At 38.0% G+C, this 576716-nt stretch overlaps 1 protein-coding gene and 3 non-coding genes across 5 annotated transcripts; all 4 read left to right on the top strand.

The window, feature by feature from the left end:
• Positions 1–104796: 104796 nt before the first annotated feature.
• On the top strand, positions 104797–104869 carry TRNAW-CCA (transfer RNA tryptophan (anticodon CCA)). Its single transcript has one exon. It is a non-coding gene; the product is annotated as a tRNA-Trp (tRNA).
• A 74660-nt stretch (positions 104870–179529) lies between these two features.
• Positions 179530–501637, top strand: BANK1 (B cell scaffold protein with ankyrin repeats 1). Of its 2 annotated transcripts, none has more exons than XM_070372094.1 (17): positions 179530–179822; positions 220531–220929; positions 269605–269759; positions 280522–280660; positions 289604–289743; positions 305336–305441; positions 327165–327361; positions 448763–448841; positions 452227–452529; positions 457078–457377; positions 472849–472914; positions 487743–487921; positions 494422–494485; positions 497971–498000; positions 499012–499067; positions 500281–500345; positions 500608–501637. In XM_070372094.1, the coding sequence occupies exons 1-16, from the start codon at positions 179753–179755 to the stop codon at positions 500338–500340; spliced, it is 2343 nt and encodes a 780-aa protein (XP_070228195.1). In that variant the 5' UTR covers positions 179530–179752; the 3' UTR covers positions 500341–500345; positions 500608–501637. The 2 variants fall into 2 exon arrangements, with proteins under 2 accessions (XP_070228195.1, XP_070228194.1); XM_070372093.1 differs by having other exon boundaries at positions 457075–457377.
• Positions 493692–493794, top strand: LOC138988361 (U6 spliceosomal RNA). The gene has a single exon (XR_011464663.1). It is a non-coding gene; the product is annotated as a U6 spliceosomal RNA (small nuclear RNA).
• Positions 501638–530143: 28506 nt separating the features above from the next.
• On the top strand, positions 530144–530215 carry TRNAC-ACA (transfer RNA cysteine (anticodon ACA)). The gene has a single exon. It is a non-coding gene; the product is annotated as a tRNA-Cys (tRNA).
• The last annotated feature ends 46501 nt before the right edge of the window (positions 530216–576716 follow it).

The raw sequence follows: 576716 nt of genomic DNA, 5'->3' as shown, positions 1-576716 counted from the left end.
CTTCAGTCATGTCCGACTCTGGGAGACCCCATAGACGGCAGCCCACCAGGCTCCCCCGTCCCTGGGAATCTCCAGGCAAGAACACTGGAGTGGGTTGCCATTTCCTTCTCCAATGCATGAAAGTGAAAAGTGAAAGTGAAGTCGCTCAGTCATGTCCGACCCTCAGCGACCCCATGGACTGCAGCCTTCCAGGCTCTTCCATCCATGTGATTTTCCAGGCAAGAGTACTGGAGTGGGGTGCCATTGCCTTCTCCCTTAATGACCTGCTGTTGCTACTGCTAAGTCGTGTCAGTTGTGTCCAACTCTGTGCGACCCCATAGATGGCAGCCCACCAGGCTCCTCCATACATGGGATTTTCCAGGCAAGAGTACTGGAGTGGGGTGCCATTGCCTTGTTAACCACAATAATGTGGTCACTCACCTACAGCCAGACATCCTGAAATGTGAAGTCAAATGGGCCTTAGCAAGCATTACCACGAACACAGCTGGTGGAGGTGATGGAATTCCAGTTGAGCTATTTCAAGTCTTAAAAGATGATGCTGTTAAAATGCTGCACTCGATATGCCAGCAAATTTGGAAAACTCATGACTGGAAAAGATAAGTTTTCATTCCAACCCCAAAGAAAACCAAGGACAAAGAATGTTTAAATTAACATACAATTGTACTCATTTACCATGCCAGCAGGATTTTGCTCGAAATCCTTCAAAGTAGGCTTCAGCAGTATGTGAACCAAGAACTTCCAGATGTACAATCTGGAAAAGGCAGGGAACCAGAGATCAGATTGTCAACATACACTAGATCATACAAAAAGCAAGGGAGTTACAACAACAACAAAAAAACACCCCAAACCCATCTATTTCTGGTTCATTGACTATGCTAAAGTCCTAGACTATGTGGATCACAACAAACTGTGTAATATTCTTAAAGAGATGGGCATACCAGACCACCTTGCCTGCCTCCTGAGAAACCAGTATGCAGGGCAAGAAGCAACAGTTAGAACTGGACATAAAACAATGGACTGATTCAAAATTGGGAAGGAGTACATCAAGGCTGTATATTGTCACTCTGCTTATTTAACTTACATGTGAGTAAGAGTACATGTGAAATGCCAGGCAAGAGGAATCACAAGCTGGAGTCAAGATTGCCAGGAGAAATATCAACAACCTCAGATATGCAGATGATACCACTTTAATGGCAGAAAATGAGGAGGAACTAAAGAGCCTCTTGATGAAAGAGAAAGAGGAGAGTGAAAAAGTTGGTTTAAAATTCAACATTCAAAATTAAAATCATGGCATCTGGTCCTATCACTTCATGGCAAATAGATAAGGAAAATGTGCAACAGTGTCAGATTTCATTTTCTTGGGCTCTAAAATCACTGCAGACAGTGACTACCACCACAAAATTAAAAGACACTTGCTTCTCGGAAGAATAGCTATGTAAAACCTAGGCAGTGTTTTAAAAAGCAGAGACGTCACTTTGCTGACAAAGTTCCATTATAGTCAAAGCTATGATTTTTCCAGTAGTCATGTGAGAGTTGGACCATAAAGAAGACTGAACACCAAAGAATAATGCTTTTCAACTGTGGTGCTGGAGAAGACTCTTGAGAGTCCCTTGGACAGCAAGGAGATCAACCCAGATAATCCTAAAGAAAATCACTCCTGAATATTCATTGGAAGGGCTGATGCTGAAGCTGAAGCTCTAGTACTTTGGCCACCTGATGCAAAGAACTGACTCATTGGAAAAGACCCTGATGCTTAGAAAAATTGAGGGCAAGAGGAGCTCGGGACAACAGAAGGATGAAGTGGTTGGATGGCATTACTGACTCAATGGACATGAGTTTGAGGAAACAGAGATAATAATGAACAGAGAAGCCTGATGTGCTGCAGTTCATGGAGTCACAAGGAGTCAGATACGACTTAACAACTGAACAACAAGTATTCCATTGTATATATACAGCATCATCTTTATCTGTTCATCTGTTAATGGTAACTTGGGCTTTTCCCCCTATTTTGGCTGTTGTAAATAATGCCTTGATGAACGTAGGGGTCCATATATCTTTTTGAATTAATGTTTTTGTATTCTTCATATAAATACCTCAAAGTGGAATAGATAGGTCATATGGTCATTCTTTCCTACTGATAATTTTTTTGAGGACCCTCCATACTGTCTTCCGTAGTGGCTCCCCCAATTTATAACCCCACCAACAGTGTATGAGGGCTCCCTTTAACCACATCCTCTCCAGTATTTATTATTTGTTGTCTTTTCAATAAAAACCATTCTAACAAGTGTGAGTTTATATTCCTAATGGCTTTGATTTACATTTCCCTAGTACATCATGAGAAACGCTGGGCTGGAAGAAGCACAAGCTGGAATCAAGATTGTCGGGAGAAATATAAATAATCTCAGATATGCAGATGACACCACCCTTATGGCAGAAAGTGAAGAGGAACTAAAAAGCCTCTTGATGAAGGTGAAAGAGGAGACTGAAAAAGTTGGCTTAAAGCTCAACATTTAGAAAACTAAGATCATGACATCCGGTCCCATCACCTCATGGGAAATAGATGGGTAAACAGTGGAAACAGTGTCAGACTTTATTTTGGGGGGCTCCAAAATCACTGCAGATGGTGATTGCAGCCATGAAATTAAAAGACGCTTACTCCTTGGAAGGAAAGTTATGACCAGCCTAGATAGCATATTCAAAAGCAGAGACATTACTTTGCCAACAAAGGTCCTGCTAGTCAAGGCTATGGTTTTTCCAGTGGTCATGTATGGATGTGAGAGTTGGACTGTGAAGAAGGCTGAGCACCGAAGAATTGATGCTTTTGAACTGTGGTGTTGGAGAAGACTCCTGAGAGTCCCTTGTACTGCAAGGAGATCCAACCAGTCCATTCTAAAGGAGATCAGCCTGGGATTTCTTTGGAAGGAATGATGCTGACGCTGAAACTCCAGTACTTTGACTACCTCATGTGAAGAGTTGACTCATTGGAAAAGAGTCTGATGCTGAGAGGGATTGGGGGCAGGAGGAGAAGGGGACGACAGAGGATGAGATGGCTGGATGGCATCACCAACTCGATGGATGTGAGTTTGAGTGAACTCCGAGAGTTGGTGATGGACAGGGAGGCCTGGCGTGCTGCAGTTCATGGGGTTGCAAAGAGTCGGACACGACTGAGCGACTGATCTGAACTAAACTGAATGTTAGTGATACTGAATACCTTTTCATGTGCCTGTTGGCCATCTGTATATCTTCTTTAGAAAAATATCTACTCAGATTCTCTGCCATTTTTTTTAATCAAGTTGACTTTTTTGTTTAATTTTGTGAGTTTAAAGAAAGCATTTTGGATATTAGCCAAAAATTATTGAATATATAGTTTGCAAACATCTTCACAAATTCAGTAGGTGGCTTTTTTGTTTTGATGACAGTTTCCTTCACTGTGCAAAACTTTTAAGTTTGGTGTAGTCCTACTTTATTTTTGCTTTTGTTTCCCTTGCCTTTGGAGTCAGAGCTACAAAACATTGCTAAAATTGAAATAATAGGTTACTTCCTATGGTTTCTTCTATAAGTTTAATTGTTTTGGATCTTTCATTTAAATCTTTAATCTATTTTTATTTCATTTTTGTGCATGTTGTAAGATAGTGGTCTAGTTTCATCATTCTGCATTTGGCTGTCCAGTTTCCCCAATACCTATTTGTTGGAGAGACTGTCCATTTCGCTTCATATGTTCTTTGCTCCTTTGTTGTTGAATAATTGGCCATATACGTGTGGGTTTATTTCTGGGCTCTCAGTTCTGTTCCATTGGTCTATGTGTCCCATTTTGTACCAGGACCATAAGGTTTTAATTATTGTAACTGTTAGTATACTTTGGAATTGGGGAATGTGATACCTGCAGCTTTGTCCTTCTTTCTCAAGATTGTTTTGGCTATTTAGGGGTTTTGGTGATTCCATAGAAATTTTGGAATCATTTATTTTAGTTCTGTGAAATATGCCTTCAGCATCAGTAGGGATAGATACTGCATCAGGTCTGTACATTGCTTTGGGTAGTATGGACTTTTTTTTTTAAAGTAAGATTCATTTAAAAAATAGTTTATTTATTTATAGCTGTGCTAGGTATTCATTGTTGCATGGGCTTTTCTCTAGTTTCAGCAAATGGGAGTTCCTCTCTAGTTGCAGTATGTGGACTTACCGCAGTGGCTTCTCTTGTTGTGGAGCATGGGCTCTAAGATGTGCAGGCTTCATAGTTAGAGCATGTGGCCTCAGCAGTTGCAAAGCAGAGGCTCTGGAGCACAGACTCAATAGTTGTGGTGCATGGGCTTAGTTGCCATGCAGCATGTGGCATCTTCCTGACCCAGGGATTGAACCTGTGTCTCCGGCATCGGCAGGTGGAGTATTTACTGCTGAGCCACTAGGGAAGCCCCAGTATGGATATTTTAAACAATATCAATTCTTTCAATCCATAAGCATGGAATATCTTTCCATTTTTGTGTATCTTCTTCAATTTCTCAGGTGGGTACCCCAATGGTACTAGGGATTGTTTATTCCTTAGGGAATTTGTCTCCTTTGGGTCTTACTTCAGACTCAAAACATTAAAGTAATGTTAATCTTTCAAACAAAAAGGTAAGTGATTTAATTAGAAAAGTTGAGTTTATTCAGAAAGAACAGAGAAATTACAAATTGGGACATGCAAACTATGGCAAAGCATAAGCAAGTCCACAGAACAAAGGGAGGACACATTATTTTATAGAGAAAAGGAGGAAGTCAAGAGGGACTGTTCTGAATGAAAGTTCTTTGGAGGAGAGCAAGAGTTTGGGGTTGTGGTTACTTATTGACTGAGTTCTGTCAACTTATTATTGACTGGGCTTTTGTTGGGCAAGGAAAAAAAATCTTCTTCTTGCTGGAATATGTAAAGTGAGCTGCAATGGATGGTACATATGTGAGAGATCTCTCTTCAAGGCTTTCTGGCTTTATTTTAAATGAAATTTTATTTTATTTTATTTTTTATATGATATTATACATGTTTTAATGCCATTCTCCCAAATCATTCCCCCCTCCCTCTCCCACAGAAATTTTAAATGAAATTTTAAATATTAGTCTGGTAAGGTATTTTAATACAGAAGATATTTTTGAGTGATGCATTTAAGAAAGGAAGAATTCTCTTCTGTAGGTTTGTGAATGTGTTCAGTTGAATTATTTGAATGAGACTTATCCAACTTTAAGTTGTTCCTCACCTTTATTTTGTGTAAATGTAGCACATTAAGAGCTATTTCTAGCCTAAGACACAAAAGACCTTGAATAGCCAAAAGCAATCTTGAGAAAGAAAAGTGGACCTGGAGGAATCAGGGTTCCTGGCTTTAAACTATACTACAAAGCTACAGTCATCAAAATAGTATGTTACTGGCACAAAAATAGAAATACAGATCTTTGAAACAGGATAGAAAACTCAGAAATAAACCCATGCACTGATGGCCAATTAATTTGTGGCAGAGGAGGCACGACTATACAACATTGGAAAGACAGTCTCTTTAATACATGGTGCTGGGAAAACTGAACAGCTACATGTAAAAAAATGAAATTAGATCATTCCTCAAGACCATACACAAAAATAAACTCAAAATGACCTGAATGTGAGTCCAGACACTATAAAAACTCCTAGAGGACAACACAGGCAGAACACCCTCTGACATAAATTGCAGCAATAGTTTTTTGAACTGTCTCCCAGAATAATGGAAACAAAAACAAATGGAACCTACTTAAATTCAAAAGCTTTCTCACAGCAAAAGAAATAGTAAACAAAATGAAAAGACAACTCATAGATTGGGAGAAAATACTTGTAATTGATGTGACTGACAAGGGTTTAGTCTCCAAAATTTACAAACAGTTCATGATGCTTAACAGCATCAAAACAACCCACTCAAAAAATGGTCAGAAGAGCTAAATAAACATTTCTCCAAAGAAGACATACAGATGGCCAAGAAGCACATGGAAAGATGTTCAACATTGCTAATTATTAGAGAAATACAAATCAAAACTACAGTGATATACCACCTCACATCTACCAGAATGGCTATTATCAAAAAATTAACAAACAATAAATGCTGGAGAAGGTGTGGAGAGAAGGGAACCCACCAATACTGTTGATGGGAGTGTAAATTGGTATGGTCCCTATGGAGAACAGTATGGAGGTTCCTTTAAGAACTAAACATAGAGCTATCATATGACCCTGAAATCCCACTCCTGGGCAGGTATCTGGAGAAAAGTATGGTTCTAACAGATACATCCACCCCAATCTTTATTGTAGCACTGTTTACAATAGCCAAGACATGGAAGCAACCTAAATGTCCATTAACAGAAGAATGGATAAAGAAGATGTGTTACACCTATATAATGGAATATTATGCAGTCAATAAAAAGTGAAATAATGCCATTTGTAGCAACATGAATGGACCTAGATAGTGTCACAATGAGTGAAGTAAGTCAGACAGAGGAGAAATATGACATCCCTTATATGTGAAATCTAAAAAGAAATGATAGAAATCAACTTACAAAGCAGAAAGAGATTCTCAGACTTAGAGAATGAACTTGTTGCTATAGGGGAGGATGGGAGGAAGAGATAGTTGGAGAGTTTAGGATGAACATGTACACACTGCTATGTTTAAAATGGATAGCCAACAAGGACCTACTGTGTAGCACAGGAAACTCTGCTCAATGTTGTGTGATGACCTGGACTGGAGGGGGAGTTTGGGGGAGAAATGATACATGTGTATACGTGACTGTCTCTTAGCTGTTCACCTGAAACTGTCACAGCATTGTTTGTAATTTTCTATACCCAAACACAAAATAGAAAGTTTTAAAAAAAAAAGACAATTTTAAACTGAAAAAGGAGAAAGATTTCCAGCCTATATGAATAAAAGGTCTCACTTGAGCTGTGTTAAATGAGAATTTGCAAACTTGCAACCTACTTTAGCTTTAAGCAAAACTGAGATGTGTTTTGTGCATTTCATTGAAGAATATTAATTTGTACTTTTATTTCCCCAAGGCCAGAACAAATGCATACTGTGTATCTTCTCATCCAAATAGGAAAATTTTCCTCAAGAAAGTTTTGGTTTGCTTTGTTATTAAGGCATCATTTTAAAGTGATCATGGATATTTGTCATCTAAATCTTGAGAGTAGCTTTGGATCAGGAGAATGTAGTCATACATGTGCTGGAACCTGCTTGTACCAGTTCCTGAGGGCTAGATATGCTCCGGTCTTCCCAACTTTGTATCTAGTGACATTGCATAGACAGCTTGAACTTTGGCAAAGGTGGGAATAGTTACACCATGGAAATCAGTGAATGCTGTAAATCAGAACTTTCCTCATCCCTTTACCACTCAATTTATCAGACCATTACTGATAAAATCAGCTAAAAGGCATACAATACACTGTGATAGTCACCTTCAGCTTATTTCCTCCAACCTACATCTTATAGAGCTTCCTACACATAATAACCATAATTTTGACAGAAAAGGGAATTAAGACCTTCTTTAAAACTTTCTTGCTTTACAGGTGAGAGAATGGATGTTTAGAAAGGTTAGTCAATTTACTCAGCATCACACAGTTGGTTTCAAGGTTGGAGCTAGAATCATCCTTATGACTCTCTTTGGTGCGTGTGTGCTCAGTAATGTCTGACACTGGGTGACCCCATGAACTGTGGACCCCAGGCCCCTTTTCCAGGCAAGAATACTGGAGTGGGTTGCCGTTTCTTATTCCAGGGCGTCTTCCTGATTTAGGGATCAAACCCACATCTCTTGCATCTCCTGATTGGTAGGTGTGCCAATCCACTGTTCCACCTGGAAAGCCCTAACTACTTGGCGAAAACAATGTTCTAATCATTCAGATTTGCAAGGTACCCCTACAGTTGTGTGGACTCGACTGTAGGATCCGAACCAAAGCTTTAAATATATTTGGGTCCAAAATCTATATTCAAGCTATTAGTTATGGAAAATTGTAAACAAGCTGTTGAGTTTTTTGTTTGTTTGTTTCATTGGCAATTTTAAGTCTTTTGAGAGCTGAAGAGCTCCAAGTGAATTTTTTATCAGTACTTGTGTACACATACAGACTCAGATGTTCCTAAATGTTCCCTAAATGTCTCTTCGATCTCCTTGTTTTTTAAACTCACATGATTTATTGAATCTAATGATAAAAGAGAGCGATGAAGTTGATCTGATCATTGACCATCTTAATGTTTAAATGAATTATTTAAAAGATATAAAATATCTAAGACCAGAAAGACACATTTGTAAGTATATATAAAAATAAAGACAAAATATAAACAAAGTACTCTCAGAATCTTGGACTCAGTACTAAAAATAATTTTGATAATAACATCAGTACAACTTAATTAGTGATTTGCAACTTGGTAATTATTGGATTTAATTGAGTGTCAGGACAGTCTATAACTTAATGTACCAACATTGTTAGCACACTTCAGTGTTTCTGAGTGTTTTACAGATTATGGAGACTCCTTTCAGCTTGATATGAGAATGTTAATTTTCATAACAGGGATATGGAAAGCATAGTATTAGTTGGGGGAAGGCTTCCTGAAGAGAGTTTGTTCTTATCTCTGGATGAATTTGGGAAGCTGGTGTCTCCTACCCTTCCACAGTGAAGTTCTGAGATGCAAATGGTTCTAAGTATCTATCAGGAAAAACATTCACATTGTTCGCTGGCTTTACAAAGAATTCTATGAATTCCCTGAAGGTAAAGGTAAAGGAAAAGTCAATTAATTTTCATATGGTACCTTTTATGTCCATCATTGTACCAGACATTTAAATATCTGGTTGCATTTATTTAGTCTTCACAGTTGGAAAGAATACTTTTAATATTACCTGCCTCTGATCTGTCTGACTTACCTTTGTGATCTGCTCCAGCAAGTTCTTAACCTCTTAAGCCTCAGAGTTATTGCTAGTGGATTCTGTAGTTAATTGAGTAAATCAATGTATGAAACAGTAGATTGTTAATTTTATTTATTTTGCAAATCCTTATTATTCACTTTGCTTCCTTCGATTTATCATTATTTACCCACAGTGTTCTAAAGAATATTGACATCTTCTATTGGAAGCTTCCTTGGACAAAAACTTACAATCAAAGAAAGAAGAGAAGCATTCATATGAAGATAACATATTATGTAAGCTTTTTGCAACTGGCCTGTGAAATGAACATGTAGAATTCTATACATAAAAGGCCAGTTTTCCCATTGAGTGTTCAGATTTTGAGTTTCTTTTTTTTTGTGGGTGAAACATGTGGCTGTAGTTTTCCAACATTCATTTGAAGGCTTTTGTCTGGACACAAAAGTCAGTAAAAAACATATATTGTAGTTTGACTTGAAGTTTTCACCAAGTGAGCTGATGAGAAGGCAGGTGGTTACAATGAAGCAAGACAAGCCTTTGATTGCTGCAGGCATGACTCACTATGAAATACAAGTGAGCAATATATGAAAGCAGCAGAGGATGGAAAGGAGGGAATAATTTCATATTTCAACACAAAAGATTGCCTGGGATTTTTCCTGTTCAAAAGGTGAAATATGACCTTCTGTCCTGGCTCATAAACAAATCTATTCAACATTTTTCAGCACCCCTGCTCTTTCCTACATTGTTGAAAATATATCCCACAGACTCCAGAGAACACAGCAAGCTTAAGCCTGACAAATACCCTAATCCCTCCCCATCCATTTGAGAAGAACCTGAGATCCCAAAGTTCTACTCTTGTTACTGAAGTAGTTTTCAAAACCCATCTGAAAACAACTGGATTTTTTTTTTTACAAGAAAAATAGAAGTTGAACTTAGTGAGCTATGGGCACAGAAGTGGGTTTTCATGCTCTAAATATGCCTGAGAAACTGTGAGGCAGAGAGTAGGAATATAAGTACCTGTGGTGAATTGAGTTATATTTTAGAATGTCAAGCCATCGTATTCTTTGTGTGCTTAAAACCTTTTATAATGAATAAGTTAGGTGATTAGGGGAATACGCTCTCTTAATGATCTTTATAATCTTATTGACTTTTGGAGATTTATGGGTGCCTCACCTTTGTTCTTCTCAAGTGCTCAGTGGTAAAGAAATTGCCTGTTAATGCAGGAGAATCAGGAGACACAGGTTCTATCCCTGGGTTGGAAAGATCTTCTGGAGTAAGAAATGGCAACCCATTCCAGTACTCTTGCCTGGAAAATTCTGTGAACAGAGGAGCCCAGCAGGCTAGTCCATGGAATTGCAAAGAGTCAGACAAGACTGAGTGACTCAGAATGCACATTTGTTCTGTTGAAATTCTCGTGTGATATGGCATAGGTTAGTGTTTCAAGGCAAGGGCTTTGGAGCTAGAAAACCTGGACTCACATGTGGATTTATCACTCAGTTGTGACACCTCGGGAAAATTTGGTAATTTGTACTTTGTTTGTGTCCTGGTTTCTTCATGGATAAAATTAGAATCATAACAGCAACTACCTTTGTGAGGTTATTTGCCAGGATTGCATGAAGTAATGGTTTTAAAGTTCCCGGCACAGGCCATTGCTTCTAGGAAACGCTTTGCATGTTAGTTCTTGTTGCAAAGCTGTTCTGTTAGTTACGGGAAGAAACCAGTACTGAGACATGTCCCGGCATCCTGGTTCTGCCAGATGCTGTCCAAATTGTCAAGGCAATTAACCTCTTTGGGTTTAGAATTCTCATCTGGCATATGAAAGGATTTACTGGATATAGCTTATATCACCAATATGATTGTAGGGTGATAATCATTAATATTTATTGGTTACTATTATAAGCAATTCACACACACTAATTTATTTAATTTTCATAACAACCCTATGAGATAAGGATTATTTTTAATGCCTATTTTATAGATGAAGAAATTAAAATGTAGAGAAATTAGGTAATTTAGCACATAGCTAGTAAGTGGCAGAGCTGGGATTAAGTGGTTTAAAAAGTAGAATATATAATATGATCCCATTTTGGGGAAAAGAAACATACATATATATAGTTGCATTTTACATATCTAAACTGTTGTATGTATACACACAAATACACACACACATGCACACAGTGTCCAGAAGAAAATGTAGAGAGCTTCACTTGATATAAATATTTTATTGAGTGAGAAACATATTCCTGGTGAACAAGGGGACTTTAAACCTGAAAGTGGTATGAAGCTTAGAGGTCATGATATTATAGGATGGCTTATAAAGAGAATAGCGAACAGAGATCATTGGAACAGGCCTTGGAAACAGAGATCCTTCTGTGTTCCTTGAGGTTGCACCCAAGTACTGCATTTCAGACTCTTTTGTTGACTATGAGGGCTACTTCTTCTAAGGGATTCTTGCCCACGGTAGTAGATATAATGGTCATCTGAATTAAATTCACCCATTCTTGTCCATTTTAGTTCACTGATTCCTAAAATGTTGATGTTCACTCTTGCCATCTCCTGTTTGACCCACTTCCTATTTACCTTGATTCATGGACCTAACATTCCAAGTTCCCATGCAATATTGTTCTTTACAGCATCAGACTCTACTTCCATCACCAGTCACATCCACAACTGGGTGTTGTTTTTGCTTTGACTCAGCCTCTTCATTCTTTCTGGAGCTATTTCTCCACTCTTCTCCAGTAGCATATTGGCCATCTACTGACCTGGGGAGTTCATCTTTCAGTGTCCTATCTTTTTGCTTTTTCATACTGTTAATGGGGTTCTCAAAACAAGAATACTGAAGTGGTTTTCCATTCCCTTCTTCAGTGGACCATGTTTTGCCAGAACTCACCACCTTGACCCATCCATCTTGGGTGGCTCTGTCTACACGGCATGATTCATAGTTTCACTGAATTAGACAAGTCTGTGATCCTTGCGATCAGTTTGGTTAGTTTTTCATGATTGTGGTTTTCATTCTGTCTGTCCTCTGATGGATGAGGATAAGAGGCTTGTGAAAGCTTCCTGATGGGAGGAATTGGCTGTGGGGGAATCTAGATGTTGCTCTAATGGGCAGGGCCATGCTCAGTAAATCTTTAATTCAATTTTCTGCCAATGGGTAGGGCTGCGTTCTCTCCCTGTAGTTTTGTCTGAGGCCAAACTATGGTAGGGGTAAAGGCAGTAATGGCGACCTCCGTCAAAAGGACTTATGCTAGCATGCCATGGCTCCCGGGACCGTGGCATTCAGTGCCTATGACTCCTCGGCAGGCCACTGTCGACCCGTGACTCTGCTGGAGACCCCTGGACACTCACAGGCAAGTCTGGCTCAGTCTTTTGTGGGGTCACTGCTCCTTTCTCCTGGGTCCTGGTGCACACAAGGCTTTGTTTGTGCCCTTCAGCAGTCTGCTTCCCCAGTCCTGTGGGAAGTTCTGTAATCAAATCTCACTGACCTTCAAGTTCCCTGGGGCTTCTCAGTTCCTTTGCTGGATCCTCAGGTTGGGAAATCTGTTGTGGGCCCTAGAACTTTTGCAACAGTGCAAAAATTTCTTTGGTATAATTGTTCTCCAGTTTGTGGGTCGTCTGCTCAGTGGCTCTGTGGTGGGGCTAATGGTGACCTCCTCCAAGAGGATTTATGCCACACGCAGCTCCTCCCAGGTCTGCTACAGCCAGAGCTCCTATCCCCTGCGGCAGGCCACTGCTGACCCATGCCTCCTCAGGAGACACTGAAACACTCAAAGGCATGTCTGGCTCAGTCTTTTGTGGGGTCCCTGGGTCCTGGTGCACACAAGGTTTTGTTTGAGCCCTCCAAGGGTCTCTGATGAGTATGGGGTTTGACTCTAAATGTGATTTTGTCCCTCCTACCATCTTCTTGGTGCTTCTTCTTTTCTTTGCCCTTGGACGTGGGGTATCTGTTTTTAGTGGGATCCAACATTCTCCTGTCTGTGGCTGTTCAGCAACTAGTTGTGGTTTAGGAGTTCTCACAAGAGACCTGATGCAAACAGCCAACTCATTAGAAAAGACCCTGATGCTGGGAAAGATTGAAGGCAGGAGGAGAAGGGGAGGACAGAGGACAAGATGATTGGATGGCATCACTGACTCAATGGATGTGAGTTTGAGTAAGCTCTGGGAGTTGGTGAGGGACAGGGAAGCCTGGCATGTTGCAGTCCATGTGGTCATGAAGAGTCAGACATGACTAAATGACTGAACAGATAAAGAGAATGATGAAGTTGTTTCCCTTTTACAATGATTTATTATTTCAATGGAGGTTTCAAGATAGCAGGGAATTGGTTAAAAGAGATTATTTTACATCATGTTAGGAAGACAACTTAGGTTTTATTTATGACTATTAGGGGCATTGATAAGGAATAACCTAAGTTAAATTTTACTTACACTCACGGACTAAGCAAGATTAAATTTTGTTTCTGTGGCTTAGCTAGTTTTGCCTTCTCAGGGGTTTTCAAGCTTGTTCTCCATTTGAACAATTCGCTCCTTTGGTCATTCTCTCAGTGAGCTGTTACTGTTGAATACGGCTGTTCAGGTAGTTGCTAGGACAGAGGGTCATATAGTCACTATTACCAAGGGGTGTTCTCCAGATTGTCAAAATGTTAAAAGGAAATATATCCAGCAGGTGAAATCCAGGGCAACCTTACGTTTCCTCGTTTTGCTTGATGATGTTTCTAACCCTAGTAATATTATAAATATGTTATTTGAATAATGAATACATTTTATGCATTAATAAATGTATGGGTTGGACCAGATGAAATTTCAGATCCTACCTTTCAAAAATGTTCTGTGATTCTTCATACTAAATAAATACAGCAGGAAGGAGATTTTGTGTAGTGAGGTGGACAGTGCCTTCCCCACCATTTGTCTCTGAGAAACTTCAGGGTCACACACATGTGGGGAGTATCACCATTGCCTGTGCTGCCAGCAGCAGGGGAACTGCTGATATATGTGGAAGCTCTGCTATTCTATTGTGACTAGCGCAACCCAAGGCTCACTCTGTCTCCATTGTACTGGTTTCCAGAGCAGCAGTGGAGTGACAGAAAGGCCTAAGGGATACAGTTTGCATGGTGTGTTTGGGACCATCATTATTCAGTGGCACACAATTCCTTTCCATGTGAATAGCAAGATATGATTATATTTAGATAATTTGAATGTTTCTATTAAAATGATTGCTAATTAAAGTACTCAAGAAGATGGGGAGAGAGGAAACAGAGATTAACTGCTGGAGTCTGGTGCTATTAGAGTTAATGTTTGAGATGTTGTCTCTCTGAAACCCCCAACAGATGAGTCAGGATTGTATGTAGGGCTCAGCAAACAAAAATACCAAATCTGTTCTCAAAATAATTGTATATGTGATATTTAAAAAAAAATCAAAGTAACTTTGGGAAAAATCAGAAACTTCTTGTAATCTCTAAGATTTATTTTATAGTTTAGTACTAGTCTTGGTTTAAATGCATATGGGGTAATGTTCTCTTTATAGTATTTAGGGTTTCTAGAGGTCTTAAAAGAGCCCTTAGCATCATTACACCAAGTGATTAAAATGACTGTTGGAAACAGAGAATACAGAATAGTGGCTGGATGAGCAGAAAATGGGGTGTTGCATATAAGTTGATGGCTGAAATGTTTACTTAAGTAAAAATCACTGATTATTGATCACTGTATATAGCTCTTTACCAAAAGGCCCTTTACCTTTTCTTATAGGCCCCACTCCTTGTTTCTGGGATGGGAAAAATAAATGTAGCTGAAAGTAAGAGTTTTGTATCTATAACTAAAGAAACCTTGACGTTTTTCTCCTTCAGAACTGAGTGAAGAGGGAAGACATTTCTCATCTGGATTAAAGTTATTTTACTATCAATTATCATTTTAAGTGTTCCTATGACTCTTCTTTTCCATCAGAGGATAATCTAACCTAGAAGAGGCAAAGGGGGTTGTCTCAGATCGTTTTAGAGAAAAAAGTATGCATCTTAATTATATACTTGAAATGCAAAGCATTCCTCTTTATTAGCTAAATGCATTAATTTTAAATTTGTGTATGCAAAAATTAAATTTTTTCCTATCTGAATGATGGTTGGTCTTTGCATATTATGTATCATCTGATCTAGTCCTGTAACAAAAGAAGCATGAGATATCTATTTCTTTTTTAGAAGAAAAAGAAGACTTAAGAGTCAAGAGACCTTTTGAAGCAGGATTCTAAGGAAGAAAAGAATGCGTAGGTTAGAAGGAAAGGAGTTGGATTCAGTTTTCCTCTTTCCTTCCTCTTGCCTAATATGTAGGAAGCCAAAAATCAAGGAGCAAGTCACAGCAGTAAATTGCCATTTTAAAAGATGAAAGGAGTATGTGCTAGGAGAAACAGGCTTGATCTAGGAGATCTAGATTAAGAAAAAAGCTGGTGAAACATTCAACAAATATTTAAGGGTTAGTAAGTAATGACCAAAATGCGATCAGTTACCTTTTTGTAATCTGTACCTTGATGAATGACTCGCATACATTTTGGAAGAAGAGACCCTGCTCAGCATTCCCCTGTGTGCTCCCAGCCCCCTGAGCTCCACTTATTTTCACTCCTTGGAACAGCAGCTGAGTCAACGTCAGGAAGCATGAGAGTCTTGCTTTCTGGAGAGTGTCCTCTGGTCGCTGCATCCTAACCCCACCAGGATTTAGAAAGAATAAATTAAAAACTGCTTTAGAGGGAGATTGAAAGAATTGACAGAGCAAAGCCAGTTAAGGTAAATGGACTTGCTCTGTCAATGATGCCGGTGATTGTTTGTTTATTTCATAAGGGAACTAAGCCCTAGCACGGCAGTATCAAGGCCCCGGATCTTGGCGTTGTAGCTAAGAGTGTTGAGGTCTCAGTCCTTGATTGTTAGCAAATCTCTGACACTCCCCCGGTGAAAACACAGCTTCTGAAAATTTTCAAAAAATATCAGCAAATAACTCATTCACTCAATAAGTATTTGTGAGTACTTTCTACATGCCAGGTAAACCAGTTTTCTCTAATAAAAGATAAGGAAAAATAAGTGAGATTAATCTGTCTCCAATTATCGGGGTTGTGCATTGTTCCTTCTCTCTAATTTTGAGAAGCATCTCTGACTGGACTTTTTAAAATGTGTCCAATTGATGCCTTCCTGATTAAAGTATAAAGATAGGACAATCTTTCTCAACTCTTGACTTTGATATAACACAGAAATCTCTAAGCCTCAAGTTTTTTCAAGTATATGTTGTTTATTGTGAATATATTTGTGATTTTCTTCTAAGGAACTGAAAAATTCAGTGAATAAGTAAATGTACCAGAAATGGGATGCTCTGCAGTTGGTTCACAAAGTAAGATTAATGACACCGTGTCGTTGGTGATGACAAGGCCATGTGGAGCAGTCACGGGAGATTAGGTTGTAACCATCTGTTTTCCATGAGATGTCTTAATAAACACCGCCACCTACACTGAGGTGTTATTACAGTCAGCCTCCTGGGTATTTGTAGATCAGGGCACTTGGGCACAAGGAAGGAATTGTTGCTTACCACATGGAACGTTTGTGGCCTGTATTAAAACAGTAATCCCATTTTAAGGTTTTTATTTTTGCTTTTAATTGCAAAGAACATTTGGTGAAGGAACACTAGGAATGGAAAGTTCAGATGAAAAGATAGCTTAGAAAGAAGTAGAAGAGAATTCAGAAAAAATAAGGCAGAAAAAATATCTCCAATCTTTGACAAAGAATTGAATAGAGAAAATGCTGGTTATGTATTATACTTAACATGAATGCTATAATAAAAATAATAAGGAGCTTCTATGATTATTTTCTAGTTAAAACTGTCTACTTATGACAAGCAATATATATATATTATCATATCATGTATTTATTCAATAAATATTCATGATATTTATGGGAACTTACCATATGCCAGGTAAACCAGTTTTTTCTAGTAAGAGATATCTATTTCCTCTAAAAAACAAGTCAAATACACACACCCACATATATATATATATATATATATATATATATATACACTTCTCAGCTCTTCATTCATATCATATGATTTTATTTGTTTTCATTGCTATTAATTTTATTATTTTTAAATTGAAGTATAATTGATTTATGTTTCAGGGGTACAGCAAAATGACTCAGTTTTGTAGATACACACACACACACAAATATATATGTCCTCTTCAGATTCTTTTCCATTATAGGTTATTATAAGATATTGGATATAATTTCCTGTGCTATACAGTAGATCCTTATTTTCTTTCATCTATTTTACTTGTAATAGTGTATATCTGTTCATCTAATTCCTAATTTATGCCTCCCCTCGTTTCCCCTTTGGTAACCACAAATTTGTTTTCTGTATCTATGAGTCTATTTCTGTTTTGCAAGTAAGTTAATATGTATCACGTTTTTAGATTCCATGTATAAGTGATATCATATGATGTTCGTCTTTCTCTGACTGGACTTAGCACTACAACGTCTAGGTCCGTTCCTGTTACTGCAAATGATGTTTCCTTAAATACAGAGAACATTATGACAGCTTTGTTTTAGCTGCAGATTAGCAGGGAAAAGCTCAGGGGGAAGAAAAGGAAAGGAGCTTACTAGAGGGAGAGTAGTAAGTGAGAGCAATAGACTGACAAAAGCAAGAGAAAAACAATTAAAATCATCACAATAAAGAAAAAGAAGTCAAAAAAAAAGAAAAAGAAGTCAATCTTGACCCATTTAGTTGAGGGGTAATGATCTTGCATACTTCAAGGGTAGTAGTATTTTTTTCAGTGGTCATATTATAACTGCAGCTTTTAACAATGACTTTTAAGTACCAGAGATATTATTATCTTTGTTTAGTAAGACAGGAAATGCTTAATAATTTTAGCAATATTTCCCTCTAAAATTGTGAAGAAAAATAAAAAGCTTGACTCAAGACTATTTGTGAAATTTTATTTTTGAGAAAAATGTTATCTTTGTGCACGATAAGTGACTTTTTTATTATATAATAATTAATTATTGAAACAAACTCAAAAACTGTTCTTTCGTAGCCTATCATTCTTCCAGATTAAATGACTTTTAGATACCATAAATTCAGATTTGATTTTGCTAGCACACAAAGGGCAGGTCTCTTTTTAGAGCTTATTTTAGGAAAATTCTGTGCTTGTTAGATCCTTGTGAGGACAAAAAATATTATCTGTCATCCAGTAAATAAAGATTGTTGTCTGCCATCAAGCCATCAGCCACAGCAGCTGCCCCTAGGGGGAATTCAGGATTGAGAAAAGCAAGATTCTGGCCCTGGTTTTAAAGTTAAGACACATATCAAAGGAATACATTCGGTGAGCCCAGACTCTTGCATCTTCCCATACAGAGAAAAGCACTCAAATTATTAACGTGAGATGTAAGGTTTTGTGTGTGTGTGTGTGCTAAGCAGTAATCTGTTGATATCGGATTACTTTTTTTTCTTTCAAAAACTTCTATATATTCTGGCTCCTTCCTTACCTCTTTGAAACAGTTTCTTAGAGCTATCTGAGAGAATGTCTCTCAGGCTATAGTCCTCAGTAAAGTGAAAGTGAAGTCTCTCAGTCGTGTCCGACTCTTAGCGACCCCATGGACTGTAGCCCACCAGGCTCCTCCGTCCATGGGATTCTCCAGGCAAGAGTACTGGAGTGGGGTGCCACTGCCTTCCCCAGGGGATCTTCCCGACCTGGGTCGGGAAGTCCTCAGAAAGGTCCCCAATGAAAACATAACTAGCACTTTTAGATTGTCATTTTTTTTTTCCCCCCAGTCAACACTGGATTTGGAGATGCTGCAGTTTCATTCGAGTGGCCAATGGCATTTATCTCTTTCTGTTCTAAAAGTCCATTTCAAATGGAGAGTGCAGGGTAAGGCCAGTGAGAAGCAGAAATTTTGCTATATCATTTCCGGTGTTTATGTGTGTGTGTGCTTAGTCACTCAGTCGTGTCCGACTCTTTGAGACCTCATAGACTGCAGCCCTCCAGGTTCCTCTGTCCATGAGGATTCTCCAAGCAAGAATACTGGATTGGGCTGCCATTTCCTCTTCCAGGGGACCTTCCCAACCCAGGGACTGAACCCAGGTTTTCTGCATTGCAGGCAGATTCTTTAGTCTGAGCCACCAGGGAAGCCCACTGATGTTTATAGACATCCTGTATTCCTTGTAAGCCACCTTGCTTTTAGCAACTTCATATTTTTGCATCTCCCTGTCATTTTTCTACTCAATTTAATACTTTTGGTCTCTGCTCTAATTTGATACGGTGCTCTTACAATGCTTCAAATGCATTGTTTTAAAGGACACACGAAAGTAACTCACGTCCCAATAAGAAAATGCTAAATTCTTTGCTGCCTCTCTGGGCCTTGTGTTCTACATTTCTTTACAGGCAAGAAAATAGAGCCTAAAGCACAAAGCTCATTTAGGAGACTGAGAATGAAGCATCTTTCTTGATTAACAGTTGACTAATTATGAGTTACTGTTATGCCTGGAGGGAAATAGCCACTGCTTTAGCTTTTATAAACTCTAAAGTATATAAGTGCCTTTTTGAAAAACCTCATCCAAATTTCAATGAAATCTCCTCCTTTATTAGTCACTGCCCAGATTTTTCAAGTGGGAAAAGGCAAAAGCAAACCATCTAGAAAAAAATTTAGGGAGTGCCCTGAGGCTTTGAGATAAACTGGAAATAGATCCACACCCCGCTATCCTTGTGCAACACAAAGACCCTGATGCTGGGAAAGATTGAAAGCAGGAAAAGAAGGGGACAACAGAGGATGAGATGGTTGAATGGCATCACCGATTCCATGGACATGAGTTTGGGTAAACTCCGGGAGTTGGTGATGGACAGGCAGGCCTGGCCTGCTGCAGTCCATGGGGTTGCAAAGAGTCGGACACAACTGAGCGACTGAGCTGAACTGAACTGATCCTTGTGCATGATACACAGAGGAAAACTAGAACAATTAAAATATTTTGAGCCTTTTTTTGTTGAAAATTCAACTTGTATTCTAAGTTCATATGGCACAATTAATGTTAGGAAATTCTGTGTGTGTGTTTTCTTTTCCCATGTAGTTTCTTGAAGGACTCTGGAAGTAAACTAGCTTCCTTTGCTGTTTGTGTTGTCACAAATACTTTCTTAGAAAGTACAGATCCTTTTGAGAAATGGGTAGCCACCTGATTAGCATTTACACAGAGGCTTCTGCAAGGATACTGGCAACCTCAGCTGAAAATCTGACTTTGGTGCCAAAAGCAGTGCTATCAAGACTTATGGAATTGCTGCAGCTTTTGCTAAGATTTTAGATCCTTCTGTTTATTATTTTCACCTTTTTCTTTTAGAATACAATTCACAGTACATATAGTGAAAGTGAACATCACTCAATCCTGTCCCTCTCTTTCCGACCCCATGCGCTATACAGTCCCTGGAATTCCCCAGGCCAGAATACTGGAGTGGGTAGCCTTTTCCTTCTCGAGGGGATCTTCCCAACCCAAGGATCAAATCCAGGTCTCCTGCATCGCAGAAAGATTCTTTACCAGCTGAGCCACAAGGGAAGCCCAAGAATACTGGAGTAGGTAGCCTATTCCTTCTCCAGTGAATCTTGCCAAACCAGAAATTGAACTGGGGTCTCCTGCATTGCAGATGGATTCTTTACCAACTGAGCTATCAGGGAAGCCTATAGTACTTATAGAGCGTTATAATATTAACCTTCTCTAAAAATACAGACCTGATCCTATTAAAAATAGTTCTCAAATTTAAAATGTCAGGAAAGACTGCTTGTCATTCTCTGTAAAAAACTTACTTCAATAAATAAAATTCATTGTGCTTTCCTATATATAATTCAAAGTACTTCATTTTTGGTATTTTTAAAAACCATGTTTGGGCATATTGTGAAGCAAAGATGCTAATGCTTTAGCATCCCTAAAATCTGAAATAATTTCCAAAAAAAGGTTGAAATATTCTTATTGGTTTGGTGTTCTAAGGAATAGCCAATTAGAGCTACAATTCCAATTTTATTTTAAAATTATTGGAAATACTTGTGTGATGTTGAGTACCAAAAACTATGAAAACATCTTGATTACTTTCATTACAACAGTTTCTAATAAAAGGCCGTGAGTTTTATTTTTCAATGCATGCTTTTCAATTCTGAAGTGTTAAAAGATATAATTCAATAGCAAGTAATACAAACAGGCCACTTTAATAACTGTTTCAAACAAATTATTTACTTTCAAAAAATGATTGGGCCTAAAATGTTCTTCCTTGAATCTTACAAATATAAAATGCAGATAGAACTTCATATTTTTAAAAAGTGATCAAAAGTAAATCAATATTGATGAAAATCATGAAAAATAAGATATTTGGCTTTATTGCATTATTCCATATTTTAGAGAATATCCTTAGCTCTGAGTCAACTGTTTATTAAAACAATTATAATTGTTGTGAAGTGTTTAAGCAGGTATTACCTGTATGTGTGTGTGATGTATGTGTATGACCCGTAATAGAAACTTTGTATCTGTGCCTCTGAGCTCTCATTGTAACAGAAATAAGAACAAATTCAAGGTGATCATTTATTTTCCCCCCAATATTATATTTAACCCAGTCCTATAAAATGTTAAAGCTTATAAAAATAAAGAGTTCTGTGGTGAAACACATTTTGGAAACGCTGCGTAAAATTTTAACTTGTCCTTTAAAGGTTCTCGGTTCTATTGATGGGTTAATGTGAACTCTGGATCTACAACAGAATGATCATTTATCAAATTCACTTGACAATTTTATTAGTCAGGGGTCTCCAGAGGAACAGAACCGAAAGGAGATTCTATCAGATTATTTTGAAAGATTGGTTCACACAAGTATGAAGACTGAGAAGTCCCTCCAGCTACTGCCTGCAAGTTGAAGGTGCAGGAAAACTGATGATGTAGTTCTGGTCCAAATCCAAAGACCTGAGAACCAGGGGAGCCAAGAGTGGAAATCATTAAAAATAATTGTGGAATGCAGGTATACCCGTGGTGGATTCATTTCGATATTTGGCAAAACTAATACAATATTGTAAAGTTTAAAAATAAAATAAAATTTAAAAAAATAATAATAATTGTGGAGTATCCCAGGGCCCATGAACCAGGGGGTATAAATATTGGTCTAAATCGGAAGGCCTGAGAACCAGAAGTGCCAGTGTCTGAGGGCAAGAGAAATTGGGTGTTCAGCTCAAGTAGAGAGTGAATTTGCCCTTCCTGTTTCATTTTGTTCTATTCGGCCTCTCCTTGGGTTGGATGATGCTCACCTGCATTGGTGATTGGAGGTCTTCTTTACTCAGATTGTGGATTCAATTGCTGATCTCTTCTCCAAACACCCTTATAGACATACCCAGAAAAAAATATATTTTACCAGCTATCTGATGTTTCTCAGCCCAGTCAAGCTGACACATAAACATCACAACCTTAGAACTCTCTTCTCATGATGTATTCATGGGATTCCCTGGATGTTCTTTATAGGTTGCTGGCATATACAATATATGTATACACTTGATCCTTGAACAATGGAAAGATTAGCGACAACAACCCTCACACAGTTGAAAGTCTGAGTATAAATTTATAGTCAGCTTTCCATATCTTCAGTTCCACAGTGGTGAATTCACAGTGGTGAATTCAATTGTGGAATGTATAGTAGTATAGTATGCAAAAAAAAATTTATGTGTAACTAGACTTGCACAGTTGAAGCCTGGGTTGTTTGGGGATCAACTGTATGAAGGAGCTAAACTTTGCCATTAAAATGGTAGAAGTATTTCAATGATGACATTTTTAGGTAATGAACTTTAAAAATATATAGCTCCCTCATTTTTAATATGGTATTTTTGTTTTATTTTATGTCATAAGATGCCTTTTAACAATTGTTGGTCACTTATTTAAATTTTGATCACTTAAACTTGACTTAGGTGTCAAAGTACGTTTCCCTATAAATTAATAGTGTAACTCATGATGATTATTAATTACTCCAAGACCAAAAGAATAATGTATTAAGCTAGCAAAAGACCTGTTGCTGTTAGGGAGAATACCAATTTGAGTCTTAGTGAAAAATGGGACCTTCTACAGCAATGAAACATAGCTATTAGCTCTAAGAACTGAGATGATGTGTGCCAACCTGACTTCATTCCAATAAATATTTGCTCTGAAAAGATAAGATTGCAAATCAGTAAATATTTTTTTACTGTTTGCTTTAGGAAATTTTATTTATTTATTTTTTTCTGAGATAACAATCTGCTTATCTGGGTAAATAACTCATTTATTAAATGGCAATTTACTTATAAAGGCTTACTTAAAGAACTTCATTCATTGCACCCACCAACCCCAAACTATTACAAACTTTGCCCATTCCCATTTTATTCCTCTCCCTGGAAAACCTTGAAAGACCCACCTTAAAATCACTTGAGCTCAGAAAACAAAACTCTATGAGTCTTTCCTTCTAGCTCCTCTCTTCTGAGACACAGCTAACATGGTATTCTGCTTTTCTATAGTGAGTTCTACTAACTTTGTTGTTGTTGTTTTCTAGTCACTGAGTTGTATCCGATTCTTTTGTGACCCCAAGGACTATAGCCCACCAGGCTTCTCTGTCCATGGGATTTCCCAGGCAAGAGTATTGGAGTCAGTTGCCATTTCTTCTCCACAGGACCTTCCGGACCCAGGTATTGAACCCACACCTCGTGCATTACCAGACAGATTCTCTACCTCTGAGCCCCCAGGGAAGCCCTCTAATATCTTTAGCTTTATTAATTCTTTGCTTGGTGATATTTTGAAGAATTCAACAGTAGGACCTCAAAATATGGGAAATTAAGACTATTTTGAGAATTTTTAGATCCTGAGTAGGGTGATTTTAGGGGTTGGGCAGTTTACATAGTAATAATCTTATATTAGGCTTCCTAGGTGGTGTAGTGTTAAATAATCTGCCTGCCAATACAGGAGCTGCAGGTTTGATCCCTGGGTCAGGAAGATCCTGGGAAGAAGGAAATGGCCACTCACTCTAGTATTCTTGCCTGGGAAATCCCAGGAACAAAGGAGCCTGGCAGGCTACAGTCCAGGGGGTCACAAAATAATTGGATATGACTCAGCAACTGAGCACACACACATACATACACAGCTTTATTTTGGTGAGAATAGCACAGCAAGGTTTTGAAGTAAATCTTGAGACACAAACTACTAGTCTTAATGCATATGCTTTTTTCATTAGCATATAGTCATATCTTTTAAGAGCAAATACATTTCATTGAGCAGGCAGGTAATTATTTTTAACTTGGCCCCAGTGTTCATATAGTGACAGAAAAGTATTCATATAGGGACAGAAAAGTATTCTTATCCTTGTGTTTAAGAAAGGACTGAAAATTATGTTAGTTTTAGGTCTCATTGATACAGATAGAGAATGCACATGTATTTGTTCATTGAAACAACTCATCACAAGAGCATTTTAAAAAGGTTGAATTAAAATAAAATAGCTAGCTTAGCTATATCCTATGTGACAATAATACTGTAACTTTGAGACTGCCTTCTACTGAACAGAAATCATGTAAATTCTGTCAACTGAAAGAAAAGTACACAATATAAGAGCTGTAAATTGTCTTACTGAGGACTGTAGTTGTGAGACAGCCTTTCAGTTAGCTTTGAGAAACTGCTCTGAAAAGGTGAGGGGTGGCCAGTATATTCGTGATTTTGGCTAAAGGGGATGTGCCATCTGGCATACTCTGTAGCAGAAGGTTACTGATAGTTAACGCAGCAGATATCTCAGTTAATGAGTTCACTCAATGATTTTTTTTCTAATAGGAAGATGCAATAATCTGGATTCAAAGAGAAATTTTTTTCTGAGATATAACAAGCTCCAGGAGTTGGTGATGGACAAGAAAGCCTAGTGTGCTGCAGTCCACGGGGTCTCAAAGAGTCAGACCCAACTGAGCAACTGAATTGAACTGAACTGAACTGAACTGAACTATCTGAGGCCCTGTTTTACCTGTTTACCAAAGCACAGAGTGTGTCATTTTGATCTCCACCCTGAATTCCTTTCACATGTACTGTAGGTCAGCGACTGCAGTGGCTAATGACTTAATCTTTGTAGAACTGGATATCAGCAGCATTCTTTGTTTTACACGTCACAATAACTGATTTTTTAATCCATATATAAATAGCAATTTAAACAAAGACACCTTAGCCCAGATAACCTAATAGTCCTTGTTGGGCCTTTTTAACAAGTGTTCCAGTAGAATATTAAAAGGGTATGCCATCTACTTGATTTATTTCAAGTTTTAGACAATTTCTAAAATACTGATGATATGTCATTGGAAAAGAAATAAATCCTCTCATTTAACTATCCATGCTACAAAGCCTGGTGCTCTGTCTCATTAAAAGCTTTAGACTACTGTGCATCAGTTCAGTTCAGTTGCACAGTACACGCTTAAAAAATTCCTGCTGGATTGCCTTCCATTCAGCCTCTAAAAGTCTGTGTTCCTATGTATTTAAATGTGGCCCTGTTAAGTCTGAGGTTTGACTCAAGGTATTTACTATGCTGCTGCTGCTGCCAAGTCACTTCAGTCAGGTCCAACTCTGTGTGACCCCAGAGACGGCAGCCACCAGGCTCCTCTGTCCCTGGTGTTCTCCAGGCAAGAATACTGGAAATGGTGGCCATTTCCTTCTCCAATGCATGCATGCATGCTAAGTCGCTTCAGCCGTGTCTGACTCTGTGCATCCCTATGGACAGCAGCCCACCAGGCTCCTCTGTCCACGGGATTCTCAAGGCAAAAATACTGGAGGGGGTTGCCATTTCCTTCTCCAAGTATTTACTATATACTACCTCATTTCATGCTTTGCTTTTCCTCTTCCTAGTGACTGCCATTCTAGTTAATCAGAAAGCTTTAGTTCAGCAAGTTAAAGAGAGATGAATGAGTGCTATTGGTGCCTAAATGAGGTAATCTTCATAATTTTATCTGAATAACTAAAATATAATTTTAAATAAGGATGACTATAATTTAAGGGATCGGATCAGATCAGATCAGTCGCTCAGTCGTGTCCGACTCTTTGCGACCCCATGAATCGCAGCACACCAGGCCTCCTGGTCCGTCTGAAGAAAACGAATATAAAAACTTGAGAATGACATTGAGCATGGGATGTCTGCATATGATGGTGGTAGGAGGGGAATATTGGGCAAAAATTGGAGAAAGTGGTGAGAAAACATACCTGGAGAGAATTTTATGTTTCTTCTTTTTTTTTTTTAATTTTATTTTATTTTTAAACTTTACATAATTGTATTAGTTTTGCCAAATATCAAAATGAATCCACCACAGGTATACATGCGTTCCCCATCCTGAACCCTCCTCCCTCCTCCCTCCCCATACCATCCCTCTGGGTCATCCCAGTGCACTAGCCCCAAGCATCCAGTATCATGCATCGAACCTGGACTGGCAACTTGTTTCTTACATGATATTTTACATGTTTCAATGTCATTCTCCCAAATCTTCCCACCCTCTCCCTCTCCCACAGAGTCCATAAGACTGTTCTATACATCAGTGTCTCTTTTGCTGTCTCGTATACAGGGTTATTGTTACCATCTTTCTAAATTCCATATATATGCGTTAGTATACTGTACTGCTGTTTTTCTTTCTGGCTTACTTCACTCTGTATAATAGGCTCCAGTTTCATCCACCTCATTAGAACTGATTCAAATGTATTCTTTTTAATGGCTGAGTAATACTCCATTGTGTATATGTACCACTGCTTTCTTATCCATTCATCTGCTGATGGACATCTACGTTGCTTCCATGTCCTGGCTATTATAAACAGTGCTGCGATGAACATTGGGGTACACGTGTCTCTTTCCCTTCTGGTTTCCTCAGTGTATACGCCCAGCAGTGGGATTGCTGGATCATAAGGCAGTTCTATTTCCAGTTTTCTAAGGAATCTCCACACTGTTCTCCATAGTGGCTGTACTACTTTGCATTCCCACCAACAGTGTAAGAGGGTTGCCTTTTCTCCACACCCTCTCCAGCATTTATTATTTGTAGACTTTTGGATCGCAGCCATTCTGACTGGTGTGAAGTGGTACCTCATAGTGGTTTTGATTTGCATTTCTCTGATAATGAGTGATGTTGAGCATCTTTTCATGTGTTTGTTAGCCATCTGTATGTCTTTTTTGGAGAAATGTCTATTTAGGTCCTTTGGCCCATTTTTTGATTGGGTCATTTATTTTTCTGGAGTTGAGCTGTAGGAGTTGCCTGTATATTTTTGAGATTAGTTGTTTGTCAGTTGCTTCATTTGCTATTATTTTCTCCCATTCTGAAGGCTGTCTTTTCGCCTTGCTAATAGTTTCCTTTGATGTGCAGAAGCTTTTAAGTTTAATTAGGTCCCATTTGTTTATTTTTGCTTTTATTTCCAATATTCTGGGAGGTGGGTCATAGAGGATCCTGCTGTGATGTATGTCAGAGAGTGTTTTGCCTATGTTCTCCTCTAGGAGTTTTATAGTTTCTGGTCTTATGTTGGGATCTTTAATCCATTTTGAGTTTATTTTTGTGTATGGTGTTAGAAAGTGTTCTAGTTTCATTCTTTTACAAGTGGTTGACCAGATTTCCCAGCACCACTTGTTAAAGAGATTGTCTTTAATCCATTGTATATTCTGCCTCCTTTGTCAAAGATAAGGTGTCCATATGTGCGTGGATTTATCTCTGGGCTTTCTATTTTGTTCCACTGATCAATATTTCTGTCTTTGTGCCAGTACCATACTGTCTTGATAACTGTGGCTTTGTAGTAGAGCCTGAAGTCAGGTAGGTTGATTCCTCCAGTTTCATTCTTCTTTCTCAAGATCGCTTTGGCTATTATTCGAGGTTTTTTGTATTTCCATACAAATTGTGAAATTATTTGTTCTAGTTCTGTGAAGAATACTGTTGGTAGCTTGATAGGGATTGCATTGAATCTATAAATTGCTTTGGGTAGTATATTCATTTTCACTATATTGATTCTTCTAATCCATGAACATGGTATATTTCTCCATCTATTAGTGTCCTCTTTGATTTCTTTCACCAGTGTTTTATAGTTTTCTATATATAGGTCTTTAGTTTCTTTAGGTAGATATATTCCTAAGTATTTTATTCTTTCTGTTGCAATGGTGAATGGAATTGTTTCCTTAATTTCTCTTTCAGTTTTCTCATTATTAGTGTATAGGAATGCAAGGTATTTCTGTGTGTTGATTTTATATCCTGCAACTTTACTATAATCCTTGATTAGTTCTAGTAATTTTCTGGTGGAGTCTTTAGGGTTTTCTATGTAGAGGATCATGTCATCTGCAAACAGTGAGAGTTTTACTTCTTCTTTTCCAATTTGGATTCCTTTTATTTCTTTTTCTGCTCTGATTGCTGTGACCAAATCTTCCAAAACTATGTTGAATAGTAATGGTGAAAGTGGGCACCCTTGTCTTGTTCCTGACTTTAGAGGAAATGCTTTCAGTTTTTCACCATTGAGGATAATGTTTGCTGTGGGTTTGTCATATATAGCTTCAAACCAATGAAAGTTTGGAGAAATAAGTGAAACCTCTTTTTCATGAATGAAAAAGCCAGAATGAGAAATTTGAATTGATTTTATGAGTACTGAAAATAGGACTGTCATATATTAGAAAACTCAACTGAACACAGTGTTCAGGACACAGAAGAAAAAGAGCCTGAATTTAAACTGACCAGTTGAAAAGTCACTGTAATAACTCAGACAAGAAGCTATGAGAGTTTGGATTAAAATGAAAGGATGCATCTTAGACAGTTTGATGGATATGTTTATAGAATTTGATGACTGGATATAAAAAATGAAAAGTATATAAGAATCAAAGATAAATCTAGGACTTTTAATGTTCATCTCTGAAATGAGCAGTTTGGACTGTGGAATGAAGACAGAACTGTAGATCTAGTTCAGACATAGTGGTTTCGTGCTTTGGAGCATTCAAATTGTGAGACGGATGCTGAGGTGGAGAGAGAGAAGGCTCAAATTTGACAAAGAAATCAGAGCTTAAGAGATTTGAGAATCAGGCATCATTCACCTGTGGATGTGCATGATGTTTCTCATGGATAGCACAGAAAAATAAGAGCAAATGGTAAAGTTTGAGGCCACAAGAGATGGAGGAACAAGAATGGATATTAGTTTATTATAAGGAAGAACAGGAGAAAAAGCACTGAGGAAAGAATATTAGATTTTGCAAGAACAAAGCCTTTCTTGGCCTTAGAAGTTTCACTTAGGGAAAGTAGATTGCAAATGAGTTAATAAGAAATGGAAAGGTGAGAGAAAACAGCACTATGTATAGATAGAAACAATGCATTCAAGAAATCTGACAGAAATCATGCTAGAGCATGGATATGCATGTGGGAGATGATGCTAAATGCAAGCCTAGGAAAAGATGCAAACAAGAAAAGAAACTGCAAACAAGGAAAAGATGGTTGAAGGAGTGCATTAAATTAGAGAAAGAGTGAGTTCCCTCAGCAATAAGGAAAGAGTTTGGAAAACTCAGCAATGGCCACAGGACTGGAAAAGGTCAGTTTTCATTCCAATCCCAAGAAAGGCAATGCCAAAGAACGCTCAAACTACTGCACAATTGCACTCATCTCACACGCTAGTAAAGTAATGCTCAAAATTCTCCAAGCCAGGCTTCAGCAATATGTGAACCGTGAACCTCCTGATGTTCAAGCTGGTTTTAGAAAAGGCAGAGGAACCAGAGATCAAATTGCCTACATCTGCTGGATCATCAAAAAAGCAAGAGAGTTCCAGAAAAACATCTATTTCTGCTTTATTGACTATGCCACAGCCTTTGACTGTGTGGACCACAATAAATTGTGGAAAATTCTGAAAGAGATGGGAATCCCAGACCACCTGATCTGTCTCTTGAGAAATTTGTATGCAGGTCAGGAAGCAACAGTTAGAACTGGACATGGAACAACAGACTGGTTCCAAATAGGAAAAGGAGTACGTCAAGGCTGTATATTGTCACCCTGTTTATTTAACTTATATGCAGAGTACATCATGAGAAACGCTGGACTGGAAGAAACTCAAGCTGGAATCAAGATTGCTGGGAGAAATGTCAATCACCTCAGATATGCAGATGACACCACCCTTATGGCAGAAAGTGAAGAGGAACTCAAAAGCCTCTTGATGAAGGTGAAAGAGGAGAGTGAAAAAGTTGGCTTAAAGCTCAACATTCAGAAAACGAAGATCATGGCATCCGGTCCCATCACTTCATTGGAAATAGATGGGGAAACAGTGTCAGACTTTATTTTTTGGGGCTCCAAAATCACTGCAGATGGTGACTGCAGCCATGAAATTAGGAGACGCTTACTCCTTGGAAGGAAAGTTATGACCAACCTAGATAGCATATTCAAAAGCAGAGACATTACTTTGCTAATAAAGTTCGTCTAGTCAAGGCTATGGTTTTTCCTGTGGTCATGTATGGATGTGAGAGTTGGACTGTGAAGAAGCCTGAGCACTGAAGAATTGATGCTTTTGAACTGTGGTGTTGGAGAAGACTCTTGAGAGTCCCTTGGACTGCAAGGAGATCCAACCAGTCCATTCTGAAGGAGATCAGCCCTGGGATTTCTTTGGAAGGAATGATGCTAAAGCTGAAACTCCAATACTTTGGCCACCTCATGCGAAGAGTTGACTCATTGGAAAAGACTCTGATGCTGGGAAGGATTGGGGGCAGGAGGAGAAGGGGACGACAGAGGATGAGATGGCTGGATAGCATCACTGACTCGATGGACGTGAGTCTGAGTGAACTCCGGGAGTTGGTGATGGACAAGGAGGCCTGGCGTGCTGCAATTCATGGGGTCGCAAAGAGTCAGACACGATTGAGCGACTGATCTGATCTGATCTGATCTGAGGGCCTGGATAGTAGAGTTAATTTGATATACAAAGTATTATTTCTCAAACTATTGGAAAGGTAAGAGTTCAGTTCAGTTCAGTTGCTCAGTCATGTCTGACTCTTTGCAACCCCATGAACTGCAGCATGCCAGGCCTCCCTGTCCATCACCAATTCCCAGGGTTTACCCAAACTCATGTCCATTGAGTTGGTGATGCCATCCAACCATCTCATCCTCTGTCATCCTCTTCTCCTCCTGCCCTCAATCTTTCCCAGCATCAGGGTCTTTTCAAATGAGTCAGCTCTTCGCATGAGGTGGCCAAAGTATTGGAGTTTCAGCTTCAACATCAGTCCTTCCAATGAACACTCAGGTCTGGTCTCCTTTAGAATGGACTGGTTGGATCTCCTTGTAGTCCAAGGGACTCTCAAGAGTCTTCTCCAATACCACAGCTCAAAACCATCAATTCTTCTGCACTCAGCTTTCTTTATAGTCCAACTCTCATTCCATACATGACCATTGGAAAAACCATAGCCTTTACTGGATGGACCTTTGTTGACAAAGTAGTCTCTGCTCTTTAACATGCTGTCTAGGTTGGTCATAACTTTCCTTCTAAGGAGTAAGCGTCTTTTAATTTCATGGCTGCAATCACCATCTGCAGTGATTTTGGAGTCCAGAAAAATAAAGTCAACCACTGTTTCCACTGTTTCCCTATCTATTTGCCATGAAGTGAGGGGCCTGGATGCCATGATCTTAGTTTTCTGAATGTTGAGTTTTAAGCCAACTTTTTCACTCTCCACTTTCACTTTCATCAAGAGGCTTTTTAGTTCCTCTTCACTTTCTGCCATAAGGGTGGTCATCTGCATATCAGAGGTGATTGACATTTCTCCTGGCAATCTTGATTCCAGCTTGTGCTTAGTCCAGCTCAGCATTTCTCATGATGTACTCTGCATATAAGTTAAATAAGCAGGGTCACAATATACTACAGCCTTGATGTACTTCTTTCCTATTTGGAACCAGTCTGTTGTTCCATGTCCAGTTCTAACTGTTGTTTCCTGACCTGCATACAGGTTTCTCAGGAGGCAGGTCAGGTGGTCTGGTATTCCCATCTCCTTCAGAATTTTCCACAGTTTATTGTGATCCACACAGTCAAAGGCTTTGGCATAGTCAATAAAGCAGAAATAGATGTTTTTCTGGAACTCTTTTGCTTTTTCGATGATCCAGCAGATGTTGGCAATTTGATCTCTGGTTCCTTTGCATTTTCTAACACCAACTTGAACATCTGGAAGTTCATGGTTCACGTATTGCTGAAGCCTGGCTTGGAGAATTTTGAGCATTACTTTACTAGCGTGTGAGATGAGTGCAATTGTGTGGTAGTTTGAGCATTCTTGGCATTGCCTTTCTTTGGCATTGGAATGAAAAGTGACCTTTTCCAGTCCTGTGGCCACTGCTGAGTTTTTCAAATTTGCTGGCATATTGAGTGCAGCACTTTCACAGCATCATCTTTCAGGATTTGAAATAGGTCAACTGGAATTCCATCACCTTCACTAGCTTTGTTCGTAGTGATGCTTCCTAAGGCCCACTTGACTTCACATTCCAGGATGTCTGGCTCTAGGTGAGTGATCACACCATCGTGATTATCTTGGTTGTGAAGATCTTTTTTGTACAGTTGTTCTGTGTATTCTTGCCACCTCTTCTTAATATCTCCTGCTTCTGTTACGTCCATACCATTTCTGTCCTTTATTGAAGGTAAGAGGATGAATACATATTTATATGTTGATGATATACTATTTGTATGATATCTGAGAAAAAATTATGTAGATTGCACTTAGGTAAGACAGGATATGTACTTCACAGTGATGCAATATTTGGGGGATAAAAGGAGGTATGGAAGAAAAGAGGGTTTTTTTTTTTTAACATATATTTGAATATATTTAGTAAATATATTTAGCAAATCAGTGTAGAGAGTTGACCTGATGCCCTTTCTTCCTGCACATTGCTATAGGGAGCTGGCAGTTCTTGGTGAAAAGCTACAAAGCTTTGTTTTTTGAGCATAAACGTCTTTGGGACAGCAAGGGGTCAAGACCTGGAGTACTGATCAGATCAGATCAGATCAGTCGCTCAGTCGTGTCCGACTCTTTGCGACCCCATGAATCGCAGCACACCAGGCCTCCTGGTCCATCACCAACTCCCGGAGTTCACTCAGACTCACGTCCATCGAGTCAGTGATGCCATCCAGCCATCTCATCCTCTGTCGTCCCCTTCTCCTCCTGCCCCCAATCCCTCCCAACATCAGAGTCTTTTCCAATGAGTCAACTCTTTGCATGAGGTGGCCAAAGTACTGGAGTTTCAGCTTTAGCATCATTCCTTCCAAAGAAATCCCAGGGCTGATCTCCTTTAGAATGGACTGGTTGGATCTCCTTGCAGTCCAAGGGACTCTCATGAGTCTTCTCCAACACCACAGTTCAAAAGCATCAATTCTTCGGTTCTCAGCCTTCTTCACAATCCAACTCTCACATCCATACATGACCACAGGAAAAACCATAGCCTTGACTACATGCACCTTTGTTGGCAAAGTAATGTCTCTGCTTTTGAATATGCTATCTAGGTTGGTCATAACTTTCCTTCCAAGAGGTAAGCGTCTCCCACCATCTGCAGTGATTTTGGAGCCCAAAAAAATAAAGTCTGACACTGTTTCCACTGTTTCCCCATCTATTTCCAATGAAGTGATGGGACCAGATGCCATGATCTTCGTTTTCTGAATGTTGAGCTTTAAGCCAACTTTTTCACTCTCCACTTTCACTTTCATCAAGAGGCTTTTGAGTTCCTCTTCACTTTCTGCCATAAGGGTGGTGTCATCTGCATATCTGAGGTGATTGACATTTCTCCCAGCAATCTTGATTCCAGCTTGAGTTTCTTCCAGTCCAGCGTTTCTCATGATGTACTCTGCATATAAGTTAAATAAACAGGGTGACAATATACAGCCTTGATGTACTCCTTTTCCTATTTGGAACCAGTCTGTTGTTCCATGTCTAGTTCTAACTGTTACTTCCTAACCTGCATACAAATTTCTCAAGAGACAGATCAGGTGGTCTGGGACTCCCATCTCTTTCAGAATTTTCCACAATTTATTGTGATCCACACAGTCAGAGGCTTTGGCATAGTCAAGAAAGCAGAAATAGATGTTTTTCTGGAACTCTCTTGCTTTTTCGATGATCCAGCAGATGTTGGCAATTTGATCTCTGGTTCCTCTGCCTTTTCTAAAACCAGCTTGAACATCAGAAAGTTCACGGTTCACATATTGCTGAAGCCTGGCTTGGAGAATACTTTGGTGTAAAGTGAAAAGTTATCAAAAAGGTTTGAATAGTTCAGGAATCTTTTAACAAGGTTGTATGGTGACAAAAGTACAAGACAGAAAGAGGAACAGTGGGCTGGTGTCTAAACTGAAAGTTGGAAGACTGACGGTCTCTTAGGTGGTTACACTGGAACCTGCTTTTATCCAGCTGTCCTGCTGGCCACCTTGTGTCCTAAGAAGGAACCATGCAAATGAGGAAGTAAAAATCCAAGTTACAAAGACCTATGACACTGGGCTAGATCTATGGGACACTTGCTATTGAGCATAAGATTGAAGACAAGTGTATCCTTCTTAGCACCTGAGAGAACACTGCAAGACCAGCGATTGCACTGAAAGGGCTTTGCACCAAACTGCTGGACTGTCCTAAACTTAGCAGCGATACCAGCCCTACTCTTCGCAGGGATTAGAGCTCCATTGTGAGTAACTGAGGTAGGCCAGCAGGGGGCACTGCTCAAATGTCAGGTCTGACAGGGATGGGTCGCAATGTGTACATCTGATTTAGTAAAATGGGTAATAAGCCCTAGAAGAATATGTTCATATGGTTAATTTGGGGGGATGTTTTTATGAATCCTTGGATAGGAACTCAGCAAAAGATTGTTCCTCTTGCCAGTTTGGACATATGAAGCTGAGTTTCTATAAATGGAACATCAGAACACTTGTGACTTGCTTTCTTATCTCATCTTGGAGAAATGGAATAGCTATACAAGAGTTTGTGCTGCTACAACAAAAAGTCTGTTATGTATGCCTAATGTTTAGAACACAAGCTTTATTTTGACAGATTATACTTAGGTTCTGGCTCTAGTATAAACTGAAAGGCTGTGTGATGTTTTTTGAATTATTTAAATTCCATGAGAGACTACATAAGAAGAATAACACCTGCTCTGAGATATTTTAGTAATACAGATAAAGGATATAGGTCAGTGTCTGACTCAATGTATGGAAGTGTGATTGTCATGATGGCGATTATTGTTATGGTTAATTCTAACCATGTCGGTCATCTACCATACTGGGTAAATTTCTGTTTCAGACAGCTTGCAAATTTGGGGGTTGAATAGGTAATTTTTGTCTATGTTCATTAACTAAAAAACATGTCCCAATCAGGGGTTAGTGCATTGGTCAGTGTTGGATGAGAGAGTCCCTCTTTCCCACCCTTGATGGTCTCCTTTCATGTGGAGAGATCTTCAACAGTGGAATTCTGGCTTCTCTCCACTCTCTTTCTTTATAGAGGATGATTTGGTGAGTTAATTTGATGGGTGAGTTTGGTATGCATATCTCTCCCATTTGTGTTCACTGGGATGTAAGCTGGCAGCGAGGATCATGCATTTCCATCTCCTCATCCATGCTGTATGTACGCTCTGCAGGGAGCCCTGCAAGTGAGGACGTCAGTCAGGATCAGAGCTGGAGGCCTGAGTGAACAGGTCTATCCTGTTCTGTATGTAACTCACTTGTTAATATATTTAAACCACATTTTTCACTTTTTCTTGCTCATAGATATTTTAATTTCCTCTTGGAAATAAGGTGGTTAGTTATCAAAGATTCATATATTTTGGAAATTAGGAAATTTTGTAAAAGCTACCAGGGAGAGAGAAGCCTAGGATTATGAAAGTATCCCAGCCATCCATGTTTCTCTTGAGGGAAAGCACTTTATACCTAATCGTATGTCTCATGTAATAGCAGCTCCAGCTCCAGCCAAGGGCAATATTAACACTGATGATTGACAGCATTTTAGAATCTGCAAAGTAGGTCCATAACAGGTTATGTCTTTGGACAGTTAACCATATTTGTTTTGAAGAGGCACAAGTAAGGAAAATCATGTTAAGTGAGTTAATTAGCTATTGTTATACATGCAGCATCTCCAATTTCTGTAAAAATCCTGCAGATTAAATACTATGGATCCCATTTTTCATATGTGAAAGTTAAGACTTTGAAAGGTTAAATAACTTTAACAGATTAGTAGGTTTTAAAATTAGGATTTTTTTCAACTCAGACCAAACTTGTATTCAAAGTTCATGTTCTTTCTATTGTATCATACCTTCTCTTTAAGACTAATATATTGTGAATTCAAGTCCTATTCTACTTTTATTATTTTCCTTAAAATATTGAATTGGTTTGCATGTTAGTGACATCTGTTTACTTTAATCTGATAGCACCTACAGAGTTATTGCAGTTCCATTTCTAATTTTAACCTCAAAGAATGGAAACACAGGATGCTTAAATATCTTCCTTTCCTCAACTATTAACTCTGCACTGCATAGACCACTCTGCTGAGCACACCAAGTCTGAGGACTGAAAGAACTTTCAATCCTATATCTTGGAAAAGCTTATTTTATTTTAACCTGCTAGTGTCATTCATGTAGTTAGCAGCATGACTAAGTGCAGAGGACTGTTTTAACAGATACAGTTGGTCCTTAATAAGGTGTGACATGTGTGCAAGAGAGAGGAATTATTTTCTAAGAGAATTATCAAGAGAAGTTTATGAACTAATGTCCCACAAATAAAATTTGGAGTGAATATGGGTCTGCATGGGGTTAGTTTCTTGAAAGGAGTGTACAGTGCACACAACATTGTTCTGAGAGCTAAATGTAAACTGCACCTGAGAAATAAAAAAATAAAAATGACATTTAACCATTTTCTTTAGCCTTTCAGAACACTATCATTTTTACTCTATTTCTGCCATCTTATAGAAAATGAATGAAACGTAACTCTCTAGCTTTGGTGAAATATTTTGAAAAATTTGCCAAGAAGAAATCTGATAGGTTGATCATCCTTGCTCTTATAAAATTAGTTATTCCCTTGCAAATAGCATTAACTTTTACTGTTTAATTTGGATAGCTTTGTCTGGAGGAGGTAGTCTTAAATAACTTATGAAACAGGCTTATAGCATAGGAATGATTTTTCATTGCAAGGGCATGATTGTTTCCTTTTCTTGAAAAATAGAACTGCATCTTCAGCGAGATGAATTGAACACCTGATAACTAAGGTGTACCTGAGGTGCAGGTAAAGAATCCGCCTGCAATGCAGGAGACCCCAGTTTGATTCCTGGGTCAGGAAGATCCCCTGGAGAAGGGATAGGTTATCCGCTCCAGTATTCTTGGACTTCCCTGGTGGTTCAGATGGTAAAGAATCCACCTGCAATGTGGGAGATCTGAGTTCGATCCCTGGGTTGGAAAGATCCCTGGGTTGGGAAGATCCCCTGGAGGAGGGCATGGCAACCCACTCCAGTATTCTTGCCTGGAGAATCCCCGTGGACAGAGGAGCCTGGAACGCTACAGTCCACAGAGTTGCAAAGAATCTGACATGACTAAGCACACAGAAAGGCAGTGGAGCATCGTTTCTGAGTGGACAGGCCATGGCTTAGTTCAGGTGCTAGCCCCTCATTAATGACTGTCCAACCTCAAATTCCTCACCAGTAAAATGAAAACAATGACATTACCTATTTGAAATATCTACATACGTAATTATTATCAATGATAATTCAAACAGTTTTTAAGACCTCAGACCACATGGTAATGATTCAGAGCATGTTGGATATGATAGTGGGTGTTGTCTACATTGTTCAACATTACAGTTGAAACTATGTTATAATTTATCAAGCTTTTAAAGAAAACCAGAAAAAACTGAGTATCACTCAAAGTAATTATAAACATTTACCAATTTATCATGATTGCCATTCTTATGCAAAATCCTTGGTTAGAATCTACTTTCTTAAATTCTATTTTTTATTGATATGTAGTTAATTTACAATATTGTGTTAGTTTCAGATGTCCAGCACAGCGATTCAATTATACATATGTGTGTGTATATATTTATAGATAGATATACATATGTGTGTATATATATATAGATAGATGTACATGTGTGTGTGTATATATATAGATAGATATACATACGTGTGTATATATATAGATAGATATACATACATGTGTGTATATATATAGATAGATATACATACGTGTGTGTATATATAGATAGATATACATACGTGTGTGTGTATATATAGATAGATATACATACGTGTGTGTGTATATATAGATAGATATACATACGTGTGTGTGTATATATACAGATAGATATACATACGTGTGTGTATATATATACAGATAGATATACATACGTGTGTGTGTATATATAGATAGATATACATACGTGTGTGTGTATATACAGATAGATATACATACGTGTGTGTGTATATATACAGATAGATATACATACGTGTGTGTATATATATTCTTTTTTGGATTCTTTTCCCTTACAGGACATTACAAAATATTGCATATAGTTCCCTGTGCTACACAGTAGGTCCTTGTTATATATCTCATATATAGTAGTGTATATATGTTACTCCCAACCTCCTAATTTATTCCTTCTCACACCCCACTTTGGTAGCCACTAGTTTGTTTCCTAAATCTGTGAGTCTATTTCAGTTTAGTAAATAAGTTTGTTTGTACCTTTTCTTTTTAGATTCCACACATAAGTGACCTCAGATGGTGTCTGTCTTTCTCTAACTTACTTCACTTAGTAGGATAATCTCTAGGTCCATCCATACTACTGGAAACACATTGTTTCATGCTTTTTATGAGTAATATTCCCTTGTATACATGTACTACATCTTTTTTATCCATTCATCCATGGATGGACATTTAGGTTGCTTCCATGTCTTGGCTATTTTAAACAGTGCTGCAGTGAACATCAGGGTACATGTATCTTTTCCAATTATAGTTTTCTGTGGATTTAAGCCCAGAAGTAGGATTGATAGATCATATGGTAGCTCTATTTTTAGCTTTTTAAGAAACTTCCATACTGTTCTCTGGGCTTCCCTGGTAGCTCAGCTGGTAAAGAATCCACCTGCAATGCAGGAGACCCTGGTTTGATTCCTGGGTTGGGAAGATCCCCTGGAGGAGGGCATGGCTTCAGTATTCTTGCCTGGAGAATCCCCACGGACAGAGGAGCCTGGAGGGCTACAGTACATAGGGTCACAAAGAGTCGGACATGACAGAGCAACTAAGCACAGCATGAAGTGAAGTGAAAGTCACTCCGTCGTGCCTGACTCTGTGATCCCCATCAACTATATAATCCATGGAATTCTCCAGGCCAGAATACTGGAGTGGGTAGCCTTTCCCTTCTCCAGGGGATCTTCTCAACCCAGGGATCAAACCCAGGTGTCCCACATTGCAGGCAGATTCTTTACCAGCTGAGCCATAGGGAAGCCTTACTGCTCTCCATAGTGAGAGAACACTGTGTGCTAATTTACATTCTCACTAATAGCGTAGGATGCTTCCCTTTTCTCCACTCCCTCTCTAGCTTTATTGTTTATAGACTTTTTGATGATGGCCATTCTGGCCAGTGTGAGGTGATACCTGATTGTAGTTTTGATTTATATTTCTCTAATAATTAGCAATATTTAACATCTTTTCATGTGCTTTTTGGTGATCTGTATGTCTTTGGCTGCTAAGTCACTTCAGTCGTATCCAACTCTTCATGACCCCATAGACGGCAGCCCACCAGGCTCCCCCATCCCTGGGATTCTCCAGGCAAGAACACTGGAGGGGGTTGCCATTTCCTTCTCCAATGCATGAAAGTGAAAAGTGAAAGTGAAGTCTCTCAGTCATATCCGACTCTTAGCAACCCCATGGACTGCAGCCTACCAGGCTCCTCCGCCCATGGGATTTTCCAGGCAAGAGTACTGGAGTAGGGTGCCATTGCCTTCTCCAGTATGTCTTTGGAGAGATGTCTATTTAGATCTTCTGCCCATTTTTTGATTGAGTTTTTTTTATTGAGTTTATGAGCTATTTGTATATTTTGGAGATTAATCCCTTGTCAGCTGCATCATTTGCAAATATTTTCTCCCAATTTGAGGGTTGTGTTTTCATTTTGTTTATGGTTTCCTTTGCTATGCAAATGCTTTTAAGTTTAATTAGGGTCCACTTGTTTATTTTTGTCTTTATTTCCATTACTCTAGGAGATGGATCCAAAAATATATTGCTGTGATTTATGTCAAAGAGTATATGGTGCCCGAGTTTTCCTCTGAGTTTTATAGTATCCAGCCTTACATTTAGATCTTTAATTCATTTTGAGTTAATTTTTGTGTATGGTGTTAGAGAATGTTCTAATTTCATTCTATTACAATAGAATTTACTTTTATTAACCACAAATATACCTGGTATTTGGGTGTTTCTACCTAACAGAAGGAAGTAATTTCATTTGAATCAAAATCACAGCTTTCTGCTTTTTTCTTTCCCAAATGTATAATAGACCTTATGGTGGAATATGGTGATGCTACTAAAAAGACACAATTCTAAGACCATTTTCTCTAGCACAGGGTTCTTGGCTCCTTTGCTTGTTGACAGATGAGTGAGAGACAGTGCTGTTTTCCCACCTTAGCTTTGTCATCTTTAGCTTGAAATTTGCAATGGAGAAACTCACTGGAACCCACTCATTTGTACTGCCCTCAATGTCTGGATCTGAGTTTAACACTGGGGCTCTGAAAGGCTTTGCCAGGTTCACACAGTCAACTGGGGCAGAGCTGAGGTTGGGGCATAGCCCTCCTGAGTCTCCATCTAGTGTTCGTGCATGCACGCTTGCTCATTTTCCCAGTTGTGTCCGACTCTTTGCAATCCTGCAGATCATAGCCCTCTGGGCTCTTCTGTCTGTGGAATTTTCCAGGTAAGAATACTGGAGTGGGTTGCCATTTCCTCCTCTAGGGGATCTTCCCTGACCCAAGAACTGAACCCACATCTCTTGCCAGTGCAGGCGGGCTCTTTACCCCTGAGCCACCTGGGAAGCCCACTAATTACCTGGAAGACAGCTGTCATTCTGCTTCCAGATTTGCCCTAGGTACTAATTTTTATGTTAAAATGAAACAAGCCAAAACCAAAACTTTATCTTTTTCACAAAGGGTATTTTTCCTCCCATCCCCTCTTTCTTTAGACCATTGTTTCCTGGATGAGAATGTGAGTGGAGATGTAGGTCTTGAAAGTAGAGCAACTAGCTCCTTTTCCAAAAATCTATAAGTTAGGAATTTTAGGGATGCTAGTATAAGTGTGTGCTATGGCTCTGAGAAAGTTGTTGCATAGATTTAGGTTCTTCTCTGTTTTTGATAAGATCCTTTAGAATATTGGTTTTCATCCATTCTTTTCCTTTGTTATAGCAATCTTTTAAATCCTTAATCATTAGAAATTCTCTCAGCCCAGTTTAATTAATTAAGAGAAGTTTGTGTGCATATGTTTGAAAAGAAAGGAAAGTTTAATGTTCAAATAATACAACTAGGGTCTTTGGATCCAAATGTGTTTTTAAAGGAAAAGTATTTTATGAAAAGGACCTCTGGTCATCCTAGCCTTAATCATTTTTATTTTGGAAATGTTAGTTCTTTACAGTCTATGAAGAAATGAATTGGCAAAAGCACATTACTCCAAGTTAATGAAAATATGGAACTCAACTTTGAAATACTGGGACAGTTAGTTGAATTTCCTCAGCAACACTCTGAGTCAAAGCTGAAGGGCATCATTTGCTAGTTCTGGTTTATAAAGTCTCTTCCTCATAATGTCTTCCTTTAAGAAGGGAAGCTACTCAAAATGAAAAGGAGTGGGGAGTATTGAGTGGAAATGATGATTCATTGCCACAACTCCCAGCAATAGAATAATCCATTCACAGGGTTCACAGTCATCTGTTTTTCTATGCCATTATGCTAATGAATCACTGCTGTTTACTGCCTGGGGAGTAGGGCCTTTCAACACCTGTAAGAAAGAAACGCTGTTTGAAAGCTGGCTTCTTGGTTAGAATGCCAAAATGTTTTGTGACATGCTCTAGTTCCCCAAACCTAGTAGTAGAAAGGACTGCATTCATATTCTAAACTTTAAGAAAGTGTGCTTCTCTTAGGGAGGGCCCGTGTCCTTCCTGGGAGTGTGTCACTGGGATGAGATCTGAGGGCGCTTGCATCACTGTCACTGTCAGACTTGATCAGTAATTTGTCCCTGTTGACTCTGGCTCATGTAAAATAGACAAGTACAAATAAGCAGATATAATGCTCTTTTTGCATCTTTAAGAGAATTTATTATGTTTTGAATTCACTCTCTTGGCTTCAAACTTTCCAAGAAGCTTTGGGTCAAGATAGTAACTACCTCTTCTCTCGGTTATTTTTGGTCTGCAAATTGAGACTTTTGAAATTAATTCTAAAAGCAGTTGATTTAAAAAACATGTTGGAAAATAAAATAATCTCTGGGGATATCACATTTAACTGTATAACGTAGGGTTGTCTTGCTTAGATGTTTTGTTCAATCATTTTGTTTCTAATGCTGGTTTGATAGGGAGTAACACAGTCTATGTTCTGGTCCTTTGGAGTTGATAGATGAGGTACTTGGCCTCACTACTTGGAATGTTTATGACTATGGTAATTCATTTTTTGTTTCTCTAATAATGTATATTATTATTGCCCCAGCTGAGCTTCCTAGTAAGAAATCAATCTGTTGTCATTGAGATATTTGAAATTTTCATCTACATGAGTGATGGGATTCACTTTCAGAGTACGATGCAATCTTTCCAAAAGAAATAAAGAGGATTAGCATACAAAATAAGAGACCAGAGCAAACATTGTGTTCCTCAGACAATGCTGGGGGTAGCTGAGCAAAGAATTCTGGCTTCCTGAGTTCCAAACCAGCAGAAACAATTCCCCAGAGAACTGAAAAAGAGTAACTAATACAATTAAATCTTTAGGGATTAAATGAAAGCTCAACTAATCTCTTTCCTTTTAGGCTGAATAGGTTCGTTTTCTAGCGAACGGAAAATGGGTCCCAAAAATAGTATTTTAGTGTGGTGTTTTTCACTTAAAATCATTTAAGCCTAGTCTTAGTTCCAGATGGTCAAAATGAAAATCACTCAACTCATGATAGAGGTTATACTTAAATTGATAGCTGGGAGTTTACCAGGATTTTGTTGTATTCTGGGAATTCAGAATGTTTAAGGACCTCTAATATGCCTGAATATGATTCAGAGATTTAGTAAATAGACCTGATATAACTACACTATGACAAAAGTAATTTTATACATGGCATTCATTGTCAAGTGGCACAGTATGGAAGATGTCAGCCATATCAACACTTGGTCACCCGTAATTCAAGTGGATTATATGGCAGCATAATAATTTTTTTCATTCATGCCTGCTGGGGTAGATTCATTCTTTCAGAAACTATTTGTAACAAAGTAACAAAAGATAGAAATATTGACCATTTCCATGGGGATATTTCTTCTTAGTCTATTTCTATGGACCGTTGCTCCAGGGCTGATTAAAATATATGGAATTTTGTGGTTCTTGCTATTTGCTGAAAATCAGTATGACATAGTGGTGCATCTCAAATTGCAATAGGTTTTCTTGTTGTATGTTTTTAAACTTTTTATTTAGTATTGGGATATAGTCAAATAACAATGTTGTGATAGTTTCAGGTGAAAAGTGAAAGACTCAGCATACACATGTATCCATTCTCCCCGAGACCCCCCTTCCTCTCCAGGCTGCCATATAACATTGAACAAAGTTCCCTGCATTACACAGTAGGTCCTTGTTGGTTATCCATTTTAAATACATCAGAGTGTACAAATTGCAGTAGTTTACTTAATCTTTTTTTAGGACTTTCTTGGGTACTGAAGTGTCTAAATTTCCCATAATTACTTATCATTCCAAGACATATAAAGGCATCCAGTGAATTACTTTGTGGATTGCTTTCAGTCAAAATATAATTTTCCTGCATAGGAAGAAGTTTGATTTCATTGAACTAAGTAAATATTTATACAGAGGTAAATACATGCAGGTATTTTCCAGATGCTTAAGATACCACCTAGGTGTCGGTAGTCCTTGAGAACTTACTAGAGTATAGAAAAGTAGGGGGACAAAAGGCTTTTATGTCTCAGATGTCTTTGTGGGGTTTGCAGGGGCTCACAAAGTCTCTGAGATATCTTTGAACTATGGGATTTCTAGCTTTGTAAACTATGGGATATTATGTTCCCTTTCTGAGCCTCGTGTCTATATGGAAAGTGGAGATAACACTTAACATTAAATGGTGGTTCTGAGGATTAAACTGTACATATATAAAGTTCTCAGTGTAGTAAATGGCAGAAAAGATGCCCTATGAAAACTGTTTATTCCTGTTATTACTCTAATGTTCTTAGGACGACCATGTTCATCTAAAAACACTTGGAATTTAGAAAAAAAAAAAGCATGATGATTTTGATTCACTTGGAAGTCTTCAGGCTTACTGAGATCATGAAAGATCTGAGGGGCAGAAAGGACCCTGGCAGCAGCCCAAATCCCTTACAAGAAGAAATGAGGATGAAGGTTTCCTAAACTCTTTTGGAGAATGAATCACTGAATAGGGAGACCTGTATTGAGTCAGAGAAGACACAAAGCACTGTGTTTCCCTTGGGAAGATTCAGTGAAGAGGCTCTGCTGATGCCAAATGGAAAAGCTCATCCTTTGCTGCTCAGCCACATTCTAGGGAATTATGTGTCAAGCATTCATTTTGCAAATACATATTTACTGTATGAGTACTACGTACTGGGTTTCCTAGGTGGTGCAATGGTATAGAATCTGACTGCCAACCCAGGAGATGAAAGAGATGCAGGTTTGACTCTCTTGGGCCTGGAAGATTCCCTGGAGTAGGAAATGGTAACCCACTCCAGTATTCTTACCTGAGAAATCCCATGGACAGAGAAAACTGGTGAGTTCAGCCCTTGGAGTCGTAAAGAGTTGACTCAGTACACAACTGAGGTACTGAGCATGCATGTGCGCTAGTGCACACACACACACACACACACACACACACAGTGGGTACTGGGCTTGGTTTTGAATGCTAAAAATAAAGCAGTGAAAAGTAATTGATAAAAATCGCTATTCTCATGGAACTTACATTGTTGTAGAGGGAAAAAGACAATAAATGTGGTCTCTAAATAAAGTTTGAGGCATGTAGTTAGTGCTTACTGAAAGTTGCTGAGTCGTATCTGACTCTTTGTGACCCCATGGACTAAACAGTCTATGGAATTCTCCAGGCCAGAATACTGGAGTAGGTAGCTTTTCCCTACTCTAGGGAATCTTCCCAACCCAGGGATCGAACCTAGGTCTCCCACATTGCAGGCGGATTCTTTACCAGCTGAGCCACCAGGGAAGCCCAAGAATACAGGAGTGGGTAGCCTTTCCCTTCTCCAGAGGATCTTCCCAACCCAGGAATCGAATCGGGGTCTCCCGCATTGCAGACGGATTCCTTACCAACTGAGCTATCAGGGAAGCCATGAGGCATGTAAGAATATGAGAAGTGCCAGTGAGGAGAATAAATCTAAGAAGGGGATAAGAAGTGCTATTGATTGCAGCTTTCAACGGAATGGCCAGGGTAAGCTTCAGTGAGAATGTCTCCTGCAAGCAAATATTTGGAGGAAATACAGGAATGAGCAAGGCAGAAAATCAAAGTGAAGAGGTTTGGAGGGAAGGGAGGCAGGCCTGGTGTGAAGACTCTAAGTGGGAGCATGTTAGTGGTGTTTGAGGAGCGGGGTTGAAGATGAACAGGCTAGAGCAGAATCAGCAAACAGAAGAGAATTGGGACGGATAGGAAACCTGGTCACACGGGAGTGTGAAGGCCTTCGTAAGAAATTGGTGTTTACTCCCGCTAGTGTGAGAAGCCTATGGCGGGTTGATCAGATGAGCATCATGGTTTGATTTCATTTCTTGTTAATCCTTGAGCTAACTACTGGGTAACAATAGACTTTAGGGGGAGGAGGAGGGTACACAAGGAGGTTAAGAGCAATAGTAAGGAGCTCTCTTAGGAAGTTCTGTTGAGGAAATCATCCACTACAGTGGCCAGGCTATCTTGTCCATCAGTATTCTATAGATCAGGCCCTTCAAGGTCAACAGGAAGCCTGTTCTGCTGGAGCTAGGGAGTGGTGACCGGCAGGAAGCCCGGCAGTCGTCCTGTTTGGAGTCTAGTGGGCCACCCTGAACAGCAATGTAGCAGTGTGTCCAGCACTAAACAGCCACTGTTCGGTTGGCACTGGGGAGCAAAGCAGCGGTAGCTGCGGCGCACAGAAGCACTGGCTGGTACACACCCCCACCAACAGGAAGGTGGGGGTGACCGCTGCAGGAAAGCATGACTAGGAGGGCGCCCTGGGTGGCCTCAGTACCAGGGTAGCCTCACATTTGCATGCATCAGCATGGAGCATTTTAGAGTTATGGGAACAGACTCTGTGGCAGGATGAGCTTTTGTAATATTAACCAGTGATTTAGGCATCTAGGCTTTGCAGCATCAATTGCCTCAGGGAAGGAATGTTGCAGCAGAAGCTCAGTAAAATTTCAAATGTTCTCTCCCCCAAGAGAACTCAGGGTATGGAGAGTGTCTGATGAATCAAAACAAGTCTTCCAGCTCCCTGGGCCTTCGGGTTTGGGGGAGGATGAGGCGAAGAGGCAAAGACACAGCAAGAAGGGCAGTCACTGTGAGTGTCTGGGAGAGGGGAGACCTCTGCCCTGCTTGAGCAAGCTAAGATGCAGCAGTGAGGAGCAAACCCTGGAGAAGTCTGGGGGTGCCAGGGTCCAGCCCCGGCTGATCCAGGGTATTCGAAGCGGGGACGGCGTCGGCGAGGATCAGGATACAATAACTTCAATTAGATATTAATTAAAGATATAAAGAGTAATAGAATAAGGATAGCTCAGTAGGAAAATTCAGTGGAGAAAAGAGGCTGAGTAGCTTGGTTTACGTGGGAGACCAATAAAACTTCAAGACAAGAAGTTTGCACCACTTACGTAGGCCACAGGGGTCCTTCTGTTCTCCCGAAGGAGAGGAGACACTGAGGCCTCCCCGGTCGGATCTTAGAAGCCCAGGCGTAATTAGTAAGCATGGCGGGTTCCTCGCTCCAGATGGAGACTCAGCCAGAGTGAACGAGAGCAACATGGGGAGACCAGTCTTTCGAGGAACTGATCCCAATTCTTTATTTTCCAGAGTCTGTTTTTATACACTGAGATGTTATACTAAAGTCACGTGGGGTCAGCAGTCCTGACTTTTATTAAAGTCAGGTGCTTCATACAAATGTATACAGAGGTCTTAGGGGTGTTACATCATCTTCTGGCCAGGGGGGCCTGCTGACAATTTATGACCCTCTCCTTGTGACAGTGGTCAGTCAACCAGAACACTTTTTTCTCCAAGGGTGATTATTCTTAAAACAGATGCCACACAAATAAAGTTACATTCCTATAGGGTGAGGGTGTAGTGGGTTTTAGTTAAGGAAAGAATTTACTTAGCCTAAGGTCTAATGTGATTAATATCAAAGGTTAATACTTATTTCTTCTATATATTCATTAATGTGTGTAAGGGCAGGGGATGTGGAGACTTAGCAACAAACATTGGCTCAACAAATGAAAAACCCTTCACCAATACAATTTCTAATCAGCCCATTATACTTACACTAATAGTTTTCCAACTTTTCTAAGGAACCTGTTTTTAGAAGGTTTAAAGCATCTCGTGCCTCTCACGGTTGGGAGGCTGTGAGCAATCACATGTGGCCGGACAAGCCTGTCAGGCAGGCTAGAGAACCTTCAGAGGAGTTTGTAGGTTGAAACACTCCTGTCACGCCCAGGAATTATTATTAACTGGAGCTCTAAGTTAACTCCTTCTCCGAAAGAGGTGGTGGGAGACAGCCCCCCGTAAAGTCAGAGGTGTAGGTGACAGCACAAAGTAGTAAAGTAGGCAGGCTCTGGTTATGGGGGTAGATGCTCGAGGATTTCCAGGGGGACTCCTGAGGCTTGATCCCGCCTTTGCGTATGTCAAGCCTCCTTCCACATGACCTTTGCCATGGGCGGAGTACCTCACACTGGCCCCCAACATGGGGGGATACGATAGTGGGAGGTACTTGTGTCTTTTTCCCAGGTAGACTCAAGGAGAGGACAAGAACCCTGAGAGGAAAGGCCTGCATGGTTTGTGGAGATATGTGCAGCATACTTACCAGGGCATTTGCACTTGGATGGACCTGAGATTAACACCTATTTGGTTCTCAATAAATAATTATTATTAGCAGTTTTTAACAGATTTTTGGGCCCTCTCACTGAGGCTAGTTCTTATGTAGAAGGTGTAGAGATGAAGGGGAGGAATAGGAATTGGGTGTCGTATACTTAGTGGTCTGGGTACCACTCTGTGACCACTAGGACATACCACATGCTGGCCACCCTTCCTGTAGACAGGAAGGTAAATGCTTTAGACAGAGCTGTGGGGTGAGAAAGGTGGGTGGATGCTCAGATCAATGCTAGGTAAATAATGAGAAAAACAGTTTATTATTGACATATTTTTTTCACAGCAAAACCTCTCTGTCGAAAAAACAGAAATATTTTTATCCTCAACCACTCTTCTGTTGATGCCTTCACTCCATACATGCATACACATAGGATCCATACACTCTTGCCTTTCTCTTCTTTCATTTCTAGCCAAGCTAATTTAACAGCAACTAAGATTCTGTCATAGTAGCATATTAACAGGTAACAACAGCCTGTAGTTTGGACTGCTTTCCTTCCTCTCCTTGCCCAGTGCATAGCTTTTGTTTCCAGGGCTTGATTTAGGAGAATTTGGCTTATATTTACTCATAGTTTTAAAGATGAAGGCAGAGAGATTTAATACCATTTTGTGACCTTCCTCTTTGAATCATATTTACTGTAGTCAGGTAGGAAGTTGGCCTCAAAGGTTGATTTCTTTTTAAACTTTTCATTTTGTATTGGGATATGCTGGAATTAAGATTGCTGGGAGAAATATCAATAATCACAGATATGCAGATGACACCACCCTTATGGCAGAAAGTGAAGAGGAACTAAAAAGCCTCTTGATGAAGGTTAAAGAGGAGAGTGAAAAACTTGGCTTAAAACTCAACATTCAGAAAATGAAGATCATGGCATCTGGTCCCATCACTTCATGGGAAGTAGATGGGGAAACAGTGGAAACAGTGGTTGACTTTATTTTTGGGGGGCTCCAAAATCACTGCAGATGGTGACTGTAGCCATGAAATTAAAAGACGCTTACTCCTTGGAAGGAAAGTTATGACCAACCTAGACAGCATATTCAAGAGCAGAGACATTACTTTGCCAACAAAGGTTCATCTAGTCAAGGCTATGGTTTTTCCAGTGGTCATGTATGGATGTGAGAGTTGGACTGTGAAGAAAGCTGAGTGCCGAAGAACTGATGCTTTGAACTGTGGTGCTGGGGAAGACTCTTGAGAGTCCCTTGGACTGCAAGGAGATCCAACCAGTCCATTCTGAAGGAGATCAGCCCTGGGATTTCTTCAGACGGAATGATGCTAAAGCTGAAACTCCAGTACTTTGGCCATCTCGTGCAAAGAATTGACTCATTGGAAAAGACTCTGATGCTGGGAGGGATTGGGGGCAAGAGGAGAAGGGGACAACAGAGGATGAGACGGCTGGATGGCATCACTGACTCGATGGACGTGAATCTGAGTGAACTCCGGGAGTTGGTGATGGACAGGGAAGCCCGGTGTGCTCCGATTCATAGGGTCGCAAAGAGCTGGACACGACTGAGCGACTGAACTGAACTGACTGATTGACTATTAACAATGTTGTGATAGTTTCAGGTGAACAGCGAAGGGACTCAGCCATACATATACATGTATCCATTCTCCCCCAAGGACTTCCCTGGTGGCTCAGTGGTAAAGAGTCTGCCTGCCAGTGCAGGAGACAGAGATATTCCTGGGTGAGGAATATCCCCTGGAGGAGGAAATGGAAACCCTGTCCAGTATTCTTGCCCAGAGAATCCCACAGACAAAGGAGCCATGAGGTTGCAAAAGAGTCGGCCATGACTTAGCAACTAAAACTACATTCTTCCCCAAACTCCCCTCCCATCCAGGCTGCCACATAACATTAAGCAGAGTTCCCTGTGCTGTCCAGAAGGATGGTTATTCACTTTAAATATAGCAGTGTGTACATGTCCATTCAAAAGTCCCTAACTGCCTCTTCCTTCCAACCTTCCTCCTGACAACCATAAGTTCGTTCACTAAGTCTGTGAGTCCATTTTTGTTTTGTTAGCAAGTTCATTCGTATAATTTATTTTTAGATTCCACACATAAGGAAAGTCATGTGATATTTCTCCTTCTCTGTCTGACTTATTTCACTCGTATGACATTCTCTAGGTCCATCCATGACATTGCTATGGGATTATTTCATTCTTTTTAATCTCTGAGTAATATTCCTTTGTTTATATGTACCACATCTTATTTATATTTAAAAAAGGAACAATGATTGAAATGTTAAGATTGTTGATATTATTGTTCAATTTTTCTTTGATTATTATATTTATAAATAAATTTAAAATCAATTGGTTGGATGACATGATTATCAAAACCGTCTATATGTTTTATAACATCACCCTTTTCTCCACCAAAGCTGTTTTTTATCCTTTTTATCCTGTTTTTATCCTTTTTAGCAGCATAAAAGCAGATCCAAGCACTGGAAATGTGAAAGTTGTTCAGCCGATGGACAAAATACTACATATATGTTACTGCATTCTCAAACTCAATATTGGCCAGTAGAATGGCCTAGTTAAGGGATTAATGTGATGTGTTTCAAAAGGATTTTGGTCCCCCAAATACCTGTAATTTAATATTAAGGCTTAAGTTGTATAGATGTGTTCCATTATTTAAGGAGTAGACCCACATGAATGTAAATATCTGAAAAAATAATGCTTAAAGAATTTTTGGTCATTTGAATGTTAGTATAAGTGATTTGGGTACAGTAGAAAGAGCGCTTGAGGATTCCTGGGGTGGAAGTGGGTTTAGGAGAGGACGTGTTTAGGAGAAAGTGACAAGGAGGGGAGAGGAGAGAAGAATAAGTGTTATTAATACTTCCCACGTTCTCCCTGGAGTTCACTCTGCTTCCAAGAGTGAGTTTTCTGTCAGGGTTGCAGTTGGGACCTGGAAAGGTGCTCCCACCGTGCTCATTTGGTGAGAATGTGGTCGGGGATTTAAGGTATGGATACAGGTGTGATCAGGAGTGAAGACTGCCATGTCCAAGCTGCCTCATAGTCTCTGGGATTCCTGAGCCAGTCATGAGTCTATTGAGGGATTAGGACTTCACATTTCAGATGGCATTTGCAGTTGTAATATGAAGCCAGGATCACAGCACAGTGGTTAAGAGAATACTTCAGTTCAGTTTCAGTTCAGTTGCTCAGTTGTGTCTGACTCTTTGCGACCCCATGGACTGCAACATGCCATGCCTCCCTGTCCATCACAAACTCCCGAAGTCTACTCAAACTCGTGTCCATTGAGTTGGTGATGCCATCCAACCATCTCATCCTCAGCGACAGAGGTTAAGAGAATACTGCTGCTGTTGCAGCTAAGTCACTTCAGTTGTGTCTGGCTCTGTGCGACCCAATAGACGGCAGCCCACCAGGCTCCCCCATCCCTAGGATTCTCCAGGCAAGAACACTGGAGTGGGGTTGCCATTTCCTTTTCCAATGCACAAAAGTGAAAAGTGAAAGTGAAGTCGCTCAGTCGTGTCCGACTCTTAGCGACCCCATGGACTGAAGCCTGCCAGGTTCCTCCGTCCATGGGATTTTCCAGGCAAAAGAATACTATAGTAGGAGAATATTAAGATCAAATGTTGATCTTAATATTTTGTTGATCTTAAGATCAAGTGTTTGATCAAATATTAAGATCAAAAGATTAGGTCTTTTAATACTGTTTTCTGCTATAGATTATGAATCTACAAATCTCAGCCCTTCATTCTCAAAAACAGAAGAAATAGCTTAGGTATTAATTACAAGGCTTTGACAATGCATTACTACCCAGTCTCAAACAGTCCAAATGGTTTTCTTCTGGTGATAGTCAATCTGTACTTTCTTCTAAATGATGAACATTTTACTATTAAACAGAAGCAATATGTTTTATTTACTTGGAAGAAGTTTGTGCTTACCTGGTTAGTTAATTTTGTAACTGACTCTTTCTTGAAGTAATAAAAAATGAGACTCAGGCAGAGCTCACATACCGATGAGCCTTAATAGTTGCGTTCCTTGTTAAGAGAAAGTGAGTGAGTGTGTTTGTGTAAGAGAGAGAGCATGCACACACACATGCATGCCTAAGTGTGGCTACCAGGGAGAGAAAACAACATAGATATAATATGTAGTAACATTTTTAAGTGTTTACCATGTGCCAGACATTGTTAGGTAAGTACCATTATTTTTCCTGTTTCATAGCTTATGAAACTGAATAGTTAAATTACGAGTGTTTCTTTTTAACTATAGAAAAGCAGAGACTTATTAAAATAGGGGAAATTAGAAGGGAAAGGAAGCAGCAATTATGTCATTTTTTTTATCCTTTCCAGAGTGATGTTTAAGCATGACAAAATGAAAGCAGATTTTCTGGGAGCAGTAACCCTTCCCATGGCCAATATTGCAAAATTAGGTGAGCAATAGGCTTTTCAGGTGACACTTAGTGGTGAAGAATCCACCTGCCAATGCAGGAGAAGCAAGAGGTGTGGATTTAATCCCTGGGTCAGGAGGATCCCTGGAGTAGAAAATGGCAGCCCATTACAGTATTCCTGCCTGGAAAATTCCACGGACAGTGGAACCTGGCAGACTACAGCCCATGGGGTGGCAAAGAGTTGGAGATGACTGGACACCTACAGGTGAGCTATACAAGAACTTTGAATTGCAAGTTGACTTCTTTATTTTATTTGAATGTCACTGAAAATAGTTTGATATTTATTTCCTCTGTAGTAGATGGTATTATTGTGAGATGACATTGAAATCTGTACCAACTGAGAATGTTGTTTATATTCATGATTTTTTAATAGAAATAGACCAGAAAGGGTCTGAAATTAGTGACATTGCTTTCATAGGCAAAAGAGCACCTTGTGTTAATGTAGAGCTACACTAAAAAACTATATCCCCAGACTTTGTTCAAGGTCCAAAATGGGATGTTTGGTGAATAAATTTTGCTATTTGTTATCAAAGAAGCAAGTACCTAATCAGTTTGATTCCATTTCACATATACAACACATAGCATACAAACCTATACACATCTGAGAAAAAGACTATACCACAAAAACATTATACTAAGCGGTTACTGCTGAGTGGTGTATTGATTTTTTCTTCTTTTTGACTGACTTTTTAAAACAGTTCACAAAAAAACAGGCCCCCATTTGCAGTAAGAAAATGAAGTCAATCTAACCAATGTTTATCACACTGCCATTGAGTAAGTGCTTTTGTATGCGGATTGTTGTAAAAGATACAGTCATATATTAGAGAGGCTCCTGCCCTTTAGAAATTATTTACTGAGGAAATAGACACAAAATGTGAACTACTCTAGTGTCTCAGATACTGATTTCTTAATAAGAACGCAATCTCTGAGAACAGTATTGTTCAGGGGAGACTACAAAGAGAAAAGAGAGATCAGACTGGCATGAAAAGATAGGTCCAATCCAAGGGGACGTGTGAGGAGACAAGAAATTTTTGTTGGATGTAATGGCTTCCATAAAAACATAGAGGTCACAAAGTATTATATTTATTTGAAGCTCAGGTATGGGATTCGTGGTGAAGAGAAACAGTAAGATTATTCCCCACTGTGGTGATCTTTGACTATCAGGTTCATATCTTCTCAGAGCAGCTTTTAACTAGCCCATTTAAAGATGCACAGAAACCAGATAAAGCAATCCTAAAGTTTCAGAAGAGAGATTCCAGGCCTCATCTTCCGATTTGTTTTGAAATTTGTCCTTCATCCTGTCATTTTGTTATGCCTGTTTGGTTTTAGTGTCTTGATTTCAAATTTTCTGCTTTGTTCTCATCTATAATTTCTTCAAGATACTGTTCCTTGAAACCACTTCTAGGCACCGCAGGTTAACAATGCCATGCCTTCAGGACTATAACTTATGCACACTAACCGAAGCTTCATTTTGTCCTAGCATGTGTTTGCCAAATAAAGCAGATAAGAAAATATATTTGTTAGTTGTGTTGTTGTTGTTATGTAACAAAATACCCCAGGGCTTTGTTGTTCAGTCACTAAGTTGTGTCTGACTCTCTGTGACCCCATGGACTGCAGCACACCAGGCTTCCCTGTCCTTCACTATCTCCCAGAGTTTGCTCAAACTCATGTCCATTGAGTCAGTGATGCTATCTAACTATCTCATCCTTTGTCATCCCCTTCTCTTCCTGCCTTCAATTTTTCCCAGTATCAGGGTCTTTTTCAATTCAGCTCTTCCTATCAGGTGGCCAGAGTATTGGAGATTCAGCTTCAGCATCTGTCCTTCCAGTGAACATTCGGGGTTGATTTCATTTAGGATAGACTAGTTTGATCTCCTTGCTGCTTGAAACAACAAATATTTATTATGACACCAGTTTCTGGGCGTTAGGAATCTGGAGTACCTTAGCTACCTAGGTAGGTATGGTTCAGGTCTCTTAGGCTACAGGTGTTGGCTTATGTCTCCAAGAACTTTGATGAGAGCTAGAGGATCTGCTTTTAAACTCATTCAAGTGGTCATTGCCAGGGGCTTTATTTCCTTGCTGTTTTCATAAGGCTGCTCACAAGTTGCTGTCAAGCTGCTAAGTCACTTCAGTCATGTCCGACTCTGTGTGACCCCATAGACGGCAGCCCACCAGGCTCCTCCGTCCCTGGGATTCTCCAGGCAAGAATACTGTAGTGGGTTGCCATTTCCTTCTCCAATGCATGAAAGTGAAAAGTGAAGGTGAAGTCGCTCAGTTGTGTCCGACCCTTAGAGACCCCATGGACTGGAGCCTACCAGGCTCCTCCGTCCATGGGATTCCCCAGGCAAGAGTACTGGAGTGGGGTGCCATTGCCTTCTCCGGCTCACAAGTTGACTTCACCTCAAACAAATGTCTGTTCAATTATAAGTAACCAATAAGTTATTTCCAGTGAATTTTTGAAAGATTAGGATCCACTTGTGTAATAATATATATTTTTGAATATAGTTCCCGTAAGAAATAATGGTGTCATAATTATTTCTACCACATATTTGTAGCCTAGAACTCTTTGATCAAAATGAGTCACCATATGAAGTCAAATTTTCCTTGAATATTTGTAAAAATACTGTTCAGGGTCCTATTCCATATCTCATTGGAAGGCAGATATCCTTTCTATGGTTTTTGGAAATTTTCAAGGTCTCCTGCATTGCAGATAAAGAATCCGCCTGCAATGCGGGAGACTTGGGTTTAATCTTTGGGTTGGGAAGATCCCCTGGAGAAGGGAAAGGCTACCCACTCCAGTATTCTAGCCTGGAGAATTCCATGGACTGTATAGTCCACGGGGTCATAAAGAGTTGGACATGACTGAGCGATTTTCACTTTCACTTTTCCTGCATCCCAATGAAATTCCTAGTTCCCACCTCAATCTGATTAGCATGTCCTTCTGCGATATGATCTCTGCATCCAAGATTAGCACAGACATGAACTACAAGTTGTTTTCTGTGACTCCCCCGCAGCATATAGGATAAGCAATATGCAACAAGTGGTTTTGGGGATGTTATTTAGTGGGGGCAGGTAAAGAGCTGCTCCTGGAGAGGTTTGATACCATCCATCGCACAGCTGAGAAAACAATTTAAGATGTAACATTTCTCATAAAAGATTCCACAGGGATTTGTACTACTAGGAATCCTCTGACCACAGCACCCTATCATGTTGCTGGGCCTATTTTCTTACCAACAGTGGCACGATTCCCACTTCTGCCTTACCTATTGTTATTTTTTTATGTTCTTCTTGACATTCACCCCTCTCCCCCGAACACGCCACATTTTTCTTCTGTTCTATATTCTCCTTCAAGACAATGCAAGGAAGACTTCTTTTATACCCAAAGCAGCCACCAAGTTGTTTTTCTAAACAAAAGGCCGTTTTTTTCTCATATGAACAGCATTCCCTAGTAGGCTGAAATCCAATACAATCTACATTTGTATTACAGATCAAATTTTCTTCATTCTCAAATGGAATATAAAAACATAAAATATTAAAATAAATAAAATTGCTCCATTATGTCTGACACCAGTACTTAAATGCTATTATTTTATTTTATTGATAATAATGTATTTAAAGTACTCAAGTTCATTCAGGCATAACACTTTACACATTGTACCTGGTCTATTTGATAAGAATAAGCCTTTCTAACAGTTGTCAACTCATGTAATTGCAAGTACCTAACTACTTATTCCTATTTTGAATAATCATGTATTGTTACTTTAAATATAGTGTAAGTCTTACAAAAGAAGGTGACTTGCAGGAAAATGTCATAGAACAGGTTTTTATTATTTGTTTAAGTAATTCTTTTAAATATGCAGTCACCTGCTAATATATAGCATTTATTCATATATTTCCTTTTCAAAATACTTCACCCATATGAATTAATTTATTTCCATAAGCACCTCAGTTGAAACAAATGAGAACTATCCTCTTTTCCAGAAGGGAATATGAAACAGAAACTGCCTAATACCATACAGAGGGAGAAGTAAGACTAAGATAAAAGCAAGACTTGCTGCTATATTCTACCCTTGCTTTTACAATATCTGTATAGTTTTTCTCTTGAAGTAAAAGAGAAGTTGCATCCAGAGAATACAGTTTTTCTCCAAGACAGCAATGTCGGCTTCACTCTGTGGTCCTTACTTGAATCTTTTTGGTGGTATTGCTTATTCCTAATCTTCACTTTGCCTGTATTGTATTAATGTGAAAGAGAGAAAGATACCTTCTCATGCAAGGTATCTGTGCAGATAAGCATAAAATAGCAAAAGACAAATTTATTTATATCTTAAAGCTTTCAAAAGCATCATGGGGGACTCCCCATGTATCAAGAGTTCACCAAACCAGAGAAACCCCAAACGAGGGGGCCCTAGGGCCAGGCTTTCATGGCCATGTTGCTACAGAGTAAGTTTTGTGTCACTGAAGATTCTCTCTTATTCAAGTTTAGATAATTTTCTAACCATCAAAATTTGATTTTTATTGTGTAAGTGACTCAAGTGAAAGGAAAGCTTATAATCCTTTTACTCCAGTAGCTAATAATTGCTGATTGTTTTGAGTGTTTGGTATACTTTTTATATTGTAGGTCGGATTGCCTCACTTTTCTCTTCAGAATCCTCTGATGACTCTTCGTTCCACTCAGAATAAAGTGTATGCTGTCATCAGGGAGCCCCGCTACAGCTCCCCTCTGCCTGTTTTGTTCCAGCTGCACAGGCCTTCTTGACTTTCCTTAGGAATGGGGCTCACCTGTCCTCTCCATCTCGCTTTGGGCCTGAGCAGCTGTTTTCCCCTCCGCTGTAATTTTCCAAAGACTGGCTGGCTTTTCTTTACTCCGAACTCTCCAAAGTAAGCCTGCTTTCAATACATCCTGCCATGTTTCTTGACAGAAAACTTCTGATAAGTAGTCCTTACTTTAACATTTACTCTCATGTCTGAATGTCTAATTGTAAGGCTATAGGTTCTTAGTGTGAACATTCATGTTGAAAAGATAGCATTCCCGTCTAGGATGGAAAATTATATCATTCTTAAAATGCAAAGAGGCATCCAAATTATATGAACTATTTTCTCTATAAGACATCTTTTGACATTTTTATCATAAAAGTACTGTAAGGGATTTTCTAGTTTGTCTCCAAATTTCATGAAACATTTGCTACTGAATCAGTCTTCACTTACAGATCAGAGTGTTTATTGAGCTACTATTTGTGTTCGAGTGAAGAAATAAAAGCCCCAAGTCTGCCTTCAATGTCTGTTCTTTCAAGTTACTGTGTCTTTGGAGACATAACATAATAAAATTAAACAGTCAAGCAACCTGCTGCCTTTCCCTGTGGATCCCAGCATCAGTGATAAACAATGTCCCAGTATTCTTAAAGGTTGACTTTCTCTCTGAACATCTATTAGGAATAAAATTTACCTGTGCTTAGGCATTCAAGTGTTTGGGGCTAAAACTTTTTGGTACAGATTTAATGATCTTTGGTAAAAATTTATTAATCTGAATGTTTACTTCCAGATATTGTGGTTCAATTCTATCTGTATATGATATTTTGAGAATGGGAATTCAACATGGTAAAAATAGGAGTATCAATTACCACATGCTCTAACGATACTACACATGGTATAGTTACACATGTGGGCAAATGACTAGCATAGATACTTACACAGTTTGAGTTTGCAGTAATGATACCTTCTTATTTATTCTTACACATCCCTAGTGAAACTGTAGCTGAAAACCATTTCAAGTAATGTGATGCTGCTCCGCTCTTTTCCTGAAATGACTGCTGCAATAGACCCTTTAGCACCACAGGTATTTATATTCTGCTTTTCAAAGGACAGGCTCAGGAAATGTGTGCCAAGAGTGCACTGAATGAAATTCTACTGAGCAGCGTCTTCAGCATGTTTGAGAATGTCAGTTACAATGTGACAGATTTAATTGTTCAGCAAAGTGGAAATGCTTGCTTGGTTAATAATGTCTCTTTAAAGCAGGGTCAGATTATTGTGGAATATTTCCAGGAAATGCACCCTTAGAAACAGAAGGAAAATTCTGATGCTATTAATTAATTAAAGAAGGAGTTATCACCTTCAATATCTTGAGGAATTAATCCACTGCTGTTATTATAGATTCTCAACTTGTGTTTTTCCCATTGGAACCTTTAATCAGATCCTAGATATATCAGTAAACTGAGATTAAGAAGATGGGCCCAGACAGCCAGACTCAGTGATAACTCTGTTATGGTTTTCTCTGAAGAGCTGAAAAGTGGAAATATTGGTATTTATTGGGTCATGCAGATAATGATGCCAGGAATCTATTCTATAATTCATAGGTTACAAATTAAATAAAACTATATCTGAAACAGTAGAGCAGAGCATTAGAAAAGATGGCAGTGGTAACCAAATTCCTCTTCTTTGGGAACCTAGGAATCTCACTGTCTTAGACTTTTCTTTTGGACAGACTTTTCCTCTAAAACCAAAGGAATGATTCTTTCTCTAGCAAACAGTTGTAGTTGATTTTAATAGTACTGCCTGTATTTACTTTATATAAAACCATTTGCTTAATAAATTAAAATGTAATTGACTTAAAAATTTGTTTTTAATTGAAGACTTGCATCCAATAGGATTTCTGTTACTTCATAATATAGTAAGACATCTGTCTGTGATTTGATATGACCCTGGAGTGAGAATACTGCAGAGATTTTTGAGGTCTTACGATTGTGCTGAATGGCCAAGCAGAAGGTATGATCATTAGGTAACTGAATGGCAAATCCAACTGGACAAACATCTCTATCATAGTTTCACCATCATCCCTAGGCATGAGTTGATGCACAGCATGAGTGAAGTTTAGCAATGTGATGACAGAGATGGGAGGGTGAAACAAAAGACTCAAGGAAAATCCTGGAGCTATTTCCGTGAAATTTTATCATTTGCTCAAGGGTTTCATTTATGTGGTCCTCATGTCATTCATTGAATTAAGGCTCTTAAAGAGATTGGCCAACTCCATATCTTGTGAAGGCATCTCATTCAGTCTAAGAAAGTACAAAGTTTCCTAGATTTGCCTAGTGGAACGCACTGTGGTGACTCAGGATCCCAGTTGACCTTCAACCCATAGCTGTCTCTCAACCGGATATTCCATTTGAATTCACAATACTAAGAAAATGAATAATATTTGGTATTCCAACTTTGTTTCCTCAAAAGACAGGATGGGCTATAGATATGTTTTAGGATGTTTTCAACAGCAAGTAATAGAAAATATATGTAATGATAAGGAAACTATAAGGAAAATCTACTATAATATGGAAGGTTTAGGATATGGCCTTTTTAATGTTGTTTGGCTGGAGAAGGCAATGACAACCCACTCCAGTACTCTTGCCTGGAGAATCCCATGGATGCAGGAGCCTGGTAGGGTGCAGTCCGAGGGGTCGCTAAGAGTCAGACACAACTGAGCGACTTCACTTTCACTTTTCACTTTAATGCATTGGAGAAGGCAATGGCAACCCACTCCAGTACTCTTGCCTGGAGAATCCCATGGACGCAGGAGCCTGGTGGGCTGCCGTCTACGGGGTCGCACAGAGTCAGACACGACTGAAGCAACTTTTCTTTTTTTCTTCTAAGCTAGCATGTAATGACAGTATCAAGATCCAGGGTTTCCCCCCTAATTTTTCTTTTCTCTGTCATTTTTAGCATGTTACCGTCTTCCTTCATGGTTGCAAAGCAGCTGCATCAGCTCAAGGATGACATCCTGCACAATATTTAAAGGCCAGAAGAAAAGATAGTGTATCCTGTTTTGTTTTTCAAAGTGCAAGGGAGGTTTCCCCAGAAGCCTCCCAGCATCTATATTGACATACACCATTTGACAGAATTGCCCTTTTCTTCTAGACTTAAACTAGAGCTAGAGAAAAAAAAATAGGTATAACTGGCTTAGATTAACCAAGGGGCCCAGAGTCCGATATTGACTTCATCCTTTAGAAAGTGAAGATTGTTTTGGCAGAAATATACTCAGCTTAACAAGAATACAGTGAAGGCACTGGCACATATTGAGAATTAGGTCAGGTCATTATTCTGAGAGCTGTCCTGTGCATTGTAAGATATTTAGCAGTCAGTACCCCTGGATTCTATTCAATTAATGCTGATAGCAACCCCCAGCTTATGAAACCAAGTTGTATCCTCATATAGGTGAGGGGAATGGGTTCAAAAATCACCTCCCACTGAGAATGTAAATTGTGCAGCCACTATGGAGAACAGCATGGAGAGTCTTCTAAAAACTAAAAATAGAGCTACTATGTGAAAGACGCTTACTCCTTGGAAGAAAAGTGATGACCAACCTAGACAGCATATTCAAAAGCAGAGACATTACTTTGCCAACAAAGGTCTGTCTAGTCAAGGCTATGGTTTTTCCTGTGGTCATGTATGGATGTGAGAGTTGGACTGTGAAGAAGCCTGAGCGCTGAAGAATTGATGCTTTTGAACTGTGGTGTTGGAGAAGACTCCTGAGAGTCCCTTGGACTGCAAGGAGATCCAACCAGTCCATTCTGATGGAGATCAGCCCTGGGATTTCTTTGGAAGGAATGATGATGCTGAAAGCTGAAACTCCAGTGGAAAAAGACTTGGCCACCTCATGTGAAGAGTTGGATCATTGGAAAAGACTCTGATGCTGGGATGGATTGAGGGCAGGAGGAGAAGGGGACGACAGAGGATGAGATGTCTGGATGACATCACTGACTCGATGGACATGAGTCTGAGTGAACTCCGGGATTTGGTGATGGACAGGGAGGCTGGCATGCTGAGCGACTGATCTGATCTGATCTGATCTGATGTGATTGGCAATCCTACTCCTGGGCATATATCTGGAAGAGATTAAAACTCTAGTGTGAAAACCTATGTGTACCTCAGTGATCATAGCAGCATTACTTACAATAGCCAAGACATGGAAGCAACCTAAATGTCTCTTGGAGAAGATGTACTGTATATATACAATGGAATATTACTAAGCCATAAAAAGAATGAAATAATGCCATTTTCAGTGACATGGATGCAACCAGAGATTGTCATGCTAAGTGCAGTAAGTCAGACAGAGAAAGACAAATATCATTTGATATCACTTATTTGTGGAATCTAAAAAAATGATACAAATGAACTTCCTTATGAAATAGAAGTAGACTCACAAACATAGAAAACAAACTGTTATTAAAGGGGAAAGGGGGGAGGAGTAAATTAAGCTGGGATTAACAGCTACAAACTAACATATATAAAATAAACAACAAGGACCTACTGTATAGCACCAGGAACTATATTCAATATCTTGTAATAACCTATCATGAAAAAGAATATGAAAAAGATATACACACACATAACAGAATCACTTTGCTGTATACCCAAAACACTGTTAATGAACTATGTTTCAATTTTTAAAAGTGACAAAAAATTACCTCCCACTGAGATGCACTGATGTAGTGGGTAGGCATGAGAGAGGGAAATTTCTAATCAGTAAACTATAGAGGATTATTTTAGGCTTGACCATGGGTCTGTGAACTTAATTATATGCTGGGCTAGTTTTGCTTGAGTGATTTGAGGCCAAGTATGCCTTATGTCTCCTCTCGAAGGCTTCTACAAAATGTAAGGGCCTTGCTGGTCACAGATTTGCAGCTTTCTTTGACTCCATCAGATGACCTACAAGCCCTCCTGTGTGTGGAAATCCTCCTGGTAGTGATCAAAGTCAGGGAAGGTGCTGATTCAGGGTTTAGTGGGGAAAAAGCAGAGGCTGAAATCACTATTTTGGTGAGAAAACCATACTTTGCGTGGGAATGTGAAGTGAGCTGTTTTGATGGAATTTCATTTGGCCTGCTTATCTTACAGATGTCCTAGTACTTGATGAATTCTCCTAGTAAATGGTTTCAATGCTGTGGAAGGGCTAAGGACCTTGAAGAATGGTCCTCAGAAATCAGGGCACAACCTAGAGCCCTTGGTTTGAGAGCCACTAACTGGAATTGGTAGAGTTTAAAAGTTCACATTTCTTGATCTGAAGGTGAAAATAGTCTCTGTATTAGATAAATTGAATAGCTAAAATTTCCAGTTATTTAAAGAATGTTACTTCAAACTAAAGTAATTCTGACTTTACTAAAGTAAGGATCTTAGGATCCTCTCTCTCTTCATTATATTTTCTCTCTCATTTCAGGAGAAGAAAGCAATTTAAACTTTACAAGATGATGGCAAATTTGAAAGAGAGACAGCTGGGGGATAGAAATAAGCAAAGATATCCCTGGAGGGGAAATAAAATGGAGAAAAGGAAGTGAGGCACCAAAAAAAATGAATAGTCAGGAGGAAGCAGGGAAGACATATGGATAGAGAGATACATAGCAAAATATCAGTGGTACCATCCTGTGCATAATTTATTCAGTTAATTCACAGATTTTTTTAAATGTTGGTATTTATATTTTATAAATGATAACCCACTACATGTTTTGTGCATTGACAGTTGAGTTGATTGCTCTGGATCTTAACATTCAATTCCGTATGGCATAGTGGATAGGAGTAGGAGTGTGAAGCAGTCTCATCATCACTTGACAGCTGTGTGACATTGAGAAATGATTAAATTACATAACAACCCTGTGCCTCAAATCCTGCTAAGTGAGGCTGCTAATAGAACCTAGTCCACTGGGCAGCTGTGGGCATTTTCTGAGTTATATCAGAGTAAATTATTCATCATGTTGGCTGGCATAGAGAGACAATTTAACAACTGTTGTTGCTATTACAAATTTTTTTTTCTTGATTTCCCTCTATCCAGTTTTCTAAATGTAACCACTAAATTGAACCCTGTAAAGTTGTCAGCATTTTCCGCACTAACTGGACACATCCTTAGTGCTTCTCAGTCTAATTCAAAGCAGTGGAGAGCAATATTGTAGTGAAAATGTCTAGATGGTGAACACTGAAAAGTTGCAGGATCCACAAAGATTACACTTTGGGATAATCAGATGACTAAATACCAGTTTGTGAAGAGATCACAGAAGCTCAAGAAGAGAAAACAAAATACTGCTAATTATTTTGATAATTGGAACTTTGACTTTGCTCAATTATGGAAGAGTTCATATATACAAACTTATATAATGATGGAATATATATGACTGTATATATATTCATAAAACCTAGTAAAACAGGCATCCGTGCACTCACAATACCTTTTTTGAAAAATAAAACATGCACTACTGTTCAAGATCCCTCTGTGCATCTTATTACCTTTCTTATTACCTCTATCATTCTGTTGCTTTTCTTTGGGATTCCCAGGTGGCTTAATGGTAAAGAATCCACCTGCCAATGCACAAGACACAGGAGACATGTGTTCAATCCCTGGGTTAGGAAAATCCCCTGGAGGAGGAAATGGTAACCTGCTCCAGTATTCTTGCTGGGAAAATCCCATGGAAATATACAATACATTAATAATCCCTAAGCAACACAATTGTTTGGTTGTACTTTTATTTGAACTTCATATAATAGTATCTAGATGCCCTCTATATTTTTCTGAAACTTCTTGCTTTTTATTAAAAATCAGCATTATAAGCATTATGTTTTTGATATTCATCCAGGTGGGCATATAGAGATGTAGTTCACTTATTATCTTTGCCATAAATATTTGTTTAACTTACCATTTCCTATTTATTTACCATTCAATGGACATTTCAGTTGTTTCTAGCTGTTTTCTTTCCTAAGGATGCTGCAATGCATATGTCTTTTGGAGCATATGGGCAAAAATCTTTGGAGGAGAATTACTGGGTCAAAGTAGTCTTGTGGTTACAAGATAATGTCAGTTGTTTTCCAAAGTGAATATGCTAATTTATACTCCCACCAGTAGTATATAAAAGTTTCACTTACTCTATATTTTTGCCAACGCTTGATATTGTGAGACTTTTTAAATTTTATAAATATGAGGTATGACATGCAATCTTATTTGGGGTTTCTCTGCAGTAAATTTGAGCATTTCTTTTAAATTGCACTTTCTTCCTTTTCTTCCCCTGTAAAATGCCTCTTTCTATATTTCCTCCATCTTAAATCACATTGTTAGTCTTATTGGTTTACATGATATGTTTTTACATTTGGGAGGCTAATGCATTGCCAGTTATATGTGTGGTGGATATCTTCACCCAAATTTTTACTTGCTTTTGTTATGGCTTAAGATATCTATGGTTGATAGGTATATTGGTGCCAATTTTTCACTCTGCTATAATACAGTGATAGGTTCACAGCCTTTGTCCCTGTCAAAGGACATGGGTTCCTCATTCTAGTGGGAGTATGACACCCAATGAGATATGAGCAGATTAGATGCAAGTAGAGGCATTAACTCTGCAAGTACAGGTCCAGTTTCTGGCCATCTTGTGTTCCTGCCATACTCAATAAGAATAGTGTGCCCTGGTTTAGCTTCTGGTCCAAAGAAGATAGCTGGAGCAACTGCAACCCAATCCCGAGTCTGGAACCAAGCCCAACTGACATGAAGCTTATATCTGCAGACCCAGGCACAAGAAAAAGAGTGCTTATAGTTACAAGACATTTGATTTGACGTGATTTATTACACCTCATTATTACAACAGCTGAGTCAGAACTAATGGGCAAGGTCCTTAATTTAACATGATTGATCATTCTTTTCCTCTAGAGTTTGCATATTTTGTCTTGTTTAAATTTCATTTCTTCCAAAATCATAAACATGTTCTTTGCATGTTGTTCAGAAACGTATTTCCTGTCCCAAAGTTATCAAGATAATCTACTACATGTGCATTTGTAACTAGGAATTGATTTTGTGTTGTGTGTGAAATAGGGTTCAATTTCGCTTGTTTTCTCACCTGAGTACTGCAGTCACTTCAGCACCATGTATCTGTTCTCTGCTGATATACAATGCTGGCTTGTTTCCACACGGAGTTTTTATACCTATACCAATGTCACACTGTCTTAATTCCTGGAGCTCTTCAGTATGTCTTGGCATTGGGTAAGGCAAGTCTTACCTTCTTCCTATTACAGGAAGTTTTTAGTTATATTTCGTCCTTTGTTTATCATATGCATATTATAATTAGCTTGCAAAATTCTTGAAAACCCAGATTACTACTGGATCTATAGATAAATTTGGAAATGTTGGAGGGCTTTCCAACATTGCTTCATTATCCAAAATAATCATTTTTTGTCTATGTTTTATTTAATGCCTCGTATAAAGTTAATTCATCATGGTCTTGCATCTTTTTAAAAAGAATTGTTCTTGGTTACTTTTAATGTTGTCACTATTTTGCAGGTATTTTTTTTTTAATGACATTTTCTGAGTGTTTGTAGATATTGTATAGAAATGCAAATGAGTTGTGTATTATATAAAGGATATTTTTTCTCACCAACCAGATTAAAATCCACGATTGAATCTAACAATTTATCTGAATAATATTTTGAGTTTTCTAGTTAGAAAATTACGCACTTGCCAGGTGGTGCTAGTGGTAAAGAACCCGTCTGCCAATATTGTATGGGATAATGATTGGACTTTTTAAAATTCGTTTACAATACACACATTTCTTTCTTTTTATTTTTCTCTGTTGTTGCCCTCAAAGGGTCCTCTAGTACAATGTTGAACAACAGTGAGAGTGGGTTTATTCTTTATTCATTAATTTAAATGAAATGGTTTTAATCTTTTGCCACTTAACTATGATGTATGCTTAGGGTTTTGTTTTTCTATTTCTATCAGATTAAAGAAGTCTCCCTACATGGTTAATGAATTTTGTTAAATGCTTTTTCTGCATCTATTGAGATGACGATATAGTTTTTCTCTTTCTATTCATTAATGTGGTGAAGTACATTAATAGATTTTTTCCTAATGTTAATCCAAACTTTCATTCCTGGGATAAACGCAGGTTGGTCATGACATAGTGCATGATGTGTGTGTGTGTGTGTGTATGTGTGTGTGTACATGCACATGCTTCCAGATACATGGCCAAGTTTATTTTATCTTGTTTGCACTACTGGTTTATACATTTTTTTCCTTATACTGTCCTCTAGCATTTTTAATCACAAATTTTTAATGTTAGCCTAACCAAATAAGTAGGGTGTTTTTCCTCTTTCATATTCCAAGAAGAATTTGTAAAAAATCAGGATTATTTGTTCCTTGAGTGAGTGGCAAAATACATTTTTAAGAGTCATTTGGACATGTTGTTTTTATGAAAATATTTTAAAATACTGACTGTCTTCAAATGTTACTGTATTACTCATACTTTCTATTTTGTTCTTTTAATAAATTGTAATTTTCTGAGCATCTGTCCGTATCATGCTAGTTTTAAAATCAGCTACCTTAAAGCATTTTTAAAAAACTCAATTATATCCTCAATTTGTTGTACAGATTTTTTTGGTTTTCATACCTGTAATGTTTCCTCTAGAATGGCTTTTGACTTATTTGATTTTGTAATTTTTATATTTTTTATGTATTTTATATTTGTTTGCTCTCTCATTAATTTCCCTAGAATTGTTTTTACATATGTCTGCTATAACATCATTTAACTGATGTTTATAGTTCATGTGAAAGTCTGAAAATCTTAATTCCTCACCTGAAATATTCAGGCCATTCACATTTAATTGTGATCCTTTATGTGTTTGGACGTATTTCTATTATTTAATCTTAGACTTAAACTTAGACTTTTTGTTGCATGTTTTATTTTTTTCTTACAAAACTCATTTTACATTAATGATATTTTCCCATTATTAATATTTTCTTTCTATTTGCTTAAAAGTTACACAGTATCTCAAATATTTTTATGGATTATAGAAATTATGATGCTCAAACTTAATTTATAAAGGAATAACAGACCATCTTATCTGCCTCCTGAGAAACCTGTATGCAGGTCAAGAAGTAACAGAATTGGAAATAGAACAATGGACTGGTTCAAAATTGGGAAAGGAGTACATCAAGGCTGTATATTGTCACACTGTTTATTTAACATCTTTGCAGAGTAGATCAAGAGAAATGCCAGGCTGGATGAAGCACAAGCTGGAATCAAGATTGCTGGGAGAAATATCAATAACCTCAGATATTCAGATGACACCACCCTTATGGCAGAAAGCGAAGAGGAACTAAAGAGCCTCTTGATGAGTGTGAAAGAGAACAGTCGAAAAGCTGGCTTAAAATTCAACATTCAAAAAGCAAATATCATGGCATCCAATCCCATCATTTCATGGCAAATAGATAGGGGAAAAGTAGAAACAGTGGCAAATTTTATTTTCTTGGTCTCCAAAATCACTGTGGAGAGTGACTGCAGCTATGAAATTAAAAGACACTTGCTCCTTGGAAGAAAACCTATGACAAACCTAGACAGTATATTAAAAAGCAGAGAAATCACTTTGCCGACAAAAGTCCATGTAGTCAAAGTTATGATTTTTATAGTAGTTATGGATATGGAGTTGGACCATAAAGAAGGCTGAACCTCAGAAAACTGATACTTCCAAATTGTGATGCCGGAGAACTCTTGAGAGTCCCTTCATAAGCAAGAATATAAAACCAGTCAGTCCTAAAGGAAATAAACTCTGAATATATATTGGAAGGATTCATACTGAAGTTCCCATACTTTGGCCACCTGATTGGAAAAGAACCTGATACTGGGAAAGATTGAGGGCAAGAGAAGAAGGGGACGACAGAGGATGAGATAGCTGGATGGCATCACTGACTTAATGGACCTGAGTTTGAGCAAACTCAGGAAGACAGTGAAGGACAGGGAAGCCTGGCATGCTGAGTCCATGGAGTTGCAAGGAGTCTGACACAACTTAGCAACTGAACAGCAGCAACAATTTTCAGTTCATTTGGGTAAATACCAAGGAGTGTCATTGCTGGATCATATGCTTAGTTTTATCAGAAACTACCAAACTGTCTTCCAGAGTGCCTCACTATTTTCCGTGTGCAGCTGTGACCGGCGCACTAGGCGCGGGAGGCTGCGACTGGCGCACTAAGCGTGGCCGAGAGGAGCTACCCCATGACCGAGGTCAGGGGCAGAAGCTGGGAGGACCCCATGCCCTAAGGGCGGTGGCCAAGAGGAGTTACCCCACATCTGAGGTCAGGGGTGGCAGCCGAGAGGAGTTACCCTGCGTCCGAGGTCAGGGGCAGCGGCCGAGAGGAGCTACCCCACGCCCCCATGCCCGAGGCCAGGGGCGGCGGCCGGGAGGACCAACCCGACGTCCAAGGAGCGGTGGCTGCTAGGGCACAGGAGGGCCTAGAGGAGCTATCCCACATTGAAGGTCAGGAAGGGCGGCAGTGAGGAGATACCCCTTGTCCAAGGCAAGGAGCAGTGGCTGCGCTTTGCTGGAGCAGACGTGAAGAGATACCCCACACCCAAGGTAAGAGAAAACCAAGTAAGATTGTAGGTTTTGCAAGAGGGCGTCAGAGGGCAGACACACTGAAACCATACTCACAGAAAACTAGTCAATCTAATCACACTAGGACCACAACCTTGTCTAACTCAATGAAACTAAGCCATGCCCCTGGGGCAACCCAAGATGGGTGGGTCATGGTGGAGAGATCTGAAAGAATGTGGTCCACTGGAGAAGGGAATGGCAAACCACTTCAGCATTCTTGCCTTGAGAACCCCATGAACAGTATGAAAAGGCAAAATGATAGGATACTGAAAGAGGAACTCCCCAGGTCAGTAGGTGCGCAATATGCTACTGGAGATCAGTGGAGAAATAACTCCAAAAAGAATGAAGGGATGGAGCCAAAGCAAAAACAATACCCAGCTGTGGATGTGACTGGTGATAGAAGCAAGGCCCGATGCTGTAAAGAGCAATATTGCATAGGAACCTGGAATGTCAGGTCCATGAATCAAGGCAAATTGGAAGTGGTCAAACGAGATGGCAAGAGTGAACGTCGACATTCTAGGAATCAGCAAACTGAAATGGACTGGAATGGGTGAATTTAACTCAGATGACCATTATATCTACTACTGCGGGCAGGAATCCCTCAGAAGAAATGGAGTAGCCATCATGGTCAACAAAAGAGTCCGAAATGCAGTACTTGGATGCAATCTCAAAAACGACAGAATGATCTCTGTTCGTTTCCAAGGCAAATCATTCAATATCACAGTAATCCAAGTCTACACCCCAACCAGTAACACTGAAGAAGCTGAAGTTGAACGGTTCTATGAAGACCTACAAGACCTTTTAGAACTAACACCCAAAAAAGATGTCCTATTTGTTATAGGGGAATGGAATGCAAAAGTAGGAAGTCAGGAAACACCTGGAGTAACAGGAAAATTTGGCCTTGGAATACAGAATGAAGCAGAGCAAAGACTAATAGAGTTTTGCCAAGAAAATGCACTGGTCATAGCAAACACCCTCTTCCAACAACACAAGAGAAGACTCTACACATGGACATCACCAGATGGTCAACACAGAAATCAGATTGATTATATTCTTTGCAGCCAAAGATGGAGAAGCTCTATACAGTCAACAAAAACAAGACCAAGAGCTGACTGTGGCTCATTCATGAACTACTGATTACCAAATTCAGACTTAAATTGAAGAAAGTAGGGAAAACCACTAGACCATTCAGGTATGACCTAAATCAAATCCCTTATGATTATACAGTGGAAGTGAGAAATAGATTTAAGGGACTAGATTTGATACATAGAGTGCCTGATGAACTATGGACTGAGGTTCGTGACGTTATACGGGAGACAGGGATCAAGACCATCCCCATGGAAAAGAAATGCAAAAAAGCAAAATGGCTGTCTGGGGAGGCCTTACAAATATCTGTGAAAAGAAGAGAAGCAAAAAACAAAGGAGAAAAGGAAAGATATAAGCATCTGAATGCAGAGTTCCAAAGAATAGCAGGAAGAGATAAGAAGCCTTCCTTGGCGATCAATGCAAAGAAATAGAGGAAAATAACAGAATGGGAAAGACTAGAGATCTCTTCAAGAAAATTAAAGATACCAAGGGAACATTTCATGCAAAGATGGGCCCCATAAAGGGCAGAAATGGTATGGACCTAACAGAAGCAGAAGATATTAAGAAGAGATGGCAAGAATACACAGAAGAACTGTACAAAAAAGATCTTCACGACCCAGATAATCATGATGGTGTGATCACTCACCTAGAACCAGACATCCTGGAATGTGAAGTCAAGTGGGCCTTAGAAAAAGCATCACTATGAACAAAACTAGTGAAGGTGATGGAATTCCAGTTGAGCTATTTCAAATCCTGAAAGATGATGCTGTGAAAGTGCTGCACTCAATATGCCAGCAAATTTGGAAAACTCAGCAGTGGCTACAGGACTGGAAAAGGTCAGTTTGCATTCCAATTCCAATGAAAGGCAATGCCAAAGAATGCTCCAACTACTACTGCACAATTGCACTCATCGCACATGCTAGTAAAGTAATGCTCAAAATTCTCCAAGCCAGGCTTCAGCAATACGTGAACCGTGAACCTCCAGATGTTCAAGCTGGTTTTAGAAAAGGCAGAGGAACCAGAGATCAAATTGCCAACATCCTCTGGATCATGGAAAAAGCAAGAGAGTTCCAGAAAAACATCTATTTCTGCTTTCTTGACTATGCCAAAGCCTTTGACTGTGTGGATCACAATCAACTGGAAAATTCTGAAAGAGATGGGTATACCAGACCACTTTACCTGCCTCCTGAGAAATCTGTATGCAGGTCAGGAAGCAACAGTTAGAACTGGACATGGAACAACAGACTGGTTCCAAATAGGAAAAGGAGTACGTCAAGGCTGTATATTGTCACCCTGTTTATTTAACTTCTATGCAGAGTACATCATGAGAAACGCTGGACTGGAAGAAACACAAGCTGGAATCAAGATTGCCGGGAGAAATATCAATAACCTCAGATATGCAGATGACACCACCCTTATGGCAGAAAGTGAAGAGGAACTCAAAAGCCTCTTGATGAAGGTGAAAGTGGAGAGTGAAAAAGTTGGCTTAAAGCTCAACATTCAGAAAACGAAGATCATGGCATCCGGTCCCATCACTTCATGGGAAATAGATGGGGAAACAGTGGAAACAGTGTCAAAATTTATTTTTCTGGGCTCCAAAATCACTGCAGATGGTGACTGCAGCCATGAAATTAAAAGACGCTTACTCCTTGGAAGAAAAGTGATGACCAACCTAGATAGCATATTCAAAAACAGAGACATTACTTTGCCAACAAAGGTGCATGTAGTCAAGGCTATGGTTTTTCCTGTGGTCGTGTATGGATGTGAGAGTTGGACTGTGAAGAAAGCTGAGCGCTGAAGAATTGATGCTTTTGAACTGTGGTGTTGGAGAAGACTCTTGAGGGTCCCTTGGACTGCAAGGAGATCCAACCAGTCCATTCTGAAGGAGATCAGCCCTGGGATTTCTTTGGAAGGAATGATGCTAAAGCTGAAACTCCAGTACTTTGGCCACCTCATGTGAAGAGTTGACTCATTGGAAAAGACCCTGATCCTGGGAGGGATTGGGGGCAGGAGGAGAAGGGGACAACAGAGGATGAGATGGCTGGATGGCATCACTGACTCAATGGACGTGAGTCTGAGTGAACTCCGGAAGTTGGTGGTGGACAGGGAGGCCTGGCGTGCTGCGATTCATGGGGTCGAAAAGAGTTGGACACGACTGAGTGACTGAACTGACTGAACTGACCAAACTATCTTCCAAAGTGCCTCACTATTTTGCATTCCTACCAGCAATGAATGGAAGGTCTTGTTGCTCTACACACTCACCAGCATTTGATATTCTCAGTGTTTTGAATTTTGACCATTCTTATAATGTGTGCTGTTATCTTATTGTATTTTTTTCTAATTAATTTACTTTTTATTGAAGGATAATTGCTTTACAGAATTTTGTTGTTTTCTGTCAAACCTCAACATGAATCATCATAGGTATACCATATCCCCTCCCTTTTGAACCTGCCCCCCATCTCTCTCCCCATCCCACCCTTCTAGATTGATACAACGCCCCTGTTTGAGTTTCCTGAGCCATACAGCAATTCTCATTGGCTATCTATTTAACATATGGTAATTTAAGTTTCCATATTACTCTTTCCATATATGTCACCCTCTCCTTCCCTCTCCCCATGTCCATAAGTCTATTCTCTGTTTGCTTCTCCATTGCTGCCCTCGAAATAAATTCGTCGGCATCATTTTTCTAGATTTCGTATATATGCATTAGAATATGATATTTGTCTTTCTCTTTCTGACTTACTTCACTCTGTATAATAGGTTCTAGGATGATCCACCTCATTAGAACTGACTCAAATGTGTTCATTTTTATGGCTGAATAATATTCCATTGTGTATACGTACCACAACTGCTTTATCCATTCATCCGTCAATGGACATCTAGGTTGCTTCCATATTCTAGCTATTGTAAATAGTGCTGCAATGAACAATGGGATACATGTGTCATTTTCAAATTTGGCTTCCTCAGGGTATATGCCTAGGAGTGGGATTGCTAGGTCATGTGGTGGTTTTATTCCTAGTTTTTTAAGGAATCTCCATACTGTCTTCCATAGTGGCTGTTATCAATTTACATTCCCACCAACAGTGCAAGAGCATTCCCTTTTCTCCACACCCTTCCAGCATTTATTGTTTATAGACTTTTTGATGATAGCTATTCTGACCAGTGTGAGGTGATATCTCATGGTAGTTTTGATTTGCATTTCTCTAATAATGAATGATGTTGAGCATCTTTTCATGTGTTTCTTGGCCATCTGCATGTCTTCTTTGGAGAAATGTCTATCTAGGTCTTTTTACCCATTTTTTGACTGGGTTGTTTGTTTTTCTGGTATTAGTCATATGAGCTGCTTATATATTTTGGAAATTAATCTTTTGTCAGCTGTCTCATTTGCCATTATTTTCTCCCATTCTGATGGTTATCTTTTCACCTTGCTTATAGTTTCTTTTGCTGTGTGAAAGCTTTTAAGTTTAATCAGGTCCCACTTGTTTATTTTGTTTTTATTTCGGTTACTCTAAGAGGTGGGTCATAGAGGATCTTGCTTTGATTGTCATCCAGAGTTCTGCCTATGTTTTCCTCCAAGAGTTTTATAGTTTCTAGTCTTACATTTAGGTCTTTAATCCATTTTGAGTTTGTCTTTGTGTATGGTATGGTGTATGGTGTTAGGAAGTGTTCTAATTTCATTCTTTTACATGTAGCTGTCCAGTTTTCCCAGCACCATTTATTGAAGAGGCCGTCTTTGTTGCATTATATATTCTTGTCTCCTCTGTCAAAAATAAGGTACTCATAGGTGCATGGATTTATTTATGGGCTTTCTATCTTGTACAATTGGTCTATATTTCTGTTTTTGTGCCAGTAACGTACTGTCTTGATGACTGTAGCTTTGTAGTATAATCTGAAGTCAGGAAAGTTGATTCCTCCAGCTCCATTCTTCTTTCTCAAGACTGCTTTGGCTGTGGGGTCTTTTGTATTTCCATATGAATTGTGAATTTTTTTGTTCTAGTTCTGTGAAAAATGTCATTGGTAATTTGATAGGGATCACATTGAATCTGTAGATTATGTTTGGTAGTATAATCATTTTCACAATATTGATTCTTCCTATCCAGGAACATGGAATATCTCTCCATCTTTTTATGTCATTTTTTATTTCTTTCATTAGTGCCTTATAATTTTCTGTGTACAGTTCTTTTGCTCTGTAGGTAAGTTTATTCCTAGATACTTATTTCTTTTTGTTGCAGTGGTGAATGGGATTGATTCCTTAATTTCTCTTTCCCATTTTTCATTGTTAGTATATAGAAATGAAGATGATTTCTGTGTATTGATTTTTGTATCCTGCAGCTTTGCTAAATTCACGGGTTAGCTCTAGTAATTTTCTAATACTATCTTTAGGGTTTTCTATGCACAGTATCATGTCATCTGCAAACAGTGAGAGCTTTACTTATTCTTTTCCAATCTGGATTCCTTTTATTTCTTTTCCTTCTCTGATTGCTGTAGCTAGGACTTCCAGAACTATGTTGAATAATAGTGGGGAAAGTGGACACCCTTGTCTTGTTCCTGGTCTTAGGGGGAATGCTGTCATTTTTTAACAATTGAGCATAATGTTTGCTATAGGCTTATCATATTTGGCCATTACTATGTTGAGGTAAGTTCTTTCTATGCCCATTTTTTGAAGACTTTTAATCATAAATGAGTGCGGAATTTTGTCAAAGGCATTTTCTGCATCTGTTGAGATTATCTTTTGGTTTTTGTTTTTCAATTTGTTAATACACTGTGTCACATTGATTGATACATGTATATTGAAAAATCCTTGTCTACCTGGAATAAGCCCAATTTGATCTTGGTGTATGAGCTTTTTGATGTGTTGCTGAATTCTGTTTGCTAAAATTCTGTTGAGGATTTTTGCTTCTATGTTCATCAGTGATATTGCCCTGTAGTTTTCTTTTTTGTGTGTTGTCTTTGTCTGGTTTCAGTATCAGGGTGATGGTGACCTCGTAGAATGAGTTTGGAAGTGTTCCTTCCTCTGCAATTTTTTGAAAGAATTTTAGAAGGATAGGCATTAGCTCTTTTCTAAATGTTTGATAGAATTCACCTGTGAAGCCATCTGGTCCTAGGCTTTTATTTTTGGGGAGATTTTTGATCACAGCTTCAATTTCAGTGCTTGTAACTGGGTTGTTCATAATTTCTATTTCTTCATGGTTCAGTCTTGGAAGATTGAACTTTTCTGGGAATCTGTCCATTTCTTCCAGGTTATCCATTTTATTGCCATATAGTCATTCATAATAGTCTCTTATAATCCTTAGTAGTTCTGCATTGTCTGTTGTAAACTCTCCTTTTTCATTTATAATTTTGTTGATTTGATTATTCTGTCTTTTTTTCTTGATGAGTCTGGCTAAAGGTTTGTCAATTTTGTATATCTTCTCAATGAACCAGCTTTTAGTTTTATTAATCTTTACTACTGGTTCTTTAATTTCTTTTACATTTATTTCTGCTCAGATCTTTATGGTTTCTTTCCTTCTTTTACTAATCTTGGGGTTTCCATTTTTTCTTCTTTTTCCAGTTGTTTTAGGTGTAAACTTAGGTTGTCTATTAGATGTTTTTCTTATTTCTTGAAGTAGGATTGTATTCCTAAAAACTTCCCTCTTTAGAACTGCTTTTGCTGCATCCCATAGGTTTTGAGTTATGTTTTCATTGTCATTTCTTTCTAGAAATTTTTTTTAAATTTTACCTTTGATTTCTTCAGTAACCTGTTGGTTATTTAGAAATGTGTTGTTTAATCTCCATGTATTTGTGTTTCTTACAGTTCTTTTTGCTTGTAATTGATATCTAGTCTCATAGTGTTGTGCTAAGAGAAGATGCTTGATACGATTTCAATTTTCTTAAATTTACTGAGGTATGATTTGTGACCCAAAATGTGGCCTATCCTGGAGAATGTTCCACATGCACCTGAGAAGAAGGTGTATTCTTCTGCATTTGGATGCAATGTCCTGAAGATATCAGTGAGATATATCTCATCTAATGTATCATTTAAGACTTGTGCTTCCTTATTAATTTTCTGTTTTTATGATCTGTCCATTGGTGTGAGTGGGGTGTTGAAGTCTCCTACTATTATTGTGTTACTGTCAATTTCTCCTTTTATGTCTGTTAGTGTTTGTCTTATGTATTGAGGTGCTCCTATGTTGAGTGCATAGATATTTACAGTTGTTATGTCTTCCTTTTGGATTGAGCCCTTGATCATTATGTAGTGTTCTTCCTTATCTCTTGTAATCTTTTTTATTTTAAGGTCTATTTTGTCTGATATGAAGATTGATACTCCAGCTTTCTTTTGCTTCCCATTTGCATAGAATATATTTTTCCATCCTCTCACTTTAAGTCTGCATGTGTCTTTAGGTCTGAAGTGGGTTTCTTGTAGACATATATATATGGGTCTTGTTTTTGTATCCATTCAGCCAGTCTGTGTCTTTTTGCTGGAGCATTTAATCCATTTACATTTAAAGTAATTACTGATATATGTGTTCTTGTTGCCATTTTCTTAATTATTTGGGGTTGATTTTGTAAATTTTTTTTTCTTCTCTTGTATTTCTTGACTATATAAGTCCCTTTAACATTTGTTGTAAAGCTGGTTTGGTGGCACTGAATTCTCTTAACTTTTGCTTGTCTGAAAAGCTTGTTATTTCTTCATCAATTTTGAATGAGATCCTTGTCAGGTACAGTAATCTTGGTTGCAGATTTTTCCCTTTCAGTACTTTAAATATATCCTGCCATTTCATTCCCTTCTGGCATGCAGAGTTTCTGCTGAAAGATCAGCTGTTAAGCATATGGGGTTTCCCTTGTATATTACTTCTTGCTTTTCCCTTGCTGGTTTTAATATTCTTTCTTTGTGTTTAGTCTTAGTTAGTTTGATTAGTATGTGTCTTGAGGTGTTTCTCCTTGGGTTTATCCTGTATGGGACTCCTTGTGCCTCTGGACTTGATTGACTATTTCTTTTTCCATATTGGGGAAATTTTCAACTACAATCTCTTCAAAAAATTCCTCATACCGTTTCTTTTTCTCTTCTTCTTCTGGGACCCCTATAATGTGGATGTTGGCATATTTGATATACTCTCAGTGGTCTCTGAGACTGTCCTCAGTTCCTTTCATTCCTTTTATCTTATTCTGCTCTTCAGAAGTTATTTTATCTTCCAGCTCACTGATTCATTCTTCTGCTTCAGATATTCTGCTACTGATTCCTTCTAGGGTATTTTTGGAGAAGACAATGGCACCCCACTCCAGTACTCTTGCCTGGCAAATCCCATGGATGGAGGAGCCTGGTAGGCTGCAGTCCATGGGGTCGCTAGGAGTCAGACACGACTGAGCGACTTCACTTTCACTTTTCACTTTCATGCATTGGAGAAGGAAATGGCAACCCACTCCAGTGTTCTTGCCTGGAGAATCCCAGGGACGGGGGAGCCTGGTGGGCTGCTGTCTATGGGGTTGCACAGAGTCAGACACGACTGAAGTGACTTAGCAGTAGCAGTAGCAGAGTATTTTTAATCTCAGTAATTGTGTTGTTTGTCTCTGTTTATTCTTTAATTCTTCTAGATCTTTGTTAATTGATTCTTACATTTTCTCCATTTTGTTCTCAGGGCTTTTGATCATCTTTACTATCATTATTCTATCTACTATCTACTATCATTATTATTGAGTTCTTTTTCAGGTAGTTGCCTATTTCCTTTTCATTTATTTGGACTTTGGTGTTTCTAGTTTGTTCCTTCACTTGTGTAGTATTTCTCTGCCTTTTCATTAGTAGTTTTTTAAACATTGTTTTTGAGGTCTCCTTTTACCAGCCTTCAAGGTTAAATTCTCTCTTCCTTTTGGTTTTTGCCCTCCTAAGGTTGGTCCAGTGGTTTGTGTAAGCTTTGTATAGGGTGAGATTTGTGCTGAGTATTTTGTTTGTCTGTTTGTTTTTCCTCTGATGGGCAAGGCTGAGTGAGGTGGCAATCCTGTCTGCTAATAATTGGGTTTGTATTTTTGTTTCGTTTTTTGTTTAGTCCTGCACAGGGTGCTACTGGTGGTTGGGTGATGCTGGATCTTGTATCTTATGGCTTCCTTTTATTGAGTTCTCACTATTTGATACTCCCTGGAGCTAGGTCTCTGGTAGTCTATGATCTTGGAGTCAGTGCTCCCACTCCAAAGGCTCAGGGCTTGATCTCTGGTCAGGAACAAAGATTCACAAGTCGTTTGTTATGGCATTAAGTGAGATTAAAACAAATACCCCAAAATGAGAAACCAGAGATGAACCCCAGACAAATGTCAGTTACAAAATTAGGCAAATAATCAAAATAATGGAATATACACATATACATATACACCCATAAACAAAATCAAAATAGTCCAACAAAAATAGAGTAGATTGACCCAGAGAACAAAGGAAATCAAAAATTATATTTACCAGTTAAGAACAAAACTTAAGCACAAAGTGAAAAACAAAATTAAAGCAAGGTGTCAAGTAGGGAATAAAGCAATGAAAACAAAACTGACAAATATGTTGGTAAGAAAGGGAAGAAAAAAAAAGAAAGTATAGATATGCAAAATTAAATAGAGGTAGATAAAAAGATTCATATCCACTAAAGATTAACTGCCAGGGAAAAATAACAGTAAGAAAGGCAAAAAAGGAATAAATTTAGAAAAAATATAGTAGGCTTAAAAATTTTTAATTATAAAAAAGAAAAAAAAGGAAAACTTTATAGAGCTGCAAAAGCCCAATGTAGAGTCACAGGTTTATAACAACAATAAAAAGTGTGACTGAATATACAAATATACATATACACCCATAAGTAAAATCAAAAGAGTCCAAACAAAAATAAAGTTCAATAGATTGACCTGGTGAACAGAGGAAACCAAAAGTTATATGTACCAGTTAAGAACAAAACTAATGAAAGGACAAACTGGAAAACAAAACTAGAGCAAGGTGACAAGTGGGGAATAAAGCAATGAAAACAAAATTAACAAATATATTGAGAGGAAAGGAAAGAAAGAAAAGAAAGAAAGGATATGCAAAGTTAAGTAGAGGTAGATAAAGAAGATTTATATACATTAAAGATTAACTGCAAGGGGGAAAGAACAGTAGGAAAAGCAAACAAAGGAATAAATGTAGAAAAAATAATAATAGGTTTAAAAATTAAACATTAATATTAAAAAAAGAGAAAAAAAGAAAGGAAAACTCCATAGAACTGCAAAAGCCCAATGTAGAGGCAGAGGTTTATAACAACAATAAAAAAATGTGACTGAGAAAAAAAACAAAGCTCAAAAGCTTTATTAGATTTCATTGTGCCCATAAAATCGACAACTACAACAGAGGGGGAAAAGCAAAGGAAAAAAGAATCCAAAAGAATCTACAGAACAAGTCAAAACATAAGAATAATAAATGTTTTTCTTGAGTCACTGCTGTCTGATTCCTTTCCCTCGCTGGGAGTCACAGTCCAGCTCACCTCCCTAGGATGCCCTCAAACACTGTGCTGATCTCTGGACCTGCTGTGGAAGCAGCTCAGATTCTAACCTGGTCATACTCTGTGTGTTCTTGCCTCCACTGTCTACAGCTATCAGAACTAGTGTGTTTTCTATTGTGGGTGCTCTCAATGTCCTTTTATATATTCCATAGATACAGAGTCTGCCTAGTTGATCATGTGGATTTAATCTGCAGCTTGTAGAGCTGGTGGGAAGGTTTGGGGTCTTCTTCCTTAGCCACACTGCCCCTGGGTTTCAGTTGTGGTTTTATTTCCACCTCTGCAGGTGGTTTGTCCACTGGGGTTTGCTCCTGAGCTTCCCTGGAGGACTTGGGTTTACCCCTGTGAGGACCAGGTGTGGAGGTGGTGCAGCTGCTTGGGTCACAGGGGTTCTGGCAGAACCAGGTACTCAGGGGAGTTGGCGGCTAGGACAGCAGGAAATATAGAGCTCTAGAAGGGTATGGCAACCAGTATTGGCCAATACGCTTCAGTATTCTTGCCTGGAGACCCCCTCCTGACAGAGAAGCCTGGTAGGGCACAATCTACAGGGTTGCAAAGAGTTGGACATGACAGAAGTGACCCTGCACGCACAGACGCAAGACTTTTTTTTGCCTGTGGCAGCTCTGCCCCAGTGAGAATTGAGCGTGAAGGTGGCACAGCTGCTTGGCTTGCAGGGACTCTGGCAGTGCCAAGTGTGCAGGGACATGGACTGCTTCCACCATAGGAGTTATGGCCCCATCAGAGTCTTTTTACAAGCCTCTTGTAGCTGGTGATCAGAAGGCCTCTTTGGCCAGCCTTTCTCTGTAGCTCCACCCATTCAGGTACTTAGAGGGCTCCCTTGCGTGGGGTCCTTTTCTACTGTTTGGCACATCAGGCACATAGAGAAGCCTGGCATATGTGGATTGGATCCTTGCTTCAGTTCCCCCACCTGCTGAGGGCAAGTCCAGTCCTACTAACACTCCTGTTTCCCCCCCTAGTTCCTTTGTCCTATGGAATTTTGCATGGTTCTGTATATTCTTTTCCACTGGTCAGGTACTCCTGTCCACTCTCAGCTGGTGTTTTGCATGCACCTTCTGTGTCTGAAGGTGTATTCCTGATGTATTCATGGAGAGAGATGTACTCCACATCCACCTACTCCTCTGCCATCTTGTTCTCTCCCCTTATTGTGTTTTAATTTCTATTTTCCTGATGACATAGGATGTGAAGCATCTTTTCATATGCTTATTTACCATCTGTATGTTTTCTTTTATGAGGTGTCCATTCAGCTCTTTAGCCCATTTTTCAAATTAATCCTACAATACAGAAATGGTATTTTATTTTTATGTCTCTAGAAACCAGTGCAGCATCGAGCATAAAATAAGTTTTAAGAAATATGTGTCAAAAGAATAAGAATGAGCAATAAAAACTCATTTAACACTTAAATATATTTTCTAATAATTGTACCCCCATAATGGAAGCACATCCTAATTAAAGTATATAGTTAACATGACACTGTTTCTCAGTTGCCCAATATTTAAAACAAGGAGGTTAGATGAGTATCTATCTACTCTTTGCAGTTCTTACACTGTGCCATTTTCTAACGACTCTTCAATGAGAAACTACCAATAATACCATCAAAGGAACAGGTTAAACAACAATCCAGAAGGATGGTTGCCTCTTGGCTGAGTCAACAAATGCTATCTTCCTACATGCTAAATGTACAACAACAGTCTAATTCCAGTTTTTCAAGGCTACCTTCAAGTCAAAGATCAATAAGGAACATTCAGAAGTCTAGACCATTCTAAAAAACCAGGACCATGTACATTTTTGAATCCTGATTTCATACTGCTGCTGCTGCTAAGTCACTTCAGTCGTGTCTGACTCTGTGCAACCCCACAGATGGCAGCCCACCAGGCTCCTCTGTCCCTGGGATTCTCCAGGCAAGAACACTGGAGTGGGCTGCCACTTCCTTCTCCAATGCATGAAAGTGAAAAGTGAAAGTGAAGTTGCTCAGTCGTGTCCGACTCTTAGCGACCCCACGGACTCCAGCCTACCAGGCTCCTCCATCCATGGGAGTTTCCAGGCAAGAGTACTGGAGTGGGTTGCCAGTGCCTTCTATTAGTGTTTTAATGCTGAGCCAATATTATAAGTTTTGTGTCATTGCCTAAAAGTTACAACAAATGTAACCCACAACATAAAGCTAGAGTGATATTTACTTGGAGTCAATATTGACTCCAAGTCCATGACTTGGACTCCATGGACTTGGAGTCATATTGCCCGGACACAAATCACTTCTCCTCCAGTTACCCACCATGCTGTACTGTGCTGTGCTTAGTCACTCAGTTGTGTCTGACTCTGCAACCCCATGGACTGCAGCCCACCAGGTTCCTCTGTCACTGGGGATTCTCCAGGCAAGAACACTGGAGTGAGTTGCCATGCCCTCCTCCAGGGGATCTTCCCAACCAAGGGATCAAACCCAGGTCTCCCGCATTGCAGGTGGATTCTTTACTGTCTGAGCCACCAGGGAAGCCATATTATTGACTTACCATTATCTAAATTATTTTCTTGTTTACTTAACTTTCAGTTAAGGGGATTTTCAAGATGAGAGGGTCTTCTACCATCTGTGATCTCCTTCCATCTGCCTTCACAGAGCAACCCCCTCACTGGACCACCAGATGTCACTGTTTCTGACAGTTTCCAACTTCTTGACCATCTTAAGATGACATGCTGTTTCAAAGGAAAGGTGTGTGAAGTTTCAAGGAGAGGAAATGTTTTAATACTATGGGATTTTCAATAAAATTTCCCAAAAGCCATATACAATCATTTTTAAAAATATTTTTTCATGTATTACTCAAGGAGTTCATGTTACACTTACCACTTCTGAGATGAAGCTGATGATAATGATCTGAGAATGACTTCTAAATGGAACATTTTGGATTTTATTCAGTAGTTGCTGCTGCTGCTGAGTCACTTCAGTCGTGTCCGACTCTGCATGACCCCATAGACGGCAGCCAACCAGGCTTCCCCATCCCTGGGGTTCTCCAGGCAAGAACACTGGAGTGGGTTGCCATTTCCTTCTCCAGTGCATGAAAGTGAAAAGTGAAAGTGAAGTCGCTCAGTCATGTCTGACTCAGCGACCCCATGGACTGCAGCCCACCAGGCTCCTCCGTCCATGGGATTTTCCAGGCAAGAGTACTGGAGTGTGTTGCCCTTGCCTTCTCCGATTCATTAAACCATTCAACAAAAGCCACTTTCATCAGTGGCCATGTTTAAAATACTTAATAGAAAACTAAATTAAGTTGAAGGTGGATATCACCACTAGCTGGGCTTCCCTGGTGGCACAGATGGTAAAGAATCCACCTGCAATGGGGGAGACCTGGGTTCTATCCCTTGGTTGGGAAGATCCCCTGGAGGAGGACATGGGAACTCACTCCAGTATTCCTGCCTGGGAGAATCCTGATGGACAGAGGTGCCTAGAAGGCTACAGTCCATGGGTCACAAAGACTAATGACTGAGTAACGAACCACAGCACAGCACAGTATCACCACTAGATAGAGGCTAATGACAGACAAGAGTTACAAATGGCTCAAACCTATTTAAGAGTGGCAAATGTTATTTAAACAAGGAGAAATATTATGCTATGAAAGGGCAGCAAAGGAAAAGATATCTGTTGATAGGGGATTAGGAAGAATAATATGGAGGAGAAATATTTGCATGAAATCTTAAAGAACAATTAGTATTTGACATAAGAAAACAGGCTGGCGATGATTTTTATGTGCAAAGGTATTTTTACTTAAAATAGTAAGAGGTTCATTTAGTCTCATGTAGGACATATAATAGAAAGTGATAAGAAAAAAAACAGTGAAACTGTATGTTGGGATTTGACTGAGTACCAGGGAATAAGCTTTAGAAGAGTAGCAAAAATAAAGTGAACACTAGAGATTTGTATAGAGTGTTTGAATCCTGGTTTAGGCTTTGAACTATTTAAACTTAGACCAAACACCTCCTACCCCTTTCTGAAAAAGAGAGAGACAGAGAAGTAGAGAAAGGCAGTGGTGGTGAGTTTCTTGAGCTGCAGTCAGTTTTTTGATTGAGAAACCTGGACAAATAGCACTGTTGGGAAGTTGAAAAGGTTGAGGATAATTCACTGTATGGCACTCAGAACCTGTAAGCTGTTCCTCTACTTTAATCTGTAGATGATAGTTCTTCTGTTATCAGAAATCATATTTTTTTTGAGTGGAAAGTGAGAGACAAATCAAAGGTGTGTAAGAACAGATTCTCTCTTTTTCCCTGAAAGCATGTGGAGACCTGCCTTGGGACAGACACCTTGTGTCTGTGGTTGAGCCAGGCATTTGTGTAAGTGGAGCAAGTGGCCTGTAGACTCCCGATACATTCTCAGAGGTGCTTAAGTATTTGCTGAGATGCTTAACCTGCAATGGTCAGCCTTAAGCCATAGGTATCCCTTTCATGTTTCCACAGAAGGTTCTCCAGTTCTCCCATTATAGTAATTAGGCTCTTTACCACTTTCACAAACTCAGAAAATGTTCTCTGTTTTGAGAATTTTCAGAAGCCTGCTCTTTTTGTTTTTAAGAATCAAAAGCAATTCATTATTGCTTTCTCTTTAAGGAGATCTTATGGTTACATATTTTGTCTTTTCAATTAAAAAGTAATTATAGATCATGTGAACCAAATAGTCCAAACAGAGGCTGGAAAAGAGAAAATCTTCACACTCCTTTTGGAATGGTATGGCTGCTCTCATATTGCCTTTAGTATCTTGCAATGATTCACTTTTCCTTTGTCCTGAAAGACAGAGTTTTGCCTTCTTTTCAGCGACTATTCTGGAATATTGTAACTGAACTACTAACTCATTTTTTCTCTCTCTGGGATATTTCTCGTCACAGACTAGATTTTCTTTTCTGAATTTCATATCTACCTCTATTTCCTTGAACCAAGCTAAACACTTCATTTCATCCCCATTTCAGCTTTTTATAACACATAACCTGTTATTCTACTCCCAATTTGCTCTGCTTTAACCAAACTGCCCACCTTTAGGAGTTTGAATCTTCCTTTATTTTCCTCATCATTTTACTCTTAATTTTGTTACTTGTGCCACTGTAATATCTATAGTGAAAAAGGCACAAAGAGTCTCCAAGTTTGAAAATTACTTTTATGGCTATTGTTGCTAAGGCAACCACTTCACTGTATCCTTGTTTTATTTAGCACATAGAGTCCTTTATGAGCTAGATTTTGAAGAATCACTGTTAGATTTCTTGTCTCCTTATCTTTTTCTTTTAGAAAGCTGGACATCCATCTCAAGAAGAAGTTAAGGAAAACAGTAACTTCCCTGAGCATCAACTCTGAATATGCAGAGCTTATGAAACACCCAGAGGTAAGTGGAGACACTTGCTAGAGAAATATTTGGAATAAGAGCTGGGGAACTCATATATTTCTCACTGAATTTTTACATGAGCCTAAAGGAGCTAACCTTTATGAATATTATTTAAGCTTTATTTTTCAACTTAAAAAATGGTGGTGGCCTGTCTCACCAAATTATTCTTTATAACCGTATCCATTCTTTGCCATGATAGCAGAATATTCTTCCCCATAAATATGTTTATGTTACTATACTTTAGGAAATGTTACACAATTATGAAAATGCTATACAATTATATATTTGTATATTTATATTAACATGCTACACACATTCATTTAAAATTTACCTTGCATGGTTTCCATTTACTTCAGTTAACTGCCCAGATGCTGGTTTGGTTCCTTTTCCTGTCAAATTCTTTCAGAGAAAACCACAGAAATCTAAGAACATGTATCTAACATTGAAAAAAAAAATAGGTGTTTGTTTATTACAGTGACTTCTTATGAAACAAATCACTACTTTCAGCCTTTAGCTGCCCAGATTTTTATATATCTGCTTCAAAGAGCCAGAGGCAGACAAGATTAAAGACAAATGAAATAAGCCTTCTTCAGTTATCCCTAAGCGTGTGTGAGTGTTCCCCACGGACAGGTGGCTACTTGCGGTGTGGAAGTTCCTTCTGGCATCTTCATTGCACATCCCACCATCTTCATTGCACATCCCACCCTCTATTATTCCCCTTCATCGGTTTGTATGCTCAGCAGGCAGGGGTAGTGGGTATTTCTGCTCACTGCATCTATCTATTTTTGCACAGATGAATATTTAGATAAACTGGCAGGTCCTTGTTAAAACTGCATGCTCAGCCGCTCAGTAATGTCTGACTTTTTGTGACCCCATGGACTGTAGCCTGCCAGATTCCTCTGTCAACGGGATTTTCCCAGAAAGAATACTAGAGTGGATTGCCATTTCCTTCTCCAGGGGATCTTCCTGACCCAGGGATCAAACCAAGTCTCCTGTGTCTCCTACATTGCAGGCAGATTCTTGGCTGCTGAGCCACCTGGAAAGCCCATTAAAACTGCGAAGGAGTTGATATTGGTCCATTCTAACCCTTCTTTAATTCATCTGTGACACACCTGCCCACCGTCTTTACACTGCCTACTGCCAACCTCTCTCCCACCACCCACAAAACAGGGACCCACACACTTTACTTGTCATACAGTCAACTATCCTGCAATACAATTACAATAGCGCATTTGCCTTCATTTAAATTTTTATTTTTCAATTCCAGAAAAATTTCATGTCACTTGCTACTTTGAACTTGGTCCTATATGAGCCTTTCATATACACTAACATATCAGTGAGATTGTGGAAAATGGTTTATCTACATTTTTTAAAAAATCACTGTTCTGAAATCTTTTTTAGAGGCTAGCATATGTACACACCCACACAAACAGTTTTCCCCTTCTCTTCCCACCCCTACTCTAAAATTTGAGAATCTATTATGTTTGGGTGGTTTGTGGGAAAAGCCAGCTTCTAATTACTTTTGCTTTAGTTTTCTTTGAAGTTGCACAGGGGTGTGTAATGTTCTCTGAGTGCCTTCCCACTCCTGATCCCCAACCATTCCCAGGGAGTGATAAACCCCAGATATGGTTGTGCATTTCCCAGAGCTGATAGATACATAGGGATGTGTCTCAGCATCTAGTCTTTAAGGGCTTTACCTGACTCTGCCTTTCTGTTACCTCTTAACCTCCTTGTTCCTTAATGTACACCAGCTCCCCTTCTTTCCATCCTCTGTGGAGACATCTAGCAGCATTTACTACGGTTGTGCCTCAGGCACTGTTGAGCATTGGCATGATGACAGAAAAGAAAATTTGGTCCCAGGCTTAATGAAACTAACAGTATAATTGGAGAGAGGGACATAAATAGGTATTTGCAATGGGTTGTACAACAATAGGGCTAAGTTCAGAGGATTATAAAAGCTGCCTAATTCATGGAAAGTGAATTAGAACTAGCCAGAAAACCTGGGGACTTGGTCAGAAATGACCTGTGCAGAGGGAACAGTAGATGCAAAGGCCCAGGGGTGAGCTGATGGGAGCCAGTGGGCAATTGGTGGGAGCAAGAGGTATTTCTCTATGCCAGGCTTTTCTTTTCACCATGAGAAATGCTTGTTAGTAGTTAGTTTCAGTATAATTTTAATACAGTTATAAATTCTACACAAAAAATTATTTTCAAGGTGGAGTATTCATGGGGCATAGGTACTTCTTCACCCTCAATAACTCGTTTTCTCCAACTGAAGTTGTTATAAAATAATCATCAAGTAGAGAGGCTCTTTTGTTTTGGGTTGTGCTTATTCCAGTGCTGTGGGTGTAAATTTGGATAGCTGAAATAAGGTAGTGAGATGTGGGCTATGGGTTATCAAATTGAATCTGTACAAGTAAAGTGTAGAGAGAGAATCCATAAAATGCAGTTCTGAAATTAATCAGTCCATTGTAGGGCTTTATAATGATAAGAGCCAGCATTTGCATTATTTAAGCATTATTATTGGCAGATGGACCACACTGTGCTTCAAACAGGACTCACCCTAATAGAGAATAAGATTAATCACTTATTGAAATAGTAAGGGTTGCACTAGAGCAGAGCAAATGAAAATCAATCTCAAGAGAAGCCAAATGGGTATTAAATGGGCCAATACCATAAGTGAATCCTCCCCCTTTTCAATCCCCAAATGCAAATGGCAAGTTGTTTTAAGGCAGAGTCTAATCTCTTTTGCATCTGTTCTCTAAAGCCTTGTGTTAGACAGATATTTTGCTGCAGAACTGGCAGGAAAATGAAAATCTAGCAGTGAAATTGAATCAAAGAATTATGAAATTTGATAATCATTTTTCCCCATTTTTGTATTTTTTATGTCAATTTCCTGACTTTGAGGAAGAACAACAGCAGTAAAGCCACACAGTTGTCATTAATGGAAAATGTTACCTTCTTTCAAGGCCGTTTTCTCAATAAAAGTGTACTGGAAACCTGTGAAAAGGGAACACAGATCCTGAAAAACAGAGTACCTGAGTACCAGATCCCTATCCTTGACTAAGCACAGACCACTGTGTGCATTCCCAAAGGCAAAAGCTATGTACACAAGTAAGATGGGATTAACATTTAACACTCCATTGCTAGAGGGAACATTACTCCAAACCCCAATTTAGTTTCCCAGAAAGCTAGGCTGAACCATGTGGAAACATCTTGTTGCTTTGACATAGATGCCTTTTACTTAAAACCAAATTTCTTCAAAGGAACTTTGTGTCTCACTTAAGCTTCTTCTGAATCTTGACTCTTCACATTGTAACTGTGATGAAGCTGGCCTAGAAAGATGAAATCAGCAGCAAGAGGAAGCCTGAAGAAATGCAAAGGAGCTGGGACAGAGATGCTAGGACTTATCTTAAATATTACTTTCTTGTAACATACCGGCACTCTACCCTTCTGGAAGGAAGAGCATTCAAAGACCAGAAAGACACATTTATCCTCTTCCAGGTTTGCTTATATCCAGGTTTGCTTATACCTTTGTCAACAAAGTACCCTCAGTTCCTAACTGTGACCACCCTCAGGGCAAGAAGCAAAGCAAATCCTTGTCTCTGTCCCTTCAAGACTATTGGAGTATAAGATGAGGATTTAGGAATTAGTGGTTATCAAAATTTCTGTGACCTGGTTAGGTTTGCATAAGAACTAGCATTGACTCAGCATCTCATGTTGGGGCCTACGCACCAGACTTCCCCACCTCCATACTTCTGGTTCATAGCATGTCAGAACTGGAAGAGACGTGAAAAGGTAGAAAGGTAGTCTAGCTAACAAAATACTTAGATCCCTTTTACTGCATTCTTGCAAGGTGTTTACAGTTTCTCCTTAAATACTTCTTGAAGAGTGAATGAAGATGGGAAAGATGAAAGAGAAAGGACATTTCCGGGTATTATATAGCAGGCCTTGTGTGAATGATGTATGTATTCTAGCATTTAAAACTTGAATAAGTTCTGTGAGTCCCTGTTGCAGTCAGTAAAAATTAACATATAAGAAAAGTTCAGTCTGCTGAGAGGTACAAGTATAAACAGTCATGCTTGGATTAGATATCCAGTCTTTCCAGACCCCAAAGCTCATTCTTTTTACACAGCAACTTTTACATTTTAATCTAGGGAATACTCATACTTGACATATTTAAAGGTATTATTGAAAAGGGGTGATGAAGCAATTTAGGGAAACACTGGGTTGAATGGTTGTGAATACATTCTTTTTACTGCACATGAAGTTCACAGTCTTTGATGCGTTGATGTTCTCTGTTTCTTTCACATGTGATAACAACTTTCCAGATTTATTAACATTTTATGCAACCTTCACAATGGCCCTATGATCATGTACTGTTACCCCATTTTACATAGCAGGAGCAGGGTGGGTTGTTTTGCTTTTAGTCACCCAGTTGGTGATAGTAAAGCTGTGATTTTGAATCTGGAGCGTGAGACTCAGAAGTCTGAACTCTTACCCAGTACACAGCACTGGTCCTCTCTGTGGCATTTGATGCGTCCTTAGCTTACCTGTCACAAGCAACCTGAGGAACTACTGTTCCTTGAGCCAGCTCCAGTGGCCAGTGCAATTCCAGAGAAATCTTCAAGGACAGGAAATGTACCAGCGTATCCAATAAAATCCATGTAGGCTAACACCGACTGTGAGGTAGACACTCATTAATATTTCATGAAGTAACTGACCATTCTGGCCATAAATTACGTTAATAGCTATATTTTCAGAAGTTAAAACTACTATGGTAAACATTAAAGAGAGAAAATTTAATGTAATTATTATTTAAGGAAGCAAAATTTTAACTAGTAGCTTATTCTTTGTGATTAAGAACTTATTAATAAAAGTGGAGGCAAGTCCTGATTTGTTTGAAACTTTCAAAACTTTATTTTTGGTTAAAAAAGTGATAGTTCATTTGATAAAGTTAAAGCAAGCCATTCCTATTTCTACAATCTAAAGGCACCCATTTCAAATCTACTTTTATTTAAAATATAGTTAATTACATTATTAGAGCAGTAATTATATATAAGTATATATAATTACATGGCAATTATTATTGAGCTCATGCTAGGTACAAAGTACAATGGAAGCAATTTTCAGAAAATCTCTATGAAGTTGATATTTTATGTTTGTTTTGCAATTGAGGTGCCAGGCTGAAGATTTCTTTGTTTTGTTTTTAAAAACGAGAAAGAGGAAGAGCTGGAATCAAATCTACATATCTTTGAAAGAATGCTTAAATTTGTCTACCTAAAGAAAATTCATGACCTAAATGAAGTCATAATAGTGAATGAAGTGTGTATGTGTGTGTGTATATAATATGTATGTATATATACACACATATATATACATGTTTGTGTACACACATATATAAAAGAATAGACATATACATGTACATAAAATATGTGTATATACATATAAATATATAAACATGTATATGTACACATACATATATATATAAATGAATACATATATATATGTATACATAAAATAACGGCTTACAGGATCATTACAAGGACCTATTAAAAGATCTGCTGCTGGTGATGTAAAGAGAAAGGAGTTGAACTTAATTGAGGATAAGGGAGTAGGTTTACGAATGAAGAGTACTAAATTTAGTTCTAAATACAGTACATTTGTGTTTGTGGCTTCTATGAAATTTACTGATGGAGATATTTGGTGGCCAATTAAAATGTAAATCTGGATTTAGAGGTTTCTTGGGAAGTTCTCAGAATATAGACAGTGGGTAAGACCATAAATTTAATTGCATCATGAGAAATTAGGGAAGAGGAATGAATGTTGGAGTCTAGCAAGAAAGACATCATTAGATATTATACTTTCTTAAAGATTTGTTGACATATAGTTCTATAGACAGTGCACAAAGAGATGTTTGTTACAAGTATGCAGTTCATGCTACATAATTATGCTAATACTTCTTTATTCACAAAAATATGCTAAGGAAAGAAATCATATGTTGTTTTTCTCCTCATATCAAATAAAACTTCAATGAATGCATAAAAGACCAAACCTCAATATCTTTAATTTATTTACAACAAAATATATATAATCAAAGTAAAAACTTAGGTCTAGTTACAGCAACCATGAAAAGGAAATATGACTTTTAAAAAATTTTCCACCAACACTGGAGTGAGATGAACCAAAAGAAAGAGGAACCTAACATACAATATTTTTAGTGTGAAATGCAAATGATAAAACAGTTACACAACCTCTGCCTGAGTGTAGCCTAATCTCAACACGGTAGCCAGGAGTGATGCATTTAAAGCTTAAGTAAGATCTTCTCACTCATCTTAAATCCTTTAGTGGCTCTTCTGGCTTTATCCAGAGTAAAAGCCCAAGTCTTTGCATCCACCTGTAAAGCCTCACCTGAACAGACACCAATCAATCCGCTACCTTCCTTTCTATCTCTCCTTGCTAAGCGTGCTCTAGCTACAGGCTGGTGGGCTACTGTGGAAAATGCCAGGCACGTTTCTTCCTCTGGACCTCTCCCCAGCTGTTCCTTCTGGCTGCAATGCTCTTCTTTTTAGTATCTGCTTAGCTACCTCCCTCACACCTCCAAGGCATTGCTCAAATATCACTTTTTTTTTTTTTTAATAAGTTAGGACAAGGTTTACCCAGACCATCCTATTTAATATTGCCATCTGCTCCCTCCCACCTATGCCAACCTGAATCCCCCTTACCTGACTCAACTTTTTAATCCCTAAACTGTATCTTCTAATATACTAGGTAATTCATGTAATCAGCAAATCAAAGAACCAGCAACTTTAAAATATACCAGTATTTTAAGTAGGAAAAAAAGCTGCCAATCAAATCATGATATGCCATCAACTGTTATATGTACCCAGATATTACAGTCATTAAAAAATGTGAAAAAATTTCTATCTCAGACTTAACAAAATGCGTATTATTATTATGACTCACATTTTTTTCCATCTCCCTATGCTGGGATACAAGATTATAGGAGCAAAGATTTTTATATGTTCTCTTTACTGAAAGACTCCAGGTGCTTAGAACAGTGCTTGGCAAGTTATAGGTTCTCAATAAGTGTTTGTAAAATCAATTGTTAAATTTGTCATTTAGAGAGAGATCACCCTGGACTAAGTAAAGATTAATCAGAGGTATACTGGAAGTCATCCAGGGATTATAAACTGAGAACAAAGTGGCTCAAATACATGTATTACCTCTGGATGAAGAATCAGTTCATGACTTCGGATGGCCACCTTATAAGACTGGGGAGGAGCATATTTGCCGTTGTAGACAGGATAAGTAGAGCATGTTATACGCATTAGTTATTACTGTGTACCAAGTTGCTTCCAAACTTAACAACTTAAAATAACACACATTTATTGTTTCATAACTTCTGTGAGTTAGGAATGTGAGCACAGCTTAGCTGGGCCTTTGTTTTGGGATCTCTCACACGCTGCAGTCAAGGTATTGCCTGTCCAATTAAAATAAATAAATTTATACTAAAAAAAAAGATATTGTCTGACCATGTTGCTGTTGCTGCTAAGTCAGACAATGTCTCTTCAGTTGGGTCTGACTCTTTGTGACCCTATGGACTGCAGTCCCCCACCAGACTCCTTTATCCATGGGATTCTCCAGGCAAGAATACAGGAGTGTGTTGCCGTGCCCTCCTCCAGGGCATCTTCCCAATCCAGGGACTGAACCTGTGTCTCATGTCTCCTGCATTGGCAGGCAGGGTCTTTACTACTAGCACCACATAGGAAGCCCTTGCCTGACCATAGTCATCTCAAAGCTTGACTGGGGAGGAATGTGCTCTCAAGATTATATGACTGTTGGCAGGATTCACTTTCTCATGGGTCACTGGGCTGATAACCTTAATTAATACTTTGCTGGTTATTGGCCAGAGGTCCTCCCTCAAGTGGGCCTGTAAGGTATAGCACCTTGCTTTATTGAAGTGTGCAAATCAAGAAGACAATAGAAAGAATCTACTGACAATCCTGAAGTTTCAATCTTCAGTAATAGAATCATAGAAATGACATACAGTCACCTTTGCCATATTCTCTTGGTTAGAAGAGAGTCCTTACATTCAAGGGGGAGGATTATACAAGGACATGACTATTAAGAGGTGAAAATCACTGGGGACCATCTTAGAAGTCTGCCGACATTATGTGAAAGCATCTGGAATTGTATGTTGAAGAAGGGCATGTTTGTCTGTGGAGGACCTGAGGAGTACGCTTTAGTAGACACATCCCAGAGTGGATATTAAGTGATGTTCTTAAGTGGGAACTCCCATCTTTCACTTTCCTTCACAATGGTGGGTTTCTGATCATAATACCTCTCTGACCACAGCTGATGGGATAGAAGGTAGACGTCTGACTCAAGACAGTTAAATTCTACTCCATAATTTTTGACTTTGGACTAACAGACTCTAGTTCAGTATTGCTTGGAGAGATGCTATAATCTTGGGAACTGTGACTTGATCTCATCTGTCACACAAAATGAGAAGCCAGAAAAAAAAGATTTGCAGAGAAGAAAGGACAAAGATGTTTAGAGAACCACCGAAACAAAAATAGAATGTCTGATGGATACTCTGTTCACATTTCCAGGCATTCTATAATAAGCTTTCACAACCCCCTTCTATTTTGTTGTAAATTTCCACTTCCTTTTTAACTAAAACAAGCTCAAGTTGGTTTTGCAACTTGCAGCCAGAGTTCTTACTAATTATCTCTTTTTGAAGACCTTCAAAGTACCCTTGTTACTGTGACTATGAATATAACACATTATGGTGATGTTTTGTAATAAAGATGTAAGGAAACTTGAAGAGAAGCAAAGAAGGCCTTAAGCCTTCAGTCCAAATTACAGAATGATTTAAATTTTTGGCAAAGTGGCTTTTATTTCACTCCTTCAATCTTTATAAGATTTTTAAAGAAAGCATGTCATGTAGGGATACGTTTATAACACCCTCTGTGGAACCAAAGAGGCAGGAGTTTGAATGGTGAGAGTTGTCTTAAAGCACATCTAAAGCACAATGGCATCTGTCTAGTCATCTCTTATTCATGGCAATGCAATTGTTTACTCAAAAACCTGAAACAAAAGGAAAATAGCAAGCTATAACCCTAGACTCTTAAAATATGGGCTGAAACTAATAAAATAATATTATTATGGTTGAGTGCTATTTGTAACAATGCTTTTGTAGAGCTTTTTTCTGTTTTGCTGCAGTGCAAAAGAAAAAAATCACAGCATATTCTAGGAATCTGGAAATACCTAGACTATAAAAGAATGAGTAATAAATGAAGTGTTGTCTGCATTGCACTTCCTCCATATAAGTTGTTTAATCAGCCTCTAATCTTATTCCGGGATACCATTAAACACCCAGTCACCTCTTAATGCAGCACTGAGCCAAGGGCTCAGTTTGGACCCTTTTTAGTGAAATGTCAGTTCTCTTTCCCTTCTTTCTTGTCTTGGCTTGAACAGGACTTATATATGTGGCTCCCGTTTCATGCTCAGTTTCTGTAATGCACAGTGATACCTCACCCCACATGCAGTAATCCTAGTGACTTCATGCCAAGCTAAAGTTTTGGGTGGACTCCGGGAGTTGGTGATGGACAGGGAAGCCTGGCGTGCTGCAGTTCATGGGGTTGCAAAGAGTCAGACACGACTGAGAGATTGAACTGAACTGAACTGAACTGAAAGTAAAATATTAAAATAGAGGATAAACCCCATGTAGAATACCTGCAGAACTCAGGGAGTTAGTTATGTTAGAGAACTTTCCCCTTTGTTCACATTCTCAGCTAGGACAAAAGCATTGTCCTTGTTTGCTGGAGGAACTCTGCCAAGCCAAAAGTGATAATTTCAGGTAACAGATCTTTCACTAACTGTATGTTCCTGAGCAAGGACAAAGGTTTCATAAGAAAAATCTCTGGGCTTGATTCACTGATGATTGATGTAATCACACTTGTGGAAAAACTGGCCATCTGTGAGTGGCATCCGCTGGGGTGTGTAGGTGTGAGTGGGTTGTACACAGGCCTCCTGGGCAAATCCTGCCGAGCTGTCTTCAGCTCAGAGACTAAATAAAGATGAGAAACTTCCATGCGACATTGAGATAGAGCCATTGTAAGACCAGAAAATATTGTCAGCTTCATCACAAATCAGAATTGTTATGAAACATAGCAATACCTCTATAATACAGTAATGCCTTGAAGCATATGATGAAAGTCTGTAAATTCACAATTTTCTCCCAACTTCCAATGCTGCCACCTTAGTTTCAGATAATTTCATGTACCCACCACTGTAGACGTTCATGTGTCCACCACTGTAGGTGTTCATGTGTCCATTGCTGTAGACGTTCTCACAGTTGTGCCTAACTGCAGTTTCCAGTATTTCTCACTCAGATTGCAAGGTTCTGCCAGATTAGTCACCGTTTATGAGAACTGTTTCACAATTCAGGGCCACAGTTTACTTGTGAAGAATGTTGATGGCATCAGACACAAGGCTCTTCTTGTGTCAACCCCCACCATTCCTCCTCCTTTTACTTCACTGTCTTTTTCTTCACTTGTTCATTTCTCCCTTCTCCTCCCCAGTATAGATAAACACACTCTATTAACTTTATAAAATCTGGAAAAACATCTGAGTTCTAAAAGCCATCTGGCCTAGAGGGTTTTAGATGATAGATTTAGGACCTGTACACGTTTTACTATAAATTACTAGTATTTCTAAAGCTGTGACTGCTTTCTCTTCTCCATTAACATGTTACATTTTTGTCCAAATGTCCTTTTCAAAAACTCTTTGTACTTTTTTTTCAGAAAAATTTATTTGAAAATTAATAGCCTTCCCTCCCCCCACAAACTTAAACTGTAATTCTACACTGTTCTCACAAAGTAAGAAATAAAAATGAAAACCGCTGGCCCCTCTATCCAGTGCTATTCACCAGAATAATGACTATAAAGATTTGGGGTTTGGCATTTGCTTTGTATTTGCACAAATAATATGTGCCCATGCATTACGTATGCTCTAAAATATCCATATATTTATGAAAGTGAAATCATAACTTTGAAAATACCTTTTTTTGATTTTGACATTCTATTATAATCATCTTGGGGCTTCCCAGGTGGCTCAGATGGTAAAGAATCCACATGCCAATGCAGGAGACGCAGGTTTCATCCCTGGGTCGGGAAGATCCCCTGGAGGAGGAAATGGCAAAGTATTCTTGCCTGGAAAATTCCATTGACAGAGGAGCCTGGCAGGCTACAGTCCACGGGGCCACAAAGAGTCAGCCATGACTGAACAATTAAACAGCAGCAGCAGCAGCAGCAGTGTGATCATCTTTTTAGCTTACTACCAACAGATCCACTCAGTTCTTTTTCAAGACAGCTCAGTATTCCAATACTGCATTTGTGGCATAATTTACTTCATTGTTTCCCCATGGATAAACAAAATAAACTGCCTAAACAACCTTAAACATATATTTTTTACTGATGAGGATAGATTTATAAATGTAAACCTGCTTAGTCAGAGATACTTAAATTTTAAATGTTAATTAAATGCTAATTTTAAAATGAATTTCAAAAGATTATATCTATTTATATGCTCACAAACAGTAAATTAAAGAGCCTGCCACTTTGCCAGAGCTTGATGTTATAAAACTTTTTATCTCTTGCCAATCTGATAAGTGGAATATGCCTCATCCTTATTTATATTTGCATTTTCATGATTAGTGCTCTGGTAGACCATATATAAATATAAATATATATTTTTTTTTTCTGCTCCTATCTTCTTCCTCTTCCTCATTTTTCTTGAATTTCTGGTTTCTTTTTCAGGGACTTCCTTTTTCACTTCTTTTTCTTATTAATTTTTAAGAACATATTGTAAAGTACAAATGTCAACTCTTATCTATCATTTATGAAATGAAATTCCTGTAGATTTTCTATGACCTCTTAACATTTTTATGTTCATCATGGATACTTTCTTGTGACTAACACAGTCAAACCTCTCTATTTTCCGCTGTTTATGGTATATAGGTATCCTGTTTTATTTAGAAATTCCATTTCTGTTCAAACATATATGTAGTTTTTCTCCAATATTTTTCAAGTACTTTTAATTTTTTTTAATTTATATTTTTAATTTCTCTTGACTTTGAATTTTTCAAATAGTATGATGATTTAGTTTTTAAAGCAGCAAATGTGCCTGCTCAGTCATTTCAGTTGTATCTGACTCTTTGTGACCCTATGGACTGTAGCCCACCTGGCTCCTCTGTCCGTAGGATTCTCCAGGGAGGAATATTGGAGTGGGTTGCCATGCCCTCCTCCAGGAGATCTTCCTAACTCAGAGACTGAACCTACATCTGCGTCTCCTGCATTGCAGGAAGATTCTTTACCACTGAGCCACTGTTAAACAATTGAACTTCCACAGGTGAACTAATCTAGACACAGACCTTACACCCTTCACAAAAATTAACTCAAAATGAGTCATAGACATAAATGTAAAACACAAAACTATAAAACTCCTAGAATATACCACTGGAGAAAATCTAGATGACTTTGAGTGTGGTAATGACTTCTTACTAACCTAGACAGCATATTAAAAAGCAGAGACATTACTTTGCCTACAAGGGTCCATATAGTCAAAGCTATGGTTTTCCAATAGTCATATATGGATGTGAGAGCTGGACCATAAAGAAAGCTGAGTGCCATAGAATTGATGCTTTTGAACTGTGGTGTTGGAGAAGACTTGAGAGTTCTGTGGACTGCAAGGAGATCCAACCAGTCCATCCTAAAGGAAATCAGTCCTGAATATTCATTGGAAGGACTGATGCTGAAGCTGAAACTCCAATACTTTGGCCACCTGAAGTGAAGAACTGACTCATTTCAAAAGACCCCAATGCTGGGAAAGATTGAAGGCGGGAGGAGAAGGAGACAACAGAGGATGAGCTGGTTGGATGGCATCACCAACTCAATAGACAGGAATTTGAGTAAACTCCGGGAGTTGGTTATGGACAGGGAGGCCTGGCGTGCTGCAGTCCATGGGATCGCAAAGAATTGGACATGACTGAGTGACTGAACTGACTGAACTGAATGACTTCTTAGATATGCCATCAGATAGAACCCATGAAATAAATATGGATAAGCTGAACTTTATTACAATTAAAAACTTTTGATCTGTGAAAGACAATGTCAAGAGCATGGGAAGATAAGTCACACACTAGGAGACCATATCTGCAAAAGGTATATCTAATAAAGAACTGCTATCAAAAATATACTAAGAGCTGTTAAAACTCAACATAAAACAGCCCAATCAAAATACAGGAAAAAATGATACGAACAGTCAGTCACTTTACCAAAGAAGATACAGGGATGGCCAATAAGCATATGAAAAAGATACTTTACATTCTATGTCATCAGGAAAGTGAAAATTAAAGCAACAATGAGATACCACTACACACATATTAGAATGGTCAAAATTGAAAACACTTAAAATACCAAATTCTGGCAAGGATGTGGAACAATAGAAACCCTCATTCCTGGTGGGAATGCAAAATGATACAGCCATTTTGGGAGACAGTTTAGCAGATTCTTTTTTTTATTTTATTTTATTTTATTTTTAAACTTTACAATATTGTATTAGTTTAGCCAAGTATCGAAATGAATCCGCCACAGGTATACCTGTGTTACCCATCCTGAACCCTCCTCCCTCCTCCCTCCCCATACCTTCCCTCTGGGTCGTCTCAGTGCACCAGCCCCAAGCATCCAGTATCGTGCATCGAACCTGGACTGGCAACTCATTTCATACATGATATTTTATGTTTATCTCATACATGATGTTTCAATGCCATTCTCCCAAATCTTCCCACCCTCTCCCTCTCCCACAGAGTCCATAAGACTGTTCTATACATCAGTGTCTCTTTTGCTGTCTTGTACACAGGGTTATTGTTACCATCTTTCTAAATTCCATATATATGCGTCACTATACTGTATTGGTGTTTTTCTTTCTGGCTTACTTCACTCTGTATAATAGGCTCCAGTTTCATCCACCTCATTAGAACTGATTCAAATGTACTTTTTAATGGCTGAGTAATACTCCATTGTGTATATGTACCACAGCTTTCTTATCCATTCATCTGCTGATGGGCATCTAGGTTGCTTCCATGTCCTGGCTATTATAAACAGTGCTGCGATGAACATTGGGGTACATGTGTCTCTTTCCCTTCTGGTTTCCTCAGTGTGTATGCCCAGTAGTGGGATTGCTGGATCATAAGGCAGTTCTATTTCCAGTTTTTTAAGTACAGTTTAGCAGATTCTTAGCTTCTGAGATCAGACGAGATCTGGCACCTTCAGGCTGATATGACCGGAGACCAGTTTAGCAGATTCTTAACAAAACTAAACATTAACCAAATGATCCAGCAATCTCATGCCTTGGTATGTGTCCGAAGGAGTCAAAAACTCTATGCCCACACAAAACCTACCATGAATGTTTATAGCAGCTTTAGTCATAATTACCAAAACTTGGAAGCAACAAAGATGTCCTTCAGTAGGTAAATGGACAAATTCCAGACAAGGGAATATTGTTCAGTGGTAACAAGAAATGAGCTATTAGGTAATGAAAAAACATGGATGAATCTTAAATGCATATTGCTAAGTGAAAGAAGCCAGTCTGAAAAGACCACATACTGTGTGATATCAACTATGTGACATTCTGGAAAATGCAAAACTATAGAGACAGGAAAAATGTCCGTGGCTGTCAGAGGTTAAAGGAGGAATAAACAGATGTATCACAAAGGATTTTTAAGGCAGTGAAAATACTCTGTATGATACCATAATGAAGACTCATGTTATTTTAGACTGTTCAAATTCATGGAATGTATTGCACCAAAAATGAACTTTCATGTAAACTGTGGCCTTTGGGTGATTATGATGTGTGAATGTAGGTTCATCAATAGTAACAAATGTATCAGCCTTGAGGGGAATGTTGATAATGCAAGAGGCTATGCTTATATGGAAACAGGAGGTATATGGGAAATTTCTGTACTTTCCTCTTAATTTTGCTGTGAATCTAATGCAACTTTTTGTGTTTTTTTTTAAAAAGTCTTAATAAAAACAAGTATGCTATGAAAGGAGAACCTGGGACATTCATTCATTTACTCAGCATGCAGGCATTAGATGAATGAGTACTATGTGTCAGACACAGAGAATAAAGTGCACAATAACAATCTTTGCTATAAAACATCTTACTGTCTAGCAAGGTTCAGAAAATTAGTGCACAAAAATAAAGTAGTATGACTCAACACATATACAGAACTGGTATAGTCCAATGACTGCTATTCCATCAAAGGTGAAGTCTGGGAAAATTACCAGTTTATTTGTGGGATGCTATTTCCTCAAACCATTTTGAGAAATTTTCTTCTGAAACTTCCTTTAGAGGTTTTGACACATTGTAAACATTTTTAGTGGGATAGATTTAGAGTTTTAGAATGAATAAATGAAATGACTTTTCAAAATAGTCAACTACTTCTCTATTATTAATTTTTTTGGACAAGATTAAATTATTATGCTATGACTATAGATTTGTTTATGTTTTCGGTTTATTTTCCCTTTATATATTCCCAGACTGTGTTATTGGTATCATGCAACTTCATATTTTCTACAAATTCTTGAAGAGTTAAGTCATTTTATGAAACTTACACAGTGTTATATGTCAATTATATCTCAATAAGGCTTTAAAAAATATGGATGGATTATCTCCTTTTTTGGTGTGAAATATCCCTCTCTCTCCCTTTAAAGGCTTAACTTGCTTTGTGCATATTAATTATCATTGTATGCCAACAACCATGGATTCAAACAAATGCCAACCAAAAATATTTGGAAAAAAATTCTCCAGAAAGTTCCAAAAAGCAAAACTTGAATTTACTGAGTGCCAGCAACTATTTATGTACCATTTATATTGTATTAGGTGTTATCAGTGGTCTAGATATAACTTAAAATATATGGAATGAACAAGGTAGAGATTGTTGTCTTAAAAATACTGCCTAGATAATAGGGGCAACTTGGGAAAGGAATATATGGGAGCTTTCTGTATTATCTTTACAAGTTTTTTGTCAATGTAAAACTATCCTAAAATTAGTGTTTGTTTAATAACATAGAAAAAATAAAGTATATGGAAGGATGTATATAAGTTATATGCAAATACTATACCATTTTATATAAAGGACTTGACCATCCACAGATTTTGATATATGTGAGGGATCCTGCAACCAGTTCCCCAAGGATATTGAGGGATGACTCAATATAGTATAATTTATTGTTTTATATTTGTTTTAAAAATAGCCATAGCTGACCTTTACACTTTTTAGTTAGCTATAGAGTTGCCATCTTTTAATTGGAGGTTTTGGCCCATGGGGATTTTTTAATCTATATATCTATTAGATTGTTATCTGCAGTTTTATATTGTGCTTTATATTTGATGTATTTTTCTTTTGTATCTTTTCTTTATTCCCTTTGTTTCTCCTTTGTTCCCTTTGTTTCTTGCAAGCATGCTAAGTCACTTCAGTCATGTCTGACTCTTTGTGACACTATGGACTATATAGCCCTCCAGGCTTCACTGTCTATGGATTCTCCAGGCAAGAATACTGGAGTAGGTTGCCATGCCCTCCTCCAGGGGATCTTCCCAACCCAGGGATCGAACCTGCGTCTCTTATGTCTCCTGCATAGGCAGGCAGATTCTTTACTACAAGTACCACCTGGGAAACTCTTTCTCCTCTTACAGTTGGGTTAATTTTACAAAATATTTTCATTCTTTTACTGGTTACCTCTAACTTTTACAGTATAAATATTTAATTTGATATTTTCCTACCCAAATCCAAAGTTTATATCCTCTTTCTGAATGAGATACCTTAGCAATAAAGTTTGGGGACTTTAAATTGAGACATCTCTGAAGAAACATCTCAGCTTCCAGGGTTTTTTTGACATTGACTGAAATTGGATGGCTGTTGCAACTGCACCTCAGTCCAGCTTCTCCCTCTGCCCAAATTCCACTTTCCTTGCTTCCTCGTAGCAGTCTGCAGAAAGTTTCCTGAACACAAATCATAGCAACTCAGAATGTGCTCCTGGAGAAGCTAACCCACAACACTCAGATTGTCCTCTGAGCAGTTTTATATAGTTTATAACGGTTTTAAAACAGTGGACAGAGGATGACATGGTTAGATCATATCACTGACTCAATGGACATGAATCTGAGCAAACTCTAGGAGAGAGTGAGGGACGGGGAAGCCTGGTGTGCTGCAGTCCATGGGATCACAAAGAATTGGACACAACTTATCAACTGAACAACAAATAATGGTTTTCACCTATTTGAGCATAAGTGTAGTCTTTACATAATTGACCGTCCCTCGATTATGCCCAAAATAGTCAGCTACTTCTCTATTATTAATTTTCTTTTAGACAAGATTAAATTATTATGCTCTGACTATAGATTTGTTCATGTTTTCTGTTTATTTTCCCTTTATATATTCCCAGACTGTGTTATTGGTATCATGCAACTTCATATTTTCTACAGATTCTTGAAGAGTTAAATCATCTTATGAAACTTATGAAACTCCAAATTATGATTTGGGCTTCCCTGGTGGCTCAGATGGTAGAGTGTCTGCCTACAACATGGGAGACCCGGGTTCAGTCCCTGGGTCTGGAAGATCCCCTGGAGAAGGAAATGGCATTTTGTTTTGACATAAATTCTCCCTTCAGATTTGATGGTCTTACAGCATGAACAAAAAACAGTAAAAGTCCAATTTAAATGGCCAGATTTCTAAGAGATTGTTTAAAGATAAAGTTAATTTTTGTGTTTAACATTATTTACAGAGATTTCATGTTCTGCACAAAGTACACATAACAAGGGCAAATCAGCAATGATACAAAGTGAAATAATTTGATTTCCAACAATAACAGACGGTGGCCACCTGCTGTTTGTGTTAAATAAGGATCGTGTTCAGTAATGCCATCATTTACGAAACGAGAGATAGTTCCCCATTTTCCACAATATGCAGAATAAGCATAAATGAATAAAGACATGACAGGTTTGGTGATTAAAGGAATGGCAAAGTTCCAAATTCACTGCCTTAGGGAATTCATTATAAGTTGTCGCTTTGCATCCTAGTGGTACAGGGACAGTCAGTATAGATTAAACACAGCTATTTATAGTTACTGTCCTTTTGACATAAGGACTACCTAGTGGGACAATACCTGCTTGACTTTACAGAAGAAAATGTAAAAGAATAGGCATAAAAACATACTGGAAATTAAAAAGTAGATTAAATATTATTTTACTATATTACATAGTCCAGCACCAGTTGTAACTAAGATGTCAGAATAATGAATGCTTAACAAAGGTCCATCTAGTCAAGGCTATGGTTTTTCCAGTGGTCATGTATGGATGTGAGAGTTGGATTGTGAAGAAAGCTGAGTGCCTAAGAATTGGTGCTTTTGAACTGTGGTGTTGGAGAAGACTCTTGAGAGTCCCTTGGACTGCAAGGAGATCCAACCAGTCCATTCTGAAGGAGATCAGCCCTGGGATTGCTTTGGAGGGAATGATGCTGAAGCTGAAACTCCAGTACTTTGGCCCCCTCATGCGAAGAGTTGACTCATTGGAAAAGACTCTGGTGCTGGGAGGGATTGGGGGCAGGAGGAGAAGGGGACGACAGAGGATGAGATGGCTGGATGGCATCACTGACTTGATGGACGTGAGTCTGAGTGAACTCCGGGAGTTGGTGATAGACAGGGAGGCCTGGTGTGCTGCGATTCATGGGGTCACAAAGAGTCGGACACAACTGAGCAACTGAACTGAACTCAATTCTCCATAACCTAAAAAATGTCTTCTAAATCTAAGTAAATTATTTCTGAAATAAACCTGAATTATTATGCAAATATAATGTGAATCTGAATTAATTCCAAAGGAAGCTATGAATTGAGTGACAAGAATACTGGACTTTGAGATTCTGTTTACCAAGGATACAGTACTGTTCCCCATAGGCAAGTTACTTAACATCCCTGACACTGAATTTCTTCCCTGTAAAATATATGATACCTAAATTATGGTGTTATTTTAGTGGATCTAGTAAAATTTAGTAAAAGTCTTTCTTCCTAGAACAAACTGGGTGCCTAGCAAATACTTGGTTTAAATCGCAACATTATTTAAAATAAGGAAATATTTATTTATTACCAATTTTCTTCCAAAACAAGAGTGTACTTTACAGTGATGCATAAAATATGACAAAAGAGAATACAGTGGGTCAGAGATGATAGAAACTTTAAACAACGAGGTAGAAAAAAGAGGAGTCAAGATAAGATGACAGTGATAACTACAAGGGCCTACTGGAGACCTCAAATTTAGCTCTTTCTGGAACTCACATACAAAAGTAGATATCATTCGGTACACAGATCTTTGCTCAGTAACAGTAATGATCACCCGCTCTTGATATTAAGAGCTGGCAAAGATTACTCTTGAGGTTGTTCATAAAGAGGACAATGTTGGAAGTAATAAACAGCCTCCTCAATGGTATCCTTAAAATAGATGCAGTGACAACAACTTTATAGAACAATTTCTAGGTGGGTCCCTTTCATTACTCCAAGGAGTAACTCAGTAAACATACTTCTGTGGAGGACAAGCCGAGGGCAAGGCTATTAAGTCTTGCTTATTTTCTGAAGGGTGCTGAGAAATATAGGGGCAAACGAAGCAATTGCATTCTAGGTAACTGGCTTAACACGGGGATATGTTTTAGGATATCTGAAAGCAGGAAGGGCCTGTGCCCTTCACGTCAGTTATCTTGAACACTGTTTTTCTCACAAAGAAATTTTAAACAGGTGAAAAGAGAAGTCAGCTTAAATTGTAATCCTTGGAAAATGCAACAGAAGCTATTTTTTGTTACTCGTTCTTCTCATTTCACAAATGTTTGAGCACTGATTAAGAGCCATATTAAGGGGCTTCCCTGGTGGCTCAGAGGTTAAAGCGTCTGCCTCCAATGCGGGAGACCCAGGTTCGATCCCTGGGTCAGGAAGATCCCCTGAAGAAGGAAATGGTAACCCACTCCAGTACTCTTGCCTGGAGAATCCCATGGATGGAGAAGCCTGGTAGACTACAGTCCATGGGGTCACAAAGAGTCGGACACGACTGAGCGACTTCACTTAAGAGCCACATATTGTACTGGGGATACACACTTTAGTATTGTAGTTCTGAAAACTATGTTAATGTGTATGTATATGTATATGTCTACATCTGACTCTACATCTGCATTTATGCCTGTGCCTATTTCTAGATCTACATATCTCCCCCAACACATAGATTTCTGGGTAGAAATATCAAGTGCTGGTATCTGTCATCATCAAATTTAATACAGATAAAGAGGCAATGGCAATTGAGTTCCATAAATGTATGAAATTATCAGTCTGTACTGTATTAACATTCTTATAAGAACCTGTAAATAGTATGACTGGCTTCCCAGGTGGCTCAGTGGTAAAGAACTGCTTGCCAGTGCAGGGGTCGCAGGAGACACAGGTTTGATCCCTGGGTAGGAAAGATCCCTTGTAGAAGGAAATGGCAACCCACTTGAGTATTCTTGAGTGGGAAATCCCATGGACAGAGGAGCCTGGAGGGCTACAGTCCATAGGATCGCAAAGAGTCGAACACAACTGAGTGATTGAGCACAAAACAGTTTAACAGAATATGTGCATCAGTGGAAAGTTGTTGTGTTTGGTACAAAGAAGAGAGATGGCTACTGTTTCTTTCTTTTGCAGTATTATCAAAATTCACCCCACCATTCTACACAGATAGTTTCTTTCAGGTCAATTAAACATGAAATATTTTAAGAAGTGGCTTTCTAGGAAGTGAAGCTTATCCCTTTAATTTATAATGAAAATGAATTCCCTTAGATGTAAACATTTATAAAATGGAATAGATGTGCTATGTGGACAACATTAAACATGTGAAAATGTCTAATGACTTGTTTCAGCAATATCTGCCAAGACCACTGAGGTGAGTTGATGTTTTATCCTCATCTATGTTGTGCAAAAATGATGAAATTTTGTATACTTGGTCTACCTTAAGTCTGTTGTCTTATTTTTTACTCCTACTGTATGAGTCTAACTATAGCCCCTATTAGTTGGGAAGTCAGTCCAGCCTTTTAAAAACCATACAAAATGTGTTAAGAAGATCTGAGAGAGTATGGAAGAGGCTCCCTTATGAGGGCTGCATGTGTTTAGTGCATAGATTCAATTGCATCAATTTTAACTATTCAAAATAAAATTCTGTGTTTTTTCGTTAGATGGGCTTCACACAGATAGATAGTTGGATGTATTGGTTAAAGGATATTTGGATAAATTAAGCTCTATCGTAGTCATACTTCCAATTTTTTCTTATTGAACTTAGAGTCTTGCTACATATTTTGAGAAGGAATAAAACAAGTAAACTAATAGAACTTTTTAAGGAATAGAAGTTACTAAGGGAGATAAAGATTCTTAAGATAGTAATAATAATGTTAATAATAATAGTTACCATAATTACATTGAAGTCAATAATGGTAGCTTGGTGGCTAGCATGTACCAGACACAATATTGAGCACTTTATCATTAAAAGTTCATTTTCAGTTCAGTTCATTTGCTCAGTCATGTCTGACTCTTTTCAACCCCATGGAGTGCAGCACTCCAGGCTTCCCTGTCCATCATCAACTCCCAGAGCTTGCTCAAGCTCATGTCCATCGAGTCGGTGATGCCATCCAAATATCTTATCCTCTGTCATCCCCTTCTACTCCTGCTTTCAATCTTTCCCAGCATCAGGGTCTTTCAGTAAAGTTCAGTTGCTCAGTCATGTCCGACTCTTTGCGACCCCGTAAATCACAGCACGCCAGGCCTCCCTGTCCATCACCAACTCCCGGAGTTCACTGAGACTCACGTCCATTGAGTCAGTGATGCCATCTGCCATCTCATCCTCTGTCGTCCCCTTCTCCTCTTGCCCCCAATCCCTCCCAGCATCAGAATCTTTTCCAATGAGTCAATTCTTCACATGAAGTGGCCAAAGTACTGGAGTTTCAGCTTTAGCATCATTCCTTCCAAAGAAATCCCAGGGCTGATCTCCTTCAGAATGGACTGGTTGGATCTCCTTGCAGTCCAAGGGACTCTCAAGAGTCTTCTCCAACACCACAGTTCAAAAGCATCAATTCTTCAGCGCTCAGCTTTCTTCACAGTCCAACTCTCACATCCATACATGACCACTGGAAAAACCATAGCCTTGACTAGACTTTAATCCTCCACAAATACATAGGGTTGAAACCATTTGTCTAAAAATGTCTTTAGAGTTTTAAAGAATTTTAAAGAATGAGACCATTTTGTTCAGTACAAAATTCTAGGGGCAAGTTGTACAGCTTTACTGTCAGTAAATATGTAAATATCACTTTAAAGATGGTTGATGTGTCTTATTTTCCATTTAAAAGAATGTATACACCTGGCTTTTTTCATTTGGTACAATGTGAGATTCATATATCTTTCATATATCTATATATCTTGTAGCATAAGAATATGCTAAAAATTGTTTGCTTTATAATTCATTCTCTTGCTTGATAGGCATTCGAGTAGGTTTTAGCATCTAAAACTCTTGAGAAATTTGTATGCAGGTCAGGAAGCAACAGTTAGAACTGGACATGGAACAACAGACTGTCTCCAAATAGGAAAAGGAGTTTGTCAAGGCTGAATATTGTCACCCTGTTTATTTAACTTATATGCAGAGTACATCATGAGAAACGCTGGGCTGGGAGAAACGCTGGGCTGGAAGAAACACAAGCTGGAATCTAGATTGCCGGGAGAAATATCAATAACCTCAGATATGCAGATGACACCACCCTTATGGCAGAAAGTGAAGAGGAACTAAAAAGCCTCTTGATGAAAGTGAAAGAGGAGAGTGAAAAAGTTAGCTTAAAGCTCAACATTCAGAAAACGAAGATCATGGCATCTGGTCCCATCACTTCATGGGAAATAGATGGGGAAACAGTGGAAACAGTGTCAGACTTTATTTTTCTGGGCTCCAAAATCACTACAGATGGTGACTGCAGCCATGAAATTAAAAGACGCTTACTCTTTGGAAGGAAAGTTATGACCAACCTAGATAGCATATTGAAAAACAGAGACATTACTTTGCCAACAAAGGTCCGTCTAGTCAAGGCTATGGTTTTTCCAGTGGTCATGTATGGATGTGAGAGTTGGACTGTGAAGAAGGCTGAGCGCCGAAGAATTGATGCTTTTGAACTGTGGTGTTGGAGAAGACTCTTGAGAGTCCCTTGGACTGCAAGGAGATCCAACCAGTCCATTCTGAAGGAGATCAGCCCTGGGATTTCTTTGGAAGGACTGATGCTGAAGCTGAAACTCCAGTACTTTGGCCACCTCATGCGAAGAGTTGACTCATTGGAAAAGACTCTGATGCTGGGAGGGATTGGGGGCAAGAGGAGAAGGGGACGACAGAGGATGAGATGGCTGGATGGCATCACTGACTCGATGGACGTGAGTCTCAGTGAACTCCGGGAGTTGGTGATGGACTGCGATTCATGGGGTCACAAAGAGTCGGACATGACTGAGCGACTGATCTGAATCTGAATATGAGTAAAATTTCTATGAACATTCTCATGCAATTCTGTTAATGGATATAGGTTTTCATTTCTCTATGCCAAACCTAGTAATACAGTTGATGAGTTCTAGAGGAGGTGTGGGCTTCCCTCCTGCCAATGCAGGAGACATGGGTTCAATCCTTGGATCAGAAGATCCCCTGAAGAAGGAAATGGCAACCCACTCCAATATTCTTGCCTGGGAAATCACATGGACAGAGGAGCCTGACGGGCTATAGTCCATGGGCTCACAGAAGAGTCAGACATGACTTAGTGAGTAAATAACAATAAGGGTGGGTTTATGTTTTACATTAAAAAACAAATTGTTGATACTTTTCCCAAAGAGATCATTCCATTTTACACTCCTATCAATGTATAAGTTTCAACTGCCATATATCCTCACCAATATTTAGAACCATCAACTTTAATTTTAGCCACTCTACTGGATATGTATTGGTGTTTCTTTGTTTTTAATTTGCATTTATCTGATGACTTACAACGTAGATATACTTTCATGTGCTTCTGCTGTGCTGTGCTCAGTCACTTCAGTTGTATCTGACTCTTTGCAACCTGTGGACTGTAGCCTGCCAGGCTCCTCTGTCCATTGGATTCCATGGTATTTTTAGATAAAAGTTGAGGGAATTTATTGCCAGCATATAGTCTTTATTCTTAGAATGTCAAGGAAGTTTACTGATTTTTTAATATCTCTTTTGGGATGTTTGTTTGAATGTCTTGCCCTCTTTTAGTTTTGTTGATTGTTTCTTTTTTATTATTGAATGGTGAGAATTTTTTTAATGGTTTCTACTGACTGGCTGAATTTTTAATTTGGATGAAATTATTTATCATTTTATTCCTTTAGGATTGGTGCTTTCTATGTTCCCTTTAAGAATTTGCCTATGCTCAGGTCATGAAGATATTCTCTGATTCCTGTCTTCTAGTAGGTTTACAGTTTGGCCTTTATGTTTAGTTATTTTTAGGTCTAGGTCCATAATCCATTTCAAATAATTTTTCGTATAATGTAAGGTAGACGTTGAAGTTCACTTTTTTTTCCAAACAGATACCCAGTTGTATCAGCAACATTTATTGAGACCTCTGTTTCCATTGCTTTGGTTTCTGTCAAACATCAACTGAACATATACGTGAGGGTCTATTTCTGGAGTCTCTTTTCTGTTTCATTGGTCAAATTTTCTGTTCTCATGCCAATATCATTATGCAGTTTTGATTATTATAAATATATACTAAGCAGCATTTTACCTAGAGTCAGAAGCCATTTCACATAACATGTAAGGCTCTTTCAACAATAAAATTCCATTTACCTCTTTCTTTTGTCCTGTTATCATTTCTTCTAAGGGATTCTTGCCCACAGTAGTAGATATAATGCTTATCTGAGTTAGATTCACCCATTCCAGTCCATTTTAGTTCACTGATTCCTAAAATGTTGTTCACTCTTGCCATCTTCTATTTAACCACTTCCAATTTACCTTGATTCATGGACCTAAATTCCAGGTACCTATGCAATACTGTAATTTACAGCCTCAGACTTGACTTCCATCACCAGTCACATCTTGGGTGCAATCTCAAAAATGACAGAATGATCTCCATTTATTTCCAAGGCAATCCATTCAATACCACAGTAATCCAACCAGTAATGCTGAGGATGCTGAAGTTGAATGGTTCTAAGAAGATCTACAAGAATTTCTAGAACTAACACTCCAAAAAAGGCATCCTTTTCATTATAGGGAACTGGAATGCAAAAGCAGGAAGTTAAGAGATACCTGGAGTAACAGGCAAATTTGGCCTTGGAGTACAAAATGAAGCAGGGCAAAGGCTAACAGAGTTTTGCCAAGAGAACACACTGGTCATAGCAAACACCCTCTTCCAACAACACAAGACAACACTACACACATGGACATCACCAGGCAGTCAATACCAAAACAAGATTGATTATTTTCTTTGCAGCCAAAGATGGAGAAGCTCTATACAGCCAGCAAAAACAAGACCGGGAGCAGACTGTAGCTCAGATCATGAACTCCTTATTGCCAAATTCAAGAAAGTAGGGAAACCACTAGACCATTCAGGTATACGACCTAAATCAAATCCCTTATGATTATACAGTGGAGGTGAGAGATAGATTCAAGGGATTAGATCTGATAGAGTGCCTGAAGAACTATGGAAAGAATCATGACATTGTACAGGAGGCGTTGATCAAAACCACCCCCAAGAAAAAGAAACGCAAAAAAGGCAAAATGGTAGTTTGAGGAGGCCTTACAAATAGCTGAGAAAAGAAGAGAAGCTAAAGGCAAGGAGAAAAGAAAATATATACCCACTTGAATGCAGAGTTCCAAAGAAGAGCAAAGAGAGATAAGAAAGCCTTCCTCAGTGATCAAAGCAAACAAATAGAGGAAAACAATAGAATGGGAAAGACTAGAGAACTCCTCAAGAAAATTAGAGATACCAAGAGAAAATTTCATGCAAAGATGGGCACAATAAAGGACAGAAATGGTGTGGACCTAACAGAAGCAGAAGAGACTAAGAAGAGGTGGCAACAATATATAGAAGAACTATACAAAAAAAATCTTCATGACCCAGATAACCATGATGGTGTGATCACTCACCATCATGGTGTGATCACTCACTTAGAGCCAGACATCCTGGAGTCAGAAGTCAGGTGGGCCTTAGGAAGCATCACTACAAACAAAGCTAGTGGAGATGGAATTCCAGTTGAGCTATTTCAAATCCTAAAAGATGATGCTGTGAAAGTGCTGCACTCAACATGCCAGCAAATTTGGAAAACTCAGCAGTGGCCACAGGACAGGAAAAAGTCAGTTTTCATTCCAATCCCAAAGAAAGGCAATGTCAAAGAATGTTCAAACTACCACACAGTTGCACTCATCTCACATACTAATAAAGTAATGACAAATTCTTGTCACTTATTTGTAAAGACAAATTCTTGTCTTTATTTGTAATGACAAATTACAAATAAAGTAATGTCAAACTTCAACAGTATGTGAACCGTGAACTTCCACATGTTCAAGTTGGATTTAGAAAAGGCAGAGGAACCAGAGATCAAACTGCCAACATCTGTTGGATCATAGAAAAAGCAAGAGAGTTCCAGAAAAAAACATCTATTTCTGCTTTATTGACTACACCAAAGGCTTTGACTGTGTGGATCACAAAAAATTGTGGAAAATTCTTCAGGATATGAGAATACCAGACCACCTTACCTGCCTCCTGAGAAATCTGTACAGGTCAAGAAGCAACAGTTAGAACTGGACATGGACAACAGACTGGTTCCAAATAGGGAAAGGATTACATCAAGGCTGTATATTGTCACCTTGCTTATTTAATTATATGCAGAGTACATCATGCAAAATGCCAGGCTGTATTAAGCACAAGCTGGAATCCGGATTTCTGGGAGAAATATCAATAACCTCAGATATGCAGATGACACCACCCTTATGGCTGAAAGTGAAGAAGAACTAAAGAGCCTCTTGATGAAAGTGAAAGAGAGAGTGAAAAAGTTGGCTTAAAGCTCAACATTCAGAAGACTAAGATCATGGTATTCGGTCCCATCACTTTGTGGCAAATAGATGGGGAAACAATGGAAATAGTGGCAGATTTTATTTTTAGGGGCTCCAAAATCACTGCAGATGGTGACTGCAGTGATGAAATTTAAAGACACTTGCCCCTTGGAAGAAAAGCACAGACATTAATTACTTTGCCAGCAAAAGTCTGTCTAGTCAAAGCTATGGTTTTTCCAGGAGTCGTGTGGATGTGAGAGTTGGACCAAAAGAAAGCTGAGCACCGAAGAATTGATGCTTTTGAACTGTGGTGTTGGAGAAGACTCTCAACAGTCCCTTGAACTGCAAGGAGATACAACCAGTCAATCCTAAAGGAATCAGTCCTGAGTATTACTTGGAAGGACTGATACAGAAGCTGAAACTCCAATAATTTTGGCCACCTGATGCAAAGAACTGACTCCTTGGAAAAGACCCCGATGCTGAGAAAGACTGAAGGCAGGAGAAGGGGATGACAGAGGATGAGATGGTTGTATGGCATCACCGACTCGATGGAAAAGAGTTTTAGCAAGCTCTGGGAGTTGGTGATGGACAGGGAAGCCTGGCATTTTGCTGTCCATGGGGTCACAAAGAGTCAGACACGACTGAATGACTGAACTGAACTGAACTGTTGTCATATATATTACATCATTATGTTTAAGCCCCACAATTCAGTGATAATTTTATTTTTAAAAAGCATGTATCCTGTAATGAATAAGGAAATTAAAAAATAGTTCAGTTCTCTATATTTCCTCAGGTACCATCTCATGTGCTCTTTATTCCTTCCTATAAATGTGACTTGTGGTCTTGCTTCATTTTCTTTCAGCCTGAAGAATTTTCCTTGTAATTTTAGAGAATATATGCTGGCAATAATTCCCTCAATTTTTATCTAAAATTACCTTTATTTTGCCAATATTTTTTTTATTTTATTTTTAAACTTTACATAATTGTATTAGTTTTGCCAAATATCAAAATGAATCCACCACAGGTATACATGTGTTCCCCATCCTGAACCCTCCTCCCTCCTCCCTCCGCATACCATCCCTCTAGGTCGTCCCAGTGCACTAGCCCCAAGCATCCAGTATCGTGCATTGAACCTGGACTATTTTTGAAATATATTTTGCTAGATATATAATCCTGGCATAACAGGTTTTTTTCTTTTAACATATAAAATTATTCCATTATTAGCCCTGTTCTCACTCATGTAATGTGTCATTATTTGCTGCTATTATCATAATTATCTTTTTGTCTGGTTTTTAGTAGTTCTGTTGTGTTCTACTCATGTATGATTAGTTTTTTTACTTATTCTTGGAGTTTACTTTGTTTCTTGGGTATTTAAGATTATATTTCTTGGACTAAATATGAATAATTTAGATCATTTTTTATTTGATATTATTTCTATCCTATTTTCTCTCTCTTCTTTTTCTCTGAGATTCTAATTATACATAAATTCGTGTGCTTGATATTACTAATATTAGGATCTGTTATTTTTGGTTTGAATATTTTTCTCTGAGTTCTTTAGGTTGAATATTTTCTTGATCAGTCCTCTGATGATTTACTATGTCATCTTTAATCTGCCAGTAAGTCATCCATTATATTTTTTTATTTCAATGTTGTACATTTTAGTTCTTTAATTTTCACTTAGTTCTTTGTAGTTTTCATTTTCTGCTAATATTTCTCACTCTTTTTTTTTTTTTATTTTTTCTTGAACATATAATGCCTGCTAATTCCAACACCTGCATAATCTCTAGGTTGTTTTATAGTGACTGTTTTTAATTACATGCCTTGTTTTCCTCTTTTATTCACATTTCTCTGAAAAAAATTTAATTTACATTCTAGAAATTGAGGATCTTCTATACAGACACTGGATTTTGTTATCTTCCTCTAAGAGGTGTTTATTTTTGTTCTATCAGGTATCTTTACTGGACTCGAATTCCAAACTGAATCTCTTCTGTAGAGGGCAACAGAAGAAATTTCTACTATTCTTTCAGCCTTCTAGATGACACTTTTCCCTGTGATCTCTGGATTCTCTCTGTCTCCCTCAAGTGCATTCCAGGTGTCAGCCAAGGATTTTGCAAAAGTGTATTTAAAGAGTTTGGGTCTTCCCCTTCTGTGGTTTATTCATTTTGAACCTTTTTATCTAACAACTCTGAATTCCATCCTCTGACTCTTTGAGACAGTAAAGCTGTGGTTCTCTGCTCTTGTATTCTAGCTACCCCATGCCACACTCTCATGAGAAAAGGATTTTTTTTAAATGTACATATAGTATATAGTCCAGAGTGGATAATTGTTACTGTGAGAGGTTCCGTCTAATACAACATCTCTATCTTATTTGAAGCAGAAATTCTCACTTTGTTTGTGGCCTCTGAAAATATTTATTTATTTATTTATTCTTTGCCTATTCAGAAATACATTTTTAACTACTCATTTTTATATTGGCAGAAGTTTTATAATGACCAGAATATTCTGAAAATAAAAGTTTCTAAACTACTTTTAGCTTGATAATATGATATGGCAGTACTATAATGTACTTACCTCAGGAAAAAATAAAATTTCTATAAAGCATTCCTATAATTTGATTTGAACATTACTATGTTCTAGAGTGAGCACCAAGGTAAACTATTTGTGAAGCAGACATCCAACTAAATGTTGAAGGTGTTTCAGAGTAAGTTCTCCCTAACATTGCAGTTCCTACCTTATAGCCCCTTCATGATCTAGAGACAAAAACCTTTCCATAAATACTGACTAACAGTAATGATGGAAACCTTAAACTTGTAAAATGTAGACATCTGAGGAAATGTGTGCCTTCTACTTACTTTTAGATATAAAAACAAAATATACTGTGATTATTCACAACAAATGAGTTTAACACTGAATTTTTGAAACTTGAAACCCAGTTTTATTTTAAAGCAGATTGTAGGAACAAATCTAAGAGATATCAGTAGTCAAAAATTGAAAAGACCAAATCCTTTGAGTGCCACTTTAATCCCAGATCAAACGAGGATGGCTGGTCCAAGAACTATAATCGATTTCATTTAAACACATCAGAGCAGTGTCGTGATTATTTCCATACTTCGCTGAAGGATGAGGGAATGTGTAGAACATAAATGTTCTTCTTAGAGCTAATTGTACCATGCCCAGATTGAATCAGCATTTCCAACAATTTCTGTATTTCTTTTCCACGTTTTTAATACTCTTTATCCCCCAGGGCTAGAGTTACCCAGCATAACTCGTCTTACTTTACTGCAAGAATGCGTCTACTGTTGCACAGGAAAAGATTTCTCCTCACAACAGCACTGCTCATTTACATGCTCCCTTGTTCTGGAAAGAGTTGTGCGGTAGCTTGGTGTAAGGGGACATAGCAGCCATGTAACAGGAGCCTAGGTGTACTGACACAATCTGGGTTGCAGACCTCAGAGCACATGGGGTGGGAGGTTGTGAGCAATGGCAGATCAACACTGGAACGGGCAGGACACCTCCTCCCATTCCCCTTTTTCTGACACCCTTCGAGAGCCACAGTGGGGCTGCCAAAGTCAAGGCACTGTTCACCAGTCTGAAGAAGGAGCACCAGGGCCGTGTTGTCAGGAAAACCAAGCTGTCTCCTCTGGAGCTGACTCAGATACTGTAAGCTCCTTTACAAAATGAGAGCTCAACTCGCACCTGTCATTCAGTAAGAATGGTTTCTTCAAATTCTGTCAGTCAGGAGTGATGTCAGGAATGCAAACTCAGCCCTTTCTCTGCCTGTGTGGTTACGAGACAGACGTGCAGGGAGGTCTGTGAACAAGGCAGCTCTGTGCAGAGCTGTGAATTAGAAGCTCATCTTCAGAACAGTTTCCTCAAGCTCCTAACACTGTGTTCCAGTGTTCTCCCTGGCAAAGCCCAACTCAGGCTTATTTCCCACCCTGTCAAAACTGACCTTGATAATTTCCCAATTCCTGGAGCCCTTCTCCCTTCCCCGTTCTCTACATAAGGCTAATTAACCTGTTTGGAAAAAAAATTTTTTTCCCATGGCAGCACTATTTATAATAACAAAGACATAGAAATAATCCAAGTGCCCATCAACAGACGACTAGCTTAAGAAGAAGTGATATATATAATATACATATGTATATTATAGAATATCACTCAGCCATAGCAAAGAATGAAATATTGCCATTTGCAGCAACATGGATGAACCTAGAGAATATCATACTAAGTTTAAGTAAGTCAGACAGAGAAAGACAAATATTATATGATATCACTTACATGTAAAATCTAAAAAATAATACGAATGAATCTGTATACAAAACAGAAACAGACTTATAGAAACCTAACAGGGTTACTAAAGGGGACAAGCAATAGGGGAGGGATAAATTAGAAGTATGAGATTAACAAACTGCTACACATAAAACAAGTAAATAACATTTACTGTAGAGTTCAGTGAACTATACTCAATATCTTACAATAACCCATAATGAAAAATAATCTGAAAAAGTATATATATAACTGGATCACCCTGCTCTATATCCAAAAATGACACAGCATTGTAAATCAATCACATCTCATTTAAAAATTATGTTAGTTTAGCACCATCATTATCATTTTAATTCTCATGAGTTAAATATCACGTATATTTGCAAAAAAGTATTTTGAGCCTGTCATTTTTGGTATCTTAACCGTAAGACTTGTGTGTGTTTGGGGTCCAATGTGAATTGTTCATGGCTCTAAAGGGACTAAAACAAACATTCATGGTCCTCCCTCCCTTTCTCCTAACCCCTCTTTTTTTTTTTTATTGAATTATAGCTGATTTGCAATGTTGTATTAACTTCTGCTATCAGCAAAGTGATTCAGTTATACATACATTTTGTTTTTCGTATTCTTTCCCACTATGGTTTTTCACAGACTCTTCAGTACAGTCGTTTAGAAAATTATTAATAAAGATTTATATTCATGGTTATGTAAGCATTGGAAGGGAACTTAGAGCCTCTTTATCTTCACAGTCTCATTTTACAGATTACAGACCTTGTCTGCATGTGATCATGTAATTACATGAGAGGGGAGGGCAATAGGTTATGTTTATTATGAAATCATATGTAATTAAACAATTAGTTGAAATTGAAAAATGGCAGGTAGTAAGAGTTATTACTAGGGAACATTGATAGAATAGCTATCCAGAGACCTCTCTCATACCTGATATATTTTTTAAATTATTATGGCAATACAGACTGTCCTTAGCTTGCAGAATCTCATTGCTGCAAGTATCAAACAGTTAACTAAACTCAGGGCTTACAGAAGACTCAAGGGGAAAGCTGAGTGTCAGTGTATTAATTAATAAAGAGAAACATAACTGTCAAGTAGACTGAGAAGAATCATCGATGTTGTAAAGAGTATGATATAGCTGAAATTAATAACATTAATAATAAAATTTAAAAATTAATAGAACATTATGTGCCAGGCACTGATTGATATACTTTAAAAAACATGTCATCTAAGCTTCTCAACAATGTTATAAAGTAGATACTATCATTGTTCCCATTCCAGAAATAAGGGAGTCAAGAAACTTGATCATGACCATATAGCTAGTAAATGGTATAGTTGGGTTGTGAACCCAGGTAATCTGGTTTTACCCACTCTTCAATAGTGCCTTAGTAATGGTTCAGTAAGCACAAAAGCAGAACATATAGTTAGATACCTGATTTACATTTTTTCGTGGTTGGGATAAGGAGCAAACCAACCCTAGTCTATCCCAGGAAGGGGGGCATTTGCCAACATCTGCAGGCATTTTCTTGAGAAACCTATATGCAGGTCAGGAAGCAATAGTTAGAGCTGGACGTGGAACAACAGACTGGTTCCAAATAGGAAAAGGAGTACGTCAAGGCTGTATATTGTCACCCTGCTTATTTAACTTATATGCAGAGTACATCATAAGAAATGCTGGGCTGTAAGAAGCACAAGCTGGAATCAAGATTGCTGGGAGAAATATCAATAACCTCAGATATGCAGATGACACCACCCTTATGGCAGAAAGTGAAGAGGAACTAAAAAGCCTCTTGATGAAAGTGAAAGAGGAGAGTGAAAAAGTTAGCTTAAAGCTCAACATTCAGAAAACGAAGACCATGGCATCTGGTCCCATCACTTCATGGGAAATAGATGGGGAAACAGTGGAAACAGTGTCAGACTTTATTTTTCTGGGCTCCAAAATCATTGCTGATGGTGATTGCAGCCATGAAATTAAAAGATGCTTACTCCTTGGAAGGAAAGTTATGACCAACCTAGATAGCATATTCAAAAGCAGAGACATTACTTTGTCAACAAAGGTTCGTCTAGTCAAGGCTATGGTTTTTCCAGTGGTCATGTATGGATGTGAGAGTTGGACTGTGAAGAAAGCTGAGCGCTGAAGAATTGATGCTTTTGAACTGTGGTGTTGGAGAAGACTCTTGAGGGTCCCTTGGACTGCAAGGAGATCCAACCAGTCCATTCTGAAGGAGATCAGCCCTGGGATTTCTTTGGAAGGAATGATGCTAAAGCTGAAACTCCAGTGCTTTGGCCACCTCATGCAAAGAGTTGACTCATTGGAAAAGACTCTGATGCTGGGAGGGATTGGGGGCAGGAGGAGAAGGGGACAACAGAGGATGAGATGGCTGGATGGCATCACTGACTCAATGAACATGAGTCTGAGTGAACTCTGGGAGTTGGTGATGGACAGGGAGGCCTGGCGTGCTGCGATTCATGGGGTCGCAAAGAGTCGCACACGACTGAGCAACTGAACTGAACTGAACTGCAGGCATTTTGTGTTGTCATGACTGGAAGATGAGCTACTACTGGAATCTAGTAGGAAGAGTCCTGGAACGGTGTTAAACACCCTGCAAAGCACAGGATATCTGCCAACAAAAAAGAATTACCCAGTCTAAAATGTCAGTAGTTCTGGAGCGGAGAAACCCTAGTATAAAGCAGTGGGAGCTGTATCCAACTCCACAATGGAAATTGCGCCCCATTGGGTCATTCTTGAGGGGTTCCTGGGTCCACGTGCTCTGTTATTTATAGCACTGTGCTTGGATGTGCATTTCAAATTTGCCTTTCTGACTTGCATTTTTCCATATTCTAAAATGGTTAATTCCCAATATATTCAATAATTTGTCTCATTAGATATAATTTAAAAAATTGTGTGCCCTTTCCATTTGCTCCCAAAGTTATTTGCAACTCTAATACTGAAACTATCAAATTAGTTACAAATACTGAACCCATCTACATGTTTCATGTGATTTAAGCCAGAATTCTGTTTTTTCATAGGCAAAGGTCACATTTTTTTCACTGGGATTGAAAATTAAAAACAAAACTCAGAATGATCATGAGCACCTTACTAACATTTAACCTAGAATATTTCACTCATGTAATCTATTTCATGCTACTTTTTCTTATCCAGACTGCAGATAAACCTTTCTGATTAACTCAGAGCCAAATCCCAGAGTGTTTCTGAATATCATTTCTTGAAATTAGAAGAGTCTCTAGTGTGGAGCAGAGCTATCATGGTCTGGGGATTTCTGCCTCTGACCCAGAACTATGATATGAAAAAGAAATATACAGATTTGGGGTTTTTTTAAAAATCCTTTTAGGTACCAAATTATGAATTCTTCTGATGAAAGCTGCTAACTTTCACTTCTCTTGTGTGTTGAAAGAGGGTGTTTATAACCAGTGCATTTTCTTGGCAAAACTCTGCTAGCCTTTGCCCTGCTTCATTTTGTACTCAAAGGCCAAATTTGCCTGTTACTCCCGATATCTCTTGACATCCTACTTTTGCATTCCAGTCCCCTATAATGAAAAGGACATATTTTTTTGGAGTGTTAGTTCTAGAAGGTCTTGTAGGTCTTCATAGAAACATTCAACTTCAGCATCTTCAGTATTGCTGGTTGGGGCGTAGACTTGGATTACTGTGATATTGAATGGATTGCCTTGGAAATGAACAGAGATTATTCTGTCATTTTTGAGATTACATCCAAGTACTTCATTTCTGACTCTTTTGTTGACTATGATGGCTACTCATTTCTTCTAAGGGATTCTTACCCACAGTAGTAGATATAATGTTCATCTGAGTTAAATTCACCCATTCCAATACATTTTCTCTTCTCTTCTCTTCAACACACAAGAGAAGACTCTACACATGGACATCACCAGATGTCAATACCAAATCAGATTGATTTTATTCTTTGCAGCCAAAGATGGAGATACTCTATACAGTCAGCAAAAACAAGACTGGGAGCTGACTTTGGGTCAGATCACGAACTCCTTATTTCCAAATTCAGATTTAATTTCAAGAAAGTAGTGGAAACCACTAGACCATTCAAGTATGACCTAAATCAAATCCTTATGATTATACAGTGGAAGTGACAAATAGATTCAAAGGATTAGGTCTGAGAGTGCCTGAAGAACTATGGATGGAGGTTCACGACATTGTACAAGAGGCAGTGATCAAGACCATTCCGAAGAAAAAGAAATGCAAAAAGGCAAAATGGTTGTCTGAGAAGGCCTTACAAATAGCTGAGAAAAGAAGAGAAGCCAAAGGCAAAGGAGAAAAGGAAAGATATGCCAATTTGAATGCAGAATACCAAAGAACAGCAAGGAGAGATAAGAAAGCCTTCCTCAGTGATCAATGCAAAGAAATAGAGGAAAATAATAGAATGGGAAAGACTAGAGAGCTCTTTGAGAAAATTGATACCAAGGGATCATTTCATGCAAGTTCAGTTCAGTCACTTAGTCATATCTGACTCTTCAATCCCATGGACTTCAGCACACCAGGCTTCCCTATCCATCACCAACTCCTGGAGCTTACTCAAACTCATGTCCATCTAGTCAGTGATGCATCCAACCATCTCTTCCTCTGTCGTGCCCTTCTCCTCCTGCCTTCAGTCTTTCCCAGCATCATGCAATGATGGGCACAATAAAGGACAGAAATGCTATGGACCTAAGAGAAGCAGAAGAGATTAAGAAGAGGTGGCAAGAATACACAGAAGAACTGTACAAAAAAGATCTTCATGACCCAGATAACCATCATGGTGTGATCACTCACCTAGAGCCAGACACCCTAGAGTCCAAAGACAAGTAGGCCTTAGGAAGCATCACTGTGAACAAAGCTAGTGGAGGTGGTGGGATTCCAGTTGAGCTAAATCCTAAAAGATGATGCTGTGAAAGTGCTGCACTCAACATGCCAGCAAATTTGGAAAACTCAGCAGTGGCCACAGGACTGGACTGGAAAAAGGTCAGTTTTCATTCCAATCCCAAAGAAAGGCAATGCCAAAGAATGCTCAAACTACTGCACAGTTGCACTCATCTTGCCTGCTAGTAAAGTAATGCTCAAAATTCTCCAAGCCAGGCTTCAACAGTATGTGAAGCATGAACTTCCAGATGTTCAAGTTGGATTTAGAAAAGGCAGAGGAGCCAGAGATCAAATTTCCAACATCCTTTGGATCATAAAGAAAGCAAGAGAGTTCCCAAAAAAACATCTATTTCTGCTTTATTGACTATGCCAAAGCCTTTGACTGTGTGGATCACAAGAAATGTGAAAAATTCTTAAAGAGATGGGAATACCAAACCACCTTACCTGCCTCCTGAGAAATCCGTATGCAGGTCAAGAAGCAACAATTAGAACTGGACATGGACAAAAAACTGGTTCCAAATAGGAAAAGGAGTACATCGAGGCTGTGTATTGTTGCCCTGCTTATTTAATTGTATGCAAAGTACATCATGTGAAATGTCAGGCTGGATGAAGCACAAGCTGGATTCAGGATTGCTGGGAGAAATATCAATAACCTCAGATATGCAGATGACACCACCCTTATAACAGAAAGTGAAGAAGAACTAAAGAGCCTCTTGATTAAAGTGAAAGAGGAGAGTAAAAAAGTTGGCTTACAACTCAACATTCAGACAACTAAGATCATGGCATTCAGTCCTATCACTTCATGGCAAATAGATGGGGAAACAATGCAAACAGTTACAGACTTTATATTTTGGGCGCTGTAAAATCACTGCAGATGGAGACTGCAGCCATGAAAGTAAAAGACACTTGCTCCTTGGAAGAAAAGCTATGACCAACCTAGACAGCATATTAAAAAGCAGGGACATTACCTTGCCAACAAAGGTCCATCTAGTCAAAGCTATGGTTTTTCCAGTAGTGTTGTATGGATATGAGAGTTGGACCATAAAGAAAGCTGAGTGCCAAAGATTTGATGCTTTTGAACTGTTGTGTCAGAGAAGACTCTTGAGAGTCCCCTGAACTACAAGGAGATCCAACCAGTCATCCTAAGGAAAATCAGTCCTGAATGTTCATTGGAAGGACTGATGCTGAAACTCCAATACTTTGGCCACCTGATGCAAAGAACTGACCGCTTGGAAAAGATCCTGATGCTGGGAAAGATTGAAGGCAGGAACAGAAGGGGATGGCAGAGGATGAGATGGTTGGATAGCATCACTGAATCAATGGACATGAGTTTTAGCAAGCCCTGGGAGTTGGTGATGGACAGGGAAGCCTGGCATGCTGCAGTGCACGGGGTCACAAAGAGTCAGACACAACTGAGAGACTGAACTGAACTTTCCTAGCAAACACAAGCTTGTTACCAAGTTTTCTATGGGTTTTATTTAGTGGAACTCGGGTATCAAGGCTGTTTGACTTATATACTGGTTTACAATATCATAGCCTTACATTTGTATAATGTGTTTATATTTCTTAAGTTCTATTTTATTTAATTTCTATCATAATCCTTGGAAATAGGTGTGAATTACCATCTGTATTTTCATATGTTTTCCTTATAAGCATATTTAAAGAACTCAGAAATACAAGAGTAAAACATAACACCAGTCAGAGATATCACATTAGCTACTGGTTACATCTGCAATGTGTGTGACAGTGTGTTAGTTGCTTAGTCGTGTCTGACTCTTTGAGACACAGTGAATTGTAACTCACCAGGCTTCCCTGGGCTTTCCTGGTGGCTCAGACAGTAAAGAATCTGCCTGCAATGCGGAAGACCCAGGTTCAATCCCTGGCTCGGGATGGTCCCTTGGAGAAGGGAATGGCAACACGCTGCAGCATTCTTGCCTGGAGAATCCCATGGACAGGGGAGCCTGGTGGGCTACAGTCCATGTGGTCGCAAAGAGTCGGACATGACTGAGCAACTACCACACACATACACACAGGCTCCTTTGTCCATGGACTTCTCTAGGCAGTAATACTGGAGTGTGTTTCCATTCCCCTCTCCAGAGGCTTCCTTCCATTCCCTTCTCCAGTGGCTTCCAGCAACTAAATTTTTCACTTTTTCACATATGCAATACTTTGTATTTTTAGCAAAAGTGAAGTCAAATGAATACAATTAATTGTAGCATATCTTTACTTAATAATATACAGTCTCTTTCCTATGTCAATATTAATTTTCTATTCAATTTATTGAATAGATGTTTAATATCCTATTGTAGGGACTTACTTACATTGATTTAGCCAATCCCTTAATGAAAAACAGTTGATTTTTAGTACAGCTTGTCTTTCATTTAAAGAAAGGTAATTATGAACCAATACTTTATGCATACATTTTTATATATTTGTCTTGTTTCTTCAGTTTCTTATGTTTAAAATTAAGACCATGTTACCAAATTGCACTGAGAAAAGCCTTAATCAAGAGTCTTAGCTGTTTTTGATTCATTTCTTTATTCCCTTTATAATACTAGAAATTATTAATCATGTAAATATTGGCCAATTGATATTTCCTATTACTTTTCTTTTCCTTAATAATGTTGAACAACACTTCTTTTTTATAGGCAGTCTACACTTACACTTTTTGAAATTAACTTCCTAATCATTCCCAAATTTCTTCAGATTTTTCTTTCCCATTAATTTGATTTGTTTTCTTGACTGGTTTACAGGAGTTCTTTGTATCTTGCTGTGCTATTCTTAGTTGCTCAGTCATGTCCAACTCTTTGTGACCCCATGGACTGCAGCCCTCCAGGTTCTTCTGTCCATGGGGATTCTCCAAGCAAGAATACTAGGGTGGGTTTCCATTCCCTCCTCCAGAGGATCTTCGCAACCCAGGGATCGAACCCATGTCTCCTGCATTGCAGGCAGATTTTTATTGTCTGAGCCACCTGAGAAACCCAAGAATACTGGAGTGGATAGCCTATGCCTTCTCTAGGGGAATCTTCCTGACCCAGGAATTGAACTGAGGTCTCCGGCATTGCAGGTGGATTCTTTACCAGCTGAGCTACCAGGGAAGCCCCTTTATATCTTAGGGATAGTAAAATCTTTCTTATTATATGTTGTTAATAGCATCTTTGTCTTATAGAAAACAAGTAAGGTTCGAGAGGGTTAACTTAGGTATCCAAGGTACAAGTGTCAAAATCTTGACTAAATGCTAGATCTGATGCTGTTTTTTTTTTTTTTAATTCACCTTTGTCATTGCCTTTCTTTTTTTTTTTTAATTTTATTTTATTTTTAAACTTTACATAATTGTATTAGTTTTGCCAAATATCAAAATGAATCCGCCACAGGTATACATGTGTTCCCCATCCTGAACCCTCCTCCCTCCTCCCTCCCCATACCATCCCTCTGGGTCGTCCCAGTGCACTAGCCCCAAGCATCCAGTATCGTGTATCGAACCTGGACTGGCAACTCATTTCTTACATGATATTTTACATGTTTCAATGTCATTCTCCCAAATCTTCCCACCCTCTCCCTCTCCCACAGAGTCCATAAGACTGTTCTATACATCAGTGTCTCTTTTGCTGTCTCGTACACCGGGTTATTGTTACCATCTTTCTAAATTCCATATATATGCGTTAGTATACTGTATTTATGTTTTTCCTTCTGGCTTACTTCACTCTGTATAATAGGCTCCAGTTTCATTGCCTTTCTTAAATGAAGCAATTAGAAATACAATAGTTGCAAGAATAATTGCATTTTGAGGATGAATTCCTCCTGAGATATTTTTAGAGTGATTACTAGAATAATTATATGCTGCCCTATGGGAAACTAATATTTCTTGCATTCTCCTGAAGACCATGTGCCTGATATAATTCCTGACACATGGTAGACATCCTATAAATATTTGTGAATGGATGAATTAGTATGCTGTATCCTGTGGTTTGAGTGATAAAAGACACAGTCTCCGCACTCAAAGAACTCCCAGTCTTGCGGAGGTGACAGATGAAAGATAGACAAAATGATCCAATATGGGATGAATGTTATCATGGAAATGAGCACAGAGTCAATATGGTACCTAAGTGAAAGTTAGAAATAATTGACAATGACTCTCAAATCCCCTTCTGCAAATATATTAGCTAAGAGCACACTGTCTTACAATGTGACGTTTTTCTTTAGAGAAAAGTAATGAAGTAATAAAAAGCACAGAGTCTTTAGAGTCAGATACAGCTGAACTTAAGATCTAGCTGTACTACTTTCTATCTGAATAAGATCCCTTCTGTGAACCTGAACATTTTTACCTATTGACATCAATTTGTTGTTTAGTCGCTAAGTCGTGTCTGACTCTTTTGCCACCCATGGACTGTAGCACACTAGGCTCCTCTGTCCATGGGATTTCCCAGGCAAGAATACTGGAGAGGGTTGCCATTTCCTTCTCCAGAGAATCTTCCTGACCCAGGGATTGAATCAGTGTCTCCTGCATTGGCAGGCAGCTTCTTTACCACTGAACCACCAGGGAAGCCCTTGATATCAATAACAACGTCTATATCCTAGGTTATTAGGAGGACTAAACAACAATATATTCAAATGGCTTAGCTCTTAAAAAATGCTCTAGAGACACTGATTCTTTCACCTGTTCCTCAAATAAATTGTGTTAAAAATCACCCATTTGAAAGGTAACCTGCTGCTTTATGTCAAGGTTTATATCTTTTAAAAAACTATTAATAGTTCATTATCTTATATTGGTCTCTTCTTAGCAGAACTTTGAACAGTCTGCAACAGACTTTTACCATGAGACTTCTGTCTTGCACAGAACAATTTAGAGACATAAAGTATATACTAAGAGTTTAAATTCTTCAAAAATATAAATAGTCTGTGACTTTGATGTCCCCAAAAACGTTCAGTTCAGTTCAGTCACTCAGTTGTGTCTGACTTTTTGCGACCCCATGAATCGTAGCACGCCAGGCCTCCCTGTCCATCACCAACTCCCGGAGTTCACCCAGACTCACGTCCATCGAGTCAGTGATGCCATCCAGCCATCTCATCCTCTGTTGTCCCCTTCTCCTCCTGCCCCCAATCCCTCCCAGCATCAGAGTCTTTTCCAATGAGTCAACTCTTCGCATGAGGTGGCCAAAGTACTGGAGTTTCAGCTTTAGCATCATTCCTTCCAAAGAACACCCAGGACTGATCTCCTTCAGAATGGACTGGTTGGATCTCCTTGCAGTCCAAGGGATTCTCAAGACTCTTCTCCAACACCACAGTTCAAAAGCATCAATTCTTCGGTGCCCAGCTTTCTTCACAGTCCAACTCTCACATTCATACATGACCACTGGAAAAACCATAGCCTTGACTAGACGGACCTTTGTTGGCAAAGTAATGTCTCTGCTTTTCAATATGCTATCTAGGTTGGTCATAACTTTCCTTCCAAGGAGTAAGCGTCTTTTAATTTCATGGCTGTAGTCACCATTTGCAGTGATTTCGGAGCCCCAAAACATAAAGTCTGACACTGTTTCCACTGTTTCCCCATCTATTTCCCATGAAGTGATGGGACCAGATGCCATGATCTTTGTTTTCTGAATGTTGAGCTTTAAGCCAACTTTTTCACTCTCCACTTTCACTTTCATCAAGAGGCTTTTTAGTTCCTCTTCACTTTCTGCCATAAGGGTAGTGTCATCTGCATATCTGAGGTTATTGATATTTCTCCTGGCAATCTTGCCTTGGAATACAGAATGAAGCAGCCAAAGAGTAATAGAGTTTTCCCAAGAAAATGCACTGGTCATAGCAAACAGCCTCTTCCAACAACACAAGAAAAGACTCTACACATGGACATCACCAGATGGTCAACACTGAAATCAGATTGATTATATTCTTTGCAGCCAAAGATGGAGAAGCTCTATACAGTCAACAAAACCAAGACCAGGAGCTTACTGTGGCTCAGATCATGAACTCCTTATTGCCAAATTCAGACTGAAACTGAAGAAAGTATGGAAAACCACTAGACCATTCAGGTATGACCTAAGTCAAATCCCTTATGATTATACAGTGGAAGTGAGAAATAGATTTAAGGGACTAGATAGAGTGCCTGATGAACTATTGTTGGAGGTTCATGATATTGTACAGGAGACAGGGATCAAGACCATCCCCATGGAAAAGAAATGCAAAAAAGCAAAATGGCTGTCTGAAGAGGACTTACAAATAGCTGTGAAAAGAAGAGAAGCGAAAAGCAAAGGAGAAAAGGAAAGATATAAGCATCTGAATGCAGAGTTCCAAAGAATAGCAAGAAGAGATAAAAAAGCCTTCCCAAGAACGTAGAAAGCATTAAATAATAACATAAAATACTGAAATGTTGTTTAATGAAAGCTATGCTAATGCTGAAGAGATGGATTTCAATAAAGATTACATGATATTGCATTGCCTGTTCTTAAAAATCATAACCTGACTTTCTAAGTGGGTGATTGAGATATATTCTTTTTTTTGAAAAATGCAACTTTAAAACTGGTACATTTATTTCTAAAACATCAGTGCATTTCTGTGGTCACCAAAACAAACATTATTAATGTATTAATTCATTTTTCTCCTTCATCTCTAGGAAAAGGAGAATTACAAAGCCTTCTGACTCTGACCCACTGCTTGCTGAACACAGCATGCAATTAAGGTACAAATGGATACAACAAATTATGCTATTTATTTGTTTATATTTCTCATTCCTGACAAGATTTTAGACAGCTTACTGTTCATTATGATAGAGAATGCCTAGGAACAATTCGATCTTAGTTTGTTCAACCTGTTTAGAATGTGAGCTCTGGGAGGAGGGCGCCATCCTCCTGAGGTGCCATGTATAAGCTAGTGGATGCTCAAGAGGAAGATTTTCATCAGCAAAGATTGGGAATGTTTGAGTGTTAGTCACTCAGTCATGTCCGACTCTTTGCAACCCCCTGGGCTGTCCATGAAATTCTCCAGACAAGAATACTGGAGTGGATTGCCATCCCAGAAATATTGAGTGAGAGAAGCAAAAAGTTAGACTAAAAACAAATATCTTTGATATTCAAGAGCTGTGTGAACTTTTAAATTTTATTCTTGTAAGAGCCATGGCACACTCCACCCTCTGCTAATTGACATTATATGTTCCTGTTTCCTTCTCTAGTAGGTATTAGGCATGTTGTATTGGGTTCAGATGTGGTTGTCCCTTTGACTCAGTGGCATAATGAGCTACCTTCTGGTGGAGGGTGAGGACCTCTGAAGAAAATTGAGGGTTTTATTATCAACCACTAAAGAAAGAGGCCAGTTTCAGAACTTGGATGACTAACCTGGACAGGAGGGAGCAGAGACACCAGACAGGTGACACCAGAACACCCTCTGTTCTGGATCACTCCCTCGGGGTCTAGACGACAGGAGAGTGGAGGGCCAGGCTGGACATAGATCGTGATGGGCTCTTAGAACCTCAGGTCCTAAACTTACAGACAGATCCTATTTACTCGTATACTAGTCTCTCAGTTTATTTCTTCCCTCTATTTTTTTCTAAGATGAATGTTCTTGATTTGCGTACACTATGCAGAATATTTAACCACTGGCAATTCACAGAAGCTTGTTTGCATTGAAATGTCATGTATATCCTGCCATGAGAGTGTGACAAGATGGCCCTTGGAGGCCTATGTTCACATTTCCCAATTATTCTAACTTCACAAGGAGCTGGTAGCCTTCCTCCTTTGGCACCTGATAGCAACTGATATCTAACTAATAAGATCTCTTCTTATTTTTATCACTTTTCCAGGAAAATTTGGACAACTCTTATCTATTTTATCAATTACGTATGCTTCATGCTGTCAATCAAAAGAGAAATTTCAATAATGCTACTTTTAGCAAGTTTACTGAGTTTCTAAAGTCACTGGTTGACTAATTTAATGGTAGAATAAAGATGATTTTAAGGGAAAAGCTATCCCTGGAAGAAAAGCTATGACCAACCTAGACAGCATATTAAAAAGCAGAGACATTACTTTGCTAGTAAAGGTCCATCTAGTCAAAGCTATGGTTTTTCCAGTAGTCATGTATGGATGTGAGAGTTGGACCATAAAGAAAGCTGAACACTGAAGAATTTATGCATTTGAACTGTGGTGCTAGAGAAGACTCTTGAGAGTCCCTTGGACTGCAAGGAGATTAAACCAGTCAATCCTAAAGGAAATCAGTCCTGAATATTCATTGGAAGGACTGATGCAGAAGCTGAAACTCCAATACTTTGGCCACCTGATGTGAAGAGCTGACTCGTTAGAAAAGACCCTGGGATGCTAGGAAAGATTGAAGGCAGGAGGAGAAGGGGATGACAGAGGATGAGATGGTTGGATGGTATCACTGACTCGATGGACATGAATTTTAGCAAGCCCTGAGAGTTGTTGATGGACAGGGAAGCCTGGCATGCTGTAGTGCATGGGGTCACAAAGAGTCAGACATGATTGAGTGGCTGAACTAAACTGATAATCTTTCATTTAAACTGAACTAGTATAATCAAATATTCCATATTCAATGTTTTGTTAAGCTTCAGAAGCCTGATTCTTCAGATTATCTTCTTCTTTACTAGAGGAGAATTATTTTGGATTTCTTTCCCTAATACGGTGTGATTAAAGAGCGACAACAGGATCTAGAGCTAAAGATATATTTCTACAATTGTATTTTCAAATATAAAAATATGGCAGGCTATCTTTTCTTGCCTCTGAAATATTTTTCCTCAGGAAATTCCATTTTATGGTTCAGACTAATTTAATTGACAATCGCCTCAACGCCTCAAATTTGTGAAGACTGTGCTGATATTTATGAAACAAGATAATATTATGAAGCTTTCCTTCAAAAAGAAGTTAGAAATTTCTTATGATTCTTTTATTTGAAGACAACAAAATGCATTCCTCTCATGATATAAAATGAAAAAACTCAATTACTGAAGCAAATGACAAGGTTTTCTCTATAATTCTGATAAAGAGTTTCAGAAGTAGAAATAGAATATAACATGTCTTTTTCTTGAACTATTACCAACAAACAGTACAAAGAAATATAAAAAAGTAATAAATCATAATGCAATCATTCAAAACAGTGCAGAGACTGTTTATCCGTAGGTAAATTTTCCTTTCTCATTCAGAATCAAAAGCTGCAGTATTAAAATTATCTTTTCCTCATATTTTATTTGTCTTTCTTGCATCTCACCTTGAATCCCTTTTCATGAATTAAAAAGGTAGATAAGAATGGAAAGGGGTCTTCCTTTGTGTCTCAGCGGTAAAGAATCCTCCTGCAATGCAGGAGACCCAGGTTTCATCCCTGGGTGGGGAATATCCCCTGGAGAAAATATGGCAACCCACTCCAGTATTCTTGCCTGGGAAATCCCATGAACAGAGGAGCCTGGCAGGCTACAGTCCACCAGGTCACAAAAGAGTCAGACATGACTTAGAGACTAAACAAAATAAAGAATGGAAAAGAGCCAAATTTCAAAACATAGCATTTGTCTTATCCTGGGTACTAACAAGAGTTTGTTAGTAGTTAGTGTTAGTGTTAGTAGTAGTTAGTTAGTAGTGTTGCAAAAACTTCTGAAAACTTTGCAAGAGAAACTCTGGAAAGTCAAGTACAAAGAGAAATACAGCCAAAAATTAAGAGCTCAGTGACCTGGAAGACAGTATCAAGTTGTCTGCATATATGCAGTTTGAGTCCCAGGAGAAGAAGTGGGAGAAAGAAAGTCAGAAAAATGTATCTGTATAAATAATGAAAAGCTAGAACTAAATTTCTAAATTTTATGAAATCCATAAACCCACAGATCCAAGAAACTCACCAAACATCAAGAAGAGTATCTTTTAGTGATAAAAAGAAAAAATTTAAAACATCCAGAAAAAAATGGTATATTACATGTAGAAGCATAAAGGAAATAATGACCACAGACTTCACATCAGAAACCATGCAAGCCAGAAACATAATATCATTCAAGCCCTGAAGGAAACTGTCAAATCATAATTCTATTCCTACAGTTTCTTACAAAGTTTAATAGTTTTACCATATGATCCATCAATCATGATGCTAGATATAAATGTTTGACTCAACCCAATTGAGTCAAACATTTGTATCAACATAAAAACCTGCTCACCAGTACTTACAGCAGCTTTATTCATAAGCACCTAAGCCTGGAAGAAACCAAGATGCTCTTTAATAGATGAATGGATAACCAAACTGTGATACATCCAGTGGAATGCTATTTATAGCTATTTATTTAGACAAAAAGAAATAATTTATCAAGCCACGGAAGAAACTTAAATGCATATTGTTAAGTGAAAAAAGCCAATCTTAAAGGCTACGTACTGAATTATTGCAACTACATGATATTCTGAAAAAGGCAGAACTATAAAGACAGTGAAATGATCAGTGTTTGCTAGGTGTTTTATGAGTAGGGTGAGCTTCCCTTGTGGCTCAGATGGTAATGCGTCTATCTACAATGCGGGAGACCCAGGTTTGATCCCTGGGTCAGGAAGATCCTCTGGAGAAGGAAATAGCAACCCACTCCAGTATTCTTGCCTGGAAAAGCCCATGGATGGAGGAGCCTGGTAGGCTACAGTCTATGGGGGCACAAAGAGTCGGACATGACTGAGCGACTTCACTTCACTTATGAGTAGGGGAGGGTAGACTAAGGATGAATAGGTAACTAAGCATAGGATGGGGAAACTCTTCTGTGTGACACTATAATGGCAGATACAAAACATTATGCACTTGTTAAAACTCATAAAACTGTATAACACAGAAGTGGCCCTTTACTTTGGCTCTTTATGTAAATTATGGACTTTGGGAGTGATAGCATATTAATATTGCTTTATTAGTTGTAATTAATGTACCACTAATGCAAACTGTTAATATTAAGGAAAGCTGTATATTTGGGGGGGCATATATGAGAATTCTCCATACAATATGCTTTTATTTTAAATACATTTCAAAACTACATGGAAATGAAATTTATAGGTTCACTGCACTAGAATGGAAAAGATAAGGATAATGACTCCATTTAAATTTTAATAGTACTTTTCCATAAACTCACTAGAATTTGATTTCTATGTTCAATTTGATTATAGACCCAAACTCTTTGAAAATCATTTACCTGTTAGATTTTTCTATGATAAAAATTTTTGGTGATCTATACTTTTCAAAATATAATAAAAAAAAACACAAAATAAGAAACTTCTATTGACGCTTACTCCTTGGAAGGAAAGTTATGACCAACCTAGATAGCATATTCAAAAGCAGAGACATTACTTTGCCAACAAAGGTGCATGTGGTCAAGGCTATGGTTTTTCCAGTGGTCATGTATGGATGTGAGAGTTGGACTGTGAAGAAAGCTGAGCACCGAAAAATTGATGCTTTTGAACTGTGGTGTTGGAGAAGACTCTTAAGAGTCCCTTGGACTGCAAGGAGATCCAATCAGTCCATTCTGAAGGAGATCAGCCCTGGGATTTCTTTGGAAGGAATGATGCAAAAGCTGAAACTCCAGTACTTTGGCCACCTCATGTGAAGAGTTGACTCATTGGAAAAGACTCTGATGCTGGGAGGGATTGGGGGCAAGAGGAGAAGGGGATGACAGAGGATGAGATGACTGGATGGCACCACTGACTCAATGGACATGAGTCTGAGTAAACTCCGGGAGTTGGTGATGGACAGGGAGGCCTGGTGTGCTGCGATTCATGGGATTGCAAAGAGTTGGACACGACTGAGCGACTGAACTGAACTGAACTGATTCTTTGAAAGATTCTATAAAGAAAATGAAAAGCAATCTGTAAAGATTTTTTAATCTGATAGGAATATAAGAAAAACTGAGGAGTAGTCTCAGACTTAAAAGTAATGGCTGGATGAAAAAACAAACCCCAGCACATGGAGCTTTAACCTTCAAGTCTGGAAAGCAAAGGCACTCTAGCTACTAGAAAGTGTGATGATTTATATAGATATAGTCAAACTTAGGAAAAAACTCTCCAGTACTCCATCACCCTTTTGATTAAACTGAGTTCTGGCTTTTTATAAATAATAGTAGCAAATGCAACAATATAAATCATAAACAGTAAATCATAAATAGGAAAAGGAGTATGTCAAGGCTGTATATTGTCACCCTGCTTATTTAACTCATATGCAGAGTACATCATGAAAAACGCTGGGCTGGAAGAAGCACAAGCTGGAATCAAGATTGCCAGGAGAAATATCAATAACCTCAGATATGCAGATGACACCACCCTTATGGCGGAAAGTGAAAAGGAACTAAAAAGTCTCTTGATGAACATGAAAGAGGAGAGTGAAAAAGTTGGCTTAAAGCTCAACATTCAGAAAAGTAAGATCATGGCATCTGGTCCCATCACTTCATGGGAAATAGATGGGGAAACAGTGGAAACAGTGTCAGACTTTATTTTTGGGGGCTCCAAAATCACTGCAGATGGTGACTACAGCCATGAAATTAAAAGGCGCTTGCTCCTTGGAAGAAAAGTTATGACCAACCTAGATAGCATATTCAAAAGCAGAGACATTACTTTGCCAACAAAGGTCCGTCTAGTCAAGGCTATGGTTTTTCCTGTGGTCATGTATGGATGTGAGAGTTGGACTGTGAAGAAAGCTGAGTGCCAAAGAATTGATGCTTTTGAAGTTTGGTGTTGGGGAAGACTCTTAAGAGTCCCTTGGACTGCAAGGAGATCCAACCAGTCTATTCTGAAGGAGATCAGTCCTGGGTGTTCTTTGGAAGGAATGATGCTAAAGCTGAAACTCCAGTACTTTGGCCACCTCATGGCAAGAGTTGACTCATTGGAAAAGACTCTGATGCTGGGAGGGATTGGGGGCAGGAGGAGAAGGGGATGACAGAGGATGAGTTGACTGGATGGCATCACCGACTCAATGGATATGAGTTTGAGTGAACTCCAGGAGTTGGTGAGGACAGGGAGGCCTGGCATGCTGCAATTCATGGGGTCACAGAGTCGGACACGACTGAGTGACTGAACTGAACTGAACTGAACCTGTATAATTACTTGAAACAGGTACTATTCTAATGATTTAAATGCATGCTTGCTTTAACCAATTTTATTCCTACAATTTTATAAAATACCCACTATATTATTGCACCTATTTTGTGGATGAGAAATGGAACTTTATTTTGAATTAGAATAGAAGGTTTGAATTAACATATACACACTAGTGTATATAAAATAGGTAACCAACAAGACCTACTGTACAGTATGGGGAACTATACTCAGTATTTTATAATAAACTATAATGGAAAAGAATCTGAATGACTGTGTTGTACACCTAAAACTACCTTGATACTGTAAATCATCTATGCTTCAATTTAAAAAAAGAAGTGGCGCTTTAAAGATGTTCTATAATGTGTCTAAGAAACACATTGATAAAAGTAGTAGAACTGTCTTTCAAGACTAGGATGGCTGAGCCTGAACCCACTGTCTCTAAATGACAGTGCATTGCTACCATTTCTTATCTTAAATGATCAGGCTTGCTCACTTGAGACACTAATTGGTTGAAATAGAGAGTTTATTTTTTAATTTCTATTTTATACTAGAATACAGTTGATGTACAATGTTGTGTTAATTTCAGGTGTACAACAAAACAATTCAGTTACACATTTCAGTTCAGTTCAGTTACTCAGTCCTGTCTGACTCTTTGCGACCCATGGACTGCAGCACGCCAGACCTCCCTGACCATCACCAACTCCTGGAGCTTGCTAAAACTCATGTCCACTGAGTCAGTGATGCCATCCAACCATCTCATCCTCTGTCGTCCCCTTCTCCTCCTGCATTCAATCTTTCCCAGCATCAGGGTCTTTTCCAAGGAGTCAGTTCTTCACATCAGGTGGCCAAAGTATTGGAGTTTCAGCTTCAGCATCAGTCCTTCCAATGAATATTCAGAACTGATTTCCATTAGGATTGACTGGTTTCATCTCCTTGCAGTCCAAGGGACTCTCAAGAGTCTTCTCTGACATCACAGTTCAAAAGCATCAGTGCTTCCGCGGTCAGCTTTCTTTACAGTCCAACTCTCACATCCATACATGACCACAGGAAAATCGTAGCTTTTACTATACGGTCCTTTGTTGGCAAAGTACTGTCTCTGCTTTTTAATATACTGTCTAGGTTGGTCATAGCTTTTCTTCCAAGGAGAAGTGTCTTTTAATTTCATGGCTGCAGTCACCATCTGCAGTGATTTTGGAGCCCCCAAAAATAAAGTCTGACACTGTTTCCACTGTTTCCCCATCTATTTGCCATGAAGTGATGGGACCAGATGTCATGATATTCATTTTTTGAATGTTGAGTTTTACACCAGCTTTTTCACTCTCTTCTCTCATTTGCATCAAGAGGCTCTTCAGTTCCTCTTCACTTTCTGCCATATGAGTGGTGTCATCTGCATATCTGAGGTTATTGATATTTCTCCCAGCAATCTTGATTCCAGCTTGTGCTTCATCCAGCCCGGCGTTTGGCATGATGTACACTGCATAGAAGTTAAATAAGCATGGTAACAATATACAGCCTTGACGTACTCCTTTGACAATTTGGAACCAGTCTGTTGTTTCACGTGCAGTTCTAACTGTTGCTTCTTGACCTGCATACAGATTTCTCAGGAGGCAGGTCAGGTGGTCTGGTATTCTCATTTCCTGAAGAATTTTCCTCAGTTTGTTGGGATCCACACAGTCAAAGGCTTTGGTGTAGTCAGTAAAGCAGAAGTACATGTTTTTCTGGATCTCTTGCTTTTTCTATGATCCAAAGGATGTTGGCAATTTGATCTGTGGTTCCTCTGCCTTTTCTAAATCCAGCTTGAACACCTGGCAGTTATACATTTGCATGAATTCAAGTGGGCCTTAGAAAGCATCACTACAAAAAAAGCTAGTGGAGGTGATAGAATTCCAGTTGAGCTATTCCAAATCCTGAAAGATGATGCTGTGAAAGTGCTGCACTCAACATGCCAGCAAATTTGGAAAACTCAGCAGTGGCCACAGGACTGGAAAAAGTCAGTTTTCATTCCAATCCCAAAGAAAGGCAATGCCAAAGAATGCTCAAACTACTGCACAATTGCACTCATCTCACAGGCTAGTAAAGTAATGCTCAAAATTCTCCAAGCCAGGCTTCAGCAATATGTGAACCGTGAACTTCCTGATGTTAAAGCTGGTTTTAGAAAAGGCAGAGGAACCAGAGATCAAATTGCCAACATCCACTGGATCATGGAAAAAGCATGAGAGTTCCAGAAAAACATCTGTTTCTGCTTTATTGACTATGCCAAAGCCTTTGACTGTGTGGATCACAATCAATTGTGGAAAATTCTGAAAGAGATGGGAATACCAGACCACCTGATCTGCCTCTTGAGAAATTTGTATGCAGGTCAGAAAGCAACAGTTAGAACTGGACATGGAACAATAGACTGGTTCCAAATAGGAAAAGGAGAATGTCAAGGCTGTATATTGTCACCCTGTTTATTTAACTTATATGCAGAGTACATCATGAGAAACGCTGGACTGGAAGAAACACAAGCTGGAATCAAGATTGCCGGGAGAAATATTAATAACCTCAGATATGCAGATGACACTACCCTTATGGCAGAAAGTGAAGAGGAACTCAAAAGCCTCTTGATGAAAGTGAAAGTGGAGAGTGAAAAAGTTGGCTTAAAGCTCAACATTCAGAAAATGAAGATCATGGCATCTGGTCCCATCATTTCATGGGAAATAAATGGGGAAACAGTGGAAACAGTGTCAGACTTTATTTTTCTGGGCTCCAAAATCACTGCAGATGCTGACTGCAGCCATGAAATTAAACAACGCTTACTCCTTGGAAGGAAAGTTATGACCAACCTAGATAGCATATTCAAAAGCAGAGACATTACTTTGCCAACAAAGATCCATCTAGTCAAAGCTATGGTTCTTCCTGTGGTCATGTATGGATGTGAGAGTTGGACTGTGAAGAAGGCTGAGCACCGAAGAATTGATGCTTTTGTATTATGGTGTTGTAGAAGACTCTTGAGAGTCCCTTGGACTGCAAGGAGATCCAACCAGTCCATTCTGAAGGAGATCAGCCCTGGGATTTCTTTGGAAGGAATGATGCTAAAAGCTGAAACTCCAGTACTTTGGCCACCTCATGCGAAGAGTTGACTCATTGGAAAAGACTCTGATGCTGGGAGGGATTGAGGGCAGGAGGAGAAGGGGATGACAGAGGATGAGATGGCTGGATGGCATCACTGACTGGATGGACGTGAGTCTGAGTGAACTCCCGGAGTTGGTGATGGACAGGGAGGCTTGGTGTGCTGTGATTCATGGGGTCACAAAGAGTCAGACATGACTGAGCGACTGATCTGATCTGATCTGATTCTTTCACTTTTCACTTTCATGTATTGGAGAAGGAAATGGCAACCTATTCCAGTGTTCTTGCCTGGAGAATCCCAGGGACGGAGGAGCCTGGTGGGCTGCTGTCTATGGGATGGCACAGAGTCGGACACGACTGAATCAACTTAGCAACAACAGCAATTCTTTTTCAAGTTCTTTTCCCGTTTAGGTTATTACAGAGTATTGAATAGAGTTCTCTGTGCTATACAGTAGTCCTTGTTGGTTATCTATTTTAAGTGTATCAGTCTGTACACGTCTAAATCCCAATGTATCCCTTCCCCTGCTCTTCCCCACTGGTAACCATAAATTTGTCCGCTAAGTTTGAGAGTCTGTTTCTGTTTGTAAATAAGTTTATCTGTATCATTTTTTAAGATTCTGCAGATAAGCAGTATCATGTGATATTTGTCGTCTCTGACCTTACTTCACTTATTAAGATAATCTCCAGGTCCATCCATGTTGCTGGAAATGGTATTACTTCATTCTTTTAATGGCTCAGTAATATTCTATTGTGTATATGTACTACATCTTCTTTACCAATTCATCTTTCATGTACATGTACATCTTTCATTCATGTACATTTAGTTTGCTTCCATGTCTTGGCTATTGTAAACAGCACTGCAATGAACATTTGGGAGCATGTATCTTTTAGAAAAGTGTTTTTCTCCAAATATATGCCCAGGAGTATTATTGTGGGATCATATGGTAGCTCTATTTTCAGTTTCTTAAGGAACCTGCATACTATTCATCATAGTGGCTATACCAGTTTACATTTCCACCAACAGTGTAGGAGGGTAACCTTTCCTGCACACCACCAGTATTTAGGTAGGTTTTTTGAGGATGGCCATTCTGACTGGTGTGAGGTTATAGCTCATTGTAATTTTGATTTGCATTTCTTTAATAATTTGTGATGTTGAGTATATTTCATGTGCCGCTTGGCCATCTGTATGTCTTCTTTGGAGAAATGCCTATTTAAATCTTCTGTCAATTTTTGATTAGGTTTTTTGTTTTTTTAAATATTGAGCCACATGAGCTGTGTGTATTTTTTGGAGACTATCCCTCATCAGTTGCTTCACTTGCAAATATTCCTACCATTGTGTGGTTTGCCTTCCCATTTTGTTTATGGTTTCCTTTGCTATGCAAAAATTTTCTAGTTTAATTAGGCCCAATTTATTTTTGTTTTTATTTACAATACACTCTAGGAGATGGATTGAAAAATATGTTACTTCAGTTTATGTCGAAGAGTATTTCTGCCTATATTTTCCTCTCAGAGTTTATAGGATCTGGTCTCGCATTTAGTGAGGTCTCTCTTTAATTCATTTTGAGTTTATTCTTGTGTTGTAAAAAAAAATGTTCTCAAGTCATTTTTTTACATGTTGCTGTCCAGTGTTTCCAGGATCATTTATTGAAGAGACTGTCTTTTCTCCATTGTATAGTCTGGCCTCTTTTGTAGTAGATTAATTGACCGTCGGTACACAGGTTTATTTCTGGGTTTTCTGTCATATTCCCTTGATCTATATTTCTGTTTTTGTGTCAGTACCATACTGTCTTGATGACAGCAGCTTCGTAGTGTGGTTGTGGCTTTTAAGTCTGGGAGCCTGATTCCTCCAGCTCTGTTTTTCTTTCTCAAGATTGCATTGACTATTCAGGGTCTTTTGTTTTGCCACGCAAATTTTAAACTTTGTTTGTTCTAGTTCTGTGAAAAATGAGATTGGTAATTTAATAGGAACACAACAAACACACATTAATTGTTTTGGGAAATTGTGTTCAGGATTACTTTTGGTTTTCCTTTTTAATCCTAGTTTTTAAGCCAGGATTTCCTCTAAAGCGTCATTGGTTAAAAAGTGTTAACTGATTGATTGGGCAGCTTTCTCACATGCACACAGTGAACAATATGTAGTGAAGACCTGGGGACTTGTTACAGAATCCTGGAACTGTTTTTCTGTGCCACTCTCTCCGCTTCAGTATTCCACTCTACAAATGTGTCACACTGGCCACCATGGGCTGAAGGTCAATGTCTGAATATCAGTCTCTCCTATATTTTGTCTAGTTTTAGTTGTTCTGGGGGAAATATAAATTCATTTCCTGTCCAGAACCACTAATATTTTTATTTTGTTTTGTCTGAATGCCTTGGTATATTCCATTGACTACAAATTGGGAAGGGCATTGTTTTATTATAAATGCTACAGTGAAGTAAGCAAAGAACATTGTGGAATCTGGATCAAAAAGAGTATGTGTGGGGCTAGGTGGAGAGAGGATAAGAGATAGACTAGATAGAAAGATAGATAGATAGGTGAAATACTTTCTCAATGGAGAATATTTCTTAAACGATTAAATTTTCTTTCCCATCTAGATTAGGTCTGATAGTGTTAGAAAACAAATAAACAAGAAAGCTTGGTAAACATAAAGCACACTAGGAGAGAAGTCAGGGAAATGAAATCAACGATGCAGAGGGCAGGTGGAGTGGTAGACATGTTATAATTTAAACAGAATGACCAAAGATATCAATGAAATAACATTTGAGTGATGTCCTCAAAAAGGTGCATGTGGTGCATTTTGCCATGCAGTAGCATTTTAATTTTTATGCAGTCAAAATTATCAATCCGGTTTCATCTTTAAAAAGGTCTTCTCTACTCTGAAATTTTTTTTAAAAGTCTTCCGTAACACTTTCTAAGAATTTGATGACATTTTCTATCCCAGTCTTTGAATGTGCAAACATTTAACTTCTCTGAAATTAATATTGAAGAAAGTTATGGAGACACAGATGCAACAGTTTTATTTCCCCAAATATTCAATTAGTTTATTCAGCACCAAAATTTCATGTATGAAACAACCCTAATTTCCTGATTGGGAAGTTATCTTTTTCATAAAATCCATGATGACTTAGATCTACTTCTGGTTTTCCTTTACTAGCTCATTTATCTGCCCATGATATAAGTGTGCATGTTTAGGCATCTCCTCAGCTTACTACCCTAATCACTTAACATTTTTCCACAGATATCTTGCTGATTTTTCCAAATATAACACAATAAATGGCATATAAATACCAAAAAAAAAGTGTTAACTGGTACTTCTAGATGACACTCTAGATCCAAAGGTATAAAACTAGTTAGCTGTATCAGATTACTAAAATAAAATTTAGTATTGACACATATACAATCAAACACATTGTGTTTAAGGTCTATTTCAATTATCTTTGATTGTTCTGGCTTTGTAAATTTCCATCACCTATAATTTTATGGTTGCTGCTGCTAAGTCGCTTCAGTCGTGTCCAACTCTGTGCGACCCCAGAGATGGAAGCCCACCAGGCTCCCCCGTTCCTGGGATTCTCCAGGCAAGAACACTGGAGTGGGTTGCCATTTCCTTCTCCAATGAATGAAAGTGAAAAGTGAAAGGGAAGTCGCTCCATCGTGTCCGACTCCTAGCGACCCCATGGACTACAGCCTACCAGGCTCCTCCATCCATGGGATTTTTCCAGGCAAGAGTAATGGAGTGGGGTGCCATTGCCTTCTCCGAATTTTATGGTATATCATGATAATTTATAACACAAAGTGTCCCAAAGTTGGTAGTAACTGGTTTGCCACTAATCAAGATTGAATGTATTTACTTGGTTTTCTCCAGACTGATAATAAAAAGTAGAATAATAACTACTGTGAATAAAGTCCTAATAAATAAGAGACTTGGCAACTTTCTGTGCAAGTAGTTGAATTTTAAAATTATTTTTTTGCAGTGCTTAGCAAATAATTAGGTTTTATTAGATCCATCAAAATCTTGATTGCCAAGAAGGATTATTGGACAAACTTGCATATTATTTACTTTGTAAAGAATATTTTATCTGTTTTCTAATTAGAAAAAGTAATAATTTCAACAAAATTTTCAGTTCAGAGGTAATGAAATAACTCATTTTAAAAATCCTTTAATTTAAAAAAAATGCTATATATCTTCCAAAAAAATTACTTTTCCCTTAACTTTCATTGTTTCTAATTATGCTGAAAATGAAATTTTCCACTTCTCCTGCCTTCATTTGCTTGCTCAATCGGTCTGTTGTGTCCAGCTCTTTGAGAGCCCATGAACTGTAGCCTGCCAGGCTCCTCTGTCCATGGAATTTTCCAGCAAGGATACTGGAGCAGGTTGCCATTTCCTCCACCAGGGGATCTTCCCAACCCAGAGACTGCACCTGCATCTCTTGTGCCTCTTGCATTAGCAGGCAGATTCTTTACCACTCTGCCACCTGGAAAGCTTCACACCTTCACTAAGAGTCATCTTTTAAGGTTCAGTCAGATAACACCTTCAGGTAGCTTAGATATCAAATAATAAGCATGAAATACTGATATAATCAAGGTGTCAGAAAACCTAAGCAAATGTAACCTGTATAATTTTAAGTATTTGGAAACTGTTGTATTTCTGGATTCTTAAGAGCCCTGGCCTTAACTTCCTCTCCCTTATTTGCTGCCCTCTGTCCAGGAGCAGATATATGAGGTGAAACCCAAATCCATCCATTTTTTTCAGGATTCTCTTTTTCTTACCAGTTCATTGTCTTTTCCAGCCATGTTACCTGCTTTTATCTGTAAACCCTGGGTAGCTAATTTCTGAAAGAAAGTACATTATCTTCACTGAGTTTTCATCACCATGGATTTTTTGTCTGCCCTGATTTCATGCCTTCATTCTTATATCTGGTGGCCTCAGCCTGGATTTACTCTTCTTTTCGACTCCTGCATCCTGTACTTCTGTCTACAGCTTGACTTTCCCCCTTCTTCCCCTCTTCTGTTGGATGCTTATAGTAATTGACTGCATGCTTATGACTTTTTCTGTTCCTCTGCACATAGTCTCTGTGTTTGCCCAAATTCTGAACCTTTGCTTCTGTTTCAACCACTGAGCTTCTGACTCTTTCTTGCTGGTTTCCTTTCTTGGATGCTCCCTTTGCCATTACTCGCTGTCTCTTTACTCTTAGAAATTACATTTTTTGAGAGATCCTAGCAAAATATTTAATGGGATAAAAGGAAGGTTGAAAGTAAGAATTATCACAGATAAAAGAACTGTCTGATTTTGAAAAGTGAAACTTTGTGGCTTTGGAAGACAATGATGCCAGTTGAAATTATACTCATTTTCACCCCACCTGGAAGCCCCAGACTCCTGATCATGTCCCATGGTAGCAAAACACACAGCTGGGAAATACAAGAACTTATGAGGAAAATCAACAGTAAGGGATCAGACATCATATATGAAAACTTTCAGAATATTAAAATATTTATATTCATTAAAAGATAACTTGCTAAACTAAATAATGTTGGTGACATTTTATGCATATAAGATGACAAAAACTGCAAAATTACTTTCCACTCATCTTCTCTTACCTTCTAGAAAATCCAAGAATTTATTCTCCTGAAGTCTACATAGGCTCCTCATAAAATTCTATTTTTATGTTGTTTTCATCTTACATTGAAAGATTCTATTATTTTTTCCTATATCTTTTATCTAGATATTCAGTGCTTGTGCCAGCCCTGATCATCATAAATTGCCATTATCAATAGTCCAATGATTCAGTCTTTAAGCCAGTTTTACTGTTTCTTACAATTAATTTATCTTCCAATTCAACAATACAATCCTTACCTTCATTTTGTGATCATACCCTCAAATAAAATTCTCAGTAGATGGATTAACTTCCTACCTTATTACCCTTCTGCATGATTCTGGACTGTAATAACCTACTTGTAGACTGTTATTTTCAAAATGTGATTTATCTTGCTTTCTCTAGACTCTCCCTGGGGCTTCTCTCTGCTGTCATGTGTCCCGTTTCCCACTGCCTCCATGACGGCTGAGACATTCACACATCTTCTCTACCAAGACTCCACGACCTTCCTTCCTCATTGTTATCTCTTACCCTGATGCAAGTTTTTTCCCAGCGAATGCTTAAGCACCGCCCAGTGTCTTCAGGTCACCCTAAATATAGCCTGTGTCTGTGAAGGAACACAGGCTCCACCCAGAGGGAAGACAGGATGAAAAATGAGTCACCCTCTCAGATTTCCAACATGTGCTGGATCCTCAGATAGGAGCTGAGGCTGGCTTTCATCATATTTCAGTGATGTGGTAATGGCGATGAGAGAAGAGGACAAATTCAACTTTTATTTAAGAGGGTCATCTGACAGAACTTAGTGACGGTTTCAGTGGGGCAGAGGGAGAAGTTGAGGATGACTCGGTTTCTGGTTTGGGGAAGTGGGTGGCTCACCATTTTTCATATGGACTGTTGCAATGACTTCCTAATTAGTTTTGGCCTCTTGTAGCTTTCTATTATCTTCCTGTATTGTTACATCTCCTCTCTGGTTTGAACCTTTCCATGACTTCATATTAACTGCAGGATAAGGTCTATCAATTTTTCAGTGACTGAGTTTCCCCACAGTCCTATCCTCAACTCAATGTCCTATCACACATGCAGTATCATGCTCTGACCAGCCCTGTGCTAACTATACACTCACATCTCTTCTGTCTTTGAAGGTGCCATTCTGTCTGTCTGGAATGTCCTTACCACTATCACTGCCTAGAAAAGTCCTGATCATCTTTCCAGATCTAGCTGATGTACCACCTTTCATACAGAAGTGGGGTCTTCACTGTGCCCTAAAATCACTATGTGTAAGCAACATGTATTTCCACCATTAAGAGGCAATGTAATTCATGCAATAAACTTCTAATCTTATTCTACAAAGGAAATTGTGGACAATTTTTAGGTCTGCTAGTGAGGTGCCATCTTTTACTAATGATTTCAAGTATATACTTTTATGACTGGTCCAAAATCCTCAAAAATTAAGCCATGTATAATTTAATGTATGAATAAAATTTAGAGACTTATTTATTGTCCTAAAATAATCGTGTTTTGGATGTTTTCTAAAGAGCACAGGAATAGAGACACTGATGTGGGGGAGGGGATATTCTCTGGATATTTTAAAGAGAAGCCTCCAGAGGAGACTGGTAGAACACTGACTTTGTTTTGTGTGGCTGGATTGAGAAGTAATTGGGTTAATTTACACTTGCACAATGTGAAGTAAAGCAAAAAATTCATGTCCAAGAAAGACATAAAGCAAAAATTTATGTCTAAGAAAAACAAGCAAAGGATTAAGAACAATGAAGGGCAGAGTTTGCAACTGAGCTGAAAATTGGAGCAAGTGGCTTTAAAAGTGAAAGTGAAAGTCGCTCAGTAGCCCCTGACTCTTTGCGACTTCCAGGCCAGAATACTGGAGTGGATAGCCTTTCCCTTCTCCAGGGGATCTTCCCAATCCAGGGATGGAACCCAGTTCTCCTGCATTGCAGGAGGATTCTTAAGCAGCTGAGCAACAAGGGAAGCCCAAGAATACTGGAGTGGCTAGCCTATTCCTTCTCCAGCGGATCTTCCCGACCCAGAAAGCAAACCAGGGGTCTCCTGCATTGCAGGTGGTTTCTTTACCAACTGAGCTATCAGGGAAGCCCTATAAAAATATAAAAGCCTGAGTTTGTGCTATGAGAGACTCCCTGGAACTTTTGGCAAAGGAGACCCATTTATGGCCAGTCTGTGGCCCTGTTCATGGGTGCAACCGATTAGGCTATTATGTGACCCTGTAGTTAGTATCAGGTCAAGGTGACACTTCTCTGGATCTTGTTGCAGGTACTAGGCTTCATTTCTAATGACAAAGTGTGCTCTGACCACTATGATTTTCAGTCAGTTTCACATATGTGTACATATAAGTACAGAGGGAGCGAGAGAGACAGACACAGGGAGAGATTGACTGATTGAAAGGAATCAGCTCACACAGTTAACAAAAGCTGGCAAGTCTGGAATCTGTAGGGCAGGCCCACAAGGTAGAAGCTCTCCAGCTTCAGTTCTGCTAGAGTCTTGAGACAGAATTTCTTCTTCTCTGGGAAACCTCAGTGTTTGCCTGTAAAGTTTGCCAACTAATTGGGTGAGATCCACCCACATCATTGAGGATAATTTCCTTTTCTTAAATTCAGTTAATGTAGATGTCAACAGCATATATGGAATACCTTCACCAGCACCTATATGAGTGTTCAATTAGATAATTGGTAGCCTACCTAAGTTAACACATTAAACCATCACAGTTCACCTTTCATCAAATTTGCACCCATACACATATCCTTAAACCAATACAATCTCCAATTAGCGTAACACAGTCATACACCTGCCTAACATGAAAAAGTTCAGTTCAGTCACTCAGTTGTGTCCAACTCTTTGTGACCCCATGGACTGCAGGATGCCACGCCTCCCTGTCCATCCCCAACTCCTGGAGTTTACTCAAACTCATGCCCATTGAGTCGGTGATGCCATTCAACCATCTCATCCTCTGTCGTCCCCTTCTCTTCCCGCCTTCAATCTTTCCCAGCATCAGGGTCTTTTCAAATGAGTCAGCTCTTCACATCAGGTGGCAAACATGAAAAAACTATCCTAAATATAGCCCAGAAAAAACCACTTTTTCTCTACAAAATGATATAAAGTCCTTGGGTGGGGTTTCTTCTTCTCAGTATCTTGTAACTTAATGCTATGATTAATACATCTTGCATTATATGATAAGGGACAAGAGAAGAAAGAAAACAACCTAATATATATGTATCAATACTGGGTAAGATCTCAGATTTATTACGTCTGATTTAGCAATCCAATGCTTTGTGTGAGCTCAAATATTAATCTTAATCTGTGGTCAGACATGGTATTTCTTTTCCTCATTAGTTAGGTAAGTAAATGGAGAAGGCAAAGGCACCCCACTCCAGTACTCTTGCCTGGAGAATCCCACGGACAGAGGAGCCTGATGGGCTGCAGTCCATGGGGTCTCTAAGAGTCAGAGACGACTGAGCGACTTCACTTTCACTTTTCACTTTCATGCACTGGAGAAGGAAATGGCAACCCACACCAGTGTTCTTGGCTGTAAAATCCCATGGACGGAGGAGTCTGGTAGGCTGCAGTCCATGGGGTCGCTAAGAATTGGACATGACTGAGCGACTTCACTTTCACTTTTCACTTTCATGCATTGGAGAAGGAAATGGCAACCCACTCCAGTGTTCTTACCTGGAGAATCCCAGGGACGGGGGAGCCTGGTGGGCTGCCGTCTATGGGGTCACACAGAGTCAGACACGACTGAAGTGACTTAGCAGTAGGTAAGTAAATAAGACATAAGACTCTATTGTCAGGTTTCTTTCAAGAATAGTTTTCGTATTACATATCAAACAGGAAACTGCAGTCAATTAAAATGTGTAGCAGTAAATAGTAAGTCTGTTTCCAGAAATTAAACAGAACTCAGCCTCATGAGATGTGAAAAAGAAACAGACAATAACAAGCAAGGATACAACAGTGGGCAAGACAGATTTGGTCTTGTGAAGTTTTGCCAATAGGATGGGAGTAGAGAGCTTTTTGGAGTTCATACAGATAAAGAAAAGGCTTGTGAGTCTTGGAGGCAAATTAAATTTTGTTAGTATCACAACCATTGTTTGTAAGTCTGACTCTTACTGACTGTATTTTCCCTTTGGTAATCCCTTGGAGTTTATAGAGCTACTCAGAATACTCCAGAATTTTTCAGAGGTGAGGAATGTAAGAGTTTATTCACACTTAGACTGGAGATGTTTAGAGAACATCACTTACCTTGAGACTCAGGGTGACAGGGGGCAGTGACTGTCACAGTAAGAAACTACCCGTGTTCAGAAATAGAATTAAATTAGGTTATGCTCTTAGCATGCAGTGGACACATTCGAGTGAGACTTACTGGAGGAATGTTACCCGAAAGAATGAATTCTGAGGCCAGTTTTTAAAGAGGTATATGTATTCCTGAAAGGAAGGGAATATTCAAAGGCCCAAAGCCATCATGAATGTGATAAAAGGTCACTTCATTGCCTATAAAATGTAATCCCCACTGTTAAGACACATTATAGCCTAGATACCATGATGTATTTTTCAATGTAGATCTGATCTTTATTTTTTAATTAATAATACATGGTAGCAATGCTGGAGAGCTGATCTATTATTTATGTGTCTCTTTCAAAAAGTGATTCATGCATTATATATTCAGACAGAAAATTCCTTTTATTTTATCTGAAGTTAGTTTTCAATAGAAAATATACTAAGATCTTATTGTATAACCTGCAATGGAAAATAGGTATGCTAAAATTCGCAACTATCCCAGATATATGCATGCTCTGCATACTAATTTTTTAACCATGCATACTGATAGTTAATGGCAGTTAAGTGGCCTAGATTGAGTTTTTCTTAGTGTTAAAGATTGTATTTAAAGATAAGAGGCTGTTTCATGTGTTAATTTAGAGCTAGAAACAAAAATTAAGGAAGAAATAAAGATAGGTTTTTCAAAAAGCTTATTTCCATAAGTTACTTGTGTACTTTTCCAGCCAAAGCTAATATGATTACCCAAACTCTGTGCACTTGTAAAAAATGTTGTAACAAGATATTCTATAAAAGTTCAATTCAAATTATGTTTTCTAGCACTTAAAATGTGAACTACTTCACCCAATTTTGTCAATACACAAAGAAAGCATCTGCCAGGCTCTTCAATAACTTATAACCTTCTTTTAAACAATCATGTAGCATTATTATTAACTTCTCTTCTTATCAAGTCTCCTCAGTAACAATATAAATTAAATTAAATTGGGAACAAACGTAAAACTGAAAACTGGAGTAAAACAGTGGGGAAAGTATGCTGAGAGAGAGAGAGGAACTTAGCAAGTACTAATCTTCATGCTCCTGAAACTACATCATTCAGTCAACACTTATGTAGCCCTGCTGCTGCCGCTACTGCCAAGTCACTTCAGTCATGTCCGACTCTGTGCGACCCCATAGACAGCAGCCCACCAGGCTCCCCTGTCCCTGGGATTCTCCAGGCAAGGACACTGGAGTGGGTTGCCATTTCCTTCTCCAATGCATGAAAGTGAAGAGTGAAAGTGAAGTCGTTCAGTCGTGACCGACTCTTAGCGACCCCATGGACTGCAGCCTACCAGGCTCCTCGTCCATGGGATTTTCCAGGCAAGAGTACTGGAGTGGGGTGCCATCGCCTTCTCCTATGTAGCCCTAACCATGGGCAAATTATTATTCTAGGCACTCAGAATACATCCTTTAACAAAACAACATCTACCTGTCTCAGAGCTTTCATTCTATTTCCATATAACTGAAACTTTTAATAACAATAAAAACCAAAAGAAAATTGGGAAATCTTTAGTTCTAATATAAGTAGTAGGACAATGTTGAGTGTCTTTTGTATTAATTGTAATCACTTTTCAAAAGGTTATTGAATGGAGGCTTTTCAGAAAGTGCTATATATTAAATATCTTGAATTTCCCCTACAAAATGAGGAAGGCTTATTTTGGTTGACATTTCCAGTAAGTAAGCTCTTCTTTTAACACTGTGTCTACAATACCAAATATCAAATCAAAAATTGAAGTATTCAATCAGTTGAGACATTTCTTAGACTCAAACTAGATACAAGAGAAATAGTTTCCTTCATTATTTTAAGCTAGAATGGAGCAGTTGGGCAATTACTATTTGGGTTGTTGAAGAAGCCCTGCTGCTGCTGCTGCTCTAAGTCTCTTCAGTCGTGTCTGACTCTGTGTGGCCCCATAGATGGCAGCCTACCAGGCTTCCCGTCCCTGGGATTCTCCAGGCAAGAACAATGGAGTGGGTTGCCATTTCCTTCTCCAATGCATGAAAGTGAAAAGTGAAAGTGAAGTTGCTCAGTCGTGTCCGACTCTAGCGACCCCATGGACTGCAGCCTACCAGGCTCCTCTGTCCATGGGATTTTCTAGGCAAAAGTACTGGAGTGGGGTGCCATTGCCTTCTCTGTGAAGAAGCCCTATATGACATTAAAAAAAATAAAGATTTTTTTCACAAATATATTTCTGCTTTCATTTATTTATTTTTCCGTATGATCAGAGAGTGAGTCAGCCTTCTGATGTTTCATAGGGAAAAAAAAAGTCTCTTTAAAAAAAAAACTTTATATTTAAGATTTGTGCTGTTTCATTCTTTGAGCAGGTCTTAATCTGTATCTAAATTATTCAATCAAAATAACATTTACCCTTAATTACTGAAGTAATATATGTTCAAATCAGAAAATTTAGAAAATGCTGAAAAGCAGAGAAAAGAAAACTCTGAAGGCTCAGAGTTTTGGTGTTTCTTTCCTATCGTTTTTTGTCATATAACATATATAATTTCTTATTATATCATATAGCACATATAGCTTCAAACTCTAATTTACTTTCTTTCTTTTTCCTTAGCAATAACAAATCTTCCTATGTCAATAAATATTCATCTGTTTGTGGCATTTAGATTTTTCCAGAAGTATAAAAATGCATTGAAATGTGTAAAAATGTTGTAGATACTTCTGTTTATTTTCTAAGGGTAAATGGCTAAAATTGAGAGGTTGCAGATGAGTGGTTTGCTCAGTGGTAAAGGTTTCGTGTGTGTGTGTGTCCATGTGTATGTTCCCATTTTATTCTCCAGAAAATCACCCATTGCTTCACCCGCCTCTCCATCCCCCCAGGACTACGACTCTCCAATATCTTTCTATTCCTTCAAAACTTAGGTCAAGTTTTTTTCTACTCACTTCATTTAACATTATTGTGCTTTCCCTCTCTCAGAGGAAAAAGAAGCCATTAGGAAAACTCCCTCAACTTCACTTCCTCATCTGCAAAGTTATTTATTTATTTGTCTATCAATTTTCCTGCTTGCTGAGAAGAGTTTTCACTGTGAGTGATTTTTCCATATGTTCTAAATCCCATCACCATGATATCATATCTGAGTCCATGTGTCAGCATTTATCAAGGAATTTGTTTCTTTATCTACCTGGTTGCATTTCTTGGCAAAATGTTTTTCTCATAATGTTTTTACTGTTATTAAATATTGATTCAATTTCTTATTTTCCATTTAAATTTCTGAAATTGGTAATTTATGTTCTCTAATTTTTTTATCACTTATGCTAATTATTTATCAAATAGATAAATAATCTATTATACTAGTTTTTTGAGTAAACTAATGTTTGGTTTGGAAAGCTTTCCTTTCATAATTTTGTATTTTGCTTTGATTGATTTCTGTTCTTATCATTGTTATTTTCTGTTTTAAATATTCTTTGAATTTAATTTACTGTTTTGTTTCTTGAAATAGATGTTTGAATTACTAAATTTCAGTTTTTGTTTATTTCCAATATTTAGTAATTAAAGTTTTAGCTGCATCCTATAAGTTTTGATATATCATATTATCATTTTCTTTCCATTTAAAATATTTTCTAATTACTTTTGTGGTTCTTTGCTGACCTATGTGTTACTTACATGTGTGTTGCTAAATTTCTCCCAAATTTGGGGAGTTTATTCTACTTACTGTCTCTCATTCATTTTATAGCTCAACTCCACTGTTGTCAGAGAAAAGCCTCTGAATTATGTAAATCCAGGGATAATTTTTAAAATTTGTTTTATGGCCAGCACATGCTCCATTTTGGAAAATGATCACGTGGGTTTGAAAAGACAGCGTGTTCTGAAGCTCCTTGATTTATATTGGATTTATGTAAATTAGGTCAAAATTGTGTTTCTGTTAATTGCATTTTTCAAAAATTTTATATTCTTAGTAATTTTTGATTTGCTTGTGCCATCAGTAACAAGAGATTGTGCTCAAATTTCTTGTGTTTGTGGATTTGACAATGTCTCCTGCCTATTTTGCTTTATATTTTTTTCTCTGAAGCTAGAAAACTCCACACAAACAAATTAAAGATTGTTATATCTTCCTGTTCAACTGATCCTATTATCATTATGAAATACCTTTCTTGATCTTGTATAGTGCTTCTTCCTTTAAAGGCAACTTTGCTAGATAGTGCATCCAGGCTCAGTCACTCAGTCGTGTCCAACGCTTTGTGACCCCATGATGATAGCCTGCCAGGCTCCCCTGTCTATGGGATTCTCTAGGCAAGAATACTGGACTGGGTTGCCATGCCCTCCTCCAGGGAATCTACCCAACCCAGAGATCGAACCAGCATCTCCTGCATCTCCTTCATTGCAGGAGGATTATTTACCAGTGAGCCACCAGGGAAGCCTAGTAGAAATTGGTACTATAGATTAAATACTTTCCTTTTGTTAGTGCTTGCATGGTATTTATATTTCCATCTTTTTATTGTCAATCTGCCTGTGTCCTCAAACATAAGGTGAATTTGTTGTAATTAGCAAAATGTTGTTATTTTGAGATCCTTCTGTGTTAGTCATTCAGTCGTGTCCAACTCTTTGCCACCCCATGGCTGTCGCCGGCCAGGCTCCTCTCTCCATGGGATTTCCCAGGCATGAATACTGGAATGGGTCGTCAGTCCCTTCTCCAGGGGATCTTGACAACCCAGGGATCAAACCAGGTCTTCCACAATGCAGGCAGATTCTTTAGCATCTGAGTCACCCAGGAAGCAGTCTAACAGTTCATTTATTTCATTGGGCTATTATACAATTTACATTTAGCTACAATTTAAAGCACATTCATTTGTGTTTAAATCTAAATTTTTATTACTTATTTTTTGCATCTGTTTTTAAAATTAATTTTAAAAATATTCTATTTCCTCCCCTTATTTGGTTTACAGCTAAGTATGCTACACAGTTTTTGCTATTTTATTAGTGCAATCTGGGGTAATCAAACTATGGCACGTGGCTGAAGTCTACGTGAAGTCCATATTCGTCATCAGTTCAGTTCAGTTCAGTTGCTCAGTTGTGTCCGATTATTTGCAACCCCATGAATCGCAGCACACCAGGCCTCCCTGTCCATCACCAACTCCCAGAGTTCACTGAGACGTCCATCGAGTCAGTGATGCCATCCAGCCATCTCATCCTCTGTCGTCCCCTTCTCCTCCTGCCCCCAATCCCTCCCAGCATCAGAGTCTTTTCCAATGAGTCAACTCTTCACATGAGGTGGCCAAAGTACTGGAGTTTCAGCTTTTGCATCATTCCTTCCAAAGAACACCCAAGACTGATCTCCTTTAGAATGGACTGGTTGGATCTCCTTGTAGTCCAAGGGACTCTCAAGAGTCTTCTCCAATACCACAGTTCAAAAGCATCGATTCTACGATGCTCAGCTTTCTTCACAATCCAACTCTCACATCCATACATGACCACTGGAAAAACCCTAGCCTTGACTAGATGGACCTTTGTTGGCAAAGCAATGTCTCTGCTTTTGAATATGCTATCTAGGTTGGTCATAACTTTCCTTCCAAGGAGTAAGCGTCTTTTAATTTCATGGCTGCAGTCACCATCTGCAGTGATTTTGGAGCCCAAAAAAATAAAGTCTGACACTGTTTCCACTGTTTCCCCATCTATTTCCCATGATGTGATGGGACTGGATGCCATGATCTTCGTTTTCTGAATGTTGAGCTTTAAGCCAACTTTTTCACTCTCCACTTTCACTTTCATCAAGAAGCTTTTTAGCTGCTCTTCACTTTCTGCCATAAGGGTGGTGTCATCTGCATATCTGAGGTTATTGATATTTCTCCTGGCAATCTTGATTCCAGCTTGTGTTTCTTTCAGTCCAGTGTTTCTTCCAGTCCAGTGTTTCTCATGATGTACTCTGCCTATAGTCCATCATAAATTAGTATTATCACTCCATGGACAAGGCAAGGTTATCAGAACATTTTAATCCTACTTATCTTCTCTTGTTTCTTGTATTTATATGTTTTATTTCCATACATATTTGAAACTTCAAAAGATATTACAATTGCTATTTTACATATTCATTTAGATTTACATAAATTATTATACTCTCTGATCATCTTTATTTACCTTCTTTCATTGCTGTAGTTTTATCTAGGATAATTATATTTCTCCCTAAAGAACTCTCTTTGTACATATATTTATTGTGGATTTACTGGTGAGAAAACTAGGGTTTTTTTTTTCTTTTTTACCTGAAAATGTATTTATTTGCCTTTATTTTGAATGATATTTTTGTTGATTATATTGTTCTGGACTGACAAAAATGTTCTATTAGCATTAAAAAAATAATATTTCATTAGCATGAAGCTTCCATATTTTCTGTTATATAATCAGCTGTTGAAATACAGTTGTTGTTTTGAAAGTGTTGTGTCTTTTTTCCCCCTCAGGTGCTTTTGTATTTTGTTTCAAGCAGTTTTTCCCATGATGTGGCTCTGAGTAATTTTTTCTTTGTTTTTCATGATTGATTTATAGAAGTTCTTGAATTTGTGGTTTGATATTTTTCATTTGTTTTCGGAAATTCTCAACCATCATTATCTCCTCAAATATTGTTTCTTCTTTCCTCTCTTTTGTCATTTCCTGGGACTCCAATGACTTTTAGGAAGTATTATTGTCTCTATGTCGCTTCTGTTCCTTTATTCTGCTTATATTTCAATTTCCTAATAACCTTTCTTCTTCCTTTTTGCTGAAACCTTAATCTTAATAGTTAAATCTATTTATTAATTTTAGATAATTTTGAATTTTAGGATTTAATATTTTTCAGCTTTAACATTTTTTTTAACATTTTTAGAGATTTATTTTATAGACATTTGGCTATTCTGAGGAAAAATTTTATTTATTAATTTTTAAAACATATTAATTACAGGTATTTAAGATCCAACTCTATAATTCAAAAACGAGATTAATCATGCATGCATGCATGCAATCATATTGCCTCATGTGTATTGTCTATGTATGTTTTCTCTTGGTTTTGGACATTCATTCCTATTTCTTGATGAGATTGTCAAACTTTATTAAATACATGGCATTGTTTATGAAAAATTGTAGAAATTCTGCTTGACACTATCTTCCAATGGATGGAATTTAGTATTTTTTTTAATGGTCAAACTGAGTAAAGTCAGCTTACCTTGAGATTCTTTTCTTCTTCAGAGCCTGAACTCTAATTTTTGACTCCTCAGCACTTGGAGACCATAAGAACTACTGCTTAAAGTTTTGCCACTTAGTAGCCAAACAGCCACGTTCAGACAACTAAGATCATGGCATCCAGTCCCATCACTTAATGGCAAATAGATGGGGAAACAGTGGAAACAGTGGCTGACTTATTTTGGGGGGCTCCAAAATCACTTCAAATGGTGACTGCAGCCATGAAATCAAAAGACACTCCCTGGAAGGAGAGTTATGACCAACCTAGACAGCATATTAAAAAACAGAGACATTACTTTGTCAACAAAGGTAAAGGCTATGGTTTTTCCAGTAGTCACGTATGGATGTGAGAGTTGGACTATACAGAGAGTTGAGTGCCAAAGAATTGATGCTTTTGAACTGTGGTGCTGGAGAAGACTCTTGAGAGTCCCTTGGACTGCAAGGAGATCCAACCAGCCCATCCGAAAGATCAGTCCTGGGTGTTCATTGGAAGGACTGACGTTTAAGCTGAAACTCCAATACTTTGGCCACCTGATGTGAAGCACTGACCCATTTGCAAAGACCCTGATACTGGGAAAGATTGAAGGCAGGAGAAGGGGACAACAGAGGATGAGATAGTTGGATGGCATCACCAACTCAATGGACATGAGTTTGGGTAGGCTCTGGAAGTTGGTGATGGACAGGGAGGCCTAGCATGCTGCAGTCCATGGGGTCGCAAAGAGTCAGACACGACTAAGTAACTGAACTGAGCCACTTTCTGCTTGATTTCCAAACATAAAGTTCTATGAATTCACAGTTTAGGAATTTGCAAATGTATCTAGGAAAAATTGTGATCTGTCTGTTGGATTTGTTTTTCTGTGACTTGATTTTTCTGAACTTTTAGCCAGCAATCTTAGTGACCTTGATAACCTTGAATTTTGAATTCTCTTTCCCCAAGCCCAGTGAGACTGAGCTGTAAGCCCTAACCTACTTCCTGCTGTTCTCCACCTATAGTGTAGGGTGAAAATAAGCCACTCCCCAAGAGAGTGTGCATCTTGGCACCTAATATAGAGCTTATTGCTCTCATGCTTTTCCACTCTCCTAAGGATTTGGTTTCCCCTGTCCATGTAGTGTTATTCTTTGATGTCTTGAGGAACGGGAAAAGAAAGAAAAAAAAAAAATCTCAGCTTTTAAAATACTTAATTAAATTTGCAGTTGTAATTAGTCGGGGGGTGGGGAGGGGGGAGTTAGTTTTATTTAGGTACTGTGACATGGCCAGAGGTGGTATTCCTATTTCAGTAACTTTTACTTTAAAACTTCATCACTTCTGCTTTTTGGAGGTCCGTTTTCTTGCTCTTTTTCTTACTCATTACCTTGAAAGTTCTCTTCATCAATTTGCATTCTTTCTTGTATATTTTTTTCAAGGCTGTGCATTTCTTCTGAGCTTCACTTTAGCTATATTCCACAGGTTGTGGTTTCCAGTTTGTATCACCCACTTCTACCTGCCCCTAAACCACCTTCCTGAGTGTTTTGGAATTTCCCTTTAGGTTTCTTATTTAAAGTAAGATTTTGTAGGAAAAGTTGTATTGTTTCAAAATTTCTAGATGCTAGAGAATTTTTATTTCTGGCTTTGTTAATAATTTTCAATCCCAGGTAATAAATATATTATTTACATTTTGGAATTTGTTGAGGTTCTTTTTTAGCCTAAGATATGAATTTTAATGAATTTTTTCATGACACTTGAAAAGAAAGTACATTCTGTTTTCAGATTACTCTTCCCCACCTCCTGGCCCATCTCTCTGTCTCTCTGTATTTCTCTGTCTGTCTCATTGACTGGTTTCTGGCCTGAGTTCAACACTGTTATGATCCTTAGTTTCATTTTGTTTGTCCTTGTACTTTGCCCAATATTTTATTTTTAATCTTTCCAAATCAGATTTTTTTCATTGCCTCTCATAAGTAGCTCACAATTTTGTTTTTCGTTGTATTATTTTACTTTAAATAAGTTAGGCCACTTACTATCATTGATATTTTAGAGAAATTTGAGTTTAATTTGGCATATTATTTTATGCTATGCCTTCTGCTTATATAACTTTGGTTTTTAAAACTCTTTCACTCTGCAGTGATTTGCATTGTTTCCTCTGAAAAGGACTTTGTATTTTATCTATAAGTTTGTATATTACTAATATACACTACATATTAAGACTGCATTACTGCTGTATTATTAACAATGGTAACATTTCCATGTCCTCTCTTCTTGATTCTCTCACAATCTAACAAATTGACTTTACTATATTATTTTTGGTTTTATCTACCTTTGTGCTACATATTTATGCTTTTAAAATCAACAGTAAATGATAGTATTGACTTCCAGGTACTGTAAATTAGGATATAGTTTCATGTACATACATGCTAAGAACAAACACATGTTACTCCTTGCCTCTGGACTTTTTCTGATTTCTTGGCAAACTCTGGCTGCCAGAAGTGAGTGCTTTTATTTTGAAAATTATTTGTTTATTGCATTTATATTCAAGGACAGTTTTTCTGTGTATAGCATTCTTGGGTCAAAATTAAATATATAACACCTTTGTATTCTTGTGTTTAATATTGCTAAGGAAAAATGTAAAGGCAGCGTAATATTTCCACCTCTTTTTTTACATGTATTAAACTTTAAAGGAGTACTTCTATCTTCAAAGTTTAGAAACTTTATTGCAATGTATCTAATGGTTTTTTTAATTGAAGTATAGTTGATTTACAGTGTTGTATACATTTCTACTGTACAGCAAAATGATTCTGTTTTATATATATATATGTATAAGGCAATGGCACCCCACTCCAGTACTCTTGCCTGGAAAATCCCATGGATGGAGGAGCCTGGTAGGCTGCAGTCCATGGGGTCGCGAAGAGTTGGACACGACTGAGTGACTTCACTTTCACTTTTCACTTTCATGCATTGGAGGAGGAAATGGCAACCCACTCCATTGTTCTTGCCTGGAGAATCCCAGGGACAGCAGGGCCTGGTGGGCTGCCGTCTATGGGGTCGCACAGAGTCGGACACGACTGAAGCGAGTTAGCAGCAGCAGCAGCACATACACATTATTTTTATACTTTTCCATCATGGTTTATCATAGGATACTGAATATAGTTATCTGCGCTATACAGTGGACCCTGGTGTTTATCCATCCCATATATAATAGCTTAGCCTCCCACTTCATCCCTCCTCCAACACTCCTCCCCCTGCTTGGCAACCACAAATCTCTTCTCTATGTCTGTGAGTCTGTTTCTGTTCTGTAGATAGGTTCATCTGTGTCATATTTTAGATTCCACATATAAGTGATATCATATGATATTTGTCCTTCTCTTTCTGACTTACTTCACACACTGTGATGATAAACAAATGGGGTGTAATGAAACTTACAAGCTTTTGCACAGCAAAAGAAAGCACAAAAAAAGAGAAAAGACAGCCTGCAGAATGGGAGAAAATACTTGCAAATGATGTGACCAACAAGGGCATAATTTACAAAATATGTGAATGGCTCACGAAACTTAACAACAAAACAAACAACCCAACTGAAAACTGGGCAGAAGAAATAGACATTTCTCCAAAGAAGAAATGTAAATGACCAACAGGGACATAAAAAGATGCTTGACATCACTAATTATTAGAGAAATGCAAATCAAAGCTATAATGAAATATCACCTCATACCAGTCAGAAAGGCTACCATTAAGAAGTTACAAACAATAAATGCTAGAGAGGGTGTGGTGAAAAGGGAACCCTCCTACACTGTTGATGGGGATGTAAATTGGTACAACCACTATGGAAACCAGCATGGAGGTTCCTTAAGAAACTAAAAGTAGAGCTACCATATGATCCAGGAGTCCTATTCCCAGGCATATATATGGAGAAAAAACATGAAAAGGATACATGTACCCCAATGCATGTATGTGTGTTGTTCATTGCAACATGATTCACATTAGTGAATCATTCACATTCACTAATGTGAATCATGTTGCAACAATATTCACATAGCAACATGATTCACATTCACTATTCATATATACCACATTTTCTTTAGCCATTCATCTGTTGATGGACATTTAGGTTGTTTCCATGTCTTGCCTCTGTGTGTGTGTGTGTGTGTGTGTGTGTGTGTGTGATGGAATATAACTTAACCATTAAATTAACAAATTAATGCCAGTTACAGCAACATGGATGAATACAACTACAATATATCTAGCTTTAATTATTCTTACATATGGTATGTCATTTCAACATTAGCTTCAATACTTCTTTGATATTGGAAATTTTTCTTCAGTGGAATCTATTTCTTTGTTTATTTGGAACTTTGGAACTCTGAATATTTTTCTTCTGGCTTTCCTAGCTAAATGTTTCCTTCTGTATTTTAACCTTTCATTTCCATTCTTTTCAGCTTCTTTTTTACTTATTTCTATTCTCTGTGTCTCTTACATATATTCAGCAGTTTTAATTTTTATAGTGCTTCTAATTTTACTTTTATTTCAATTATGATTTAGTTTTTTCCTTTTACTTCTTTCCTTAGCTTTGATAATCTATGTTTTATTTTTTACTTATTTGTTAGTATCTTTTCTGAGGTCTTGTGTCCATATTTTAGATTCCTAATTAATAAGAGAATCACTACATTGAGATTCTGGAATAGTAATTCCAAGATATTTTGTTTCAATTTTCATTGTTTCTTGGCAATATTTTTCTGATGCGTTTTCATTATCTGTCTTGTTTTCTGTTCCTTTCCTCCTGTTTCACTAATTATTTTTGTATGTATGCATCCTTATATGAGGTGATTTTTCTCATTCATATATCTGAGGAATTTCACCTGGGAAAGGACCTGAGGTTGATGCAGGTTAATGGTCACTTTACATAAGATATAAAATAATCTTTATTTCTCCCAATCCAATACATAGGAGATATTTTGGCAGAACTTTTTATAGTACAAAAGTCCTATTTGCTCCTTCTCATATTTACCATGTGGACAGACTGTTCCTTCTCAATGGGACTTTCTAGCTAATTCTCTGTTTGACCCTATGTTCTCTGCTTTTCAAATATATGACATATTCATGTCAGGGAAATTTTTGTTGCCAAATTTTGCTTCTATGTCCTACAGTTGCAAACAAGAGTAGTCTGCATTCACTGTACTCTTTTTACCTTAAAAATAATATCTTATGGTTTTCTGGCAACCAACTGCAGTAAATACCCCATTTCTACCTTTTTGTCCATAGCTTATTTGTGGTTTTGGGTTTTACTGACACTTAATTTATTTAAAACTGGGCTTTGCCTGTTTCTTACTTTCCTTGATGCATTGGTTTTTATGTAATTGGAGAAGGGGAAATTTAACTTTTCATCATCAATTTCAAATTGGATGGCTGAGCTGCATTTCAATCTTTGATATTAAGAACATAAAGGAAGTATAGAAAACTCCTATTTCAAGCAGAAGGTGAAATTCAGGCTACAGTAAAATGACTCCGAAGGCAATACCAAACCTATTATAAACAGTGAAATAAAAACCCATCCCATATCTCTTAATTGTCAATCTAATGCCATTTAAGCTGCACAAACTATTCAATTTCAAAACTTCTAGTGAAACATATCTCAAAGTAAGTAACTTCTTAGCAGGTTAGGAAAATATTTGCAAAAATTGGAACTATGGATGAATTTTCTCAGTAAGCAAGGAACAACTTTCTTCTAACATTTCCACTAGAATAGGAAAAAAAAAGATATTTTGATGTAGGTCCAGTATTTAAAATACTAAGGTAGTTTTAGGGATTAATGGTGTGATGCTGTAAGTTTTGTAGATGATGGTGGAGTTATATTACTATTGAATGCTGTGGTGGTCAGTGCACCTAGAATGCTTGATTCTGTACCGTCTGTGCTCTCATTCTTTTTCAGGAGTTACGTGAGGAAAGCAAAATCAAGGGCACTTAATTATTTTCTGACACTTAGCTTGATATACACATAGATTTATTCTGGACTTGTGGGCTACTGTGTGCTTTGAAATAAAACCTCATTTTTGTTTCTAAACCCAAATTTTAATTTAGTATTTCATCAGTCTACATTTGTGCTACATGCAGTTCTGTACATGGGTTAGAGAGTGACTGGGAAAAAACAAAAAAGACAAAGTCTCAGCCTTCATAGTGCTAATACTTTGATACGGGAGATAGACAATAATCATATTTATAGGTAAATAGATTGAGAGCCAGATAACTGATTTTTGCCATGAAAGATGAAGTGCTGAGTGAATGTGGCTTCTTCATGTCCCTTCTGTTACTTAGTTCTTGTTTAGTCGCTAAGTCCTTTCTGACTCTTTTGTGACCCCATGGACTGTAGCCTGCCAGCTTCTCTGTCCACAGGATTTTCCAAGCAAGAATACTGGAGTGGGTTGCCATTTCCTTCTCCAGGGGATCTTCCCGACCCAGGGATCAATGTCTCCTGCATTGGCAGGTGGATTCTTCACCACTAAGCCACCAGGGAAGCCTCATGTTACTTAGAGCTATGCCCATGTTTGAAGAACTCTAGGGGTTTTAAGGGAATAGGTCTAAGGATTATAGAACTGCAGGCTCACCTGTATACCATTGCAGGTTGGAAGTAGCTGGTATTTTAACACTTAAATGTCTACCTTATTAGCATAACATGAACTTCATCTTGTCCCATGGCTATATAATTTAAATTTTATTTCATAATGTATTTCTGTGCCATCAGATCTGATTAAGCTACCAGTTCAATTAGACTTCCATGAAGTACCACAGAGAGTGACAGGGGTGGGAACAACAGTATTATAGAAAAAAAGAACCTTCTGTAGTGACATTTGAGTTGAAATGTAATTGATGAGAAAATGAAGGCTTGCAAAGACTTCAGTGTAGAGCGTGGGAATAACAGGCTTGACATGTTTGAGGCATAGAAAGGAGGATAGTGTGCTGAAAGATTAAATTTTGGTGACGGGCAGGAATCAAATCATAGAGACCTTGAAGGCCTGGAAGGACTAGGGATTTTACTCTCACTGTTATAGGACGCAATTGGTGGTTTTTTGTTTGCTTGTTTAGTGAAAGAGTAACAGGTTGGTTTATGTTTAGCTGCTGCATCGAGGATTAATTATAAAGGACAGGATGGAAGCAGGAAGATCAGTTACGAGGCTTTTGTAGTAATCCAGGCTGGTCTTCATGGTATAGCAGTGGATGTGAACAGTGCAGATACAAACTGGAAATTTGTATTCACCAGTTTCAAAATATCTGAAATATTCACCAGTTTATTTCAAATAAAACTGAAATATTCACCAGTTTCAAAATATCTGAAAACATAGGGGAAGCATTGAATTATTTTTATTATACATTTTTCAGGTTAGTGGTTGTATTTATGACTTTAAAGTAAGTTTTTCACCTGAAAATTTCTCTAGAGGCTGAAGGAAATGGTTCTCCGATGAGGGAAATTTGGCTCTGGCTTGAACTCTTCCACAAACCCCCACCCTTAGCTCCTGCTGCAGGTGGTCCCCCATAGCCTTTTATTCTGGGGTCTACTGTTTCATGGGAATCTCTCCTGAGAATGATTGGAAAGATGGTTCAGTGTTACTCAGATTCATGTTGACTACCCAACTTCTGCGAAATTTTAGATATGCTTGTATGAAAAACAGTGTTCAGGAGGCTTCCTTGCCGCCCCTACTCCACTCTGTAATTCTGATCCCTTTTTTTCTCTACTTCAGAGCTGAGCAGTATGCATCGCTCTGTAGGTTGAATTGTTGTTGTTCAGTCGCTCAGTCGTGTCCAACTCTTTGCAATCCATGGACTGCAGCCTGCCAGAATTCCGTCCTTCACTATCTCCCGGAGTAGGTGGGATGGTGAGCCAAACTTCAGAGATGAGATAGACATTTACTTTGACCTACTAGAGGGTGAAAAGAATCAGGGTTTTCACTTAATTTCTGGTGGGAGATGCAGCCCATGGGAAAAAGTAAGGGGAGGAGACGCAGCGATGTTCCCTCTCAGCTCTCTTTTACTGACTGACGTGATAGTGAGGTGGTAGTGGGATCGCTTTTGGGTATGAGGCTAGTTCCTTGCCCAAGCACACCTTAAAAAGCTGAACAGGGCTTCTTTCTCAGTGTGCACTCATTAATTCAACAAATATTTACTGAGTATCTACTTTATTTCGGGTACTACAGCAGGCGCTAAAGTCAGAGAAATGAAAAGACAACCAGAGTCAACTGCCCTCAGTGTCTTAAAACATCAACTGCTTTATAGTATAAACCTTAATGTCTTATAATATTTCTACCTGAAATCAGATGTTTTAACTTTTTAATGATTGTATACGCTTATGTGGGTTAATTGGAATATGAAAATGAATTATTTCTTGTTCAGTGATTCCATTTTCTAGTTATCTATAATCATATTTACCCTATTTATTCAGCTTAACTTCTCCTCTTTTTTCCCGTTTCTTCGGCCAGTACAAACTTTATCATCTTTTGAATGGAATTTTAACTCGGAACATCGAATAAATGATGACTGTGATCTTCTTATACATGGAAACTTTCTCATTTTCTAGATCAGTCTCCTGGAAGCCTATGCCATATTTTAGATTAGACTGTGAATTAAGTACCAGGCTTAAATGACTCCACTTTGTCAATAACCAGTTATGTTGTTTTTTTGTGCCTGCACTATGTGAAGATCTTTCTGAAGGTGTTTGATTTATTTATTGCTATATAAACAAACCTACCCAGATCTTAGTGTCTTAAAATTTGTTATTTCTCACTATTCTGCAATCTGAGCTGGACTTTGGTGGGTGGTTCTTCTGTTCCAAGAGGTGACTGCTCTTGCTTGACTATCCAGAATGATTTCTTTACTCATGTGTCTCACATCCACTGTGATGGATGGAATAATGAGGGATTGGCTGGATATTTCTCTTTATCCACATGTTCTGTCAATCAGGGTAGTTGGATCTCTTTAAGTAATAGTTCTGAGTTCCAAGGGAGAGCATTACAATACAAACCCCAATGCCCAATGAGCAAGTCCCTATTACGCCTCTGTTTGTATTTTGCTTGTCAGTGTTCTACTGGTCAAGGATAGTCAAGTGGTCTGTCTCTGAGTCATTGTGGAAGGAACTAGGTGAACACATGTATACCAAGCTGGCTGGTGCATTAGTGGGTCATAACGATATAATAGCTGTGGGCTTCTCTGGGGCTCAGTCAGTAAAGAATCTGCCTGCAATGCAGGAGACCCAGGTTTGATCCCTGGGTCAGAAAGATCCCCTGGAGAAGGAAATGGCAACCCACTCCAGTATTCTTGCCTGGGAAATCCCATGGACAGAGAAGCCTGGCAGGCTACAGTCCATGGGGTTGCAAGAGTCGGATGTGACTTAGTGACTAAACCACCAGTATAACAGCTACCACATGTTTCTCTCTGGCCTCTGATGATTCATTTCCCCTAACATCAAAAATATATTCAGCCCTTTCTAAGAATCACAATGTCATTCTATTATAACCTCAGACATAGGCTTGAAACTTAGGCTTAATATTCATAATTTCATCATCTAAACTGAGTCCAAGTGTGGCTGAGGCCCCTGGTGTGAAATTCCTCAGGTGCAACTTTTTAAGCAACTTGTCCTTTTTTTTAAATTTATTTTTTAATTAGAAGAAAATCGCTTTACAATGTTGTGTTGGTTTCTGCCATACAACAGTGCAAATCAGCCATACTGAATACAGAATATTATAAACTAAAAATTAAGTTATCTGCTCCTTCTACCCATCCCCAACTCCAACCCCAACATACAATGATGAGATAGGAGCAGGATAATTTAAATTAATAATTCTCTTCAAGAGCCGTGGTGGTATGTGTATAACATAGTAGTCACTGCTGCTGCTGCTGTTAAGTCGCTTCAGTCGTGTCCAACTCTGTGCGACCCCATAGACAGCAGCCCACCAGGCTCCCCTGTCCCTGGGATTCTCCAGGCAAGAACACTGGAGTGGGTTGCCATTTCCTTCTCCAATGCATGAAAGTGAAAAGTGAAAGTGAAGTCGCTCAGTCGTGTCTGACTCTTAGCGACCCCATGGACTGCAGCCCACCAGGCTCCTCCATCCATGGGATTTTCCAGGCAAGAGTACTGGAGTGGGGTGTCATTGCCTTCTCCGGTAGTAGTCACTGCTTCATAGCAATTCTGGAACCCACCTGGGTAAATATTTTCAGTTCCCTCTCCTCTGAGATTGGTATCTCAGACAGTAAAAAGTCCACCTGCAATGTAGGACAAGCAAGTTTGATCCCTTGGTTAGGAGAATCCCCTGGAAAAAGAAATGCTACCCACTCCAGTTTTCTTGCCTGGCGAATTCCATGACAGAGTAGCCTGGTGGGTTGCAGTCCATGGGGTTACAGAGTCAGACACAACTGAGCAACTAACAGAACACATTTCTTTCATATCCAAGGAACAAATACCAAGCTTCTGATGAAAACATGTAATGTTTAAATCAGTGTGTCAAGACTCTTGAGAGTCCCTTGTACTGCAAAGGGATCAAACCAGTCAATCCTAAAAGAAATCAGTCCTGAATATTCTTTGAAAGGACTGAGGCTGAAGCTGAAGCTCTAATACTTTGGCCACTTGATGCAAAGAACTGACCCATTAGAAAAGACCCCAATGCTGGGAAAGATTGAAGGCAAGAGTAGAAGGGGATGACAGAGGATGAGATGATTGGATGGCATCACTGACTCCATGGACATGAATCTGAGTAAGCTCCAGGAGTTGGTGATGGACAGGGAAGCCTGGTGTGCTGCAGTCCACAGGCTTGCAAAGAGTTGGACAAGACTGAGCAACTGAACTGAGCGGAATCATTGAGTGGGCTTCCCTGAGACTCAGACAATAAAGAATCTGCCCAAAATGCAGGAGACCTGTGTTCAATCCTTGGGTTGGGAAGATCCCCTGGAGGAGGGCATGGTAACCCACTCCTGTGTTCTTTCCTGGAGAATTCCCATGGACAAAAGAGCCTGGTGGACTACAGTCCACGGGGTCAAAAAGTGTCAGATATGACTGAATGACTAAGCACAGCCCAGGAGAATCATTACCATGAAAACTTGATATGATGCTGCAGAGATCTGGGGATCTCTTTCATTCAGTGGGTTTCAAATGTAGGAAATGGCTCAAGCCTGAAAGCTATTTTTCTTCAATATAGTTTAAACAATGTATAGATTGAACAATATCTTTGTTGTCTGCTTAGTTATTTTGTTCCATGTGCTTTGTGTTCTATTAGTCATCTCCATAGGTCCGTGAGGATCAGGCTCCCCTGTTTGTCATGACAATCTTGCTGCTAATTCCATTTATTGTGTCCATTATATTTCTGGTGATTATAATACTGAATTGACTATTTGGGGATTTTATCATCCCATTTCCTACCTGGGATCCTCCTTATGTAAAAGCCCTGGCCTTCAGAGGACAACTGCTACTGAGCTTGTCCATTTAGAATTTCAGAGTCCATTCCTTCACAATTACAGTCCTGATCTTGGCATAGCAGACTCACTGGGATTGAGAATTTAAACTTCTCTGGAGTTCTGCTACTCATAAAATTAAGTCTTGGCCCTGATCCTTAGCCTTCCCTGACCTTCAGGTACAGCAGATGAGACTCTGTTCTTTATATGCTGCCTAGGAGACTTTGTCTTTCACAGTTTGATTTATATTCGTCATTCATCACCCTCAGCCTTTGCTTTCTTCTTTCAATGCACCAAATGGCTCTTTCTATAGTTATTCAATTCCGTAGTCCTCATCATTACTAGTTTCCCCAAACCTTTCATGTGCCTGAGCACCCATCCTTCCCATTGGCCTACCTTTCCAGTTCACAACTGAAATAAACTTAGGAACTATATTGAAACCACACACTAGAAGCTCTCAGTGCCTGTGATGATGTTCTCAGACCTAGATTGAGATCAAGCTCCAAGTATCACTTTTCAGTTAGCTTCTTAGGGTCATTCGTGGTACCAACTGTCACAAGTTCTCTGGGGAATACATTCTGATATTTGCATGCAGAATCTTTGTTGAGAAATTGTTTCAGGAACAACACATGCACGAGATAAAGGAAGTAGGACTTGACAAAGGAAGATGCTGAGCAGCGAAGCAGTTGCAACAGAGACCTCAGGGCATATTATACTTCGGTGAGTTCTTATGCTGAATCTACGTAGTGTAGTGTGTTCGTTGCTCAGTTATGTCTGACTCTTTGCATCCCAGTGGAGTGTAGCCCACGAAGTTCTTCTGTCCATGGGATTCTCTAGACAAGCATACTGGAGTGGGCTGCCATTCCCTTCAGGGGATCTTCCCGACCCGGGGATCTTCCCGACCTAGGGGTCGAACCCAGGCCTCCTGCATTACAGGCAGACTCCTTACTGTCTGAGCCACCAGGGAAGCCCTTGTGCCGAACAACCCTTCAAAATGATTCAACTTGGGTAAGCAGTCCAGCCCTTGCCCTTCCACACTGAACTTCCACTGGAGCTGCTATACTCCTGGATACAGGTTGTCTTGTAGGGAAGGTGAGTAACCTTGATCAAGGCAGCTTCTTTTTGTGAAGGACAGACAAAACGAGAGAACACAGTTGTGAGCTGCCCTTAGCTAATGCCTCCAGGAATTGAGAGATGACTGTCATAGAACTAAGAAGTACATGCCACCGCACACAGTAACTAAGCCAACTGCTAGAGTCACTAGGCTCTTCAAGCTGACCTTTTATGCTTGTGTGCCTCAGTCATGTCTGACTCTTTGTGACCCCATGGACTGTAGTGGAGTGGGTTGCCATTTCCTTCCCCAGGGCTCATCCCAAACCCAGGCATGGAAACCGCACCTATGGCATCTTCTGCACTGGCAGGCGGATTCTTTACTATTGAACTACCTGGAACACCCACATCCCTTCTTAACTCTTTCTGAGAATAATATCTAACTTTTCCAGGGGAAGTGGTTTTCTCAAGTCCAACCATGTGCACCATCTTCTGAAATATCTAACTCCTCCTATAGCTGTTGTTTGTAGTCTCAAAGATGAACATCTGATGAGCGAGATGAATCAACATACTCCATGCATCCTTCCTTAACTGCAAACATTATCTCTTGAATTAATTTAGATCAAGTAAAGCACTTTATTAATTTTTAATAATAGTTTTATTGAGATGTAATTTATATACCATAAAATTCACCCTTTTGAAACACATAATTCAGTCATTGCTAGTATATTCAGCGGAGAAGGCAATGGCACCCCACTCCAGTACTCTTGCCTGGAAAATCACATGGATGGAGGAGCCTGGAGGGCTGCAGTCCATGGGGTTGCAAAGAGTTGGACACGACTGAGCAATTTCACTTTCACTTTTCACTTTCATGCATTGGAGAAGGAAATGGCAACCCACTCCAGTGTTCTTGCCTGGAGAATCCCAGGGATGGGGGAGCCTGTTGGGCTGCCGCCTATGGGGTCGCACAGAGTTGGACATGACTGAAGTGACTTAGCATAGCATAGTATATTCAGAGTCCTACAATTACCTCCACTGTCTAGTTTTAGGTTCCCTTGTGGCTGAGCTGGTAAAGAGTCTGCCTGCAATGTGGGAGATCTGGGTTTGATCCCTAGGTTGGGAAGATCCCCTGGAAAAGGGAAAAGGTACCCACTCCAGTACTCTGGCCTGGAGAATTCCATGGACTGTATAGTCCATGTACTTGCAAAGAGTTGGACACAACTGAGTGACTTTCACTTTCATTTTCTAATTTTACGTTCTAATTTTTACTTTCTGATTTTGCTAATTTTACTCTCTAATTTTACTTTCTAATTTTAGAATATTTTAATTACCCTAAAAGAAATCCTGGACTGAGCATTCACTCTTCATCTGCTGCTAACCTCAACCTCTTCACAAGTCTACTTTTTGTCCCTGATTGCCTACTCTGGACGTTTCATATAAATAGAATGATACAGTATGTGGTCTTTGGTGAGTGGCTTCTTTAACTTGACCTATGTTTCCATGTTGTAGTATATAGCAGAACTTCATTCTTTATATTGCATGATAATATCCCATTGTATGTTATACTGCATGTTTTTTAACCCATTCAACAGTTAATGGTCATCTGGGTTGTTTCCATGTTTTAACTCTTATAGATTACGCTGCTGTGAAGATTCATACCTCATGATTTTCTAAACTTGATACCGCAGAGAGTAACTCACTACCCTACTCATTTTGCCTCAGCTTGGCCTATTTTCAACATTTCCAGGCAGCTGTTCTAGAATAGGGGCTTCCCAGGTGGTGCCACAGGACTAGAAAAGGTCAGTTTTCATTCCAATACCAAAGAAAGGCAATGCCAAAGAATGTTCAAACTGCAGCAAAATTGCACTCATTTCACACACTAGCAAGCTAATGCTCAAAATTCTCCAAGTGAGGCTTCAACAGTACATGAGCCGAGAACTTCCAAATGTTCAAGTTGAATTTAGAAAAAGCAGAGGAACCAGAGGTCAAATTGCTAACATACATTGGATCATAGAAAAAAAACAAAAGAATTCCAGAAAAATATCTAATTCTGTTTCAATGACTAAACTAAAGCCTATGACTGAGTGGAATACAACTGTGGAAAATTCTTAAAGAAATGGGAATACTAGACCCCCTTACCTGCCTCTGAGAAACCTGTATGCAGGTCAAGAAGCAACAGTTAGAACTGGACATGGAACGATGGACTGGTTCAAAATTGGGAAAAGAGTATGTCAGGGCTGTATGTTTTCACCCTGCTTATTTAACTTATATACAGAGTACATCATGTGAAATGCTGGGCTAGATGAAGTACAAGCTGGAATCAAGATTGCCAGGAGAAATATCAATAATCTCAGACATGCAGATAACACCACCCTTATGGCAGAAAGCAAAGAAGAACTAAAGAGCCCCTGATGAAGGTGAAAGAGGACAGTGAAAAAGTTGACTTAAAACTCAACATTCAAAAAACAAAAATCATGGTATTTGGTCCCATCCCTTCATGGCAAATAGATGGGGAAACAATGGAAACAGTGAGAGACTTTATTTTCTTGGGCTCCAAAAATCACTGCAGATGGTGACTGCAGCCATGAAATTAAAAGAGACTTGCTCCATGGAACAAAAGCTATGACAAACCTAGATAGCGTACTGAAAAGCAGAAACATTACTTTGCCAACAAAGGTCCGTCTAGTCAAGGCTATGGTTTTTCCAGTAGTCATGTACAGATGTGAGAGCTGGACCATAAAGAAGGTTGAATGCCAAATAATTGATGCTTTTGAACTGTGGAGAAGACTCCTGAGAGTCCCTTGGACTGCAAAAGGATCAAACCAGTCAATCCTAAAGGAAATCAATCTTGAATATCCATTAGAAGGACTGATGCTGAAGCTGAAGCTCCAATACTTTGGGCCACCTGATGTGAAGAGCCAATTCATTAGAAAAGGCCCTGATGCTGGGAAAGATTGAAGGCAGAAAAGGGGAAGACAGAGGATGAAATGGTTGGATGGCATCACTGACTCAATGGACATGAGTTTGAGCAAGCTCCAGGAGATGGGAAGGACAAGGGAGCACAGTGTGCTGCAGTCCATGGGGTCACAGATGGTTGTACACGACTGAGGGACTGAACAACAACAGGTGGTACTACTGGTAAAGAACCCACCTGCCAAAGCAGAGACGTAAGAGATATGGGCTGGATCCCCGGGTTGGGAAGATCCCCTGGAGGAGGGCACAGCAACCCACTTCAGTATTCTTGCCCGGAGAATTCCATGGACAGAGGAGATTGGCAGGCTACAGTCCATAGGGTCACAAAGAGTTGGACATGACTGAAGTGAGTTAGCATGCACAGCACTGCATTCTAGAATAACAGAAAGGAAGTGGAGCGGGAGAGAACAGTCCTTTATTTCAGTTTTCCACAAAGCCTAGATACATGACTCTTCTTCCCACACTTTGATCACAGGATCTGTTAAAATGTCCCACTTTACATAACTTGGTTTGGGCTGGGAATCTATCATGTACATACAAAAGAGTTCAGCCTAATGCACGACCTCTGATAACACTCTGAAGAATGCTACCAGCAGTGAAGCTGTTTAAATAATAAAAGTCCAAAGTTTAGGCATAACTCACAGCTGCTTCTTCATTGTACCTCCTTCATCTCTTTGTGGAAATAACCTCTGTGGAAATAATGCCCAATTTTAAAGATCCAAACTCCAAAACTTACTTTGCTCAGAAGGCTCCCCAGTATTTAATCACCTCTTCCATTTCCGGCTTAAACAGTTTGTTCTGCACCTTTATTTAGGGTTTGTGGCTTCTGTGCTCAGTCATGTCTGACTCTTTGCAATCCCATGGACTGAAGCCCACCAGGCTCCTCTGTCCATGGGGTTCTCTAGGCAAGAATTCTGGAGTGGGTTGCCATGCCCTCCTCCAGGGGATCTTCCCTAGCCAGGGATTGAACCTGTGTCTCTTGCATCTCCTGCACTGGAGACAGATTCTTTACCACTGAGACACCTGGGAAGCCTATCTGGGGTTATATTTATGTGAATTAAATTACAATTGGTTTACATATCTGCCTTCTTCATTAGGCATTAAGATTTTTGAGACCTGGGACTCTTTTTGTTCAACTTTGTGTTTCTAATAGTTCTCACAGTGATTAATTCAACAAACACTAATTTTTATGTATGAGTCACCTATTCTATTCTTAAAACTATGATAGTCCCGGGGATAGAAAAATGAATAAGATCCTTTGAGGGGCTTACATTTTATTACAGGAAGGCTATATTAAAATCAGTAAGAATAAACTGTATGAGTGTTGTTATGATAAAAATAAGAAAAAGCACAGGGCACAGGAAGTCACAAGAATGTGTAGTCAATTCTGCTCAGATCATAGAATCAGATTTATAGGTGAATCCCCTCTTAAGCCCAAGGAGGGAATTCCCTTTAGCTTCTGACAAACAGATGTAATGGGTAAATGAGGATTAATCTGCACTGCAGTTGAGTTCACTAATGAGCCTACGTCAGAGTCACGGTGTGGCCACAAGTGGTCAACTGATTTATATTGTGATTTCTAGTTCACTGGGACACATATCAGACAGCAGATCTCTTCTCCCTTTGTGTCTGAATAGGAATTAGGGAGCTAGACCTCTTCCAGGGAATAGGAAGCATCCTAAGAAAGTCCTACTAGACCATTCTTACTGGTTATGCTTGTCTGGGAAGGACCCACCGCACCCTTGTGCAACACGTACTTCTTCAAAGGGCCAAAAAAGAAAAGGCTTACTTCACATGTAGCTTCTCCCTTTCTTCTTTAAGGCAGTATTTTTGATGAAAAAGAAGTTGGTGGCAAGATAAATTGCATTCTACCCAGTTAGTCACTGAAATCAGATCCCTTTTAACCAAATATGAAAGGTATATAAGGGGAAACTATCAATACAGTTGGTAACTGTCCACTTCATTCAGAATTTCAAGAGAAAACTAAAAAATAATTACCACTTGTTAATGGTATTATAATAATGAATACGTTTCAGTAAAGATTTAGGAAAAAGTGACATATTTAGCTCTATGGTACAATAGCTTTACTGATCATTATCATTTTTTGCTTGTTTTAGTGTAGATTGGAATTCACTTGTGAAAATAGTTTCAGTGTATTAAGGAGCCCTTGCCTTTTCCTAAACTGAGATTTTACTTTAGAGATTGTATTTTAATTATTTAAAATTCGTCAGGCATATGGATAATTAATCCCTGGGAGAGTTTTCCTCACTATCACGCTAAGCTAGCCTTCCTATGCCCTGTCCTAATCTGTTTAATATCCCAAATAACCCAGGGCCTATTCTATAATAATATTATACCTTCTGTATTATAATGTTGGAATACTCTATACTTTATTACAATTTCTATTATTTGTCTTATGGAAAACACTCTAAGAATAGAAACTATGACACATAGTAGATATTTAATATACAGCTGCTGACTGACTAGATAATAATCCATTATGATTGCTTTGAATATTCACTTTATTTTCAAATTCCTCAGTGCTAGTTCATGGCAAGTATTCATTGTGCCTATAAAACAAGATTCTTTTATTTTTAAGTTGAATTTTTGTTAACTGTTCATTATTAGACTATTAAGATCATTTTATGAATTATATACTTTAACATAAAAAATGTCCATCTTTTATGTATCCTGATTAGAATATTATACACATAGAAAATGCTCAGTATGTATTTAGAGTAAAAATAGCTTTCACTTTTAATCTTAAATTTTTTAATTGATTTTCTTCTACTTCAGTTACTTTCAATATTACTTTCAGTAATTTTCAAAATAAAAGGCAGATTTTTTTTTCAGTAGGAAACAAACGTAAGAAAACTTATGCAAAATATTTGCAGTGTCACAGGACTAAATATATTTCTTAGATTCCCTCATCAAAATTTTTCAGAGTGCTCTCCCACTCACATCTCTAGCCATTAGACAAATTTCTCACACCCCTAACTTCCTCTGTTTCTGTGGCTGTCTAAGAAGCCTCTAGGGAGGTAGCTATACCAGTGAGTTAAATTCATCTTTTTTACAATATAGTTTTCAACATCCCTCTCTTATGTATATTTGACCTAGATTCACAAAAGAAAATCACCCCTTCATAATAAATATTGTCTTCTCTTTCCTTCAAAAGCATACATGATGTTTTTTATTCCAGCAAAGCTTAATGAAGAAATATTTTTCATTCATCCCAATAAGAATGGCCTGAGATTTCCTCCATCTAATCTTGGAGGCTCAGGATCCATGAATTCTATATGAGGTCTAGCAAGAGAATGGAGAGCCTGTGACATTGAGGCCCCTCTGTCCTGAAATCTCAGATAACTCATGAGGGCAGAAGTCTAGGATGTTCTCTTCAAAAGATGAATTGTGACCACACAACTGGTCTCTCAGAAAGTGGAAATGCACTGGTCATAGGAAAGGAGCAAATGAACTCTCAGAAGCCCTATATGAGCTAATACTCTCTTGATATTAGTTTCACATCACCAACATTTCTGTTACTGTTAGTAGTTCATAACATATTTATTATTCTACAGTTCAGGAGGTCAGAAATTTAGTCATTCTCACTGGGCTAAAAAGTCAGGTATCAACAGGGCTGGTTTCTCCTAGAGGCTCTGGAGGGGAATGTGTTTCCTTGTCTTTGCCAGCTTCTAGAGGAGGCTTTGTTTTTGGAAAATGATAAGTCAATTTTTGGTGAGAATTCTCACCATAAGATGCCATTTTCTGTTCTGCTACCCATTTTTAGCTCTTTGTAGAGTCTGTTATACTAACTGCTTTTTCTTCTCTGAATGGGTTTTCTCAAAAAATGTCTGCATTCTCTTCTCTTCTGAACTGTTAACAGGCTATTCACTGCCCTTTGAAATTATATGGCAGATGTGGAAAATACCTTCTGTATGTTCTTCCAATTTTTGGATAGTTTCAGGGGCACAGTTCTTAGAAACTGCCCGAAGCACCCTAATAGCTAGTTACACCACTGTCTCAAACATTATCTTTGCTTCTCTTCCTGTTGAAATTTGCCTCCAACCACTTCCTGTTGTTGTCATCTTGTTCCAAACTCCCAATTTCAATGTTTCTTTACTATGGTTTATTTATCATGGAAGCTGCTCTAACAATCACATTACTTACAAGAAAGAATATCCTTGACGTATCCAATGGACCAGAGATATTTTCAATTATTACAGAACTGTTTAGTATTACTTTATCCTATATAGTTAAGTCGCTTGCTCAGTCGTGTCCGACCGACTCTTTGCGACCCCGTGGACTGTAGCCCACCAGGCTCCTCCGTCCACGGGATTCTCCAGGCAAGAATACTGGACTGGGTTGCCATTTCTTTCTCCAGGGGATCTTCCCGACCCAGGGATCGAACCCAGGTCTCCCACATTGCAGGCAGACGCTTTAACCTCTGAGCCACCAGGGCAGCCCTTAATACTCCACAAAAACTGAAGCAGAATGTCTTGAAGGCAGACTTTATGGCAGCAAGGGCTGCATCTTTTCATCACTACATGTCCAGTGCCTAGCACTGCATTTTGGGGTTAGCATTGGAGAAGGAAATGGCAACCCACTCCAGTGTTCTTACCTGGAGAATCCTAGGGACAGGGGAGCCTGGTGGGCTGCCGTCTATGGAGTCGCACAGAGTCAGACACGACTGAAGTGACTTAGCAGCAGCAGCAGCAGCAAGCACTTACTAAAATCTCTTTGAATGAACTAATAGATAAATGAATAATGAAAATGTGAAGAGCAATGTCTGCTTTTATCAATCCTGTAGATTGAAGCTAACAGGTTTAGCTATTGAGAGACCTCTGGTGAGTTAAGTGCTAAGGAAAACATTATAAGTAGGGTACAGGGTAGCATTGAAAACCTTATCTAATCAATAATTTTGGCTAAACACAGAACCAAATTATCAGAGTTTAAAAAAAAAAGTCAAAACAGCCAAAATGAGAAATAGAGAATTTTATATTTCTTGACACTTAAAATTTTTATAGTATTGTTTGTTAAAACTCAGATATAATAATCAAGCTCCATTCTAGCAAACTTACTTTCACTTGTTAACATAGGCAGGGGTGGCTGGGGAGGAGGGGATTGTCAGCTACTGTATAAGCAGAAAACTTGGTGAGTCCCATAAGTGATTCTCAACCGAATAGAAAAGTGCAGATTCAGCACATCTGCTCAGCCACTAGAGAATAGAGGCAAGTACATAATGCAAATAGCCCTGCAGGAAGGAATATCAAAGAGCTACCACAATGACCAATTAACAGTGAAATGTTACTCCATAGGGACTTAGCAAATTAATGTGAAAAGGAGTTGAGTATTCTTTAATATATGTTTATTTAGAAGAAGATAATTTTTTCCCTATTAATGAATTATTTCCAAACACTCAATTTATCACCTTAGGTTGATATTAGTTTTCTATTGCTACTCTAACAAACTACCATAAACTTAGTAGGTCAAAACACATTTATTATTCTACAGGTCAGAAATTCAAAATTAGTCCCACTGGGCTAAATGTCAGGTTTCAGTAGGGCTGGTTTCTTCTGGAGGCTTTGGAGGGGAATGTGTTTCCTTGTCTTTGCCTGCTTCTAGAGGAGGCCTACATTCTTTGGCTTGTGGGCACCACCCGCCCCCAACCTTATTCAAAGCACATTACTCCAATCTCTGCTTCCTCATCACATCTCTTCTCTGACTTTCCTGCCTCCATCTTATAAATACCCTGTTATTACACTGATTTACTTGGATAATCCACACGACTCTTCCCACCTCAGTATCTTTAACTTAATCCCACATTCCATGTAATGTTAGGTAATAAATATCTAACATCTTTAGATCTTTAGGACATCTTTAGGGGGCCCATCACACAGTTAGGTTAGTATGAAAGAATTCAGTTAAATGTGAGGAAGGAAAAGAAAATGAAGAAAGTCTCTCAGTAACAATAGCAGGGAAAGTACCATTTCTAGGAAATACCTTCAAACCTTTGTAGTATTTGGTCTAGTTTTGAGCTAGAAAATAAGACACTCTATGAAAATATTATGGGCTTCCTTTGTGGCTCAGCTGGTAAAGAATCCGCCTGAATGCAGGGGACTTGGGTTCGATCCCTGGGTTGGGAAGATCCCCTGAAGAAGGGAAAGGCTGCCCACTTCAGTATTCTGACCTGGAGAATTCCATGGACTTAGGACTGAGCAACTTTCACTTTCATTTTCTTTCATGAGAATAATATAATATAATATATGCCTAAAGATCTGGACATTTTCTTCAAGAGGAAAATTCTCTGATAATAAATAGCTATGAAGAAACAATGTAATCTTTAACTTTTATGATATCTTGCTGCTTTAGGAAAGAACGTTTGTTTTTTTTTTAAGCGATCCAGAATCTAAAAGTAGAAATGAAACCAGCAGAATTAGCAAAAGCATCCAGTCTGCAAAGGCACAAGGAATCAGCCATGCAGCTTCAACAGGGCAACAGGGCCTCAGCCATCCAGTTATTGGAACATAGAGTCAGCATGAGGCTCATAATCTCTACTGAGTGGGGTAATCAGACTGAAGCTGTCAATATGCTGTTAAAAAGAATACAAGGGAAGAAGTCAATGGATCCAAGAGTTTGATATATTGAGAAACTAGAAACCAACTGCGGATAGCATTTTTTGTCATTCTGTAACAGGGGAAAAATCAGGAACCTGTGATTACACGCTGCTGGTCGCATTCTGCCTGAAAAAGCATCTCAGTGTGAGGATTACTAAGTGCCTCTTGTCTGAGAACAAATGTGAACCAAGAGATTAACCCAGCATTTTAGACAGTATCATTTCCTTAGGGGAGAAGGTTGAGGGAAAATAAAGTCAACTGTGACTAAAGATTATCTGGCACTGAGAAGACCAAAATGAGTGAAAACATTTCTAAAATATCTTTTGATATGCATAGGCAAAGGTAGAATACATGTAAGACTTTGTTCACGATCTCTCTGTGTGTGATCTCCACACATTTTCTTTTCTTTGGGAAAGCAATGTCTACATATTCTCAACCGAATAGTGCCAGTATATTATAATGAATTATGAGTTCAATTCAAACCTGTTTTAAAGGAGATAGATGTTCATTTCTATGAGATTTTTGCTCTGTGGAAAGAAGAGGAAGCTATATATATATATATATATATATATATATATATATATAACCTATGCCTATGTATCTGTCCATGCAATCTTCCATGCAATCTTTAGCAATAACTATGCGACCTTAAAAGGGAGAGAAGGCTTATACTAAGAGGGAAGCCTATGGGGTCAGATTTGGGATTGAATTTCAGTTCTGTCTACTTAAAACTTTTAAAATCCAGATCCTTCAACTGTAAAATGTGGCTAAAGCCACATTGGTCTGAGAACCAAATCACATGAACATTGGGAATCACGTGGTGCTTGGCACACATAATACTTAAAACAGAGTAGCTGTTAATAGCAATATGAATTAAACAAGAGTGAACAAATAAGAGGCTAAACTGTTACATCAAAATCTTTGAACAAGAGTTGTGTTCTCATTCAGTACCTGAAACAAAAACAAAGCTAGAATAATTTTTGAACTTTATAGATTTTTAAGCTTTTCTAACACAAAGTCTTATTCAATAAAGTAACTTAATATAAACAGCTCTGAATTTTAGACACATTTTTGTTTTCATTTTTCCATTTACCAGGATCATACTGATAAAGTTGTGGAAGTATCTGAAAATACTTAATTATCCTATGTATTATAAATATGGTTATTAGAGGAGACAGTGTCATAAAACTGTAGAGCTGGCAGAGTCCTGAGTATAATTATTTCAATTTCCTCATTTAGCTGGGATTATGCAAGGCTCAGAAATAACAGAATTCCCCCAGCTGCCCAGATAGCGAGGAGGAAAGTCAAGCTGGCAGCCACAGCCTTCTGACTTCCAGTCCAGGTCTCTCCATACAAGAAGGCTACTCGATATGGGACAGATACAATTTGCTATCTGAAGATTATCCTTGTGAACAAGTCTTTGTGTGCAAGGAGGGAATGAGCATTGTGTATTTGCACAGAGAAAACTGGGATGCTTTTGAAGAGATGGACACTTAACTGGCGAGCAGGAGTTAGAAGGTGTTTATTACTTTCCCCTCAGAATCTTGGTCAAAGCATCTTTTGTGAAGATGCATCAGTGAGAACACTGTCTCCCCAATGGACTGGTTTAAGAACATTTATGCTTTCCTGAGAACTGAATTTCTGAAAATATTGACCAAGAGTTTATATACTCTTTAATCCAAACTCTCTGTTTTTACCTTATTGTACTGTGGTCTCTTGGTAAACAGACACTTGTAGAAGACAATAAATTTGTCAATATGATATTATTTCATAAATTAAATAAAATCTTCTGCTCCATTATTTCAAATACAGGAAATCAACTTAAAGTTAACAATGAGGCTAAGGGAACAATTGGAATATATATTGAATGTATATATATAAATATATCTATAATAGCTTTCAAATTTGCTGACATATTTCTCCCAGTTTACTTCATCATGATACAAAATGTAAAACAAGTTCAGCTATGTGAAAAACAAAGTTTTGATACTTGATTTGTATGCCATTCCTAAAACAGACTTTATGAGATCAATATCAAATAGTTGTTCTACAAATATAAATAGTTGGTATAAGCCTCCTTTCTAGGTTACTTATATAAAAAGAGAGAGGGGGACATTTAGGCATGAACAATTACCAACTCTTCAAATTGATCTTCAAAAATATTTTTAACTTCAGAATGTAAATTACTAATTTAGAAATCCTGAGAGAAGAAGGGATGTTTATTTTAAGGCTCTGGGGAAACTCTTGAGTATTCCAGTCTTTAGGGCAAACAAACAAAGAACCATTTAGATCCATGTCTATTTTGTTTTTTAACTAGGCCCAGTTTTGAGCAGGAGTAGGAAATATATAATACATAATTTATGGATCTAACCTAAAATGTTTGGGCAAAATGCAATATCAAAGCAAACAAACAAGCCCCCCAAACCCAAAACAAACCAAAAAATTCCAACTATGTATCTCTATCTACATTACTACCTATACCTTTAATGACTCATCCATATCTGTAGGTCTGCTGGATGGCATCAGCGATTCAAAGGAGATGAACTTAGGTAGACACCAGGAGATAAAGAGGGATAGGGAGTCCTGGCTTGCTGCACGCAGTCCATGGGATCGCAAAGAGTCAGATACGACTGAGCTACTGAACAACTATCTCTCTTTTCCAGTACGTGTCTGGTTCTGGTAACCCTATTTCTTCCAGGAAGAAGGGGCATCGCAGAAGCCCTTGAATGGGACAAGAAAGTCGACAGGAACAGGTAATCTCGCTCTAAAAACGTCCTGAGTGAAAAGGTGAGGAGGGAACAGGCCCAAATAGTGTTGCTGCTCCTGCTAAGTCGCTTCAGTCGTGTCCGACTCTGTGCGACCCTATAGATGGCAGCCCACCAGGCTCCCCCGTCCCTGGGATTCTCCAGGCAAGAACACTGGAGTTCTCCAGTGTTCCTTCTCCATTGCATGAAAGTGAAGAGTGAAAGTGAAGTCGCTCAGTTGTGTCCGACTCCTAGCGACCCCATGGACTGCAGCCTACCAGGCTCCTCCTATGGGATTTGCCAGGCAAGAGTACTGGAGTGGGGTGCCATTGCCTTCTCCGCCGAGGAGTGTTAGAAGAAACCAAAGTGGCCTAAAAAGGAGACCAGCGCGAGCCCCTGAGCAGTTTCACTTCCGCAGGGAGCCCAGCGCGGTGAGCCCTCGCCCTGCGGCCCGCGCCCAGGGGCTGCGTTTCCGGGACCTCGGCAGCAGCAGCCGCGGTGGGAAGCGGGCTGAGGACAGCGAGGCCCGGAGACCAGGTCGAGGAGAACCTCAGATCAGGAGAGTCAGGGCTCGGCGGGCACGCGTCCAGGCGCCTGGGCTTCAGCGGCCGCGATGCTGCCAGCAGCGCCAGGCTGGGCGCGCGGGAGCTGCGAGCAGCCTGCCGGCGGCCCAGCGCCCCCAGGTGGGTGCGCGCGCGGTCGGGAGGCGGGAGGGAGACCGGCCGGCCCCGGGGTCCCGCGGAGACCGTGCTCCTCGCGGTGGGGGATCAGGCTGCCGCTCTGCCGGCGCCTCCCGCGGGCTTCTTGGCCGGGGAACCCGGACCCGAGCAGGTGGAAGCACTCTTGAAATCTGGGCAGCGCGCCACCGCCAGTGCTGCAACTTCTAAGTAGCTGGCACTTTCCAGAGCACCTGGGACACCCTCCTCTAGTATCCAAAGTCACCTTGGAATGTGTTACAGTTACACATCAGCCTAAAAATTCTGTCAACATGTTACAGCAGAACTGCCCGTTTACCTGCCGGGGCTCCCGGAATCCAACCCGGTAAATGGCCTGTGACCTGCTAGTCAGAGAGATTACTTTCTGCAGAAAGTCCTCGAAACAGCTTTTCCTAACGCAAAAGGAAGAGCAGTCAATTCGTCTGAAAAATAAATGCATTTACGGGTCAAATGGAAGTGAAGGCACTTGTTTTCACTTCTTTTTGAAATATGTCAAATGCATTTGTGAATTGTATAATGAATATAAAAAGTGTTCAGTTTTGAAAATTAAAAAGAAAAAGGCTTCACTTGCATATTAAGAGTACTGAAGATGTACACACTGACATAAGCGATAAAAAATCTGAATGAAATTCTATTGATTTGCTGAATGGAGTTTCTCATAGCTTACTAGCATTTAAAAAAATTAAATTATGGTTTTAGCTATGGGAAATGTGTTTTTTCATATACGAGTTTCAAAATACTGCTTTTTAGTTAAAATGGGAAGTGTACTTGTGGCAGTGGAAATGACAAGAAAAGAACTGATATCTTAATATGTTAACTTTCTGTGTAGTGAACACTGACATTCTGAAAGCTGTGGTCTGATGGACTGCATCTCGGCTTGCTTCAGTAAATAAACCAGCCATATCTTTTGAACCTTGAACAGGTTAGCTCTTTTGTAATTTTGGTTGAACAATTTTGTTAAATAGAATCAGCTACAGTTTGTTTCAAACTTCTAGATTGAGCAGTTTAGACAAAACATAACTATTATTTCACTTAATGCTCAAGTAATGCTTTGAAGTGTTTGGTAGTATGAATAATGCTGCAGTGATGTAAACCACCTTTTGTCTCATTCTGAGTATTCTTGTTCCTCCTGTGCATTTCCCCTCATCTCTTTTGGTCCTTCCAATACAATATTATTTCACTTGATTCATTTACCTCCTTATTTGGCTCAGCTAATGACACTTCTAACGAGCTCTCTTTTGTTATTAACCCATGCCATTCCTTGATGTGAATAGTCTTTTAAAAGAACTAGTTCTGATTAATCTCTCTCTCTCTCTTTTTTTTTTAACGAACACCTTTTTGTGTGACCTCTCTCTCTGCTTTGGGCAGGTGTCTCTGTAGCATCATAGACTTGAGCTAAATGTGACACATTAGGGGTTAGTTACTCCAACTGCCTCACTTTAGACATGAGAAAAGTAAGACTCAATGAGTGAGTTGCCCACAGTTCCATAACCAATAAATATCTGAAGATCTCATTCATCATTTCACCAACAGTCTTCTACCTACCCATCCCCAAGAGTTGTGTAGTAATATGAGTGTAAAATGGGCAAACACAATCTAAAGTGGTAAATAACAGTTTCATGCCTATGAAGATATATTTCCAGCAGTTGGTGTATTTTGTATTTGTAATGACAATACTGTATAAACTTCCATCAGAGTGTTCAACTTGTCCTTTAGTGGAAGCAGGAAAAATATGGTACCCAGAACTAAGTGTGAAAATGATGCACAGTGGATAAAAATTCCATTTAGACTCTTTTTTCTGGTTTATAAGTAACTAGATACTGTCTACTAATGTCCAAAAGAGAAGTTCCTTCTTTGTTTTATTCCAAAACTGATGATTGTTTAAATCTAATTTTGACTGCTACCTTCAATAAAGACTGTTTACTAAAGCATAGAATATTCCCTACTCCATAGTTTCTGTATTTCTTATTAATATTACTTGAGGCCTCTGATGAAGACAGAGATGAATTGTTAGGTTAAAAGCAGAGCATATCTGTCCTGTCTCACCATATGCTAGATGCTTGTACATAGTTTGTGAGGAAGATAGTTTGTCTAAGTATTGTGTCTAAAGTTCTTGAGGATTTGAAACTTTCCCTCCAACTACAATCTTCCAGCATAGTCAGTGATCTAGATTTCTACTATGGGAGATTCCTTTATTTAACTCTGCTGACTGATAAAACTTTCTTCAGACAAGCTGGAAAGGTTCTCTCTGGGTTCTGTCTGATAGGCTTATTTATGCTGAGATTTTAAAGAGAGGTGCTCTCTCAGGGCCTTCTTTTATGGAATAATTGTATAATATTTAATTGCTTAGGATTTCAGGCATACAGCAGCATATTGGGCATAGGAACCTTTTTTTGCCATGTCTTTCTGAACACGTGCTATAGGCGATCATGATCATGCCCTACTTATGATGGCCTCAGCTCAGACTGGAGAGGCAATGGCAACCCACTCCAGTACTCTTGCCTGGAAAATCCCATGGCCGGAGGGGCCTGGTAGGCTGCAGTCCATGGGGTCCCAAAGAGTTGGCACGACTAAGTGACTTCACTTTCCCTTTTCACTTTCATGCATTGGAAAAGAAAATGGCAACCCACTCCAGTGTTCTTGCCTGGAAAATCCCAGGGATGGGGGAGCTTGGTGGGCTGCCATCTATGGGGTCGCACAGAGTCCGACATGACTGAAGTGACTTAGCAGCAGCAGCAGCTCAGACTGCTTTAAATCCAGTCTAGCTTCATTGCTTATCTGCTTTGTGATCTTGAATAAATAAATAAATCTATCATTATATCAATTTGCCCAGTTACAAAGTAAATGTGGATTGAACAATAGCATTTATTTGAAAGAATGTTTTTGAGTATTAAAGGGGAAAATGCATGTGAAGTGCTTTTCAAGGTGCCATAGCAAATAGTAATTGCCTAATACATGTTGGCTATTGTTTTACTCCTTTGGTCATTGATTGATAGTGTCATATTTACATGTAACAAGTAAAATTCTTCTGGAGAAACTGCCTCGTGTTGACTTGGGGAAAAACTTAAAAGGATGAAGTCATCAAACTCCCACATCAAAAAAAATAAAACTGGGGAGTGTGGCTTCCTATAGAAAGATATTGTCATAATCTTGGGGAAATAGTGTAGTTAATAGTTCCAGGAGGAGGGAAAAAAGAATCCACAATGAGAAAAAAAAGAAAGATTGATTAGACTAGGGCAGTTACAAGAAAGAATAAAATGGGAATTTAATAGGACAAAATGAGAGCTATATCATTATGGAATTATTTCTCCATATCACAGAGAATCAATTATGACCCAATTAAGGAAAAAAAAAATGTATGTTTAAAAAGTAAGCATCAAATGTAAAATTGTGGGACATTTCATCAAATTATAAGAAGATAGAAGATCTGTTTTACCAAAATATTTACTGCTGGGCTAAAAACAAACTAATGTAAAGAATATCATTCCTGCCAAATATAAATCACATGTTTTAAGAAATTAAATGGCTGCTACCTGATCATCAGGGCTCTCCTGGTGGCTCAGATGGTAAAGAAGCTGCCTGCCAATACAAGAGGCCTGGCTGTGATCCTTGGGTTGGGAAGATCCCCTGGAGAAGGGAATGGCAATCCACTCCAGTATTCTTGCCTGGAGAATTCCATGGACAGAGGAGACTGGTGGGCTACAGTCCATGGGGTCACCAAGCAACTTTCACTCACTACCTGATCATCTAAGGTACAGTTGCTATTTTATTACTTTCTATGTATATATATTATAGAATATCTTACAATAATTTTGGAGATGTATATGAAATAAGAATAGGAAGGACAAATATTCTAGAAGTTATTATTTAAAAATGAGTTGTTATATGGTCTTGTAATTCTTTCCTATTTTAAATATAAAGAATGTTATCTATGTTTTACTGCAGATACTGAAATAGTTCAGGTGATGAAGATAACAGATATTGTATGGATTTATTTATTTTTCACTCTTGTATTTATTTTTCACTCAGAAATATAATGAACCTTTTAGACCTTTACCATTAGGCATAGATTTCTTTGCTGCTTCCAAATGCTTCTGATTGAGATAATCCAGAAAGATTACTTCTCTTTGTAATCATGAGAAGTAATTCATTATTGCCTTGTGGTTTTTTATAAGATTTTCTTTGTATCCAGTTCAAGTTTTGCTTTATCATATGAATTATGTGTCATATTTCCTTTTCTTTTAAGCTTCATATTAGTAATTCTCATTGCTTCATTTTTATGTGTTCCATTTAATAAGGAAGACATACTGAAAAGCACGAGACATTCTTAACATGGAATTTCATTTGCCTAATTTTGTTTGGTCATGATCTAGGTTGAGGTGTCAACCTCATCCTTCAGTCAAGATCAATGGTCTCATTCCCTTTTTGTTCATATTTATCTGTAGGATCATGTCTAACTTTCAGAAAAACAATATAGTTTCAGACTACTTGAAATTTTTGCCTTTTAGTAGCTACCATTTATTATGTTTCTACTTTGAATTTATGTGATTGAGATATCACATTACTTTGATAGGTGAGCATGTCAGAAGACTAGCACCTAATTTGGACAAGAAGTTATGTTGTTTCATATAATCATACGAAAACATTTAATAATTCATTGTGGCCTTTCATTTCCTAACAGTTTTCTAAACTGTTAAAGTCTTTTTTTAGGGGATGGGGTGCAGGGTGGAGAAACATCAACATGTAGAAACTTATCACATCAAAGTGGTAGGATTCTATAAAATCATGGCACTGGAATGACAAATTGTAGAGTATTTCTTGTGACTGTATGAAGAATCCTTAAGATGTACACATTTTCTACATTGGCCAATCACATTTTATTTAGATTTAGAAGACCAGTGTAATTAAGAAATCTCAGGAGACAACTACAGTTTTAATGTAATTCGTGAACTATTGGGTCCCTGTTGGAGCCAGTCCTTTGACTGCTTAATGGCCAGTGATGTGTGTTGTCTGGCATTTAAAGATTTGTTGGATTCAACAAAGCCCTTCTTTCCTTCCAAACAATAGATAATGAGACTGTTAGCAGTCAAAGGTCAATGTTCGGTGACATACAATAGAGAATGACAACTAGTTGACTCGTGTGGAAGATGGATAATTAGACAAAAGACTAGAAGAGAGAATTAAGGAGAAAGACAGAGGGAAGAGTCTTGGTTTCTGACTTTCCATTTGCAGGTCGTGTAGGACCCCGCTGCTCTTGTTGTTCTGATATTGTCTGTTCATGAAATGCCTGTGACATCCTGCAATGACTTTTTCTTTATATGAACTATTTTGAATGAGTTTCTTTTTTTTTTGGAGGAAAAAAAGAGTTTGGGTTAGAATACCTTTATTTCTCAAACACTGCCATTCCTGTTCCTGTAAGCTTTTCCTCTTTTAGAAAATTGCTGTTATTGTTAAAGCAATCTTTAAGAATCTTCTATTGAAAGTTAAAAATCATCAGAATTAGATCTATTCCTTTTATGTGCTAAAAATAGAGTGCCTTGTGAGGTGAGTCTGGTGAGTCCTCTAGATAAAAATATTTGGAGTTTTCTAGCTTTATGGTGCATGTTTGAAAACTTGAAGTCTCTATAGTTGGTGAGGAAATAATTCATTCAAAGGTTAGTATTATGAGTTAAGCACTATGAAGTCTAGAGTTTTGAACTGTGTAGTTATAAAATTATATTAATTATAAAATTTAGCAATAGAATTTTTATGCTTTGTTAATACAATGCTTTTACTTATATGAAAAGTTTGTAGCATGCTGTTTCTGACAAACTTTTAAAATGTGTTTAAATTGAGGCACACAAAGAGGATCCTTATGACATTTATCTTAGTAAAAAAGAAAGAGGAATTATAAAATTCCTCCAGCATAATTTACAAGCTATTATCTCAATCCTCCTGGCAGATGATAAAAAATAGCATCACTGACAGGCCATTGTGAAGCCTTTATCCACACTATCAGTGGGCTAATATCAACCTGAAGCAGTGTAATCAGCATTTTACTTCAGAGATCGGTCCTTGATTGAGATCTTTTGTAGTAATCGAGTAGGAAGTTTAGTATCCTCATTAGGTGACAGATGATACGTTATTAATAGTGTTAATGATCGCCTTGGAAAACAAGGTTAGAATTCAGTGTGCTCTTACCAAATTGGAGAGATAGACACAAATTAATGAAGTTCAGGTGTGATCAATTAAGTGTAATGATGTAGGTGAAGGAAGGAGACTCTGAGTGACAGACAATTTTTCAGATTTTAACAAGGTTACAGTCAGTCTTCTAATGAGCAAGGGGAGAGATGCAGAAGAAGAAGCTGGAAAAGTAAACTGAAACTCAATTACATAAGCCTGTATGAAAAGTCCCCTAAGTATGAGTAGATACTGAAGCATTTTAAAACAGAAGCATAACATGACTAGATTTTTGTTTTTAGAAGATCATGTGAAAGGTTATTCTTCTTCTAAATCACCTTCTGAATCAATGAAGGTGAAAATAAAAAGAGCTTATGATCTGAAAAAAATAAAAGATCTTGTGAGGTGCTTTTGGTACAGTTAATTGGAAGAAGTTAACAATGGAAGTTTTTGAACAATTAGGAATTTATTCAAAAGTAAAATAAAGGGAGAAGTGGACGTGTTTATTGAGAACTATTACTTATATGCTTTTTGTGCTGTTGTAGTAGATACAGAGTCTGAGGGGGAAAGAGATGTGGAGAGTCAATGGTAGGTTTGTGGCATGGAAAACTGGGAAGGTCATAAGTTGTCATTTACTCTAATGGAAAAGACTGAAGGAGCAGGAAGAAATGGCAAGGGCATGAACACATTCAATTTCAATTTTGCATATGTTACATTTGGGCTAGATGAGAAATACTCAGGTAGCGATGTCAGATAAGCATTTGATGTTATGATATGGAGCTCAGAAAGGGAGTTCAGGCTAGAGATATAAAATTGGGAAAAGTACTTGGCTCAGCTAGTAAAGAGTCTCCCTGCCAATGCAGGAGATATATATTGATCCCTGGGTTGGGAAGATGCCCTGGAGAAGGAAATGGCAACCCACTCCAGTATTCTTGCCTGGGAAATCCCATGGACAGAGGAGCCTAGTGGGCTATACAGTCCATGGGGTCACAAAGAGTTGGACACGACTGAGAGCACAGGTATGCACAGTCTTTAAAATTTCATCAGTAAATAAGATAGCAGAAAAGAAGTGTCTAGAGTAGAAAGAAAAGATGACCCAGGATAAAGAACCACATAAAGTAAAATTTATATATTGATAGAGACAGAGGAGTTACCCTATATGATTGAGGAGAGGCTAAAAAGAAAAGGAGGAAAATAGTATAATGGCAAGAATTCAAGAATGAGATGTTTTGGGGAGGCAGGAGTGGTGAACGGATTGAAATTCTTTGAATAGTTCAGGTAAATTGAAGACTGAAATTTAGCTGATGGATTTGACATGAAACTTACTGATGACTGTAGGGAGAGAGGTTAAGTAGCTTTAGGAGAGGGGATGAGAGTTGAAGGGTGAAGGTAGATGAGGATGTGGATGCCATGTAGACAACTTTTGAAAGCTTGGCTCCAGTATGCAGAAAGAAAGTAGCCACTGCAGGAGATGTGGGTTAAAGAAAGGGTTTTGTGTATTTGTTTTTTGTTTTAAGATCTGTGCTAGTGTAATGGTTTATTTGTACTCAAAAGCTGATAGCACTACACCAAAGGAAATTTTTTCCTATGAAAAGGTTCAGAGACAAGTTCCATAAATTTCATTATGAACACATTTTAATGTAGATATTTTCTTATGTGTTTAAATATTCTGTTTCATCCTTTCCCTTCCTTCTTTCCTTCTCTTCTTCCATGATTCTGGAGTGCCTCTCTTCTTCCTCTCCTCCCCTTCTTTCTCCTCCTTCATTCCCTTTCCCCCTCCCCATCTCCTTCTCTCTCTAGGCATGAATGTTAATGGAAAATAATGAATATTTCTTTGTATTGAACCTTTATTTCCATGCTGGATTATTCCATAGTTTTGCTTTTATTGATCATCCCTTCCTTTTTATCCAAATCTGAATCAGTGCATCACTATTACAGTCATATCTTTGCATATGCTTCAACTTGTACCCCCTTTTTTTCCATCAGAGCTGCTTGATTAAACTCCAGCCCTGAATAAGTCTATCCAACTGTATTCTTCCTGTTTGAATCAAGTAACTGAATGTTGCCAAGTGAAAACACATTCGAGCAAGTTGGAATAGTTATACATTTGGGCAGTTCCTGTTACATACTACTTGTGTCATAGAAGATTTTGATAATAAATGACAGTGAGTTGAAAAAATTGTATTCTCTGAATGCAGATTTGTTCTATGATGTCAGATCAGTGAACTCTTACATACTTTCTGTCTGTTGATGGGCAAAAAACACTATACTGTGCTGCCTGACACTGTATCAACTAGACATGTGGCTCTTGGGCACTTGAAATACAGCTGGTTCAAATTGAGATGTGCTGTGAATGTAAAAACACTCACTAGTTTTCAAAGATTTAAAATAGAATGTAAAATCTTTCAGTAACTTTAATATTGATTTACATGTTTTACTGGATTGAATAAAATATATTGCTATAATTTCACTTGTTTCTTTTTATTTGTTGTTATATAGCTGTTAAAAAATTAAAATGACATATGGGATTTGCACTTGTGATTTATATTGTATTTTTTGTTGGATAGCACTGCTCTAAGTTTTCAAAAAATCCCAATGAAATCTGTTGAAGGTTTGGTTTCTTTCTTATGAAATATTGTTATAGAAATATTACCAATATCTGACATGAACAATGCTAACATAATTTACACTTCCTCCAATAGTTTAAAGAGACCCTCTCCCCATTCATGATTGCCCACAGAGGTATTTTAATAATGACATTATAGTATTATTTGAATGTTTAAATCATAGTGTAATACTAAAATAGTATAAATGCTAAAATTTACTTACCATTTTTCATATAATTTACTCATATTTCTATTATATCTTTTACCTTAATAATTTGTGAGGTCACATTACATATTGAAGATTTAAACTTTATCTTATCATCACAGATATTTTTCTTAGTCTATTGTAATCTTTCTAAATGATTTTGATTATGGTGTTTGTTGCCACTGAATATATTTTAATGCTCATTTTTTCAAATACACTTATATTTTCTTTCACAGTTCTGTTCCCTGTCTTGGCTAGGGGAGTCTTAAAAATCTCTCAGTGACCATTGTAATTTTCTGTATTTTTTTCTAAGATTTTAATTTTTATAGTTGCATGTAGTATGCTTGGGATTTATTTTTGTGTATAGCATGAGGCTAAAATCCAACTTAAGTTTTTCTTTTTTAATATGGGCAGCTAATTGAGAAAAGCATTTATTAAATGAACCCCACTCTTGTAAGTGAATCGAAATACCACCATTGGCATACAGCAAAGTTTCATGTATCTGGGAATTTGCATTCTGAATTCTCTGTTCCACTCATGTTTTTGTTTATTCCCAAGCCAATTTCTGCTAAGGAAAGTTCTCCCAAGAAATCGCCTTTTCCATAATTTTCTTTTGGCTATTAATAGATATTTATTATTGGAGAAGGAAATGGCAACCCACTCCAGTGTTCTTGCCTGGAGAATCCCAGGGACAGAGGAGCCTGGTAGGAGGCCGTCTGTGGGATCACACAGAGTCAGACATGACTGAAGCGACTTAGCAGCAGCAGCAGCAGATATTTATTATTCTCTTTTTCCACTTGCATTTAAAGATGATTTTGTCCACTTCTCCTTCCCATGAAATAATTGGGATGTTGTGTAACACATACTTTAGAAGCATTTAATAGAAAGCCATCTAGCAGTTTTAATCAGAAAGAACTTTAAGTTAGGGAATTAAGTGTAAGTATAGTTGCTCAGTCATGTCAGACTCTTGGTGACCCCATGGACTGTAACCTGCCAGGCTTCTCTGTACATGGGATTCTCCAGGCAAGAATACTGGAATGAGTTGCCATGCCCTCCTCTAGGGGATCTTCCTGACTCAGGGATTGAACTCGAGTCCCTTGTGTCTCCTGTATTGCAGACAGATTTTTTTACCATTAGCGCCAATCAACATTAAATGTTATTAACTATTCTGTTGGATTAATATGGATAGAAAATTCTGTGTCCAAAAGGTCCAAGGTTTCAGAATAAGTATATAGTAACTTGGGTTATTTAATTCAGTTGACAAAGTTGGAAACTTTCAACTCAGTTGTACTGCAGTTACATGAAGATTGAACTTTCCTGATGTGCTTCTGTGAAAAAATGTAACAAGATATTACTTTCTATATTTGAGATGTCTTTCCAGATAATATTTTATCACAAAAGTAGTTCATTAATTCAGTTGAATCATTAATTGGAAAAATGTGACTTTTGCACTGAAATTATGAGATGGAAAATATCTAATATTTTATTAGTATTAAACTGAATAAGATGTTAAAATGAAAAAAAAAGACACATAATTCCTTTTTAAAAAGAACTTGATAGATCTTTGGACATACGTATAGAGTTTCAGTTTAAAATTTATCAAAAACTTTGTTTGTATTATAGACCAAACTAATCTCCTAATCTCTTACCTGTTTCCCATACATTTTTCCAGTTTTACATTGTTAAAATTTATCATGTTATTTGACAAGATAACTTAGGCTGCAAGTTGTGTTCACCTTTGTGGGTTGATTATCTGTCAGTTCAGTCAGTTCAGTTCAGTCTCTCAGTTGTGTCCGACTCTTTGCGACCCCATGAATCGCAGCACGCCAGGCCTCCCTGTCCGTCACCAACTCCCGGAGTTCACTCAAACTCATGTCCATCGAGTTGGTGATGCCATCCAGCCATCTCATCCTCTGTTATCCCCTTCTCCTCCTGCCCCCAATCCCTCCCAGCATCAGAGTCTTTTCCAATGAGTCAACTCTTCGCATGAGGTGGCCAAAGTACTGGAGTTTCAGCTTTAGCATCATTCCTTCCAAAGAACACCCAGGACTGATCTCCTTTAGAATGGACTGGTTGGATCTCCTTGCAGTCCAAGGGACTCTCAAGAGTCTTCTCCAACACACAGTTCAAAAGCATCAATTCTTTGGCGCTCAATCTGTGTCAACTCAGATATAGGATCTGTCACTTGTGTGACTTTGAGCTGATTACGTATCTGGGATCCAATTCTTTTATATCTGGAGTGGGTAACACACCTATTTTATAGCCTCATGATGATAAATATAATTCTGTGTGTAGAGTACCTAGAGCATTCATAACAGGTGCTTAGCAAATGGCCGATATTATATTCAGCATAAGCTACATTCAACTTACACTTTTATTAGAAGGAATGTGTTTACATGGCTCATTCTCACACTTCTGGTGTCGCATACATATGAATCTCAGGATTGAGAGCCTCATATAAATGTTCTTTCAGTTCTCCTGTTTAATTTTTCTCAACACTACATTAAACAGTATAATATCTCAAACACATGTTTCTCTGGGTTTTCACTCCAAACTGAACTTGAAGAAACCTGTGATCTGTTATGAAAATAAATGCTATGGTTCTATATATGAATACTATGTAGTCTTCAGGGAAAATAGTTAATGGGTTAAGAACATTTTTCTCATTTTGAGAATTTAATTCTGTTTAAGCATCATATTTTTAAAAATAAAAATGTAGTAAACTTTCATTTCTTTATTCTTGAAGGAGACTTTGTTCATAGCTATACCATATATTATACTTCCTGCCCTCCCAGCCCTATGAAGACAGAGGAACATACAGAAAAACTGGACCATAGTGTAGTTGACTCAGCCTCTGAACTTTTGCAATGAAGGCATTTCTTATATCATCATGTAATTAAATAATAGTTGATATAGTTGTGCAGGTAATGTTTTAGCGATATATTTGAAATTGTTTAAATTATGTCTGAGCAGTGTATTCCTTATAGGGTATAAATCTATACAGTGTTTCACCTAGACATCTAAGGGTGAGCAGAATAACAGAAAGGATCCCCAAAGCAAATTTCTAGTTCTGAGTAACCCACAGTTCCTGTAATTATGGAAAGAAAGGGACAGCTTTTCTATTACTTTTATGAGGGCCAGCCTTCTGAGAAGCTAGCAGTTAAAACCCATTTCATTTCTGCTCTCCTTGTGAAAACATAGAGGAATCATTAGAAAGTATGTTCACATGTAGTATTTTATTGTATGACCTCTTAGAATAATTCTCTGGTCTGGTGCATATAAAAATCTAGACTCTGAACTCCTCAATATGAATTCAAAGCCCAGCAGAATCACCTAGTAGTTAGTCATAGGACCTTAAGTTACTCTGTTACAAGACCTCTCTGTACCTCACAATGAAATGAGGAAAGAGCGTGTAGTAGTACTTGAAGCAGGCAGGTACTCTGTGATTGATGACTGTCATGGTTGCTGCAAGGCAGGTAGGCCAGCAGCCACATGGGACATTATGAAGGGCGACTCATACCTCTCTTACCTGATGGTCAATGCCTCAAAAATCTAAAGAGTTCATACTTCCGAGCTTCGTTCCTTTAATGCTGTGTTTCCCCTGTTACTGTACCATATATATTCCTTGGGAAAAAAAGATGTTCTGTGGTGAAATAAGTTTTGATATATATATCATATATAATATATATGTATAGGTATAAATAGGATATCATATTATATATATATTATATATACACACATATATATAATATATATGTATAGGTATAAATATGATATATATATATATATATATATATTAGGTCATTAAAATAGCCTGAGAAATTCTGCAACTAACAGTGTCTGTTCAATTTCCTTGAAGCCATTGTCTCATAAATGTTTTTAACCATGGTATGCTTTGTTATCATAACACTGGAAGAGAAGTAAGTTCTTTTGCACAAAAATTATCATCCCTGTTAAATGGCAAAGAGTTCTTGAGATTCCTGAGTTCTTTCAACCAGAGACTGATGGCACTCTTTAGTTTTTTTCTTCAGTTCTGTTCATCCCATTGGGTAAATAAAGTTCTCACTTTGCTGTTGACCACACTTGAAATGAGCGGAAGGGAAGGAGGCTTATCATAGAAATAAAAGTGGAGGGGGCTATAGATAGGGAAATGGTGTTGGCAGGCTAAGTAGGGCACAGACAACTTGCTGATTTTTTTAATTCTCTTATGATTATTTCTGACTTTCCTGGTGGGACTTTTATTATGGGATGTGCCAGAGAAAACAGGAGGAAATGTGGGGATGAAATGGAACTGGGAAAGAACCTAGGGAATTCTAAGATAAGAGTATTTTGGAGTGTTGTGTTTATGATGTTGATATTCAGATAGCATGTGTGTATCTTAACTGAGCAAATAACTTAAAAGATATTTTCACATGTTAAATGTATAAATCTGCCACTGTCTCAATAATCATATATGCTATGTAAATGGCCTCACATTGTTTAATTATTGGGATTTCATTCATTAGAAGATTCTAAAATTAAGAACAACTTGACATGGCCATAAACAAATGTCTTTCATGTTAGAAATGTTTGTCAATGAAGCACATTTGAGGCAAATATATGGGCTAATAAGAGTCACTCAAATAAATTATTGCTGAAATATTTTTCTACCTAAAACAACAGAAACTGATATAAATGCAAATAACTTAGAGAATGAGTTTTATGTCTTGGAGATGGACTAACTTAGTAGGTCACATAGAAAACAAAGTTAATATGAAAATGACTGCTATTACTCAAATAGATTGGATGCTATTTAAAGGAATGGGTAACCTCCGGCATCCGTTCAGCAGAGAGAAGCACATTAATAGGTGCTTCCTGATGAGCTAGTACAAAGTGTGACATTAGAGTTGCTGATTAAGTTTATGAAAGAGAATAAGTAAAAGTGAAGCCATTTCTGAATGCCCTGTTTATGAATATCCCTGGAGTTCTATATCTACCCTTAGATAACCAGCCTGGGGTTTCCAAGTTCTTTCTTAATTGTTTGGTTTGCACATGAACTGCCTTTGATTATGAAAAAAGTTTAAAACTCACAGAACCTTTTACACAAAGATAATTTTAAGGCAGTTCTCAGTATTATGTTAATGTTTAAATCTGATAACAAATACTTTAGTTATTTTTACTAAGATTTCTATAACCTTTTAATATAACTTATTTAGTTAATTAAAATATCTTTTGGGGGTAAATAGAAAAAGTATTATTATTGTCTAAGAGTTTATGAAATTTAATATCCTGCATTTATGTCTAGAAGATTAAATCATTTTCTTTATTATTCTTTTTTTCTAAAATAATACATACCCATAGTTGAAAATATGTAACAGGCTTAAAAAAGTAGAAAAAAGAGATATATGTACTTCTAATTTTTGTTTGTCTATGTTTACTTCTAATACTTTTACTTGTTTGGCATTCTTGCTTCAATATATTTACTATTTGGATATACAATTTAAAATTACATTTGTATGGCTATTTGGTGATGTAGCATTTGTAAATATTTCTGCTGTGCTCTTGCCTCATTTAAATATATTGCACAATGTTTTAAAACAAAAGGAAACAAAAAGAAGGAAATCCACAGTGATTTATTGGATAGAAGAACAGATCATCCTCCAAACAAGATTATTTTTATTAATTTAAATAATTATTTTAGTTAAGTAATTAAAATGAATTATTTTATTAACTTAAAGAAAGACAAATTCAGTATGATTTAACTTATATAGAAGACAAAACAAATTATCCAATGTAACAAAGCCAAAACAAAGTCATAGATACAAAGAACAAACACTGGTTGCCATAGAGAAGGAGGGAGAGGGGATGAGTGAGTGGTGAGAGAGACTAAGAAGTGCAAGCTTTCAGACAAAATAAATGAGTCACGGTGCAGGGGTGGGGTGTGGGCAGGGTGAAATGTACAACAAGGGGAATATAGTCAATATTGTAATAAATTTGTATTTTAACAGATGGTAACTAGACTTATGAGGATGATTATTTGTAATTTACAAAAGTGTCACATCATTATGTTGTGCACCTGAAATTAACACAGTGTTGTAGGTCAATTATATTTCAATTAAAAATAATATATGTATACTGTCTTAGCCAGTTTTAAGTATACAATTCAGTGTTGTTCCTGTAGTCACCATGTTACCTTCAGTGACTACATTGTGACATGTGGTCACCATGCTGTACATTGCCTAAGTTTCAACTCTCATTTAAATTATAATTATAAATGAGAATTATAATTTAACTTTCATTTAAATAAAGCATGAGTCTCTTTCCCAAATATTTTTCTTAATATTTCATAAGTTATGTTGCCATTGTTTTCAACATTTTCCAATGCTTATGTCACTTCGATCCCTTGAATGTATCATGATACAGTGGGAAGAGTACAGTTTTAGTATTTGGAAAGGGTTCTATAGCCAAGCAAGTCCCCAGTGTTGTCTGCCATATTGTTTTTTAAAGATTGATGATGTAAATTAACATTTACAAGATGCTCATTGGCCCTGCAACAATAAAGAGTTAGCTTTATTAACTCTTCTAAGCCTTATTCTGGATGGTTTTCATTGTAGAAAATTTGGGAAATATAAGGAAGAAACATAAAGTTCCATTTCATTGTACTGCCCAAACTTCATCTTATTTACATGTTGGTGTTGTGTACATTTTTTTTTTTACCTATAAGTATGTATATAACATTTTTTAAAGGCAAAATTGGACCTAACTGATGGGCCTAAAATAATAAAGAAAGAAAACAATAAGTTTTTAGGAACATAAGAAAACATTTTTGTACCAATTAATTTGAAGTCATCTGACAGAACAGGATCCAATCCTGGCTTTGTCATTAAGGGACCTTCATCTTTTACAAGCCATGCAACTTCTTCAATGCCCAGGAGGCATTATGTATATTGATGATAACATCAATTATTCAAGAGAATGATAAGCTCATACTAGTAATTCAATTAGTACCTCTTATCTTAAAAAAAAAAAAAAAAACTACAGAAATTAAAATTGCTTTCTCTAGGCACTTGGAATTGAGAATATTTGTCAAGAAAAGGGTGGACTAATGATACTCTCTACATTCCTGTGTAGGAGTAATTATCCTTCCTTCATTTATCCTGCATCTCCTGTGGTAGGCTCCAGGGATATACGTAAAGTTGGCTGTAGCTCTCAGGGACTGTATTTAAGTGAAATAGGATGGGACAAGCTGAGTAGCTCTATTTCCTTTTATTTTCACTCTAATTCAACATCAGGTGACTAAAAACCCCTCGGCCTGCCAAGATCTGAATAATTCAGTCATGAGAACTAGTTAGCAGGCCGAGCAGCAGCTAAAAATGTTTTCTCTGATGACTGGGGGTGACTACTGATGCGTAATTGCCATTCCAGAAAGTCACCACTCATTTTAGAATGCAGTCATGAGTAGTCTCTTGGGACAGAGTTTTGCAAATTTTATTCTCCTAAGACCTTCCAAAGCAAATAGAGGAAAACAATAGAATGGAAAAGACTAGAGATCTCTTCAAGAAAATTAGAGATACCAAAATTAGAAAGATTTCATGCAAAGATGGGCTCGATAAAGGACAGAAATGGTATGGACCTAATAGAAGCAGAGATATTAAGAAGAGGTGGCGAGAATACACAGAAGAACTGTACAAAAAAGATCTTCACAACCAAGATAATCATGATGGTGTGATCACTCACCTAGAGCCAGACATCCTGGAATGCGAAGTCAAGTGGGCCTTAGAAAGCATCACTACTAACAAAGCTAGTGGAGGTGATGGAATTCCAGTTGAGCTCTTTCAAATCCTGAAAGATGATGCTGTGAAAGTGCTGCACTCAATATGCCAGCCAATTTGGAAAACTCAGCAGTGGCCACAGGACTGGAAAAGGTCAGTTTTCATTTTCAATTTTCATTCATTTGAAATGAAATGAATTTCATTTCATTTTCAATCCCAAAGAAAGGTAATGCCAAAAATTGCTCAAACTACCGCACAATTGCACTCATCTCACACACTAGTAAAGTAATGCTCAAAATTCTCCAAGCCAGGCTTCAGCAGTACGTGAACTGTGAAATTCCAGATGTTCAAGCTGGTTTTAGAAAAGGTAGAGGAACCAGAGATCAAATTGCCAGCATTCGCTGGATCATTGAAAAAGCAAGAGAGTTCCAGAAAAACATCTATTTCTGCTTTCTTGACTATGCCAAAGCCTTTGACTGTGTGGATCACAATAAACTGTGGAAAATTCTTCAAGAGATGGGAATACCAGACCACCTGACATGCCTCTTGAGAAACCTATATGCAGGTCAGGAAGCAACAGTTAAAACTGGACATGGAACAACAGACTGGTTCCAAATAGGAAAAGGAGTTCGTCAAGGCTGTATATTGTCACCCTGCTTATTGAACTTATATGCAGAGTACATCATGAGAAATGCTGGGCTGGAAGAACTGCACAAGCTGTAATCAAGATTGCTGGGAGAAATGTCAATAACCTCAGATATGCAGAAGACATCACCCTTATGGCAGAAAGTGAAGAGGAACTAAAAAGCCTCTTGATGAAAGTGAAAGTGGAGAGTGAAAAAGTTGGCTTAAAGCTCAACATTCAGAAAACAAAGATCATGGCATCTGGTCCCATCACTTCATGGCAAATAGATGGGGAAACAGTGGAAACAGTGTCAGACTTTATTTTTTGGGGCTCTAAAATCACTGCAGATGGTGACTGAAGCCATGAAATTAAAAGACACTTACTCCTTGGAAGGAAAGTTATGACCAACCTAGATAGCATATTGAAAAGCAGAGACATGACTTTGCCAACACAGGTCCATCTAGTCAAGGCTATGGTTTTTCCAGTGGTCATGTATGGATGTGAGAGTTGGACTGTGAAGAAAGCTGAGCGCCAAAGAATTGATGCTTTTGAACTGTCGTGTTGGAGAAGACTCTTGAGAGTCCCTTGAACTGCAAGGAAATCCAACCAGTCCATTCTAAAGGAGACCAAACCTTGGGTGTTCTTTGGAAGGAGTGATGCTAAAGCTGAAACTCCAGTACTTTGGCCACCTCATGCGAAGAGTTGACTCATTGGAAAAGACTCTGATGCTGGGAGGGATTGGGGGCAGGAGGAGAAGGGGACAACAGAGGATGAGATGGCTAGATGGCATCACCAACTCAGTGGATGTGAGTTTGAGTGAACTCCAGGAGTTGGTGATGGACAGGGAGGCCTGGCGTGCTGTGGTTCATGGGCTCACAACGAGTCGGACTTGACTGAGTGACTAAACTAAACTGAACTGAAGACCTTCCCCAGTTTTTGACTATACTACCCATAATCTTGTTTAAGAAAATGTTTTCTTTTTGCTAAATTTTTTTAGCTTAAATATGATACATTTAAAAAGATTCTATCACTACCATAAATATAAAATCATTACTTCTTGCCATTAGTAGATGGTGACCATACAAATACACAGATTGAAAATCAAATAATTTTGAAAAAAGTAGCTAAGGACAAGCTCTGGGCACGTGGGTCACTCTGTCTTTGATAGTGGTGGAGTTCATGAAGTCGTAGGAGCTCCAAACTGGAATATAGGCCTTGAAGGAGTCAGGATTAGAGAAGTGTTCTAAAGGGAGTGACATTCTCTCTATGACTTCCAGTCACTGTGTCCCAGGAATTGGCCTCCTACCTCTGACAAATGCCCTCTTGAAAGGCAGATCACGTTCCAGAAGTTTGAAAAGAAGTTTTATTTAGAGCTGACAGGTGTCAGGCACTGTGATAAATGCTCAACATACTTTATCTTATTTAATTTTCACAACAACCAATTTCATAAGTTCTATTATCTGAATGTTACAAATAGGTAATCTAGTTTCAGAAATGTTAATTATTTGCCCAATTGGACTCCATGACAGCCTGACTCCAAAGCTTGGCCTCTTGGCCACTGTATGTGTCTCTGTAGTGAACTCACTTCTTTCTCACACAAACTCACATATACATCCAGGTCAAGCAGGTATCCCTCCCACGTGAACATTTCCTTTTTTATTCAATAAAATAGCCATATATACAGAAAGTCATTTTAATAGAATAATGTACAACATATAAGATACCATTACTTATAAGTAGATCCACTTAGAAATATTCTTAATAAGTAATAGAATAGAAAACCACAGTTTCCAACTGATAATCATAAAATTTTAGAGAGTTTTGCTACTTTCGAGGTCCTTAGAGATGAATGAAGTAATAGGAAGTGAAATATCTACAATGAAATGCTAGAAAAAATGTCTTTCATAAAGGCCATTAGGGCATTTAAAATTATCAAAGCTGTAATACAGATGTGATTAAAATATACTGTAAAATGCCTGCAATAGAGTAGTTTAAGAATGCAAGGCTAATAATTTGCATCTGCCTAATACTTTGCATTCTCAAAGGAATTTTCAAACCCCTACTACTTGACTCTTAGAAAATTCTTCTAACATATCATTTCCTTTGACTCAATGAGAAATGTAAACAATGATCATTTAAGCTATTTAATCAAGGTTATCCTGCAAATACTGAGTGAGGAGAAGCAGAAAGTGTTCTTGCTTGTGTATGTATCTGTTTTATGTCAGAAGGCTGTAGGAAAAGGAGAGAAGGAACCAGAGCTGAAAGCAGAGTTCATATGTTGTGGTGGACACAGTAATGGTTCCCTAAGATTGTTGTTTTTTAGTTGCTCAGTCATGTTCAACTCTTTTGAGACCCAGTGGACTGTAGCTCACCAGGAATCCCTCTGTCCATGGGATTTTCCAGGTGAGAGTAGCCATATCCTTCTCCGGACAGTCTTCCCAACACAGGGATTGAACCCACGTCTCCTGCATTGAAAGGCAGATTCTTTACCACTGAGCTCCCCAAAGATGTCTACATCCTAATCTCTGCACCTGAGAATATGTTCAGTTCAGTTCAGTAGGTTAGTCATGTCTGACTCTTTGCGACCCCATGAACTGCAGCATGCCAGGCTTACTGGTCCATCACCAACTCCCAGAACTTGTTAAAACTCATGTCCATCGAGTCAGTGATGCCATCTGTCTTCCCTTTCTCCTCCTCCTCCTTCTACATCAGTTTACCTTGAGATGGGGAGAGTATGATGGATTATCCAGGTAGATCCAATATATGTGAAAGAGGGAGGCAGCATTCTCATGCTGCTGGAGACATGGTTGCATGAGAAGAACTCAGCCCTATGTTGCTGGCTTGAAGATGGGGGAATGGGGCATGAGCCAAGAACTGTAGAGGGCTTCAAGAAGCTGGAAAAATGCAAGCAATGAATTCTTCCTTAAGGCTTCCAGAAGGAGCATGGTCCTGTTTATGTCTTGACTGTAGCCTAGTGGGACTCCTTTCACACTTATAACTTCCAGTACTGTAAGACAATAAATTTCTGTGGCTTTTAAGTCACTGTTTGCAGTAATTTTTTACAGCAACAATAGAAAAGCAGTACAGACTTCTAAACACGTGTGGACTCAACAGGAGCAAAGAATAGCATGAATGTGGCAAATAAGACCCCATCCTTCAAAAATTCATACACCATCAGCCTAGTTAAAACACTGGATGTAACCACAGGAAGAAAACAACCATTGTAAAGCATGATATCATGGTTATCCTTAAGTAGACATCATTGGTAATATATATACTTATTCATTATTGGAACATCTCTCTGGAATTCGTTGTTTTAATAGCAATACAAAAAAGAAAGTCCCATTATTGTTTGACCATATTTGTTGATTTTACCAGCTTAGTACTCCTTGTCATTAACGCTACCTGCTGCTGCTGCAATTATAATTTTTAATAGTACAGATGTGTGAACTTTTGCAAGCTGTTTACTTTCTTACTGCCTCATCACCACAACTGCAAAATAGGATAAGAACATTTGTTCACAGGGGTGCTATGAGGTTAAAAGGAATTAGTGCTTGTCAAACTCCAGAATAGTTGGCACGTATTAGGCACTCGCTACACCTTTGTAGCCTTAATTATAATTATTATCGTCATTGTCATCATCACTGCCATACACATCAATGAGTGCTGGAAGCCAGGCCTGAACCCAGCACACAGGCTTAGTATTTTATCCCTAGGAATTCGGGTTCAGTTTCTAAACACTTTCAGGTAAAGAAACAGAAATAACCAAGATACAACCTAACCAGGTTGAAGAACTTCAAAAAGATGGAGTGAGGACTGTTCCTGAAATATTTGTCTAAAGTTCTGCTAAGCCTGGTGCTAGATGCCTTCTGCTTTCATTACATAAAGCTTGATTCCGTCCTAACCATTCAGGGGACAAAGATATTCTGAAAGACAACTGATTAAGATGTGCACTCCCTGGAAAAGGTCATTAATATTATTTTATGCTCCCACTTTGTTTTAATATCTGAGAACATGAACTATTTTTTAACCCTGGAAGGGAATTATTTTGAGGCCATTTTCTCCTACTGGTAAAAATTGGGTTGACATCAGGTTAGTTTGCCATGAAAAGAATGATATAGGATTGTTTTTAGGGGTGTTTTATTATAAAATGTAGAACATTTAAAAAATATACGATAGTGTAAGAAGAAAATCATAGTGTATCATAGCCCTTCACTAAAAAGTATTGATAATATTTGTCTGGAATTGTGAGTTTGTGTGTACATTCGTAAAGCAGTTCACATTTTAATACATGGTTTTATATGTTCACTGCGGTTTGCCTATTAATTCATGATACATTTTTAGATTTTTTAACATGAAACAGGGATTTTATAAAATTTATATATTTTAGATGTGTAAGTTCAGTTCTGCATTTTGTTATATTTGTAGATTTATTGACATTTTATTCCCAAGATTGTATTTGTAATTAACCCTAGGATAAACTAGACTATTAAACCACAGGTCTTAATGAGATACTAAAATAAACTACCTTGTGTTAAGATAATTTGTAAAAATGCATTCCTTTTTTCTAGTATTTAAGTCCCTTTAAGGGTAAGAATTGTGCTCCATGATCTTTATATTTTCTAAAGTCTGAATAATTGTTTTTTATGAAACCATTAAATGATTTTCAAGTAAACATATGAAAAATATAGATGATTAGGGAATTGATATTGAGGTATTTTTAATCAACATTATGATAATTATGGACAGTTATGATAAATTATCATGTTGAATTTCAAAACATCCAATCTGAAAATTGAAGTGATGAGTGAGAACTAGGAAATGTTAGAGTAGTGAGGATCAGGATGATACAAAGGTAAGGGCAATGGCCTCTTAAATATGACTGTCCAGAAGTATTGAGAATTTGTAGTAAATGAAGATATGGTCCATCTCTGTCTATATTTTCAAGTATCTGTTGATGATTTTCAACTTTGCTAACAATGTTAAGCTACATCAAGATGTAGGAATGCCTCAAGTTCAAGTAGTAAAAATTTTAAATACTAATAGTATGTTACTTGTACATGCTTAGAGAAAAAAATATAAGGGAAAATTCAGTATTTGGATAGCTATCCCTTTCCAACATACTTAAGTGTAAGTAATTGAGCGATTAGAATAAAAAATAAAATAGATTACTAAAATTGTTTAAGATTAAATATAAAACATTTATTTTCATACATTCTTGATAACAGCTCTGTCTTTAACACTTTTATATGATATAGAGCTTCAGTTTTTAATGGACATTATCCTGCACACTTTAATAAGAAAGAAGAAATACAGAAACAATTGTAATAATTCTTTCTGGTTCTTCACATTCTGAAGTCATCTTCTTTGTCTAGACGTTCACATTTTTATGAGAATTTGTACATAGATTTTATAAATTTCCAGATGTCAGATATTAACGTAGCCCGGTCAGGATTCCCCATTGCTTTATTATTTTAGTTTAGAAGACAGTTTAGAATTTAGTCTTGTACAAAATATTCAGTCACTTCAATTGCTTAGTCGTGTCCGACTCTTTGTGACCCCATGGACTGCAGCATGCCAGGCTTCCCTGTCCATCACCAACTCCCAGAGCTTGCTAAAACTCATCAGTCGGTGATGCCATCCAACCATTTCATCCTCTGCTGTCCCCTTCTCCTGCCTTCAATCTTTCCCAGCATCAGGGTCTTTTCCAAGGAGTCAGTTCTTCTCATCAGATGGCCAAAGTATTGGAGCTTCAGCTTCAGCATCAGTCCTTCAAATGACTATTCAGGACTGATTTACTTTAGGATTAACTGGTTGGATCTCCTTGCAGTCCAAGGGACTCTCAAGAGTATTCTCCAACACCACAGTTCAAAAGCATCAATTCTTTGGCACTCAGCTTTATTTATGGTCCGACTCTCCCATCCATACATGACTACTGGAAAAACTATAACTTTGACTAGGTGGACCTTTGTCAGTAATGTAATGTCCCTGCTTTTTAATACACTGCTTATGTTTGTCATAGCATTTCTTCCAAGGAGCAAGCATCTTTTAATTTCATGGCTGCAGTCACCATCTACAGTGATTTTGCAGTCCAAGAAAATAAAGTCTGCCACTGTTTCCATTGTTTCCCCATCTATCCATGAAGTGATGGGACCGGATGCCATGATCTTTGTTTTTGGAATGTTGAATTATAAGCCTGCTATTTCACTCTCCTCTTTCACCCTCATCAAGAGGCTCTTTAATTCCTCTTTGCTTTCTGCCATAAGAGTGGTGTCATCTGCATATCTGAGGTTATTGATATTTCTCCTGGCAATCTTGATTCCAGCTTGTGCCTCATCCAGCCCAGCATTTCTCATGATGTGCTCTGCATATAAGTTAAATCAGCAGGGTGACAACATACAGCCTTGACGTACTCCTTTCCCAATCTGAAACCAGTCCATTGTTCCATGTCCAATTCTAACTGTTGCTTCTTGTCCTGCATAGAGATTTCTCAGGAGGCAGGTAAGGTGGTCTGGTATTCCCATCTTTTTAAGAATTTTCTACAGTTTGTTGTGATCCACACAATCAAAGGCTTTGCCGTAGTCAATAAAACAGAATTAGATGTTTTTTTGGAACTCTCTTGCTTTTTCTATGATCCAATGGATGTTGGCAATTTGATCTCTGGTTCCTCTGCCTTTTCTAAATCCACCTTGAACATCTGGAAGTTCATGGTTCACGTACTGCTGAAGCTTGGCTTGGAGAATTTTGGGCATTACTTTGCTAGCGTGTGAGATGAGTGCAATTGTGCAGTAGTTGGAGCATTCTTTGGCATTGCCTTTCTTTGGGATTGGAATGAAAATTGACCTTTTCCAGTCCTGTGGCCACTGCTGAGTTTTCCAAATTTGCTGGCCTATTGAATGCAGCACTTTTACAGCATCACCTTTTAGGACTTGAAATAACTCAACTGGAGTTTCATTACTTCCACTAGCTTTTCTTGTAGTGATGCTTCCTAAGACCCACTTGACTTCACATTGCAGGATGTCTGGCTCTAGGTAAGTGATCACACCATCATGGTTATCTGGGTCATGAAGATCTTTTTTGTATAGGTCTTCTTCTTTTCACCTCTTCTTAATATTTTCTCCTTCTGTTATGCCCATACCATTTCTGTCCTTTTTTGTGCCTATCTTTGCATGAAATATTCCCTTGGTGTCTCTGATTTTCTTGAAGAGATCTCATCTTTCCCATTCTATTGTTTTCCTCTATTTTTTTGCATTGATCATTAAGGATGGCTTTCTTATCTCTCCTTGCTTTTCTTTGGAACTCTGCATTCAGATGGGTATATATTTCCTTTTCTCCTTTACCTTTAGCTTCTCTTCTTTTTCAGCTATTTGTAAGGCCTCCTTAGACAACCATTTCACCTTTTTGCAATTCATTTCTTTTTCTCAAGTTTTCAAACTTGAGTGAAGTGAAGAAGTACCCCAGTGTTTAGTTACCTGATGGGTGATTCTTTCCTAGGCACTGATTCTAGGAAATTCTAATTTTTTCAAGCTCCCTAAGTGATTCTGAGGCCAGTAGGTCCTTGACTACATGATAAGAAAAGAGCAAAGTCACAGTGGGGCCATGAACCTGTCCTCAAGTGTTAATGGAATTGAGAAGTTTATAGAGGCACCTGGTGTTTTAATCATTTGCTGTTGTGTGATCTCTATACAGAACTCATGTGTACTGTGAGCACAGGCCCAAGAGGCCTCAGGTTGCTGCTACAAGTGGAAGGAGAAACACTTTGCTAGGTCTGCTATTTCCCTTCTGGTCAAGAATAGCTACAAAACATCAGGAAAGAGGGGAGGGCTACATACTTGCTGGTATTGCTTTCAACAAATGGGCAGAAATTCATTCTCTTCTTTGTTTTAGTATGTACATATATCTTCTAGTATACTGCCATTTATAAGATATTTTACAATGCCTACAGAAGAATGTGAATCTTCTAAAGGTGCCTTCTCAGTTATATTCATGTATTGTGACCTCATATGTAATTCTGCACATAACAAAACCATTGAAAGATGTTAGTGTCTAAGTGATAATCAAACTCTTGCTGATATAATTAAATTGTGTGATTCCACTAAAAACTGAGGACATGGAGTATATTTATTGCGTCTTTGGTTTACATACTTTAGTAATAGCATTCATTTTCATGAAAGGAATTTAGGAAGAAAAATATAAACTATTTGGTCATTGTTCTCAATCCATCCATGGTTAGCCATGCTCTCCTTTTTTTCTACCATTCCCACCATGTTGTTTTTTGAGAAAAGAGGGAGACAAAGAAATAAGGGAATGCCAACATGGTTTTCTCCTGCTCAGAGCTAGAACAGTTGAATTAGATTTGGCAATGAAACTGAAGTTAATTGTCTTTTTAATCTGGTCAACTGATCATGTGCTTTCTGTTCACTGGAAAGCCCAAGAAGGGGACTGCAATTTTATTCCATTTTCTCAGTAATAGAGAGCACCTGCAGGGTGCTTTGATACCCAAGCCAGAGTTGGCAGTAGATGATGTGAACTTAACCCCATCTCAGGACTTAATATTGATGTGACCTTGGACTATTCTCTCAAACTTTCTAACTTGTGTCTCCTCAAGCTTAAAATTTTGTTTTTGACTAAAATTGAATTAAAATATTTTTCTTAAAACTGTAACCCTGTGGATAGGAAAAAAAAACCCTCATAATATTCATATGAATGCATTTCTTATATTATTATGATTGACTGGAATTCCAGTGTACGTTACTTTGAAATGTTCCACATTTACGATCAAGTGTTAGGTTGTTACCTAATTAGACACAAGGCTCCACTGTAACTGAATCGAAGATGCCCTGGCTTGGTCAATGAATTCTTTCCTGCTCAGATTCAAGCAAGATGAGCTTTTATTCAGTTGTTTAAATGGGAATGGAGAAGGAGGACTCATGCTGTAAAGGTACCTTCTCCCCTAAGGGAGGGGAAGAGGGGTATTTTAAGGGGTAGAAGGCAGACAGGTCATCAGGGCTTTAGGAAAAGGGTGGACATTTCCTGGGGTAGCTGGGGGCAGCTGGGCGTGCATAGGCTTCCAGGTTCCTTTGCACAGGCAGACATTGTGCTCAGGAGAGCACAAAACCTGCTTTGGGCAGAGATCATAGCATGGCAATGAAGCAAAGATAACTTTAGGGCATCTTGAGCTTTCACGTGCACAGGCATGTCCTGTGTTCATCAGAGTTGGTTTGGGGTGGTTGACTGCTGTCTATGTCTCAGAGCATAGATCTCTCAAAATGCAGCTGCAGAGCATCTCTGCCAGACACCAGGTAGTTTTGAAACAAACACAGAGGTAAATCAGGGGAAGTGTCCTTCAGCTCTCAGGAGTTGGTATGGAAACACAGAGATAAATCAAGGCTGGGAAAGCAGTGATTTGAGCCTAATTTGCCCACTATCTTGAATCTAGCCAGTTCAGTCTGGTTTTGTCACTGATCTTTGTGGCATCCATTGGTAAAACACCTCTAGCCTATATGGCTAAAGATGGTTTCTGCCTCTGGGGCCTGAGCTACATAGCATTAGTGACAAAGCCACTTTTCAGTAAAAACCTCAGGGACTTGTATTGAGGATGGAGGTGGGGATGGAACAGTAAATATCCTTCATCCATGCATAAGTTGTTAAGCAGTTGAGATATAGGAGAAAAGAATAAAGTGGAGGGAAAATCAGATATTGTCTTTAGTATTCATAAAGTTGGCATTGGCTAATGTAGTGTCTGTCTAACTTGCTTTTAGATAAGCCACAAAGAATACAAGGGCATTTGCATGGAAGAAAGTAACTTATAAGCACCTGTTCCCAAGATATATTTCCTTAATTAGTAACCTAGTCTAGGTTAGTGAAATGAGCATATTCTTTTCTTTCTCTTCTTTTACTTGAAATAGATCCATAGTTTAAGCCTTTTCTTCAAAGTAAAGTGGACAATTAGATACTGCCCAAAGTTCTACCAACTGGGAGAATTTCCTTTCCCTATTCCCTCTGGGAACAACAATGAGTGGGCTGAAATGCAGCGATCACTTACCTTGAACTAGTGCCAGTATATTTTCAGACACAAGTCATGTAGTAATTTGTTTTATCTTACTTACTATATGGGTAGTGGTGATGGGGATGGGGTTGAACAGTTCCAGAGACTTATATTTTTCACTTCCTACAATAATATCTTTTGGCCATTTGCTGCATATATGTATTGCCCACATACATCCCTGGCTTAAAATAAAAATCCCACAGGATAGCTCTGTAAGTCCACTGAAACTGTGATTAGATATATCCCCAAGCAAGATGTTATTTATTATTACATCTAACTTCCTTAAGTTCCCTTTTACCAGTGTGCTATTGTGGCATTTGGGCTCCATAAAAATATTGTAAAGTAATTAACCTCCAATTAAAATAAATAAATTTATATATATATAAAAAAAAAAAAAAACACAGGAAAAAAAATGATGGTACATATGGCTGCAAGTCTCTGGGGGAATGCTTTGGAAAAGATGTCTTGTGTTGAAAGCATAGAAGAATCTTTCTCAAAGAAATCTGGGCTTCCCTAAGTCAAAAGGGTCTGAGACTGTAAACCAGATAGGAGGCTGTGAATCTCCACTATTGCAGCTTAGGTCAGTTTCTGCACCAAACCTAGAGTGGTTTTGTTTAAAAAGGTGAAACTGAAGCTTCATAGGCTGTGCATATATTTCATTCCTAAGGACCTTCAGATCAATTAGTTACCATAACAGATCCTGCAGTGGAAAACACTTTGATTACTTAAATTGCCAGTAATGATAAAGTGTTGCCGTTTATTCTCTACCAGTCCAGACTTCATCATTCCCCCACTGACATCAAAAATTTCAGGTCAGCAGTCCTGTTGTCATCATTGTCTCTGGGCTACAGAGGACAGACATCACAGAGCTTTTCGTGAGTGAATGTTTTAATGCTCACTGGAGGAGATGTCAGAATACTCTAGAGCAAGGGTCAGCACACTATAGCCAACAAGCGGAATCCAGCTGATGGGCTGTCTGTGTACAGCCTGTAAGCTAAGAATAGTTTTTACATTTTAAAGGGCTATAAGAAAGAAAAAAGTAAAGCAGGAGGAGTAAAAGAAGGAAGGGAGGGAGGGAGGAAGAAAGAAAGAGGAAGAAAAAGGTAAAAGAGGAAGAAAAGAAAAAAAAAGGAACAAAGAAAAATAATGAATATATTGTGTGTGGTCCACACAGCCTAGAGTATTATCTAGCCCTTTACAAAAAAAAAAAAAAAAAAAAAAAACCTTGCATGCTGACCTCTTCTCTCCATCATAGTAGGCAAATTCTAGCACTGTAGTCACATTTATTGGAAGCCACCATGGAGTCCAAGCTTTGATTATACATCATAATTGGCTGCAAATGCCACTTAGGTACTTGAGATAACACATCACATTCTGCCTCCTATATGAGTGTAACTATTTTGATGAATTCGGTTGGATTTAATCCTCTATTTTTCCCTCCTTGGTCTAATAACTTTTTTTTTTCTAATAACTTTTAAAATCCATTCCATAATACTTTCTAGGCTCATGCTGATATATATTGGTAAGGTCCTATAATAATTGCTATGTTGAAATAGTTTCTCTAGAATATTCCTTTCACTTATGGGATCTAACTTTAGTTATTGGTATTAGAGGCAGTCAGTGAGGGATGTTGGCATGGATACTGAGAAAAGTTGACATCACTGATGGGGCAGTTGCCTCAAAAGCTCTTGAAAACTTTTAATTTGATTCAATTTAATTTTTATTTACTTGTTCTTACAAGGAGCACAGATTCCCTTGGTTAAAAAAGATACAGGGATATTTGGGAGCTAAAATTTTTAGCCTCATCTCTGCCCTCATCTCTGTCTTTCTAGGTCTCAAGTCTTAGGATTCCACAACTTTCTAAATAGTGCTTTTATATTAGTTTATGATTCTTGGAGGATTTTGCCTACTACTGGAATTGTAGCTCTGTCTTTGTGTGAATGCTTGCTCTCTAGAACAGAGAAGTCATAATACCAACCTGCTCCATCTCTGTAATCCCTGTTGCCACCATAGACACTTGATCTCCCAAAACTTTCTCCTCCACTGACAATCTATCCCATTATACTACTATGCCATTATGGTGCTCCCATGCGCCCTACATTGCCAGTGTACTGTTTTCCCTTGATGAGATGTTGCTTATGTTCTCCACAATTATTGAGATCAACCCAATTCTAAAATCCATTTTATAGAGTCTATTTCTTGGACCACCCCTGATATCTATATTTATTAGGATCCCAGCAAGAAACAGATGCCACTGTCAAATAATTCAACTGAAAAAATTTATTATGATGTGCAGGGAAGAACCCAAAGAGGGTTAGTGAACCATTTGAAGACTAAGAACAAATCTTTTACTCAGCCAGTGAGGGAAGTGGAGAAAAGATGGTTGCCAGAGATGCATGAAAATTGAAACCACAGAAGAATCATAGACGAAAAAACAGCTCTGCCAAAATTAGAATGGGGGAGTGAGTGACAGGACCAATAAATAACCCTACTGTTCCTTTCTTTCCCCTTCTGGTGTTCTGATGGTGCTTTCCATTGGAGTGGGCTTGGGAGCCTGGGTGATGAAATCTATAGGGAAGGACTCATTTTTAAGTGTGAGTTGGAGAAATGAGAAACACCGAAGATATTGTATGAGCTGATACTACTACCATATTTAATTGATTCTGATAATGTGTTTTGTTTTAGGTAGTCAAATTCTCTGGAATCAGAATTCATCTTAAAATTTGCAGTATATCATATTTTATTTGATCACAGTATCCTTTTCTTAAAGGAATATCAAATAATGGGCTGTCTCGTGGTCAATGTTGTCCAATTCAGTAATCTATAGAGTAATGGCAATAAAAGGAGGGAAGGGATATGGACATTGCAGAAATAGAATTCCATCAATTTTTACTAAGTAAGTTTGAAACATTTTAAAACCTTACAGATCAAAAAAAAAAAAAAAAACCCTCACAGATCTAGTACCTTTTATGTTTATAATTTTAAATGAACTATTATAAATTTGCATTAGCAATAAAGAGTGATAGAGATGGGAGTTGAATGAGATTTGCAGTTTATATATGAGGGGATAGGAGGTCTTTGCAAAATAATCCTGTAACAATTAACACCATGCTTTCTTTACAGAAAAATTTCTCTTTCAAGGTTGTTCTGTGAAGCATAAAAGCATTTATTTGCATCTTAAAAGGAAAAAGAAAGGGGACGGTTCTGCATTTTTTGCTGGTAGCTGTTCCTCCCCATGCTGAAAAGTATTATCTTAAAGTGATATGTTGGTACCTTGCTGTATTTGAAAAGAAGAACTAAATTAACAACTATGTTTATAGAGATTTCTCCTGAAGAAGACGCTAAGAAATGGGCATGAGAGCAAGTAGTTTAAAGATTAGCCCATGAAGCACTAGTAAGAGAATTGGGAATGTGAGACAAGAAAGGGAGAAAAGCGAATACTGTGTATATTAATAAGCAGAATAATGTGATGGGCAAGCCTAATTCAGTACTACTGGGAACCTTCTCATTACTGTGTAGAACAAACCTAAGAACTGTTGCACTGAAGGATGGGGAAGCTGACCTATTTACAAACTGACTTACATCCCTCATTGACTGAGGGTTGCCCCCAGCCCTTCATGGTCTAACTCCCCAGCACTTCCAAGCTGCTGAGTAGGCACACAGAAGCTCTCTCAGATGCAGAGGAAGTCTTCAGAGGCACAGTAGAGGTTGGAAGTGGTCAGTGTGGTTAACAACTGAACATGAAGCTGAACCTCCTGGGCCAGGAAGGTGTGGGATGCTACACAGAAATACACAGAAGATGCCTGGTACTTTTGAAAGTAAAAGTGAAGTCGCTCAGTCGTGTCTGACTCTTTGCGACCCCATGGACGGTAACCTACCAGACTCTGCGGTCCATGGGATTTTCCAGGCAAGAATACTAGAGTGGGCTGCCATTTCCTTCTCCAGGGGATCTTCCCAACCCAGGGATCAAACCCAGGTCTCCTGCATTGCAGACAGACGCTTTACTGTCTGAGCCACTAGGGAAGCTTTGGGCCACTATTAATAAGTGAAATTAACCAACTTTTGTGGAGGAGAAATATGAGTGATGGTGTATTTTGCTACCTTATTGCCTTTGGAAAATCCTTAGTTTTGTTCCCCTGTTCTACTAGAGTACAAATTAGAGTATAAGACCAATTCAGTTACCTATATAATTTGAATAATGATATACATTTGTGTATGATTAGATCATTCAAAAGCAGAGACATTACTTTGCCAACAAAGGTTCATCTGGTCAAGGCTATGGTTTTTCCCGTGGTCATGTATGGATGTGAGAGTTGGACTGTGAAGAAGGCTGAGAGCCGAAGAATTGATGCTTTTGAACTGTGGTGTTGGAGAAGACTCTTGAGAGTCCCTTGGGCTGCAATGAGATCCAACCAGTCCATTCTGAAGGAGATCAGCCCTGGGATTTCTTTGGAAGGAATGATGCTAAAGCTGAAACTCCAGTACTTTGGCCACCTCATGCGAAGAGTTGACTCATTGGAAAAGACTCTGATGCTGGGAGGGATTGGGGGCAGGAGGAGAAGGGGATGACGGAGGATGAGATGGCTGGATGGCATCACTGACTCGATGGACGTGAGTCTGAGTGAACTCCGGGAGTTGGTGATGGACAGGAAGGCCTGGCGTGCTGAGATTCATGGGGTCGCAAAGAGTCAGATATGACTGAGCGACTGATCTGATCTGATGATTAGATCAAGATTAATGTTCATGTCATTTCTAATAAGTGCGTGATGGCTCTAAGTTATTTCTTTGTGTATTTTTGTTTTCTTCTGCACTTTGGTTACCAGTTAGAAAACTGTAATATTGAAAAGATGCATCATTCAGTCTTTCTCCATTATACACAAACATGGGTAAGAGATGAGATCTTACTCAAAAAGAGGAAAATCTGCCATTTGAAGCTGTGCATATATAATAGGAAATATTTAGATTCATGATCAGTCTCTTTCTTTTGGCAATATGTAGTCTAATTTAATCTCATAGCAAAAGCAATTATTAATATCAGTTATTAGTACAAATTTTCTTCAGACTTGAAGATATGTTCAATATTTTGTAAGAGAAATTAAAAAGGCATCATTATGGAATCTTAAGGGACACTTTATAATAAATTTAAGTCTATTTTGTTCCTACTGTTGTAGTATAAGCTGGCATTTACTTTATGTTGCTAGACCTGAGATTTACATTTTAAATAATTTATTTGCAGACCATAATTGCTTCTTAATTAGCAATTTCCCTTTATCTTGATGACACTTTACAGGAATGAACATTCTGTGTTTCTATATTTCAGGTTCATCCTTTATGATTTCATTTCACAGCCTATAAAATTTGGCCAACATTAATAACAATAACCCTCTTTAAATGGGCAGAATAATGATTTAGGTTTGATATAATTCAAGTGCATAAAACGAAGTTCATTTCAAGGCTAGTAGGCTCCTCTTAAGAAATCATAGAGAACTGTTGTTGAGTCTGCAATTCAGTTGTTACTCAAGGATAGGCTTTTTTCTAGAATAAGGAAAAAGAAAGTCATGGCTGTGAAAGGCCTTTTAATTAACTTTTGTATTTTGAGTCAACACAATTTTATACAAAAAGATTGGAAGGTAACTCAAAGACCATTTACTATCTTCCAGCCATGACAAGTTAATCAATGTGATCATCAGTAAAACAAAAATAACAAGGCCAACTCCATACAGTTTTATGGATAGTAAATGAAGTAATGCATGTTAAATGCTTAGAAACATAACTGGTTCATGAAACATCTCAATAAATAATATTTGATAAAATTAAAAAGCCTGAAATAATGAAATCCATAGGAAAGAGAGGGATTTAATGCTATTCTTAGTTTCTGAAAATTGGCAAACAGAGGTTACTAAGTACAAGTCAAATATAAATTTTAAAGGAAGGCACAATTTTAGCTTAAGAAAAAAATGGGCTCTAAGTGTTGAGAGAAACTTCCTGTCTAATTTCCTTGGGAAATTTTGAAAGATAGGTTATGATTGTCTCTAGAATTGATTTTCTATGGTTATCTCCCTATGGTACTGTGATATCCAACCATATAATGGGGCAGTATTCATTCTGTGCTTTAATACATCCTTATAACTTTATCTATAATTTCAGTGATTTAAGTTCTAGTCAAGAAGGAAGTAATGTACATTCTTCACAGACATCCATACTCCTATAGAGTTGGTTTATTTCCTCTTTTTTCCTTGATAGGAAACCAGGCTCCCAGTGAATTTCACATACTTTCCATATTTGATTTTAACTCATAATCTGCTTAATAGAGACTAATCTAGCTCATAGCACTACAGAGAATCTATTTTAACCTTTTAAATAATGTTATTGTGTCCTCTGCTATTGGAGGTTAAAAGTGCAGACTGTAGAGTCAGACCACCTGTGCTGGAATCTTAATTCCAAAATTGAATTTAGTTTTCTCATCTGTAAAATAAGATAAGAATAATATTAGAGTAAATAGGGTAAGTTAATAGGGTAAATTTAGAAGATTAAGTGAAATAACATATGTAAAACAGCAAGAGTCCTAGTATATATTAAGTGCTTGATAATTTGTTATTAGTTTTATTTTTACTCTAATTATTCCAGAACTAAATGGCAACTTACTCTGGCTATGTGTAAGATGGGAAAATTCTTCCCCTACTGTTCCTCAAATATAGAAATGCTGAATTATAACACTGTTTGTGTTTGTTTAATAAATATTTATTTAGCATTGAGGCTGGGTGAAACACTACATGGAGAAAAGCAGAATTATGCTGATGATTCATATAGAACTTGTGTATGATTCCCATATGTTTTCTGCCAGATGTTTTTTCTCATTCTGTGATACAAATGTATTTTAAAATATATTTATATACATTTGTTGAATATCCATTCAAGAAATTATGCTATGCATCGTGTAGGAATCTGTGAATTGAAAGAGGCAGCATCTTCCTTGGAGATGCTATGTATATCATGAGGAAAGACATAGATAAATCAATAAAGATACAAAAATTCTCAAAGTCATTGTGTTAGTAATTGCAACTTCAATGGTGTAGAAAAATGCATATTATATCCAGAGGGAGAAAGATGTTTATGGAATACAGCAGTTTTGGTGTTTTGTTCTTTGTGCTTAATACCTTAACAAATTAATTTTTAAGAATCATTGCATTGTTTTATAAAGTAATACAATTTTACTACAAAAATATTAGTGATATGGAAGAGTAACATAAAAGAAGTCATACATCTCTTAAAATTTACCTCTCATGTACAACTGTTGGTTGCTCACAGCCAATAGAATTATGCTGTAGTTTGAGTTAGATGGGCAGGATTATTTAAAAGTGAGAACATAATCTATACGCTATTTTTAAATAAAATAATAGGTCATTTACTATTAAGAAAACTAAAGTTACAAAAAATAGTGAAAGAATTGAGTCACTTTATATTCAAATTCAGTATTAAATGACTGAATTCTATGAAAGATGATGTTAATACTTTATACTTTCTTCTCCTCAAATGCTCAGTTTTTCCATTCTATGGTCACTTCTATTTCATCAAGATTTTTAACATTTACATTTTGCAGTGCTATCCTAATCCTTATGATACTTAGTCTTTGACCTATATGTACATGTATTCAAGTTACCATGTGTTCTTTTTCTAAAGTTTTTACATTTCCATTTTGCCTACTTTTGTTCTTCTATTTGCTGGCTGGGTTTTCTTCTTTATTTAAATTTTGATTATAGTTATACTTGAATATTGAACAATGATAAAACATCTCTAATAAAAATCAGTAATTCTTTGCTCTTCCCCTTGCCAGAAACAATTTCATCCCTTCCTCATTCAGTACAGTTCAGTCACTCAGTCATGTCCGACTCTTTGCAACCCCATGGACTGCAGCATGCCAGGCTTCCCTGTCCATTACCAACTCCCAGAGCTTGCTCAAACTCATGTCCATCGAGTCGGTGATGCCATCCAACCATCTCTTCCTCTGTCATCCCCTTCTCCTCCTGCCTTCAATCTTCCCAGCATCAGGGTCTTTTCCAGTGAGTCAAGTCTTCACATCAGGCGGCCAAAGTATTGGAGTTTCAGCTCTAGCATCAGTTCTTCCCATGAATATTCAGGACTGATTTCCTTTAGGATTGACTGATTGGATCTTCTTGCAGTCCAGGGGACTTTCAAGAGTCTTCTCAGCACCACAGTTCAAAAGCATCAATTCTTCAGTGCTCAGCTTTCTTTATGGTCCAACACTCACATCTATACATAACTACTGGAAAAACCATAGCTTTGATTAGATGAACCTTTGTCAGTAATGTCTCTGCTTTTTAATATGCTGCCTAGGTTGCTCATGGCTACAGTCAGCATCTGCAGTGATTTTGGAGCCCCCCAAAATAAAGTCTGTCAGTGTTTCCACTGTTTCCCCATCTTTTTGCCATGAAGCGATGGGGCCGGATGCCATAATCTTCATTTTTTGAATGTTGAGTTTTAGGCCAACTTCTTCTCTTTCCTCATTCACTTTCATCAAGAGGCTCTTTTGTTCCTCTTTGCTTTCTGCCATAAGGGTGGTGTCATCTGCATATCTGAAGTTATTGATTTTTCACCCGGCAATTTTGATTCCAGCTTGTGCTTCATCCAGCCCAGTATTTCCCATGATGTACTTTGCGTATAAGTTAAATAGGAAGGGTGACAACATATATCCTTGACATACTCCTTTGCCTATTTGGAACCAGTCTGTTGTTCCACGTCCAGTTTTTCCAGTTGCTTCTTGTCATGCATAGAGATTTCTCAGGAGGCAGGTAAGGTGGTCTGGTATTCCCATCTTTTTAAGAATTTTCCACAGTTCATTGTGATCCACACAGTCAGAGGATTTGGCGTAGTCAATAAAGCAGAAGTCCCTGTTTTTCGGAAACTCTCTTGCTTTTTCTATGATCCAATGGATGTTGGCAATTTGATCTCTGGTTCCTCTGCCTTTTCTAAATCCAGCTTGAGTATCTGCAAGTTCATGGTTCTCGTACTGTTGAAGCCTGGTTTGGAAAATTTTGAGCATTACTTTGCTAGCATGTGAGATAAGTGCAATTGTGCAATAATTTGAACATTCTTGGCATTGCCTTTCTTTGGGATTGGAATGAAAACTGACCTTTTCCAGTCCTGTGGCCACTGCTGAATTTTTCGGATTTTCTGGCATATTGAGTACAGTACTTTCACAGCATCATCATTTAGGGTTTGAAATAGCTCAACTGGAATTCCATTACCTCCACTAGCTTTGTTTGTAGTGATGCTTCCTAAGGCCCACTTGACTTCACATTCCAGGATGTCTGGCTCTAGGTGAGTGATCACACCACCATCTTTATCTGGATTATGAAGATCTTTTTTGTACAGTTCTTCTGTGTATTCTTGCCACCTCTTCTTAATATCTGTGTTTCTGTCAGGTCCATACTATTTCTGTCCTTTATCGATCCCATCTTTGCATGAAATGTTCCCTTGGTATCTCTAATTTTCTTGAGGAGTTCTCTAGTCTTTCCCATTCTATTGTTTTCCTCTATTTCTTTGCATTGATCACTGAGGAAGGCTTTCTTGCCTCTCCTTGCTATTCTTTGGGACTCTGCATTCAAATGGGTATATCTTTCCTTTTCTCCTTTGCCTTTAGCTTCTCTTCTTTTCTCAGCTATTTGTAAGGCCTCCTCAGACTACCATTTTGCCTTTTTGCATTTTTTTTTCTTGGGGATGGTCTTGCTCACTGCTTCCTGTACAATGTCACAAACCTCCATACATAGTTCTTCAGGCACTCTGTATATCAGATATAATCCTTGGGATCTCATACCCTCCTAGGAACCTCAAGAACTGTTAGTTTTCCAAATTCTACTGTTACTCTATTTTGTGTTTCCTCTATTATTTCTTAGTTTACTAATTCTATTACCTATTTTTTCCTATTATATGCTAGATAAGGATTTCAATCTATTAGCCTTTGAGAGTCTTTCCTTATTCCCCAGTGTATTTAAATCACAACTTGAAGCTAAACCATTAGACATATTTTACATTATTATGATTGTTTAGTCCATTTGAGGCTGCTTTAATACAATACCATAGATATGGTGGCCTGAACAACGAACATTTATTTCTCATAGTTCTGGAAGCTAGAAGTCCAAAGTCAGGGCACCAGCAGGTCAAATCCTGGTGAGGTCCCTCTGCTGAGTTACAGATTGCTGATGTCTTTCTGTGATCTCACATGGCACAAGGGACAAGGCTCCCTGGAGCCTCCTTTATAAGTGCTCTAATTTCATTCATGAGGGCTGCATTCTCATGACCTCATCACCTCCTATTGGTCCACCTTCTAATTCCATCACACTGAGGGCTATCGTTTTAATATATGACTGTAGGGGAGGACATAAATATTCAGTTCATAACAATGATTATATGTACATTTATACTATTAATCCAAATAGTACATAATGACCCTGGTTTCTTTTTTGTTTTGTTTTGCTGTGTTTTTCTGCTATTTATTTTACTTCTTTTGTAGTTTGCATGTAAAAGATTGTAATATATCTATCTTTAATTTTTTTCAAAATGTCCAATCAGAATTTTCAAACCATCAGCATTTTTCCTCAAATTTTCAAATATATGATACAATCTTACAATTGTTTTATTTTCTTTGGATCTCCCTCCTGAAATGCTCCATTCTTCTATTATAAGTCCCTATGCCTCTCAAACAGCTGCCATCCTGAAACTATTTCTTTTTCTCTTGGTATTTTAATTTACATTTTTATTGTAATATAACTTACATTTCCAGTCTAAGATATATAGATGAATAGATTTTTATGTAAGTGTACTTTGTGTAACAACCACTCAGATCAAGATATAGAACATTTTCAGAACCCCAGCATGTTCCTTCTTATCCGCTTCCATTCATTAATCCTATCTCAAATGTTTTGATCTGTATCACGGTGGGTTTGTTTTTTTTTTCTGTTTTTTAACTTCAGATAAACACTGTCATTCAGTATATACTTGTTTTTTCTTTCACTCAACATTACGTCTTTGGATTCATCCATTTGCATTAGCAGTGATTCATTTTTATTGCTGTACAATATTCTATAGTATGAAGATACTATAAAATATTTTTGTAAGAGCTGTCTTATAATTTATCATAACGTGGCCTTGAAACTACTCTGTAAAAAATATATCAACCCAATATTTTTCTCCTCCTGGATGACTTGCTTTTCTTTCCTGGATATATGAAGAGGTTTTATAATAATAGTTAAACCAAGAGAAATTTAATCAAGATATGTTTTCTCTAACAATTTTTCCATGAAATTTCTTTTTCTTCTATATTTTAAAGATTTTAAAACTATATTTAAATTTTTAATATGTCCTTTGTTCTCTTCTATTTCAGGTTTTTGGAGTATCTTTATGTTCATTCAATGTTTTCCTTTTTTTGGCTCTTATCCATATATATCGGATTTTTCATCAATTCTTTAATTTTGTTCTCTATTTTTGTGTTTACTATGAAAATATAAAGCTTTACTTTGAGGCCAGAGATAAAATATTATCTATGTCTAATCTAGTCAGCGCTTTTTCTGATTTATTTTCTGAGCAATGGTACTGCTTTGGCTTTTGATCTTTTTATCTATTTATTATACCCTTTCAAATGATTCTTTTAAAAATATCAAATCAACTTGTTTTTGACCTTAGGTTTTATTTAATTAATTTTTAATACTCTGAAGAACTTTTCTTGTGTTTTTCTTCCCTGCTTATCATTTCTCCTAGTTTTTTCATGTGCTGCTTTCATTATTATGATGACCATATTATTATTGTTCATATGGTTGCCATCATCTCTTTCAATAACTACGAGTTTGTATTGCTAATCCTTTTATCTTGCTCATGATTCTCTTAGCTCAGTTTAGACTTTCTATTTGCTTAATACTGTCTGGGTAAATTATCCTTAAGCTCTCTTCCCTACTGGCTACTTTTTATTTTTCCATGCAAGCTATAGTTTGAGAGAGAATATCTATATTCCAGTCAGTTGTTACGGCGTGAGAGAAAAGAGGAGAAGGAAGATCTGTCCAATGTGAGAGTCACATTGGAGGTAGTGGATTATAGTCTCTAATGAGACCTTTTCTGCAAGACCCCTCCCAGTGCTCAGGGATGCTCTTGATTTCCTGTGCACTTTGACTGGCTTCACTGCCTCACCTTGAGTCCCGACTTCTTCAGGATTCAGCCTTTCTTGCTTCTGCGGATGTCCCTGACCAGTTTCCAATTAGGGGAGAGATTCATGACCACCCTGACAGTTTGGTGGTTTATAAGTTTTTCCATCAGTTCTGGTTTTAGGGTAGGAGATAGATAGGACTAGCATTGCCTCACTAGAACCTCCTATTTATTTCATCAACATTAATGTTTTAGTTTCTGACATAATATTCCCTTTGTTTTTTATTATTGAATTTTTTTCTTTAATTTTTTATTTTATTAGTTTTCTGGGCATGCAAATTCTATACTCTGCCTTGATGTACCCATCTTTACCTGGAAAAAGTATTTTCAAGTCCTCCAACATATATTCTCTTATTTCTTTTCAGAATAATCTGATTCATGAGGTAGGGCTTATTAAAAAAAAAAAAAACAACCTTCATTTAGTTGATGAAGAAACAATGACTGAAAGGAATTAAGTAGGTAAATCTAGTTAAAATTACATGGTTACTGGTAGAGCCATGCTTGGTAGCCCAGCGTCCCTAATCCCCCAGAACAGTCTTTTCATTCTATCTCAAGGCCTCTCATTTACTTCAGTTGAGCTTCCTAGGTTCACACTTGTGCAGTGAGGACAGTGTACACTTGCACAAAGCATGAACTCTGTGTTGCATCTGAAGAATTATTTTAATCCCACAGGGTTACTTTGGGGATACTACAAATCATATTATTGCTCTCTAGTATAAACAAATTAAGGGGTTCCCAGGTGGCACTAGTGGTAAAGAACCTGCCTGACAATGCAGGAAATTAAGAGATGCAGGTTGAAACCCAGGGTTGGGAAGAGCCCCTGGAGGAGGGCATGGCAACTCACTCTAGTGTTCTTGCCTGGAGAATCCCATGGACAGAGAAGCCTGGTGGGCTGTGGTCCATAGGGTCGCAAAGAGTTGGATGCGACTGAAGCGACTTTGCATGCACACACATGAGCAAATTAACATATTCCATAAGAAGTACGTTTAATTCTTCAAGAACTGATAATATCATCTGCTTTTAGCCTGTCGATATAAGAAAAGTAATACATTATTTTCTCTTTTCCAGAAAATGCAAAAGACATCATCATGATATATGAAGGAGATGCTGAGGAATGGGCTCTGTACTTGAGCGAAGTTTTCTCACATGTTGTGAAAACGGAAGCAACCCTTTTATATTGCTTGGAGAATTGCTCTCTTCGGGATTTGGAATTGCTGGATTTAAGCTCCTACAAGTGTAAACTTTTGATATTATCAAATAGCCTGCTTGAAAACCTATCTCCAAAGAAAGGTCAATTTCTGAAAAACATACTTCATTCACCAGAAAGTGTGGTCACTCTGCTGTGTGGGATGAAGAGTTCAGATCAACTCTACAAATTATTGAATATCTCTAGAAGCAGATGGGAGATCTCAACTGAGCAGGAGCCTGAAGAATACATCTCTGTAATTGAGAGTATCATATTCGGAGGTAGCGTTGCCAAATCTTATTTGTTTGTTTTTGTTTGTTTATTTTTTTAATTAAAACTTTGAAAGTTTTTTTTGAACCAGTGAATATTTGACAGTGGAACTAAAGAAAAGAAAAAGGAAATCCAACTTTATTTAACAGTATATTATACTTTCCTCAAAATTCATGAAGATTCTTAATTTTAGCTTTATTTCAGACAATGTTTATCAGTGGTTCAAAAAATGGTTTATAAACATATTCCTTAGGGCAGCTTGCCGGAGATCATACTTTGTAGAACAATATGCTAGGTTATATGTTAGTTTTTGTTTTAGTTTTCCTTTTTCTTATTTTTGGGAGGGGGGCTTTTTTCCACAAGACATAGATTCAATATTATTCTTATTTCAGGCATAATGTCTTGGCTTCTGTCTTTAAATGTTTGCTCTATCTTATTAATATGATTTTCTTTTTCAGAAATTCCTTTTATATGTGTGTTTGATTTATTTTATCTTAATATACAGTTTCTAATTCTTTTTGATTCTTTATTAATATCAGTTTATTAATACTTAGCTTGTATTCATCATTTCAGTCCTTGCTACATTCTTATATTTTCTGTACTCTCTTCCCCTATATTATTTCAAATTTTGTCTTCATTTTTATATTGCTTTACTTCTTTCATTTTAACCTTTGGTTGAACACAGGAAGTTTGCAATGAATTTCTTGTTCTTCTTCTGAACAGCTTGATTTCTCCATTGTATAATAGGGTGATCATAATTTATTACATTTTAAAAATTCATGGAAAAATGCTTGGTCACAATTTTCTACTTTTATGGCAATGAGATTTTAGTATGTGATTCTTTATGTGCAGTTGGTTTGCTCTTTCTCTCCTCGTTACCTTCATGTGGATCCTGTGCTGGACCAGTTTTTCTTTTGTGTCACTGAATACAGTGAGTTTTTCCTTGGTCTAGCCAAGGGAGACAGAGAATGTGGGTTTTGTTGTTTGTTCTTCCCCACCCCCACAATGAAAGACTTTACTTTGTTTTCACAAGGCAGAGACTGCTTTCCACAGATTTGTCTTTTCTGTATGAGTTCTTCATTTAGCCTCACCTTTTCTGCTTTTTGGAACCAAAGCACTTCCACCTGAAACTGTTGCATCGTGCCTACAATATAGAAAGGCATGACCTCTAGACTTAGAGAAAGCTATGCTTGTTAGCTCTTTTTGAAATCTGATTTTGGAACCATTCTATTGACCTGGAGGTCTAAGAGGTCACTGTTTGCTCTTTTCAGAGAATAGGACATTTGCATAATTGTTTCTCATTCTCTATGTTTTGGGATGATTTGCAGTAATAAAAAAGGGAAAATGTTGACCCTACGCTATGATTTTCAAACTGGCAGTCCTCTAATATCTAATAATCTGTTACTTTTAATTTTTGTTTAGTATTCCCCAAGTACCTTTTGTATTTTTAGTTGAAAAGGAAAAATGTTGCAATTGGAAATGATAAAACATTTATTACAGTAAAATACACATAAGAACATAAGATGCAAGTAAGTTTATGCTCATTGTCTCCTCTGATACAGAGGAACACTAAAAATTTGTGGCAAAATTTTGAGTGGTTTTCCACATCCATTATTTTTACTTCCTTGAAGAATTCAAATTGTATTGGCCACTTAATTATGATATCACTATTGTGTAAAAATATCTGGGCATATCTTATTGTTGTTTTGATTGTTTTGTTTTATGATGAGTACCATTGAGTGGCTATGTCAACTATATTTTCAAATTGTATTCCCATTGATATTTGATAGGAAAAAATTCTTATAGCTATGGACAACATAGGACTATTTTTGAAGACATTGTTAGCTCTCATCTTCCCATATTCAGTTTTTACACTGATTTCTTATAATAGCTTCAGTTGAGTTCAGTTGCTCAGTTGTGTCTGACTCTTTGCAACCCCATGAACCGCAGAATGCCAGGCCTCCCTGTCCATCACCAACTCCCGGAGTTCACTCAAACTCATGTCCATTGAGTTGGTGATGCCATCCAACCATCTCATCCTCTGTCATCCCCTTCTCCTCCTGCCCTCCATCTTTCCCAGCATCAGGGTCTTTTCAAATGAGTCAGCTCTTTGCATCAGGTGGCCAAAGTATTGGAGTTTCAGCTTCAACATCAGTCCTTCCAATGAACACCTAGGACTGATCTCCAGGATGGACTGGTTGGCTCTCCTTGCAGTCCAAGGGACTCTCAAGAGTCTTCTCAACACCACAGTTCAAAAGCATCAATTCTTTGGCGCTCAGCTTTCTTTATGGTCCAACTCTCACATCCATACATGACTACTGGAAAAACCATAGCCTTGACTAGATGGACCTTTGTTAACAAAGTAATGTCTCTGCTTTTTAATATGCTGTCTAGGTTGGTCATAACTTTCCTTCCAAGGAGTAAGTGTCTTTTAATTTCATGGCTGCAATAACCATCTGCAGTGATTTTGGAGCCCAAAAGAAATAAAGTCAGCCACTGTTCCCACTGTTTCCCCATCTATTTCCCATGAAGTGATGGGGCCAGATGCCATGATCTTCGTTGTCTGAATGTTGAGCTTTAAGCCAACTTTTTCACTCTCCACTTTCACTTTCATCAAGAGCCTTTTTAGTTCGTCTTCACTTTCTGCCATAAGGGTGGTGTCATCTGCATATCTGAGGTTACTGATATTTCTCCCAGCAATCTTGATTCCAGCTTGTGCTTCTTCCAGCCCAGCATTTCTCATGATGTACTCTGCATAGAAGTTAAATAAGCAGGGTGACAATATACAGCCTTGACGTACTCCTTTTCCTATTTGAAACCAGTCTGTTGTTCCATGTCACATTCTATAATAGCTTAGATGTACCTAAAAAATAGTAAATATAATAATATTGTGTGAAAAAAAAATTCAAAGATAAATTTGTCTGAAACTGTAAGCATGCAATCAAAATACAGATCGATAAGCAATTGGCTAATCATGCCTAAAATAACTTTATGTGTTGGTTGAGTCACTTGAAAAAATTGGTATTCATTGCTATGGTCTATGCAATAATAATTTGTTTTAGTAAACCACTTGAATGTTGTGCTAAATTATTTTTGTTATCTGTTGCCATTCGTGTTGAATACATAAAGTCTGTGTTTTTTTTAATGGGTAATTAGTATGAAAGATGTGGAATTCAATTTTAGTGTCCTTTTTCTATTTCCCTTCTATGCCACAGAGAATTATACAGGAAGAAAGGAAACTTATTATTCAGGGACATTATATGATAAAGAGAATAATAAAAAAGCCAGAAAAGTCTTGGAAATAATTACATGTTCTAATATATTCACAAAAGAAAGACAAATCAGAGGAAATTTTATAAAACTTAATGAATGAGAAAGATATTTTATAGTTAATCAAGACTCTGGAAAACTTTTCTTGTTAAAATTATGAAAAAATATACAGTAATTCATGTGCAATATGAGTGTTTTATTTCTATTTAACAAATGAAGAAATATCATTAATATTTCTTCATTTGTTAAATTGAAGAGACAATATAATTAAAGAGACAATTACCTGTCTCTTTAATTCACCAACTGGGAATAATACAAACCTGTGTATGTTTTCCACCTTTCTGTATGTGGTATAACCAATTTGACCATATGTTTTCCCTTTTCTGTCTTCTTAGTGAGTGAAGTCACTCAGTCGTGTCCGACTCTTTGCGACCCCATGGACTGTAGCCTACCAGGCTCCTCTGTCCATGGGATTTTCCAAGCAATAATCCTGGAGTGGATTGCCATTTCCTTCTCCAGGGGATCTTCCCAAACCAGGGATCGAACCCGGGTCTCCCACATTGTAGACAGACACTTTACCGTCTGAGTTTGTTTATTTTTGGATCTTTACCTTGTTTTCTCCTTCTAATCTTTTCACATGTATAGGTTTCATACAGCATAGTTTATATGTAATATGAATTATCTGATCTCAAATCTATATAAAATCAACTAACATTTCTGAGTATTATTATTATGTATTTTGCTGCTTATGAATCCTTCCCTTAAAAGAGTGTGTACCAGTTCCTGTGATCCCAGCTCATCCACTGGGTCACCTTCCTCTCTTTCTCTTTCTTCTTATATCTTTTAAGCATTCTGGCTTGTTATCAACAGTTGAGTCAGCTCTCTCTAACCTTTATCATATTTTATATTTATATGAAAATATGATGTTCATATTTATTTCATATTTATCGTACTTTCTTCATTGTTGAATTGTAGATGTAATAGTACTGGGAGAGCTGCTAATACTTTCATGAACAACTTTAACATTTTGATTTGTTTTCATATTACCAAACCAAGGATTTCAAATATTTAACTTTGATGATGTAAAATAGGAATCATTAAATTATGAACAGCAGTGTAACAGTAGAGTTGTTGGAGAAACAAAATAGGAAAAATAACAATGCCACAGTGCATTGAAATAAATCATACAGAAGCATGTTTTCTTTCCTCTCATCTGAGCTGTGTATTGCTGTAAAAGCTCTAATTTGTTGGTCAGTGAGGTCTCATGGCCTTCAGATGAAGTCCATCCATTTTACATGGCCTTCCAGCTCCTCAAAAGCATGGCACCAACACAGATTTTCCAGAGAAGGCAATGGCACACCACTCCAGTACTCTTGTCTGGAAAATCCCATGGATGGAGGAGCCTGGTGGGCTGCAGTTCATGGGGTCGCTAACAGTCGGACACGACTGAGCAACTTCACTTTCACTTTTCACTTTCATGCATTGGAGAAGGAAATGGCAACCCACTCCAGTGTTCTTGCCTGGAGAATCCCAGGGACGGAGGAGCCTGCTGGGCTGCCATCTTATGGGGTCACACAGAGTCGGACACGACTGAAGTGACTTAGCAGCAGCAGCAGCAGCAACATAGATGTTCAGGCCATTTCTGTCATTACCATTAGTATAAGTATGTGCTGTACACTAGGATAATTGCATCACCTTCCATTGAACACAGTCTCCCATTTCTGTCTTAAAACCATTGCTCCTATGCTGCCTTCTTTATGTGGAGTAACTTTCCCTGTATTTTTGATTGAAATCCTAGCCATCCTTCAAGATTCATTGAAAAGCTGCTTTATTAATGAATTCATCTCAGATCTTTTCTACTTGAAAATATACTCGTTTCTAATTCTATTAAATTTTTATTATTGCTTATTTATAACTCTCTCATTATATTCTTTGTAATTGTTTTGACAATTTCTTCTCATTATTTTCTGTTTCAAAAATGTAATGCTGCTTTCTTTCTAAAATATTTCAGCATTTTGAATATCGAAAAAAAATAGTAGGAGAATACAAATTGTGTTTCTAAGTTTATAAATGTTTACTGGTACAGTCGAGTTTCACTTTGTTAATGATGAACGGGTTTATTGTGGTATTTCTGTCAAGATTACAAAATTGAAATTTGAAAGAGTAAAGATGGCAGTGTAGGAGAATCCCACATTTACCTTTTCCCATGGATTAAGCACATCTATTAATACAACTATATTTGGAATAGTTCCCTAAGAAAGGGACCTGAAAACTGGATGAACAACAAACGGTAAAAGAACCGTACGGTTGGCTCAACAGGGAATATGTCCAAGAAAACTATAGAACTGTAGGAAATAGAAACCTGCTCATAAAGGGCTCCCACACAACACACTTGATATGAAAACCGGTGCAGAAATACCAGATTGAAAAGCATATGGTCCACAGGAGAGGGGACCCACTTACTAATCTTAAAGCATCTGAAGCATCTGCCAGGGAGGCAGGAACCAGTTGAGATGCTCCCCAGAGACTAAGACACTGGCGGGAGATGTTTTTGTGTGGGGGTGGTCTCAGGCTACTTTCCTAATGCTGTCACTGGTACTTGTCATGTTTTAATCCTCCCTCCAATCTGTCACCACAGCGGGCATACCCTACTGAGAGCCACACCTACTCCTGTGCCTCAGCTGAACCTTGAAGCCAGGCCAGAGCTATCTCTGCCCACCAGTGTGCTATGGCAGTTGGGCTGTGCCACAGCAAGACTTAGTAGATATATATATTGAACATTCCGTTCAAAAGCATCAGAATTGACATTTTTTTCAAGAGCACATAAACAGTCTCAAGAATAGATTACATGTTAGGTCATAAAGTTTCTATGTTAAAGTAGAATGGAATCATATTAAGCATCTTCTCCAATCATAATGGTAGGAAACTAGAAATCAATCATAAGAAAAAATGAAAAAAAAAAACACAAAAATGTAGACCATAAACAACATGCTATTGAACAATCAATGGGTCATCAAAGATATCAGAGGAGATTATGGCATGTCTCCTAGAGATAAATAAAAACATAAATAGAATATATCAAAATCCATGGGGTGCAGCAAAAATGCTTCTAAGAAGGAAGTCCACAGCAATATAGGCCTACATCAGGAAGCAAGAAGTATCCCCAATAAACAATCTAACTTTACAAAAGGAATCAGAAAAAATAGCAAATAAAACCCAAAATTAGTAGAAGGAAGAAAATAATATCAGAGAAATGTATTAGAGACAAAAAACAATAGAAAATATCAATGAAACTAAGAATTAGTTCTTTGAAATAATAAGCAAAATCAACAAATATTAGATAGACTAACCAGGAAAGAGAGAAAGAACTCATATAAATAAAGTCAGAAATGAAAGAGAAGTTAGAAGATCCACAAAGGATCCACAAAGGATCATGAGGCTACCACAGTTATATGCCAACAAATTGAACAACACAAAAGAAATGGATAAAGTACTAGAAACATGCAATCTTTCAAGACTAAATCAGAAGGAAATAGAAAATCTAAATAGACTGATTATTAGTAAGGAAGTTGAAACTATATAAAAAAACCCAGGACCAATATGTTTCACCAAAGTCACCAATACTAATGAATTGTGTAAAACCTTCAAAGAAGATTTAGCACCTATCCATTTTGAACTCTTCTAAAAATTTTTAGGGACAGGAAACGTTCAAAAGACAATTTACAAAGCCAGCATTACCCTGACACCAAAACCAGACAATGACACCACAAAAAAAGAGAAAATTACAGGCCAACATCCGTAATGAATATGGATGCAAAAATCATCAACAAAACATTAGCAAAATTAATCCAACAATACACTAAAAGGATGATACATCATGATCGAGAGGGATTTATTCCAGAAATGCAAAGATGGTCCAATATCTGTCTGGTCCAACATCTAAATTATCCAACATGACACATAATATTAACAAAATGAAGGATAAAATTTATATGATCATTTCAATAGGTGCATAAAAACCATTTGACAAAGTTCAAAATATATTTATGATAAAAATTCTAAACAAAGTGGGTTGAGAGAAAGCATACCTCAATATAATAAAGGTCATACATGATAAACTTTCAGTAGCATCACACTCAACAGTGAAGAGCAAGCTAAATATGCCTCTCTTGCCACTTTTATTCAGCACAGTTTTGGAAATTCTAGCCTCAGATTTAAGAGAAGGCAATGGCACCCCACTCCAGTACTCTTGCCTGGAAAATCCCATGGATGGAGGAGCCTGGTGGGCTGCAGTCCATGGGGTCACTAAGAGTCGGACACGACTGAGCGACTTCACTTTCACTTTTCACTTTCATGCATTGGAGAAGGAAATGGCAACCCACTCCAGTGTTCTTGCCTGGAGAATCCCAGGGACGGGGGAGCCTGGTGGGCTGCCGTCTATGGGGTTGCACAGAGTCGAACATGACTAAAGTGACTTAGCATAGCCTCAGATTTAGGCAAGAAAAAGAAAAATTGTTCAAATAAGAAAGGGAGAAGTAAAACTGTCACCATTTGCTGATCACATAATGCTGTATGTAGAAAACCCTAATAAGTCCACCAAAAAACTGCTAGAACTAATTAATTAATTTGGTAAATTTTCAAGATATGAAATCAACATACATATATCTGTGGTGTTTCTATACACTAATAAAGAAATATCAGAAAGAAAAATTAATAAAACCATCCCATTTACAATTTCATCATAAGAATAAAATACTCAATATTTTAAATTTAACCAAGGAGGTGAAAGACCTGTACACTGAAAACTGTAAGACACTAATGAAGGAAATTAAGGAGACACAAATATATGAAACTATGTTCTTTACTTACGGATTGAAATAATTAATTTTGTAAAAATGTCTGTACTACCCAAAGCAATCTACAGATGCATTACCATCCCTATCAAAATACCAAATGATATATTTCACAGAACTAGAACAAATAATTCTAAAATTTGAATGGCGCTGCTAAACATTGCAGAGAGTTCAAACAATATTGAGAAAGAAAAACAAAGCTTGACATATTACACTGGCTGACATCAAACTATATTACAAAGCTCTAATAATAAAGTCAGTGTGGTTCTGGCTCAAAATAGGCACAGATCAATTAAACAGAACTGAGACCTCAGAAATAAACCTACATGTATATGGACAGTTAATTTTTGATAAGGAGCAAAGAGCATACAATGGAGAAAGGATAGGTGGTTCTGTGGTGAAGAATACACCTGCCAATGTAGGAGACACGGGTTTGATCCCTGAGTTGGGAAGATCCTCTGGAGTAGGAACTGGCAACCCACTCCAGTATTTTTGCCTGGTAAAATCCCATGGACAGAGAAGCCTAGATGGCTACAGTCCGTGGTGTCATATGGTATCACAGAGTCAGACACAGCCGAGTGATGGAGCACACAGGTAGTAGATAGCAGCATTGCACAATGTTCAGTTCTCAGAATTTTAAATTGTGAGATGATAAGCAAGAGAACATCCCTGTTAGGAAATATTTAGGAGTAATGGGGTGTGATGTCAACTGGCATGCATATGCACAACACAGACATACACATAGAGAGATACATCTATTTACAAAGATCTGTGTGTGTGTGTGTGTGTGTATGATTATTGGCTAAATATCCTTAGTTATCTCCTATACATATCTGTGGTTCTAAGAGATGAACAAAAGCAAAGTAAGCACATTCTAAGAGATGAACAAAAGTAAGCACAGTCTAAGAGATGAATAGAAAGCAAAGTAAACTGATAGTTGTGCATCTTTGAGAGGTGGTGGCTTTTGAAGGACATAGTTCAGTGCATGCACTGTGAAGCTAGACCTAATTACCCTGTAGGCAGCATTCTTGGAGCTTCCACATGTCTATTTTGTATGTAACAATATAGCATTTTACTGCCACTCTTACTGGTGGGATGGGGTTGGGGAAGTCATCGGGCATGAAGAGTTGTGTTTCCTCTGTATTGTTTACTGACTTTTTTCTTCTACATAATGTTTTAGCCCTTTATGTCAAATACCATGTCATATGTCTTATACTCTTGTTTGTTGTATTCTGTGTCTCTTAGAAAAATTGAGTACTTCAAAACCATAAAATGATGTTTAGGTATAATAAACTCATGTTGAGTTTCTCCCCCAGATTTTCTGCGTAAGGTAAATGTTTAAAGGGGAAACTTACTGTTGTCAATTAAGCTGATATTGCTGCTGCTGCTGCTGCTGCTAAGTCACTTCAGTCATGTCCGACTCTGTGCGACCCCATAGACGGCAGCCCACTAGGCTCCCCTGTCTCTAGGATTCTCCAGGCAAGAACACTGGAGTGGGTTGCCATTTCCTTCTCCCATGCATGAAAGTGAAAAGTGAAAGTGAAGTTGCTCAGTCATGTCCGACTCTTAGCGACCCCATGGACTACAGCCTACCAGGCTCCTCCGTCCATGGGATTTTCCAGGCAAGAGTACTGGAGCTGATATTAAATAAATGTATTTCCCACAGAAACCCTATTACCTGTCTCTGAGCCCAGGATAGTAGGCATAGGGAAGAGCTGACTTAATACTGTCCACCTGATATTATTGTGATGATTCAATTATTTAATACATTTACAGTGCTTACAAGAGCTCCTGGCAAAGAATCTATGCTCAGTAAACATAAGCTAGTTTTATTACTTTTCTGTGTATTGATTAAATGAGAGGAAGAAAGAAAGGAAGGGAGGGAAGGAGAAACAGAGAGAGGGAAAAAGACAAAAGTAGAGAGGGGAAATAAGGGAGGAGGAGAGGGGAGCCCACATCTGAGAGTTGGGGAGAGAGGCAGGGGCTCTGCTGCCTTCAAATAGAGGCCATGGTGTTATGATTGGGCTAGAAAGAGAGATCAGAGATGTGAATGAAAAGTTCAAGGCTGAAAGAGTGTCAAGGAAAGAAGGGAGTCAAATATCAGGTAAACAGTAAAACATCTATGAGAGGTCAGAGTTCAGGAAACAAGAAAACAGGTGGGAATTGAAGTAGGAAAAAACAGGAAAAGAAGAATTGATTTATGTCACTAAGGCTGATAACAAAAAATAGCTTCATTTATTTTGGAATTTACGCCTACTCCTTGGGTGGCCCCAAGCCAATCAGCAGGTGAGGGCCTGAAGGCTTTGGACTAACTCAGAAAAAAATACCTTCAGGGAATAGAAAGGAGGAGCTCCGAGAGTTTCTGTTTCTGTAGCTTGTCAAACAACAGCGTGATTTTCTCCCTGGATACATGTGGTTATTTGCACAAAGGATAAGTACTCTAAAAGCAAGCAGGAATTCTGTTTTCTCGTGGTTCTAGTTGTTCGTTTTCACAATTTATTGTGTTTCGGCTTTCTCTAATATGATGAATGAATTAGAAGCACAATCCTGATTTCTTAAGTGTTTGTAGTTTTCAAAGTTTATTTATTTATATTTGTTAAGAAGTTCAGTTCAGTTCAGTCGCTCAGTCGTGTCTGACTCTTTGCGACCCCATGAAGCACAGTACGCCAGGCCTCCCTGTCCATCACCAACTCCCGGAGTTCACTCAGACTCATGTCCATCGAGTCGGTGATGCCATCCAGCCATCTCATGCTCTGTCATCCCCTTCTCCTCCTGCCCCCAATCCCTCTCAGCATCAGAGTCTTTTCTAATCAGTCAACTCTTCCCATGAGGTGGCCAACGTACTGGAGTTTCAGCTTTAGCATCAGTCCTTCCAAAGAAATCCCAGGGCTCCTTGCAGTCCAAGGGACTCTCAAGAGTCTTCTCCAACACCACAGTTCAAAAGCATCAATTCTTCAGCTCTCAGCTTTCTTCACAGTCCAACTCTCACATCCATACTTGACCACTGGAAAAACCATAGCCTTGACTAGATGGACCTTTGTTGGTAAAGTAATGTCTCTGCTTTTAAATATGCTATCTAGGTTGGTCATAAATTTTCTTCCAAGGTGTAAGCATCTTTTTATTTCATGGCTGCAGTCACCATCTGCAGTGATTTTGGAGCCCAAAAAAATAAAGTCTGACACTGTTTCCACTGTTTCCCCATCTATTTCCCATGAAGTGATGGGACCAGATGCCGTGATCTTCGTTTTCTGAATGTTGAGCTTTAAGCCAACTTTTTCATTCTCCACTTTCACTTTCATCAAGAGGCTTTTTAGTTCCTCTTCACTTTCTGGCATAAGGGTGGTGTCATCTGCATATCTGAGGTTATTGATATTTGTCCCGGCAATCTTGATTACAGCTTGTGCAGTTCTTCCAGCCCAACGTTTCTCATGATGTACTCTGTATAGAAGTTAAATAAGCAGGGTGACAATATACAGCCTTGACGTACTCCTTTTCCTATTTGGAACCAGTCTGTTGTTCCATGTCCAGTTCTAACTGTTGCTTCCTGACTTGCCTATAGGTTTCTCAAGAGGCAGGTCAGGTGGTCTGGTATTCCCATGTCTTTCAGAATTTTCCACAGTTTATTGTGATCCACACAGTCAAAGGCTTTGGACTAGTCAATAAAGCAGAAATAGATGTTTTTCTGGAACTCTCTTGCTTTTTCGAGGATCCAGTGGATGTTGGCAATTTGATCTCTGGTTCCTCTGCCTTTTCTAAAACCAGCTTGAACATCTGGAAGTTCACGGTTCACATATTGCTGAAGCCTGGCTTAGAGAATTTTGAGCATTACTTTACTAGCGTGTGAGATAAGTGCAATTGTGCGGTAGTTGGGGCATTCTTTGGCATTGCCTTTCTTTGGGATTGGAATGAAAACTAACCTTTTCCAGTCCTGTGGCCACTGCTGAGTTTTCCAAATTTGCTGGCCTATTGAGTGTAGCACTTTCACACAGCATCATCTTTCAGGATTTGAAATAGCTCAACTGGAATTCCATCACCTCCACTAGCTTAGTTCGTAGTGATGCTTCCTAAGGCCCACTTGACTTCACATTCCAGGATGTCTGGCTCTAGGTCAATGATCACACCGTCGTGATTATCTTGGTTGTGAAGATCTTTTTTGTAAGAAGTTACAAATGCTAAATTAAATATACTGATTTTATGAAGTTAAAGGGAATCTTTTCAAATTCTTTCATTAAGTGAAGGGAGCCTTCCTACATTGATCCAACTTTGTGTATTAGCAAGAGGAATAAATGCACATCATTATTCTCTGTGGTGCTCTCTCCATCTCTATCAGACTGTTCAGAGTAGTGCAGAGAGGGCAAGCCAGAATGAGAGATACCTGGCTCCTTCTAGTTCCAATGAGTAAAATCTCTGAAAGTAAGTCATGAAAGAACAAGTGGCAGTGGCCATGGAAATAAACATTAAATGAGTTCCCCTGTGGCTAGTCCACTCTTAAGCTTAAGAACCACTGATCGGAACTAATTGTCTACTGAATATAATCTTTATTAATGGATAATTAAGCATCACTCAAAGAATTAGAAATAGTGGCTTTGTGAAATTTAAATCAGTATCTCGCCTATGTTGTTTGAAATAGTTGGAATGCACCTCAATTTATCTATCAATTGTATTGTCCACATATTAATAAATAGTGACTGCAGAGGTTTGGGGTTTTGGTTTTGTTTAATTAATGCAGTTGCAAATGTTGTTCTATGAATATTATTTTGTACAAGTCTGCTGGTCCACAAGTTTTAGTTTGGGGCCATATGTCCTGGAAGAAAGTTGTGCTCATAGGATTTATGCATATAAAAGGTAATGCAAATTGTCTCCCCAGGGCAGTTGTACCAACTTACCTGATAGAAATGTAAGTTCTCAGTGGTTCCCCATCCTCTTCAATACTTGGTATACTCAGAGTTTTTAATTTTCAATTTAATGAATGTGAAACTGTATTTCATCATAGATTTAACTTGGATATCCTGGTTACTAATTAGCATTTTCTCATATATTTGCACATGCATATATTCATAGATTTCAATCTCTAATTTTGTTCTATGAAATGCTTCTTCATGTCTTTTACTCATTTTGTCTTTTGGTTTATTGGATACTTTAGGAATATTTGGTTATATAGTTTACAAATATCTCCTTGGAGTTTGAGTTCGGGATTTTTAAGTTTTTAACTTTCTTTTTGATAGTTTTGATAAACAAATTTTTACTGTAGTTAAGTGTATTAGTATTTTTCTTTTAGCTTACTTTTTATTCAGTTCAGTTCATTCGCTCAGTCATGTCCGACTCTTTGCGACCCCATGAATTGCAGCACGCCAGGCCTCCCTGTCCATCACCAACTCCTGGAATTTACTCAAACTCATGTCCATCAAGTCGGTGATGCCATCCAGCCATCTCATCCTCTGTCATCCCCTTCTCCTGCCCTCAATCCCTCCCAGCATCAGAGTCTTTTCCAGTGAGTCAACTCTTCCCATGAGGTGGCCAAAGTATTGGAGTTTCAGCTTTAGCATCATTCCTTCCAAAGAAATCCCAGGACTGATCTCCTTTAGAATGGACTGGCTGGATCTCCTTGCAGTCCAAGGGACTCTCAAGAGTCTTCTCCAACACCACAGTTCAAAAGCATCAATTCTTCGGTGCTCAGCTTTCTTCACAGTCCAACTCTCACATCCATACTTGACCACTGGAAAAACCATAGCCTTGACTAGACGGAACTTTATTGGCAAAGTAATGTCTCTGCTTTTGAATATGTTATCTAGGTTGGTCATAACTTTCCTTCCAAGGAGTAAGCATCTTTTAATTTCATGGCTGCAATCAACATCTGCAGTGATTTTGGAGCCCCCCAAAAAATAAAGTCTGACACTGTTTCCACTGTTTCCCCATCTATTTCCCATGAAGTGATGGGACCAGATGACATGATCTTTGTTTTCTGAATGTTGAGCTTTAAGCCAACTTTTTTACTCTCCTCTTTCACTTTCATCAAGAGGCTTTTTAGTTCCTCTTCACTTTCTGCCATAAGAGTGGTGTCATCTGCATATCTGAGGTTATTGATATTTCTCCCGACAATCTTGATTCCAGCTTGTGCTTCTTCCAGCCCGGCGTTTCTCATGATGTACTCTGCATAGAAGTTAAATAAGCAGGGTGACAATATACAGCCTTGACGTACTCCTTTTCCTATTTGGAACCAGTCTGTTGTTCCATGTCCAGTTCTAACTGTTGCTTCCTGACCTGCATACAGGTTTCTCAAGAGGCAGGTTAGGTGGTCTGTTATTCCCGTCTCTTTCAGAATTTTCCACAGTTTATTGTGATCCACACAGTCAAAGGATTTGGCATGGTCAATAAAGCAGAAATAGATATTTTTCTGGAACTCTCTTGCTTTTTCGATGATCCAGCGGATGTTGGCAATTTGATCTCTGGTTCCTCTGCCTTTTCTAAAACGAGCTGGAACATCTGGAAGTTCATGGTTCACGCATTGCTAAAGCCTGGCTTGGAGAAAAAAATTTTTTTTTTTTTTTTGAGAATTTTGAGCATTACTTTACTAGCGTGTGAGATGAGTACAACTGTGCAGTAATTTGAGCATTCTTTGGCATTACCTTTCTTTATTATATCCTAAGAAATCTTTACCTCTTAGGTCATACAGATATCTTCTGAAAACTGGAAACTTTTGACTTTCTCATTAAATCTGACATCCATCTCCATCTGGAATTAATTCTGTGTGCAATGTGAGGTTGGACGCCAGATTATTTTTTCCATTATGAATTAATTATCTGTTCTCTGAATGTTTCAGTTGAATATATTTAAGGGTTCTGCAGTCATTCAGGTTTTCTATTTGAGTCATTTTTGTTGTTTTATTTTTCTGAGAATTTGCTGATTTCACTGTTTTCAAAGTTTACCATTACAAAATTGTTCATAAAAATCCTTTATTTTTTAGTGTCTGCTCTATATAAAATTGTGTGATCTCTTTATTGCTAAGATCATTTTTTCGATGTTTGTCTCCTTTTGTTTTATATGAATTAATCTTCCCAAAATTTGTCAATTTCATTTTCCTTTCAAAGGAAAGGAAAAATCTTTTAAGTTTAAAAATTATTTTCTATTCTGTATTTTTCTATTTTAATTTTTATATTATACATAATATTTCTTTTTCTGTTTCATTCTGTTTTAAAAATACTTAGCTCATGAATATGTAATCTTTATATTTTTCCTTTCAACGAAGACATTTAAGGCTATAATTTCTCTTCAAGTACTTATTTATTTATACCCAACAGGTTCTCATAATGCTTTTCATTTTTATGAAAAGTCCCATATGTTTTCTAATCTTATTTTGATTTATTTAAAAGTATTATTAACAGAAGTGAAAGTGAAGTTGCTCAGTTGTGTGTGACTCTTTGTGACCCCATGGACTGTAGCCTACCAGGCTCCTCTGTCCATGGCATTTTCCAGGCAAGGGTACTGGAGTACATTGCCATTTCCTTCTCCAGATTATCTTCCCAACCCAGAGACTGAACCGAGGTCTCCCACATTGCAGGTAGGCACTTTACCATCTGAGCCACCAGGGAAGCCAAAAACAGAAATATGAGCTTTAATTTATTAGTACTTTCTGTTAGAGGATAGTTGCATTACAACGTGTTGGTTTCTGCCGTTCAACGTCAACCAGTCATAAGCACACATATGTCCTGTCCTGCTGGAACCTCCCTCCCACTCCCCCTACTCCATCCCACCCCTCTAGGTTGTTCACAGAGCACAGAGTTGAGCTCCCTGTGTTATACAGCAACTTTCTACTAGCTCTTTATTTTACATATGGTAATGTATATATTTCGGTGCTATTCTCTCAATTCATGTCCCCCCTTATCCTTCCCCTTCTGCGTCCACAAGTTTAATTTATCTTCTGTCATTCACTTCTAAATTGAGTCATCAGAGAATGTGGTCTCTATTATTCAGGTAGTTTTAAATTTATTGAGTTCTATTTAGGGTCTTGTATTTGACTAATTTTTTAGAAAAATCCATGTGTGCTCGAAAGGAAAGCTTATCTCTACATTTGGTATGCCATGTAATTTATGGCCATTAGACCAAACTTGTTATCTGTATGGTATAACTTTTTACATTCTTTTATTTTGAGCTATCTTTATATATGTGCTCTATATATACTCAGTGTATATTTCATAAATGGTGCCTGCTGCTAAGTCACTTCAATCGTGTCCGATTCTGTGCGACCCCATAGACGGCAGCCCATCAGGCTCCCCCGTCCCTGAGATTCTCCAGGCAAGAACACTGGAGTGGGTTGCCATTTCCTTCTCCGATGCGTGAAAGTGAAAAGTGAAAGTGAAGTCACTCAGTTGTGTCTGACCCTCAGTGACCCCATGGACTGCAGCCTTCCAGGGTCCTCTGTCCATGGGATTTTCCAGGCAAGAGTACTGGAGTGGGGTGCCATTGTTAGCTGGATTTTAAAAGCTCAGTGTTAGAATCATAGTCTTTTAATATATAATAATAAATTTATATTGATTTTGATATCTGATGCATTTGGATTCAACTTTACCATCTTATTTATTGCTTTCATTTTGTTCCATTTTTTTCATGTTTCTCTTTTCTTTCATCTTTTTTTGCCTGTTTTTGGCTTGAGTCCCTCTCACTTTATTTGCATGCTACTTTATTCTTTCATAATATTCTAGAAATTTATAGATATATACTTAACAAGTAAATTATTAATAATTACTTTTAGCTACTAACAATTATATTTATTATCTTTGCACTGAAAAATAAAAGCACCATTTTCTAATGTTTTAACTGTAATCATCTCCTTTCCAACTTTTCAGGATGATTATTCTTTCTTAGTTTTTCCACATTTTTGATGTTTATAGAATCAATGTTTGTTTAACTTAAACCATTGATTTATAATTTTCTTTGTATGCCATTCTTTGTTGCATCTTAAACTCTCTCCCTATCATTTTTTCCTCCCATGAAGTATATATATCTTTAAAGATTCTCTTTAGTGAGCTCTGTTGGTAATAAACCATCTCAGTTTCAATTTGTGCAAAAATGTCAGATTTGCATCATTGTTGAAGATAGTCACTGGATAGAGAAGTTCAGTTATTTCTTGTCAGTCCTTGAAAATATTATTCTACTGTCATTTCACACCCATTTTGCTGTTGAGAAGTTGGCTACTTAACAGCCATTTGTCTGTTTTCAGTCTATTTTTCTCAATAACCAACTGTTAAGATCTTCTTGTATGAATTTCTTCAGTTTTATACTGATGTGTCTAGATGTTACCTTTTTAATTTCTCCTGTGTGTAATTATTTGAGCTTCTTAGATCTGCGATTTCCTGTCTTTTCATAATCTGATAAAGCATTGATACCTTGAGGGTCTTCTCTCTTCTCTGTTCCTCCAGTTGTCTCCTGCAACCTGATTAAGCACATGCATGACCTTCTCATTCTCTGTGTGTCTCTTTCAAACCTGCCCTCACTTTGTTCCTCTTGCTTCTTTCTACTTAATTTCTTCAGATTTATCTTTTGGATAACAGATTCTTCAGCTTTTCTCAGCTGCCTTTGAATCTTCATTGAGTTTTTAATTTCAGTTATCAGATGCAATTATATTTTTCATTTCTTAGAGTTCCATTTGGGTGTTTGACCACAGCCAGGCCCATCTTAATAGTCTTTGATTTCTTTACAATTTCATTTTCTTTTTAAAATGTCTTTAATTATATTGACACTTATTTATATTTTTTCTGAAAATAGTAATATGTGGATTTCTGGCCTTATTCCTTAAGACTTTTGTCCTTTCAATATTTTTTTCACTGTAACTGATGTAACATGGAACTCTATATAACTCCACTGAGGCTTGATTTTAATGTACTTTGCTTAAAAAAAAAAAAAAAGAAAAAAGATTTAAGTCTGCTTCTGCCAGGAAGTTGAATTTGCACCTGGGATTACTTTAAACTAAATTTTTGGCTTGAGGTTTTTTGGCCATTTTTAAGGTCGGCCCTGTGTAGGTCCAACAACCAAGAGAATACTCTTAGTTTAGGAAATCTCAAGAAATAATATTTCTACTTCTCTGTTTCACCCAGAACAAGGCTGAAAAAGAAGATTGAGCATCTCAACTTATGAGAAGATTCCCTTTCTTTGCTCATGCCTTGATTTTATCACCTTTGCAATGAGTATGGTGTTCCTTAGAACCTAGGACCACCAAGGATGGGCAGAAAAACTCAGAGGAAATATGGGTTCCAATGTATTCCCTTAACACTATAAATCTGTGCTTATATATTGCTCTGGCTTCTGAGAAATTTTCTATGTTACATTCAGCCATTCATGTATGAAATATTATTATTATTTGTAGTATTTTAGATTTACTATACAGAGATTGATAGAGATTGAATCTTTAATCTGTTATAGCTCTCTAAATAGATTACTTGAAACACTATTTAAAATTGAAAAAAAAATTAGTTACAAGTATAACAAGGAGTATGAACAATTACAAATTTCAACTAATTAAGATCTCTAGCATGCATCTTGAGACGTGTCCTCCAGGAACCTTTGAATCAAATACCTAAAATTACTTTTTCCTTTGGTTTATGCTTACATGTTTCATTTTCATTGTCCAAATCCACCCATTAAATAAAAAATCTGTAAAGTTTCAGTGAATTGATAGTGAGAAAATTTTAGACATTAAATTTAAGAGGAAAAAATGTTTTTAGTGATTCTAAAATGCTGCAAATAAAAATTCTTTCAAACAATTCCAGTAAAACAGGAAAGTTGTACTTAAATATGTGAGATAGGGATGACTTAGAAACAGTTGAGATTTAATCAGTTTTCAAAATAAACCATACAGGTTTCTTTAACTGAAAAGAAAAAAAAATGACTGTGTTCTACCTTTCCCATCATATGTCAGTTAACAAAGATAATAAGTAGGCACATGTTATTATAGAAAAGATGTCATTTAATTAATTTTCATGTTTTGCTGGCATGTATGATCTATATTAGGTAGTTGAATTCAGAGTCATATCAAAGAAAAAACTAATTTTTATCATGGACTTAAAGATGTAAGAAAACTTGCTGGTTTTTGTTAATAACAATAGCACATTAGAAATAAATTTGCTGTGGCAATTAATTAAATTGAAACATTTGAATTATGGTTCCTTTGCAAATTCCTACCCTGGGGAAACCTTTTGTGGGCACTTCTTTTGTTAGAAGCTATGGTGTTCTGTATTCCCAGTAATAACCCCCCTGGAAAGCATGTCCATATAAACTATGCTTCTATATGCTGGCCTTTGGTCAGATGTGGTTAAGGGAAATGTGGCTCAAAATCTACTTTTGGCTTTACTGGTTTTCTTTCTTCTAATGCCTTCTCCTTCAGTGTAGTGAGTCATAAAGTGGTTCAGACAGAAGAAGCCATATTATGGAATAAATGTACAGCTATAAAAGAATGTTGTAGACAAATCCATAAACTCTTATTTTACAAATAGGTTACATAATTAGTAACAGTGCAGTTCATTACCTCAGTCTACTACAACTTTTCAGTGGTTAATTGCAGTGGTTAGCAAATGTAAACATTTTATAGGGTTTTTGTAGGGTGATTGTTGTTCAGCCATTTAAACATTCCATCCAGATCATTTCTGAACAGCTGTATTATTGCATAGTTGCTTACTAGCTTAGAAAGAAAGACTTTGAGTAACTCTTGTCTAGCCACATATTTTTAACAATGTCTGTTATTCATAAATGTAGTGTCACAAAGATGACTTGAGAAAGGCTCAATTATTTGTTTTCATTTATTTACACTCTCCCATTTAGGGAGTATGGACTCTGAGGCTAGGGCATATCTGTTTCCCTGAGAACACACCATGTAGCTTTGAATGACAATAATTCACTCATCGTTGTTTTTGTGTAAGGAGGCTAGAAACACAGACTGAACTAGATGCACTCTGAACGGCTTTCTCTCGTGGAGTTCGAATCTTACTGCTTGGGACTATTTTCAAATTCCTTTCAATTGTGGTTAACATATAATCAGGCTAGGGTGTTAGAAGGGTTATTCTGGCAGTGTGGTGTACAAGTAACGGCTGCATGACTGGTCAAGAGGATACTGCAGTGGTACAGGAGAGAAATGATAAAGGGCTGAATTAAGGAATTAATGGAGAGATGGATCCAAGAGGACAAATTAGCAAGCTACTTAAAGGATGAAATAATACATCTTAAGGACAAATTGGATGTATGGACATTTCAGCGACAGTAGGAAGGTGAGGGTGTCGCTCAGATTTCTGTCTTTGGAACTTGTGACTCTTCCCAAATGTGGCTTAAAACATTTTCTCTTATGTATAATATGATTATTAAACATTTTGTTCTCAAGAAACTTTATATTCTTAAAAACATTTGATAATCCCAAAGAGCTTTTATGTTAGTTAAATTTATTGACTTTTATTATGTCAGAAATTAAAATGTAGAATTAAGAATCTGATTCATTTTAAAATAGTAAATTCATTCCTGGTAAACATAAATAACATTTCTATGTAAAAGAGATGTATTTTTAAAAACAAAAAATCAGTGAGAGAAGTGGTATTGCTTGACATTCTTGCAAAACTCTAATGTCTAATGTAATAGAAGTCAGTTGGATTATCATGTTGGCTTTGGCAACATACTGTATGTGAAAAAAGTTCTGTCTCTGATTTGTAGTTAGAAAAGAGAGGAGTTACTGTTAATACTACCCTCAAACTTGACAAGTGATAGTTTCTTAAAGCTTAGCTGCAATGTGGCATCTAAAAATATATCAGTAGACTTTTTGTACTCTGCTAAATATACTCAGTTCTTTGGCCTGTCTTGCACTTTTAATGTCTCTTCTATCCATGCATGATTTTATAACATCATACATTGGTCATGTAGAAAATATTGATTTACTTAGATACAGATCTTCTAAGTATTGATGTATTTCATTATAGAGCATCCCCCAATCACATTCATTAATATCACCATTGATCTAATTAGAAAAGTATTATGTATTGGGAAGGTCTCAAGCTCATGGTTTGGATATAAGTTTTTCAATGTTCTATTTTTTGCTCGAAGTACAATTTTTTTTTGCTCAATGTACAAATTTCTAATTGTCAACAAACACTGTCAACGAGTTTTCCTTGAAATGACAAGTTCATTCACTTTCAAGAAAATGTCTGCAGGTGACCAAGTCTGAATAACCATAGTTTATCTGTTAGTTTTTCTTTCAAGTACAACTGTTGTTTCATTGGGAAGTAGGGGGAGCCTATTGCCTATTTTCAGCAGCAAATCAAAGAATTACATGGACACTTGTCCCTGAGATGATTACTAAACTTGAGTATGTAGCAGAAGTGCAGTATACGCATTTTGCCATGTAGAATTTTAAAAAGACAGGTGTTGGGCTTTCTCTTTCTGGCCAAGTGGAGTAATTATGATCCAGTACAGCTAAACAAAATAGACAGTATATATGAAGCAACCATTTTCAGATACTGGACATGAGGCCATTCAGGAATATCAGCACTGAGAGGGGAGACAGTAAAGTTAGTCCTATAATTTTCCCAGTTTAATACCTGGAGAGAGTTTCCATGACACCAGAGGGGAAAGGGTGACCCAGGTGGAGTCATTGGTTACTCAGAGTTCAGGAGATGGAGATGGGAGTACCAGAGGCTGAGGCATCATGAGTTCGCCAGGCACAGTGCTGAAGCAGAGAGAGCTGCTCAGAGAGGAGCCATGGAGAACTGCAAAGTATTGTTCATCTTCAGCTGAATACCAAACAAAACATGCCAGCAAGGAAACTACTCAAAACCAAAGAACCATCCTGAGGGACCAGAGGAACCTCTCAGGAGTTCACTCAGACATGGGAATAGTTTGTGTATCCATCCACTTCCAAGAGTGGAAAAAACCTTATAGGTCAAGAAACGTCTGGGAGGATACTTAGCCAAGTATCGCCTGGCCAGTGAGGGCAAAATCAGCCCTAAATGAAAAACAGTTTTGGTCATGCATAACAAAATTTAAAAGCAGACCTTGAAATATTATATTGTTATCAAGTAATGTAATTGCATCCTAGAACAAAGTTCAAGTATATTTGTAGGGATATAGCACCCATGATAAAGACTGTAATGTCCAACAGCAAACAAAAATTCTCTAGCTTTCCAGAAAGCAGGGAACTTTACATGTAATCAGTAGAGAAATCAATCATAAAAGACTTGTATCTGGAATATATGGAGAACTCGCAAAACACAATAATAAGAAAACAATCCAATGAAAAAAACTGGGCAAAAGATTTAAGTAGATACTTGACCAAAAGAGATATCTGGATTGCAAGCAAACACATAAAAAGATGCTCAAAGTCATTAATCATTGTGGCACAAACCACACTACTATTTTCCAAAGTGGTTATACCATTTTACATTCTCACAAGCAGTGCTGAGGGTTCCAATTGCTCATCACCCTTACCAACACTTGGTCAGTCTTTCAATTTCAGCCATTCCGATGGTTGTGTAGTGGTATCTTATTGTGTGTTTTTTCCTTATATGAAATTAACGTTTATTTTAAGCACAAGTGCATGATGGTTAATCACACAGTTTGGTGCCACTGCCTTCATTATTCATGCTTAGACAGCATTTGTCTTACTATCCATTACTTTTGCCCCAACTTAGACAAACTACATTTTAGTATTATTATGAAAATTGTTTTGACCTCATGGACCCTTTGAATCACTGTTCTAGTCTGCACTTTCCCCCTAGACTTCACATTGTTTATATATGTTACACCTTCAGATCTTATTTAAAAGCATAACTACTACCCATAGCACCTCAGGGCTATCAAAAGCCCTCTCTTTCTCCCACATTCAGTGAACTTCTCTGCCTTAGAAGTCTCTCTGCTTTCTCACTGCCCATTCCCATCAGCCTGGATCATCATCTTCTCTTTTACATCTGCTGCTGGCAGCCTGTCTCCTCAATCTCTCTAGAATTCGCACTTGATTATGGGGCTCTACGTTACCTACAGAATAAAGTCAGAATGCCTTAGAGTAGCTGACAAGGCTGCTCAAAATCATATACTAGGTAACTTTTTAAAAATTAGTAGCATGGTTTGAAACACCTACAGTGCTTGTCCTCTAACTTAGACAATAATTAATTCTAACAGTAAATGTATCATGATAGCAGTACATTTAGGACAAAGGCCAATAGAACTGTTTTCGTAGTTCTAGAATGTATTAAAGTTTGAAAACTTATTAGCTGCCAACCTTTAGATTCAGAGATTGGATATCTGCTTTTATGCTTTCTCCAAGAAGCTAATAGTTCATTATAACTTCAGAATTCCAATTAAAATGATGGATTGTTTAAAAAGAACAGTACTCAAAAAGTCTGAATTATAAATGTGAGTTCAGGTATGTGATGCTCTACATACACAAGGGTTTTATTTTGTCCCAAAGAGCTTCTGTGACTTGCATGATTTAATAAAGTTGCTGAAACTATTTTTTGAGGCTGCAAAGACTAAGGTTTCAAGGTGTTTTCCTCAACTTATGGTCCATATTGGACTTCTCTTTGAAGAAATTAATCTCTTTTATTTTAATCAATTTATCTTTTGAATTCTATTTTTCATTTTTTATTATATTTTACGTTGTTTTCTAAATATCATTTTTTGTCATTCTTATATATATCAAAGAATGAAACTCGAACACCAAACTGTTCAGTTCAGTTCAGTTCAGTCGCTCAGTCAGGTCCGACTCTTTGGGAACCCATGAACCACAGCACGCCAGGCCTCCCTGTCCATCACCAACTCCCAGAGTCCACACAAACCCATGTGGTTGTTGATGATGCCATCCAACCATCTCATCCTCTGTCATCCCCTTCTCCTCCTGCCCTCAATATTTCCCAGCATAAGGGTCTTTTCCAATGAGTCAGCTCTTTGCATGACACGGCCAAAGTATTGGAGTTTCAGCCTCAACATCAGTCCTTCCAAAGAACACTCAGGACTGATCTCCTTCAGAATGAACTGGTTGGATCTCCTTGCAGTCCAAGGGACTCTCAAGAGTCTTCTCCAGTATCACAGTTCAAAACCATCAATTCTTCCGTGCTCAGCTTTCTTTATAGTCCAACTCTCACATCTATACATGACTACTGGAAAAACCATAGCCTTGACTAGACGAACCTTTGTTGGCAAAGTAATGTCTCTGCTTTTGAATATGCTATCTAGGTTGGTCATAACTTTCCTTCCAAGGAGTAAGCGTCTTTTTATTTCATTGCTGCAATCGCCATCTGCATTGATTTTGGAACCCCCAGAAATAAAGTCAGCCGCTGTTTCCACTGTTTCCCCACCTATTTCCCATGAAATGATGGACCAGATGTCATGGTCTTTGATTTCTGAATGTTGAGCTTTAAGCCAACTTTTTCACTCTCCTCTTTCACTTTCACAAGAGCCTTTTTAGTTCCTCTTCACTTTCTGCCATAAAGGTGGTGTCATCTGCATATCTGAGGTTATTAATATTTCTCCCGGCAATCTTGATTCCAGCTTGTGCTTCTTCCAGTCCAGCATATCTCATGATGTGCTCTGCATATAAGTTAAATAAGCAGGGTGACAATATACAGTCTTGACGTACTCCTTTTCCTATTTGGAACCAGTCTGTTGTTCCATGTCCAGTTCTAACTGTTGCTTTCTGACCTGCATACAGGTTTCTCAAGAGGCAGGTCAGGTGGTCTGGTATGCCTATCTCAGAATTTTCACACAGTTTATTGTGTGAATAAATTTTCAGAATTTTCCACAGTTTATTGTGATCCACACAGTCAAAGGCTTTGGCATAGTCAATAAAGCAGTAATAGATGTTTTTCTGGAACTCTCTTGCTTTTTCGATGATCCAGTGGGTGTTGGCAATTTGATCTCTGGTTCCTCTCCCTTTTCTAAAACCAGCTTGAATATGCGTTAGTATACTGTATTGGTGTTTTTCCTTCTGGCTTACTTCACTCTCTATAATAGGCTCCAGTTTCATCCACCTTATTAGGACTGATTCAAATGTATTCTTTTTAATGGCTGAGTAATACTCCATTGTGTATATGTAACATAGCTTTCTTATCCATTCATCTGCTGATGGACATCTAGGTTGCTTCCATGTCCTGGCTATTATAAACAGTGCTGCGATGAACATTGGGGTACACGTGTCTCTTTCCCTTCTGGTTTCCTCAGTGTGTATGCCCAGCAGTGGGATTGCTGGGTCATAAGGTAGTTCTATTTCCAGTTTTTTAAGGAATCTCCACACTGTTCTCCATAGTGGCTGTACCTGTGGTGGATTCATTTTGATATTTGGCAAAACTAATACAATTATGTAAAGTTTAAAAATAAAATAAAATTTAAAAAAATAAAATAAAATAAAACCAGCTTGAACATCTGGAAGTTCACGGTTCATGTATTGCTGAAGCCTGGCTTGGAGAATTTTGAGCATTACTTTACTAGTGTGTGAGATGAGTGCAAATGTGCGGTAGTTTGAGCATTCTTTGGGATTGCCTTTCTTTCGGATTGGAATGAAAACAGACTTTTTCCCGTCCTGTGGCCACTGCTGAGTTTTCCAAATTTGCTGGCCTATTGAGTGTAGCACTTTCATAGCATCATCTTTCAGGATTTGAAATAGCTCAACTGGAATTCCATAACCTCTACTAGCTTTGTTAAGATCCATAGAACTCCATTCTCAAGTGATGATGGAGACACCCTCATCAAATTTGAAAGGAAATATTACATATGAGTTGTGTTTGACTTAAACACCCCTTCCTCTAGCTGGTAACCAACCATTTACTTGTTGCAATAATTATTTTTCTAGACAGAGATTTTAAACTTTATTTTCTTAAAATCAGTGACATTTTCTCATTCACACTGAGGTTTATTCTGGAAGATAATAAAACATAAGATCATATCAAATCAACAAACAGCTTGATACAAAGGTGTGCCTTTAACACTGATTTACCATATGTTTATATTTCACATAGGAAATAGGATAAGAGGCCCTTATATTTTAATTTTTAATTCTTCACTGAGAAACACAGTAGACAGTTTATATTATATTGAGAAATAAGTAAAGATTTTAAAAGTCAGACATTTTATGTTACCACCGAATAGGAGTTCACTTACACTCATATATTTAAGGACTTATAATTTTCTTTTTAACTTTGCATGAGACATTTCAAATTACTTTTTACTAATGTCTTAATATTCCTGTATATTGGAACAGTTTATTTTTTTTCAATTCCCATTTACAAATTGCATAATAGCAGAGTTGGAATTACATTTGTTCCCAAGAACTATATTTATCTATTAAATTTTTATGGTTGTACTACTTACTAGGCAATTATGAGTTTCTTTTGAATTGTAATAGGAATATTGGGGACAAGTGGAAATCGACACAGTTCTTACTCTTAAGTTCATCCTGTATCTGCATTTTGTTTTTAATCTTAATAGTATTATAGTGCTAGAAAATGGATATAAATAATGCTCATTAATCTCTCTAATAGTTTCTCATATGAAGAAGCTTAGCTTTTATTCAACTTTTCCTTTTATTCAAGTACCTCAACAGGAATTCTCTTTGACTAACATTATGGTAATTTGGTAATTGAGAACATGAATTTTCAACTCTACTAAAATGCCTCCCAACACTCTAATAAATGCTGTATCATTCCTGTCTCTAGTCTGAAGCTTCTTAAGCATGGGGGATTTTCTCAATCATTATTCCATTAGTCACAATGATTAGAACCATACACAAATAATTTTCTTATTCAACTGGCCAAGTTCTTTACAACTCATTGAAATTTGTTTAAAATATGAGAAAATATGATTTATATCTAATCATTAATTGTCAGTCTTTCAAAGATGTTTAGAATTTAGAAAGAGCTTAGAATTGGTGTTTTTTTCCTACTTTCTTTATTAGGAAAGATACTATATAATTTCAGATATTTAATTTTATAGTTTATGTGTTCTTAAATATATGAAACCAGCTTTGAAGTATGGATATGAATTTTAAAATCCAAAGAAATATATTTTAAAAAATCTAAATTTTTCTCTAATTATGAAAATAAGATATGCTTATTGTTAAAATTCTGAACTGTACAGAAAATATTAAAGAAGCCAGAAATAAAGATCACTCAGAATGACAATACCTTGAGGTAATGACTGTGAACATTTTGACAGTTTCATTCCAAAGATAAATTCTTATAATGTAGAATACAAGCTGTTTAATTGTTGAGAGAGTACTTCCAAACATGTATGTAGAATCACTTTAAAACAAAATCATAGTTTTTGTTAGAGAAAAAGACCACAATGTCAAATTTTTGCCTTTAGGTCTGGAATGAAGGAAAAATGAAAATCTCACCAAAATCGATGTCTTACTGTGATGAAAGATTCTAGTATGGAACAAATACCTCAAAACAAACAAAATATTAATGTATGGAAGCATAGATTTAAACGGTAATGATAATCTCACTTACAGTTGCATAAAATATTGATGTAGGGGGAAGCAAAAATAAGCCATAAACAGATGAGCTATTAGAAAATGAAAGAAGATATAAATATATGACAGAGATATAAATATATGATGGGGATATAAATATATGATGAGGATTGTATTTCCTATAAAGGATTATTTTTAAAACCCTCTTTTTCTAAAGAAATCATAGACTCGTTCTAGAGTTCTAGAGTTAAAAGTGGTCTCAAATAATATCTTGTCCAACATTGTCATTTGACAGATGAGACCTTGAGACATTAACTTGTTTATGCAGGACCCATAGTATCCATGTGGGCAGGAGTCCGGGAAAAATCCACATGGAGTCCAGATGCTGGCTCCTCCCCTTTGAATTCCAGTTCTCCCTTGGTGCTTGTGCGTGCATGAGGAAGCATATAGCTTCACTTCCATTATGTGTTCTTGACTGATCCATTCTTTCATGCCTTACATTTTAAAAATGCTTATTGTCTAATATTTAATGAATTTCTGTGAGTCACAAATTTCTATGTGTCAAACGCTGTTATAAGAACGTTACGCACATTTTTATTTAATTCACACAAAAAGTCTGGACACTAGTGACATTGTGGTTTTTAAGTAAAAATACAAGCATGGGAGGGTGGGCAACTAGGAAATGACAGGGCTGGAATGTGGATCAGATACATCTAGCACCCAATTTAAAGTAAACAACTACCAAACAGATTTTTGTTAGATGTGTAAAAATTATTTTTAGGGTTCTTTGGGAGTACCAGCTCATTTTCACCTTCTTAGATGTACAGATACTCTTAAGTCTAATCAGAGTGTTGTTAAAACCTGAGGTGGCAATAATTGGCGTGAGCTTTGCTGAGGAAATACTGTCTCAGGTAAAATCCTCTTCTCTATCACCTGTAGTTTCAATTGTGGGAAGATTTTCAGCTTTCATAAAACAATTCCACATTCTATATTTGACAGAAGGGTCACATTTGAACGTATTTTACATCTTAGGCCCTGTGACTTAATTTACATGAACAAACTTGCAATATATTTTATTTGAAGACAATATTATATAGTCTTATGAATTCAGTAACTTTCTTATGCTAAATGAACTTCAGAAAGTTTTCCCATCTGGAATAGTATAGCAGTACTTAAAAACTTTTAAAGTAGATAAGTTTCTGAATATTCCACTTGAAACATTTTCATTTTAGGCATCATATTTCAAAATTGCAACCAAGAAAATTATCTACTTTTCCTGTGTATCATCTTTCCAATGCGTATCATTTTTATTGGCCTCATTTCATTATTATGAGTTTTGTTTTCATGTTTCCTTGTCAATATTACTTCCCTATTTTGTAATTTTCATGATAAATACTCTATGATATTAATTTTGATTAACATAAAATGATACCCCAGAGTGTTCTTCTTCAACAGTATTTTAGTCATAAACAGATTATTCTGATCTTCATCAATGTAGACACATTTTTCATATTAGCCTTTTGATCTCAAGGATATATTTTCATGCTGTTAATTAAAACATTAGAATCAAGCATTTTACCATTTTCCCCTTTATTGTTAACATTTAGATACTAATAATGTTTTTTTTCTCTACAATCCTGAAACATTTAGATATTAGGAGTGCTTTTTCCATAGCCCCCTAAATTAATATACTCTTTGTCTGTTTCCCCAGTTCCCAGGCAAGTCAGTGCCCTATCTGTGTAATTTATTTTTCCTCATTATTCAACTTTGGAGAATCTTCTTTGAATTATGTGTATTGGCTATAAGGCACAATTGCCTTATTTGGAATGCATTTTTTTTTTCCTTTGGCTTGGCTCAGTTTCCACTAAATAATGGTTTTAGCCAACTGACATTTATTGAACTTCTACTGTGTGGCAGGCTTTTAGTGGATACTTAGAGTTGACGTAGAAACAAAGACCACCCATCTTCTGCTATCAAGAGCTCACTAATGAAAGAGAAAGGAAAACAAATAATATGTAAATAATGTGATCCATGTGACACTTTTCTCTTTTCTTTTTTTCTGACCACACCACACAGCTTGTGGGTCCTTAGTTGCCTGACCAGGGATTGAACTTGAACTCTCAACAGTGAAAACATATGAGTCCTAATCACTGGACTCCCAGGGAATTCCTGTATTTGACACTTTCTAATCTAGTATATAGTACAGAGCCATGATCATGGATAATTTGGAAAAAGTCTTCTACCAGGAGCAACCAATGATAGGAGTGTTGAAAATTAATTAGGAGGATAAATGAGATTAGGCACAGCAGGCAAAGGAAAAGAGCATACATGAATGCATTAGAAAGATGATGGTTATGTTCAGGGACTGGGAGACTGGAATGGCTACAATGGGAGTACAGCATCCTCACAAATGAATCAAACGAAGTACTCATTAGGTTCTTCTTCACTGTTAACAGAAGCAGGCCTACCAATGAGGCCAAATGCTAGAGCATTTTGTGTGTGAAACTGGGGACCGGCATGATGTATGTGGACAAGCCAGACTATACCTCTGCGGCCATAGGCAAAAGGTTTGGAGTTGGATACTCCTGGATTGAAGTTCGGCTCTGTGAACTAGGGCAGTTCAACTTTTTTAAAACTCCATTTCTTTATCAGTGAAGTGAGAAAATAATACTATGTATTTTAGGACAATTGTGAGTATTAAATGCGATTATGTGTAAAAATCTCTACCTAGGGTTAAAAAAAAAGTGAAAAGTGTTAGTTGCTCAGTCGTGTTAACTCTTTGTGATCCTATGGACTCTAGCCCACCAGGATGTCCATGGAGTTCTCCAGGCAAAAATACTGGAGTGGGTTGCCATTTCCTCCTTCAGGGGATCTTTGTGACCCAGGGATCAAATCAATGTCTCCCACAATGCAGAAATTTCTACCTAGGGTATTTGAGACGTAATCGGAACTCAATAGACGTTACCTCTTGTTTTATCCCAATCTGAAAAGCTTCTTTTAGGATCTTGTCTTTCAATAAAGTGAGCTCCAGGAGAAACTTTCCTAGGCTTAAATGCAGTCATCTTTCTTATTAGTATATCTCACTGAATAAAAGGGAAAAAAGAAAACCAAAACTTATTGCTTCCCTAAAAGTGTACAGAGGTGTATAGACTCAGATTCTACTATTTTTATTCAAGTTAAAAAAGATGATGCTTATATACACTATTTCTGAGAGAATGAAAGTATCTTTTAAAGGTTGCTTTTATGTGAAAGCAAGCAATTTCAAAGTCATTTTGTCTAGTCACATGAAAATAGAAAACCAAAACCTATAACAAATGCTAAAATTATTTACACTTTATTTAATTTGGAAATTAAAATAAAATCCTCAGGTACAGAGTTCCTGGTATTTTGTGGAAATAGTCTTGGGTATCAGTTTCAAATGTTGATTACTATTTAAAATGCATAAAATACTGGTGGACATTAAAAAAAATACCAAGGACAGTCTGCTGTCCAAGTTCATGTTCTACTCTAGATGATTATAAAGAATTTGCAGATACTTGAAGGAAAAATGTCAGACTGTATCTGCTCCTTCAAATCTAATTTGGACTGAGAGAACCATCATTACCTACTGATAATGATTCCACATGTTTGGCACTATAAAAAGAGTCATTTTCTCTGGCAGTGAGAGTCAGTCCAACAACATACAAACCACCCCGGGGAATTCTTTCTAATATAAAACATTCTTGTGAGATAATTCAGTGAGCAGCAAGACTGGTAAACATATACCCTCACACGTAAATTGCCCTTTCTTTGTAAATTAAGGATTCTAACTAGAACATCAATTTAATGTCAAATGGAGTGTAATCTTATGCTGTCATAGGAATTAATGCCTTAGACATTTTCACTGGAGTTTTGGGCCATATGTTTTTAACAACTTTGAAAATTTTGTGTCTTTGATTCTGTAAGATTATTCTCATGATTAATGGACTATCATATGCAGGGATTTAACTTTGGGTGGGATACTGCATAGAGATTATGGATCCCTGAAGTCTGACTAGCTACTCCTCTTTGCTCTCTGTGTGTTCATCCATGTCCAGCTCATTTTGAGCCCTTGAACTGTAACCCACCAGACTCCTTCCTCTGTCCATGGGATTTCCCGGGCAAGAATATTGGAGTGGGTTGCCATTTCTTCCTCCAGGGGATCTTCTGGACCCAGGGATTGAACCTGCATTTCCTGTATCTCCTGCATTGGCAGGCAGAGTCTTTACCTCTGAGCCACCTGGGAAGCCCTGTCTTCAGCAGTAACTAGCTCTGTGGCCTTGGAAGTGTTCTCTCTGAAAGAGATAGCAAGCCAGACTCCACCGCTTACATTACTGTGATCCCTCAGTGCATAAAGGAGGAGGATGCCCCCTCAGATAATGATAGTGGTGTCTGTATGAGCCCTGATTCCTCTCTGGGCTCTCCCCAGCATAGCCCCTCCACCTCCAAGGGCTCTCCAAATAAGAGCCTGCTATCTCCAGGTACCCTCAGTGTCTCTTCCTGCCCCAAACCCTACGACACTCCTGGAGAGAAGATGGTAGCAGCAAAAGTAAAGGGTGAGAAGCTAGACAAGAAGCTGAAGAAAATGGAGCAGAACAAGCCAGCAGCCCGTAGGTACCTCCAGAAGAAGAGGGCAGAACAGGAGGCCCTCACTGGTGGATGTAAAGAGCTAGGAAAGAAGAATGAGGCTCTGAAAGAGAAGGCAGATTCCTTGGCCAAGGAGATCCAGTATCTTAAAGATCTAATAGAAGAGGTTCGCAAGGCAAGGGAGAAGAAAAGGGTCCCCTAGTTAGGGTAGTCAGGAGTATGTGTGCTTGTATATAGGAAGCTGAAGCTGTGTTTTAATAAATTATTTTGTAGTGGGAAAAAAAAAAAAGGCTATTTCTTGCTCATAGCCTATTTTCCTCATTTGAAACATCACCTCCCTCCCTGTCTCCCAGAACTCCCCATCAGCCCTCCTGGCTTTAATTTTCTTCCTAGCATCTGCTACACTCCATATTTTGCACCTGTTTTTTTTTTTTTTTTGCCTCCACCTCTTTAGCTTGCAAGTCCTGGGAAGAAAGATTCACCTCAGCTCTTTGTAGATCACCTGATACATAACTGGTGCTTACTGAATAGTTATTCAAAGAATCAGTGGATTAATCTATAAAATGAGGTTAATATTAATACCTACTTCATCGAGTTGTAGACATTTCAATACATTGTATGTTAATGTATGCAAAACACTAACAGTACTTAGTACATAGTAAATGTTCAGTAGATTTTAGCTGTTATTAATACTCTTGAAGAAGTTTGTTAATAAAATCATAGGTAGTCATTCTAGAACAGATCTCTATTTGAAATTCTTTTCCTTTAGTCAATGAACTCGTAGCATTGTAGCATCCCTTTTCATTTGCTAAACTACAAGACATCATCACTAAAAACTTCCCAGCTTCCTGAGGGTAACTTGTGGTTGACTTTGCTACACTGGGAGGGGAAAGATGAGGACTCTATCCACTTGCTAGAATAATGTAGTCACTCACTGAAGATTGAACAGAAACTCAAGTCCAGGGCCAAGGGCATGGGATTTGAAGTGAAAGATAATATTAATAATCTTATATTAATTTCTAATGCTTTTATTATTTACTTAAATTATTCATTCATGAGAGCTCAAAAAAGCTATTCTATTGTTATTTAGATTTAGGTAATTCATATGTGCAGTCTCTTTTTCTTATTCTTTCCAAGGGCAGTGATCTTGCATTAGGCATTCCAGAAGGATCCTGTCCTTGGCCTACCAGTATCTTCCCTTCTTTCCTTTTAGCCATTGAGTCATTTACCAAGTCTAGTGACTCTGTTGGCTGCTGAGCCATTGAGAAGATCAGATTAGCCATATGTGCCTTGTTCTTACTTCTCTATATCTATCACTCTGTATTCTCCTGAAACACTAGGATTTTTGCTATGTGTAAATAACCTGTAATAAGTGAAAAAAAGTGAAAGTGTTAGTTGCTCAGTCGTGTCTGACTCTTTGCAACCCTGTGGACTGTAGCCTGCCAGACTCCTTAGTCTGTGGGATTCTCCAGGCAAGAGTACTGGAGTGGGCAGCCATTCCCTTCTCCAAGGGTTCTTCTCAACCCAGGGATCGAACCTAAGTCTCCCACACTGCAGGTAGATTCTTTACTGTCTGAGCCACCAGGGAAGCCCACCTGTACAACACCAAAAATAGAAACATTAAGATTAACATTAATATGGATCGTTCCCTTAGTCTCAAAGGGAAGACCATAATAGATTCCTCACAAAGAGAGGTTGTCACTTTTCCACTCTTGGTCCACTTCCTCTAATCTCATTTCCTTCAAGAATTTCCAATTAAAATATATTAATTCATTCATTGTAAAAATAATTTTTGAGCACCTATCATGTGTTCAACAACAAACAAGATAATCAATTCTTCAATCTCATAGAGATTGAAGAAAGACTGATTGAGCATTGTTTCCAGTGACTAGAATATTCTCTCTTTCTCCTCTTCATCATTTTACATTTAAAGCCTTCTTCTGAGAAGGCCAACCTGAGTGCCTGGTCCTCAGTGGTCTTTATCTAACAACTAGCATGTGGTGTTGGCGTCAGTGTTCCTAGCTAGGTAAAGAAGCTATAGAAACAAAGTAATATCCCCCTGATTAAATTATTAAAGCTTCTTAGGAGGAAAACGAATTCTAATAATTTTCTAAACAATATTGAAATTTCAAGGACCAGAAGAGTCTTAACATTTATTTTGCAAAATTTAAGATTTTGCTATTAAATTTACTGCTGCTGCTGCTGCTGCTAAGTCCCTTCAGTCATATCCGACTCCGTGCAGCCCCATAGACGGCAGCCCACCAGGCTCCTCGTCCCTGGGATTCTCCAGGCAAGAACACTGGAGTGTGTTGCCATTTCCTTCTCCAGTGCAGGAAAGTGAAAAGTGAAAGTGAAGTCTCTCAGTCATGTCCGACTCTCAGCGACCCCATGGACTGCAGCCCACCAGGCTCTTCCATCCATGGGATTCTCCAGGCAAGAGTACTGGAGTGGGGTGCCATCGCCCTCTCCGATTAAATTTACTACTTAGGGCTTTATTACATTATTCCTGGGTTAACTGTATCTACATTTAATTTTTTTAACCCTGTTCGATAAGAAGTAATACGGCTCAGTGGTAAAGAACCTGCCTGCCAATGCAGGAGTCATTGGTTCTATCCCTGGGTCGAGAAGATACCCTGGAGAAGGAAATGGCAATATCCACTTCAATATTTTTGCTTGGGAAATCCCAAGGACAGAGGAGCCTGGCAGGCTATGGTCCGTACTGTGGTAATGTCAAACACAATTTAGCAACTAAACAATTTTCTTCACAGCTTTGAAACATTAGAAGAGGAATAAAATATTCTGTTTGGCTGAACAACTTACGGTAGAAAAATAGTTTCTGGCTCACAGAATTTTAAAAATATATACAAATAGTTTTAAATGGTTGACAGAAATTCAGTAATCCAGCATTGAAAAGGGATTATAATTTTAAGCGTGTATTCAAAATAAAATGCAGTGTATGTGAAAATTTTGATCGCAAAGAGCTGTTAGCATTTAAAGGGTTATTATTTCACCTAATAGTATACATACATATAAAACAGTCCCATTTTAGTTTTTCAAAAATATGCATTTATATTCTTAAAAAAACAAAAGACTGTAAGGTATATATCTCAAAAGTTAGGGAGGGTTATCTCTAGGAAATAATATTATAGGTGATTTTATTTTCTTCTTTGTGTGTTCTAAATTATTCATTGTTGTTGTTCAGTCACCCAGTGGTGTCTGACTCTGCAACCTGATGGACTGCAGCATGCCAAGCCTCCCTGTCCCTCACCATCTCCCAGAGTTTGCCCAAGTTCATGTTCTGTTGCATTGGTGATGCTTTCTAGCCATCTTGTCCTCTGATGCCTTCTTCTCCTTCTGCCCTCAGTCTTTCCCAGCATCAGGGACTTTTCCAATGAGTCAGCTGTTTGCATCAGGTGACCAAAACACTGGAGCTTCAGCTTTAGCATCAGTCTTTTCAGTGAATATTCAGGGTTGATCTCCCTTAAGATTGACTAGTTTAATCTCTTTGCTGTCCAAGGGACTTTCAGGACTCTTCTCCAGCACCACAGTTTGAAGGCATCAATTCTTTGGCATTCTGCCTTCTTTACAGTCCAGCTCTCACAACCGTACGTGACCACTAGGAAGACCATAGCCTTGACTATACGGACTTGTGTCTGCAGAGTAATGTCTCTGGTTTTCAGCACACTGTCTAGGTTTGTCATTGCTTTCCTGCCAATAAGCAGTCTGATTTCATGGCTGCAGTCACTGTCCACAGTGATTTTGGAGCCCGAGAAGAGGAAATCTGTCACTATTTCTACCTCTTCCACTTCTATTTGCCATGCAGTACTGGTGCTGGATGCCATGATCTTAGACTTTTTGGATTGGGGGCAGGAGGAGAAGGGACAACAGAGGATGAGATGGCTGGATGGCATCACCGACTCAATGGACATGAGTTTGAGTGAACTCCAGGAGTTGGTGATGGACAGGGAGGCCTGGTGTGCTGTGATTCATGGGGTTGCAAAGTTGGACACGACTGAGCGACTGAACTGAAGTGAACTGAACTGGTGCTGGATGCCATGATCTTAGATTTTTTAATATTTTTTAATATTTATTTATGATTAAAGTCATAAGCTGGCTTTTTCACTCTCCTTCACCCTCATCAAGTTCCTCTTCATTTTCGGCCATTAGAGTGGTATCATCCACATATCTGAGGTTGTTGATGTTTCTCCCGCCTATCTTGATTCCAGCTTGTAACTCATGCAGCCTGACATTTCTCATGATGTGCCGAGTATATAGGTTAAACAAACAGGGTGACAGCAGACAGCCCTGTCCTACTCCTTTCTCTGTCTTGAACCAATCAGTTGTTCCATACAGGGTTCTAACTGTTGCTTCTTGACCTGCATATAAGTTTCTCAGGAGACAGGTAAGATGGTCTGGTGTTTCCACCTGTGTAAGAGCTTTCTACAGCTTGTCATGATCCACACAGTCAAAGGCTTTAGGACCACTCCCTTGTCATGGCGAAGGGGCTTGCAAAACTCAATGAAGCTATGAGCCATGCTATGCAGGGCCACCCAAGACTGCCAGGTCAAAGCAGAGAGTTCTGACAAAAGCCCGATCCACTGAAGGGGGGAATGGCAAACCACTCCAGTATACCTGCCATGAGAACCTCATGAACTGTATAAAAGGCCCAAAATTATACACAATGAATATTTATTACTTATGTAAAAATACATAAATGTGATTATGAAAAATAGAATTGCTGCTGTCCTCTCACCTAGTGAAAATGATGAATAATTTTTGTTGATATTCCTTTTTGTCTGATTTTTGGAAAAGTAATATTTGTGTTGTTCGGAATGTGTTCTCAGTCATGCAGTCATGTCTGACCCTGCTGTCCCATGGACTGTAGCCCACCAAGCTTCTCTGTCCATGGAATTTTCCAGACAAGAATATTGGATTGGACTGCTATTTCCTACTCCAGGGAATCTTCCTGACCTGGGAATCAAACACGCATCTCTTATGTCTCCTGCATTGGCAGGTGGATTCTTTACCACTGAGCCACCTGGGAAGCCCATATTATAAAGGATGAAGAAGAAAATTTTGAAAATAACTTTTACTCCTATCTCTCAAAAATAATCGCTGTTAAAATAACAGTAATTTTTTTCTTGCTCTAATATATATATGTACATACACATATATGGCAGTATACTTATAGATCTGTATCATTTATGTATATGTAAAGGTGTATGTCAAGGCTGTATATTGTCACCCTGTTTATTTAACTTATATGCAGAGTACATCATGAGAAACCTGGGCTGGAGGAAGCACAAGCTGGAATCAAGATTGCTGGGAGAAATATCAATAACCTCAGATATGCAAATGACACCACCCTTATGGCAGAAAGTGAAGAAGAACTAAAGAGCCTCTTGATGAAAGTGAAAGAGGAGAGTGAAAAAGTTGGCTTAAAGCTCAACATTCAGAAAACTAAGATCATGGCACCTGGTCCCATCACTTCATGGCAAATAGATGGGGAAACAGTGGCTGACTTTTTTCTGGGCTCCAAAATCACTGCAGATGGTGATTGCAGCCATGAAATTAAAAGATGCTTACTCCTTGGAAGGAAAGTTATGACCAACCTAGACAGCATATTAAAAAGCAGAGACATTACTTTGCCAACAAAGGTCCGTCTAGTCAAGGCTATAGTTTTTCCAGTGGTCATGTACGGATGTGAGAGTTGGATTATAAAGACAGCTGAGCGCCAAAGAACTGCTGCCTTTGAACTGTGGTGTTGGAGAAGACTCTTGAGAGTCCCTTGGACTGCAAGGAAATCCAACCAGTCCATCCTAAAGGAGATCAGTCCTGGGTGTTCATTGGAAGGACTGATGTTGAAGCTGAAACTCCAATACTTTGGCCACCTCATGCGAAGAGCTGACTCATTTGAAAAGACCCTGATGCTGGGAAAGATTGTGGACAGGAGGAGAAGGGGACGACAGAGGATGAGATGGTTGGATGGCATCATCCACTCAATGAACATGGGTTTGGGTGGACTCCAGGAGTTGGTGATGGACAGGAAGGCCTGGCGTGCTGCAGTTCGTGGGGTCACAAAGAGTCAGACACGACTGAGCGACTGAACTGAACTGAACTGATTATATATAAATATGTGCATACATCTACACACATGTACATATATATGCTTTTATATTCAGTGAACATCGTAACAAAAATTACCTCATTCATTTGGAATGCTTCTCAAACCATACTTTTCATGAATTGCTATTCAGATTAATCTGGTTTTTTTTTTTTTACATAATTCTAAGAAAAGACTAACAGAAAGAAACTGGTAAATTGCTGCATTTATCTGAGTTAAGTGTGCATTATCATGTACTAGGTATTTCAGTGTAATATTTTCTAAGACCACAAAAAGTCATTTCCCTACTCATGAATTGTAAATCCTTTGTATTATTTAGCATCTAGACCTGCAATGATCAATTTATACACAAAGTTTTCTTGTAACCTAGACTTTAAAAATACAGCAACCAGAATAGAGTTAATATTTTACAGTGTCATTCATTAAAGGCAATAATCGAAAGTCTGATGGTCAGTTTTTGTTTGCAATCTTATTCAATAAATATGGATTTTATTTCATTCTGGATATTCTGCTGAAAGGGATTATCACTGATATGTGTTAAACTTCTTCAGAGAGGATGTAATTAGGGTTTATTTCATTAACTGGCATTCCAATTCTTTCATCCAAGTGTTTCATTTATCCAGTTGCAGGGCATAACAGTTGATAGCATTGTCGTTGTTGTTTAGTCACAAAGTTATGTCCAACTCTTTTGTGACCCGATGGACTGTGTAGCCCCCTAGGCTTCTCTGTCCTTTGGATGTCCCAGGCAAGACAACAGCAGTGGGTTGTCATTTCCTTCTCCCGGGGATCTTCCTGACCCGGGAATTGAACCTTGGTCTCCTATTTGGCAGGCAGATTCTTTACCACTGAGCCACCTGGGGAGCCCGTCGATAGAATAGGTAATGCTAATATTACCTTAGCAACTCTCAGAAAAATTATAAACAATGAAAATGTGTAGGAGAGCAGAGGCAAGCTTAGTGCTTTCTAAGCTTTGATGATTTTCTCTAACTTTGTTCAGTTCCCACCTTTAGGGTTATACTGATTGAAATACAGATGTATTTCCTTAAAACAGCCAGGCAAAGAGTGTGGTAGATAGAACAAAATACTGTCCTTCAGATACAAGCTACAACTTCACTCACCCTCCAGATAAAAAACCAGGCATGGATTTATTTAATCATAAGTCAAGCAACAAATATTTACATCTGCTATGTATATGAATACGCAACATCTTATCACTATGGTTACTCATATAAATATTGAGCATCTGCTGTGTTAAAGGGGGCTTCCAGTGTGGCTCAGCTGGTAAAGAATCCACCTGCAATGTGGGAGACCTGGACTTGATCCCTGGGTTGGGAAGATCCCCTGGAGAAGGGAAAGGCTACCCACTCCAGTATTCTGGCCTGGAGAATTCCATGGACTGTATAGTCCATGGGATCACAAAGAGCCGGATACGACTGAGGGGGCCCTATTATATGTACCAGAGATAGAAAGTGGTAAAAAGGACTAATTACTTGACCTCAAACAGTTGCATTCTAGATGGATGGACAAGAAACAAGGAAAAAAAAATACATGATATGATTTCAGTTCGTGGCTCATGCTTTGTTAATGTTATGGAACAGTATCACACCAAGGTACAAATTGTTAATCTACATCATTTCTCAAACTTCAGTGTGCATTCAAATCATTTGGGATCCTTTTAAAATGCAGTTTATGATTCAGTAGCTCTAGGGTGGTGGCTAGAAGTATGCATGTCTAATAAACTGCTGGTCTGAAGACAACAGTCTTGAGTTGCAAGATATAGTATCATTTTTGTGTAGTTAGTTTGACTAAGAGGTGGGTAATAAAATGTATCTTAAAGGAAGAGTGGGTAATGGGTGATGGACTATGAGAAGGGGAAAGGATAGGAAAAAGGAGAAAATATAATAAACAGAATAGAACAGAAATGCAGATAAAAATGGAACACACAGGATACCAAAAACAGCATCTCCTTACATATTCTCTGTCTTAGAACTATTCCTGCTTGTTATGGAATAAAATAAAAAAAACTAAAGTACTAAGAGTAAAATTAAATATATACTGATGTCTCCATTTGCAAGAACTGGTAGAGTTTGTGCAGTTTCAGTGCCAAGATAAATGTGCATATTTAAATAATGTAGATTTATCTTTTTATTATTGGAAACCCACATTTACTTGGTTATATTGAGTATGTCTGTTTGTATATATATTTATTAGGTAAGAAATTTTACTATGATCATTATTATTTTTCTTTGGACATAGCCTTGAATGAAGTATTCCTTATTTTGTGTCTTTTATAATGCCCCACAGACAAAAAGATTAAGATACCTGAGGACTAGACTGAAAGGTTGGTAAAATTACATCTTTTTGTGCAGTTTATTTGTTTCCTTTACCTCTTGGAAAAATACCTGTTTACTTCCCTGAGTGATAGGGAATGTTATAGTCTTTGGTATGACATTAAAACTCCAGAAGAGCATGTAGAATCTGTAATGCCTTAAGCATACTTAATGTTATTAGCTACATTATGATTAAAGAATCTTTTACTAAGTTATAAATCTGTCCAAAAAATGACGTTGTGTTGAAATTCCAGGAATATGTTGCAGTGCTTTCTGAATCATAGTTAGCCGTACAAACTTAGAAAGATAGATTTATGATCTTTTGAAAATAAAAAATTGCTTTTATTCAATTTGATATCAGAAATTAGAAAAAGAATGAGACTAATATTGAGTGCTTATCCTAGGCCTGACACACATTTTATTAAATGTAATCCAAACAATCCAACAAGGAAGTCATTTATTCCATTAAACAATTGAGGAAATTGAAGCTTGTCTTCCAAGGTTGCATGAGAAGACAGGAAGTTTTTTTTTAGCAGCAGACATATGTCTTCTATATTATTGCTTGCCTCTCTCTCTCTCTGTTCCCAAATTATAAACTGAAACCTTGCTTTGTTTTTGACATATTGATAGATTTGAAGGGTCATTGGGTATTGAGGAATAACTTCTTTTTTCATCAGATCACTATAATGAAAGCAGTTCAAGTATGATAGCAATAAAGGATTCTATCTTTTTTCAGTCTCCACTGAGTTTTGCTAATTATCAGAAAACCTATCCTTATTCCAAATGAGGATTTAATCAATTGGCAAATAAAAACAAAAGATAAAAATACTACACTAAAAGTTAGTTTTTTGAAAAAATAGTATTAAAAAGTTTCTATTTTGAAAAGCATTTGGTATGTTTTAAAAATTAAATATATAATAATTTTTTCCAACTTAATTCATAAGGAAGTTTATTTTCTGATGCTTAACTATTTTATTGTTTTGCTAAGTTTACAGTGTAATATTGGGTGCTAAAAATTATACAGAATTATCTTGCCTTACGATATCTGTAATTTTCCTCTAGGATTATATTTATTTTAAAAGAGTAAAGACAAGTTAATTTCAGTTAATAGTTTCGGCGATTGCTTAGATCACCTGAGCATGAGGTGATTTGTGGTAAGCTGGTTTATTTCATATATTATCTGAATAGCAGCGTTTCCTCCCCATTTTTCCATCATCATACATAAAGATAATAATCTTTTCTGTAATTTCATTTGCATGTTGTAGAAGAGGGGTAAAGACATTTGCTCAATCTGTAATCTTGATCATTTTATTTCTGTATTTGAGGAATGTATATAGTTCAATCTATAAAACAAATATATTTTCAGTATAGAAAATCAGAATAGTTATTAGTATATTAGATATTAAAAATAACTGATATTATTAGTTATGTATGAAATAAAATTGCTCATGACTCCGTCAATCAGAAATAACCTCTAGGTATCTTGGATTTATATAGCTAGTCTATTTGTATGCTTTCAAAAATTTGTCTTGAGTTTCTACCACATAGTTCTGAATATGTATACATATTAAAAGGCTTTATTTTTTAGAGCAGTTTTAGGTTTACAGCAACTGAGAGGGAGATACAGAGATTTCCCATGTAGTCTCCACCCTGTCACCCCCAATGACATATATGCTATCCTATGCTAAGTAACTTCAGTTGTGTCCGACTCTGTGTGACCTCATAGATGGCAGCCTACCAGGCTCCCCCGTCCCTGGGATTCCCCAGGCAAGAACACTGGAGTAGGTAGCCACCCCAATTATCATCACTCACCACAATGGTACATCTTTTTTACCATTTAAGAATGAGCCTACATTAACATACCATAATCCCTCAAAGTCCATAGTTTACCTTAGGGTATACTCTTGGTATTGTACAATCTAAGGGTTTGGACAAATGTATAATGATATGCATCCATCATTAATGGTATCATAAAGAGCATTTTTACTGCACCCCAAATCTGAGCTCTGCCTATTCACTCCTCTCCCTTCTATTCCAGACCCCTGGCAATCCCAGATCTTTTTACTGTCTCTAGAGTTTTGCCTTTTCCAGAATGTCATATAGTGGGAATCATGCTATATATGGCCTTTTCAGAGTGGCTTCTTTCACTTAGCACTAAGCATTTAAGGTTTTTTCCCCGTGTTTTTTCATTGTATAATAGCTTACTTCACTTATTAGTGCTGAATAATATTTTCTTGTGTGGATGAACCAGAGCTTCTTCATTTACCTGCTAAAGAATATCTTGATTGCTCCCAAGTTTGGGCAATTATGAACAAAGCTGCTATAAATATCTATATGTAGATTCTTGTGTGGACATAGGTTTTCCAGTTCATTTGAATACATACCAGGGAATGCATTTGTTAGACTGAATGATAAGAATATGTTTAGTTTTGTCAGAAACCACCAAAATGTCTTCTAAAATAGTTGTATCATTTGCATTTCCACCAGCGATTGATGACAGTTCTTGTTCCAAATTCTTGGTAGCATTTGCTATTGTCAGTGTTCCAAATTTTGGCCATTCTAACAGGTGTATAGAGCTATTTCATTGTTATTTTAATTTGCATTTCCCTGATGACATACAAGTGGAGCATCTTTTCATATGCCTATTTTCTACCTATATATCTTCTTTGGTGAGGTATTTAAAAACTTTGATTTAAAAAAAATTGATTTGGTTGTTTTCTTAAGTGTTGAATTTGAGTTCTTTATAAATTTTGGAAAACAGTCCTTTTCTAAATGTGTCTTTTGCAAATATCTTCTCTGAATCTATGGCTTATCTTCTAATTCTCTAGACATTGTCTTTTGCGGACATGTTTTTCATTTTAATGAAGTCCAGCTTATGAATTATTTCTTTCATGGATCACAACTTCAGTGTTGTATCTAAAAATGCATCATCATACCCAAAGTCATCTAGGTTTTCTCTTCTGTTATTAATGACATCCAGTTTTATAATTTCATATATATTTATGTCTAGGATCCATCTTTAGTTAATTTTTGTGATTGTTGTAAGGTTTGTATCTTGATGGTTTTTTTTTTTGGATGTGATTATTTAGTCATTCCATCTCCATTTGTTGAAGTGACTTTTTTTGCCTCATTGTATTATTTTTTCTCCTTGCTTAAAGATCAGTTAACTATGTGATTCTACTTCTTGGCTCTTTATTGTGTTCCATTGAACTGTTTGATTATTCTTTTACCAAGACCACACTGTCTTGATCACTGTAGCTTTATCGTAAGTATTGAAGTAGTGTAGTGTCAGTCTTCCAACATCGTTCTTCACCTTCAATAATAAGCTGCCTACTCTGGATCTCTTGCCTCTCCATATAAACTTTAGAATCAGTTTGTCCATATCTGTAATTTTCTGATATTGTGATTGAATTGAATCTATAGAGCAAATTGGGATGAACAGACATCTTGACACTATTGAGTTTTTCTATCCATGAACACAGAATATCTTTCCATTTCAGTTCAGTTCAGTTCAGTTCAGTTACTCAGTCACGTCCAACTCTTTGTGACCCCATGAATCGCAGCACACCAGGCCTCCCTGTCCATCACCAACTCCCAGAGTTCACTCAGACTCACATCCATCAAGTCGGTGATGCCATCCAGCCATCTCATCCTCTATTTTCCCCTTCTTCTCCTTCCCCCAATCCCTCCCAGCATCAGAGTCTTTTCCAATGAGTCAACTCTTCGCATGAGGTGGCCAAAGTTCTGGAGTTTCAGCTTTAGCATCATTCCTTCCAAAGAAATCCCAGGGCTGATCTCCTTCAGAATGGACTGGTTGGATCTCCTTGCAGTCCAAGGGACTCTCAAGAGTCTTCTCCAACACCACAGTTCAAAATCTTTCCATTTACTTAGTTCTTATTTGATTTTGGTTATCAGAGTTTTGTGGTTTTCATCATATTGATATTGTACATATTTTTTTAGATTTATACCTAAGTATTTAACTTTGAGGAGGGACAAAGAAAAAGCTAGAAGGACTATTGTAAGTGGTGTTCCATTTTTAACTTCCAATTACACTTGCTTATTGTTAATAAGACATTTTCCTCAGGAAAAAATATTGAAAAATTTATTATCAATGGACCTGCCTGAAAGAAAAGTTAAAAGACGTTTTTTAGTGAGAAGAAAAGTAATATAGATCAGAAATTCAGATCTGTAGCATCAAAGAAGGAATAACTGAAGATAAAATTTAAAAATATGTATATATATTTCCTATTTGTGATTGATCTAGAAGATAATAGTTTATTCAAAATAATACCAACAATGTATTTAATAATGTATGCTTATATAATATATGATGTAAATTTTACATATATATGCTTGTGTATGTTTATATATAATGACATAAATGAAAGCAGTAATATAAAGTATAGGAGGGAGGAGGAATCATTTTATTATTATAAGGTACTAAAACTATCTATAAAGTGGTACAATGTTATTTGAAAGTGGACTTGGATTAGTTGTAAATGCATATTGCAAACTCTAGGATAACACCACTAAAAATGTTTTTGAGTATGATTGATATGCTAAATAAAAAAGAAGAAAAATGGAATCATATAAAATGTTCAATAAAACACAATGGCAGAAAAACAGAAGAGAAAACAGGAACAAAGAACAGGGTAACAAAAACAGAAAACAAATGCTTTTTCCCTGGCCTCTTCAAATTGCACTCCCTTCCTTTTGGTATGTATGCCTTGTAATTTTTCTTGATAAGTAGACATAATGTGCGGTTCCCGGTGGCACTAGTGGTAAAGAACCCATCTGCTGGTGCAGGAGACATAAGAGACACGGGTTCAACCCCTGAGTTGAGAAGATACCCTGTAGGAGGGCATGGCAGCCCACTCCAGTATTCTTGCCTGGAGAATCCCGTGGGCAGAGGGCAGGCTACAGCCATAGAGTTGGGAAGAGTCGGATACAACTGAAGGGACATAGCACACAGAGCACAACATAATATACTCTGTAAAAAGAACTGTTGCAGATAGACCTTTGGTAATGCAGTGGTGAAGTGTGGGGAGGAGGCTTTCTAGAGACCTGTGATTTAGGTCTCAGTCCTTTAGTAAGCCTACGCCTTTCAACTGTGAACCTCACAAGAGTTTATTCCCTTTAGGTGAGAGAGGATTGTTATAGTGGGCTACAGTTAGTTATTTCCCTTCCTGTGGTCAGTTCGTCTCTGAAAATACCTTAATAGATTAGGCTCTGATTAACTAATTTTTCCTGAGGGCAGGCCTTGTTAAGAAGACTAGAGTGCTCTGGAGTATCTAAGGTTGTTTCCATTTCCTTAGAAATACTGTTCCCCAATATTTGCTGTGGGAATCTGGTCAAGCTCCTAGAGGTAAATCTCAAAATAATGTGTCCCCTCCAACCTTTTAGCTGAACCCTCCTGGAGATTTTAACTCTCATACTTGTCCTCTGTTGAGTGTCCAGCAATTTGTCAATTGCACTTCAAAAGCCACGACCACGAGGAGCCCGTGCAGCACAGCTAGAGAGTAGCCCCCACTTGCACAACTGGAGAAAAGCCGGCGCTGCAGTGAATACCCAGCACAGCCAAACAAACAAACAAAAAATTAATCAAAGAAGAGTTTTCAAATTTTTAGTCTGTTCAGCTTTTTGTTTGTTAGGATGGAGTGGTGATGTCCAAAGCTCCTTAAATATGGAACCCGAAACAGGAAGTCCTATACTTCTTATTTTACTAAAATGGGAACCTACAAAATTGACAATTTTGTAACTTGAATTTTTTCACTTACATCATAAACTTGTTCTTTACTGCTAAATGTTCTTTGATAGAATTTTAATTAGTGACAATACCTTTTATCACATTAGATATTTTTGTCTGGTCTGTTATTGCTTAGACTGCTCCTAATTTTCTGCATTATAAACAGATCTTCTGTGAGAATTCATAGAGATAAATATTTTGAACATCTATGATTATGTCCTCAAAGTAAAGAAAATAGCTCTTCCTAACCTAATTCCACAGATGAATTAGCAGAAAACATCCTAGATACTGCTACGGTGGAACAGCATATACCTCTTAAGATACATTAAATAAAATCAGTTCTCTTGTTCTTTTATCAATTCACAAAATGATCGAACCAGTTCTATACAACCTTTCACTGTTTTGGGGTCTGTATGAAAGAGCGTGACAGAGAAAGAGAGAATGAGACTGCTTGTGGAAGTGCCTTAAATTGTTAGAAAAATAAAGGCTGTTTTTCATGCCATTTCAAGCAAGACTGGTACTGGGAGAATCTGGAAATCCCAGGTGCTTTTGTACTTTTATTCTGTAAATTTCAAAAGACAGAAAAAAAAAAAAAACCAAACCAACACTCCTTCTTAAGTGTAGCATGGGGACAGCTCCTTTCCAGAGGACATCACTTTTTTTTACTCTGCTTCTCTGATAGGAATGGTGACTTCACTTTTGAGATGCAATGACACCAAAATCTTCATCTATATTGCCTTTGACTCTTCTTCCTTGTCATCCTGTCAATTTCCTTTTGCCAGAGGAACTTGGAACACACCTGTACTTGAACTATTATTTACTTTTTTTTTGTCTAGTAGCAATGAACTGAAGGCTACCATGGCGAACCATGGGGCATCTCAGTAACATTGTATTAAGAAAAAACTTACTGTCGGATTTAGGGTTGTATTGTAATTTGAGGAAGGGTTCATGGAAGCACGGCTTTGCTATTGTTTGCTTGCTGTCAAAAAGCGGGTGTAATTTTATGGTTTGCGTAATTAATGACTCTTACTGAGAAGCTGGGTAACCAGCTCTCCCAGCAACTGAGGGGTTTCTGGGGCACAGCATTTCCAGCACTCAACCTCACCCAAATCCCAAGCAAACTGGGAGGAGTTGGTTACCCTACCTGGAAGGTAAAATGAAAGGAGGCTGAGGCTAGACTTGGTAAAGAAGCAAAGTCACTCACAGGAGCCAGGATCCAGGATATTTGGTTCCTTTTGTGGTTTGGATAATGTTCATGTTTTTGCCTGGATTCAGACATGAACGCAAAGTAGCCTGATCTCTGACTGGATCCATCATGGTGGCAGCGTGGTCTAGTGGTGGTGATTTTCTGTGAGATTGTTGGTGTTCAACAGGACAGGAGGCCACTGCCTAGCAACACCAAGGCCTTCAGAAGGTATCAGAACAATTTCTAGCTGTCAGGAGCTGTTTTCCTTTTCTCCAGTACCCTTCTTCAGGGATTTGAGGGGTGCTTTTGTGGTTGCCCAAAGACAGACAACAGTTGTGAGTGTCCGTTGTGAGAGCCTTGGTTTCAGTCATATTGGTTCTGTGCCCTAAGGAAATGCTTTGGACTTTGGACAATATAAATATTGTCCATCTCTCTTCGCACAACTCTTCTTCAATAAAGTTTTTTTAATGATTGGGACCAAATACTGAATTACTGTTACATTTTTAAACAATCGAATACTTTTCTCCTTCTTATATTCAAAATTCACATTAGCATATTTTAGTGTTCTTAATAATACTACCATAAAGAAACCCATATCATTTAATTGAAGACACTTTTTTCACAGGACACATTAGGATTTTGATGAACACTAATATTTCACTATTAAACTAACGTTTCATAGAAAAATTAGTTTGTTTAGTGATTGTCTCCTAGTTATGCCTATCGTTTTTAAAAATTAGAAATATACATAAAGGGTAAATAATTGTTCTGAGTTAAATTGTTCTGATTTTAAATGAATAAATTTTCTTATTTACAGTCATTGAAAGGAGATAGTTTCATGTTTTTCAGATTTACTGTTTTAATATAAAGTGGTATTTGGATTTTTTGGGGGGAAAATATTTACCTAGTAGATGAAAATATGTATTTGATTTAGTTTAATAGCTAAGATTATAATACTAGTTAAATTATGAGGCATCATTTTAATTATTAACATTGGTTCAATTATTTTGACTATCTTAAGCTCAGTTTGGTTGTCCCATATATTAATTAAATCAACTGTTCCGCAATTAGTTTTCATAACAATGGAGGAACTTAATGTGGCCTTAGCTGTATTATAATCCATATTAATGAACTTTCCTTTAGGTTCTGCGGACTACCTGGAGATCATTATTCCACCAGACCTAAGAAAGGAACATTCTGGGCAAATCAGTGAGGGAAAGGAAGTTGAAGAATTATCAGAAGCTTCAGGAAGCGCCATATCACAGGCAGTGGTGCTTCCTGCTGAGATTCCATGTGAGGTCAGTAAAAACACCTCGTTATTGTTGTAATGGATACTGCATTTCACTAGAATGTGGCTAACACGAGAAGCTCCAGTATAGAGGTGTTTTTGTTTACTCTGTTCTTGGCTGTGTCCTCAGAATGGCAGAACAATGTCTGGCAGTTAGTAGGCATTTGATATGTATTTGTTGAGTAATAGAATATTGAAACATACATGAAAGCACCATGTGATTAGATGTTGCTTGATATGTTGCAAAGAGATTTACAATTGCTATATATATATGTATGTGTGTGTGTGCCTGTGTGTATCAAACTGTTCAAAGCAAAGTTGGATTCATATTAACCAGATCAAGGATTTTATTTTCATGAAAGGAAATATGTTCTTGAATAGAATTTGAAAATACTTTAGGACCACCTATCTTCAATTATAAAACATGTGTCAAAGGCCTACATTATGAAGTGGAAATATCATAAGAGGTAGAAGAACTGGTTTGAGAATAAAAATATAATGTTAGAGCAAGTAGATTTCTCAGGAGGTGTTATATGGATACATGTTGCTGACATTTCTTCTTCCTAAGTCGTCACTGGACTGAACCACTAAAATAAGCCATGCTAGAGCGTGACCAAAATTTGCGCTATGTAATCTCCAGAAACTAAAAAGATGCTGGCCCTCAACATCTGCAGTGTACTTGAGCAGAAAGAGCCAGAGATACAGGAGAAGCTTGCGAGTTGCATGAGAGGTCCTTCAGGTAGAAGCTAGTATTTAGGTGGCAGGAGCTGCACTTGTCTGCTTGCTGTACCGTGCTTAGTCACTCAGTCATGTCCAATTCTTTGTAACTCCATGGACTATAGCCCACCAGGCTCCTTTGCCCATGGGGATTCTCCAGGCAAGAATACTGGAGTGGGTTGCCATGCCCTTCTGCAGGGGATCTTCCCAACCCAGGGATCAAACCCAGGTCTTCTGCATTGCAGGAGGCAGATTCTTTACCATCTGAGCCACCAGAGAAGCCCAAGAATACTGGAGTGGGTAGCCTATCCCTTCTTCAAGGGACCTTCCCAACCCAGGAATCAAACCAGGGTCTCCTGCACTGCAGACAGATTCTTTTCCAGCTGAGCTACCAGGGAAGCTCACTTGTCTGCTTACTGGAAGGCATATTTGGGGAGAGAATCCTCTGATCCTGATGGTTCCAGCAGCCCTGGCAGAAGCAGAATGTTCTGTACAATTTTGAAAAGCTTATTTCCCTCATCTCCAGACCCCATGCACAAGCAGGAGAATTGCCAATTTAAATTACTATGTTATCAGTGCCAGAGGAACAAAAACTTCTTTGGCACTCCCTTAGAGACCCCAGGAACTGGAACTGTACAGGTTGGAGGGAACCGAGACAGAGGAATCAGGCAAAGAAATATTACAGCCTACTTGAGGAAGGAAGACCAGGCCAAACAATCAGAACCAGAGGCTCCTATTGAGTGAGAAATAATGGAAGAGACAGAAATTAGTAGAAGAGACTATAAAAGGGAAATGAGGACTATTCTCAAGTAGGTAAAGTCAAAGTAAAAAAAAAAAAAAAAAAACTCTCTGGAACTAAAAATTGCTCACCAAGAATTATGCAATGAGTCTAACTAGCTGCTTTTAAAAATATCTGCAACAGTAAAATTTGAACAATATAAAGCCTTTCCATGATTAAATTGCAGAGACATCAAAATCCAAAAATTAAATCCCACTGTCCTCCAGGCAGAAATCACACACTCAGGTGGCTGGGGAAAACCAGAGTTCTTTCCATAGCAGAATTGTGGACTTTTATTTATTGACATGGATATAATTCTATCAGAATCTTTGAAGAGTCTGAATTAAATTATTTCAATTCCAAATCTTTCTTGGGAGCCCCACTTTTTAAACAATCCTAAAAGTTGAAAGCTCATATAAGACTATTTTAGCACCAGCCAGCTTCCCAAGTGGCAATTCAGGAAATATAAGAGACACGGGTTCAACCCCTGGGTCAGAAAGATCCCCTGGAGGAGTGTATGACAAGCCAGTCCAGTATTTTTGCCTGGAGAATCCTGTGGATAGAGAAGCCTGGAGTGCTACAGTCCATAGGGTTGCAAAAAGTTGGACATAACTGAAACGACTTAGCATGAACACACTAAAAATTTGAAACAGACTTATCCATGGACCAAAAATAGTCATCCAAGTCAAAATCTTGTATTCTTAGAACCTAGATCTTAGTATAGTCTAAATTCATGTCCCAGTTTTCATGCACCACAAGAAAGATAAGTGAAAATCACGTTTCAGATTTACCAGGAACCTGCATCTCTTATGTCTTCTGCACTGGGAGGTGGGTGCTTTTACCACCAGCAGCACCTGGGAAGCCCAGGATAGCATTCAGTCTATACCAGTTGTCTGAAAGCTCCACCTTTGTGCTTACTCGTTTCTGAGAAGTCTTCAAGTTACTGGGTAAATGGAATCCACTTAAATGTATAGCTTTCTCTCTCCAGAAATGATATTTGAGACTTCTCTGCCATTGTACAAAATCTAGAAATTTACGAGACTGTCATTGCCAGTCACCAGGTCATATTTGCGATGTGCCTCTTCTGCTCCCAGTATCTTCAAATTCTATGAATTTCCCCTTTACACTTTAAAGTTTCTGGCATGCCCTTGTTGAGTTGACTGATTCAGTCTATTGGTGTCATCTTCATTCTGTCTCATGAACAGGGAATTAGTTTAATTCTCTCCTGCTGTCTCCTGCTGCAGAATGGCTTGAGTCTGTAGATCCGCCGCTAGCCAAGTGCTCTCCCTGAGCCCTCCTCTGCTCTGGAGAAGTGGCGTTTATTGGCGTAACTGAGGCTGCAGGTGAGCCTGCTGCGGCTTTTACCCCAGGAGCCTGGCCCTTTTGATTCCTTCTGCCTAGTCATCTTTCCCAGCATTGTTCCTTCCCTGGACCTTGAAATTTGTGCCACTTTAAAAACAGCAGAAAAACATTTTTTTTCTTTTGACAGGTGTTTTTTTTTTTTTTTTTTTTTGTGCAATAGTGAAGATGTGCCTCCAGTGTTCTATTTATGTAAGTTATTCTCTGTCTTTTTAAGAAACACCTAAATGGGTCTTAACAGTTTAAATCTGCTTAATGTGGCCTCTTCTTTTCCCTTTTCTAGGATTAGCAATCTTTGTTCTGTTTTAGTGTTTGTTAAGCTTTTTGTTGTTTTTTATGGGCCAAGATACTTTGCTTTTCTAGCATATTCCTCTTGATTTTGTCTTGTATGGGGTAATATATCATGAGAGATATGAAATCAGTGAGTTCTAAGTCTTCCAAACAAGTCCATTGTTCAAAGTAATCTTACCCAGTTTTGTTCCTGATGAATTATCCACTTGGGAGGCATTCTCCCATTGAAATAATATCTAAACCAGAACTGAACCTGGTCTGTTATTTGCTAGCTTCTTTTCCCTTTGCTGTGTATTTACCCCAAAGTCCTAATTTCATTAATTTCTCAGGAAAATTCCCTCAGAACAATGGTTCTCATCTGGGAGTGATTTGGCTGTCTCTCCCAAGGAGATATCTGGCAAAGTCTGCAGACAAGTTTGTCATAACTGGGGTTGCTCCTGGCAACTGCTGAGTAGAAGCCAGGGATGCTACTAAAAACCCCATAGTGCACAGGGTGTTCCCCACAGCAGTGACTTCTCTGGTCCCAAAATGTCAGTAGTGTCAAGGTTAAATCCTGCGCCAGAGGACAGAAAATACATTCATGCCTCTCAGTAATAGGTCACCTTCAAATCCCCCTAGGAATGGCATTCAAGGAGGCAGTGCTCTTCTTCAGAGCCTTGTCTGCAGTCTGGGCAGTTCTGTGATCACTTGTTAGAGCTGTGCTATGCTGTGCTAAGTTGCTTCAGTTGTGTCCGACTCTTTGCCACCCCATGGACTGTAACCCGCCAGGCCCCTCTGTCCATGGAATTCTCCAGGCAAGAATATTGGAGTGGGTTGCCACAAGAACACTGGAGTGGGAAGGGGATCTTCCCAGCCCACGGATTAAACCCACTTCTCTTACATCTCCTGCATTGGCAGGAGGGTTCTTTACCACTCATGCTACCTGGGAAGCCCTACTTGTTAGAGAAACATCATCTCTAAGCAGTAATCCAGTCACTGGATAATTTTTTAATGGATTTGACCTGAAGCTTTAAGAGGGATCCTTTGAGTGTTTTCCTCAATGGCCCGTTCAGAAATACTGTGGTTTGCTCTAAATGCCTCCTGCCTCTCCTGGAGCCCCAATCATGGGTCAGTAATGGCCTCTCTATTGCTTCTTCCATCTTAAAGAGCAGCTAAGAGGAGCTTATTTTTATCTTATCTTATCTGTGTAGGCAGGACTTCAATATGGCATTCCCTTCCTTTTGGTAGAATCTGCTACAATCTCAGCTTTCCTCCACCCCTAACCTCTTACTTCCTTTCATATAGTTACATATATTTCTTTATGTTTATGTTATTCTTCCATAGCTATTGTTCAGATGAGACTGGTTACTTGTTGATTTTTGAGCAAATTTAGTTCTTAAACTTATAGTATCATGACAAAAAAACCTTTTAATGGGCTTTATCAGCAATTATAGCTATATTAATTTCATTGACTTGTTTTTCTGAGTCCTAGAACATGGCACATCCGCTGGTAAAGACCTTCATTTTATTTGACCTTCACTGATGTATATGTCTGTGTCTGTAACCATAATATGAGTCTCCAAACTCAAATCTGTTCAGATCACAGATTATATAACCAGTGAATCTAGAGAAACTCAGAGAATATATGAAGGAGTGTGACTCTTAGCAGGGCCCATGGGGAAGCTACAAAAACCTCTGAGATTAGCAGCTTCCTGTTCACTCCTTGGCACTGAACACAGTTTAAAACAATTCACAGAAACTTAACAGCACTGCACACTTATTTCTGACATCAAGTCACACATTAGATCTTGATAACCAACCTTAACTTAAAGTCAGGTCCTATGATTTAATTGAAACATAATAGTAAAAGCAGCAAAAGATTATTGTGTGTGTCACTGCCTAAAATGTCTATGTTGTGAACATTACCCCTTCAGTGCTAAGGTTTTACAATGACAAAAATGTGTTTTTTTCCCTTTAACCAAGTGTTTCTCAAATTAGGCAGCATATAGGGATGATTAGGGGAGGTTTTACAAAGTAAAAACGCCTGAATCCTACTGTTAGAGATTCAGATGTAAATAGTCTGAGTTTTGGCCTGGATATTGGGAGTTTTAAAAGCTTCCCAGGTGATTCTCCAAGGTGAGAATTAGCAGCCAAATTTGGAACCATTGCCATGACCTAATCCTTGCTCTGTCGTCACAGGTCAGGTCAGGGTCAGCTTTAGGGACTTGCACAGTGCTGGCTTAATAAGGCCCATGCCTGTGCAACTGTGCTTGCAGAGCTAGTTCCTATTATGAATATATGAAAAGAACCATTAATCTGGTTGCACAAGTCAAAGTAAGCTGATATGATCCATGAGGATCAAAATCCTTTGTTACCTGTGCTTAATGATTCATTAAAGTCTAGAAGGGCACCCACCCTGACAATCTAGAAACTCCACTACCAATATGTTGTACTGCAGACAAAGTTCCAGCCCTTTTGGTGAGGTCTCACGGTTTGTTTACAATGCAGCAAATCTAGAGAGTTTGGTAGTGATTATTATTATAACTCTTTCTCAATTTGAATGCTGAGCCAGATAAGAGGTAAACAAAGAAGTTAGATTGAGAGCAAAATAGCATCTTCTGATAAAACTGAATTTATGACCATTTGAGTGTCCTAATATTTCCTCCATTGAATTAAATATGTCCATGTAATTGTAGCTTTAATTAAGATGCCCATAATAATTAAGGCTTCCCCAATGACTCAGACAATTAAGAATCTGCCTGCAATGCAGAAGCCTCAGGTTCAGTCCCTGGGTCTGAAAGATCCCCTGGAGAAGGGAATGGCAACCTGCTCTAGTATTCTTGCCTGGAGAATTCCATGGACAGAGGAGCCTGGTGAGCTACAGTCCCTGGGGCTGCAAAAAGTTAGACACGACTGAGGCAACTAACACTTCCACTCTTTTCACTTTCATAATAATTAAGAACAGGGCTGGACGGGTGCAGGCCTTCCCTCCTCAGCAGCCCTCTTTGAGCATGGAGATGCAAGAAGCAGATGAAGCTGTGAGTCCTGAGGGGAATAAGGAATAATGCTTGCTCAATGTAAAAAAAAAAAAAAAAAGTCATATTTTTATAGGCTTATTCCATCTCAATGTAAAAATACATATAGATTGCCTCTTTTCAATTTTTTTTAAAGATTCTTTTTGATTTGGACCATTTTTAAAGTCTTTATTAAATTTGTTACAGTATTGCTTGTATTTTTATTTTTTGGCTGCGAGTCACGTGGGATCCTAAGTCCCCAACTCACACCCCCTGCATTGGAAGGTGAAGTCTTAACCTGGAACCACCAGGGAGTTCCTCAGAGCACCTCTTATGTACTTAATTCTTATAAGATGACAAAATGATATAAAAGATAAAAATACCTTCAGGGTGTTTAAAATCTGTCTGGGAAGCCTCAACACAGACATTAAAAACTTATTAAAAGGGCATGACTGAGAAAGGTTCAAATGAGGAGTACACGTGTGAAATGTTTTATGATCCCTTTGGAAGTTGTACGTGAAACCTGAGTTGGACCTTGGTGAAGAGGATAAGTATGAGATGGAGGGAGAGTAGGAACTCAAGAGCAGGCCAACATTATGTGCAAATAGGAGTGGCTTCCTAATTAGCAGGGCCCAGTGTAAAATGAAAAGGTAGAGACCCCAGTTCTAATTATTAAGCATTTCAAGGTGTGATAGCAGAATATTAAAACAAGTGCAGGTTCTGTGCACCTTCAGAGATTACATGCCCTTGGAGCTTGTCCCGGTTACAAATGAGATGTCAGTCCCTCCTTGGGGGTGGTCAGTGTGCTTATCTTTTGTTTAGGCCTCTTCTCTGGAGATGGTTGAAAGGTGGGAGAGAATCTGGTGCATAAGAAGCAGCCCATGGAAGCACCCGGCTTCCCAGGTGGCGCCAGTGGTAAAGAACCCGCCTGCCAACGCAGGAGACTTAAGACATATGGGTTCGATCCCTGGGTCGGAAGATCCCATGGAGGAGGAAATGGCAGCCCACTGCAGTATTCTTGCTGGAGAACCCCATGGACAGAGGAGCCTGGCAGGCTACAGTCCATAGGATCGCAAAGAGTCGGATATGACAACAGCAACTTAGCGCATCACGGCATGTGAGCACCAATGAATGAGGATGAGTTGCTGGCTGAATATACACCAGGAGAGGATGCTCGGGTTTACTAAATTTGGAAGGCGAGAGGTCAGAGTTTTACATGAAGGGATGAACAAATAGAAGAAAACACCAAAGAACTTTGAAGCTGGATTTGAGCTAGAGTGAAAATGGGAAGTCATTAAAGCTGCAAAATAAGGAGACAGACATGAGCAAGTGAGGGACTAAGGAACTGCCTTGGAAGTGTGGTCTCTGAAGAGGAAGTGGCAGGCGTGAGGACCGGAAGGAGCTCCAGTTACTGACCTCAGACTCAGATGAAGTAGTGCATGAGGAGGCATAGGCAGAGAAACAGAAGCATTTCCCTGAGGCCGGATGTGTGAAGCCAGAGCAGTAGGTGGACTCATGGGATCTTTTCTCAAAGTGCAATTTAACTGATATAGAGAAATTTAGTTCAGAATATCCTGTAGACAAATACTTGGGAGCACTAGACTCTGCTGGAAAAATGCCAGAGGTGGATGTGTGTCAGCTGAAATGATTTTTTTTAACATCAACATATTTGTAAAAAACCCCGTAGTACAGAGCCTTAAAAATGTAAATTTTATTGGTGGGTGATTTATGCTTAGGGAAATAATATTTAAATAAGAGAACTTTGAAATTAATGACTTTTGGGTAAACACAGTTTTATAAGAGCATATAAATTGGATTCCTGTTTATTTTGTGAAAGACTGAAATTCAGTTTGACTTTGAAGAAAGCCTTTGAAAGGTGATATCTGAGATAATCATAAAATATATTTAATTTTAGTTATTTTGAAGGTTAAAACAGCATCATGTAAACAGTAGTATAGAGTTTAATTTAAATAATTCTGATTGATTTTCAGAATGTAAATCTTTGTATTCATTACTCTAGTCTTAAAATAGAAATATAATAGCCTTCCATATTGGTTTTTGAGGTATGTGTGTGTGTGTGTGTTTTGGTTAGGATTAAAGGAAATGGCTTTATATAAAAAGTGATTAGCCCTCAGTCAGTCCTGTCTAACTCTTTGTGATTTCATGGACTGTAGCCCACTAGGCTCCTCTGTCCCTGGAATTTGCCAGGCAAGAATACTGGAGTGGGGTGTCGTTTTCTCCTCCAGGGAATCTTCCTGATCCAGGGATTGAACCCATATCTCTTACATCTCCTGAATTGGCAGGTGGATTCTTTACCACTGTTCCACCTGGAAAACCCAGTATAAAACAGATGCTCAAAAGATGTTTATCCCTTCCTTTTCTCTGTATTAAATCCAATCTTCTTATCCTTAGTTTTCTCTCAGGGTTTTTTTTTCAAATAGGGTTTTCAATAACCCCTTATATCTTTGTAGTTGTTGTTCAGTCGCTAAGTCACATCCAACTCTTTGCAACCCCCTGGACTGCATCACACCAGGCTTCTCTGTCCTTCACTGTCTCATGAAGTTTGTTCAAACTCATATCCATTGAGTCTGTGATGCCATCCAACAATCTCATCCTCTGTCATCCCCTTCTCTTCCTGTCCTAAATCTTTCCCTCATCAGGGTCTTTTCCAATGAGTCAGCTCTTCCCATCAGGTGGCCAAAGTATTGGCACTTCAACTTCAGCATCAATCCTTCCAATGAATATTCAGGGTTGGTTTCCTTTAGGATTGACTGGTTTGATCTCCTTGCTATCCAAGGGAGTCTCAAGAGTCTTATCCAGCACCACAGTTCATAAACATCAATTCTTCAGCACTCAGCTTTCTTTATGGTCCAACTCTCACATCCATTCATGACTATTGGAAAAATCATAGCTTTGACAATATATGGACCTTTGTCAGCAAAGTGATGGCTCTGCTTTTTAATACGCTGGCTAGGTTTGTCATAGCTTTTCTCCCAAGTAGCAAGCGTCTTTTAATTTCATGGCTGCGGTCACTCTCTGCAGTGATTTTGGAGCCCGAGAAAATAAAATCTGTCAGTTTCCATTTCTTCCCCATCTATCTGCCATGAAGTGATGGGACTGGATGCTATGATCTTAGTTTTCTGAATGTTGAATTTTAAGCCAGATATTTCACTCTCTTCTTTTATTTTCAGCTTTCTGCCATTAGGGTGGTAGCATCTGCATATCTGAGATTGTTGATATTTCTCATGGAAATCTTCATTCCAGCTTCTGTTTCATCCAGTCCAGCATTGCATATGATGTATTCTGCTAAGAAGTTATCTCAGCAGGGTAACGATATACAGCCTTGACATACTCCTTTCCCAATTTTGAACCAGTCATTCCATGTCTGGTTCTAACTGTTTCTTCTTGACCTGCATACAGGTTTCTCTGGAAGCGGGCAAGGTAGTCTGATATTCCCATCACTTTAAGAATTCCCCATAGTTTGTTGTGATCCACACAGTCAATGTTTTTAATACAGACAATGAAGCAGAAATATACATATTTTTTCTAGAATTCTATTGCTTTTTCTATTATCCAACAGATGTTGGCAATTTGAATCTTATATACATAGATTTGGGCTTCCCTAGCTTTTCCACCTTAATAAAATCTTGAAACTTTTAGATTTATAACCTCTAGTCAACCGAACAGCCTTCACTGGTATTCATCATAAAGAGTAACAAAAGAATCTCTTATTGGTAAGATTAACAATACACTTGACACTTGAACAATAGGGGTTTCGAATTGCATGGGTCCACTTATACATGAATTTTTCTCAGTAGTAAATACCCCAGTACAACATGATCTGCAGTTGGTTGAATCAGGATACTGCTGTTGCAGAGGGTGTACTATCAATCTTATATGGATTGTCCACAGTGCAGAGGGCCAGTAGATGCTCCTAAAAGTTATGTTGTTCAAGGGTCAACTGTATTAGACATCTAAACCAATTAATCATATTTAAAGTATAAGAGATCTTAAAGCTAAACATGTTCGATCCTCTTATTTATAGATAAATACACCAAGTCCTAGAAAGGTGAAGGAAAGGGATTTGGGGAAAAAAAAGAATTTTTTTAGCAATTGAATTACATTCCCTGCAGGTCTGTGAAGTGATGCTCATCACCTTCACAAAGAACCTCTCACACAGGGATGAGGTGAAAGGAAAAGGGAGCAGCTATGAACTCAGTCGATTCATTTGCAAAATATGGTGCTGGGGGAAAATAAATATTCAATAGACATAAGTTGATAAACTTAAAATCTTGTGAGACTCACCTTTACATATTTCATTTATGAATATGGCTGAAACTGTGGACACGATGGTGGTGGTGGCTTTAAGTTGTCTCCTACATTTGCAACCCCATGGACAGTAGCCCATCATGCTCCTCTGTCTATGGGATTTCCCAGGCAAGAATACTGAGGTGGATTGCCATTTCCTCCTTCAAGGGATCTGTCCCACCAAGAGATGGAACCCAGGTATCCTGCTTGGCAGACGAGTTCTTTACACTAATTACCATGTTGGACCTTTATCACTAATAAGTGTATTTGGTTGGTTAATGAAAACTTTTCAAATGTCTAATTGAGTTATATTTTTCATTGTATAGAATCCTGGTGAAATATTTATTATTTTGAGAGATGAAGTAACCAGTGATGCTGTGGAGGTTGAATTTACATCAAATAGTAAATGCATTAGAACACAGCCAGCCCTCTGGAATAAAAGTGTCTGGAGTATGAAAGCTTTAGGTAAGAAATTTTTTTATGCTTTAATAAATATAAAACATCATTCTGAGTTTCTTTCAATAAATTTCTGGTAAATGGTTTCACTTCTCTACAGAAACTAATACTGTTCTGCAGGTGTTTCCTGTGTTTAGCTTTCACACATCCAAGGCTGTTATTATTAATCTGAGTTTGCCAAAGCACGAATGTGTAAATTATGAGATATTAGCCTATGTACCATGTGGTGAAATGACAGGCAGTAATATCATGTACTTTCAACTGTGTCAGCAAAGAGCACTTTAAATGTTAGCTATTAAATTAGGGAACTAAAATCATTCGCTTTATTGTAACAGAATGAGCAAACATTTGGATTTTCATTTGTAATTTTCTTCTTTTTTTGTTTTTTGTTTCTGCCATGCCCCTGAGTATGTTTTTGCTTGTTTGTAAAGCATAGTCCTTTTTCCCTATTTTATCATCTTGGTACCATATCTATATACAATCTTCCCTCTTTTCCTTTTAAAAATTATGAACCTAACCATTTATTATCCAAGTTTGCTTCAACATGATAAATCGTATCAGATTTAAAATTGCAGGTGAAATATACAGACTTGTCTTGATAATTGTACTAAAATCAAAATCTAATATATTAATTTCTGAATGTTTTGATATAAATGTAGGACTTGCTGGTTTTTTAATTTATGGTGTCCTTTTACAATCAGAGAATAAAACTTTATAAATGTTAATTTAAGTATTTTAAAGTACAAAGATATTCAATCTTATTATGAATTCAGAAATGTAGTAAAAAATTAAAGAGTATGTCAAACGCATCCAGAGCTTTTTTGTTTTCTTTTTAGAATATAATTCTAGTGAAATCCATTTACAGAGCATTTACAAATCTTTTCTGTTGTGTTGTGTAAGGTATGTGTCCCTTCTGTGGATATCCTCACACAGCTTAGATCAGAGTTGGATTATAGAAAGGAAAGACTCTATGCGAAGCATTTATAAACATCTTAGACACTGCTTCCTGTCATGGACAAGGACATGCAGAAGTGAAATGAGAAAGAATTCTGTTTCTTTTGCTTTTCTTCCAAAGCCTCTTACTTCCTTATGTCACATTTTTTAAATGATTTAAGGAACAGTAATTTAGAATTAGTTTAGAAGTTAAACTAAATCTAGTTAGACTAAAATCACTACAGAAATATCAGTATTGCAAATTAAGAAGTACTGAGGTAATACTTCCCAAATACCAAATCAAAATGTCAAATAAAATTATTCACATTAAGATTTTATGTTCAGTTTACCTAGTAGCTAAGAGCAGTGAAAAGAATAAAATGTCAAATTTCAGATGTTTTTCAGAAAAATAGAAAACTGTTATTCCATAATTTCCAAGATATATGAGACTATAATATTATCTATGTGATTGAACAACTAATTTATAGTAAAAATAAATAAACTATTATTTACCAGGTATGCTAATTAAACCTCTCCAACTCTTTTTTTTCAACGAGTGTATTCTGTACATTAATGATAGATTTTCTTACAAAATGTTGCCTGTTATGTAACAATATATAGGATAGTTCCATGAATAAGTATGGGACTATGGATGGGACATGGTTCAGCAGAAATGGCCTCAGAGTCTTACTTTCTCTGCCTCGTGGTACTGTTTCTTAAAAAATTTGAACCCTAGCAAGAACTACATTTTACGTTATGATGCAATATGTATGCATGAATACATAATGAAAACAAAGGTTTTAAAAGCAATACTTAGACTAATGGTTTCAGCCATTACACCTAAAGACCTTGAAAGTTGCCACTCCCATTCTTACAACAAGAAAAAACTGAACAAACTGAAAATCAGTGACTTTTCTTGAACTCCGAGAACTGAAGTTGGAGGGCAAACAACCATTACATGTGGAGAGAAAGGTAAATCGAGAGTGACATCTAAGATCTGCTTCCCTGGAACGGAAGTCTCTGGAGCCATAAACTGGTAAGAACACCTAAACGGTAATTCTCGTGAATTGCTGAAGACTAAGTGTGAACTAGCTTGAAAGTAAGAAACCCCTGGAGGCTGCCATCTTATGTGTGCTGTGTGCTCAGTCGTGTCCGACTCTTTGTGACCCCGGGGACCGTAGCCCACCAGGCTTCTCTGTCCATGGGATTTTCAAGGCAAAAATACTGGAGTGGGCTTCCATTCCCATCTCCAGGGGATCTTCCCAACCCAGGGATCAAACCTGAGTCTCCTGCATTGACAGGTGAATGGATTCTTTACCACTGAGTTGTCTTATGAGGCACCTATAATTTTGTGGAATTTATCTCCAGGAATCCCATCAGATTCACACAGTGAAGATCTGAGAAAGTTCTGGAAGATTCTGCTGGGTCAGAGGAAGCATAATCAAGGGGAAATACTCTCCATGTGTTCTCCGTAACGAAGGTCTACTTTTCAGGGGGAAACACTTTACCAGAGTCTCATCCTACCTGAGGAAGGGAGCCCCCTCTAGCCTTTCTCCTCATTTAAGTGGGGGAGAAAGAAAGCTATGGCATGGCAAAAATGCTAGTGGAGGTCACAGCAAAAGACACAGGCCCACTAAAGACTGAGAATCATAAGATTAAAGTGCTCCCCTCCGCCCAACCTGACGATTACCATAGCGGTGTAATGACCGTGAGTTACATCTTGAAAGAATGCAAGATGCAGTGTCTTTCTGAGGAACAGTACTTAGGGAAGCACCAGATCAAGAGAGAAGACAAGGACAAGAGAGGAAGTCGAAAATTTTGGTACTGACAGCTACAGTGAACAGTAGATACAGTCTAACTCCTAGATAGATTACTCTCACTACACCCTTACCTATTTTACTTCTTATACCCCAAACAAATAACCCTGGTGGCTCAGTCAGTAAAAAATCTGCCTGCAGTATGGTAGACCCAGATTCAATCCCTGGGTTGGGAAGATCCCCTAGAGAAGGAAATGTCAACCCACTGCAGTATTCTTGCCTGAGGAATCCCATGGTCAGAGAAGCCTGGTAGGCTACAGTCCATAGGGTCACAAGGAGTTGGACACGACTGAGAGACTTCACTTTCACTTTTCACCCCAAACAACATACTGCTTTTAGACAAGAAATTACAAGACATGCCAGAAAGCAAGGACAAAATAGTCCAGAGTGATAAAATGCACATCAGACCAGACAAGTGTGACACAAATGTTGGAATTATCAGACAGGAAATTTTATACAACTATGATTAATATGTTATGGGTTGTAATGGAAAAGTAGACAACATGCAAGAACATATGGGTACTGTAAGTAGAGAGAAACATATTTTTTCTTTTCATTTTTTTCACTGTTATTCAGAACCTCCTAAATTCATGTCATGACGAACTGCTGCTGCTGCTGCTAAGTCACTTCAGTCGTGTCTGACTCTGTGCGACCCCATAGACAGCAGCCCACCAGGCTCCTCCGTCCCTGGGATTCTCCAGGCAAGAACACTGGAGTGGGTTGCCATTTCCTTCTCCAATGCATGAAAGTGAAAAAATAAAGTGAAGTCGCTCAGTCGTGTCCGACTCCTAGCGACCCAATGGACTGTAGCCCACCAGGCCACTCCATCCATGATGAACTAGTGGGTCACAAACCATAGTTGGAGAAACTGTTTTGCAGCTGCACCAGCCAATATGGTAGCCATCAGCCACATCTGGTTATTTAAACTTTATTATAATTAAATAAAGTTTAGAATTCAGTTGCACTAAGCATATTTCAGGTGCTTCATTGGAACATATCCATCATCTCAGGAAGTTTGATTGGACAGCACTGACTATACACTAGAGTTCCCTTTTCTCTACACCAGCTGCAGAGTAAGAGGGGGTACCCAGTGTGCTCTTGCAGGCTAGCTATCTGTGCAGAATCTGCAGTGAAGTTAAGGAAATACTTAACTGGTGGCCAAAAGAGCTGTTTTTATTCTGTATTGAGCCATTTACTGGGCAACTTTAGATAAGTCTCTTGATCTTTCTGCGCTTAGTTTTCTTACGGATAAAATAACTTCTGTACTTGTATTTTAAGTACTCATGTACAGAATGTTTGGAGATAAGGGAGATAATATATGAGACACCACTGAGACATCCAGCTGAGGAACAACGTATCAGTCTCTCCCTCTAGCAAATCTCATAAACTTGAGTGGCTTTAAAACTTCCTTCTCTTCCTTTTGGGAGAGAATTGAAGCATCTTTCTCTACAAATACTGTACTCCTCATATTGCCCACTCCCTCCTCCTGTGTTCACATCCCTTGATATAAAATTTGTCCCCGTTCACTCTTGGGCAACCATGCTCAGGAGCACTCCCGGTTCTGAATATCTCACGTATAATTCCTGTACCTACTGATGACTTCCAGGGCAGGAAACGATCTCATTGGTACCTCATACCATCTAATACTAGTCTAAACATATTTAAAGTTTAAAATTTTTTTTGTTCTGCTTCTTTGAATACCAAATTAAAATGGAGGCTCTAACCTTGAAGTGGAAACATACCAGGGATGCTTCTCTACTCTCAGGGTTCTTTTGAAGAATACTGATGTTTCAAATTCAGGAGATGGCCTCTCTCTGTTGGTCTCTTTCCACCTAGAAAAAGTGCTCATGTGACTTCACTTTCTAAAACGCACACCTTCCTAATGATGTCCACAGATTCATCTTTGACAGGTACTGTTTTGTGTTATAGGAATTCGAAGCTTCTATAGTCCTCTTTTGCCAAAACTTATAAAAATACATGTGAAGGCTTTAATGAAAAATAAAATAATTTTAACTCAGAAAGAAGAAAGTATTCCTCTGGTACCTGCATCTCAGGCAGAAAATTATTTTACACAGCAGGGGGACAATCAATTAAAAGTTGAAAGGAATGTAAAATGTATCCACAAAGAGACAGAATTTCTTGATTAATTAAGAAGCTGTGTTCTGGATAATGTAAATGATAATTTCATATTTCATTTAAAAAACAAGGAAATACTTTAGGATGTGCTAAGTATGCTGAACATACTTAGAAAAGTAACAACTGTTAAGAAATTATTCTAAATATCATAATTCAGGTTTTAAACATGTATTAAATTGGTAGTAATTTTTAGGTGTGACTAAGATTTTGAAGCCACCAATATTTATTTAATAATAATTTCCAGTCAACAGTGTTATGTTTATTTCTGTTCCTATAGAAGCTTTATGTGGGTTGATTCAAAGTTTACTATGTTGTAAAGTGCTAAATTTGGTTAATAAAGGAACACAACTTCTCAGACAAAGGAAAACAGAAAGCAAAAAGCAATTAAGTTAATGGATTTGTGAAATATATATATTTTATGGAAATAGTGAATATAGTTCTGATATTCAGAAATACCTTTGGATTATATTTCCCATAAATTAGTTCGTTCCTCCCCTGGAAAGATATGTGTGTGTGTGTGTGTGTGTGTGTGTGTGTGTGAGTTAGTAGTGTCTGACTTCTTGTGACTCCTTGGACAGTAGCCCACCAGGCTCCTCCATCCATGGAATTCTCCAGGCCAGAATACTGGAGTGGGTAGCCTTTCCCTTCTCCAGGGGATCTTCCTGACCCAGGGATCAAACTTGGGTCTCCCGCATTGCAGGCAGAATCTTTACCATCTGAGCCACTAGGGAAGCCCCATCTGGAAGGGTAGACCACTTAAATAGTGGAGACAGAGATGGTTGTCAGAGATTCTTGAATGGCCTAGAACTTGATATTTAAAATTTAAATACAGTTCGTTTTTAACCATTGCTCCTCTGTAAGTATATTTTATTATGTATCTATGTCTGATGGAGGTAGGGAGTTCCATCTTTTCCTTCCATGATACATCCTTTTTCATCTGCATAACTGACCCTCATATGCTTCCTTAGTTTGGTGATCTTGACCTGCATTTGTGTGTAATTCTGGTGTTAAATGTCACTTGCCTACTTTGTCTAGATAGTAAACAACAGAACTCACTTTCCCTCTCTTCTGTTGAGTCTTTAAATTAATTGGTTTTTATTTTTACTGAATAGTTATACAATGTAGACATCATAGTGACCACAGAGTACTGGTCAGGAAAAAGCCAATTCAATTAATATGTTACTAAGGAGGGTCTTTGTACCAGAGGAAGCCATAAAAGTTCTTTCTGATTTATCAGTGGAAACAGTAATTAGGTCTTGATTTAATAAATTCAATAAAATTTATTGAAAATTCAATATTGATTGACATTCAATAGATATGAAAGTCTATACAGCAAAAGCAGCACTTCAAATGGCATCACTTTGGAGGATTTCTCTAAAATCAACATCATGATCAATTGATCTAATGGTAAAATTTTGAGTCAACTAATGACTCAAGACATCAGGAATATATCAGTTTATTCTCATGTTAAATTCTAAAGAAATTAGAGTATTTTAAATATCCTATACTAAGCAATATTCTTACCATGTATCCTTCATGATTTATCATCTGACTTTTCAGAAGGTTAACATCCCATTGTAAAACTCCTGATTTGTTTACTGATAAACAAAACCAATATTTGCTTTCAAAATCGTCTTTGTGAAATCTACTGAAATTGATTTCATTTCACTCCAATAACTCTAGAACCACTTAACTATATACACACACAACTGTATCTGATAAGGTATACTTTACTGCTTCCAGTTTTTGAGATTTCTGTTAGATTCTCTTTTGGATGAATACTTATTTTTGTAAGGGAGAACTTTTCTACATTTTTTTTTAATAATGTAGTTTAAATGTCTGGTCAAGCAATATGAGAAGAGGAACTTCAGCTTCTTGATCTAGTTAAATCTAAGATTGCTATTTTGGCTTCAAATTTCCCTAAGCAATATTGTGAGAGGTCCTGTAGCCTCTTCAGGAGATAAAGTCAAACTCATGCTTAAATATCTGCTGGATCATTGAAAAAGCAAGACAATTCCAGAAAAACATCTATTTCTGCTTTATTGACTATGCCAGCCAAAGCCTTTGACTGTGTGGATCACAATAAATTGTGGAAAGTACTAAAAGAGATGGGAATACCTGACCACCTGACCTGCCTCTTGAGAAATTTGTATGCAGGTCAGGAAGCAACAGTTAGAACTGGACATAGAACAACAGACTGGTTCCAAATAGGAAAAGGAGTACGTCAAGGCTGTATATTGTCACCCTGCTTATTTAACTTATATGCAGAGTACATCATGAGAAACGCTGGGCTGGAAGAAACACAAGCTGGAATCAAGATTGCCGGGAGAAATATCAATCACCTCAGGTATGCAGATGACACCACCCTTATGGCAGAAAGTGGGGAGGAACTAAAAAGGCTCTTGATGAAAGTGAAAGAGGAGAGTGAAAAAGTTGGCTTAAAGCTCAACATTCAGAAAACAAAGATCATGGCATCTGGTCCCATCACTTCACGGCAAATAGATAGGGAAACAGTGGAAACAGTGTCAGACTTTATCTTTTTTGGGCTCCAAAATCACTTCAGATGGTGATTACAGCCATGAAATTAAAAGACACTTACTCCTTGGAGGGAAAGTTAAGACCAACCTAGATAGCGTATTCAAAAGCAGAGACATTACTTTGCCAACAAAGGTGCATCTAGTCAAGGCTATGGTTTTTCCAGTGGTCATGTATGGATGTGAGAGTTGGACTGTGAAGAAAGCTGAGTGCCAAAGAATTGATGCTTTTGAACGGTGGTGTTGGAGAAGACTCTTGAGAGTCCCTTGGACTGCAAGGAGATCCAACCAGTCCATTCTAAAGGAGATCAGTCCTGGGTGTTCATTGGAAGGACTGATGCTGAAGCTGAAACTCCAGTACTTTGACCACCTCATCCAAAGAGTTGATTAATTGGAAAAGACCCTGATGCTCAGAGGGATTGGGGGGCAGGAGGAGAAGAGGATGAGGTGGATGGATGGCATCACCGACTTGATGGACATGAGTTTGAGTGAACTCCGGGGGTTGGTGATGGACAGGGAGGCCTGGCGTGCTGCGATTCATGGGGTCGCAAAGAGTCAGACACGACTGAGCAACTGAACTGAACTGAACTGAATGCTTAAACCTTTAGAACTTTAAAATATAACGTTTCATCAGTGGTTTCATCAGATGGCTTGTACTTAATGGCTTATTCCAAACCACAGAAATTTGGGTGACAATTTTTCAGGAGAATCTAGGAAATATCTCTGTGACAAAGAGTGAGAGTTTTTGAAGCGTGCTCTGTGAATGAGTTTAAAGAGCTGAATTTTGTTTACTTTTGTTACAATAAAACACAACTTTCCATTGAAGTGATTATTTGGTGTTATCCTTTCATGGAGGGCACAGCAGTCTTAGGTAACTGTATATTTGTTGATGTGTTACAGCAGAATTTACAATGCAGTGTATCTGTCAGTCACTTTGAACAGCTTGTTTACAAAAAGGCTGAATGGTTGGTATAATGGTTGGTATACCATTGGTTGGTATAAATGGCACTCAAGTAACAGGGTACTAAAACTTCCTTTCCTGAGGGTTTTTCATTGTAATCAGTTGAATAAAAGTTTTTATAATTTCAATCAACTCTTCTCTTTCTTTTACCAGACAATTTTTTAAAACTTTCCAAAAATTATTGGGAACTTTCTTTCTCAGATTAGTAACAAATCCCTAACTTTAATGAATAACGCTACTGTTCTAAATTCTGAAATATTACATAGTAATGATTATAGATTACCAAAAAAAATGGAGGTTAGAGGGTAAGGAGAAAAGATTTATTGCTTTGCTTTTATTATAATTTTAATGTATGTCTTTATCTGTTAAGTTTTTTTAAACAATTACATGCAAAAGTATGCATTTTGTTTTGTGATTTCTAACTGCTGAAGATAAAAAAGAAAACAATTACATGTTAAAAGTTAGTAAAATTGTTATGAATTCTTAAAACCTCACTTCATATAGTCTAAGAGATGTAATAATATGGTACATGCATTTATATACTCAGCTCCTCTTATTTGTGTTTTATCAGATTTTCCTGCTGGCTCTGTCAATGTTGATGTCTACTGTGATGGAATCATTAAAGCCACAGCAGAGATTAAATACTATACAACCCCGAAGGCTATGAAATGCCTGTTGGGAGCTGCAGGTCCCCGAGATGATGTGTACCAGGTAAGTTGATCTTTCCATGAAGTCTGTAATAAGCCTAAGAGCTAACGTAGAATAAATGAATGCATACTTTAGTGTAAAGTCTGAATTCTGGTTGAATAAAATGAATTAGTGATCAATAGGAAAGGAAGAAATTGACCTCTGTGATGCAAAAATGTAGATAAATTAGTTAGTATACGTCAAGTCATTTCAGATGATGTCACAACAGGTTATCCATTACAAAGTATTAAGGCTACTCTGATGGGCTCATTTTAAAGCTGTTACAGACCAAATAAAGACAAAAGGATTAAAGAGAACTCTTAAACAATGAATTTTCTCTTTAGCCAAATGTAGGTAATACAAAATAAAGTTTTGAAGTTGAGGATTCAGACAAGTCAAGAATACCACCAAAACAGAAGTGTGTGGTGTTAACCTGGAAATTATTATTTTCATGAGGACATTTCCAAGCTTGGTGTATTTTTTTCCTTAGTTTCATTTATCACTCTCTTCTAACAGTGAAAGTTATTTCTTTAAATTAATAACATTTGTTTGAAATTCCAGAAAAGCTAAACTTTTCTTGGAAACTCTACAAAGAGGAGTTTTCAGGGTTTTTTCACTGGTGTGACGTAGCGGTATTTGGCAGTGAGGACTTGCTGTGGAGTTTACAGTCCTGTCCAGGGCCCTCAGTCTGGACATTTTCCAGTGAATGGTAGATACTGTGAGTGCCCTGCCCTGATGGACTGAGAAGGTAAAATGCGCATTTTGTTTGTTTGTTTGTTTTTTTCATTGATGGTTTATTTTTTTCTTCGATTACATAAAATGGGCTTGAGATCATAGTACTGTATTGGGATCATAGCACATTTTCTTTTTTTTTTTTTTTAATTTTATTTTATTTTTAAACTTTACATAATTGTATTAGTTTTGATTCATTGTAAGCCATTCGTTTAATTTCTGCATTTTTGTTGTTGTTGTTGTTACATGATCCACTTTTAGTAGAAAGCTTGTTTAATGTGGAACTTCTTTATATGCTTATTACATCAAATCTTCACTGAAAAAACTGTCATTTCATTTAACAGCTATTTGATAATTAGAATTACAACCTTGCTTAATTACCTTGGTTTTTCTGGGGGAAGGAGGAGGTAGACCAGAGGAAAGGTGAAGAAAGAGGTAGTTGAACTGCGCATGTCATCTTTAGATTTACCACAAAACACTGCCTTAGGTTTGTAACAAAACCATCAACGATAATGATGTTGACAGGTTGTCAGGAAGCCTTACTGTTTAAACTAGTTTGGAATTGGTGGCTTTGTTATTTGTTTTGTGTGACACGTTTTTTTTCTATTAGAATTCTCCTTTATGAATGATATATTTTAGAACAATGGAAAAGATAAAAATATCCTAGAGAATAGAGAGTAAAATACCATTTGTCAAACTGAGGAGCCTGAGGACATTTGATGAAATGTCTATATTGTAATTGCAAAGCAAAAATAAAAGTAACAGCTTGAAATACAGATTTTGTTCATTTTCCTGTGATGTCTACCTTATTCTACTTTAAAAACTTTATTCATTACAAAAGGACTAATGAAGCGTTATATTGCATTATAAGGTATTCAGTCAGCATAGAAGTAAAGTAGTCCCCCAAACACATTTTTCTGTTGATTTTGCCTTTGGGGAGCAAAAAAAAAAATATTTTATGTATAGTGAAAATGAAATGTAATTTATGACCCAAACAGTTTTTCAGAATGTTTCAAATATCCAAGTCATGATTTCGTCTGTAGCTTTGAATGAACACAAACTTTTTTTGAGTAGTTTTTTGATAACTAGAAAAATTATCTGTTTCATTGTTACCCTCAGTGTCAGAAATGAGAGGTGAGGAAGGGTTCTGTCCACTGAGCCCTGGTGCCTAGTGAAAGGGGGATTGCAGGCAGTCACAGCTTGATTCAGGTTTTCACTCCTGGGAGACACTTTAAACCTGAGGTCTGAGTCCTGAGAGGTAGAATTATTCTAAGTTGGTGACAGTAGACTGCAGCTTGGCAAGAAACATTAAGAGATTTGGATTAATATGTACAACTTAAGATATTTTAGAGTTTGCGCTGCTGTCATAAGAAGACCTATACATGTTGTGGATTTAAAGTAAACAAATTCTGAGACTCAGATTTCAGACCAGACCAAGCGACACCATCACAATCCTGATGGAAGGGAAAGCTGCGTGTCATTCAGTTTCCTATACATCTTGGACCAATGGGTTTCATCTCATCCATTGGCATCCAGACCATGTGAGGTGTCCCTACCATGAATTTGCTGAGATGGTAAAAATCAGACTCCACTCTTGATTAAAAGGAAGGAACTGCAGGGTCACAAAGGAACCTTGGTGTGTTTTAGGGTTACTTGGCCTCAGAGGACGTGTCCCAACCCACACTGTGCTTCTCCTTATGGGCTTTTGTTGGCTCCTTTTGACATTTTGCTTTGCTCTTATGTAGGTTATATTCTGAAAGTTGCAAAAAGTTGTGCTTTTTCTCTCCAGCATACAACACTACTATTTCCTTCATGTGCTTCTCAACTACTTAAACTGGGAAATTTGTGTATGTCGCGGACAGTCCACTGACCATCTCTACTCAAAGAACAACATACATTGGAATTTTATTCACCATACTTATTGTATATCTGTGAGGACATATACCAGTAGATTTAAGGGTTGTTCGTGTTTTTTAATATTCTACTCACTTAGCTGATCAGATCAGATGAGTCGCTTAGTCGTGTCCGACTCTTTGCAACCCCATGAATCGCAGCACACCAGGCCTCCCTGTCCATCACCAACTCCCAGAGTTCACTCAGACTCACGTCCATCGAGTCAGTGATGCCATCCAGCCATCTCATCCTCTGTCATCCCCTTCTCCTCTTGCCCCCAATCCCTCCCAGCATCAGAGTCTTTTCCAATGAGTCAACTCTTCACATGAGGTGGCCAAAGTACTGGAGTTTCAGCTTTAGCATCATTCCTTCCAAAGAAATCCCAGGCCTGATCTTTAGAATGGACTGGCTGGATCTCCTTGCAGTCCAAGGGACTCTCAAGAGTCTTCTCCAACACCACAGTTCAAAAGCATCAATTCTTCAGTGCTCAGCCTTCTTCACAGTCCAACGCTCACATCCATACATGACCACAGGAAAAACCATAGCCTTGACTAGACGAACCTTTGTTGACAAAGTAATGTCTCTGCTTTTGAATATGGTATCTAGGTTGGTCATAACTTTCCTTCCAAGGAGTAAGTGTCTTTTAATTTCATGGCTGCAATCACCATCTGCAGTGATTTTAGAGCCCCAGAAAATAAAGTCTGACACTGTTTCCACTGTTTCCCCATCTATTTCCCCTGAAGTGATGGGACCGGATGCCATGATCTTCGTTTTCTAAATGTTGAGCTCTAAGCCAACTTTTTCACTCTCCACTTTCACTTTCATCAAGAGGCTTTTTAGTTCCTCCTCACCTTCTGCCATAAGGGTGGTGTTATCTGCATATCTGAGGTTATTGATATTTCTCCCAGCAGTCTTGATTCCAGCTTGTGTTTCTTCCAGTCCAGCGTTTCTCATGATGTACTCTGCATATAAGTTAAATAAACAGGGTGACAGTATACAGCCTTGACATACTCCTTTTCCTATTTGGAACCAGTCTGTTGTTCCATGTCCAGTTCTAACTGTTGCTTCCTGACCTGCATACAAATTTCTCAAGAGGCAGGTCAGGTGGTCTGGTATTCCCATCTCTTGAAGAATTTTCCACAGTTTATTGTGATCCACACAGTCAAAGGCTTTGGCATAGTCAATAAAGCAGAAATAGATGTTTTTCTGGAACTCTCCTGCTTTTTCGATGATCCTGTGGATGTTGGCAATTTGATCTCTGGTTCCTCTGCCTTTTCTAAAACCAGCTTGAACATCTGGAAGTTCACAGTTCACATATTGCTGAAGCCTGGCTTGGAGAATTTTGAGCATTACTTTACTAGAGTGTGAGATGAGTGCAATTGTGCGGTAGTTGGAACATTCTTTGGCATTTCCTTTCTTTGGGATTGGAATGAAAACGGAGCTTTTCCAGTCCTGTGGCCCCTGCTGAGTTTTCCAAATTTGCTGGCATATTGAGTGCAGCACTTTCACAGCATCATCTTTCAGGATTTGAAATAGCTCAAGTGGAATTCCATCACCTCCACTAGCTTTGTTCGTAGTGATGCTTTCTAAGGCCCACTTGACTTCACATTCCAGGATGTCTGGCTCTAGGTCAATGATCACACCATCGTGATTATCTGGGTCATGAAGATCTTTTTTGTACAGTTCCTCTGTGTATTCCTGCCACCTCTTCTTAATATCTTCTGCTTCTGTTAGGTCCATACCATTTTTGTCCTTTATCGAGTCATCTTTGCATGAAATGTTCCTTTAGTATCTCTGATTTTCTTGAAGAGATCCCTAGTCTTTCCCATTCTGTTGTTTTCCTCTATTTCTTTGCACTGATCGCTGAGGAAGGCTTTCTTATCTCTTCTTGCTATTCTTTGGAACTCTGCATTCAGATGTTTATATCTTTCCTTAGCTGAAATGGTAAACTGAAAGAGCTATCCTGAGTTTTCTTGTAAATGTTAATGGCAGATGTGATTTAAGTAATCCTTAAAATCAGTAATTAGATACTTCCTATAATCATTTCAAAGCTTAACAGTCTGGAAATTTGAGTAAAGGAACAGTAATGAGAAATCTATGGATTTTAGTTTTCAGTAATCCTCAAATTTGTGGTAAGAGACTTTCTATTATCATTTAAAAACTGTAGGGCACAAAGCAAAATGATCGTTCTGTGAATTTGAGGAAAGAAATGATAATGAGAAATTTTATTTTCTTAGTTTATTGTGAAGATGTCTATTAGGTTTCGGAAGACTTTAGCTAAACCAGCTTACCTAATTGCTTCCTAAATCATTTTGTATTGTTTTGCGTAAATACTAAACCCCAGCACATAGCCTCATAAAGGGAAATTTCCAGACCATCACCTAGAACAGTGAATTCAGATGAAAAAATCCAAAGCCCTATTTGGGAAGATAATTAGAATTCAAGTTTTAGTGTTAGAAAAACTAGTAACTCCTGTTTAACTGAGATAATTAAAACCTTTGAGGCTTCCATCTTATTTACAAAATTATCTAGGGGCAACAATAAATTTAACTTTATATAGGAACAACTAGATATAATATAAAAACCAAACTAGGTCAGAATGCTGAACTATAATAGCAATTATTGATCAAAGCGTTAGGCTCTTGTTTATCAAGAGAGGTTTTGGAATAGTACCAAATAATTTTTATTAGTTGTAGTTCTTATTGATTAAAAGGTATATTGCGATGAATATGTTTATCATCTTGCATGTTTTACTTTTACCTATTGAAATCTTATTTTCATCTTCGTGTTAGGTGTGCTTCATTGCCACTTTTTATTAAATTGTATGTATTATCCAATCTTTGGTTTACTGCCTACAAATATTTAATACACTGTGAAACCAGATAGGGTTGAAGTGGAGGATATGGACTAAGAGAACTCTCAGGTCATGAGGAATTTCCCAGTTTTTTTTTTTTTTTTTAGTTCCTTTACAGATTGGTTTCTTCATTAGGTTAAAGCTTAAGCATTAGTGGCTATCTCCCTTAAAGAGGTCTTCAGAAGATTCTTCCTACTGAAAGAAACTGGGAACTTCCAGGCCTCTTAACTTTTCTTTTTTTTTTTTTGAAAGTCCTTGCCTCTCTCAAAAGGTTGATAAACACACAGGGCTTCAGGGTCCTACATATTTTCCAACACTGACTCCTCCACAGCATGCCTCCTTGTCTCCTTAATTTCCTCCATTATTCCTGTGTTCCAGCCACCCAGGATGGTGCCTTCTTTAAACACACAGTAAGCCATCTACCCGGAGAAGGCTCTGGCACCCCACTCCAGTACTCTCGCCTGGAAAATCCCATGGACAGAGGAGCCTGGTAGGCTGCAGTCCGTGGGGTCGCTAGGAGTCGGACACGACTGAGCGACTTCCTTTTCACTTTTCACTTTCATGCATTGGAGAAGGAAATGGCAACCCACTCCAGTGTTCTTGCCTGGAGAATCCCAGGGACGGGGGAGCCTGATGGGCTGCCGTCTATGGGGTCGCACAGAGTCGGACACGACCAAAGTGACTTAGCAGCAGCAGCAGCAGCAAGCCATCTACCCTCCACTGCCTCATCATTAAGGGATGGCTTTGTGTTTTTCATCTTTGCATACTCACTTTCTTCACATAGTTATAGTTCCTGATGCATGTGACACAACTGATACTTAGGGTTTAAAAAAATGAGAAAAGAGTGATACCTTTTTTCCTAGTGCTATTTAAAAAAATAAGTAAAAACCTATAGTATAAGTATACAAATAAGAGAGAAATGAAATCTTCCCTTTTAAAAATTATACTGCTATTTATTTATAAAACTGAATAAATGAATCTGGTGTTTATGAAAGTAAGGAACTCTCAGAGGTTCACAATGCTAGGCACATTTGTACTACAAACCTTCCTTCACATCCTACCTCAGTCATGAACTCCATGTACATATACTTCATTGTTGTTCAGTCACTAAGCCGTGTCCGACACTTTGCAACCCCGTGAGCTGCAGTACATCAAGCTTCCCAAATATACTTCATTACTGACTTTTAATGGCTGTAAATTTTTTGATTCCAATCTTGCCTTTCTTATGAACGTTAAGGAGAGGTTCATTACTCAAAAATGCCTAAGGTCTTACCTCTCTCAAAAGGCTGCTTATTATCTTTCCTTTTTCCTACTGGACTGTGGCAGTGTGGTATAAGAGAAATAGTTCTAGATAGGGCAGGAGCAGGAGTTGGATTCTTTTATTAAGTAATCACTTCATGAGAGCTCATTTTCCCTAGTGCTAAAGGAATTCCCTCCTGTGAACAGTGAAGAAATTTAAGTATATGATCTCCAAGGTCATTTCCAGCTCAAATACTCCATAATTGTAAGTCAAGAAAAAAAATGCTTATTTAGATTGAGAGCTATGACCATTCTCTGTTAAAGAGGATTGACTTGCAAATATATGGGCTTTCCATATAGCCTTTATTTCCATTTTATTTGTACTGATTCTTAATTCTACCCCCAGAGAAGGAAGTGATTCAAGTTTCATGTACCTTTGATCGGTTTTATTACTTGTCTTGTATTTCTGAGCAGAGATTTGGACTGTAGCCCACCAGGCTCCACTGTCCATGGGATTCTCCAGGCAAAAATCCTGGAGTGGGTTGCCATCTCCTTCTTCAGGGGTTCTTCCCAACCCAGGGATAGAACCTGTGCCTCCTGTGTCTCCTGCTTTGCAGGCTTTTGAAAGATTCTTTACCCACTGAGCTATCAGGAAGAAAACCATTAGAGATTTTTAATCAGACAAAGAATAGCCAAAATGCAATTTGAAGATGTATTTCTGGATTCATTTTTCATATTGTTTGTTCCCCTAATTGGAATGAACCAATAAGAGTAAAACAATTCCTTTGAAGTTTAGATGCGACATTTCCTGTGTGCTATGTCTCTACTTGCGGAAATGGTCAAGCAACGGTTAATGATGCCTGATTAGGATAGTTCAGACTTGATGATTATACTCACCTCAGTTACAAATCATTGACTCAAACAAGAACACACAGCTAGTGCACTCATCCATTTCTTTAGAGAAAAACAAGTAAATCAGTTGGCTTTAATGGTAGATACAGCAGCTGTTATAAGAAAAAAAGCATTTCTGAGCACAGAAATAGCCAGTGACATAACTATACTGTTGTTTTTCTACAATTCTTGACCTTATATGTCATCTTAGTCCATTTTCATAGTTATTGGTCCCATATGTTTTAGTTTATGTTTAGCTACTATTTAGAATATATTTTGTTAATGACTTCTTAATTTATAGTCTCTGCTCACTTGATGAAAATAAATGCTTCCTCAGTGTTTTATGTCTCCCAAACTAAAGTGTCTCTCTTGCAGCTTACATCCCCTTTCTTCTTGTCAAGCTGGGGCTGGCTCTGACTGCCCTCTGCAGAGGATGTCTGTGTGCTGGTGTGAATGGTGTCTGTAACAACCCCATCCAAGTACAGCCTTCTGCTTTTACTGTCTAGTTCTTTAGAGCATTCAGATCTTCAATCATAACGAGCATTTGTAAACAACCCTAAAAAACAAAGCACAAGTCAAACACCGTTAACAAGGTTCCTTCGTAGCTTTATTCATATAAACAACAAAGTAGGAACAAACCCCAAATATTCCATACCTCTTCAGAAATTAGAAGACTAAAAAACCTTGTGGAAAAAATGTGTTTGTTTACATTTACTAAAAGTCGTTATACATTCTTATGGTTCTCTTTATTAAGTAGTATTGATAATAAGATAAAGAAATAAAGTAGAATATAATTTGGGAAATTTAAATTGTGTTTAGCATTCATGAAATATGCTTCTACATTAAACCATATCAAGACATAGGAAATTAAGTAACATAAATCTTTAATAAGGAAAATTAAACTTCTAAGAACTTATTATTTTTCAGAGATCAGCCATTTAGTTTCATCAACCTTATTAAGTATCAACACACAAACAAATATACATCAGTTATGCACAAGTCCCTCTCAATAAATCTGATGAACATTTTTAAATTTAATGTAACTTGAATTTTCAGCAGCAATTAACACCATGGAACAAACTTACTGTCTTGATTTAATTTTTTCCCTTAACTTCCAGGAAGACATGTGTTCCTGGTTTTCTTCCTACATCCTTTGCCTTTCATTCTCAATATCCTTTGCAATCTCTTCATTGTAGATCTATAAAATAAAATCTTAAACCTATCCAGTTTTGATTCTTAGACACCTATATTTTTGATGGATATTTCCTCTGCAGTTAATCGCATTGGCTTGTGAGTTATACACCAACTGTGGATTTCCTTTAAGCCTATCTCTCACTGTTCTCTAACTCATGAAATTACATCATGGTCAATCTAGTTTAAAAGCCAGAAACACTCAGCCTACAAATTCAATCCATTATTAAACCATAGCAGTTTTACTTACTAAATATTGCTCACTTCTCTACACATCTCTCTAGTTCTGACACTTTAGTGAACCTTTTCTTCTTGCCTACACTGCTAGACTAATCTCCTAACTGGTTCCCAACTGTAGGTTTTGCACACACCCTACTTATCAAGTCCCTGGTCTGTGAGGTTATTTTAAAAAGAATGATGTCAGCATATAATTCTCTTGCTCAAATAATTCAATAGATTCCAGTTGTTAAATGGATTAAAAAAAATCATTAGCATGAAAAATATGGCCTTGATGTCACTGTCCCCTCTCACCTTCCAAGTTAATCTTTTTAATAAAGTAATTTATTTTTAGTTGGAGGATAATTGATTTACAATATTGTGCTGGTTTCTGCCATATATCAACATTAATCAGCCATAGGCATATGTATGTCCCCTCCCCCTTGAACCCCCTACTCCTCTAAGTTGTCACAGAGCACCAGATTTGAGCTCCCTGCGTCATATAGTAAATTTCTACTAGCTGTCTAGTTTTACATATGGTAATATATATGCTGCAGTGTCTCAATTTCTCCCACCCTCTCCTTCCCTCTCTGTGTCCACAAGTCTGTTGTCTATGTCTGCGTCTCCACTGATGCCCTGCAGATAGGTTTATCAGGACCATCTTTCTAAATTCCCTGCTGCTGCTGCTAAGTTGCTTCAGTCGTGTCCGACTCTGTGCGACTCCATAGACGGCAGCCCACCAGGCTCCCCTGTCCCTGGGATTCTCCAGGCAAGAACACTGGAGTGGGTTGCCATTTCCTTCTCCAATGCATGAAAGTGAAAAGTGAAAGTGAAGTCGCTCAGTCATGTCCGACTCTTAGCGACCCCATGGACTGCAGCCCACCAGGCTCCTCCATCCATGGAATTTTCCAGGCAAGAGTACTGGAGTGGGTTGCCATTGCCTTCCCTATATATGTGTTAATATGAGATATTTGTCTTTCTCTTTCTGACTTACTTCACTCTGTATAATAGGCTCTAGGTTCATCCACCTCATTAGAACTGAATCAAACGTGTTTCTTTTTATGTCTGAATAATATTCCATTGTGTATATATGTACCACAACTTTTTTATCCATTCATCTGTCGATGAAATCTAGGTTGCTTCATGTCCTGGCTATTGTAAATAGTGCTGCAATGAACATCAGAGTATATGTGTCTTTTTCAATTATGGTTTACTCAGGGTATATGCCCAGTAGTGAGGTGGCTGGGTCATATATAGTTTTATCCTAGTTTTTAAAGTAATCTCCATATTGTCTTCCACATTGGCTGTATAAATACATTCCCCACCAACAGTGCAGGAGGATTTCACTTTCTCCACACCCTCTCCAGCATGTATTGTTGTAGAATTTTTGATGATATGGCCATTCTGACTGGTGTGAGGTGATACCTCATTGTAGTTTTGATTTACGTTTCTCTAATAGTGATGTTGACCATCTTTTCATGTTTGTTCAGTTCAGTTCAGTTCAGTTGCTCAGTGGTGTCTGACTTTGTGACCCCATGAATCGCAGCATGCCAGGCCTCCCTGTCCATCACCAACTCCCGGAGTTCACTCAGACTCACGTCCATCGAGTCAGTGATGCCATCCAGCCATCTCATCCTCTGTCGTCCCCTTCTCCTCCTGCCCCCAATCCCTCCCAGCATCAGAGTGTTTTCCAATGAGTCAACTCTTCGCATGAGGTGGCCAAAGTATTGGAGTTTCAGCTTTAGCATCATTCCTTGCAAAGAACACCCAGGACTGATCTCCTTTAGAATGGACTGGTTGGATCTCCTTGCAGTCCAAGGGACTCTCAAGAGTCTTCTCCAACACCACAGTTCAAAAGCATCAATTCTTTGGTGCTCAGCTTTCTTCACAGTCCAACTCTCACATCCATACATGACCACTGGAAAAACCATAGCCTTGACTAAATGGACCTTTGTTGGCAAAGTATGTCTCTGCTTTTGAACATGCTATCTAGGTTGGTCATAACTTTTCTCCCAAGGAGTAAGTATCTTTTAATTTCATGGCTGCAGTCACCGTCTGCAGTGATTTTGGAGCCCCAAAAAATAAAGTCTGACACTGTTTCCACTGTTTCCCCATCTATTTCCCATGAAGTGATGGGACCAGATGCCATGTTCTTAGTTTTCTGAATGTTGAGCTTTAAGCCAACTTTTTCACTCTCCACTTTCACTTTCATCAAGAGGCTTTTTAGTTCCTCTTCACTTTCTGCCATAAGGGTGGTGTCATCTGCATATCTGAGGTTATTGATATTTCTCCCAGCAATCTTGATTCCAGCTTGTGCTTCTTCCAGCTCAGCGTTTCTCATGATGTACTCTACATATAAGTTAAATAAGCAGGGTGACAAAATAAGCATGGTCAACAAAAGAGTCCGAAATGCAGTCTTGGATGCAATCTCAAAAACAACAGAATGGTCTCTGTTCGTTTCCAAGGCAAACCATTCAATATCACAGTAATCCAAGTCTATGCCCCAACCAGTGATGCTGAAGAAGCTGAAGTTGAACGGTTCTATGAAGACCTACAAGACCTTTTAGAACTAACACCCAAAAAAGATGTCCTTTTCATTATAGGGGACTGGAATGCAAAAGTAGGAAGTCAAGAAACACCTGGAGTAACAGGCAAATTTGGCCTTGGAATATGGAATGAAGCAGGGCAAAGACTAATAGAGTTTTGCCAAGAAAATGCACTGGTCATAGCAAACACCCTCTTCCAACAACACAAGAGAAGACTCTACACATGGACATCACCAGATGGTCAACACCAAAATCAGATTGATTATATTCTTTGCAGCCAAAGATGGAGAAGCTCTATGCAGTCAACAAAAACAAGACCAGGAGCTGACTATGGCTCAGATCATGAACTCCTTATTGCCAAATTCAGACTTAAATTGAAAAAAGTGGGGAAAATCACTAGACCATTCAGGTATGACCTAAATCAAATCCCTTATGATTATACAGTGGAAGTGAGAAATAGATTTAAGGGCCTAGATCTCATAGATAGAGTGCCTGATGAACTATGGACGGAGGTTCATGATATTGTACAGGAGACAGGGATCAAGACCATCCCCATGGAAAAGAAATGCAAAAAAGCAAAATGGCTGTCTGAGGAAGCCTTACAAATAGCTGTGAAAATAAGAGAAGTGAAAAGCAAAGGAGAAAAGGAAAGATATAAGCATCTGAAGGCAGAGTTCCAAAGAATAGCAAGAAGAGATAAGAAAGCCTTCCTCAGTGATCAATGCAAAGAAATAGAGGAAAACAACAGAGTGAGAAAGACTAGAGAACTCTTCAAGAAAATTAGAGATACCAAGGGAACATTTCATGCAAAGACGACTCGATAAAGGACAGAAATGATATGGACCTAACAGAAGCAGAAGATATTAAGAAGAGGTGGCAGGAATACACAGAATTGTTCGAAAAAGATCTTCACGACCCAGATAATCACGATGGTGTGATCACTGACCTAGAGCCAGACATCCTGGAATGTGAAGTCAAGTGGGCCTTAGAAAGCATCACTATGAACAAAACTAGTGGAGGTGATGGAATTCCACTTGAGCTATTTCAAATCCTGAAAGATGATGCTGTGAAAGTGCTACACTCAGTATGCCAGCAAATTTGGAAAACTCAGCAGGGGCCACAGGACTGGAAAAGCTCCATTTTCATTCCAATCCCAAAGAAAGGCAATGCCAAAGAATGCTCCAACTACCACACAATTGCACTCATCTCACACGCTAGTAAAGTAATGCTCAAAATTCTCCAAGCCAGGCTTCAGCAATGCGTGAACCATGAACTTCCAGATGTTCAAGCTGGTTTTAGAAAAAGCAGAGGAACCAGAGATCAAATTGCCAACATCTGCTGGATCATGGAAAAAGCAAGAGAGTTCCAGAAAAACAATTTCTGCTTTATTAACTATGCCAAAGCCTTTGACTGTGTGGATCACAATAAACTGTGGAAAATTCTGAAAGCGATGGGAATACCAGACCATCTGACCTGCCTCTTGAGAAACCAATATGCAGGTCAGGAAGCAACAGATAGAACTGGACATGGAACAACAGACTTGTTCCAAATAGGAAAAGGATCATGTCAATTTTAAAGATAAGTGTTACTCAATTTAAAAAGAGAAACTAAATTATTTGTTCAGACTTCTTTCCCCAAACTAGCCTTTGCACTTAATTTCTTCAGTCAGTGCAAATGCTAGTTTGGGGAGTGAACTCTCCTCATGAATAGATATGCACTTTTCTCAATCACAGTGATTGTATTTCATGTGTTATATCTGAGGGCTCACATCAAAGTATTTATTTAAACTCTTAAGTAATTCTGTTGGGTAAGTATTATTAAGGTCCACAACTAATGAGTCCTGAAGCAGGCATTTCAACAGAGGTTTCTCAGATCTCAAAATATATTTTCTTCCTGGTATCATTGTTTTCAAGTTATTTAAAGATATTCTACAGCTACATGAATACCTAATCAATATAAATACAAAATATTTGAAGGAGGTGTTAAATTGCATTGTTTTATACTCTTAACATTTATTTTTGCATATGTGGTCATGACATGTTTGAAATGACTCAGAACTGACTCACTTAAAACTTAAAAAAACTAATTTGACAAAGGAAAATATCTCTTTCATCTTAGCCCAATTTACTTGTTTATTCTTTTACATTAAGTGCTTAAAATTGAATACTTATAAAGTGAAAAGCAAAAGGCTTTTTGTAACCAGAAAATGTTTGTTCTGTTCTCTGTCATTCTCTTTACAAGCTGTAGGAGGAAATTTTGTCTAAGATATGTAAACTATGTATCAAATTTTCCTTTAAATGTCTACTGTGGCTGGCTTTCATAGCACACATTATGAACAATGGAATAAACGAAGTGAATCTTATTTTCTTTTACTAGGGAAACTTAAGGAAACATAGAAATTTGTTATAAGAAAAACAAGATGTTTTTAGTTCAACCATTGCTTTTCTTTTTAGATGCCTGAAAGTAAAATGCTGCAAATGATATATTTTGTTTCCTATTTTGAACATTTCACAGCCTTCCTATGATTATTTCACTGAAATCATTTCTCTTGTTAAGATTCTTTACTACTACTATATTTCTCTACCAGATTTAAAAAAATAACTTAGTATTCTGTAGTCAACCTTAGAGGTTTATTCATTCAACATCATTATTTTAAAACCTTTTTCCTTGCCTCTTGTCAGCTATTAAAGGTGGGAAGACTAGATTTTTATATTTTTAACCATCTTTCTAGTTAGATATGGGCTTGCAAGTGGCTAAATGGTAAAAAAAAAAAAAAAAAAAAAAACTGCCTACCAATGCAGGAGATGCAGGTTTGATCCCTGGGACAGGAAGATACCCTGGAGGAAGAAATGGCAATCCACTCCAGTATTCTTGCCTGGGAAATCTCACAGACAGAGGAGCCTGGCGGGCTACAATCCATGGGGTTGCAAAGAGTCGGACAATACTGAGCCACTAACACTTTCATTCTGCTTTGTGTTACATGGCTATAGCTTTCATCCTTTCTCTTCACTTCTAAACAGGACTTTTAGAAAATCCAGAAAGGCTTGAACCACTTTATTATTTGAGGTATGCAGATTATTGAAAAACGAAGAAATAGAGTAACATCATTTTTTTCAACCCAATCATTTAATTTCTGTGACTTCATATTGGCAGTCTATCTAATTTACTTGGAAATCATTTCAAAAGTCTTTAGTAGATATTTTTGTTCCATAATCCTCTCTCCACCCCATGGCTTTTGTTCATTGGCCTACTTTCTCAGCTTTAGTCATCTAGGTCACAAGTCAGTTTAATCCCAGCCATTGCTTCACAAAACACAATTTAAAAGAAATGGTAGCTTTTGCAGTCCGTTATGTCTTTGGTAGTACAAGACCAGTAGCTCCTCCCAAAATGTTCAGATTAGGGAAATAAAGTTGATATATAATTATTTTATATCTACAGGGGAAAAAATAGGTCAAGATGAATATTCACCCTCACTTTGACACAGAAGTAAAATAATCTCATTTCTGACCCTTAAATTGAAGAATCAGATTCATCATTTTATCTCATTTATTAAAATGAGGCATATATTTTAACAGAATTTATTATTGAAACAAATTACAGTGTTATCATTGACTTCATATAAAACTCTTCTAAAATTAGTCAATTTTCAAGTCAATTAGCTCATCCAAAGAGAGTAAGTGAAAATTGCTCAGCCCATGGAATTGTCCAGGCCAGAATACTGGAATGGGTAGCTTTTCCCTTCTTCAGGGGATCTTCCCATCCCAGGAGTCAAACCCAGGTCTCCCACATTGCAGGCAGATTCTTTACCAGCTGAGTCACAAGGGAAGCCCAACCAAAAGCAAAGACTTATTTCTTGCATTCATTTTTCTATTATTCTAATAACTGGCTTTTTTCCAAGTCCCTAATATTTTATATTATTATTTTTAAAAAGTTGTAAGGATTATTAAAGGTTACCCAGGATTTATCCCAGTCAATAATTTTTATTATATTACACTAAGATGTTTCTTTGTAAATAATTAAACTAACAAAACATTTCCTTTTCATTTGAAAACAGAGTGACATTGATGAACTTGATGATATTCTCACATCAACATTCAAACATGAGATACCATACTATGAATTCCAATCACTCCAAACTGAAATCTGCCCTCAAAAAGAATGTGAGTATTTTCCAACTGCATCAATTATTCTTTTTGTCACATTTCACTCTATATAACTGCTTAATAAATATTATAGCAAAGAATATAGAATTGCTGATGAAATGTTTTCAAAAACTCCCATCCCCTGGTGAAAGAGCTGGTTTTTATTCTAAGGAAATATTTGGATAATGAATGAGGAAAATTGTTCATCATAGCATTATTTATAATTACCAAAAATGGAAATAACTCAGTCCTTTAAAGATAGGTAATTGATCAAATAAATTTTGGTACGTATGTTAATGCAACCATCATAAATTTTATTATAAACTGATTTGCTGACTGGAGTGATGCTTTGATTTATACTTAATTGCATAAAAGTAGGATATATAGCAGGAGATAGAGTGTGAGCCTGTTTTAAGAGGTACAAATGTTTAATAGCATATGTTTGAGTGTATATATATAAATGCACACACACATATATATGTGTACATATACATATATAAATCAATAGTCTGAACAGATATGCATCTGCTAACAGTTATGCATGGGTTCTGCTCTTTCAGGGATTACATTTTTTCATTTTGCTAAATCTTTGTTTTCTACAGTGACTGCATATTATTTTTATCAAAGATATATACATATACATATATATAAAGGAAAATATGTATAGGAGCTACTATAATAAAAAACCGTACTTCTAAATGGCATCACAAGCTCAGTAGCATGCATTGTTTATTGCTTATTCCTATGTTCTTTGTTGACACACTGTTTCTAATACAGTTTTATGCTCAGTATGCAAACACAATGATGGAGATGTAATGGTGAGTAAGACAGGCATGGCTACAGGACATGAGAGGTCTCCTATAGGTATACTGTAGGGCTGATGAGCAGAGGTTTTCTTCTATAGAGTTTCTGTGCTATTTGAAATAGTTTTATCATCAGGCTGTCAGGCCTGAGGGAAGCAGGAAGAAAAGAATAGGAGCCTTAAGGCACAACTGATTATGATTCACCCAGATGTGCTAGAACGTGCATTATGTGTGGTAAGGCCACATTGTGGGGACAGGGCAATGGTAGGCTGCTTTTGAATAAGTAATCTTGTGAGAATAATCCACATTTATTTTATTTCCCACATACATTTTAACAATACACAGTTCACTTACAAAAGTTAGACATTAAGTTGGGATAGAAAAGGAACATGACATGATCCCTTACTTAAGATACTCATCGTTTAACTGGAGAAACAAGATATTATGTATGTAATCATACTGCTGCTGCTAAGTCGCTTCAGTCGTGTCCGACTCTGTGTGACCCCAGAGACGGCAGCCCACCAGGCTCCCCTGTCCCTGGGATTCTCCAGGCAAGAACACTGGAGTGGGTTGCCATTTCCTTCTCCAGTGCATGAAAGTGAAAAGTGAAAGTGAAGTCGCTCAGTCATGTCCGACTCCTAGGGACCCCATGGACTGCAGCCCACCAGGCTCCTCCATCCATGGGATTTTCCAGGCAAGAGTACTGGAGTGGGGTGCCATCGCCTAAAAAATGTACCACACTCCATGAAACTGATTACATTGACAATAGAATTTTAGGGAAAAGCTGTATTAGTTTTCAAGATGTGTTTCCTAAAGGAAATAGGATTTTACCTAGATCTTAAGTGATGTGTCTCAATGAGAAAAGAGAAAAGAAACAGGAATTCTAAGGAATAGAAAGTGTATGTAAATGTATGAAGATGAAATGATGACACAATTTTTACAAATTCCCTCAGCATTATATTTAAGTCTGTGGAGTTGGAGAGGATAGGATGTCTTTGGTCTCTCATTTAGAGATAAAGAATTCTAGGTAAGTTTGAAAGTGCTTCTTATTGTCTCATTCATGTTGAAGGATCTGAATTTTAGAGTTGGAAAGGATGGGATAGACTTGGTCCTTTATTTTTTTTAGGAAAATGATTCTTTATAGTTTAAATTGAAGCCCTGATAATGTGGATCTGATTCAATGGGTACGGGGAATAGTTAAGCTTCTGCTTTTTAAACAAACTTCCAGGTAAAACTGATGTTGCTGGTTCTCAGACCTTGAGTATCAAGGGTTTAGAGCAGTGGTTCTGAAACTTGGTGCATATTGTAGTTAGCTACAAAGCCTTCAGAACATCCTATGCCCAAGCCACACCCCCAAATTAATAGAGAATCTTTGAGTGGATTCCAGCTATCAGCACTTTTTCAAGTTTTCCAGGTAATTCCAGTGGGCAGCCAACTTCATCAGTCTCAGTTGTTTCACTGTATCAATATTGCAGACCTGCCAAATAATTCATCCTCATATTGATCTTTGACACCAAGAAAATATTACTCTTTATTAAACTTTCTATTTTATTAATTAGAAAGTTAATAACATATGAAAACTTTGAGCCATTATTAGACTGTAATGATTATTTTGTATTTGGAAAAATATTTTTATGAAACAATTGCACTTTTGAAAAGAAGTTAAATATAGTCTAGGATAGTTCAATATAATCTAGGTAATTCATTCAAAAACCATATCATTGGGTATTGCTAGGTGGCAGAAGCAAACATAACATTAGGCCCTAATCCCTAGTGGAAGTACAAAATAACATAATACAAATTGCATAATAAAATATGCAACATAGACATGAATATGGCTGAATTAATGTTTTGCTTGCCTCATTGACCCTATAATCTTGACTCAGTATCAGCTTCAAAATATCTGATCATTAAGACCTTGAACTTACATTTTCATAATGTTCAGGATGAAAGGATGATAAGATTTGAGAAGTCTTTTATACATGGAATAGAATTAATGATATTTTGTTGAAGAACTTCTATAGAAACACTACTAGAGATATATGTAGCCTAGTTCTACATAGAAAGAAAAATGTTTTCACAAATTAGAAATTACTAATCTTAGTACATCATAAGAAATGCTGGGCTGGAAGAAGCACAAGCTGGAATCAAGATTGCTGGGAGAAATATCAATAACCTCAGATATGCAGATGACACTACCCTTATGGCAGAAAGTGAAGAGGAACTAAAAAGCCTCTTGATGAAAATGAAAGAGGAGAGTGAAAAAGTTGGCTTAAAGCTCAACATTCAGAAAACTAAGATCATGGCATCTGGTCCCATCACTTCATGGGAAATAGATGGGGAAACAGTGGAATCGGTGTCAGACTTTATTTTTCTGGGCTCCAAAATCACTGCAGATGGTGAGTGCAGCCATGAAATTAAAAGACACTTACTCCTTGGAAGGAAAGTTATGACCAACCTGAATAGCATATTGAAAAGCAGAGACATTACTTTGCCAACAAAGGTTTGTCTAGTCAAGGCTATGGTTTTTCCAGTGGTCATGTATGGATGTGAGAGTTGGACTGTGAATAACCCTGTGTATGAGACAGCAAAAGAGACACTGATGTATAGGACAGTCTTATGGACTCTGTTGGAGAGGGAGAGGGTGGGAAGATTTGGGAGAACGGCATTGAAACATGTATAATATCATGTATGAAACGAGTTGCCAGTCCAGGTTCAATGCATGATACTGGATGCTTGGGGCTGGTGCACTGGGACGACCCAGAGGGATGGTATGGGGAGGGAGGAGGGAGGAGGGTTCAGGATGGGGAACAAATGTATACCTGTGGCAGATTCATTTCGATATTTGGCAAAACTAACACAATATTGTAAAGTTTAAAAATAAAATAAAATTAAAAAAAAAGAAAGAAAGCTGAGTGCCGAAGAATTGATGCTTTTGAACGGTGGTGTTGGATAAGACTCTTGAGAGTCCCCTGGACTGCAAGGAGATTCAACCAGTCCATTCTGAAGGAGACCAGCCCTGGGATTTCTTTGGAAGGAATGATGCTAAAGCTGAAACTCCAAAACTTTGGCCACCTCATGAGAAGAGTTGACTCATTGGAAAAGACCCTGATTCTGGGAGGGTGGGGGCAGGAGGACAAGGGGATGACAGAGGATGAGATGGCTGGATGGCATCACCGACTCAATGGACGTGAGTTTGTTTGAACTCCTGGCGTTGGTGATGGACAGGGAGGCCTGGTGTGCTGCGATTCATGGGGTCGCAAAGAGTCACACACGACTGAGCGACTGAACTGAACTGAACTGAATCTTACTCCCTGAAAAGAAAATTAGGAACAGAAAGAAGCAATATCGAAGGTATTTTGCAAAAAATATTTTTAAATGTTTTCCCCAAATATGAATTTCACAATGCCTGAAGTTCTGTGTACCTCTTTCAGTTCAGTTCAGTCACTCAGTCTGTCCGACTCTTTGTGACCCCACTAACCGCAGCACGCCAGGCCTCCCTATCCATCACCAACTGCCGGAGTCCACCCAAACCCATGTCCATTGAGTAGGTGATGCCATCCAACCATCTCATCCTCTGTCGTCCCCTTCTCCTCCTGCCCTCAATCTTTCCCAGCATCAGGATCTTCTCAAATGAGTCGTCTCTTCACATCAGGTGGCCAAAGTATTGGAGTTTCAGCTTCAACATCAGTCCTTCCAATGAACACCCAGGACTGATCTCCTTTAGAATGGACTGGTTGGATCTCCTTGCAGTCCAAGGGACTCTCAAGAGTCTTCTCCAACACCATCGTTCAAAAGCATCAATTCTTTGGCACTCAGCTTTCTTCACAGTCCAACTCTCACATCCATACATGACCACTGGAAAAACCATAGCCTTGACTAGATGCACCTTTGTTGGCAAAGTACTGTCTCTGCTTTTTAATATACTATCTAGGTTGGTCATAACTTTCCTTCCAAGGAATAAGCATCTTTTAATTTCTACCTATTTAGTTTTCATTTTAAATCACCTGAATAGAATATAGGGGCAATGAAGAAATCAATGCAAAAGGAAAGAAATTGGGGAGGTTATTCCTCATTCTGACATGAGAAGTAAAGGTGATAAAAAAAATAATTGTAGTCATGTAAACTCTTCAAAGTAGTTACAAATGCATCACTGCTAAAATAAAAACAGGAAATTAGGAACAAATTTACACATAACACATTATCAAAACTTGTAGTGATTGAGTAAACTGGAGTTTTGGCATATAAATTGCCTGTAATGTTATAGATTCTTCCAGTTCATTTTTTTGATAACACAGCCTCCAAGTATAGGTTTTTTCTTATATCCTCCCAAGAATATCTTTTGCATATTCTCAAGTAAATTTCATGAGCTGATGGTTTTTTTGTTGTTGTTCACTCAGTCATGTCCAACCTCTTTGCAATGCCGTGGACTGCAGGACACGAGGCTTCCCTGGTGTTCACTATTTCCCAGAGTTTGCTCAGACTCATGTCTATTGAGTTGATGACACCATCCAACTATCTCATCCTCTGTCGCCCACTTCTCCTCCTTCCCTCTGTCTTTCCCAGCATCAGGGTATTTTCCAATGAGTGGACAGTTGGCATGAGGTGGTCCAATATTGGCACTTCAGCTTCAGCATCAGTCCTTCCAATGAGTGTTCAGGGTTGATTTATTTCCTTTAGGATTGACTGCTTTGATCTCCTTGCAGTCCAAGGGACTCTCAAGAGTCTTCTCCAGCACCACAGTTCAAAAGCATCAATTGTTAGGCACTCAGCCTTCTTTATAGTCCAGCTCTCACATCCATGCATGACTATTTTTTGTGTATCATTACTAAAAACAAAAATAAACCCTCATGAATTCTTAGCAGTTTAACATACTCTGCGTTATACTAGGTACTCTTCTAGATGCTGAGGGAGGTAGAGGAATGTGAGATAAATAAATAAAACCCATACACTCAGAGTGCACCCAAGAAGAGAAAATAAAATCACAAAAATTAGTATGACTAATATAGTGTGTTTTTCTCTACTAATAAGAGCTAATGCTTGCATGTTATGTACTCTGCGTTAAGAATAATTCTAAGAACCTCTCTTATTTTATATCATTTAATTCCTCTCAAAAAACCCATGGTAGGTACTATTTTCAAACCTGATTTACAGATGAGGCATTGAGAGTTTCTATCATTTGCTCAAATGGTGGCAAGGCTGGAGTGAATCCAGTCAGCCAGCAAAGGTTATTAACCACTCCTCGGCCACTGCCTCCCTATCCGCTGTGATGAGCTGTGGCTCTCTGAGGCTCAGGAGCCCCAGAGAAAGAGGGACAGTTGGAGTTAGCTTCTCGGGTAGGTGACCTTACTGAAGAGGAAAGGTTATGAATTATTTGTGCTGAATTATTTAAATTTATGGCTTTAATTAATAATTTATAAAGGCAAGTTTGAAATTATCTCAGACACTCTTTATGGTATTTTTTGCAATCCCCAAAACATAGTGATTTTTGTTTCATAGCACATTGTTTCTTCAAATCACCACTTTTGCCTCTGAGGGCAAATGCTGTCCTTTAGGAAGGAGCCCTGTCCATTTTGTTCATGAATTTATTCCTAATGCCTAAGAGAGTCTCTAGTACTCGGTAAATATTTACTGTATTAATTTGTTGGTGGCAATGAAGCTAACCATAGATTAAAATCAATAAAAACCTGGTAAGCATTAGGTACTCTTGCCTGGAAAATCCCATGGATGGAGGAGCTTGGTAAGCTACAGTCCATGGGGTCGTGAAGAGTCGGACACCACTGAGCAACTTCACTTTCACTTTTCACTTTCATGCATTGGAGAAAGAAATGGCAACCCACTCCAGTGTTCTTGCCTGGAGAATCCCAGGGACGGGGGAGCCTGGTGGGCTTCCGTCTATGGGGTTGCACAGAGTCAGACACGACTGAAGCGACTTAGCAGCAGCAGCAACCATTAGGTATCAGACTAGTATTATTGTTGTTTATAGGAATATAGGGCAGCTTATCTGGCTTCCCAGGTGGTGGTAGTGGTAAAGAAACCACCTGCCAATGCAGGGAGACGTAAGAGATATGGGTTCAATCCCTGGGTTTGGGAGATCCCCTGGAGGAGGGCATAGCAACCCACTCCAGTATTCTTACCTGGAGAATCCCATGGACAGAAGAGCTTGGCAAGCTGCAGTCCATAGGGTCACACAGAGTTGGACACGACTAAAGCAACTTAGCCTGCAAACAAGGCAGCTATTTAGAATATCACTTTCTTTTCTTTTCCTTTGTTTTCTATCATCTTCTACCTCTTATCTATGGCATCTGCCATTACCAGAATGAAAAATTGGCACGTGAGCCTTCTGAATGTGCTGCACCGAACTATACAGTGGCTCATGCTCATCGTGTCCGACTCTTTGCGACCCCGTGGACTGTAGCCCTCCAGGCTCCTCTGTCGAGGGGATTTACAAGGCAAGAATACTGGAGTGGATTGCCATTCCCATCTCCTGAACTATCTGTGCTCAAATGATTGAGACACATATGTTCATCTTCTCTGAGCTGACACACAAAAAATGTAGGTTTTTCAGGGTCAAACATAATACATTTAAATCTGTAAGTTTATCACAGGGTTAGGGAAAAGCATAGATACTCTCCATTAGGAACTGGTAACAAGAAATCATCTCTGTAACATTCACTATTTTTATTATGAAAAATGAACTCATGGGTTAGCCTTGATTACACACACATACACACACACACACAGCAGAAAGGGTTTTTTTTTCTTTTAATTATAGATTGAATAAGTTAATCCTTAAGGAACCCCCTGTTACTTTTGTAGCTGTTGTACAATTATAATTTTCAAACCTAGAGTTTCTATCCTCTGAAACGCTTGACAGGTCCAGAAATCCCCCAGACCGCTCAACTACTAACCTATCTGGAAACAATATTCATGAAGGGACTCCTTTGCTCTCTGGGTTTTGCCTTTACCAAATGATTACAGAATATCTTTTTAGTGTTACTGCAGGTGTGAATATTCACTGCATTTAGAACTTGTGTTTTTTATGTCTTGTTATAGTTTATTAGAACCACTGCAGCCATTTCCCTCATTGAGTTAGGATTCTCCAGAGAAATGGGATCAAGGGTATGTACCAAGAGAGACACAGTAAAAGGTTTACTTTAGGGAACTGACTCATGTGATTGTGAGGCTAGCAATTCTGAAATCGGCAGGGCAGGCCAACAAGCTGAAACTTCCAGCAGAAGTTGATGTTACAGCCTTGAGTCTGAAGGCAGTCTATAAACTGAATTCCTTCCTCTTTGGTAAACCTCAGTCTTTTCTCCTAGGGCCTTCAACTGATTGGATGAGATTTCCCCACAATATGGAGGGTAATCTGCTTTAAAGTCCCTTATGTAAATATTAATCACACCTAAAAAATACTTTCACAGTAACCTCAAGACTGGTGTTTGACCAACCAACCGCCCACAATAACCAAGACAGTTGACTCATAAAATTAACCATCACACTCACCATCCTTCTACTGTTCAGAGGTCAGCAGCTCTAAAAGACTGTAGTTTACCCACACACATTTAGGGATCCCCCAATAATCTGTTTGAAAAATCTTGGTCAATAGATTTGCAAAGCAGCAGTATCCAGTTGATAGAAAAATTTCTCATAATATCTTATCCTAGTTTAGACAATAAGGATATGCTGGTAGTTTGGTAACAGCTATCATTTGGGTCATATACATAATATTAACTCTTGGTCAAGGAAAAATAGATGTTGCTAAGAGTGTTAAGACATGCTGAATTGTGGAGTTATTACCACTTTCTTGTTTCATGAGAGTGCCTTTTGGTTTAACAACATTTGTTTACTATAGTAAGTGAAATAATTGCCTCCTAATGGTATTCACTGGAGAAGGAAATAGCAACCCACTCTTTTATTCTTCCCTGGGAAATCCCATGGACAGAGGAGCCTGGCAGGCTACAGTTCATGGGGTCACCAAAGAGTTGGACATGACTTAGCAACTAAACAGCAACAGCAATAACAAAGATATTCACATCCTAGTCCCTAGATCTGTGAATGTGTTACCTTAAATGATAAAAGAAACTCTGGGACCCTATTTCAGAATACTTCCTCTTCCACAAAAAAAAAAAAAACTGTTCTGTGGTGATTATTAATGTTTAGTGATACAGGAGCTAAGTTTATAACCAATATGCTCCATTCAAAGACACATTTATCTTATATACTTTGCTGCTGCTGCTAAGTCGCTTCAGTCGTGTCCGACTCTGTGTGACCCCAGAGACAGCAGCCCACCAGGCCCCCCCGTCCCTGGGATTCTCCAGGCAAGAACACTGGAGTGGGTTGCCATTTCCTTCTCCAATGCATGAAAGTGAAAAGTGAAAGTGAAGTCGCTCAGTTGTGTCCGACTCCTAGCAACCCCATGGACTGCAGTCTACCAGGCTCCTCCATCCATGGGATTTTCTAGGCAAGAGTACTGGAGTGGGGTGCCATTGCCCTCTCTTCTTATATACTTTAATGCCATATAATTGTATTGCCAGCAGCTACCCCATCAACACTCCTGCTTGGACTTCTCCATGACAATGAAATGTTACCTTCTTTAATGAATACCCCTTCTCTTCTACCTCATAAGTTTGTAGCCATAAAGCTGAATATTATCTTAAATCCAACTCTTTCCTTAGGAGCCTGAACAGCCTTTTCTTTTGAGTGTCTAATATCTCAGTCCTTGTGTATTTTTACTGCCACCTCTCTAATTCATTCAGGCCATCAGTTATTCCTCCTTCCTTCTGAAAAAGCTTCCTAGCAGGTTTCTCTAAAATATTTTACCTTTCTTTCCAGCCATCCTACATGTAGATGCTTCCCTAATCATTCTCATATTTAATTTATATTCTGCCCATCCACTACATATGACGATATTCCCAAAGCTCTAACCAGCCCTTTTATTGCCCAAATTTCCAAGATTACTTTCCTGCCTTAATTCACTTTTATTATCAAAATTATTTAATATTTTTTCAATAATAAATCAAGTTCTCAATACTATAAGAAGTCCTCAAAAAATACCAAATGCTCCTAACAAAATCTCACACATTTGTCAGATATGTTGATTTACTACTTGGTAGCACACATTCTAGTAAAGTAATGCTCAAAATTCTCCAAGCCAGGCTTCAGCGGTACATGAACCGTGAACTTCCAGATGTTCAAGCTGGTTTTAGAAAAGGCAGAGGAACCAGAGATCAAATTGTCGACATCTGCTGGATCATGGAAAAAGCAAGAGAGTTCCAGAAAAATGTCTATTTCTGCTTTATCGACTATGCCAAAGCCTTTGACTGTGTGGATCACAATAAACTGTGGAAAATTCTGAAAGAGATGGGAATACCAGACCACCTGATCTGCTTCTTGAGAAATTTGTATGCAGGTCAGGAAGCAACAGTTAGAACTGGACATGGAACAACAGACTGGTTCCAAATATGAAAAAGAGTACATCAAGGCTGTATATTGTCACCCTGCTTATTTAACTTATATGCAGAGTGTATCATGAGAAACGCTGGATTGGAAGAAACGTAAGCTGGAATCAGATTGCCAGGAAAAATATCAATAACCTCAGATATGCAGATGACAGCACCCTTATGGCAGAAAGTGAAGAGGAACTAAAAAGCCTCTTGATGAAAGTGGACAAGGAGAGTGAAAAAGTTGGCTTAAAGCTCAACATTCAGAAAACGAAGATCATGGCATCCGGTCCCATCACTTCATGGGAAATAGATGGGGAAACAGTGGAAACAGTGTCAGACTTTATTTTTGGGGGCTCCAAAATCACTGCAGATGGTGATTGCAGCCATGAAATTAAAAGACACTTACTCCTTGGAAGGAAAGTTATGACCAACCTAGATACCATATTCAAAAGCAGAGATATTACTTTGCCAACAAAGGTCCATCTAGTCAAGGCTATAGTTTCTCGAGTAGTCACGTATGGATGTGAGAATTGGACTGTCAAGAAAGCTGAGCGCCGAAGAATTGATGCTTTTGAACTGTGGTGTTGGAGAAGATTCTTGAGAGTCCCTTGGACTGCAAGGAGATCCAACCAGTCCATTCTAAAGGAGATCAGTCCTGGGTGTTCTTTGGAAGGAACGATGCTAAAGCTGAAACTCCAATACTTTGGCCACCTCATGCGAAGAGTTGACTCATTGGAAAAGACTCTGATTCTAGGAGGGATTGGGGGCAGGAGGAGAAGGGGACGACAGAGGATGAGATGGCTGGATGGCATCACTGACTTGATGGACATGAGTTTGAGTGAACTCTGGGAGTTGGTGATGGACAGGGAGGCCTGACGTGCTGCAATTCATGGGGTTGCAAAGAGTCGGACACGACTGAGCGACTGAACTGAACTGAACTGAGCACACATTCTTTGGCTTTCTGTGTGAAACCCATACAAAGGACAGTGGGTAACTTTCTACCTGGAAGCCATGTCCTGGAGGTAGAGTAACTAGACATTTGATCCCTTGATCCCAACCCAGCCCATCTTGTTTCCATACTCTTAGTGTTCCAAGTTTCCTGGATCTTTCTAGACTCTCTTGGCTTATTTCTAGGTTCTTGGTCCCTTTGCTGTTCAGAATCAGAAGCAAACATACTTGTAATTTTCAAAAGGTATTTTTTAAATGAACATAGGAACAAAATACAATTGCACATGCATATACATAAAGTTTCTAGAGAAATAACAAACTGCACCAAAGAAGTTTAATATTCCATTATTACCCTTGTTCACTTAATTTACGGTATCAAGATTCTAGAAATACAGTAATCTCGGTGGTATTATTTTTTGTCTGCAATTCTAAATAGGTTATGTCTACTCTTTCAACAGGATAGGAAGAGTGACGCCTCATATGTTGCATATGTGCTCCTCCAAAGCGATCAGATTCTTAAACCCAGTCATGTGCTGTCTTATAGATCCACAGAAATAGTAACATTTCATCTGACTCCAAACCCTATGATGAAAGGAATAAGAATGGAAATCATTACCTTTATTCAACTTTGCAAATATCATCCTTACCACCTTAGTTGGTATCTGATTAGCATCCAGGGAAAATTACCCTAAAACTATCTGTGGCATGGCCTCCAGCCCAGAAGAGTATCCTAAGTCCTGCAATTCTGACCCCAAACTTATAATTTTATAAATGAGAAATAGAGGTCCAGGGAAGTGACAGAACTTTCATAAGTACCACAGATTTAGTGGCTGAGCTGAAATTAGAAGGCAGATCCCCTGACTTTTTATCTTCTCTGGTGTGTGCTTCATTGTTTTGTCCATCACACATTGAGGGAATAAAGATTTACTATTCCAGATAATGATTTAAGAGAACAGAGGATTACATGCATGCACTTCCAGTTTGCATATGCATCTTACTTAAAAATTTTAAAGCAAACCCTGGGCATATTCCCATTTTATTATTCTGGGAAGCTAGGTTAATCTTTTGAAAGCTTTGGTTTGAGAACTTCAATCTAATTATTGGCCATCTTTTATAGGGATTATCTTGAACTGTTAGAAATGGCTCAGCCTAAATAAATATGTGACTTGATTTCTTTACTAGGTTCCAGGTCATCTCTTTATTTTTATTTCCAAAGCTAATGAAATTGAATTTTTGTTGGAAAATTCCTCTACCAGACATTTAATTCTGTTCCTCTAAAATTACCATTTGAAAGACATTGGTTGAAACAACTGAAAACTGAAAATTTGTCAGGAAAAAAAGTTAAAAGCAATTTGGCCACACCCTCGTGTGAGTTATGGCTTTTTTAACTTATACCTTGAAGGAAAAAAAGTGGAAGCAGTAACAGATTTTATTTTCTTGGTCTCCAAAATCACTATTGACAGTGCCTGTGGCCATGAAATTAAAAGACTCTTGCTCCATGGAAGGAAGGCTATGGCAAACCTAGATTGCTTATTAGAAAGCAAAGTCATCACTTTGCCAAAAAAGGTCCATTTAGTCAAAGCTATGGTTTTTCTGGTAGTCATGTATGGATGTGAAGTGAAAGTTGCTCAGTCGTGTCCAATTCTTTGCGACCCCATGGACTATACAGTCCATGGAATTCTCCAGGCCAGAATACTGGAGTGGGTAGCCATTCCCTTCTCCAGGGGATCTTTCCAACCCAGGTATCAAACCCAGGTCTCTCCCATTGCAGGTGGATTCTTTACCAGCTGAGCCACCAGAGAAGCCCAAGAATACTAGAGTGGGTAGCCTATCATTCTCCAGCGGATCTTCCCAACCCAGGAATTGAACCAGGGTCTCTTGCATTGTACGTGGATTCTTTACCAACTGAGCTCCCAGGGAAGCCCATATGTATGTGAGATGGACTATAAAGAAGACTGAGCACTGAAGAATTGATGCTTTTGAGCTGTGATGCTGGAGAAGACTCTTGAGAGTCCCTTAGACTGCAAGGAGATTAAACCAGTCATGCCTAAAGGAAATCAACCCTGATTATTCATTGGAAGGACTGATGCTGAAGCTCAAGCTCCAATACTCTGGCCTCCTGATGTGAAGAGCCGACTTACTGGAAAAGACACTAATGCTGGGAAAGATTGAAGGCAAAAAGGAGAAAGGAGTGGCAGAGGATGAAATGGTTACACAGTATCACCTGAATGGACATGAATTTGAGTGAACTCTGGAAGATAGTGAAGGACAGAGAAGCCTGGCCTGCTGCTGTCTGTGGGGTCACAGAGTTGGACACGACTTAGCAAATGAACAACAACAAGAGAACAAACAAAGAATCTTGATTAAATGAAAATTGCCACGAAATGAAATAGATGTATATTACAGATTAAGTACACTCTAAAAGTTTTTTTAAAATATCTTATTAAGGAATCTATTATTTTAATCTAATAGGTGAGATAAACAAACTATTTATAAAACAAATGCTGTGAATTTAAGAAATGATAAGCTTAAGGTCTTTAGGTCTCATAGGACTTTGGCTTCTGATTAAGATGTACAACAACATAAGAGTCTACTATTCTTACTGTGATAGGAAGAATAAGCAAGATGATCTTCAAAATCATAGTAGCCTTTTTAAATACAGCAGAAAATGAATGACAAAAGAAATCTGAATGAACTAAGTTCCAGGAAAGAACAAGTCCTTCACGATAGAGAAGCAACTCGTAACTTCCTTCATCCCTTACAGAGCAAAAAGATAATAACTCACTATAGATGAGGAGTAAAGAAAAACCAGCTGAATATTTAGCAAATATATAATGGCTGTACTTAAGCTAGTGTGATGAATGAAAATCCCAAAGAGCCCCAGTTACAGAGTGGGTCTGCATCACCCACTAACTCTTTTGTAGGTTGTCTTACGTGCACAAAGCTAGTATATCAATTCTGGAGGCGGGCAGTAGGTCAAGAAAGACCCTTAAAATACCTAAGGACCACTTGTTCGGTCTCTCAGTTGTGTCTGACTCTTTGAGAGCCCATGGACTGCAGCACTCCAGGCTCCCCAGTCCTTCCCTATTTCCCACAGTTCACTCAAATTCATGTCCATTAAGTCAGAGAAGCTGTCTAACCATCTCATTCTCTGCCACACCCTTCTTTTTTTGCTTGCACTTTTTCCCAGCATCTTTTCTAATGGATCTTTCCAATTGGATCTTTTCCAATGAATTGGCTCTTTGCATCTGGTGGCCAGAGTATCAGAGCTTGAGCTTCAGCATCAGTCCTTCCAATGAGTATTCAGGGTTGATTTCCTTTAGGATTGATTGATTGGTTTGATCTCCTTGCAGACTCCTTGCAGGACTCTCAAGAGTATTCTCTAGCACTGCAGTTCAAAAGCATCAATTCTTTGGTGCTCAGCCTTTTTTATGGTCCAACTCTCACATCTCTACATGACTACTAGAAAAACCATAACTTTGACTAGATGGGCCTTTGTCAGTAAAGTGATGTCCCTGTTTTTTAATATGCTGTCTAGGTTTGTCATAACTTTCCTTCCAAGGTGCAAGTGCCTTTTAATTTCATGGCTGCAGTTGCCATCTGTGCTGATTTTGGAATCCAAGAATATAAAGTCTGTCACTGTTTCCACTTTTTCCCCTTCTATTTGCCATGAAGTGATGGGACTGGATGCTATGACCTTAGTTTTCTGAATGTTGCATGTTAAGCCAGCTTTTTCACTCCCTTCTTTCACCCTCATCAAGAGACTCTTCAGTTCTTCTTTACTTTCTGTCATTACAGTGTTATCATCTGGATATCTGAGGTTGTTGATATTTCTCCTGGCAATCTTGATTTTAACTTGTGATTCATCCACTCTGGCATTTCACATGATATACTCTACATATATGCTAAATAAACGGGGTGACAATATACAGCACTGACATACTTCTTTTCCAATTTGGAACCAGTCAGCTTTTCCATGTCTGACTCTAACTGTTGCTTTTTTACTTGCATACAGGTTTCTCAGGAGACAGGTAAGGTGGTGGTCTGGTATTCCCATCTCTAAGAATTTTCTACAGTTTGTTGTGATTCACACAATCAAAGGCTTTAGCATAGTCAATGAAGCAGAAGTCAGTGTTTTTCTGGAATTCCCTTGTTTTCTCTGTGATCCAGCGAATGTTGGCAGTTTGATCTCTGGTTTCTCTGCCTTTTCTAAGTCCTTCTTGTACATCTGGAAGTTCTCAGTTCTTGGACCACTGCTGCTGCTGCTAAGTCGCTTCAGTCGTGTCCAACTCTGTGCGACCCGACCCCAGAGACGGCAGCCCACCAGGCTCTCCCGTCCCTGGGATTCTCGAGGCAAGAACACTGGAGTGGGTTGCCATTTCCTTCTCCAATGCATGAAAGTGAAAAGTGAAAGGGAAGTCGCTCAGTCGTATCCGACTCTCCGCGACCCCATGGACCTCAGCCCACCAGGCTCCTCCTTCCATGGGGTTTTCTAGGCAAGAGGACTGGAGTGGGGTGCCATTGGGCCACCAGTGGCTTCTAAAGAGCAGGAGTGGGACAGAGTTGCTGAAACAAATTCCATCAAAGCTTTTATTGTATGGAAAGCAGCAGCAAACAGATTCTAAATATGGAGAGTTGTAAAAGTGAAATAATATCCCCTATTTGGGAGAGTAAGGAATCTACCTTAACTGGGTGTATACAGAGGCTGCACAAAATCTGAGTGAGATATTCTGATGTGAAAACTTCTGGAGGCAGAACTTGAGAGGAAAAAGAACCATCCAGTTACCCAAGGGCTGACAGCCAGTCTGTAAAGCAACAGAGATTTCTTGAGTCTCACTGAAGCTTAGATCCCAAGCTGTGCAAGAAAGTTAGGGTTCTGCCCTCAAAGTATTTGAAGCCAGTGATTAACTAAATCTAAGTGAAGTCACCAAAAAAAATGCCCAAGTTCAGCTCATCTACAGATTAGTTTGAGTCTGCTTTCAAGTCCAGTTGTCTGACTGAAGAAAGGGTGTGCCTTTTCTTGGGGTAGATATTATTTACTTTGATCCTTTAGGTATATTGTTCAGCACCAGATATTAAATTACAAGAAATACAAAGAAGGAATTAAAGATGACCTGTGGTCAAGAGAAGATAGTCATTAGAGGCAAACGTAGAAATGCTCCAGATGTTGAAATGATCAAATAGGAACGTTAACATAATTATGATATGTATGTTACAGAATCTATTGTAAAATGGTACAAATGCATGAAGAGATGGAAATTTAATCAGAGCAATGGAAATTATAATTTAAAAAAAGGAAATTCTAGAAACATATAATATCAGAAAATTTTTGGATATTAGATGGGCATAATTGTAGGAAAAAAGAAAAGAATCAGTTTACTTGAAGACAGTCATAATAAATTATTCAAACTGAAAAAGATGAAAAATCCAGAGTCTAAGTAAAGCCTTAAAAGAAGAACAAACTCAGTTCATCTACTCAGTTTTGACTCGAGGTCTATGGGATAATACTACATATCAAGCATATGTGTAATTGAATTCTCAGAGTAAAGAGAGAGAATGAGCAGGAAAATATTTGAAGAACTAAAGGCTGGGGAATGATCCAAAATTGATGAATGGCATTAAACCATAGATTCAATAATACCTGTAACCCCCTAGCAGAATATATACAAAAATTTTATACCTACTCACCCCAGAGTTAAACTGATAAAAATCAAAGATAAAGAGAAAATCTTAAAAGTAGCTGGGGTAGGAGTTGAGGTGGGGATGTGTGTATTGAGGAAAGCACATGCCATACTGGAAAACAATAAGAATTACACCTGACTTCTGGCTCAGAGGTTAAAGCATCTGCCTCCAATGCGGGAGACCCGGGTTCAATCCCTGGGTTCGATCCCTGGGTCCGGAAGATCCCCTGGAGAAGGAAATGGCAACCCACTCCAGTATTCTTGCCTGGAGAATCCCATGGTTGGAGGAGCCTGGTGGGCTACAGTCCATGGGGTCCCAAAGAGTCAGACACGACTGAGCGATTTCACTCTCATCAGAACTAGAGAAGAGAATGGAATGCAAGAGTATATACTGTATGATTCCAGTTGTGTAAAATATCAAATGAAATAAGACTCATCTGTTTTGATACAAATTAGACAGTAGTTGCCTCAGAAGTGGAGAATTGACCTGAATGAAAAAGAAGGGAACTTGCGATGGTGATTAGTTTCTTCAGCTTGTTTTGGATGATGGTTATATAGATATGTATAACTGTCAAAACTCCTGAAACTCGTGATCAGTGAAATTACACTTCTATAATTTTTCAAAAGCAATCAAAACATAAATATCTGTAAGCAAAAACATTAGTAATCATGTGGTCTAGAATAAAGTTAAGCACTGAAGAAGAGCAAGGGATAGATTGCAATCATCTCCTGAGTCACTGATACATTCTTTGATCAGCACTCATTCTCTGACGGCATCTCAGGTGGCTCAGTAATAAAGAATCCACCTACCAATGCAGGTGACTTAAGAGACACAGGTTCGATCCCTGGGTTGGGAAAATCCCCTGGAGTAGGAAATGGCAACCCACTCCAGTAGTCTTGCCTGGAGAACCCCATGGACAGAGGAGCCTGGTGGGCTACAGTCTGTGGGGCCACAAAGAGTCAGACATAACTTAGCGACTGACCATGCATGTGTGCATTCTCTACACTGAGTGAATGCCCAGGAGAGAAGATAGGCTCGCCCAACAAGATTTGTTTGCTTTTTTAAGATAAAGAACTTTCTTATCTTACACTGTTACAAATGTGCTTGTATGGTACACAGAGCAATTCATTCTTATCTCAAATTCTTCTAGTAATCAAATCAAGGTAAAATATAAAAAGTATGATTTTATAAAAAGCATGATACCAGAAAACCCAAACTATTTCTTAGCATAATCATGCCTTTATTGACATGAATACCTTTATTCATATATAAATATAATATGTATACTGATATAATAATATATACACATACATTAAGTATATTTAACTTAATGTCCTGAAAAATAATGCTAGAGGTCATGATCTAATTAGTATTAAAACAACTAATATTACTCCTACAAAACATTTTAATCCTTTGAAATGTTAACTCTACCATATATTAATTAAAAAAAAAACTTAAATTAGAAAATTTCTAATTATTGGTCATGTACCTTAGCAAGCTGAGCATTTCTTACGTAATGAAACTAAGCAGCAGAAATAACCTCATCCAGGACCATGAAAGGGATGGCTGTAATGATCACATTGGGGCAGGTTTCAAAAAGATCCACCATTTAAAAAGTGGAGTCAGTCTCTTAGGATGATAACTAGTTGGAATAGTGAAAAGAATTTGTGATCATAAGATTGGGACAAAGGTGAGTTAGGACAAGGCAGCTTTAAACCATTTGATGCAAAAGAGAGAAAGAAAAGGAAACTAAGACTGTTGTGGGCACTTTTTAGAATATGTTGTCATTTAATTATGTCAATAGCCCTACAAACTTGGATGCTAAAATACTGAGATGCTGAAATACAGCTAGGCTCGAATACTGACTGGCTTGCTGAAACTTCACACAGTGAACATATGGCAAAGCCAGCTGATTCTAAGCCCGCACTTTCATAAGGATCATATTCTGTATAGCCCAAGGGATATGAAGAGCAGGTAATTTAGAGGAAATACATTTCACCTCAACAGAAGTAAAAATGTCTAATGATCAGTGTTGTCTAATCAAGAAACAGGTGCCTTAGAAAGTAGAAAACACTCGATCATTAGGGCTATGCAGGCAGTACGTGGAAGATCATCTCTTATAGACTGCAGGAAGGCAATTCTCTTACTGGGTAGGAAACTGGAAAGATGACTTCCAAAGCTTTTTCGTGTTTATAAGCTCGCAAAGCCTTCTAGTAGGTTAGTGGGTTTTCAGCTACAACTAAAAATGAAATAAAGAAATGGAAAATAAAGGAACCAGCCTACAAGCCTGTAGTCCCATTTAGTATACGCAGCATAATCTTAAATCAGCAGAACTTCTTCCTTTTATGTGCCAGAAAACATAGAATATCAAAACTGTCAAGAAATGAGCCCTGAAAAACCATGTACACTTGGTCACTGTCTTTTTTATTCTTCCTGGTATATAAAAAGAGAGATTCTTAATAAAGTTTATCATAGTTGTTTCTAATATTATATCACCTTAAACTTGAGAAATTTACAAACAGGTTAAAAGGTGAATGTATTTGTACACTGATTAAACACTTATTTAATGAAAATAATATTTTGTGCTGCAATAACTGTGATTTAAAAGTATACCAGAATAGCAATGTGCAGGAACAATGCATAAGGCATTGACTGGCAAGTAATGATGGTATAACAGAAAAACATGACCAAGGGCATGTAAAAATCTGACATAATGCAAATATTTTTCTTTACTAACTTTAGTTTGGTTTAATTATAGCAGAAAATTATTTTATAGTTTATTTAAATGAAAATAAATAGAAAATTGCATCTTAACTCCTTTTTAAGAAAATACATTATTTTTAGTTTGAAAATTGCTACCTACCTTGAAGAGTTTCAGCTATTATAAGCTCATCTTTATAAAATACTTGATAATTTTTTGCTCACTGCACACCATACAAGAAGGGACCAGTGCTTTTGTCATTGAAATTCAATCATAGATCTACCTATAGCCATTTAGTTCTAACACATTTTGAAGGATAAAATATTTCCTTACCAGAAGTCTTTAACATGTCCTAAAGGTTTTTGTTTTGTTGTGTTTCCTGGTTAAACATACAAACCAAAAAACGAAATGATTTATTTAGCCCTCAAACACCCACACACTCAAGTGAACTGAAAGCACCAAGTTTAAATCCCCTGTCTTTTCCTTTTTTTTTTTTTTTTTTGGTCTACAAAATGGCAAAGAGATAAATGAGGCCAGATTCACAATTTTCCAAAACATTATGAGGTGGCTGTTTTCACTGCTTCAGAATTTTGCTGAAAGATAATTGACTTCTGCTTTGATGGTTTTGTTTCTGTTACTATAAATCTTCACATTGCTTGCTTCTAATAATGCCACAGCTATTAAAGTAAGGTGATGTGTAATTTCTATAACACAGTTTTTCTAGCAAGGTGTGAAAGTATAGAATAACAATACACCACTCAGCAGTTTGTGTATGTGTGTGTGTCATCATTGGGATAGCAGTTTGCATTCATCATCTTATAGTTATGCATAATTAATACATGTCTTCTAACTAATATGTAATTAGGAAATTCAAACTCCAAAACATTGACATGAAACCTACAAAATCCTAATGGAAAATTCCATACTGAAGATTTTTATAAAAGTGCCTACCTGTATTTGCTATTGCAGTTACTTTTTTTTTTTTTTTTGTACACAAATGTTTATTTCTCAATTAAACATTCTCTTTAAACACAAGGAATGAATTCTAAATCTTCATAAACATGAATTAAAAATGAAAGCCCTCCAGTATAGTGTGTGTAATCACTGTGTTCTTGGTCACTACTGGCGTTTACTGCTTAACATCAAAAACAAAGGTTATTTAAAAATCATGCTACTGGATTTCTAGCTCTTTACCTATGACCAGTTCTACGCTGATCTGCAATGTTTAAAAGTTTACATCACCAAATCAAAGCAAGTTTAAGGTGTGAAACAGCTGTGCATTAAACACAAAATAAACAATAAAGTTACAAGATATAGTCAAGTTCATAATGAATATAGGTGTTCTTAACTATGTATGGCCCAATGTGTTCGAGACATCTCCCCATGTAATTCAGGCAGTTATGGGGGCCCTGGAGGGTCTGAGAGTTGCGATTGGACCATGTAGAATGCTACAGTATTGTTTACAGGGTTTGTTTCACCCAGCCCAGAAAGTCAGAGATGTGTATTGGAAAATTTACAACTCCGTCTACATCGGTTCACAGGATGCTCTCATAGCACATTACCCAAGAATCTGCAGTTGCTTTTTGAAAGAAAAAAACTCATACAGTAATCTAACATAACCCTTCCTGGAATTTCATGTTCATTTCAACTTCAAAAGGAAACAAAGTAGACATGGAAGTAGAAAACACAAAAAAGATCTTATAGAGGAATTCATTTGTTATTTAAGTATTTGGTTAATACTGAAATACATTGAAAAGGAGTTTTTACAATGTAATGTTTTTGTTTTGTTTTACATTTGAGACTGATATGGCTTTCTATATTAAACTTACCCTACAAGTAAGGGAGAGGCACTAATGCTAATGAGAATATTGATGTATGCTTGATTTGAGATCAGGAATAGAAAGGGGAGAGTCTACACTGCTAAACCATTGATGGTTTCTTATTTGCTGACTCTACAAGTCAGCAAAGCTTTGTGGGTATTATTTTTTTTTGGGTGTGTGTGATTTTTTTTTTTTTTTACTTTACAATATTGTATTGGTTTTGCCATACATCAACATGAATCTGCCACAGGTGTACACATGTTCCCAATAGATTGTGTTTGACTTTTTCTTATATGGTTCCAAATGTGATAAAAAAAATTATTCTGTTTTGCTTATTTCAGATTCTTATTTCAAAGAACTTCCAACTCTTCTCCACTGTGCGGCAAAATTTGGGTTAAAGAACTTGGCTGTTCATTTGCTTCAATGTTCAGGAGCAACCAGGGCATCTAAGATAAAAAATTTGGAAGGTTCAGATCCAGCACATATTGCTGAAAGGCATGGTCACAAAGAACTCAAGAAAATCTTTGAAGACTTTTCAGTAAGTTGTTTTTTTCCATTTTATCTTGAAAACTGTTAAAATTAGTGTGTTTGTACATGGGCATTGCTCTTTTGACAGTGATGCTACTATACGGCTAGTCTGTAGTGTCTGCTGGTTCTGAGTCATTGGTTGTCTTAAGCGTTTTGCAAGATTAGTCCACTTGTTTTAATATTGCCATGAACCAGCTCTGATTACATACTCCCACCCCTAAATAACCCTTTTTGAAACTTATCTGGCCTTTCTGGCTTCCAAATAACCTGTTAGCTGTTGTTAACCTGTTAACAATACCTGTTCAGTATTGGAAAGTAGTTGATACAAAGGAAATGAAGACCCGTTACCTTTAGTCTTTTGTTCAAAAGTCTTAAGTAAGACATTATTAGGCCCATGAAATGAGATAAATATTCATTATGTTAAAGTAATACATTTTGATAACCATTCAAAAAGTCTATCCAATAAAAACTAACTCATGTTGCTTAAGTTTCTTTCTGGGATGTGACTCCTTTTCTCTCTCTGTTAAGTCCCAGTTGCTTTTTGTATAACTTGAGCTTGAAGCCCCAAATTTTAGAACACCCTTTGAAGGATATTAGCTTTGTAAGAATGACACCAAGGGACAATTCTTTTTGCAGTTTTTATTTTTATTTTTTAATGGGAGGAAAATTGCTTTACAAGGTGTTGTGTTGCCTTATGCCATGCAGCAATGCGAATCACCACAGTTTTACATATATCACCTCCCTCTTGAGCCTCCCTCCCCAACCCCAGCCTACCCCTCTGGATCATCACAGAGCTCCAGGCTGGGCTCCCTGTGTTATACAGCAGCTTCCCACCAGCTATCTGTTTTATACTTGATGGTGTATACATGTCTATGCTACTTTTTCGTTTACAAGGGACAATTTTGAAGGAGAGGATAATACCTTAGTACATAAAACACACTTTGTGTTTCCATAGTCAAATTTAGAAAAGCAATTATTTTCTGTTTGTAACAAAGGTGTACACATTTTGCTTGAGAAAGTGAATTATAATACTTCTGATGGCTCTTAGGAAAATATAGTAGTCAATTACCGTGTTGGTGAATATGTCAAAATTTGTCTTTGGTTTCTCAAAAGATAAATAATGTTATTGCCAGTAAACAGTTAATAGAGAACATTGAAATGCTTCTGGTCATTTTAGCATATATTCTGATTATTAGATTAAGTCACTATAATGGTGGACTAATGAAAATCATTAGTATTTCTTATTTCCAGAGGACAAAATGATAACCAATCCAACTTTTTCCCCACTTTTAAGAATAGCAAATGGTCATTGGAGAGTATTGGTATCATCCACTATCTGGAATTATAATAGGATATCTTTTGCTTGTAAAAGAATACAGAAATTAATACAAAAATATATACAGAAACTAATAAACTACTTTTTAATCTTATATGTCCTTCAAATGAGGAATAAGCATAATTTTCCCTCCTGGAAAGGTTTTATATAGTGATTGTCATATATGTGGGGAGTATTGTCATTTTAGTCATTATCCATCATGTATAGTCATTGATGAATGCAACATGCCAGGTAAGTCAATGAGTCAATTCAATTCAACCTTGTACATTGACACACAGTACTATTGTTCATTACATCCTGGGGACTCAATTCTACACAACTTTATTCTCAAAATTTTAACCACTGTTGGACTTAAAATTCCTCTTGAAAGTTTTCAACATCCAGGGTTACTTTCTAAGATAAATTGACTTTCAAAGGGTTATGCATGCACTTCTGGTTCTCCAGTGAGGACTCAACTTTAACAGATGCAGCCCCATGCACACTACACATACTTCATAAATAATATGGTACTAAATAATAATAACAGTAGGTTTGCAAGCTAGTATGAGGGTAGGATTCAGTGGATGTGGAAAATAAATTTTTCTCTCTCACATCCTCTGGGTATTTATACCTTTGCTTCTGCAATAATAGCTTTGATATTTGATTGATATCATTGTCTTTAGGTGACTTAGTATTTCCTCTTTCACTGTGGCTACATTCTAATTTTGCAAGGTTATACTTGATAATTACTCTATTAAATTTGACAAACTCTTTTTTGTATTCTGTCTTTTTGTTAGTAGTTTGCATTTTGCCAGTATGTCTATAGTAGACATTGCCATTATAGCTAGGATGGAGCAATTATTTTGCAAATGTATGTTTTGCTGTCACTATAGCTGAAGGAAGTGCCTGTAGTTATTGTAAGGGACAGCATTTTTATAAGCACATTTTATGGCTATGAATAGTTTTAGGTACAGTAATTTTGCAAGCTACCAAAGGTTCTTTTGTAAATGTGTGTTAAGGAAATAGGAATGTATGAATTAGCTTGCGACATGCATGGTAAAGGGTGTTTCCTATTGATTTATTCTTCTAATATTCTTCTGATGACCAGTTTTATTTAAAATAAATCCAATAATCTTATCTGCTTGTTGAAAGTATGTCAGATAAACACATGATGAAATTTTATACTATGTTATAATAGTTATGTCTTTTTAAGAGTATATCTAAACTTAATAGAGAAAATGTGCAATCTATTTGCATTGCTAAAATGCTTTATTGTTTCTTTCATAATATTTATACAGCTTCAATATTATAATCACATTCTGATAGATCTCAGAGTTGTCACATATGCATTCAAATGTTCCATGAGCTATTTTCGGAATTGTTTAAAGAAATAGCTATTCTTTCAGTTTGAGGTTTATAATCCACCAATTGACCATACTTCTGCCCTGCAGAAATGTATATTTTTAAATTCAAACATACCCCCAACTGATTTACTGATTTCTTCAATTGTTCCTAGTCCTCCATCAGTGAAACACTGTTCATTTTAGAATCTCAGAGGGTATTACAACACAGTGATTTTGGTCATGACTGAATAAAATTGGTAGAAGAAAAAGCCAATCATGATTTTTTTAAATCAAGAAAAAAAAAAAGAGACTCGTTAGCAAACATTCATAAACAAAGAAGTGCCATCCGTATCTTAGTGTTAACTAGATGAAGAAGAAGGAAAGAGGAAGCAGAGAAGAAGGGGCCTCAAATCACTTTCCTGACATTTCTTCATGTCACTTTTTACTTTGAAAGGTTAATAATTTATACACAATCTATGAGCAGAGCCTTTCATTATTAATAGGTAGCTTAAAGAATCCTCCTGCCAATGCAGGAGATGCAGGTTTGATCCCTGGGTTGGGAAGATCCCCTGGAGACAGCAAGAGCAACCCTCTCCAGTATTTTTGCCTAGGAAACCCCATGGACAGAGGAGCCTGGCAGGCGACGGTGCATGGGGATCACAAAAAGAGTCAGACACGACTTAGCAACTAAAGAACAGCTATGTGAGACTTGGAACATGCTTTGCTGGTTATCTAATTAACACCTACACTTGTTTTATGCTTTCAGTACTATTATAGATAAAAATACCATATGTGTCTATAATCCATAAAGTCTTTTAAATAAACTACTCAATTTTCAGTTTCTAACAATGCCTTCTGAGAAAATTAATGTGAAAAGTGGATGGACAGAGGTAAAGGATTGGTATTTAAATCCACAATTGAGTGTGAACCACAGTTTGTTTCAAAGGACTCTTGAGAGAATCTAACTATTTCAGATATCAAGTAGCAATCTTGACAACTAATTTCATCCTCTAAAAACTTATCTTTTAAGTCAAAAATAACTGAAAATTTGAAACTAAACTGAAACTTGGCTACAGACTGTGAGATACGTTGTGATTTCAGAGAAAGCCCACAGCAAAAATTAGAATGTGTTTTAAGCAAAATAAGTGATATTTCTTTGTGTTATCCTCAGTATGTTACCCTATTTATCCCCATCAGTTTAAACATTTCACAAAATGATTACATCGTGTATAAATAGAGAAATACATCCTCCTCTGTGGGTTTGCTGTGGAATTGGAGAGCCAACAGATATTTGTTGTTCAGTTGCTAAGTCATGTCCAACTCTTTGTGACCCCGTGGACTGCAGCACCCCAGGCTTACCTGTCCTTCACTATCTCCCAGAGTTTGCTCAAACTCATGTCCATTGAGTCGATGATGCCATCCAACCATCTCATCTCTGTCACCCTCTTCTCCCCCTGCCCTCAATCTTTCCCAGCACCAAGTTCTTTTCTAATGGCTCTTCGCATCAGGTAGCCAAAGTTTTGGAACTTCAACTTCAGCATCAGTCCTTCCAATGAATATTCAGGGTTGATTTCTTTTAGGATTGGCTGGTTTGATCTCCTTGCTGTCCAAAGAACTCTCAAGAGTCTTCTCCAGCACCACAATCTGAAAGCATCAATTCTTCAGCGCTCAGCCTTCTTTATGGTTCAACTCTCACATCCGTACAGTGTTCAGATAGCATCTTTTTTTCTCCACCACAGTGTTCAATCACGTAGTTTGGTGCATATATAAATAAGATCTTAGTGATACCTCATGTTCATGAAAATTTCAGAAATAGAAAATCAGTTTTTCTTGTAGTTTCTCCAGTAGACTTTTCAAGAAGACTCCTAACTGAATGTTTATCTTGCTTACATCCATGATGGGATTCTTGTGACATCCTGCTCTCACTGACATAGCCTGACACTGCTATTTACACCTGTGGACAGTGGACTAGTGTGGGCTAGTGTGTCTGTGTGTGTGTGCACGTGCGCCAGAATGAGAGAGATGAAGATTGATTCTGTTGCCCTCTAGTGTCTGCCTGGTAGACAGTGACTCTGATCCTTTTCAAATGGTCAAGGGTTTGGAATGAAAGTACAGAAGAGGCAGATTTTGAAGTACCTGAAGTATCCATCCCTCGTACAGCACAATGATTGACTGACTGCTGTAGGAAGGTAGGCTTTATGCTTAGCCCAGGGAACATTCATTCCTTTTGGCCCATTATTTCTCTCAATATTGGCTTTGCTTATTTGATATCTTATATTCTGTTTTGTTCCCTAGTGGATTATTACATATAATTTAGAACACACTAGTATATACTAGGAGAAGGCAATGGCATCCCACTCCAGTACTCTTGCCTGGAGAATCCCATGGACGGAGGAGCCTGGTAGGCTGCAGTCCACGGGGTCGCTAAGAGTCGGACACGATTGAGCGACTTCACTTTCACTTTTCACTTTCATGCATTGGAGAAGGAAATGGCAACCCACTCCAGTGTTCTTGCCTGGAGAATCCCAGGGACGGGGGAGCCTGGTGGGCTGCCGTCTCTGGGGTCGCACAGAGTGGGACATGACTAAAGCGACTTAGCAGCAGCAGTGTATACTAATTCCCTCTAAATGGCAGCATACCCTGCTCTACTTATATAATTTTTCTTCCTTATAAGTCTAGAAGTTGATGAGGGGAATGGACTCCTCTCTCCTCCCAACATCAGCTGCAGGGGAAATGCTCAGCACATATTTATTCATTGATGGGAAAAAAAGGCAAGTATCAAATTTAAGGACTTGCTTGATCTCACTGAACCAGTAATATCCTTAACTGGATCCCATGCTTTTAAAAATATGTTGCTCATGTTGTTTCTACATTCAGAATTTTTTCAAGTTTAGGTTTAGAGTATTCATTGACAAATAACATAGCTGCTATCTTCAGCATTTATTTTTAATAGGCCAGCCTACAGTGAATTTTAGAATTCTGGCCTTTGTTCAATATTGATGTTTTGTTAGAACTGAAGAAAGTGGAACAAGTCACATAACTGCACTTGACTGCATGCATTACAAATTCATGTCTCAGTTATGCTTTTGGAGCTACTTAGCAATCTCCTTCTAAAATCGCATTAAATGCACCACAGTGGTGTATTACAGATTTTTATTTTTCCCTAAGTCCTCAAACTCAGTTTTGATGCCCTAACTGTGCAGTTCTAAACATCCTATTAAACTCCCTCAACTCTGTCTTCTTTGTCAAATTCTTATCTTTCTTCTAGTCATTTGGTCTTGGGATTCAGCCAAGTTCAATTTGAATCCTAACTTCATCAAATACCACATTTCCATCCTTGAACAACCTCTTTGTTTTCTCTCAGCTTCAGTTTCTTTATCTGCAAATAGGAAAAATAATTCCTTACAGGGTGTTTTAGGACTTGATGACATTAATGTGAACACATAAAAGGTGTAATAGATCCACAATAAATGATATTGCATTCACTTTATTTTCTTTTGATTTATTGTTATTCATATCAACTTGAGACCTCAGCATCAATCATAGCCTCTCTCTTCTTCATCGTTAATCTCTCCCATTATGTTGACTCTTTCTTAAACAAACATGTTTGAATACACACACATTCCCATCAGCCCTGCTTTCTCTTTGATCCCTTTTTTTAGGTCCAGAACTAACTGAAAGAATGACTTTTCATTTCACTTATTTCTTTCCTCCTAACAACCCAAGCTTTGCATTCAGCCCAGTACTAAAGCTGCTCTGTCAAAGGCCATGAGTAATTTAGATCAGATCCACTGGATTGCTCTCAAACCTTGGCACTGGATTCCCCGACCCTGTCTTTTTTCTAAATGTCCACTGATCCTTTCTAACTTCCTTCTCTTACCCCATCAGCTGTGGTTCTTTCTACACAGTCTTCTCTCATGATTGATAGTCATTGTCTTTAGCCTGGACCTTCCTCCTGAATTAAGGTTCCAATTTTAGTTAGCAAACTGAATGTGTACACATAGATATGTTACAGGCCTCTAGATCTCAACACACCCAAATGTTCCTTTTCTTTCATCCTTTCTAATGGCATAATTATCTGCAATATTGACTTGGTGAAAATTTGAAAGTCATTTTCAACTCCTAATTAGATAGTCACAAATGCGTATACTATTTTCCATTTTTCAGATGAGGAAATAGATTTGTAGAGATGAAGTACATTGTCCCAAAGTCACCCTGCTAAAAAATATGTCTGATGTAACCGTGAACCCATTCATAGCCTCCGTCTTCCTCACACTACCCTGATTCAACTATCAATTTGGTTATCTTAACAGTTGCACTTACATGTCATCTATCACATCTGTTCCCTCCTTTTCATTCTCTCTGTGGCTCTCTTGGTTTATACCTTATCTCCCTTTTGATCAACTGTGCTGAAAAGGCCCCCAGGGAGGTCTTCCTTCTCAGTTTTGGTGGCCTCCAATCATCCCATGTCAGGCTGCACACTGAGGACCCACCATGGCTTAGCCCAGCTAACTATTGTAGACGTATCTTTTGTGCATACACCTCAGCCACCAAAGTCCATTTGTCCTTCCTTCATGTAATTATTAAAAGTTATTCCCTTTACCTAAACATTCCTCCTCCTACATAAAATATCCTGATCTCCTAACCATGCCAAAATCTCAATTCAAACCACCTATTCCCGGAAACTTTCATAGAAAATGGCTGTAGGTATATACCTCCACTATTATACATTCAATTTCCATCACAAACTTTAGCCTAATTTAGGAACATTATGTGCTAGAGGCTGAGCACCTATACTCAAGAGCCACCTAAATACTGGCTCTGCTGCTTTCCAGCCATGTGCCCTGACTAAGGGTTTCCCAGGTGTTCAATGATAAAGAATCCACCTGCCAAGGGAGGAGACACGGGTTGGATCCCTGGGTCTGGAAGATCCCTTGGAGTAGGAAATGCAGCCCAATCCAGTATTGTTGCCTGGGAAATCTCCTGGACCGAGGAGCCTGGTGGGCGACAGTCCATGGGTTTGCAGCGGGTCAGACACAAGTCGCATGAGTCATACACACACGGCACATGCCCTAAGTAAATCACTTCATCTCTCCTTGCTTAGGTTTCCTCATTTCTAAAATGGAGATAAACACCTGTTTTGGTACCATTGTTATGATAAACATAAGTACATATGAAACATGCACTAGAATACCTGATACGTAATAAGCACTCAATAAAAGTTATCTGTAATTATGTATTTGTCCTTCCTTCATGTAATTATTAAAAGTTATTCCCTTTACCTAAACATTCATTCCTCCTAAATAAAATATTTGTCCACTATTCAGTTTCTGATAACCCACTCCTCCATGGGACTTTTTATAGTTTGAAGTAAGTGCTGGTGAATAGCTATTTATTTGTATTTTCTTGTTGGTTTTTTATGTCTGTCTCTCCAATACATTATGAATTCCATGAGTGCAAGATAGTTTTACCTCTTCACCACAGTTCTTTAATATCTAACTAACACAGTTTTTGGCAAACACTATGTGTTCACTGTATAAGCATTGAATGAATTAATCAGTTAGTGTTGATTACATTAACTTTTCAGTTCCTGGAGGCAAGTGTCATGCTCTGTTTATTCCATATTCCCCATAGCATCTAACCTAATGTCTTCCATGTTGTAGATAATAAATGTTTATTGATTAATAACAATAGTAATGACTCTCATCCTAAAGAAAAAAATTGTAAGTGTTATTTGGATGTTTGTCCAAGATGAGAAATAAATATTTTCTTATAGTTCTTTAAGAGAAGAGACTATGGGGAAGTAAAATTTGGATACAAAAAACATTAAACCAGAAAAAAATTCTTGTAGCCTCCAGAAACTTACCATTAGTAAAAGATACATTTAAAGCTGTTCATTATTTCAGTGGAGAAGGAAATGGCAACCCACTCCAGTAGTCTTGCCTGGAGAATCCCAGGGATGGGGGAGCCTGGTGGGCTGCCGTCTATGGGGTCGCACAGAGTCGGACACGATTGACGAAACTTAGCAGCAGCAGCAGCAGCAGCATTATTACAGTGCCAAGTGGTTTTAACCTTGGCAAATATTCCAGTGTTTTAGTGTCAGTACCCACACTTAATCTTCTTGAGTCTCTCTTCAAATCCTCCACAAACAATTTTTATCCTTTAAGAACTAGATTCAGGCCAACATAATACATTAAAACTTTATCCACCATATTTATCATTATTTATCTAAACATCTAGAGATATTTTGTGATTTTATTTTTATACTGTTCATACTAAAATGTATTTTCTTAGAAAGAGATATGCCAGTTTTCTAATTTGTAAAATATCTGTCCTAGAAATAGTAGGCATTTACATGGCAAGGACTATGATAAATTATGCAGTAAATTTATCATGATAAATTATATGCCTCTTATTTTTTTGCAAATGACAAGACAAGGAGAGAGATAATGTACTTCTCTTGTGAGTATCAGAGAACTAAACAGTTCCATTTTATGTTTATTATTATGTATTCAATAAGTATGTAGTTAATGAACAATTACTAAGCATGAGGATACCATTAACAATAGATAACAGAATAATATTATTTTCAGAAAAAATTGCAATTTTTGACCAGTAGCATAATTGTTAATGTGCAAGATCAGAATGGAGGTAATTTTTACTTTTCTTGATTGGGAATACTTGCCATGAAATTGTAAATTGGCTGTTCATATGAAGTGTACTGATTTAAGTAAGTTGCTTGAGATTAGTGGCCTTGTTCCTATAATGTATCCTGAAACGTGACTCAGCTCAAGCTCATTCTTTTTGTTCCATATAGATCTGACTCAAGAAAGGAAAGGAAAGAAAATAAAACAAGCTCTCCTTTATTGAATGCTTCTGTATCAAGCATTATGCTTGGTGATAACATATTAGATCAGTGTACTAATCTGTATGAGTTTGACATTTTTACTCTCATTTTACAGATCAGGAAATTAGATTGTCATTTGTTGGAGATAGTGCACTAATCTGATAGAGCTGTATTTCTCACCTAAGCCCAACTAAGCTCCATTTAATGATTTTAAGTACTGCATATCTCCTTCTTCCTTAAAATCGAATACTACCAATGCGTTATCTTTTAATTTTCATCCTTTGTATTTATATTCTGATAGTACAAAAGTATATTGATAACTCTGCTGAGCTTTGTATTTTAAAAAATGATAGTGAGCATTGGAGCCTAGGAACCAAAGAGGAGAGAAAGCTGTCCCTATCTGAACAGAGTTAAACTCAAGTGATTTTAAATGTTTTTGTTTAACTATTTTAACTTTTGAAAGTAGTCTTTGGTAACATATATGAAGCCTTTTTTCTCAAAGCAATTATGTAAGAAGTAAATACATCAGTCAGTCAGTTCAGTTCAGTCGCTCAGTCATGTCCGACTCTTTGCGACCCCATGAATCGCAGCACGCCAGGCCTCCCTGTCCATCACCAACACCCGGAGTTCACTGAGACTCACGTCCATCAAGTCAGTGATGCCATCCAGCCATCTCATCCTCTGTCGTCCCCTTTTCTTCCTTATATTTATCCTGAATTATAGCATATTGTATTTAAGTGAAACAATGGTCTCATGGAGCAGCATGTAGTCATTTCTGGTTGGAGTTAGAAGACTTGTCTAGAAGAAAACAGTTATGGGATTTGTAAGGAAATACACGAATTCAACTCCTGGTTAAAATTACATTTTTATATAACAGAGAAGGGGTATTTGCTTTGTAAAGGGAAAAGTTGTGCAAGGATCTCACTCCCTAAATCATGAATGCTTAACACTGAAGCCCTATGGCGGCAGTATACTCAATGAGCAAAGTACCTCCGGCAAAACAAAGTTTCACTGGTGCTGAAACTGCTCATGACAAATAAAGTGATAGCTAGTGTCCCAGAACATGATGAAATAGATGAACATAAAAATGTCCAAAACATCTTCATAAATATTGAAAGACCCTGAAATGGAAGGCAAGATCATAATTGGAAAAGTTGAAATCACAGGAAATTTTTCCAAAGAAGATAAATCATGAACAGAATTTTAAATACTAAATATTTAATGGAGAAACATGAAGGATGCACCTGGGTGAAAGGAATGGAATGTACATTTGTGGGGAGAAGGCAGAGCACATGTAACCTCTGAGTTCTTGGACCAGAAAACAGAGTCATTTTATGCGTTTTTTTCATGGAATACATATTATCCTTTGACTTGTGTGCAGAAATGACTGAGGTAAGACCATAGACTTTTTTTTTAATTTAATATTTAGTATGAAACTTTAATAAAATATATAGTAAGAAATGCTGTTTTTAGAGCTTATACACACATTCACAGTAGATATTTAAAAATCCAAGCAATAGGATATGTTTTACTAAAAATAAGAGTGAAAAATGTAATGAAATAAATCAAAATATTTTTCATTCTTTTATCTGCTCTTTTTGTGGAATGACTTTCTTTTCTGAATGTTTGTCATTATTTATCACTTCAAGGGAGAGAAAGAATAACAGAGTAGGAAGGAAAAATGATTGCAATTTAGTAGTATCTTTGATTTTATGCAGATTATCACAAAGCACCTTGTGAGACATATAGACACACACCCCTACTGAGAGAGAGAAACATCAGTTGCCATTTAAAAGAATTATTAAAGGAATTCCCTGGTGGTCCAGTGGGTAGGACTTGGAGCTTTCATTTCTCAGGGCCTAGGTTCAGTCCCTTGTCAGGGGAACCAAGAGCCTGCAAGCCATGTGATGCAGCCAGGAAAAAACAAACAAACAAACAAGGAATTATTATTATAGTCTAAATTTGTATTGGTAATAATAAAAGTAAAATTTTTGAAAATATATTTGTTGAATTTTATAACTAGTATCTAGTAGTAACCATGGTAACTGAAAATATGCTAAAGATCTATTTTGTTTCTCCTCCCATATGATATAGGTATGTTTCTAGGAATTTATTCAGTTCTTAGTCTTTATTCTTTATTTTTATGTTCAGCTTCAACATATTATACAAACAAGTTGTTATTCTAGGAAAAAATATGTAACTATGTGTCCATTTTAATTTCTGAGAAATAGCAGACTGTTTTTCTTTTGTAAAATGATTAGGATATGAATATCACTTAAAATCAACATCCACATTTTTAAGCTCTCACTAGATCAGGAATTTCTTTTTAGTGGATTGCTTATCTACGCCAAGCTGAGATTTTTCCCTTTATAAACTTCAGTTTCATTATACTTAGATCCTGTTCACCTTTTTATAAATCTGTGTCTAGGCATGCAATTTGAATAAAGAATACATAAGGCAAAATTCCATGCGAATTTAAAACTGAATACCTTTCTTTTACATAATATTCATAAACCAACAGTAATACAGAAGTAAATAAATTTTATGTTTCGTAGCTTCCAAGGAGAAAATGCATCTGTTTATTTTCATTTTCATTTAAAAATAATGCATAGTTATTTTAGAATATTTGGAAAACACAGAGAAATATAGAGGTTATTTATAACTCTGCTGCTTCTGCTGCTGCTAAGTCACTTTAGTCATGTCCAACTCTGTGCAACCTCATAGATGGCAGCCCACCAGGCTTCCCCGTCCCTGGGATTCTCCAGGCAAGAACACTGGAGTGGGTTGCCATTTCCTTCTCCAATGCATGAAAGTGAAAAGAGAAAGTGAAGTCGCTCAGTCATGTCCAATTCTTAGCGACCTCATGGACTACAGACTACCAGGCTCCTCCGTCCATGGGATTTTCCAGGCAAGAGTGCTGGAGTGGAGTGCTGTTGCCTTCTCCGATTTATAACTCTACTTTCTAGAAATAACCACTTTACACATGTGTTTCCTTAAGTAATTCAAAACCCATTATTTAGCTAAACAGCGCTCATATTCTAATTATTCCTAGAACTTTTAAAGTAAGAGATTTCTTACATCTTTCCTAATGGTGCATACATAACTCCATGCTCTGGCTTCTTTTTTAATGCTTCCAGGATGTAGCATCCTCCTCCAGCTTTCCTAGTTCCCAGATAGTGTTGACTTTTCCCCTAGATTCTCACGCAAACATCATTCACAGAGACCTCTGTGTCAATACCAATTCTCACGACAGGTTTAGGGGCAGAGAAGGAGTTTCACTATAGCAATGACCCTGGTGCTAATCTTCATCCATAATAATCAGCATTTTTTCCTCCAAATACTGCCCCACACAGACCTTACTTCTCTGCTCTTGCATACTCTCAGGAGTTTGGTCATCTTCTTTCATTCTTTTCTATTTATGTCTTTAAACAATCAATTTTTTTCTTAAACAATTTATCAGAAAGCCTTCTTTATCCTCAAGAAGAAATTTGGTGTCAGCTATTGAGCTCAATAAAGGACAGAAATGGTATGGACCTAACAGAAGCAGAAGATATTAAGAAGCGGTGGCAGGAATACACAGAGGAACTGTACAAAAAAGATCTTCATGACTCAGATAATCACGATGGTGTGATCACTGACCTAGAGCCAGACATCCTGGAATGTGAAGTCAAGTGGGCCTTAGAAAGCATCACTACAAACAAAGCTAGTGGAGGTGATGGAATTCCAGTTGAGCAATTCCAAATCCTGAAAGATGATGCTGCGAAAGTGCTGCACTCAATATGCCAGCAAATTTGGAAAACTCAGCAGTGGCCATAGGACTGGAAAAGGTCAGTTTTCATTCCAATCCCAAAGAAAGGCAATGCCAAAGAATGCTCCAACTACCACACAATTGCACTCATCTCACATGCTAGTAAAGTAATGCTCAAAATTCTCCAAGCCAGGCTTCAGCAATATGTGAACCGTGAACTTCCTAATGTTCAAGCAGAGGAACCAGAGATCAAATTGCCAACACCCACTGGATCATCGAAAAAGCAAGAGAGTTCCAGAAAAACATCTATTTCTGCTTTATTGACTATGCCAAAGCCTTTAACTGTGTGGATCATAATAAACTGTGGAAAATTCTGAAAGAGATGGGAATACCACACCACCTGATCTGCCTCTTGAGAAATTTGTATGCAGGTCAGGAAGCAACAGTTAGAACTGGACATGGAACAACAGACTGGTTCCAAATAGGAAAAGGAGTTTGTCAAGGCTGTATATTGTCACCCTGTTTATTTAACTTATATGCAGAGTACATCATGAGAAATGCTGGACTGGAAGAAACATAAGCTGGAATCAAGATTGCCAGGAGAAATATCAATAACCTCAGATATGCAGATGACACCACCCTTATGGCAGAAAGTGAAGAGGAACTCAAAAGCCTCTTGATGAAAGTGAAAGTGGAGAGTGAAAAAGTTGGCTTAAAGCTCAACATTCAGAAAACAAAGATCATGGCATCTGGTCCCATCACTTCATGGGAAATAGATGGGGAAACAGTGGAAACAGTGTCAGACTTTATTTTTCTGGGCTCCAAAATCACTACAGATGGTGACTGCAGCCATGAAATTAAAAGACGCTTACTCCTTGGAAGGAAAGTTATGACCAACCTAGATAGCATGTTCAAAAGCAGAGACATTACTTTTCCAACAAAGGTTCATCTAGTAAAGGCTATAGTTTTTCCTGTGGTCATGTATGGATGTGAGAGTTGGACTGTGAAGAAGGCTGAGCACTGAAGAATTGCTGCTTTTGAACTGTGGTGTTGGAGAAGACTCTTGAGAGTCCCTTGGACTGCAAGGAGATCCAACCAGTCCATTCTAAAGGAGATCAGCCCTGGGATTTCTTTGCAAGGAATGATGCTAAAGCTGAAACTCCAGTACTTTGGCCACCTCATGCAAAGAGTTGACTCATTGGAAAAGACTCTGATGCTGGTAGGGATTGGGGGCAGGAGGAGAAGGGGTCGACAGAGGATGAAATGGCTGGACGGCTCACTGACTCGATGGACGTGAGTCTCAGTGAACTCCGGGAGTTGATGATGGACAGGGAGGCCTGGCATGCTGCGATTCATGGGGTCGCAAAGAGTCAGACATGACTGAGCGACTGATCTGATCTGATTCAGATATATATTTTTCTATATTTTATTCTTTCATATTTGTTGTATTGCAGAAACATTTTATGTTCTGCTGTTTTAATTTCAGATTTTATTCAATGCTTCTTATTATTGCATACTCCTTGAAAACCCGGTAGCCTGTTTTTTTAGTAGAAATATAATATGAGATGAATCCTTTGGAGATAAACTCAAGAAGTTGCTACTTGAATTGTTTGCCTTCACTTGCTTAAAATGTTTGTCAGAGAGGAATCAATGTAAACTGCAACAACTGTGCCAAAAAGTAGACATGGCCTTACCCGAAAACTGTAAGAGGTTTTGAACAAGTTAGAAACCCCAAATATTTGCTCATCAGGTGTAAGAGAACAGATTTTAGTATATCAGGCCTACAGCGCCAAGAGCAGCCCCAAGATTAGCTATAAGACCTGGAAGTGGCTTATGGAGCAGGAAGTGGCTGAATGCCCCTCCTTGAGAACAGAATAATCACCACATCTGAATCCAGCAGCTCTGCTTTGGACCTTCTAGACTTCTGACTTTAGGAGAGTAGGAGTTTTCCTTCATGAAAATTTCTGCCCTACTTTGGATTTAATATCCTTCTTAAAAGGCTGATGCTTTACTTCAAAGGAGTTCTCCCTGACTGATGGGCAAAAAGGAAAGAGTTGTGCAATTTAAGAGCACTTAGCAGTCCTATTTATTTAATCACGCAGTGTACTGCTTTGAGCCTAGACAAGCATCCCATGGACAGAGGAGCCTGGTGGGCTGCAGTCCATAGGATCACAAAGTCAGACATGACTGAAGTGACTTAGCATGCACCCACCACAAGGAGAGATTTCACCTTATATCAATACTTACTTGATGCCGATTCAATGTGAAAATTGATTCAAAAGTGAAAAATTGTCAATCAATGAGTTGCTTGATACACACAATACCAAATTTTACTAGTTTTTCATTAAAATTGTGTGTAAATGCCTTGGGTTTCAGAGATTGAAAATACACAAGAACAAAAATTTTCACTGTTTTGATTTTAGCAGTTACCACAAACATTCCCATTAAGCTCCAAAATCAGAAGAAAAAAGTAAAGAGGAAGAATAGAGAGGCAGGTGAGAGAAAGAAACAGACGTTTGTAGAATAGAAGAAATGGGTAAGGCAACTGTCTGTGTTTTTACCTACTCTGTTACTCTGAAAAAATACTTGATTTTTAATTAAGTGTTTCCTTACACGTTTTTCAGGAAAGACATTTCTCCTGGTTAGTAAGCCCAATGTATGTCACTGCTTAAAATAGTCTTTCCCTGAAATGGTGTTAGTTTGGCTTAACAGAGTCAAGCAAAAACCCCATTTGTAATTCTCAGTAAGAACTATTCACAGATGTCACAGCTGCTGTATTTTTTTTCACTGTGTTGCTACATAATGAATGATGAATGATTCATATTTTCATAAAGTTCCTAGAAGAGCTAACAGGATCTGTATACTTTTTCTTCATATACACATAGGCTATAACCCTAAAAAAAAAGATTCCCCGAGTTTTTATCCCTTATTCTGGTTCCATACAGAAGGAGACAGAGGTCACAAGGATCAGGGCTGTACCCAGATGTTCTCCATGGCCATATGCTTTGGGGAGGGGGGAGTGGGAGGGAGAAGGGAGAGGCAGAAATTGGAGCAAACACTCTGGGAAAAACAAGGTGAGTAAAGTATGTGAATAGACTTTGAGTGTTGTTTTTTTTTCCAACTCAAAAAACAGGTAATTACATTATCAGTAGTATTACCCCAAATGAAATGAGCTCTTATTAAAACTCCAAGAAAGCAAAGATTTTATAATACAAATACAGTGCATGTTTTATGTTTCCAACTTTTTGAAAAGATACAACATAGTATTTCCATGAGTCAGGTTTTCCACATCAAATATGCTATATTTTCATAAGGAAGTGATACATAAGTTTCTCATAATATAAAAATATTCATCCTCCTTATTCCAAGGTCTGTTTTGTCTTCTCTGTTTCATAATTATGAAGTAATCTTTTACACTGGTTGTATAATCAGTATTTTTTAAATGCTTTGTTGTTTAAACATTACTTTAAGAATTAATGATTCTTTGGATAAACCTTGAAGGGCACTTTGTCCTAGCAATAGCTGAACCCTGAGAAGTCATGCCGTATCACCCCAGGCAGAGGAAAGTCTTACCCTTTTGAGATGCCATAATATCATTCCTGAATGATACTGATTTTGCAATATTTGTTTGAACATTTGCTACTGCTGCTGCTGCTAAGTCGCTTCAGTCGTGTCCGACTCTGTGCGACCCCATAGACGGCGGCCCACCAGGCTCCCTCGTCCCTGGGATTCTCCAGGCAAGAACACTGGAGTGGGTTGCCATTTCCTTCTCATGAAAGTGAAAAGTGAAAGTGAAGTCGCTCAGTCGTGTCCAACTATTAGCGACCCCATGGATTGCAGCCTACCAGGCTCCTCTGTCCATGGGATTTTCCAGGCAAGAGTACTGGAGTGGGGTGCCATTGCCTTCTCCCGTTTGAATATTTATGTAGCCTCAATTTTTGGAAAGTATTCTTTATATCCACTAGATTAGGAAAGTGGGAAAAGGGCTTATATTGTAGACTGAGGGGCTTCTAGTGGATATAAAGAATACTTTCCAAAAATTGAGGCTACATAAATATTCAAACGCCATTGCCTTCTCCTGTTTGAATATTTATGTAGCCTCAATTTTTGGAAAGTATTCTTTACATCCACTACAAGCCCCTCAGTCTACAGTATAAGCCCTTTTCCCACTTTCCTAATTTCATACTTTATGGAAAACAGCTGGGATGGCAAATTCAGCCACAACAAATGAATATTTTGAAATACTTCTTTAGAATAATATCTCTGCTCTCATCTTCATTGTTACAAATACCACAGCTGCTTAGAATGCAGTCATGGTCTGTGAGAGCAAACATATTATTTTGATTACCTGTTGGTTCCGTACAGAGTGATTTTAATGCTTATTAAGTTAAAATTAATTGAGTACCCACAGGTATTTTCAATTCAGTACCCAAGGCAATTCATGAACTAGAGGGGAATGGTATATATGTGTTACAGTTCTTCTTGAATAGAGACAATTAATGTCATTAAAATTTTTTCAAGGTTGAAACAATACCTCATTCTAAACAGATAATTCATCATATTTAACATACTTGCTTTAGACACTGGTAGTCTTCAAGATCCTGACAAAGTTCATACTGCTGCATGTGGTGGCTCAGTGGTCTTTACAGTCCCATAGAGCCCTAGCTTTTTATAATCCTCAGACTTCTGATTTCTCAGAAACCTTCTGAACTTAAGTTCTTTGTTTTCCTCTGGCTTCTTTCAAACCAATTAGCTTGTGTAGAACAGAATAGTCTAGAGCTGTCACTTGCATGCCTGCTGGTCAAAAGGAAATGCAATTTCAGTGAGTACAAAATTAATCACAAATGTTAATTAGAGCAATCAGTACTGACATCGTAGCTTTAGAGAGTGGACCTCATGAAATAAACACAATGGCATTATGCTTTCAGAATAAAAGCATTCAAAGGCAAATTGATTAAAATTTCATTGGAAAAATATACTCTTGGAAATTCTTTTCTATTAATTGGTTTGAATTTCAGTCATTCTTGATGCTTGAGGATAGAAAAGGGTGTTTAATATAACTCAGTGTAAACTGAGTATTTACAGGGTATAACCATGGTGGCATGGTTTCTACTTTAAATTTATATGAAGGTCTGTCCAAGGTCAGATTACATATCAGAAAAATGCAGAACTAAATATATAAATATTTTTAAGGAATATTCATCAAGTATCAAAGCTCTGAGCCAAGCAATATGATTTCTTCTTCTTCTCTCCTTATATAGCAACCTCTTCCTTGTGATATATATGGATGTGAGAAATTAAAGATTATGTCTGACTTATTTTGTTTCCAAAAATATAATACACGGTACCAGTTGAAAGCTAAATTTTTGGACTTGTTTTTTTAAGTAAGTTAATCACCTCTTACTTGAGCCAGAAAAGCAGTTATTGTTATTCGGCTCTAAGTCATGTCCGACTCTTTGTGACCCCATGGACTGCAACACAACAGGCTTCCCGGTCCTTCAACAACTCCCAGAGTTTTTTCAAACTCATGTCCATTGAGTTGGTATGCCCATTCAACCATCTCATCTGTCATCCCCTTCTCCTCCTGCCTTCAGCTTTCCCAGCATCAAGGTCCTTTCCAAAGAGTCACTCTTCACATCAGGTGACCAAAATATTGGAGTTTCAGCTTCAGCATCAGTCCTTCCAATGAATATTCAGGACTGATTTCCTTTAGGATTGACTGGCTGGATCTCCTTGCAGTCCAAGGGACTTTCAAGAGTTTTCTCTAACACCACATTTCAAAAACATTAGTTCTTTGGCACTCAGCTTTCTTTATGGTCCAAGCCTCACATGCATTCATGACTACTGGAAAAACCATAGCTTTGACTAGACTGACCTTTGTTGACAAAGTAATGTCTCTGCTTTTGAATATGCTGTCTAGATTTGTCATAGCTTGTCTTCCAAGAGGCAAGCATCTGTAATTTCATGGCTGCAGTCACCATCTGCAGTGATTTTGGAGCCCCCCAAAAATAAAGTCTGTCACTGTTTCCATTGTTTCCCATCTATTTGCCATGAAATGATGGGACTGAATGTCATGATCTTCCTTTTTTGAATGTTGAACTTTAAACCAGCTTTTTCATTGTCCTCTTTCATTTTCATCAATAGGCTCTTTAGTTCCTCTTTGCTTCCTGCCATAAGAGAGATGTCATCTGCATATCTGAGGTTATTGATAATTCTCCTGGAAATCTTGGTTCCAGCTTGTGCTTCATCCAGCCTGGCATTTCACATGATATACTCTGCATGTAAGTTAATAAGCAGAGCGACAATATACAGCCTTGACATACTTTGTTCCCAATTTGGAACCAGTCCATTGTTCCATGTCCAATTCTAACTGTTGCTTCTTGACATGCATACAGATTTCCCAGGAGGCAGGTCAGGTTGTCAGGTATTCCCATCTGTTTAAGAATTTTTCAGTTTGTTGTGATCCACAACAAAGGCTTTTGGCGTCGTCAATATAATAGATGTTTTTCTGGAACTCTCTTGCTTTTTCAGTGTTCCAACAGATGTTGGCAATTTGATATCTGGTTCCTCTGCCTTTTCTAAATCTAGCTTGAACAACTGGAAGTTCATGGTTCAGGTACTATTGAAGCCTGGCTGGGAGAATTTTGAGCATTACTTTGCTAGCGTGTGAGATAAGTGCAATTTTGTGGTAGTTTAAGCATTCTTTGGCATTGCCTTTCTTTGGGATTGGAATGAATACTGACCATTTCCAGTCCTGTGGCCACTGCTGAGTTTTCCAAATTTGCTGGCATATTGAATGCAGCACTTTCACAGCATCATCTTTTAGGATTTGAAATAGTGCAACTAGAATTCCATCCAGTAACTTTGTTCATAGTGATGCTTCCTAAGGCCCACTTGACTTCAATCTCCAAGATGTCTGGCTCTAGGTGAGTGATCACATCATCGTGGTTATCTGGGTCATGAAGATCTTTTTTGTATAATTCTTCTGTGTATTCTTGCCACTTCTTCTTAATATCTTCTGCTTCTGTTAGGTCCATACCATTTCTGTCCTTTATTGTGCCCATCTCTGCATGAAATGTTCCTTTGGTATCTCTAATTTTCTTGAAGAGATCTCTAGTCTTTCCCATTCTATTTTTGTCCTCTATTTCTTTGCATTGATCCCACTGAGGAAGGCTTTTTTATCTCTCCTTGCTATTCTTTGGAACTCTACATTCAGATAGGTATATCTTTCCTTTTCTCCTTGCCTTTAGCTTCTCTTCTTTTCTCAGCTATTTTTAAGGCCCCCTCAGAATATCATGTTGCCTTTTTGCATTTCTTTTTCTTGGTAATAGTCTTGATCGCCACCTCCTGTACAGTGTCACAAACCTCTGTCCATAGTTCTTCAAGCACTCTGTCTATCAGATCTAGTCCCTTGAATCTATTTGTCACTTCCACAGTATAATCATAAGGGATTTGATTTAGGTCATACCTGAAGGGTCCAGTGGTTTTCCCTACTTTCTTCAATTTAAGTCTGAATTTGCCAATAAGAAGTTCATGATCTGAGCCAGAGTCAGCTCCTAGTCTTGCTTTTGCTTACTGTATAGAGCTTCTCCATCTTCGGCTACAAAGAATATAATCAATCTGATTTTGGTATTGACGATCTGGTGATGTCCATGTATAGAGTCCTTTCTTGTGTTATTGGAAGAGGTTGTTTGCTATGACAAGTGCATTCTCTTGCAAAACTCTGTTAGCCCTTGCCCTACTTCATTTTGTACTCCAAGACCAGATTTGCCTGTTACTCCAGGTATCTCTTAATTTTTTACTTTTGCATTCCACTCCCCTATGATGAAAAGGACATCTTTTTTTGATGTTAGTTCTAGAAGGTCTTGTAGGTCTTCATAGAATCGTTCAACTTCAGCTTCTTCAGCATTACTGGTCAGGGCATAGACTTGGATTACTGTGATATTGAATGGTTTGTCTTGGAAATGAACAGAGATCATTCTGTCATTTTGGAGATTGCATCCAAGTACTGCATTTTGGACTCCCTTGTTGACTATGAGGGCTACTCCATTTCTTCTAAGAGATGAAATAAGTATGCCACTTATGCTTATATCTTACCATAGCATAGTATTTTATAGAAGAGGCAACAGATCTGCTGTTTCTTTGGTTGTAGGATGTAAAATAAATTGAGTAACTACTGATATCTCCAAGGATTGTGATAGAAATAAAGGAAGGAATGAATTGTTGTTGTATTGAGATGAAGAAGACTTTGTGATGAACTGGTTTGCTGGAGAAGATTAGGAGTTTGTTTTAGAGCACAATAAATTTAAAATGCCTATTAGTTATTCCAAAGTTTAAAAGTTAAGGTGATAGCTGATACAAGCAGAAAAGGCCAAGAATGAACAGCCTTTGAGGTACGAAAAGACATCAGAAATCTATTGTCCTGAAAGTCAAATGAAAGAATAATTTGACAGTGATTAGTTGTCAAAATCGTGTCTAGCACTCCAGCCCTCTCTTGCTTTGTGAAGGACTCAGTACCTGGTTACAGCCTAACAGCAAATGATAAAATGACATGATTAACCCAGCACTACTACAAGGGCTACTTACAAGTCAACTAAGATAAGGACAGAGAATCAGCCTTTGGATTTAGAGGTGTACCTGTCATTTGTGTGAAGTGCATTGAGGGAAAGGGCATCAGAGGTGTGGGAGAGGTGAGAAAGCCTTGGCATGAATCTTAGAGGAAAGGAGAAGTGCAGTTGGGGAGTGAGTATGCAGCAATCCTTAGGGCCATAAAGACCAAGAGAGAAAAGGTACTGTAGCTAGTATAGAACATGGGGTCAATAGAGGTCTTTGTTGTTCATTATTTTAAAGATGGTAAAAATTTACATGTTTATAAGTCCAGGTTCAATGCACGATGCTGGATGCTTGGGGCTGGTGTACTGGGACGACCCAGAGGGATGGTGTGGGGAGGGAGGAGGGAGGAGGGTTCAGGATGGGGAACACATGTATACTAATTAAATAATTTTCTATTAAAGTAAAAAAAAAAAAAAAACTGCATGTTTGTAAAAAAAAAAAAAAAAAGGAAAGAGAAAAATTAACGGTACTGAAAAAGAGAAAGCACAGGCCAAACACCCTTGTATGTGTTAAACAGGACAAGAGAGATGCAATATGAATAGGTGTGAATATATATTTGTATATGTATATTTATATAGTTCTTCTTCAAAATTAATCATAATAAAACATCCGTTAAATACTAAAAAGATTGAACAGTGATTTCTTGGGAGGAGAGAGAGAGATTAAGATAAAAAATTTCTAGTAAAGCAAATCCCTGTGATACTTTGGGAAAAACTCTGATGAATGTTTCACTCTCATTTAGTTTGTTCCAAATATGTCTTATTAACTGTTTGTGGAAACAAGAGTGAAGCCTGCTTCTATATCAGACACAGATTTCCTGACAAGTGGTTAGGAATCCTTGATGAAAATCTTTTGGGGGAGGGGAGACAATGTAGCTCTGAGGGGTATGAGTGTCTTGAACGGCAAGTAAATGGTCATGGGAAAAACTCAGAGCATTTTCATGTGTCAGACATTAATATTCACTCACATTGACAAATCCTATAATCAGATCCTTGATTTGAGCCCATGACTGAGACTTCAGCCTAAGCAAGTGCGTTTCTCCCTTTATTAGTGTTTAATTTGCTTTTCTCAGGACTGCCGAGTCCACTTATTCAAATCTGGCTCTCACTAAAACATCAGTAAGCCAATTAATCCATTCCCTTAATGAGAACTCTCTATTACAAGAATGAGTAACGGCATAAATTTATATTGAATCTATCAATCTTGCATTTGGTGGGGAGAATGCCAATTATCCAAGCAATCTGGTTCATTACTGCAGCATTGGACTGCTTTGCTGAACAAGCCTACTGCTCAATTACAACAGCAGTGGGGATGGAGGGCTTGGGGTTGATTATTTGTTGAGGACCTATTATATAATAGGATGGCCTGGAAGCTCTGTGCACATTCCCATTTTCCCTACCTGTCTCTGAGGACCTGCTACATTATTTTACATTTTGGGAAACTGAGACTCACAAGTTGGAAAGTTAGTGAACTGAGAGGCCAAAATTTTCATCCAGTGGCCTCCGAAAAAGATGTCTAGCCATAAAATCACTAAGAAACCTACTAAAGGATCCCACTAAATGAATTCTGTTATGATTAAAATGATTCTTTTCAATTTCTTCATAGATTTAAGTGTGGATCAGCACGAAGGGAGCCAGGATGACCCAAATTTAATAATACTCAGAGAGTAAGCCAGGTTCTCACCTCCCACCTTCTTAGACATTCTTTCCTTGACATTACAACCTCATGTCCAGATCATGCTCCTAAACAGAATGTCAACCTCATCACTACATTATTATTATATACTTCGTACTTTTGTTTCTATATGAAATCTACTTTATCAACTATCATAATGTTGTAAGGTTCAAAAAATATGTATGCAAGGTCTTTGGAACTTGTAAAGCTTTAGCAATGTTTTCTGTATTACTATGTTATTATCATTTTAAAATTTCTGCATGAACACATTTTAATAGTTTAATGACTTTGTGAGGAAATTATTTTAACAGTCTTTTCTAACTAAAAAAAATATGTATGTGGCACATGAATATTCTGTATGATGATTTTTTTCCTTCCCAGTTAAGATATAGCTTCTGAAGTACATACAGGAAATAATAGTCATCAAATTCATTCTTGCTTTACTTTCTACCACTATCCTTTGATCTTTTCTTGACCTATTTTATCACTATGGTATTATCAACTCTCACAAGTTGTGTGATGGTTAACTAGATCAGACATTGGGTTGCCTAGATATTTGATCAAACAGCAAATTGGTGTTTCTGAGAGGGTGTTTTTGGGTGAGATTAACATTTGAATCAATAGACTGAGTAGGTTGCTCTTCCTGCTGTGAGGGGCCTTGTCCAATCAGTTGAAGGCCTGAGTAGAGCAGAAAGACTGATTTGCCTTTTAACTGAGACACCAGCTTTTTCCTGCCTGTGGACTCAGATTGAAACATCAGTTCTATTTGGGCCACAAGCCTGCTGGCCTTCAAACTGGAACCACACCATTGGCTCTCCTGGTTTTCAGGTCTTTGGAATCCAACTGTGTTAATTTTAACTCTCTCTCTTATCTCTATATATATATATATTTTTTTTTTTTTTTCTGAATCCCTCAGTGGTACAAATCAAGATGAAGAAATAATCTAAGTGCTAGGTTAATCATGTCATTTTATCATTTGCTGTTGGGCTATAACCAGGTACTGAGCCCTTCACAAAGCAAGAGAGGGCTACAGTACTAGACACGAAGTGATAGATGTACAGAACCCAGAAGGCAGAAAGAGAGAAGCAGACAGGTGGGCCACAGGCAAAGCAATAAAGATCCGTAACAATTCTAAAGTAGCTAACTAAAATTGTTCTAGGAAAATATCATGGAAAATGGTCAGAACTTTCTCTTAAAAGAAAATGCAGTTTGTTTAAGATCTTTGGAGGTTTTCAGGTACCTCCTAGGAGATGTTTGGGAAAGTAGGGGATCCTATTTTAATGCCCAGAGAGTTTTACTGACTGTGAGTTGATGGATGAAGAACGAGCCTGTCCACAGTACCAGTGGAAGTTTTAAGAAGTACTAGCAAAAGATTTTTGGCTAATCACACTCTAACCTCAGTAGACATCGAATTCAGCTGTTTTCCATATTCTCTCTGATTTCCTTAACCCTTTGATGTATTCACTCACTTATAAAAACATCATGTGATATGGCCATCATTTTAAATTGAATTGATAAGGAGCTATATTAAATTGAATTGAAATGATGGTCATATCACATGATGTTTTTACAAGTGAGTGTATATGTCTGTGTATGTCTCTTGGTAAAGGATACATGGGAGAATCTTAAAAAATTTTATGAGTTTATTTGGTCAAAAGTAGATTTCAGTCAGGTAACACCAAAGCGGGGGTGCTTAGGAACACTCCTCTGACAGGAGCTGGAGGAAACACTTTTACATAGAAAAGGCAAGGAAATTACTAACTGATTATAGCTTAACAACCAGTTGGCTGGTTGTGATTGGTTGTCCTTGGGCTTTGATTGGGTATCCTTGAGGCATCTACAGGCTTAGGGTTTGGTTTACCAGAAGTAGGCCACCATGGTATTGGAGCCACCTCTGTGTAATGGCCTCTTTGTCTAATTAAGTAAACTGTATATATATCTGTGTTCATAAAATTTCTCTCAGGTCGTCTGACAATGAAGTCAGAATTTGGACTTTTATATAGGAACTTTTTTTACAGTTTCAGATTAGTTGTACTTTTGTAATTCCATTTCCTTAAATATTTATATAGGAAATGTTTAATAAATTGCAGTATGTCAGAAAGTGGAGGGCTGTCATTTTGAAAGATACACCCACCACCACCATCATTGCTATAAAAGCACAGCTTCAGTAGCCTCTGAATGTAAAACTGAAAGTGAAATTACAGCTGATGTTGTAATACTGTCATCCACTAAATGGCCATTTCCTACTTTAATGAGCTGTCTCCCAGAAAGAAGAAATATGGTGAGACCACCCATTCTTCCAGGAAATATATGCATGTACTAGAGGAGATAGAATATAAAAGTGTTTCTTTTCAAGAGTTAAGCCCACTCCTTAAATGTAGATAATAGACTTAGTGGATGGGCAAAATTTACAGATTAAGACTCTGAAGCTGTGTGATAAGGATAATCATTGAAATAGATCTGATAAAGGTATTTCTATAGAGCTGTCTGATATTATTGTCTTTTTCCTGTGATTTTGAAATAACTTATAATATATAATGACTTAAATGATATAATCTGGAGAATATACATTGAAAAATATTCTTGCCTCTACAATTTATGCTGTGAATTAATTATACTGTAAACCCTGCTCCCTTCAAATGCAAGTGTGAGTTCTAGACACGCTGGTACCATGAATAATTGGCAAGTGGAGTGCTGTGAAATGTATCAAAAACAATGGCTCATAGTGGACTCAGGGCTATAGAAAGGGAGATCATTTGGAGAAACTAATGGAAACAAGATTTAAAGTTTTTTTTATGTTGAAGTAACAGATAGCATATTCAATGATCAGAGGAGAGTCAGATAAGAAAAAAAAAAAAGAGTTAAGCATGAGGGTACCCACCAGGAGTATTATTTTTTCAGAGAAAACAAGTCAGTGGAAGAAAAACATATTTAAAAAGTGCAAGGTGATATGTGGCTTTAGAATCATGTAGCATCTTTGGCCTAATACAAAATGTTGTTAAATCTATACTTTAATAAGAAAGGTACTTATTTCCCAAGGCAGCAGTTCTCACTGCTGTGTTGCAATCTCTTCACAAGTATATCATCAAATTTTGAGCCACGTGTATTTTTAAAAAATAGCTTAGCATATGTGATGTTATAGTGAAGTTGCTCAGTCGTGCTCTTTGCGATCCCATGGACTGTAACCTACCAGGCTCCTCTGTCCATGGGATTTTTCAGGCGAGAGTACTGGAGTGGGTTGCCATTTCCTTCTCCAGGAGATCTTCCCTACCCAGGAATCAAACTCAGGTGCCCCTCATTGTAGGCAGATTCTTTACCATCTGAGCCACCAGAGATATAAATGTTATAGTGATGACTGTCATAGAGAATACTGATCCACGTAGTGCAATGTAATATAGAGACAAAAATAGCTGACTGCGAAAGCAAGAGTAAAGAAGTAGCATCCAGCGTGTACCAATAGAAGTTCAGACATTTATTGACAGAGTGACAATTCTTTCCTATCAGCTCAGCGGGGAGTTGGTTAGGGAAGGAAACAGTTTTACTTATGACAGTGCTGAAAGGTCCCCAGATGAATAGTACCATGACTGTGAACACTTTTATAAACTCCATGAGATACCGTCATTCTGCAGTCAGGATTCTCCTATAATTATTGCTGGCTTGTTTAGAGTGATTTGGGCCTTTTTATCCATTCCAGTTTGCTGCCAAAAAAGCTGGTGTCTGAAAATGTGTTTCAGTGAAACCACATAAATATTGTGAATTATGCCTTAGGGCCTGGATGCTACAGCAAGCTGCCCAGTGTAAATATGAAACCAAAGGCAAAGGCAAAGTCATGGGCACAGAGACGGGATCTCTTTTTGCTAGAAAGAAGGCCAAGCATACGTTAATATTAACTATGGTGGAGCTTCCAGAATGAATTATAAAAACCTTCAAAAATCTGCTGAAATGGCTTTAGAGTCAACAAAGGAGACTATTGCCTGCAACTTACTTGTTTAAAATGGGTCTCTGAATATGTCTCTGCTGCTGCTGCTTCTGCTAAGTCACTTCAGTCATGTCCGACTCTGTGCAATCCCATAAACGGTAGCCCACCAGGCTCCCCCGTCCCTGGGATTCTCCAGGCAAGAACACTGGAGTGGGTTGCCATTTCCTTCTCCAGTGCATGAAAGTGAAAAGTGAAAGTGAAGTCACTCAGTCATGTCCGACTCTTAGCAACCCCATGGATTGTAGCCTACCAGGCTCCTCCGTAGTAACTAGATGAGTAAACTGAGCTGTGTATTTATTTGATATGCTTATAATAGGAAACCGACAGCTGGGCGGAGTAAAGGGGAGATAACGTGTTGGCTATACTCTTTGAAGGAGAAACTCTTGATCTCTTTGATGGAAATGAAAGACAGTTCTGAGCAGTGAGAGCCTCCATTTAGGCTAATCCTAATCCTAATCCTCCAATTAGGCTGCATTCTAAATGAAGCCTAGAAACCAGAGCTACCCCTTTGTTTTAGGTTTATGAAGAGATTTTTAAATGTCATTTCTGTCAAAACAAGACAATCAAAGATTAAGAAGGCTTCCTGATTGATGTGATCAGTGGCCTTACGGCCATAGTTTCAAGTGACCAAACAAAACAAAACCACTAACTCACCTACAAACTTTAGAATGATTCACTGATACGTTGAAGATTCTTTATGCAGCATTGTAAAAGGGACTACTGTCATTGCACTGATGTTATAAGATCATTTTAAAACAACTTTTCTGGGGGAACCTCTTCCAAATTTCATACATATTTATCAATACCACAATTCTTCATTGACCACTTATTTTATGGGCATGTTCACCTACCCTTTTCATAATCAGGACCATGGCTAACTCCCTCACCTTCTTTGGGAACTTGGAATTAATAAAATGTCATCTCAATGAAGGCTGCTCGGATTACTCTACTTAAAATTGCCAACCACACTCTTCCTTCACCTGGTACTCCAATTCCCCTTTATTCTGCTCAGTTTGCCCCTCTTCTATAGCACTTATCATTTTCTGAAGTTCTGCATAGCAGTATTTATTTCCTGCCTCCATTATTCTCCTTCCCCCACTAAGAATATAAGTACTATGAGGACAGGGATCTTTGTTTTCTTTTATTGCATTTTTAAAAAAGGGAAAAAAAAAACTTCCTAAAGTTGAAAAAAAGCATATTATCTAAATTAGCATATTAAAATTGGACACCCACGCTGAAATTCTAAAAGCAAAGCAATGAAAACCTTATAAGAAAAGTTTTTAAGGACTCAGTCAGGAAAATAGCTGTGTCAGAAAATTGCCTTGTGGATGTAAATTGAAATGTAAATCTTCTGTGAGCTCTTAATTTTCTGCAAAATACATTTGGCTCATTAGTGGGGCAGTGGGACTACCCATTAGCTGAGTGGAAAGAAATATACCATCAGTGCCCTAACCCAAGGCCCACAGTCTAATTTTTGAGAAGGTATCTATTTGAATTTTTAATCACTTCATGGCAAATAGATGAAGAAAAACTGGAAACAGTGACAGACTTAATTTTCTTGGGCTCCAAAATCACTGTGGATGGTGACTGCAGCCATGAAATTGAAAGACTCTTGCTCCTTGGAGGAAAAGCTATGACAAACCCTACTCAGCATATTTGAAAACAGAGACATCACTTTGCTGACAAAGATCTGTGTAGTCAAAGCTATGTTTTTTCTAGTACTCATGTACAGATGTGAGAGTTGGACCATAAAGAAAGCTGAGCACCAAAGAACTGATGCTTTCAAACTGTGGTGCTGGAGAAGACTCTTGAGTGTCCCTTGGGCACCAAGGAAATCAAACCGGTCAATCCTAAAGGAAATTAACCCCGAATTTTAGTTGGAAGGACTGAGGCTGAAGCTCCAATAGTTTGGCCACCTGATGTGAAGAAACGCCTCATTGGAAAAGACTTTGATGCTGGGAAAGATTGAGGGCAGGAGGAGAAGGGAAGACGGAGGATGAGATGGTTGGGTGACATCATTGACTCAGTGGACATGAGTTTAAGCAAACTCCGGGAGATGATGAGGGACAGGGAAGCATGTTGTGCTGCAGTCTATGGTGTCACAAAGAGTCAAACGTGACTTAGCAACTGAACAACAAAATCAAAATAAAAGAGGGAGAGTTGAGAGAAAAAGGTTCTTTCTTGAATTCGACACATTTATCATTCAACTTATCATCAAATATTGTTGAAAATTTCATATATATGTAACAATTGATAGAACCTGTCATAATTCCCTCAAGTAATTTGTTTATGCATGGCCTTAGGGCATAAATGAAATGTGCAACAAACCCTCTCACTTCAATCATACTAAGTTTAATTACCAGAAAAAAAAAAAATGACAACACATTTATCAGTCATGATTAGTGAATGGTAGGTAACTCTTGGGGAACCTATGTCCATGAGACCCATTCCCTGTGTTGACTAATGACACTATATTCCAAAGCTAGTCTGTGAAATTCTTGCATACAGAGTCTGAATATGCTCTTTCTTCATACTGCCATGGTTTATGAAAATTACATACAGCATTTTATAGTCCCCAAAATACAACACCCATCTCTCCTACTTCCAGCAGTAACATGGCTAAGTTTCCTTTATCCTCTGTTCCTGAAAATGAGTTCAAACAGTAGGTGCCACTTACCTTCCCCTCCACCTGAGATATATTCTTCCCTGAAATACTATGGAATGAAACCTTAATCTTTTGCTGAAATCTCCCTTCTTTCAATATTTTGAATGGTTGTATTTTTTTGTGCCTTGACAGGAGCAACTTTCCTTCCCGAATGGGTTCTACAAAATTCTCTGTCCCTACTCAAAATCTCTATTCCTGCTATCTTTTCTGTTTTGAAATATTGCTTTTTGTCATAAGGCATTGTGATTTGAGATTGTGTCAAGTAAATCTTATATTAATCTCAAAACTAGCTTCTGACTACCTATAAACAAAATAGCCGAAAATGTAATAATGATTTCTTAAAATGCATGCAGTTTTCCTTACTAGCTGTACTAGGGTAATTAGTAACAACTATAGCAGCAGACAGACTCCAATGTCTTATGGCCTAATACAGCATGTGAAATATATCACTTGTTCAACATAGGCTGGCAGGATTTGAAGAGGAGGATCTGCTCTACACAATAACTCAGAACCTAGGCTAATGGAAGCTGTGCTTCTGTCGTATCTGACTCTGTGCAACCCATGGACTGTAGCCTGCCAGGCCCGCCTGTCTATGGGGATTCTCCAGGCAAGAATACTGGAGTGGGTTGCCATGCAGGTAATGGATGCTATACCATCTTATACCAACAGCCCTGGAAACATGGCTTCTGATGTTACAACGGCAGGGGAATAGAGAGATGGAGGGTTAGAGACCTGGACTCTTAACTCTCTGCCCAGAAGTGCCTGACATCACTTCATCTTAACAATCATTGACTAAAACCTGTCTCGTGGCCCCAGCCCAATTGCAAGGGATTCTGAGAAATGAAGTTGAACGCATGGAATATTTGGTGAGACCTGTCTCTGCCACAGATGTTTTGCCCATCAACTATTGGCACTTAGGATAAAGCAAGCTTCAAACTTAACATAATTTTAATAAAAATGCATTTTTAATCTGTGTAGGAATTGTGACAGCATAATCAAAGACAAAATAAATTGCATAAATATAAAAGAAACTTTCAAAAATAACACTAAAACTACTGAAACTGATCTCCTCAGACAAGTTTCTCTGGTGCTACTCAGATATTCTCTAAATGACACAATTAAGTGAGCAGGAACAAATTCAGCTCCTAGCTTCCCTATTGACCATCAGATGGGCCCATAAACCAAACTGTTAATACACAGAGCTCATTTATCTGTTGTCAACTCACTCTAATTTATTTTTTCGATTATTGCCCCTAAGAGATAAATTCTTTCAACTTTTCCTCCCCTGCACATTATTATGAGGCATTTACTTATTTCTCTAGATAAATGAATGTAATTACAATGATTAATGTTTTGTACATTAAACATTACAATGGAAGGGACTTTTCCCTTCACTTTTGCAAATAGAAAAAAACATTATTTGTAATGTCATTGTATTAATTAAAAAATAACCTTTATATTTTAGAGTACCTTCAGATTTTTTAAAAAAGTTATGAAGATGGCACAGAGTTTCCATATACTCCCCAGCCAGTCTTCCCTGTTATTAGCATTCTACATTGTATGGTACATTTGTCCCAATTAGTAAATCAATATGGATATATTACCATCCACAAAAAGATATCCTTCATTGAGACTTTCAGATTCCCTTCGTTTCTACCTAATGTCCTTTTTCTGTTCCAAGATCTCATCCAGGGTATTACATCGTGCGTAGTTGTCATGTCTCCTTGGGCTCCTCTTGGCCGTGGCAGTTTCTGTTTGCTTGTTTTTGATGACTTCTCAGTGTTATGGATTCCTGGTCAGGTGTTCTGTAGACTCTCCCTCAGGAGGGACTTGTCCAATGTTTCTCTCAGGATTAGGCAGAGGATATGGGTTTAGGCAAGAAAGACTACAGAGATGCAGTGCCAGTCTCCTCACAGCAGATCACACTGAAAGGTTGTTGCTGAGCCATGAAAGACTCCAGGATTCTTGGCCTCCAGACAAGAGGAATTCAATCTGGGGCCAGTGATGAGGCTTGATCGCTCAGAGCTTTTGTGTAATAAAGTTTTATTAAAGTATAAAAGAGATAGAGAAGGCTTCTGACCTAGACATCAGAAGGGGACAGAAAGAGTGCCCCCCTGCTAGTCTTTAGCAGGAAGTTATATATCTACTAGCAGGCTGCTAATTAGAGAGAGGAAATGTCTCAAAACTCAGAGACTGGCACTAGGACCCTCACCCACAACATGCATTTTGAAATAACACTGGCACAAAGTGAGTCATACCGGAAGGATTGACATGAATCTTGAAGAAAGGCAGGTTTCCAAGCAAATACATAGTCTCATGAACATAGATTAGAGAACAATTGTAAAAGTAAAACATACTGGTTTGTTGAGTCGTTATCAGTTCTGAGTCTTAGGCGGAACCAGATTTGAAGGAGTCTAGGGTAAATACACAGTTCATTAACAAAGCTTAAGAAAAACATTTCCATAAGAAAAACGCATTGGTTAGCTCAAAGTTGGAGAAAAGTGAAGTTCAGGTGGAACCAGGTATTGCCCAGGCAACACAGAATTTTAAAAGAAACCTCCTTTTAATCTTGTATAGAGAAAGGAAAAAAATCTGACACTTGGAGTTTGTTTCCTCCTGCTTCTTAAGAGGGAAAAAATGTCTGACACGTGCAGCCTATTTCTTCCATTTGGGGGCGCCTAGCCTTCCTGCCTGTTACCCTCTCAACATCAGTGGTACAGACTGCCAACAGGACTTTGCCAGAGCTGTTACCCTTGATCACCTGGCTGGGGCAGTGTTTGCCAAGACTCTCTGCTGTCAAGGACCCCCACACACACACCCCAACTCCCACATCATACAGTCCTCTGTGGAAAGAAGTCACCATGCACAACCCCCACTTAAGGGGTAGAGACTGATGCTCCAGTCCTCACCGAGGCCTCCCACCCCAGTTAGGGTCCTGGTGCTGTGGTAGATCACCCAGGGGAATGCCAGTTGTCTACACTTTACCTCCTTGAGGGTTAAGTATTCACGTGAAGCATCAGAATCCTTCTGCACAGGAGGACTTCTGTTCTCCCCCATTTCATTACTTGATACAGTCATTTGTATCAGTATGGACTCATGGCTGTTTATTTTATACTTTGGGCTATAATCCAATGTTTTTTTGTTTTGTTTTGTTTTTTCTTCAAATTGTTCTAACTGGTTGTCGGGAGCTATTTCAGTTGGTTTCTTTGTCCTTTTGATACACACATCAGGTTTTGTTTTGTTTTTTTAACACTGCTTTCTGGCATTATGTTTTATATTATCTGTGTGTTTTCTGCTCTTGGCCTAATGTCAGTTGTTTCTCAAGGCACTCTGGCTTCTTTTATTGGAGAATGGTCCTAGAAATTGGTATCTGGGCAACCCGTCCTACTGGATTAGCATTCCTTCTAGCCCTCTCAGCTGACAAAGCCAAGAAAGATATGTTCATCTAGTTTTGACTCAGGTCATTCTCAGGTTTACAGGCATTCACAACAGTTTGTGTCTAGAATAAAAGACTTTTCCTTCTTATCTGAATTACTTTGATATTTGTAGAAACAAGAGGATAAAGAAGAACTGCCAGTTCTGAAAAATAAATGTGAAAGTCTTGTCCTAGAAGACTGTATCTGCCATTCATCAAAAATATAAAGTGGGACTTTGGAACTATATATATAAAGCCAGCATTCAAAGGGTGAAAAGTATGATAACTATATATATATATATTTATACACACACACATATATATGTAGTAATATATATGCATAGATTACTATGTATGTATGCTATATATACATATCAGTATACACATTTGACCTGGGATGCTGTGATTCATGGGGTCATGAAGAGTCGGACACAACTAAGCGACTGATCTGATCTGATACACATTTGATAAAGGTGATAAAGATATATATCTCAAGAATATATTTGATTTACATATATTTGATAAAGATGATAGTAGAAAGTTTGCTTTCTAATAAAAATAAGCTTCAAATTTTATTTCAAATTTTTCATTTTGACAGTTGAGTTAATACTGCTATTAGTTCCCCAGTATTTCTTTAAATTGTTTTTCTTCCTTATTTTTTTGTTTTTATATGGACCCTCCTGATGATTCACTTGTTGGGTGGCTGAGACTCTGCGCCATGAAAATGGAACAATGGATATGGTTCTTACTGTACTATTTTGAGCCTCTCCAGTAATTGGACTTCATGTGAGAGTAAGAGCAGGACTTATTTTTATCATGAGGCATGCCCGAGAACCAAAGACAGAACAGAAAGAATGAACACTGATGTGCCAGTCAGCAGGGCTGAAACATCTGGGTGACTACCAGCTTCAGCATTTTCATTTTTCTGGTATTACTAAAATTGGCAACCAAGGGCTCTATTCAGTCTAATTGATTCTGCAGCTGCATCACCCAAAGTCATTCCATAAAATTTCTCTCCCTACATAGCCTCAGAGCCTGTATAAATGCACACAGGAAGTTCTCTGCCACCAGGCAAACCTATCATCATAGTGGGAAATACCTCTAATAAATCATGCAAGAGGATGCATTAGTAGCCTGTGGTGAGCATCTTGAGCCTGTCCTTCCTCAGAGAACTCAAGAGTCCCAGCATTCTCTGTAGGCTAGTATACGCTAAGGATTGAGTTGGAAAGCTGGAATTTAGAAAATAACATAAAGAAATGAAACAACCATGCACACATCTCAACATTGCTCTCTTATGGAAAATAAATGTGCCAGCTGAAAGGAATTCTGAAATTGTTTTACATTCCAAAGCTAAGTCACTGCATGCAAAAAAGTTGAGCTCTTTCTTTAAAAATATGGGTCCTAAACAATTTATAATTCTCATTCTTATAATTCCATAATTTAGGGTAAGTGTTCATATAAAGTCAGGCTTTATAGCTAATTATGTACACAGACCTGGGAGATAAAATGCAGAGAGGTAAAAAAGGGAAAAGGCAGACAAAATGGAAATGTGTCATTTTTAAGCACTTGAGATTGTATTAAAAAGAAATTGCTTCTTTCAACAAACATTTTACCCATTGTGGTACTAGATACAGTGGCATACCTTAAAGATGCAAATATAAATGAAATGTACTCTGTCTTGAGTGATGTGACCATCTCACATGTTTATAGTATGTGGGGTCAGGATTGGTAGTTGGGATGTCATCCAGACACTCTCAAGTATCATCCAGCCTATGAGTTGTTTTCCCATGAACCAGTAGGAGTTAGCCAAGAGAAGTAAAGAATGGACATTCTAGGCATAAAGAGCAGGATGAGCAGAGGCTACAAGTGAGAGATTTCTTTGAAAAACTGAAAGTATTTTTAAAAACAAAGTAAGTATGTGGCATGTGATAGAATTTGCAAGCAAAAAAGGCTAGAGAAGGAACTTCAAGTCAGTCTTCCTAATAGATTAATACCTAGTCCTTGTGACAGTGAAGGCTGTTAAAGCTACTTGGGCAGGAGAGTGATAGTCATCAGGATTTAGAAAGAAAATTCTGGCCACACTGTGAGAATGTGCTGTAAGGGAAATCAGATGCAAAGGGACCAATTAGATGAATGAGGAGGAGCCTGAATAGAGATAATAACAGAGGGAAAGATGGGAAGTGGTCCAATTAGCAAAACCTTAAGGTGGGAGGGTGAGGGGTCATGGTTCCTACATTGATATGGAGATGGAGGGGGCAAAGAGTTCCTGTCCTAAGTACCTAGATAAATAGTGGGGTGTGTTTAATAAAGGAAAAAGAGACGTTCTGAGAGGGAAGTATGGGTTCAGTTTGAGACATGGACAGAATGAGTTTAAGTGCCTGTTTTATATTCAAATTTAGATCCTCTTAGTGGGAAATTTGATGCTGAGATCTAGATCTAGATTCAGGTGAAAGGTCTGGACTGCAAGTCTTTGTATAGTGGAGGAAGTGAAGAATTTAGTGGGAATAGAAAGGTGACCTTTACAAAGTACATTTTAAAACAATTAATAGAAAAAACATAAAATATTTTCTAGCATAGTGATTAAATGCTCAAGCCCCGAAGCTTTACTACCTGGTTTTCTAGGTATTAAATACTATTTGGTAGATTTTATATTTGAGAAAGTTAATTAATTTCTTTGAGCTTTAGTGTCCTCTGTAAAATAAGGATAATAGTAAAGAGGATTAAGTAAATTAATATTTGCCTTAAATTGTGCCTGGTATTTGTTGATAACCAATAAATGTGTATGTGAGCATGTGTGTGCATAGACCCTAACTTGTCTGAAACTTCTCAATATGCTGGATTCCCTTATATGGTCAATGTGTCAATTAACACATTTTAGTGTGTGGAATATTGATTAAAAACCACATAAGAAGCATAAGAGATGATACTTGTCAGGAAATTCACTATTTACAAGGGTTGCAAAAGAATAAAAGAATAGTGGATAATGGTACCTTTACCCCAGTCTTCCTTCTCACCCTCAGCTTTAGCCGCATCAGACTGTCCTCGCTTCACTAGTGCCGTGGTCTCCCTTTCCCTAGGTAGGGGCTTAGAACCTTGGCAACTGGTTCCTAAGATATTTGACAACCCCATATACTTGACCAACTTCCACCATCCATATCTCAGTTTAAACATCACTTTCTCTGACTCTAGACTTAAATTCCCTGTTGTGTTTCCCAGAGTCTTGTATTCACCTCAGACCTCTTTAGTTATTCATGGAGATTCAAGAACTCTAGAGAAAGCAAAGAATTCAGTGTGAATGAGAGGGACCAGGAAGAAGCTAGTGTGGACAAAAAATTTGAAATTTCAAATCAGTTCCCAGATATTTTCTTAAAAGATACTCAGTTTTCCAAATGATATGGCAAACTTGTAGATGGAAAGAATTTTATAAGAGTTCTAAGAAGGCTGATTTATTACACCTCTCCTCTAAGGGCTATGCTGTTGATACATGTACTAAGAGCCTTTCACATTTTGATTAAATCAAAAATAGTTTTGGAAAATTTAATAAATATAATACTATGATGGATCATGACTAAACTTGCTTCATCCATAATTTAAAATTATTTTTTTATGGCCACATAGGTTTAACTTGAATTGAATTTGGAAGTTCACATCTGTCACTGGTAATAATTTTTTTCTATCATTGTGGGAGGGACACATATTTATTGCATCCCTACTATGTCACAGGTGCTGTGTCATCCACAAAGTATTGATATGCCATTATATTCACCATTCAAAACAACCTGAAGAGGTATTATTATCTCAATTTTACAGACAAAACTCACATCGTTACTTAAATGATGATAGCATTTATACTGAAAAGATGAATTCTTTCAAGTCAAAATGATTTAGTGAACCATGAATCAAAAGAATTCGTGGATCTACAACAACAAAAAGACAGCTAGAAATAACTATATTTCTATAGTTAGAAATTATATTTCTATAATTAGAGTGAGTTATATGGGCTAGGAGAAGGCAATGGCACCCCACTCCAGTACTCTTGCCTGGAAAATCCCATGGATGGCAGAGCCTGGTAGGCTGCAGTCCATGGGGTCGCTAAGAGTTGGACACGAGTGAGCGACTTCCCTTTCACTTTTCACTTTCATTTATTGGAGAAGGAAATGGCAACCCACTCCAGTACTCTTGCCTGGAGAATCCCAGGGTCGGGGGAGCCTGGTGGGCTTCCATCTATGGGGTTGCATAGAGTCGGACACGACTGAAATGACTTAGCAGTATATGGGCTAAATATCCTTACTAAAAGAACACTTTGTGTCAACACTTTTGCAGTTTTTGAGGACCCCTTGTACTTTCTATGTCTGGCCTTGTTCTAGGTCTTGTGAGGAATATCAAGTAGCAGCAATAAGAGGACAGACGTAAAGCACCTCATACTTTTGTAAACTTATTTGATAGGTCATCATTCAGACATGAGCAGGACAGCATTTTATTATATGCATCTCATTCTTTATTCTAACTAGGAAACAGGCGCATTTGGGAGCTTGTGTGTTATTTCTGTCTCCCCCACCTAGCTGAAGTTTGTGACTTTGGAAAAGAAATAAGGCATGTATGAAAAGAGCACAGGAAAATATACAAAAGCCTTTAAAGAACAGACTTTAGTTTTCTTGGCCTGCTGCATGATAACATAATGCCCATCTGCTGAGGAGAGAGGAATTATCTCATGAAGACTAAGAAAAAAACATTTAAAGCAGGTACATCTAGCGTCAACTCAAAACTCCTGTAATCTGATATTTGTGGGGGAAGGAAAAAAAAGGAACATAAAACACAAAACTGAACATCTGATATGTTAAAGGCCAGTGCATTTTGGATATTTCAGTATAAGAATATTCTGAGCAAGAATACAGCAGTCTAGTCAAGTAAGTGACCACGTCCCCGTATTTTGTCTCCTTCATCTTTCCTGTACTCGTGGCATCCTCCCATTAGTTGATACCTTTGTATTTGGCTACCTCCCATTACCTGTCAAGCTCTGCCATTCAGGAGTGACACTGAGGACCTTAGTTTTTAGGTTTAGTTTAGTCGCTCAGTCGTGTCCAACTCTTTGCGACCCCATGGACTATAGTCTACCAGGCTCCTCTGTCCATGGGATTTTCCAGGCAAGAGTACTGGAGTGGGTTGCCGTTTCCATCTCCAGAAGATCTTCCCAACCCAGGGATTGAACCCAGGTCTCCCACATTGTAGGCAGATGCTTTATCGTCTGAGCCACTGGGGACCTTAGTCCTAAGGACCTAAGTCCTGAGGACCTTAGATGTGGTGTTTATTTCTCATGGTAAACATCAGTGGTAGAAGAGATGTCCAGTGATTTTCAAGAGAGAGTCTGATGGACTCTTTATAGAGTTAATAGGATGTTAGCTCTATAGAGACTTAGAATGCATTAATAGAATGCATAAAACAGATGCTTTAACAATGTAAAGTCAAAGATATGTGTAAACTTCTACCACATCAGGTGAAAACAATGAAAAAGATTTTCATCTTACTAGATCGTATGCACAAATGGAGGGTTTCCTTGATGGCTCAGTGGTAAAGAATCTACCTGCCAATGAAGGGGACGTGGGTTCAATCCCTGGGTCAGGAATATGCCCTGGAGAAGGAAATGGCAACCCACTCCAGTATTAATGCCTGGGAAATTTCATGGACAGAGGAGCCTGGTGGGCTACAGTCCATAGGATTGCAAAGAGTTGGACACAGTTGAGCGAGTGAGCATGCATGCAGATGCTCTGAAAGATTTGTTGCTGCCTGCTGCCAAGTCACTTCAGTCGTGTCTGACTCTGTGCGACCCCATGGACTGCAGCCTACCAGGCTTCTCTGTCCATGGGATTCTCCAGGCAAGAACACTGGAGTGTGTTGCCATTTCCTTCTCCAGAAAGATTTGTTAAGTTGCATTAATTAAGCCTATGTTTGAGGAAAACATTCAAATCAAGCAGAGGAGTTTCTTTATCTGTGTTTCAACATAGACGAAGAAAGAAGGGTTAGGCACTCTGCTTGGAATTGTTGCTCTGATATTAATAGACAACAAAATACAGAGACTTTTGTTTCCATCTCCTCTGACATGAAGCTTATTCAAACTAGGAAATTCAAAGCAACATAAATGATTTGAAGACATAGAAGGGATTAAAAACTACCTCACTCTTTTAAATGAATCCAAGTCTGCAGGTTCAGGCATATGTATGACATGCTAGATCATTAAGACAAAGAGATCGCTCTTGGTAATGTTTGAGAAAACAGAAATTGGAGCAATCCCAAGTTTGGCAATTATCTTGATTTTCCAAAAGTAACCTCACATCTTTGGAATAACAAATACAGTATGAATCCCCAGTGATATTTTAGAGGGCCATGTGATTTATGAATATTTAAGAGAGAAAAGACATTTACTACTAAAGTCATTATTCTCCGTAATATCAGGGATGCAAAGTAATGAACATTCTTTTATTGATAAACTTAATAGTTTCACAAAATTCTTTACATTGGGTATTTCATTCCATGGCTACATCTTGTACAAGACAGAGAAGCAAGCTCTGAAAAGTGAAAATAGGTAGATTCTTCACTAGTCAAATAGCATTCTCAAGTGTGGGTGAATGGATTGATAATGGCTTGGAGATCTTCTGGTGGGTTGCTAGACATCTTGTTACTTAGCTCTGTCCTAGCCAACCTTCCTTTCTTCACTGACTTCAGTAGATACCCAAATTCCTGAATGCTGGTTTCTCAACTGGCATACACCTAAGGAAAAAAAAGATTAATATTTAATAGAAATGCTGTTTTGGAGGCAATTTGCCCAAAGAAGTTGACTTCTTAATGTATTATAGGTTTAATGTCACATATGTTCTATGTGGGGGAATTTATTTTCTTATGCTCAAAAATTTTTTTAAAAGAAGGGCAGGGGCTTTTAACCTTCTCCACTCCAAATGGTTTTCCAGGGAAGAGAAGGAAAAGCTCTTTACAGATGTGAAAAATACCATCCTCCGGCCAAGGACCAAATTCATCCAATTTGTTGTCAATTTGACAGGCATTTGTTTTTGCTGAAATGTATCCTAACCTCAGGATCTCAGTAACCTCTGAATGTTAGTTATGGTTTTACTATTCATTCAAAGTAGAGGTATTCTGATGCAAAAAAAGCAAAAAGCAATAGGAGCAGTGAAAGGGAGGTTCATGGTTGAAGATGAGGTATATATGTACCACGTATTCTTCAAACGATTCAAGAGTGATAACCCTCCATCTCGTAAGAGATTAATTAGTGTGTGAACCCTTGGGTGCCCATGAGAGTCTGGAAGTAGGAATTTTTTAAAGATGTCTGTCAGGTTCAAAAAGAAACACAGATGCTTGAAGTCTGATTCATGAAAGCTCCGGTGTTATTAGTTTGCACTGTCTGTCCATGTACATTTTATATAGATTTAGTGTTTGCAAATTTGTTCCTTATGATTCACTTATTCAACTCTAAAATCCTGAAAATGTAAATTATAAATTAAATCCATGCAGACACAAGAAAAGACATATGATTTTGCTTAACATCTATTCTTCTGAATAATTCCACTGAACTTTGGTCTCACAAAGCTTTCTCTTTTACCCTTGCCAAATAACATGATATTACTATCAGAATTTCAAGTTTTCTCATGTTTCCTTGTCATTTTCCTTCATGACAACAGAAGAATCAATGATATGAACTATTTTTTAGAATATTATTCCTTCCTTTCTGATAGCCATTGAAAATACCCTGGGACTGATAAAAATTCAGTCAGTAATATTGATCCTGTTTTTATTTAAAATTTTGATATTTTGTCTATCATAGATTTTTTAAATTATTTTTCATTCTTGAACTATGGAATTAAAATATTATTTATTTTTATTTCTGGGTTTTTTGGTGCCTCCTTATATTTTGCACTCAAGGCAAGTGCCTCACTCTCCTCCCCCTGGTCCTGGCCCTGATTGTGCTTATGATTGGTCAGCTGACAGGTCAGTGGGGAGCTGCCTTGTTCAGGATGTGGATGGCTTGGCCATCCTCATTTCATCTCATATGTTTCTTTTATCTCTCCAGTAGACTAGATGGGTCATATTCTTAGGCTAACCTGGGCTTAATCTCTTGATGAACACAGAGAAGTGATGTATAACACGGAAACACACAAGCTCTTTTTTAAGTCTCTGTTTGCATCAAGTCGGCCGCTGACCCCTGGCCAAACCAAGTCACAAGGGCAGAAGTAGTGTGGGAGGGAACTACTGGGTTATAAGTTACAAGGCAAAAGACATGCATACAGAGAGGCCATTCATTAAAACCATAATGTAATCAATCTAACACACTCTCTAAACTTTGATTTCCTCAAATATATTCTTTACCAGTGGAGCGTACTACATAAAATTGTTGGGGGCACTGAATGAGACATTTCATGTAAAGCTCTTAGTATATTTCTTGGCACATAGTAAGCTTTAAAGAATAGCTATTATTTTATTATGCCTTTGACAATGTGTTACACTCTGAATTAACATTTTGAACAACAGAGAATAGAATTATCCCAGGGCTTCCCAGTTGGCGCTAGTGATAAAACACCCACATGCCAATGCAGGAGACAGAAGAGACTCGGGTTCTATCCCTGGGTGGGGAAGATCCCCCAGAGGAGGGCATGGCAACCCACTCCAATATTCTTGCCTGGAGAATCCCATGGACAAAGGAGCCCTGCAGGCATGCACACGAACCAATGGGGGCAAAGAACACATTTTCCGTTTTCTTGTCTAATTAACAGAAGCAATAAATACACAAGACCAGTATGTAGAATTTAAAATATAGCATATATGAATATGTTTAACATTGTGTTCCACACCCAAGCACTCATTGCTATTTGAAATTGAGCCTGAATTTCTTTATCAAGAAGTACACATGGCTTACTACAGTGATGTGGGTGAAAATAAGGAGCGGTAATATGCCACATGAGTTACGTGGAATTGAATTGTCTCTAGAGAATCTTGTTAATTTAACCATGGACTTCCCAGGTGGCACTAGTGATAAAGAACCTGCCTGACAATGCAGGAGACACTAGAGACATGGGTTCAGTCCCTGGATTAGGAAGATCCCCTGGAGGAGGAAATGGCAATCCATTCCAGTATTCTTGTCTGGAGAATTACATGGACAGGAGAGCCTGGCAGGCTGCAGTCGTTGGGGTCGCAGAGTCGGACACAACTGAAGTGACTAAGCACGCAGCACACATGGGCAGGAACACCTAATAAACTTAATTTAGTTTAAGGAAGCAAAGTGTGTGTGTGCCTGCATGGGTGTGACCCTAAGGAATATTTTCCCCAATGTTACTGGGATTGCTGGGTGTCTTGCCTCTGGATAAGCTTACTGACAGAGGAAGGTGATGAAAGATGTCACTGGTTGGACCCACTGGTAAACATTTTTCATTATTCTGTTTCTAGTTTCTTTTACTAATAACTCTAAAATATGTAAACCACACAAAAGAGGCAATGAGTATTAAATTTAAGGAAGATGATGTTTATAATGTGCACTGTGGGTAAATAAAGTTTGAAGAGCAGAGTAAGAGGTAATGGATGCATATTAAAAACTGTGTTTTTTAATTTAATTCTCGAGTCTCTGCAAATTTAAAGAGAAACTGAAACCTAAACAAACAGATAAAATCATTGAGACTGGAAATTGTCCAGTGAATCCTCTTATCATCTGGAAGGTCACCCCTAGCCGTGCTTCAGTTAAGGAGGACACCTCTGTCCTATTCATAAGCCTGTCTTTGAAAACCAGGTATTTCAAATGTATTTAGTTACAGCATCATATTGGGAAAAACTCAAGTCAAATTTAAAGTTAAAAAATACTATATCTACACCCCCAATGTGGGCTGCACAGATTTTAGTGACTTCCTTCTAAAAACTTCAACGTGAAGTAGGGGTTTAGAGTCGCTTTACAGTGGAGAAATCTGACCAACATCCAGCTAGGTGATTAAGGATAACATTAACTTTGGTGAGTCCTGCTGAAGGCCTGTACCATTGATGTGATGTGATGTGTTGAGATTGACCCCACACCTCTGTGCTCTTCTTCCCTCCAACCTATAACCTCTGTCTAATCATATAATAAGCATCAGACAAGTCCCTCTTGCCGTCATTGAGAAAACTACCTGACCAGTAATTCTTATCACTGAGGAGTCATCAAAAACTGGGAAAGTTTGAGAAATGGTTACAGCTGGAAAGAGCTTTAGGAGCCATGACAACTAAATGCAATGTAGTATCCTGGATAGGGTCTTGGAACAGAAAAAGGACGTTAGGCAATACCTAAGGAAATCTGGATACAATGTAGACTTTAGTTAATAGTAACATATCAGTATTGGTTCACTGAGTGAGTGAGTGAGTGAGTGAGAGTCGCTCATTCATGTCTGATTCTTTGGGACCCCATGGGCTGTAGCCTGCAGGCTTCTCTGTCCATGGAATTCTCCAGACAAGAATACTGGAGTGGGTTGCCATTTTCTTCTCCCTGGGATCTTCCCAACCTAGGGATCAAACACAAGTCTCCTCCATTGCAGGCAGAGTCCTTACCATCTGAGTCACCAAGTAAGCCTATTAATAAGAGACATTTCTAAGTATAAAGACAGGTCAACTTAAAAAGTATCAGCACATACATGCTTGACTTTATCTTATAATCCATAGAAAACACATTAGAATATGTAATGAATCCTATACCTTTTCCAAAGGAATATCCAAGACAGAAGTAGCCAAGACAAATGTACCATACTAAGTCAGATCTTAATCATGAGAAACTGTGTGTTGAGTACATACTAACTGTACCGTTTTCCCACTTTTTCTTTAAATCTAAAACTGCTTAAAAATAAAAAGATTATTTTAAAAGACTGATTCTAACTCACAGTTTGCTTAAGAACTCAGAGGGTTTTTTAACAAAATATAAAAGAATGACTTTTTAGAAAAATGCAAGTAATTTTTAGTATTTTTATTGTACTTACCAAGGACTGTTTTCCTAAACTTCAACCCAAACACCAATTTACAAGGAGAAGTTAGAGATAATTAGAAGCAGTTGCTTTAACAGTTAACACCTCAAGTTAGAGTATTTTATAACTTTTTTCTTAATATTTGCATTATTATTCTACAGTTCGTTGACCAAAATCTGAAGGACTTTTATTTTACTGTTTGAGATTTAAAAGACCTTAACTTTGAATATCCCTTTGTAAGAAACACAAATCCTTAGATTTACTCACTTATTTAAATGGGACATAGACTATGGGGAGAAATGAAACAAAAATGATGGTTTAACACTTCCCATATTGTTTTTGCTGTGATAATCTCAAGTACAAGAAGATACCTGGAGTTCTTCCACTCTTTCGATCTGGAGACTAAGGATAATTATTAAATTGCATACAAAGCAGTAGAAAAGAAAACTTAAAATATTTGCTGGGATTTTCCTTTGGCAATCTAGCCAAAATGAAATAACTATTAAAGCAAATGATTTTTTGTTTGTTTTTAGTTTTTATTCTGAGAACTTTAACACTTATAAGACAAAAGAATCATAAATGTATGCTCATCAACAGAAGAACATGAAACTTGTGTTAGCGCTTCTGAGCTCAGTCACAGCAAGTGGATGGCCCTGTGATCTTTTAGTATATTTCCCTCTAGAACAAAGTGAGTACCTGATGGATGCTTTTTAATAACTGTATAGTTTCTTAGCCATCGATTCATGACTTTAATCTATTACAGAAAAAATAAATGGTCCAAAGTTCTACTGTACACTTCATCTGGGTATGCATGCCGTTGTATGCGTGCTGGTAGGGTAACAGTAATGCTACTCACTGTGATTATCGGTATTTATCTTCAGAGTGCAGTTTCCTGAGAATAAGAGCCATCTCATGTATATAGTATATTTCAACTGCTCTTAGTGAAAAATAAGACTTGAGCAAAAAGGACACTTATATTTAGTAATTCTACAGTAATTATAATGAAAACAGTAATGATAATACAAATAACTATCATTTACTGAGTGCTTAGTATATGCCTATAATTTGGTAAAACATCCATAATGAGGTTTTCCCAGGTGGTTCAGTGATAAAGAATCCTCCTGCCAATACAGGAGACGCTGGTTCAGTTCCTGAGTCAGGAAGATACCATGAAGGAGGAAATGGCAACACACTCCAGTATTCTTGCCTGGCAAATTTCATGGACAGAGAAGCCTAGCAGGCTATAGTCCATAGGGTACAAAGAGGCAGACATGGGTTAAAGACTAAACCACCATCATCACCATAATATTATAGGTCTGAAGACAGAAATTTGTCTGTTTGGGTTACAGTTCTGTCTCCAGCATCTAAAACATTAGCACATAAATATTTGTCAGTAAATATTTGCCAGATAAATTAATCTCAGGCCTTGGTTACAACAAATTAATGAGGCAGGTATTTTGTGCTGGACGTGTTAGCATAAGCGGAATGCATGTGTGTATGCTCAGTTGCTAAGTCATGTCTGACTCTTTGTGACCCCATGGACTGTAGCCCACCAGGCTCCTCTGTCCATGGGATTTTCCAGGCAAGAATTACTGGAGTTGGTTGTCATTCCCTCCTCCGGGATCTTCCCCACCCAGGGATCAAACCCAAGTTTCCTATATCTCCTGCCTTGGCAGGCAGATTCTTTATTGCTGAGTCACTTGGGAAGTTTGTAAGTGGCATAAGATCTGTTTATAAACCTTATCACAGTTAAGGCAGATTTCCAAATCCATAGCTTGATGATGTCAGTCCTGTATCCCTCTCACATTCTTGCATTGCCATGTCTCATTCATGCCAGGTGATATTTTTAAATACTTTAAATAAATAAACCATTTTTCTAGCTTTTTATCTTATTTCTTAATGAACTGACAACAGAGGAAAAAACAAAAATCCTTACACTAATGGTTAATGATCAGTGAGTGGCTAGGGAAGACCTTTTGCCTATATGCACACCAACAGAGGACACATAACATTTATTTAATCAGGTGAGATGGAGAGGTTGGAAGTGAGTTAGGGTTGGTCAAGGTTAGTTACTACACCACAGCTTAGATGACAGAAATAAAATGAAACAAATTTTGTTACCTGAAGTTTTACTATGTGTAAGAACCCTGGGGGTAATACAATAGTGTTCTTTCATCCATAAAGTTGATGTTATTAAGATGAGAACAAAGGCAGCATAAAATAATAGGTGAATAGGGATTGAAATGTTCCCATCTGTTTTTTGCCATCTCTTGTCATATTTATAGAAAATGCCTTGTGCAGAACACTTAATCTTGAAAGAGTGAACAATGAGAAACCTGCCCACAATTACAGCATCTCTGTTCTTGCTCAGTGAATATCAAGATCACAATATGGCAGGATTGCATGGAGAGAATAGACTGATTAGAAGAGATTTATAGAACAAATGATCATAGCACTTTGAGGTTTTGCTGCAGACTTACTAGCCTGCATTATTCCTTGCTTTGTGAACCCTTTTACAAAAAAAAAAAGCCTAGTGTTCTGAGCTAGAGCAGATTAAGTATGCCAGCAGCTACCCTTCTCCTAACACACCTTCCTCCCTCCCATCTTGATGCAGACACTCAATATCTGATAGTTCACTTTCATATGAATCTGTAAGTTGTGACTTTTTAAAAAATAGAGAGATTGCCTTGTGTTATTTTGAATAACACGATTGTACGTTTGTTGAGCCTCATATCTCTCTGCTTTCTTGTACCTCTTGCCTCCTTATTTATGTCCTACAGCTGTTATAACAAATTATCATAAACTGCGTAGCTTAAAACAACATAAATTTATTCTCTCACAGTCCCAGAAGCTAGATGTATGAATCAGAGTGCCAGCAAGGTTGATTCCTTCTCCAGGCTATAAGGGATAATCTCTTCCATGCCTCTCTCTGAGCTTCTGGTGGGTATGGGCATTCTTGGTGTTCCTCAGGGTCCCATGAAGTTCTCCTTGTGTGTATCTCTATGCTCTTTGTCATCACATGGCCCTTTTAAAAGAATGTCAGTCATTGAATCTAGGGTGCATCCTTCCTAATCCAGCATGAACTCATCTTAACTCGATTACCTCTGCAAATACCCCATTTCCAAACATGGTCATGTTCACAGGTACCAGCAGTTAGGACTGAAACATCTTTTGGTGGGGAAACAATTCAACTGACAGACCCTCCCCATGAAACCTTACTTTAAGGAAATAATGAAGATGATTTTTACCTTCTGACAAAGTTAGGGCTCATTTATGTGGTCTTGCTCTTCTCCATACTTCTACCCACAGTGAGACTGTCAAGTTCAAATGAAGCCCTTGGTAAACATCACTATGCCTGGAAAAGGTGGTGGTAAACTCCAAGGTTGGGCTACCCAGGTGGCTCAGTGGTAAAGAATCTGCCTGCCAGTGCAGGAGACCCAAGAGACGAGGATTTGATCCCTGGGTTAGGAAGATCCCCTGGAGAAAATGGCAAGCCAGTCCAATATTCTTGCCTGGAAAATTCTGTGGACAGAGGAGCCTGATGAGCTACAGTCCATGGGGTCACAAAGAGTTGGACATGACTGAGCAACTGAGCATGAGCGTGCAAACTCCAAGGTTACAGAACTTGTTTATCAAGGGATCAAACTAAGAAGGATTGAGAGTGGGAAGAAACTGAGTAAGGGTTTGGAGGGCTGATGTGTTGACAAAAGAAATACCAAGATAGTAGAGGGGAGAAACAGATACTGGTGAGTGTAAATCCACTGAGTTTTGTGAATATTTCTGAGTTGATTGTCACCACAATCCACCAAACATGCCATCAGTTTTCTGAGAAGAATGTTTAAAAACCACAGGCAATTATTTGAAATGTACTAGAAGCATTTTATTTAAGGCCACGCACATTAAAATCACAAAGGGAGGCCACACACATTAAAATCACAATCTTGTGTTTCATCAAAAAGGAATCTCCCACTGCTAGATGCTACAGCAGTTTTGAGCACCCCTTTCCCCCAAATTCTAAATTTGTGTTTGTTTTCCACGTGGAGAGCCACGTGGGGTTTTGAGAGTCAAACATTCTAACTGTAAAGCTCTGTGATGGGTATGAGTTGAATTAATTAGTGAAAAAAAAAAATAAGCCTTTCTTAACAAGTGCTCACGTTAATACATTGGCTCCATGGGTACTCCATGAGTAAAAGCAGTGGGGTCGGTCCTCATTTGTAGCTCATAAGTGCTACAGTGACGATGCTCCAGGAAGATGACAGGCGAGCTCCTGCACATACGGGTGCCTTAGACAGAAAGGGCAGCTGGAAACGGCAACAACGTCAGCACTGACAGAGACTCCATGGTTAACACAGGAGGAACACATATCTTTCTGACACAACCATTGAATTTACTGATAGACCGTACTTTCAAACAGATTGTTGAAAGGATTGATTCTAGATGTAGATAAGAAAAAATTTCTATCAGGTCTAGGACTAGGTCTCTTCCTGTTCCTCGGTGTTACTGACATAAACTGGATTTTCATTTCCTAGTGCAGTACAGATGCCCTCCTCTCTATCAGTAATTCCAGCATGTAACTAGAGCCATGGTTTCTTTTCCTTTCATAGCATGTTTTAGTTGTTGTTGTTGTTTTGTTTTGCCACTTCAGTTGTTATTCTATTATACAAAACAAGAAAAATGGTGCCCAGTATGTTGTTCTACCATCAACCTCCTGAAGGGTGATGCAGCATGGTTATGTAACAGGAATTTGATACTGGGTTTTTTATTGAGAGAAAATTGTCTCTTTCCAGGTCCTTTCCTTAGTTAAAGTTATGTAAGATCATTGACATTTTTGAGTTCTAAAACTTCTCCTCTTAGAAATGACATATAAGAAGCTATATTTAAGGCAAAATGAGCTAGAAAATGATTGAATAATAGCTTTATGATTAATAGTCGGTGTTTATGTCCCAGTTCCATAAATTAACAGAAGAGGTTTCCTGAGACAAAGTGCAAAGTAACTTTATCTGTCAAATGGACATAATAGTGCCTATTTCATATCTCATTGTATGAATTAAATGAGATCATTGATGTAAATTGTTGATCACAGAGTCTGAAGAGTGAGTGTTCTATAACTGTTAATCTCAGAAGAAAACTAGAATATTTCCAAAATAATTTCTGTGGGGCTTTTAAAATACTCTCCATTTCATTGAAAATAACATTGAGTATTTTAAGATATAATTTTCTATGTGATAATTTGGGAATGCAAAGTCCAACAAATATAACCTGGGGACTCAAAATAAGTAACACTTTTCTAATATGCAAACTGATACAACTGGAAATTATTTTCTTTGCAAGGAACATGTTCCTTGTGTCTGGAATGTTTATGCAAAAGTGGAAGGGCCTGCTCAGGACGCCCTTGTAGATGGAAGGCAGAACTGAGTGACCTCTGCTTCCCCTCCTGCCGCTGCCTGGATTCCAAGGAAACCAGACCTATTATCTTGATTCTTAATCATCTTTGCCTTCAGAACATCCTAAGTATTCAGGCAAGTTTTATACCACCTTATTTTCACTTTGTTTTTGTCTTTCTTTTTAAGTACAATTTGAAAACCCAGAGCAGAGGATTGAACCAAATGGTCCTCACTCACAGCTAGGACATCCTAGACATCATCTCACTTGGGCAGTTTGGACAAACCCCTTAGTAACACTCCCACCACTAAAAGTGCATCAGACTCTGCTCAGTATCATATAACAACCTAAATGGGAAAAGAATTTGAAAAAGAATAGATACATTTATATGTATAACTGAACCACTTTGCTGTACATCTGAAACTATCACATTGTTAATAAACTATACCCCAATAGAAAATTAAAAATTAAGAAAAAAAAGCACATCATTTATCACTCCAAAATCACTGCTGATGGTGACTGCCACCATGAAATTAAAAGATACTTGCTCCTTGAAAGGAGAGCTATGACAAACCTAGACAGTGTATTAAAAAGCAGAGACATCACTTTGCCAACAAAAGTCTTTATAGTTAAAGCTGTGGTTTTTCCAATAGTCATATACGGATGTGAGAAAGAAAGAAAGTGAAATTACTCAGTCATGTCCAACTCTTTGCGACCCTCCTCCATCCATGGGATTTTCCGGGCAAGAGTACTGGAGTGGCTTGCCATTTCCTTCTCCAATGGATGTGAGAATTGGACCATAAAGAAGGCTGAGCACCGAAGAATTGATGCTTTCAAACTATGGTACCGGAGAAGACTCTTGAGAGTCCCTTGGACAGCAGGGAGATCAAACCAGTCAGTCCTAAAGGAAATTAACCCTGACTATTCTTTGGAAGGACTGAGGCTGAAGCTCCAGTACTTTGGCCACCTGATGCAAAGAGCTGACTCATTGGAAAAGACCATGATGCTGAGAAAGACTGAGGGCAGGAGGAGAAGGAGCCAGTAGAGGATAAGATGGTTGGATGGCATCACCAACTCAATGGAAATGAGTTTGCGCAAATTCCAGGAGATGGTGAAGAACAGGGAAGCCTGTTGTGATGCAGTCAATGGGATCACAAAAGGTTGGACATCACTAAGCTACTGAACCATAAGTTGGTCACAGCCTGGAATGTAGTGCTTTTTAAAGACCAAGGCCAGCCTTGGAGAAGTGCCAGGCCAACATAGAAGCTGAAGTACTCAGCTTATTCAGAGAGGAAACCAAAAACCATTCCAGCATTCATCACTCCTGCTCAATCTCTGCCTTGCTCTGTCTTACTCCAAATGTAGAGCAAAGAGAGTGATGAAATCTGCCCACTTGAAATTTATCGGGAAATTGGCCAATATTGTTTTCGTCTTGCGAGAAGAGTTTTGTGGAAAAGAGAAACCTCAGTCCTCACAGTACAATTGTAAATTTGACAGTTATAGGGGATGCCTGTGAGTTGCTGCATTTAACAGCAGATGCTTTGCAAAACCCAGTTCTCCTGATATCTCTATCTTTCCAGACCCTATTGCTGCTCAGTAAGAAAGAACATTTCCCATCATCTCCTTCAGATGTCCCATGGCCACTTTTTTCCCTATGATGACATGGCTAGTAAGTTTGTTCCCGCCCATCAGTTATGAGCTTAATTTCACCAAAAACCATATCTACTAATGAGAAGATAAATACAGACTCTTCTTTAACTCTTTATTGTTATATTCAGAGTAAGAAATGTCTTTGATGAACTGAACTATTTAAGCTGTATCTCTGCATTTTACCTTTTTTTATTAAGCAGCATAACTACCTTGGTCTATCATGTTCATCCTCTTCCTCCTTCAGTGTCATAACCACTCTTTCAGAGTTCTATTGATTGGAAGGATTACCACGTTGAAATTAGCTGTATTCCTACAGTCCCAGAGTCCTGCTACCTACCATTAAAGCAGATTTATTCTTCTAATACATAATAAGAAGTGATTATATTATAAGTGGTTATAATAATAATAAATAACATGTGTGATTATTCAGAGACTAATGGACACCAACTGGATGTCTCTTCTCCAAGGATGCAACCAATTGGGCAATGCACAGCCCTTTCTCCCTTAAGTTGTGGTTTGTGAGTTTCACATGACTCACTGACTGAGGGGCAGCTTACACATCAAAAAGAATGTTGCAGAACTCACCCTTGGAACTTAGAAGGGAGGTTCTTGGAATGTTGTCCTTTGATTTTCTCAACCTTTTGAGATTACGTGGAAATTCTGAAAGTATTCCAACTTTCCACTTAAAGTGAGAATCTTTTTTTTCTCTTCTCATTTTACTTAATGTATTAATCTTTGTGTTTGAAGATCTTGGTGCTATAAGCTTAATTGGAAACACAGATTTTGAAACCAAAACTTCTTTCTCCACTTTGTGCACATGGAAGCTATCCTTAGATTTTGCTATATAGGCATCAATGTTTGTTGATACTTACCATTTACCTTTTATCTGATAGGTGCTGCACACTAGGCTATTTGACTTACTGAATCCTCACAATAAAACCCACTACAAAAAACCCCACTACCATCCTCATTTTTTATAGATTTTTTAAAATTAAAACTCAGAGTTGCTAAGTAGTTTCCTAAAATGGGCTTGCAAGTTAAATAACTTAGATTTAAAAACAAGATTAAAACTAAGACCCTTTTTACTAAGTGATGCTTAAAACACTGTCTTCTTCTTTTTGCTTTACAGACTGTCCCCAATACATTTTTGCTTAAAATATTTCTCACTGTTTCTGATAGTTGTATGCCAGCTTGGCCCATCTGGTGCTGTTTTCCCAGAATTTCACAGCACTGCCTTTCTATTCAAAGACATACTTTAACATTCCCTTAAAACAGTTCTTATGCTCCCCTTGCAATGGTCCCTCTACCATGGTCATCTTGCTGCAAAGCACATTCTTATGAGCTGAGCATGTGGGCATGAGGATGTCAGCAGGAACCCAAGAAATTGTGTGGGTAATGGCCATCGATATCCATCCTCTACATCCGCTCAGCTCAGCAGAGTTCTGAGGCGGCAAGCACTGCCTCACCGCTAGCACAGTGGCTGCATTCCAGAACTCTGGTGGTAGACTGAGTGGCAATGCAGGTATTTTGAGAAATTCTTAAACCTTAGCTAGCTGAGGATATATACGATCAAAGAGTCTGTGAGAGGACTATGCACTGTGTTGATAATTTTGATGTATAAAAACTCATGGGTTGTCTTGTAAAATCATCATTCCCCTCTAGATTCATGATTAGGGCACAGAAAATTGAAGGCACATGCTGTACGGAAGATAAACCTTATGTCCAGCTACAGATATTTACTTTCAATACTAAGAGCTATTACTATGCTGCTTCCTAGAGAGAAGACTTCTGATGTTCTGATTTATACAGACAAGCAAAATAGAGATAGGGCATCTTTTGAGAATTTGAAAAATCAACTATAGCATGAAAATGGCCACAATGCCAAGGCAAGGCTAAAAGTTTAAGGAGTAATGGCAATACCCATCAAAAGGTCATCTCAAGGCATTTCTCCAGTATATTTGCCCATATTATCTGCAAGCACCCCCTTAAGGTTAAAAGGAATGGCTCTGCTCCTTACATACATAAAAAGTTCGACAAAGACTTGAAGTAAAGAGACAGAAGTTGAGTTCTGCCTCTTGTGTTAACAAGCCCTTTGACCCCAGGCAAGTCACCTCTCAGAGACTTAGTTTCATCACCTGCGAGATGGAGCGATTTAACTGGATGATCACTAAAGATGTTTTTACTCTCTTATCTCAGTCTTTCTGACTAGACAGGGAAGAGAAGAGGAGGTATGTTGATCAAATGCTGAAAGATGTGAAGGGTAAATCATGATGCTCCTTCCTATATCCTTTCCCTAGTTTTTGATCACCTGTTTAGGATCATATGGAAAAAGCTATTTGCCAGTAAATGTAAAAATGTAAATAGAAGTATTGAGTGGAGGATATCCATAATGGAGTTAATATCTTTCATTATTAACAGCAGTATCTTGAGCATTCTGTATTCAGGATACAATACTTAATGAACTTTGGTTAGGTGGATGTGCCTGTTTAATAAAATGGTGACAATGACATGGCTTTTGTGAGAACACAAAGTTAACATAGCCGCGTCCAGACTCTTACATTGTCAGGTCACCTTGTTATGATGAGGGTCTTCTTTCCTACTTGTTACTGCTCAGGGGAAGTCTCCCACACATCAGGCATGAAGTCCCAACTCTGAGAGGACAGACAGACTCATTTTCCTGGTGACTTAAATCATATGTGTCTTAGTCACTCCTTTTATTCATCTAAGAAAATTTCTCCTCCTCTCAGATCTCCTTAATCCCTTTCATAGTCACCGTTTCCCTGCTTTTTTTATGACCACATTAATTTCACTGTCTGAACTCTTTTTCTAAAATAGGTTATTTTGAAGAAAATCTAAAGCAAATAAATGACTTTTTAAGTCAGTTTGCTTTAGGAGAAAACAGAAACCAAAGGCTTCAGATGGATTAGAAAAATGCATCTCGTTTCATTTATAATCTTCACTAGAGAGAGAAAGTAAATACAGCCCCTGCGGTGCAATTTATAATATTGTCATCCCCTGCCTTCTCCTCCATCTCTCAGCTCCATCCAACTGGGTCCCTTAAGAATGTGAAGCCATTTACCCTGCTAAGTGGTAGGCTGAAGTGTCTGTTGAACAAATTGGAAAATTGTATAGGCAGGCCTACAGGTGCCTGTTTATGTAAGTTCAGTCACCAGGAATCATTTTACTGTCCTTGCTGTTTCATTTACTTTTAATTCAATTCACTGCTGATGCCTCACTGATGAAATAATTAGATGGTTATGGAACAAGTGGAGAAATAAGTCAAATATATAAGTGGGGGCTATCACCCACTCTCTTGTAGTCTTTCTCCTCTTATTACTCAGTCCCCTAGACTGTCCCCTCAAAGGTTATCAGTAATTCCAGTGTCTGTCACCTTTCAGGTCCGTGTCAAGCAGCTTCCTAGTATATGCGTTGTCCACCCTCCCTAGACTTGCTTGTCAACCAGTGGCAAGTTTTCCTCCTTTGTCTCTGGTTCTCTTACTCTGTGTTCTTTCCTGCCCCCTCTTCTTACCTAAGTACACACATATTGCCACTGTTTTGTCTTTGGACAATATTTCTTTTCTGCTTTCTCCACCACCACAGGAATACTGTCCACTATGATTCAATGCTCATCTTTAGGTAGCTGACCCCAAATACTTGTCTCTTTCAAACTCTCCAGTGACCTTCTCTTTCAATTGCCTGTGTAATGAATTCATCAATATGAGCTGTTTACATTTAAAAAATTAGTTCACCATCTTTACCAAACCAATTTCCCACTCTTATTTCCCTCTTTCTTTTAACAACTCCACCATTTTCTCAGTTTTCTGAAGTTAAGTGGATACCTTTGGACTGTCTTTGATTCTTTTCTTTACACCAGCTTTGACCAATTAAAACTGTGGTGTAAACAACATTCTGTGATGTTCCTTTTTCAGCTTGAATATCTGGTCAATATTTTCTTGTTTGATGAATATGTAGTATACCAGAGCACCAGTATATGTTAATTTCTTTAACCTCCTGTTGGTTATATCATTTTCCATCTTTTTTTATAAGTAATGCTACAATTAAGTGATAATGATATATTTATGTGGAACTGCTGCCATATCTAAAAGTATGAACATTTAAATTATGAAAAAATTGTAAAATTTACCCTCAAAACATACAAATGTGCCCTGTTCCAACAATGGCTTTGTTATCCAAACTGTCTCTAGTGATCTGAAATATAATTTTACTTTCCAGTGTACATGTTAGTCTTTTATACACCCATTGATCTTTATTGAGACTTTTGATAGTGCCAAACAATCCTACTAATTATAGCTTTATAGAATTTTCTTATCTGCTTAGGCATGTAATCCCATGTTGCTCTTTCTTTTCAAAATCCCCATAGCTGTTTTCTAAGAATTATAAGGCCTCCTGTACTTACAGCTATCAATTAATATTTTGACTTACCTACATTAAATTTACACATTTTTGGATATCCACATTTTTTAATCTTTCCACTCAGAAGTAGGACATTTATTTTTCCAGTTATTTGATTTTTCTTATCACCTTTCATTAAAATTTTATAATTTACTCCATTTAGGCCATGGATTCTTATTATTAGACTCACATCTAGCAATACTGTTGTTTACATAGTACAGGTTTTATTATATTTTCTAACTAAAGGGTGGTTTCTGATGCCATTAGTTTAATCAAGGTTTTGCCATAAAACCTACCTTGTTTATTCATTAATTCTCTTGGGCTTCTGTATTTTTCATCAAAAGATTCTGTGTATTTTAATTCATTTTACTATGAGATCTATTACTTCTCAAACCATAAACACAATGGTGACACTGATGATTTTCATCTTGGAAGAAGCAAATCTTCAATGAAACCAGTTATCTGGAGCCTGTTCTCATATCCTTTACTGAATTGACTCCCCCACATTCTTCCATCCACCTGTATTGTTCTTGTCCCCACTTCTCCATTTCAGTCTGCCAAAAGTGTGTCCATCTTTCAAGTTCCTTCTCTCCCATAATTCTTTCCTCATGTTCTTAACATCACACCAGTTTTTCCTCCTCGGAAACCTCATCCTACATTGACAGCCTCTGTAGCTGTGTAGGAGTTAGAGGTGGGGCTATCTTTTGTCATCTCCGCATCTTCTGCAGCATCTAGTGCTGCTTTCTCATATGTTGTTAGCTCAATAGACATGTTTTTATTCAGTCTTAATACAGCAAGTGTGTGGAACCTAGAATCTTAGCCTGGAGGGCTCCATTATCTATTCATCCCATTGCTGTACCATAAATCATGGATGGACCAAAGTTTGGTGGGCCATCCATCACTGATGGGGTAATTAGATGATGAGGTCAACAGAACACAGGCTTCTTATATGCTCATAAAAAATGCTATTTGATTTATTCCTGATGAATAGTCTTTCCACCTTACCTTAAAAATACACCATTACAGCCTCATAGAAACAAAACATTCTCAAAAAATCTTAACTGATCTATAGAACTAGGGTTGTAATTGCTTTCTTTTCTGGCTGTTAAAATGTTCTGCTTTGGGGAAAAATGTTCATTTTATTTTTACAATTTAATTTTATATTTTATAGGTACATAATGTTATTTTATATTGCAATTTTAACTAGTATGTACCTTGGAGTTCAATTATGAAACTTACAAAATCCATTTATATTAAAAGCTATAACAGGGTATCATTTTTCACAAAGACTCTGCATTAAATGACTTCCTTACTGAAACAGTTTTTGGGTTTTTTTTTTCCCTTCTTCCTTAGGGATGAAGAAGCTCAACTATTTTTCCTATTAGAGATGATATTAAGTTAAAATAAATATAAGAGAAGCATTCTAATGAAGAAATAGATAGACAAAATACTGACCTATTTCTGTTTATAGTGTTTGAACACCCATCTGCCTTTTAATCTGCTTTTTTTACTCAAGACACAACAAAGCATTTTCGATCTAAAACAGCAGGCTCTTTGAAATCCAGAAGGCACTAATAGCCTTTGCCGCTATGCATTGCAGTGTTTCTGCAATGCATAACCATCTAAACAAAAAGCAGAACCACAAAGTATACAACCAGCCACAAATTATACAAACAGCTAGGTCTGGATTCAGGCAAATGTGACAGGTAGTGCTATATCCCCAGATGATGACCAAGCTGTTTCCTCTCAGTGAAATGGCACAATACCACAAGAATAAGATTTTCTTAAGATTTTCAAGAGTTTCAGGCTAGTTTTATATGCCAGCCTATTCCTCATTCAAAACCTTCCCCTAGCTAAGACACTGGAACACCAGGTACATTTCCCTGTGAAGTCAAATATTACGCCCATAAAGCAACAATCTTTATGGTTATGAACCTTGATTCCTAGCAAGTGATTCCTATCACATCATGGTGTTGTGGATCTTCTCTGCAAAACCACAGCTCCTCATTTTGGTTGGACACTCATGGAGATAGACCTAGATAGTTGGGCACCCCCTAGGCTTTCTGATTATCTCCCAGTGTTGTCATATAAGTTCCAATGATTTCCAGCTATTATATGGAACTGATATACCCTTTCTTCAAGATTTTTCATTTTATCTTAAAGCAATAGTGTAAGACATGCTGGAATAATGCACTTGGAACTAATTCGTAGCCTAATGATATTCAGGAAGGTTTGGTGGACTTCTTGCTGCAAAGGTTAGTGTCTGTTCGTTTTGTGGTGTGCTGTTTAATCAAACCCAAATGAAATGGTAAACGCAAGAGTTTTTCTCTTCCTAACATGAGTTTATTTTTCTTTTTCCTTCTTCTATTAAAATGGCAATGATTAAAATTCATACTTCCTGAAAATTATGAGATGCCAATCAAGAAGCAATTTTATTTTTAGTCAAACCACTTCAAGGAGGCTGTTCAACATAGTACCTGTAACCATTCACTGAATAATTTACTCTACTTTCCTTTTTTCTAACAATCTTTTTGTGTTACTTTTCTTTTTAACGGAACAGTGGTCATGATATAGGGAAATTTTTTTAAAGATGTGCTTGAGTTTGATTTTAGGAAATGTTTATTAGTTTTCCTTTTAACTTGGGGAATCAAGGCAATAGCTTGTTACTTAGGAGAGTAATAATTGGACCACAAGTATGTAATTCAAATAATAACAATAGTAATGATAGATTATTCCAGACGGCTCTGATAAGACGTCATGGAAAGTGGCTAATATAGTGGTTAATGCAATTCTTCGGCTTTTTAAAGCTTCTATAAGGTGGATAGGAGGAAAAACAAGCAGTTTTTCACTTGAATATCAAGGGTTTAGTTATTTTTATTCAATGATATTTCATTAGGTCTTTGATTTGAAAATAGATTGGAACCTCAGGTGACCTCAGACATACTTAACATTGTCAACCACACCTCACCATGTGCCTTGGCTCCCAAAGCCAGAATATTACATGAAAACATCTTTAAAGATAAGAAGTACTCACTATTAGCCAAGATGCGGGACTTGAAAGATGGGGGCCAAAGGCCCAAGTTCACCTCCCGAAACAGTATAGCTTAGCTTGACGTTGAGAACACCTGGGCTTCAGTACACTTGTGTGCTAAGTGGCTTCAGTCGTGTCTGACTCTTTGTGACCCTATGGACTATAGCCCACCAGGCTCCTCTGTCCATAGAATTGTCCAGGCAAGAATACTGGGGTGGGTTGCCATGCCCTCCTTCAGGGGATATTCCAGACCCGAGGATTGAACCCACATCTCTTATGTCTACCGCATTGGCAGGGGTTTCTTTACCACTAGCACCATCTGGGAAGCCCATTATATTCCAATTAATGTGCTACCGAATACACACAACTTTTCTAGGACAAACTTCCTCCAAATCAGAATCACAGAACTTGTGACAAGGAAAACAAAACATTTGCCAAGTCCCAGACATGAACCAAAGAACAATCTAGATGCTGTTACTCAATTTAGTCCAATTCATTAAACATTAATTGAGCACATACAGTATTCTAGACAATATGCTTGCTGCTAGGAAGAACTAAGTGGGTGGGATTGAAATGTTGCCATCAAAGAGATTACAGTTGAAATGAGATTCGTAATTTTAATGAAGCAGTTACTGTAGGGCACATACTATGTTAAGTACTTTACATACATTAAAACATAATTTATTCTTACAAGTCATATGAAGTAGATGCTATTACATTTCTCATTTTATAAACAAGAAAACCAAGACACAGAGAGTCTAAGGAAGTTGCGAAGGGTATTCAGAAATTTAGAACCAGGATTCATGTCCAAGATTATGGCTTGAGAATTCACATTCACAATCACTTCACTGTCTCTAGAAAAGTAGTTACAGCTCAATGGTGTCTGTTAATATGGTCTAGAAAACTTAAGAGGCACAGATCTGCATGGGGCTTCCCTGATAGCTCAGTTGGTAAAGAATCCGCCTGCAATGCAGAAGACCCTGGTTCGATTCCTGGGTTGGAAAGATCCCCTGGAGAAGGGAATGGCTACTCACTCCAGTATTCTGGCCTGCAGAATTCCATGAACTGTATGGTCCATGGGGTCGCAAAGAGTTGGACACAACTGAGCGACTTTTACACTCACACTCACACAGAGCTGCATAGAAGGGGGAATGATAGATTTACTCAAACTGAGGCTGGAGTATAGAGTGAGAATTCAGAGAAAATAACATTAAAAACAGTAAATCCACAAGGTCTTTATAGTTACCCTTATTTTGTGTTTTTACTGAACAAGTTGTTATTACTCTGAAAACTTTACAGTCACATAGCTCACATATAAAAGAACTAAGCTTCAGATCTCAGGTTGTCTGAATTCCAGTCTCATGTCTTCTGGTTTAAACCTTAACTTAATTATTACTCATGAGGAAAGAACCAAGCTGAGGTAGTAAGCATGAAAAGTCACTGGGGAGATAAAGGGGAGAGCATGTTGGGAGAAGTGAACTTAAAATTAAGCAGTCATTTGTTTCTTTTCTTTTAGAAACAAAGAGCTTTTAGGATGATTCAGAATAAAATACAAAAGCATAAAACTTAGCTGTTTTCAAGCAACCGATTGCAGACACATAGCATTTGAGAAATCAGGAGATGGGAGGAAGTTGGTGGTGGCCTGGCCTGGAAGGAAGAAGGGCACTGGAAAGCCAGGAAAGCATGTTAGTCTCTGAAGGAGAAAAGAAACTCATACAACCTTTGAAACAACAACTTCATGTCAATGTAAGATATACAGATATTAAGGAGAAATCCCCACACAAGACTCTGTAGGGGAGCAGGTGGTGACATCAGTAATTCATTGGGAATTATGTGAAAAGATATGTTGCAGGAAGGGGGACCCCTTCCAGGGCCTGAAACTGGGCTCTTTGTTGAGGAAGAGGGACCCCTTCCAGGGCTCGAAACTGGGCTCTTGTCTAACATCGGAAATGAATTGTCCGAGGAGACACATCTGCTGACAAAGCAAGAGATTTTCTTGGGAAAGGGCACCCGGGTGGAAAGCAGTAGGGTAAGGGAACCCAGGAGAACAGCTCTGTCACGTGGCTTGCGGTCTCGGGTTTTATGGGGACGGGATTAGTCTCCGGGTTGTCTTTAGCCAGTCATTCTGACTCAGAGTCCTTCCTGATGGTGCACGCCTTGTTCGGCCAAGATGGATGCCAGAGAGAAGGATTCTGGAGGTGGTCGGACATGTAGTGTTTCCTTTTGACCTTTCCTGAACTCTTCTGGTTGGTGGAGGCTTATTAGTTCAGTGTTCCTTACCAGGACCTCCTGTTGTAAAGCAACTCATGCAGATGGTTACTATGGTGCCTGGCCAGGGTGGGCAGTTTCAATCAGTCTGCTTCCCCTAACAGATATTTACTGCAATTCAAATTACTGGCATGAAGCAATTTGCTTTAACCTTTGGGGATGAAATGGTACATGACAAATGTTAAAATAAGCATACTGGGAAGCTAAAAAATTTCTGGGAGTCATTTGCAGAGAAACATGTACCGGATGATTCAATTTAGGCATGAGACATAAAGAACATTGCTCTGTGTCTGCAGAAATGGCAATGTAATATTACAGACTCTCCCAAAGAAGGTTTGAATGGATTTGGATTTGTGTAGAAAAATTCAGGTGTGAGTGGAATTGTACAGAAAAGTTGCTTTTTTTTTTTTCCTAAGTGGACAAAATGTATCATCAAAAGTAGACTGCAGAGTGTACCAGCATGTAGAAAGTATTCAGTCCAGTGCTCTGCAACTTTGCAGAGACCAGTGTGACGGGATGCCCCAGTGAAAAGTAAACAGAAAAGTAGCAGGTTGAGGAGGAGGTGGGGGTGAGGGGTATTTATGCTTCTGAAGAACAAAATGTACAGGACATTGCTGAAGAAGAAAATTAGGCCAATTTGAATATGAATTGGAAAGTTTTTAAATTGCAGAAGATTACAGAGGAAAGAAAGAAAAATCCATAAGGATTCTTCCCTCACATAGCTTGAAAATGCTAGAAAATTTCGTATGTAGGAGATAGAAGGAGGAAGATCTAAACAGATAAAACTCTTACCTATGAGAAAGAAAGAGAAAAAACTGACTGCAAAATAACGAAAGAATCTTTTGAAAAGGATGTGATGCTAAAATGTGATTGAGAACGGAAACACCCAAAGGTGATGGCAGCAATAAACATGCCCCCTTGCCCAGATGCGTGTGACTGGTGATGGTTTCTGAAAACAAAAAACTTGTTCTGAGATAATGTCTGAGATTAGAGTTCATCAGGAGAGTCACTGCTCCCACAGACTGTTCTCAGTGTGCTTAGGATTGACTTCAGTTTTATCTTTATCTTGTATTTGATAAAGATTAGTTACCCACCTGCTCTGGAAATGGAGTCCAAATACAAAGAACAGGGTCAGACCAGGGTCCTAAACTATACCCTTCTCTCTACTTGACCTTGAGAAATGGAAAGCCAAAAATCTGGAAAAAAAATCAAACTAGAAAGTTAAGTCATCTGAAATATATATGGAGTTTGTATTTTATATTTGCTATTATAAATGAAATTGGAAGGAAATTGTATCGTTGGCTAATGAAAGTACTTAGACAACTAGTTATGAATTAATTTAAAAGTTGACAGAATGAAAAGCATATTGATGAAAATGAAGTTTCACATGTTACTTGATTAATATAAGTAGCTAAATGTATCACGATAAATGTTCTGTGAGCTAAGAAAATTCTAGTTAGGTTATTGAAAGTTAGCAATTTCGTAGCAACACACTGCTTTCCATGCCAGATACTGTAAAATACGTCCAAATTCCTGAAAGTTTTTCTCTTACTAACATTTCACTAAGGCAGATAGCCAGTTGAATAGGAAAAAAATTCCTCTCGCTAAATTTGGTGCTCAAATTTCTTTGAGCTAAGAGTGGATAGAGTCTAGAGAATTATATTTTGAATGAAATAGACTAACCACTGATACCATGGATGGACTGGAAAAAAATCTTCCTTAGTGGGTAGATTAAGCAGGGAGAGAGTGGTGATATATCCCCTTTCCACATCAGCAGACTCTAGGTAGAGACCATTTCAAATTTCCTCTATCATGCCAATCTTCAGATAAATATAATCAGAGGTCAGCAAAATGCATCATTTCTCTTGACTAAGCCATCATGAAAAGAGTGTATATTTAGGGCCAGTTATTTGTATAGAAGAGTTTTTAGATGCTAAAATAGTTTCAATAAGATGAGTTCTTTGCCTTAGTAGTACTCTAGGTCTGGAATAGAAATAGAGAAGGGTGGTTTTAAGAAAGATTGTACAGGAATATATTGAGCCCTGTCTTTGAAGTCAGAGAATCTTGAGTTTTAAAGGATTTACTAGTTATGTGACCTTGGGTAAATGAATCCATCCTTCTCAGTCTCCATTTCTCTACTTAGTTCCTGCCCTTCCCCTCACTGGCTGTCCTCGGGATTCATGCTGCAGTCAGGCACTTTTGTGAGGACTGGAGGAACTGGCATGTACTAGGAAGTCAATAGACAGCTGCTGTTACTCTTGACACTGTCCTAGTAGAGGAATAGAGAAGTTAAGTAAAGTAATAAATTAACAGAGTTTTAAGATTATGGATTTTTAGATTATGGAGTTTTAGAGTTATGGAGACAGTTTTAGAAGAGTTGAGGAAAGAAAATTTGGCAACCTTATAGTGAAATACGGCTAGACTATTTAGGAATTACCATAAGAATCAGAAGTGGGGAAATAAAAAGGGAGTGTGGAAAACTTTCAGAAACGAGCTGTCCCCAGCCTTATATTTTCTCATACCTTGGTCCCATTGCTACGACAAACTCTGAGGCAAGGGACAGCAGCGACAACCAGACAAACAAACCTGGAAATGAAAGCTTGTTCACCTCATATTAGATGAATATTGACTTTGCTAAAGTCATCTTGGCCTGTGCAGCTTGACATTTTAATTAATTAGACAATGGAAAAGGAAGGGAAGAGGTCAGCACATTCATTGTATTGAATTTCCACCTCACATGTTTGCACAGCCTTCAGCCAGTCTCCACAGCCCTCACTTGGGAAATCTCTCATGACCCCACCTTAATCCCCAGACAGATAAGGTTGGCTTAGAAGCAAACTGCTCCTAAGGGAAAATCAGTCAAATCTGGTTGTCCCTTCCTCCGGTTCAACCTAGAGTGATTGATAGGAAGGAAATAGGATTTTCTTAAGCCTTTGTTTTGTCTATGATTAGTTAAAAATTTTCTGCATCATATTATTCTGCACATCAGCCCCCAGTAACTGGCTCATAGCCGCCCCCCCAACGTGTGCCCCAGCTCACAAGTGTGCAGTGAAGCTGCCAGATGATGGGTGATCAGGTGGAAAGTTGAGGTGAACCGTTCAGGCCATGTGGTATAGACTGTGCTGTACAGTATAAGAAGGAAGTGGCAAGAAATATAACTTAACAGTGTCACTCAGAAACCTCGAACTTAGTATTCAGAGGGCTACTCTCTCTGTACAATAAATAACGGTGAAAGACAATAAAGTAAATTAAATGGAATGGGTCACTGAGAGATATATTGTATCTTTCACACACACACACACACACACACACACACAATGCAAGTGTTCCTCCAAATATTCTATTAAGCAAAATGTGTCAAAAACAGAAAAAAAAGTTAAAATAACTTATCTATTTTGTAAAAATTCTAATGTGGCATCAAAGACATGTAAAACTAAGAAGCCAAAACTCAGGTTTATAAACAGTAAGAGCAACTTGGCTGGTGTCTTCTTATCTAAAACTCTCTAAGATTTTTATTTATAGAAATACTTAGTCTTCAAAAATTTTACAGAGAAAATTTCATTATGATCTTCATTTCACAGAATTGGAAACCAGTTTATATTGACTTGCTCAAAGCTTTATGGTTAATAATTTACATAGTTGAAATTTAAACATGACTAAGTCCAGAGCTTGCTTAATCACTAAAATCTACTGCCTTAGCTGTTAAACTCTTCTGCCTGAGATATTTATCAAGGGAGTAGATGATCAGTACACAGACTATTTCATGCTTTGGAAATTCTAAGGAGTGCTAAATTCTCCTGTAATGATGGAATGTACTCATTATGCATTATTTTCATTAAAAGTTGGGTTCATTCACTTTTTTTTGTATTACGCAAAAATCCCCAGGGTTACATTATAATCTTGTTCACTTTCAGTTCAGTTCAGTTCAGTTCAGTCGCTCGGTCATGTCCGACTCTTTGCGACCCCATGAATCACAGCATGCCAGGCCTCCCTGTCCATCACCAACTCCCAGAGTTCACTCAAACTCATGTCCATCGAGTCAGTGATGCCATCCAGCCATCTCACCCTCTGTCGTCCCCTTCTCCTACTGCCCCCAACCCCTCCCAGCATCAGAGTCTTTTCCAATGAGTCAACTCTTCACATGAGGTGGCCAAAGTACTGGAGTTTCAGCTTTAGCATCAGTCCTTCCAATGAACACCCAGGACTGATCTCCTTTAGAATGGCTTTGCTAATTGAACTCAATTCCTGGTGGAGGGTAGGTTCTCTTTTGTCTTAATGAGAGTAAGAATGCATATGTTAAATGAATTTTTAATAAATATTCCTATTTATAAATGTTTAAATACTTTGCTTCCTTTCCATGTAATAACCATGGTTTATGCTGAAAGATCTGACTAGGGAGAATTTAATTGAAACAAACTAAACAAGCTATTTGTTTCCTCTTCTATTTCTCTAAGGGCTTTCCTGGTGGCTCAGTTGGTAAAGAACCTACCTGCAAAGCGGGGAGACCTGGGTTCGATCCCTGGGTTGGGAAGATCCCTTGGAGAAGGGAAGGGCTACTCATGCCAGTATTCTGGCCTGGAGAATTCCATGAACTATATAGTCCATGAGGTCACAAAGAGTTAGATATGACTGGGCAACTTTCACTTTCTATTGCTCTATCTTGGGGCAGAATTAGCTGTTAGCTCCTTTCATTCTTCTCTACTTTAAATATTCCCCTGTGAAAGTATAAATATATTTCTAAGCATCCTGCTCAGTCCAAAACAAATTTCTAACATACTGGGTAAGAAGCAGGGGGATGAGTTATAGTGTTCATAATACCTCCAGCTTTTTCATCAGCTTAGTCACTATAGACAATGAAGGTTTATCTCATTTCACCACTGAATTTTGAGCATGAAAAAGAGGTTTGTCAACAATGGACAGATAATAGCAAACTTCCACTGCAACAAATGATTGTGTGATCTCAAATAGTTTGTGTACAATAATGGGTTTTGCTAGGAATGTTATGTGACACTCCATTTATATACTTTAACTCCATTTATGCACTTTAACCTGTGTATCTAATGTTACATCTTATAAGATTCTAGACCACCCGTGGTAGTGCCGACTTTTTCATTTATGAGAGCTTTACCTTGAGAACATAGCTTTCTAAAAACTGAAACGTTCAGAAAGACAACTGGGGTGGAGTTGGGGGGTGGGGAAATCTGTTTTATTCTAAACCCACTTTCATGGATATTAATGAAAAATTCTTTGAAATACATATAAGGAAATGCTAACCTCACAGTTTCTTTTGTAATAATGGCAGTGTCCATCAAAGATTATTTAAATATAGTATACAGATGGGTTTTGAGATAACATTGAGATTGTCATTAAACAAGTTTAGCTATTTTCCCTTTCATTCAAATTGGGAAAAAGTGGTAACAAAATATTCATCTGACTAAGTCCATCAGATCCCAGATTAAAGATAAGTTCTTCTTGAAAGTCTAGACTAAGTCCTGTTTGCCTTAAGGGCCTACTGACCCTTACATTTGCTCTGGTATTGCAGTCACTAGTTGATTAGAGAGCATTAGAGCATGAGACATGCAGGCAGACTGCTGTTCTTCAGAACTTGACTTTGCCTCTTACTGCTTATTGTCCAGAGGCAGTTCTGTGTCTCATTTTGTCATCTATAAAATGGCAATGTTAATAATAGAGCCTCCCTCTTAAAATTATTGTGAGGACTAAGTAAGTTAAATGGGCTTCCCTAGTGGCTCAGATGGTGAAGAATCCGCCTACAATGCGAGAAACCTGGGTTCGATCTGTAGGTTGGGAAGATCCCCTGGAGGAGGGCATGGCAGCCCACTCCAGGATTCTCGCCTGGAGAATCCCCATGGACAGAGGAGCCTGGCAGGCTACAGTCTATGGAGTCACAAAGAGTCAGACATGACTGAGTGACTAAGCACAAACACACACAAGTAAGTTCATACATTAAAAGTACTTTTACTAGTGGCTGGCAATAACACTCAATGTTACATATAATTGTTATCATTTCTTTTATTTGCTGACTTTTCTGATAGGCTCTAAGCTCCATGAAGACCATTTTTCTTTTTGCCTCTATCTTCAAAATCAGCAGAGGTCTAGATGTGGCAAATGATTAATCACTATTTTTATTAAATTTATAAAGGAATGTGCAGGCCTTGCTATAATGAGAGTGGAACCGATGACTGATTATAACCACTAATGGTGTTTGATAACTTCTATTCTTTCTCTTTGCCAATTTCATTGTTAAGAGATGCTATTCTTTTTTGTAGGCCTTTCTCCAGAAAGTCTTTTCTTAAAGACATTTTTACATGAAATGTCTTCCCCAAACAAGGTAAAGAATCAGGGTAGACATTAATTTATTCAGTAAATAATTTTTCAGCACCTGGTATGTATATAAGCTAGCACTGGAGGGCGTTTAAAGAAACTCAGGTACTCAGAGTGTCCAAAGGTCTCAAGTATCTGTGGTCATAAATGGTGAATTAGAGATATTGCTCTTCACTGTCTCTTTTCAGTATTCTAAGTACAGCATGGCTGTCTCTGGATCTATACTTCAGTGCCATGGGGAAAATCAATAGTAATAACACAAGATGCTGAGAATGGGGGTTAGGTTTCTCCATTTTCTAAACTAATCTTCTAAGTCTGATTCCTTCCTGCAAACTGGGAAAATACTGAATTATCTAGGGTTTAGATTAAGGCTGGCAAAGAATATACAAAAATAATATATAAAAAGATGGTTGAAGGTATTTTATTTTAGTCATGTTAATGAAATATATAATTTAGTGAGTACATGTAGATTTGGCATCCTGATATTTTCTTTAATTTTCCAGCCAAAGTAAAGTGTTGATTTGGCAGTTTTCTCCTTTAAGTGTTAATATTTCTAAAATGGAAAATTCGGGTAAGAAATAATCCAGTTTTATTCCCTTCATGTGCCAATAAACATCACATATTAATTGTCAACTACAAATTTCATTTGATCCTCACTAGACTGCCAGACATTTTGTATGAATATAAAAATTTTGTCTCTGAGGTTTATTCAGTTTTATAACTAATGCTTTTGAGAAGCTTATTCTTCAACAGTAATGTTAATAAAATACACTGTCTATAAGCTTGGTAAAAACAGGCTTTTTTCATGGGTGCAGCTTTTTTAAAGATCTAGTAGTATCAGAATTTTTATATGCAACTTGAATCTTACATACTGGAATATTCAGGGTAGGATTATTTTATAGGATGCAATATTTAACTTGTTTCTATTGTAATAATAAAACTATTAGTCAGGAAATATTATGAATCAGAAAGTCAGATTATTTTAATGTTGTGAAAATCATTAGGACTTTGTGTACTTAATCAGGATTGGTCCATCTAGTCAAAGATGGAGAGAGTGTGAATTCTAAGTGCTCTAAAACCTTGTCTCTAATATGAGACAATGCCAAACTCTCTATAGCTTAAAACCAGACTAATTTACACTGTAAGTTGAGTGCAGTTTAGGCTGCCAGGGGCCTCTGCTCAGCAAAGTCACTAAGGAATGCAGGCTGGCAGACTCCATCACAACTCATATCTCCATATTTGCTGCCCCTGGAGGAAAGGAATGTGGTGAATCACTCACTGGCTCTTAACACTTCCTGACAAAGCAACCACATAGCCAAGCCTAATTGGAGGAGGAAAAAGAAGCATAGTCCTGCTTTATGATGTGCCCAAAAGAAGAAGCATCAACATATTTTGAACAGCCCTTATGATAAAAATTAGCCCTAGAATTGTTCTTGTCACTGGTTTCTTAAGTGCTATCATTTGCATCTTTTGATATATACTTTATTCTTACTTATAAAATGGATATATTTCTGTGCTATGGCTCATTCTTCTACATTCAGTTCAGTTCAGTTCAGTCACTCAGTCGTGTCCGACTCTTTGCGACCCCATGAATCACAGCACACCAGGCCTCCCTATCACCAACTCCTGGAGTTCATCCAAACTCATGTGCATAGAGTCCGTGATGCCATCCAGCCATCTCATCCTCTGTCGTCCTCTTCTCCTCCTGCCCCCAATCCCTCCCAGCATCAGGGTCCTTTCCAATGAGTCAACTCTTTGCATCAGGTAGCTAAAGTATTGGAGTTTCAGCCTCAGCATCAGTCCTTCCAATGAACGCCCAGGACTGGTCTCCTTTAGCATGGACTGGTTGGATCTCCTTGCAGTCCAAGGGACTCTCAAGAGTCTTCTCCAACACCACAGTTCAAAAGCATCCATTCTTCGGCGCTCAGCTTTCTTCACAGTCCAACTCTCACATCCATACATGACCACTGGAAAAACCATAGCATTGACTAGACAGACCTTTTTTGGCAAAGTAATACCTCTGCTTTTGAATATGCTATCTAGGTTGGTCATAACTTTTCTTCCAAGGAGTAAGCGTCTTTTAATTTCATGGCTGGAATCACCATCTGCAGTGATTTTGGAGCCCAAAAAATAAAGTCTGACACTGTTTCCACTGTAAATTAATTTGAAGAGTAGGATCACAATTCTTTTTTGTTTGTTTGTTTGTTTTTAATTTTATTTTATTTTTAAACTTTACAATATTGTATTAGTTTTGCCAAATATCGAAATGAATCTGCCACAGGTATACCTGTGTTCCCCATCCTGAACCCTCCTCCCTCCTCCCTCCCCATACCCTCCCTCTGGGTCCCAGTGCACCAGCCCCAAGCATCCAGTATCGTGCATCGAACCTGGACTGGCGACTCGTTTCTTAAGAACATAATGGAGTAGTTCCTCTCATTTCTTTTTTCCATGTATTTTCTGACCTCATATCAATAAGATCACATGAATTGCCATACTGAGTCAGATCCTTGGTCATTTCAGCCAAAAATCTTATCCTTGGTAAAAATTAGTCACTTCTATTATTTCTCTATTGTTCTTAAAGAAAAGTGATAGAACTATTATAAGATTTGCTCTTTTAAAAATTAATGACTCTGTTTAAAGTGCGTAAAGATGAATAGGCACTTCCCATAAAACCAAATATTTCTTTCTTGAATTCTAATGAATCCCAATGAAAAATACAAAGTATTAAAATTTAGTTTTACAGAAATATTTCTAGTACAGTTTTGAAAGTTAGAAAAAATTAAAATAGGTACTTTTGAATGAAAATAAAACAACAAAACTCTAGTGACTCCATTTATCCAGTTTTGTAATTCAATGTCAAAAAAAAAAAAAAAAATGGTAGACTTAGTTTTCTGGATCACGTTTTAAAACAGAGAATCTCTCTAAGGCCATAACTCAGCCCAGTCATTTTACAAATGAGAAAACTAAGACCCAAGAAATAGTCTGCTGAACAAGATAGACCAATCCTGCCTTCCTGACAACTAAGTTCTAAGGGATAAAGACATCAAACTAAGAACCCTACAACTGTTAATACATACAAAAACATATATGACGTGCCTGGAATGTAATAAGTACTCAATATTATTGTTAGTCCTTTTAGACAGTCCTCTTTTCTGACTTTTCTCCCATTATTTTTGTTCCCAAGTATACCTGACATATGGGATTCCCAGGTGGCTCACTGATAAAAAATCCACTTGCCAAAGTAAGAGACATAGGACTGATCCTTTGGTTGGGAAGATCCCCTGGAGAAGGAAATGACAACCCACTCAGGCATTCTTGCCTGGGAAGTCCCATGGACAGAGGAGCCTTGCCAGCTACAGTCCATGGTCCATGGGGTCTCAAAACAGTCTACTATGACTTAGCGACTAAACAACGAAAGCAACACACTTGACATATAAACATTTAGCCTGTGATAAGGTACTTCCAGATCTGTAGAACTTTCAGGGCAGTTAGAATATTCTTTTGGTTATATTTGTAAAATATACTGAAAGAACTTAGATATTAGTGAGCATTATTTGTCACAGTTTAAGCCATTATACTTTTTTAAAAAAATTGGAAATAGAATCAGATCAGATCAGATCAGTCACTCAGTCGTGTCTGACTCTTTGCGACCCCATGAATCGCAGCATGCCAGGCCTCCCTATCCATCACCAACTCCCGGAGTTCACCCAGACTCACGTCCATTGAGTCAGTGATGCCATCCAGCCATCTCATCCTCTGTCATCCCCTTCTCCTCCTGCCCCCAATCCCTCCCAGTATCAGAGTCTTTTCCAGTGAGTCAACTCTTTGCATGAGGTGGCCAAAGTACTGGAGTTTCAGCTTTAGCATCATTCCTTCCAAAGAAATCCTAGGGCTGATCTCCTTCAGAATGGACTGGTTGGATCTCCTTGCAGTCCAAGGGACCCTCAAGAGTCTTCTCCAACATCACAGTTCAAAAGCATCAGTTCTTCAGCGCTCAGCCTTCTTCACAGTCCAACTCTCACATCCATTATGTTTCATTAATTTTCTTGTTTAATGGCCCAGAACATTTCTCCTCAAAATATCTTTTCTATTGAAATAGAGACTTCAATGGAATATATTCCTTGGAAACACTAAAATTTATGTTACATCTAACTGACATCACCAGATCTCAAAAGTTGAGATACTATGGTATTTGTTTTTAATCAGTGTGATGAATCATTGTTCCTTTAAGGTTTAGCTTTCTTCCTTAATGCAAACTTGGTAGATATCCTTTGGGAAAAAGGCTGTTGGATAATTACGTTTGGAATAACACGTCTTTTGCATCTAGTTATCTTTCTGGTGAGTTGTCAAAGCGTATAGGACATAAAGAAATAATCAGTAATGAAATTGTTGAGCACAATCAGTTTTGTAAAATGGAAACTCAACATACCTGTGAAATATAAGACAGGAAGAAATCCATTGTTTGCAAAATAACAACCAGCGTAAAATCTTATTCTTTGAAAATAATGGCAGCGTTGTTATATTACTGCAGCAAAGCCTTTTTTAAGGGAAAAAAATGACTGCCTCTGGAAGCATTCAAAATTGTATAGCATTGGTTTTGGGCCATATATAATTAATTTGTATAAATGATTTCAAAAGAAACCAATAAAACTATGGATATAATCCAGAAAGAGAAAGAACAGTAAACAACCCTTTATTGTTCTGTGTAGGAAAACTACCTGGCCTTATATTGAAATGCTCCAAATGACTCACACTGCTATTAAATGTTCACTTTTCATAGAGTCAATTATCAGCATTTTTAAAGAATAAATTGCTTTCAGAAAGAGCTATAAACCGAGAGAATATCATAAAGTCTTAATAAATAATATGAAATTTATTTCAGTTAGGTCATTAAAACAAAATATCAACTGTCTATGATTTTGCCACCTTCTTAGGGGCTTCTAGTTTATATATTTACATGTAGATGTAAATATAAATTATATAAATATGTAAAGAAATAGATGAATTTTGATAGAGATTACCAGACTGCTCTCTATGCTTAGTGAAGTAGTTTACTCCATTATAGATCAGTATAGAAATGTAGCTAGGACTTATCAAACTTTTAGAATTTTGCCATTTTCATAGAAGTAGAGGAATATTTCACTTCTTTTGTTATAAATGCGATTAAACATTTTCATATGTTATAGAATAATTTGCATGACTTTTTCTGTAAACACTGTCAATACTATTTGCCCTTTTGGCTGTTGTGATTCCTGGCTTGTTAGTCTTTCTCTTCTCCATTTTGAGTAGTCATCTAGATTTGGGGAAATTAGTACTTTGTCTCTAATATAAATTGTAAAAGTTTTTCCCAGGTTCTCCTTTGTCATTTAATTCTTTTTTTGTGTTTATTGGGATCGTCAGTTTCTAGTCTTCATTTGTTGTTGTAGTATATCATCTTTATTGATTTGTGGGTATTGACCATCCTCATATCCCAGGAATAAATTCCACTTGAAAACCCATAAAGAAACATTGGATTTAGACTACATATTATATCAGTTGCACTTAACAGAACATTGTAAAAAACAAGAGCAAACTACATTTTCTTCTCAACTTCACATGAAACAACCTCCAAGATAAATTAGATCACAAAACAAGCCTTAGCAAATTTAGGAATATTGAAATCATACTGAGCATCTTCTCTGACCACAGTGGTGTGAAATAAGTAATCAATGACAAGAGAAGAAGTGGAAAACTTACAAATGTCTGGAGGTTATATGGAGAAGGCAATGGCACCCCACTCCAGTACTCTTGCCTGGAAAATCCCATGGACGGAGGAGGAGCCTGGTAGGCTGCAGTCCATGGGGTCGCTAAGAATCGGACATGACTGAGCGACTTCACTTTCACTTTTCACTTTCATGCATTGGAGAAGGAAATGGCAACCCACTCCAGTGTTCTTGCCTGGAGAATCCCAGGAACAGAGGAGCCTGGTGGGCTGCTGTCTATGGGGTCGCACAGAGTCCAACATGACTGAAGCGACTTAGCAGCAGCAGCAGGAGGTTATATACCACACTCCCAAACAACCAAGGGATCAAAGAAGAAATCAAAAGGGAAATCAAAAAATATATTCAGACAAGTGAAAATGGAAACAGAACATGCCAAAACTTATGGCATACACCTAAAGCAATTCTAAGAGGGAAATTTATAGTGATAAGTACCTACATTAATAAAAAAGAAAGATCTCAAGTAAACAATGTAACTTTACATCTCAAAGAACTAGAAAAAAACAACAAATTAAGCTTAAAGTTAATGGAAAGAAAGAATTAATATAGATCAGGTAGAAATAATTGAAATAGAAAGTAGAAAGATAATAGAAAAGATCAACAAAATTAAGCTTTTTTAAAGATAAATTGACAATTTTTTACTAGATTAATAAAAAAAGACTCAAGTAAATGAAATCAGAAATAAAAGAGGAGATATTACAACTGACATCATAGAAATACTAGAGACAGTAAGGAAACTACTTTGAATAATTATACACCAAAAATTTAGATAACCTAGAAGAAATGGATACATTTCTAAAAATATACAGCCTACCAATAGTGAATCATGAAGAAACAGAAAATCCAACAGAACAATTACTAGTAAGGAGGTTGAATCAGTAAACAAAAAACAAGTGAAAATTGTACCAAACATTTTTTAAAAATTAGTGTCAATTCTTCCAAAACACAGACAAGGAAAAATCACTTCCAAACTCATTTTATGAGACCCACATTACCGTGACACCAAAGGAAGACAAGGATACTATAAGAAAAGAAAATTATAGTTAATGTCCCTGATGAGCACTGATACAAATACTCTCAACAAAATATTAGAAAACTAAATTCAATAATACATTAAAAGGACTTTCCTAAATTATTTTTGTTTGTGTTATATTGTACTTGATTCTCATGAATTTTTCAGATGTAAAATATATCATTCTTAAATGGTAATAGTTTCCACCCTTCTTTCCAATTTCTGTATATTCAATTTTATTCTCATTAATTGTAATTATTAACTCAATGCAATGTTAACAGTCATGATCCTGGATATCCCTGCCTTATTTCCAACTTTAGTGAAAATACCTTTATTATTTTCCCCATTGAATTTTATACTGTCTTTGGGCTGAAATAATTATGTTTATCAGGTTATATCTTGTGGTGTTTTATCAAGAATGCATATTCAATTTTATCAAATACCTTTTTAGTATCAATGGACAGAAGCATGTTATTTTTCTCTTTAGTTAGTCTAATAAACGAATGGATTTAATATCATTGAACTTCTTTTGTGTTCCTGGATTAAATCTCTCTTGGTCGTGATATAGTCTTATAAAGTGCTACTGGAGTCTAGTTGAGAAATTGTATTATTTTAATATCAACTGCAGATGGTGACTGCAGCCATGAAATTAAAAGACGCTTACTCCTTGGAAGGAGAGTTATGACCAACCTAGATAGCATATTAAAAAGCAGAGACATTACTTTACCAACAAAGGTCCGTCTAGTCAAGGCTGTGGTTTTTCCAGTAGTCATATATGGATGTGAGAGTTGGACTATAAAGAAAATTGAACGCAGAAGAATTGATGCTTTTGAACTGTGGTGTTGGAGAAGACTCTTGAGAGTCCCTTGGACTGAAAGGAGATCCAACCAGTCCATCCTAAAGGAAATCAGTCCTGCGTGTTCATTGGAAGGACTGATGCTGAAGCTGAAACTCCAAGATTTTGGCCACCTGATGCTAAGAGCTGACTCATTTGAAAATACCCTGATGTTGGGAAAGATTGGAGGTGGTAGGAGAGGGGACAGCAGAGGATGAGATGATTGGATGGCATCACTGACTCAATGGACATGAGTTTGGGTGAACTCCAGGAGTTGGTGATGGACAGGGTGGCCTGGTGTGCTGTGGTTCATAGGATTGCAAAGAGTCGGACATGACTGAGTGACTGAACTGAACTGAATATTGAAATTCATGAGTATAAATGTTGCACAGTATATATTTGTGTAGTCATTTTTTAATTTGGGTATTCATCATTTAAATAGAATTTGGAAATATTTCCCTTTTTCATATGCTCTGGCATATTTTATCAACACTAGATTTGTATTTTTAAATATTTATTCTGATATATGGCAGAGAGTTTTTGGTGAAAGCATCTTCATATGTTAAAAGGCTCTGTTTTCCTTATGATCATTTCTTTTGATGTACTTTCTTAACTATCATATTACTTCTTTTGTTAAAACTTGACATGAGTCCAGTTTTCCAATAAAATCTTCATCTAATTGCAAAGAGATCACAGTTGTTCTACAGACTAAGCAAGTTTCAGCTGTCACCAACTAAGACTGAAAGCATGGCTAGTCTGTACATGTCTGAGTGTACTCCAGTCCACCCCCGTTCTGCTTTTTTAGACTAGGTATTGTCAGGGATGATGAGGAGTGTGGTTCTGCTACTTCTCAGTTCTTCAGTGTACCTCCTATTACAGAAAAGGCATTTGACCTTCAGGATGGGCCTCCCCCCTTGAGGAAGCATATTTGTATGGTTATTCCCTGAGATCTGCTGCAGCTGGAGTCTCTCCAAATGGTCCTCCAACTCCTTCACCTGCTTTTTGGTGGCATCTATATGAACTCAGTACCTTTAGCTACCTTTTATATTTATGGTGTCTTTCTTCTAGTTTAATTAACAATAGAGTTATTTAATCTTTTTTCTTGTTATTTTTGGACAATTTCCAGGAAAACAGGGAAACTGATGAGCTACACAGCCATGAAGCAGAAAACCAAAGTATATTTTTTAAAGATAAGATTTTATCAACTCATGTGACATTGATGGTCTATGACATTGGCAGTTTTCTTTTAGAAGTAAAAATTGTTAGACCACTTAGGCACTTGAAATTGCTACAATTTGTGAAGTCTAATAAGAATTGCTTTTCTATCGATTGTGCTATATATCACACCTAAGGAATACTTCAGCCAAATTGGTACACCTTTATTTGTCCTTAACAAATATGATATATTTAGATGCTCAATTCCCTTTAACAGAAGTTGTGAGTGATCAATAACTTTATAAAGCAATTCTTTACTCAACAAAGTACTTACTACATATTCATAAAATACGGAGTTTGTATCCCACATTTGGATTATGTTTTATTGTACCTGATTTATTTCTAATGTTTCAAGAATATATCATTACTATGTAAAGAGAGAAGCAGTTTTATTATATTGTATTATGTTGACAAATATATTCAGTGGATATAATCAAGAAGTATAATTTAAGAATACCTCCCAAGCAATGCAACAAATTAAATAGATTTTATACAGTCAGTAAATTTATTCTAGCATTATTTGTATTTGTAAGCATGGAACTTCATCAGAATTATGTAGAGGCTTTCCCCCCAAATTAATCTTCTTAAATAATGAAAACTTGTAACTGGATATTTCTCTGAGTGATTTCTAAAGATTTTATTTTACTTTGACTGTTTTCTCTTCCAAGACACACTGTAAATATTCTGCAACAAATTGTGATTTGGCTCCACACTTTAGGATGTATTTTTCTTCTTGTTCCTAACTAGTAACAGTAACGTCACTGAACTATCTTAAAAATTTCTGCACATCAAGTGCAAAACCAAGTTATAGGTAATCTGAAGTTAGAACTTTTTTTTTTTGTAAATACACATTTACCACCTATTTTCAAATATGGTATTTACATTTAACCATTTTATATGTTAGGATAAACTACATAAAATGTGTGAAAATCTTTTACAGGTCATTAGTAATTTAGTATAATGTTCAAAAAGCCTGGATTTAAATATTGTCTCTATCACTTAGTAACTGTTGTGATTTTGTAAATTATTAAATCTAATTTCCTTATACATAAAATGGTACTTTCCACAATTTATTAAAAACAAATTCAAAGAATTGTAAAATGAGTTAAAATACTTGCAACAGTGCCTGACACAGAGTAGTGGCTACTACAATTTCAGGACACTGCCTCTAGATAATTGGAGGCTTCCTGTTATAACAAGTCCAAATTATGAATACCTGATTTATCTGAAGCATAGCCTAATCTTCACAAATATTTAAAAGCTATCCATGAGATTAAAGGAAATAGATAGATCCAATTAAATACTTCCAACAAAAGGAATTTTTAGAAGAAGGAGAGAAAAAAGCTCTAAATATGTAACACAAAAGGAAATTATTTAGCTTGAAGCATTAGATTTGTCAGTGCTTCAGAGCTTCCCCACATTATCTTATTCACTTCCAATATTATTTTAATTCATTTGCCAACAAGTAATCCAAATATCATATTGGACATAATTATTGTTTTGGCATAGGCATAAGAGAGAAAAGAAGTACTCAAAGGATAGTATAAAAGCTCAAAGTACTTGAGAATTAAAATTACACAGCTAGTCATGTGTATGTTTCCAGTGTATTAAATCATGGTTACATTTACAAAAGGTAGGAAAGGGGAATGTATAGTGATAGCAAGCCATCCTGACATCAGATATGAAGCACATCCAGTCTCACTAAGCAGAGAATTTCATTTATGTTACAAAAACCCTAGATATTCATGTCATAATTTTACTGAAATGTTGTGTCTCACTTAGAGAGTCAAATCCCAAAAGAACAGAAAAGATCTGAGAATAGTTGAAAAAATAAGAATTTAAAAAATTGAAAAACTTTAGAAAAGAGGTCCTAAAGATGAAAGTTAAGGATTATGATAGCTAGCCTACAAAGTTGAAGTCAAGAGCCATGTCTTTTAAAAATATGGTGGAATTTTATGAAAATGACAATAAGCAATTAATTGTTCTCTCGTATATAAGATAGCTAATCCCAGCTTGAGGGCCACTAGCTTATCAGGAAAGATTCTGTGATGGAATTTCCTTATCCAAAAAGCAGGGAACATTTTTAGTTTATCACTGACCTCTCAGAATTATTGTACACAAGGATAAAAACCCGCCTGCAATGCTGGAGATGTGGGTTTGATCCCTGGGTTGGAAGATCCCTTGGAGGAGGGAATGGCTACCCACTTCAGTATTCTTGCCTGGAGAATCCCATGGGCAGAGAAGCTTGCAGGCTACAATCCATAGGGTTGCAAAGAGTTGGACATGACTGAAGCAACTGAGAACACATGCCTTGGATAACTATGGGATATTATTATTACTTTGATTGGTAGTTCTATAGAATAACAATAATTCTTAAGAAACCAATCTTTAAAGACAATTTCAAACAGATCTAAGAACAAACTTGCTAATTATCACTGTGCTAAATGTGAAAAGGAGACTCTAGAGTAAGGACTAACTGCCATTTCATTCTCAGAGACCTTTAAAAACACAAAGAAACTATCCTCCTGAGTTATTTTAAATTTCTCTCTACATAATAAATGGGAGAGTGGAAGTGTGAACAAGATACTTTGAACATCTTAATAGTTATGAAATCATATGATCATGAATGTGGCTTGAAAATGATAGCTACTAGGGCAGATGACAATCTATAACATCATTGATCTTTTGAGGAAGATTTGCCCACATGCACAAACCAACATTTTCTTTGTTTTTTGTTTTTTGAAATTTGTTAACAATTATTATTACTGAATTGGCACAGCAGAAATGCATGGTGTTGGAGAAAAGGAGTTAAATTTTAACTTGTGAGCTTGAAACTCATTTTAACAGTGAGTGTTGCTCACTGGTGTTACTGTTGTCATAACTGCTTTATTAGCTGACTTAGCCATGTACTGCAAAAGTGTTTTTAAACTGTTGCATGTCAGAATATTGGCATGTGAAATCATGTGTTCCCATTAATGTTTATTATCAGTACAAAATATCTTCCAATATAAAAATTAGATGAAGTAAATTGTTAAATAATTGTGTTCAACAAACAGTAGATTCCATGGTCTAACATTAATTATAATAACATTTACTTGCACAGTAAATATTGGTATATTTTATTCATTTCTTAAAGGCATATATCTTCTCAGATTATGAAACATTTAAGACAGCTTGCTAAAAGTCAAGAAAATGTTCAAGCATCAAAGAGTATATCTAAAAGAATGAATTCATTTACCTCTTCATTTACTCACTCATTCAATGAAAATTTGTTTAATATCTACCAATCACTATGATTGGAAGTTAGGGGTACAAAGGTGAATAAAGTATTCTCCTTCCCTTCAAGAAACTTGAAACTCTTTGTACTACAGACCCATAAACAATTTAAGATGCTCCAATAAATGAATGCATAAGAGGTGAGGTATATGAGAAGGTCTCAAATAAATGTATGTATAAAGGGCTACGGGACCCCTGAAGCAGATGTTTAAGACATTCAAGATGCACGTGTTCTCTGAATAGCTAAAACAATCCTGAGAAAGAAAAACAGAGTTGGAAGAATCAGGCTCCCTGACTTCATACTATACTACAAAGCTATAGTAATCAAAACAGTATGATACTGGCACAGAAACAAAAACAGAGATCAATGCAAAAGGATAGAAAGCCCGGAAATAAACCCACACACCAATAGTCAACTAATCTATGATAAAGGAGGTAAAAAATATACAATGGAGGAAAGATAGTCTCTTTAATAAATGATGCTGGGAAAATTGGACAACTACATGTAAAAAAAAATGAAATTAGAACACTCCCTAACAGTATACACAAAAATAAGATCAAAATGGATTAAAGACCTAAATATAAAACTGGACACTAAAAACTCTTAAGAGGAAAAGGTAGTCAGAACACTCTTTGACATAAATTACAGTAGTATCTTTTTTGGTCCGCCTCCTAAAGTAATGAAAATAAAAACTAAAATAATCAGACTACCTTGGTGGCTCAGTGGTAAAGAATCCGCCTGCAATGCAGGAGACATGAGAAACACAGGTTCAATCACTGGGTCAGGAAAATCCCCGGAGAAAGAGATGGCAACCCACTCCAGTATTCTTGCCTAGAGAATCCCATGGACAGAGGAGCCTGGCAGGCTACAGTCCATAGGATCACAAAGAGTCGGACATGTCTGAGTGATTAACACAAACAAATGGGACCTAATTAAACTTAAAAGCTTTTGCACAGCAAAGGTAATCATAAAGACAATTAAAAGACAACCCACAGAATGGAAGAAAATATTTGCAAATAAAGCGACCAATAAAGGATTAATCTCCAAAATGTACAAACAGCTAATGTAGCTCTATGTCAAAAAGCAAACAACCCAATCAAAAAATTGGCAGAGGATCTAAATAGATATTTCTCCAAAGAAGACATACAAATGGCCCCAAAACACATGAAAAGATGCTGAACATCACTAATTATCAGACAAATGCATCAAAACTACAATGAGGTTTCACTTCACACCAGTCAGAATGTCCATCATCAAAAAATCTACAATCAATACTGGAGAGGGTGTGGAGAAAAAGGAATCTTACTGTACTGTTGGTAGGAATGGAAATTGGTTCAACGATTATGGACAACAGTATGGAGGTTCCTTAAAAAATTAAAGATAGAACTACCATATGATCCAGCAATCTCATTCTTGGGCATGTATCTGGAGAAAACCATAATTCAAAAAGATGCATACACCCTAATATTCATTGCAGTACTATTTACAAAAGCCAAGACATGGAAGCAACCTGTGTCCATTGACAGAAGAGTGGATAAAGAAGATGCTGTTATTATATACAATGGAATACCACTCAGATTTAAAAAAGAATAAGATAGTTCCATTTGCACCAATATGAATGTACCTGGAGATAATAATACTAAATGAACTAAGTCAGGCAGAGAAAAACAAATATAATATGTTTTATATTATAATATAATATCACTTATGTGTGGAATCTAGTTTTTAAATGATATAAATGAACTTATTTATAAGACAAAAACAGACTCACAGATTTTGAAAACAAACTTTTAGTTACCAAAGGGGAAATGTGGGGGTGGGGGATAAAATTAGGATCTTGAGATTAATATAAACACACTAGTATATATAGAATTGATTATCAATAAGGACCTACTGTAATATAGGGAACGCTTATTGGTATTCTGTAATAACCTATATGGGAAGAGAAGCTGAGAAAGGATTAATATATGTATATGTATAACTGAATCACTATGCTATACACTTTAATACAACGCTGTAAGTCAACCATATTCCAATATCTTAAATGCACATATTCTTGCAATTAGATTTAAGAATTAGACAATAGAAACAAATGATTTTAATACATGGAATAGACCTTTCTAATTGAATTCCTTCTAATTCCCTAAATAAAGCAAATGGACCTACGCAATCCTAATTGTTCCCTATTTCCTAATCTTACCCCTTACTTTCTCTCTTATTCATGGAGTGACATAAATGAAAGAAATAAATGGAGATTCAAGTTACATGGATCTTGCTAAGCACTGGTTTCCTTATTTTTAAATGTGGATAATAAATTCACCTTTCTGAATATTTTTGAGGACAAGAAATAATGAAAGTAAGTGTACTTGTCATTTTTTCAGCATTCAATAAAATGGTAGATGCTGATATAATTGGATGGTGTCATGCTGCATTCTGCCCTGGAATACCTTGTCACCCTCCCCCTGATGGCATTCTTTCTGATTCTGAAGGTCTACATTTCATGTCAAATTTCCTTCTCATTTACTCATTCTTCTCATGTGATTACTCCGCTGCAGCATAGTAAGGCTTTCACATTTTATACACTGTAAGATCCCTAATAAATATGTTTTCAGTTGAACTGAGCTCTTCTAGCCTAGAGATAATGAAGTTAAGAGAGAGGAAAACGATACCAAGAAAATGTCCAGTGATCTAGTAAAGGTCGCACAACCTATTAGGGGCAGAAGTGGGGCTAGAGTCAGGCTTCCTGATGCTTGGTCTAAATAACACTGCCTCTTTGGAAGTATGGCTATGTATCTTCAGAGACCAAATTTATCTTCAGCTCTCACTTATCCAGCCCTTATAAGGAATTAGTTAAATGGGTAATCAGTTCAACAATTAACTGTAGCAAACACAGCATTTACTAATATTTACAAAGTGATGTACGTATTATATTTATATATATATATATATACACATACGTATACATAATCCTCATAAAACTATGAAGAGGGTACTAAAATTATGTCCCCACTTATAAATGAGGAAACTGAGTCAGAGAGAGGATAAATTACTCCCTTAAGGTCATGCTGCTAGTGAGCGGCAGAGCCAGGGTTCAAACCCAGGCTTCATGGTCTCTACACTGAGTCTACTGACTATTGGTTTTCCCATGAACTTACATACTGACTTAAAAGTGTACAAATGCTAAAATATTTCATATCAATAAAGCTTATGTCTTGTGAATTATTCTCTGTCAGTGACCTTGGGGTCTTTGTACAGTCAGTCCCTGTTATTTTTCCAAGTAATTCTTAGCACTTCCTAAGCCTTTCTGATCACTGCGCATATTAAAACTAGAACAGAAACCATATTCTACCCCTGTTGCTCTTACTTTAATTTGAATCTGATATAGGTTTATGGGAGTCGTTAGACCTCTTTTCCAAAATTTTATAGTCTTTCTTCTGGACAGATAGTAGTAGTATTTTTACCCAATTCTTTGAAGTCAGGTATAGATGCCTGAAGAAGACTCTTGAGAGTCCCTTGGACTGCAAGGAGATCCAACCAGTCCATTCTAAAGGAGATCAGTCCTGGGTGTTCATTGGAAGGACTGATGCTAAAGCTGAAACTCCAGTACTTTGGCCACCTCGTTCAAAGAGTTGACTCATTGGGAAAGACTCAGATGCTGGGAGGGATTGGGGGCAGGAGGAGAAGGGGACGACAGAGGATGAGATGGCTGGATGGCATCACTGACTAGATGGACGTGAGTCTGAGTGAACTCTGGGAGTTGGTGATGGACAGGGAGGCCTGGCGTGCTGCGATTCATGGGGTCACAAAGAGTCAGACACGACTGAGTGACTGAACTGAACTGAACTGAGCTGATAGATGCCAAGTTTGGTTGATCAATGAAGTGTGAGTAGCAGTGATGTGTGTTGTCTCTGGGAGAAAGCCTGAAGAGCCAGTGCAAGATTCGCCATAATCCCTCCCCACTGTGGAGTTGATCATGGAAGCAGACACTGAGATAAGCCTGAGTCCCAAAATGATTGTGTAGAGCAGAGATCACCTGGCAACTCATAGTGAACCCATAGGGTGACCAAAAAATAAACATTTCTTGAGTTAAGCTCCTGAGATCTTTGTGATTACTACAAGTTTATCCTGACTATTCCAAGGTTTAGTTACCATTAGAAATACTTTATATAGTTTATGTATTTATCTAAAACAGTTTTAGAATAGTTAGCAAATTACATGACATCGTTTGACTCAACTTTTATGCTTGGTAAGTTTTCCCAACATATGTTTTCTATAAATGTGAAGCGTGAAAACACTTCCTAGGAGTTAAGACAGCTTTCAAAGGCCTAATTAGGACTGAAATAGCCTATACTTTCACTTCCAGAGATGTTCCCTGAGATACAAAGTTATGCATAATTGCATATATGATAGTGCCATTAATGTTGGATTTCTGTTATTGTTCTTTTTGAGTTGCTCTGAATGTTTTGTTCACCCCTCTCACTTATTTTCAGATGGCTAAACATAGGGTGCTCCAGTGAAGCACTTTTCAGAGTGTTTTAATACAACTTGCTGATATTTTCAACTTACATTTGTTTCCCACTATTATACTAGCTTCCCTGGAGAAGGAAATGGCAACCCACTCCAGTACTCTTGCCTAGAAAATCCCATGGACAGAGGAGCCTGGTGTCCATGGGGTCGCAAAGAGTCAGACACAACTGAGCGACTTCAGTTTCACTTCACTTTATTATACTAGCTGTTGACTATAGATATGGTACAAAAAATATTTTCAGCACATCCTCCAAGAACCATATTTTGACAAGTCTTTGGAGGACTCTTTCAGGGACTGCATCAGTTGCTGACTCATCCCAGCTTGGATCCTTCTGGAACTTCATTTTTATAAATGGTCAAACCCTTTATTATTCAAACTCATGGAAGGAAACAGCACTATCCATAAATTCAAAATCAGAACTGATCCAAAAGGCATTAATATTTGGCTCTGGAGATCATTATATAACATTTTGTGAAAGCAGCCTCTTTATCTGCCCAGTTCTGTAGCTCCTGACCTTCCCTGGACATATATTAAATGAGCATTGAGTGGGATTTCTCCATCTGTGCTCTGTATGCATCTATCCAGAAGATGCAGCTTCTGGAAAGACCAGCCTTTCCGGATGTCATAAGCATCCTATCTGTTAGAAAGAAGCCATTCTAAATTCAGATTTTATTATGTTTCTGTCAAATATATCCTGTCAGGTAATTTCTTTTTTTTTTGTTTTGATTGCTTATTATTTGCATTTGTTTTCTTTTGAAATTTGTAAATGCAGTAAACCCACAGTAAACTTGATGTAGGCCAAATAAAAGTATTGAAAGGCCAAAGAACTAAATAGACATTTCTCCAAAGAAGACATACAGATGGCTAACAAACACATGAAAAGATGCTCAACATCACTCATTATCAGAGAAATGCAAATCAAAACCACTATGAGGTACCATTTCACACCAGTCAGAATGGCTGCGATCCAAAAGTCTACAAATAATAAATGCTGGAGAGGGTGTGGAGAAAAGGGAACCCTCTTACACTGTTGGTGGGAATGCAACCTAGTACAGCCACTATGGAGAACAGTGTGGAGATTCCTTAAAAAACTGGAAATAGAACTGCCCTATGATCCAGCAATCCCACTGCTGGGCATACACACTGAGGAAACCAGAAGGGAAAGAGACACATGTACCCCAATGTTCATCGCAGCACTGTTTATAATAGCCAGGACATGGAAGCAACCTAGATGTCCATCAGCAGATGAATGGATAAGAAAGCTGTGGTACATATACACAATGGAGTATTACTCAGCCATTAAAAAGAATACATTTGAATCAGTTCTAATGAGGTGGATGAAACTGGAGCCTATTATACAGAGTGAAGTAAGCCACAAGGAAAAACATAAATACAGTATACTAACGCATATATATGGAATTTAGAAAGATGGTAACAATAACTCTGTATACGAGACAGCAAAAGAGACACTGATGTATAGAACAGTCTTATGGACTCTGTGGGAGAGGGAGAGGGTGGGAAGATTTGGGAGAGTGGCATTGAAACATGTAAAATATCATGTAGGAAACGAGTTGCCAGTCCAGGTTTGATGCACGATGCTGGATGCTTGGGGCTGGTGCACTGGGACGACCCAGAGGGTTGGTATGAGGAGGAGGAGGAGGAGGGTTCGGGATGGGGAACACATGTATACCTGTGGCGGATTCATTTTGATATTTGGCAAAACTAATACAATTATGTAAAGATTAAAAATAAAATAAAATTAGAAAAAAAAACAAAAGTATTGAAAGGAGAACCTTCCAAATCTTAAATGATAACTCTCTTTCTCTCTTTTAAACTATGGTGCTTTCTACCGCATCACACAGTGTTTTTAAGCTAATGGGTAGTTGAAAGCATTAGCATTTAATGAACATAATAAAAAGTATTAGAGTAGAATATTACATGAACACCCTAAAGTGGTGTTTCTTTAGAATCACTGTAGGATTCTAAAGTGATTCTGCACAGCTTAATCATGTAAGATGCTTTAAAAATATAGATTCCTGGCCTCATTTACACAGGTTCTAGTTAAACTGGTCCAAAATGGTCCCTGGGAAATCAGTATTTTAAAAATTCCCTTAAATAATTCTCACGTGCAGCTAAGGTTGAGAGCTATTGCTCAGAGCCATCTCTAGGACAGAATTGCATTCCATTTCTCACATTCATAGTGTGTTTTGGATGTGTTTTTGCATCCTCACTGTTTCCAACAAGGGAGATTTTATTATTTCTTGTGTAATATAGGGACTCATTTCCTCTTGCCTTCATGCTTAATTGTTTTCTAAGGCATTGAACAGTTTGGGAAAAAATCACTGTTTAATGATCCTAAAGTTACAAAATAAAATTCTGATGATTTAAAGGACTTTCTAAAACAACATTTACCAATGCCGCTGGATGGCATCACTGACTCAATGGACGTGAGTCTCAGTGAACTCCGGGAGTTGGTGATGGACAGGGAGGCCTGGCGTGCTGCGATTCATGGGTCACAAAGAGTCGGACACGACTGAGCGACTGATCTGATCTGATCTGATCAGGTAAAGAATTCAAGAAACACATCTACAGACCACACAGTTAGGTTTATTACTTGCCGCCGCAAGAGAGAGACTGCCCCTCGTGGGTAACAGTGAAGAAGGCATCTTGAAAGAGATAATATAGGAAAATGATAATTCCAGGGTTCAGTCTTGGCAGAATTCTGACAATGTTGGTCAGAATTTGCAAACTGGGGAGTTGCTGGAAGCGTCAGTGGTCTTATCTTTGGAACTCATCTTTGGAGTGAGTTTCTTTAGATCAGTTTGTCGATAGTCTCATTTTTGTGATATAAACATTTGGATGAACTGGTGTTAAGAGTTTGAAATTCTGTAGTTTATGATGGACATCACAGTTCTGATTTGGTCCAATTTATCTCTTTTGAAATTTGTGAACTTTAAGGCCCAGTTCAGCTGAATTATTTTTCACATGATAAGATTCATGGAAACAATAGTTTATCATCATAAATTGAGTAATTAATGCTTAGCTATCTATAACAACAAATCAATGATATCTTCTAAATAAAAATAAGAGTTTTTATAATCTATTTAATAGTTTTTAGTCTTATTGATTTTCATACCAAGCAAAATATTGTTTGCTCAATAACAAAATCCAGCAAGATAAGTTACCTTATCTTGTTATTTCTAACATGTGTATTGATACAGTTCTGGGTGACATCAAGGGTTGGGGTTTGCAATCTTTAAGACATTCACAGAAAAATATCCAAGGGATTGTGCCTCACTGGGAGTGTGTTTCCTACTAACTAACTCTATAATGCAGAGAAATGATATAGATTTAGAAGGAAAAAAATGTAATAAGTATTTTTTTGTTTGTTTTTGGAAATTTAGTATGGAAATTCAGGCCATATCCCTACACATAAAATGACAGGGCCAAATTTAGGGCTCATTTCAAATCAATGGTTTGTATCCATCTCCTACTGACTAATGATGTCCTTTCTATAAAATGATAAACATGAACTTCAAATGCAGCACTATAATATAAAAACTTAAGGGCGAAACACACTGCAGGCACTTTTCCTGTGTTCTCAGCAGCGTGACTTTGGACTTCAGGATGGAACTCTGAATGGGCCACAACTTACCACTGTATAATGTTAGGACAGTGACCTGTGGTTTCAAATTTACATTTTTTATTTTAAAAATTCCCATATACATTCTCCTAACTTTCCAACGTGTTAATGTCATTAAAATAACAACATAACGTTAAAATATTCAAAATCAGGAAAGTAATATTGATACAGTATTAGTAATTAACCTAAAGAATGTATTCCATTTTTGTCAATTGCTACTAATATATTCCTTTTTTTGAGCCAGGATCCAACCTGGAATCACAGAATACATTTAGTTGTTATGTGACTCTCCTTAATCTGGGACAATTTTCCTTTTCCTTTCATGACTGACACTTTTGAAGAGTACAGTTGTTTTGTATAAAATCTCTTTGTTTGGGGCGGTCTGATTTTCCTCCTTGTGATTAAATTTAGATTATTTATTTTTGGTAAGAATGCAGGGCAGTGACTTTATGCCTCCTTCAGTGCCTTGTACAAGAGACCGGATGTTGTTTATTCTCATTACTGTTGATGCTAACTTTGCTCAGTTGAACAAGGTGGGATCTGCTGCAGTTCTCCACTCTAAAAGTGTTACTTTTTCCAACAAAGTAAATTTTAAATGATGAAAAAGTCTTTCTCTCCCTCCTTTCGGTTTTCTCCTCTTCCCAAATCTGATGTGAAATGGTGATAGTGGAAAAATTTGAGAGCTGCTAATAAGCGGGGAATTCCCTTCATTATTTTTCCTGCCTATTCTTTATCTTTTAGAATAGTGAATTTTTCTGAATAAAAGACTCATCTTTATAGGAAAGTCTTTATGAGTATGGTCTTTTACAAATTGTCCTGGGTAGTTTAGCCTAAGCGCACATTCAGTTCAGTTCAGTTCAGTCATCAGCCATGTCTGACTCTTAGCGACCTGGTGGACTGCAACATGCCAGGCCTCCCTGTCCATCAGCAAGTCCCAGAGTTTACTCTAACTCATGCCCATTGAGTTAGTGATGACATCCAACCATCTCATCCTCTGCTGTCGTCTCCTTATCCTCCCACCTTCAATCTTTCCCAGCATCAAGGTCTTTTCAAATGAGTCAGCTCCTCGCATCAGGTGGCCAAGGTATTGAAGTTTCACCTTCATCATCAGTCCTTCCAATGAATATTCAGGACTGATCTCCTTTAGGATGGACTGGTTGGCTCTCCTTGCAGTCCAAGGGACTCTCAAGAGTCTTCTCCAACACCATAGTTCAAAAGCATCAAGTTTTTAGGACTCAGCTTTCTTTATAGTCCAACTCTCACATCCATACATGGCTACTGGAAAAACCATAGCCTTAACTAGATGGACCTTTGTTGGCAAAGTAATGTCTCTGCTTTTTAATATGCTCTCTAGATGGTCATGGGAGAAGGTAATGGCACCCCACTCCAGTACTGTTGCCCGGAAAATCCCATGGATGGAGGAGCCTGGTAGGCTGCAGTCCATGGGGTCGCTAAGAGTCAGACATGACTGAGTGACTTCACTTTCACTTTCCACTTTCATGCATTGGAGAAGGAAATGGCAACCCACTCCAGTGTTCTTGCCTGGAGAATCCCATGGACGGAGAAGCCTGGTAGGCTGCAGTCCATGGGGTCACACAGAGTCGGACACGACTGAAATGACTTGGCAGCAGGCAGCTAGATGGTCATAACTAGACATGTCTAGTTGGTCATAACTTTCCTTCCAAGAAGTGAGCGTCTTTTAATTTCATGGCTGCAATCACCATCTGCAGTGATTTTGGAGCCCAAAAAATAAAGTCTGCCACTTTTTCCACTGTTTCCCCATCTATTTCCCATGAAGTGATGGAACCAGATGCCATGATCTTCGTTTTCTGAATGTTGAGCTTTAAGCCAACTTTTCACTCCCTCTTTCACTTTCATCAAAAGGCTCTTTAGTTCTTCTTCACTTTCTGCCATAAGGGTGGTGTCATCTGCATATCTGAGGTTATTGATATTTCTCCCAGCAATCTTGATTCCAGCTTGTGCTTTATCCAGCCCAGCGTTTCTCATGATGTACTCTGAATATAGGTTAAATAAACACGGTGACAATATACAGCCTTGACATACTCCTTTTCCTATTTGAAACTAGTCTTTTGTTCCATGTCCAGTCTAACTGTTGCTTCCTGACCTTCTTACAGATTTCTCAAGAGGCTGGTCAGGTGGTCTGATATTCTCATCTCTTTCAGAATTTTCCAGAGTTTATTGTAATCCACACAATCAAAGGCTTTGGCATAGTCAATAAAGCAGAAATAGATCTTTTTCTGGAACTCTCTTGTTTTTTCAATGATCCAGCAGATGTTGGCAATTTGATCTCTGGTTCCTCTGCCTTTTCTAAAACCAGCTTGAACCTCTGGAAGTTCATAGTTCACGTATTGCTGAAGCCTGGCTTGGACAATTCTGAGCACATTTGAAGGCACATTAGCACCTTCTTAAAATTTTGGTCCTAAATGAAACCCATACCCAGCAGCAGCCAGTGTGAAAGAAAAAGAAAAAAAAAAAAATTAAAAGAAAATTTTGTTCTGCTCCATTCTGAAACTTAAAGCTTTCAGAATAAAATTGAAATTATATTTCTTTCTGGCTATTTTATTACAAAAAAAAAGTCTAAAAGAAAATTGCATATATGGCCTAGAAATTTATTATAAATTCCTTGTATTTACTTAAATAACCCTTTTCCGTGGTTTTCTTGAGCAGCAGACTGAGCAGCACATGCTTAGTCTCCACCCATTCTACATTTCTTGAATAATTTAAAGACAGTACCTGGAAAGCAGAATCACTTAGAATCTAATATACATTTGGCAGTACAGATGAAGGATTCAGGCTTTTTACTTGGACAACTTGAGTATGACTGAGCCTGATCCAAGGTTCACAGAGGCCAGAGCAGTGATTTCACACTGTCAGAAAATGAGCAGTTAATGGCGCTTAGGCTGGCTGCAACCAGAATACAGCCTGACAAGAGGAAAAGCCACATGCTTTGCAGCTATGAAGCATGTTGTGGAAGAATGCCTATGGGGAACAGAATGGGCTGGACCTCTGTCTTGTAGTCAGCATCACAGGCAAGGAGCAGGAGAGGAATAAGGGAGCCACAGATGTGTCAGCCAGTCAGCATATGAGATGCTGAGCCTGGAGCTCGCTCTGCTTAATTAACAAGGGGAAAAAATGGTCAACAGATTTTTAGACCAAAGACTAAAGGTTGCCTGCCATCTTCCTAAAAATCATTCCATTTATGTCTTAGTACCTTATTTGGGAGTAAAAATGTTGTAAAATTTAAGAGTTTTGATTTAAATATTTCAAAACAATAATGAATTATGTTCTCTCCATGCATATATTTTAGCAGTGCTTTCATGCTTAATGTTTTGCTTAATCCTCCCAGCACCTATGTGAGTTAAGTATACTTGCCCCCTCCTTCCTTTTAAAGATGAGGAGCGTCTTGGAGAAAATATAAATGGCTTCCATCAGATGACATAAAAATATTGGTACCAGGAAAAATAAAACTTACCATGATTTTGCTCACATATTTTAGCTATGAAGGTATTTTTATTTAACTAAAGGAGGTTAGAAATGCTGAGTTCTAGTAAATTTTGATGACATACATTTGGGGTTTATTTTAAAAGCTTAAATACTGATTCAAGATATCTCATCCCATAAAAAGAAAAGAAAATTAGCAATTTCATTCACATGAGAAACTATAAGCCTGTGGATACCAAAATTTGGCTAACTTCTTTGTCAAGAAATTGAATTGTCTGTACAATTCAAAAGTGAACTTTTTTTTAATCTTTAAGCATCTATAATTTTAATAATATTGTCATTGACAGAAAATATTTGAAATTCATAACAATTGATCATATATATATATATCGTATATACATATATATATACAAAATTTACTTCAACAATAGATAATGAAGTGAAAGTCATTCTTTCGTGTCTGATTCTTTGTGATCCCATTCATTATCTAGTCCATGGAATTCTCCAGGCCAGAATACTGAGGTGGGTAGCCTTTCCCCTCTCCAGTGGCTCTTTCCAACCCACGAATTGAACCAGGGTCTCCTGCATTGCAGGCAGATTCTTTACCAACTGAGCTATCAGGGAAGTCCCAATAGATAATGAGACGGTAACCAATTCCCCATATCCTCAAAGGGCAAAATACTACTGATATTATCTACCAGTTAAAGTTTATCTTTTCTATTTGTTGGAGAAGGCAATGGCACCCCACTCCAGTACTTTTGCCTGGAAAATCCCGTGGACAGAGGAGCCTGGTGGGCTGCAGCCCATGGGGTCTCTAGAGTCGGACACGACTGAGTGACTTCACTTTCACTTTTCACTTTCATGCACTAGAGAAGGAAATGGCAACCCACTCCAGTGTTCTTGCCTGGAGAATCCCAGGGATGGCGGAGCCTGGTGGGCTGCCGTCTCTGGGGTCGCACAGAGTCGGACATGACTGAAGTGACTTAGCAGCAGCAGCATGGGATTTAAATTACCTCTTGCCCAGTTCTGAATGCATTCCTGCCTAAGAACTTGATACAGTAAAACAACCCATAACATTTCTGTGTTCTTATCATGAGACTGGATATACCAAAGGTCAGCTTCCTCAGTATGACTATCATTTAGCCAACTCATATTTCAGGTCTGTCTGAAGTCATTTCACATATGTAGATACACAATTATGCCTTTTTTTCCCTTTAATGCCAACCAATCTGTGCAAGACAATCCCATTTTAATTTAATGGGGCAAGATGACTTTAAGCTGTAAACCAAGATAAGAGAGAAGTCAAAACTATAAGTAGATTAATAGTATCTTCTGTGAGTCCATGGGTAGGATGTAAAATTTAACCTAAAAATCTATTTTAAAAAGGTTGAGTATGTGTGATGTGGTTGTAAGACACTAGAATAAGCCAGAAAAAGTGAAAGTGAAAGTCGCTCAGTCGTGTCTGATTCTTTGTGACCCCATGGACTACACAGTCTGTGGAATTCTCCAGACCAGAATACTGGAGTAGGTAGCCTTTCCCCTCCCCAGGGGAAGCCAGAATGAGTGTCAAATCTAATATGTACAAACATTAGAAGCAGAGCAAGACAAACCAACAAGTTTGGTGTTGACAGGCCAACTTTGGAAAATGAGGCAGCCCATCCAGATGACATCACCAGAGCATAACTTGTTTGGAAAGAGCTCATCTCTAGACTCACACCTGAAGGTCCATCTCTGAGAATAATAAAGGCACAGCAGTCTAAAGCTGGCAAAGAAAAGCAGTGATCAGATGGGCATTAAATTGCTTAGTGGTTGAGTAGGCATGAGAAAAGACAAGGGTATCTGGATTTGAGGGTTCTGAGAAAGGCAAATAAATAGAAGTGGTTGACCATGGGGTCTGGATTGTTTGACAATTGCAATTGAAGTCATCATAGGACCAACAAAAAGGCTTCCCTGGTGGCTCAGTGGTAAAGAATCTGCTTGTCAACGCAGGAGATGTGGGTTCAATCCCTGGATCGGGAAGAGCCTCTGGAGGAGGAAATGTCAATCCACTCCAGTGTTCTTGCCTGGGAAATCCCATGGACAGCGGAGAGTGGCGGGCTATAGTTCATGGGGTTCCAAAGAGTCAGACACAAGTTAGCATACAAGCAAGACCAGCAAAATGGAGAAAAAAGAGAAATTGAAGAATTCAATTTTTAAGTGAGATTAAAGTACAGGCAAGACAGAAACAAAGTGTTCAAAATTATGGAGATAGTAAAAGAATAGGATGCCAGGAGTTAGGAAGGAGGGAGGGAGGAATAAGTGGATTTTCAGGGTGGCAAAATTACTCTGAAGGATACTATAATGATGGATACATGTCATCACACATTTGTTCAGATCTGTAGAAGGTACAATGTAAGAGTGAGCCTTAATGTAAACTACAGACTTGGGTTGATAATAATGTGTCAATATAGGTTCATCAGCTCTAATGAATGTGCCACTCTGGTGAAGGGTGTTGATAATGGGGCAAGATAAGTGTATGTGAAGGGAGGGGATATATGGGCAGTCTTGTGCCTTTTGCTCAGTATTTCTGGGAACCTAAAACTGCCCTAAAAAATGAAGTTTTTTTTTTTTAATTTTTTTTTTTTTTTTTAATTTTATTTTATTTTTAAACTTTACAATATTGTATTAGTTTTGCCAAATATCGAAATGAATCCACCACAGGTATACCCACGTTCCCCATTCTGAACCCTCCTCCCTCCTCCCTCCCCTACCCTCCCTCTGGGTCCTCCCAGTGTTTATTTTTAAAAAGAGAGAGAGAGAGAGTTAAAAGACAATGAGAGAACATGGCTTGAAAATGGGATTTCAGAGTTTGAGATGAAGGATAAGGATGAAGAAGATAGGCAGAGATGGCCAGAGGAGACATGGTTAACCAAATTATCATAATCTTAGTATAATGTGGTGATGGATTGAATGGCCCACCCCCATCCTGCCACTTCTAACCTTTTGCAGTGCACAGAGTGATTGCTTTAAAAGGCAAAAGCAGCAGAGCATCCAAAAGCATGGCACCTCTACATTTCACTTTATGTCGGTTCTAACGGTATGATTTTCCCATTACATATCCTTGGGAAAGCTTCCAGAATCAGATCCATACACTTTTCAGCCGCAGACTATAATAATTAATAACTGCATTAGTGAAAAAGCAAATGTTTGACTATGACTTTAGAGAATATCAGCATATAATCAGAAAGTGGCCTAGGCACTGCTGTGATTTACAGGAGAAATTCAATTGCTTTTCTTGTTCAACTCATAAAAAACAAAAGCAAAGGAACACACAAAAGTGGTATTCTTTGGTTCTGGCAGCAAATGAACATGAAAGACTATGTTTATAAATTTTCCTCACATTTGTTGTTTAGTCACTAAGTTATGTCCGACTCTTTGCAACCCCGTGGACTCCAGCATGCCCGGCTTCCCTATCCTTCACTATTTCCCTGAGTTTGCTGCAACTCATGTCCACTGAGTCATTGATGCCATCTAATGATTTCATCTTCTGCCACCCACTTCTCTTCTTACTCTCAATCTTTCAAAGCATCAGTGTTTTTTCCAATGAATGAATCGTCAGCTCTTCACATCAGGTGGCCAAAGTGTTGGAGCTTCAGTTTCAGCATCAGTCCTTCCAATGAATCTTCAGTGTTGATTTCCTTTAGGAATGACTGGTTTGATCTTCTTACCATCCAGAGGACTCTCTTCTCCAGCACCACAGTTCGAAAGCTTTTGTATACTGAACATTTGATACAAGGTGTCATGCCAGGAGTTTTCCTATATTAGGCTGTTAATCTTTATTGCAACCATTATGTAAATAATATCCTCATTTTGTATATGAGAACATAAAGGGTTAGGATGGTCTTGTAACTTGCCAAAGCCTTCCAGCCAGTGGGATGTGAATCTGCTTGCTAGGCTCCAAAACCCATCTTCTGAGTCCCTTTGTTCTCCCACCTTCCCTAAGCTTGTGCCTGTGAGAACCTCCTCATTTGAAAGAAAATAAATCTAGAGTGAGTGATTACAACACTTTTTGCAACTGTGATTGCTTACAGTTTAAACTGTGAATGACTTTAAAAATTGCCAGCAGGCATGCTCACGCACAGTGTCCCAAACAAGCTCTTTATTTTTCCTAGTCGGGTAAATTGTTTCTTGGTTTTGTTTTGCTTTGATTGTCTTTTACCTTGTACATTTTTAGATCTCATGTCTAAGGTTTAAAGAGAGACAGAGAGAAAAGATGAAAATGTCTTCTGCTATATCCCACAGGAGTATCATGTCCTTGACACTGTTATTAAAAATGAGCCATGGGAAATGGTTTTATTGGCCTATGGACAAGTGACCATGTGGAATTCTTAACTCATGCAGGCTTCTACCAGGCTCTTAGGCCTCTTGAGACTTTCCAAACATTCCACAAGTGCTTTATACAAACCAGTTCCATGTATAGCTAGAAAAGGGGAAAGAAAAAATACCTGCCGAGTAGGACTTTTCAGAGATCAGTGAAGATGCATTTGTTATGTACATGTGCATGTATGTGTCTGGTTGGGTCATCTTTCTATTCAATAAAACAAGTTTTGAAGGCTATACAGAGAATAGTTTGCCACAAAATCCTCACCAACACTTAAGAGTGTGCAAAATTTTGTCTAAAGTCTGAGAGCAACTGAACAAGACCCTTTTCCAGTGCCTCTTGGCTCATATAGATACAAGGCAACAGGAAAGGTTTGGGAATCATATATGGGTGACCAACTGCAATGGACTCTCAAACAAATTATAACTGAAGAAGGAGGGTTACAATATAATGAAGCTATTTGTCAATAAATAGCTCCCTTCCACCAAAATTTAAAATGACATGGGAAATGAAGACACATGTATTTCTTTTGTTCAACCAAGAATATCTTAGATTTCATGATTTTAAATTCAAATTTGTTACCATTATCTTATTAGTCTTTTTGTAGAACTTAAAAGACTTTAAAGTCATATGCATGATGGCCATAGCAATTCATAGAAACTGTATTAGGACAGAGCGTAGCAGCATTATTCAGGATTTGTTTTTCTTTTTGCATATCTCTTTTGAAGATGACTCATTCTGCACATTACTCTTCCCCACCTGGCTTCTAGTGAAACATTTAAATTGCAAATAAAGAGCAAGATGGTACACTTTAAAAAGTCCATAACATATGCAGAATGACCTGCTAGACATCAAAAGGTTATGGAAATAAATCTATAATTTAAGATTCAAGCATGTTTCTTATTGAATGAGAAAGTATGATCCTATGATTTTCCCCAAGTACTTGAATCCCCAATAAATGGTATTTAGGGAAATAACAACACTTCATACAGTTGAGAAGCAGGTGCCCCCCGTTTGCCTAGAAATGAGGTGTGCCCTGGGGTTCAGGACTTTCTGTGCTGAAAACTGGACAGGCTCAGGTTTCTCAGCCTATAGTCAGCCCAAACCTGTATGGTGGTGTAAATCCACCCTCAGAAAGCGCCATTCATTCCTCCAAGTGGCTAATATGAGCCACTTGCAAAGGCCTAGTTTTTATGGAGTCTTGTAGATTATTTTCTATCCTTCTAGATTGCAATGTTTATGGAATCTGTTATCTGAGAATCTAGTCATTGATTCTGCAAAGGACCTGCCCCTTTATGTAGTATGCCCTTCTGAATACTCTGGGCATGAAAAATATAGAAGTAACTGAAACAGAACGGACCCTAAAACAATTGGGGAAAGTTTTGCATGTCTTCTAATACTTTTTTATTTGTCTTTCACCAGCAGTAGCAATCATGTTTTCTTTCAAGCAATTTACTTTATTCTCTCTTAAATTACTAACCTACTGAATCCTATAAACCCTTCCAGTTTTCTGATTCTAGAATTCTCTATAACAGAAAGCAATAGGAAGAGAGAACTACAGCTGAGAGAGTAAATGTGGCAGACTGGGACATGGGGCTGTAGAGCTTTCAAGGCCTGAGGTTTTTAAATGCATTGCCAAAGCTGATCCAGCATATTTCGTTCCCAGCATTAATAATTACTTGGCACTACAGAAACACTTGCTGATAGAGCATTTTATGGTATGGTGTTTTATTATCTCTGTCTTGGAAAATGGTGGCCAGTGATAATCTAATAGAGAGGAGAAACTCACTTCATTAATTTATTATAGACCAGAATCCTAGGCAGGGTGTTTGATTACAAGCAATATTCTTTATTTCTGCCAAATTAAAAAGCTGGCACAACCCAGGAGATGATGTAAAGCTTTTGGTTAAATGCCTTCTGGATTCTAACAGATCCACCAAGAACTTGCAGCTTAAGCTTGAGTTTTTTCCAACCATTTTTATATGTACTTGGTTTTCTCTCAATTTATTGTACTTAAATAACAAACTCATACTGGTTTGTTAGATAGCTAGGTATTAGATAGTTTTGTCTTTACCAACATGGTACTATGGAGTCAGATGCTGCTAATCATTGTCCGTGACCTTGGTCACAGCACATAATCATCCCAGACACCCAATTTCTTTATCTGTGAGATGGAAAGGTTGGACTAAGGTTTCTTCCAGCTTTAATATTTTATGGCTCATGTTTCAATGAAAAGTTGTGGATAAATATGTATGAAAGAAAATGTCTTTCAAAAATATTAAAGAGATATTTTTTAATTTTGTTAAATTCCAATTAAAGATTGAGTTATTTTATTTGAGTTTGCTGTAAAGCCTAGGGAGTGTTGTGAGAGATGATGCAGAAATGCTTACTGCTGTTCATGTACTATTCCTGATGGACTCTCTGGGGGATTTCTGTAAAAGCTGGGATTCACTCACAACAGGACCTTTGACTTTTGGATCGGGTTGTCCATTATGCCACTTGCTGTGCTTTGTCCTTTGTGACAATTTTACCCTCTGCCTGCTTGCAGTTATTTGTTTTCTTAACGAATTGGTAGAATCTATGATGTTTTTAAAAATGGATTTTTAAAAAGTGGATTTTGTATCCATTTTTTTTTTAAAAAGCAAGAGGATGTGTGCTACATACTGTTGCACACTGTTCATGACAATAGAATCAAAGAAATGGCACATTACCGCTGAGAGAAGCCTTAGACAGCAGTTCGCCCCACTCCTTCATTTTGTAGATCAGGAAAATGCCCAGCTCGTCATTGGCAAAACACAGAGCCTGTACCTCCCTTTGTGTTTTCATATGTCACCCGTGAATTCTGTCTCATTCTCAGGTGTCTGTGTCTTCTGATATTTTTAATTCTTTTGATTTCATAATGATAGTTAAACTAGAAGAAACAAAGTTCTCAAAGTATTTTGTTATATGAAAGTTTTATGTGGACACAGTTAAAAAGCCAGAATAGTTCTTTTGTTGTGCATTCTGCTCTTTCCACTGGCAACTGTGATGCCCTAGAAGCACCATATTCATTTCTTTGAGCTAGTTTTTTTGTGTGTTTGCATTTTCGTTTCTAAATAAATATTTACACTATTAGCCCTTGATTATTACACATCCTCTCTGGACTTGTACTATAGAATATGAGAATTTAACTCAATTTCATGCAGGTCTCCATCCAAACTTACCTTTCTTCCCTCTCAACCCCTCCCAATATTCTCAGTATAGTTATAGTACTCATTGTGGTTAGGCTATAGTCTGCTCACTCCAGTGTACTTGCCTGGAGAATTCCATGGGCAGAGGAGCCTGGCAGGCTACAGTCCACGTGGTTGCAGAGTTGGATACTTATGACCAACCTAGATAGCATATTGAAAAGCAGAGACATTACTTTGCCAACAAAGGTCCATCTATTCAAGGCTATGGTTTTTCTAGTGGTCATGTATGGATGTGAGAGTTGGACTGTGAAGAAAGCTGAGCGCCGAAGAATTGATGCTTTTGAACTGTGGTGTTGGAGAAGACTCTTGAGAGTCCCTTGGACTGCAAGGAGATCCAACCAGTCCATTCTGAAGGAGATCATCCCTGGGATTTCTTTGGAAGGAGTAATGCTAAAGCTGAAACTCCAGTACTTTGGCCACCTCATGTGAAGAGTTGACTCATTGGAAAAGACTCTGATGCTAGGAGGGATTGGGGGCAAGAGGAGAAGGGGACGACAGAGGATGAGATGGCTGGATGGCATCACCGACTCGATGGACGTGAGTCTGAGTGAACTCCGGGAGTTGGTGATGGACAGGGAGGCCTGGCGTGCTGCGTTTCATGGGGTCGCAAAGAGTCAGACACAACTGAGTGACTGAACTGAACTAAACTGAACTGAACTGAAGCTTCTAACACGTTAGCTCTTACATTTTGTAATTATTTAAATAATATTTGCAGCTGAACCATCCAGAGAGCAATTACTACATTTCATATCTATTCAAAATTTCCTCCCTGGAGTTAGTATGACCTAGTTTTCATTGCTGTTGTTTGCTCACTTACTAGCCTGCATCCCTATCACTGATTCATGTCCAAACCCTCTGACACAAATGTAAGTCTCAACTCAGTATATTCAAAATCATCAGATAATCTATCAATTTGATCTGTTACTGAGCCGTTCTGTTTTAATATGCTCTGAGAACCCTCCAAATCCATTCACATTCTCCCAGCCTTGCTATCCTTGGGTTCTCATTAGCTCTCATGTTCGAATTCTCTTTTTCCTTGATCTCATATATTCTTGTTTCCATATTTTAAAAAGCACGTTCTTTGAGAAAAGGTGCATGGAATGTACAGTATTTTGACAATCACAGAGCTGGAAGTATCTATTGATATATTTCAAGCTCACCCTTAATAAGATAGCTAGATATAAAAAACTAGTTTGCAAATTATTTTCTCCTAGAAATTTTAAAAAGCTGCAACATTATCTTCTAGTTTCCACTGTTGTCCCAAATTTCGTTGTGAAATGCCACAGTTTATCCATCACTTTTACTGGACTCTCCATGGAACACTGTCAGTACCCAAACTCTTGACTTTCAGCTATTTTGCTGAATTCGTTTTTGTAAAGTTCTCTAACTGACTAACCAGAACTGTATCTCGTAACAATGGCAGACATGTACTTTTTCAAGCCTCTGCGTGTGTCAGTCTGCTTACTCACTAAATTTATTTCCTGTGTATGCTATAACGAATTAGTGCAAACTTGGTGGTTTCAAACAACACAGATTTATCTGCTTATTGTTCTGGAGGTCAGAAGTCTGAAATAAGTTTCACTGGGCTAAAGTCAAGATTTTGGCAGGGCTGTTTTTTGTTTTTTCCTTTGGGATCCAGCGGATAAGCTGTTTCCTTGTCTTTTGCACTTTCTAGAGGTCGCCTCCACCCTTGCTTTTCTTGGCTCATGCTCCCTTTCTCCATCTTAAAGCCAGCAGTGTAGCCTCTTTAAACCTTTCTATAATTCCACTTTCATATCACCTTCCCCCTTTATTTTATCATGCCTACCCAGATAATCCAGGAAAACCTCCCAAGTTCCAGATATTTAATTTAATCAAATCTGTAAAGTCCTTTTGCCATAAAAGGTGACAATAGTCATAGGTTCTAGGGATTAGGACATGGAGGGCACTGGAAAATCAATGATCAACCTACTATGCACAGCATTGGCCACAACTGATTCCATTTCTGAACTTAGTATCAACAGTGAAATAGACATTACCTCTGTATTGAGAGGAACTGCAGAATAAAATGGCAAAGGCATCGATATAAAGAGTTGGGCCCACTTGTGTAATTAATCAATGGCATATAATCATGTCTACATTTATTTAGATCTTTTATGACATATTTAATTAAAGACATAATTTTTACCATGAAGTCCTTGCACATGTTTTTTTAGATGTATTCCTAAATGCTCAATATTTTGATGGTATTTAAATGGTATCTAATGGTATCTAATCCCATTTAAATAGTACCTAATGGTATCTAGTCCCATTATATAAAGGGCTTTTCCTGCTTCTTGTCTGGCTCACTATTCCTCATTGTTTAGGTACTCTGAGAAAATGAAAAAAATTTTTCTTCTTCCCCAAGACTAAGATATTGAATCTCTTTTGCATTCCCATAGTTTCCCATATCCAGTTCTATAGTAGCACTGGTTCTATATTATAGTTGTTTATGTATTTGTTTCATTTTTTCTTTATCAGTGGCATATATAAATGCAATTGATCATTTTATCAATTTTGCATGCAATAATTTTATAAGCATTTTTATTAATCTCAATGTTTTAATTTTTCTTTGCTTTGTTTTGCTGAGATCAACAGTCAGTCTTGAATGAAGTAGTGATAGCAAGAAGACATGTTTTGTGCCATTGTATTTCAAACTTTTGTGATGTTTTCTATAGGGTTTTTATTAGTATTGATATATTTTGTCAGTTTATGACCATTATGTTTATTCCTAATTTGCTAAGCAAAAGTATTTCTTTTAAGATTAGATTCATTTGAGATATAGAATCCAGTTGTTTATATTTTGATGAGTAAATTCATCCAATAGCAAGAAGTTCTTACTACAGTCTATCTCAACTTTTGTTATCTTACTTACACATATATCTTGAGGTTTATATAATTTTGTTTTAAATCACAGTCTTCCAAGAATCTATGAATCACTCACTAAATGTTCTCTTTAGTTAAAGTGAGGCTCAAAATGGATTGTTAACTATGTCTACCACTGACAAATAGAAAATAACAACTTCTAATAATACCTTTACTCCATTTACCAACTTAAAAAAGTGTATTGTGAAAGAATCTTGGAGTGTTTTGGTTCCCATTTAAAATATTCACAGCCTTGGCCTGCCAAGGCTGAAGTTTCCTAACAAAGTTACACAAAAGACTGTGAATATAGTGTATTCCACGTTTAGAAAGGAACAGAAGCTTATCTAATTCAAAAGAGTTCCCCCTCCTTCAGAGAAGCTGGAAATCAATAAAGCATTGATGCTTTAGCAAACAGTTTTTAAATTGCCTGGATATATAGCTACTCTTCCAAGATAACTCTAGTAGAGTTTAGATTTGTTCTTTTATTTACTGTTCATTCATTTAGGAAATATCTTTCTAGAATCTACTTGCATCTTGGGTGGTGTACACTCTGGGATGCAACAGCAAGCATGACAATGCAGTTTCTGGATGTTAAGCTGTTTACGATTTAGTGGGTAAAACAAACAGATACATAAACAACTATAATGTAGAACCAGTGCTACTATAGAACTGGATATGGGAAGCTATGGGAATGCAAAAGAGATTCAATATCTTAGTCTTGGGGAAGAAGAAAAAATTTTTTCATTTTCTCAGGGTACCTAAACAATGAGGAATAGTGAGCCAGACAAGAAGCAGGAAAAGCCCTTTATATAGTGGGACTAGAATGTGCAAAGACTCAGAAATGAAAGAAATAGTATTTCTAGAAAAATTACTCAGATAATCGGAGGCTTAAACAAGTGGAAATAATCCTGAACAGGCAAATCAACAAAGGACTTTATAAACTGGGTAAATCATAGAATGTATTATCTAAACTACTATGCTTTCAAAAGTGAAAAAGATGATACTAATAATTATGCTATAAATAAATAAATTGAAAATTGCAACAAATTAGGACTATTCCAGTCAAGCCAAGACATGTGGCTTTCCTTGTAATTGATGTATAATCCTCTTATCCTGAGGCTATTGAAGAATCATTGAAGGGTCTTAAGTAAGAGGGTAGGGAGGTGACATAGATTTTCATTTGACAAAAATTATTCTTCTGTGTGTGTTAGTTACTTAGTCGTGTCCGTCTCTTTGCAACCCCATGGCAGCCCACCAGGCTCCTCTGTCCATGGAATGCTCTAGGCAAGAATACTGGAGTGGGTAACCATTCCCTTCTCCAGGGGATCCTCCCGACCCAGAGACTGACTCCAGGTCTCCCACATTGAAGGCAGATTCTTTACCACCTGAGCCACCAGAAAAGCCCTGTAGTATGGATCACCTGTGGGTGAAGAAAGTAGAAGTGTGCAAAAGGAAGAGAAATAGAGAAGAAACAGATACGTGTGGCTTTGCTTCAGGTAAGCGAGGAGATTTCCTCTGCATGCAATCATGAAGGTGGTAAACAGTTGGTAAATTTTTTAAATATTTAGGAAGTAAAATTAACAAAAGTTTTGGATTGAGCATTTGAAGGACTTAGTAGTGAAAAAGGAAGTTGCAAACACAAGCACCATGTTCATGTTTCTGCCTGTGCAAACTGATTGGACTATAGGTTCTAACACACAGGGAGCAGCCGTGGAAAATGTTTATAAGAACCTGCACTGTATTTTGTGTACAAATTATTGTGGATTGGGGTAGTTGGGGAGGAGGTGTTGTTCCAAAGTGTGTGTGTGTGTGTGTCTGTGTGTGTTCATTTGCTCAGACACGTCCGATTCTTTGCAACTCCGTGGACTATAGTCCACCAGGGTCTTCTGTCCATGGAATTCTCCAGGCAAGAATACTGGAGTGGGTTGCTATGCCCTCCTCCAGGGGATCTTCCTGACCCAGGGATCGAACTCTCATTTCTTGCATCTCCTGCACTGGCAGGTGGATTACTTATGACTAGCACCATCTACAAAGCCCTCCAAAGTTAGACCAAGCCCTAAATGATCTTCTGAGCCGTCCCAGTGAATGGCTACATTTGATGCTGGGACAGAAATACCGGAGTCAGTAGGTAGAAAGCCCAACTCCTGTAGAATACCCAACAAAGGCACACATGAGCCACGGAATGGCTGATTTCTAAAATATCGAAGGAGCAACCCTGAAGTCTGTGTGAATAAAGCAACATGTCCATTCCCGAGACTCAGACAATGGAGAGGTCACATAATCTGAGTGAGAGCTTGAACAATGTGTAGTGAAGTCCCTTTAAAAAACTCAAGGTTTTTCTTTTGTTGCCTCTTCCTTCCTTAAAGGCACCAGATAATACAGAGGTGAAAGATAAGAGAAGTGTTAAGAAACCATAACAACAAGAAAGAATTAAAAGTCAGAATGAGGATGGCAGTCAACCACAGATGATCACTGTCAGTCTCCAGGGAGGAGGGTACAGGCTATAAAGAGTATAAAAATCATAAACAGAAGATCTATGACCAGAGTGGTTTGAACCAAGACCTGGGAGGATAAAATAGGAACCAACAGGGATGAACACTGGGCTGCATTCTTCATGAAATCCAACTGGATGATAGGGTATCACTAGCTAAGTCTGTCACAAAGCCCTGGAAACAAAATGTGGAAGCTCAATGATTTTATCTAAGTAATGGCATCAGAACACCAAAACCAAGAGAGACGCCCCTTGCTTCATTCCTTTATGTTTGCTTTCCAATCCATCTCTCAGAAGCCCTACTCTTCAGAGCAAAAATATGGCATTTGGGCTGCCTATCTCACAAGTCTTCTGTTTGTTTTTTTCTTTCTTTCTTCTTTAGTTTCACACGTTAGGAAGGTATGAGCAGTGCTAGCAGCATCAAATCTTTCCAAAATTCTTCCTCAATTAATTTCCTGTAGTACTTCTGCTTTTTCTGTGTGTATAATCCTATCCTCATCTATTTTCACTTATTCATTTTCAGAACTTTACACCTTTCATGAATATATCACTTAATATGCCTCAAGCCTGGTGCGCTGCAGTCCATGGGGTCACAAAAAGTCGGACACGATTGAGCGACTGAACTCAACTGAACTGAACTGATATGCCTCATAGTAGTTAAAGACATCCCTGATTCTGCTAGCTGAAAGACTTATTGTTTTGCTGTTTTGTTTTTTTGGTTTTGTTTTTTAACAACAGCACGTAGACAAAATCAGTGTGCATGAATGACAAAGTTTTTAAATCCCACTCTAATAATATTTGATCTTGGGCTAGTAACTTAATCTCTCAGTAACTTGGTTTATTCCTCAATGAAAAAGGAGATAATACTAGTACCGTACATAATAAATTGAACAGTTTTAAGAACACACGATGACATATGAAAAGCACATAATACAGTGCCTACCACATAATATAGACCCCAAAATGTTAGCATTTGTTATTACTGCTGTTACCTTTGCAATCTTGTGTGAATGACAATATTAATACAAATACGTGTTTTATTATGTATATGTTTATATGCATACACATAAAGCGACTTTTAAAGGTTAAGTGACTGGTTCAAGGTTATACATCACTAACTTGTAGAGCTTCAGTACATGATTTTGACCTCAGGTTCAGTGCCTTTCTGGGCAAACCTGAATACAGCATTCAAAGACATTTCAGGGAAAATATTCAGACCTTCTCTCAGATTGAACCTGAGGGTGTAACACTGCTGACAAGGGCCGTGCTCTTGCTTTTACTCTCTATGGTGGACAGATCACTGGACCCTTTCTAGTTACTCCTCGTATTTGCTATCTAATCCTTAAAGTTGAAAAGAGCACACTCAGTTGACCACTTATGCACATGTGTATGTGTTGTCCTGGCTATACATTATTGTGTAACAATCTACCCCAAAACCTAGTGGATTAGGATCATAATAAAGATTGATTTTGCTCATAAATCTGAAATTTGGGCAAGGCTCAGTAGGAAAACTTTGCTCCAAAAAGTTCGCTCATCTTTGCTCCAATAATTTCCGTTGGAATAGCTCAAAAGAGGACTGGAGAATACATGTTGAAAAATGGCTCAGTCCCATGCCTGGCAATTGGTGTTCTGAACTGAGAGCTCCACTGGGCTGGGCACTGAGCTCTGTTCCTCTCCATATGGGTAAGGATGCCCATGTTTCACAGACTGCTTCACTGAGTTCAAGAGTGCACATCCTGAGAGAAAGTCAGGCAAGAGCTGTGTCATTCTCATGGCTGACTTCAGAAGTCATACAGAGGCTCTTCTGGCTACTCCTTACTCAAGGAGATCACAGAGGTCCACCCCCTTTTAAGAATAGAGAACACGTGTACTTATGGTGATGGAGTGACAGGTCCAGCAAGGGCATGCATGTGAAGTGGGAAATATATACGCACATTAATGTCTATGCTTCATACTCAAATAAGTATATATTTCATAGCTATATGTGTACAAATATGTGTGACCTATTTGAGCTATGTAAAATAAACAATCTCACTCTGACAGTATGTCCTTTTTTAAAAATAGTTGCTCAGTCGTGTCTGACTCTTTGTGACCCCATGGACTATAGCCTGCCAGGCTCCTCTGTCCATGGGATTTTCCAGGCAAGAATACTGGAGTGGCTTGCCATTTTCTTCTCCAGGGGATCTTCCTGACCCAGGGATTGAACCCAGATCTCCTGCATTGCAAGCAGATTCTTTACTGTTTGAGCTACAGGAAGACCTTTTTAAAAATAATTATATGTTTACTAATTTATAGAGCTTCCCAAATTGCTCTAGTAATAAAGAATCTGTCTGCCAGTGCATGAGATGCAAGACATGTGGATTCGATCCCTGGGTTGGAAAGATCCCCTGGAGTAAGAAATGGCAACCCACTCCCATATTCTTGCCTGGAAAATCCCATGGACAGAGGAGCCTGGTGGGCTGTAGTCCATGGGGCACAAAGAGTTAGACACAACTGAGAGACTGAACAAACACACACAAGCAAACTAACACCTCGGAACAAACCCTCCTCCCCAACTACCCCAGTCTACACTAATTTATACGTAAAACACGGTGCAGGTTCTTATAAACAACATTTGTCTGTCCTCCACTAGAATGAAGTTCCACAGAGGCAGGAACTTCATAATATTTTATCTACTGCTATATCCTTACTATTCTCAACACTGCCTGGCCTGGCACATAGCAGGCACTCAGTTTGTTGAATGGATGAACACATGAATGGATCCTGCCTCCAGTGTGCAGGGCCATAAGTTCGCCAGCACAGATAGTGATTCTCAGGCTGGCCACTGAGGCACATCTGTTTAAAGAAAGGTTGGTGTTGGTCTCTTCCAGAGATAACACACTTGGCAAAGGACAAAGAAAGAACATTACTGAAGCTCCTGACACCTGCATTTGCAACCCCATGGAAAATATAACTCTGTAATCACTTTTTCTCTGCATTTCGTTTCTCTTTCATAGACCAGCCATTGCCAGAAGCTTCAGCAGAGGGATTTTTTGGATGGCAGCTGTGAAGTATTAAGAAAAAGGCAGTGACAGATATAAGGGTTTTATTTGCCTTCCACAAGATGCAATGTGTGAAGTCTCATAAAGTCATGGTTAATAAGTTGCCTGTGTTTGCCTGGAGGTGTTTTCAGTAGCTCATAATAGTATTTATTTCCGAAAGTATATCTTTTGGCACATTAAGGGTCAAGTAAAAATAACGTGAAAAGACCTTCTTTGACTTTTGAAAAATTAAAGCCCTCAAAGCATAGAAAGCAATAAAAGATTATTAATGTGCCTTTTGTCAGGTATGAGATACGTTATGATGAATTCCTTGTGACAAGTATCTCCCAGCTTTGGTTGTAAACACTTACATCGGCTGCTAATTGTGATCTCCAGCTGGACCCTTGACACTCTGAGGTGCTTCCTCAATAGGCATTGTGGTTGTGATGAAACACTAATAGTTAGAGTTAGGGAACAGAGATTAAATTCATGAATTACATTATGTTTCTCTGGTACAGCATTTTTCTAAATCTTAAATTTTGATTTAAAGTGCCAAAAAACACAAAATGCTAAAAATAGGATAGTCAACACTATCAGAGAATGTCAAATGCCTCTTTACTCAAGATCTCTACAGATGTCATTAAGATTGTTTTTTTTTGTTTAGCACTGTAGCAGAGCAGTAATTTATGAATTCTCTTATTCTTTTCTGTTAGTATCAACATCAGTGTTATATAACCATATGATATACAACCTAGACATTAATAAAATAAATGCATATGGAAAGAAGATACTACTTGTTAACCAGTATTAGAACATGATCTTTCAGACCATTTTCAAGAAGTGGTTATGGATTTGAATTATCACTTCCAAAAAAATCTGTGAACTGGTAAAGAAATCAGAGAATATCCTTTCAAATTATCTTTGTAAACATTATTCTCCAATGTAGTTCTAGTGGACATGGTGTGGGAGAACCGCTAAGAATGATGGAAAGATCCAGTGGGCAGTGTTAGATTTGGAAAATTAACACCTTTGGTTGAAACATCAGTAAAGGATTTCACTACTAACATCAGCAACATTATCATCAGCATGATGTGCATGTTTGTTAGGTGCTCAGTCGTGTCCAGCTCTTTGCAGCCCTATGGACTGTAGCCAACCATGTCTCCTATATTACAGGCAGATTCTTTACAGTCTGAGCCACTGGGGAAGCCCCATCTATCTTGTGTATATTAATACATTTACTCACCAACAATAATCCTCTGAGGCAGATAATGTTAGTAACCCATTTTACAAATGAGCAGATTGAGGGAGAGAAAAATTAAGTGTTTGACCAGTGTCACAGGGCTACAAGAAGATGTAGTCAAGATTTCAACCTAGCTGTTGTTTCCTGTGTCCATGCTCTTAATCACGTTGCTCTGCTGCTTCAAGAAATCACAGCACTGCCTCTAAAGAAAATATAAAGTTCTAATTCAGCAGGTGATCTTATAATGAAAGTTTGGAATGCCATCAGGGATTGGGGTACAGGAACTGAACTGCAATTTGAGACTTGGCATGTGCATAGTAGAAATAGTATTTAATCTATGACAGGAAATAGCTCATCTAACCCTTGAAACAACCCAAAGTAGTAGGTACTTGATTTATAGATAAAAACTAGTTCTGAGAAAGATTCAATAACTTGTTCATAGTCAATAGTCAGGAGCCACTATGAATTTAGGCTATCTCATTCTAAATCTGTGCTTGTATTCACTGTCCTCATGGGTCTCCATGCTAGAAGCAGAGTAGAATCCTCAGCAGAGCCTTTCATGAATACTTCAGCCTAGGTCCCATTTCTGATTATTCTAATTAGTTGGTCTTGGATGGGGCCAAGAAATAGGGAGTTTATGAAAGCTCCCGCTGGGAATTTAATGTGCATCGAGAGCCAAGATCACTACTCTATTTGATACTGTTCCTCTTCTTAGTTATCTTTCGTCTCAGCCTCCTAAAATGCAATAATCTAGGTTATCCTTTCCAGGATGGGGTAAGGTATGAAAAGAACACTTCCGTGGTTGAAAATATCCAGTGCTTTCTTATATAGGTTTTACTGTATAAGACATGGACATTAGATGTGAAGTGGAGTTCTTTACCCAGCCACATATAACAAGGTATCTGAGTAGGATGTCATAATTTTAAATTCATTTTTTTCCTGATTTTCCTGACAAGTAATCTTCCCAGAACATATGAGCTATTTAAATTGCCTTCTGAACTGTATTTTTATCTTTAGTACACCTGGCCCACACATCCTCTGATTCACAAAAGGATAATATAGGGGTCACCTGAAATCATGCTGCTTTACATTTGGTTAAAGAAAGTGTCTCACCAAACTAGAGTTTAGATAACAGTAGAGATTTGTTAACTCATTATATGAAAAAGCCTGTCATTCTGTGGTTTCATTTATTTCTTTTTAAAAGTCAAAGGAAAAGAAAGAAAACATTGAGCTAATAGGCAAGTCTGAAAAGAATAAGAATGAAGAAATACAACCCCTAAAATATAAAGCCTGACATCTGTTTATCATGTGTTAACTATTTGATGAGGTGGAAATGCATATCTGGGCTGTTTATGTGACCGGATAAAAGTGATTAAAAGAAACAAGCACAAATCCAACATCTCTGTTTTAGCAAATGACCTGTCTGTATAGGCTTTGCACTGGAAGGGTTAATAATAACGCTTACAGAGGCAGTCAAACAGAAGTTGGTACTGTGTTGCAGAGATAAACCAGTGTCCAGTGGCTAAGTGCTTTGGCTTATCTGTGAAATGTGGCTAAAGACTCAGGAAGTAAGAAAGAAAGTATGGATATAAAATCTGCTGTGGTAATGGAGGCCAGGGAAGCAAGGTAATATGAAACCACAATTTTAAGTAAATTATAGTCTTCCTATCACAAAATGTACTATCATAAAACAAATATAACTATAATGTGTGGAATTTTACTTTCATTTATCTTTTTATTACATCTATCAAAAAGCAGGTTAAGTCTACCTGATAAAAATGTTTCTCCACTGGAAAGAGTTACACTTTCTTGAAAATTCAATTGCTGGTAAATAAACAGTAAAATACAGACTTTTCTATCTTTAGAAATAGAGTTATGTTTTAATAATTTTGAAGTCATAGAGGTCATCTTTCATCCTAAACTGTATAATAGAATTTAATTGATTACTAGGTTTTTTTGGATTAACTCCATAATTTTCTCCTATTCACATTCTCTAGAAAATAGTCTATTAGTCAAAGATAGAGCCTCTGAATTTTAGCTTCATTTTTACCACCAACATAAATTTTTAAACTCCACTATCATTTATAGAACTTTGATCTGCAGTCAGACATGATTTCTTCATTGAGTAAAGAGTTTCGTTTCCAAAAATATATTATTTTCACTCCATCTCTTTTAATGTCATATTTACCTGGTACAAATAGTTTTAATAAAAAGCAACATATTCATAATATAAAGAACACTTGACAAGGATCCACAGGATATAAACCCCCCAGTTCCTGGGTTATCCTGGATTTGAATCTCTGCTTTATACACTGTAAGCTGTGGACAAGCCACCATCTCTTCATCTGTCTTCACTTAAGTCTCCTTGTGCCTGACTTGCAGTGTTGATATGAAGATGGTGATATATGTGAAACTGCTTTGAAAATCATTAATTACTTTATAAATGTAGACACTGTAATCAAAACCTTCCTAAATCATGACATCTGCATCTCATTCTTTGGCAGCAAGATAGAGAGAAGCGCTTCTAGTCATGTATCTTGTGTATCTCAAGAGTTGTGGATAAAACCCTGATTAGAAGAAACTGGCTTCATTTAGTGCCCTTGAACAACCATTTAAAAACTTCTCTGCCTCTCTTATCCCATTTGTGATAATTGTATACATTCCCTGAGGTGGATTTAGAAGGAATAAGAGCCACACACACTTTTGTTCTGTGCTACCAAGGAGACATACACCATTAAGTTATCAAACGATATCACTGTGCAACCCATATGTTCTTACTTCTAACATTTTCATCTTACAACAGTTTTTTTTTTCTTCTGAAAGATTGGGCCTAAAACAAGATTCTCTGATTAGAACATATCTCCATTCATCTCATTTTTCATTTCTCAGAACACAAGAAATGTTTATTAGATATTTTCACTGCATTTGTATCCAAGCCAAATGTGAAAACATAGCTGTCTCCTGCTTCTCAACGGCAGGAGAGGAAATGAAAAGGGAAGCCTGGAGTATCTTTGCTGGGTTGCATGTGTTTTCTCCCCACCTCTATCCCTGACCTCACTGTCCCCATTAGCACTTTCCTAGCAGCATCTATGGGCTTCCCGGGCGGTGCAGTGGTAAAAGAATCCGCCTGCCAATGCAGGAGACGCAAGAGATGCAAATTGATTCTGGGGTTAGAAAGATCTTTTGGAGTAGGAAATGGCAACCTGTTCCAATATTCTTGCCTGGAAAATTCCATGGACAGAGGAGCCTGGCAGGCTACAGTCAGCGGGGTCTCATAGAGTTGGACACAACTCAGCATACACACACGTATTGGCATCTATACAGCCGTGATATGGTTTAATGATATTTGTGTGTGCTTTCAAAGGCCATTATTGCTGTTTTGACCATCTCTTCCGTGGGGACTGAGAGCGGGCCTTCTGTTTTCTTGTAATTCAGACAATAGCCAAGACAGTACTCAGCATATGCTTTACAGGCCAACTGGACAGACAGCCTGGCTCCCCACTACCTGGCCTGAGGGCCAGAAATACTGAGGAGACAGAACTGGGCAACTAGGGATTCTGTGCACCCGGTAAACAGACATCTGTTGCTCTTACCTGCTAGTCAAGCAGGATGATCCAGTGTTTCCCAAACACAACCTGTGCTTTCCCAAGCCCACGTTTAATTATGTTACTTTGCTCATGACGCCCAGCCCCCAGTTTTAAATATTTTAATCATCTTTCAAAGGTGTCTCCAGTGCCAGCCACAGCCCTGAAATTTGTGCATTTCTTCCAAAATTTTGTCAGCTATCTGTCCTATGATGGGGCTTCCCTATTGGCTCAATGGTAAAGAATCCATCTGCAATGCAGAGGACACAAGTCCAACCGCTGGATCAGGAAGAGCGCCCGGAGTAGGAAATGGCAACTCCAGTATTCTTGCCTGGAAAATCCCATGGACAGAGGAGCCTGATTTACAGTCCATGAGATCACAAAAGAGTTGGACACGACTTAACAACTGAGCATGCATGCATCTGTTCTGTGAATCTCTATGATTCTTGATTCATTGCCATCTTAGGTGACGACATATTCTTTCTTGTAGACACTTTTTATTTATTTTCCTATTGTTTGAGCCCTCTAACAAGAGACATTAGCTGTTACTTAACCCCACTGTAAGTTTTTTTTGAGTCATTAAGTGAGGATTACAACAGTAAACCTATCTCATAAAATTGTTTTGAGGCTAAAATAAATTAACATAATACAGAACTTAGACGAGTGTCTGTGTGTGTGTATGTATGTGCTCAGTCACTCAGTCATGTCTGACTCTTTGTGATCCTTTTGGACTGTAGCCCACCAGACCAGTGCTAATACATTGTAAATATTATATAAGTTATTATTTTTAATAATAATGCCATTGTACCTATCATATGTATTATGAATATGTATGTGGATATTTTCTGTGTTTTTTTTTAAACTTAACTTATCCTTCATTATGCTCCCAGACTAGCCTAGTTTCTAATATTTAGTAAGTTCTGAATAAATGTTTTTAAATAAGTAAATAAAAAAATACAGCCCCATTGCCATTGCTGCAATTCTGTAGGGATAGCATTTTGCCTAAACTAAATTGACATTACTTTAGTTTGATGAATTTCTAAGCTATTCAGTGGTTTAGTGAGGAATATATCTTTATAAAACTTCCAAATGTCCTCAAATACAGGGTATAATATGTAATTTTTTATTCATTCACTTAGCTCAGCTGTTAATTTTTTATTCATTCGCTTAGTTCAGCTGTTCATAAATGCAAATCTCAGTTAAAGTACCTCAATCCTTATCTTACTATTTTAATTACATGATCCATAACAATGTAAAGTGATTCAAATATCTAAACATAATATTTATAGTTAGAAAGCTAGTTGACCTAGGGATTCAACCATTATGTTAATATTTGTATGTGCTAACCCATTATTGGTTTCTATAGAGTTTTATCCTGAACAGTTTCAGGAGCTCTTGCAGACAAAATTAATAACATTAAATCCACTATCTATTTGCATATGAATTTCTTTTAAATTTTTAACAGACTTGATTTTGTAGACAAGTTTTAGATTTACAGCAAAACTGAGAGCAAGATACAGAAATTTCTCGTATATCCCTGCTCCTACACAGACATACTCACCCCCATTATCAACATCACTCACCAGATTTGTCTTTTTTTTTTTTCAACCAAGGATGAATCTAATTTCATAACATTGTAACCACCCAGAGTCCATAGTTCACCTTATTATTCACTCTTGGGGTCATACATTCTGTGCGTTTAGGCAAAAGTATAATAACCTATATCCAAGATTTTCATTGCCAAGTATTATTCACTGCCCTAAAAATCTGTGTTCTGAGCGTCCAGTTCAAAATGGTGAAGTAGAAGGATGTATACTTATCTCCTCCTGCAAGAGCACCAAAATCACAGCTAGTTGTTAAGCAACCATCAACTGGAGAACAGTGGAACCCACTTTAAAAAGATTCCCTATGTCCAAAGACAAAGAAGCCACAATGAGATGGTAGGAGGGACGCAAACATGATAAAATCAAATCCCATACCTGCCGGATGAGCAACCAGCAACCTGGAGAGCAATAATGTCAAAGTTTTCCCACTGCTGTGAAGGTTCTGGGCCCCATGTCAGGCTTATCAGTCTGGGGATCCAGCAAAGGGATTGGGAATCCTCAGGGAATCTAACTATCTCATTGTTGTTTTAATTTGCATTTCCATAATACCATATGGGAAAGATGGGGATCATTTTTTCATATGCCTGTTTGCCACATGTGTATCTTCTTTGCTCTGGTGTCTGATAAGATCTTTGGCCCATTTCTTAATCAGTTTATTTTCTTGTTGAATTTTAAAGGTTCTTCATATACTTTGTTAACAGACCTTTATCAGAAGTATCTTTTGCAGATATTCTGTCTTAGGCTGTGGCTTGTCTCCTGTTTGTCTTGAGTTTGTCTTTTACAAAGCAGTTTTTATTTTTGATAATGTTCAGGTTATCAACTATTTCTTTCATGGAACTTGCTTTGGTGTTGTATCTAAAAAGACATCACCATAACCAAAATCGTCTGTTTTTCCCATTACTATCTGTGAGTTTTGTAATTTTGCTTTTAGGTCTATGATCTATTTTGGGTTAACTTTGTGAAGGATATAAAGTCTGTGTCTAGACTGATGTTTCACATGTGGATGTCCACTTGTTTCAACACCATTGGTTGAAGAGACTCTCTTGGTTCCATTGTATTGCCTCTGTTGTTCTGTCAAAGATAAATTGACCATATGTATAGAGGAATTTCTTTTTAATTTAAGGAGCTATTTTAAACTTTATATGTTCTATTGTGAAACCCCTCTTCAGGCAAATGCCATGGCCTGCTATTTGGAAATGAATAACTGTCTAAATTAAGAACCAGAAAAATCTTTCTCAGAAGATATGTAAAGCTGAAGATAAATTTCATTAAACTAATTTATCTAAACTTCATGTAAGATTACACACTCATGAAGGTACTTCTAGATGAAAATGGATATCAGACACACCCTGATTTCCATTAGACTAGCCCTGGTTTCCTTTAGGCTATGAATACGAAGATTAGGAATTATTTTCACAAGCAACTGAAATCTGCCAAACAAATCACTTGAAGCGTGAAAATGCTAAGCTACTGCCTCACAAGATGTTTGCACTTCTCAGTGGCAGAATGAAGTGGGATGAAGCTCTTTTTACAGTAATTTTAGAATAGAAACAGTAGCAGCTTTAGTGTTTTGGTTGGGGCCCCCACAAAATAAAATTTATTTCACTATTACAAGTTAAAAGCTTTCAGATTTCTGGACTAAAGAATATGATGTTTTTTTCCCAAAGTGAACTTACTAGTTTTATTGATTCTCTTCTATTTTGATTTTACATGCCAGAGTAGGGGAAATATGTTTCTTTAACATATACCAATGTTGTTTTTCCTACCACAAAAGTTTTCCATTTTGTTTTTACCTTAAATGCACTGCATATTACTTTCAATAGGTTTGTTCTATTATTAAATTGTCAAATCTAGTAAAACTTTTGGTTGTTTTTGGTACATAAAAATATATATTCTTCTGTTTCTTAAATAGATCTATATTTAGGTAAGATCTAAGTATCTATCCTGTCAATGTACTTACTCATCAAAACTAAGTGGGAATGGTAAAGGTCTGGTAACTTATTTGAATGGAAGCTAGTAAATTGAGATGGGGTGAAAATGACTTTTAATAAGCAAAATTATTTATTGAGGATACATATGTGTCTCACAGGTTTCTGTGATTAAGAGATACTGCTCTGCTACTAAATGATATTGATGGGGTTGCTAGTTGCATTCCACAATTTAAACGTAAAACTTAAAATGGGAATACTTAAGAGTATTATGGTGTGTTGCCACATCAAAAAAATATAAATCTATATATTTATAATTAGTAAAAACAGCTTTGTCTCTAGTGACTTTTCCCCAAAAGAAGAGCCTCTTCTGAATTTTACCTGCCTTCAAACTGAAGGTTTGAGGCTAGAAATTTTATTTGCTCTTCTACCGTGTCTTCATTAATTTATGATTCATCTTTTCTGACTGTTGATCCTTCATATTTTAAATTCTCTGATCAATAGAATTGACTCTTCTAATTCTATATGTCAAAGCTAGAAATTATTCCAGCCTTATAAACACCTCCTGGGGACAGATTAGCAACAGTATAAGTTTTAAGAACCTTTCTATTTAATTTGTTCAAAGAACACTTATTTTCTGATAATATAAACTTAGAGGTCTTTTGTCTTGTTTGTCAAATAATGCTTATTATCTAACAACTGAAGAGTATAATCTTTGGGGGAAATTGCTGGGTCTCTAAGTGGTGTTTTATGTTTGCTTCTGGCTTCGATTTCAGAAACCACTTGGTTTTCTGTTTTTAGATAAATGACATGTGCAACACTGTGATGATGACAATGCTAACCTTTTATTACTCAGCTTGGATTTTTCCATTTGGTTCTCTTTGACCCTCACTCAAATTATCAAAAGCTCAGAAAAAAAAAGAAAAAAAAAAAAAAAGACGGCTGTTAGCAATAGTCAACATAAATGTAAACCTGGCTACCTCTTCACTGACTCCAATCTGTCAACTTGGAAACATGTAAATGTATCCATTATTTAGCTTCTATTTAGTTTTACTCCAAATTAAAGCATGTTTTTAAAACATTTGATATAATTGGAGTACTCAAAACACCATAATGATTTATATTTCTGACATACTGGTATTTTGTGTTTCCTTTACAGAAGTTTACATTTTTTAAACTTAGGATTTTGAAACTAAAACTGATTTCAAGGGTTTATAATTGTCAGTAGCAAAGCTTTACATTTATGTCTGGTATATGCTTTTGTTCTTATTATAGGAATAGAAAAAAGACCTGCAGTAATGCACTCTTTCAGTAACATCTTTAACTCATTGTTTTAAAAACAAGTCTTAAGGCGTGTTGTCCTGTAACCCTTACTCACATCATAGATCCTAAAGGGAAACTCTGTATATATAATGCCCTCCATTCTTCACTCCCATATTACTCCCCAAGATTCAATCCAGGATGAAATCACACAGTTCCATTGTAGTTCCTCTACTCAGGGTCACCAATGATCTTGATTTAAAATGTTTAGAAACTGTTTTCAGAACTTTCCTTTGTTACCCTTGGTGAAGCAAGGATTACTTGAAATTCTCTGTCTTTGGCCATTCAAGCTGCTCTAACAAAAATATCATAAGCTGGGTGGCTTATAAACAACAAACACATATTTCTCACAGTTCAAGAGGCTGGGAAGTCCAAAATCATGGTGCCATCAGATCTTGTATCTGGCGAGGGCCCTCCTCCTGGTTCATGGATAGCTATCTTCTCACTGTGTCCTCATATGATGGAAGGGATAAGGAATCTTTGTGAGGTCTCTTTTATCAGGGCACTAATCCCATTCATCAGAGCCCCACCCTCATGATCTTATTACTTTCCAAAAACCTCCACCCCCAATACAATCACTTTGAGGGTTAGGATTTTGACATATGAATTTTGAAGGGACATAAATATTTAACCTAAAGTATAGTCTCTCCTGATTTTTGTTCCTCCCTTCAGGTTTTTCCCTTTGCTTCTGTGAATAGTTATTCTAGTATCCTTTGCTGAATGCTAGAATATAGACCCCAGAAAAATTTGGAGCAAATTACATGTCTAGGAATCATCATGATAGAGATATAAATTAAAGACATTGCAGTGGATAAGATCTCCCAGACAGGATACATTCTGTAAGAATAAAAGAGGGACAAGTGTGGAAACCAGGAAAAGCCAGTTTATAAAGAGGGCTGGACAGTGCAGACCATAGATTATATTTAATATTTTTTATTGAAGTATAGCTGATTTACAATGCTGTGCCAATCTCTGCTGTAAAGTGACTCAGTTATGCATAAATATACATTTTTTAATATTCTTTCCCATTATGGTTTATCACAGGATATTGAATATGGTTCCCTGTGCTATACAGTAGGACCTTGTTTATCCATCTATATATAGTAGCTTGAATCTGCTAACCCCATACTCCCAGTCCTTTTCTCAGCCACCCTCCTCCCCCTTAGCAACCACAAGTCTGTTCTCTATGCATAGACCACATTTAAAAACAAACTTGTTGGATAAATATCCAAATTATTACAGTTTTATTATGACACATAGTTTCAGCATTATATCAGTGTATGAACAAGAGAATAAACTAGTTGTTCAGGTTCCTTTCAGACTTTGGATTCCATAATTGTAAATGACAATAACATTTTTACTTTTACAGCTACAACCTTAAGCAAGGAATGGATTTTAGTTATATCATTCACATTTTAGTGAAAGATGGCTGAATTCAAACCATGCGTGAAGCGAAAGTCAAAGTGTTAGTAGCTCAGTTGTGTCTGACTCTGTGACCCCATGGACTGTAGCTCCCCAGGCTCCTCTGTCCATAGAGTTCTCCAGGCAAGAATACTGGAGTGGGTAGCCATTCCCTTCTCTAGGAGATCTTTGCAACCCAGGGATCAAATCCAGGTTTCCTGCATGGAAGGTGGATTCCTTACCTTCTAGAAACCAAGGAAGCCCTGGTTCAGTAAGGGTGCTGGTACCTCACAAATGCAATCACAACTGTGATGGATTAGAAACAAGTATTATCATATAGGGCTGGAATGTAGTTAAAAGGGTCAGGTGCGCAAGCTTGAAATTTACAACTGTAGTTAGAACTGATGGATCTGAGACCAGAAGCTGCCAGCCCTGTGTGTCACCCCTTAGGGAGACTGGCTGGAGGTGGCCTTAAGGTTTGAGGAAAGACTTCAAAATCCACTCTGTCCTCTGCACCACATAACAGAGTATCAAAGTGCTTAGACATCAGAATGCCATCATACTTTTGAGCCATCCTTGATTTTACCAGTTATTAATATGTCATTAGATATAACACATTTTTCCATAGTAAATATGATTGTAAGTGTAAAGAATTCTAGAAAGACACAATTTTTTTCAGTGTAAATAAGTCTAGAGATCCTTTCATTCCTGAGAAAACAATTGCTTTCTATATAGCCTGATTATACAAAATACCAGTTTTACATAATAATTATGAAAGTGCTCAATCAATTTGGCTATTTTTTGTATTTGGAAGCCATTTCCTTCAAGACATTTTTAGGCTTTTGTGTTTGTTTATATAAATGCCATAAAGCTTAAGTTATAATGTAAAAATTATTCCATTAGGTTTCAACCTCAGTACACACACACACACACACACATAAACCCCTGCACAGTTGCCCACAGTCTCTTTATTAAGAGACTGATTTTGAGCTTGTGGTGTCTAGGTTTGTGAATAGGATAAAGGAAATTTTCACATAATTCCTGAAATCTTTGAAAAGCATTCCTGTTACTCAACTAGTAAAAACTCCGTTGGTGTGATTTTAATATTATAGATTTTTAAAAATATATTCTTGATCTACTTTGTGAAATATAGAGGTCAGGCTAACTGAAAACAAAAAATGGCCATATCAACAATGCTTTTAATACTGAGTATACAGACATCAACCAACTTGTCGATCTCTGTAGTAAAGTTACATGACTTTTCACATTAGCATTTAATTGAGTCCATAAAGGAGAAAATATGATTTAAATAGAAAAGAATGTGAAACACATGTTATATGTATATGAAAAACAGAGTCACTTTTTTATACACCAGGAACTAACTCAACATTGCAAATCAACTAATACTTCAATAAAAAAAAGAAAATGAGCTTCTGCATCAAGCTCACTATAAAAACATTAAAGAGATTTTTTAGTTTCAAGATTTCAATGGAAGTCAAAGACTGTGCTGCTTCTGGCTTCCCCAGTGGCTCAGTGGTAAAGAATCTGCCTGCAATACAGGAGACTTGCAGAGCTGCTGGTTCCATCCCTGAGTTGGGAAGATCCCTGGAGTAGGAAATGGCAGCCCACTCTAGTATTTTTGCCTGGGAAATCCCATGTACAGAGGAACCTGGCAGGCTACAGTCCATGGGGTTGGCAAGAGTTGGACGCGACTGACTAAACAACAACAACAACAGATAAAATAAATTCCATTGAGCTCTCATTGGCCAAAGTGGGTAACAAATCAAATTGATGAAGTCATGATGCAAGTCAAATACCCTTGCACACCAAGTCTGTTATAAATTTAATAATGCTTTAATGTGAACACTTCTAAATTTTAAAGGGACATACCAAGTGTAGAGCAATGGCCTAATCATTTCCATCAGTTTTATTAAGTAAAAAAGCATAAATTGTTTGAATAATCACTTGGAGTTCTTGGTAACAAAATGTGATCTATGCTAATGCAACCAAGCTCCATCTCTTTCTCAACATGCTTTTGTCCAAATAAAACTGTCACTGGAATTACTTAGTTTTCTCTACAACCACCAATGTGTTCCAGTAATTTAGATTTCGTGCCTCCTTCAGAGATTATAAGCAAAGGCTAGCAATTCCAGCTTCCCAGGTGGCTCAGTGGTAAAAGAATCTGCCTGCTAACGCAGGAGATGCAGGAGACATGGGTTCGATCTCTGGGGCAGGAGGATCCCCTGGAGAAAGATATGGCAACTCACTGCAGTATTCTTGCCTAGAAAATCCCACGGATAGAGGACCCTGGTGGGCTACAGTCCATAGGGCTACAAAGATTTGGACACAACTGAACAACTGAGCACAGCAATTCCAGAGAAAATAAAGCAGGTTCCTATGCTTTCTCAGCAATTCCCACTTCTAATTGTAGTGGAACTGATTTACGAAAGAGGAGCATAAATTCCTTTACTCAGTTTCCTTTTTCTTTTTAAAGAAACTTCTTTAAAATTTCACTGCCTTTCACTGTGTTTTAATCCTTGATGTAATTAATTGTTTTTTGAACTGGTAAAAGATACAGAAATGTTCAAAGGAAGCAATGTTTATGGTTTCTAAGTGAAATAGTTCGATTCAGTTTTATTCAGGAGTTATCTATTGTAAAAATTTCATAGTTATTGTTGTGGATCTTAAAAGTATTGCAAGAAGTTCCATTTAAAATATATTTATTGTTTATTATGAATGTTATATTGTTCTAGTTACACTTTTTTAATACTATGTTTCATTGAAAAAATTATAGATGGCCCAAATATAATAGCTAAGATATATAATCAAAGTATTTAAATTAGAATTTAAAAACTAATTCTTATTTTTGCATGTATCAGTTCTCCATTTGGTATATTAAAAAATACAGGTTTATTAATATTAATGCATGTTATTGAAAGTTACACTCCTTTATTTCAGATCCAAGAAGTTAGCAGAGATAATGAGCAAGAAAATCGCTATGAAGAGGGTATTACCTCATTTTCTACATGTTCTCCTAGTAAGTGCTCCTCTATGTTACATATATACATAACACTTAAATTAAGGTATTTGTAACTGGTAAAGTCAAACTGAAGAGAGTGTGGAAAAACACAAAGAGCGTTGGACGACATCTAATTAATGGTATGACTTTGAGCATATCATCTGGTAGAAATATTACTACATTATCTCGCTAATTTAAATAGTTCTAACAAGTTCAGTGTTTAATAATCAAACCAGCAGTTTTTCCTACCCAAAGAAAGTACACTAGTCAGTCTGATATAAATGTTCTGTGATAACTATATTTTTTTGATTTTTTTAAACAAAGTCACATTATTTTCAGACCTTAGTTTTCTCAGATAAGAAATGAGTTTGCACTAGTTCTCTCTAAGGTCCCCGCTAGCTGTAATAGAATGTAATTCTATATATAACGACTGAAGACAACCAGAATCTTCCTCCATGTACATAATTCTACCCATCATGCCTGACTCCATAGGTTCACAACAGCTTGCTCACTGGGCTAGTCTGATGGGCATCTCCCACTCAACATTTCTAAATCTGAAAGCCCCCAATCATGCCCAAATCCACTCTACCTGCTGATATTGCCATGTCAGAAAATGAAGATTTCTTCCTTGTTCAATTCAGTCCCAAAACTTGGAGTCACCCTTTTTTACTTTCTCTCCTATCCCACTTCCAATGTGTCAGATAGTACCGTGAACTCTTCCTTCACAATACAGCCAGTATTTCCTTACCCTATCACACCGTCCACTCTGGCATCAGCTCTCCCCTGGATTGTCGCAATAACACAGTGGCTCTTAATGGAGCACTATTTTCTGTTCTCAACAGAGAATGCATGTCAGTGAATGGAGATTTTTGTTGTGGTCATGAGTTGAGAAGGGAGTTTTGCTAAAAATTCTGCTAAATATCCTGCAATACACAGGACATGCCCCAGGAAACACAGGATTATCTTCTCAAAAATGCCAGTAGTACTCTGTTAAGAAACCTTGAAACAGCTGCCTTCCCATTTGCCCCTAATATTCTGTACTTCATGAAGGAACTATTCACACTTCTGCTCCAAATTCTCCTGTTCTTACCTCAAGTCATTTGCACTTTGAACAGGTCACAGCTGATGCTCCACAAAACTGCCTACCAGTTTTTCAACTGATGGGATGACTTGCAAATCAAATAATATTAAATGCAATTCCTTAACTAGCATACTTTGGCAAAATCAGTAAACTCTTCAAACACTAGGGCAGAACACAAAATCATGCTAAATGATAATGTAATCAATTGATGCACTAAATTTTAAAGTTATACATTTAATATCATTTTAATGATTTATTATCATTTTAGTGGTAATGAAAGTGATGTAAAGGCCATCATTGATAATGACCATATATTTATTATGACATTTATTCTCAGAAGTACTACCTATAATAAGAAGACATTATTTCAGCTATTGGTACAGAACAACCTCAATTCTACAGACTGTTGGGACCTGAAACTGTCACCGATATGAAATTCTGTGCGATTGGACTCAGGCCTCTGACTCTTTCCTTAGAGAAGAGGTGAAACATAGAACACCCTAAGTCAGCAAATTTCCATTGGTATCATTTCTGTGAAGTTTCCTAAAACCCACTGACCCACCATGTATGACTCTAGGGCTGTATTCCAGGTTTGGGCATATTTGACAAGGACTAAGGAGACACTGTTGCTTAGACAGTGTTACATAAAATAGACTACATAAACTGAGCGTGTTGACATAAAGGTAGCTGTAAGGAATTGCCTATAGCATGAATGTAATTCTAAGTTGATGATCAATTTGCCCAGACAGGAACAGTGAAGTCCTTTTGCTAGCCTGAGCAATGATTTCTTTCCAGCCACTCCATCATTTACTCCATCAGCATATCTAGAAACTCCTTTATTTCAGGCTGTGTTTGGGGTTAGAGGCAGAAAGATGAATGAGGTCTGTGCAGAGATCTGTGCAAGAACGAAACACCGTCTGCTCTGCCCCAGCTGATAGTTAAAGAATCTTGGTTGCAGTTCTAATACTGGCAGCTAGACCTTTCTTCTTTCCCACAAGAAAAATGAGAGAAATTAAAAATAAAATTCATGTAGAAATATGTAGTACCATCATGGACATGATTTTCCCACATGATTGATTTTTTTCTCCTGTTGCTAAAAAATCTCTACAGTGTAACTCTTCATATAAAAAAAATTCCTCTTTGTCTGTACTCTGCCATTTGTCTTCTTTAGCTGTGTTTTAGTTTAACAAAACTTTGAAACAACAGTTATTTGCTTTTCTATTGCACTCATGACAGCAATTCGCCTTTTCCCTCCAGTATAGATTCCAAAGTTCATTTCAAACTTTTGTGAATACTTTATTTAGAGCAGAATTTCTATAAAGAAAATATAAACCACAAGTTTTAAGATTTAAAGTTATTGCATTATATATTATTCTATTTTCTTCCTAAGTGGCTAGAGGGCATTTATCGTGTACAGTGTAAACACAAATAATGGAATCATGATTCTTAGAGTAGAGGAAATTTGCCTGAATCATTTGGTTAAATTTCAAGATAGAATAGATTTTTTTGGTGAGAGAACTGAGCCTGAGCAATATTTACCTACTCAGCTCAGTGCTCTGTGATGACCTAGAAGGATGGGATAAGCGGGTGGGAGGGAGGCTCAAGAGTGAGGGGATATGTGTATATTTATAGCTTATTCAGAAACCAGCAGAATGTACAGCAGAAACCAGCACAACATTGTAAAGCATTATCCTCTAATTAAAATTTTTGAAAAAAATTTTAAAAGTAGAAATTTTTTTAAAAGTAGAAAAAATATTTACCTATTGTTGGTAATTTAGATGCATTCCCAATGGAAAAATATCAACACTTTATCAAATAGTATTTTTAAGAATTAAGATGTCATCTGGTGATAAATGTTAAATAATTAAGAATCACAGACTCATTTGATCACAGTATTTATAAGCAAGATAAGATTTTTGTTCCTTGTCTTTACCTTTTCCATCACTTACTTATTACTTGTTAGGTTGGTTATATTGTTGTCTACTAAAAATATGGTAATGCAGTCATATACTGAATCTGCTCAAACAATAACTTTAGAGAATTGCAATATTATTATATATGTAATATCAGAATATTACATATTATTATTGTGTATGAGAGTGTCATAAACTGAAGTAGCAGGATGTAATGGAGCTCTCTCGGTAAATATTTTAAAAGCTCAACAATGGCTATTCACCAAAACTACGCGTTTGTTAGCTTTCTCCTGTATCAGTTGATAAAAGTTTAATTAACATTACCACCACTTCTGTACCAAGTTACAAAACATTAACTGCCTCCAGATGGAGTGTTTAAATGAAATCCTACAATCTTTATCATAAACAGCCGTACAGAGCCCAGATCTCCACCATAAAAGCTGGTCTTACAGGCAGAGGTCAGAAGAAGCCAAAGTGAATGAAACGGCAGAGGAAGAAGAAGAGCATGAATCAGGCATGGAGGCAGAGCACGGCCCTCCAGAGGTGGACAGTGAGAGTGAGAACCAGTACGATGACTTGTATGTGTTCATTCCCGGAGACAACCCTGAAAATAATTCCCAAGAGCCCCTTGTGTGCCCCAGACCACCTCTCCCCCCACCACGACCTGTAACCACTGCCTTCCAACTGGAAAAACCTCACTTCCCAGTACAAGGTAAGTTTAAGTTTAAAACAACTTTGAAACTTTGACACGCTTACACAGCATACAGTATAGCAGTGGTGAAGCTATACAAAGATCACCATTTAAAACCAAAAGAAACTTTCCTCCTGGTCTTTAATATCTAAAACCTGCTGCTGCTGCTAAGTCGCTTCAGTTGTGCCCGACTCTGTGCAACCCCATAGACGGCAGCCCACCAGGCTCCTCCAAGCCTGGGATTCTCCAGGCAAGAATACTGGAGTGGGTTGCCATTTCCTTCTCCAATGCATGAAAGTCAGAAGTGAAAGTGAAGTCTCTCAGTCGTGTCCGACTCCTAGCAACCCCATGGACTGCAGCCTACCAGGCTCCTCCGTCCATGGGATTTTCCAGGCAAGAGTACTGGAGTGGGGTGCCATTGCCTTCTCCGGATCTAAAACCTGAGAAATCAGCTAAGAGGTACCTGACACTAACTCCCTTCCTCCCTCCCTCCCTTCCTTCTTTCCTCCTTTAGTCCTTCTCTCTCTACCTTTCCTTACCCCTCACTCCTCTTCTCTCTCCCTCTCTCTTTTTCTTGCTTTTTCCTTCCAGGAAAGAAGTCTCATTACAAAGCTTTCTGTAAGTAAAGAAAGAAAATGTGGAAGGAGTCTGTCACTCTTCACATAAAACGAACCTCAAGCACCATGTGGAAAAGTAAATGACAACTTTGGGTTTTAAAAACACTCTTAGTTTTCTGGCAAAAGAGAAAGGCTAATATGTTACAGATTTGAAAATGAGCTTGGGCACAGTCCCTCAGTCAGGAGCTGCAGGGGAAGCAAGTGGTAAAGGGTTTATCACACTGTGCATCGAGACCAAAGTCTAAAAGCACTCTGTCTCGCTAAAGTGGAAGAAGTTAAATGACTGTGATAGCAGTGTTCCCAGATGCAGGAACGAAGCTGTGTAGCAGCAGAGGTGGGAGTGGGAGTGGGGCTGAGGGGCAGGAAGCATCCCCGGGAGCTTCCACGGTAGGCTTATCTTCCTGGAACGTTCCACAGCCTGGCAGACTTTTCCGCTCACTCCTACAGTCACTAATTACCACCCACTTTACTGATCATTCTTTCATGTTTATTTTCCAAATTCATAAAATATTCTTACAGAGAAAATTGAATAAGGATGAAAGAAGCATCTATTATTAAAGCCCCATTTGTCACTGTACTTGAGTTGTCAAGTCCTAGAAGGCTGTAAAGTCTTTAAAGACTATTTTTAAAAAGTGAATTTTGAAACCATGAAATTCAGCATTTGTGTTCTTGAAGGCATTATCCCTATAAAGGTTCAAGTTAATCAACATAAACCCTTACTAAGATTATGCACTTTATAAGAGATGGAAAGTACTTCTTAATGAAAAGTGCGGGAAACCTAGTGGGTACTTTCTCGATTCATTCATTCATTCAACAAACACGTATTGATTACCTACTATGTGCTGAGCTCTTATAGACTGCTGAGATAGATCAAGGATGTAGGTATATCAATATTGGGAGTGGGGGAGAGATGTAAATTAGTATCTGCTTGCTTTCGTGCATGCTCAGTCACTCAGTCATGTCTGACTCTTTGCAAGCCCACTGAATATAGCCCTGACAACAAAGTTTTGGTGTATTTTTCCCACTTTTATAGATGTGAATAGTTTTATGTAGTTATTAAAATCAGTTATTAAGAAAACAAGGATGTCTTATATCAGGTTAAAGCTATTAAAGGAGTTAATTTTTAGCTACTTTTTAAAGGGAGCTAAATAGTTTAAATAAAATTTTAAATCCTGTTTTTTCTAATGTGAATTTCCATATATGGTATGTTGGTTAGGAGGTTAAAAATTATTCCACAGAGAGGAATTTTCACCAGATATCTAGGACCACAAGTATAATGTTGGCCTATATATCTTCTGAAGAGTACTAAATATAAAAAGCAACATCATACAAAACCTCACTCCTGTTATTTAAAAACCATATTATTACATTTTCAATGCAGTGTTACTTTTAATTACAGTAGGAAATGGGTACCCTTTCCAGTATTCATGCCTGGGAAATCCCATGGAAAGAGGAGCCTGGCAGGCTACATACAGTCCATGGGTTTGCAGAGTCGGACACAACAGAGTGACTGAGCACAATTTTAATATCATATTTTTTCATGGGGCTAATACTGGAAGTGAATTAAAAGTAAAATGCCAGTATTTTTTCTTAAAATTTTTTGATTGAGGTCTTTGAAAGTAAGACTAGAAGCTCCCACTTATTTTTCGCTGGAGACTTCAGCTAGTGATAGCTTCAGGAATTGTTCTGTACAAGTTTTTTCCTGCCTTCAAGTCACTGATAAAAGAGATGCCACCTCATGAATGCTCTAAGCATCAAATTTCTTATGATCGATTCATGAACATATTCATTGGAGAAAACAGTCTCATAGAACACTTTTCTGTTTATAACTGACATCCTGTCTCTTTGGATCTTCACAACAAACTTTCAAGGCAACCGTCATTATGATCCCCCTTTGATTTGGGCTTCCCTGGTAGCTCAGCTGGTAAAGAATCCACCTGCAATGCAGGAGACCCTGGTTTGATTCCTGGGTCGGGAAGATCTGCTAGAGGAGGGATAGTCTATCCACTCCAGTATTCTTGGGCTTCCCTGCTGGCTCAGCTGGTAAAGAATCTAACTGCAATGCAGGAGACCTGGTTTCAATCCCTGGGTTAGGAAGATCCCCCAAAGAAGGAAATATCTACCCGCTCCAGTATTCTATCCTGGAGATTTCCATGCACTGTATAGTCCATAGGGTTGCAAAGAGTTGGACACAACTGAGTGATCACTTTGATTTAGATCCAAGACCCTAGAGCTTGTAGTTAGAATGTGTCAAATTCTTCCATGGACAGGTTTCCTGGGCTTTTAGGATTCTTATCTTTGTTTTACATTCTTTCCCAATTATTTCAAAAATTGGATTATAGGAGTGATATATTTTAATCATTATTTACTAGTGTACAATCTGAGTTGAGAAAACTCAGATCCAACTCCAACATGAAAAGTATAATCTAATACGCTGGGAAATGCAAAGTGAAATGTTTTCTTTCCAGTGCAAGCCCAACTTTAGAAAGAGTTGAGAAAGGAGGTAGGAGGAGAAACGAAGAGAATTAACAGCTCCGGAAATCAGTTCATAAAAGTAAGATAGTTGACACATTCCACTAAAAATGAAACACTGTACAGGTGTTTCCCACACACTTAATCTGGTTTCACCTAGGATGCTGTCAGTGAAACAGAAACCATGAAGTCAGAATCTCAAACCATATTATTCACAAGGGAAAAGGAGAGTCTTGGACATTTTAAAGTTAATGCCAGGCATGTTGGCATCCATACTTCTTGGGTTAAACTAACTGAAATAAGCTAAGATTCGGCAGGGAGGTGGTCTTGGGCTCTCCTTTGGTCTCTCCTCATGAGTCTACCTGAAACAGTTGCTGAATCTTCTTATAATAATACCTTTTTATTCTGCTTTTAACTGTTTGTCTTTCTCCCTACCTCCTAAGTTTTCCCACTAAAATATCCATTAAGTAAACTAAAAATTTTTGATCAGATTCTTACTAAACAGAAAGGAGACTAATTCTTCCTTAGTTCATGAGCGTGAATCTCAGAACAACACAGAGAATTAACAATTTTTCAGTCAATAACTGAAATAATTTCCATTTTTATTGTGTTTGTTAATACTTTAACACTTGTCAAAAGGACACATTTAAAAGATTTTTCTCATCGTCTGGCAGAGAGAGCCATCGAGATTCTCTTCAACTTATTAATTGATCACAGTATATAGTATCTTTGTCTTCCAAATTAACTGCTGCTAGAATATTTTAATATGATCTTATAAAAATATGTAAATATTTTGCTGAATATGAAAACCATAAAAGATTACTGAATAAAGACTATTTATTAACCATAAAAGATTAATTCTTGGAAAATTAATCTTCAAGCCATTGATTTTCTATGCCATCTTTTATTTCATGAACCCTACTTTCAATATCCTTTATCAATGAATGAAGTTCATGTTGGGCTATAGAAATCAAGAGAGCCAGATTGAGACTTAGTATAAGAAGCTAAACAATGGTACTTTTGGCTATTCTCCTCTGTCATTTTCAGAGAAATCAATTTTAGACAAAATACTTGATTCAATCCCTATAAAAGGTAAAATGACTTCAAATGTAAAAAAAAAAAATTGAGAACACTAGGCTTGAAAAACACAAGCTTTCAAAGTATTTGATACTTGAGGCTTAGTTTTATGATTTGATTTCCTGATGTTAAATCATTCATATTCTATGTGGAAAGTAGTTATATGCCTATTTGTATGTTTTCAAAGAATGCCATGTCTTTAACGAACTTATTCTAAGAAGTTAACAATTACAGCCTGAAGGAGAGTATGTTAGTAAATTACATGATTCACTTTTCTCTTTTTGGAATTTATAGAGTAATATGCAAATTATTTGGGGGGGTGGAAATTCAAGCAACTGACAAATGGACACCAATAATATTGTATAAAATATAAATAATTACCATTCAAATATTTTATAAGCAGGGAAATTGTTGGAAGGCCAAATGGAGAGAAGTCAAAGTTGGTGTGATTTCAGTGCAAGATATGAAACAGGAAGTGATTCCGAAGAAGAAAAGAAAGAAGATGAAAAGGATCAGGAAGAGGAGGAAGACCCATACACTTTTGCTGAGATTGATGACAGTGAATATGACACAATACTGGCCAATAGGAGTATAAAGAAAAAAATTGGAAGTCGTTCATTCATTATGAACAGACCTCCTGCCCCCACACCACGACCCACAAATATCCCTCCAAAAGAGGAAACTACACCTTACATAGAGCAAGGTAATTTGTTTTGTTATTGATGTTACTGTTTGTGTGTGTGTGTGTGTTTTTGGAGGATGTCCTGTCTTTTGGTAGGATCTAAAGCCTCAAAGATTAAAAGTATGTTTTAGAGTCATAGTTAAGTTGTGTTGGCCCATTTTTTAATTTAAACACACAATGGATAAAGAAAATAAGGACAATGTGTGGGGTTCTGGTTTGTAATTGTTCACTAAGAAGGATAGTTTTGACTATGAAACCACAGTATGTGCAAAGAAATACTCTTTGGTGCTTCTTCCATAATTCTATAAGAGCAAGCTCAATTCCCATGAATAACATGCAACACAAGAAAAACATAGGTACCTTAATTTTTGCCCGTCTTCCATTCACAATAACTTAAACAATCTAAACAGTTTTGAATACTAGAATCTTAGATATGCAACGCCAGTTTCTTTGATAATTGTACTTCACCCCCAATGATTAAGATTCACTTCATCCATGATAGAATTTTTGCTTCATTTTAGATTTCAATTCTTTGTCATTCTCAGTTAAATATAAATATAAAAAACATAAAAAAATCCTTAAAGCTTTCTTATATCTATAACCCCAGTAGGATGTGTTGACTTTGCTATTATTTCTAACATTCTTGTGTACTCTGCTTTGGTGCATTCCATGAGTCACTGGTGTCTAAGACATGACTTTTATTCATCAGTGTATCACAGACACACGCACTTAACCCCACTTTTGGGGTTAGATACCACCCTGCTGCTGCTGCTGCTGCTGCTAAGTTGCTTCAATCATGTCCGACTCTGTGCGACCCCAGAGATGGCAACCCACCAGGGCCCGCCATCCCTGGGATTCTCCAGGCAAGAACACTGGAGTGGGTTGCCATTTCCTTCTCCAATGCATGAAAGTGAAAAGTGAAAGTGAAGTCACTCAGTCTTGTCTGACTCTTTGTGACCCCATGGACTATAGCCTACCAGACTCCTCCACCCATGGGATTTTCCAGGCAAGAGTACTGGAGTGGATTGCCATTGCCTTCTCCAATGCATGAAAGTGAAAAGTGAAAGTGAAGTCGCTCAGTCGTGTCCAACTCTTTGCGACCCCATGGACTGCAGCCTACCAGGCTCCTCCGTCCATGGGATTTTCCAGGCAAGAGTACTGGAGTGGGTTGCCATTGCCTTCTCCGAGATACCACCCTAGGGACTGAAAATGTGAAGTAAACCATTGTTTCCATCTTTGAGGTGTTCTAAGCAACAGCTATCCAAATAAATATATAGTACAATTTGACCTTTTAGTAGAGATTTTTGAATAAAATATTTGGGATTAATCAAAATGTTTGGGTGACAACTAAAGATGAGAGGCAATCTATTATACATTCAAATAATCTAAACGAAGTACACAAGCAGAACATTTAAATATATACCACAGATTCACTCAAAAAGAACACAGTTATTCATCTGTGATCAGTATGTGCAAAAAAAGCCATTCTATTGTGTAAACAGTATGTATTGAGAGATTTGTATAAGAAAATTGAGCAAGTTTGTCCACTATAGTTTTACACCTACTTAACAGTGATATGCTGATAATGTTCAAGACACTATTAAAAAAATAGAAACCAATAACAAATTAATAAAGATTTCACCTAAAATAAAATGTCAGCTGGAACAGTTATTAGATTATTAAGGCAAGGGATAAGTTGTAATTAGAATTTTTCACATTGTCTAACATAGTGGCTCTAGGATATTACATACAGGCCTTCATATCAGCAGATTCCACATCTAAGGATTCAACCAACTGCACCTCAAAAATATTCAGTAAGAGAAAATTCCAGAAAGTACCACAAAGCAAAACTTGAGTTTGCCTCCAGGGCAACTGCTTACATAGCATTTAGATTGTATGTTCAGTTAATTATATAGCATTTACATTGTATTAGGTATTATAAGTAATCTAGAGTTGATTTGCAGTAGACAAGAGAATGTACATAGGTTATAGACAAATATTGTACCACTTTATAAAAAAGACTTAAAAAGTGAAAGTGTTAGTCTCTCAATCATGTCCAACTCTTTGCAACCCCATGGACTGTTGCAACAGGCTCCTCTGTCCCTGGAATTCTCCAAGCAAGGATACTAGAGAGGGTAGCCATTCCCTTTTCCAGGGGACCTTCCCAAGCCAGGGATCAAACCCCAGTCTTCTGCATTGTAGGAAGACTCTTTACCATCTGAGCCACTAGGGAAGCCCAAAAGAGACTTGAGCATCTGCAGATTTTGGTATGGAGAAAGGAGGTCATGGAACTAATTCCCTGCAGAACCCGAGGGACAACTGTACTAGCTCTTTGACAAAGTTGTTAAATCCCAATAAATATTTTTTTAAAGAGAGAAGATAGACATATAATTTAATGAAAGAATTTGGTTATATTCTAGAAATTTTTCAACAGGTACATCATCTTCGGCATCTCAATCTTTAGGGAGTTCTCAGGACCACAAAGACCATAGGGTTTCTCTACTTTTTGCTCTTTATCTTCTCACCCTTCTGTCAACTGTCATATTCTTGTTTTCCATGAATTCATTCTTGTGTTCTATTTTTTCTGTATCATTCATTTCTCTTTGTTTACTGGTAGCGGGGGCAATGGAGTTTAATTTCTTTGTCATGGCTTTTGTCTCATTTTGCTTTGATTCTAATTTATAAATTTCTGTGATATTTATTTCTCTTTAGTTCTCATATCATCTGTATTATCTTTCCTCGTTGCCTGTCTGTTTGGTCTGGAACTCTTGATACCCCCATCAGATAGGTGGCTCTTCTTCACTATGCTTTCATGTTGAAGAATGAAGCACCAAAACCTAAATGGAAACTTGCCCTGCTCACTTGGGGACTGCACTGTAGGGCAGTGACGTAATCAGCCGTTTCATTGAATTATCCCAAAGTGTTAGTTTTGATAGATCTATTCTTCCATTTTTCAATATATCTAGAATAAATTCCAACTAATTGTAACCTAATTTATATACCCAGTTGCCAGCACTCTGAGATCAGAGTCTGGGAAGAAGACTGGGAAGTTTCACCACTCGGAATGCACTATTTACCTTGTTCTCGCCGTGTTCAGTCCAGTGCCTGAAACTCCTTTCGCCCACTGTGCCTTGTGTGCCATGGTCCTTCTATTCACTTTCTCCAAGAACAAACTGTACATCATAGATGATTGCCTTATTTCACTGAAGAATGAATTAGAAGCAATGCCTGCTTTAGACTGCCAACCAAGCTCCATGTTCTGTAAGAGCGTTGGGATGGTTCTCCTTCTCCTTCATAGGTTTATTAATTACATAAAGTTTTATTAAGAACCACATGATAAATTCTTTCTGTGTATTAATAATTCAAATCCCCTACATAACCATGGTACAATTTGTCTTTTATACAGACACACAGGAACTTTAAAGAATCTTAGAAATCTTGAGTTTCTAAGAAATTTAAAGGCTATTTATCTCACCTACTCATCCCAAGTCCAACTCCTGTCAATATTTACAGGAAATCTTTCATTCAATTACACAATGAAATTTGTTCTCACAGCATTTGTGTTATATGCAGACAGGGATCACTGTTAGGTGATTTATTTTGTTTTTGTTTTGTGCTTAAGTAATGGCACCCCACTCCAGTACTCTTGCCTGGGAAATCCCATGGATGGAGGAGCCTGGTAGGCTGCAGTCCATGGGGTCGCTAAGAGTCGGACACAACTGAGCAACTTCACTTTCACTTTTCACTTTCCTGCACTGGAGAAGGAAATGGCAACCCACTCCAGTATGCTTGCCTGGAGAATCCCAGGGACGGGAGCCTGGTGGGCCGCTGTCTATGGGGTCGCACAGAGTCGGACACGACTGACGTGACTTAGCAGCAGCATGATTATTTTCCCTATATTTCAAACCAATAGCAAAAACTGAACTATAAATGAGGTCATCAAAGTCTCTTTCCATTATTTCTTCCTTTTCTCTTTTACTGGGATATCCTTGCTGGCCTCTTCCTTTTATGCTATTGATTGTTGATCATATTGTTCTCACATTAGGAAAACATTACCTCATCAGCCAGTTCTTTTTTGATGTTCTTTGCATTTCATGGGATAAATGTCTTTCCTCATGGCTTCCTTTTTTCTTTCCTAGCTCAGGCAACTCTATTAAATAGAATATCCACCATTTCCCAGAAAGCCATCCATTCAATTTGAAGAATATTAGTTTGCTCTAGTTCTTGCCAGAGCACAGAAGCAATAGCAGAATGTTGGCACATCCGGGGTATGTTAACGTAGCCAAAAGAGAAGGGTGTGGAGTGGGGGATGGAAGAAGAATGCAGATGCCCAACTTACTGTTTCAAAAACCCAAGAAAGTAATAGCAAAGTGACTAGGCAAATAAACCAGAGAGATACAGGAAAATCATGTTGGCTTTTGTGGGATAATAGAATGTGTGTGTGTGTGTGTGTGTGTGTGTTTAGTTGCCTAGTCATGTCTGACTCTTTGCCAAGGAATTGAACTCACATCCCCTGCATCTCCTGCATTGCAGGCAGATTCTTTACCACCAAGCCACTGGGGAAGCCCCATCCAAGTGATTAGAAGCTTGAAATTTTTACTCTCTAGAGAAGGGAGAAGGACTGAAAGTGGATTAAAGATCAATCATGACTGTGTGGGGAAGCCTCCATAAAGTGCTTATATTATGGGTTTTCAGGAGCTTCCAGGTTGACAAACACATAGAAAGGGAGGCGTGCCCCCAGATGCTATGGGGACAGATTCTTTTGTGCCAGAGACTCCCAGACTTTGCCCTATATATCTCTTTATCTGGCTGTTCATCTTTATCCTTTATCATATTCTTCAATAAACTGGGAAATAAGTGTTTCCTTGAGTTCTGTGAGCTACTCCGGCATTTTAATAGAACCCAAGGGAGGTTGTAAGAACCTCCAATCTGTAATCAAATCAGACAGAAGTTGTAGGAAACCTTGGGACTGGCACCTGCAGTAGAATGGAAGCAGGTTTATGGGACTGAGCTCTTAATCCGTTGATCTGACACAATGTCCAGATAGATACTCTCAGAATTGAATTAGAATGATGGAAATTGTGGTATATTCATACAGTGCTGTAGGACTTGGTGGGGGGAAAAGCCCACACATTTGGTGACCCGAAGTGTCTGAAATGAAGGGTGAGAGTGGTGTGAGATGGAGGAGACACACAGAAAAGAAAAGCCCAGGAGGAAAGTTGGGTTTTCCCAATACTGCTTTGAAGGTAGGATTCAGATTCAGCTGATATTACCTAAGCAAAAAACTTCATATACTTGAGATTAAAATTCCTCATTGTAAGTTGGGAACAGAAACACTATGTACCTTAAGGATTGTTTGGACTTCCCAGCTGTCTCAAGTGGTAAAGAAGCCACCTGCCAATGCAGAGATGTAAGAGACATGGGCTCGATCTGTGGATCAGGAAGATCCCCTGGAGGAGGGCTTGGAAACCTACTCTAGTAATTTTGCCTGGAGAATCCCATGGACAGAGGAGCCTGACAGACCTGGGTCACAAAGAGTCAGAAATAACTTAAGTGACGGAGCACACAAGCAAGTACAAATAAATGACAAAAGGGACAAGAACCACATCAATGTGGGTAGAACAGGAGACTTCACTAGCACTACAGAGGATGATCAGAAGAATATGTCAATTTACTAATTTCTAAATTTCCCATTTTAAACTAAGTATTCTAAGTACTCCTAGTTTCAAGAGGGGAGCCCATACATAATTGGACAAACTTCTAGAATATTCACTTACAGCTAAGCATTCTAATTTCTTTCATGCAGCATGACATATCAGACAGAAAATCTATTTCTACCATCACCACTGTCCCCTGTCCACAGAAATGTAGCTTATTAATACAAAATTGAATCCATGGTTTGTTTTATCAAGAGATATGTTCCTGGGTTTTTAAAATTCTATTCTTATTATACTAAACCTAATTTTATGTTAACAACCAAAAAAGAATAACTCATTTTTCTTAATGAAAAGTTTTTGAAGTCTGCCTGCTTCTAAATACCATATTCTCTCCATCTTTTGCTCCCTATAACATTGAAAAGAATCAGATTCATCAAGCTTAAAGAATAGAGAGGAATTGACAAGGATTTACAATCCTGAGTGAAAGAATTCTTGATTTAAGGCTAATCAAGGAAACAAAGTGAGAACTTTTCATAGTATAGATAGATTGATAATAAAACTATATCCATAAATCATGCATAGAGATAGCTGCCTATTGTGGAAAATTTTTCAACGTCAATGAAAAATTTCCCATTTTCCCCTCACACAATTAATAAAACCAAGATCATTCTTCAGAGTCTATGTTGCTGATTTGGGGTAGAATATAATTTCCCTTTCAATTCTCAATTGCTACTGAGTTACCCTTGGCATTTTACAGTGCAACAAAGTTGTATATGACCTTTTTGAGAGCTACTCAGCTACTGGGACCCTAAAATGTCAAGTACAACTCAGTTGCTCAGAAATTTTCCACTTGCAATTCACTTGTACTTGAAATTGATCACGTCCAATGCAATTGAAATGCAAGCAGAGAAGAAGAAGAAGAAAAAAAAAGCCTTGTAGAATCACTTAGGAAAATTAATCTGTATCATTGTAAATGTGACAGAATGGAATGGCTTCTATCTCATTGTTGTTATTCAGTCACTAAGTTATGTCCTGCTGTTTGAACCCCATGGACTGCAGCACACCAGGCTTTCCTATCCTTCACCAACTCGGAGCTTGCTCAAACTCCTGTCCATTGAGTCCATGATGCCATCCAACCATCTCATCCCCTGCCACCCTCCTCTCCTCCTGCCCTCAATTTTTCCTGGCATAAGAGTCTTTTCCAGTGAGTTGGTTCTTTGAATCAGGTGGCCAAAGTATCAGGAGCTTTGATACTTTGATACAAATCAGGAGCTTCAGCTTTAGCATTATTATCTATCCTCATTAGTGAAGACATATGGGCACATCTATTAAAGTAAGCCTTAGATCAAGTGCCTTGCATTCTATTCTCTAGCCCAGTGACTTTGTCCAAAGCATTATCTTCAGGACTTAGTATATCACAGGTGTTCTCAAGATAGAAGGACATATGTATCATCTGTTTGTAAGATATGGATTAGGGTACTGGTGCAGCTCTGCAAAGGAACAGTTCAAGTTGTGCTTACACTGGGAATTCTGGTCTTTACCCCTTAAAGTACAATACTCTGTGTGCCTGATGAATCACTTTAGTCATGTCCGACTCTTTGCGCCCCTATGGACTATAGCCTGACAGGCTCCTCTGTCCATGGGATTCTCCAGGCAAGAATACTGGAGTGGGTTGCCATGCCCTCCCCCAGGGCATCTTCCCAACCCAGGGATCAAATCTGTGTCTCTTTACACTAGAATCTCTGCTAAATTTGTATTTTAATAAGAAGCCTGATTGACCTAGAGTAGTAGTTCTTAACTGGTGGTGATTTGACTTCCAGGAGACATTTGGAGACATTTGGCAATATTTAGAGACATTTTTGATTGTCATGGCTAAGACATAGATGTTACTATCATATATGCCAGGCCACAAAATGTGTCTCAACAAATTTAAGAGGATAGAAATTATATCAAGCATTTTTTCCAACCACAATGGTATGAAAATAGAAGTCAATTACAGGGGAGAAATGGGAAAAACACAAACATATGGAGACTGAGCAACATGCTACTAAAAAAACAACGGGTTAATGAAGAAATCAAAGAGGAAGTCAGAAAATAAAATGCAATGAAAATAAATACACAACTTTCCAAAATCTATGGGACGCAGCAAATGCAGTTCTAAGAGGGAAGTTTATAGCAATACAGATCCACCATAAGAAACAAGAAAATCTCAAATAACCCTGTCCTTTTGAAATTTTCAATCTACATTTTTGTGGTTTGAATCTTATTGGCAGAACTAGTATTTAATGTTTATTCAGAGTGAGAGTGACCCAGTCTTACTGGTTACTTATTAGTGTAGTGAAGTCGCTCAGGCGTGTCCGACTCTTTGAGACCCCATGGACTGTAGCCCACCAGGCTCCTTGGCCCATGGGATTTTCCAGGCATGAATACTGGAGTGGATTGCCATTTCCTTCTCCAGGGGATCTTCTCGACCCAGGGATCGAATCCAGGTCTCTCGCTTTGTAGGCAGACGCTTTACCATCTGAGCTACCAGGGAAGCCCCAGTTACTTATTAGGACAGCAATATTTCCTGATAGAAAGTAAAAAAAAAAAAAAAAAAAAAAAAGAAGCCAGAGAACTGAAAGGTAAACTCATCACAGCTTCTAGAGGATAGCAGTGACTTCCTAACAACCCAAACCACTTCTCTTTGCTTTTCATTTTTTTCTTTTGGCCTTGCAACTTGTGGGATCTTAGTTCCTCAACCAGGGATAGAATCAATGTCCCTAACCGCTGGACCATGAGAGAAGTCCCCAAACCACTTCCCTTTGAAACAAAGGAAAAATTACTAGGGACATCACTAATGTCTACACTAATATCCTTTTTTATTGACTACAGATGTTCAAAAAGTAAAGTCAAACAGTGAGTCCACATGAAATCCTATGGGAAGAAATTAGCCCCTAGTTCAGTGCTCTGTAAGCAGTAGGTATTCAATAAATGTTGTCTGCCTGGTTCAAAAGGAAGACAGACCTGCCTGCCCAGTAGTGGAGTGAGACTTCGCTAAACACTCATTATAATGGACTCAAGCTCTAATGACACAGAATTCCATAAACCAACTGCTGTCATTCTCTGAATGTCCCAACTTCCTTAATAAGAAACATTTCAAGAACAGAAATATTCTTATTTGCATCAAAAAGGATAAATATGCAAATCAAAGCAGTTTGTATTCTACTTAAATAAAAATTAAGTTCCTTAGAAGTAGAAAAGGTAATTTATAGTGAGATTTCCTGGTTTGGGAGAAGATTTTTGTGGGAACACATCTATCAGACTTAAAAGTTTCCATTACAAACTGGAAAGAAAATTAATGTTTTCTCCTTAAGAAACCAAAGCATTCATTGATATTTCCACTGAATTAGAATTTCTGTACTATTTTCCTTTATGCAGATATGTACTTTCCAACTTCCCATCACCACCAGTCTCCCAAGTATGCTGTAACCACCTCTGTGACTTCACATGTGCTGGCTGACCATTTGTAGATCCTCACCATCCTCCTCTCCCCCCAGAATCCCACAACTCCTGGCTCTATGTCTGCCAGTCAGTAAACTGCTTTCAGATGAAAGGCCTTCATATCACGTGGCTGATGTGACTATTTCTGTTTGTGACCATGCCACCCCTCACAACCTATTCAAATGTGGTGACCTGCGTTCGATAAATTTGTTGAAATTGGCAACCCACGACTATTGCTAACAGAATGAAATGGTGCTTTTAAGCTGACTGGAGTGCTCAGTCTATCTTGATCCATTTGCAAAGAGGCTGCATCTCTTCCCTGAGCTTCAATTTGATTAGTGAGCATGACTACTTACAGGGTTAGAACGTTCTGTTCCCTGCCTTTGCTGGCTAGACAGGAGCTGTTTACATTGCTTGACTTTACCTCACTCTGCCTTTTTGTCATTAGCATGCTGAGGGTACAGACTGGGGAACAAGGCAGGCAGAGTAGGGCTGTGGAGGTTGCACTATGGCCCCTGCCCTTCCTGCCTGTTTCTCATCTCTGTCCTCTCGTCAGTAGGCACTAATGACACATTTGACTCTTGCTTAAAATAAGACACCAAAAATGGAGGACAGAATGAAAGCTGACCATGTCTTGTTTACCTTTGCATCCTTAGGACCTAGCACAGCACTTAGCTACATGGTTACCAATCTAATGAAGTTGGCTGAGCGATTAATAAATGCTACTATACTATGGACCTGAAGCAAAATACCGATCTGTATATTTCATTTTATATCAAATCCCTGGTTTCAGGAACTATCAACAGTGATAGGTATACAGCTCCAAACAACATTTCATGTCACACTTCTAATGGGCATGAAACATCAAGGGATTTGTGGTTTATAATTCATTTCTTTATGAATGCACTTGGCTATTGCACAGACTTTCCATTACCTTAGCCACTTATAAAATAATTCCAAATAAGCTTTATCAGATTTTCAAAGAAGGGCAGCCCTGGAAGAATCTGTTTGCTTGAAATAGGCCACTAATGAGGTTGACATGAAGAATGTTCCTGCAGAAGCAACCTGCAAAGACAAACAGTGCAAGTGAATTCGTTATATTTCACTTTCTCCTCCTCCTCTGCTCTTCTGATAGTTCTGCTTTGCTTAACATTTTGAATATTTAATACTATGCAAATTTTTCCCATTCAGTATCATTTCTATTCTAGAGAAAATTTTATAGAAGTCATTCTACCAACATTTAAAATAAATGGGTTGGTATTTGGGGCATTTGCATTGTTTGAGATTATTTTGAGCCTCAAAAATTGTTTTTCTTCCTTTATGGACTTTTTTAATGTTTAAAGGTAGTGAAAGGTACTAATAATGCATTCATTATTCTTTCTTCTTAAATTCCAATTTTAGGTAGGAAGAGAAAAACAAGGTTTCACTCGGTCAGAGAATCATCAAAATTGACGTTATGTCATAATTGCCTTGACAGCATCATTTGAACGTTGATGCAATAAAATACTGTCAAGAATAATATTCTCCAAGATCTCAAACACATGGGAACAGGACCACCCCCATATATTACAAAAAACTAACATTAGTCTGTGACTTAACTTTCTATTGTTTCTGTTCGTCTAAACCTCCACTAAAAAAGAATTGCTTCCTCAAAACCATGCATTTTATTTAAATTCATGTGCACTTAAGAATTTATCCAGGAGCTGTTTGGCCTGGGCGGGCTTGGGAAAAAAGAATTGGTAGCATTTTAGCATGTCAGAACTAAGTAAGACCCTAGAGATCATCTCATCTTAGCCTTAACTTCATTGGCAAAGGAAATAAAGGCCTGAGGGAAAAAGTCATTTTCCCATGTCATGCATGTTGTTAATATTAAGATAAAACTACACTCTTTCCACTGTCCCAAGTTGATTACCATTCTGGTATTTAGATTTTTTTCAGTTACTATATGTTTAGAACAGACTCTCATCTTACCACAAATCCTATTGTACAAAAATAATACTTTCAAATCTAAACCTGAGTGATCCATACTCAATGTTTGGTTCTCCCTATAGCATGGGTTTTCTAGTTGTCTCCTATAAACGTTATGCATTTTATGATTAAATGCATAAAGCTTTCTAGGACCAAGATTTTGCTGGCAGACACAATTTAAATGTTTCAGCTAATGTTTACTGTAAAAAGAAACATTAACAAATTCGGAATTTATATCTTTTCTTAAGGCTAATAGATGGGCTTCCCTGGTGGCTCAGATGGTAAAGCGTCTGCCTGCAGTGCGGGAGACCTGGGTTCGATCCCTGGGTTGGGAAGATCTCCTGGAGAAGGAAACGGCAACCCACTCCAGTACTCTTGCCTGGAAAATTCCATGGACTGAGGAGCCTGGTAGGCTATAGTCCATGGGGTCGCAAAGAGTCGGACACGACTGAGCCACTTCACTTTCTTTCAAGGCTAATAGAGCATGTGTCCTTGGTATGCATGTTTGTACTGGGCATCCTTTGGGTGGGTTGGCTCTTTCTTCAGGAAACAAGTTAATATAAGTATCTTCCCAAGATAAACTCATATTCAAAAACACCTCCTAACTTTCATAGCAATGAGAAATGGTGTGTTTGGAAATATGTTAATTGCTAATTGAGCTTTGTAAGGAAATGAGGTTTGTCTCTAGGTGGAAGGAGGGAAACAGTTGTAGTGGATGGAGCCAGAAATGAGTTAGGAGGGAATTTTAAGGCAGATTAGACAGATAGAGGGGCTTCGCAGCGGCTCAGTGGTAAAGAATCCGCCTGCCAACATAGATGTGGATTCATTCGATCCCTGAATCGGGAAGATCTCCTGGAGAAGGGAACGGCTACACGTTCCAGTAGTCTTGCCTGGAAAATCCCATGGACAGAGGAGCCTAGCAGGCTACAGTCCATTGGGTCACAGACAGTCAAACACAACTTAGCAACTAATCAACAACAATACTATGGAGCATGATTTAGTGCCTATCCTTCTCTTAAAGAGTTCTGTGATCAGCACTTTCATCATCATCCTACTCAGAACATCCTATCCCCCACCCCAATCCTACATCCCATTTCACGATGTTATGGCTACAATAGCTGCTTAAATATCAACATTAAATACACTGCTGTAACTTCTCAATCTAGAAACTGAGACTGTTTACCTGTTTAACATTTCCTATATTTCACAAAGTCTGGATATTTATTGTCAGCAAAATGTATTTCAACAAAATATAAGGTGATTTTTAACAAATTAATGCCAAAAGCTGGAAAAAGTAATTCTATTTACCAGTACTCTATCATAGCTTCACAATTTATCAGAGTTCTTAAAGCTTATCAGTAAATGTGCATTTTATTGGACAAATTTGTTTTCTGACTTTATCTTTGGATTCAGATGTTTATTCATTTTAATGATTCCATATTACACCGTTTTTTTGTCTGAGACAGTCTCAGTTTCTGTCTTAACAATATTGGTGAAAAAACCCAGAGTGTCTGCATGTTATTAAAATTTCAAAAGTGTTTTATGTTTTCAAGACTTTTAGAACTGGCCAATGAAAAAAATCAAGTACCGCTCATAAAAATACTTTTATTATCCTAAAATATATTCATATACCATATATCCACCAGTATATTTTATTTGAGAAAAAAATGTAAGCCACAATCCCAGAACTTGCCAGTATGTTATATTTAGCATGTTTTCCAAATACTGACTTGAAGCAGAAAATTGATTTTCAACCAAAAATGTTATTTCATGTGTGTAATTTCTCTTAAACACATCATACACTTAAAGTATATTTGCTTCTCCTATTTGAAGGAAGACAGTACAGCAGGGTCGGAGAAGGCAATAGCACCCCACTCCAGTACTCTTGCCTGGAAAATACCATGGACGGAGGAGCCTGGTGGGCTGCAGTCCATGGGGTTGCTAGGAGTTGGACACAACTGAGTGACTTCATTTTCACTTTTCACTTTCATGCATTAGAGAAGGAAATGGCAACCCACTCCAGTGTTCTTGCCTGGAGAATCCCAGGGACAGGGGAGCCTGGTGGGCTGTCGTCTATGGGGTTGCACAGAGTTGGACAGGACTGAAGCGACTTAGCAGCAGCAGCAGTAGAGCAGGGTACCCTTTCTATTGACAACAGCTTGCAAAGTATAAATGCATAATAAATAACAGTTGATTTGATATGGTTTAGGGAATGTTCTTGGGGCTTCCCAGGTGGCACTAGTGGTAAAGAACCCACCTGCCAATGTATGAGACATAGGAAATGTGGGTTCAGTCCCCGGGTCAGGAAGATCCCCTGGAGGACTCAGGCATTCTTGCCTGGAGAATCCTCATGGACAGAGCAGTCTGGTGGGCTACGGTCCATAGGGTCGCAAAGAATCAGACACGACTGAAGTGACTTAGCATGCACACACAAAGGGAACTTCCTTAAATTTCATAAAGTGCTATCTGAATTCATCACAGATATGACCTTGATATTAGATCAGTTTAAAGAATAAAATCAAAGAAGCCAAAATACTGCTGGGATGCATCTCCCAGGCAGAGTGGTCAAGCACCATCCATCCAGTTGGAACACTCCCACTCCTGTGTGCCTCCGTCGGGTTACCCCAGGGACTCCCATGCAGCTGTTCAGGGGAGCAGAGACAAGCATGTGGGAAATGCCCTAAGGTTCTTTCTTTTTTTGGCCACACCACATGGCATGTGGGATCTTAGTTCCCAGACTAGGGACTGAAGTGGTTAAGTGAAGTCTTAACCACTGGACCGCAGGAAAGTCCAACCCTGCCGCTGCTGCTGCTAAGTCGCTTCAGTCGTGCCCGACTCTGTGTGACCCCATAGACGGCACCCCACCAGGCTCCCCCGTCCCTGGGATTCTCCAGGCAATAACGCTGGAGTGGGTTGCCATTTCCTTCTCCAATGCATGAAAGTGAAAAGTGAAAGTGAAGTTGCTCAGTCGTGTCCTACTCTTAGCGACCCCATGGGCTGCAGCCCACCAGGCTCCTCTGTCCGTGGGACTTTCCAGGCAAGAGTACTGGAGTGGGGTGCCATTGCCTTCTCCGAGTCCAACCCTAAGGTTCTTTTTAATCCTCTCTCTAGGGCTCCTTCTTTGCTGTTTTTCTTTTGACAGAACATACTTATTTTACAGTTTCTTTCAGAGTGTTTCATTACATTTAGTTCTTGATATGCTGTTTTGCTGACTTTGTCTCACTGTGGTTTGTTTCCTTGTGTGATTTCTAATTCTTTTTCTTTATTGGAGAATAATTGACCTGCAGTGTTCTGTAAGTTACAGATGTACGATATAGTGATTCACAGTTTTTAAAGATTAGACCCCATTGATAGGTAATAAAATATCAGTTATATTCCCTGAACAGTATGTCCTCAGTTATGGATTATGGAAGATGAGAGGCAGCAGTGCTGTGAAGAACCACGCAATAGACTGAAGTGCAAGCCTTGAGAGTCCAACTCACATCTCCACCAGCAACAGTTCTGGGATCATTTCGATATTATGTAGCCCTTTTAAATGTTAGTTATTTCCATCTTCCTCATCTGTAAACATATGACATTGGATCAGTCCTCCAAGGCCTCTTGCAGTTCCCAAACTCTGTAGTTTAGCCTACGCATTAAAAATAAATGGAACTCTGGGATGTTCAGTTTCTAGAATCAAGCTCTAAAGGCTATAGACTTTTCCATTAACAAATGCCAGAAGGTATACAGAACTTTGTGGGTACTCAATAAATATTAAACAATCAATCTTATCTTTCATCTGCAAAATGGGGTGAGTAATGCTGACTTGTCTCACAGAATTCTGTGTGAGAAATAATAAATGAGAACAAAGCACTTTTCAGATAATGAAGTAATTCGAATAAGCTGCTTTAATAGGTCTGAGGTCTAGCTAGATGATGCAAGAATAAAGTGTCTTTTTTATTATTACATCTGTGAAATACAGCAGTCTTTTCATCTGTTTAAGAAGAAACAGTCTATTATCCTTGCTTATCACCAAAAAGTCAGCATGAGTAATTTCTATACAAATGGAATTTTTCATGTGATTTTACCATTAATCACTTTTAACAAAATGCAGCTTTTATCTTTACCTGATATCAAAATGGAATCATATCTTGATTTAAACAGTTTAATGAGGCGTTCCATCAGTATTATACTACTCTGAGCAAAGAAGAGGCTTTTTGAAATGACTGATAAGCTGCACAAATGAGAAGATTGTAAATCTAATAATCCTCCTACTAAAAAAATAATACAATTCAGGAATTGTTACTAAGGAAAATGAAGTATTGCATTCTAGTTTCCTAGAGTCTTCTACAGGATGTTCTTTTTAATGTTTCTGTTCAATAAATATGTGTTCTGTTTTTTACAGTGTTTCAACAAAAAGCTGCCAGAAGACAATCTGATGGTGACAAGTTGCACGGTCCTAAGAAACAAGGTATTGATATGAACTTCAGCTTTTAAAATAATCTTTAAGAGTTAAAGAAGTTTTATGAATACTGACTAAAGTCTCCTGAGATAGAAGTAAATAGCTGTGTACTTGATTAATTTTACTCTTAAGTCACTGTCTTACCCAAAGTAACTTTTCCATAAAAAGATGATTGCAAGATAATTCTTTTAGTTAATAAAAGCAAATTATTTTAATTAACAAAAGGAAAGAAATTAACAAAGGCCTTATGAGGATATTTGTGGTGATGTTGATGATGTTGTTTGTTATCACAGCTCTAGGAGGGTCAAGTAAGACAAATTCTCACAGACCTTGAGAGAGAAGTCTCTAGAACTTAACTTGGTAGGAGGGGCAGATGACTGATTCCCCAGAGGAGACCAGCATGGGTTTTCTGTGCTCTGCGTTGAACTCCAGGCAAAGATTGTACCCTTTTCTCACAGTTCTCTTGCCTTAGGCACTGAATCCCACGTTTTTTGTTCTTTATGTTCTTCTTTTTTGTTGTTTTGTTTTGTTTTGTTTAATTTTATTTTATTTTTAAACTTTACATAATTGTATTAGTTTTGCCAAATATCAAAATGAATCCGCCACAGGTATACATGTGTTCCCCATCCTGAACCCTCCTCCCTCCTAAATACTTATTTCTAATGCAGAGAAGAAATAAACATTGTAGCTACTGAGGCATCTCACACAGGAGTAATGTTTTTCTCTGGTTCCATAGGAGATGGCTGCTTCCAGTCTTTTCTGATACACTTGGTTCCTATTGAAAAGAGAGACTCTAGCAGGTGATTTATAATAATATTTTTCTGATAATAAGGCATTGGTTAAGATTCAGAAATGCAGAATATAAAAGGTGGCAGAAATGGAGGTAGTGCTGGATGGCTTGATAATCAAAGAACACGTACTGATGCTTTTAACCTCAACCCACTTCTGAAATAACGTCCCTCCAAAGTCATTCAGTTCAGTCACTCAGTCATGTCTCTTTGTGACCCCATGGAACACAGCACACCAGGCTTCCCTGTCCATCACCAACTCCCAGAGCTTATTCAAACTTGTCCATTGAGTAGGTGACGCCATCCAACCATCTCATCCTCCCTCATCCCCTTCTCCTCTTGCCCTCAGTCTTTCCCAGCATCAGGTTCTTTTCCAGTGAGTCAGTTCTTGGCGTCAGGTGGCCTAAGTATTGGAGCTTCAGCTTCAGCAACAGTCCTTCCAATGAATTTCTGATTTCCTTTAGGATTCCTTTAGGATTGAATGGTTGGATTTCTTTGCAGTCCAAGGGACTCTCAAGAGTCTTCTCCAACACCACAGCTCAAAAGCATCAGCTTTCTTTATAGTCCAACTCTCACATCCATACATGACTACTGGAAAAACCATAGCTTTCACTAGATGGACCTTTGTTAGTAAAATAATGTCTCTCCTTTTTAATATGCTGTCTAGGTTGGTCATAGCTTTTCTTCCAAGGAGCAAACATCTTTTAATTTCATGGCTGCAGTCACTATCTGCAGTGATTCTGGAGCCCAAGAAAATAAAGTCTGTCACTGTTTCCATGGTTTCCCCATCTATTTGCCATGAAGTGATGGGACCAGATGCCATGATCTTACTTTTCTGAATGTTGAGCTTTAAGCCAACTTTTTCACTCTCCTCTTTCACTTTCATCAAGAGGCTCTTCAGTTCCTCTTTGCTTTCTGCCATAAGGGTGGTGTCATCTGCATATCTGAGGTTATTGATATTTCTCCTGGCAATCTTGATTCCGGCTTGTCCTTCTTCCACCCTCGCATTTCTCATGATGTACTCTGCATATATGTTAAATAAGCAGGGTGACAATATACAGACTTGATGCACTCCTTTCCCAATTTGGAACCAGTCTGTTGTTCCATGTCCAGTTCTTACTGTTGCTTCTTGACCTGAGTACAGATTTCTCAGGAGGCAGGTCAGGTGGTCTGGTATTCCCATCTCTTTCAGAATTTCCCACAGTCTGTTGGGATCCACACAGTCAAAGGCTTTGGCATAGTTAATAAAGCAGAAATAGGTGTTTTTCTGGAACTCTCTTGCTTTTTTGATGATCCAACGTATGTTGGCAATTTGATCTCTGGTTCCTCTGCCTTGTCTAAATCCAGCTTGAACATCTGGAAGTTCACAGTTCACATATTGCTGAAGCCTGGCTTGGTGGATTTTGAGCATTACTTTACTAGCGTGTGAGATGAGTGCAATTGTGTAATAGTTTGAACATTCTTTGGTATTGCCGTTCTTTGGGATTGGAATGCAAACTGACCTTTTCCATTCCTGTGGCCACTGCTGAGTTTTCCAAATTTGTTGGCATATTGAGTGCAGCACTTTCACAGCATCATCTTTCAGGATTTGAAATAGCTCAAATGGAATTCCATCACCTCCACTAGCTTTGTTTGTAGTGATGCTTCCTAAGGCCCACTTGACTTCACATTCCAGGATGTCTGGCTCTAGGTGAGTGATCACACAGTTGTGGTTATCTGGGTCATGAAGATCTTTTCTGTTCAGTTCTTCTATGTATCCTTGCCATCTCTTCTTAATATCTTCTGCTTCTGTTAGGTCCATACCATTTCTGTCCCTTACTGAGCCCATCTTTGCACGAAATGTTCCCTTGGTATCTCTGATTTTCTTGAAGAGATCTCTCGTCTTTCCCTTTCTATTGTTTTCCTCTATTTCTTTGCATTGATCACTGAGGAAGGCTTTCTTATCTCTCCTTGCTATTCTTTGGAACTCTGCATTCAAATGGGTATATCTTTCCTTTTCTCTTTTGCCTTTAGCTTCTCTTTTCTCAGCTATTTGTAAGGCCTCCAAGTAATGTTACCTTAAAATTGTTACCTGTAAATCACTGAAAGAGACCTTAAAGCTGGAAGTTATTTTACCAGCAGCCACTAACCACTTCCATAGTCTCTTTTTGTTCCATTATGTAAATGGCGAGGTACTGGTTGCACCAACTTGTCGACCTGTTGAATACATAACCTCAATGGACTTGGTCCTGGGATGCCCTGGATCATCCTCCAAAGAAAGGTGTGTCCTTAAATGAATAATCTTCACCCATCACGTCAAGTGGCTTTTCTCATGACAGCAACATTGTGCTTATATCGTTCTTGCAACAAATACATGGTATTTGAATGCAGCACATGATGAGCCTGAACTTCCAGTCTCCCACAAATCACTTGGATATACTGCTTATAAATTCATATGCAAAAAACTCCTTACTGGGCAGTTTTTTATATCTAATGATTTCTTATTTTGAAGGGAAAGAAATATCTTTTTAAGTCTACTGTTATCCTCCCACTGTGCCTTTAGCTCTCTTAAGAAATAGTTGCAGAACTCCATGTGAGACCATTGTACAGCTTGGATCAAACAGTTATTGAAGAATTAAAATAGAGAAGATTATTCCTATCTGGACTCCTCCACACATCTCATAGAACTCTGGAAAGAATAAAGAGAGGGGATGCTTTGAGCTCTTTGGGAGAAAGTTCCCATGAAGCATTTTTAGCAAATTATTCAATTATCATACTTTAATTAAATCATGTTAGAATTAAGGGGATGATGTGAAGAAGGCCACAGGAGATGGAAGAAGGTAACAAGTGGCAAGTGTAAGGAAGGGATCTCAGAATGCCTGATGTATTATCCTCTGGCTGTCCCACAGAGAGCAATATAAGGAAAGGCTGCTGATGTTTTGGAAGCCTGTATGAAATCTATTATTATTCTACCATAAGTATAGAAGAGTAATCCCTTGTTTACTCAGAAGAAAGGGGGCAGAGGGAATGATGAAAGTAAACAAGAACCTAAATTATAATATATTTTATTGGGTTAACATCTGTCCATGTCTTGTTACTTAATTTGCTTCCTCAAGATCAATGAAAACTTGATTTATTTTTTAATTCTTGGGGATTAGGATACTGAAAATTTTAATTGAATTTTTGTGTGAACTTTTCTGTCTAGATATTTCAATCCAATTATTGATGATATTTTTGATTAGTCAACTTAAAGGAGTTCATTTCTTGGTTCCTTTAACTGTGGACATCCGTAATTCAGCAGAATGGAAAAGAATATTGTTCTGTTTTCAAGGATAGAGGAACATTAAATCTTACAAAATGTAAAGAAAAAAGCAAAGCCTTCCTGATGACTGCAATCTGAAATCAGAATCTAGAGAAAAAAACAAGAATAATTGGGAAGGGGGATTTCCCTGGCCGTCCAGTGGTTGAGACTTCACCTTTCAATGTAGGGGGTGCAAGTTTGATCCCTGGTGGGGAAGCTAGGATTGCACATGCCTCTCCACCAAGAAACAAAAACATAAAACAGGCACACTATCGTAACACATTAAATAAAGATTTTTTTAAAAAAGAACAATTGGAAAGAAAATTTTTTAAAAATCAAATACCTAATGGGCTTACTCTGTCCAACCATTCTTCTCTAAACCTTTTCAGATATTTATGACCATCCAGACCATAGGTCATACTTAGCAATCAAAACAGCTTATGCCTAAATTAATGAATACTCTTCAAATATCCTGGGATTTCATGGTATAATAGGAAAAGTAATACATACTTCACCAATGATAAACTATTCGGTAGAGAACAACAAAAACAAAAAGACCCTTGTGTGAAGTGTTTGTCAGAGTCAAGATTTTTTAAAGGGACTAGACAGGTTCTCTAAAGGTTAAGGAAATTATTCAATTATTTCAGTATATATTATTTTTTTACTGAAAGGAAAGGAATTATGAGAGCCAACTATTTTTCCATTGTAAGTACAGACATTTCAGATGCCCCTGTGTTGAAGACTGCCAAGGGATTGCCAGGAAGTTTCATTGTTGCTAAGTCAAGGAATTTTCCTGAGGAAAAGGAAAAAAATTAATTGGCACCATTTCCATGGAAACTAAACAGATTTCTTCAACTCAGTTTTCACATTTTGAAAAAAAAAAAATAAGAAAAATGCTGAGGACTTTGGATCACAGGTTAGAAGTTTCCATCAAAATTCAGTTTTAAAGTCAGTTTTTCCAAATTACTTTTAAAATTAGAAAAATTTTAAATCAATACCAGAGCGTTGTCCCCAGAATATGCTGCTACCACCCACTTCCCAAAATTGAGCACCATAGAGTGGTCAAGAGTTTGTTCCTCAACGTGGCTAACCAGAGAACTGAATTTTGGCAGTGAGTTTGGAATCAATCACAGTTTTGATGTCTGAGTCTTATTAACTAAGCTCATGGAGGACTGACTTCTAACCCTCAACTCCAATCTATTAAATCTATAATATGGGATGACTCCTTCCAAGTGACAAGAATGCTTGCATTCATTAGACACTTGCCAAATAATGAAGTTTCTATAAAACGTAATTAGTGATTAGAAGACTAGCAGGTGAACTTGATCAAGTCAGAGGGTGCTGGAGGAACATAAGAGCTTCAGGGACATGGAAATATCTGGTTTATTTTTCCTGCCTCACAAAATAATATAATAGTCTGGGGTAAAGATTGTTCATGTCTCCCAGACCTATTACAACTTTTTTCCCCATTATATCTTTTTTCATGGGCTGTACCAAGGGGCCTTTTTCTATCTTCACCAGAATCATCCCATTTTATTAGCATAGTCGGACCTCAAAGATGATGCCTGGCAATTGAGGAGGTTTAGCGTTCTTAGCATCCTTAACTGCCCCTCTGGTCATGGCCACAGATATGTCCAGTCACACAGTGAAATAATAATAATCCCTCAAGCGTGTGTTGTTGCTGTCATGCTTGGAAGGCAAACCGTATTTTTGAGGGATTGGGGTAGTAGGGAGGAGGGAGGAGGATCACATCCACCCTAACCAGCTGCCTATCCAAGTAACTCTCAGTCCTAGGTGAGCATACGAATTATTTGTAGGGCTTCTAGAATTTGATTGCCTATGTCCTACTTTAGACATGGACAGCAAGTGGAACACATGAGAACAGCCATGTGCTATAATAATAATCACCTCACACCAACACACAAAAAAACCAAAATCTAACCAAAAGGAACTATTTCTCAGGCCATATTGTGGTCAAACCTGGCCTCTAAATGTATTATATTTAAAAAATAATGTGCACAATGTAATTTCAACATTTTTTAATGTTTAAACCTTTCAATTTTTGCCATGTTTAAACCATGTTTTAATCTGTCTCATGTAAAAATTCAAATCTCCAACCACTCCCTATTGTATTACTATATCGTTTGCCACAAATGACTTTTGATATTCTCATTTATCATCATGCTTTCCATATTGTTTTCTTATACTTGAGACACATTTCTCTAAACTCATAATTCTGACAGAACTGGGAAAATAAAGATATATCATGAGAATCATGCTATCAACAAAAACCTAAAAGAAAAAATATTGATAATGAAGACTATTCTGATGTGTTTAACAAGCAGGCACTAAATCTTCTCTGCTCAATAATTCTATCTGGCACCTGTAAGCTTTGGAGTTTGCAACTTGTAATATAATCTCTACCCACTAATTCTTCAACGCAGACTGAAAAATCGTTATTGGCTGGTCTTTTCAAGGAGTGTGCATGCTCTTGGGAAAGATATAGTCGGGGAATGCACCTTATATGAGCTCTCTAAGTTCCCAGTGCCATACCAGTTTGATGAATCTTAAATAATAGAATTTTCTGTAAGTAGGAGACCTAGGGAAATGCAGATGGTATTACCCGTATGTGGGAAAAAGAGAATACTGGTCCCTGAGGTATTTTCATCAGGTTGCTTTTGCCAATACTTGATATATTAAAAAGAAAAGGGGAAATTATCAAAATGTGGTCATGTGTACTCTACAGAAGAATAATGGCTTCAATTCTCTTTTTCAGTATAATGTACATTTCTATTTGTCGTGTTGTTTATGGAAGATTTGTTTTGGTTAAAGTCATACCTGGAAAAACTTGTGTAATAGCTGGGGTCTTATCTAAATGGTGATGTGTCAACAGCCCACAGTGGCCTTTCAGAAATGCTTCTGAAGGAAAGGCATCAAAATGATGGAATTCTTAATAACAATAGAAACAAAGACTTAAAAAAAGCTAATAGTGACAAAAAAAATGCTAATAGTAAAAAAAAAAAAAAAAGATACTAATTCCAGTTAATTTTAAGGTTGAACAAAGGAGATTGAAACAAATAAAATGAGTAGTTCACCTGCTGACCCCCAGTTATCACCCGATTTGTTGTTGTTGTTCATTCACTAAGTCGTGTCTCTCTGTGAGTCCATATGCAGCCCATGGACTGCAGCATGTCAGGCTCACCTGTCCTTCACAATCTGAAATTTGCTCAAATTCATGTCCACTGAGTCAGTGATACTATCTAACCATCTCATCCTCTGTCACCCCCTTTCCCTTTTGCCTTCAATCTTTCCCGGTATCACAAGTGCTAGTTTTTGAAAGTTCTCCCCTCTCCAGCTCTGGTCTTTCCATACACATACGGAAAAAGTAGTTCTCTTAAGTAGAAAGCAGGCTGAGATCCTGCAATAAAGAAAGCTGTGTGATGGAAGGATGGGATGGGCAAGAACCACTGTTTGTTCAGGAAGTCAGTTGCTTGTAGACCTATGAGAACATAGTGCCAAAGAATCACGCTCCCCGGTACGTAACAAAGTTACACTAGACAAAACCACTAAGCCCTGGGATTTTGAGTTGTGAATTGCACCTGCCAAAGTCCTGTGTAGTCCTGAAGCAGAAAACAAAATTTGATCTGAACACAAGGAATGGAAACAAAGGATAAACAACCACCAAGTCTCTTGTTGAACAAGATTTTATGAAGAAGAGGATATGTAAATAACAACTTCAAAACCCATGTCAAAGGAAAGAAAGAATTCATCATGAAGACTCAGTTTAATTATACTTTGATAAATGATTTATTTAATGAATGAGGTTGTATCTTCCCAAGAACCATCAAGCTATCAGAAGAAAAACAATGTGAAATATTCATGCATGCCCCCCCCACACAAAATGAGATCACCTCAACTAATGACTGGTAACTGTCTAAGTCTGAAACATTTTACAAATATTTTAATTTTTTAGAAGATAACTGAAAAGAAGTATGAGTTATTTTGAATTTTCATTTATTAAATTAAGCTAAACTATTCAGCTTTCAGGATCAGTGCTAGATTGTTGTTGTTCAGTCACTAAGACGTGTCCGACTTGTTACAATCCCATGAACTGCAGCACACCAGGCTTTCCTGTCCTTCACTATGTCACAGAATTTGCTCAAACTCATGTCCATTGAATCAGTGATGCCATCCACCCATCTTATCATCTGCCGCTCTCTTCTCCTCCTGTCCAGAATCAGGGTCTTTTCCAATGAGTTGGCTCTTCCCATCAGGCGGCCAAAGAATTTTAGCTTCATCATCAGTCCTTCCAGTGAATACTCAGGGTTGATTTCCTTTAGAATTGACTGGTTTGATCTCCTTGAAGTCCAAGGGACTCTCTAGAGTCTTCTCCAATACCACAATTAAAAAGCATAAATTCTTCAGCGGTCAGGTACTCAGCCTTCTTTGTGGTCCAACTGTCACTGGGAAAACCATAGCTCTGACTGTACAGATGAAGAAACAATCCCAAAATAATGGTGAAATATCTTAACTTAGATTTTCTGTTTTAAAAATAAAAGTCAGTTTTAAAACTTAGAGAATGGTGTAACAAGAATTTGACATAATGGACTACATGATTTATTGGGAAAAGATCACAACCTAAGAAGTTTATATTTAGTTTGCTAATTAGTTTGTTAGCTTGCTGATTAGATTTTTAGTTTGCTAATTAGATTGTTAGTTGTTTAGTTTGTTCATATAAGAAGAAAATAAATATATTTTTTGGATATCCAAGATTTTTAAAAAAGATAGCGTTTCTATGTCATCATCAAAGTATTCCCCAAAATATCTTCTAAGTAAAGGAATGACAGTAAAATTAAAAGCTTGAATAAAAGTTATAGTGTTAAAGAATTTGTGGTGAATAATGAATTCAGTAAAACATGGAATTAAGTGTAAATAATTATTAACCTTTGCAACAACCCTGTAAGTAACGGTATTAGACAAACTGAAGTTTACAGGGGTGGGGTAAGACAGAGCTGAGATTTGTACCTGTGCTTGCTTGGTTCTAAATGCCATGCTATGTATTTTCTTTTATAACAGATGTTGGTTCAAATTTGGATAAAAGACAAAATCAAACTACATCTTGTTTTTAAAATATATACTGCATAAATATACTAAAGAAAACAAAAGTTGAAAATTTATGGTCAGTAATGACTGCTTACAGAAACAGAAACAAAGGTATTATTTTCAGTCTTAACTTTAGAAAAAATATAATTCAAGGCAAAAGTATTAGACAAAGAAAATGACTTCATTTATTTAAATTCTGAAATCCAAATAAAAGCATGTCATCCAAATAAAAGCAATCTTTCATGAGGCAAATATTAAAACATTATAGTATTTAAATAAAATGTGGTAAAATAAAAGAACCTGACAAAACCCTCAATAGTAGTGACATGTTAGAAATACTTTGAATCTTTGATAAAATAGTAAAAATGCAAAAAAAAAAAAAAATAGAAAAAATTAAGATAATGTCAGTTGGTGCTTAATAAAATATATGCTTTTCAGGGTCCTTAATTGATAATATGCTGTATGAGTTTTTTAAAATTCATTAAAAATATGACCTATTCAACCCACTCTCTGATCTCAATATGTTAAGCAGAGGCAACGTCATACCCTAAATCTTTAGTGAGTAACAATTAAAGGAAAGCAAAGGAAGCAGACACTAAGAAAAAGAAAAACTGGAATAAAACCAATGAAATAAATCTAGTAAAAGTTGAAAATTAATAGAGCTTGAGGAATTCACAGATATGAAATGTTGACTAAATCTAAAAGTTTATTTTTAAAAGGAGTAAATTAGCAAATCCTCTGGCAAATCTAGCCAAGAGAAAACACCAATAAGAAAACCAGTCATGAGAAAATGTCAGTATATAGAATCAGAGGAAATGTTTATTTTATTTTCTTGTATCTAAAAATATATGACTTTTCAAAGAGAAATGCTAATTAACAGAATTATGTCAGATGATAATGATGTGTCAGTATAGGTTTATCAGTGGCAACAAATATCCCACTCTGGTGGGTGATGTTGATAATGGCAGAGGCTACACATACGTGAGACTGGAGGTAGGTGTCGATCTCTGATCCTTCTACTCAATTTGACTGTGAACCTAAAATTACTCTAAATAATAGAGTATATTACTAGAACAAAGTCAACTTAATAAAAAACTTATGTAAAGTGATGAATGGAATTTTTTAAATACTACACAACTAATAGCTAAGGAATGTTTGTATGAATTTTAACTCAAAAGATTACCCAGGACAAGTTTTGTCACTGCATTATTTCAAACTCAAGTAAAACAGAATTTTCATATTTTAAGAATCATCCCATCATCACTGACTTGGTGGACATGAGTTTGCGCAAACTCTATGAGATAGTGAAGGACAGGGAGCCTGGCCTGCTGCAGTCCATGGGGTCACGAAGAGTTAGACACAACTTAGCAACTGAACGATAGCAACAATATTACTTTGCAGACATCATAAAAGAAAAAAAAATATTCACTATAAAACAAAAAGTTCCGCTAAATAGGGCCAGGATACCATTTTCTCACATGTGTAGATTAAATAGACTAAATTGTTCCTAAAATAATTTATAAATTTAAGGAAATCCCAGTCATTTTGAAAGGACTTTTTTTCCTTTGCGGAGAGACACAACAGTTTGGAATAATGCATTTTTTTTTTAAACTTTACAAAATTGTATTAGTTTTGCCAAATATCAAAATGAATCCACCACAGGTATACATGTGTTCCCCATCCTGAACCCTCCTCCCTCCTCCCTCCCCCTACCATCCCTCTGGGCCATCCCAGTGCACTAGCCCCAAGCATCCAGTATCATGCATTGAACAATGCATTTAAATTTATAAAGCTGATAAATAAATAAGAGCTGAAATGAGGTAACCATTTAGAAAAAAAAGAGATTTGGGCATCACCATTTCCCATGTGTGTTGTCTACTACTTATGCAATGCAAAGCTATAGTATCTAGTGTTACATTGGCGTGAATCCCCTAACTGTGAAAGAATGGTTTAGATTAATTGCTAGAAGTTTTTGTTCTTTTTTTTTACTGACATATGTACAACATTGATATACATTTACCATATATACAATTTTGCATCCTGCTTTTGTACTTGTCCTTATATAATAAGCACACTCTTTGTTGCACGTGATCTTTTAAAGTATTGATATTATTTTAATGACTACGTAATACTTATTAAGTAAATACTTCACATTTTAAATTCTTTGGCATTGACCAGTCAAGTTGTTTGCTTTCAATTTTTCAGGAAAAAATGTTCTTCTAGCCAGTCCCTTGGTAATAGAAAGAATTTTTATGAAAAGTTTAATTTGTTTTCTTACCTAATCTCTAGGTTTATATGTCCATCAGATGAATTCCTTGATGTTTATTTGACCAAAACTTGATCAGATGGAAAATCTTGTAAAGAAAAATTGATCTGAAAGGAACAAAACTTTAGAAACTGTAGTTTGTCTTGAAGCTTTAACAATAAGAGAATAGGAGTCTGTCTATATGTACAAATAGTCTGACAAATGCTTTTCAATGAAAATTATGTTACACTCATACTATTATGTTATTATCTCATACTAACTCTTATGAAAATAAACTAATAATAAATATAAACTTGAGGAGGAAGGAAAAACCTTTACATCCCCATAAAACAATAAACTAAATGCAGTAAAGCAGTCTATCAAAAATTATAGGTTGCATGTTTTGGTTTGATTAGTTTGCCCTTAGGAAGAAAGGTGGTAAAATGCCTAATCATTTTTCTTTGCAACTTCGTCATACCTAATAGTAATTTATCATGACAGTTGTTTTTAATATTTTTAGTGTGGAAAAAAAAGAGGAAGAAGCAGATGTATGTAAAATTAGTCTAGTTGTACAGCTCACTTTCAGGACTCGATCTGTCTAGAATTTTGTCACTCCAAAATTGTGTTCTTTTGTTCTGTCTGCACAACCATGCAAAACTGAACCCTGCCTCCTCAAAAAAAAGTCATCTTGCTTATATTTTAGCAGCTAACATTTGAAATATGAAAGGATAATTGAAATGAATGTTAATAAAAGAATTCAATATTTTGGATTCAGTTAAACCCGCACGTGTAGCGAAACTGAAGCTGGGACCATTTTCTGGGAAGACTTGGCTTGAGATAACTTCTATAAAAGCAGAAAATCCAGCTGCACGGGTTTTTGAGATAAAAATGGATTCACACTTAGGCAAAGGGATGACAGAAGTGAGGTGCTAGTTAAATGGTATAACTGTTAAATGACGAAGCTAAACCTCCGCACTCTGGCAGGAACGGCACATAGAATTCTGCTGCAGAGGGCATCTCACGAATTGAATTGGAGCGTGGAGGCCTATAAAAAGCAAGTGGTATAAGAAGCAAGAGCTCAATTCTTATGTGTGCTTTTGGCTGCTAGCTGACTTTTGCTTCTCCAGTTCCCCTGAGATTGCAGGCTCCACCATCCCTGAAGGAAAAACTTTACAGTATGGAATCTGTTGGTACCTCGTTAGTCCTGGGGAAATAGGACTTCTGAAGACAGAAGATAAGCCAAGAAAGCTCCCATGGGAATCAGAATGATTGGCCATGGAGCAGTTTTATGTGCTTGTGAATCTTTACAGAAAGGAACCCTCTCTGTGGCCCCCTTTCCGAGAGTCACTGATGCGATCTCAAAACTGACAGAGACAAGAGAGGCCATTCCAAGACTGCCTCGCGGCTCAAGTTCCCATCAAATACTTAAAACTGCTATCAAGTACTTGAACTTCTCATTTCTAGACTAACCCACCCTATCAATGAATCTTTAATACTATAGAATTTGAAATAATGCCCTCCCTGTTTCCCAAATATTCATCAATCTGGTCTGGATACAATCTAAATGAACTACTTATTTTTTTTTTTTTTAATTTGCCACTCTCTTTTATGTAAGACCAAGGTACATTAGCAGGGGAGAGCTGTGTACACAGAGAGAGCACCAGGTTACAGGTTCCAGTCCTTAATCAGCAGCAGGAAGTTATTCTCACCAGCCCTAATCAGTTTCAGCAGAATTACTGTTACTTCCTTAGAGTGATAATCTCAAAGAATATCTATTTTACTGTAAATAGTTCATAATTTTTTTAATTTATTTTATTTATAGTATAGTGATCTACTTCTTTCTTGAAAACGAGTTCCCAGTAATGAGCAGTTTCTCCAGGGACATACCCACCGTACTCACCACCAACCTGCCTGTAGCTTGGTGGGACTACCTCTTCTCTCCTTCTAGACTCTGGGCATATTTGGATTTGATAGCACATAAGATGTGTGCTGCCGTGTCTTATGCAGTAAGTATGGACACAATAGAAATATGTAAATGAGAAAGTACAAAACTCAAATGAGTTCTGCAGCCAGGCAGGGAATACAAGGGTGATGTCATCCAAAGACTTAGAGGGAGTAACAGAGATGAGGAGAGTAGAGAGTCCCTATAAGCATGCACTTCACTTATGGCTTGAAGCACTGTGTGGAATAAATAGAATGCTGACTTCACGTGTGGTCTGCAGCTTGCTCTCAGTGTGCCTCAGGCCAGTGTCCTCTGTGGTATTTGTAGCCACATGTGAAACATCAGGCCACCTACTGTTCTCATTGTGCCAGACAACTAATACATTTGTTATTGTCATTGGGTTCAGTCGCTTAGCCTTGTCTAACTATTTACAACTTGTTGGACAGCTCCCCTGTCCTCCACTATTTCCTGGAGTTTGCTCATGTCCATCGAGTCAGTGATGCCATCCAACCATCTCATCCTTTGTCGTCCCCTTCTGCCCTCAATCTTTCCCAGCATCAGGAACTTTTCCAATGAGTTGGCTCTTCGAAGTATTAGAACTTCAGCCTCAGCACCAGTCCTTACAATGAATATTCAGGTTTGATTTCCTTTAACTGGTAGATGGCATGCTTCAAAATAAACACTTTTGAAAAGGAAGCAGTTCACTACTACAAAACAACCAGAAATTAATTATTTAAAATCTTTCAGGAATAAATTTTCAAATGATCCTAAACCTCTTGTGACATTTGGATGTTGGTTGAGATCTCTTTTCTCAAAGCTGGAGAGATTATGTTTATTCCATAAATATTTATTAGTAATAATAATATTACCTTTTATTTAGCTTTCTATGTGGCAAGGCCAATGCTAAGTATTTTGTGCACATGTGTGCTGTGTGCTGTGCTGTGCTGTGCTTAGTCACCCAGTCGTGTCCAGCTCTTTGCGACTCCATGGACTGTAGCCCACCAGGACCCTCTGCTCATGGAATTCTCTAGGCAAGAATACTGGAGTAGGTTGCCATTCCCTTCTCCAGGGGATCTTCCTGGTCCAGGAATCAAACCAGGGTCTCCTGCACTGACGGCAGACTCTGTACCAGCTGAGCTACCATGGAAGCATAATTAAAAGTAATTCCCCCAAAGGAACATGAAATTGGCACTGCCCACAACCAGTGCAGTGCAAAACTTTTGTTGTTGCTCTTTCTCTCTTCATCCTTTTATGTTTTCAGTGATGAGACATGTTCTTTTCACCTGTAACTCTAGGTCTGAGGCATGACAATTTTTAGAAATGCATTAAAAAATTTGTTCTGATTTGTTCTGTAACTGCCTGTAGACTAGCTGGAACGCGAAACTCAAACTGCTTATTTTTTTAAAGTGTTTTTTTTTTTTCTTTTTCTAGTTGTCATTAAAACACTTCTCATGAAAACACCCTTCTCTCATATTGTAGACAGAGGTCGGATGGAGAGTCAGACCTTCTCCTCCATAAGGGACTCCCTCGCTGCAGGGCAGGAGGAACTCATCCTGCTGCAGGAGAAAGTCAAGAATGGGAAACTCTCTATGGACGAAGCCCTGGAGAAGTTTAAACACTGGCAGATGGGAAAGACTGGCCTGGAGATAATTCAGCAGGTAATACAGACCCCATTCTACTGTGGATCGTTCCCTCCTGTGCAGAGTCCTAGCCTCTTTGTAAATATTTAGTCTTAACAAAAAATACAGGCAATTGTTCTTTCTTTCATTTTTAACTAACCACAAAAAGAGGCTTTAAATTACCGATTAAAAGTTTAGCAATATCCAGGTTTCATGTTTACAAACAACTAATGAGATTAGTGCTAAGACTGAGTGTATCATAGCTAATATCTAATCAACGTATAAGGCTGTCCTTAGTAGAGTGAATGTTTTATGAATCTCATTGCTGAAATTAAGGTGAAGCGTCTTTACACTAACGTGCTTAGAATTCTGAAGAATGTATTATTTAGACCAGACTTAAAGGGAACACGAAAATGATTACAATCATATCAGACAATAATCCTGAATAAATTTAATGTTTTATATTCCCCTTTACCTTTGGAAAAATAAATAGATATGTATCAGAATTTGCATATGTATAAATATATACATATATAAATATATATCATGATTTGCATATAGATCAGTCAAGATTTACAGGGAAATTATGCCAAGAGTATTAAATTCAGATAAGCCTGTCTTCTATAAAAATAATTTACATCCTGAAAGGGGATTGGAGTAGGTGGTTCCAAGAGGAGAATGAAAAAAATATATACTATACATGTAATATAATATACAGCCTGTGACAGTCCTCAGTGAGGGGATTCAAGACTGTATTCTATCTATCCAACAGGCTGTACCACTCACAAAGTATTTCACCACTTTTTTTCTTCTCCTCATATAAAGCCCCAGTACCTCAGCAGCCAGTTCTCAGGCAGCCATTTCATTAGCTACGTTAGGCCCAAATATCAATAATTATTAATAGCCTAATATGCTACCTGGAGAAGGCAATGGCACCCCACTCCAGTACTCTTGCCTGGAAAATCCCATGGATGAAGGAGCCTAGTAGGCTGCAGTCCATGGGGTCGCTAAGAGTCGGCCACAACTGAGCGACTTCACTTTCACTTTCACTTTTCACTTTCATGCACTGGAGAAGGAAATGGCAACCCACTCCAGTGTTCTTGCCTGGAGAATCCCAGGCTTGGAGGAGCCTGGTGGGCTGCCGTCTATGGGGTCGCACAGAGTCGGACACGACTGAAGTGACTTAGCAGCAATATGCTACCTTTCCCAAGGGATCATTTTTCCTTTAAAACAGTGCTTAAGAAGACATTTTTTAAACAACAGAGAAATGAATCAGAATAGTGATTCAAGTGATATGGCATATAGATAGGAGATTGTTTAGGTAAGGGGACTTCCCCAATACATGTGTGGTCACACACCTTGTTAGAAGTCACCCATCTTGCAGGATGAGCTCTTGTTGCAGTTTGGTGGCTGGACCTGGTCAAGCTTTTGCAGTGTGAAGCAAGGGCAGTTGTTTTGCCAAACAAATGTTAAGAATGCTAATTGTGGAGTTCTGTAATGATGGTCGTTCATGGTCAGAACTACAGCATTGCTTCCCAGTCCACACTGTTGCCATCACCATCAAGCATCCCTCATCCTGAAGTGGGTAAAGTGTGCCCAAGCACCGAACTGCAGATCACTCTCCTGGCAATGCTAGAAAATAAGTTTATATAAGTTTGGTTGAGATAAGTCAATTGTACTTTATCCTCCTTAGACCTTTCTGTAATAAAGTTTACAATTTAAAATGATCCAATCTAAATACCTTCTTGTTAGTGATTTCACTAGTTGCCTAATGAAACCCTCAGTTGTTTCTATTTTATTTGTGTATTTATATTCAGTTATTGTTGCTCTGTCACTCAGTCATGTCCAACTCTTTGCGACCTCATGGACTGCAGCATGCCCGGCTTCCTTGTCCTTCACCATCTCCAAGAGCTTGCTCAAACTCATGTCCATTGAGTTGGTGATGCCATCCAACCATCTCATCCTCTGTCGTCCCCTTCTCCTCCTTCTTTCCCAGCATCAGGGTCTTTTCCAATGAGTGGACTCTTTACATCAGGTGGCCAAAGATTTAGAGCTTAAGCTTCAGCATCTGTCCTTCCAATTAATATTTAGGGTTGATTTCCTTTAGGATTGACTGGTTTGACTTCCTTGCAGTCCAAGGGACTCTCAAGAGTCTTCTCCAATACCACAGTCCAAAAGCATCAATTCTTTGGTGCTCAGCCTTTTTTAAGGCCCAGCTCTCACATCCATACAAGACTACTGGAAAAATCATGGCTTTGACTATTTGGGCCTTTGTCTGCAAAGTAATGTTCTACTTATTAACACACTATCTAGGTTTGTCACAGCTTTTCGTCCAAGGATCAAGTGTTTTTTAATTTCATGGCAGCCATCACCATCCTCAGTGATTTTGGAGCCAAAGAAAATAAAGCTTTCACTGTTTCCATCGTTTCCCTATCTATATGCCATGAAGTGATGGGACCAGATGCCATGATCTTAGTTTTTTGAGTGTTCAGTCTTAAACCAGCTTTTTCACTCCCCTCTTTCACCTTCATCAAGAGGCTTTTTAGTTCCTCTTCGCTTTCTGCCATAAGGGTGGTGTCATCTGCATATCTGAGGTTACTGATATTTCTCCCGGCAGTCTTGATTCCAGCTTGGGCTTCATCCAGCCTGGTATTTCACATGATGTACTCTGCATATAAGTTAAATAAACAGGGTGACAGTATACAGCCTTGATGTACTCCTTTCCCAATTTTGAACCAATCTGTTGTTTCATGTTTGGTTTTAACTGTCACTTCTTGACCTGCATACAGATTTCTCAGGAGGTAGGTAAGGTGGTCTGATATTCCCATCTCTTTAAGAATTTTCCACAGTTTTTTGTGATTCACACAGTTAAAGGCTTTAGCCTAGTCTGTAAAACAGAAGTAGATGTTTTCCTGGAACTCTCTTAATTTTTCTATGATCCAGTGGATGTTGGCAATTTGATCTCTGGTTCCTCTGCCCTTTCTAAATCCAGCCTGTACATCTGGAAGTTCCTGGTTCATGTACTGTTGAAGCATAGCTTGGAGGATTTTGAGCATGACCTTACTAGCATGTGAAATGAGTGTAATTGTGCAGTAGGCTGAACATTCTTTGGCATTGCCCTTCTTTGGGATTGGAATGAACACTGACCTTTTCCAGTCCTGTGGCCACTGCTGAGTTTTCCAGATTTGCTGGCATATTGAGTGTAGCACTTTAACAGTGTCATCTTTTAGGATTTGAAATAGCTCAGCTGGAATACTATCACCTCCACTAGCTTTGTTCATAGTGATGTTTTCTAAGGCCCATTTGACTTCACATTCCAGGATGTCTGGCTCTAGGTAAGTGATCACACCATCATGGTTATCTGAATCATTAAGATATTTTTTGTATATTTATTTTCAGTATAGTTTTAGAAAGAATTAACGGTGGTCTAAGGGGCTTTCCATGTGACTCAGTGGTAAAGAATCCTCCTGCCAATGCAAGAGAACTGAGTTCAATCCCTGGGTCAGAAGGATCCCCTGGAGAAGGAAATGGCAACCCACTCCTTGCCTGGGAAAGTATTCTTGCCTGGGAAATCGCATGGATAGAAGAGCGTAATGTGCTACAGTCCAGGGAGTTGCAAAGAGTTAGACATGACTTAGGGACTAAACACAACAATACTCAATTACTTCAAGACTGATGTGGCTTATCTAATACATAGGAACAATGGAATCATGAATACAGTAAGCACTTATGCAAAACAAAACCAAAAAGTAACCTGTAGATGAAAGGACAAACCCTAAAACTACTTTCCATAAAAGCCCAAAGTTTGTGACTCTGACTGAGTATGAGGATTTATTCTTTTCCCTTTCCTTCCCAACCTTCCTGATATAATTGACTTAGAACATTGTCTAAATGTAAAGTTTACAGTGGATTGATTTTACATACCGTAAAATGATGACCACCATAGCATTAGCTAACACCTCCATCATGTCACAAAATTAACATTTTTGTGTGACAAGGACATACAATATTAACTCTTTTAGCAACTTTCACATTGCTATATATAATATATATGTAATACAGTACTGTTAAATAGTCATCTTGCTGTACATTGGATTCCCAGAACTTTTTCATCTTGCCCTTTGACCAACATCAGCATCTCTGAATTTCTTCCACTCCTCAGTCCCCGATAACCACCATTCAATTCTGTTTCTATAAATTGGCTTTTTTAAGAGTTCACATATAAGTATGATCACACAGTATTTGTCTTTGCCTATCTGACTTATTTCACTTGGCATAATGCCCTCAGAGTCTATCCATTTTGCCAAAAATGGTAGGATTTCCTTCTTTCTCATGGGTGAATAGTATTACATCATGTGTATATATGTATACAGACATATATATAATATGATCTTTATCCACTCCTAGACACTTAGGTGGTTTCCATATCTCAGCTAATGCAACGAACGTGGAAGTGCAGCTGTTTCGTTGAGATCATGATTTTATTTCCTTTGGATAAATACCCAGAAGTAGGAATGCTGAATCATGTGCTGGTACTATTTTTAATGTTTTGAGGAAGCTCCATACTGATTTCCATAATGGCTGCACCGATTCACATTTCCACCAACTCTGCTCAAGGCTTCTTTTTTCTCCATAACCTCATCTCTTACCTGTTGTCCTTTGATGATAATCATTCTAACAGTTCTGAGGTAAGATCTTATTGTGGGTTTGATTTGCATTTCCCTGAAGATTAGTGATGTTGAGAACTTTTTCATTTATCTGTTGGCCATTTTTATGTCTTCTTTGAGAAATGTCTGTTCAGTTCTTCTGACCATTTTTTAATCAGATTATTTGGGACATTTTTGCCATTAAGTTCTGTGAATTCTTTATCTATTTCAAATATCAACTCCTTATCATATATATGATTTGCAAATATTTTCCCTCAGTCCACAGGGTGACTTTTCATTTTGTTGGTTGTCCCTTTTGTTATGCAAAAGCTTTTTAGTCTGATGCAGTCCCAATTGTTTATTTTTGCTTTTGTTGCTTGTGCTTTTTCAGTCATATCCAAGTATCATTGCCAAGATGAATGTGAGAGAGATTTCTCCCTGTGTTTTTTCAATCAGTCCTTAACTTAAGGACCTGAACAAAAGTCGTGTCTGCTTAGTCACTCAGTCATGTCTGACTCTTTGCAACCCTATGGACTGTAGTCCACCAGGCTCCTCTGTCTGTGGAATTCTCCAGGCAAGAATACTGGAGTGGGTTGCCATTTCTTCCTCCAGGGGATCTTCCAGATCCAGGATCGAACCTCCATCTCCTGAATTGCAGGCAGAGTCTTTGCCCACTGAGCCATTGGGGACAAAAGTCAAAACATCAAAAAATGAATGTTCTCCCTATTTTCCCAATACACACTGCCCGTACACTTTTCAATCTTACTCTTGTAGTTTACAAAAAATATTAATTTTAATCCCGAAGATGAATCTGTGAGGCGGCTGTGAAATTATATTCTTATTGACAGAGAGGTATTATCCCAGGAAAATAAGAAGGAAAATGGCACAAACATAGAGTTGGTAGTAGAAGAGTTTCTAGAATAATGAAGACCCCAATAGAATCCCTGGAGTTGAAGGTGAGATGATTGAAAAAAACCTTGCCTTTAGCTCCCCGCTCACAATCACTGAGTCCCTAAAGAAGAATGTTTGCTCCACTCATAGGAGAGGATATTTAAGGCAATGAACACAACTCTATTTTAGGAAAAGTTGTTTCTAGGTTTGCAGGGCAGCCCTTAAGAAAAGTGCTACTCTTAAATTCTCTTCTAAAAGTACATTTATTGGTGCTCCCTTTGGCGGGACATACACTAAAATTAGAACAATACAGAGAAGATTAGCACGGCCCCTGTGCAAGATGACATGCAAATTCATGAAGCATTCCATATTTTTAAAAAATAAATAAAAGCAGATGTATTGAGCGTTAGCTTGTTTTACCTTCCAGTTAAAAAGGTAATAGATGTTCAGTATAGAACATTTGGAAAGCAAACAAAGATCACAAATGAGTTAAAAATGGAAATCCAGTTATGTATCATTTGTTCCTGAGTCCCTGGTTCTTAGAAGGAACTGTTAGGAAAGCATGTACCCTGCAGAGGCTGGAGATGGGCTCAGGCAGCAGCTAACCATTGTTATGCTGGCCTCCTGCTTTGAGGCACCGATAGCCAGTGTAGATGCCCCAGGTGTTTGTTTGGGAAAGAAGCTCCCAGAAGAATTGGGCTCTGGGTTCCCACCCTGACTCTACAACCTCTGTGTGATTTAGGAAAGTTACTTAATCTTCTGTAACTCAGTTTCCATATCGGTAAAAGGAGATGATGATGTTTTTTATCCACCTCGTGAAGTTGTGAGGATTAAGTAAAACAGTACGTGCAAAGTAGCAAGAATGGTGGCTGGAATACTGCACGCGCCACGTTAGCACTAAGTTGTAGTGGTCTTACTGGCCGTAGAAGTTAAAGTTTCCATCTCAATTCATGACAAATTCGTGAACCTTGACTTCTCCTTCCTGGTTGTCTCCTCATTAAGGAAAAACTACGCCAACTACGAGATTGCATTGTTGGGAAAAGGCCAGAAGAAGAAAATGTCTACAGTAAGTAAAATTTGCCTGCTCTTCAAAAATAATAATGAAGTGGAAACAACAAGTATGGTGAAATAAAACAGGCCTGAGTTCAAATTTATATCCAGTCACTTCCCAGCTGCTTAAATTGGAGAATGTCTTACTCCTTGGTACTCAGGGTCCTTGTCTGCAAAACAAGAATAATCAGACATATACCTGGGAGTGGTTGTACAAGTTAACACATAAAATACTTTTCACCTTATCTGGCCCATAATGTAAATGGTAGTTACTTCCTTTCCTTTGATTTCCATATAAGTTGCAAATAAGATAATTCTGCTTTAGTTTTGTGTGTGTGTGTATAAGTCTCAATACAGGGTATTAAATTGTTAAAGAGTCACACTTTTTTTTAATAAGGTAGAATATTCTCAATATAGTCAATTCTCACAGTTGTCCACATGTGGATCATTTTAAATTGTAAATCTCATGTTGCCTTCCCCTGAAGCTAGCATGCTTCTTCTCAACACAGATTCCCCTTGCTAATAATTAGCAGTTGCTCCCAGGGGGAAAAAGCACTCATTTTAATGTTAACACAAACCAAACATTATTAAGATGGTAAATCTTCTCCAAAGATAAACAACACATTCCAAAATTAAAAATAAATTATGTTGTCATTCTCTGACCACCCTATCCCCGAGTCCCTTCCCCTGCACAGATAATTAAAAACTGACAACTACCAGTAAGGTTTGAAAGCCTCTCTTCTATTCTCAATAATACTGCATAACTTTTAGATAGAACTTCATGCTGAAATGCACTATGCTAAAATTCATTTTCTTTTTATATTATTGGATTGTTATCCATCTCTTCATAGAGAATTCTTTAAGCTCTCTTAGAAATGTTTTCTAAAACATAAATATGCTTTCTAAAATCTTTAAGGTCCCAAACACAAAACTAATTTACAAATAACTGAGTTCTACAAACCTACATTCTAATGTGGAATAAGAGTAAAATTTTTTAAATGTATACAATTATAAAATATATAAATAATTTCACTAAGGAACATTAAATAGTAGTAGTAGCTAATATTTATTGTCTTATCTACTATACACAAAATCATCCCATTAATAACCCTTTGAGATAGGCATTAGTCCCAATTTATAATAAGGAAACTGAGAATCTGAGAAACTAAGAAGCCTCTAAACACATATTGGAATCCAAAGTTAACACTCTTAATCGTTGGTGTCTTAATTAGGAATCAATTAGTTCTTCTTTCAGCTAAAATGGAATAAGCAGTACCAGACAAACCCTCCCACTGTAAGGATACAAATAATAGGCAAAAAAATATGAAGCAACTGATTTCAGGGAGTAAATGATAGGCAGACTAAGACTGTAATCCCAGAGAAAAACAAAATATATGAGATGTCTCTCACCATTACCCATAAGATGGTTTTCTGACTACAGTCTGCGCAAAGCAGTCAAACTGAGGTGGCAAAGATAAGAGTTCAGGGCAGCCAGAGCTGCTGGAATGTGTGTGGTGAGTCACTGAAGAGGAGGTAGCCACCAAGAGAGGTAGCCTCAGAGGGAGGGAGGGATTCCACAAGTCTGGCTGAAAGATGAGCTGGACATGTGCAGACAAGACCAGTCAAAGCATGTAAGATAGCAGCTTTTAGTGCTGTGAAGGCAGAACAGAGACACTGAAGGTTGGGCAAAGCCAGGGAAAAGCCAAACTGGGGATGTTTCTTTGAGTTCTGCCCTGCCAGAGGAGAAAGGTCTCCTAACACTTTGTTAAAATGCCTGGCATCCTGCTGTGACACCCAAGAGATGTAAAGAGTAAGGACCATGACTCAGAGTAAGACCTACTCTAGACTTGCCCCAGCAAAGCCTAGAACCAAACCCCTACAAGAGCCTGGTGGAAAATGGAATTCATAGGCTTAGTCCTGCTGTTGTTGGCAAGAATACTGGAGTGAGTTGCCATTTCCTTCCCTAGGCGATCTTCCCAACCTAGGAATTGAATCCACATCTCCTGCATTGCAGGCAGATTTTTTTACTGCTGAGTCATCAGGGAAGTTCTACTAAGAGTCTTAGCAAACATCTTGAGCTTTGTATAGGTTGACACTGAAAAAAAGCAGGAAACCAAGCCTACCACAGGTTCATGACAGTAATCAAACTGCCTGGTAAAACAAGAACCTATATTCATCAAAGGAATATAGAATATGAATATGAATATAGAATCCAGAATATGCTACAGATTATCTTTAAAATCCAGTATTCAGGGATTTTTTTTTTTAAATGAGGTACAAATAAAAAGAAAGTGCAATTCTCAGAAAAGAAAAAAGAAAGCATCAATAAAAACTGAACCTGAGATAATCCTATTGTTGACCTTAACAAAATTAATGAAAAATATGGTTTTAAAGAGTGAATAAATATGAAATTTCAACAGGATAATTGAAACTATATAGAAGAACCAGATGGAAATTTATAAAAATTAAAATTACAATAAAAGAAATGAAAAATTTATCAGAAGAACTTATCAGCAGATTGAATATAGCAAAAGTTAGAGTTAATCAACTTAAAGACAGATCAATAGAAATTATCCAATATGATGAAAAAGGAGATAAAAAAACTTAGAAATGAATGGAGCCTCAGAGACACGTAGGACATAACACAGTCCAGCATGCACATAGTCAGAGTCCCAGAGGAAAAACTAGTGAGTTTAGGCAAAACATTTTAAAGTAAATAATGGTCAGATATTTTCCAAATTCAATATAAACTACCTCCATACTGTTTCAAGAACTTAAAAAAAAAAACCAGTTAGCCTGTTAAGCCGAACTATATTTGAGCACTAGTAGTCAAGCTACTTCAAGTCAAGGTAAATTCTTGATAGCAGCCAGAGAAAAAGACATACATCAAGAGAAAAGCATAAATGTATTCCATATTCACTAATTTCTTGTCAGAAACATGGAGGACTAAAGACGGTGCAATAATATCTTTGAAAGTGCTAAAGTAAAAACAAATGACCACTTAGAATTGTATATCCAGGAAAAATAACCTTCAAAAATTTGTTGAAATTGAGACATTTTCAGATAATTGAAATCAGAGAATTCATAGACAGGAAAATTGCAATGTAAGAAATGCTAAAGAATGCCATACAAGGTGTATGAACTGTACTGTATGTAATTATTTCTGAATAAGGTTATTTTTTAAAAATACTTGAATAGCTCAGGCTAAAAGAATATCAAGGCTGAGCAGGAAGCTATTATTAAGCATCAAATATATCTAAAATCGTGATAATGTGGGACAAACATCAGAAGGAAAAAAAGAAATAGTTTCACACTTAGTGATAAAAGTAATAAAAGACATAGTTACACACTTAGTGGCCAGGGGTATTTTTTTAAATCTGACTGTGAAACTTCATAGTCATCTCAAGACAAGAAGTAGTCAAATGATAAGAAGATATGACCCTAAGATAAATATGGAGCAAAACTCAGTAGAATGTGCTTTTTTTTTTTTTTGTCTTGTAGATAAGCTCACCATTGTGCACCATCCAAATGGTAAGTGGTGTTTATTGAAGAATTTAAAACTAAACAAAGCCCAGAACAAACCAGCTTTTATATTAATGTAAACCTAATGTGATTAGGCTGATCAGTGTAAAAATTCACAGAGATTTTATATTTATATGTAAAACAATTTGATATCCAAAATAAATGTGAGTTGATTCTAGAATAGCAGTGCCAGAGGCATTGTGATATGGTAAAAGAAGCATGCACTTTGAACTCTGACTTGGCTCTTCAAACTTAACTAGCTGTGACCTTTGACAAGTCACTTAAACTCTTTACACCTCAGTTCCCTCATACATAAAATATAGATAAGAATTCTATCATGGGGAATTGCTATAATGACTGATGATGACTGATGTAAATGGCGCTAACTTGGTAAGTGGGAAACGTTGATAAAGCAAATGAACTTCGAATAAAACTTAACAGTTGGAAGGGTTCACGTTAGTGGAATGAGAGAGAAATGTGTGCAGAAAGTGGGGAGGGCAGAGAGGAGCTGCAGGCCAGCTGAGGGGTTGTCTAAAGGCTGTGAGCTCTGCCTCCAGCCTGAAGCACGGCACTGACTGTGGGAATTGCAGAAACAGGAGAACAGAAGTGTGTGGCTGGACGGAAAGTCAGAAACTCGTGATAGAAGCAGGAAGTGGCATGGGCCACGGTGCAGTGTTAGGAGCAAACTTATAAAAAAGTGTGCTTTGCAGTTACCTGATCCTGGTAAATGGGCAAGAGAAGAAGGCAAAATCAAGTGGAGGTTGTTATTCATGGTGTTAGATAGTTTCTGAGCTCATCAACTCCTCAGTATGTAGGTATGATAAATTAATGCATACATATTAATACAAATTAATACATAATTGCCAAGGATGCCTTTTCAACATGCACATTTTATCTCTTTAGTGTTTTTTATCTTTACCTATCTCCTACTCTTTGCATATATATTTTTTAAATGCTGAATAAAGGAATTATTAAATTTGTGAATGAGTAAAGAGTTAGTAACAGAGTTTGTATTTCTAGGTAACGAAAGTGCTCACAGTGAAAGTATGTTACATAACGTACCCTTTGGCAGTAAGGTGGGTTGTGTTTATCTTAATTTTTATAAAATAGAAACAAAGAACTTATTTGTTGAGAAAGAACATGAAAGCCTTCTATTCTGACTATGCTTTGAAACATTCCAACAGATATGAACTAAAAAGGTTACATAAGCATTTGTGTGCAAAATACACAAGCAGTAATTTTAAAAACATAACTATTTGGAAAAAAGCAAAGAAAGAACTTAAAGAGAAAGGCACTGAAGCTAACATGTGCACAAACATGTACAGACCAAATAAATTGTAGAGGAGTTATAAACACATCTTCTTTAGCAAAAGGAATATGATGAGTCTATTTGAACCACAGTTTATACAATCCTTGAAATCTAGTTTTAGGAAAAAATATAATGTGAAAATATTGTTCATATAAATATGTATTGCTTCACATTGTAGTGTTAACTGAAAGTAAATTGCTGATGAGAAGCTAAAAATAACTGTAAAGAAAGAGGGTGCAAATGGAAAAGCCAAGACCAATTCAAGACAATATCCTTGATGTCCTGACCACACGCTTTTCTTCATAAAAAATTGTACTATTCCAACTGTCTACATATGTGATGTAGGAAATTTGCACTATTACCCAAGAACGTGTGGCAGCTGGATTTCTTGCTAAAATCCTGAATTAGGGCCCATAACAAACTAGTTTTTGTTTACCAAATTTTGATAACCCTTAAGTTCTCCCATCCTTCAGTACATCATAACATAAAAGTTATGTTATGTTAAATACATAAACATAAAAGTCATTCACTCTTAAGAACTGTTTGAAGTATTTGCATTTCTGGATCATTCTGTGGTGAGCTGTAGACCTAATGGGTCTGTAGCGCATAGACTCATGAGACCCATTTGACTGTCACAGAATTGTGAGGTACCATCTAGCTTTAGGAAAATGTCTTTGTCAAGCAAGGTTCCTTCTACACAATCTGAAGGACTATTTTAAGAGCAAGCTTTTGGGTAAGAGGAAAATAATATACATTCCCAACACTTATTCTCCCTCAAAAAGGAAATAAAATTTGAACTCGAGGACATTGACGTGGTTGAACTTGACCGTGATTCTTTCCTTTTAAGATGGGGGACTGTCTTGCCAGTTGCCTCTACAAAGCTGTTCTCCTGTGACTGCGAAAGGCGGCTATGACTTTGTCGTGTTTCTTTGTTCAGCCTTAAAATGGAGAAATGCTAACTCTGTGTATTTTTTCCTTAGCTTCCTGCTCGACCCCAGGTGGAAAAAGATTTTGGTTTCTGTTGCAGGAAAGATCACTAAAGATGGTAAAATATCAGCTATATATCAACCATATTTTTTAGAAAACCTAAAGCAGGCTTAATAGGAACTTGAAAGATCATTTGTCTAACAAATGGAATACCTTAAATATTTCATTGTCTTCTCCTGAAAGGATAAACATGTATTTTTCAAGCTAAAGGTGATTGTTCCTTAGAAAGATTTATGTGTAGGGGTGATTTTATGCTAGCTAATCAATTTCAGTTGATGATCCATTATTCACTAATACATTTCCTGCGATCTTATTTTCAGGTTATTATAATGAAACTCAAGAATCTGCAGACACTTTCTGGGTGAAGCAAGCTTGCATTTGGATTGCCTGCTGTCTTAGGACAAATCTATGCTATGAAAACAGAAGCAAGTTTTGAATTTCAGAATGTTATTGCCACAGTTTATTGGCATTGTGCCTGCTTCAAATGAGTATATCAAGATTAAGTTTGAATGCTATAGAGCAGTTGCATTCTTTGAAAATTCTTGCATTTTACCAGGAACTTTGCCTGTGAAGCAGGTATTTCCCATTTTTTAAATTAAAAACAAGAGCACAGAAGTTAAATGCTCTGTAGCAAAGTTATTGGGCCTATTTAAGGGGCTAACCTTATAGTTTACTCCTCCTACACTGGGAATAAACATAAAAAAATACAAATTTGTTTTATACATATTGGCTTTTCCAGTGGATAATCTATTTTCTGAATTTCTCATGTTTAAAACTCTAATTGTTATTATCAGATCATGCTTACAGCAACCTTCCATTTTTCAGAGCCTGTTTGCATATAACCTTGAGAATATTATTTTTTTAACTTTCTATATCTCAGATTAATATACATTTTCACAACCTATATTCTCTATTAAAAGGCCTACAATTTCATCAACCAAATTCTTAGAAGCAATTTATAAGCTTAAAATAGAATGCAGTTTTACCATTCTATGATTTCTGCCCACGGTTGCTACAAATAAAATGAATGTTTAAAGCTGTTGTCTGACTTTTCAAAACAAATGTATGAAATTAACCTCTGAAGTCTTTTGCTTACTAGTTTACAGAGAGAAGTCCACCAAGTTTTTTTTAATAATTTCACTGTGTAGGGTTCATAAAAAACACACAAATTATTTTTCCTAGCTTCTAAACAGTGAGTGATAGGAATATCCAATATTGTAAAGTAATTAGCCTCCAATTGAAATAAATAAATTTTAAAAATACACACATACTATATATACTTAATACATACAATAATGGAAATTTTAAATACATGTAACCACCATTCCTAATGTGATTTATAAGGGGAAAAAATGCAATTCAATAAACAATTTAGGATTTAAAAAAAATAGTAATAAAGCGATTCTGCAAAACACTACCCGTAAGTTTCTCGTGACCATTAACACTCAAACTCAAGTTTTAAAAAATAATATAGTTGTTTGATCAGTCCCTAATAGAAAGTGATTTCTGATTATGACATTTGGAAATTCGGTCCATGGTTTCACATTTAAGTTTTCAAGAAATGGAATGCTCCCATTTGGTGCCTCAGGTGGTAAAGAATCTGCCTGCAATGCAGGAGACCTGGGTTCTATCCGTAGGTTGGGAAGATCCCCTGGAGAAGGGAACGGCTATCCACTCCAGTATTCTGGCCTGGAGAATTCCATGGACAGAGGAGCCTGGCAGGCTGCAGTCCATGGGTTCACAGTGAGTTGGACACAACTGAGCGACTTTCATTTTCATTTCTGTGGACTGTCCCACCCAAAGACTCAGGAAAAGCAATAGGAAAATTGACTACTTTTCTGTAATTTTCTAAATCTGTAAAATTTAAGTGTGTCTATTATCTCTATTGGGCTTCTCCAATAGCTCAGCAGGTGAAAAATCCTCCTGCAATGCTGGAGACACGGGCTCAATCCCTGGATTGGAGAGATCCCCTGGAGGAGGAAATGGCAACCCACTCCAATATTCTTGCCTGGGAAATTCCATGGACAGAGGAGCCTGGTGGGGTACAGTCCATGGGGTCACAACAAGTTGGACACAACTGAGTTCTAACATGCTATGTAACTCTAAAGTGAGAATTTCCATACAGGCCTGTGACTACTGTGTACAGTTCTACTGTCGACTTTATTCTTATTGAAGATGTGAAATCCAGTAACAGGTAAAATGGCAGCTCTTCTAATTACAGACGGATTAGATCATTTCTTACCTGAGACTCTGTTAAGGGTGGAAGTGGGAGTTAAAGCATGAATGTTATTCAGTCCTTTAACATAGAAAGAAATCTAAAGTCAGGACCTGTAAGTCTACCTTCTGAACTGGGCTAATTTAGAATAAAACAATAGGAAAAATACCTTTAATCATCTCTTCCCTAGAGTTCTGGCCCTTGACGTTTTTTGACTTTGTCATCACAAAGAAAGGGAGAAAAAGAAACCTAAAAATAACTGAGGTCCCCACTATGCCTCCTAAGCCATGGCTCCTCCCCTGCTTGACCTACTGGGGCTTCCCGAGTGGCATTCGTGGTAAAGAATCCACCTACCAATGCAGAAGACACAAGAGACTCGGCTTTGATCCCTAGGTTGGGAAGATCCCCTGGAGGAGGAAGTGGCAACAACTCCAGTATTCCTGCCTGGAAAATTCTATGGACAGAGGAGCCTGGTGGGCTGCAGTCCATGGGATCGCAAAAGTTGCACACAGCTGAGCAACTGAGCACAGAGGGCAGAAGAGAGTTTAGAATCAGGGGATCAGAAAGGAGTTCACAACATGCCTGTTGTATGGAAGGAAGAGATGAAAAGTGGAAAAATGCCAAAGCAGAGGAAGGGTAATCCAAATTTAGGAATGATCCCAACTGAATGTGTCCAGAAGGAGGCTCTTTTTTTCTCTTTGGCTGCACAGGCTCTTCATTGGCACACGGTTTTCCTAGTTGTGACCTGCGGCCTTAGTAGCCCTGAAGCATATGTGATCTTAGTTCCTTACCCAGGAATCCAGCCCACATCCCCTGCTTTGGAAGGTGGATTCTTAACCACTGAATCACCAGGGAAGTTCCAGGGGCTATATTTTTAATTTCTGGGCTTTATCCCTAACATACAGAATACTCTCCATCAAATCTGAGCCACATTACAGAAGCTTTTTTTAGTGGTAGAAGAGATCTGGACTAGTAGACTAGGAAGGTATGAACTTTCCTTGGCGATTTCAGGCATTTGTTTAAGAGCCCCAGTCACTACCAGGAAGGGAAGACCTGCATGGGAAATCATGATTTTGTGCCGTTTCTGGGACCCTGAGCAACCAGTAGGTAATATACCCTAGCTTTCCCATCATCCCTTCCTCAGTGTGGATTCGTTCCTAAGCCGTTGCTCTTAACATACACAAGAACTAGCCCCTTCCTCAAGTTTTTAAATTTATTCGACTCCAACTTCTAGAGAAATTTGGATTGGAATTGAATGTTATCATAAGAATTTTACATTTAATATTCACTTTTTTCTACTTAGTTTTCTAGTTTAAAAAAGCATCATCTAGACAAGGTCTTCTCACCTGGGGCATTTGGCAATATCTGGAGACATTTTCATTGCTGTGACTGTGGAGAAGGTGCTCTTGGCATCTAGGGTGTTGAGACAATGAACCCTAATAAATATGCTATAATCCACAAGACAAAGAATTATCTCATCCAGAATATCAACAGTGCGAGATTGGGAAACTCTGATCTACACTATAAAGTAAAATGGGATCAACACTTAAAAAGAATGTTGTTAAAAGTAAAAACAGTTGATTTTATATGGAACTTTCTGGAAGTGTAACCCCCATGATAGTATAAATCAATGTTTCTATTTTTAAGTACATATGGCATAATTTAAATGGACCATTAAAAACAAAAAAATGGATGACCCTAATACATTTTCATAAATCTGATTATTCTACCAGTGGAGACTCCAGTTTTTAGAAAATAAGACTGTTCTCAGTACTGTTCTAATGAAAATGACCTTGTAACTGGAGTCACGATTATATCCTATTCATGCTCTTAAGTATTTGCTTACCTGAGTTCCTTCTTATAATGCGCAGGAGGTCTGATTTTAATAACTTGGACTTCCCTGAATTTTTATGCATAGAAAAACATATTGCTTTTCTAAATTGGTAAATATTTAGGAAAGTGGTCTGTTCCTGAACGTGACCTAGTACTTCTCAGCCAATTAACACAGGGCTGGTATGAGACCCCGCTTGCCGTCTTTCTGTAACCGCACCTGCCAACCATACTTGGCCTGCCTTGTTTTGTGGGGCTGACGTTTAAGGCAAGGACCGCCACACAAAAGACAGCACAAGCAAGATTCTAAATACAATAAACTTGGAACTTCAGTGGTCCAATTGTTAGGACTCCCCACTTCCACTGCTCAGAGCACGGGTTCAATCCCTGGTCAGGGAGATCCTGGAGATCTCACAAGCTGAGCAGTAGGGCCAATAAATAAACAGGCCTCGAATTTATAAATTACAGCATATGATTTCCTCAATATTCTCATCTTCAAAATGTAGATTCTTACATAATTTCACAGGTATTAAATGACTTCCTGTACTACATGCATTCAAAAGTGTGAGCTTTAGGACTGATCTAGTTTGAATATAGCCTCAGCTATATCCCAGCTATCTAAACGATGCCAGTTTTTCAGTTTCCCAGGGCCCTATTTAATCATTAGTAAAGTGGGGTTATCGATACCAACCTCAGCACAGGTGGTTTGAGAATTAAAAGTAAAAAAATAAAAATTTATCATCCAAAGAAGATACTTTTAATGGTAAAATGAAGTATTGCTAATGATTATGATTTTTAAAAAAGCAGACATAAATTTGGACTACCTTCAGCATAAGCTGAGATATATCATCACTCTTCTTAAATGAGATGTAGATGCTTAGTACATTTTTGGTTCCAAATGAATGCTCAGTGAAGACAGTTGGCAAAAGATAATCCTCTTTGAAATGTGAATACAGTGTGATACACTAGGCTAACTTGTCTGACTGGCTCTTGGACACAGGGATATAGCATATGATTCAAATCCATATCATTATTTAGAAAACCAATGATTAAAGAAATGTTGACTGACCATCTGGATCACCCATAACCATCAGCAGCCTCAGGTAGAAAATCTACCAGTGGTACAGTACCATATTTTCCAAACTGTGTTATAAGGAACTCATGAATATTCAATTAAAAAGGGTTTCTGGGATCCAGTGAGGTGGGAAAGGGCTCTGTATTTTAGTCTCTTTTAGAAGAGCATATTAGACATCCAAGTATTGAAGACTAATCCTGCAATAAAGAAATGATACAGTTTGAAAAACACTGGCTTACATTTTATGTATACATAAGCCAGTCTCATTTTCCACTTAATGGAAGAAGGAAAACTGGCTGAAAGACGCTTGCTGTAATATGTTGAGATGGAGTCTGAAACCAGGGTTCAATGGGAAACTGAAGATCAGTGATTATCAAGATCAATCAGCGATGTTTGTCATGGAGAATGGTGGGGGATGGTAAGGGTTGTGATATATGCATGAGACTTATTTGGCACACACTATTTGCACTTGGTTAGCAAAAAGCTACTTCCTTGGTGGCTCAGGTGGTAAAGAATCTGCCTGCAATGCAGGAGACCTGGGTTAGGAAGATCCCCTGGAGAAGGAGTGGCTGCCCACTCCTGGAGTATTCTTGCTTGGAGAATTCCATGGAAAGGAGCCTGGCGGGCTACAGTCCATGGGGTTGCAAAGAGTCAGACGCAACTGAGTGCCTAAAGCTTTCACAGCACTAGCATACAGCGAAAGATTAAGTCCTGAATTTTGCAAAAGATAAAAGTTGGTTTCAGTCAGAATAAAGATCACTTGTCTTCAAACAAATGAATTAGTGAACAGATTTTTGAATACAGCACAGTAGTTCCTGTTGTATGATTCTTGGTATATCTTCAAATCAACATTAAATTTTGTTCTAGTCAGAACTAAGGTAAGACCACTCAGAGATGTTATGCAGTGAAGTGTATCAAACAGTAAAGCAATTTCTGAGTCCATGGAAAGGAGTGGGATAATTTTGCTCAATTTGCTTTCTGTTGCAATAGGTAATCCTTGGAGAGAGAAATTATCCTTAGCAAATTAACCAACAATGTCCAATGGATTATTTCTGTATTTCTCAAGGTAGGAATGGAGTTATGTCAACTATGATTAAAAATGCTTCAGTTTTGCCTCTAGTACTTTCTCTTTTCTTCACTTGAGAAAAAGTAAAACAAGGGATGTGGGAAAGTGTAAGCTGAGGCTGTGTTCATGCCTGGTACTTAGTGAAAACATCTGCAGTCATGAAGGAGCCTTAAGCATCCTTGCAGGACACTGACATTTGTTGTAATGTTGCAAAATGAGATGTTTTGTAACTCAGACATGGCAAGTCCTGCCAAGTACCTCCCAGATATTCTGCATTAGCAGACATGCAGAATCCCAGCAGAAGACTTGTTACTAAGATTGACACTGAAGGGCATAAGAACCTTACTTATGATCACCATATGTTTTCTTCACCTTGACTTCCATATGTTATAGTACTGTGACTATATTTTATTTTGTAAGAACACTTATATAAGATCTACCCTTTTAACAAATTCTTAAGTGTATAATATATCATTATTAACTAGGTACAATGTTGTACAGAAGATCTCTAGAGCTCATTTTTAGTGAAATGTTTATACCCCTTTGCAGCTGGATTTTGGTCTCAGGTTATCTTTCAGGGTTTAACAAAACAACTCATCTATATCCATAAGAACTATTTGCTTCATCACCCTCTTGAAAAGCATAATAGAGAAGCAAGCATTATGCTTTCCTGTAGAATAAGCTAGTTCTTCAGCAAGAAAATGTTCATTAAGGTTGTGCTTATGTTTCAGCCTCTGAAATGGAAATGAAACAGCAGAATTCTTTGGAATGTGGCAGAAAAATATTTCCTGAAAACATCTTTTAAAACCGCAATAGAGAAGCAATAGTTTAAGACCAGAGAGAAGAGAAAGTCTAAAAGCCCTGTGGCATGAGGGAACAAAGAGCATCTGAGAAGCTAAAACCCTCAGGATGCCCAGAGCACAGACAGCAAAGGGAACACAGACTATGGTAAGAATAGACCGTGCAGGGCAATAGGAAGGATTCTGTTTTTTCCAGAAAACAATGGAAATCATTAGTGAGTGTTCAGCAAAGAAGATGAGACATTTGCATTTTGAAATGAACACTTCAGCCACACTAGGGACAACAAACTGGAGAGAATATAACAAACCAGATAGAAGTGAATTGTTCAAGAACAAAGCCTCCTATTTGTTGCTAGTGTTGAAGCTACACGTGTTCTATGCTATACAATGAATTGCCAAAAACTTAGTAGCTTAAAAGAAAACATTTGTGATGTTACAGTTTTGATGGGTCGTGAACCTGGCCATAGCTTAGTGGGGCCCTCTGTTTAGGACCTCACAGGGATACAAAGGTAAATCAGGCTGAATTTTCATCTGGAGGCTCAGATGGGAAATAATCTGCTGTCAGGTTGTTAACAGAGCACATTTCCTTGTGGCTGATTGACCGATGGCACCTGATTATTCTGGCTGGAGGCCACCCTCATGTCCTAGAGACCTCATGCAAGTGCTTGCCACATGCTGTTGTTTTTCAGTCGCTCAGTCCTGTCCAGCTCTTTGTGACCCTGGACTGCAGCACGCCAGGCTTCCCTGTCCTTCACTATCTCCTGGAGTTTGCTCAAACTTATGTCCATTCAGTCAGCGATGCCATCCGACTAACACATCCTCTGTCACCGGCTTCTTCTCCTGTGTCCAATCTTTCCCAGAATCAGGAAGTTTTCCAGTGAGTCAGTAGTTTGCATCAGGAGGCCAAAGTACTGGAGCTTCAGCTTCAGCATCAGTCCTTCCAATGAATATTCAGGGTTGATTTCCTTTAGGATTGACTGGTTTGATTTTCTTGCAGTCCAAGGGACTCTCAAGAGTCTTCTTGCTGCATGGATGTCATCAATGTGACTGCTTACTCCATCAAGCCCACAAGAGCCTCTCATTTCAGGAGGGCACAGCCCCTCATTTACAGCTTTTACCTGAGAGAGACAGACTCACCCCAGATATGTATTTTTATTATCTGAAGTTGAACTGAGTTGGGACCTTTAATTACATCTGAAGAACCTTTCACATTCCCGTATTCTGCCATGTCAAAATTCCTACCTACACACATTGGGGAAAATAGTTAACACCAAGTGTGGCCACCAGGGGGCAGGAATCACAGTGCTGCCTTAGAATTAACGTTCACCACCAAATGCTTATATTTAATATAACAAACTATTGAAAGCTAGTTCCAGGTACCAGTGGGACCTTCCCACACAGACCTGATCTTTGCATGTTAATAGGAACAATACTGAGAGAAGACTCCTTTCCTTGAGATATCCATAATGCTTCTCCATAAATGTGTGTTAGTTGCTCATTTGTGTCCAACTCTTTGTAACCCTGTGGACTGCAGCCTGCCAGGCTCCCTGGCCATGGAATTCTCCAGGGAAGAATACTTGAGTGGATATTCATTCCCTTCTACAGCGGATCTGCCCAACCCGGGGATCAAACCCAGGTCTCCTGCATTGCAGGCAGATTACCATCTGAGCCACCAGGGAAGCCCGATGCTTCTCCATACTACAGATTTATTCCATTTTTTATATCATCCACCAAGAAATGACTGCCCTGTGTTCCTTTGATATGTTTCAGGAAATTGTAATATCTCCCTTAGTATTTTCTGGTTCTTTTGCCAACTGCATCTGCTTTTACATTTGTGTTAGCTAAGTGTTTTTCCCCAACATCACAGTCCCTTAGTATAGCTATACGTTCGGCATCGAAAACCAAGACAGCGGACCCAAAAGAGTGGTGTGAATAATATTCTATCAGTATGACTTTCTTGAACTCTGTAAGTTTCCAATATATTTGCCTATGTGGGATTCCTCTGAATTATACAGACCCAACATGGTATCCAACACTGTTCACAATGATACTCAAAACAACCAAAAATTTCAGAAAACTAAAATTTCATCTTCTAATTTTTAAATCACTCATTACTTTCCTGATAATCAAAGTAGCACTTTAAACCCTATTTAAAGTGCTCAGTACAATTTTTTAGAGTAGCAGTGGAAAGCCATTGGAATATTTTAAGCAGAAAAGTTCATTGTGACTGCAGAACAAAGAACGGATTATAGAGAGGCAAGAGCAGAGAGTCATGGGGCTAGTATGGTATTCACAAAGTAATGGTGGCTTGGATTAGGGTGATAATTCAGGAGATAAAAAGGTTTATTTTTATACATATTTTGGTAGTAGTTTCAACAGTGTTTGCTATTGGGTTTGATATGGAAGTAAGAAAAAGAGAATATGAGTAAGCGTAGAAATTTTTTACTTGAAGTTTGGGGATGTTGGAGAAGGCAGATGAGGGGAAGGTTTGGTGGATTATATGACATTGGTTAAGTCAATTCATCTAATTCTGGAGACTTCCTTGGCAGTCCAGTAGTTAAGACTGCATGCTTCCCATGCAGAGGGCAAGGGTTTGCTCCCTAGTCGGGGACATTTGATCCCACAGGCCACAAGGCATGGTCAAAAAAGAAAAATCCAATTCTCAGTTTCCTTGTGAAATGGAACCAACAGAAGTAGCATCTCATTGGGTAGTTTTGAAGATTAAATAAGTAATACTTGTGAAACACTGAAACTTGGTAAATGCTCAACAAGCCTTGAATTATCATCATCTTTAGTCAGTACTTATCTTGAAATACAGTAAATAAGTAAAGCTGAATTCAGTATCATTAGGGACATTACAGTTGAGGTGATAATAGTTCTCTTTGTGACAAATATGGAAGTTAAAATTTTATTTTAAAATAATTTTTGGATTATGTGTCTAAAGTCCTTTAATCCATAGGGATCTGTATCACATTTTGACAGTTAAGCTTTTGACACTTATTAAGTTACCTGTGAATTTAGAATAGTTTGAGGAAAGGTTCCTGATCTTTTCGTTCATCTCGTTAAAAAAAAAAAAAAAAGAAAAAAAACCTACTGAATGCTATTCCGAGTCTTCAAAATAGACTAAGGGTGTAGAATAGGGATTCAGCGTCCATTTTCATCCCTTTCTAAGAAGACGCTGTATTTAAGGTCCCGGGAGGCTGTCGCATACATTTGTAAGGCTCTCCAACAGGAAGAAGCTCCATGTGATGTATGTTCCACCAGTGAGACAATCTCAAGGGAGATATGGAAGATGCAGAAGAGACAGCCTCTCCCTCTCCAGCTGTGGAGGCTGGCCAAGAAGTCGGACCCCTGGTGTCGGTGTTGGTGGCCAATGGGATCTGTTTTCGAGGGTCTGGTCACCAGCTCCGAGACTGAGGCTAGTATGGCGTCAGTGATGGTAACAAGCACAGCTGCTTCCTGACTTCCGGATCCTAGTGACAGTAGTGTGAACCTAAGCCAACTTTAGCTCTTTGAAAGACGTTATAATATATTCATTCCTTGTCTTAAATTCCTTTTTGATTTAAATATCTAGAATGGTTTCTGTTCCCTAAATGGAACTCTGACTGGAACATTGAGTCACATTGAGTCAAATTTAACTCTGTTTTTCACTAGTTTTTATCTGATAACATTTTTCATGACTACAGTTTCCAATTTATTGACCCTGTTGCCTAATTTTCATTTCAGTCACTCAATCCACATTTTAGGCTCTTATTTGGTGTTCATTAAATAAATGTTATGAGGTCATCATCTGGGTTATCTGATTCATAAAATAATAACTTATTCCTCCTCCAACTGTCAAATCAATCTAATATAATATTATCAAATTACTCAGAAATTTATAATCAATATAAAATCCTTTGAACTTTATATAATCTAAGCATATCTATAATACCTTACAGCATAATTTTAGTAAATTTAATTGCCAGTATTACTACCGGTGCAACCAAATCTTTATTCATTGACTACCTAGTCATGGAATTTATATTTCTCTTTATTTCTTAAGAATATTTAGTTAAATCAAATGACCTTTATTAAACTCATTTTTCATCAAAATCTAAAAATACCAAGTTACAAATTCAGGAAGAATTTCACTTACATCTATAATCAAGGCATCAGCATTAAATGATTCACTGGTTAGTTCTTGTTTTGTTAGTTCTCTTTACATAAAAATTTTAGATTGTGTTGAATATGATTATTTCCTCTTTAAATATGTTCAACCCCTCATTATTCATAACCTTATAATCTGACTTTAACCATACTTTGAAGGTCCAGATTGCAGAAAAACAAACTTTAGAAAGCCTGGCACCAAATGAAACATTTATTAGATCTGTGGCTGGATCTGATTTAAAAAATAGTGGATATACAAAGGTAAAAATAAAAGTTTTTTAAAAGTCAATGATTTAAATACTAATGGGTGACCCAGATTAGTGCGAGTCTCAATATCATCTGCTCAGATCTATTTCCTTCCCAGGCTGTGAGACTGAGCAGAGTAAAGTGATCCTGACACCAGCACTTAAAGGAGAGCCCTGTCCATCAAATGCAGTGGTCCACAGAGGAAACTCAGGATAGCCTTTTGATCCATTTTATTTACCTTGGAACTAAATACCAGGATTTTCTTGAGATCAAGGGCCATTATAGATTTGATAAAGAAACAATAGAAAGCTGGGAATAAGCTCTTCTTGAAACGCTGACAGTCGCCCAACAGTCCCTGAGCACCATGGTTTGATGACCTTGGAGGAAAGGGCATGACCTTATCAGTGTTACCAGAAAAATACAACTCTGATCTTTTGGCACAACATTTTACATCTCTGTTCTCCACAGAGAGGGGATAGTGCCAGACTGGGCACTGTGTTCATCGTCTCTTACTGAAAATGCACTTAACTTTTGTCTTTAAGCTGTCTGTATTCTTCTTTAACCAGTAAATCCCCTCTCTCACACAGATTTACTACATGCAGAATCCTTTGATCTTCACTAAATCTGTCCATTATGGAAGGGTTTTTTTGTATTGTTCCAACTGTACCCATACAAATTTACCCACCCCGTGCATGCTAGGCATGCTGGTACAATGGAATATTAATATTTGACCAATATTAGCATTAGATTTTTAACATATTTTTGAAAACAGTTTCCTTCCACTAGTATCAGCCACCAACACAAGGCACAGATAACACACTCATAGTTGGTACTTTTTAAATGGCACTTTATCAATTGCCTATTCTCCATTAAAAAAAAGACTGCATAGAAAACAATCATCAAGCCCCCTTATCATGCACTGTGAACCTTACTTAACTCAAAAGTATGTAGGTGGCTCTGCTGATCTCTACAGGGTTTGCTCACGTATCTGGGGGTCAGCTGCCTGCTCTAATCTGGGATGGCCTGGGCTAGCACTTCACAACGTGGCTCCTCCCTGAGTGCTGTCTACCTGCAGCATAGCCCCAGCACAGTCTTAGAGCAACTGCCGGCGGCAGGAGAGAGATGACAATTGCATGAGTACTTTTCCTGTTGTTTCAAGCTTCTGTTGTTGCCACTTTTACAGCATGCGACTACCCAGAGTAAGTCACATGGCGGACCCAAAGTCAATACAGGAGAGAATAAAAAATTGTATGGTAAAGGACAAAGAAAGAAGATGAAAACACTAATTTAAAAGGATACACGCACCCCAATGTTCAATGCAGCATTATTTACAATAGCCAAGATGCAGAAGCAAACCAAATGTCCATTGACAGAGAAATGGATGAAGAAGATGTGGTACATATATACAATGGAATATTAGCCATCAAAAATGAAATTTTGCCATTTGCAATAATGTGGATGGACCTAGATGATGATATGCTTAGTGAAGTGAGTCACACAGAGATAGACAAATACTATAGTCTATCACTTACACATGGAATCTAAAAAATAAAACAAATGAATAAAATAAAACAGAAACATAGTCATAGATAAGGAGAACAAACTAATGGTTCCCGGTGAGCAGAGGGAATGGGAGAGGGACAAGATAGGTGTAGGACATTAAGAGGTACAAACTATTATGTTTAAAAACAAATTAACTACCAGAATACATTGTATAGCTCAGCAAATATAGCTAATATTTTATAATAACCTTAAATGGAGAATAATCTATAAAACTATCAAGTCACTATGTTACATACTTGAAACTAATATTGTAAATCAAATATAATTTTTGAAAAGAGGTGGATATATGGAGGGGTGAAAAAAATCAGGCTTCTTAATACATTAAGTCTACCAGAGATACTTCTTAACATCAGTTTATCTCATGAAAATCTACACAAAACCAAAAAGAAAAGTTATATTATTAAAGCAGCAAAACCCAAACTAAAATGATAAGGACACATTGGGAGAAACACTGATACTTGTATCTCTAATGTTAAACACATTCAAATCTATAGGAAAGCACCAAAATTCCAATGGTAAGTTCCCAAAGGACAGCAAACACAGAGGTTGTATAAGTAATGCAAGTAGGGAAGAAATACACAGAACTAATGTTTATCTTCATTTGTGATCAAAGACATCAATTAAAGCAAACCTAAGGTAGAATTTACAATTAGTATATTGCCCCCCCCCCCATAAAAAGCCTAATCTTTCTTATTTATGAACTTCAGGATCTTTCGAATCCCTAAGAAATGGAGCATTTTAATTTAGTGCCATAGATCTTTCCTCCTGTGAGCAAACATTTGTTCTGTTGGGCTCTCCAATATCTGAATTTCCCACCCCTCTTCCTATTAGGACTGCCATCATTCTTTTTAGAAAATTTCCCAATTGACTATATTTTTCACAAGAAAATTCCAGTTTTCTCACTCCCACTGCAGCCTCCACTTCATAAGCTAACTGTGGTAGACTCTTCCTCAATTTTCCCTTGGCACAGTTCCTACATTCTCTCCATCACTCATTCCTGGGCTGCAGATTCAACAGCTGAGGTCAAAGTAATCCTCATACACGATAGAGGTCAAACTGTTCTTATGGCATGACCTTGGCTGCAATTCTGCCTGCTCATCCCTCAGAGGACCCCTACTTCCTGTCCTTTCTCCTAGTTCAGTCCTCTAGGGTCCCATTTATTATGTCATTTCCCAACCTCTGAGACGGAGATAAATACCCACAATAAATATCCATTTGCTCAGATGGCCGGGGTTGTTTTTGTGCTCATAACCAACACTCTAGTCTGGAGAAATTGAAATACAGAGATTTCAGTTGGATATATCCCCCTAAAAGATACAGTGTTCTATCTCCAGGGCCTGTGAGTGGGACCTGATGTGGAAAGAGTCTTTGCAGAAGCTATAAAGATAAGATGAGGTCCTACTGACATAGGGTAGGCCCTTAATCCAATAAGATTGATGTCCTTTTAGAAAGAGGAGAGACACTCCTCTGCCACAGGGAGAGAACACTCTGTGAAGACACATGCAATCAAGGGAAGAGCATATCATGCTGCAGCTCCAAGCCCAGAGCTTCTGAGGATCACTGCCAAACCACAAAGACAGGAGGAGCCAAGGAAGCATCTCTGAGAGGTTTCCAAGGGAACATGGCCCCAGCAACATCTTCGTCTCAAGCTTCTGACCTTCAGAATTCTGAGACAATGCTTTTGTTAAGTCCCCAGTCTGTAGTACTGTGTTACAGCATCGCTGGGAAATATGTGATTTAACTTATTACCAATGATAATTATGAACCACTTATCATGGAAACATACATTACCATATGGAAAACAGACAGCCAATGGGAATTTTCTGTATGACTCAGGAAACGCAAACCAGGGTTGGGGAACAACCTAGAGGGGTGGGGTGGGGAGAGAGGTGGGAGAGAAGTTCAAGTGGGAGAGGACATGGGTCAACCTATGACAGATTCATGATGATGTTTGGTAGAAACCAATGCAATACTGTAAAGCAATTATCCTTCAATTAAAAATGAACAAATTAAAAAAAATTGTGAACCACTTATCATGTAAGAAGCTCATTATATATCTGTAACATAAATCTTTTCCTAGATAACTGCTTGTATGATGTTTTTCATCCACCAAACCCAAACTTTTGCATATACTAAACATATAAATGAGAACCCAATTAGTAGATAGGACCACACAAATGAACAGGAACCACGAGACAGAGTGAGATGACCCTAAGAAACTAAGGATTTTCTACATTATCCTCTTCTCCCCAATATTTTACTTACCTTGTTATCACTAATGAGTAAAATGTCCCTCCGATCATCAGTCAGGTGACTTTCTGAATATGTTCACTCACTAAGTTGTGTCTAGCTCTTTGCAACCCCATGGACTGCAGCACTCCAGGCTTCCCTGTCCTTCACTGTCTTCTGAAGTTTGCTCAAATTCATGTCCATTGAGTTGGTGATGCTATCAAACTTGTTGAATACCATATAAATATTTACCAAAATAAATTGAGTGTTTGACAGACCAAGAATCAGGTACCATGTAGTAGCACAAGAGTTCTAGGAGATCTGGGTTTTCACCAAACCAAAGCATCATATCATTTCATCATAACCAAAGCATCACCAACCCTGAAATATATATGAATAGGAAAACTAGGTATGACATGTCTTCAGTTATATTCATGGTCAATATCCTATAAAATGATTAAGATAAGTAAGATGGAAGGACATTAAAACAGAATGGACATGGAGATATTCACTGAGTATGTCCAGAAGGTCTTAAACACTGACTGTGTTACCAGTTGGATAGACAACAGTCAGGGTAATTAAAGTGAGCAATGGTAAGATTTTTAAATTTTCTTAAAGTTTTATTATATTTGACAAAGTTCAATTTGCCTGCAGTTTACTGGGCAAACACAAATATGTGTTATAGGTATTACACTGGCTTTTTTATTTTCTGCTGAGATTTTCATTATACATTAGCTTCTCAGTCATTTCAAAATTCCTCGAATTTCTTTCTGATTCTGTCATTTCATTTAGCAACTGCATAGAAGCAGCTGAAAGTATTTCTTGGTCTTAAATTAGAGTTGGCCATGACAAATGTTCCTGCAAAAATATAGGATGAATCCCACACATTTATCACGGCATCTGGGCCATGTTTGTTTCTGTAGGACAGAGGAGAGGGTAGAAAGGATTCTTATGTTGGTAAACTGAAAGTCTAAGAATTACACTTGCCATATGGGATTGCTTTGACAAAGATACTGGCCTGTTCTTCCCACTTAATTACCAGAATGAAGTATCATCCTGCAAAGACAATGATCTTCATGATCAAGACTTAAGGAAAGCCAAAAAGAAAATAATACTTTGATTTAAAGGTGGTTGGATTTTTTACTGTGACATTCAACAAGCTTCTCAAGTTTTGAGCAAAAATTTCATGCACACATTTAGCCTATACAAACAAGAAGAAGTTACATAAACCCCACATAATTAAAGCAATTTATATAGGGCATAAACTTCATGATGTTTTACAGTCAACTTGTAAGTAAAGAAGTCAACTAACAGAAATAACTTCTCTCAGCAAAAACACTTATGTGGTTTGCAGAGTTCCAAAATACCAGTCTTTAAATATGTACTATTCCACCAAGTGCCGAAAGAACAGCAAACTAAATAGAGTAAAAGATGGCCTCAATTTAGAGATTTTGGTAAGGAAGGAAAATGAAGACCTATTTTTATATGTGCTATCATAAAGAATCAACTTAATTTCTCTAGCACTGTAATTTCATTAACTCCATTAGGGAATACAATTTCAAATGAAAAGCTTAGGTTCACCTAAAACTACTAAACAATTAACACAATGCTAATACTTCTGGTAATAAATCTATTGCATTCCAGATATACTCAAACTTTTCCACTGCAGGATCTTCCTTGTTTTATAATAGAAATTGTATACTTTTCAGGCCAGATGGGCAACTAAGAAGCATGCTAAGTGGCTGCCTGAGGTCATAATTGGAACAACGACTCGGAAATGCTGTCCCTTATGGAAATAACACTAATTTGGGTTCCTTCCTATTAGCTGCGTATCTGAGTAAACCTTAGCAGTAGACCCGCATTAGAGCCCTTTATTGAGCTGATGTCCACCAGCAATATTTCAGGGAACATGCTGTCAATCCCCAAGATTGCTTTGACAGAATTATTACAACAGTGAACATTCGCCCTGAGCACCAACTTGACACAATCCTTTGACAAGCAGTTTCACTCATGCAGTGAAGAGAACAGATATATATGCTTCTCGCCTAATTGACTTAGTGGTAGCTTAATTTAGAAATGATATGGATAAAAGCTAGTAGTAGTATCAATAAATTTTCTGATTCTGTATCTCATAACAGAACAACCAATTGCTTTTCAAAATCAAGTCTCAAAAACATTTTAAAAAATTAACTGTACTTTTTTGATACCAATTGTGAGGACACTGAGCATCTTATGGCTCACAATACTTTATTTTAAACCAAGAATTTTCATCTTTAGAAAGTATCTTTAACTCTTCATAGGAGAGTGGCCAAGTTATTTGGAAGAAATCCTGGGTCTACACAATTGAGGCTTCCCCATGGCTCTGCGGGTAAAAAATCCATCTGCAATGCAGGAGCCACAGAAGACGCACGTTCGATCCCTGCGTCAGGACGATCCTCTGGAGGAGGAAATGGCAACCCACTCCAGTATTCTTGCCTGGAGAATTCCATGGAAAGAAGGGCCTGGCAGGCTATAGTCCATAAGATTGAAGAGAGTTGGACACAACTCAGCATGTCAACAACAACGACAATGTGACTGTGTGCTAGCAAAAAAATATATCAGAAACAGCATATATTTTACACCACTTCAGTTAAGGCATGCAGAGTAGTTACGACTCTCTGGCAAATTTTCTTTAAGTCATACACTTCATGGAAGCAAAACAGCCCAAATGAGCAGAGCCATTTGGGTACATAAGCCAATTGCAGAATAATAAATGGAGGAGGCTTACTGAAACATTTGCTAAAACTCTCAGGCCTCAACATAGGAATGGAAAGTCTGAAACTAGCAAAAATGCATGAGAAAAGATATAAAATTGCTAGGTTTTAATAAGGAGTCAAGCCTATAATTACAATGTGTTAGCCATGGGTTGGGGGGAGGGGCTAATGCTGAGGTCCTCCTTCAAGAGAGAACCTGCTGCAAAGAGTATGGGGTGCTGAGAGCTCAGACTCCCAGCTAGGGCATTCACACCGAGGCCATGCTGCCTGGACCGCTCCCACCCTCTGCCCCCACCACCATTCCAGGCTGCTCTGAGCTGACAGGTGGGGAACTGCAAGCCACCATGTGTAACCAGCGCAGGAATACTTTAACAAACAACTTTGGCTTTGGACGGCCCAGCATCCTCACCGAGACTTTCTGGGAGTGGCACAGCAGCCTTCCTCTCTCTCAGCCTAATGATCCTCCTTGTTTTTTCACAGGCTTTGGACATGCAGTGCAGTCTCCATCCTCTCCTCACCTCACTTCTCCCCTTTATTTTTCACAGGCAATCCCTTCCCCTCCCCACCCACCGCCCCCACCCCCCACACCCCACTGTAAATCGCTTGCATTTCTGATTCCATCACTGTGTCCACTTACTGGAGGATCTGAACTGATGCCAATAAATACATAAATTAATGTTTGTTCTGGCTTATCTTGCTGAGAGACAGAACAATAGCTGAAAATTTTTATTGAATTGTAACCATGGAGAACAAATACCAACAGCTCTCCCCTTTACTCAAGCATATACCATTTCCAAAGTCTTGTTTCTTTTTTAAGCGGTTGCTTCCCTTAACCATTTCAAATAGAACCTTCCCTTTTCTTTTCCTTCCTACTGTACCCATTACTGCATCTCTCTGTCTAGTTCAGAGTAAAATACATTCTGTTGATATTGATGTAGAAGTTATATGGATGAGGAGCAAATAGACTTTTTCTAATAGACTTAAGCAATTAATACTTAAGAATAACTTCACACTAGATACACATTAGATTCTAAACTGCCATGCTTTCGTGTTTTGTGCTTTTCAGTACCAGGAGAAAGAGGTAAGTATATATGTAGAAGTGAATTTAACCTCAATATAGGAGCATAAAGTCTGAAATTAGCAAATAACCTTGGCTTCAGTGGTGGTTAATGCCCCAAAGCTAAGTCATCTGATCACAACCATCGAATAAAGTCTGCATTAAGATTCATTCAGGACTGTAAATTTGCTTTTGGAAAGGACATTTGGAGGCAGTTCAATATTTCTTTAGCAATTATTTTTCAAGCTTCCATTCATTCCAGGTTTGTCTACACCATCAACCTCCCTTTCCCACATGGTTCATGACTCTAGATTATCCATTTGCATCACTTCCGTATAAACTCTTGTTTTCTTTGTAAACAGAATGGAACCCATGGGCTAATCAGACCCCCCATGATGCTGTAAACATGGAGGATGAATATTTATTAGACATTTGAGTGGGAGAATAGCGAACAAGCGCCTGCTCCATCCCCTGAGTGCCATCTGCATTCAGGGGCACAAAAAGTGCCCACCCAGGGAGCTCTCCTGCCCACAAAGAAGCCCACACACTGCACCACTGACAGCTATGTGAGGAAGAGACGCTAAAGCTGAGCAAAACATGGGAACTGCACATATTGGTCATCAGAAGATGCTGAGTAAGCCCCCAAGGAGCCAAAATATGAGGCTCATTTTAAGTTTTAAAATCAGCTAACTCCTCTGGCAAAAATGAGTTTTTCTTTTTTAAAGCCTACAGAATCTCTAATTCCCAATCTGTTCAGAGACTTACCTCCCTTTACAAACTAACAAAAATAGATATGCAACCAACCTCTGAAACTCAGAAGAAATAGAAATTGCTGCTTTAGAGTTTCTTTGCAGCTCAACATCTTGAATTATATATGAGGAAGCAAGTCACCTTTTCTATCCTTTGAGAAACGCAGAGAAACAAGGTGGTCTCTGGAGTTGATCTGAGTGAGAAATCCCACCTTTCCTGACTCTAAAACAGGAAGGATGTCCGTGACAGACAAGTGAAAAGCCTGAAGGAAATTGATTGGAGAACTGTGTGAGCATCAGGAATGGGGCCGGGGTGGAGGTGGGTGGAGGTGGGTGGTGGTGGATGGACAAAAACGAAAGAAAAAAAAAAAATAGGAATGGGAAATGAGTGAATGTAAGTTAAATCCATGCTTGCTTTCTCCTACTCCTAAAGTGACATAAAAACACAATTTTTTGTTTGTTGTTGAGTCCCTCAGTCGTGTCCAATTCTTTTCGACCCCATGGACTATAGCAATCAGGCTCTTCTGTCCATTGGATTTCCTAGGCAAGAATGATGAAGTGGGTTGCCATTTCCTACTCCAGAGTATCTTCCTTACCCAGGGATCAAAACTGCATCTCCTGCAAGTCCTCTGCATTGCAGGATTCTTTACCACTGAACCACCAAGGAAGCGTAAAAACATGTTTCAGTTCAGTCGCTTCGTCATGATCAACTCTTTGTGACCTCATAGAGTGCAGCGCACCAGGCTTGTCCATCATCAACTCCCCAAGCCTACTCAAACTCATGTACATCGAATTGGTGATGCCTTCCAACCATCTCATCCTCTGTCATCCTCTTCTCCTCCTGCTTTCAATCTTTCCCAGCATCAGGAAAAAATACATTTAGACCATGCTTAAAAAAAAAACAAAACACTTTTACTTATAACCATCTTACTTATAAAATGATTCCAACATTCTAATGAATGTTAGTAGATTTATCTGTGACTTCAAAGTTTAGGCTATTCTTGTTTTAATCATTATATTGTCTAGTGTTTATTTCTTCAGAAGATTGCTAAAATACATACCAGAAAAATATTATCTTACGTTTTTTGGGGGTGGAGGGGAATGGTCCAGAAATAAAGTCTGTGTTCAACTCCTTATTCAGTATCAACAGCAGATCTGCAATTAGAGCTCAGAACCTCTTTTTGGATTCAGATATAGTCATACGATAACTGAATAGAAAACCAAACATTAGTGACAATCATGAGCTACTTGGTTAATAGAGCAATTTCGCCCTGTGTGTGGCCTCAGTCTCTCATGCAAATTGACTGCTGGTGGCTGCTCCTCCTATTTACTGCCTCTGTCTGGCCATCAGCAGTGAAGACAGTTGGTCCCCAGCTAAGATCTCTGGAACCTAAGGCAGTACAGAGATGAATACTGATGCAAAGCTGAAAGCTTTATAGAAATTATCATTGCCAGTATTCAGTTGTTCTTTTCTTTTCTAAATTGTTAACATATCAGAACTGAAAACTACCCTCTTCACTAAATTTGAATCTATGCTAGATGATAGTGAATTGCTTTCTGAAAAATCATACTTGGTAAGATGGTGAACAATCATTTTCTATTTGGGGGAATCAGAGCGATAGTTCAGTCTCTCATACGGTTTCTTCCTACCTGCTTCATAAGTCCAAACTCTTCTTATCACCTACAGCCTGGCCAATTCTCCATATAAGTTTATGATTACATCCTTAATAAGATCTGCATTGCTAGTACCACAAGGGTCACTATAAAGCATTCCATAAATAATTTTGAGTAAAAATAGATAATCAGAAGCCTGGGAGAACCCTGTCCCTCACCAACTCCCGGAGTTCACTGAGACTCACGTCCATCGAGTCAGTGATGCCATCCAGCCATCTCATCCTCTGTCATCCCCTTCTCCTCCTGCCCCCAATCCTTCCCAGCATTAGAGTCTTTTCCAATGAGTCAACTCTTCGCATGAGGTGGCCAAAGTACTGGAGTTTCAGCTTTAGCATCATTCCTTCCAAAGAAATGCCAGGGCTGATCTCCTTCAGAATGGACTGGTTGGATCTCCTTGCAGTCCAAGGGACTCTCAAGAGTCTTCTCCAATACCACAGTTAAAAAGCATCAATTCTTCAGTGCTCAGCCTTCTTCACAGTCCAACTCTCACATCCATACATGACCACAGGAAAAACCATAGCCTTGACTAGACGGACCTTTGTTGGCAAAGTAATGTCTCTGCTTTTGAATATGCTATCTAGGTTGGTCATAACTTTCCTTCCAAGGAGTAAGCATCTTTTAATTTCATGGCTGCAGTCACCATCTGTAGTGATTTTGGAGCCCCAAAAAATAAAGTCTGTCACTGTTTCCACTGTTTCCCCGTCTATTTCCCATGAAGTGGTGGGACCGGATGCCATGATCTTCGTTTTCTGAATGTTGAGCTTTAAGCCAACTTTTTCACTCTCCACTTTCACTTTCATCAAGAGGCTTTTGAGTTCCTCTTCACTTTCTGCCATAAGGGTGGTGTCATCTGCATATCTGAGGTTATTGATATTTCTCCCAGCAATCTTGATTCCAGCTTGTGTTTCTTCCAGTCCAGCATTTCTCATTATGTACTCTGCATATAAGTTAAATAAACAGGGTGACAATATACAGCCTTGACGAACTCCTTTTCCTATTTGGAACCAGTCTGTTGTTCCATGTCCAGTTCTAATTGTTGCTTCCTGACCTGCATACAAATTTCTCAAGAGGCAGATCAGGTGGTGTGGTATTCCCATCTCTTTCAGAATTTTCCACAGTTAACATCAACATAGGGAGGATTTTAAAGACAAGTCACATCCATTTCACATGTCCACCTAAGTCTCGTTATTGCTAATCTTCTGTGCTCATCGCCAGTTTTAAGGTCAAGTGCTTCAAGTATATTTTCCTGAGATGGGCTGATATAGAACCACTTTGCATTCTTTGTCTTTTGTTTTAAAGAGACTCTAGGTTGAAAAGTAAAAAGTCTTTATCCTTGACTTTAAATGGATTGAATTGCATGTGAGAACAGAGTGTACTGTTTCCTCCTCCTATGTTTTCATAATTGGTGACCCAAAATCAAAATAGAAATGGTAACACGTTCATAGGACAAGTTGATATATTATGTTCAGATCTTGCTATAACACAAAGTGACAGATGACCAAAAAAAATAATATTGACAAATTCGTTAAATAGAAACCTAACATTAGAAAGTCATTAAATTATTCTACTCAACTCATCAAGTAATGCAACTGAAATTCACTCCTAGTCTAATATTCTACATCTGTGAATAAAATGTGTTACTCAGGTGATATCTTATACTACCTAGTACAAATTTAATGCATCTCCTGATGTAATTGTAAAATCTGTTTATAATTTTATTTGGCCTGTTTATTTACTCAACATGCATTTATTGAGAACTTACTTTGTTCCAGGACTGGGTATACAGTAAAGGACCAAACCAACAAATTCTTCACCCTTAGAGATGCTTACATTCTCTTCCTGGGAGACAGACAATTTTAAAAAATAATATATAATAACTTTAAGCTAAGTGGAGATAAGAACTATGAAGAAGCACAAATCAGAGGAAGGAAACTGAAATGACAAATTGCCATTTTCTATATTGTGGTCAAGGGAGGAAAGATGATTAAAGACAGAATAGCATGAAGGGCCAAGCCCTCTACTGATACAGATAAAGAACCTTCCAGACCCAGGAAATTGCATGTCCAAAGCTGTAAATTTGGGAATATGCTTAAATGTTTAATGAAAATCAGGTGTGCTTAAAGTAGAATGTGTGAGGGGGAGATTATAGAAATGTCAAAGAAATATTTGAAGGGCAAATCACCGAGAGCCTGAAAAGTCATGACAGGGACTTCCCCTGGCAGTCCAATGATGAAAAATTTGCACTTGTACTGCAGGGTGCGTGGGTTTGATCCCTGGTCAGGGGACTAAGATTCCATATGCTGTGGAGTATGGCGAAAGAAAAGGAAAAAAAAAGTCATGATATACGGAATGCTGCTGCTGCTGCTGCTAAGTCGCTTCAGTCGTGTCCGACTCTGTGCGACCCCAGAGATGACAGCCTACCAAGCTCCCCCGTGCCTGGGATTCTCCAGGCAAGAACACTGGAGTGGGTTGCCATTTGCTTCTCTGATATAAGGAATACAATAGTAATTAAGGTGTATATGTTTTAGAAGACATATAGAGCAAATTTCGATGAGGACTTTTAGCTGCTGCAGTGATCAATGGTCTTTGCACTTTAAAAGTTGACATTTGGCTCTTAACATTGCAATGAGCTATAGCAGAAAGAGAGGGGAGTAGAATGGAAAAGTTAGGAAGGGGGAAAATGTTTGGATTCGTGGTAGAATATAGGCTTCCCTGGTGGCTCAGATGGTAAAGAATCCGCCTGCAATGTGGGAGACCTGGGTTTGATCCCTGGATTGGGAAGATCCCATGGAGAAGGGAACGGCTACCTACTCCAGTATTCTTGCCTAGAGAATCCACGGACAGAGGAGCCTGGCGGGCTAGAGTCCATGGATTCGCAAAGAGTCAGACGGGACTGGGCAACTAGCACACACATGGTAGAATACACTTTCCTTACCGTTGTGCAGAGTAACCCACCTCATTATTAGGAAAGGTGTCCGTATGACAGATTTTCTCCACATGCTAGAATCTGGTCTTACTGAGTTCAGGTTCTAGGGACTTTTTCTACTAAGAAATAGAGTTTTACAATCTAGTCAGTATAGATTAAGAACATCAGTTGTGTCCGGTTGTACACATAACATCTATACATTATAGGCAATCTTGTCTTAATGATGCCAGGATTATAACATTGGTTAAAGCAGAAAGTGAATTGAAACCTCATTCTTAGATGATGAATTAAGATGATGAACAAAAAAGAAGAAAATGTGTTTTCCTATTCTACAATATTTTTCAGGTTCTGGTCACTTCTGTAAGTGACCCCTGCTTCTTAATCCAATTTGGATGGTCCAATAATTTTTCCTCATGAATCTATTGTGGAGAGCTTCAGTAACAATATTAAATGTACATGCACCAAACTCTTTACCAGTACTGAGAAATCTTGCTTACAGACTACTTAAGATATAGGCTTTTGCTTATGGAAAATAAGAATCTGTCTCATATATGATCCAATTTATACATTGATCACTTCATGGGAATAGATGGGGAAACAGTGGAAACAGTGTCAGACTTTATTTTTTTGGGCTCCAAAATCACTGCAGATGGTGACTGCAGCCATGAAATTAAAAGACGCTTACTCCTTGGAAGGAAAGTTATGACCAATCTAGATAGCATATTCAAGAGCAGAGACATTACTTTGCCAACAAAGGTCCGTCTAGTCAAGGCTATGGTTTTTCCAGTGGTCATGTATAGATGTGAGAGTTGGACTGTGAAGAAAGCTGAGCGCTGAAGAATTGATGCTTTTTAACTGTGGTGTTGGAGAAGACTCTTGAGAGTCCCTTGGACTGCAAGGAGATCCAACCAGTCCATTCTAAAGGAGATCGGTCCTGGGTGTTCTTTGGAAGGAACGATGCTAAAACTGAAACTCCAATACTTTGGCCACTCATGCGAAGAGTTGACTCATTGGAAAAGACTCTGATGCTGGGAGGGATTGGGGGCAGGAGGAGAAGGGGACGACAGAGGATGAGATGGCTGGATGGCATCACCAACTTGATGGACGTGAGTTTGAGTGAACTCCGGGAGTTGGTGATGGACAGGGAGACCTGGTGTGCTGCAATTCACGGGGTCGCAAAGAGTGAATTGGGTCACACGACTGAGTGACTAAACTGAATTGAACTGATACATTTAAATTGAGAGAGAAGCCTGAAACCAATAGTTTGAGCATCTGATTTGGAAAGAGAGCACATCAGTTGAAACCAAACTTCATCTGCCAGTAATAAGGTGTTTGCCAGTTATCAAGTATAACTATCTAATCAACGTAACAATGTGCTTTCTTTGGACAATGCTCTCTCTCAACCAAATTCCAAATGGACAGTCAGTTGCGAGATCTAATGAAGCTACAGTCCTGAGGACAAGCTAAGTTTGGAGATATTAATTTCAGACTGAATGAGCCCGAGGCACCCTCTCCGAGCAACAAAGTCAGCTTTCCACACATCTCAGGGGGTGCCACGCATTTCCACTCTGGCCATACCTTTCCACATTTCCTCTAAATGTTGTTCTCCCACAGATGGAGTTTGCACTGCATAACCCTGCCCCATCCCTGGCTACAATTTATTGGACCAAATTACCACCTTGTCATAATAAGAGAGACAACTTATTGACTCAACAGAAGGCCATTAGGATGTCTTCAGACTTTTGAACAGAGACACAAAGTTGGAATGTGATTCCAGCACTAGAATGAAAGTCCAAGAGCCTCCTAGAACTACCCTGAATTCTTCCTGTGGCCTTATGCTTCAATATTTCCTTGAATTTCACAAGCTACTATAGGATTCTGGCTTTAATTTGTTTAATTCTGAGATGAATTGCCGTGGTTTGAAGCCACAAAGATTTGATGGACAATGTCACCCTGTGAAAACTATGGACATGTTTGGTAATATCACTCATTGATTCAATGGTGTAAACCTAGCACCTCCTGTGTGCCAGGCACTGTTCCATGTGTTCATGATACAGAGGAAAACCAGACAGAACAATCAACCACTTTCACAGAGCTTATGTTCTGGAATTCTTGCACAGTGGTTCTCTTCTTGACATTTTGTCCAGATGACTACATAAAAGCCTGATTCTTATTTCCATGGTGTTTATGCCTAAATATCAACAATTCAAGGATGACAGAATATCATTAAGCAGATGTGTTTGTCTTCCTTAATATTCTCCATAATACCTAGCAGGGGACTCACTAATTTGGGAGTCTGCTTATAAGCATGTGTTTTGATGTCAAACTAGACTCAACTTCATGTCGTAGCTCAATATTTACAAACAATGTGACCTGTGTTTGAAACCAACTTTCAAACATATACGCAAATGGAGCTCATGACAACATCAATTCATTCTGTAAGAGTGAAATAAATTAACCTCTGCAAAGCACTTACCACACGTTTGACACAAATTAAAGAAGCAGTGATTTGTAGCTAATACAAGTAGAAAGAACAGCATAAATGAGTCTTGAAGTGAAAGGAGGCATACTGGATGGCCCCTCACTATTGCCCATCAGTCCTGCTGAGAGAGTATGGTTCTTTTTGAGCACATCCCCCAGAGTTGAAACGTTCCAGACAAGGAGGCAAGGCTCAGGGAGAAAGTCTTCCCGGGGAGCTGGTTTTCTGAGTGCTCACTTCTGCCAGCTGAATCTCTGCAGCCCCCTGGTGCCTTTACACTCTTGTTTTCACGTAAATGTGTCATCTGGGAAGGGGAACTGACCACATGGTCTGCCATCATCTCACAGTGGAACACAGGTTTCTCCTCTTCAGTACTATTGACATTTTAAGCCAGGTGACGTGATGAGGGCTGTCCTGTGCATGTCAGGATATTCAGCAGGATCTGACTGGCCTCTACTGGCTAGATGCCCATAGCACCCCAATTCTAATAACCAAAAATTGCTTCTCAACATTACCCAATGTCCCCTTGGAGGATAAAATCACCCCCAGATGAGAATAACTGGGTAGCCAGATCATCAGGGTGAAGGGTCATCTCAGCAGCCAATCACTTGGAGTCTGAACATAATGTAGATGCTTCAGAGTTGAGAAATGCAGCTTCTTTCAAGGCTGGATTAGGGAAAGTGGTTCACTTATATGGCTGGTTCTAGAACCAATTGGAAATGAGACCCAAAGGTACCACAAATTTTAACATTCTTCTGCATATATAGACAATTGTCAAGACCAAAGAGACGGGTTCAGAGTGCATGGATGCCCAGACACACATACCGCTCATAACTGCACTGAGGGAGGAAACCTTTCAGCTGTTGACACAGCTCTGCAAGTATTCCTTCAAAGGGATGCACCACTTTTGGTTTTGTCTATTTGCTTTTTTTTTTTTCAAAACAGTTTTACCACCCTATGGAGAACACCAAATTAAGCAAGATGCCTGGATAACATTTTAGTGATTGAAGAAGTGATTTGCTTTCACCCCCAGAGGCTTACAGCAGCTCTCAAGGTTGACTATAGGATAAATCTTAGAGGTTTAGAGGCCTGTGCTCTCTGCCACAGCTGATTTGATACCTCAAGGCTGCTGTCATTGACCTGTCATACTCAGGCTTCTTTTCACATACACCTTGAACACTCCTGCTGTCAGAACATATAGGTTTAGATATTAGAGGAAACTCATCACAAAACTAAATTAAAAGTGGTCCATCAGTGGCCCTCTGGTTTAAAATGGGGTTATTAGTGCTTTTTGGAGAGTGCCAAGTATCCCTTCACACCTGTCAGGACAAGCGAATTACCTGCTCTAAAAAGGCACTTATCTGAGTGTGACTATAAAGTCTTATACAATCCCTCTCCCCAGGTCTCCGTGGCTGTGATGGAGTCTGATGTATTCCAACCATGTCACAAACACATTACTGTCCCTTCTGAATCAGAACTTCCTGGCTAAGTTTTCTGGAGCTGCCTGCCAGAGTCCATCTCAGCTAACACCCTCAGGACACACTTGGATCTCTTAATGATGTAGTCTCCATAAGGACAGAGTGTATCATATGCTGCCAGGAAGTGAAGGAGAGAAACTGTTCTCTTGCCCATCTCTGACATACCTAGTCAGGAAAGCAGCCAGCGCTTGCTTAAAGTGAGTCCAATAACCTAGTGTTATTCTTCAGATTTTTTTATAGCTCAGAAGCTTGATGTATTTTCCCCAACTCCTAGCTTAATATCTGTTTTCTATTAAAACAAAGGGAAACATATCTTTTGATTTTACAAGTTCCCAACAGTGCTAACTTTGAATATTTCCTACTATGTGTGGGATGGCAGGACAAGCTGTGTTCCAGTTCTTTATTATTCCTGACTTCCAAGAAGCTGAAATTGGTTTGCAGTCTCTTTTTTTAATATGACTGGCAAGTGAGGTAAGGTTGCAAGGAGAAACCTTATTTGTTATAGAAAAGAAACAGAAAACGTATGTAAAGGAATAAGTGCAAAATTGTACAATAAGCACTTTATCATTATTCTAATGTATCTAATCATGTGGGTAGTCAAGTATACATGAAGTGCCTACATATGAATGAGTTCTGTCCCATGAGCAGGTTCATAAATCCAATTTGTTCCTAACTCCAATAAAGTTAGCTCAGGTACTCAATGGGCTTCCCTCATAGCTCTGTCGGTAAAGAATCTGCCTGCAATGCAGGAGATCTGGGTTGGATCCCTGGGTCAGGAAGAGCCCCTGGAGAAGGAATGGCACCCCATTCCAGTATTCTTTCCTGGAGAACCCCATGGACAGAGGAGCCTGGCGGGCTGCAGTCTATGGGGCTGCAAGAGTTGGACACGACTGAGTGGCTCAACCACCACCAGGGCCTCGACTAACACAGCGGGCTATGTACTACTGTAATAGGCTTATAATACTTTTCACACAAATTATAAATAAAAAACAAACACAGAAAATGAAGAAAAAAATTTCAGTCTTACAGTAAGAGCCTTGAAAAGTGCAGTACAACATTTGGCACACAGGGGCTGGCATTGAGTGAACAGGCAAGAAGAGTTACTTACTGAAAGAGGGAGAGAAATTGAGAGATGGCAGAGCTGAAGTTGTGTCCGACTCTTTGCAACCCCATGGACTGTAGCCCACCAGGCTCCTCTGTCCATGGGATTCTCTAGACAAGAATACTGGGGTGGGTGCCATTTCCTACTCCAGGGGGATCTTCCTGACCCAGGGATCGAACCCATGTCTCTTTTTTCCTCCTGCACTGGCAGGCAGATTCTTCACCACTAGTGCCAACTGGCAAGCCCAGGGCTGAAGGATCTTCAGCAACAGAAGTTGGAGGACAAGCTGCAATTTCACTCATGCCTGATGTTGATAGAACACACCTTTGCATCTTTCAGAGTTGAAGGTTCTTATGTAGGAGACTCACTGTACTTCCTTCCAATCAGTTTGACAGTAAACAGTGCCAATGGTATGAAAAGATTTACTTTTCCCTGAAATTTCTCAAAACTATAGAGTATTTGACTTCCCTGGTGGCTCAGACGGTAAAGCATCTGCCTACAATGCGGGAGACCCAGGTTCAACTCCTGGGTAGGGAAGATCTCCTGGAGAAGGGAATGGTAACCCACTCCAGTATTCTTGCCCTCCCCCAAAAAGGGCTCAAAGAAATATTTGGACTTCCCTGGTGGCTCAGACAGTAAAGCGTCTTGCTTACAATGTGGGAGACCTGGATTCTATCCCTGGGTTGGGAAGATCCTCTAGAGAAGGAAATGGCAACCCACTCCAGTACTCTTGCCTGGAAAATCCCAAAGGAGCGTGGTGGGCTACAGTCCACGGGGTCACAAAGAGTCGGACACGACTGAGTGATTTCACTTTATAGAGTATTTAGAGGAAAAGATGAGGTACTTAGATATTTAGATTTAAAAAAAAAAAAAAAACTATAACCAGAAACTATTTCTAAAAGAAGAATTGGCAGATTAATTTCCTTGAGTTTTCCATCTCTCTTTCTTCTTTAGCACTACTTTTGAGGGAACAGAATTTCAGGCAACCTGGAGCCAATGCAGTCTCAGTCTCTACATCTAACTTCAGGACCATAGCAAAATAATATTGCTTTGTTCTCATCTCAGGATACCCACCTTGACCACACTCACAGGAAAAGTTATAAAATCAAAGCCTAAAGAACATGACTTTGATTACCTATTCTTCTCAGTTGTTGACAGCATCCAGTTAAGGAAATCAAAATAAGGAGTCAAATCTAACCCATATTGAGATCAGATGTCCCCATTCTGTACTATAGCTGTACTACAGCTATAGGTCACTAAATCAAAAATACTTGTCCAGGTAAAATGAGGATCAGGTGAAAAGATGTGAGTGGTTGCATTAAATCCTCCATTGTCAGCGGAAAAACAACCCCAGGGCATGTCCACAGACAGAGATCAGCAGGCCCAGCCCCTGGCAAAGAGAAAAGTATGCTGAGACACCTTGAAATGACTTAGCCACTGAGAATAATACAATCCATAGAACACAAGTATCACTTACAGTGTGAAGTGATTGTTTTTCTAAGTGATTATATGAAACATTGCCTGTCATAGGACACTTGGTGAATCAGAGGCAAGAGAAATGTCAGCTGAATCCCAGGTTCAACTCTCTTCTATGGCACCAAATGGAATCTTCTGACTCCATACCCCAGACCTCACTAGTTGAACCAACAACAACAAGAAACTCATTTGTTCTGCTATTGCAACCACAATTGTAACTCATTCTCTTTATTTACATGTAACACACTTACTAAATATGCAATATATGAAAATAAAGACACAACAGCACCATACTTTGCTGTAGTCTAAAACACTGCTCTATTTTTTAAAGGCTTAAAGATTCCTTATCATGGCTTTCACATAACCTAAATGACAAAAGCTTCTGTAAATGACATTCCAATCGCTTCTCCAAACTTATTCCTGACTTAGTTCTAGAAGAGGAAATAAATTAAAATACTTTGAATAAAACAAGTTGTTTTCCTTTTTGAGTCTCCTTCAACTGGAGGAAGCAAAATGTTCTTCCATCACTTTACAGCCACCATCCATATCAGTCAACTGGGCTTGATGATATATTAAACTCTGGCCTTTTTCTTTTCTGATGACATGTGGCATTAGGCTTTGAAATCTGGACAATTGTTATCTCTTCTACATTGAAACACTCCTTGATCAACTATTCCATTTTGAAGGCTGACATATTTCAGGTAGAAAAAATAACTATTTTATTTATACTCCCCAAATAGTCACTCTATTCTATGATCTCCAAGAATTCTCCTGTATTCAAGTTATTTTCATGATCTCATTCACAGAGCATTGAACATATATTTACTGAACCCCTGGGAGTCAGTTGCTCTTACCTAACAGGGATACCATACACACAAGACCAAATTCCTTCTTCCCAACAGCTATCTAGGAAGACAAATAAAGCAGAGGGAATTGCAATGCATCATGACCCATTATATTCTATAACTCAGTGATGCTGATCAGCACGCTCTGTGAAGTAATTATACTTGGCTTCATTTCTGTCTTCTTTTAAATTTAGCACTGTCCAATAGAGATGTCTGCAATGATGGAATTGTTCTATAGCTTCATTGTCCAGTACAGTAGCCACTAGCCACATGGGACTATAAAGCACTTGAAATGTAATTAGTGTGACAGAGAAATTGGTTTTTAATTTTATTTCATTTTAACTGATTTAAAACAGCCTGCTATGGCAAGTGACTACCATGTTCGACAGTGTATGAATAGACAGAGATCCATGGTGCTAAATACAAACCATATTATCTGATTTAGCTATAAATTAGTCTTTGAGCTATAGAGATCCCAGGGAACTATTCATTACAAGCACTGTGTAGTAATGGGGGAAATGCATCAAATGGTTCAGTCAGATCGAAGGTAGCTTCCTCGCGGGATCAAATCTATAGATGTGGTGGTTGTATAGGGTCAAAGAGATAATTATTTTATTCGATTAGAAATGTTAAAGAAAGAGAATCTAGAAAATACAAAAAGTAAATGAATAGTCTTGCGTTATGTTTGCACATGATTCCTGCCCTTCCACCTCCAGCCCAATGGTCAACTGATGCAAGTCTGAATTCACTCAAAAATATTGAGCAAGGAAATGTTTGATTTAGAGAACTGTTAAATGTGCTCTGCAAATAAAAACACAGATTTTGGCACTGGATTTCAGTGTTTAAACTCCTCATAGCCAAGGTGCTGACCGACAGGGTACCAAGGAATAAAGACTATAAAGGCAATGAATCAGCACAGGAAAGACAGGTGATGTTGCATTAGACTGTGGGGGAGGTAAGGAGAGGCGTTTAAGGTAGGTCTCAATATGAATCCTAGCTCTGATGTTTATAGCTGGGTGCCCTTGGGATATTTCCTTCAGTGTGCTCATCTGTAAAGTGAGGGTAATAATATCTGCCTCACAGATTGTTGAAAGAACCATAAATAATGTGCTCCAAATTCCTGATGCATCTCAAGAACCGGCAGTTATTATTATGACAGGTACATAACTGTAAGAGTTACAGTCACAACAGCAAGTACCAATTGAATGCCATCAAGCCAGTATTAAGTTTAGGACACAAGAGCCTCTTTTTTTATAAGTGAACAACTATAAATAAAATGGAGTTCTGTCCCAAACCAACGGGAGATTCACACATGTACAGTTAAAAGGATACCAAAGAAACAGATCTCTCATCCATAAGTTTTACCTGTTATGGTCAAAATTCCTTTTCCCTGCAGTAATACTCTCTCAGGTTCAATGCAGAATGTGTAAGATATTCAAGAGAGAAATGGCAAAAAGTGAATGGCTAATCAAAGAACTGAAACAGTACTTTTTTACTTGAAACTCAAATCATATGTATTATTAATATTTGGAGAGTATAATTTAACCTCAGAAAAAATTATCTAGGAAGCGAGTTGTTCTAGAATCAGCATTTGAACTCTTCCCACTTCTGCCCCAGCATCTTACCCATTTGATTCTGCTACTATAGGCTGCCTTTCTAGCCTGTTATCAGACATTGAGGAGCGATATTACAAAAGCAGCTAACAGGACAAATGGATGATAAGTGCAAACTTCTATTGACAAAGACAGAGAGGCTTAGAACCCTGCCCACAGCTCTGTTAGCAATCTTTCTTCTTTCAAATGTGGCTCTTACACTTATTGTACTAATAGTGAGATTATTTCAGTAGTAACTATGAGATGGCAATTTGCAGGGGGGAAATAATGAGCAAATATTGCCTCTAAACCATGTCCTTTGTACAGCCATTCTGACTCTAACACACAGCAATTAACATCACTGTTGTGCCAAATTATTAAATTAATCTCAAAGCAATTTGTATTTAAGCTCTTCCTCTCTCTCCCCTTGCCTTCTCTCTACTTACACACATATAAATACAAGTAATTAGGCAAGTTTTTGAAAGTTGCAGGTAAATAAAATTCTTTATTAAAAAAAAAAAAATTTGAAACTAAAGGCTATATTTGTAAGGCCTCCTCAGACAGCCATTTTGCTTTTTTGCATTTCTTTTCCATGGGGATGGTCTTGATCCCTGACTCCTGTACAATGTCATGAACCTCCGTCCATAGTTCATCAGGCATTCTGTCTATCAGATCTAGTCCCTTTATCTATTTCTCACTTCCACTGTATAATCATAAGGGATTTGATTTAGGTTATACCTTAATGGTCTAGTGGTTTTCCCTACTTTCTTCAATTTAAGTCTGAATTTGGCAAAAGGAGTTCATGATCTGAGCCACAGTCAGCTCCCGGTCTTGTTTTTGCTGACTGTATAGAGCTTCTCCATCTTTGGCTGCAAAGAATATAATCAATCTGATTTCGGTGTTGACCATCTGGTGATGTCCATGTGTAGAGTCTTCTCTTGTGTTGTTGGAAGAAGGTGTTTACAATGACCAGTATGTTCTCTTGGTAAAACTCTATTAGTCTTTGCCCTGCTTCATTCCATATTCCAAGGCCAAATTTGCCTGTTACTCCAGCTGTTTCTTGACTTCCTACTTTTACATTCCAGTCCCCTATAATGAAAAGGACGTCTTTTTTGGGTGTTAGTTCTAAAATGTCTTGTAGGTCTTCATATAACCGTTCAACTTCAGCTTCTTCAGCGTTACTGGTTGGGGCATAGGCTTGGATTACCATGATACTGAATGGTTTGCCTTGGAAACAAACAGAGATCATTCTGTCATTTTTGAGATTCCATCCAAGTACTGCATTTTGGACTCTTTTGTTGACCATGATGGCTACTCCGTTTCTTCTAAGGGATTCCTATCCACAATAATAGAAATAAAGGTCATCTGAGTTAAATTCACCCATTCCAGTCCATTTTAGTTCGCTGATTCCTAGAATGTCGACGTTCACTCTTGCCATCTCCTGTTTGACCACGTCCAATTTGCCTTGATTCATGGCCCTGACATTCCAGGTTCCTATGGAACTCTTCACATGAGGGGGCCAAAGTATTGGAGTTTCAGCTTCAGCATCAGTCCTTCCAATGAACACCCAGGACTGATCTCCTTTAGGATGGAGTGGTTGGATCTCCTTGCAGTCCAAGGGACTCTCAAGAGTTTTCTCGAACACCACAGTTCAAAAGCATCAATTCTTCGGCGCTCAGCTTTCTTCACAGTCCAACTCTCACATCCATACCTGACCACTGGAAAAACCATAGCCTTGACTAGACGGACCTTTGTTGGCAAAGTAATATCTCTGGTTTTCAATATGCTATCTAGGTTGGTCATAACTTTCCTTCCAAGGAGTAAGTGTCTTTTAATTTCATGGCTGCAGTCACCATCTGCAGTGATTTTGGAGCCCCCCAAAAATAAAGTCTGACACTGTTTCCACTGTTTCCCCATCTATTTCCCATGAAGTGATGGGACCAGATGCCATGATCTTCGTTTTCTGAATGTTGAGCTTTAAGCCAACTTTCTCACTCTTCTCTTTCACTTTCATCAAGAGACTCTTTAGTTCCTCTTCACTTTCTGGCATAAGGGTGGTGTCATCTGCATATCTGAGGTTATTGATATTTCTCCTGGCAATCTTGATTGCAGCTTGTGCTTCTTCCAGCCCAGCATTTCTCATGATGTACTGTGCATAGAAGTTAAATAAGCAGGGTGACAATATACAGCCTTGACATACTCCTTTTCCTATTTGAAATCGGTCTGTTGTTCCATGTCCAGCTCTAACTGTTGCTTCCTGACCTGCATATAGGTTTCTCAAGAGGCAGGTCAGGTGGTGTGGTATTTCCATGTCTTTCAGAATTTTCCACAGTTTATTGTGATCCACACAGTCAAAGGCTTTGGCATAGTCAATAAAGCAGAAATAGATGTTTTTCTGGAACTCTCTTGCTTTTTCCATGATCCAGCGGATGTTGGCAATTTGATCTCTGGTTCCTCTCCCTTTTCTAAAACCAGCTTGAACATCTGGAAGTTCACGGTTCATGTATTGCTGAAGCCTGGCTTGGAGAATGTTGAGTATTACTTTACTAGCATGTGAGATGAGTGCAATTGTGCGGTAGTTTGAGCATTCTTTGGCATTGCCTTTGTTTGGGATTGGAATGAAAACTGACCTTTTCCAGTCCTGTGGCCACTGCTGAGTTTTCCAGATTTGCTGGCATATTGAGTGAAGCACTTTCACAGCATTATCTTTCAGGATTTGAAATAGCTCAACTGGAATTCCATCACCTCCACTAGCTTTGTTCATAGTGATGCTTTCTAAGGCCCACTTGACTGTCTAGTCAAGAGTATGGTTTTTCCAGTGGTCAGGTATGGATGTGAGAGTTGGACTGTGAAGAAAACTGAGTGCCAAAGAATTGATGCTTTTGAAACTGGTGTTGGAGAAGATTATTGAGAGTCCCTCAGACTGCAAGGAGATCCTACCAGTCCATCCTAAAGGAGATCAGTCCTGGGTGTTCATTGGAAGGACTGATGCTAAAGCTGAAACTCCAGTACTTTGGCCATCTCATGCGAAGAGTTGACTCATTGGAAAAGACCCTGATGCTGGGAGGGATTGGGGGCAGGAGGAGAAGGGGACGACAGAGGATGAGATGGCTGGATGGCACCACTGACTCGATGGACATGAGTTTGAGTGAACTCCAGGAGTTGGTGAAGGACAGGGAGGCCTGGCATGCTGTGATTCATGGGGTCACAAGGAGTCAGACACGACTGAACGACTGAACTGAACTGAATTGAACTGAAAGGAAGGCTATATATTGAGAGTACTAATCAGTTAAGTAGGAAATTTTCTCATAATGTCTGTATAGATAAAAGTACAGAGTAACACAGTGTTTTAAGAAAGCTCTTGAGTTAAACAACCTGGAACTAAATCCTGCCTTAGATTCACTATTTCTTAGCTAAGTTATCTTGGACAAGTTATACAAGTGTTCTAAACTTCAAATTCCTCATTTTATAAAGAAGGAAATTACATTAGCAGCTATTTCATGAAGTTGTTGTCATGGTTATAAAACCATGTATGTAACTATTATGTATAGAATATGTTAACAAGATCCTCCCATATAGTACAGGGAACTTTATTCAATACCCTGTGATAAACCATGATAGAACAGAATATGAAAAAGAATATGCAACTGAATACTTTGCTGTACTGCAGAAATTGACACCACATTGTAAATGAACTATACTTCAAAATAAAAAATTAAGAAAAAAAAAACCATAAAACTCTTTGTACAGAGTCTAACATAATAAGGATCAACAAATGGATAGGTATCATTGTTCAATATATATAATCATTGTTTCTCAGGTGGTTTTAAGCAAATAATGAAAAATCATTCATGCAGGTTAATATGTTTGGCATTATGTTTATGCAGCCAGTCACATCTTCTATTATTGTTCAACATATAAAATAGTGTCAAAACAGAATCAATGATTTTTAAAAATCCACATCTAAATACATTATCATAATTTATAAGAACATCAGAAACAAAGGGAAAATTATATAAACTATACCCTAGAGAGAAAGAACAGATAACCATAAAGAGAACAATAAAAATTGCTGTCACATGTCCAGGACATTGGAAGAAAGGAGACAATGAAGTAACATTTTTACACTGTAAAAAACTTAATATTTGAACTTAGGATATATTCTGCTAAAATATTAATTTCAAAATGAGAGTGAAGTAAAGATATGTTCAGACATAGAATTCAGAAGATTTACTACACACAAAAAAAACACACTTTTAAAATGTTCTCGAAGAAAGTACTCATGTAAAAAAGAGAAAGCAATGTAAAAATACTTTCATAAGAAATGAGAAACAAGTGTGAATAAGGAAATTAAGACCTTTTTGAGGTATAATATAAATAAGCAATTACCAAACAAGAGGCAGAAGACCAATTACACATAAGTTGAAAGAAATACCAAACCACAGCCAAAAAGAAGAAATATTTATAAGAACCAGAAAATCAATGTCTAAATGGAGAACTCCGTGGTGGTACAATGGTTAAGCCTTGGTGCCTTCACTGCTAGGGGCCTGAGTTAGATCCCTGGTCAGGGAGATAAGATCCCACAAGCAGCGGAGCATAGCCAAAAAAAAAACGTCTAAATGATACCAACATAAAAAAAAAACTAAGAAAAAGCTGAGCATGGAAACAGAACAAGGGAAAAAATGAATAGTGCATTGACCTTTAATCTTAGGAAAACCCACTCAAAGAATAAACAGAATATGTAACTTTCAACTTCAACCAAGAAAAATTCACCTGTTCAATGAAGTGTAGGGATAAAAAATGATAAATACACAAGTTAAACTTGCAAATTAAATTAGAAACACAGATTATAAAATAAGAAACAGTAACATGTTATCTGTAATACAAAATGTTAAAGGAAAAGAATATTAAAAGGTTTAAAGTAAAGAAGTGATATTTCAGACAAATCTGAACCATGGAAGCAATACAGAAGACAGACAGCACCAGAAGGACCATTATACACCTGAGGAAGGAAGAGTAAATCCAAATATAATCCTATGTTCTATATATTAGATACTTATATATATATTAATAATACCTTGTAAACTATATAGTATAATATATAACATATATTGTGGCTTCCCAGGTGGCACTAGTGATAAAGAAGTCACTTGCCGATACAGGAGACAGAGATGCAGGTTTGATCCCTGGGTCGGGTCAGGAAAATCCCCTGGAGGAGGTCGTGGCACCCCACTCCAGTATTCTTTCCTGAAAAATCCCTTGGACAGAGGAGTCTGGTGGGCTACAGTCCATGGAGTTGCAGAGTTGGACATGACTGAAGTGACTGACCATGCACACATAATTTATAATATTACTGTATATTACATATAAGTATATTTATCCATATCTATGCCTGGAAAATCCCATGGATGGAGGAGCCTGGTAGGCTGCAGTCCATGGGGTCGCTGAGAGTCGGACACGACTGAGCGACTTCTCTTTCACTTTTCACTTCTATGCATTGGAGAAGGAAATGGCAACCCGCTCCAGTGTTCTTGCCTGGAGAATCCCAGGGATGGGGGAGCCTGGTGGGCTGCCGTCTATGGGGTCGCACAGAGTCGGACATGACTGAAGCAACTTAGCAGCAGCAGCAGCATACACTCAGTGGAGTCATTACATCTCCAAAAGGAGAAAAATCACATATAACTTAATTGGTCAGAATTTTTCTATGATCTAAAAAGAAAACAAAAACATAAAGCTAAGATTTCATCCTTGATTATTCCTGTCCCCAAACATTATGCAAATATCTCCTTGAGATTTATTTCCTCTCAGAGGAGGAAAAAAGAATGCTCACTGTCCCCTCCACTGTTCAACACTGGTCTGGAGAATAAGTAAAAAGAAGTATTAGAATTGGAAAAGAAGAGATAAAGCTGGAATTAGTTGCCAATGATATGATCATTTGTAAAGACAAGCAAACAAAAGTCCAGAAACTACTAGACATAGTTAAGGCTGACAAAAAAGGTTTTGGTACAAGATCAGCTTAGAAAATAATTCTCTTTACACCAGAAATAACAAAACATTTAAATAGAGACAGAGATTATAAAATAAGAAGAAATTAACCTAATAAAGGTAGACAGCTTTGATGAAGAAAAAGCAAATATCTTTATGAAGCAATATAAAAGAGCATCTGAGTAAATGGAGAAACATTCCATTGGTCTTGGTTGAAACAAGTTGTTATTAAGATATCTTATTTCCCTCAATTAATCTTTAAAGATGTTGCATTCAAAATAAAATTCCAGCAGGCTATTTGTAAAATTTGACAAATTGAGTCTAAAAGTTACTGGGAAGAACAAAGGCCCATGAACAGGTAAACAATTTTGTAAAGGAAGCACAGAGAAGAAGGACTCATTAGTGACAGACCATAGAATTTTGAGACCTGGTGTCTCTTTTTGGTTATGTCTCCAAGCAAATTGCTCAGCTTCCTAAGCCTTGGTTTTCTCATATATATGATGAGTGTAATCATACAGCCTTTCTCAGTGGACTAATGTAAGGATTAAATGAAATAATGTAGATAAAGTTCCTGAAATGTAGTAAGCATTCAATAAATTTAAGCCACTGTTAATATTATATTGATATATAGTTATTTTTGTTTCTTACCTTCCTTGCAACACCAGAATTGTTTAGCTATGAGCATTGGGAGCTATGTATTTTTTTCTTCTGGAGTAAATAGCCCTTACATATGGAGCCTCTTTTTTTAATTTACAAAAGGAGAAAAAGAAGACTGCTTCTTCTTTACTTAAGGTAAGAAAATGAAAGTCAGGGACATTCTCTTCTTTTCTAGCCTTTAGAATATAATCTCAAAAAGACAAAAACCTAAGAAAACAAAGCATGCAAGTAGAGACTTTACTGGGACTGCGTGATGTATGGCAGAAATATTGAACCCAAACTCTAACTAGACTGCCCCTCTTAGAATCTGGTATACTGATTTAGAAAGAGACAGCACAACTCAGTCAATAGGAAAACTCAATAAGCTTAATAACAAATTGGAAATTTTAAGGCCTAATAACTTACTAAAATATTCATAACAAGTCGTTTCCCTTTTGTCTCTCACTTTCTTTATCTGTAAAATGGGAATAACAAAAAGTTCTTGCTTCCCAGCACAAACTCCTAAAGAGATTAATGAAGATGACCGTGCTGTACAAATGCTTACTTTAAAACAGAGATAAGTGGTGGTGGAACAAAAGTCTGGCAGAATTCCCAGGGCGCTCTGGGGTCAAATGGATTGCATATTGAAAAATTATCATCAGTGTTTCAAAGAAGGAGCACCACCAGCAATTAACATCAAAATAGCACAGATTTTTATTCTCCCCTCATTGGTCAACTGACTCATTCCTACCCATTGGCAAAAACTGCTTATGTCTTGAATGATAATTTTTTCCTACGTACAGATCGATCCAGGAGAAAACAGTATGCCCTTGAAAAATAGAAATCATATTGAAACAAGTGGATCCCATCTGCTAAAAAATAAATATCACGGAAAAAAGAAAAAAGAAACTGTACTCATTTGAATAACCACCAGGCATCCTGAAAATTAAGCAACATAATCCAGCTTGATCTTTTCAGTGATTTCTTTGACAGCCTGCATTTCATGCTGTTTTCAGAGTTTATAAAATGTATATTTGGAGTGATGACCTAGGGTGTAGGATCAGGCACTGAACATGTGCAGGGCAGTGCCAAGATTTCACAACCTGAACACTGGCAGTGGCACTGAAGAACCGCTACTGATGGCATTCAGGGTTCTCAGGGCCAGGTGTTCCCATTTGTACTCCTGTGATTAAGGTGATAACCAAGGGAAGCACAGGTCCAGAGTGGAGCAAGCAAAGGCGGTAGAGAGCATTTAACTGTAGAGTAGAGCAAGCGAGAAGCAGAATTAAAGGCTTTTGGTGGAGGATGGTGCATTAGCCTGGACAATTCTAATCTTGAGGAGGGTGAGGAAATCCAGGGATGTAAATGAGTTTATGAATTGCAGCCACAAGGACTGTCTAATAGCAAGAGAAGCCTTCTTAGAGATCAAGGTGGTCTTGGCTCCTTCAGTTCAGTTCAGTTCAGTTCGTTCACTCAGTCATGTGCAAATCTTCGCAACCCCATGGACTGTAGCACACCAGGCTTCCCTGTCCATTACCAACTCCTGGAGCTTGCTCAAACTCATGTCCATGGAGTCAGTGATGCCATCCAACCATCTCATCCTCTGTCGTCCCCTCCTCCTCCTGCCTTCAATCTTTCCCAACATCAGGGTCTTTTCCAAGAGGTCAGTTCTTTCCACTAGGTGGCCAAAGTATTGGAACTTCAGCTTCAGCATGCGTCCTTCCAATGAATATTCAGAACTGATTTCCTTTAGAATTGACTGATTGTATCTCCTTGCAGTCCAAAGGACTCTTAAAAGTCTTCTCCAACACCACAGTTCAAAAGCAGCAATTCTTCAGCGCTCAGCTTCCTTTATGGTCCAACTCTCACATCCATACATGACCACTGGAAAAACCATAGCTCTGACTAGACGAATCTTTGTTGGCAAAGTCATGTCTCTGCTTTTTAATATGCTGTCTAGGTTGGTCATAACTTTTCTTCCAAGGAGCAAGCATCTTTTGATTTCATGGCTGCAGTCACCATCTGCAGTGATTTTGGAGCCCCAAAAATAAAGTCTGACACTGTTTCCATCGTTTCCCATCTACTTGCCGTGAAGTGATGGGACCAGATACCATGATCTTAGCTTTTTGAAAGCTGAGTTTTACACCAGCTTTTTCACTCTCTTCTTTCACTTTAATCAAGAGGCTTTTCAGTTCCTCTTCACTTTCTGCCATAAGGGTGGTGTCATCTGCATATCTGAGGTTACTGATGTTTCTCCCAGCAATCTTGATTCCAGCTTGTGCTTCTTCCAGCCCAGCATTTCTCATGATGTACTCTCCATACAAGTTAAATAAGCAGAGTGACAATATAGAGCCTTGACGTACTCCTTTTCCTATTTGGAACCAGTCTGTTTTTCCATCTGGTTCTAACTATTGCTTTTTGACCTGCATATGGATTTCTCAGGAGGCAGGTAAGGTGGTCTGGTATTCCCATATCTATAAGAATTCTCCACAGTTTATTGTGATCCACATAGTCAAAGGCTTTGGCATAGTCAGTAGAGCAGAAGTAGATGGTTTTCTGGAACTCTCTTGCTTTTTCCATGATCCAATGGATGTTGGCAATTTGATCTCTGGTTCCTCTGCCTTTTCTTTTTTTTTTTTTTTTTGTTGTTGTTTTGTTTTTTTGTTTTGTGTGTGTGTGTGTGACTTTATCTTTATTTTTTTAATTTTATTTTATTTTAAACTTTACAAATTGTATTAGTTTTGCCAAATATCAAAATGAATCCGCCACAGGTATACATGTGTTCCCCATCCTGAACCCTCCTCCCTCCTCCCTCCCCATACCATCCCTCTGGGTCGTCCCAGTGGACTAGTCCCAAGCATCCAGTATCGTGCATCGAACCTGGACTCGCAACTCGTTTCATACATGATATTATACATGTTTCAATGCCATTCTCCCAAATCTTCCCACCCTCTCCCTCTGCAACAGAGTCCAAAAGACTGTTCTATACATCAGTGTCTCTTTTGCTGTCTCGTATACAGGGTTATTGTTAGCATCTTTCTAAATTCCATATATATGTGTTAGTATACTGTATTGGTGCTTTTCTTTCTGGCTTACTTCACTCTGTATAATAGGCTCCAGTTTCATCCACCTCATTAGAACTGATTCAAATGTATTCTTTTTAATGGCTGAGTAATACTCCATTGTGTATATGTACCACTGCTTTCTTATCCATTCATCTGCTGATGGACATCTAGGTTGCTTCCATGTCCTGGCTATTATAAACAGTGCTGCGATGAACATTGGGGTACATGTGTCTCTTTCCCTTCTGGTTTCCTCAGTGTGTATGCCCAGCAGTGGGATTGCTGGATCATAAGGCAGTTCTATTTTCAGTTTTTTGAGGAATCTCCACACTGTTCTCCATAGTGGCTGTACTAGTTTGCATTCCCACCAACAGTGTAAGAGGGTTCCCTTTTCTCCACACCCTCTCCAGCATTTATTGCTTGTAGACTTTTGGATCGCAGCCCTTCTGACTGGTGTGAAATGGTACCTCATAGTGGTTTTGATTTGCATTTCTCTGATAATGAGTGATGTTGAGCATCTTTTCATGTGTTTGTTAGCCCTCTGTATGTCTTCTTTGGAGAAATGTCTATTTAGTTCTTTGGCCCATTTTTTGATTGGGTCATTTATTTTTCTGGAGTTGAGCTGTAGGAGTTGCTTGTATATTTTTGAGATTAGTTGTTTGTCAGTTGCTTCATTTGCTATTATTTTCTCCCATTCTGAAGGCTGCCTTTTCACCTTTCTAATAGTTTCCTTTGATGTGCAGAAGCTTTTAAGTTTAATTAGGTCCCATTTGTTTATTTTTGCTTTTATTTCCAATATTCTGGGAGGTGGTCATAGAGGATCCTGCTGTGATGTATGTCAGAGAGTGTTTTGCCTATATTCTTCTCTAGGAGTTTTATAGTTTCTGGTCTTACATTTAGATCTTTAATCCATTTTGAGTTTCCTCTGCCTTTTCTAAATCCAGCTTGAACATCTGGAAGTTCTGGGTTCACATACTGTTGAAGCCTTGCTTGGAGAATTTTGAGCGTTACTTTGCTAGCGTGTGAAATGAGTACAATTGTGCAGTAGTTTGAACATCCTTTGCCATTGCCTTTCTTTGAGGTTGGAATGAAAACTGACTTTTCCATTCCTGTGGCCACTGCTGAGTTTTCCAAATTTGCTGGCATATTAGGTGCAGCACTTTCACAGCGTCATCTTTTAGAACTTAAAAGAGCTCTGCTGGAATTCTATCACCTCCACTAGCTTTGTTTGTAGTGATGCTTCCTAAGGCCCACCTGACTTCAGACTCCAGGATGTCTAGCTCTCGGTAAGTGATCACACCATCATGGTTATCTGGGTCATGAAGATCTTTATCGTATAGTTCTTCTGTGTATTCTTGCCACTTCTTCTTAGTATCTTCTGTTTCTATTAGGTTCATACCATTTCTGTCCTTTATTGAGCCCATCTTTGCCTGAAATATTCCCTTGGTATCTCTAATTTTCTTGAAGAGATCTCTAGTCTTTCCCATTTTATTGTTTTCCTCTATTTCTTTGCATTGATCACTGAAACTGAGATCTTTGGAACTCTGCATTCAGATCTGTATATCTTTCTTTTTCTTCTTGCCTTTAGCTTCTCTTCTTTTCTCAGCTATTTGTAAGGCCTCCCCAGACAACCATTTTGCCTTTTTGCATTTCTTTTTCTTAGAAATGGTCTTGATTACTGCCTCCCGTACAATGTCATGAGCCTCTGTCCATAGTTCTTGGCTCCTTAGCAGAACTTGTACAATTTCTCTGATCTTCTCCAGCTCCAGCCTGAACACTAGGCCTGGCCCTAAGGTGGTGGTTGTTGTTTTTTAGTCACTAAATCCAGTGAGACTCTCTGTGACCAATGTACTGTAGCCTACCACGTTCCTCTGTCCATGGAATTCTTCAGGCAAGAATACTGGAGTGGGTTGCTATTTCCTTCTCAGGGGGATCTTCCCAACTTTGTATAGTTTTTCTAAACCTTTCCAGCTCCAGCGCAAACCACAGCCTAAATGACAGCCCAGGCCCTAAGGAGCAACCTCTTTTTCTATGAACAGGCTCTTTCTAGGGTCTGGGTCTCTGTGCCTGCTCTTACTTAGAATTGCCCCAACCCTTCCATCTCTGGCCAGCCTCTACTTGCTTTCTCTCTACTAAACACTAGCTTCCAGGCTGCTGCCATGCCCGCTGCTCATCCCTCATGAACAGAGCCTTTCTATCTACTTCCATAACGCCACGTGTTACTTACACACCACGTATTCCTCACTCTTTATTACCTGTGCATGTGGTTTCCCCCAGATGATCTGCATGATCTAAGAGCTTAAATGGTCAAGCTGCTCTTCCCAAAGTATTAATTGTATCTCACACATATAAATGCTCAATAAATAACTGCTGAGCTTGTTTGGGGGTACCAGCAGAAGCTCAAGAAAAAAAAAAAAGAGGGAGATAGAGAGTAGGGCTGCATGCCTGAGAGAGACAGAGAGAAGATAATTTGAATCAGAAGAAAATCTAGAAAGAAGTTAGCTATTCAGGATATGTATACATTTTGTTGTTGTTATTTCAAAAAGGTAAATGTTTCCCACTTAAAATTAAGTAAACAAATAAACTGATGAATATTCAATGTCAGTAAGACAAGAGGGCATGTTCAAATTCTGGAACTGGATCAATGGTCTTTGAATGCTCCCTAGGACATGCAAAAGCTGTGTGTCCCCAATCAAGATAGTCTTCTTTCCTGTAAAAAGAAACGCAGAGTTGTTGCACAGTTTATGGTGAGCATTAGTAGAAGGTAATCCATGGAAAAAATTTAGTTGACACATAGTTTGCTGATACATGGCATAGTGCATGCGTGAGAGCTCAGTTGTGTCTGACTCTTTGTGACCCCATGGTCTGTAGCCCACCAGGAACCTCTGCCCATGAAATTTTCCAGGCATGAATACTGGAACAGGTTGCCATTTCTACTCTAGGGTATGTTCCTGACCCAAGGATTGACCCTGAATCTCCTGCATTGGCAGGTGTATTCTTTACCTTTGAGCCACCTGGGAAACTCTGCATGGCATAGTACATGGGAGCTTTTTTGATAGTAATATTATTAGAGATGGCTAAAGTTGAATTTAAGCATATTTCTCTACAGGCAGTGTTCATTGAAGTCATAAAATATAATGGTTACCAAAAATGCATGGACCTGCTTTAAGTTTTCCTTAAGGGTGTTTATTCAGCAGGTTTAGGCTTTTTAATTTCATAACAATAATCTCTTCTCTGGTTTCAATCAACAACAAGCTACAATGAGTCTTGTTTAAAGCAAAAACATACAAAATAGGGCCAAAGGGTAAGGGTAGACAGAGGAACTGGATCCTCCATGGGGAGAGAAACCCAAAGAAATCTAGACTTTGAAGTGCATGTCCATGTTCACAGTACTCAGTGTCTTCAAACTCCTTTTTTAAGATTTAAAGACAAATTTTTTATCATGTGATAAAAGTGGCAGTTTCTTAGCACAGAATTTAAGCTTAAATTTAGAAATGGGAAGAGGTGTGTAACAAAGACAGCAATTTAAAATGACAGCCTCAAGGAAGGTCAAAGTGGAATTCTCATGGCATATTCTACCCAAGTTAGAACAACTACCACCTAACTTAAGAGCTCTTTTTTCTACCAGTATTCAAGGAGGGGAAATACACTTTCCAAGGACAAGTTTCCTGGCCAGTTTGTTTCAAAGTTTTATGTTGGGATTTGCAGTTGAAGACAATTGAGGAGATTTTTGCTTAAATTCACCCGGGCTTTTGTTATTGCCATTTTTATAATAACTATTGGTGCTTTGTTTTAGGAAAAGCTGCCCCTAACCTGTCTTGACAACTTATGTTCTATCAGAAAGTCTGGGAGACTTCCTGTTGGTCCAGTAGCTAAGACTCCCTGTTTCCACTGTAAGGGCCCTGGGTTCAACCCCTGGTCAGGGAACTAGATCCCATATTCCACAGCTGAAGGACCCAGCACGCTGTCACTAAGGCCTGGCATGCCAAGTAAATAAACAAATATTCTTTAAAAGAACCAAGAAAGTCTGCAATTATATCGAGAATACTATGTGGACCTCAGTGGCTGTTATATGAACAAATTATTACTTAACAGGTATGATTTTTCCATTACAACAATTATAAATGATAGGCCAAAGAACAGAAATATAGTCTATAAGCATTTATAAGATTTGCCATCAACTGAGCTGGGTGGCAGGTTCTCATTTAGTATGGAAGAAGATGAGTTCTTTGGAGAAAAAACATTTCAGCATTATGGTGCAGAATTCATTAAACCTTCACAAAAGATAGGTGATGATTGGGAATGGAGAGCTTCAAAGGACTGTTCTAATGGCTACATATGCAAAACACATTTTCAAGTTAAAAATGGAACTGCAATGTCACATCAAGGAACATCTGTCCATGTACAGACATTTCTTCCTGTGGAGGAGGCTTTAGATTCCCACCCCGCCACCCCCCCACCACCCCGCTCTGCCCCCGGATGATTTTGATGTAACCGAGACCACCACAGCAGCCAAAGTGATTAAATATGAATATCATGTCATATATTCCTGCAGCTGCCAAGTGCCTGTGCTTTGCTTTAGGGCAAGCTTTTTAGATGGAAGACCTTTAGCTCTGAAGGACATCTGGGAAGGAGTTCATGAGTGCTATAAGATGCGGCTGCTGCAGGGACCATGGGACACTATTACCCAATAGGAGTGTCTGATACTTGGACCAGATGCAATCTACAGATTCAGTATGATCCCTATCAAATTACCAATGACATTTTTCACAGAACTAGAACAAAAAATTTCACAATTCATCAGTTCAGTTCAGCCTTTCAGTTGTGTCCGACTCTTTGTGACCCCATGAATCGCAGCACGCCAGGCCTCCCTGTTCATCACCAACTCCCGGAGTTCACTCAAACTCATGTCCATCGAGTCAGTGATGCCATCCAGCCATCTCATCCTCTGTCATCCCCTTCTCCTCCTGCCCCCAACCCCTCCCAGCATCAGAGTTTTTTCCAATGAATCAACTCTTCACAAGAGGTGGCCAAAGTATTGGAGTTTCAGCTTTAGCATCAGTCCTTCCAGTGAACACCGAGGACTGATTTCCTTTAGAATGGGCTGGTTGGATCGTATGGAAACCCAAAAGACCCCGCAGCCAAAGCAGTCTTGAGAAAGAAGAATGGAGCTGGAGGAATCAACCTTCCTGACTTCAGATTATACTGCAAAGCTACAGTCATCAAGACAGTATGGTACTGGCACAAAAACAGACATATAAACCAATGGAAAAAGATAGAAAGCTCAGAAATAAACTCATGCACCTATGGGCACCTTATTTTTGACAAAGGAGGCAAGAATATACAATGGGGCAAAGACAGCCTCTTCAACAAATGGTGCTGGGAAAACTGGACAGCTACATGTAAAAGAATGAAATTAGAACACTTCCTAACACCATACACAAAGGTAAACTCAAAATGGATTAAAGACCTAAATGTAAGACCAGAAACTATAAAACAGAGTAAAACATAGGCAGAACACTCAATGACATAAATCAAAGCAAAATCCTCTATGACCCACCTCCTAGAGTAATGGAAATAAAAACAAAAGTAAACAAGTGGGACCTGATTAAACTTAAAATCTTTGCACAGCAAAGGAAACTATAGGCAAAAGGGAAAGACAACCCTCAAAATGGAGAAAACAATAGCAAATGAAACAACTGACAAAGTATTAAATTCCAGAATATACAAGCTGCTGCTCATACAACTCAATACCAGAAAAACAAACAACCCAATCAAAAAGTGGGGAAACGACCTAAACAGACATTTCTCCAAAGAAGACATATGGATAGCTAACAAACATATTAAAAGATGCCCAACATCGCTCATTATTAGAGAAATGCAAATCAAAACTACAACGAGATATCACCTCACGCAGGTCAGAATGGCCATCATCAAAAAGTCTACAAACAATAAATGCTGGAGAGGGTATGGAGAAAAGGAAACACTCTTGCACTGTTGCTGGGAATGTAAATTGATACAGCCACTATGAAAGACAGTATGGTGATTCCTTAAAAAACTAGGAAAAAAACCACCATATGACCCAGCAATCCTACTCCTAGGATACATCTTAAGGAAACCAAAATTGAAAAAGCACACGTATCCCATTGTTCATTGCAGCACTATTTACAATAGCTAGAACATGGAAGCAACCTAGATGTCCATCAACAGATAAATGGCTAAAGAAGTTGTGGTACATATACACAATGGAATATACCTATTACTCAGCCATAAAAGGGAATGCCTCTGAGTCAGTTCTAATGAGGTGGATGAACCTAGAACCTATTATACAGAGTGAAGTAAGTCAGAAAGAGAAAAATAAACATCATATTCTAATGCATATATACAGAATATAAAAAAATGATCCTGAAGAATTTACTTACAGGGCAGCAGTGGAGAAATAGACTTAGAGAATAGACTTATGGACACGGGGAGTGGGTGAGAAGTATGGGAAGAGTAACATGGAAACTTACATTACCATATGTAAAAAAGACAGCAAATGGGAATTTGCTGCATGGTTAAGAAATTCTAACGGGGGCTCTGTATCAACCTGGAGGGGTGGGATGGGAAGGCAGATGGGAGGGAAGTTCAAAAGGGAGGGTATATATGTATACCTATGGCTGACTAAGACTGAGGTTTGACAGAAAACAAAAAATTCTGTAAAGCAATTATCCTTCAAAAAAAAAAAAAAGATTTGTCATCATGATTAGAGGCACTCAGCACTCAGGGGAACCAAACCATCCTGGCTCATTAGATCTGCAAGACCAAGTGTGTCTTCTGCCCTGTGGAATCCCCACTCACTACTCTGTGCCTAGCACAGTGTTTATGCTCAATGAACATTAATGGAATTGATCAAATGGGTTCTGTTGAGTTGGCTCTAAATCTTGCTAAAAGTTCTTGTCCAAGTTTTTCAACTCCTCTGACCTTCGGTTTCTTTATGGGCAAAGTTAAAATAAGACCATCTATTCTATATCATCTTAGTGAAAATTAAGGTGGCACATAAAGCCGTTAGTGCAATGTCTGGTATCACAGGGATTCAATAATTGATGCTGTTTTCATTTTCACTCTTCCAGTTATCAAGAATTGATCAGGGAACATTTTGGAGCTTATTTTCAAGTCATCACAATAGGCAAATGAAATGTATTGACAGTTAGAGACATGCAATTATAACCACCTCAATAAGCTGAAATGGATAATCCTGGAATAAAATAAGAAGTGCAATAGTCAACCTCTGTTGTATTTGATGGCTGGAGGAGCTTTCTGAGGCTTGAATAGAAATGGACTCTAACCACAGTCCTAAGTCCTCCTTAACACATTTTCAGCAGTCATCTCACAGTTTTGATAAAGCTGCCTAATACCATTGATAAAGTCTGCTTTTTGTGGTAATACCTGTTAGGAAAAAGAAAAACTACAATAAAAAACACCTCATGCATAATATTAATAGAATGAGATTATGAATCTTTATGAACACAGACCACTGCTCCACTCCTAGCTCCATTATGGGGTACTATTAGACAAGTGAGGGCTTCCCAAGTGCTGCGAGCAGCAAAGAACCCACCCACCAACACAGGAGATGTAAGACACACGGGTTCTATCACTGGGTTGGGAAGATCCCCTGGAGCAGGGCATGGCAACCCACTCCAGTATTCTTGCCTGGAGAATCCCATTGACAGAGAACCCTGGAAGGTTACAGTCCATAGGGTAGCAAAAAGTCAGACATGACCAAAGTGATTTAGCACGCACACACACATTAGGCAAGTTAATCTTTCTAAACCGCAAGTTTCCCACCTTTAAATTGAGAGTGATTGTTACCCCAGATTGTTGTGAGCAGTGGATGAAATAATATATGTAATACATGTACATAATAAGTGTCTCTGTGCCTGTCAGATAGTAAGTGCAAAATGTTCTCCATCATCATCATCAAGATTGGGGAAATGTGAGTAGCTTTTGGTTGGCAAGACACTTTGATGTTACTTGTTTTTAGCTGAATCTAGACTGTTTAAAAATACTCACATTCATTGATCTTGTAGAAAAAGGAGGCAAGAAGAAAGTGTGAGTGTCTAGAACTAGGTTTATGCTACTTAGTTTTGTTTGGAAACTTAACCTTTATAAGCCAAAAGTGGAAGAGAGTTTACCAGTTTGCCTGTCCTAGAGGTCTTCTCCAGGATTGTCCAGAAATGTCCACGCAGCAAGAACAAAGCTCACTCTTAGACATACTAGTTGACATGTACACGAGAGCTAATCCCAGCACATTACGCATTTTTTCATACACAAAGTGTTTTTCCATTATAAAATACTCACAAAATCAAAACATTACCACCTCAAAACTGAAACGGTAAAGCAAATGGAAAAGGAAACCACCAGCAACAATAAACTAACCCCTTCGTACCCCACCATCTATTTCCACAGAATGAATCTCTTGACCCCACAGCTCTTCTCTGCCAATTCTCCAGGACCCACCCCACCACCCCCAAATCCTGCTTCTCCCAAGTCTGTTCAATCAACCTTTCCTCCTGCCTCCATCCCTACCCACTCCTTTTCACTGTCAGCCTGCCTACCCATATGAGTGAGGAATTACATGGTAACTATCTTTTGAGATTTATCTTGATATTCAAGAAAGAAAAAAGGGAAAAAAAAAAAAAAAACCAGAAGCACAGAGAAAAGATAATGGTGGAAATGGCAGCCAAGTTGCTGACAATATCACTGAGATTCAGGACCTGATTGGACAAGAATGAAGGAAACTCAAGGTCCTTAGAGGAGCGAACTTTCAGTTCTAGAAAGAATTTTGGTTTAATCAACTCTGGAGAAGGAAGGCCATATAGTATATACGGGGCGAAAGTTCGTAGTCATATGTTATCATCTGAAAAGGGATATCACAGGGGAAATTCTTGGCAGTTCACTTTATGTTTGGCTGGAAAAGTTCAAAGCCATTTGTTGCTTTCATAGCTGTATTTTTCCAAAGTCATTTCCTATTGATTCAACACACCAGGAAACCATGGCTGGGTTCGCCTTGCCAAATATGAGTTTCTACTTTGCTGACTGGACAGCATCCAAGAGCCACATTATATTGGAGACAATAAGCACCTTACCTTTGAAAGGAACCATTTGTGTAGGCCAGTGGGGAATGTCTCACAAATTTCTTATCAATTCTGGGATTGAATTATCACCTTCCATCCTACTCTGCAATTTAGGCTGTTGGTTGCCCTGGCATGGAAACAAGTTCTCTGTTCTGGGATGAGATGACCCAGTCCTGGTTACTTTGGGGGTCTTCCCAACAGATTCCCCTAAGGGATCCAGTATATTGGAAAACAAGTGTGTCAAAAACTATATACTTTAGAAACAGACTTTGGATGAGAGAATAACACAGAAGCCACTGATGCAATATTCAGACATACCTTTTGTAGTTTAGGATGCTTGATAGCATGGTATGGCAGGAGATTAATATAATAGAGGAACTGAATATGACCTTTAAAAGATTTCTGAGTTTTGGGATATTTATTTGTTACATGAGGATAATAATGCTTGTCCTTTTTAGTGTTGTTGTGAAGAAAAAAGAAAAATGTGTACAAAATCACTATGCAAAATAGACAAATGGAGATTATTTTGTTAGCCTGGAAAAAAATTGCACAGTTTGATTTAGCCAACAGGAAATTTGTCCTTTAGAGACTGAGTATTAGAGAATAAATGCCTTGTTCAAATGCATTTCCCAAGCTTACTGCTTTTACAGGTAGGAAAGGAATGGCATGACTGTTTTTATTTTGCTTTTATAAAACCAGGTAGATGGAGCTGAATGGACACTTAAATCTCCCATTGGGAAGTACAGCAGAGCCCAATCAATCATTTGGAGGCTGTTAAATGACAAGGCCAGACTAATGACTCAACTTATTTGACAACTGGCAAATGACAGACTGGCCAAAATCAAGACTTGGAAACATCGGAGAGGATCCAAAATAAATCTTTGAGATAGCTCCAAATCCAATCCCATCCATTACCAACCACACCTGCCTGCAGCTAGGGTATCTGCCTTATGCCAATGGTGTTGCCAGGAGTTCTATGCTAGGAAAATAAGAATAGATTATAGAGAAAACATGACTGGAATGATGCAGAATGGCTGATGTTTTCCAAGGCAAGTTGATGAGCAATTACAGAATCCAGCTCTAAAATAACCCTCACAATGCCACTTCACTCATGTCTCTAGACAAGCACTTGCATTTTCACGCAGAGTTGAGAATGAAGTACATAATTTCCATCCATGAACTTTACTAAGAACTATGTACAGAACATCACTTAGTGCCAGGGTTACAAGGATGACTTTGCATCCTAGTGATGGACATAGACTCTTCTTCTTTGACCACAAGATTGCAGCATTATGGGCAGGGTGCTATAGGAACCAAAACTGTAGAATTTTATTTCTCCCAGGATGTGAAAGGAAGGACAGGAGAGGCTTTGTAAAGAAAGTGCCATGAGCTGAGTCTTGAAAGATGAGCAGAAGTTAGCTAACAAACTAAGGGAAAAGAATTGTAGAGATATGGACCATGCAAAGGCAGGAGAGAGCAGCTACACCCGAGAACAGAAGGTGGTGAGTGTCGTGTGCAAAGGCTAGTGTAGCCCTATATTTTCTGTCATGCCTCCCATGTTTCTCACGAAGAAAAAATATTTCCTGAAATTCTGGGAGTGGTTGTGGTGGGAGTTGGGGTGAGGCAGTGAATGATTGATAGGAGTAGGTCAGACCTGAAGAATAATCAAACTAGGTTTTTCTGAAAGTCAAGTTTCTAAATACTAGTGTGTCTGTGGTGGCTGTTAGCAAGTGCAGGGCTATCAGAAATGCCCCTGAGTTCTGGAGGACAAGACAGGTCTTGTGCTGGGAATAAGATGCTTAATCCTTTGAAACTTGCATAAAATATGTCTCTCCTGTGACATTCCTTGTATCTCGGCTTCTACCTGTGTCTGCTCCTGCATTTGGATTGGGCCTCCCGTTATATTTGTGTTCATCCTCTGGTTAACACCACCTAAATCGTTGTCGAAAATGAAAGCAAGTGATCCATCCAAGCATCAAGGCCATCCAAGTCGAGGGACTTCCAGGAGTATGAATGATCTCTGTTTGTTTGATGGTAGGAACAATCTGTCCTTTTTATTCAAGTTGTCTATGGGCCATTGACACAGCAGTGATATTAGACTTAGAACTATATCCTAGAAAAGTGGTAAGAATAAAATTTTTAAAATTTAAATACAGTTTAGTTGTTGTATATGACCTTTGTTTCACCAAGATTGGGTAAAAATAGTGAAATGCATTATAAAGCAGAAATGAATTACTTCACAGAGGCCTCTAGAGCTATTTGATCTAGATTTCAAAAACATAAAATTATTAACATGATAGCAAAATAACTTATTTCTAAATGATTTGTACCAGATTCTATGGGCTCCACCATATGTGATATTTGTTAAGACCACACTGAATAAAAAGATACAGATCAACCTAATATAACTAGTTAAAAACTAGCATCAGCATAAATGAGGGATTTTTTATTTTATTTCTCAGAAAAATAGGATAGTTTTAGTTTTTTACATCAGAGAACATAAAGGTATAATGAGTTAAATTGCCTAACTCATTCTTTGTACATGTACAAAACCTTTAAAATTTTCCCAAGGAAAATAAATTTGAAGTTCAAAAAGACAATCTTTGGAATTTGAAAGAAAATAAGGCTGCTTCCATGTTCAGAAAGAACTGAGCTAATTATTGCTCCTAAAGGTGACATCATCCAATCTTGACAAGAAAATCTGACCACACTGTTTTGTATCCAACTAAACCTGCCTGACAACTTGGAATGCCAAAATGATCATTGTAGATTAGTGGAGAATTATATTGAAAAGAATTATAAAGCTGTATGTGGGCCCAGCAATGATTGTCATGGGCTGGGCGAAGGGCCACAGGCATATATTTGTCATCCCTAAGCTGGCCCTAAGCTAGGCCATCCTGAGCTGACATTTCCCTGTGCCCACCTGTCTGTCAGTTAACTCATTCTTCGGTTTTCTTTCTGAATTTGTCTGCTCATCAAATGCTAAGTCAGCACTGTTCAATTTCGGGTAAGTCCCCAAATGAAGCAAAATCTCTGGAGGATACAGAAGCTGAAGACATTTCAGAGCTTGATACAGTGCAGGCCGTTTTGTTGTTGTTTATTCACTACGTTGTGTCCAAGTCTTTTGCAATCGCATAGACTGTAACCTGCTAGGCTCCTCTGTCATGGGATTTCCCACGCAAGAATACTGAAGTAGGTTGCCATTTGCTTCTCCAGGGGATTTTCTTGACCCAGGGAGTGGCCATTAAAAGAAAATTTTGCCTTCTACCAAAGGTCAACCTTCCAACTCCAGAGTATCATGGTAAGTGTATTACTCGCTGTAACCTATTGCAAGTACGGTACAGACTGCAATGTACATGACAATAGCTTATGATATGGAAATGATGTTAACAAGAACCTGCACTAAAAAGACAATTAAATAATTTGGAAGTAATTTGGTAAAGATAAAAGAAATTGATAGTTGCTAAATACCCTCAGCATTTTCAAGTGCTCTGTCTTATTTAGCCCTTGCATCAGACCTCTGAGTAATAATAACAATCATTGCTGAGAACTTACTATATACCATGTAGCTGTTTCAAGCCCTTTATTGTTATTAAGTCATTTAACTGTCACTTGGTTTTCACAACTCTACACTATAGTTCTATTACTATCCCATTTTATAGCTGACAAAACTGAGTCACAAAAAATCTAAATGATTTGCCCAAGATTGTTCAACTAAGTGGTGAAGCTGGGATATGAATGCAGGCAATCCTTTGAACTGTGGTGCTGGAGAAGACTCCTGAGAGTCCCTTGGACAGCAAGGAGATCGAATCGGTCAGTCTTGAGGGAAATCAACCCCAAATACTCATTGGAAGGACCGATGCTGAAGCTGAAACTCCAGTATTTTGGTCATCCGATGCAAATAGCTGACTCATTGGAAAAAGCCCTGATGCTGGGAGAGATTGAGGGCAGAAGGAGAAGAGTGTGTCAGAGGATGAGATGGCTGAATGGCATCACCGATGCAATGGAAATGAACTTGGGCAAACTTTGGGAGATGGTGACTGACAGGGAGGCCTAGCGTGATGCAGTCCATAGGGTCACAAAGAGCCAGACATGACGGGGCAACTCAACAGCAACAATAATCCGAGGCCAGAGCCCACACTCTTAAGCAGCTACAGAATTTGTTTTTCCAGTGAAGATACTGAGGCTTAGAACAGTGAAGGAACTTGGAGAGCTAGTGAGAAGGCTAAGAATTAAAACTCAGATCTGCCTAACTCCAGCCTCCACATTCAATGGACCACTCCACGCTGCTAAGCACAGAAATACAATTTGTTTGAGTATTTAAATTACAAGATGCTTAAAGAAGGTGCAAACATCAATCTCTTCTGTTAATTTTTTTTCTTATTAAGCTTAATTCTGCAACTAATCAGATATAAAACAAGTGAGGAAACTCCCTTCTAGTTCACTAGACAATAGGCTTTTACCGGCTAGAAGCCAAGCCCTGAGTGGATTTCTCTATTACCTGAGTCAATTAAGTGTGCTTCAGACAATAAAATGTCTAAGAAGGAAAAAAAAAAAAACAGTTTCAAGAAAAATAAATACAATTGTTTTCCTAAACAGAAGGGGATGCCCAGTAGAGGATGAAGGAACAGTGAAAGAGGCGCAGTGAAGCCCTTGGTGGCTCTACTCATTCACCTTCCATAGAGGGGATGGAAATGACTGAGAACATTTCCCACTCAGTCTTTCAAACACAAAGAAATACCAACTAGAATCTGAAAATACATGGAGGCAACAAAACAAACTAGAAATAAGCAAGCAAAATGGGCAGAATTGGACAAAGGATTATTTAGGTAAACTGAATATGTTCCGATTCACATAATAGCATCCTGATGTATAATTTTCTTATTCAGAAGTGTTTTTACAGTAGCCAAAATATAAACGAAAGCATATTATTCTCTTACTGAGTGAGGCCAAGTTTCTATCAAGTTAAATCCTTTCTCATTGTGTCTAGATTCTCAAGAATCCCAACGCAATGACATCTTCACATTCCTAAGCTATCATTTCTTTACTGTGTAATCAATCTGTAATTCTTCCAAATTTTTATCTTCATAAACAATCAATAAACAAACAACAACATAACTACCAGTAGTCGACTCTGAATTGCTGGCTATTGCAATGCTAGATTTTGTTAATCATATGTTGCGAGTGTAGAAATCAAGATTGAGTATTTCAGTAGTCCAGCTTTCTAAGTGGAGCCTGTCATGTTTCAAGACTCAAGAACTATTCACGAAAGCAGAAACGCCAGCACTGTCCAGGAAAGAAATGTGTGTAATGTCTCCCAGCGTTTTCACTGTCTATCAGGATTCAGAAGTGACCGTGACCAAACAATTATTTTAAAAATAAGAATACCTCTCAATCAAAATCACTGAATGTAACTAATCATTCTCCCCATGCATTTTAAAATGAACATGTCATGAGGTCTGAGACATTGACTCTCATCTAAATAAGCTGTTGGGGAAAAATTCTCAGCTTTCCCTTCTGCCCTGGTCTCCTGTTGGCAGTCAGCTTTCTCAGCTCACTTACCTGTTGACTCCTGGATCATTTCAACATGCGGGCTTTATCATGGGCACACTGTGCTTTCAACTAAAGCAAACCCCCATGATCTTGGAGCCTCTGTCCATATCTCTTAGCTCAGATTCCTGAGTGATAGAAAATAATGGATTCAATACCTCCATCTCCAACCCTATAGGGGCTGGGTCTATGTCCTGCCTCTGGAGAAGCCAAAGATATAGCCTCTTTTTTCTAGGATAGTTTCATCCTTTCTTTCTTTACCACTGACATCATTAAGAACTGAAAAACAAGACTTTCTATTCCTGCCTTAGCTTCCATGAAACTCAGGGAGAAGTTAAAGACCTAGATTATGATCATAGGGAAACCATAGAAAATTCCTACATTAGAAGGTTTTTTCTCATACCAAGATATCCCATATTAAAGGTAATCCAATGCAGACTGTGATAATATGGTTAAAATGTTATTGCATGCTTCTTGGACTTAATAGTAAGTATATGTTTTCTAGATATTCAGACATGTGAGTTATTAAAAATGTGTTACTCATTTATTCATTCAGTGTTTTCATTCATTGATATTTATTAATACTTTCTAAGGTGTACGGTTACACAATGGACAAAGCATATTCCTTGGCCTCATGAAACACGTTCTAATGGGAACAGAGGGTAGCAAGATAAATAAGCAAATGATATAGTATGATAGACTAATTTTCAAGAAAAAAAATATAAGAGGGAAAGGGATATGAGTACTGGGGGAGGGGGAGTGATTTTAAATAGGAGTGTGCTTTTTTCTAAGCATTCCTTAATTATAGAAATTTATAGCATAATATTTACAAAAATAAATCCTCTAACAAACTGGCCATTTATTCTTTCTTTCTTCATGGCATATGCTGTGGGAAATTTTGAAATACCACAGAGATCAAAGGTGGAAAATAGTTCAAGTTGATAAAGTTTATAAGCAGAAAGTTGCATGTTCCATATTGCTAAAGAATTATGAAACCAAAAACTTTTTTTTTTACCCAGTTAATCCCTGGATTCTACTAGAAGATAGTCTGTTGAAGCAACATAAAATGTCAGTTTGCAAGGGATGAACAACTAAGCCTAACCTTTTAAAGAGCTTTCAAGCTTTTGGCTAAGTTTATCTGCTCAAAGAATTTCACCGTTAAGTTCTAAACTCTCCTCTCCTTTGATAGCTAAAACTGCAATCTGAATCTCTCTCTAAATTCCCTCTAAATGTAGCCAGATTCCTTAAATACAAGACTTGTAGTAAATTGATGGCTAGAACTTTCCCTTTTGTCCTTGAATTGCAGCTAAGTCCTAGAACTGAAAATAAGGTGCTGCGTACCACATTTTCTAAAGAGAACTGCCAAAAACAGGGGCCATGGAGCCCCCCTCAGGATTTTCCAAGCCATCACAGAAGTGCTGAGTATAGTCACCCAAGGCTTCAACCATCTTCTCCCAAGTCTGTAAAATCAAACAGCTGGGAAAGGAAATGAAATCAGGTATAATCTAACTCTCCACTCATTACTTGATAATTCTAAATTCTGAGATGGGCTTCCCAGGTGGCTCACTATCTGATAAAGAATCTGCCTGCTAATGAAGAAGATGCAAGTTCCATCCTTGGGTGGGGAAGATCCCCTGGAGAAGGAAAAGGCAACCCACTCCAGTATTTTTGCCTGGGAGATCCCATGGATAGAGAAACCTGGCGGGCTACAGCCCATGGAGTCAGTCATAACTCAGAGACCAAACAACAAATTCTGAGATGCGAAGATTGGATTGATTTGCCCAAGATTGCACAGCTGGACAGTGATAAAATTGGGACTAGATTGCAACTAGTCACCTCCTCATCTCACTGCTGCTGCTGCTGCTAAGTCGCTTCAGTCGTGTCTGACTCTGTGTGACCCCACAGACGGCAGCCCACCAGGCTCCCCCGTCCCTGGGATTCTCCAGGCAAGAACACTGGAGTGGGTTGCCATTTCCTTCTCCAATGCGTGAAAGTGAAGTCTCTTAGTCCTATTTTCGCGACCCCATGGGCTGCAGCCTACCAGGCTCCTCTATCCATGGGATTTTCCAGGCAAGAGTACTGGAGCAGGTTGCCATTGCCTTCTTCCCATCTCTCTACTGCCTCCAAATCAGACCAGTCCTTTATGCTACACTTAAGCAAATTAGGGCTTCCCATGTGGTTCTTTGGTAAAGAATCTGCCTGCTAATGCAGGAGACCTGGGTTCAAACCCAGGTTCAGGAAGATCCCCTGGAGAAGGGAATGGCTACCTACTCCAGTATTCTTGCCTGGATAATCCCATGGACAGAGGAGCCTGATAGACTACAGTCCATGGAGTCACACAGAGTCAAACTGAGTGACTAACACTTTCAACCAAAGTAGGCTAAGTCAAACAGCTTATGCTAAAGTTAATAGATAAATTCCCATCCTTGAAACTCATTTACATTAGAAATCTTTACAGCTGTCCTCAAGAGATATTAATCACAGATGTTCGTATAGATTAAATGGCATAAAAAAATTGCCATTTTTTTCCAGTTTTTTCCAAAATAAATTATAAGTGCCTTGTAGACAACTATTTTGAAAACACAACTCATTTGAAAAGACCCTGATGCTGGGAAAGATTGAAGGTGGGAGGAGAAGGGAACGACAGAGGATGAGATGGTTGGATGGCAACACCAACTCAATGGGCATGAGTCTGAGTAAACTCCAGGAGTTGGTGATGGACAGGCAGGCCTGGCATGCTGCAGTCCATGCTGTCGCAAAGAGTCTGACACAACTGAGCAACTGAACTGAACTGAACTGAGACAACTATACTCATGCCTCTCTTTGGTTTTCACTCACTCCATAATCTAATATTCCAGGATGGAAAGTGCTCCCTAAAAGATTTAAATTGTTACCATTACTTTTCTTGACTGCAACAAAAACAAGTAATTGAGGCAACTGTGCCCTTTCTTAAGTGTGCAAAGAGGGGTCAGGAAGTGAAGAGTTTTGAAAGCTACTTGTCATGCTCCCATTACTACACTGATTACTGGAACAAAAAAGGCCAGCATGGAGCCACCCTCTGGGTTCTCATACACAAAATCATCAGGTTCCTTTCACCTTGTTTTTTTAAGGCTTTGAAACCAGATTTGGCAGGCTGTATGTAGTCTCAAATCCTTTACAGCGGGTACCAAAATAAATATATAAACTCCTGTAGATCCCCACAGCTAAAGAAGAGAAAGGTTTGAATTAGGGCTTTGCCTTAAATCAAAGGCTGCCTTGCTGTAATTACTGCCACAATCGAGATAAGAAAGTGCATCAACAGTTCTGTTAACATAAGCTTTGTGCTTCCTCCGATTGCCAGCACCCCTGTCTAATTTCTCCCGAATTAAGGCTGTTTCAGATTTCTCTGCAACAGATTTGGAGTTACTATAGTTTCCATATACATAATAGTGCAGACTTCGTTGACAGAAAGCCCAAATCAAATAGGAGCAGTCAAGGAAATTTTAGGCAGGAATATACAATTATAATTAATAAGTCAGAAATACACATAAGAATCCTTCAGAAGCAGCTTTGGCCAGAGACAATGGCTTTGTAAAAGAAAGAACAGCTTAAGAAGCTCTAGTTGCTATAACATCAACTTAACAAGACTTATTTTTCTAATAAAGGGCCTCATAGTTTAATAAGCTCGAAAATTACTGTTACACCCTAAAGGCAAAAGTTAAGATCAGAAGAGTTTAAAAGTTAATAATAGTGAAGGCCTTAATAACAATTTACTCAGAAATGTTTTTGAGACTAAATTCAATACCGAAAATAACAGCCAGTTAAGTGAGAAAAAAATGTTATCAAACAAGAATATGGGTTCACTTAGGAAAGCATAAACAAGCAGTCTGGAAGAAGTATTTCAATGCTCTGTAATCCATCCCAAGAAGGGCTTGTACAAACTGTAGAGGAAAGAGCAGATCATAGAAAATATAAGGTTGAAGCAAAATTCTAGAGCTGCAATGCTGCTGCTAAGTCGCTTCAGTCGTGTCTGACTCTGTGTGACCCCACAGACGGAAGCCCACCAGGCTCCCCCCTCCCTGGGATTCTCCAGGCAAGAACACTGGAGTGGGTTGCCATTTCCTTCTCCAATGCATGAAAGTGAAAAGTGAAAGGGAAGTCGCTCAGTCATGTCTGACTCTTAGCGACCCCATGGACTGCAGCCCACCAGGCCCCTCCGTCCATGCAATACCTGCACTCTAATGTAAAGGTAAGGGTATAAAGACCATTATCATAGAATTCATGAATCAATTTAGAATTCAGTAAGCAGACAGCATTCCTGGAGGAGGGCACAGCAACCCACTCCAGTATTCTTGCCTGGAGAATCCCATGGACAGGAGCCTGGTTGCAAAGAGTCAGACACAGCTTATGCAACTCGGCACACACGCAAGCAGAAAACATTAACAGCCTGTGATACAACACTGTGGGATTCATTATGGAAAGACTATAGAATAATTTTTTAAAAGTTACTTGCCTAAGAGAAATTTCAGTTTATGAGGTGGGAAATAAGGGAAGAATAAATATAAAAATGAATGTAGGAATATAAGTACTGGAAACATGGCAACATATGTTCAATTACTCTCTAGGTTGATGACTACTAGAGAAATCACACAGGAGAAATTCTTTCCTTCTTACTCTTTCTGTCTTTCTTATTCTTTGTTCTATATGGCAAGATTTGCATAATTGAAGAGAAAGTGAGTGTCAGAGTGATGTGCTTGTATAACTTATTCTCCTTATGTATGACAAACTAAACTTATTAGCTTATCTTCAAAAACTGGAGCTCTCAAAGGACATATGGTTAAAGGGCACTCTCTTATTCCTACATCTCTTTAAAAATATCAACAAAAACCTAAGAACCTATGGAAACATGTTCCAAGACTCTCAGCTTTTTGACCCAGCAATAGGAGCTGAAAATGATGTCATTTTTTACTACATTTGGCCCACTGATAAGATTCTGATTTGGTAGAATTTGTTTCCAATTTTTGGAAAGACTTTTTTTTTTTTTTTAGTTTTTTTAAAACGTTAAAGCCCTTAGGTGGAAAATGCTCTCTCCAGCTTGCTATAGACACTACCGCTCCCAATTATTTACAACTGGTCTAATTATCTCATTTATTTTTCACCTGCCAGTCCCATGTCCATATATGAAATTATGATTCCTATCTTAGGGTTACCTCCTATGCTCCAATTTTTTAACTCTATATACATATAAAAAGAACCTATTACACAGATCGTACAAAAATTTAATCAGCTATCTTTCCTAGATCTTTTGTATGTACATACACACACATATGCACATACAAACGAAAGATTTAGGAAAGGTAGCTGATTAAATTTTTGTATGATCTGTTTAATAGGTTCTTTTTTAAAAAAGCCAATACAATCTCAAGTTGCACTGAGAAATGTCCAATAGCCACATTTCTAAACTTGAATGGACAATGAATTTAGATTTTGAATTCTGGATATTAAAAAAAAGAGAACTTGGACAAATTAGAATATGACATGGATGTAAAAGATCGGTAAATCACATTTTAAGAGAACATTTGACCAAATTATGGATAGGTAACCTTCAGAAAAAAATTTAGGAAAAACTGCCAAAAATTGCCATGAGGAAGAATATATGGATTTGTTATGGATTTGTTTTGCCTTACTATATAGAAAGCAGAACTAGAACCAAATTTGGTTATAAGCATAGCAGGTTAAAGAATATTAAAATTGTATTTAATGTAACTATGATTTTTTGAGTATTATAGCCATTCAATAATAAAGTTGGTAATCCTAGAGATGATGCATTTTTCCCTATACAGATATTTTGATGAGTGGAGACACTGGGTGAGTGGTTACACTAATTCAGTACTTTACAGTTCTGTCCATCAGAATCACCTGAGAATCCTTTTTTTTTTTTTAATTTGATACTACTGGCCCCATTCCAAACATACTAAGTTAGCATAACTGGAACTAAAACCTGGAGGTCTCTATTTAAAATATCTCACCAAGACATATCTGACTGTGCAGCAAATTAGTGTTTGGGTCTCCAACTGCAGGATAATACATCTGTAAGACATGATTTCTGTCATCTTGTTCAAATATAAAAATCTAGAATCATATGAAAGTTATTTGTTTCAGGATCTATAGTTCAAGAAAAAAACAGCTTCTTCTGTACATTTATTTGGATGACCTAGAAAGTCATGCCATCCCTTTGAAACCTCAACTGTAGAATTAAACTGTTGCTATAAATATTTATAAAACACTATCTTTCAGCAAGTCTTTCCCCTACCAAGAGAGTAAATTCAATATCCTTAGGAGCATACTTTGAAAGAATGAATTGAACATGATCATACTTCTCTCTGCACATATAAATGCTGAAAAATTATTTGTATCTCTGTTATACAGTTCTAATCTTTTGATTATATTCCTTACATTTTATAAAGAGTAAGAACCTGCCTGAATCAAGAAGGTAGGCATTCATATTTAAGGTAGCAGTCATGGGCTGTTGGGATAGAGTTTCTTTCTCTGCATTTTTATGAGGCTTAAATATTTTTTTTGATGGAGATTAATGTTCCCTCTATAATTAAGTACAAACCAAGAATTCAATCACCTCCCCAATTATCGGTCTGTACTTAACTCGTCACCAACTTTAGATGAACATGTTGATAAAGTGTCTACTGAATGAAGATTTCACTTTCAAAGAGCTCTTTTTCTGCTTGCTGTTTACTACGTATGAATTATAATTGACAACTTGAAGGTTTTTTTCATGTAATTCACTTGTGCCAAACTGGCCGGTTATCACAGAGATGGAAGAGTCTTTGGTTGTGACAGACAGTAAAAGAAGGAAAACAATGAAAAGTTCAATAAATCTTTGAACCAGGTGATAGCTAACATGCTTTTCAGCTCTAAAAGTCTAAGGCTCTCTGATGTCTAAACAAACATATTGATTCTAACAATACAGCCTTTGGCAACTGACATAAAGAGCAAATAGGAAAAATAGCTTATGTTTGAGAGACAATAACTGTGGCCACAAAACCAAATGTCTAGTCAGCTGAAAGAGAAAAGAGAGAAAATATGCAAATAAAAGGAGATAGGCTTTGGGAGTCCTTTTGTGAAAGACCCTGACTATTCAATCCTCATCTCTTCATTAAATGATTTATCTGACTGTTGCTCCAAACCATGGAAACTAGAAGTATTTGGAGTCTACATACATATTAATTCAGCCAAGTGGGTCCCACAAACATAAATAAATTGCCACAGACTGGCAAATAAATTACCTGAAAAACAGATATACAATAAAGAACAGATAGATACAGATAGATAGATAGATAGTCAGTTGATCTCTGAAATGGCCCCCAAAAATGGTGGTCAAGTGTAACAGAGGTGTGGGTGGTATGAGTTTACAGCTTTCTACTCACAACACAATATTCCCATTTGTCTTACAAAAAGTGAAGAATGAGTAGAATACCCTCCATTTCACTAGCCCTTGTGTGTGTTTCCATGGCCTTCCAAATGAGCTAGATTTCTTGTTTGGATCCCTTCCAGAAACCTCAGAAGACCTTCTCTCTAATAATAGCATGGTTCTTCTAGGTTCCTCTTGCTTCCACCTCACCTGATCACATGGTTATATTCTTCATTTTTTTTTCTTTCCCCACCTATTTATTTGATCATCTCAGTTCTGTTCAGTTGCTTAGCCATGTCCAGCTCTTTGCAACCCCTTGGACAGCACACCAGGCTTCCCAAATGAGAGCTCTTTGCAGGGATTTTTATAGATTTTGAGATGCCATGAAAATCAGCTTCTGTAAGATGACACTGGAAAAGTTTTACAGGCTAAATTGAGGAGGGAAAGGTTGTAGGAAGCAAAATCAATTAGGAAGACTTCACAGTGGCCCAAGTGAGAGCAACTGAGGGCCTGGACAAAGTGAGGCAGTGGGCGCAGACAGGCAGAGTGCAGTGAGAGGAGGGAGAGCATGGAGAAGGGTGCAAAGAGATGCTCCTCCCTCCACCTACCGCCCTCTGGACCAGTCCAAGAAGTGCAACAGGGAGGAAAAACCACGCAGTCTGACAAATAAAGGTGTGGGTGGCCCGGGAACAACCTATTGAGAGACTGAAATTGTGGTTCTTTCCCTATAATTTACATTTTTTCCCATCCTACTCACAGTATTTAGATATTTGTTTTTGTTTTCTACAGCCATGTACATTTCTGTCACAGTAAGGTAGCATTGAAATTAAATGCCTTGCAAATTTTTCTTTGTCAAAGAAGGTTTTACTATAGCTGGCTACTCTCAGGAAGGTTATTATTACCCTGCTGTCCTCTTTCTGTAATTCCAACTTCTCCCTTTAATTTTTCTGATTATTTTATGTGTGCTCTTTCCATTGCCTACACAGTTGACAATGTATTTTTTTTCTCTTTCTTTTTTTTATTAGCTGAATTTTGTAGCAGGTTTATGAAACTTAACCCCCTGTATAACTGAGATATGAAGAGAAAATGAAAGTTCTTTAGGGTTCTCTGAATCTGGTCCTCTGTTTTTGGTTCCCTCCCCACTCCATAACCAGAAACAAATTAACTAAATTCGGTTAAAACTTAATCTCATCTAATAGTGTTGGCTTCCCCTTTAAAATATGCAGTGTTTCAAAAAATATCATTTAGTCTCTAAGCTAGCCCAGCTCCCTGCACTTCCTTCTGTGATGACATGTGGAGTGTGATGGTGGGTGTTGGGGGTGGGAATAAAGCTTTTGAGTCCTCCTGGAAAAATAATCAGAGTCTTCAGTACAATGTTCTCTGCTTCCCCAGGTCTCCATAGCAACACCCCTGGCTCCTGGGTGCTGTTTGCCCTGCTGCTATGCTGCATAGCTTCACTCTGTGTCAGCAGGACTCTGATTCAGTCTCCCCCAGCTTTGACAATGCCCAGCACTCTATCCTGGTTAATTAACCCTGTATCAACATCATTCCCATTGGCCACAGTTTTCTGCAAGACGCCTTAAAGCCTCCTTTCAGTCCATGGTCCAGGTGGTCCCAGCCTCACACCACCTGAAGAATCACTTGGTGGGCCTCTGGCTGGCTCTTGGGTTAGTTTCTCACTGCAGGTCCCTGGAGGCAGTTCAGGACTGTCATACTGAAAGATCTCCCTCTTCTGACAATCAGGCTATGTAGCTTCAGCCAGGCCCAAGTTTGGTGCAATACAAAGCTCAGAGGTAATTTCCTATCCCTGGATAGGGAGCAGGGAGAAAAACTGCTGCCAGCCCTCTTTGCCTTCAGCATTACCCTCAATAACCCGACTCCTTAGGAGCTGATGGGGTAGACAAGCCAATGCCACTGTGACGTTCATTAGATGCATGATCTAACGAACATGGTAAGTTACCGACTGGCTCTGCGTACCAGTTTCCTCTACAATAAAATGGGAATAAAATAGTAACTGACTTCACTACATCACAGAGTCATTGTGAGGATTAAACAAAATGATATATTCATATACACAGAAGTCGTGTGTGCTCAGTCACTCAGTCATGTCTGACTCTTCGAAACCTCATGGACTGTAGCCCACCAGGCTCCTCTGTCCGTGGAATTCTCCAAGAAAGAATACTGAAGTGGGTTTCCATTTTCTCCTCCAAGGGATCTTCCCGACCCAGGGATGGAACCCCCAACTCTTGTGTCTCCTGCATTGGCGGCAGATTCTTTATCCCTAGAACCACCTGGGAAGCTCATACATAGAGGGACATAGACCCAAAACCATAAATACTATTTAGTAAGTTAACACTTTCCTTCTTACAAATCTTTGGGGATAAAAAAAAGAGGAAGGTTTTTATTTCCTTCTTCATTAATATCCTCTTCCAGACTCCAGTCAATCCTAATGGCAAATGTTACATTTTCTCTGCGCCACAGGAGAGCTCGAGAGACTGAATCCTCCAAGCTTGGTTGTGGCAATGCTGAAGAGGAGATCGAGGAAACTGGGAGAGTTCTCTCTCAAGGCAGAAGGCTAGAACTACAATCCTGCTGGATGATCTTACGATGGCATAATGGAGGCTCAACATTCTCTTGGTCTCTCCTCAGTGTTCCTTCCTAACAAGTTATAATCTCTGCCCACCTACCCACTCCCATCTTCCAGGTAATTCGATGCTAAAGCAAGTTAGGTCAGAGGTCTCGAGAAGGAAAAGGAGAACAGTGTATTCAAAATTTTTAATGTTAGTCTCTTTCATTTATAGTCCAGCCTTACTGTCTGTATCTTAAAAGCTGAACAAGTAATGAGAATTATGTTCAAAGTTCTCTGATCTACCAAGTTTAGCATTGGTACAGCATGCCCTTCAGTTTTAAATTCAATAAATGCAACCTCATCTGTTGCCAATAGTATGTGCCAAAATATACATATGTTATAAACTATCTCTTACTTTTTTCCCCTCAGGGTATTCTCTGTATGATTAAATAAGTTTCATTAAAGGTGACCTATTATGGACAAATTATCAAAGAACAGCAAAAGAGCTCAACAGATACCATATAATATGACTATTTAACTCTTGCTAAAAGTAATAAAGCTAACTATGATATTAAGTAGAAAGGAAACATAAAAAAAACTTCATATCCTTAATAAAACTCATGAGTAAATTATAATGTGCAGTGAATAAAACCATGCACCGACCACCACTATTAATTTACAGTGGTATGGCTTGACCATAGGCAGCAACAACCCTCTAAACTGAATTATGTTTGTCTAGAATACCGATGATTGAACAGCAGTATGTGAGGGCTAAGTGTTAAATTATTACCGAACGTACATTACTGAAATACAGTACGTTCAGCATCTCTTTTAGGAAAGACAGCCCATGAAGTGTAGCTGGCCTACTTAGGTGTAGCTTATCCATCCATGAACCCCCAGGGTGCATTAAACTGCATCATAATAGGCTATGCCAACCCCTGCCAACAGTCCTAGGTTCCATTTACTCAGAGTCAATAGGTTCAACCAGAATAGCTTGACATAACGGTAATTGTCACCAAGAAGTAAATTTGGATTTATTCATTCAGCACTATAGTGTGGAAACAAGGAGCGACATAAATTTGGGGGGGGGGTGGGGAATGATTCAACAAAACCTTGAATTTGATGAAAATTTTGGAAAATAAGGATTTAAAAAGAGGTGTTGTGAAGTCTAGAGAAAAGGACCCTGAGAGGATATATATCAGCTATAAATTTCAGAGTAAATTCAAGCATTAGCTTTGGAACCACAAAAACCCAAACTTAAATTCTGGCATTTCTGCTTACCAGCTTTATAGGTTTGGGAAAATTACATAAAGTTGATGACCCTCAACTTCCTCATCTGTAAAATAGAAATACCTGTGTTATTGGAAGATAAATAAAATAATGTCTGTGTAATGTCCCTGCTCCTATTACCCCAGGTTAGGGAGCATCTCTCATATGCTAGATATATGAGGTCCTATTTGATCATCCTGGGGGTGCCCTGTGCCATGGGACAGCTGGGTGGTGAAGCAACAAAGAGTGGTAGCACTGGCTGAGTGCTGATCCCTCTTCCAAGGAATTAGCTGGACAGGGCTCTTAGTCACTAGAGAAATGGAAATTAAAACCACAATAAGACACCATCTTACACCTACTTGATGGGTAAATTTTTTTCCAAAACTGACAATACCAAGAGAATGCAAAGCAACCGAAATGCTGATAAACTGGTGCTGGAAATAAAATGCTATGTTTTTGAATTTTGTTAATAATTTGGAATTTTGGAATTTTCATAATAAATTAAACTTACTCTTATTGTATGATACACAAATTCCTCTTATACAGATTCATCTGTTTACTTAAACTATATAGATCAACAAAAATGACCTGTCTGCTAATGTATATAATAGTTTTATTCATAATGGCCTAGAACCGAAAAGTACTCAAATGCCCATGAATTGGAAAAAGGATAAAAACATTGCGATGTGTCCATACGGTGCAATACTATCCCTCAAGAAAGAACTAACTAGTGATATATGCAACAACATCGACGAATCTTGAAAGCAAGGTAAGCAAAGGAAGCCAGAGACAAAAAGTCACGTGCTATATGATTCCAGGTATATGACATTCAAAAAAATGCAAAACACAAAGTCTTAGGGACAGAAATCAGATAATTAGTTATCACATTCTGGGAGACTGAAGAAGGGATGTATGGCAGTGGGGCAATAGGCATCTTCTAGGTATGATGGAAATGTGCTATATCTTAATTGTGGTAAGATTAATATACTGAATTATATGGTGGTATAATTAATATTCACTTGTCAAAATGCACCAAACTCAAATTTTAAATTGTACAGTTTGGCCATATATATGTCTCTATAAGCCTGATTTTTTTTTAATCTCATACCAAAATAAAACAAGTATAAATATGAGAGCTAGAAATAAATTAGATTTAGTTGTAGATTTAAACCTAAATTTTTGCAAAAATCTCAGTTATGTGATGCTTTTTTGGAGACTTAAGGAAACTTGAAAAGGAAAAGGGTAAAAATATAGATAGATAACTTTTAAACACTGGAAAGAGCACAAATTAAACAATAAAATAAAAAGAGAAAATAAAGATAAGCATAGCCAATAAATGATTCTTGGAAAAGAACATAAAAATTCATAAATGTCTTGGGAGAGCAGATTTCAGGGAGACACAGCTGAGTGCTGTCAATCTCTAACACCCCCAGCAGCCAAGGAACAAGTGCTCTAGTCCCAGAGGGAAAAGCTGGGTGGTGTGCCATGGTACCAACTGCAGATGATACGTGTATGAATATGATAAACCTAATAAAACACATGGAAACTCTCAACCCAGAAAATTATAAAATATTACTGAAAGAAGGGTCTCAACTAATGAGAAAATATACCATGGATATGAATCAAAGACTCAAATGTCAGAAAGATATTAAAGCACTCCAATTTGGTATATAGATTTAATATAATCCTGTAAAATTTTTAATACTGTGTATGTGGAATGTTACAAACCAGTAGTAAAACTTACACAGAAATGTAAAAAGGTGAAGGGCTAAGCTCTTTGCAACCCCAAGGACTGTAGCCCACCAGGCTCCTCTGTCCATGGAATTTTCCAGGCAGAGTACTGGCATGGGTAGCCATTCCCTTCTCCAAGAGATCTTCCCAAGCCAAGGATCAAACCCAAGTCTCCTGAATTGCAGGCAGATTCTTTACTACCTGAGCCACCAGGGAAGCCCAAATTTAGCCAAGACATTTTTTTTTTTTGGCATCATCACATTTTTTTTTTCCAACTACAATTTTATTTTATTTTTAAACTTTACAAAATTGTATCAGTTTTGCCAAATATCAAAATGAATCCACCACAGGTATACATGTGTTCCCCATCCTGAACCCTCCTCCCTCATCCCTCCCCATACCATCCCTCTGGGTCGTCCCAGTGCACTAGCCCCAAGCATCCAGTATCGTGCATCGAACCTGGACTGGCATCTCGCTTCATACATGATATTTTACATGTTTCAATACCATTCTCCCAAATCTTCCCACCCTCTCCCTCTCCCACAGAGTCCATAAGACTGTTCTAAAGAAGAAGAAATGGATGGGAGGATTTGCTCCATTGAATATTAGATACAGTAATTAAAACAGTAAGGTATTGGCATAAGAATAAAAACAATAGCTCAAAAGAATAGAAACCCTAGAAAGAAATTCTTCACAAATGGCCTCGTGATTTCTGCAAATCTAGCACTTCACAAGTCTTCCCTGGTGGCTCAGTGGTAAAGAATTCATTTGCCAAGGCAGAAGACGCAAGTTCAATCCCTGGGTTGGGAAGATCCTCTAGAGAAGGAAATGGCAAGCCACTCCAGTATGCTTGCCTGGGAAATTTCATGGATAGAGGATCCTGGCATGCTACAGTCAGTGGGATCACAAAGAGTCAGACATGACTTAGCAACTAAACAACAAAGCACTTCACAATAGTGGAGAAAGAACACGTTTTCCCAGAAAATGGTTCTGAAACAATTAGAAAGCCATGTAAGTGGCTATGGAACTAAAATGTAACTAGACTTTTACCTCACGCCAGACACAAAAGTCAATTACAGTTGGATTATGTAGTTAAGTGTGAAAGACAAAGACTAATTTCTAAAAATTAATAAGAATATCTTTACACTCTTAACTTTGGGAAAGACTTCTTAAAGAGGACACACAAATCCCGAACCACAGAAAGTACTGATCAATCTGACTGTATCAAAGTTCTTTGTCAAATGTCACCACTAACGGAGCAAAATGCAAACCATAGACCCCTGTATTTGCAACACAGAGTCAAAAGAGGACTCATATCTTGAATTGATATCTTTTAAAAATCTTCTGAAAACCAAAAGAGAAACTCAAACTATTCACTAGGAAAAAACACTCTTGAGATTGAACAAGCAATTTGTCAGAGCTTGTTCAAATAGCTAGTATACAACCCACTGATAAGAATATCAATACAAATTAAAACCACAAAGTGATATCCTTATGCTCCCATTATTAGATACTAGGGGAAAAAAATCTAATGACAATACCAAGTGTTGGAAAGCCTATGAAGCTACAGAGACTCTACTACTTGGAGTAAAACAGTTTATCATCAACTTTTAAACTACAGAAATCCTATTACTCAGCAATTCTACTAGTAGAAACGTATGCAACAGAAATGCATGCACAAGATACCAAGAACTATGTACAAGAATGTTCATAACAGTAACATTTGTTTCAATCCACAATTAGATATAAACCATATGTCCGTTAATAGTAAATGGACAAATGAGTTTCATGTATATATAGAGACTTCCCTGGTGGGTCAGACAGTAAAGCGTCTGCCTACAATGCGGGAGACCTGGGTTCGATCCCTGGGTGGGGAAGATCCTTTGGAGAAGGAAATGGCAACCCACTCCAGTACTCTTGCCTGGAAAATCCCATGGATGGAAGAGCCTGGTAGGCTACAGTCATAGAATACTATATAAAAACAGCTATCTTTAGGTTATAAGATAAATAAGATCTTGACTCTAAGCAGGACCCTGCAAGCCTTCCCAGGGATAGACCTACCCCTACCTCTTCCCATATCCCTCACCTCTTATTTGTAGAAAAACTTTAGCCTCCTAGGCCTTCTGCAGGTTTCAAAGAGCAAATTTAACCAGAGAAGTGAAAAAATATAGAAGCAAAGGAAAGCAGTCAAGCAAGAAAAAATAGTAATAGTTTAATCATAAAACAAAGTCAAAGAATTCTAGTTCCTCCTGAAGGGCTATAGATAATATCCTGAGCTCTATTCTTGAGTTGTTTCGTAGATATACTAAAACCCTCACCATGTTGCAGGAGTTAACTGCATGCTGACCACAAGCACAGAGACCTCAGACCAGTTGAAGCCAGAGTTGATGATGTTGATTCCCCAAATGCCATCCAGTAACCTCTCCACCAACCAAACAGAAGAATGTCCACAAGCTGATCAGACACCCTGTGCCCCTCTCCCTCATTTTGCCTTTAAAAACCGCTCCCTGAAAACCATGAGGGAATTCAGGTCTTTACAACATGAGCTTCCCATTCTCCTCGCTTTGCCCTGTGCCAACACTGTACTTTCCTTCACACAACCCAGTGCAGTGGATTGGCTTTGCTGCTCATCAGGTGAGCGGACTCAAGTCTGGTTCAATAACAGTCTGAGAATCTAGCATATAGTTACTGTAGTTGATAATACTGTATTATACAATTGAAATTTGCTAAGAGAATAGAACTTAAATGTTCTCACCAAAAAAAAAAAAAAGGCAAATTTAAAAAAATTTCCGTATCCTGCAATACGGATGAATTTTACATTGAAGAAAAGAAGTCAGCACAAGAGAATTCATATTGGATTATTCTATTTGTATGAAGTTTACAAACAGGCAGGACAAGACTACAATGCATGAAAATGCATGTGTAGGTAGTACAGTGTAAAGAAAAGCACAGATGTGATGGCCATAAAGTCATGATAGTTTCTAACTTTGGAACAGAGAGGAGGAGCAGTAAGGAATAGGGAGCACAGAGGGGATTACGGAGATTGGCAATCTTGTATGTTCTGATCCAAGTAGTTGTGTCATGAATGTTGATTTGAGAGTAAATCCACCTCTACTTCAAGGTTTTGTTCACCTTTATTTATCTACGTTATGTTTTATAAGAAACCGTTAGTTGAAGTATAGTCGGCTTACAATATCGTATTAGTTTCAGATGTATGACATAGTGATTCAGTATTTTCCTAGATTACGTATCATACAAAATAATTATTGTATTGGCTATATACCCTGTACGGTATACTACACTCTTGTGATTTATTTATTTTCTAGTACAAGTAGTTTGCACAAGAAAACATTTAAAGAAAATTATATGTCTTGGAAAAGAAAATTTCTCCTTACCTAAAGAAGTGAAAGTTTCTCCTTCCATAACAGTCTTGCCAGTTTCAACTCCTGGGAACATCTTTTGGGTAGTTCTTTCCTAAAGCATATGCCATATGCATATCTCTGGGTATAATCACACCTTTTTAACTTTTAAAATTTTCTAAATTTTGCTTTTTTGCATTTTGCTTTTCATATTAATATGTGAACATTGTCTCTTCACTTCATATGTTGTTTACATATTCCCTTGTCAGTATATGTTTATTCACCTCAGTTTTAAAGGCTGCATATCATTCCGTTGTATGGATATGCCCATAGTTTATTCAATCTTTCACTTATCCTGGTGGCTCAGATGGTAAAGCATCTGCCTGCAATGTGGGATACCCGGGTTCAATCCCTGGGTTGGGAAGATCCCCTGGAAAAGGGAAACAGCACCCCACTCCAGTACTCTTGCTTGGAAAATTCCGTGGACAGAGGAGCCTGGTAGGCTACAGTTCATGGAATCTCAAAGAGTTGGACACAACTGAACGACTTCACTTTCACTTTATTGAAGGGTATTTAGATTCCTGGGTCAGGAAGATCTGCTGGAGAAGGTATAGGCTACCCACTCCAGTATTCTTGGGCTTCCCTGGTGGCTCAGCTGGTAAAAAAATCTGCCTGCAATGAAGGAGACTTAGGTTCGATCCCTGGGGTGGGAAGATTCCCTGGAGAAGGGAAAGGCTACCCACTCCAGTATTCTGGCCTAGAGAATTCCATGGACTGTATAGTCCATGGGGTCACAAAGAGCTGGACACAACTGAATGACTTTCACTTCACTTCACTTAAATTCATTCAAATTTTTTTCACTCCTCCAGACAAAATTTCACAGAATGTTCTTGGATATATATTCATATCATTTTTTTAGTGAATCATTCTATTACTCTTACTGAGTCCATGAGATTTTTAGCTTTCACTTACTGTTCTCTCCAGCACAACTTGGCATAATTTTTGGAGATTCCAGTATCAGTGCATACGCCCCTACCAACACCGTACCTTGCCCCTTGGTTCTTCCAACCCCCTCTCCTCCAAAGACTACATCTTCCTAGTCCAGCCATTCTTTCCCACTTGGAGTCTAGACCTTGCCTGAGTCAGGATAATCATCACACTCTCGGACCATCACACCAACCTCCGACACTTCCTGGCTTCACCAAGTTCTCAGTTATGAATCAAGATCCTCTCCATGTGTCTCACTTCCATGCTTGCCTTTCTTAAATTCTATAATTCATCATCAGAGCCCTCCTTTGCTTATGTCTACTTCTCTCTCACTCCTTTCTCACTGTATTATACTCATCTGGCAAAACCCAAACATGAAAACAGCCGTATTTCCACCCAGACGATGCCTGTCCCCATGAACTTCATGTAAATTGAGGAATTATATAAAACAAGGCTGACTTGCTTTGTTTTAAATTGTCTAACAGAAAACAGGTCTTCCATAAGACAGGTTAGGCAACAGCAAGCACTTAGTGTGGACCAGTTATCCTCCTTTATTTCTACACCTAATTCATGCTTCCAGCCTCCTAAGAAAACTACATCCCACATTCTCTTCTCTCTCAAAACTCCACTCCCTAGGGCCTCCTCCATCCTCACTCTCAGCTGAAGAATGTGCTTCCTATTTCACTGAAAAAATTAATCAGAAAAGAATTTCCAGAGGTGCCCACTCCACAATTATTCCTCTACCATCATTTGTACCCACGTAGTCTGCCTTCCCACCCACTGCCTCAGATAGATTGCCCTGCTCCAGTCTAAAGGCAATCCCTCTTGTGCACTAGACCCATTGCCTTTCGCCTACACAGTCTCATCAGTTTGGCAATTTCTCCTCTCTTTCTTCCATCATCAATTTTCTACTTGCCACCGTGACACTCCCACCAGTGTACAAACAAAAACTGCTATAACTTCTACCATCTAAAAGTCATGGAAAAATATCTCTCCTTGACCTCACATCCCCTTCCAGTTATCTCTCATTTAACTGCTCCTATAGCAGCCCCATGGACTGTCGCCCACCAAGCTCCTTTGCCCATGGAATTTTCCAGGCAAGAATATTGGAGCAGGTTGCCATTTCCTACTCCAGGGCATCTTCCCAACTCAGGGATCAAACCCGCATCTCTTGGGTCACCTGCATTGGCAGACAGATTCTTTACCACTAGTGCCACCTGGGAAGCCCATCTTATTACAAAGCTTCTTTAAAGTTTTCCTGTATCTGCAATCTCCAATTTATTCCCATTTTTGTCTTGAACCTACTGTAATATAACAAGCCTTTAACCTTCTATCACTTTTCCACTCAAAACTGCTCTCATCAAAGATACAATGAACTCCTCTTTGACAAAATCACTGGCCAGATCCTTAACCAGTCAACCATGCTCCCTTGGAAAACATCCATCCTTTGCTTTCT

The sequence above is a fragment of the Bos mutus genome, chromosome 6, assembly GCF_027580195.1.
Source record: "Bos mutus isolate GX-2022 chromosome 6, NWIPB_WYAK_1.1, whole genome shotgun sequence".
In the NCBI taxonomy this organism is placed as follows: domain Eukaryota; kingdom Metazoa; phylum Chordata; class Mammalia; order Artiodactyla; family Bovidae; genus Bos; species Bos mutus.
The sequence above is the reverse complement of the archived record's forward strand: the minus strand, read 5'-3'. Positions and strand labels throughout refer to the sequence as shown.

What these genes read in the sequence shown, in the direction of transcription:
- BANK1 (XM_070372093.1), top strand. Translation starts at nt 179,753, where the DNA reads ATGCTGCCAGCAGCGCCAGGCTGGGCGCGCGGGAGCTGCGAGCAGCCT. An exon ending in GCCTGGAGATAATTCAGCAG is followed by an intron (nt 487,922 to 494,421) that starts GTAATACAGACC and finishes CTCCTCATTAAG; the next exon opens with GAAAAACTACGCCAACTACG. An exon ending in ACGTACCCTTTGGCAGTAAG is followed by an intron (nt 499,068 to 500,280) that starts GTGGGTTGTGTT and finishes TTTTTTCCTTAG; the next exon opens with CTTCCTGCTCGACCCCAGGT.